At 43.8% G+C, this 492,439-nt stretch overlaps 13 protein-coding genes, 2 long non-coding RNA genes and 1 other non-coding gene across 29 annotated transcripts; 8 read left to right on the forward strand and 8 right to left on the reverse strand.

Moving 5' to 3' along the window:
* The first annotated feature begins 767 nt into the window (after positions 1-767).
* On the forward strand, positions 768-7,132 carry LOC106853169 (T-cell surface glycoprotein CD8 alpha chain-like). Its single transcript, XM_088162988.1, has 6 exons — positions 768-901; positions 1,477-1,836; positions 2,436-2,519; positions 2,894-3,010; positions 3,964-3,994; positions 6,237-7,132. Exons 1-6 carry the CDS (start codon positions 856-858, stop codon positions 6,280-6,282), a joined length of 684 nt encoding a protein of 227 aa, XP_088019114.1. The 5' UTR covers positions 768-855; the 3' UTR covers positions 6,283-7,132.
* A 2,570-nt stretch (positions 7,133-9,702) lies between these two features.
* Positions 9,703-12,009, forward strand: LOC148223853 (T-cell surface glycoprotein CD8 alpha chain-like). Its single transcript, XM_088164393.1, has 4 exons — positions 9,703-9,779; positions 10,355-10,714; positions 11,304-11,384; positions 11,867-12,009. The coding sequence occupies exons 1-4, from the start codon at positions 9,734-9,736 to the stop codon at positions 12,007-12,009; spliced, it is 630 nt and encodes a 209-aa protein (XP_088020519.1). The 5' UTR covers positions 9,703-9,733.
* Positions 12,010-16,952: 4,943 nt separating this feature from the next.
* Positions 16,953-41,847, reverse strand: RMND5A (required for meiotic nuclear division 5 homolog A). The gene is made up of 9 exons (XM_014876218.2): positions 41,629-41,847; positions 37,005-37,147; positions 30,977-31,111; positions 30,726-30,826; positions 25,936-26,102; positions 25,089-25,254; positions 22,407-22,509; positions 20,188-20,342; positions 16,953-18,684 (listed from the first exon to the last, which is right to left on the reverse strand). The coding sequence occupies exons 1-9, from the start codon at positions 41,768-41,770 to the stop codon at positions 18,621-18,623; spliced, it is 1,176 nt and encodes a 391-aa protein (XP_014731704.1). The 5' UTR covers positions 41,771-41,847; the 3' UTR covers positions 16,953-18,620.
* On the reverse strand, positions 34,270-36,822 carry LOC148223854 (uncharacterized). The gene is made up of 3 exons (XR_015802992.1): positions 36,697-36,822; positions 36,574-36,608; positions 34,270-34,399 (listed from the first exon to the last, which is right to left on the reverse strand). It is a non-coding gene; the product is annotated as an uncharacterized LOC148223854 (long non-coding RNA).
* A 5,728-nt stretch (positions 41,848-47,575) lies between the features above and the next one.
* On the forward strand, positions 47,576-63,685 carry RNF103 (ring finger protein 103). Its single transcript, XM_014876185.2, has 4 exons — positions 47,576-47,947; positions 50,025-50,164; positions 59,526-59,641; positions 61,663-63,685. Exons 1-4 carry the CDS (start codon positions 47,722-47,724, stop codon positions 63,230-63,232), a joined length of 2,052 nt encoding a protein of 683 aa, XP_014731671.1. The 5' UTR covers positions 47,576-47,721; the 3' UTR covers positions 63,233-63,685.
* Positions 63,686-67,077: 3,392 nt separating this feature from the next.
* Positions 67,078-81,325, forward strand: CHMP3 (charged multivesicular body protein 3). Its single transcript, XM_014876186.2, has 6 exons — positions 67,078-67,232; positions 71,760-71,820; positions 75,277-75,456; positions 77,840-77,961; positions 79,712-79,826; positions 80,805-81,325. The coding sequence occupies exons 1-6, from the start codon at positions 67,188-67,190 to the stop codon at positions 80,939-80,941; spliced, it is 660 nt and encodes a 219-aa protein (XP_014731672.1). The 5' UTR covers positions 67,078-67,187; the 3' UTR covers positions 80,942-81,325.
* A 1,779-nt stretch (positions 81,326-83,104) lies between these two features.
* Positions 83,105-112,235, reverse strand: KDM3A (lysine demethylase 3A). Of its 2 annotated transcripts, XM_088162987.1 has the most exons (26): positions 112,139-112,235; positions 111,565-111,753; positions 108,929-109,078; positions 106,666-106,776; positions 105,014-105,116; positions 104,280-104,404; positions 103,736-103,808; positions 103,567-103,655; positions 101,265-101,416; positions 99,700-100,271; positions 98,287-98,488; positions 96,657-96,871; positions 93,890-94,042; positions 93,579-93,674; positions 93,135-93,262; positions 91,276-91,462; positions 90,652-90,821; positions 89,639-89,875; positions 89,069-89,240; positions 88,036-88,126; positions 87,353-87,483; positions 86,448-86,567; positions 86,220-86,359; positions 84,280-84,456; positions 84,064-84,198; positions 83,105-83,849 (listed from the first exon to the last, which is right to left on the reverse strand). In XM_088162987.1, the coding sequence occupies exons 2-26, from the start codon at positions 111,733-111,735 to the stop codon at positions 83,769-83,771; spliced, it is 3,981 nt and encodes a 1,326-aa protein (XP_088019113.1). In that variant the 5' UTR covers positions 111,736-111,753; positions 112,139-112,235; the 3' UTR covers positions 83,105-83,768. The 2 variants fall into 2 exon arrangements, with proteins under 2 accessions (XP_088019113.1, XP_014731669.2); XM_014876183.2 differs by lacking the exon at positions 112,139-112,235 and having other exon boundaries at positions 111,565-111,820.
* A 16,601-nt stretch (positions 112,236-128,836) lies between these two features.
* Positions 128,837-195,849, forward strand: REEP1 (receptor accessory protein 1). Its single transcript, XM_088162989.1, has 9 exons — positions 128,837-129,039; positions 155,813-155,885; positions 158,678-158,754; positions 160,579-160,699; positions 162,261-162,386; positions 175,023-175,191; positions 181,535-181,570; positions 189,736-189,875; positions 191,868-195,849. Exons 1-9 carry the CDS (start codon positions 128,870-128,872, stop codon positions 191,937-191,939), a joined length of 984 nt encoding a protein of 327 aa, XP_088019115.1. The 5' UTR covers positions 128,837-128,869; the 3' UTR covers positions 191,940-195,849.
* MRPL35 (mitochondrial ribosomal protein L35) lies at positions 195,643-198,835 on the reverse strand. Its single transcript, XM_014895172.2, has 4 exons — positions 198,778-198,835; positions 198,521-198,677; positions 197,262-197,406; positions 195,643-197,014 (listed from the first exon to the last, which is right to left on the reverse strand). Exons 1-4 carry the CDS (start codon positions 198,809-198,811, stop codon positions 196,826-196,828), a joined length of 525 nt encoding a protein of 174 aa, XP_014750658.1. The 5' UTR covers positions 198,812-198,835; the 3' UTR covers positions 195,643-196,825.
* A 981-nt stretch (positions 198,836-199,816) lies between these two features.
* Positions 199,817-220,699, forward strand: IMMT (inner membrane mitochondrial protein). Of its 4 annotated transcripts, XM_014895190.2 has the most exons (15): positions 199,817-199,999; positions 204,803-204,879; positions 205,282-205,471; positions 206,832-206,952; positions 209,102-209,182; positions 210,234-210,335; positions 210,857-210,993; positions 211,987-212,090; positions 213,983-214,118; positions 215,115-215,244; positions 216,701-216,715; positions 217,725-217,948; positions 218,770-218,901; positions 219,289-219,418; positions 219,748-220,699. In XM_014895190.2, exons 1-15 carry the CDS (start codon positions 199,955-199,957, stop codon positions 220,353-220,355), a joined length of 2,232 nt encoding a protein of 743 aa, XP_014750676.1. In that variant the 5' UTR covers positions 199,817-199,954; the 3' UTR covers positions 220,356-220,699. The 4 variants fall into 4 exon arrangements, with proteins under 4 accessions (XP_014750676.1, XP_014750677.1, XP_088019116.1 ...); XM_014895191.2 differs by lacking the exon at positions 216,701-216,715; XM_088162990.1 differs by lacking the exon at positions 209,102-209,182.
* A 356-nt stretch (positions 220,700-221,055) lies between these two features.
* On the reverse strand, positions 221,056-238,489 carry PTCD3 (pentatricopeptide repeat domain 3). 3 transcript variants are annotated; one of them, XM_014895192.2, is made up of 24 exons: positions 238,358-238,489; positions 236,726-236,775; positions 236,026-236,065; positions 234,977-235,022; positions 234,192-234,260; positions 233,664-233,768; positions 233,175-233,298; positions 232,409-232,527; positions 231,946-232,019; positions 231,550-231,637; positions 231,405-231,465; positions 231,039-231,121; positions 230,231-230,375; positions 229,563-229,613; positions 228,674-228,757; positions 227,699-227,727; positions 227,317-227,420; positions 226,535-226,613; positions 226,354-226,444; positions 225,614-225,699; positions 224,389-224,537; positions 223,495-223,536; positions 222,460-222,618; positions 221,056-221,742 (listed from the first exon to the last, which is right to left on the reverse strand). In XM_014895192.2, the coding sequence occupies exons 1-24, from the start codon at positions 238,447-238,449 to the stop codon at positions 221,664-221,666; spliced, it is 2,049 nt and encodes a 682-aa protein (XP_014750678.2). In that variant the 5' UTR covers positions 238,450-238,489; the 3' UTR covers positions 221,056-221,663. The 3 variants fall into 3 exon arrangements, 2 of the variants coding, with proteins under 2 accessions (XP_014750678.2, XP_088019119.1); XM_088162993.1 differs by lacking the exon at positions 238,358-238,489 and adding an exon at positions 237,503-238,236; XR_015802993.1 differs by lacking the exon at positions 221,056-221,742 and having other exon boundaries at positions 222,480-222,618; positions 223,389-223,536; positions 238,358-238,488.
* LOC148223856 (small nucleolar RNA SNORD94) lies at positions 231,189-231,330 on the reverse strand. The gene has a single exon (XR_015803597.1). It is a non-coding gene; the product is annotated as a small nucleolar RNA SNORD94 (small nucleolar RNA).
* An 84-nt stretch (positions 238,490-238,573) lies between the features above and the next one.
* POLR1A (RNA polymerase I subunit A) lies at positions 238,574-267,884 on the forward strand. The gene is made up of 34 exons (XM_088162994.1): positions 238,574-238,729; positions 239,201-239,405; positions 240,513-240,662; positions 240,755-240,862; positions 241,798-241,883; positions 241,986-242,095; positions 243,583-243,669; positions 244,328-244,430; positions 244,886-245,045; positions 246,002-246,175; positions 246,340-246,462; positions 247,189-247,416; positions 248,326-248,580; positions 248,925-249,116; positions 249,555-249,698; positions 250,149-250,332; positions 251,616-251,698; positions 251,807-251,965; positions 252,288-252,386; positions 253,255-253,407; positions 253,601-253,683; positions 254,462-254,627; positions 255,118-255,339; positions 256,404-256,618; positions 257,241-257,408; positions 258,070-258,205; positions 258,937-259,094; positions 259,552-259,666; positions 260,256-260,372; positions 261,091-261,372; positions 262,005-262,205; positions 262,947-263,064; positions 264,266-264,430; positions 266,887-267,884. The coding sequence occupies exons 1-34, from the start codon at positions 238,653-238,655 to the stop codon at positions 266,985-266,987; spliced, it is 5,127 nt and encodes a 1,708-aa protein (XP_088019120.1). The 5' UTR covers positions 238,574-238,652; the 3' UTR covers positions 266,988-267,884.
* Positions 267,885-280,246: 12,362 nt separating this feature from the next.
* LOC148223857 (uncharacterized) lies at positions 280,247-300,755 on the reverse strand. 2 transcript variants are annotated; one of them, XR_015802994.1, is made up of 3 exons: positions 300,518-300,755; positions 281,349-281,466; positions 280,247-280,563 (listed from the first exon to the last, which is right to left on the reverse strand). It is a non-coding gene; the product is annotated as an uncharacterized LOC148223857 (long non-coding RNA). The 2 variants fall into 2 exon arrangements; XR_015802995.1 differs by lacking the exon at positions 300,518-300,755 and adding an exon at positions 284,496-284,524.
* On the forward strand, positions 285,388-327,121 carry ST3GAL5 (ST3 beta-galactoside alpha-2,3-sialyltransferase 5). 7 transcript variants are annotated; one of them, XM_088162996.1, is made up of 7 exons: positions 285,388-285,819; positions 311,820-311,941; positions 313,654-313,768; positions 315,728-316,071; positions 321,113-321,299; positions 323,182-323,340; positions 324,523-327,121. In XM_088162996.1, the coding sequence occupies exons 2-7, from the start codon at positions 311,898-311,900 to the stop codon at positions 324,784-324,786; spliced, it is 1,113 nt and encodes a 370-aa protein (XP_088019122.1). In that variant the 5' UTR covers positions 285,388-285,819; positions 311,820-311,897; the 3' UTR covers positions 324,787-327,121. The 7 variants fall into 7 exon arrangements, with proteins under 7 accessions (XP_088019122.1, XP_088019121.1, XP_014750685.2 ...); XM_088162995.1 differs by having other exon boundaries at positions 311,820-311,931; XM_014895199.2 differs by lacking the exon at positions 285,388-285,819 and adding an exon at positions 300,882-301,180.
* Positions 327,122-377,724: 50,603 nt separating this feature from the next.
* On the reverse strand, positions 377,725-401,913 carry ATOH8 (atonal bHLH transcription factor 8). The gene is made up of 3 exons (XM_014895200.2): positions 401,467-401,913; positions 387,315-387,506; positions 377,725-379,381 (listed from the first exon to the last, which is right to left on the reverse strand). The coding sequence occupies exons 1-3, from the start codon at positions 401,896-401,898 to the stop codon at positions 379,376-379,378; spliced, it is 630 nt and encodes a 209-aa protein (XP_014750686.1). The 5' UTR covers positions 401,899-401,913; the 3' UTR covers positions 377,725-379,375.
* Between the last annotated feature and the right edge of the window lie 90,526 nt (positions 401,914-492,439).

Here is a 492,439-nt window from a genome sequence, read left to right on the forward strand (position 1 = left end):
AAGCTCCAGGAAACATCACCCATCCCCATGTGCAAGTGGTCACCTGGAGGCAGCAGCAAGGCCCTCTCCATTGAGGGCCACAAGGGTGTTTTTTTGGTAGAGGAAGTACCTGTGGTGAGAGAAGAGAGCCATGAGTTGTTAAAACAAACAAAAATCAAACCACGCTCTGGACATTGGGCACTCACATGAAGTTTCTGTTCATAGACCACCTGACCTGCACAAAGAGGTTTGCAACTGCAAAGAAGAATTAAACAAGGAAGAATTTCAAAGAGAACAATCAAGCACCTGAAGAACCCAGCTGTGTGCCAGCAGCACGTGTGCTTGGAGATCAATGACTTGTACAGCTATGCCATGAAACACCTGGGTCTCACTTGCTGGGTAACAAAACACTGTGGGCTCTGCCATCCCCATGAGACCCTTGACTGTGCTGAGAGAAGGAGGCAGGATCTCTGCCAAGAGAAGCAAAGTGTGGCCTGCATCAAAAGCATGGGACTCATCCCTAACTTCTGCAGAGCTGGAGCTGCTGTGGATCCCCAGCAGGCTGTGGTGGCTGACCCTACCTCAGCCATGAGCAGCATCACTCTGGATCTCCAGGGAAGTCATCTAGGAAAAAGCTATGAGGCACAATTAAGAATTGATAAGGATATATTAGCTCAAACTCTAGACAAGAAAGTGATTTCTTCAGGAATCTTTTTTTTCTCACTACACTGCAGACTCCGAGCATCATCTCCTTACCCAAGAGGGTCCTGATGACATCACATCCTCCTCAAAGAGCTGCACAGCCTCCCAAGAGAAAGGACAAAGATCATCTCAGCTGTGCTGCGCCAACCCCAAGCACAGACACCCCAGGATAAGATGGATACGTCTCCTGCCCTGCTCCTGCTGCTCGCTCTGGGATTCTGTGAGTACGGACACGGGATTGTGCAGCCCCTGCACTGGGAGGGGCAAGCAAAACCCTTCCACTCAATCAATACATTGGGTTAAATAATTAAGGGGGTAAAAAGCAAACCAAAAAGGCTGACTTTGAGGTGTGCTCAGTACGATTGGAAGGAAAGGCGGCATCACCTCAGCCAGCAAAGGGCAGCTGGAGGGGTGGCTGCAGCACCACCTGCACTGGGAAGGGAGATTGGTCTGATGAGTGGTTCTGGAGAGGAGGGAGAAGGGTGGAGAAAAAGAGGTTGATAACTTAGTGTTCATAGGGAGCTTATAGAGCTCATCACTTCAGAGAAGCTGGGAAGGTGCAATGTCCCTGAGAAGGCACTGGAAGGGCAGCACCCATCTTTAAAGGCCGGGCTGATTGCTGAGCACCCTCCATGCACCAGCCCAGCAAGGACTCCGTGAAAAACTCCACGTCAGCCAGACAGCCTGGCCCTCCCTTTCCATCTGTACTTCCAGCCCATGGACAGGGAGGGAGGTTTCCTCAGAGAACCCTTTGACTCTTCCCAAGTGGTTCCAGCAAGGATTTCTCTCCTGCAGGCTGCCCTGGGATTTATGGCCAGTCACTTGAGATAAGGGTCAAATCCCCCCAGGACATCACCCGTCTCCAGGTGGGACAGAAGCTGGAGCTGGAATGTCAGACTGACAACAACAGAGGTGCATTCTGGATCCACAAGGACAAGAGGGGGATCCTTCACTTCATTGTCTTCATCAGTTCCACATCCCGGACCACATTTGGGAGTCACAGACCAGCCACACACTTTGAGGCGAGCAACTACAACAAAAATTATTATTTGGTAGTGAAATCATTCACATCACAGGACGAGGGGAACTATTTCTGTGTGATGAATTTCAACCAAATGCTGTACTTCAGCCCTGGCCAGCCTGTCTTCTTACCAGGTCAGTAACACCTTCACCCAGCCTCACTCAGCCCTGCCAACATGCCCAGCACCTCCCGCCCCTGCCCTTTGTAACCTTCCCTTTTTAGCCATCCCTTCCACAAACCCCATTTCCCTGCTTGCTCGCCCAAGGCATCCTGTGACCAACCCACTGGTCCTCCTGCCAGAGCCTCCCTGCTTCCCACCTCTCCTCCTGGGACTGCTTCTGCCCAAAGGCAAACAGGATTGGGCAGACCCAGCATCATCTTCCCATCCCTACTTCCCCACCCATGGCTCTGAAGGGAGAAGACTAAAGTAAAATCCACCACCACTACCCGCTTCCTCAGCACAGGCAGGTCCCAAAAGTACTACCAAGCTCAGGGGACTCAGGCTTTGTGAGGATGGTGTCAGACAGTGACAAACAAGGAGGCTGCAGCTCCCTCATGGCTCTAGGGAGACCCTCCTTGGGGGAGTCCTCTCTCCAAAATGGGCTCTATGGGCTTCTCCTGGAGCTGAACTCAGGAGCACCTGTGCCCTGGCAGGGGTAAGAGAGCAGAAGGGCAGGAGAGATCTGTTTTATTGTATTTCCCTACATGCTGAATTCATCCATTTCACTTACAGCCACCACGGTGGCACCCACCACGTGTGAACCCACTACCAAGGGTGGCAGAACTGAGGACCCCAACCTCAAGACTCCAGATCCAGGTAACCTGAATGGAGGGAGGGAGAGGGGAAGGGCTGGACTCTGGTCCACTAATACCAAGGGAGATCCTGCAGGCATTTTGGGATTGGGAGGGAGAGAAAAGATCCACAGAGCTTCTTAATTACAGATGCAAGTATTAAATTCCAATATTTCATTCAACCTAAGAAAGGCTAAATATGACATAAAAAGCATGAGCATGCCTGGGCACACCAGGAACATGGGGAGGGAGGGTAGAGCCTTGGGGGCTGGGGCTGCTTTTAGAAAACTTTTGCCCACAGAGCCTCCCTCAATTCCCCAGGAAAATGGTTACACCAGAACTGTTTATAACACTGGCCGTGAGCACCTGGTGGACATTTTATCTTCTCTTTACCTGCAGAGAGAAGAATGAAGGAAGTTCTGAATTTCTCCTGTCACATCTTCATCTGGGTCCCCTTAGCAGGTGCCTGTGTCCTGCTCCTCATTGCCCTGGTGATCACCCTCGTGCTGTGCCGACGTAAGGCTCACCACAAACCCCTCTAGTGCACCTCTGCCCTGAGACCCCAGCCTGCCCCTCGGGAAGATGGATCTTCTGCTGCTTTGGGAGGCATGGGATAACCAGGAAATGGCCAATGCAAAAGGACCACTGTTAAAATCGCTGTCTGTATTTTAATCCTCCTCAGTAGGATTAGGATGAGGAAAGATTATCAATTTAGAATCACACAATCAGAAAATTATTTATGTTGGAAAAGTCTTTCAAGGAAGAAAAATAGATTAGAAAGAGACAGTACTTACTCTATCGTCTTGGTCATAAATATGTGTGTCAGAGGTTAAAGTCCCAGACCCTGAAATATTCTGACCTTACAGAGTAAATATGTTCCAGCAAATGCTGAATCCCAGTAGCAGCTCGAGCTGGAACCAGATGAGAAACTTCATTACATTATGAACAGTGAAAAGTCCTCAGCTGCAGGTAATTTCCACAGCAATTTCCAAGCCCTTCAGGATGGCTTTTTACCTTGGTCTAAAATTAATGGCTGGGAATTTTATTTTGCTGAATCGACCCCAAAGTAGAGGTTAAAATGGGGAAGAGCATTGTTACCTTGGTTGAATGAGACGTGGCATCACTGCCACTCACCTGCTGCAGAAATAATTGCTGCTGAGGGATTTTCAGCAACATGCCTAAGTCGCTGGAGCAGCAAACAGAAATATTTCACCCTCAGTGTTCCCAGGCTGACCCTGCTGCTTCTACTCACCTTAAAGACTAATTCATGAAAATATTTAAGTGGATTACAGGGGTAACATGAACTGCAGCACCACCCCCTGGCATGGATTTTCTCAAAAGTAGGCTTGGTTTATCCATTATTAAAGATACCAGCTGCAGGGGAACACCAGCCCTACCTCACTAGAGTGTTTCTTTCCTAAGCTGTCACTTGGTATCTTTGAACTAAAACATTTTCTCTCTCTTCTTAGAAACCAGAAGACGAAGATGCAGGTGTAAGAGGTGAGTGGCAGGCATTGGCATTTTTCTCTTCAACTTGGCAACATCTCACCCTCAAGAGATAAAGGAGGCAGTTGCCAAAACACAACCTAAAAATTCTTCATCTGACAGAAGGTGGTTGGGAGGAGCCTGAGCAATGACTTAAGGGCTAGAACAGAACAGAAGGTTCTCTTGTCCTCTATTTTTGGTTTTGTTTGAGGCTTTTTGTCTGTTTGGGCTTTTTGTTTGGTTTTTCAGCTATTAAGTCATTCGAATCATTGAGCTCTGACCCTGCAGCAGATACAAAACAGAAAGACAGGACGTGTTTGTGGCAGCCCAAAAACTCAGTGCATCACCCAGTGCTCATAACTGACCACATTTCTGTGCTTCCAATGCACCATTCCCAACCTGAACTTGGGAGTGACCATATTTCATCTCCTCCCCTCCCCAAACTATTCATTAGATTTCATTACTGCATATTCACATGTCCCCATGGATTACATGTAAGTTCCTGCATCCCAAATTCCCCTCTGCACCATTTTGGACCAGCAGCACCAGGCTTCCTGCCTCTGTTTCCCCAAAAGTCACTAAGGAACAGTAGCAGTGAGGCTCTGCAGCCTCTCATGACTCTCCTGAGAAACATCAGTGCAGATAGGAATGGATTGAGGGGTAACCCAGTTTCCAGGGCACACAGGAACCTTTTCTTTATGCTTTCCCTCCTGCCTCCCCAGCCCACCCCTCACCCTGAGTCACCAGGAAAACACAACCAGACTGAGAATTGCAATTTCCTGGTTTGGAAGAGAAAATGCTTTTTGCCCACACACATTTTGCTTCTGCAAATGGACCTCCCTGCAGCTGGTTTGCTCACCTCTCCTGCTCTGCAGGAAACCACTTCTGCAAGCTTTGTGCACCCCGGGGCTTGTGGCAAGAGAGAAACCAAGAAGTCCCCATTACTGCTCAAGGGCAACCAGGGCTGGGCTAGTGCTTGGAACAGTTGGGTTGCCAAGAAACTTTGAAACAGCATGTTCACACCTCTGGAGCCTCATTCATTGCCAATCAAAGCATGTTTTAAATCAGGGAAATTCCTGTTCCTTGTTATACATCCATGGGTTTTTTAGTACAAGAGGTAATTGCCATTTAATTCTCCAAATTTATACAGTCCCTCCCCAACAGTAGTAGGAAATGGATCCCTACAAATTTATTTTTCTTTTAAGGGCAGGTTGCATTTTTTTCCAAATTGTCTGTAAAATGGAACAGACTGTCATTTTCACAGGGGATATTTATTACACCCAGTGCTTTCCTGATCCTCGTCTGCCTTTCCCGGGGAGAAATGATAAGGAAGAGCTCTTCATGCAGCCTTGCTTAGGAGGATGTTTGCATTTTTCACTTATCTCAACCCCTGTTGCCAGCTCTGTGCAAGGATGTTCTGTCTCTGTGGGGAGGAAAACACCCTGCAGAGCTCTCCCACTCTGCCCTGATGCAATGGTTGTAATACAAAGGGCTCAGAAAATCACCTCCTCAAGGATGGCTCTCCTTCAGCAGCCCTAAACTTGACAGAGCTCTGGTTTTAGCTATTGTACCACATTTCAGATTTGATTTAGAGAGGAAATTCCTGCTGCTCTGAGCAGCTCCTGCTTAGTGAAAGGAAGCTCTTTGGAAGTTGACAGTGCAATTCACTCCCTTAAAGAGCACCCCAGGATCTGGCCTGCCATCCCTGCTGGCAGCAGGATTCATTTTCCACCACAAATTAATCTTCCCTGAAAGGGGGTGCCAAATCCCCAACTCATTAGATCAGCACAAAACTCTAAATTGATGGAAACCAGTCATTTCTATCATTTTGGGTGCATGATGGCTGTCTGGAAAGTCAATCCTTTCTAACTTCTCTGCAGGCAACACATTCCAACAGGAAAAAGTCTCTCTGAAATGGTAACACTCTAACTTTAAAAAAATCGACCACAAAGTCTGAACTCTTCTATCTTCATTCTTTTCTGAATGTAGAGAAAGGCTTAATGAAAGGACAGGAGTCAGAGGTAAATTTAAAAAGTCCACTTTATTTTTTAATTAATATTAGATTTGACCATCAGTGTATCTTGAGACAATCTTCTGCTGTCTGTCAGTACTTGAAATGGTGGCACAAACAGGATTTAGGAACACTTTGCAGCCTCCTCTGGGAGGTCCCTGGCTGCAGCCCAAGGCTAAAGGAGCCTTGATTTCCTTCTTTTCTCTCCCATCTGAGTAAACCAAACCCTCTTCTCCCTCTCTGCAGACCTGCACACGGGAATCCCCCCACAAAACCCAGGACACCAAACTAACACAGACCAGCATCTGCTCCTTCTGCCTCCTGGATCCTCTCCTGGCAGCTGCCAGCACCAAAATCCGTCTCCTACGTTATCCACAATGCCACTGCACCTCAGCCACTCTGCCCTGACAGGTCTGAAGGGACAGAGGGAGCACAGACACACAGCCAGCAGCACTTCCCTGTGAGCTGCAGGGTAAAGTACAGCTCCTTCCCAAGCCTGAGCTTCTCTGGCAATGCCAAAGGCCCCCTCTGCTCCCAGGGATGGGCTCAGGCACAGGAACCAGGACGTGCCTCAGTGAGAAGCTGATGAGAAATAAGGATATGAGCTGGACCTTTGCTCAAGGCTGTGTGCCATTTCCTCCCAAAATGCAGCCAGAGGTGGAATTTGCTACACAAAGCCTTAGAAATAATTCTCCTCATTCAACACATCATCTTCTTGTGGTGCCTCTCTCCTAGAGCTTTTATTGTTTCATGTATTTGAATACAAAACTGCATTGAGAAGCTAAATATGGACTAAAGGGCTTCACTTTTGAGGTTTTTACAGTCCTGGGGGCTAAGGTTCACTGTTCCCCTCACACTATCCTTGTTCTGCTGCTACCCCTGATCCACCTGTTTCTGCAGTTTGGCCTGAGTAAGGAAAGTGGGATTTGCTTTCTTTCTGAGGGCAATACCTGAATGATTGAAAAAAATAAATCTTTGTCACTTGTTTTGGTTAAGCAGGACATTTAACATGTTGACATTTTGGGGACATATTATAGACGACTGTAAATTCTGTTTTTTCAGATCTGTATTTCATGTAAATATTTCCTTAGTGTAATTGCGATTTAAGAACTGAGATATAAAATAAAATTATTCTAGTCAGATTCATGACCATTATTTCTTTCTTTCTTCCGTTCCTAGTCTCAGAAAAGCTAAAATCCTTCAGGAAGATAACAAACAAAGGGTTGTAAAAGTCTTGGCTAAAGGAAAAGCCAGTGATTTATACTCCATCTTGAGCTTTAGGGTGCAGACTTCAGCTTCCAGCTTACCAAAGCCTAAAATCATCTAAAGGCATCTTCCCAGGGACTTGCTGATGGGCCCAGTAACACTCCCACATCCCAGGAAACTGCCAAGAAGGTGCCTGAGATAAAGAGTCTGTGGGTACTCTGGAATTCTTGTCACGGGGCTGATAAAAACCTGGCAAAAAAAATGAGTAGAAAAAACCCTTTGATAGTCTCCCCTTCCGTAAACAAGATGGGAAGGAGAGAAAATCAGAGAAAAACAAAAGATGTTCCAAATGTACTTGTTTGCAAGAATTAAAAAAAGAGCCACAAAAAAAAATTGGGACTAGATAAGTGTATCTAAACAACAGCAGGCAAATACTGAATGACAACTCCACAGAACTACACACTATGAAGAAAAAAGTAATAGAAAAGCCCCAACATTGAGGCTATGAGATCAATTTAATTATTGGGTGGTCTCTTATTGAGTTAGTGTGAGCTAAAAATTTTCACTTAAAAAGCTATAAACTTAAAGTGTTTCTGCCAAAAAGTTATAGATCTTTGCTCATATTCTCATATCCACTTTGTCACATTACACATCACACCGTGTTCCTGTAGCCCAGGCAGAAGTGCAGCACGCTCCTGCTCTGGTACTGACCCCCACACCCAAATCCTCTTCCAGCAGATGAAGAAATAGAAGCAGGATCTGTTTGCTTTGGGTGTTTTTATTTGCTTCAGAGGTGTTGTTTGTTGTTTTTTATTTCAGAACACACCTGATCACTTTTAAGCCCAGTGCCAAACTCGGGAGGCTCTGGGATGGCTCCTGCCTCCCTCAACACATCTTCACACTGATGCTCCAACCCACACTCTGCAGGGCACAGCTCACACAGCACCAGTGACCCTCACACGTCTCAGCAGCCCAGCAGCAGCTTTCCCCACTCTCCACCACTCTTTGATGCCCAGTGATACAAACACAGTTCCTAAACCATTTTCCATAACTCAGCTGTCAGTAACAGCACAAACAGCAGCACCTGTATTCTGACAGACCCAGGAATCAAGAGGCTTCTTGGCAAAGGGTTAAAAAAAAAAAAAAGAAATTAAACAAAAAACCTTACACAGAAAGATAATCAACAGGAAAGCCTTTGTGTGCAAAGTTCCAGGAAATGTCACTCATACCCCTGTGCCAGTGGTCACAGAGGCAGCAGCAAGGGCCACACCACTGGAGAACACAAGGAGGTTTGGGGCAGGACAGAAGGAACCTGTGGTGAGACAGGTGAGAAAAGAGCCACAAATAGATAAAACAAAGAATAAGCAAATCACAAATTCTGGACTAGAAACTAATTCCTTCCAAAATTCTTTTTTTCCTCAACGTTTTGCTACAGATGCCAAGCATTGGCACTTTACCCAAGAGGGTCCTGACCTCCCAAAGAGCTGCACAGCTCCCAAGCCAAGTGACAAAGATCATCTCAGCTGTGCTGTACTGTCCCGAAGGACAGACACTCCAGCAGAAGATGGCTGGGTCATCTCAGGATCTGAATAGCAGCCCCACTAGCAATGGCATCAAACTCAGCAGCACCTGGTTTCTGACAGATTGAGGAAGAAAAGGAATTTCTTTGCAAAGGAAAGCAATCAACAGGAAAGTCAAGAGGAAAGAAATCAATCAAACACCAGCCCAGCCCCTGGCACTCTGGTGAAATGCTTCTTGCATGCAAAGGTCCAGGAAGCATCACCCATCCCCATGTGCTAGTGGTCACTTGGAGGCAGCCACAAGGGTCCCCTCTGGTGAAGCATAAAAAGGTTTTTTTGAAGAGCAGAAGGCACTGTGGTTAAAGAAGAGAACCACTAGTTTTAAAACAAAGAAAAGGCAAAACATTCACTTGTGCAAGGGGCAGTCTCAACAGATTCCAGTTCCTAGATCAACTACCTGGCATGAAAAGGCTGTTGCTGAGCAATAGCAATGAAGAACTGAACAAAGAAGCAGTGCAATGAGAATAACAGAGAAGTACCCATCTGTGTGCCAGAAACCTGTACTTGGTGATAAACAATACATATGGACCTACACCATGAACCCCTGTGTCACTGTGGGCTCTGCCATGCACATGGGACTCCATGAATGTGGTCAAGAGAAGGAGGCAGAATCCCTGACAAGAAAAGCATTCCAGGGCCTGCACCAAAGGATGGGGCTGGTCTGTATCTTCTGCACAGAAGCTGTGGGGAGGGAACAGCAGGCTGTGGTGGCTGATCCTACCTCAGCCATGAGCAGCATCACTCTGGATGTCTAGGAAAGTCCTCCAGGAAAAATCTTTGCGGCACTTCTAAGAAATGATGAGGTTAAAGGGACCCACATTCTGGAAATGAACTGAATGCATCCCGAAATTGGGGTCCTGATGACATCACATCCTCCTCAAAGAGCGGCACAGCCTCCCAAGCCAAGTGACAAAGATTATCTCAGCTGTGCTACAAGCACAGACACCCCAGGATAAGATGGATACGTCTCCTGCCCTGCTCCTGCTGCTCGCTCTGGGATTCTGTGAGTACGGACACGGGGTTGTGCAGCCCCTGCACTGGGAGGGGCAAGCAAAACCCTTCCACTCAATCAATACATTGGGTTAAATAATTAAGGGGGTAAAAAGCAAACAAAAAAGGCTGACTTTGAGGTGTGCTCAGTACGATTGGAAGGAAAGGCGGCATCACCTCAGCCAGCAAAGGGCAGCTGGAGGGGTGGCTGCAGCACCACCTGCACTGGGAAGGGAGATTGGTCTGATGAGTGGTTCTGGAGAGGAGGGAGAAGGGTGGAGAAAAAGAGGTTGATAACTTAGTGTTCATAGAGAGCTTATAGAGCTCATCACTTCAGAGAAGCTGGGAAGGTGCAATGTCCCTGAGAAGGCACTGGAAGGGCAGCAACCATCTTTAAAGGCCGGGCTGATTGCTGAGCACCCTCCATGCACCAGCCCAGCAAGGACTCCGTGAAAAACTCCACGTCAGCCAGACAGCCTGGCCCTCCCTTTCCATCTGTACTTCCAGCCCATGGACAGGGAGGGAGGTTTCCTCAGAGAACCCTTTGACTCTTCCCAAGTGGTTCCAGCAAGGATTTCTCTCCTGCAGGCTGCCCTGGGATTTATGGCCAGTCACTTGAGATAAGGGTCAGATCCCCCCAGGACATCACCCGTCTCCAGGTGGGACAGAAGCTGGAGCTGGAATGTCAGACTGACAACGACAGAGGTGCATTCTGGATCCACAAGGACAAGAGGGGGATCCTTCACTTCATTGTCTTCATCAGTTCCACATCCCGGACCACATTTGGGAGTCACAGAACAGCCACACACTTTGAGGCGAGCAACTACAACAAAAATTATTATTTGGTAGTGAAATCATTCACACCACAGGACGAGGGGAACTATTTCTGTATGATAAATTTCAACCAAATGCTGTACTTCAGCCCTGGCCAGCCTGCCTTCTTACCAGGTCAGTAACACCTTCACCCAGCCTCACTCAGCCCTGCCAACATGCCCAGCACCTCCCGCCCCTGCCCTTTGTAACCTTCCCTTTTTAGCCATCCCTTCCACAAACCCCATTTCCCTGCTTGCTCGCCCAAGGCATCCTGTGACCAACCCACTGGTCCTCCTGCCAGAGCCTCCCTGCTTCCCACCTCTCCTCCTGGGACTGCTTCTGCCCAAAGGCAAACAGGATTGGGCAGACCCAGCATCATCTTCCCATCCCTACTTCCGCACCCATGGCTCTGAAGGGAGAAGACTAAAGTAAAATCCACCACCACTACCCGCTTCCTCAGCACAGGCAGGTCCCAAAAGTACTACCAAGCTCAGGGGGCTCAGGCTTTGTGAGGATGGTGTCAGACAGTGACAAACAAGGAGGCTGCAGCTCCCTCATGGTTCTAGGGAGACCCTCCTTGGGGGAGTCCTCTCTCCAAAATGGGCTCTATGGGCTTCTCCTGGAGCTGAGGCCTTTGCTGTGCACAGGAACAGCCATGCCCAGGCAGGAGAGATCTGTTTTATTGTATTTCCCTACATGCTGAATTCATCCATTTCACTTACAGCCACTGCTGTAGTGGCACCAGGACCTGCCACTCAGAGGAACATCATTGAAAAGGACTTCCACCTGAAGACATCAGATCCAGGTAGTCTGGATGCAGAAAGGGAGTGAGGAAGAGCTAGACTCTTATCCACTGATACTAAGAGGGATCCTGCAGATATTTTGGGATGGGGGAAGAGTGAAAATCCATATAGCTTTAGCAGAAGATGTGAAGGATTAAATTTCATCATTTCATCCCCCATAGGAAAGGCTAAGGATGATGTAAAAAGCATGAGCATGTCCCATGTCCCAGGCACACCAGGAACAGGGGGAGGGAAGGTGGAGCCTTAGGGCCCAGGTCTGCTTTTAGCCTCATCAGAGGACAGAGGAAAACTTTCAGCCATATGTCCTCTCTCCAGTTCCCATGAAAATGCTGACAGCAGTAGAACATCACTGCAGGCCCAGGGGAAGCTCTCTGCCTCAGGCACACAAGGCAGAGCCCTGGGAAGCTCCCTTGGCTCCACCAGAACTGGCTGTAACACCTGCTGTGAGCTTGTGGTGGTCCTTCCCTCTTCTCTATTTCTGCAGAGAGAAGAACGCAGGAAAACCTGGAACACTTCTGTCTCACCTTCCTCTGGATGCCCCTGGCAGGTCTCTGTCTCCTGCTCCTCCAGCTCCTGGCCACCACCATCGTGCTGCACCGACGTGTGGTCCACCATGACCCCCTCTAGATGCACCTCTGGCCTCAAACACAGCCCTGTGCCTCAGGGAGATGGGTGTTCTGGCTGCTTTGGGAGGCATGGGATAACCAGGACAGTGCAAGAGAAGGATCCCTGTTATAGGCACTGCCCAGATATCTTCCAACAAATCATTTTGACAATTTCAGAGTGACCTTCCCCTCCCACTGCAGATCTTTCCAGTGATTTTGTACAAAGGAGGTGCAATGATCTGACTGCAGCATAAGGGCTTCTTTCTCAACAAAAGGCCATGTGTTATGCATGGGAAGCATTGCCTTGAAAATGTATTTTCTCTATTCAATGCCATTGAATGTGGCATGTGACACACTAAAATTACATGTATGAACATTGAGCAGAAAGCTGTTCAGAAAACTCAGCAAAAGTATTCTTCTGTATTGCACTCCCTGTAAGCTTTGCTTTTCTTCCAAATTAAAATAATATGTCCTGAGCCATAGATTAATTATTTATTGCCTGTTCTACTGCTTGGAAGCCTACAGAGGACAATCCTGTGGGAAGAAAAAGGACATGGATATTTAAATTCAAAAAAGCATTTCAATAAGATGAACACATGTACAACAAAGTCCTCACTACTGCGTGGAATCCTAACACAGGATAAACAGAGAAAAATAAAACCCCAAGCAATAAAAAAGACATATATTTTGGGCATTATTACCTGACATTACTAATAGTGATGCTCCACCATGCAGTGCTGCACTAAGACCCCAGTCCTGAAGCAATATTGATCCAGGCAAGATTGATGTAGTGAAGAACCGGGAGTAGGAAATCTTTGGGTTTTTATGTCATTTTGTCACATGTGCTTGTTGGTGCTTTTCATACAGTCTTTCATTTGCACAGGAAATCAACCTCTACAAAAGAATTACAATACTGACAGTGGTAATTACCTCCCTGAACACAGCTCCAAATCCACTGCACAGTGGAATCTTCCCATTTTTGACCTCTAGTACCACTGTAACAGATATCATGAGTTAGCATAAGCCTATAAGGAAAGGGAGTTGAAAAGCATATCCAGCTCTCCACCTGTGGATTGTCTGTGAGATCCTACATGTTTGTGGACTGCTGTCCATCCCAGGATACCTGCGAGGTAAAACTTGTCCTTCTGTCTCTTCTTACACAAGGTTTTCTATCACTGAGCTCCTTAAATTTTATTATGCTTTACAAATACACCCATATCCACAGCACTGAACTGCTCTGATTCCACCTTTGCTGCAAAAGCAGCACAATCCTCTCTGCACAGGTCAGAAGGCTGAGGACCAGAACAGCTCAGAGTGAGCACCCAGACAAACCCCTTTGTAGTCACTGCCCAGTTTTACACTGAATACTCCAAAAATGACCAACTTCACCACAGAACCCTCCAGCAGAAGCAGTGACCCAGCTCTCCAAAGTAGCACTGACATTTCTTTGCCAGCTCTTCCTTCCACACAGCCCCTTGATCAGCTTGTGTTCCAGCTCAGATCAGCTGCACCCAGCACTGCACCTTGAATTTAAACCTACAGCTCAAAAGAGTTGTAAAGTTTTCCACCAACAGGTAGAGATGAGGAACAATATTCTTTATAATCCACTTACAATCTGGATTTTCTTTAGAAAACCTTTGCACCCCTACTAATAAGGTACCAGTAGAAGGCAAACCACATCTTTTGCACTAAAATGTTAAGAAGTAATTGCAAATATCAGCAGCAGTGAGAAGTGCCAAGAGCAACTCCAGCCCTGCATATTTGCACCTCTAGCAAATCATGTAAATTCAGGGCAAACTGGCTGAGTTTGTGGTTGAGTGGCAATGTCTGGGCAAGGAGCCTGGACTGCTGCTTGCACTAATAAAAAGAGGAGGACTGGCTGAGCTGGAGTGCAGAGAAGCAGCTCAAGGGTGCTTGTTTGTGCATGCAGGAAGCTGTTGTTGGACAGGCCCTAGAGATCTGACAGCTTTTGTTACAGCACATGGAAAAGGTTGTAGTGCCACAGTGAGCTGACTGAGCAGGGTGCAGAGGCAGAGGCTGGAAGCTGTTACAGGCTGACACCGGGCAAACGAGCCTGGCACAGAGAATGACTTCCAAAGAGGAGAAGGAATGCATTTGTTCAGAGGGCAATGGTCACCTAATTGCACACTTGCTCCCAGCTAATAATGGAGTAGCTCGTAACTGTTACAATCTGCTATGTAACAGTTGGCTTTCACTATTTTGTATTTGCTTTCACCAATTATTATAAATTGTAATCTCCTCTGTAGAGTGCAAATTCTAATTGCTATTGTGGACAGTACAACTAAAATTGTGCAAGAAGCAAGGCTATCCCAAGATGTAAGCGTGCTCGCAAAAGATGTATCACAAGAGAGGACTGCTCTTGCAAAATGTATAACCAAGACAGCATAGGCAGAGAACAAAATAACATAAAAGGAGAATACCAAATCTAAAGAGGCATCAGAAGAGCACCTGGACTGCCTCCCTGAGGGACCCTCCGAGACTGCAGCTGTGGACTTGGGCAGTGCTGTGGCAACCTGAGGCGGAGCTGTGGTAAAGGGGTCTGAAAATGTGCAGTCATCAGGGAAAGTAAAGCAACTGCAGCAGTATAAAGGATTGCTTGCTGAAGAATTGGGTGTGCCTCTGGGTGTTCCCCCGTACCCAGCACTGTCAGTTTTGCTTTATTGTTCTGTTCCTTATTATTTCCTCATTAAAATCTTAACATTTTGGGGAGTGGGCTTTGTTTCTCACGTCAGTGTGATCCAAAACACCAGTTCCTATATTCCTAAATATAGGCCCAATAGGACTCAGAGCTTATAGGAGGCAGTAAACAAATCCAGTTCCTGTATTTCTCTGCAACACTGCTAACTTAATGCAAATGAAGTCATAAAGAAAGATTAAGTCACTCTCGTCTCACATATATACATTCTTGCAAACAACTCTTCCTTTTTACATATTTAGACTTGAAATAAATTCACAGTAGTGATGTAACTCCACATTACAGCTTTACTCACTACAAATTATTGTTGCCAGACTCTTTTTTTTTAATCTCTAGCTCCAAAATCTTCTTTCCCTACACTTCAGTCTCCCACTCACAAAAGGAGCAAGGGTTGGGATGGATTAAGGACCATGTTATGCCTCCCTGCCCAAGAGACAAATCAACCTCTGAAGTGATAAGCACAGAAAGAAAAAGTGTATCTTGCAGTGGGCAAACAAACCTTGCAAGGAAAATTTAACCCAAACTTACTGCCTTTAACTTGGCAAGTTGGCTCCGAGTGATAAGTAACTTCAACCTTGAATTTTAGCAGCAGCCATCCTGTGAAGTGTCAAGAAAAAAGATTCAAAGCAACAGAACGGAGACAGGTCTAAGCTGAGAGAGATCAGAAGTTCTGACTCATTACTGGTAACACACAGATCCATTTCAGCTTCCCCACACGTTAATTAAAGTCACAGAGAGGAGAGTGAAATCAATAGTGTTTCCACAGAGGAACACTGCTTTTAGGAGGGAAGACTGCAAGTTCACCCATGCCTAGTTGCAATGTGCAGTGCTGAGGTCACAGCAGGAAACGACTTAATTAAAAATACTTCAGAGAGCAGACAAACCTCCAGAGTACTAACAGGAGGTGAGGACATGAACTTTGTGTAAAAGTTAACCAAAAATGATCAATACCTTTGAAATTTAAAAAGGCTATATGCTACATTCCTTTCCTACTCTTTTCAAGTTTTGGTAATGTTTTATAAAACAAGTCAGACCTGAACCACCACAAGAACACATTACAATACATTTTCTATTTAAGGCATTTACAAAAATTTAAATTCAAGTCTATTAATAGACATTGAACAGACACTACAAACAAGGTGCTGCTATGAAAATCAAGTTTATAAACATCCATTACTTTCAGAGCACCCATAAGTTAAACTTTATACAAGCATGGTCAAAAAATTCTTGATTTGATGCCCATCCATACCATTAACAGGTGCACTTGCTCAGAGCTGCTGTTCTAACAGTTTGTAAAGGGGAGAAGCACCAGCTGCAAGCCCAGCATAGTCCAAGGAGTGACAGGGTGATCTGGATACAGACACAAACACACTGAGTGTCTTTACTCCCACCCTGCAGCTCTAAAAGGCACTTGGGACACACAGGGCTACTCCAGGGACTAGTTCAAGGCTTCACAATCTGGTCCAAAAGTGTAATGGAGACACATCTCAGATACCACTGTAGCTGCAAAATCAAACACTTTTTTTACTGTGGATATTCACAGCCTTTTAGGGACAATGCACACATATCAGATGCCAGCTACACTGTAAGTATGAAAACCACAGAGTTTTATTCACTTTTCCCCTGCAAGCATGTTCTCCAGTTACCAGAAGCACAGCATGCGGTAGCAGGAGAGAACCCACATCACTTCACAGGGCAAACTGGATTATTTGTGCCACCCAAAGTGCAGAAGTGCTTCCCAAAGGCCCAGCACAGCCTCCCGTCAGGGTGAGCACGCATGCTCTCAGTACTGAACCGTGAGCATCATCTGTTGGTGGAACTGCACAACTGCAAGGATTTTTTAAATCAATGTACAGGCAGATAAGCAAAGAACGGCAATGATCTGGTGAAAAGAGTTTTTGAATTAGCTATGGATCCGTAACATGTACTAGTTAAGTTGATATTTAGTTGATATTTAACAACCAAGGCAAATTTGTACCCTATTTCCATTTAATAACTGTTCCATCCCTGGGCTTTAAGCTATCAACACTTATTGGTGTTCACACCAGTGCTAAAATACCATCAGTGTTAACAGAGAAAGATGCAGCACTCATACTTCAGGCTGGTTGTCGGGGGGGTTTATTACTAGTGGTTGGGTTTTTTGGGTTTTTAATTATTTTGTATGCCATTTCATACAGATCCAAAGCATTAAGGAATTCCAGTCAAAAGAAAATATTGAAAGCAATTTCAGCAAGACTAGGAAGCCTACATGGAAAATAATATCCTCACCCGTTTATTGTTGATTTTACCACTTGGTAACGCGGCTGTTTGGAACTCAGTGTGAATACAATGTAAGTTTTGCAGAAAATCACACACCTGTATTTTGTCACATGTATCAAACACATCTGAAGTTTAAAATTTGTGTGCCTTGACTCGCTTCTCATTTATAATGTCTCTGTAGGTTTGTCCATTGTCACTGATCCCATAAGAGTCCGACTCAGTCTCTCCAGTCAGGTGACAGACAAATTCAAAAGGTGTAGATTTCCCAAAGACGGTCTTCTCTGTAGTGCATTGTGCTAGTGCATTCAACCAGTGTGTCAGTGTTCAACCAGACAAGCTTGGGGTTGGTTGGTTGTTGTTTTTTAACTACACAATACAGAAATAGAATTTTACATGTAGCTTTGCATGCCTTATGGCTGTTTGCCCTACTATAGGACAGTGCAATAAATACAAATATATGCACACTAAAAAAGATTTAACTGCCGTGATCTATGTCTCCTTTATGAGTACAAATTTACCTAGTCAACAATATGACAAATTTAGCAGAGAAAGTGGCAATGGCAGTAATATTCTACTACAAAAACAAGGCTAGAAGCAAAGTGTTCTCAAGCTACAGAAAACTTGCTACCTCCTAATATATGATGTAGGGCCCAGTTCTGCCAAGTGCAGAGTCGTGATCAGTAGATTGCATCAGAACATGCTTTTCCCCCCATTTAACAATGAATACTTCTACAATTTATTTGGTTTTGATAACTGTTTATAAATAGCACACTATAATGACTATTAAACTATACAGCAACATGACATTTATAGCCTAATCCTGAATACAAAGTTCAAAGAACATGACTACAAAGGCCAGAGAGCAAATGTCATCGACTAAAAGCATTTCCACTTCAGAATTTATTGAATGTTCTCTTACATAAACACTTCTCGATCGTGAAACCAGAGGAACAGGATTTCCTATTCCCTCTCTGCCCCAATAGTAGTTTAGCCACACATCACCCTTATAAATTAGTGATGGATTTCAACCAGTAGCCCCTTGGGGCTATATATTTTATATACTTTATATATATGCACATTTACTTTGAATTCTATGTAAAAGTTGAAAAAATGTTTGAAAGAAAAACTCAGAATATATCACAGCATTTTCAGCAAAAAAAATACAAATTAGTTTTATAACGACTATTCAATTTATCAAACTTTTTTTTTCTGAAGTATTTACCTTTAATTATGTACACATTACAGGAAATAAAACTTTGTCCACAAACATTCTCTAAGATGACAGTTATCAATAAAATGATAGAATAATAGCAGGAAGAATATTAAACAAATGGGGGTGATCAATTTCTGCTTTTAAAAAGTAAAAAGTCACCATATAATTAAGTACAAAAACCTGCATTGAATGACAACTGCTGGTGTAGTAACTTGATCAGGTATGGAGACCAAGAGTATAGTAAAGCCCTATGGTAATAGTATTTCTGTAGCATTTCCACTTGGTATGTATATACTAAATGTTGGCAAAGTTTCTGTAGCATTAGCTTATACAAACACAGGAGTCCTCAGTCTGCTGCATAAAAGGGAACAAGTGTGTTTTAATTCTCCTGAAATGCACCTGAAATCCAGAGTGTCACTTACAAACTGCATAATGAAACTTTTCTTCAGAAAAATATCTGTTTGGCATCTCCAGGGCTCTGTTCCATTGGACAATAGGGGCATTTTAATCTGGGGACAAAGACAATGTGTTAGAACTGGGACAATGTGTGACAACAGAGCATTAAAGATACTGAGTTTTCCCCCTGTTAGCAGGAAACAACTGCACTCTTAAAGCCATAACACTTTACTTGGCTCCATTACAAGTCACCTTTAGCTGAGAGAGAACTTACCATGCTTTTCCTTCTAGTTATAGTCTTTCACCTTTCACCCACAAGCCCCTGAATTATCAGATTATCATAAAGAGCAATTTCTCTGTAGTTATTTCTACTTCTGGATTTGCTTGTTGCATTTTAGAATCACAGAATGGTTTGGGCTGGAAGGGATCTTAAGGACCATCTCATTCCAACCCTCCTGCCATGGGCAGGGACACTTTCCAATAGACCACGTTGCCTGGAGCCCCATCCAGCCTGGCCTTGCAGGAATTTTAAATCAGCTGGTAGCTTTCACTGTGGCTTTCTCAATATCCAGTTCATTTTATTGTCTGGTTCCCAAAATACTGTGGTTTTCTAACCCACTTAGATCAGCTCCTGCAGGCTATGACTAAAGGATCAGCCTGGTCTGCCTTTTAAGGTCTCCATTCACACAATCCCACCTACTTACAATATTTCTTCTTTTTGAATAAATTGATTCTTTTTTGAAGCATTGATCCATTTTGCCCCCATCTCCTACGTTTAGACATTTTACCTTCTTCCCCTATCCACCCCTCCAGAGTTAATATTGTCAGAGCTGTGCTGTTAGTAAAACTGATCAATGAAAGCACCAGGAATGAGTGATCAGGGACAGGAATGAGCAAGCAGCAGCAAGTTTACTGCTTAAAATGGCTAAAGTCACCCACAAAGGCATCCCTTAAGGCTTTTCTAACAAGGAACAGAATGCAAACATCACTTGACATTTCCATTCATAGCCTCACTTATTTTCACACTGGATTTCCCAGAATGACTTACAGCTCTAAATTAAGCTGACAGCCTCCACAGAAGCTGTATATATTCAATCCAAATAACCACTGTTCTTCCTCAGGAAAATCTGGACGGATTTCTCTCTCCCATTTCCTGCTTCCCAAAAGCCTGAAGCACCCCACAGATATCTAAGGAGGAGTATTTCCACAGTTATAATTCCCCTCCTTGCTCAATTACTAAGCCATATTCCCCCCCAGAGGTTTGGTTTTGTTTTTAAAAGAGATTTTTCATGCTTTACTAACCTTGCTCTCAAGGAAAAACTGTGTGTGTAAAGCCTTCCAGTTTGAATTTAAGACAACACAATGGTGATTACAACGTGAAAAATCACCCTGCTCACTGCATTCCTTCATGCAAGCTCACCTCCAACAACATCAGAGGGTTTATTATGCTTCTCTCCAGTGCATCAACCCTGCTTATCCAGCTTTCAAGCCATTCTCCAAGATTAACAAGCTTCCACCTATCACATAATTATGGACAGTTTTTCCAAAATATACTATTCTAGTCTTAAGATGTGTCCTTGTCTGTATGTTGTTTGAAATAAAAGAATGGTACTTACTTGCTGCCATTAAACATTTTATTCAAAGCATCTCTGGATATAATATGACCACAGACTAATTTCATAGGTGGATTATTATCTGTTGTTTGCTGACGAAGAATGGGACAGGCAAATATTGAATGATACCAGCACTTTTTACCGAGGTCCACTTCAATCTGTGAAAGAAAGTAACACAAACATTTATCTTGGGAGATTATATTTCCAGATAATTATCCCTTTAGGTCATGGCCCTTATTTAATAGATTTCTCAAAATTCAGCTATGAAAGCAAAAAAAAATCCATTGTGTGGATTCATGACAATTTCCCGGCCAAAAATACTTAATTGTGATTTTAAAATAGTGATTTATGTTGGGGATGGGGAATAAAAACAAAACAACATATTCTGCCAAGGTACAAGTGCAAATTTTGTTGCAGATCTATGCCCTGGCAGGAAAACTGTGCTGGTGACCCAACAAGACTTTCTGGAAATAACTGGCTAGGAAATAAAAAGTAGTTTATAGATTTCATTTTAGGGGGAAATTTAAAAATAATAACTCTTGGGTTGACTATATTCATGTTCTACAGCTTCTTGAAAGGCTCTGCCAACAGTTTCGTCTCATGTGAATAATAAAGTATACCACAATCATTAATTTTCAGTACCAACACAGAAAATACTTGTGCAGCACAACTCTTGCCATGAGGACAAAATTATTTCAGAAAAGGACATGTAATAGAGAATAACAGGTCTGTGACTTCAGTAATTAAGTGACAACTACAAAAATCACACCGTGTGTACCCAAAGCACCTGTTCTGATCAGTCCTCTGTTCCAAAGGTTTAACCTTCAACAAAACCTGACAATGTGACCTTTTCATGCTACTTAATTTATTTTTGCACAATGAATATAAGGTTTCCCACCCCTCTACTGCCTTTGTAGAACACACTAGAGACCCTTCAGTTTAGAAAATGCAAGGAGACACACGTGTATTATTAACTGATTTCCATCAGACAGCAATCTTTTTCCAAATGCTCCCTAGCTATTCATTCCTGGCTGGACAGCAAGGCAGAATATTATCACACTCTGAGGTTACACTCTCAGCACTACAGAAAACACAGCTGGGAGAAAACTCAGCACTCATCCTTACTCTATAAATGAATCTCTTCCAGCTGCAGTCGAAGAGGCTAACTCAGTTCATGCCCAGTTGCACTAAATAAGTTTCCTTTCCAAATCAGGAGCAGGTCACTGGAGAGCTGCACACACTTGGTAAGAGCTATAAAGGGAAACTGGGGTTTCATAACAACTGAACTTCATTTCAACTGATACAAATGAGATGTGCTGGAAGCATGATGCACTGGATCCCAATTCCTGTGTCCCCAGATGCAGCACTAATTCTTTCATCTCCTGTCTGCCTGATAAAAAGCTGGTGCAAAGCAAGCCCTGGACTGAGCTCAAGCCTAGCTAGGAGAAGTTAATGTTTCTCTGTGGGATCCATTTTCCTTCCAGTTATACAGAGACATCTCCGGATAAGTGGAAAGTGAGAGCATCAGTTTCTTAAAGGTCATTTATCAAAGACCTTTTCAATATGAAGGGGGATAACAAATGAAAGGGGGAGCAACAAACGAAACTGAGAGGTACAAACCTGATGGACAAAAATAATGGCAATAGTAACAAGAAGCAACCTCAACAGATCATCAAGAAACTGTAACCAAATTTGGACTTTTCAACAGACACAAATCTAAACTTGAGGGTCTCTGAGGAGATGGGATTAGTAGAACTGTATAAACTGCAGGAGAAAAGTGTGGGGGAAGGACACGGCAGAGGAACAGCTGCAAAACGGTTTAACAGGGGCTAGGAGGGCCATGCTGAATTGAGGATCCATGAGCACAGGTTTGCCTGTGAATCTGGGTGATTCACCAGTGCTTTCACTGGTCAATGTCAATCATTCCCTGCCAAGAAGGAAGGGATCTTGGCTGTCTGTATTTATGTTTCAGGTGAGTCCTGTGTGGCAGCTGCTGAGGGCAGTGCTGTGTCTGGGGCAGCCTGTGTGGCTGGTTGGGTCAGTGTCTGGGTGTGTGGGGGTGTCTGTGAGCCCCAGGGCCCTGTGCAGCACAGAGCCCCAAGCCCCAGAGCTGCTGCAGGTGGTGGCCATGTAAAACATCTCATAACATGCAGCACAAAAGAAACCTGAAAACGGCATTTGCCATTAGAAATCTGCCCCGGGGCAGCTCAGCACTCACTCACCGGGAGTTCATCCTTCTGGTTCCAAACCCCTGTGCACTGCCTTTGCTCAATAACTGCCTTGATATTGATTAGAGCTGGTAGTGCTACACAACCTGCCGAAAAACTGCAGAGAAAGGACATGTTAATATAAGGTGCATGTTAGGAAACCAACATTTTTCACATTTCTATTTTAAAGGTTAACTAGGACACAAGATTGTTGTATTTTTTCATTTACATCTTGTTATACTTGGAGGGAGCTTAAAAGTACAGACAAGCAAGAGTTTTGGGGCAGGTTATCAGTTATCCATGGATTTTAGGCTGGAGCCCTCAGGTACTACATTCTGGACAGAAAACAACAGTTAATCCTTCCTCTGAGATTCATAATTAATTGACTTCTTCTGCCACCTACTTTGATTTTGAGCTGTACAGAAGGAAGACATCACACTAGTTTATACAGGAAGTTGCTCTCAGCTATAGTGGAGTACGTGCAGCCAAAGAGTTTCCATGTAACCCATAAGTACACACAACCCATAATCCTTTAATTACACACAATTACCATGTAAAGAAACGTGTCTTTCCACCTTCACCTTAAAGCAAGAAAAGAAATGTAGAAAAAGGTAGGTAAGGCAAGGAAGGAAACCAAGGCCTGTGACAAGAACAGCAATATAAAACTGCCCAAAGTCTGTCCCAACAAACAGTTTAGCCTCCTCTGGGATTTACCCACTAGCAGCACTTACACATTATTTGGAAATATTTCAGTATTTTACAAAAGAAAGTATGACACAGTTTCCAAATTAACAGATAATTTGATGGATTTAAGTCTAATGACAGTACTGGAAATCACCAGCAACAGAAACAGGATTTGACCTTTCCATTAGCCTGCTCTGTTTGTTTGGCAGATTATTTTACTATTTGTGCAAGCATTATTGTCTACATAAGTCATGCCTTTCCTCTACCTGAAACTTATGGATCCTTTGCCTAAGCTAAATATATATATATATATATATATATATATATATATATATATATATATATATAAATAAATTATATCTCACATCTCCAGCCAGCCATTTTAACCCTTACACTTCGCTTTTTTGTTAATTCAGGACTGAGTGTAACTTTTGTTAATCCTGTGAAAAGTCTAACAAATAGTATTTGTGTGAAAACATCTCTGAAGAGCCCTTTCAGAATATAAAAGCTCAAGTAAATAGTAAATTCAAATTCCTGTAGTCCTTCAAGACCTCGAACCACAACCCCCACAACACAAGAATTTTCCCACTATTTCCACTCAGACCATGAGGCCGGTACAGGATTAGATAAATACTGGAGAAGCCAATCAGCATTTAAAAAGTGCCTGCTATTCATGTTCTAGAAAATAAAATATTTTACAGCAGAGATTTCACTTCAAGCTTGTTTAATTGCTAAAGGACCTGCAGCACTCCAAGGTCACACCAGTTTAGAACAGTCTTGTTTATGACAAGAGCATCAATACCACCTTACAGTAAATACATTTCAGCACAATCAATTCCACACCAGGAGCAGAGCAAATGTCCAACCACACCAAACATGAATAACAGGGACTTTCCACTTCACTGAAAATCTCTTGGCCATTTGATCTGAAAACTGCATTGCAGCATCAGTGCCTGAGGAATGAAAATCTAAAGGACTGCTAGTTATTTGAATGAAACAAGAGGAAGATGAAAGTAAAAACTCAGAGATTTAAGCCCTAAATACCTATAAAACCCTCCAACTGGAACCTGAAAGTTTATTGTAGGAAAAATTAGTCTGAAGTGCTCCCTTTGTTGTTTCTGTTGTATTTTGTGACTGAGGTACAAACAAGAAAAGCACAAGACTTAACAATGTGAGAGCTCTCAACCAAGCACAGAAGTGTAACAACAGTGAATGGAAAGAGTAAAAAGAAAAAATAAGCCAAAACAAACAAACAAAAAAAAGAGGAAAAAAAGCTTCTGCTAAGTACCAAATCCAGCCTAGAAAGATACGTTTAATTTATTTTCTATTTAACATTTTAAATGAAAATTAAATCATCAGGGGAGTGTACTGGGCGAATTGACATGCAAAGGCTAAATAGCAGCTAATCTGTTTTATCTTCAAAGAAACTAGAACGAGATTAGGTTGGGTTTTCTTCATATTTCCAGCAGCCTCCTACAGATTTGCATTTTGTCAGATTAGCTACTGAGCTTAAAAGCGCCTCTTTCTTCTTTGCAGAAGAGGCCCAGCAGACAATTGGAAATTTTAGCAACTGAAACTGCAACATAACTGTTAAGCATTCTTCTAAGAAGAAAACCAGTAATGTGTGGATTAAATACCAAAATTATCAAATGCTGATGGAATCATGGCCACATTTTCAGGGTTATTTTTCAGCTGAACAGCAGGGACAGTTGTCACACATTTGTTGTGGGAATAACTGGCCGATTGCCATCCTCATCTTTCAGTTATGTCTAAACTATGGAAGATAAATCCATCCAGGAATGCTTCCTCTTGAGCTGCAGTGGTGCAGGGTGAAGTCCAGCACACAGGAACCTCTGGTTTTTAATCCTTGCAGATCTTGTTAATTGTAACCATACCCTGTATTTAATGCAAGCGAGATGAGACTGCTCAAAAGTCATTTGTTTTGTCCTCAACAAGAAACAGGAAGCAAACCACGAAGTACCTGGTGTTAAAAGCAAGAGAAAAGCAGCATACCTAACACTGAGAGGGGATTCAACTGAGAGGCCCAGGAGAGCACAGGCATCCCTTGTGAAGATATCACAGATGTCAGCCCACTGGTTTGCATCCAACAGGTGAACGTACGGCGAGTTCTCGATGCCTTGCCGCAGGTACACCAGGCTGCCCATCAGAACCTGGATATCTGGGAGGGACCAGGAACAGCAGAGTTAGAACAATAAACAAAGGGTTGTGTCTCCAGCTGGAGCTTTCACATGGAAAGACATCCTCACCTCCACAAAAATCAATTACAGCCATGACAGCCAGGAGAGCTCCACTCCTGCTACTTTTTTGGCTGGGGAGTTGCCAGAGTGTGCTGCCTGGGAATTTGCTTCTAGCAGGTTTACTTTTTTCTAAGCTTTCTGACACACACAGTACCCTAACAGGCTTTGTTGGATTCAGCTTGAGATGGCTCATTTAACTCACATGCTCTCCATTTTTCAAAAGTTTAATTTCTCTTTGTATTACCCCACGCAGCAGAAAATAGCAGATGACTATTCCAAGAACATTCCTCTGCATTTTTAGCACTTTACTCTGGCAGCAGGCCTATTCTAGATGTAATCTGGATTTTATTTAAAGAGTCAAAACCCTTAAATTTAAGCAAATGTGCAAACATTCAGATAATATTTTTGAGCCCTCTCAAAAAAGAAAAAAGAAGGTAATTCTGAATGTAAGGATTTCTGTTATACGTGATAAATCCAAAAAGAAGAAGCCTTTAACAAACTGAAAATAATGGAGCAAAACATATTTGGAACATGAATTATGTTTTACTACAAGGTGCCATATCTCACTTCTTTAAATCCCCCTAATGTGACCAAAAATTTACCTTTCTGATGATTTAGGGCGAACGGCTGGAAGTTTTTCGCATACTGAAGTGCTTCTCTTTGATTTGCTGTTCCACCCATCAATAAACTAATGAAATATAATCTGTGCAGTTTAAATTCCAATGAACTGTTCTGTGCCATGAGCATCTCTCTATTGGATACCGCCCACCTGGAAGAAGAGAGGAGGTACAATGGGACGTGACACGAGAGTAATTAAGTGTCAGCCCACACCACATGAAATCATTGCAATTATCTATTATCTACCATCTATTTCAATGAAAGTGTGACTGTTCCCTGAACTTCTGAGAACCTCTACAGAGCACAGAAAATGGCAAGGCCCTTCACAAGTGATGGAGTTGCACAGGGTGCATAAAATGTGGACAATGTTAATTCTGATGCTGCTGTAAAGGTTAAGCACTGCAAAAATTCAACATTCACTGACTGAAAGACAAGACTAAATTAGGCACAATATAAAGCAGAAATAGCTCAAGTCTATTGTATTTCAATTAATAGCACTCTGAATCTTAACAATTACTGACAGTTCTTTAGCTGCATGTCAAGAAGTTTGACCAAGAACATTTTCCAACGTCCTCATTCACCAAATACGTTGTTCAAGCCACTATGTTTGCATGTGTGCATCTGTTGCCCTAGAGAAGGGAATTGCATCTATGGGACCTCAAAGACAGACATTATCAAGATCTCACAGTGGGGGAAGGGAAATCAGTTCTAATATCGTACTTTACCCTGCTTAAACTTTGCTTTCTGTGTTATTTTCAACTTGGACAATAAAAATATTTCTCATTTTCTGTGTCTCATTCACCATGACAACACTAAAGCTTGGCTCAAAGAATTCTTAAACATACATAGAGTAAAATGAAATGAATTTTTCAAAGCATTTTATACAAGTTTTTCTTTATTATTTAGAATTTATCCATCCCTTTCTTGTTTTTTTGGAAGGTTTATTTTGATGCTGGTCTTTTTTTCTTTAATTCCGTTTAGTCAGGCCTAAATCAATCCAATCTTTCTCTTAAGAACCTCAAGTTTCAATGTTCTCCAGTACATCTGTTTCTCGTTAGTGTTAATTAGTTCTACTAATTTCACTGTGGGGGCCCTATTAAGCAAAAAGCTTTTCACTTTTTAGCAAGGAAGTGAGGAAGTCTGCGTTCCTTAAAAAAAACAGGGTATGTGAGGCTTCTTTTCAATCAATACTAAAATGAGAAAATTAAGCATTCTTACTGTATTGGGAAGGCTTTCAAAGCAAGTCAGCCTTCTGCATTAGGATGTAGCATTAATGAGCAAGTATCCACTTTCAATTTGTTTTGGTGGAAGTATCAGGAGTCTGACTTCACTGGCAAGGCTTTGCAAAAACACAGTAACCTTTCAGTAGGAAACAGTGAAAAATGGAGCCTTTGAACTAAGAACAAGCCCTACTGTCCCCAATTTCAGGCAGTTTCAGATTTTCCTGAATCTCCACCAGGAAGGAGTGAAGAGCACACTCACTAACCATGGGTGGTGAGTGGGTTTTGGGGTGGTTTCACAAGTTTGGAGAGGGGGGTTTTAATTGTATTTTTATTATTAGTGTGCACAGTTTAAACAGTATATTATGGCAGTAAAGTCCAATTCTAGCTACAAAAACAAGAGCCTGAAGTTAACAACCATAGACTAATAAGCAGATGAGGGCCAAAAAACTATTATAAATAAACACTAAGACTAGCCTACAGTGCCATCAATGAGATATTAATCTCTATTGCATCAAAAGAGCCTCCATCCTCTCCCTGCCAATATTTGCACCCACATGACAGAGTCCTTCATCTTGCTGAAGTCGAGTCTATTTTTCCAAATTAGCTTTTAGGCAGGCTTTCCATTTTTAGGTCTTTGAGTGGCAGCACAGATTTGTATCAAAAGAAAGCAAGCACAGAGGCAAGGCCTGAGGTGCTCAGTCTGGGACATGCTGTTCCTATTTCCAATAGAAAAACAAAAAACCAGCAAGGGAGGTTTGAAACACTCAACCCACATATTCTCTTCAACTGTCCAGAATTATTAGTAATCACCTGTCTTCCTACCTCTTTTCAAAATGACACTCAGTGTTTTAACTTCTGAGACTCAAATCCATCTGAATTTTTTTTAAAGTTTACACTATACTTTGCAAACCATGGGTACACACAGGGCTCTCTTCAGCTCCCACATGGGATTTAGATGTTAAAATTAATTCAACAAAGCCTACTAAAGATTAAATTAAGTTTAAATCATACCCCAAGGATCCAGCAAATATCAGGACCTGTGCAACTTGATGTTTACAGGCAAAAGAGAAGGGAGCATCTCTTTCCCAAATTACAGCCAAAGCTTTGAACCTCCAAGTCCTTTCTACCAGGACCTCACATGGGGCCCAATCTGGGCCAGCATACACACTGAAAAATAACTGGATTTCCCTCCCCATCACCAAACTACAGTGAGAAAAAGTCACTGGAAATTAATGGGATCTTGCAGGCATACAGAGATTACACAGCTCAGAGTGCAAGGCCAAAGTAGGCCTCTACAAAAATCAACTTCCACACCCCACAAGGGAAAACAAAAAAGTTATGGCCAGTCACATTCTGTTTAAATCTGAAAGGTCACATTTTTAAGCACTGAAATTTGTATTAGAAAGAAAACATGAATAATAAATTCGGTTAGGGTTTTTTTTTCCGAGACACGAATACTAATTTCCATCACCTCAGCAAAGGCTTTGAAAGTCTTTTTGAAAAGTCATTAATCTGACAACTCCCTTCCATGGCAGTGACCAGGAGCCACCTGTGTTTGTTTTGTTTCCAGCCGTGAGCGAAGCTGAGCACAAGCAGAGAATGCTGGTAGAGCCAGAGAGACTGGTTGCCTCTTAATCCCAGCTTTTCACAATTTTGCATGGATAAAAACTGCTATACTCCACTTCCTGGTTCAAGAGACTGTAATTAATCATCCTTGTGTGACACTTTGCTTCAACACCCCTGTCAGCAACCTGACCCAGCAATGGGCCAGTCTGGGGCTGCTTGATGTTGAAGCTTTATTCACTGATGCCAATTTTAGCCCAAGGAGCACAATGCCACTTTTTCTGTCATATGGAGGCCATTCACACAGCAGTGGCTTCTATCCCTCCTCCTGAACACTTGTGGCTGACAGGAAATAAAAGGGAAATACCTTCACAAGCATCAGCAGTTCTGTGGGATAACTGGGCAGTTACTGCATTGGTTATCTCCTCAACCAGAGAGTTCAAACCATGACATTTTGTCACATGTTGATCACCCTCCCCAAGAGCCATGGTTTTTACATCAGCAGCACCACTAATAGATAAGGCCCCTCTGTGCCCAGTAGCAGCCAAGAGAGGCAGACAGCTTTTGCACTGTCCAGTTTAAACAGAATTAACGTTATTCACAGAAATAAGACAGGGAAGGGGGAGACCAAGACACAAACTGTGCTGACAATACACCCTATTGTCTGCCCATTCAGCTGGAAAATAAAAATTCCTTTGAGGGACAACCATGCCTTCTCCTTTGTTTGAGAAATATTTAACACATTGCAGAAACTACATGATACAACTCAGCAGCAATGAGTAAGGCCTAAAGCACAGCAAACTGGAGCTGAAATGAATTTAGAGATTTCAAGGGAACAGTCATAACAGCAAGTTACTGTTCCTCAGGGATTATCCTTCACAACAGCTCTGTTATTATTTGAACTACAAGATATATGTGGTGTAGCTGACAGTAAATCTTGTTTCAGTTGTAATATCACTGTTGCTCCACTTCAATTAGCCAATTCAACAGCAATAAACCACCCCAGCTTTCCACCTGTGTAATTAGATTCAAAGACCAACTATTTAGGTCAAACTTTGAATGACCCAGAGGCATTACCCAGGATTCAGTCGATGAACACCAGGGTTTGAATATCAGAGTGTCCCTGCACTTAGTTTAGATGCCAGTAAATGCTCAACTGACACACCTATGGTGGTTCATGTAAAAGGGAAAAGAAAATGTTGTTAATATGAAAATGTAATTAACTGAATAGTGCAAAAAAAATTCTATTTCAAGTATATTATTTATGCTCTGGAATGAAAGACAAATTTTGACTTTTTTTTTGTTTCATTGTTTTTATTTTTAAAATGTCACTTTAAAGTTTGTTAGGCTGTTGTGTTTGGTTGGGGATTTTTTGTGGTTTTTTTTCTTACTTTTGAGACCAACTTAAGCTTTAAAAAGTTTAAAAAAAACAGGATGAGGGAGTTTCAGGAGGTTTCTTATTATTTTGTTCAGGAAGAATCTCATTAAGAAGTAGCACTGTCAGCCCCAAGCTCTTCCCACCCTCTGGTCCCTTGTCTGGAAAGGGAGGGTGACTGGAGGACAAGTGAGAACTTTGATCCCAAGTCATGTTCTGCTCACCCCAAAGGCTTCATGGCACCCAACACCTTTAATAAGCCCTGGTACCATTACACAATGGGACCTCTTAAAATAAGGTTCACTCATGATCCAACAGAAGGTCAACCACCATCATTGGCTAACAACGTTTCCTTCAAGTGATGTTTCTTCCTTAAAGCAGCACCACAAGTGACTAAAGTGAATTCTTAATCTAAGAAAGAGAACCTTAGTTAATCACTTCCCATGGGGAGTGACACAGGATGGAAGAGGAAAGATCCACTCAGTAACTGCCCCTCACAAAGGACAAGCAGGGACACATCAGAATATACTAAAGACAGTACTGAAAGTGAAAAACTAAAGAATGGTTAAAAGCATTTTTTTTTAAGGTGAGGAAAAGAAATGAGTAGACTCACTCTAGGGCAGGTCTCAAAACTCTAACTTTTAATGCTTCCAATATTCGATTTAATTCCACAAATGGCTCTTTTTGACTTTGATCTATTGATAGACCAGATTCCTGAAAAGGAAGAATGAAAAAAAAGGCACTCTTTAGTTAAAGCATGAAAAACATTGATAAGTTTAAATATTCACCTGAAACACTCAAACGAGGAAGCCAACAAAGCTTCACTTTCCTCAGTGGATAACTTTCCACATCCACACTTGTTACCTGACAGAGCTCCTCGGCAACATCGAGCATCCCCTGCCGGAAGAAGTGCTCCACCATCACCTCATTGAGGATCCTCTGGCTGTCAGCCTGCCAGCACCCATCTATCCCCACGCTGCTGATGTCCGAGTCAAAGTTCTGAAACACACAAATCAACAGTTAATAGGCTGGAATAAATCACCCCACATCATTTTCCTTTAATTATGCAGGACATCTGTGTCTCCACCCTGATGCCTTCTGCCTATTACTCAGTTGGCCCTCAATTATCTCCAAAGTGAAATAAATATATGTCAGCTTCCTTCATTACCTCCTGTGTAGGAAGAAGAAATTTTTTAGCTTGCTCGTTTCAAGTCTGACTATTATTCACTATAAGGAATGACACTGACAAATTACAAGTCCAGCCAGAAAGTTAGAAGTCTAGTTAACCAATAAAGGGGTTTCCAGCCCATGATACATTTGTGAAGGAAGTATCTGCAGAAATGGCTTCTTCCATGTGTGAAAACTGAAAATGTTTAGAGAACAGAAAACAAAATTACCTGCACTAGAATCAAGATAGAGTCATCAATGCATCTCTGTCAGTACAGAACACCAAACTGAAAGTAAAAGCTTTAACTCAAGGATATTTTACATATCTGGGGGGTAAGCAATGCTGAAAAAGCAAAAAGTCACTTCTTGCCACGCTCAAACAATGAAACTCAAATCTCTGATGACAGCAACATCCCAACAACAGGATGAGCTTTGAAGATCCAAGAGATCTTTTTTAGATCTAACCCAGATGATCCCAGTGCTATGTACTTTTAGGCCAGTGGCCTACGGACATATTCCAGGAATAACTAAAGAGATTGTCATGCTGACTCCCCAGTTAACACTTGGCACTGCTTGGCACTTTGCCTCTTGGCAGCAGGAGAGCAACATTTATTCTAATCCAAGATATAAACCAGGATTTTTAACTGCTTACATGTTTTATGATCAGGGCAAGCACGTTAATTTTAATAAAAATCCTCATCCACTGCTTAAAACAAGCCTCTTTCTAAACAAAAGAGTCTAGAAGTCAGTGCATTGCTTGCTGCCTGATCTCATGACTACAGCTCTCGCCCAAGAAGGAAAGTTCAGTGAAAACAGCAGTGCTTCAGCTGTGGCTCTGTGAGGATCCACAGCCCTGGGAACACCAGCCTCACACAAACACAGGCTTCTGTCACAGCAGGCAGGGCAGATAACACCCAGATGGTACCAGCTATCTCCCCAGCTTCACACTGCACCTTCCTGTTACTCACCACTTACTAATTTCCTTCATCAGCACCTCCACATCCCTTTGATGCTGCTCTGTGTCATCATGAAAAAGGGGCAGCCTTTTCATCCCTGAACACACAGCTCCAAAGCCACTGCTTCCTTCAGGGCTCTCAGCAAACTTTCAGTAAAACATTAACCTTGGTCTAGCAAACTGACTTTGCCATCTTTCTGAGATGGTGGAGTAAGGTGAGCATTTAAATTATTGCCATTGATTCATGTCTCACATTTAATAACACTTTCACTTGGGTGTCTTAACCTGTAAGCTCCCTGTCATGCTGTTCACATCTAAGCTGTATCTTGAAAAACTTAAGCATCTTGAAGACTAAATAATACTGTTCTTATTTGTGTCAGCCATTCAAATCCTTAAAGGTTCACCACCATTGCTGACTCTGGTCTCAGTGTCCAACCACCACCAGCAGGCAACACAAATCCATTAACAAAGCACTAAAGGATACCAGACAGGATTCAGAAGCTTGCTTCTGTTACCTAATTTCCAGGGTGGAGATCATCATCAATCTAAAAAATAACTGACTATTAGCTATTCTTCATGCAATTCCAAGTCCTAGCAAGGATACAACCCCTAAAGCAGAAACTGTATCCTTCTGGACCAGTAAAGCTGCACCTATGCCTCAAATATTATCACATCATTCTCACTGCTTGGGGGCAGAGATGGTGGAACTAATTAGCTTAGTGCTCTCACAAAACGCTCATTTTCTTCTGAAACAGCAAAACTACCAAGCCTTGTGAATCTTTACAAAACTCCATCATTAGATCTTTCCAAGTCACACAAAAGAAGTTATCAAGTCCCATCATTATACCTGAGGACCTCAGTCATTTTCTGACCAACCCAGTCTTGACCAGGCTCTCATTCCAGTAATTTTTTTTTAGTTTAAAATATTTTGAGGTCTGTATTATATGTGGGATTCTATAGCTCTGCCTCCTCTGGGTCCCGAGGAGCTTCAGGAACTGACTGCACAGATTACAGTGAGTGACTGCCACATGTCAGAAAAAATTATCACTTGCCTTTGGCTTATATATTTCACAACTGTCACGCATGCAGGATCTGCTGGTGACTGCAACCCTCAGTTTTGTTTTGTAAATGCTAACAGTATGTTAACTGACAGTACGTGGGGTTTAATAAGATTTCAAAAGTTAAAAGAATTTCTGTAAGTTAAAAACTCCAGAAAGCTTAAAACCTGAAAAACACAAAATAACCGATGTGTCAGTTAGCATTCCTGAGGAACACATCTTTTTTAAAAGCTTAATTAGCAAGCCCAGGGCCAAAATGTACAGTATTATGTGCTAAATACACCAATGATACGATGTACAGCACATTACCAATAATTGCTAGAACGTGATGACTTCAAGATGCTCACAAACACACGATGTACCTTTTTAACCAACACACAACCCTCCATATTATTCATAACAATAGGATATGAAGAAGGATGATGATTAAGGACAGTTTTATTCCTCGGTTACTCAGTTGAGATTACTTTATGCGTTCCTCCCTTCTGAATTCTTACCCAAAGTACAAATAAAACTTTTGTTTATCTTCTCTGTTCAATCTGTTTACACATAATACAAAGCTCAACTTGCAAAGACCCTATATTTATGTAGCCCCATTCTTCACAGGAACACAATTATATGATGCACAGCAAAGGTTTTTAGTGTGTTCACATACAAGTTTTTACACGAAACGAACACTAACTTAGGCAAAAGTTTGCTTTCCCAAAACGAAGACTGGATTAAAATGTTGGTCATAAACAAATACAAAATTCAGGGGGAAAATGGAAGGAACTATCCTTTACTCCACTTACTTTCCTAAATGAAGGCATTTAACCACTACTCAGACAGATTGCTCCTAGAGGGAAAACATTTACCATCCCATCAAACATGCTTTGAGATGAATTCAAATCATTCCAGAAGAGTGATTGATTTACAGTGACGCTGATGAACGAGTTACCTGATTAACAACTTGCTGAACAACGGCGACATGATGAGTTCTGGAAGCAGAGCAATTGCCAGTACAATACAGAAAAAAACTGGATGCAAACATTTCATTTCAAAGGAGAAAACGCTCTTTAGAAGAAAGGGCAGCCTTTATTGGATCAGAAGCATTCAATTCACGTAGGACTGCCATGAAAAAACGGTTTAGCTTATTAGATAAACTTTCTAAGCAACACACAAAGCTCTGGCATTTCAGACTTCAATGTATTTGATGCCAATTTTGAACTTCATTTTGCTCTAAGGGTTTCTGTCCTCAGAGTGAACTCTGCAGGCAGGCAAGTCTAGGGCTCATCCAAGTTCACAAGCAACAACTAGAGTAACTTAAAAACTGACCAGACTGAACTTTTTATATAGGTATAGCCCTGCCCTAATACAGCAAAAAAAAAGAAATTTAACCTGAAATTGCCACTGGCAGACAAAAGAGTAAGTTCTTTCACAATTCAAACTTGCTAAATAGGAAGTCTATTGATTCTACATGCAACAGCAGCTACCATTTGGTTGTGTCACATGAAATGGGTACCAGTATTAGCATGTTTCCCAATCTCTAACCAGGCCATTTCTCTGTACCTGAGCAAGCACAGTTAGTAAGACTATAAGCAGTGTTTTGGAGATGTTAATCTGTCTGTAAAATAAGTGAGGACTTACATGTGACAGAAACAAAACTTCAGTCTCATGAATCAAGGCAAAGGCTGTGTGCGCTTCCTTAAATTCTAATGACTGTTTTATTTTGGAAGCAGAAGTATTTTGACCAGAATGTGTTGAGAATCAATTCACTACATCAATTGCACTTAATTACTTCTACTGGTTTAAGCTTAAGTATATCATGGTGAAGGGATGGGGGAGAGCAATTCCAGCTGGGGACTCTGGTGCCAACAAAGATTTTGCTGGCAGGTTCCAAGTGTATTTTGCAGCAGCACAGGGAAACTGCATTAGGTATATATGGAAGATTTGCTTCAAATGTTACAGCTCAGGGAAGTGCTGAATTTCACCTGGATTTGAACATCATGCATATTCATCTGACAAAAAGGCTTAGACTTTGGGGTATATTTTAAAGTAGACCCCTTAAGATAATACAGTTGGGGTAAACGAATAAAAAAATTTCACCAAGGACATATTTAAGGAGACAATCTCAACTTATAGAACAACATCCTTTGTTACAGGCAGAACTGGGGATTCGTGCAGTTCCCACTGTTTTTAATTTTTTAATGCAAACACCACAGACAATAAGTGAGATTGAAAATGCAGAGGAACAAGCACACTGCACACAGCCAGTTGAGCGCATTTTTTAAGACCTCACTGAAAAAGCCCTTCTGACACTCAACAGAAACAGAGTAGATTAATGCGACCCTTTCTACTATTTTACCAAGCAACACATTTGAAATTTTTAAAAATGCTTTTATTTACATCTATTATTTTTCAAATAAAAACACTACATAAACTTAAAACAGCAGGGCAGAACACTGGAAAAACTATTCCCATGACAACTGAAACAGCAATTTGGAGATTAGACTCAATCCTAAGCTTCATTATGCTTGCAAGCATTTTCTTTGGCTTGTAAGAAATACCACCACAAATTTCTACTGAGTACTTACATCCTCTCCATACAACCTGGGGCTGTTCTACTTCAGAGGATTTAAATTAAGAAAGTATGGCTAAACCTAGAAGTGTTTTTGTACGAAGTCCACTTGCTAAAGCAGAATTGGAAAGTTTAAAAACTTAGGACAAGATTACACAGATTTATTTCAGGCTTCAAGCTGGTAATAAGGATGGAATTTTACTCTAGTTAATTGGTTTAGATGCAGCAGCAAGGATTTGAGAGAGATGCATCCTTAAGCTTTGGATAACAGTGACGTGTAGATTAAAGCTATTAGTAAAAAGTTTGAACTCTCCACAATGGTCAGTCAGATATAAATAAAAAATATAAGTTTCATGGACATTCTGCCTAATAATGCAGCATTATGTACTTTGTTTCTTCATCACCTTATTGTTACATTATGTCTTAGCAGATTATCATTACTACCAAAGCTTAAATGAGATTCCCAAAGGATAAACAGTGCTGTGTACTCAACAAATGTTTAGACCCTGTCAGAGTCACATTCTGTGAAGCTATCACAAAATGTCCATAAGAGCAAATATCAGACTCCCTGCACACAAAACTACTTTTATATAAGAGACCAGAGAGGGAGAAAAGCATGGCCTGAAAGTATACTTGTAGCACCCTTTTGGCATAATAAGATATCCTATCCCAGCCCCCTGCCACGGGCAGGGTCTCCCCATTGGACCAGATTGCTCAAACTCACCTTGAACACTTCCAGGGATGGGGCAGCCACTTACACTGCAAAATGGCAGTTTAAAGTTAATTGCTACTGACAATTAACTAGAAATATATATAAACATATATAAAAACGAAGAGTATTTCTTACTGAGACAGACATTGAAGAAAACATTTTGCTACACTGATAAAACACAAAATATTCCTATATCCTGTAGTATCTACAGGGTATGTTCTGTAAGAAATTAGGAGATTTGGGCTGTCCCAGAAGGAAAAATCTGTCTGCAGAGAGTTCTGAAAGCAAGTACTGCGCTGCCCACTGTCTTGCCTTCGCTTCTTCAGCTGACAGAGTATTTAGCTCAGCTTAACTGTAGCAAAAAAAAAAGAATTTTGGGAAGTAGAGCACACACCACACATGTGCTATAATGTGATAACGCAGTCAAAGCACAAAATAAATACCTTATCAATGGCTTTTCCAACTCGAGAGACACTGCTGTGAATGTCTTTGTGATCTGAGGCCAGTTTTTGGACTGTGTCTTTTATTCTTTTACAACACTGCGTCATAACAAGTGAAATCGTCCCCGACAAGTCCCCATCTTGATCTAGACAAAAGAGAGGAAAATTACCAACTTTGTTACAAACAAATGGTAGTATTAAATCTCTTAATAGGCAACAACATAAACAGACAAAAAATGGCATTAAAGAAATGCAATCTAGAGAGTATTTGCAAAGCAAAATCAAGGCAGATGTACAGGAATTCACCTGTATGAAAACTCTCCTGTGGAATTAGGAATCCAGTCGGGTGCACAGTAACACTGAACAAGTGCAACAGTTTAAAAATTTAATGTAAGGGTCTCATGTGTCTCAGTCACAGCAGATGAACACCTCAAAGTAACACTCAGTTCACAAATCCCTAAGGACATAACAGAAAGATACTGAAGCTACTACAGGATCAGTTTTCTTTTAGATAGCCCTTAAATGTACATGAGAACACCATGTTTAGCTTTAACAGGGTGCATGCAAAATGTGGATTAAGATGGCCCAATTAATTCTTGCCCCACAAGCCACCCACTACTATTGGACTCTGTGTTTGAGCTGTATGAAGCTTCTGCTTCCTGAGTCGGGGCAGTAGCTCTGAACAGTCTCCAATTCTCCTCAATGGATGAGAAGCAGTCTGTGGAGGACCTGTGGACCTTGTTATGAGACTTATTCTCTAGAAACAGTGACATTTCTTAGCTGATGTCCAACAGGTTGACTGCTGTATGACCCACTCTGTGAAGAAAATAATAAACAGGACAGGCTTACAGGCCCCTGACCACATCATAGCACTTCACAGCTTACACCCTTTGTGCCTTGATTCAAACATCACTCAGAAGTCTGAGTCAGAAAAAAAGAAAATTACATCTTTTCGTGCTTTACTCTAATCCTTTCTTCCTGCTTTTGATTTAAAAAAAAAAAAAAAAAGAAAAATCTCCCTTCCGGTCTTACCTCTGAAGGTTTCTCCTTTCTCAAAGTTCCGTCTACATGAAGAATTTTTCCTTTAGGGACACAGACTTAGCAGCCTCCCACTGCAGGGGAAGGTTAATTTAAGTGGGAGAGCAGCTCAGAAATATCTCCCTAATAATCCAGGCCCAAAGCCTTCATATGAAAAAACAAAATCACTAAAGTATCTCTTCAGAAGAAGAATTCTATGGAAAATGTGTTTGCTTTTTAAGTTTGTTCCTTTTTGATTTCATATTTTAACACGTCTTTGCTTTCAGCAGCTTGTTAAGAGCCCAGTTTCTGGAGAAAGCAAAGGGAATCCAGAAAACTCTGCAATCACAAGGAGTAGATAATAATTTCACAGCCATTTTTTCTAGGCACTTTCCTTCTGAACGCTGCTGCTGACACTGTCACACACTGAGGCACCTCCCCTCTGCCCAGCCTCACAAGCCCCAGCTGGGGAAGTTTCAACAGCATTTTTCCAACAGCCATGGGTTTTAAGAACAAAAATAAGCTTTACCATTCTTTTTTTCTAACTCCAGTGCCACAAAGCCAGAGATCATCTCCTGAGCAAAAGGCTAATAGGGCTCTGTGGGTTTTTTTTCCAGCAGATGAGTGAGGAGTTATAGGATTGAAAGTCACTTCAGTGATTCTATGCATCTAAAATTAAAATCGAAAATTCTACTCAGCTATTCTAAAAAGTCCACCTCCCCAAATTATTTCAAGTTTAGTCATTATTTCTCAGTTGCTATTTAATTTTTATGGCAAACACTTAAAATAACATGAAGGATCTCTGTCTCATGAATTTTGCCATGGCAAAATGACCAGCCAGAGATTATGCAACTAGCAAAGTGGAAATACTCATTCCCCAACAAACAGAAAGGCTAAAATGCACTTTCTGAAAGCCATTAAGCTAAAACCCAAACAACCCACATGGGTGCCTGCTTTTACCCCAAGCGAAGAAGTCAATTATTGGTCCCTGACTTTGTAGCAGAAACCTAACTCCAGGAAAGCAATGAAAATGCCTACAGAGGAAAAACCACCAGAGCTGTAGAAGGTTTCCCCTCTGCACCCCTTTCTTTCAGCTCCAATCAATCTATGAGCTACTTGCACTAACTCAGCAGGAGAAAGCCTGCAGCCATCCCTCCTGGTAATTCAGGGCTCACAGGACAATGAGACAGCTTCTCTCTGTGATATGTGTGCACAGTCACAAATAAAAAAAAAATTAAAATATATTGGCCCACAAACATTGAACACAGAGCAGAGTCTAATGCCAAGTTTACTCAGCCAGACACACTTATACCATCCAAGAATATGCAATCCTTGGCTACTCCAGAAAGACAGATTTATTAAGGGAACAGAGAAGAAAAACAAATTTTGTCTTCCCATTCACAGGCCTGAGCATAGGGTTGGTCTGCCCTTAGGCTTTAACATGAAATCAGCTCAAGACATTTTAATACACTGTGGTGGAGGGGAAGAAACCAGTTTAAAGGTTAAAGCAGTTTCTAATAGTTTCTTTTTCTCCACCCACTTCCTTTTTTATCCACTGCCTATTTAAGGTCTTTTCATACATCTTTGCTCTCAGATCTTGTCTTAACTTCTTCAGCAGTGAGGGCTTTCATTTCTCTTTCTTTTTTCCTTCGAAATTACATCCAGGAGCCTATTTCTGCAGGCCATAGCCCTGAATTAGACTGCCACATTAAAATGTCTGGCTCCTTTCAAGCATCCATTTTCAAAAATCCTCAAGATAGTGTATGAAAGCTAAAAAAACTGGTCTTTTTAGAAAGTTACAAATAACATGTTAAAGAAAAAAAGAAAATAGTAAGAATTTTGGCCCCTATGAATCCAGCTCACCATAAGATACCAAATTTGAAGAGTCCCTAGATGTCCAAGGGTGCACTAACAATGTACTGGCTTCATTCTAGAGCATTAACTAAAAGAAAGCTCAATTTGGGATGTGCTTTCTGAGGCAGCATCACTTGGTAAATGCTGAAATTATGTCCAAGGCTTTCACTGGACAGTGCCAAAAACTGCTAATCCAAGCTTGGATGGAAAACCCAAAGAGGACCCTGAAGAAATCACACACTGGAATCTTCTAAATTCGTAACAAAGAGACTAAAAGCTCTGGAGCTGCAACAGGAATGTCACAGTCAAACAAACCTTTACAGCCCAACAAAGAGCAACACAAGCATGAGGGTCACACACACATGCAGGGCCAGCACCTCAGTTTGTGAAGACACGTATTTTAGCGACTGTCCTCAATGCCCAGGCCCATACTATTTCAAACAGGACAAACAACAGTTACTGAAACACAGTTCAAAACAATGCCGAAAACACTAAGCCTCATTTTATCCCAAATAAATGCCTCACAATTGGAATTTTGTGTTTGCTCTCTATAGAAACTTCTGGGTACACACAGAGCAGCTTCAGCACACTCGTGCTTGTGTTCCAGCAATTATCCACACTCTTGAGTAAGCTCTGCACTTGTACTTGTACAGGACCACGGCAAACACGTTTTCCCCCAATCAAACAAAAATAAAAGCAGAGCAGCAGCACAGTTGCTCTCAAGTTTGATCTCAGGAGCCTGCAAATTCCTATTTTTAAATCCCTGACCCATCACTCGCTTCCTGCATGGCCTTGGGCAAATCACTTCAGCTGCCTCCTCATTGCCTCCCACTCAATAAACACGGCACTACCTCCATGTCCGGGATTTCGCAAGGTTTAAACGCGCCGTGTTTACAGCCTTCGCAAGCGCCCAGAATCAGCTGTGACACAGACCAGGCTTGTTTACGTCCTGCTGAGCGCGGCTTTACCCTGAACACCGCCAAACTCAGCCACAGCAAAGGAACACACAACTCAGGGACACAGGAAAAGAGAGACAAAAAAAGAAAAGAAATGGGGGCGGGAGGGGAAGCAAACAGGTCAGCTCTGCCGTATTTCCTCTGTATTTCCCCTGGGGTGACCAACCCCTTTGTAACCCAGCATAAAGGGGTTATGAACACACAGACCAGGGTCACGCCAGACCTGCTGACCAGGAACAAACAAACCTCTCCAGCAGCACACACGGGGCAGGGGAGGCCAGGGAGGGCCGAGAGCAATCACAGAATCACGGAATATGCTGAGTTGGAAGGGACCCACCAGAACCATCGAGTCCGGCTCCTGTCCCTACACAGAACAACCCCAACAATCTCAGCATGAGCCTGAGAGCATTGTCCCAACACTTCTTGAACTCTGTCAGGCTTGGTGCTGTGACCACTTCCCTGGGGAGCCTGTTCAGTGCCCAGCCAACCTCTGCGTGAAAAAAACATTTTCTGATATCCAACTTAAATCTCCCCTGCTGCCACCTTTTAAATGTTCCCTGTAAACAATGCCCCGAAAGCTCCGAGGGCCGAGGGGGAAGACCCCCAGCACAGAATCCTGGGGGTGGGGGGGCTCTGGAGCAAGGGCCCTCCTTAGGGGGGGGTTCCTAGCCCACAAAGCCCGAAGTTTTGAGCGGTGTCCAGCCCACAACGCCCCAAATTTTGGGCTTCCCCTCCCCGGAGGGAGGAGCAGGACCGCGTCCCCCCCGGCAGAGGGGGGCGCAGGGGGGGTCTCCACGTACTCTCGGTCTGCAGGATCTCCCTGCGCAGCCCTCCCGCGTACTGGATCAGCTCCTCCAGGCTGCGCTCGCACAGCTGCCCGTATCCCGAGAACTTCTGCAGCACCTTCTCCAGCTCCCGCTCCACTGTCACGCACTGGTCCATCGCGCCCGGGCCGCGCTGCTCCTCCTCCTCCTCGTCCTGCTCCTCCTGCCGCCCCGCGGCCGGGCCCCCCGCGCCGCCCGGGCCCGCCGCCAGCCCCGGCCCTCGGGCGGCCCCGGCCCCGCTCCCGCGCGGCACCGTCGCCTCGGGCCGCCGCACTTCCGCGCAGGCAGCGCCGCGGACACGCTTGGACCTCACGGCGCTCCGCGCAGGCAGCGCCGCGGACGCCTCAGCGAGGGGCCTTCACGTAATGGTGGGCGGAGCGGCGATTTTCAGTCAGGCGGCGTGACGGGCAACTCTGGCCCGCCGCCGGCGGGGGTGGGCGGGTAGTTTTTTCAGATGTCCCGGTGGGATCAGGAAGCGCTTCCCGGTCAGGCGGCGCGTGGGAGTCAGTCTGGGGAACGGCTATCCCGGGGGTGTTGCGGATCAGGCAGGGAGATGGGCAGCTAAGCGCGGGGGCCTGAGGGGCGCTGTTGCCATGGCGACGCCGAGGCCTGAGGGGCGCTGGGCCCGGGGAGGGCCGGTATAGCTCCTCCGGATCTTGGGCCTCTGCGCCGAGGAGCAGTTTAGCGCCGTGGGGTGGAGTGGGGTGGGGTGGGGTGGGTGTGGTGTCACCGCTGGGGTAATCCCCGGGTGGTACCCGCGGCATAAGGGGTTCTCGCCCAGCCAGCCTGCGGGAGAGCGCGTCTTGCAGTTGCCCCGAATATTGCACAAGCAAAGTTGGGCAGCGCCAGGGCTGAGTTAAGGAGCCAGGCGAGCCGGAAACTGAGTATCTAACGTGGTGTTGAGTTGGTAATTGGTCGGTAAACTTCCTGCTGGTTGCTATGTTGACCAACAGGCTGAAGTGCATTGGACTGGCAGCGGCTCATAAAAATGTGCTCCAAGAGATGCCTCAGAAATTTCACTTGGTTAACACCAGCCTCAGGCGAATTCAGAGGAGACCACCAAGTTGATGAGAGGAATGAAGCACTTCTGTGGGGAAGGGCTGAGAAAATTGGGATTGTTCAGCCTGGGAGAGAGAAGGCTTTCAGTGACCTAACTGTGGCTTTCCAGTACCTGAAGGGAACTTAGAGAAAAGATGGGGCAAGACTTGACAAGGGCATGTAGTGACAGGACAAGGGGGAATGGCTACAAAGTGAAAGAGAGCAGGTTTAGATTGGATATTAGGAAAAAATTCTTTACTGTGGGGGTGGGGAGACTGGCACAGTCTGCCCAGGGAAGTTGTGGATGCCCCATCCCTGGAAGTGTGCAAGGCCAGGCTGGATGGACTCTGAGCAACCTGGACTAGTGGAAGGTGTCCCCGCACATGGCAGGGGTGTTGGAACTGAAGGGTCTTCAAGGTCTCTTCCAACCCAAATCATTCTGTGATTTTATGATGATGGCTCTATGAGCTTTGGTATTTGGAGGCAGTAGACCAAGACACACAGGACTCTATGTTTTGTGTAGCACAATAGAAACAAAGCTCCTAATAAATTTGGACAAAGTTAACTGGAAAACCAGCATTTGGCCTGAGTCTGGGGTGGTGTTGTTTCATCTGTGTCCACAGTGCTGGGCAGGATGGGAAAAATCGAGTTCTGTATTCTCACAAGAACACAGGATGTGTTGTGTGATGTTCACTGTCAGTAATTCATCAGATTTCAGCCCAAACTGCTGCTTTTCTATGTTTATGCTCTTTATTTAATCATAAATTATGCTTAAACACAAACACTATCTTCTGGTTTCCTGGTCATCAGCACAGGGATTTAATTTGTGAAATTCTCCACTGCTGTGGGCTCCTTCGTCATCTCAGCACACTCAAGCAAGGACTCCTTGTTTATTTACTTATTTTGAACGTTGAACAGAGCTAGTCTTCCCCAAAGGGACAACAAATAATTTTTCACTGGTACAAAAACAGAAAATGCAAACTGCCTAGGAAAAAAAAAATCTTTATCTGAAGCTTTAATTATTTTATTCTGCTCCTGTAAGTTGGTTTGCCCTGATCGATGTCCGTTTTTGTGCCGTTCATCACTGTGTGTTTATAGCAGATCAAATTCCCGCAGGGGGTGACCATCAGATCCAGCTGCAGCTGCGGAAAGCCCTGATCACTTGCCCGGGTGTCACAGCTGACCCTGAGCAGGGGGTTGGGCTTCAGAGCCTCCCGGCGTCCTGTCCAACCTGAATTCCCCTGTGAATCACCACCAGATCACCAGGACTGCCTCACCCGAATGGCAGGGCTTGGAACTGGATGGTCTGAGGTCCCTCCCAACTCAAACCATGCCAGGATTCCACGGTTAAACAGCCAGGGCTTTAGCTGAGCTGTCAGTAGTGGTCACTGTTAAAGATTCACACCTCTGTTAAATCTACTTCCCATTGGCCACGTGTACAAAGCAGGAAACATCTTCTGATTTTAAATTCCTCTGCCTACAACACAATGTCTGGGCTGCTGCCATCTTGCTTTGAGACTCTCATAGAAGTTTCTTTGTTTTATTTAATATTAATTACAAGGAGGCACGGTTTCATATCACACATAAAACGTGTTGGGATGCACCCATGTTGATAAAGAAGCACATCAAGAATTTCTGTGTTAGTGAATTCCCAGAAATTCACAGAATCGTAGAATATCCTGAGTTGCAAGGGACCCACAAGGGTCATCGAGGTCCAATTCCTGTCATCAAAGTAAATTGTATTTGCAGGGTTGGAAAAACTGTCAGGTTGTTTGAAATATTAGTTTGCTGAACTGTTATATTGATAAAATCATAAAAATAGTGTGATGTTATTTTAACGTGGTAAAGGATTAAGATGGTTAATCCTCTGTTTTACTGATTTCAGAATGACAGTACTTTTCTTATGTTCCCCTCTTATGTTCCAGAGGTCTGGAAAATGGGTTATTGTCCTTATTTCCAGGCTGCACAGTCAGCAACTGCTTCTAGGAGAGGGTGGGGGAGGAGAGGGAATCCTTGTCATTTACCAAGGGGCAGCAGATAAAAAGACTGCAGGTTTGGCCGTCTGACAAGGAAAGGTGCCTGTCCCAGTTCTCAGGATTTGGACTTACTAGCTCCTAAATTATAGTAAATTTTTTTGCTGCCAGAATTATTTAAGAGCAGATCCTTGCTTTGCGCTTTTGTTTAAAGGTGGAATTTATATTCTCCATTCTCTTCACATTTGTAATATTTGCTCTGTGAGTATAGGACTGACTGACTGATGACTGTTTAATACTGTTAATTAAGTAGTGTTAACCCTGGGATCTTTAAAAATGCCAGTGTGTGTCATCTTCGTGTTCAGCCCCAATGAATTTCAATTCACTCTTAAGATATTTAGATTTTCCACATAACGAAAAGTCCCTGAAAGATTGTTTGCAGGTGACATGTCAAAGACATTCTGAATTGCAACTGGAAATCAAATGACAGCTACATCTAGGAAATTGAATGTTTTCTGGTAGGGTCAGCTTGGTGCATCAGGGATGCAGAGGTGGGGAGGGAAGAGAGGACCGGAGAACCTGGGAGAGGCTCCATTTAGGTTTGCTCTGCCAGACCTTTGGTTAAGTCATCACCTGCAGTTCTTGGTTGTACCCGCCCCCCATCCAGATGCTTCAGTGTTGGCAGCTGCTTTGTTTTGGGTTGTTTTGGGGGGTTTTAAATACTGGCTTGAAATATCATGTGTACTTTCCTCAAACGACTCCAGGGCTTTGAGTTCTGGCAGATGATTGGCTTTGTCTCCGCAGGGGCCTCATTTAGCTCGGCCCATGAGCACTCGGAAATGACACGCTGGTGACAGCCGCCCCAGCAGTTGGTGTTGCAAATAGTTCAGCTGTGAGCTAGAGGAGTAATTGTTGTGAGGTGCTTTCCTGCCGGGAGAAGCGAGGGCACCCCGAAGAAATTACAGGGGAGAATCAAAGGAATCTACTGGAGTAGGGTCTGAGCTGCTCATGTAAAACAAACAAACAAATGGAAACAAACAAAACCAAAAACAAACCAAATAAAAAACCCTACCCCAACCCAACAATGTTTTCTAACTAAAGTTCAATATACAAAGTCCTTCTTCAAACTCCCACCAATTACTTCACACGGGTGGGAGTTACTTCACACTCACTTGAAACAAAAGGTAGAGAAATCAAGCAACTTCTTGTATGTGTGACAAAAGAAAGAGCCTTCACAAAGCTTCTGGAAAAGAACCCTGTTCCTGGGGCACTTCAGGGCTCAGAGCCTGCCTGAGGCCCTCTGACAGGTGATGGGAAATGTGTGTTTTATTGACTGTCCCCTTGCTCCACCAGCTGCAGGGACAAAGCCACGCCCTTGGTTTTTGCCAAGGGCAAAGGATTCATCTTACTGATGCTTTGCCACTTGCTCGTTAGGGAGATGGGCCCCGACTTAGGCAGGGGAAGTTTTTCAGGCTGCAGTGGCTGTGAAGGAGAGAAGAGCACTTGGTCCGGCCTCTGTGAGCCCCTCCACCGGGCTGTGCCCCCAGGCCCTGCCACCCGAGGCTTGCTGCAAACCCAGTGGAGATGCTGAAATCACTTTGTATTTAACAGAGCAGCACCAGCAGATAAAAGGTTTGCAGTCCACTTTTATCTTTTCCAGATAAAAATGTTGAAGAATAGAGTTGTATATGACAGGTGGAAAGGCACAATATTTACCAGCCCATAAAGTCTTTGCAATTCTACCACTCTTCCCCTTTCAAGACCAAAATGAGCCCATTCCTGAAGAACACAGTGTCATGATTTTTCTTCTGGAAGAGGCTGTGTTGGCCATGTCACACAACAAGCTGAACCTGGATTGTTGGGTTTTTTTCCTTTTTAAATCATATCAGTACATTGAGGAACCAGTAAATGTGTTTTAAAGGCTCTGAGGAGTACAGTGATTTAAATGCTTTCTTCCAGATCAGTATTATTGTGCCTTTTTGAAAATTGATAGTACAGAATTACAGCGTGTACACTCTGGGGGGTTCTCAGTGTTTTTAAAATTAAGCCGTGCTATTTTTGTGCTCATCTGTATGAGCTGCCAATTTTCATGCAAATTATGGATTCTTAAAATAACTGAATATACAGAAGCACTGTTGAGTTTCCTTCAGAGGAGAGCCTTCATCTCAATGCAGTAGCTTGATTTTAGTACGTTTTTGTAGATGGCTAAATTTTATCTTTGCAGGCCAACGCTTCTTTTACAGCCTGGGATGGTTCTTCGAGGATCCACTTCAGTGGGCATCCATGCTGCGCTCCAGAATGCTTCCAATGTGAGCACAGCCCCAACTTAAACCCTTGTCCGAAGTCGGGGTGCAGCCCACGCTTGCCTTTGGCTGTGGCTTTGGCACAAGCTCTCAGCGCTCGAGTGCCGAGGCAAAGCTGCAGAGCCCGAATTCCGACCCGTGCAGATGAACCTCACAGTGGAATTTGCTTTCGCTCCAGCCAAGGGCTGGGAGCAGGGCTGGCGTGCGGGAATGAGGAGCGGAGGGATCATCCCTACACCCAGCAGCCCCAATCCAAATAAACTGTGTTCATTAAGCTGCCCTAAAACTGCCCGAATAGATCGGCCCTGCAAATATCGGCCCCCAGTTCTGGCTCTGTAAATATTTTTATTTTCATGAAAAGCGTCCGCCGAGTCGGATCCTGCCCTCTCCCTCCCCGATATCCGAGGTATTTATATATTGTTTTTCTCGCAGCAAGCGCAGCCGCAGGGTCCAAAGTTGCAGCCGGGAGCAGGGATGCGACCGCCCCCGAGCCCTGTGATGCGGGGTCGGGCCGCAGTGCTGAATCACGGCGGGGGGAAGAAGAAGGGGAAAAGGGGAAGGGGGAAAAGGGGAAAAAGGGGCAGGGGGGCGGTGCCGGTTGCTCACGTCACTGTTATGTCTCCGCGGCTCCGCCGGGGCGGGGACAGCGACAGCGGCGGGCGGGAGGCGGGGGGGCCGCGGCCCCGCTCCCCTGACAGCCCCCGCTCCCCTCCCTCGCTCCCCAGCCCGGCCTCCGGCTCGGCGCTCCCGGGAAGATGTGGGTGAAGCTGTGCTGTTTGCTGCTCTACTTCCTGGCGCTCTTCGTGCTGGCCCGGGTGTTCGAGGCCGTGGCGTGGTACGAGAGCGGCTTCCTCGCCACGCAGCTGGTGGACCCGGTGGCGCTGAGCTTCAGGAAGCTGCGGACCATCCTGGAGTGCCGCGGGCTGGGGCACTCGGGGCTGCCCGAGAAGAAGGATGTGCGGGAGCTGGTGGAGAAGTCAGGTACGCGGAGCTCCCCCGTGACCCGGGGGGACGGACGGAGGTCGGTGCCCGGCCACCCCCGCGTGGGCTCCGGCCGCCCTTGGATGCAGACGCGGGCGCCGCTTCCCTTCGCGGGGCGGGTTTGGGGAGCGAGCCGGCTCCCCCCAGCAAGGGGGTCCATGGAGAGGGTCCAGGGGCCTCGGGGGGTGACGGTCAAAGCCCGGCGACGTTGTGAGCCCGAGCGGGCTGCGCCGAGTGAAAGGCCTGCGCTGGACGGGGCACCAGCAGCGGCCCTTCCCTTCCCGGCCCGGCCCTTCCCTCCCCTGCCCCGGGAGTTCCGCTGCGGGCGGTCGGGTCAGTGCGGATGGCACAGATGGGACCGAATGTCGTCTGCCGTGAAAAACGAGGAGAGACTCCAAATAGCTGTAGTAGGCTACTGTTTACAGCTGAGGCCAGCTTGTTCCCGTGTAGTCCCACCCGTTTGCTGTTTTTTTTACAGGTACAGTTATCAAGATGGACCCCAAGGAAAGCGATGATTTCATAGCTGAGGAGCAGAAGGGATGGGTACCCAGGGTTGAGATGGTTTTATACAAGGGGAACAGAACTAGTTCCTGCATACAAAAAAACAGCTTGGAAAAAGGCAGGCAGCATTTTGGAAGTGATGAGAACCAGGTGAAGGAGATGGACTTTCTCAGGGCTGATGAACAGTAAGGGTTGAAGAGCAGTGGAGATGTAAGAATGGCAGAAGTGTCCTGGAAGTAAGGATGCTGCCTGGAGTGGCTGGAGGGAGCTGGCCCCAAGGACTGGGAGATGGGGCTGATGTAATAGCTGTAGTGCCAGCCAAGCAGGAAAATGTGAGTAGCTGCTTTTAAATCAATGATGGAAGGGCTGGTGATCCAGGAGAGAGAGAAATCCCAACAATCGGGATAGGCAGTGAGGGTCTCATGTCTGGACAGGAGGGAGAAGGATGTAGTGCCTGCCATATAACCTTAAAAATGCTGGTTTAAATAATTGATATTAATCCTGGGCATTTAAATATAATTTGCTGTTACTGTTCATTGTTTATTTATGTTTTTATGTTGTTTATTGGCTTTGCTGCTCCAGCAGTAAAAAGCATTAGGCACTTTCACTTTTGTTTCCAATCACTTTCATTCCTTGGCTGTCAGGTACTTTCATGATGTCATGATGTTTGGGTTGCATATGCTTCAGGGAAGTGTTTAACTCCAAACAAACTGTATTAACCAACTTCTTCAAATGTCATGGAAACACTTCTCATACTAACAGGCTTTGCAGCATTTTTCTGTGGTTGCGTTTTGTTTTTTTTTTCCCTCTACATTTTATTAATATTTTTGCAAACCCCTCAAGGGTTTCTGCTGTTGCGCTTATTTTTATATTTTTAAGGAAACTGGTTTTGGACAAGACTTAATTTCTTAACGCTTAGTAGATTACTTACTAGAATGCAAGTTGTCATTAACAGTGTTTGTAATGATTGTGAAACAAAACACGAGAAGGAAATGAGATTACGAAGGAAACAATCAGATGATTTTACTGTGAGCTCTTTACGTCGCTGCATTTGGAGTTCACGGGAACTTTTCCCAACTGCAAACAAAAGCTATCAGCTAAATAAATTATTCTGCCCGAGATTTTTACTAGCAACAGGCCCACAAACATTGGAATTCCAAAGTCTGTTTGAATTATCAGTATTAAGAAATTTCTTGCTGCAAAATTGCAATCCAGTGAAATGAAAGCAAAGATATATTGACTAAAATTGCTCTCAGCCACTGAATGTTGTTACTTGCAGAGAATGAGCCTTAGAAGATGTTCTTGTATTCCTTTGTGTGCTCGTGCATGTGTGGTGCATCTGTGTAATCAGAAACAGAGCATTCATGTCTTCTGTGGTCTGACTGAAGTCAAATTGTTCACAGTCATGTCACCAGAGATAGAATTATAGTAACAACTTGAAGTTTAGCTACCTTTGTACTGAAAAGGTTCTCCGAGCAGCCATGCAAATATAGTTGGTTAAACTGTTACTAAAATTCATTAAGGAATCTTTCTCCAGTGCCATTGAGTTAAATTCCCCCAATTGTCTCATTTTCAGGAGACCTCATGGAAGGAGAGCTTTATTCAGCTCTCAAGGAGGAAGAGGCCTCTGAATCAGTTTCCAGTACAAACTTCAGTGGTGAAATGCACTTCTATGAGCTTGTAGAAGATACAAAAGATGGGATCTGGCTGGTACAGGTATATAAATTTGACCTTTTTTTAATACATTTATCACACCCAAAATGTGTTTCAAAGGAGGAGTTTATGAGGGTAGTTAACTACTTGTTAAAATGTGTAACAAAGAGATGGTGATAGACTTCACCTGGCAGATGAGAAATAGAGAAATAAAATGGGAAAGGTTGGAAGTGCCAGAGTGCCTATACAGACAGGAAGGAAAAAAACTTGTTATTCTTTGGATTGCTTTTTGAAAAGCAGGCATTTTAGAACCAGAAATCAAGCAGAGCAGCACACGCTGAAGTACACAGAGTATGCAAGTCCTTGGCCCTGGATTTGTAAGAGCCTTGTAATGTGTGAAGTAGGTGCATTAGTACAGATTCTCCCAGCTGGCACAGGCTCCTGGTGCTGCTCTTCCTTTTGGTTGCACTACATGCTCAGACCCAACCAGTTTAAGTTTCTTCTTGTCTAAGGGGCTTAGAGCACTTGTAAAATCTCTGTTGGCTCTTCACAAAGACAGGAAGCATCTCAGTCTGCCAATTTCCCGGGCTAGCAGGCTGCTTCTACAACATATTCCAGTGGCTCAAAGTTAATTTTCTCCCAAACCTTTTGTGGCCAGCAATTTTACAGTCTGTTTTCCCAGGGCTGCATGAGAACAAGAGATCATTTAGGAAAATAAAGACAGACTTTTCCCAATAAGATTCTGGAGCAATTAATCATCATTCCTGAGAATATAAGTAACCTAGACCAAAATGTAGAAGTTATTTTTCTATGCCAACTTTTCTGTTGATAAGAGGGTGTTTAAGGCATAAACAGCCACATCAGGTGAATTCCCCTCCAGGCAATTAATTGTCCGATTGACAGCTCCTACTTGGTTTGTCTGGTCTCACTTCATGTTTTATATTTAAGAGGAAGTCATTAAATCTTCATAATCTGTTTATTAGACCTGCACTGTCACCACATCAGATCTTATCCCAAAAGAGACAAGAGGACAGATTACCTTCAGACTTGGAATGGCATTTGTGTTTTGGGAGAGATATATTTGGAGTTTATTGAATCCAAGTTTGAGATTTAAATCATACAGGAGGGCATTCTTCAAGCAGAGGGAGAGTGTTGAAAGGCAGTTTACATGTCCCCAAGCTAGTTGACAAATACAAGCATGAGGATGCTGTGAAAAACCTCCCCTCCTTCCCGTGCAGCTCAAAAGGGTGAAATATGATAGTTCTCTGTTGTCTCTTGCTTGCAGAATTTTACTTGTAATGTATTTTCCACTAGCATCTTAATAGCAGGTCAGATAGGCTGTCTTTTGATATCTCCAGTGCAATGAATGTTGTCATCATTCTGGGAATATTTGCACAGCTATTCAGCTGGTCACAATAGCTGTGGAAAAAAAAAATTAGTGGAATTTACTGAATAATTTACTTGCTGAACATTATTTGTCTGTTTCTCTACAATAAAAACCACAAGAGATGTTGAATTTCTATTTTTCATTCTTGCTTTTTGGGTTTTCATCACTTTGAGTTTTCATTTGCTCTGTTCCCTGCCACAACTCCTGTCTGGATAACTCCTGTGCTGGATTCTTCATGTCCTTTCACAGGTTTTCCCACACTCTTTTCTCAGACCTCATCCCTGCAGAGCTGGTTTTTACAATCACTTCCCAGTTTTTACTCTTGATTCCGTCCCTTGCCCATCCTCCTTTGCCGTTAGGAATCCTGTGGAAACTTTCCAGCTAATTAACCAGCTCGATGCTCGTGCAGGAGAGGGAGGATGCCTCATGGGTGGGTTTGGTGACCATGGGCAAGGTTGGAGATTCCCCTGCTCTGTTGCTGCTGGCTGGGAAGCAGAAAGGATCTCCAGATCCTTTTCATTATCCTGAGCCCTGAATCCTGTTCTGTGGGGGCTGCTGCAAAGGAGCAGAGGGAGAGGAACACTTGTGCCTCAGCTGGCACAGTGCTGTCACTTGAGTTGGTTTGAACACTTTGTGATGATGTATGAGAGGACTGGTTTGAAGATGATTTTTATTTTCCAGTGCATAGAAATGAAATTTCTGGTATGGCACAGGCTAGGAATGTGATAGCCATCACTGTCTGCAGAGGATCAAAGGAAAAAAGAGGAAACAATTACTATTTCTTGATATGTTTGACAAAAATTGAGGTGCAAATTTATCATTTAGAGTCAGCAAGATGAATTCCTTGAAGAAAGTCAAAGTCAATACACAAAGAATCCGTGTTTTGTGGCTTTGTTTCTTTATTTTCTGGAAATCCACATGCAAAGCATCCTGGTCCAGTGGTAATTTGTTTACCGGTGTAGCTGTTCACAGGTCCTGTGCCGTGCTTCCATAGAGCCACAAACAGCAGCATGTTCTTTCTCCTATTAGCTCATGATCTCATCACCTTTCCTTTTATGCCATTCTTCTTGCTTGCCAGCTGCTGCTGTGCACTTCTTTGGCTGGCAAGGAGGGTGACTGATAGTTTCTGGAGCTGCTTCTCTTGTTGGTTGGGGGAGTTATATGTAATGTTCCTACATTTCTAGGCTCTGGTCAGTCTCTAGAAGCCTGTCACGTCCAACAGTACTGTAGTCATTATGGCTTTTGGAAATGATCTACAGAAAAAATCCTCTTTGAATGAAGTTCAAATCTAAATGAATGTGTAATTTTATTTTAAAAAGTCTCTATTATAACATAGTGGCAGAGAGAAGTAAAGGGAACTTCTTCGCATTGAAGTATGAGGACAGACTTTTGATTGTGTCTGATAGAGCTGCAAAGGCCATTATCATGGATATAAAATTCTGCAGTCTGTTCTGCATCTCAGTTTCTAGTTCAAGTGGCATAGTCACGGGGCAAGGGATGTGCCTACAGCATTTTAGTGGTGATGGTTTGTTTGTTCTTCCTTTTGCTTGCATGTAGGATGAGTGATTTTCATATTTATTTGCCTTCTGAATTTTGCCAGGTGATCAGCTGTTCTTGCTAAAAAGAAACAAAGCAGAAACACTCAGTCCTTTCAAAATCCATAATTCAGTATTTGTGTCTTTTCCAATACCCCTTCAGGATCATTTACCACAGGATACCTGATTTTAAGTTTCAGTTTTCTTCTTGAGAGGCTTCATATGCAGTCAAGGGTGCAGAATACTATCAGCTGGAATGTAATAGTCCTTGTATTGCCTGTGTGTCTGTGTTAACTCATTGCAGAAGCTCGTTTATTCTCAATCTCTGAACTAACAGACAGCATAACTGACTGTCCAGATCAGTGCATAGGTCACCTCCCCTCCCTGGAGAAACTGCCCATAATTTTGAGGTGGTTAATTTTTGCGTGCTGTGATGGATGTAGTCTTTGCCTAATTTGAAGTGATTTCTCACAATGTCTTTCTCAGAAAATAAGGCAAAAAAAGCCTCCAGATATCTTCAGTCCATATGGGTGGATTCTGAATGAGTTGTGAATTCTTAGGAAAGAGAGTCTAAGTGGAAATTCAGTTCCACTAACACATTGTCAAGTAATAAACAGAAAATGAGATGTCTCAGAGCTAATAGAAGTGCAGACATTAATGTAGAAACTTACTGATATTATCTGAATAAATGAGCTTTTTTCCAAACTTCTAATAAGTAAATTACCAATACCAAATTTATAATTAATTGTATTTTTACTTCTGTTTTATATATAGAAGCAGAGTTTGCAGCATAGTTATTGATAAAATAGCGTTCTAGGACTAGAGTTTTTTGAACCTTTTTGTCTTTGTGGATCCCTGAAAATCTTCCAGGGCATGCATGGAATCTTTGCAGTAATACTGAGTTTCCTCTGCTCAATTTACCCTCTGCAGGCACTGTGGGAGAGTTCCTGGGTGTCTCGAATTGGAAACCACTGAACCAAACAGACAATTCTCACGTTCATACAACCTTACTAGCTCATGAAATGAGTTAGAAATCAGTTTTGCCTTTGGCAAAACTACACAGATTTTTTCCAATTCAAATGTCTGTATTCCTTATGTGGAGTGACTTGCTGAGGCTGGGTGAGGACTGATTGCTCCTGAGACAACTACCTGGATGTGTGTGTGTGCAGCAGGAAAAGGTGATTCTTACTTAATGGCTTCTGTTGTTCCTGATGGTGTGAGGTCTGTCACAGTGCCCTAGTGCCCAGAGCTGAGGAGCACTTGGGGTCGTTACCTTTGTGGGTGAGCTGTAAAACCAAGTTGTGACTATTATTGTGTGTTTGAAATTGTGTGTTGTTGGTATGAGCAGGTGTGCCTGACACTTGCTGGCCCAGAATCAGCTAAAATAATGAGAGCTGGAGCACATGAGGTGTTAGTTCTGCTTCTGCCCCTCTCTGACTCATTGTCATGCCTTGTGATATTTGAACACTTTCAGTTGTGAGCGAGCTTCAAAACGTACTGAGAATAAATCTTGTTCCTGTGACCTGCTTTGAGATCTCTGTATACCTGTCTGAAAGAAATTGAACAAAATCTGATTTAAATGTACAGAAAACAGGATAATGCTCAAGTGAGGTCATTATCATAGCATGCTCAAGTACTTCAGTGGTAGCAGAAGAGGAGTCTCTTTGCATATTGCATTGCTACAGCAAACTCTATCATCAGCTGTGCATTCTCAAGCCTCTTCAATTTCAGTCATATTTTTACTTGTATTTTAAGAATCTATGTTTCATAAAATAATCTTTAAAAATGCTTAATGATACTTGGAAATTAAGGAGCAGCTGGATCTGTGATGGTTATAAAGTAGCTATTGCAATATTGATGCACCTACCCAATACACTTTGGGTTTTGATTAGGCAAGAGAGGCAAAGTGCCTTAGTGATTTAGTCCTCTTTTTCCAAGTGTTTGTATCTTTCTGGCTTTGGGATATTTGCTCTAAAAGTCTGTTCTTTAATGTCATAACTATGACTACTTTAACATATAGATCAAAATAATTCTATTTTTCTAATTTACTGATTTTTCTAATTGCTTTCTTCACTGAACTCTTTGGGCGTAATTCTCTGTAATTCCATGTCATGAGAACTCTTCCAATGCAAAAGTTCCCTATTCAATTGTCTTTTGACATCATCAGAATCTCAGCATTTTCAGTATTACAGAGATGGTAATTCAGACCCTGCAGTCAGAGCCAATCCTCTGGCCAGGGCTGGATGTGAGTTAGGGAGCAGATCCATTCTGTCATGTGAAGTTGTTAAATAGCAGGGTTACTGTGATCCTATTGGATTCCTTTAGCCCATTAAGATGATTAATGGATTAATTGAGTTACCCTCATTGTCTTACTTGTCACTCTGACATGTGATAATGTCACAAATTGTGAACATAGCTAATAAGCAAAGCTGAGAGGGTTTGGACTTCTCCAGACATGGTGTTTGTTTCCCATCTGTGTTAGCTGATCTCCTAAATGGTGAGATCACCTATGAGTGACATCTCCTTGGGCTTTGTTTCTATAACATTAAACAGAATGTATGATTGAAAGGGACCTTTTTGATGAGCTAGTTCAGCTTTCTGCTAGACTATAGAATATGTGTTTAGAAAATAATTTGCTGTCTCTCTTATACTGTAAGTTGTTCAAATACTCCTGTTGACAGTTTTCTTCTTGGAAATGTGTGTCTGACTTCTGCCTTGGGTATATTCGGGGCTAATTTGTTCCTATTGGGCATAAATTGACACTGCCCTTTAGTTTCACTGAACCCTGATGTCAACCACACTCCTCCCAGTAAGTGAGGTCAATCAACCAGTTTGTTTTGTCAGGTCTGATATATCCTGGGCTTTGCTTGTTTTGCAGCCAGTTAATATTGATGGCTCATGTTTTCTTGTGGAGCAACTGATAGCCCCAGGCATTTGCTCCCATTGCTGTTTCTAACTGATGAACTCCCCAAGTGTTCTGTTCATTACTGAATTCAATTTCATATGTGACACTCTGCATTACAAGATTTGTGCAGCTCTTCCTGCATGGCGTTATAATCCTCTTTCCCACAAAGATGTGCTTCCCAGTTTTATGTCTTCTACAAATGGCTTTGGGAGACTTCAAGTTCCCATAGGAAGGGCTTTAATGGGAATATATGCTGAACTGAGCTCTAAGGTAAATCTATTAAGAAGTCTGTTAGCACCTTTCTGGCATTTTGATGTCTTTTTGCTGTAGCCAATTTCTTGCTCATTTTAAAAGTTTCTTTTTTTTTTTTTTCATTCACTATAAAAGCCTATCTGTAGCTCTCATGTAAATTTTCCTCGTGGCATAATGCATAATATACTGCCAAACTACAAACAAGGTACTACGTTCCCTTTTTCTCTTGAAACTCAGTTCTTTTCCTTCAGGGAAAGTTTCTCTCAATCAGGAATGATACATCTTTAGTAATTGCAACTGTCTCTGCACCTCTGAAACTTCTACAGTTTTGCATCCTATTGATCCTATCAAACTGGTGGGATTTTTTTTTCATTTGCTCTTAAATATAGCTACAAACTTGTTACTGTCCTGTCAAAATGGGAATTGGTCTGACAGGAGTTTGCAAGAAATTTTCACAGGTTCACCTGTGATCCTGTGTGCTTGTGCTACAGTTCTAGGATGGAGATATCCTGCTTGCTCTGATTTAAGTGCATTAAGTTATTTGAGTTCTGCTTTCACCTTCAGGTGATGTAGTTTCTTCCCATAAATTTGCCAACTGGTCCATGGCCAGCCACCCCCCCTTCTTCACTGAAAAGTGAGTCACAGTATTAATTTAACTTTAAAAAGAAAATTATCTTACATTTCTATCCTATCTTCATTGTTTGGTGATCCTGCTGCTTCTCCCCCTGTTCTATTCTTATTCATATGACTGAAAAACCTTTTGGTACAACTTGTGATAGTCTTTGTATGATCTAACTTGAATAGCTCATTTTTCCTTACTTTTTTTCCTTGCATATCTTTCTTTGATAGCTCTTCCTTTTGACCTTTTTTTCAATCCTTGTAGATTGTCAAACTATTTCTAACCTCTCTTTGGAAGTGATTGCTAGGAAGAAGTGCAGGACTTGGTAACCTTTTTGTTTCCTTACTTGAAATATAAACTCCTGATAGCTTTAACACCATGGGCTTGAAGAACTTCCAGGCCTGTTCCACATACAAATTCCCAGTCTTCTCAGTCACACGTTTTTAAGCTAAACTTCTTACCAAAATTCACACTTCTTAAATAAAATCTGTTACAAGTGTTTGCAGGATATTTTTAATTTAAACTGAAGTACATTTTGATTGCTTAACCTGCAGTATTTTCTTGGACTCCCTCATGCACAGAGGTGGTGACTGCTTTCCAAAATACAAAGCCTTGCCTTGGCATGGTGAACTCCCAGTGCTGTAAGTGGGTGTTGTCTGCAAGGAGCAGCTGCAACAGACATGTTTATTTGGATTTTTTTCCATAATGACATAAAAAACCCATGAGCCCAAAATATTTTACAAAGCTTCAGTGTGCAAAACCATAGTAGGTTCCTATATGTAGTTACAAAATACAGATTGCTACTTAGGTCATTGTTCTTCAGTATAAATAACTTTCTCCAAGAGGAAAGACTTTTTCATAGGAAAAGAATTAAGCTGGTGTTAAAAATTCCACCAGTACAGGCAGGTGACAGTAAAATATAATGGCGACTGTATTGCAACAAATTTTTGACTCAACACTTAAAATGAATGTTGTAGTGCCAGGCAGAAGAAACAGTGAGCAGGATCTGTCCTGCACACAACATTAACATGCTCTCATCAGTGTTTCAGAACATACACACAGAGTTTTGGAAGAAGCCAATCTCTGAGTAGTTGTACCAAAGAGTAATTCAGTTACTAAAGTTTTACTTCCATGCTTACTAATAAAACATAGTGGTTCCTTGCCATGTTGGGTGCATTTATCATGCCATAGTAGCTCTGAGGATATTCTGATTTTAAGGTGTCTTTAGGACTTTGGTCTCCCTTGATTGAAGTGCATGAAAGGAAGAAGTTTAAAATGTCCAAAGCTTCAGTCACATTGGGTGATGTAAAGAAGCCTCAGTAATACAGCAGATTTCCCATCTGGTTGGTCTCAGTGCCTGATGGTTACATTTATCTAATCAAGAAGGCTTTTCTATGTGATGTGTGTGTTTTAAGAATAACTTGAAGGATTCTTACCTAGATTCACACCTCCAGTGTTATTTAGACATTTTGGGCTTAGAGGAATGGGAATGTAATCTGTGACTTCAGTTTGTTTCCCTATGTAGAATATTCTGCTTGGTGAATTCTTCTATTTTAAGATTCTGAGAGGCTGCTACTTACCACGAAGCAGATAATATTTATGAGTCTCAAAGGCTGGACACACTTTCTAGGTTGAATCTCAGCATGTCCACAGAGAACTGTTAATCATGGTGACAGCCCAACTTCCAGGGGCAAGCTGACATTTGAGGTTATTAAGTCAGAAAACGATTGGAATAAGTTTAATGGCGGGTGAACAAATATCTAACAAATGGAAGTTTCAAGATTTAATTTAAAAATATATTTTAAGTGGCTGCCAGTAAGCCTGCAGAAGCACGTGAGGCATTTTTAAAATAGAAAATGTGACGGCTTGTGGAATAGTGCATGATCAGTCATGTCATTCAAAATTACCTGTCAGCTGCAGGCAGGCAGGGTTTTCTTTTCCTTGTGGGTTTTTTTTCCCCCTCCCTGTATGGTTATAAGTCAGAGGATGAACTCTGCTTCTTCGTCGTCTGTGTCAGCAGGAGCTTACAGTGAAGTAACCTGAAGTACAACTTTAATATACTGGGTTAGAACAAATTAAACCTTGGGATATATCACAGCAAGTGATCGTCCTGAAATGGCAGATGGGACACTGGAGTTGGTGGAACAGTCACACAAAGTTGCAAAGAGTCACGGGCAAAGCTGAAAAGGAGTCAAGATTCTTAGGCATTATCTGGGAGTTTAATCAGTTTTTCCACTGCTCAGGAATGGCTGTTGGCAGTTTAATCTGGTACCAGGTACATGCATTCCCACTCATTCTACTTGCTCTGAGACAGTGTTTTGTATATTGTAACTTCTGAGGGAGAATTGTAATAAAATGATGGTCCTGTTTTTATTGCAAAGAAGAGGAACCTGCTGCACCCCTCTCCTTTCTCCCTTACTATGAACTGGTTAATGATAGTTTTGTTATTTTACCAACGTTTTTGTTAACTACCACTGATTTTAGTATCTTAACATGTACGTAACATGATGATGCACTTCTTTCTCTCTGCAGAAACATTTCTGTCTTAGAGCTTCACTCTCCAAAAACGTTTACCACGACTCCCAGTTGTACATTCATACTCTGTGTCCTAAAAGAATGGGGAAGGGTATCAAGCATAACTGGCACTCTGTTTTCTTCAAACTTGCTCTTTATTTCAGGAACCAAACTGACTGTGATACTAAACTAGTATTTCCTTCTGGCAATAGGTCATAGCAAACGGCAGAAGCCCACTGGTGGGTAAAGTCCACTGGGAGAAAATGGTGAAGAAAGTCTCGAGGTTCGGCATACGTACTGGCACTTTTAACTGTTCCAGTGACCCCAGGTATATCCTTAAAGGATTATCTAAATCCCAAGAATATCTTAAGGCTCAGCTGTGTTCTAGCAGCAGGGCTTGCTGTGTTGTAAAAGTAACTGTGACAGAAGGTGGCTTTATTCATGTTTTTATCTCTCCTGAAGTCTGCTCAGAATGCTCCATTACATTATTTATCAGCTCTGCAGTTTCCTAAAGAGTTGTGTGGGAAATGCATGATTAGACTGTGGACAGCATAATACAGCAGTGGAGAGGAATGAACGGAAGAGTTTGGCCTTCCAGGCCAGGCATTCAGGGAGAGGAGCTGTGCTTGCTTAGGACAAATATATCTGTTTTAGAGTTGTTGTATCACCATCTGGAATGGGGGAGCTCAGGTTAGCATGAACCTTGCATACAGTGCCTGCCTCCCAGAATTACTGAAAAATCCTGTTCCCTGACAAATGTATGTTTATATATAAACTGGCACACACCCTTGGACAACACACAGTGTGCTGTGCAGAGTCACTGTGTTTGCAAATGATTTCGAACAAGGAAGAAGAGCAGAGCCAAAGAAGCTATTAATAATTCTTTGCTGCTGTAAAAAGAAGCTTTTTTAAAACATTTTGTTGGAGGCGTTTGCTTTACATGACAGGAGACTTTGTCTAGAATTCCAGTGGCATGTATGGATACTCACATCTTATGCAGCTTAAGTCCTAAATGTTTACAGAAATCTCAGTGTTAATCATAAGAGGAAATTCTTAGGCTTTGTAGTGCTTATGCAAAATAATCTTGTATTTGAACATCTTAAAAATTTGGCAGTGTTTCTCTTTGCATAGCTCCTAAGTAGCCTTAATGTTCTGATCAAATACCATGTTTTAAATTAATTCATTTTTTTTAGTACAAAAAATGTTTTGTTGAGTAAATCCTTGTGAATAGTTTTCATCGGGTTGCAGCTGAAATTCAGAAGAATACTACATGCTGCAGTAGTCTGGATACCTTTATTAGCAGGGTAATATCTTATGGCTCTTTCTAAAAATGCTACATTAAGATTCCTGGAGAGTTGTAGTTCTCTAAATACATGTTGACAGACCCAAACCACAGAGGAGCTAGGTAGGATGGCTGGTGAATGAGGCTAGTGGTCCCAATATGTGGGATTCTCAGACTGTGTGCCTGTTGGCTTTGTCATATTTTAATTGTTGAAGCTTGCCAGATATTTCCTTAAAGGAGGACTAGGTAATTTGGTGTAGTGATATTGGTAGGAAAGATGCATGAGAGAAGGGATCTTGTGAGTCATCAGATTCATCTCAGAGTTAATGTGGTCTGGACCATGACTCAGGGTTCAGCCATGAAGAGCCTCTTCTTTTAGTTATGGATTTGGGGTTCATCCCATCTGCCTGCTAGACAATGTGGGTATTTTTTAGCCCAAATCATCCAGCACCATGTGTCTGCTTCCTACTCCACTGGTTTTGTGGTCAGCTCTCTCACCTCACCCCTTAGCCTGTCTGCCTCCTGCCAAAATGGTCCCAGTAGGAAGTGGACACTTGTCAGCTTCATTAAAGCAGCTGCAAACAGACCAGTGACTGCTCAGCTTCACCCCACAGCTGCTTGGCAAAACCAGGATGGAAGGAAGCACTGGGAAAGCTGTGGGATATTGAGTTACACTGGAGTGGTTTTCTTCTTGGCTGGAAAGCTAAGGAAAAGTAGCTTCTAATACTAAAGCTTTAAAGTAGAGTCAGCTTGTGTATTATTCAAATCCAGTTACAAAGCATAAATGGCTGCATGGCCTTGTTTACTTTAATGACTTGTGAAAATTAACACTATTCGTCTTCCTGTTTTATGAATGCATATCTCTTTATAATAGTCCTGTAAGATATAAATGTATTGTAAGGATAAATATGCTTTCCCAGAGAATATTGGGTGCCCTTATTTCCTGCTATTGTATTATAAGGGTTCCCAGGTGCTCAGCATGTCTCATTTTTGGGCTTAGAATAGAAATGTAAGGACTCAGTTCTGGGGTTATGAAACTGTAATCTAACCTACCGTTTTCTTTGTAGATACTGCAAGAGGAGGGGTTGGCTGAAATCCACCCTCATTATGTCGGTTCCACAAACCAGCACCTCCAAGGGAAAAGTCATGCTTAAGGAATACAGCGGGCGCAGGATTGAAGTGGAGCACATCTTCAAATGGATCACAGCCCATGCTGCCTCTCGCATCAAAACCATCTACAGCTCCGAACATTTGAAAGAAGAATGGAACAAAAGTGACCAGTACCGGGTGAAAATATACCTGTTTGCCAACCTCGACCAGCCTCCGGCGTTCTTCTCTGCACTAAGCGTAAAGTTCACTGGAAGAGTAGAGTTTATTTTTGTGAACGTGGAAAACTGGGACAATAAAAGTTACATGGCAGAAATTGGTATCTACAAGACACCATCATACATACTTAGGACTCCTGAGGGGATTTACCGGTATGGAAATAACACTGGTGAATTTATATCACTACGTGCCATGGATTCCTTTTTGCGCTCGTTGCAACCAGAAGTTAACGATTTATTTGTTTTAAGTTTAGTTTTGGTTAATCTGATGGCTTGGATGGACCTGTTTATTACACAAGGCGCCACTATAAAGCGTTTTGTGGTTCTTATAAGCACTTTAGGGACGTATAATTCACTATTAATTATTTCCTGGCTACCAGTGTTAGGTTTTTTGCAACTTCCCTATTTAGACAGCTTTTATGAATACAGTTTAAAACTCTTCAGGTACTCTAACACAACTACTTTGGCTTCTTGGGTGAGGGCAGATTGGATGTTCTACTCTTCACATCCAGCCCTCTTCCTCAGCACATACCTTGGCCATGGTTTACTAATTGATTACTTTGAGAAGAAGCGAAGGCGTAATAACAACACAGATGAAGTAAATGCTAATAATCTGGAGTGGCTGTCAAGTCTGTGGGACTGGTACACCAGCTATCTGTTTCATCCCATTGCTTCTTTTCAACACTTCCCTTTTGACTCAGATTGGGATGAAGACCCGGATTTGTTCTTAGAGAGGTTGGCCTTCCCCGATCTCTGGCTTCACCCTCTGATACCAACTGATTATATAAAAAACTTACCCATGTGGAGGTTTCAATGCCTCGGCGCCCATTCTGATGAGGAAATGCTGGAAAGCTTTGCAGACAGCGAAAGTGACTCTGACAGTGAAAACAAAGAGGTCTTCAGCAGCGACAGAGAAGTGTCGGAGGACGATGAGCTGGGCACGTGTCACAGGTGCAGCGATGGAGAGCAGCGGTGCGGTGCCGAGGCCTGCTCGTGTGCCAGCCACTATTGTCACCACGAGCCCTGCGAACGCAAAGCCAGGTCCTACAGCTCCGCAGGTGACCTGGAGCCAGACTGGTCAGCCTGGCCCTCCGACATGTTGCACTGTACGGAATGTGTGGTGTGTCTAGAGAATTTTGCAAAGGGCTGCCTGCTGATGGGCTTGCCGTGCGGCCACGTGTTCCACCAGAATTGCATCGTGAAGTGGCTGGCGGGCGGGCGACACTGCTGCCCCGTCTGCAGGTGGGCGTCCTACAAAAAAAAGCAGCCATACACACACCCGCAGCCTTTGTCGAGTGAGCCCCCGTCTTAGCTGTGTGCCCATGTCCTTTGTAAGCTTTCAGGATATTACTGCTTGCCTTTTAAATGTTAGTCACTTAAAAGATTACGTGGTTTGAAGTTTTAGTTTAAATGTTAGTGCAGTGAACTAAAATATACATGATGCTAACGTTAATGACAGAATCATTTGGTTGCCTTGTATGTTGAACTGAATGCAAACTTACCATACAAATAACTTGCTCTCTTCAACATCTGGATACTTGATGCTGTTTTTGTAAGCACAAAAATCAAGCCTACAAGAGAAGTGTATTCCAGCAAACGTTTACAAGTTAGGATATGGGTGAAATTGAAATTCTAATCGGAGACAATGGCTTAATTTAAGTGTTTCTTATTTTAGAGTCTGTTCTGCACATCTTTGTTGAATAATGTATGTTGTAAGACAGTACCATTTAAAAAGAAATCGGTGAAATAAATTATTTTAAAATGAGATTTGTAATGTTAATTGTTTTGATAAATATTTTGTGTGTATGGTTACGGATGTCTTGCTGGCCTGATTTATCTGTGAAGACAATAAAAATATAACACAACTTCCGTGACTAATAAATCATCTCCTAGGGATGCAGGAATTCAGTGCTCCAACCCACTGGCCAAGCAGAAGGCAGTGGTGTTTCACTGGGAGCTGCTTCCTTCATAAGTCTGCTCTGTTGAGGTTCTTCTCTGCTTGATCAGTGGTTTTCCAGTTGATTACAAGCTGCTTTTCCAGATGGAGACCCTCTTCTAGCAGCTGTCTCTCCAGAACCCTCATCTGCAGATATCTAGGAAGACTTTAGGGTAGCTCCCTCTACAGCCTCAAAGTAAACTGTTGAGAAGGAGCAGAATATTGTCATGCAGTGACAGAAGTGGCTTGTAAAGGTAAAATTGCCAGCTTCCAACTGTGCTGGTGTTCTGAAGTGATTTCTGGTTTCTTTGATAGTTCTTTGGTGCCATAAAGAATTTAGTCTGTTGTTTTCTTTCAATATGAAACTCTGATTTTGGTTGTATATTTCAGAAATCAGCTAGCTGAAAATACAGAGGAATTGTTGGTTGGAAAGAAAAAGGCGAGGCATGGAAGGGCAGGAGATGATATGAGTAGAGAAAAAGGCTAAACTAGAAAGATATTTTCATTTTTCTTATTTCTTTCCTAAATTTTGTTTATATGAAGGGAGGATAATCACATAAAGATGATGATAATAGGAAATACAGCTCCCCATTGCAGTTACAACACATTCCCTGTGTCTTTATAGAGTTGGGATGGGAGGTTTGGTGCTCAAAGAGCTTCTGGCACTGTTTCATCTGTCCCGGGTACCTGGGCACGCTCTTTTCTATTAACAAATGTTTCACGGCTCTGTCACTAGGTGTGTTCCCAAGAGGATATTCATGTAATTAGCAGAAGAGCTGTTTTTAATTTACCAAGTCCTTTTTTCTCTCTCATTTCCTTTTTCCCAGGGCAGTACTGAGGCAGAGAGGTACAAGGGGCACAATATCAGCAACTCTCCCGTGGTCCAGAAAGCAATTTTTATTCCAGTTGAGACCTGCCAGTACATGCCCTGTCTCTGTCATTACAGCCTCGGCAGAGCAGCGGCGAGGCATAATGAGGGCAAAGATCATTTCTGCTTCCAGTTTGTGCAGCAGCATGGCATATGTGCTTGTCAGGAGCTGAAATCCGCATTGTTTCAGGATGTTTTGAAACCTGCACTGAACTGAGGCCTTGCCAAGGGAAAGGAGAAGGTTTGTGAGTATAAATAAGGCTGTAGCTGAGGTGCTGACACACACAGGCAAGGTGCTGTTGTCACAGCCCACTGTAGCCTTTCGCTGGTACCTCGTCAATTTGCCAAATGCTGCGAGTGCTAAGCTGGAGCAACGCTGTGTCCTTGGAGCACTGAGTGCTCGTGGAGTGCAGCTCTGCTGCTGAAGGCTGACCTCCTCACCCTCACACACAGCCTCAGCAGCTCTGCTCCTGTGCACTGGCAAAGCCTTGTTTGCAAACCTTTGTGCACACCTGTTTCAGCTGAGGACTTGTTTTAATGGCCTCAGTTGCTCTACTCATCCCGTTCTTTTGATGAATGACCCAAACTGCTGTTTAATTAGCATGAGAGCCACTGAGGGCACATCCACAGGAGCAGGTAATTATGACCAGTAGGTAGCTGTGGAGGAAGGTTCAGTCCCCTCGTGTCTGGGTTATATAAATTGTTGTGATGCAGTTCCTGGCAATGCATCTGTTACAGAACCTTGAGCAGCTGGCGTAGTGTACTGAGAGTCCCAGCAGGACAGAGAAAGCAGTTGGATGTGTTTATTTTATGGAATGCTCGTGTCAGTAGCAGCAGAAGCATCCAAATAACATTGTTTTCTATCGCGTGCAGGATCTCAGCCCTTCCCTGATGCGATGACAGTTGAACATCGGAGAACGGAGCAAAGGAGCAAAGACTGTGTCTGTAACAAGGTCAGCAGTTTCGCTGCTCACATGTTTTGCCTCGCAGGGCTGGGTTGTGCTAGTACTTGTGAAGTGTCTTAACTGAGATGTTAAACATTCCTAAAGTGGTGTTTTATTCTCTGATGTCTCGTGCTTGGAAGCTGGAGACCAGTTGTAAACAGAAAATGTCAAACCAATGAGTATTCACTTATTTGTTAGGTTTAATAAAGGTGATGGACGTTTTGTGCTGCTTTTACAATGGATGGATTTAAATAATCTCTGAAGCTTTTGCCACTCCCGATTTCATAAATTATTGTTTTATTAGCACTGGCTTTCCTACTGCTGGTGCTTAGTCCAAAGTGAGAGCTCTCTTTTCCAAAGCTTGTTTAGATCTTTTTTCTGCATTAGATTCTGGAGGGAAAGATGACAAAGGCAAAAGTGTACATTTTTGTAATTCATTAAAATGTCTGTCTCTGGTAATTAAAAAATGAGGGTAAGTACAGTTGTAAGGTATTAAAGAGTTAGATTATGTTAGCACCTTTTTCTTCCTAAGCTTTTGCACTCTGTGCATCACTGATTTATTTCTAATGCTCTCAGTCTCAGATTGTGCACCAGGGCGTGAAGAGATGGAATGACTGGCTGGGAGCTCCAGCAGAGCAGCTCCAAGCTGTCCCTTCATTTCAGCCAGGTGACCCTGCAGAGAGGAGGGTGAAGATGAGCCAGGCCTGGCTGGTGGGATTTCTCTGAAAGAGCCCCGGCAGCTGGGGAAGAGGTGGCCGTCGGCTTGTATGAGCTTTGTACGACCCTCGGGTGTCCTGCGGGCCGGCCCAGGGGAAAGACCGGAGTGGGAGCCCTTGCAGCAGCAGGTTATCGAGTGCTGGAGTTGCAGAGAAGGCAGCGGAGCTGGGGAAGGGTCTGCAGCACGGAGCAGCTGAGCGGGCTCAGCCTGAAGGAGGCTCAGGGAGAACCTTACTGCTCTCCACAACTCCTGACAGGAGGGTGCACCAGTGGAGATCAGCCTCTGATCACAGGAATCCAGCGACAGGACAAGACGGCGCAGTCTTAAACTAGACCAGTGGAGTTTAGGTTGCGCATTAGGAGGACTTTCTTCACGGGGTGATTGGACATTGGAATAGGCTGGCCAAGGCGATGGAATCACTGTCCCTGGAGGTGTTTAAGGAAAGATGGGACATGGCACCTAGTGCCATAGTGGAGTTCGGTCATGGCTGCATTCGATAATCTCAGAAGTCCTTCCGAACCTGACTGACCCAGCGAACGTGTTACAAACACGCTCAGTGCGCGGAGCCGAGCGCCCCCGCCGCCACCAGAGCCCTCAGCGCTCTCCCGCCCCTCGGCGCGGGGCGGGGCCGTGCGCAGCGCCACGTGACTGGCAGGGAGCCGCGAGGGGCGGGGCGAGGCCGCTCGGGCCCCGCCCCCACGCGGAGGGGGCGGGAGCTACAGTGGCGGCGGCGCAGGCGCAGTGCGGTCTGCGGCCGGCCCGGCTGTGGGGAACCCGGAAGTGCCGGGCGGGGCGGCCGCCATGGGGCTGTTCGGGAAGACCCCCGAGAAGCCGCCTAAGGAGCTGGTGAGGGGCCGGAGGCGCCGAGGCGGGGCCGGGGGGCGGCAGGGGCCGGGAGCTTGAGGGGGGAGTGGCGGCAGGGCCGTGTGGCGTTGCTATGGCGTCGGGCGGGGACTGCGGAGGGGCCGGGCTCGGCCTGGCCCTGGCGCAGGCTACACCTGACCCGGGACCGGGCCGGTGCAGACCTCGCAGAACCTTCCAGTATTTGAAGGAGCCTACAGGGAAGCCGGAGAGGGGCTCTTTGTGAGGAACGGGAGTGGCGGGACAAGGGGGAATGGGTGCAAGTTGATAAAGGGGAAATTTCGGTTAGATACTAAGAAGCAATTCTTCCCTGTGAGGGTGGTGAGACACTGGAACAGGTTTCCCATGGAAGCTGTGGCTGCCCCCTACCTGGAAGTGTTCAAAGCCAAACTGGATAAGGCCTTGAGCAACGTGGTCTAGTAGAAGGTATCCCTGCCCATGGCAGGGGAAGTTGGAACTATATGGTCTTTAAGGCTCCTTCCAGCCCCTTAACATTCCAGGATTCTAGCTTCTCTTGCAGACACAGCCTTAAAATCAGGAAACAGTAGCTGAAGTGTTGGGACTTGTAGGAGGAAGATGAGTCTGTAAACAAACTGTGTTTCTACAAACAACTTTCTGATATCAGTGAAATGAAATATTCAAGACACTGGTGGATTTCACTGTTGCCTTTCATAAGTAGCTACGAATGTGTTAGTGAAAAAAATCTGGTGTTTGGTGAGAGGAAGATCAAATACATTAGAGATACTGGAAAAGCAGCAGGGAGACAGATGACAGGCACACAAGTTGAAGGCTTAGACAAGCTGCAGTGTCACAGGTGTTCCCTGGTGCTTTGTAGCAGGTTATGGTTGTTGCTTGTCGAGTGAGAGAATCAGATGAGGAATGTACCTTTGGGAGTGTCCTTTCCCTTCCTCCTCTGCCTGTGTTGGAGCACTGTGTGGGCTGGGTCAGTCTTCTCTGGTCATGTGGTCATGCTGCACTGAGGAGTTCTTGCCTCCTGTCTTAGGGCTGCTCTTTTGCCTTCCCCAAATGATGAACTTGCTGTGTTTTCCAGTAGCACAGTCTGTGGGTCATCTTGGAGCTCTTGGAGGATGGTGCCACCCACCCTGAACCTTCTTTTTGGTGGTGCACAACACCAGAACAAGGAGCAGTGGCCATATGCTAAACTACAATAACTTCCACCTTTACGTGGGGAAAAACTTCTTTTTGCTGAGGGTGGCAGAGTCCTGGAACAGCTACCCAGGAAGCTTCTGGAGTCTCCCTCTCTGGAGATGTTCCAAACACACCTGGACATGTTCCTATGTCATCTACTCTGGGTGACCCTGCTTTGGCAGGGGGTTTGGACTGGATGATCTCCAGACATCCCTTCCTAAGCCAATGATTCTGTGATTCTTTGCAGAAGACCCTGCAAAGGCAGTGTGAAACAGGTGTAGGGAGAGGTGTCATGAGCACTCCCTTGGGGTGCAGGCTGGTATGATGACTCCACAGGCCTAACACTGATATTGAGAAACCCGTTAATAGTTAAAAATTCCTCCTAAACCTAACAGCAGCTTTAGAAGGAAAAAGCAGTAGTTGTTTCTGCATCCTAGCTGATAAGGAAACAGCACTGCTTCGCTCATGTCTGCCATCAGCTGTGCACAAGATACAGTGCCTGAGCAGGGCTAGAAGGAGCCATCCAAGCACTGCAGGAGGTGGATGATGTTGGGGAGGGGCTGAGATTTTTGTGATGGCCATGATTTGCCCTCAGTTCTTTTGTCTGCCCTCTCCTGATGTGAGAATTTATTTATGATCAATACAAGGGAAGTATCTTCAGTCCTTGTGAAGAGCTGGTGATGCATTTTAGCCTGTCTAAAGCTGGAAATTTATTATACTTTTAATGCCATGTCTGGATCGTTTGAACTTAAAAAGTGGGTTTTCCTCCAGTGTAGTCTGAGTTGGCTCTTTTTAGCTTGAGTGTTTTGCTGGCTGACTCTGGCATAATGCAGTGCTGTGGGTGATGTTTTTGTTTAGATCTGGAGTGGAAGCAGAATTGCTTCATCAGCATGGAGTTGTGCTCAAGGTAATTATTTTTGCTCAGCTGGACCACATACTCCTGTTCCCAGCATTGCTGCCTTGTGCCATGGCTCGTATCTGTGCTCCTGTGTGAGATGGGCAGTGTGGCTGCTCTGCAGCTCAACAAATTGCTGTCTCATGTAACTGGGAGCACGGATGAGAGTCAGTGGGATTTGCTCCTCCTCTTACACAAAACAGGAGATGAGTTGGGAGCACCAGGGAAGGCATAAGCATCCAGCTCTGCCTTTAGGACAGTCATGTCAAGCAGCTGCTTCCTGGCAGTGCTAGGGATGAGCTGTGAAAGAGTTTTCTGGTGTCAGAGTAAGCAGGGATTGACGACAACACATTTGATTTAATGGTGTCTTTGTGCTGGGCTGTGCATCCCAGAGACAGAAGCTGCAAATCCTGCTGTGGTTCATTTGACAGTTGCTGATTGTGCTTGTACATGAAGGCTTGTTGTGTGTTGGTTTGTTTTAGAATACAAGTTGTAGAGCAAATCTCTGGTAGGTGTTACGTTTGAGACAGGACAGTTGACCAGCCAGAGCTGTCATGTTTTCTTTCATCTCTTCCCCCTGCTTTTTTCCTCTCCTGTAGTCCTTACTCAAAAAAGGTGTCAGGGTGAGGAATGACTCTCCAGGACATTATCTCCTCTGCTCTGAAGAACAAGAGAGGAGGCTGCAGTCAGTTCTGCAAGAGTTAGGGTTTTTTTGCCTGTAAACCCAGGGTTTGACTAAAGGTACAGGAGGTTTCTGAAACCTGTTAATAAATTCTGCACCTATGCAGGGCTTTGGGTTGTTTGTGGGGATTTTTAAGCTGATTTTATACTTGGGTACCTCAAATGGTGGCTTTTGTCTGCAGTCAAAACATAGTCTTGTTCACCATGACCAAGAGAAAGTCTTTTGAGACTGGTGAAAGTCTCAATTTGTTACTCTGCTGGGCTTGTGCACTGAAGAGAACTTGCTTTACAGGTTTTCATTGCACAAGTTCTCTTCACTCTGCTTTCCTAGAGGGGAAAAGCTCCACTGTCAGCTACACTGTCATCCGACCTCCTGGGTGAGCCAGAGGATCTGGAGCAGAGGGATCTTGGCAAGTGCCAGGAGGGAGCTGTTGAAGGCGTAGCTGTGTTTGAACTCCACCAAAGGCAGGGGAAGGGAAGCTGGAGGGCAGCGACCTGAGCAAGTTGGAGGAACACAGCAGGAGCCTTACGATGTTGAGCAATGCAAGATTGTGCAGGTGGGACAACCATCCCTGCATGCAGGGATGTGCAGCCTGGGGCTGGCTGGGCACCAGCTCTGCAGGAAAGGATCTGGTTTCCCATGGATAATAAATGAGTTCCCAGTGCACCCTTGCAGCAATGAAGGCAAATGGGGCTGTGTAGGAAGCTGTAGTCACAGAGTTGAATGTTCAGTCACTGTGCCAGTCAGCAGTAAAGAGGCCACACCTGCAGAAGTGTCCCAGTGTGGGCACACAGTTCCGGAAGGATTTCAACAAACTGGGAAGTGTGACAGAGGCCATCGGGATGGAGGAGGGCTGGAGCCTGTGATGCAGGAGGAGTGGCTTAGGGAGCTGGGCTCATTTTGGCTTAGAGAAGGTGAAGGAGCAAGGGTCTGAAGGCTCTCACTGACTCTGGTGGGGCTGTAGTCAAGACAGAGACAAGTACTTTTGAGGTGTGTCCAGCCACAGCTGGCCAGAGGAGAGTTTTGAGTTGAACATTAAAGGCCAGGTGGGATGGAGCTCTAAGCAATCTAGTTTAGTGGAAGGTGGCCCTGCCAACAGCAGGGCATTGGAAATAGATGATCTTTAAGGTCCCTTCCAACCCAATCCATTCCAGGATTCTATGAGGAAAAGTCTTCACCACACAGGAGTAATTTAAATGCATTTGCTTAGAGTGGCTGTTAAGTCTCTGCCCTCAAACAGCATCAAAACTCAATGGATACCCTGAACTCAGGAGACCCTGAACAACCTGTCTGAAGTCTGAACTTGATCCTGCTTTGAATAGGGGTTGGCTTGGAGACTTCCTGGGGATCCTCCTGACTGAAATGGGCAGTAGCACTCTTGGGTCTCTTTGCCTGTGCCAAAGTCTGACCCTTCTGCTGAAATCCCCTGTGGCAACTTCCCTCTGTATAGTGATATGGCTGTGATGTGGGAAATTAGCCAAGCAATGAGTGTCTGACTCACAAATCACATCATGGAATCATTGAAGAGTTCTGGTTGGATGGGATCTATAAATGCCTTTCTTAACTCCTTGTCTGAACATTAAGAGCAATGCAGTAACTGGTGGTATCTCTGCAATGTTTGGGGGTTTTATTATTTGAGTAATGAAATATTTTAACATCACTCATAACTTGAAGCTCATGCATTTCGAAGTGCTGCTTTTGATGCTGAATGTTTAAGTTACATGAAAGTATCAAAGCATAGTTTTGAAGCTAGAATTTCAAGTAACTCTCACTTTCTCTTTTTAAGGTCAATGAATGGTCCTTGAAGATAAGGAAAGAAATGAGAGTGATTGATAGACAGATCAGAGGTTTGTACTTGAGTCTCATTTTTTGTTTTTATTCTCCTTGTGTGCCTTCAAGTTATTTTTGCTTTAATTGAGGCAGGCTGTGAAATTTAATAACCTGGAGTAGTCTATCACATCTGTAGTAAGGGAAGATGAATGTGATCCTGGGGCCAGACTTAGTCTGTGTTACAAAATGATGTCGCTGTGAAGTTATCCAAGTAAAATTTTCAAAAGAACGTGAATATTTCATGCTCCCACATAATGCTCTTAAATCCCTTTGGACAACATATGTTAGACTTATTATCCAGAATTTCACCCACATCGATTTAATGAGTGGTATCAGTGTGGTATATAATGCCACATGTAGACAGTTTTACTGGCATGTACTGGTGTGAAAGTGCATGTGCCAAGCAAAAGTAGCTTGCTGTCAGGTTAGAAAAATTACAAACAGAAGAGAGGAAGGGGGGAAAAAAGTATTTTCTCAGTGGGTGGGTGTTTTGTTATTAAATAATGAGCATTACACTGCTGAATATGTCTTGAAAAGCAGAAGAATTGCTTAATATTGCACTGCTGTCATTTCAGAATTTGTTCTACCTGCCTTCCCTGAGCCTGAAAATAGGTTTGTGCCTAGGTTTTGTTTTGCCCTTCTTTGTCTTCTTCCCTGTCCCTGGGATTTGTCCATGGGAGGTGCTGGTGAAGGATATTTTGTGTCAGAATGTGGTTACTAGGCACATGCCTGTTTGGAGTGAGGCCTTGAGGAGTACATCCTCCCTTCCTGTTCCCTTCTTCCCCAGCCCTGCACCTCTGGAGTAACCTGGCAGGGTTTGTGTCTTCTCTCTCTTGTAGACTTGTATGAGTTGGTTGGTGAAGGTTGCTGTGCAGTACAAAGTCTGTCTTTGTCCTTGTGTCCAGTATGAGGAGCAGAGTTTGTCTTTTCCAGGAAAACTGATGTACAGGGATGTGAATTCTTTTATTTTCTCCAGTGCACTTTGTGTATCAGGCACAGAGGAACTGCAACTCTGGTCTTACTAGCAAAATAATGTTTTAGAGGTTGCCTCTTCCATGGAAGCAAACTACTCACATGTTCACTATGATGTTTCTTGACATTTTGGGTTTCTCTTAACTTTTTATGTGCCATAATACTTTTAATGGCCTACACAGATATTAGTTTACATGGTAGTGTGATTTTTTGATGTGGATGCAAATCTTAATTATTTTAGCAGCTCTAAGCATGTCTGTCTTATAGTCAAGGAAATTTCAGACTTACATTCAAAGAAATACAGTTCAGCACTAACCACCAACCATCTGCCATACTGATAATTCCCCTTAAAATAAAGTGCGGAGTATCTTTGTGCCAGGATTTCACATTTTACCGGGTGTCATCTATGGAAGTACATGGTTCTGCTGGACACTTCCCAGACTAGCAGGCTGCTCCTGAAGGATGACAGCCAAGTTCCACTTGGTTTCTTCAAAAATTGCCCACTGTAGTTGGATTCTGCTATGCTTTCTTGCTCATGTTTCAGCTGAGCCTTACACAGGAAATCCCTGCAATCTTTAAGTTAGGATGCTAACCTGGAACCTGTCTTAGTTTCCTTGGGGAAAGGTGTGCTGGATGTGTTTGAACAAGGCAACATTAGATCTACCTGGGATGAACTGAGTGGGCTGGTATCACTGGAACACTTGGCTCACCCAGTCAACACAGTTATTAAAATAGCAACACACTGTATGAAACCATCTGTTGTTGGACTCTTGCTGCTGTAGTGATTTCTCTTTGTGTTAGATTGTTTTTCAGGGCTTGGAAGGTTTGGAGAAATGAAGGGTATCCTTGTTACTTCAGAATTGAATTTTTTGAGTTGATAGCGTTGGAGTAATACAGTAACTTTGTATATTGCTGAGCTTGTGAGTCCCTCTCATGCTTTGGGCTGCTTTGTGCCTCTTGTACTTGATAGTGCTGCAGAGGGACTGGGGAAGTGACTTTGGCTCCCTTGAGGAGTGTAGCTGGCACTGACCTTCAAAGATGGAGTTGACTGTTCTTGCATACTCGTGCCACTGATCTCATACTCAGCAGTTCATGCCAGTGAAAACATTCACTCGGGTGCAGGCTGCCCTACACTGGCCTGGGTGTAGTAACACAATACTGGTGGTTGTTTTCAGCCTGACAAAGTGAATGTTGTAATTCCTCAGTACTGCTGGAGTTCTTCTGGTGCTTTCTGTTTCCTGCTGGAGCATTTCAGCTCTTTCTTACGTGCTCTGATATGCTGGGACTTGGCTCAGTCCCATGTCTGACATACAAATGTCTTCAAGTTTGTGGTATTTCTGAAAATGATAGGGGGAAAGCAGCAAAGGTACGTTTTTCTGATTATGATCCTACAGCTTTCTGTCAGTCCTTTAAGGTAAACACCTCAGTGAATGATACTGAGAGAATTACTGGTCTTGAGTAAGGGTTCATTAACTCCCACCTGAGAAGTTGTGTTGAAGTCTCCAAGTTGGCCTGTGTGTTGATGCCTTTGTTTTTTTAAAAGGGCAACTTCTGATTCTTCCAATGTATAACTCTGTCTGGCATAAATCAAGAAGACTCAAAGCTAAATCTGAACAGAGGCTTTCTTTGAAATAATTGTTCTTGTGGTCATTTCAATCAACTCTTTGCAGGAAGGTTAGGAACCCTTACTATCTGAATTATTTATTTACTTTAAGATAATTTTTCTTGTGGACTCTGAGATCCATATTTCATCAGTGGCTAATTTATTGCTGAGTCTGTAAAAGGAAGGAGATTGATATTACTCTTACATGTTTTACTCTGGGCTTTTTGGAGTACCTGGCTCCTCCTGTTCACAGCCAGGGTTACGTGGCAGGCAGAACTGTGAACAGTCACATCAGATTTGCTGGAGAAACCAATGCTATTTAAGAAGGTCTTTTTAGTGTTTAATAGTTCAAATCCAACCAACTCTTTGGTGCTCATGCTTAGTTCAGTATTCCCACTTAAGCATACTCTTAAAAAAAAGCTGTTGAACAAAGCTGGATGCCAGGAGAATTTGAGCAGGATGTTTTAAGTTAGATGTATATTTTGTGTATATATATTTGTATCAGGCCAGTTTAATAATTAGGGAATTATTTTGAAATTGTAAGTCAAGTCATCCTCTCAGAGTGCTTTGTTCTTACAGGACCTTTTTTTGCTTTATAAGCTCTTAGTCACCTCAGCATCATGGACTAATATTCTCAGACAGTCTTTTAGAGTTCCCTTGTCTGCAAAGGAAATTACAGAGCTAAATGCTCAGTAATGAGAATTTTCCTATTAAGATTTAGCTGAATTAATCAGCTGACATGTAAATCAGCCTAGAACAAGGTCTTTGAGTAACACAGGGAATCTGAAATCAAGCAGAAACAATTCTTTGCATTGGAAACACGCCTCAACAAATGACTGATTTCTCTTCTGTATCCTTAGGAATTCATCACTATTTGCTGTGTTTTTCTGTACTCCAGATATCCAGAGGGAAGAGGAGAAGGTGAAGAGGTCGATAAAAGATGCTGCCAAAAAGAATCAGAGAGATGTGTGTGTGATCTTGGCGAAGGAGCTGATCCGCTCTCGGAGGGCCGTAAGCAAACTCTATGCATCCAAAGCTCACATGAACTCTGTCCTCATGGGGATGAAGAACCAGCTTGGTAAGAACAAATTCTGGGCCCAAACACAGTGACTGCTCTCACAGTAGAAGTGAGTCTGAGGTTTTCTTGTCCAGAACCAAAATCAAATGCAGGCAATGCTTGAATGTGGAAGCAGCCATGCTCCTGTGAAAAGCAGCTGGTTCCAGTGGGCTTCAGGAGCCTGGGAACATCTTCCCATTGCAGGCCCAGAGCTGTGAGGCTGCTGAAGTTCTACCCCCTGGTGCCAGCAGGTACATGCACCCACAACCTCAGAGCAGAGCCTTTGCCACCACCCCACAAACACACACAGCTTTCACACACATATGAACAGCTCCATCCTGCTCGTCCTCTTCAGCTCATGAGGACTGAGGTCTCAGATGCTCTGCTTAAGCTGGCCGGATATCTGGTATCTGCCTGAACTGCTGGTACCTGGTCTTGCAGGCCCTTGAGGTTTGTGTGTTCCCTGATCCACTTCAGTCCGTCCCCAAAACTACCTTTGGTCGTTCCCCTAAGATTCAGTTATGTTCCTGTAATCCCCTTAAAAGACCCATTGTAAGTTTTCCCCGTGTCCAAACATGTTTTTTCCTACATCCCTGTAAGGAATCCTGTATCCCTGCAGGCAGTAACCCCCCTCAGTCTGCAGGATGTTCTGAGGCTGTTTCTCCAGTGCCCTGCCTGGATGAGTGTCCCACCCTGGGCTCTGAAGTAGTCAGGAAGTTCCCAGTTTTAGTTTCTTGGGATTCCTGCCCCTATTGTTCCCTACATCCTTGCTGGTTCCCTGTTTCCAGCAGATGATCTAACATCTCTCCTCAGAGCCTGGGGGTTCCAATGATGTGAGAATCTCATGCTCTGAAACTGAACTCACAGCAATTTGGAGCACATTCTTAGTGTGCATTTCTAAACAGTTTCAATGCATTCCTAATATTCCTGTATCCTGGTGGAGCCTGTGTCACTGATTTTGACAGGACTTGTCACAGGCGTAGAATTCTCTTCATCTTGTAGATGGTTACTTCCCTAGCAACCTAGTCTGGGGGAATTTACCAATGCCTACATGGGGATGGGGGAGCAGTGTTTGATTTCTTAGTGTGAATGAATCCTTTTGCCCCTTGGCTTAACACCATGTTCTGTAAACCCTCCTTGGTCCTTTGTGTTCCTCTAGAACCAGCCTATTTCCCTCATTCCTTATCCACATCAGAAATCTGTTGTAATACACTTCCTGCAGAGTTTCCATAGCTGGAAACAGTCCAGCCTGTAACAAGCAGAGCAGAAAGCTTTAAAGACAGGAGAAGACTTGGTGGAGGTCAACATGCTGCTGAAATGTCAAAGCATTTCCCCCACCCCAGCATCATCCAAATAGATTTTAACATTGGATGAGTGATAAAACAGGAAGTCACACTGTGAACCTTGAGTGTAATTTTATGATGGTCAAATGTGGCTCCCATGTATCTCACTCAGGAAATGAAAGTAGGACCATCCTTGCATCTGAAGGTGACCCTTAAAAGGAAAAACTCAAAACAGCCTCTTCCTTATCACCACTGCCAGCATCTTCATCTTCCTGGGAATGTTCTGATACACTTAGATAGGAAATATAAAGGAATCTAGAGTTCAGTCTGGGATCTGTAGTAACTTGAGAAATGACCACTCAAAGCAGGGTTTCTGTTAGTTTGAAGCAAGTGTAGGGCTCTTAAATCATTAAAATGAAAAATAATATGTGCTGTACCTTCATTTTGCTTCGTTAAGGAGTGACCATTTTATATACAAACAGGTAAGTTCTCCATGTCCAGGAAGCTGCAAAGTTAGATGGCAGAATTCAGAAAACTTCAAAGTACCCTTAAATACTTCTTTTCAATCTTGATGTTATCAATACATATGAGGAGAGCTTATAAGTTAGAATAGCCTCTGGAAAGAGTATTGTTAAATTCAATTTAAACAAGCTTGGTTTTGGCTTATCTGCTTCAATTCAACTCAATTTCAAGTATTAATGTTATAGCTTACTCTTTGCTGTGAAACTATTGCAGCAGAATTTGTGCCAGGGTTAGTTTCCAGTACCTGGTGTCAGGCAGGAGATCCCTGGTTTCAGCAGTGACTGCAGCTCTGCTGTTAAAACCCTCAGCAACACCTCTGGCTGCTGAGGGGCTGGGCAGGAGCAAACACCTCTCCCTGCCTTTAATGAACTGGGTGCAGGTGGGTTGAAATCTCTCTGCAGACCACCTGGGTTCCTCATTGTACAGGACCAGTAGCTCTGCTATAAATGTGACTTTTCCAGTGTAGGTATAAGTTGGGCTTTTCCAGGAATTTAGTCGAGAATGAAGAAGTGCAATGCCTGTTTACTTTTTAAATTGAGTTGCCTAAATGTAAACAAATGAATGGTTTTTTCAAACTGTTGTGTGCCTCTCCTTCACAGCTGTGCTCAGAGTAGCAGGTTCATTGCAGAAGAGCACAGAAGTCATGAAAGCTATGCAAAATCTAGTAAAAATCCCAGAAATCCAAGCAACGATGAGGGACTTGTCCAAAGAGATGATGAAGGTAAGATCTGGCACATAAATCAGGCTTGGGTGAACACGATGTGGTTGTTACTGAGCTGTGCAGTTATTTGGGTGGTCCCTTTGTCACTGGGCTGGTGTGAGCTCAGGACATCCTCTGACTCCATGGCCAGTCTGATACTGGTGACACAAAGACTTTTAAATCTAACAGCAAAAAGCTGTTAAACCAACATTCCTAATAACAATTTTAAGTTAAAATTGGGAACATACAGGGAATTTATTCACCGCAGACACGTTCAAAGAAACAATGATTTTCAGGCATTTATATGCACTATAACAGCTAAGATGTTTTAAATAGACACTCCCAAAAATCTGCCCAATTTATTGCATCGTGGTAGAGGTGTTTTATTTCTTTTAATTACTTCCAGAACATCTGTCTTTGTTTACTGGATAAGCTGAGTTTTATCCAGCTAACAGTGCTTTATAAAATTTCCTGTCCTGCTTAGACAATTAGTATTGATTAAGTTTTCTGGGGCCTACAAACCTATGAAGTGGCTCCCTTACTACACCTGCAACGTATTAATCAAGTTTTTTGGGATGTATAGGCCTTGGACTCCTTAATTTTCTCAAGATACCATTCTTGTTCTATGACATCTAATTTATCTCTATTTATATGATAACCATTACACAATTCTTTACTGAATTTTGTTCTTCAACTATAGATTCTCTAAGGGATATGAGTCCATGGAGTTTATTTCTGCAGGTGCAGTGAAGTAATTTCTCAGGGTTTTCTACTGATACTTAGCCAACACAGATATAAACCAAAACCAGCGAAAATAATCAAACTTTCCTTAACTAATTAAATAGTTCATTACTATTAATTTTTTAAAGAATCACAGAACAATATAGCACCTCACTGTCACTGGTTTAAAGCATCTAGCTCAGTGTCTCCATGTGATGGTAGTGCTGTGATTTGAAAAGTCTCTGTTATGACTTTTCCATTTTCAACTACCAGTGTTGTTTTGCTTTTCCCTTCTTACCACTCTAGACTGTTTAGTTCAAATAAGTTTGTTTTTAAATAATTTTACTAAGTGCACCAGCATAGTTTGGCCATATCTCGGTTGCAGGGCCTGCAAAGGAATGTTTTCAAATGCAGATAGAAAGAAACAAGCTGTGTCAAAGAGCAGTTTTAGAGTGTGCTACACAATTCATGCTGCATGACTGCAATTTACACTTGTATTTCATGTGCTTGGAGCAGACTGGGTTCTTGGTTTAGACATGCAATAACAATAGAATGTTTTGGGTTGGAAAGGATCTTAAAGGTCATGTAATTCCAGCCATGGACTCTGCCATGGACAGGAACATCTGCCACTAGACCAGGTTGCTCAGAGCCCCATCTAACCTGCCTGGGAACACTTCCAGGGACTGGGCATCCACAGCTTCTCTGGAGAACCTGTTCCAGTGCCTCACCACCCTCACAGGGAAGAATTTCTTCCTAATACCCAATTTAAATCTCTTCTCTTTTAATTTAAATAACTTGAGGCTTTCAAGGTGAGAACAGGTGTCTCTAATCCTGTTTTCTTCCTGCTTTTCCTGTGCACCAGTTGTAGAGATGTGTGCTCATGCTGAGGGCAGGTGTGTTGGCCACTCTCCTGCAACAGCCTCGAGCTGGAAACCCCCCTGGAGGAGGGGCATTGTTACATGCCTGGATAGGCATAACCTCATCTCCCAGATAGAAATGTGTCTTCTTACTCTGCTGTTTCATCACATGCTGCCTTGTTTTTTTCTGCTAGGCTGGAATTATAGAGGAAATGCTGGAGGACACCTTTGAAGGCCTGGAGGATCAGGAGGAAATGGAAGAGGAAGCTGAGGCAGAAATTGACAAAATCCTTTTTGAAATTACAGCTGGTGAGTTTGTGGGTGCTGCTGAGAGCCAAGTCCCTGCTCTGTTCAGTAAGATGCAGCAACTGAAATCTTCATCTGTTCTGTGCTTCCCAGTGGCATTTCTTGCCTTGGTGATGGGAAGAGAGCTCTGACAAACTGGTTTCTCAGGGAATACTGGATGAGAAGGCCATGGGGCTCAGCAGGGCAGAACTAATATTCATCAGCTGCTGTCTGTGCAGTTATATAATTGAGGCTCTAACAGATCTGTGTTTGGCTGTGCAGTGAATCCTCTTAACCAGGTGAAACTTACATGTTTGACTAGGTATTATTATTAATGAAACCAAGAAAGAAACCCTGCTGCACTGCCTTGAGTCATAGGCTGTGTTGTGTCCTGGCAGTAAAATGTTGTGTCTTGTTTAGGGGGAAAAAAAACCCAAAACAAACACAAAAACTCTCTTAAAACTGAAACCGCAATTTCTGCTTTCCAGCTCATGAAGTAATAATTTAGGTTCAGTTATTTGACTTGGAGAATGCTTAGAATGCTCCTTCCACTTGGATTGCTTGTGATGTGGTGTGACAAAAACAAGCACCAGGGCTGCATGGCTGTACCGCACTGCAAGTGCAGTGCCCACCCTGCTGGCACCTTGTGCCCAGCACCTGGCACAGTGCCCTGTTTTCTCACATCCTAAATTTGCTTTTTCCATCCCCTTTCCTGCTTGGAGCAGCTCCCCTCCTCCCGAGGAGGAAGAGGGAAGCTCCCAGGCACTCAGCGGGGCTTGGGGGGGAGCTGGGAGCCTCCTCCCAGCAGGGAAGGCGTGCAGAGGCTCAGAGCTGGCAGCTCAGTGCTGCTGGGCAGCCAAGAGCCCCGGGCTGGCCTTTTCACAGCTCAGGGGTGTGTCCTCCATGGGAAATGACTGGTTGGGTTATTTCAGATGTCTCTAAAAGCCACTAATTATTAAATGAAGACCTGACACTCGCTAACAAGCCTGTTTGTTGTTGCAGGGGCCTTGGGTAAAGCACCCAGTAAAGTCACAGATGCTCTGCCAGAACCTGAGCCCATGGGAGCAGCTGCTGCTGCTGTGGATGAGGAGGAGGACATCGAAGCAATGCAGTCACGGTTGGCCACTCTGAGGAGCTAGGACAGGATGGATGTGTACAGTTGGCTTTACTTTATTCTGTCCTACCTTCAAATGCAAACCTTAATGTATTCTCACTTATGTAATATATATATATTTTTCTTTTTCTTGAGGATTTTTTCTCCAAGACACTACTGTAATATACTTCTTGCGGAGTGCAGTCTCTTCCCAGTTTTCTGTTCAGCCCATGTTTCCTGTGGTGACATGGCAAGGGTGGTGTAATGTTATGTATTTTTAGACAAAGTCCTGAAATACATTCTCATCTTCAAGCAGCATTTTTCCCTAACGGGCACTTTGGTTTAATCTGCTACCAAAAACCTCCAGTACTGTCAGATCTGTGTTTTCCTGAATCAATACAAATTTTATTAAAGCTGCTTCTAACAGTCATTGTCACCAGCAGTTGAGTTTGCATCGCTTTAACCTCTTTCACAAACAATACCCACTTCTAACACCTCCCTTTTAGTTTGTTACACTTCTCTTTAGCACATTTCGGGCCTTCACTGCATAGTTAAAGAGCAGTTTTCAGTTTGTTTCAGCTCTGTATGCTCCCATGAGAGCCTGGCTTAGCCAAGGCCTTGGCACAGTGAGGGCAGGGCAGTTGGCAGCAGTGGGAGGGGGGCCCTGACTCACCAGGCTGTTGGCAAAGCTTCCCCAAACCTCTCTGCTGCTCCAATAGCACATTGCAGGGTCAAAGGAGAGCTGTGTGTCCTCCCAAGGAAAAGCTTCAGGCAAAACGGATGTCATGGCTCACAAAAGGCTGTTTGCAAACCAAAAAAATTCAGACCCAAACCTTGTCACTGCCACAGCACCTCCTGGACAAAAGCCAGAGTTCTTCATTTTAAAATAGCCAAAGAAAGCCAAGTCTCTAAATCGTATCTCAACAGCAAGGGTAGAAAAATACACAAGGCACAAATAGCTGGATGGAGTCCAACACCTCCCATTTTCAGCCTTTGTGCTGGGGGAGCAAAGTATCCCCAGTGCTTCAGGCTATGCAATTCAAGTGTTCATCTCCACCCTAAATGCAACAAAAACAGGCAAGAGGGACAGTTTGTTCCTTGTGGTTTTAAAAATTCAGAAAGGAAAAGTGGGTGAGATCTGCAATAAAACAAGACTGAACAACAGCACAGTGGTAAGAGCTCAAAACCCAGCTTTAACAATGAGTCTTTTCAGATCTTTGTGCACACACAGGGTGTGTAAGATCAGTGTGACTCAGCTCTCTGGGAGGTACCTGTACTCCAGCTGCCCACAAATATTCCAGCTGGCACCAAGAAAAGCAATTAACCGGCTTTATGTCATCTACTTCAACTTGACAGTTCAAGGGAGAATGTTCAGGTAAGTGTTTTTAAGCATACTTGAAAAGTTCAAGCACAAAATGCCAAATTCAAGGCACCTGAAGTGACTAGAACAAGTTATTTATTGTCAAGAGGTGTCAGCAAGCAAAGGTGGAGGAAAGCTCTGCTGCATACAGTGAAGGGCTGTTGTGTAGGCAAACCTTCTGTAAGTCAACTTCACTTAACTCTTGTAAGAGAGAGACCCCTGAGCATCACTGCAGCCTCTCCCCACTCCTGAGGGAGCAATCAGAGGAAGTTTCTCTGAAGAAGAACCTTGTCATCCAAGACAGACTCAACAGTTGATGCTGCTCACAAACAGCAGGTGAAATACTACAGGGAGGGGAATGTGCAGAGTTCAATTTGTTTCATAAGCTCAGAACAGTGAACTTGGAGGTTTCAGCTCCTGCCTGGCTGTTCCCAACAGCCATCTTGCAATTTTCAGTGCTGGGAAGGAACTGAAAGGTTAATTTCCTCTCAGGGTATCTCATCAAGTGAGAGATTTTCCACTCATAACCTCTCTTCCCGTTTTAAGTTTTACAATGTTTTCAGTGTTTCTCCAAATAACCCTGAGTTCTCTGTGTACCATTTCAGACTGAAGCTGCAAAGCTCATGTGATACAGACCACAGCACTGGCAGCAGTAGTGTCAGCTAAGCTGTGCTTGGGTTAACAAAAATAACTGTGAACTAAACTGCTAAATTCTGTCCCCTATGCCTTCAAATAGTTCAAAAAACGGTATGAACCATTTATGATACAGTTTCCTTTTGCATTTCAAAGTACTGCATCAAATCAATTACATTTTAAACAGTCAATTGAAGACAGGCAAGGAACAGTATCTGAAATAGAAGAATTTTTATGTAACCATTCAGTGTTAAAAACAAGAGAATCAAACATCAGTTCAAATTAAAGAGCAGTTTCGAACAGAAGACATTTGATTAAAAGTTTCTTTTAACATTTAGAAATTTAAATACATTTACCTAAAGATGGTTAACTCCCATCTCTATGTTACTATACAATAGCTTAAAGCTACTTTTAAATGCTAGTTCTATGTTAATTTGAAATTCCAGAACTGCATTCTTAACTTTTAATGTAAATTGGCTATTAAACTGAGTGATTCCATACTTCCTCCCACCCCAAAATAAATTTTAAAAATTGAAGCTTTACAATGCCTTGAATAATATTTTTCAAACGAGTAATTTGGAATAGTTCCCAACAGTTCTATAGGAGGTATTTTGTACAGTTTGGAGAGCAACTCCGTATAAAGTTCTATTGCAACTGAGCATTCACAGTATGCCACAGTCCATACATATTACTACATATACATATCAGGTTTGTAAACATTGGAAGAATACACAGAACATAGTACCACGATCCTCTGGTACTGCTGAAAGGAAGATGAGGTAACATTCATATAATCTCAAAGTCCACAGAGGTCCTGACTGAGTAGGTAAAACAGCTGCCAACGCTTCTGTTTCATAGTGTGTGGTTAAGGCGCTCTACATCACGGTCTGCTAAGGCTGGATTCGTTAGCTCTCAGTATCCCAACTGCATCTTTAACAGCGTGGTATATGACATTCTTCACCTGCAGGAGCAAAGGAAAAGGTGCTTGGTTTTATAAGCAAACAGCAAAGATAGTTCTCTGGCTTTCCCATTTAGTTCCCCTCACCCTGTGCAGGTCAGTTCAGACACACTCATCTGCTCGACCTTCATGCAAATCACAAACTTAAGAAAACATCTGTTCTGTTTTAGTGGGGTTTTTTGTAAAGAGCCAAGAGCACTGAGCATTGGGGACTTACCTGCAATTTATCTTCATGGTTCGTATGCGTATGTGACAGATATCTAAATTCCTGAGTGAGCCAGAAGCAGTGTTTGACATGCTCTGGGGATACAAAGTCTTCTGCAACTTTAATACAACTGTACAAATTATGAACCTAGAGAAAACAAACAAGCATTAGCCACATGCTCAAAGGGCTGCCCAAGCAGTCAGGCCCTTCCATGTCCCTGGTGCTTGCCTGGTGTGGAGCTCCTGCTGGGATGAAAACTACATCTCCTAGAAACTGTACAATAGCCCAGCCTTGAACTCCATACTCCTGGTGAAGGCGTTTCCTCAGCGATCGGTCCAGGTACCAACTCTGATCATGAATGGGATCGTGATCTACAGGGTTTTCTTGGCCTTGTTCTTCTGCAACCTGGCAAAGTCACAAGACAACAGGCACTGTAATGCACCAGTCTGACTGGACAGTCAAGTTGTATCTGTGGTATTCCACAGAAATGTGTGCCCACCATGTGTTCAGATAAGAGAGTTACACAATTAAAATCTGGATCTTTACTCAGACCTTTATCAAGGGTTTCAGCATTTCTCAGGTCCCACCGGCTTCACAGACACATTGCAAATGTGGATATGGAAAATGCAAATAATCCCAACTAACAGTGGCAAGTGAAGAAACTCATTTTCACATTGGGAACCACTGTCACACATGGAATCAGTGTTTTGACACTACTAAAGCTAGAAAGGGACTGTGCAGAAGGGTGTGAAGTGTCAGGACAAGGGGCAATGGCTTTAAACTGAAGGAGAGTACGTTTAGAAGAAATTAAGAAGAAATTCTTTCCTGTGAGGGCAGTGTGGCACTGGCACAGGCTTCCCAGAGAAGCTGTGGCTGCCCCATCCTTGGAAGTGTTCCAGGCCAGGTTAGACAGGGTTCTGAGCAACCTGGGATAGGGGAAGGTGTCCCTGCCCATTGCAGGGGGTTGGAATAAGATGGTCTTGAAGCTCTGTTCCAACCCCAACCATTCTGAGATTCCCTGACCCCACAGCCTGTGACTGGAAGACACTACTCACTGTGGAATTCAGCAGGTATCTGCCTTGAGGCCACCATCAGTCAGTGTGTGCTCACTGACCCAGGGGGTACAAACCAGATTTTCAGGAGAAACAAGACTGGGAGGCACAACAAGCATTTCGGGACAGAAATCTGAATGTTGTGGGGAAAGAATTTCTGCAAGAAGTTGCTGTATAAATCCAAATTGCTGCAGCAGCCATTTACACCCACGACTGCAGCCCAAAAACTCATTTGGGAGGAGGTAAACAGCTTGGTTCTACTCCACTAAAAGCTTCTGAAAGTCCCACATCTGCCAGCAAGTGTGATAGAAGGGACTAAGGTGTGAGACAGGTGTCAAGAGTCCAAGTGCTAATGCTTATCAAACCCAGTGTGATGTTTTATCAACCTTAAGATTTGTTCTTTGTTAATATTAAGTAAGTCTGTTGCAGCTCTCCCAGCTTCCACCAAGAACACCATAAGCATGATCAGGCCAATAATTTTTCAGATCACCCCATTTATCCTTTTAAATATCAGCACACTGGCTCCTTCCACTTTTAGAGCACCAAAGAAATGTCACAATTAAGGCCACAAATAACTCTGGACCACCTGAGGTAAATGTAAACACTGAAACAAGCCCTTTTGGATATGGTAGCACATCTCTACTAAACCCTTAACTTCCATGAAAACCTGACACAAAATACCTCACGCTTTTCCCTTAATTCAGACCTAATCAAGGTATAGAGGAAAAAGAGGTAAGAGAGAACAGTGAAAAGCATTATGTACCATGTATTGCTCTGACATTTCTCAAAAACATCTCATATTCTTCTAAAAATTATCTAAGTAAACTGCTTTTCCTTAAATCGAAACCAGCTATTTTGTTGTTCACTATGTAACATTACTCATCCATGAGAAGAGTGGGCAGAAGGAATATCTACATACAAGGTAACTTCAAGCTTCAACTCTCTACCCTTTTCAGGCCCTACAAGACTCATGGCACAGGAGAAGTTTTGTCTTGGACACAACTCAAGTTATTTGTTCCCACAGTAACTGGGACATGAAGGAGGAGAAAAACCCAAAAGATAGAGACTTACAAACCTACACAGCCAGAAGATGAGATGTTAAGATTAACAGCTTACCTTCTTAAGGAACTCCCGGATTTTCTCTGTATCCTTGGCAGCATAAATGTGCCACAGAGCTCCAGGCTTTTCTCTGCTTTCAGTAAAACGCTTAATTGTCAGTTCATCAGAGTCACCATCCTGAATGGTCTTAAGTACTTCTGTGGAGAGTTAACACGAGCAGTTACAGTAAAGGACCTTCCCTCTGGCCACAGAAATATCCCACACATACCACACTAAGACTTTTACCTTCTTCTTGATCAGCCTGGCCTTTGGGGATCCCCACATAAACCATGACATTGGCTGCATCAGACACATCCAAGTGGAGGTTTGTTGTGCCATATTTTCTGTCCTCTGGTGTTATTAAGCCTGGGGGAGGAATCAAAGTGGTGGAAAAGGAGAAGCAGATCCATTAGTAGCACAAAGTGTACACCACTCTCAGCATCACTTTCTGAAAAGATTAGAGTGCTTTTACTTCAACTAACAAATGCTTCCAGAGCAGCAATGTGCTTTCTATCCAGGACCTTGCTCCACCTTGTGGCTTCCCAAGTCATGTGCTGACAGGCTGATATATAAATTATACAGGCTAGATAGATTGTTCTGTACAAGTCATGTTTAAGGGTTTCTACAGCAGTTGAGGATAAAGCATTTTGAGAAACAGTCTCTTTTACTCTAAACAGCAGCTGATACAGGATTTACTATCCACAATCTCTCTATGGGCCATGATGCTGCTCCATTTTAAATGTCTTCTGAGTGACAGCAGATGAACCAGACATGGGAAAAAAAAAACTGTTCAAGGAGAGATTAAAAGCTGGATGATACAGCTCAAAAAGGAGAAAAACAAAAGCAATAGAGCCAGAAGCAGCAAACAACAAATACATGCTGCCAGCTACATGCAACAGAGGCTGTGGAGCAAGTTGATTGGAAGACTGGGAATAACTACTATTGGCTTGAAAACACCTGGACAAAAAGATGTTTAATAAAATAAATCATATCATGCTCTGGACATCATTGATACCTATAGGTGAGCCCAACTCAGGTTTTCTGATCCATAGGATTAATCAAATTGTCTACAACAGCAAGGATTCACATAATCTACAATAATTTCAATACAAACATGTGAATGTGACCTTTAAGAGTGAAAAATTCCTTACCATAGGCATTGTACATCTTGGGGCCCAAATCTGGTCGCACAAAATAGTTGGGAAGTCGAGAGGCAAGGTTGAGTTTGCCACCTCTCCTGGTATATTCTGGCAATGGGATATTTTTCATCAGATCATCAAACCTAAGGTAATGCAGCAAAATTTAACATTAGGTACTGATAAAACAAAAACCAGACTGAAACAGACTGCCACAAAAGCTCTCTCTAGTCAAGGAAGACTCTTTTCCCTCCGGGGGTTTTGCTGGACACCATGAAAAGGAACAAAATAAATAAGGCACAGAAATACAGCAAATAAATTTAACTGCTCTGGAGTAAAGCTATTTTGTTGTGTAATCATCTCAAGGAATATCAAACAGCCCAAGTCCAAATATTTAAAAAATATTTGGCTAAAAAGCAAGCTTCAACTGAACTTCAGATTTAAAAGTGATCCAGGCTTTTAGGAGCAGTTTTAGGTGCTCACTTTACTTAGCAACAAATGCCATCAACCACATAAAAATTTATCATGAAACTTGTGCAGGATTTCCCCTTATGTCAGGCATTTGTGAGAAACAGAACTGTTCACATGAGCACCAACTGCTGCTCAAAGCTGAGGCAGGTATCACATGAGAATGTTCCTACAGTCCATTATTTTGGGGGTGTACCACAAACAGTGAACATTTCTCTGGAAATTCATACCGGGAAGGCATCATATCTCTGAAGTCTTCTCCTGGAGGCCAGTCCTTAAGCTTCAACACCATTGGTTCTCCCTCTTCTGTTCTCAGGCGACCTAATTTAAAATATTAACAAGTTTAAGTTTTTAATAGTTGTACAACTCAGAATACAAATAATTAGGATAAAGAAACCCTTATTTCAGGTTTACAATCATGCTTATTCCACAACTTTTCATGTACAACTAAGACATACAAGTTCCTCTGACACCAGAGTAGGCTATTACTCATGACAAACGTGTTACAACAGATGTCAGACAGACAAGCAGCCTTTACTGCTTCCCTGCCCAAGCACTTCCTACAATCTAACTCAGAAACTGGTTTGTGTTTGAGGCCAAAAGTAGCTGATGAAGCCAAACGTCTTCAAAGATAAAGTAACAGAAAAGAAAGGTGTGAGTCTTCCACCTCCCACTCTTCTTGCCCTAAGTATGAAACTCCCTAAGCTTACAAGTGATTTTTAACAGTAAAGATCCTTAGATAAGGATGTGTAACAAACAGATAAAGTAGAACTCCAGATGCAATGGCAAGTGCTAATTCTCCTGGAAAACCTCAAGCTCACCTCCTCTAAATCTATTTTTACACAAAATAACTTCAGTTCCTCAGGACTAAGAAGTACCTTCAAGTTAAAACAGCAGAACCCGTTTAACCTGTGAGCACCACCCTTACATGTGCTCTTCTGTTTCACTCAACTGGGAAAAAGGAAAGTAGGCAGATGAACCTATTTGCTAGGAAGATTTTAAATTTCCTCAGAATGTTTCCCCAAAAGACTAAAGGCAGCCAAATATACTCCTGAAGGAGAGTACTTCGTGGGAATGACAGTTTTTATCCAGTCCACAATCCTACGAGCATAAATATCTGCAATGAACCCTCACCAAACTGCCCAAGATAAGGAAAAATCTTTGAACATCTTGCATAGTGCTTATGGATCACAAATCTGTGCTAGGGCCAAATTATTGCTGCTGAGTGTTTTACCTACTAGAACAAAGTCTCACAGTACTTACTTGAAATATCTTCAAAACCATCCCAGAAATCCCCTACAGTAGCTCCAGTGATTATTTCATTGGTCCTGCAGTTAACCAGATCTACTTCTTGTTGGCCAAATTCCTTCCTAAAGGACTCTGGTCTCCAGAGGTCTGCATTTAACTTGTGATGCACTCCTGACACCATTACAGGCTAGAAAGCAAAAGAATATAGATTTTGAAGAATTATTCAACACCAAAAATTCTAACTACAATAGGGTAACACATAAAATACACTGAGCATCTGAATGCAGGCATTTTGCAAACTAAATGCTCAGTACACACTACCAGAATTCTGCCTTACCATGCATCTGAGCATTCTCTGTTTCAAACTGAGGCAGCTTTTTATATAGAGCCATAATTTCAGCTCTGTATTTAGAAACAGATCTAAACAGTAAAACAGATCCTTAGATAAGGATGTGTAACAGTGCTCATGTCACACATTTGATGAAGGTTTAACATTGCTTATCACTACAGCGGTTGTAGCTGTGCTTCAATTAAAAGGACAAAGTACATGAATTGCAAATGGAAAAAGCAGGAAAATGAAAATACCTGTCCCTGCTTCCAGCACTCCCTGAAGACATTCCAATTGCTTTCATTGTTGGGATCCTGAAGACACAGCAGGCGGTTATCACATAACCAGTAGTGGGGCGTGTCAAAGCCCATTATCGTGGGCTTTATGGTCAGTCCTTGAGGTTTCTTAGGCAAGTCTGTAATGGCTCTGTTTTGCACCAGGGAAGCAAAAATGTCATCAAGGATTTTGGGTGTACTCTTCAATCCATTGTCTGTCTGATAAAACACAAGAAAGAACAAAAACAAAAAATTAGTGCTCTTTTCTGTTGCCTTATCATGCAAGCTTTAAAGAAAGTATTTGTCACTTCAAAATTTTTTGAGATCCAATTATGCAGAGAAATAAACAACTGCAGAACTTTGCTGTCCAAAAATGCACCATCATTAAATGCAAGAGCCATTTCTTATATTTTGTCTACAGAATTCTGGCACAACAATTTCTGCTCTGATTTGCATTTCAGCAACACTGCAGAAACCCAGAGTATGCAGCAGGGAACAGGACTTGCTTTATATCAAAGAGCAGAAATTCAGTTTTAGCAAAGAACTCTCAAGGCCAGTATTTTTCCCCACCACTTGGAAGTCTCATCTGTAAGATCAGACAAAGTCTGGAAACATCTGAAGTGAACGAGTCTGCAAATGAGGTATGGGTAAGACACCACAGAAGGTTCTTCCCTCCATCTGCAAGTTCATTGGTGCTTCTTTTTTGAGTCTAAAAGACATCCCAGCCAATGCAGCTGCCAGACTCCAGCCTAAGAAAGTTAATCTGCTTTATCCCTTAGTTCCCAGTTCCTCACCATGACTTGCTGGTAGTACCACTAAGCTACCACTAACTGAGCACTGAAACACAGACACTGAATTAGTCCTTTTCCCCAAATGAAGACAATTTTACTTACTGTGACAAGAAAGTAAACTGCCTGTGGCAGTTGTTCACATGTTTAGAAAATAATCTAAACCTGGGATCAACTCAAACCTGTAGGACAGAATTTTTGCTGTACCTTTGCTGCAGAAGAGTTCAGCAGGTTCCGCAAGAAGCCTGTGTTGTTGTTGCTCACAGGGGTTAATATTGCACTGTTGAATGTCTGCAGGGCTGCAGCTGGCTTGGCTAAGCTAGGGAGTGTCTGGAGAGGTTTATTTTCATTCTTTGAAATTGGTATGAGAAGTTTCTCTGAAATGAAGAAAGGAAAACTGTGAGAATACTTTGAAATTTTTTTTCAAGACAATATCCTTCTACATGCATACATATAAATCTCCTCCCAATACATGCAGATAAAATATCTTTCACTTAATTTTCCTCAAATCAAAGTTTTTAAAATCCCACATCCTAAAAAAAGGCAAAAAACTAAAACTTCCAAAACAGTAAGAACAAAAAGTATCCTCAAACTGATTTTTCATGAATATTTGCATCAATGGCATATTAATCCAGTTTTTGAAACAGAATATGCTAACTCTGCCAGGCTTTACTCCAAGCCATTGCCATGGCCACTTCTGCAGCACAAGCACTGAATGCTCATCCCAGCAGGCAGATGACCTCACTCAGCACAAAGACATTGCTGGGTCTGACCTATATTCTTCTGACAAACAGCCACAAAGGGTTTACTCTTCACTGGCTCTGCACATACCTTTATTTTCTTTATTCACGTTTCCACTTGTTAGGTTTGAAAACCAATTTAATGAAGGAGAAGTATTTACAGAAGCAGCTTGTTTGCTTCCAAGTGCTGACTTTAAAGGAGGATCGTGTGTAGTGACTTGTGGGCTCAGGACGAAGCTGTTGTGTTGAAGGCCAGGCCTGTCCCCAGATGCCAAGTGCTGAAAAGCAAAGCAATAACTTGTTTAGACACAAAAACACTCTACACAAAGGGAATACAAGCAATAACACGTCCAAACTCATCCTTCAAAAAGTTAAATGGTTTGGCGCTTCAAAACGTGATCTCCACAAGAGGTCAGCACTGCAGCTCAGCATCAGGAGATGACAGTTCAGCAGGATTTGGGATCTCCTGACTTTAGGAGCAGTCAGAGTCCATCACCCCTCAAGAAAAGCACAGAAAGCCAAGTTTCCCAGGTGCATTTTTTGGGATTGCTTTGGGAATCAATTGCAGTTTTAACAGCAGTTCTCACATTTCTAGTCATAGCTGATGCTCAAGCCAGGGCTAAGCTGGAGCTCCAGTTCAGAGGACTAAAACAGATAAGGAACATTGCTAAATTTTTCTCTTAAGGTGGCAGCAAAAGTGCACTCACCTGCCAGGTGTGACATACACCTGCCTGGCCAGCACAATCCAAGCACAGGATTGTCCATCTCCTTTGCAGCTGATTTATCTGCTCGTTTGGAGGTTCAAGGAACAGACTAACAGGAATCACAACTTTGCCCTGGAATTCCTGTGTGACTGGTGACATTTCCTCTCTCTGCTCAATTTTCAGCCAAGAAATTATTCTGCTCTTTTGTCTGACTATCATTACATTCTCTATTTCATCTCTCACTGACTGCTGATGCTTGGCAAGTATTCTAAACATGACATAATACAAAATGCTTCAACCTTTAAGGAGCTTATCCTCACACAACCAGGGCAGTAACTAATTCTATAAAGATGTGTAGATAAATTTAATGCAGCTCTCTGTCCAGAATCACAGGAAATCTTGATTCAGAGACTGAAGCCAGGTCAGTTGGATGCTAACTTTTGATTCACATAACTATCTTCCACATTTTTAACAACTGAAATATTTTTTGTCTCTTCTGTTCGTTACTTACACCAAAATTAAGTCCAACGTGCTTCTTACACTTAAGATAACTTTTCTTTTCAAAATAAGGCTATGAATAAGCATCTAATCCAACAAAATTAAAATAACTTTATTCACCCTATTTCTTACAAGATACTTCTAAACCAAGCTATCAATTTTTGCTGATTTCAAAAGCTAAAAAATACTACAGCCATTCACAAATATACATATCTTGTGAGGTTTCCTTTATTGTTTTTAGTATACAGAAAAGCAAATCTACCAGACTGACTGATTTCTCTGGCATTCTCCACACTCCCTTAAGTCTCAATTTTTTTTCATGTTTAGTTCTTTCATGAATCCCAGTATTCTTCCATCTTACTTTTTAAGATGCTGCATGTATTATATCTCCAGGACTCATGGAACAGCCTACACTTCACAACCATTCCTTCTCATCTGTTCTTCATATTCTTCTTTGAAGGGATCTCTCAATCTAATCCCATTTTAGTTCTAAAAATCCTCACTGAGCGTTTTTCAAAGCCAGGTCAACTACTGAGGCCTTAGTGTCAAAGGGAAACAATGAGATTTTCCCCAAAACTCGAAGAGCTGAACCAGAAAGATGAGCAGTGATTACAAATTGTCCCTATGTGGTGGGGTTATCACAGAGGTCAGGGCTGGCAACCTACAAAGTCAAATTAGCAGTGGCTTCAAGAACATGCAATAGAGTGATACAAACTTGACTGCACAGACATAGAGGCAGTAACAATACCTGTTTTGAATCCTCCTTTAGAGCTGGTTTTGATAGTGCTTTGAACTGTTTATTTGCACAAGGACAATTTGCCTTTATTCCCCATTTGGTTCTTACGGAGTGAACAATGTCACCAACATCATAGAGAGCTGAGGGAAAAGAACCATCAGTGAGCTCACATGTAATCACAACAACCAGCAGTCACTAAGACTTTTTAAGAAATTGTGCAGACAATATGGGGATACTATTCATCATTAAACAAGAAGTTCTGCTACTTCTTTGTAAAGGTCAAAGATAATAAAATAGTATTAAACACACATGCTATTCCTGTCTTTGAATAACAAATTTTAAGCTTTTACTAACTTTACTACTAAAATCAAACCTCACTCAGTACAGTATCAACAACACACAAAAGAAAGCAAAATCCTACAGCACATCTTTATGCTAATCAAATATTTCCAATACCTTTTCCAGGAATTATTTGTGTAGGCATTAGATTCTCTGGTTCATGTGCCTGCCCCTTCACACATTTAAACCAGGAGAAAGTATCCGAGTCATCATCTGTAAAACAAAATCATTACTTTTTTTGTTACTGCTCTGGAAAGCCGTATCTTTTACTATAATTGATATATCCAACCACAGATCTACAACATGTCCTGTTGGTTGGGAAGGTTCTTTTTGGTGTTGGAAGTGAATGACAACTTTAAACAAGTTGAATAGGGAGATTTTATTTCCCCTCTTCCCCCATTGTTTCAGGCAGCAATAAGCACTCCCACCTTCATGTGAGCTTTTTTTCCTCATCCTGTAGCAATCCACACACACTCCAAAGCCACACTTGGAGCAGACCCAGTGCAGGTTGAAGATGGTGGTGTCACAGACGTCACACATCTCACGAACCCCACGGACCGCGCGCTTCCAGGCCACCTGTCCTGTGGGTAGCAAGGGACAGTCCGAGTGTTAGTGCAAACAAACTCCGAATTTGCACGTTAACTACAGCCACTTAAAATACAGACACATGACTCAGACTTGGTTTTGTACTGGAACTCTAAAAAACGCTTTTGCTGTTACACAACAGTCCAAGCAATTGAAGCCAGTTTGCTTCCTCCTGTGCAGCACCAACCACTTATTCCTGACATGTGTTTGCCCAAGTGAACATGCACACTGCTGACATTCTCCTAAGTGGAAATACCACAGCTATTCCAGGAAGTAAATTCAGGTACTGTTGGCAAGCTAAGCTTAAAGTGTACTTTGCCACAACCAGCTTGTCCTTGTTCTCTATTTAGCAGCATGGTGGACAAGTAGCTGTCTTCCTTTTGGGAAGTTTTATGGGTTTGTGTTTATCTGACGTTCTCAGAATGGTGAATTTTCTTCTCTGAAGTGCTAACTGCTGCTTCAGTGGTTCAGGTTTCCTATGTACTCACTATATTCCCTTTTCCTCATCCCAAGCCACTTCTTCAGTTCACTCAAAACATCCCAAACACTTGCAGCATCTTGCAAAAAATTACAAGCCCTTCCAGGGCTGTATTGTTTTTCTGTGAATCTGTGATGATGCAAGAATTATTTTAGCCTGATCTCCATTTCCTTATGTTGTGAGCTAGAAAAGCTAAACTAGACAAAAAGCACCTGCCTCCTCCTACCACCTTCCACACTTGTAACTTCCCTGAAACTCCTGCCCACAATGTTTCTTAATTTTAAAAGCAGGTTTTGAGAGACCATGTCCTAAATGCATGCTAAGAAAACCATACCAGGATCCAAGACACCTGTTGCTCTTCTTCTGAATAATGGCCATTGACTATGTATGGAACAACACTGGAATAGCTCAGCACAATTTGTTCCTAAGTAGGAGGTAAAAATTGTTTGACTACTTGCTTCAGAATTCTTCCCAAGAGACACAAGGTCTAAATATCACCAGCTCCATTCTTCTCTGCTTTTTAAAAACATGCACTATAATTTTCTAGGTCAACGCTCCAATTTCCCCCAAACAGGATGAAGGTTTTTTCTTACCTTTTGAATGCCACTTCCTGTATTTTCTCAATCTTCTCCCTTTCTACTCTTCCTATTTTCTTTGCTCCTCTCCATAGTTTGATCCCATCTCCTTTTGTCACTTGGTGGCCACCGAACAATGTGACCTAATAATCTGTTCTTTCTACACTGGTCAATCCTTTACTTCACAGGTATATATAGTTAAATTTACCATAACTTCTAGTCATAGTGGTAGAAGAATCTCTTTTTCCTGTGCTGACTGAATAACTCTCCCACCAAACTGTTCAAAGAACACCACATATTCAGACTGTAAATTACTTTCCTGCCCAGGGCATTCAAAATAACCTCCATATTAATGAAAGTGAGTTCCCTTACTCTCACCAGTCAGGGCAATAAAACCCAGATGAAATAATGAGATTTTATTCCTTTCAGTTCCAGAACTCACACGTTTGTGTTTTTTAAGCAGAGGATGTTTCTGGCAGCTATGCCAACAGATGCATCCTCTGCTATTAATAAACACCACAGCTCCCCTTTGTTTCATGAACTCACCTAAAGCTTTACCCTCCCAAAAGTGTTTCTGTATTCCAGTCTATACATCTCACTCTGGCTACTGATAATTTGGTTCCACAGGCCTGAACACGTTGCAGGTCAAGAGAAGAGCAAAGCTTGCATATTCCAAGGTAGCCCAAGGTATCTCATAGTGAGTATTTCTGGATTATCTCAAGTCTTCCCCCCATTTCTGAAGGGCATTCAAGCTTGTTCAGCTTTTCTTCCAGAACAGTGGAATGACTGCCAAACATAGGATCTTTGCCACTGTCTGCTCTGTTTGTGGAGTGTTGACATTAGATAATCTCCTAAACTGTGCTGTACCCCGGTCATGCACTTAAAATCCAGAAAACAAATACGGTTTTAGGAGTCATCCTACTCCAAGAAGTGATTATGCAAGGTTGCAGACTTCCCCATTTGCTACAGAAATATTTTTATGTGGCCAAACCCGTGTTTGGGGGTGGTAATTTGCCCTGCTACACTGCCCAGTCAGTTACCCCAACACCAGCACCTCTCTGATCTATGCCCAGTAGGGCTGCACATAATCACTTCCAAAAGTGCTACTGGAAACTTGCAGGCAGAGGAAAATATCTTTTACTGACAGACAGCATTAGGTCCATGATGCAGTTACAATAAAACAGGACCAAAGCAATCTAACAGAACCTGTGTAAAGTAAAATCTTTACTTCATTTTCATGCCAAGAATATATTTCGTTGTCAGTTACCTGGTTGACTTATTTTATACTTTGTAACAGGAAAAGTAATTTGATAAATTGAGAAACAACATCTGACAAAGAAGGGTGGAGTTACCCTTCCCTTTTCCCCTGCCTGTGAGGAGCAAAGAGCTGTTGACACTAGCTCAGTGGCTCTTAACCACTCCCTCTCTGAGAAGGGAGAGAGACACTCAAGTGTCACACAGTATTTCCAAATAAACACAATTAATTTTCACACAGAAGCTTAAAGCTCCACATAAAGCTGTGAAAACACAAATCATTTCAATACAAGTTTATCTTACTGTGTGGTTCAATCGTTGACATGACTTCCTTTTCAGAGATCACCAGCTGGCAGAAGTGGTCTCCAATGTTGGCAAGGATGTACTTTGCTGTGTCCAGATCCAGACCCACAACATTTTTGGATAAAGGTAGCCACAGACTAATAGCCTCAGGATCATACTTATTTGGAGTTAAGAAACCTTCCTCACGCAGTATTCCATGTTTATTAAACTGCAGCCTGATGGAAAAGGGAGGAAAGGAGAAAAAGTCCACATCACCTCAAATGCTGCACTGGTTTAAATTCATTCCAGTCAGTCAATGCTTGAGTTACAGATGTGTGTATTGTATGCCAATGAATTTACTCAAAGGTTACAACAGACATGAGTAAACATACTGGTCAGTGGCATTAAGCATGTTCAATGCACTGCTTGTTTTGAAGAAAAAAAACCTGAAAACATCCAGGGTTTTAGTTAGGAAATCTACCTTACAACAAGTGATTCTTTATTCACACAAAACCAAATCAGGTTCACGATTTTTAAAATGTACTGGCATTAAGGCAACATCTAGAGATGGCAACAGCAATAATTTTATCTAGGACTACATACAACTCTGAAGAGAAGTTAGACTGCCTTAAATATACAATATATTTCAGTAACAATTCAAAGCAGCCGTCAAAAAGCATCAAGCAAAATTTGAGTAAGATATATTCTTGATTATGAGTAGGCGGAAAGAATGATATCTGTAATGTTAGTAGTGCTTTGAATGGAAAACATGAGTTCTGCTCAGGAACCTTTTTACTAAATGCTGTAGAGGATAGGTGACTTCTGATGACAGCGTGTGCTCACTGTAGTATTAAGTGTGCCATGAGAACATGTGCTGGCAGCTGCTGTCATCAGACAAATGCCATCTCCAGATTTGGCAGATTTTACATTCAATAAAAAGGGATAGTTCCATCAGTTTAAAGTCTAAACCAAAGGATTCCTCTGATGAATTTGACTTGCACTGCAAGTCTGGATTGTTACCTGAGAGGATGAATTAGCATACTATGTTGTTACTTTGGTCTCCCACATCAGAAGATTTACTATAGTAAAATCTCTAATCTGAGGATAAATAACAGATTAGTAGCACATCTGTACTTTTTTTAATGTTTAGCAACAAATTTGAATTCTAGTGGGTGCATAGTTTCCATGCCAAGCTTAAATGTCTCCAGCTTTCTGAAAGCCCATAGCCACTTACTGCAACTCTTCCACAGCTGTGGGTTCACGGTTAACATTTCACGTGTCCAGCCACTAAACTCTGGGAAACCTGCATGCAATCTACCCTCTCATTAGTATCTCCAATTCTATTGAGCTGTAGCACTCAAACTAAACTCATGTTATCCGACTGGCACTCAGCCCAGAACAGCAAAATAAAGAGCTCTAAGTCTTGCCAAAATATTTTCTGCTCAAATGATGCAGTTGTATCATTTCTGAGGGCTAAAAAACTATAGGCAGCCACTCATTAGTTGAGTATACTGGTCTTGTAACTACACACCAGCATTAAACAGAGACTGAAACAGAGACCTACATGAGACCATTCTGGCCAAATAACTGCGGGTTTTTTTCACCTTTCACGTTGAAGGAACTCCAAGGTGTTTATCTAGATTGTTCTTACCTTCTGAAGTGGAAGAAGCGGCAGAAGACAGTGGAGTCCTTCTGCTCCTTGTTCTTGCGGTAGCTGTCCAGGCGGCACTCCCTGCACTTGTGCAGGTGAGGGGCGATGTTATTGCAGGAGCCATCCTGCACAAATGCCTCTCCACTCTGCTGCAGCTTCTTCACTTTAGCAGCATCAGATAAAATGGACTTGCGAACATTTACTGCAGGGAAGAACAGCCAGCATTAGAAAAGCCTCCGTTTTTCACAGGGAAGCACCAGCAAACGTATTTTAGTGAAAGATCTACATCAACTTTTCCTGTAAGTTTCACATTACATTGAAACAAAGTTATGCTAAAAATATTTGCAGTTGGCAGAAACCTCTCCTCCAGTCAGCAGGAACTGTCTCAAGCTGCAGTTCCAGTGGAGTCACACAGTCTGTGGACCCGAGTTTAAGAGCTCCTTTCACTTTTACACAGAGGAGCATTTTGAAAGAACAACTGCTTTTATAGGAACTTCCTCAGCCAGAGTTGGAGCCCTGAGCAGATTAGGGCTTGCAGCAACCATATTGCACAAGAAATGGGGACAGAGTACAACCTGGCCATTTCTCAGTCCTGTTTTCCCCCTCCATGATGCAACAGCTTTCAGCATCTTACTGTAACAGATGCCAAACATTTCCCTTCCTCCTACACTGCCAGTGAGGCCTTGCAGGGGACACAAAAGTGACTGCTTGGCTGGCTGTGTATCCATGCTAATTATGGAATAGCACATGGTAATCCAAGACCAAGCAACAGGAGATGGGGGGGGAGGGAAAAAAAAAAAAAAAAAAAAAAAAAGGTGGATATGTAGGGGGATTGCCAGAATCCTGAACAATCAGCAACACCATCTGATGCACAGCAGGACACATGACACTGGGAGTCCAGCTCCTTAAACAATCACAGCCTTTCCCTTCCTATCCCATGTGAAAACCCGAAGGGCTCACCAAACAGAAGAGAGGAACAAGGTGAGCGGTTTTGGGGTTGAGTGGGTTTTGATTTTCGGTGGTGGTGGGTGGGTTTCTGTCTGTTTTGTTTTCATGAGAGTTTTTAAATGAAAGCCCCTCTTGAACACAGCTTTGTTGAGGACAATTTCTATCCCTCATCATGTTTGTAAAATTTAAGACCGTTTTTGTAACCTCTTTTGCCATTCTGTTCTCGCATTTATTTTTTAACTACTTTTTTCTAAAAATTAATAATTAGTCCTTTTCCTTTATCAGGAAAGGGTGTTTCTCCAGTCTAATGCATTCCCATCACAAAAGAACATACAAATGACTCAAACTCCTGATTTACACAATTTAAATTACTAATTTTGCATATGCGACAAATTACCTACTTTTAAGCAGTTAGACAGAAACTACAAGAACATTCAAATGACAGGAAATTTCATAAACACTCACTATTATCCTGGACCTTGGCACTTCCAGTCCAAAAGCTTTCACTTTCAGTTTTGTCACAAAGAATCTCATTTGAATTTCTTCTAATAAAGAACTCCATGTCCGCAAGTTCATCAATCTTGTTTCCTTTGTGGCTGCTGTGGCTGTTGCAGCTGCTTTGTGATTTAACTCCACACTCATTGAAGGACAGAAGATGAGCATCTGAGGTTGAGGGTCTGCAATCTAAAGTTCGCTGCAGTTCAACAGTGCCACTGCCTCTGGGTATTGCTATGGAAGGGTTGGGATGCTGCAACTGTTTTATGGAAATGCATTCCTTGGGAAAGTTTGCTGTGGCCTTCATAAAAGGTTCATTAGTATTCTTCATGTTGGTTCCCTTTTCATTAGCTGAATCAGCCAAAGCTGAAGATCTTGAGGTTTTCAAAGAGGTATATTTACCATTTTGATCACTAGGATTTTGTGTTTGTTCTTTAGACATAAACCCCACTTTAGGAAAAGCTGTCAGATCTTCTGTCAGTGGTTTAACTCCAGTATTAAGACAGGAAGGATGAGTTTCTGGTAAGCTTCGTCTACATGTGCTGAAACACAACATGGAATAATTAGGAAAAAAAACCACAAACATGTCAAACAAATCAGAGCATCAGTTGCTCAATCTAGCCACACTTAAAGCTTGAAAGAAGAAATTAGGTTATTTAATTAAGTGCTTTGAGTTCTGATGTATGAGTATTTTACATTTTGTGTGAGGCTAAATAGGTTTGTGTTTTTCAGGTGTTTTATCTGGGTTTGATTATTTTTTAAGAGTTAGAACAATAAAGCTCTACACCCATGTAGGCAAACACGAATTTGGTTATTGGTGCTACTCCACTACCTCCTCTCACAATTAAATAGTTGCTTTCTCATTTTCTCCATGCAACTGTGTAATAACCACATGCATTTCATTTGCATGTCTGTGGCAAGAATCTCAAGGAACTTCTGACTGGCAGCACAGGTCAATATGCTATAAAACCTCCCTCACAAAAAAACCTTTTAAAAAATCATATTTTCCACATTCAGCATGTGAGACAGACAACTAGCAGAAAAACTCCTATTAGCACATGCAATTTGGGTTTTTTGTCACACTATTTCTACCATTACGTTTGTTACCTGCAGCTCTATCACAAAATAGAAGCTCTAGGACACTGGTGTACAACAGAAATATAACTGAGGACCTGTAGTTGATCTGCAAGAAAGCAGACACCTGCCTGAACATGTTGTGGTTTTCTTAGGGGCAGGGAAGGAATGCATTTGACAAAGCAGGCACCACACCTGTGTATCCATTTACAGATGGGTACAATGAAGCAGTGACACTAGCCTAATGACACTAGGGACATTGAAGGGCCACTTCCTTAAAGATAAATAAGAGCATGGCATCAGGAAGTAAGTTACATATGCAGGGCAAGAAAGTCTAGCACTTTTCTATGCTGGTATTACAGAAGAATAGTTACTACAGCCCTTAAAATGACCTCAGTGCTAAGAATCAGAATTGTTTTTGGAGTAAAGAAGTCTGAGCAAGCATAAAACTGCTTCCTTACCCCTGAGGAGTTTCTGCACCAAGGTTGGGTGGTGAGTTGGCTGGCAGGGGCAGGCCTGGGTGCCTTTGGTCTTTATTTGCAGGAGTACATCCCAGCAGTGCTTCACCCAGGACAGTTGGTACTGACTGCACGTGTCCCTGACTGGGAGAAACCTGCAAGGGAGATTTTAACAATTAGGAAAATTCAAGATAAACTACGGCTTTGCAGAGTTCAGCCTGAAAGGAAAAATATATTAATACTCTTTCTACCATGTTTAATAAAGCCAATTAAAGAGCCACTCAGTTCAGGAGGTGGAAAGACTTTAAAATCTCCTTTTAAACCTTATAGGTTCCATGAAAGAGTGATCACGTTAATTCATTACCCCCCCCCAAGTTAACAACAAACTTTTTGGGGGAAGTGCATTAAGTAAGTGGAAAGGAAGACAAATCTCTGCTCTTTGTAATTGCCAGTGCAACGGTGTCTCTAAAGTAATTGCAGTAACTGGCAGGCAGAAACAGATTTCTGAGATCAGCTGAAAATCCCAGAGAAAAATCAAAACTGTGAAGTCTGACAGCATTACCAAAGATCTAACGTGAACTTTCTTGTAGCAAGAAAATCTTTGCACCAGAATTCTAGAAAGTGTTAAGTAAAGAAATCCTACATTGATTAAATCACTATCCTAAGAAATTTGTAATTCATTTAGGAATATAATAGGCCTACCAAATTAGCAAGTGTCTTTAGAACAGTAGCTTTTCTGTGGGGGTCCTTCCCCAGCTCCAACATCCAAATTTTACTCCCACATGCTCTACTACTTACTGCTGGGAAGTTACATTATAGGCTTGCTAGCATCAGCTCCAAAATATTTCCTATTTGCTTTGGTATTACACAGCTGTCAGGCACCAAGTCAAGCTCTCAGAAAAATGCTGCAGATAATTAACTCCACACAAGAAGTCGGTACTATCACATACTTATTAACAAAAAATATGGCTTCAGCTAATCACTCCCACATACTCACATCCTTCAAAATCAGAGTAGCAAACAGTTTCTGGTTTCCTTACTAGAAAACACACTCACTGTAACCACTTTGAAAAAATGGTTGCAGGGCATTTCCCAAAGAGCACAAAAGTGATAAATGATACAGTTCCTTGAAGGGAGGCAGACTGGAAAATGAGAAGTAAATAACTTCGCTACTTTAAGGAAAAACTATGGTAAAACAAGTTATGAATTCAGATCATGGTAATTCTTCAGCAGGGCATTTGGAATGTGAAATACAGACCAGCTTTGTGTGTGTCAAGCAGCCTGCTCAATGGCTGAATTATGCAGAAAACTGAAGAAAGGCAAACTGAACACCAAAAGCTGCTAAAGGTACCCAAGCACGAGCTGTGGAAACACAAGGCTGCAATCCTTTGCTACTCCATGCTGCCCTGCTGCACACTCTTCCTCAGCAGTAAATACAGGATAGACATTCTCTTCTTGAGGCTCTTATCCTGTGCTTGTTACCTCATGCTGGTTCTTGGTGAGGTTGTTAAAGATATCCATACCATTAGCCAGATCTGCACAGGACTGACTGCACAGAAGCAACACAGCCCTCTCCCTCCCATTCCAGTGCTTCCTGAAGACTGGCTACTCTTGCCTAAAATGCAGGTTTTGGCCTAAAACACAGGGGAAAAACTACAGGGTCAGTTTGAAGTGCTGTTCTTCAGTCAAGCCATGATTTTTCACTTGCATTTCTATACTCAAGTTACCCAGATTGTCTTTTGATCCTCAAGAGTTTACTTCTCTCTCAGTTATACCTGGCAGATCAGTCAGAAAAGAAATAAAAGTGGACATGAGAGTACTATAAAAGTCACATCCCTTTTCTGTATTGAAACAACCTTCAACTGCTGCTCATGCAGCTTGAATCCTCAAAGCATCCAAGTGCAGCTGAAGGTTTAGGGTTCAAGTACAAAATAGTTAAAGAAAGAATATGAAAAGCAAAGGTTATAAACTTCAGAACTCCTTTGTGTTTTCTTACACTGCAAGAATACATGACCAGGCAGACCAACTCCTAAGCAGAATGAGGGGACAAAAAGCAGAGTTTAAAAAACCCCAAACAAACAAAAATCGAACAAAGAAAAACCCCACCAAACCACCAACATTCAAGGCTTAGTAGCTTTTGCTCCAATTATCACAAGGAAAGATGTCCAACTCACACCCAGGCAAGTTTGAAAGAACTCAACGGATTATACTTATCATTCTACTTTCCAATCTAATCCTTATTTAAGATGTTTTGAGAAGTGACAGTCATTATGTAACAGCCATATATAACAGAGCAAGACATTACCTCAGGAGAAGATTTTGTGTGTTTAGCATCAACACTTCCACTGTTCTCAGATGACTTCCTTTTCACACCCCCAATTCTTTTTGATTTATCTGGAAGAGAAGGTAACCAAGATTAGTCTATCACAAATAACCTACTTAGTGTTTGAAGGACAAAAAGTAATAGGTCTTACCACATTTTCCATTGTTGTCATAAATGATTTCAACGTGAATTAATTCAGGATCAAGAGTTTTTAAAGCTGGAATCTTGAAAAAGACAGGAAACATAGAAGAAGCCATTTAGAGAGGTGAAACTCTATTTCAATACATTTACCTTAGATGTGGTGGTACAGACTAAGCTTAGACACTTAACTTTTAGGTTCTTTGAATACCAAGCTGAATTTAACAACACACCATATGACAGTGTCTCTGCATAAAAACACAAACTGGTGCTTGTGAGCACTGTCTGCACAGCACAGAGAGCAAAGAAACCAAGATCATGTTTACGTCACTCTTAGAATAAAAATTCCAAGTCTCCCTCATTTTTCATAGAAGGACATTTTTTATTTAATAACCTACCAGCAGCACAAAGAAACACTTTGGGTTACATTGTTCTGCATTACACTGACACACGTTTAAAGATTACAGCAAAGACAGAAATAAAAATAGTGTTAGTGGAGATATAAGTGAAAACTTATTCTCCATATCCATTTGTAAACCACTGCAACTGGTTCCTACCTCCTGACAGTTGACTTCTAGAGTTCTTGTAGCTGGATTACCATTGACAACAACTGCTGTGAACCACTGAGTAGAAGGGTCCAGGCTATAAATCCTAATTTTTGAACCAATGATATTCTTTCCACCTACAAAATTGGGGGGGAAAAAAGAGCTTAAGACACAGGAGGCATGAAGATGACCACAGTTTTTAAAATGAATTTTTCCTGTCCTTACCGTATGGGAAATGAAAACTGTAAGCTGCAGTATTTACCTTTCCATAAAAGTAATTCCCTGCACGTGCAAGTACATAACTACAAATATGTTGGTATGAGCCAGTAATTAAGAATTTCAAGCTGGCAAATAAAAATAACAATTTTTAATTTGACTAAAAAAGGAAGCCTCTATACAACACCCTGGAAGTTTTCATAAACAAGCAATAAACTGGAAAAAGAAAATCAAGTTACAATAAACAACTTAAAAATTTTTGAGAATTGCTACAAGTTTGATCTATTTCACAAGTACCAGGCCATCTATATATGCCTGAATTACACACTCACTCTTACAAACGAGATACTTGAAACTTAACATCTACAATCCTTCACATTTTGCATTCACTGCTGTGAGTAAAATCGGTATTTTTAAAAAGCTTTTTTTCCCCTAGAACAGATTACCAATTCATTAAACCAACACTGCAAGGATTTCCCTTTGGACTTGAGCACTTATTGCCAGTTTTCTGCTCCACAGTATGCTCGTACCTTGTACCAAGCGTGTCTCATCAAGGTGTTTCTTAACCAGAGCCTGAATTTCTTCATTTACATTTTGATCATCCTTAAGAGAAAGCCTGGAACTGTCCATATCCTATTTCAGGAAAAAAAAGAAAGTAAGTCTGCATTTAAGATAATGCTTTTAACAAAATCCTACAATACTTAAGAACAACATGCCAGCAATTCATACAAATCCAATTCTCATTAATCTGCTCCCCATCAGTTCTAGTATGCTGGACTGCAGGAACAAACAATTTCTTAGCACTAATTTGCAACAACCATCTGCAAGAATAGACTGAAGTGGGTTCTCCAAGCCTACTTTAATATTGTTCTGAAAATAACCCAACTTTGTTGTACTCCATTGCTAATGAGCAGTAAGTTTATGTGAACCGTTCATTCTTAACTTAGGATTTTAAGTTCTCAGAAGCAGCTGCACATTTGTCCTGAGCAGATGCAAATGAAAGAAGTATTTTATGTTTCTATGTATCATAATGTCAGGATCCAGTCCATCTCAAGACTCCATTATAAATTGTTTATATGAATGAAGACTGAGTCAGCTACATCTAAATTATTAATAATTCTTCAGCATAATGTACGTGTATTACTTTTTCCTCTCGAATTCTTGAATGAGAATTGATTCTCAAATGGAAAGGTCACAGCAAGTTTCCACCCAAGGCTCAAAGAATGCGAATAAGAAAAGGGTTAGGGGTTGGGTTTTATCTTTTTGTCCCAGGCACTGCTCTGATATTTTTAAGAAGCAGAAGACTGAAGAACTAGAAGTCAATAAACTGTTATTCAATATGCCGGGAAAGCAATCTTTTCCACAGCAGTGCTGTGATAAGGCTTCTGCAGAAGGAGATCTTGACCCTGCTGTTGAGCCAACATAAGCAAGACAACCATCTACAACTCAAATTTGGCTTTTAGTAACTCCCATCAGTTTCTCTAAAGAACTTGTGAACTTGCTGCTAACAAGTCTATGTAGAACACTAATAATGACACTACTTGCAGTCTCAACATGGGACCACCATTACTACCTTTATTTCAGATTGTTTACAGGTCTTGAGAGTAGTTTCCTAAAAAGGCTAAATCCTTTCTCTTTAGCAGATACTAATCTTCCAAACACCTGCCCAGGGACAATTGTTTCAACCCATCTGTACCTAATTTTCACTAACAAACTTTTCTCTGGTGCTCAAAGGCACTGTAATTCAACCATCTCATTTACATTCTGCCCAATTCCTCATTTGTTTAGGATTAGCAGTGATGTACTTCTGTTAAATTGCAAGATTTATGCCAGACATTCCTGCAACTCCTGGCACAGTAATGACAGTCCCGTTCAAAAGAAGAAAGGGAAATTATTCCAGGTTATCACCAAAATCAATACAAAACTGCTGTCACCTGAGCTGAATAACTGTCCTAGCAAACTCCCTTCTCCAGCTCCCCTAAGTGACCCTGTCCTAAATCAGCTCCAGAGAGTTTTTAATCAGACACATTACATTCAAAACTGATATTTGTGAGTTACAGAAATAAACACCTACAAGTTCTTACACATCTGAATCTTGCATTTCGATTACATTACCGTGATGCATCCTAAATATCAAGATAAGAGATTCATCTGTCATCTTTACAATGCCAACCAAGGTTACCTGGATGGGAGTCAAGAGGTCCTTAGAAAGGAAAACACATTTCTCTTCACCCAGGTAGCGCACTGAAACCAGTGATCCCATTCCAGCCTTGTCCACTAAGGACTTGTAGGTCTAAAAAAAAGTGATAAACATGTTCTCAGAAACAGAGTAAGAAGATCTCATCATTCATCATTTGCATTTAAAAAAATACTTTAATTTTGCTTCTATTTCTCTGTTAAGTTACCACATCTACATGCAACTCCTGAAAACAAACCTAGTTTCCAATAAAACTTCTAATACACACCTAATGAAAGTTACTGGACTCCACTTGAAATTAATTTCATATATCAGCATGAATTAGGAATTTAGGTGCAGGTGGCTATCATTGGCAATTAATCATTCATGTCCACATGAAAAATTAATTAATGTAATAATCCTAATTGCAGATATATTACTAATAAACCTCCTTATGATAGACTAGGGAAACAACTAGCAAATCAATGAATGTCTAAAGCATAGTTTACATTAAAGTTCTCAAAACTTGTGCAACACTCATAATACACTGAAACCTTAATTTAGGCATGTGATGAATTGGAGAGCCTCAGCTGTTGGAACACTGCAGTGCAATGATGAAGCTGTTATACGAAAGGCTTTAAGAAGAGACAAGAAACAAAAAATTCCTTTAAAAGCTTCTGAACACTTGCTAATGTGCTCAAAATTAAATTTGTCTAGTGACAGTAACAGATCTGAGAGGACAGGCACCAGGAGCTTGGAACAACAGAAGTGGCAAGAGTAATTCCTCCCTACCTGAAAGGTGTAATTGTGCCTCAGTTAAAAAAAGGAAATAATTCTGATAGAAAGCGGCCTTTCCTTGATCAGTCCTTTAAAAACCCAACCAGATACTCTTTGTCGTCACCTCAGTTAGGACAGCACTGGCAAAGGGACAAGATCCTCACAGGAGGGACAAGAGTCTCTCCAGGAGTAAGTGGTCATTACAAGATTTCTACAAAGCTACTCCATTTGTCAGAAACACACTCTCTCATATACTTGAACCAATAAGTTGTGATCAAATTTCAAATAAAATAATCCACACACTTGTTTTGTGACCTCTGCTTTCCTGCCCTGTGTCATGATAAAGGGAGAAAGTCTTTTTGCCAAGGCAAAATCCAGGACTGGCCTACATTTGATCCTACTTCTTCCTTTGCACAATGACCTTTGAAACATGTACCCTGCATGAACTAACACTTCAAACACTTCAGGAGGAAAACCTTATGCCAAAACTGAAGACAAGTATCCAGTAAGAACTATTCAGATACTTGGAAATGGACAACAGCTAAGCTTCAATATGAAGGTTTTCAGAACAAAGCTGTCAGCAAAATCTACCAGAGAAACTGCTGGTTATTAATGCACAGCCCAGGAAATAAAATTGAGGATTTATATTTCCACTTCCTCTCCCATTCTATTGGGTCCTACTTACAATAAATATCTGCTTAGATTGACTTTGTTTAAGAAAGACCAGCTAAAATGCAGCACTATGAATTACAATGCACACTTTATACCTAGCAAAGCTAATAGTATTAAAACACAGACTACAGCTTCAGCATAATTCATGTTCAGCAAGTTTACATGTTTGCATCTTCACCTATCTCACTACTTTCTTGAACAATATCCAAAGTAGTCAAGTACAACTATACTGGCTGAATACAAAAAGAAATGTTCCCTGTTCACCTCCCCTGGCAAATGTGCCTATTTAGCCATGCATGGCAGGTACAGAAAGCTTAGTTCTCTCCTTGAACAGTATAGCTCAGCTATTTGTATGCAGAAAATCTCAATCTCAGAAATCATTCGTGCCAGGCAGACATCACATAAGAGTAATCTGAATTATTTTTGTCCCAAGATCAAGAATCACTGTAACATTAACTTGAGGCAGACTCAAAAACTTAAAATAAAAACACAAGCTATTCTTAGAAAACCTATTATTTACACTTTTCTCTCCATTCTTAAGAGGAATTTCATGGAAGAAGGAACAAGATATGAGACTACAAGGAGAATTAATTAATGCACAGAACAGTGGTTTGAGAGAGAAGCAAAGTCATAAAAATACATCCTTGTGTCCACCAACTTCAAATGCTGATGAGCTCTGTCAGCTCAAGCTACACAAAGATTTTCTTCCTTCCCAAGACACCCAGGAACGAGGCTGCACCGAATTTCACACTGGTGACAACGCTGTCCCCAGGAGGTAGAACTGCAGAACCAAAGTGAGTCAAGCCAAGAGTGTACTTGCCATTGCAGGCCACTGGACAGGAGGCATGGACTGGGTTTTTCTTTCAGCCAGCACCAGCTTTTGCTCCACCAGGAATGCTATCATCAGCCGGCTGTAGACTTCTATCCATCTTCGTTTTTCCCATGATTCATCATCAAATTCTACACAAATCTACAGAAAGGAAGCAAAGTGAATGAATGACTGCCTATAAAAGTCAGTCACATTCAACAGAGAAAAGATAAAACCACCAATTAACTCAAAAATAAAAAAAAAACATTAAATGCACTTATAATTCCAGCATGATTACTGCCTGTCACATAATCAAGCAATCACTAAAGCATCCAAGGTTGACCCCACACTTTATAAGTAATAGTCAATGTTAACCGGTTTATCATTGTTACTGTCACATAAAGTAATAGTATTTACATTTAATTTTACAACTTCCCATCTCAAAAAGTTTTATGCTGCTCAAGGATAGTTAACGATGTTAATACTGTCACTGGTGTTTACAAGCAGCAAAAAATACACACACTACCCCTTAGAAAGTCCACTAAAACTGTAGTGGCAGATCTTCCACAAACTCTAGAGTACTGGAATAAACAAGCTGGTTTTTTTTTCAGAAACATTTTAAAAACACCAATCTCAAAGAATAACTTCAGCCAATTTACTGAAAGCACCAATAGTAGGACAGTAAAGGTGATCAAATTATGTAATGTGAAGAAGGTCACTTCCTAACTGCTATTTATCGTTATGAATTTCAGAAACAACTACACAGCTTTTTCAAAAGGAAAACAATTTCATGGCAAAAATACGACAGCTTGACCAACATCTTTGGGATAGCATTACCCTAGTTTCAAAGGCAACATGGGAGATCAGCAAATTATTGGGAAAGACTACAAATACAACTTGGCCTGAATACAGGAATTGGAACATCCTGGTAGAGGACTCCACTCTTGGAAAAATCATTCCCTCTTCCCAAAGAATACAGCAATACAGCCTAAATACGTTTAGCAAACAGCACAGAAATCTCAGTTGAGTGAATCTCAGAAACATTTCCTGATGTTTTATCGTCGCTCTCAGGGGAAAAGCAAGTGAAAACATGCACACAAAACAGCATTACCACAGCCAGGAGTCATAGAACTAATGGGTGCAGAAATGAACTTAGTAATTTTGAGGTGCACAGAAACAATGAAAGAGATAAGCAAATAACAAACAGAACCAGAATAGCTTGTTTCGTCTACTGCACCGACAGTACACACACAGGAAAACACAGTTGAGAAAATAATTTCAACAGCAGTTAACAGTTTCTCTATACAAAATAAAAATCGGAAGAAATACTTCTACTCTTTTACAGGAGCACCACTTAATTGGCCCCTCTCAGTCCATTATTATTTCGGGTCTATCATGTTTACGCAGAAATTCGAGAGGAAAGGAGATGGAATGTGTTTTGGTACAAAGCTCTTCTCATCTCCATTGTCCACTTCGCAACATCTTTAGCACTTCAACTGGAGAACACATCAAGTCAATCGCTTCTGGCAGAACCGTAACCAGCTACAAAGCTCACAATAGGGACCCCATCAGCACCTGCTTCTTCTTTGCAGGCAAAGTCCTTGCGAGTTTTCTGTGCCAAGAATCTCCTCCTCACTACCAGCACGGCACAGGGCGCAGCCCCGCGCCCAAAAATGGACAAAGCTCCACCCCTGCCGCAGATCCACAACAACAAGCCGATAACAAAGTTTACGCTTTCAAGCAAGAGTTGGAAACATCCAAAGTTTCGTTCTGTTTGATAAGTAAAAGTGCGCTTCTTCAGTTAATCAGAAGTCACTAAGTTCTCATTACCAAAAAAGAGGAAATAAGACAGTTAAAACGGAAAGATGGTGCTGTTCTTGCTGTCGCAGGACAGCCATTGAAGTCCTCCGTAGAAACAAGCACAATGTTCAAGACGCCGCTGCTACAATGGAGTTTTGTCCTTGGGGAGTAAGCACTCGGTCTGTACTCGAGTAAGTGCCCAGACATGGCTGAATACTTTTAATGACTACAGTTGCCAAATAAAGCCCCTTAACAACTTCACAGGCAAACCGTAAACATCGCTTGACTTCCACACAAAATACGCACCTACCAATTACGCTACTCTTGCAATAACTATGTGTTCAAAAACCCACTTGGTAATCATTAATAAGAAGAGGCCACCATGCAATAAGAGTCCGAGAATCCTCCAACACCAGGCATGAATTTGGTATGACTTTAAAACCTAAGAACTTGCTCATGACCAAAGAGTAGGAAAGAAAAGTCACCAATCCCAAAAAGATTGGAAGGTTTCGGTTTCAACTCTGGGGGCAAAAAAACTGTTCACAACTGGCAAGACCTTGAACTACCTTTAGGAAATAAACCATAGAGACACAGCAGGTGCGGTAAAAACTTGCTTTTCAAAATGCCGGTGGAAGAAAGCACATTTATAATTAGCTAGAGATAATTTGCGTCATTAGTACAAGCACATCGAGGACTCGGGCAGGGGTGCACGTCTCCAAGCGTGTTGGCCGAGACGCCGTCTCCTCTCCCCCCGAGAGCAGCATGTGCACACACGTGTACGCACACCCGCACCAACTTCCCCGGTCACACTCTCGGTTTAGCAGGTCTCTCTTAAAGTTCTCGGTTACCTTCAGGTCTTGTTTGGATATGTCCGTGTGTGACACAGCCCGGATCCTGCCCGACTTCCAGGGCCATTCCGAGATGAGGTTGGCGTCCCATGTCCTGTCCTCCTCCTCCGACAGGCAGAGGAACCTCTTCCCTACGAGCAGCGACCAGCTCCCCTCAAGCCTCAGCACCATTTTAACTCATCGGGAGGCCTTCAGCGAGGAAAGCGAAGGAAGGAGGAGAGAAAGACACAGGGCAGGGCGGTGAGCGCTTCCTCCTTCCTCTCCCGGCCGCCCCCCCCGCTTCTCCAAGCGGCTCCAGCCGGACCCCCGGAAACCCACAGGTCGCCCCCCCGCCCACGGTCCTGTTAATCACTACTCAGCGGGGGTGGGACAACAGAAGGTATTTCCAGAATGGCTGCAGCGCAGCTCCCGGCCATTCCCACCCCCGCCGCCTCTTTGTTTCCTCCTCCGAGGAGCCAAAGCGCCGGGCGGCAGCCGAAGGGAAAGAGCAGGCGACCAGGCCAAGCTTCTTCCGCCTCACTAACACCCCGGCCGGCCCACCCGGGCAGACCTCCAGCCCTGCCCCTGCCCTCACCTGCTCCCTCCCGGCCCCGCTGCCGGCGCACCCCGCAGTCACACTGGGCACGGGTCCCGCTCCCCTCCACCCCCCCCCGCCCTGATCGCCGCTGCGGCCAAGCGACACTGTCGGCGCCGCGCCGCGCACACGCCCCCTCACCCGTGCGCGCGCCCCCGTCCCGCGCCCCTATTGGCTGCACCGCGCCAGCGGGGCGGGGCCGGCAGCGAGTCTCCTGCCGCGATTGGCGCGGAGGGGCGGGGCCCGCGCGCCCGGCCACACCCCCGAAACCGTTGCTCAGCAGATGGTGGAGCAAAAAATAAAAACGATATATCCTTCCGCTTGAGCTTGGAGGGAAGGAGTCCCTCGGGGCCAGCCCGCGGAGCGCCCGCAGCCAAGCCCCAAGGGAGGCACGAGCGCGCTCTGCACCGCGGCACCTCCCCAGGTCCGTGTTCTCGCCCTGGGAGCGCCGAGCTTCCAACTATAGGATCTGCCTTTAGAGGCGGCGGAGGGATCGAAGCCAGGCCAGAGGGCGTGATACGGTCTCTTATACGTGCGGCTCGCGGCGTACTCAGATATAGCACAGGGGGCGGTGGCACCTGCGGGGAGTCTCTACGCATGCGCACGGGGGCGGGACCAGCACCTTCGGGAGCCCCACAGGCCGCCATCTTGTCATGCTGAGGGAAATGGGGGCAGGCGGGCTCTGTGGGGCAGGGTACAGGGCACAGTATGAAACATCACAAAATGACAGTGTGCCCGAGGTTCCTGGGAAGGATGGCAGGCTGTGGAGGCGCTCCAGTTGTGGTTGATGGAGGTTGTGTAGTTGCATCTAAAAGCAAATGGCTTCCAGCAGCTCACACCTTTAACATGAGACCTGTGCGTTCTTACAAATAACAAGGGAAGATAACAGAATCATAACTGGTGATTAAATAATGTGATAACGAAGTTCTAGTGCCTCACTACCCTCACGGGGAAGAATTTCTTCCTTATATCAAATCTAAACCTATTGCCTTTCAATTTAAAGCCATTCCCAATGAGAACCAAGGAGTTAAACAGAGAATATGCCATGATCTGGGTGATAGTGTTCAGCAGTGACCCAAAAAGATGCACGTACTCCTCTACCATAAGACTTTCCCACCGGAGCATGTGGGAGGAGAAGACCAAAAGTGTAGAAAGTACCCAAGGCAAAGAAGTTGTTAACTCATCCAGTTTATTAAAAACTCACGGTGCTCAGCTTGTGCTTTCTGCAGGGTTCCTTCCATCACCAGAGGTGTCTGAGCTTCAAAAACTCCCATTAGAGAGCAGTGCGATATTCCTGCCATGTTGTGGTCATGTGTCATCCTCCATTGTCCATTTCCACACTTACATTAACTGTATCTTTAAAGCCTTTCCACCAATTTGCCTCCATTGATCATTTGCCTACTGCATTTAAACAAACACATTCACGTATGAAATCAAAAGGCACAAAAAATTCCTTATGTTCCATGATGAGGAAATTGCTGTCTACTCCATGGAAATCAGACAGTTCAATTTCTTTGACAACTATAGAGAATCGACAATGATTTCTGTCAATGAGATGAACTTAGTAATTGCTACAATTTTTGCAGGGAGAAACAAAAGAAATAAAAGTGAATAATAAAAAGATGATAGCTCAGCAACCTTGTGCAGTCTGAAGAGCCACTCATTAGCTGGCACTGAAAGAAAAACAGATTTAAATATTTACTATATAGACCAGACCTGCAAGGTTGAATTTGTGGTATCTTATAAAGCAAGCTAGATGTGAAACTATCAAATTATTTGTTTCATTGTATGGACTTTAGGCTTATGTAGCAGTGTCTGTACAGTTAATACATCACACCATGTAGGTTTTGCATAACCTCATTATTTAAAGCCCTTAGATTTTCTGCAGAGAGAACACTTTGCCTCAAAGAGTAGATGATTAATACATGCAGGAAGAGGGATGTCAGGCTATAATGAAGCAATATTAGTCAATGCAATAGATCAAGCTGTTGGTAGCACTCCAGTTGCCTAATAGTAATTTTTTTTCCAATTAGCATTAGAATAAAGGAAGGCTTTAAGAAGAGATTTGAACGACAACAACCTGAGTTTAGTGAATGAGCAGCTCCCACATGCAAAGAGTGGTATGGAGGTTGGTCAAAGGTATTTTAAAATTTAATGGTTTGGGTGGGTCCTGATCTTGAAGGCTAAGAGTACAGGGTGACATAGTCCATGAATGCCCTTAAAAATGAACTTAGCAAAGCATGCTAAAAGATGATGTGATCAAAAAGCAGCATTCTGAATGTACATAAAATAAAATTAATTGGCAGAGACCAGAAGAGAAGATGAGGAAGCAGACAGAGCACAAGTTGAGAGAAGCCTGGACAAAACTCAATCATCCAGGGTATAAACAGGCTTTCAAAGTCCTGAAAAAGTAGAGATATTCAAACCCTAGGGGTTAAGTAGAAGCCACATAACTAAAGACTTTTTCTTTTGAAACAGAGAAGGTAATTAGCTACTTGCTTCCCTTCCCTAGGATTCATCATTTCTTGAAATTAAATATGGACTAAATATTTTTCTTAAATTATCTGACTTTTTTAAAAGTTATAAATTAAAGGTAACCAGTAAAGTCTTGGGTCAAAAAGTGAAATACATAAAATTTAAAATTATAGCTCTAAACATCTCTGAATTTGCTGCATCATTTAAGAACTTGTTTCTCAGTATTAAAAATATACAATATAGGAGAAAAGTACTGTTGTTTTTCTTAACTGGTTATTTTATCACCACTCGCAATAATCTCCACAAAAAGTCTGTTACAAATATTTTGTGTGTATATGCCCACCTTCAGTGTGTCAAGAGAAATATCAAAATGTTCATAAATAAGTTTCAGGCTAACCCTGTGATAATGGCCCAGGTGCAAATGTCTCACTCTGCATTATTTACCTCTGGAAAACACAATGTCTTCTAAAGTGCCTGGAAAACAAAGCAGTAATAAGCAGAACTGATTAAACCTCCAAACAGTGAGTTTCAGCCTGTTCTTCTGCCTGAAAGAAGTCTTGAGCATAATTTTTTCCAGCTGGCCCTACCTACTGAGTTGAATTGGTAATAGGTAAGCCTTTAGCTCCTACATGAGAAAGGGGTAATCTCTGCAAACAGGAGCTCTTTAATCAGTAACTTCAGAACACACTTGAATAAATTCTTCCTTTCAACCACCATTAAGTAACAGAAAATTTATCTTGTGTGGGGTATCACTAGGGAAAAAGCAGAAGAGGCTTTGAGGTTTGAATTTAATTGAATTGAATTTAACGGTTCAGTTTAAATTGGAATTTAGTAATAAAACTCAATAGCCAATTTTATGCCTAAACAATTGCACATTCAGGCATTTACGCCTACCTCTCTGCATATAAAATCTGGATGTGCTATTCAAATATTTGTGCTTGAAAATTAGCCTCCCACTACCTAGAAGTATTTGATGTCACAGATACTTTACAAGAAAGGGATGTTTCAGTCAGAGAAGGGGCTGTAACATTAATTGTCCTTGCACTGTGTTCTCCAAAGGTGTTTTCCATCCCAGGGAGCAGAGAGTTTTTCAGGGCTCTCCTGCATTTCCAGGTTAAACCTACAAGTGTGTGTGCAGCTACAGCAAGCAATGATCAGATAATGTTGTGGATCTGGTTTTTAAAATCTCTACTGTGGCAACATTTAAGGGTCTCCGTTCTCAATCAAAGGACCTCTGAATAGGGGGCTGTAGAAGCACAGAAGAGGAACATGGAGTCCTTTATATTCTAGTGATTCATGATGGAGGTGTAAGGACATGTGATTAAAGTTGGAAGTGCTTTTGGTCAGGCTATGAAACCACCAGCTGTGCTGATAGCATGGTGTCAGTAGCACCAGGGCTGTGGGTTTGATCCCTGTATGGGACATTCACTTAAGGGCTGCACTTGGTGATCCTTGTGGGTCCCTTCCAACCCAGAATATTCTGTGAACTGGAAGCAGAACTTTGGGAGATAACCCATTAGCTCATTTCTCCAGTATGTCTTGAGATGTAGTGCTAAAGAATGAGCGAAAACTGCCAGAAACTTTCTTATTCAGTAGCACCAAACTAATGTAGTTAAATTTCTCCTTAAGTAGCTAGTGTAGATCAGGCACTACTTGTATCCAACCTAGCTCTAGTTATAGCAGGAAAAGATAAAAGCCTGTAGGAGGTGTCCTCACTCAGGTTACCTCGTTACCTCAGCACACCACACCTGGATCAGCTTTGCAAGAGTGGCAGGACTGGTTCCAGGTCCTTTTTTCAATGATTGTCTCTTTACCATAATTTAAAATAAAAGAATTCATGTCTTACATTAGTTAATATTTTCTCACTGTCTGAAGCTGAAGCAAGCACATATTTTGATACAAAGTACATTTTAATTTTATGCAATTAAGTTTATTTGCTGAAGGAAAAACTCCATGAGAAATGCTGACCTGTTCTTTTCCACTCCCATGCATATTCTGCAGTGGGGACTGTGTTTTGCCAGTGATCAGTTGGTGGGACTTCAATTTTTTTTCCCAACTGTAGAAATAGGAAATCGTGAGAGGACTCTTAGGTTGATAAATCAGGATCAATTATTAAATTTTAATTGACTATTAATTTAACACTTAATTATTTAATTGTGTGTTAAGTATTATCTGGGGATTGGAATTAGATATTAAATTTTGAAGCTTAATTCTGAAGTTAAATTAGTATTTATAGATAGAGTGATGCAATAACCTTTGCAAAGTAACCAGGACCAAACATTAGACATAAAGTGTGGTGAGTAATTCTATGCTGGTTTTGTTTTTCCTTGACTGCTTCAGAGGAAGAAGGCCTGTTGTGGAAGAAAAAAGCTCTTTCCCCTCAGGTATTAATAAATTAATTAATCATCAGTTAATAATTCAAAGTGTTTAGGTATCATTCTTTACTAAAAGAATGCAAATCAATATTACCTTGATGGATATATTTGAACTTGTGGTAGAAACTGCCACCACAGCAGGAATGTCTTGGTGATGATGTACAAAAGGAGACTTTGACAGGTGGGTAAAGAGATACAGTGAACTTTAAGCAACATCGTTTAATGATCTGAGGAAAGTTGTTCTTTGTTAACTAGCCTAACCTCCAGAAGCCTCACACCAAAACTGCAAACAGAACATGTTACTCATATTTCTCTACTTAACAATGTCCAAGCTCTTCCATCATTGAAACAACATAACTTGGCTTTGGGAAAGACTTTGTGTTAGACTTCACACCATTCCCTGCCACTGCCAGAGAGATTCTTAGAGTGTATTTCAAGTCCCTCCTGCTCTTTCTTTTAAACAGATGTGTTTTATGATAGACTATCTTCTCTTGGGAGAAAACTTACCTTTCTCTTGTGGATCTGACAGATTTCAGCAGCTTGAGCTGCTGGGCATGTGCAGGTGCCAGGTCAGTGAGTCCTAGGCTGGGGATAGAAATTGTTCTAATTTTGAGCTATCCTGCTATGTACTTTTCTAAGAACATTTGGACTAAATTCACATGCTGCTTTTGAATTTTCAAATCGATATCTCGGAAGTTGTCTTTCAGCATCTGTAATTTAATGTCGTTTTTGACAAAATAATGAACATTTGAGAAGTAGTGATCCTCGAGTTACAAATATGTGCAATTTGGACAAGAACTGTGACTGTTCCTGAATGTGTATTCACTTAAAAAGAGGCTCAGCCTTTTAACTGGAGGGAGGACACACTGGAGAGTGATCTCAGTGGGTGGCTGTACATGCATGAATCTTGTTGATGGACTGCTAATCCTTCCACCCCCTGCAGAGAACACCAGCTCTCTTAGCTCTAGTTCTTCTGTCCTGTCACTTGCCAACTCGCCCTTGAACTGGAGCAATGGGTATATTGTATGGTTCACCTGATACTGCAGGAACTCATTCCAGTGGAGAAATGCAGTAACTTTTCACATCAAGGGTCAACTGAGAAATAATTCCTTTCTTTTTTTTTCTTAATTCTGTATATTGTGCTTATATATTGTTAACAAAGCTAAAGTAATGTATCGCTGAAGCTAAAAAAAAAAATAAATTGAAATATTAAGAAATATTAAGATATCAGATATTGACTATAGAACTGGGAATATTTAAAAGTTTTATATTGCTAAATGTGACCTAGTTGGTAGAGCACAGAACTGGGAGCCAGATTGGAATCTAACACTAAGTGTGTCATAAGGCAGATCATTTAATTCACCTCATTTATCTGTAAATGGAGATAACAATAATCATTCTTATGAATTGCTTTGTGTTGTGCACCTGAAAGATGATGAGCATTATAGATACCAATTAAACATAATTTTGATCTTCAAATTTACTTTCCCTGTTAAATTTTAATAAGTGTTTATGCTCCCTAAATGCCAGAGAAGAAAAAAAATATGATTGTGAAGCAGCTGCTAAGAATTTCTCCCAGAAGATATTTAATACTAAATTGAGATTGAGTCATCTGTTTTAGATAAAGGGGCAATGCAAGAAATAATATGTGAGAGTTGAAATTTTAAGTAAAATATATCCAAAGCAGAATCAGAGCAGCTGACACTCCAGTTCAGTCAAACTGGCTCCCACTCCCCCAGTACCCTCTGTCCAGAAATTGGAAATAGACATTGTCATTTCTCTTTAGCTTAGAGCAAATGTAAAAGTATTGCTTAAAAATAGTTACAGCTTAAAAAGGTTACAGATTGTTCCTGTTGTTCTCTCAGTGTCCGCTCTCCTGCCATGTGCAGAGGTGCCAGCCTGGGAGCAGGGGGCCCTGGGCAGTTCTGGGCCACTGGGATTGCACTGGACTCCAGGCTGAAACCTGCAGTGCAGCTGGGCATTGGTAATTGTATCACTCACTGTACTTGTCATTGTAAACCACTTAGTGATTTTCTACTCCTGTCTGTAAAGTTCTCCAAGTCAACTACATGCCAGTGAAACTTTAGAGTGTCTTTTCCCTGGTCTCTCTTCACAGCTGTCAGAGACTAATGGCTGCTCTCCAAACCCTAGGCTTTGATGGTAGAGGTTTGTGCCTAAAATTAAAACAGTGGTTCTAAAGCAGATTCCTAACTCCAGTGAAACTAGGAATTTCATCCACTGATTTAAGAGATCATATGTCAGCCTTGTCTTCTTGTAAGAGGGAGATTGCAATCTGTCCTGTCTCTCATCTCTTCTGAAAAGCATAAGAAGGTAAATTTGAACTTTTCCTGCTTCCCAATATCTACTGCCCTAAATAGCATCATTGCAGTTTTCTCAAAAATGGAAATGACATTTTCCAGTTTCCTATGCAGAGGAGCTTCTGCTGCGGCATAGATTTCTATTGCTGCCTTTTACTTTTATTTCCTATGCACAGTTTATCACATAATAAAATTTACAGCTGCAATTTTCTAACGAGAATATCAGAAACACAGCCAAGTTACTCCAGGCTGTCTCTGTTGTCCAACAAACTTGGACACATAAACAATGAGGAGTAGCTTAAAACTTGTATGTCTACAGGTTGGGGTAACTGGAGATGGATTTGTTTCAACAGCAAGTAGGAAAAAAATTCGAGGTGATTGAAATAATTAGCAAGGCTGAAAATTATTTTATAAATGAGATACTGGGGGAAAAAAATTACCAGATCATTGGAGGACTGAATTTTAGCAGGCATGGTTGTATGTCAGGTGTTGGGTTCCCTGACTCCCTCCATGAGATGATTAGCATTGTGCCTCTGGTTGCAGCAGAGGTTGGATGTAACTCACTTTGTATAACATATAGGTCACAATCCGCCAGCACAGAAAATATGCATTTAATGAACTTCATCCACCAGCAGGCATCTCATTGTCTAAGTCTACTCTGCAGGGAGTGAAGAGAAGCATCTCCAGAAGGAGATTCATACTAAAATAGATGTCTAGAATAAGTGGGACAAATTATCCCTCAGAGATGTCTGTTCTTCCTCATTTTCTGTAGAGGTCTCTAATTATTGACTTGTGTTCTACCCTTTGTGCTAGAGTAAATGCTGAACTACATACAAACATGAAGTGGGGTGGTGTCTGTGCTACTCTGGTTTACACATTGTTCCCCAAATTAGGCAGGCATTGAGTTCTGGGGTTTTTTTCTTTGTCAGAAGCTGCTGCAATGAATGCTGGTATGGGGCACTAATGAGCTAATGAGGAGTACAGTGTATGCTCAGCTCTCCCAGGTTTCCTGTGGTACGGTGACCTTATGATCATTATAAGAATAATGTCTATAGACAGGAATCAAAGGCATTGGTTGTGGGTGTAAAGGTTCTTTTAAAGAGGGAGAAAAATGAAAGTTTATTCTCCAAGTTCATTATTTTATCATACTCTTTTAAGCACATGTATTGTTTATACACAAAGAATGCAAAACAATCACGATCACAAGCTATAAAAGCTATAAAAGATACATATAAAAGTTACAGATGGTTCAGAATGTTTACATTTGACTATTCCATAGGAGTGTGTTAGACACACTACAGTGCATAGGAAAGTACTGTAGGCTTTTTTGCTTCCCAAATGTATTTGTGTAAACTTTTTCAAAGTCAGCAAAACATAAGTAGTGGAAATGGAGCTTTAACTGGCCATAGAAATGTTGTTTTATAGGCAGCCTGGGAGAACAGGATGTGCTGTGATTGTTAGGACTTTACGAGCATGTTGTACCAACCTATGGCTCAAGGAATGCTGTGTTAAAGCATGTCTGGGAGTAGTGCTACTGGTTCACTGTGTGGAACTGGTGTTATTACTTAACCTCTTTGCACTTACATTTTCACCTTTGGGATTAACAAATATTTACCCACCTTTGAAAGTTACCTTCTGTTCTTCAGAGAAGTGCTGAATAAATACAGGGTACTATTCCCCTCATCAGCAGGTAATCCTGTTGATCTAACATATACTCTCTGTCCATGTTGAATATGTTCCGTGTTACTTGATCATTGTAGTTAGATTAACAAAGGATATTACAGGGATTAACTCTTAAGTAGTGGCTGCAGCTGCCCACCATGTGTGTTTACTCTAACCCAAAGCCAAGGTTTGAAATCCTCTTGCCTATGGCGAATAGAGGAAATGCACTTGACTTTGCAGAACCAATTTTCCACCCACAGCACAATGTCTTGACCTAAGAGGTTGTAACAACCTATTGCACAGTGCTCTGGTAGCTGCTGTGCTGCAGGCACCAGGGCAGACAGCTCCAGTTCTGACAGCTTCAGATCTCTGCCCACCACACCAGTTTTACAGAGTTGTTGTAAGGGTAAAACTGTCCCATTTTTCACCGCACTGTTACTGCTACAGGTCACAAATTCATGTCTAGACTACTTTATAAAATATTATAAAGTATTAATGGACATGAGGTCCTCCCCAGTGTAATACAGGCTCAAAGTTGGCCCTGCTTTGAGCTGAAAGTTGGACACAATGACCTCCATGGGCTACTTGTAACTCAGTTGTACAAAGTCAGGTGTAGCCTCAGCAGCATGGAGCTTGGCATGAGCTGAAAATCATCCCCAGGGCTCCTGAGGGCATTCCTGTGTAGCTGCCTCAGAGTAAGTTCTGTGTTGCTACAGCAACACCTTTATCAGCAGCACCCTGCCTGGTGTCAGGGTAGTTCAGGAGGACTGTATGATGTGCTGGCACACTTCCCTTGGGATATACACCTTCACTGCTGTTGGCAGTACTGTTCACTGGCTGTATTTTGTCCATTTTATTTCAGTGGCACTTGGAGAATCTCTGGGCTCTTAGAGATCTGGAAAGTATTTTCAACAGAGGATGGCTGGGCTGGTGTCTGGGAGAGAAGGGAGCACAGAAAATACTGCATCACCTGCATGCATTGCAATGATGAGTCTCTTACTGGAGTATGGAGGGAGAACATATATTTGCAAATGCTTTGTTTAACAGCTTGAGAAGTTGGAACTTGCCGTTTTCTGGCTGGAGACTGATATGGAAAATGGGGGTTGAGCACAAATGCTATTTTAAAATGATGATGATGCTGATTTTTTAAAGCAGTTTTCTGCTATCTTTTTTTTCTCTTCATAGAGTACATTGTGATATTGAAGTATAGACTGCTAGGAGTCCAAATTTCCATTTTCAGATGTAGCCTTTTCAAATCTTGTGCTAAGCAGATGTAGTGAATCACTATTTCTGGGGAAAAACTACTACTGCTTTCCTCAGTCAGGCATGCATAGTTCAAAAATGTGTTAGAATACTTTCAGTAGCCATATGAAGTGTTGGGAGCTCTCTATATGTGATGCCCACAGCACTCACTTTGACCTCTGTGAGCTGTAAGCAGGTACTAAGCCAAGGAACCATTATCTGGTCTCGTTAATAGCGGCATTAAAGTGAGATATTGTAAGACTTTAGAAGGGAGTAAAGTTTATAGGGATGGGAGGCCTCTATAAATAGCCTGTAGAAGGTAACTTGAAAACTCTTATCACAATGGAAGTAGTTTTCTTTTGTCTTCTTTTTTTTTTTCTGAAGCCTCTAATTGTTTGGTTTGGATCTTGGGGGTTTTTTTTCTCTTTCAGTTTTGGAACATAGCCTTTTTTGTCCCTAGGAAGACGATTAATTCTTGTTCCTACTGCCACATAATGAGAGGGAGAGAAGCAGGATGATGCTGCAAGTTTTTTATATATCCTGACTGCAGAGAAAAAATTTAGTTATATAACTTGTCCATAAAAAGAGGCCTCTTTTCCCTATCATCCTTTTTACTTTTTCCAGAATGGAATAAAACGGGAAGTAGCTTAGTGTGCTGGAATTTCATGTTCATGAATATACAGTGTATGAGAGTTGGTGTCTTTAACGTGTTCTGTGCTTTGACACTCAGCATTTCTCTTTGCATTTGTAACTGAGGGCAAAGCAGTTGTAAGGTAATGGGTGGTTTATATGCCTTGAGAGGAACAGAACAGGACACACATGGGAGATGCAGGTGTATTGTGGTGTACAGGAGGAAGAGGAAAATCCTGGCAGAACAGAAGTCTGAGAAAACCCCTGGAGAAATGAGTGCACTCACAGCGAGGTTGCTGCTCACCTGCATGTAACTCTGAACAGCTCCTATGGGAAGGCATCTTTGCCAGCTGTGCCAGGGCAGCTCATTTCCATCTGCCTCCCTCGAGGCTCTACATGGAATTCAAACCATATCCTGGTTTGTGCTGGGATTTAAACTGATCCAGAAGGTCAATAGCAGCTTTTTATTAAAACTTACCATTAAATAGTATTTATGCAGTTATTAAAATATGTTTTTACACTGCCATGTTAGCCTAGTCATTGCTTGGGTGATTTCATCTCTGTGCAGGATACTGCTAAACAGAGCAGTGCCCGTGATACCAAATTAGTTGGTTAAAGGTAATTCAGCAAGAGGTGGTAAAGAAGCCCTCTTTGCTTTCCTCTTTTATTGCCTTCAATTCTTCTGTTACATCAGTCTGTGAAAACATTCTCTAGAAACTGCCAAGACCAGCCTGCAGCATTCTCCTGACATATTTTAGGGCTATGGGTAGCCTCCTGCACATTCCTTTTCTGTTTCCTTGAAGGAAACCTCTCTTCTGCTCATCAGAGGGGCCCCTTTCATTATTTACAGCTTCTTGTTATCGTTTACATTCCCGTTTGCATGGCATGGCGCCTCTGTGAAACCTCAAGGCCGTGCACTGACTGTATTTCTCTCAATATCTCTCTTGAGCAAACATCATGTTCACACTGGCACTTAATTGCCTGCCTCCTTTCTCTCTATGTCTGCTTTCAGGTCAAGAACATGGTCAAGTCATCCTTCAGTATATTCACTACTGTTGCCATTGTTAAACACTACACAGTAATAAAATTCAGAACAATCCATCCTTCCAGATCAAGAATGTAAGGACTGAATGTAAGGATCAAAACAAAGCTCTGTACATCTCAGTATCTCCTTCCTGGAGGTAGCTGATTATAAGGAGCCAGGACACACATGAGCAAATTTAAAGAGAAACCTTCCCTAGTCTTGACTGAGTGTGCATCATCCACAGAAGCTTGCCATGGCCGTTAAATGAGTGAGCTTAATATCTGAGATACTGAGTATCAGTGACTGAGCTCTGGGCTGCAGAGTTTTGTCTTTGGATAACTGGGACTAGGCCCTCCCATTGTGGTTACCTAAAGCCAAATGATATATTCAGGCATGCTGGTCTCTATGTTTTCCCAAAGCTCTGGTATGAGTCATTGAAATTAAGAGTGTTTCCCAGAAATCACAATTCCCAGCGCAAATGCCAGACCACACCACTTTTGAGACAAAATAGGCATTTCTTAATCTCTCTTTGCTAATGGCCAAAGCTCTGAAGCAGTTAATTCAATAATAAAGATTGAAATAGCAGCCAGGTAATGCTGAATGTCTCCCCATGCTTTAACAATTCTCCCCATAGGTAGGATTAACCTTTTCCTGTCTACTCTGTATTAGTTAGTAAAGCTGTCATTTCAGAAATGGGCATTTTTCATTACTGTGTTCAGGAGCTGCATTCTTCTTGGATTTTTGCTCTAATTGTTCATGTTACCCCATTAGGTTTTCATTTATTTGTTTTCTCAAGCAGAAGTCAGGAGATAACTGTCGGGAATCACCCATTCTATTCCAGTGGGTGGAACACCAAACACTTCTCTTTCAAGAGGCTGAGTATATTTATCTATATATATATGTGTGTGTGTGGTGTGTGTGTGTGCGCATTCCTTTATGGGATGCAGAATATTCCTGATCAACTTTCTTCTCCTGATACTTTTTAGGTGCTGTAAGAACACTGCATGATACATGTGTGCACTATGTTTATGTGTAGTATATTTATTTTTATATTAATTTTTGGTTTTGTCACATAAACTTCCAGCTATCCAACTATCACAGTTTTTCTGTCTGATATTTTTCTCTGTTCCTGAGTACATTTCTTGGCTGGGTTGTCTGCTCTTCAGCTGTTCTTAAATGCCTCTGTTGTAGGTTTGATTCATTGGAGGACATAAGAGTTGTCTGCACTTGCTACTTCCTGACCTTTTCTGGATTTGGTAACAGAGTGCCCTGTGCATGTATGTCAGTGACGCTTTTGTTCTAAGAAGCCCTGGCTTGGCAGTTGTTGTTCAGCTGTGAGGCAGAGATCCCCTTTCCCTGGTGCAGAGAGGAATGAGTCTCATTATAGTAGAGCTCTTGGGGGATCTGACTTTTCCATGGCTGTGAACTTATTGGGAAAAAGAGTTGCTAGGAGAAGACTATGTAGTATTTAGAGCAAGGGTGGTGGCTCTGCCTTCAGTAACAAAGCTGATTTATTTTATAATTTGGGGAACAGAAATCAGACCATCTAATGGCGCAATCTGTGTAGGATTTTTCACTGCCAAACCTCTTACTGCTAAAGCAGTTCCAAGATGTTCCACAAGCATTGGATGGCATTTCTGCTGAGCTGGCTCTATAAATTAATTCATATCTGTTCCTATACTTTAACTCTTCTTTTGTCTCTCTGTTTTTTGGGAGTCTTTTTGTTGGTTTGGTTTGGGTTTTTATAGACTGGATGAGGTGGTTTATCAGCGAAGGGAAGGCTTTCTTCAAGCAAAACCTCTTTCCAGGCTGCTTGGGATGTCACATGCAGAGCTCATAGGCACAGGACTGTGTGACTTGTCCTAAGACACAGTGCATGAGGAGTAGGTAGGGGGCATTGTCACCCTTTCACTACTGACTCCGTGGAGCTCAATTTCTCTCCTTCTTCTGTTTACCAAACAGCTGTTTCAGCAAAGCTCCCTGCATTCAAAATCAGGCTCTTTAGGTTTGCCATCACCAGACTGCCTTGTTAACTATCTGTGTACATTTGAGGATTAAGATCAGTCATCAGGTGGGGATTGTGCCAGTTGTGTACACAGCAGCAGCACAAGAAGGGTCCATGTCCTGCTTACCCCTGTCAGAGATTGCTGCCAGCCAGAAAAAAAAATCCTCTAACCTTTTTGAGGTTTGCTGTCCAGAAAAGAGCAGTGGGGTCAGCAGCAATGCAACTGGCAGGAACTGCAGTGAACGTGGTAGGCTAGGAGAGGCTGGAAGGAGGCATGAGTGAAAGGAGTTGATGAGTAGTTAACTCATGTAAGCATGCGTTAGCTATTAAGAGCCAACAGATATTAATCAGAAGAATAAGAATCAGGATGCGCCTTAGCTTTGTCAAGATAAGAGAAACAGAATGCACCTTGGCAAGATAAGAGAAACAAAACCTATTGTCGGCAGAAAACGCTGAACCAGCCAGTGAAGGACTGCGCGGGCTTCAGAAAGAAAGGTGAAAAGGGCAGAGTGAGGAAGACTGCCGGCCTTTATCGGAACGACCCCCGAGGAAGACTCGGAGCCTTCCTCAGTGCGACCACCAGAGTACACTGCGCTTGCGTGTCGCATATGATAATGATGTTAATGATTTCTGAGAAGTATAACCACTCCGATCCCAAGGAATGTAATGAATATGCATGAAATGTAACCATAAATTGTGCTGTGTAAAAGTGCTGGATGTACGCATTAGGAGGAGCGATCCCCCAAACACTCACCTCACTGGGTCAGTCTCTGAGGTGACTCTTAGCTCAACGTTGGAGCGAATCGAGAGAACATGAGGCTGAGTTATGATTTGAGCACTGAAACGTTTTGCTGCAGCTTTGGGTGTTGTCCTCTGTATTATCTGTCTTTATGATCCAATATCTTCTCTTATTGGTCCAGAAAATATGCAGCAAGTACTATGCTTGAAATATGCAGCAAGTACTAAGTGGCAACTTTTGTGTACTGTGGTGATAACACAAATATTCTTGCAGAAAGATCTGTGCCTTGTACTTGTACTTGACAATATCCCATCATTAACTGTAACAATGTTGTGAATTGCCTGCCAACATGCAGTCTAAAAGCTCACACTAAATAATCCTGACACAGGGAAAATCTCGGATAACAGCTTTCCAAGTACTTATTTGGCTACGATATACAAGCAAGACAGCCACAGGATGATTCACTGCTTTAAGAATCTGGGCTGGATGACCTAATGGCTTCTTTTGGAGAGAAGGCAGTTCTCGCTTAGAGCAAGCATGCCTGGAGAAGATGGTTAATTTACACGTGCTTGCTGCAGCGCACCACCCGTTCCTGCCTTTGTGGTGCCTGTACAGCAGTCAGTGCTGGCTGGAGCGATGCTGCTACTCTCGACCCTTACAGTCCCTGAGGAAAGAGTGTGTGGTGGCCCCATACCTGCAGCTGTGGCTCCCAGTCCATCTGTAACCCAAAATTCCGGCGCTGGGAGCAGAAGCGCTGCCGTAGCTCAGCGGCGGGTTACAGGTCAGAGCGCGGGCTGGAAGTTCCCCCTGCTGGAGGAACAGACCCACTGCGGCCAGCGGAGCAGCGCAGCCGTGCGCCTCTTCCCCGAAATTCAACTTCTAGGGGTGCTGAACTTTCATTATGGTCTATCTGTGCCGGCAGCTTAACATGAAGGCTGTGGGTTGTTGGCCTGTCTGTCCCTAGATGTACTGGTTTTCTGGGGACTAGGTCCAGAAAGCCAGCATAAGAAAAGGTGATCCTTCTGCAGGAGTTTTGAGCTCAGCAGAAGAAAGGTGAGGTGTAAGGATGGGCTCTGAGCAACCTGGTCTAGTGGAAGGTGTTCCTGCCCATGGCAGGGAGCTGGAACGAGATTAATTTTAAGTTCCCTTTCAACCAAACCATTCTGTGATAAGGGCTGGATACTGTGGACAGGGCTGTGAGGATGTCTGTGGTAACCTGGGACTAGAGAAGTCTGTGATCAGTTCCTAGAACTGCTGCATCTGGTTTGAAACGTTCAGTCTCTCCTGGCAAGAGCTCTTCCCAGGTTACTCAGAATTCATGAGAGACTTTCAGCATCTTTCAGCTATGCGGTCTCGGAATGACCAGAACACTTTGCTGCGGATGCCCAGTCTTCAGAAAGAACAATGTGTGTAGCACGGAGGTGAGGATCCTGCAGTGCACCCAGGGCCAGAGGTGCCCGGAGCCCTGGACCTAATGCCAGAAACAGGCAAGCTGCTCCACAGACCAACTTCTAAGTAAAGCTTGGGGCTGCTCTGGTGGCAAGCTTGAGATCTCAGGATTCCTGCAAGACAAAACCTCATCATGAATTGCCATGGGCACGTGTGCTTTCAGTAGAAGGGAAAAACCAAAGCAAGGGAGATGATTTCAGGCAATCTAACCACATTTGGCATATGTCAGTGAAAGAAAGGAAAAGAACCCAAAGGAAACTTAAAGAGAACAACCTTCATGTCAAGCCAACATATGTTGTTTTGTGTGTGGGCAGCTGTTCCTCATGGAAATTGGACTTGACAGGCGTGAGACCCCCTAATGAAAACTGGTGTCAAGGAGAGATTGCTGCTTGTCATCACTGATGATTATGGGAATTTACCTGGATCTTGTGGCCAACACCCTTGTCCGTTCTGCCTGGACACTTTGGAGGGTGTGGGGAAACGACGAAAATCCTTCTCTTTTTATGGATCGAAAACACCCCTCGACCCCGAGCCGTAGCTTTGCCTTTCCTTTGATGCGAACAGTCCGTAGGGTTTCCTTCGTGCTCGGCTGCGGTGCTCCAGAAGCGCCCGGTGCCGCGGGTGGGGCGGGGACCCCTTCCGCACCCCAGAGCTCCCTCTGGGCACTCCGGCGGCAGCGGGGAGCGTGGGGGGCTGCTCCTCCTCCCGCGGGGGGCGGCTGCGGGCCCTGCCCAGTGTGGGCGGCTGGGCCCGGCTGCGCGTTGGCTGCGGGCGGTGCCGCCAGTGAGGCTGCGCTGAGGCTGCGGGGCCGGATGGCCGAGCCGCCCGCCCCGCGCACTCGGGCGGCGGCCGGCAGCGGGCGAGGACACCGGGCGAGCCCTCCCCGCCGGGAGAGCCAGCCCTGCGGCACACGGCAGCGCCATGGTCTCATGGATCATCTCCAGGCTAGTGGTGTGAGTAGCTGCCGCTCGGCACCTGCAGCGTGTGCGGCATGCCCGCGTGTGTGTGTGTGTGTGTGTGTGCGGTGTCCGCGCCGCTCGCTCCTGCTGTGGATACTGGGCTAAATTTAGCAGGTTGTTGTCGGGGCCGGGGCGCTCGGCTGCCCGGCGGGTGAGGCAGGAGGTAGGTGGGTCAGATGGGATTTTCCAGCATGGGGCTGGAGGGCAAAGCGCTGCCGCGCCGTACAGCGCAAGGTGACAGGGGAGAAATAGAGCGAGCGACATCGCCCGGCGCTCGGCCATGGACGGGCTCGGGGTCCGGAGGGACCGCGGAGCATCCACGGGTGGGGAAATGGACGTGGGTTTGGGCAGAGGCGCTTTGTTACCGGGCTCGGCGCGGCCGGGGGTTCGCGAGGGGGCGTGGGAGAGGCGGCCGCGGGGTCTCGCAGCCGCCGCCACCGCTTTCTTCTGTCTGTTTTGCAAAAGAAATGTCAAATATTCCTTTCCTCTTTTGCAACTTGCCGCCCACCCTCTCAAAAGACGATCTCGCTCTCCCTTTAACCTGTCAGCCCGGGAGAAGAAGCGTGCGGCTCTTTGCACTTGTCCTGCAGCTTTTCCATGGCTGAAACTGCTCTAGGTGGGAATATATGTAAAAATTCCCTGGAAATTCTTCCCAGGCAACAGAGGAAAACGGAGCAAGTTCGACGTATACGTTTATCTGCCCCATCTGATAAGAGGTTTAGTGAGAAAAAGGCGTTTTTGACGCCGTTTGGAAAATTCCTGGAGGAGGGGGATTACAGGCTTAAGGTGGGGCAGCAGGATGGCTGATCTCCCTTCTGGAAATGTGACTGGGGAAGATTAATGTATGGCATCAGATAAATAATTTGCCAGTTTTCTCTGTCATGTACATACAGATGCATCTCCTGCAGATTCAGGAGGACATCTGTTGTGCTCGTAAGTTATTTTAGAGCGTCTGTGAAGGCCTGTCACTTTCTTTGTCTGAAAGAAACGTGCCATGATGTTGCACCATCAGCATGTTTCCAGAAAAGCATTTTCAAGGTCTCTTTTGCTATATGAGATGAAACATCCAAAGGAAAACCCACCTTCATCTTAGTTATGTCTCTGTATCAGTAAGACATTAAGTGTCAGATAGGAAGATTTTAGGGGGCTCTAGAGTTGAATTTAGCCCTTGGAGGTCTGTCATCTGGATTCAGCTGCTGCTAGCCATTATTTGGCTTGCACTTCATTTTGGGAAAGAGTGTTAAATATTTTAAAGATTTAATTTGAACAGTATAACTGTGCAGATATCTCTGCCAGCAATGTGAGATGTAGCATGTATTGTCTAAGGCAGCTTTTCTTTCATCTCTACTAGACTAGTTTCCACTTTGAATAAACCCACATTATCACGTAACCCAGGTAATCCTCAAGAACAAAGAATATCTACACAGAGATGGTAGTTTAACTTACTTGTCTGAGCACATGCACATCTACACAAATGATTTCATCTAAAACTCATGGACTGGGTAAAAATCTGATAGGGGCAGGACCTGGAGCAGTTGACCAGTCAGGTAATTAGCTGAGCACACAGACCTTCCTGTTCTCTTCAGTGTTATCTGAATAACATGTCACAGCATGGAATCAGCTGTGCAGAGGGCAGTACCAGTTATTTGTTATGCTGCATTTTCAGTAGCAAATAATGAATATGCAGTGTAAATATTAATTATTTAGTAGTCATAGTAATAAGTAAGAATTTTGCAAGGAAACCTAGGGCAAGGCAAGCTTGGTCACCACTTTCTTTCCACTGCTGAGTGTACATCCATCCTTTAAGAATGTTTTGCACCAGAAAGTGCTGGTTTGTTATGATCCCAGTAAGAAATTTGGACTTTTTAGAGTATTTATTAAAACACCGTTTTCTAGAGGTAGCATTGGGAAAAAAAAACAAAAAAAAACAAAAAAAAGAGAGTGAGAGTATAAATAATCTTACATCCTGGAAATCTCAGGGTATCTGACATGGGAAAGCCCTCCAGACTGACACAGCACACCATGCAGATCTCTCTGTGGAAAGGTTCCCTTACATTTTGATCTTTTCAGCTCTCAGAGCATTTTCTTTTTATTTTAAGGACATTTCCCTTCATCACTCCTACTGCCAGATGAAAAGGATGTTTATAAGAGAGCTTGTTGCTACATTAGATGAAGACAAAGATGGGCAGGTGGTTTCATGTCAGGTGATGAGCAAGTTGCTCCTGCATCCAAAAGGTCTGTGCATCCCAGCACAGGCCAGACAGCCAGGATACACCTCAGCACAGAGATCTGCACCCATTCAGAGTAACTGTGAGTTGGATCCCTGACTCCTTGATGTGCAGTGGTCTTCAGATTAGGATCATGGCAAAGATTTAATCTATCTAATCCGGTTTCCCTATCTCATTATGAATCATTAGTTGATCTATCAGTACGGATAGCTGTGCTTTAATTAGAACGGCCACCTGGTTGAGCTTTTTTCCCCCTCTGCTTGTGTCTATGTAGTTGTTTTTTCATTAAATCTTATTAACTGATAAGGATTATGAAGAAAGTGATTGTGGTGTGGTTTAGTCACACTGTGAATGTTGATATGTGCTCTTATGACTTCTGCTGATCTCCACAGGGGTTATGTCTGATATGACTCAGCTAACGGAAAGGGCTTTAAAAAAAAAGCAAGCCTTTGCTTTCTTCGATGCTTTGCTGCTTCCACTGTCTCTGATTTGTCGTTACTGGTTCTGTCATGGCAGTTTCTATTTCTAAAACATTGCCAAAGGAGAAGAACCTGTGAGCACTTCTCACCTGTTTCAGCAGGAAGTCGAGCAGCTTACTGCAAACCTTCTCTTACCTCATTTCACCTTTAGTGTTTGGGCTTTGTGTCCAGAGTGCTGGCTGGTTCTGTTCTGCCCACAGAGCTGTGTGCTGGGAACCCTCAGAAGAGAAATTATACCTTCAATTATACCTTCAGAGCAGCATCTCTGTGATAGCTGTGTGTTAGTCAAAGATACTGTGTTCAGGATCTGCCCTAGGTACTGTACAAATGTGAAACAAAAAGATAATCATATCCCTGGATGTATTTTTCCTCTAAGAGCCAATTCTCATTTTCCTGTGGTACTACTCCCAGGTAGTTTTTTCACTCATCTCAGTGAGAACAAAATTGGGATATTTATTTTCTCATGGCAGTGGATTACAGATGACTTTTCCACCAAGGGATGCCTGTGATCACTGGAATTGCAATTGTTGCATCTTGGAGTGACTTTTTCCTGTGTCTCTCACAATAACAGGAATGGGACAACATCATTGTTTGTGGGTTAATTATAGCTTTTTTTTTATTCTTCATCTCTGAGTACATCTCAAAGGACATCCTGGAACACCTCTATCTCAGTTTCCTCATCTGTGAAGTGTAATGAACTGTTGTGAATTTATCTTCCCTGAGGCAGACCAGAAGGGACCATTGGTCTGTCTTACCAACTACAGGTTATTGCTATTCATTTCAAAGGAGATTCAACTTGCCTCAAATGGTAGAGGCCTCTCTAGGAGAAAGACTTGGGATCTGTCTTTGTTGCTGCAGACCAGTTCAGCTGCAGTGCACAGCCCTGGATAGCTACTTTTGGCTGTTGTCTACAGGCACTTTGAAGTTAAAAGTGGTGTATATAAATGCAGCCTATTGTATTGGCATGGGAATCCTGTCCTTTCTCAGAAACACCAAACTTGGTTTATGTGCTTGGGGTCACACAGGACAGAAATAAAGGATTTTGGCTCCCATTCTGAAAGTTAGACACATCACACTGCCTGTTGAAAGACTTTCAATCTGGAACACGTGGCAGAGGAAGGAAATGTCAGTAGAAACAAGGCTGGGTTAGACAGGTTATCAGTAGATGATATGATGCTGTGTGATGACTTAGGCATTTGAATTCCTCCTGTGAGAAGCTTAGAAGTGCATTGCAAATTAATAGAACATGAGTAAATATGTTCTTCATGGTGAAAATCCACAAACTTAATTATGTTTTTTTTGCCTGCATTCGTTTTCTTTTAAGTCAAAACATCATTAATGGCCTCTCTGATCTCTTATGTTTTGATGTGAAACAGAATGGCAGCCTTAGATATGTTCACTGGGAATTCCCATCCCTATGTGGAAGTAACAGGGATTTGGGGATCTGTCAGAGGCATCCTTTCTTCTGGCTGTCCCTGGAAGTAGTTGGATTCTGAACAAAATCAAAGAGGAACCAAAGAATTCTTTAACCTGATGTGTGAAATTTCCTTCCCTTTCACGGTTAGCTTTCTCTTTCTTGATTATTGTGATGCTTTTTTAGCAAGGCTGTGAGATTGGCCACCCTCATCCTCATCTGGTGTCAATCCACAGTGCATGAGTCAGACATTGATTTCATTTTTATATCTGTAAAGAATTTCCATTTTAGAGAAGCTTAGCAGATCCTTCCTCCTCCTGCTTTTCATGTGTATAGGAAGCCTGAAGAAATTTATGAATGAAACAAAACCTGAAAAGTCATATAATGCATATTATCTGAAGGTAGAAACTGATAACTTGTCGTTATGAGAGGTAGAGACAGGATCCACTCAAGCAGGCAAGGACTGCTCTCATAAAAGCAGAGCACAGCTTCAAGCTGTTGGTTCTTGGTACGTCAGCATTAGTGTTTCAGTTGATGTATACCACTTGATAGATATATAATGTATTGGTTATCAATATATCTGCATTTGCATTTTAGTTGACATGCATCATGTATGTGAAGGCCCTTCACAACCTGCTTTATTTACTTGGTGTGGCAGGAGGCATGAAGGACTCAGGTATTTGTTGCTGTCTACAGGCCTCACACTAGCAGTGTAAAATTGTCTGAAAATACAGCAAAGGACCCAAAGTGCAGCTTGAGCTCCCGGCCAAGGCTGTGGGATGGGCTTGCAGTAGACTCTTCTGGAGCTGGGAAGTGGAAAGGCAGACCACCTGCCCTACTTGCAGAGCTTACTGATAAACTTTACCTGTATGAAAAGTGGTGTCATCCCTCCAAAACAAAGGCTGCAGGCTTGCATGGCTGCTGCCCTTTGTGTGAAGAGCACACGGTGTCTGTGGCTGCCAGCCCAGTTCATGTGCATCCCTGCTGCAGCCTTTGGCTCTGCTGAGGGGGCAGAACCCCTTGGTGACAGTAAGTGACAGAGGAGCACCCGGCGCAGGTGTGACATTTGCCGTGCCCTTGATGTGAAATGTGACCGTGTGATCACGCTGCAGGGGACAGCTCTGCCTGCTGCTCTGGCAGCCATGACCCAGATTCTCCTGCCCAAGCACAGATGTGCTGGAAATGCTCCTGGTCCCAACGGGGAAGGTTTCCTGGTGTGCACATCGCAGATCTTACTGGTTCTGGTGTGGTAAGGAAGGGTGTTTTACCAGCTATGGAATATAGCCATGGGGCTTGGCCTCTGCAACTGCCCTTGTGCAGTATTTTGCCTTTGTGGGACCCTTTCCATTCACTGTATTAAAGCACTTTGAAGCATTCATTTAGTGTTGTGTCATTAGAGGAATTTTTGCTGCTATTATATGGGTAAAGGGCACCAAGACACACGGAGATCAAGTGATGTGTCCAGTATTCCACAGAGTAACAGGTAACATATTTCCTCCAGGCTCCTTGCTCAATAAATTAATAAAAGGGAACCTGATAAAGGGAATTGCAAAGTGTGTGTGTGTGGCTTTTGTATGGAGTTTTGATGGTGTGAGAGAGATAGAGTAGAATTACAGACTTAAATAGATGCTACTGAAGTAGTCAAACAACCAAAGGCTGAAGTATTTTGAATCATGGCCTATTCCCTTTCAGATACTTGGTGCTGTCCTTAGTGTCACAGTCAGCAGAAAACAAGAGCCAGACTGCTTAATACAGGCTACTAAGTCAGGCTACACTGCCTAAAATTGGTTTCCTAGTCACAGGAGGAAGATTTAGATCCAAGGTTCTTGATGCGTGGTCCACAGATGGCTGGCAGTCCACAAAACATCAGTCAGTCAGTGTTTGAGCTTTAAACCAGAAACTCTTATACAAACAGTTATGTACTAACTGATTTAGATAGAAGATACCATTTACTTTTTTTTTTTTTTAGTTACAAGTTTTGTATTTTATCTATTGAATTATAGTTTTGTAAAATATTAAGATTTCAACATTTTGTCACTTCCATGTGATTTATTATTTGTCATCTATCCTTAATCAACAGCGGGATATAAAATGAGCTTTGTTTCTATGTTTCTTTCAAAGGTTTGGATGGCTCAGTGATTAGGAAAGGTTGAGAAACACTCTTAAATGCTCTTACTACAGTTAACAGCATGAGACTGGCATCTCTAAGGAGCTTCCATCAGGGGTTGTGTTGCATGGAGAGCTGTTGGGTCAAGGGGAAGTACTTTGTACAAATTGGATGAAGGAGGACAACGTACAATCACACCTCCTACTTCTTGAGCAGTTGCTTCTGAATACTGAGCACTGCATTTGTCTTTGTGCTTCCATGTCTCAGCAGACAGAGCTGATACGTTGGGAACTTTCAGACTAATCAGGCTAAAGGTGGAAGAAGAGCTGAGTGCTGTAGAAGTATTGGCCAGTTTGGATTGCTGCAGAATCTTTGTATGACAAAATTTCTTCTATGACTTTAGGCAGCAAGGATCTGAGTCTAGATTTCCTTTTGTTGGCTTGTCCACTTGGCTGGATTGGGGCCACTCAGATTTCAGGTAGGTCTTGTGAAGTGAAATGGCCTAATGAAGGGATGCATCCCTGTAATCAGGCTCTTTGCAAGCAAAACACTCATATGGCAAAATCTCCCTTAGATCACCTGTATGGTTGAAGTTAATCACATGCTGCTTTTTGCAGGGAAGGTCTCACATACTTTTGTTATCACTGGTATGCTGCTTAGATTGCAAACTCTTTTGGGCAGCAAGTTCATTTAGTATTTTAAAATGAGCTAGTTCATTTAGTGCTTTTTATCTTACAACACCTAGATGGTGGGGGTTAGTCTCTGACTGGTTCTTCTAAGTTCTGTAGTAACAGAAAAATAAATATGGTATGAATACATGCAATTCTACATTCTAGATGAATCATTCTTGAGATTGATCCTGTGCTCCTCAGTAATCTCTCTGTGACACTCTTGCTGGTACAGTGTTCATGCTCTGAATTGGCATTTCACATGCGTGTAGTAAGAAAGAATTTAAACTGATAAAATACAAGCAAAACAGATGGTGAGAAGAGTGGTGAGAAAGAACTAGAAAAATTGACAAAATGAAGACTGTTTTATCTTTCCATGACTTGTGTGCTTTTGGAGAGAATGACTGAGGTAACAGGACAGACCTGCTCATTCCACGGGTAGGAAGGCACTTGGGAAGGCACTCCAAACCTAGAGCACCGTGCCAGAGCTAGAAACATGGGTAGTACTTTCCCAAGAGTTTTACACGGAACCAGTCCATTTGTTGCTGTGAGCCTCCAAACAGGCATAACTCCTTAGCAGAGTACCCTGCTGTTTGTTTCTTACAGACACATTTTGCAAGAGAAGGGCAAGGGGTTTTAATTTGCTTTGGGTGGTAAAGCAGTGATCTGCAGGCTGGTAAAAGTGGTTACAGAGCCAGGAGCAGGGCAGGGATGGCATCAAAGGAGAGAAGCTGGTTGTACAGTAAGTAGAAATGAAGAGCAAGGATTATGTTTCAGAAGGGACACACATTTATATGGAGGCAGAGGATTGGGTGTCAAGTTGGAGATTTACTCTTGACAGTGACAGGGGAACAGCTGGTGTCACACTTAGAAAAGGCTTGTTTCTTCAAATGCTACTTGCTGCATCCCTTACTGCTCATGCACTAATTGCTAATAAATAAACATCCAGTTTCAAAGAAGGAATCAATCAATTGGTCAGTAAAGCTGCAGTCTCTCTTTCCCCTTTCTCTCTCATGGAGCCAATAGTAATATTTTGCTTCCCCAAAATGGCAGATTTTACAGGAGAACAAAACCAACATTGAAGACCCTATTTGTGAGCAGCTACAAAGAATGCCCCTCATGTCTGGAATGTTGTACCTTTTTGGACAGATCCCAGGGATGCCAGGACCATGTGTGTGCCTGTGAATTTACCAGGCAGTCCAGTGCTGTCAGCTTCAATGAACAGTTGCAGCTCCTGCAGAAGAAACACTTCTGTTCTGTTGAGTTCATATTGCTGCTTCCTTTCATTCAGCTCATTTATTCTATTTCTTGTTTCCAGCCTATAAATAAATGTTTACACAGGAAAGCAAAAAACTGACAGACATTTCTTTCCTCATCTTTTGAGGGAGGCTTATAACCAATAACCAGCCTCATATAAGGAAAGGGCTTGTGCTGCAGATTTATATGAGAATACTGAGAACCTGGATTCAGTGCAGTGCTGTAAATTCCCAGTGGGAAGAAGGCAAATTATTTATTCTTTCCTGATTTGGTAACTGTACAATAGTCTTAGTGATAATCTGTTGGTGTAAACTACCAGTTATATTTCACACATGGTAGAGCCTGATATGGGCATGAGGTACCCCCCTGGAGCAGAATTGGAGGGGTGAGGTAAATATTAATTCTGAGCTGAAATTTCCAAGCCAATGGTCAGAAATCATGGTGTACTCCGGGATGTTTTACATAGACAAGCTTCTTCTGTGGCAGAGCTCTCCTGGGTGTCAGTCCCTGAGGAGCCCTCATGGAGAAGGGAATCCAGGAATCTTGTATGGCATTTCAGGAAGACAACCTTTGCAGAGAGGACAGATGAGAAACACCTGGTGATGGTAAAGAGCAGAGCAATCACAGGAAGATGACCTTCTCCATTCACCACAACATTTCATGGTCACCTTTGTCTTGATGTCTTCAGCACAAATGCTCTGACACTTGCTGTGAGCATGTGAGGAGTGCTGCTCTCTCTAGCTATAGGTCACATCAAACAGCCTTTGTGATGAGATGGTTGTTCTAGCTTGGGCAGTTCCTACAGGACTGCTCTGGGTCGTGCTCTGCCTTAGGCCCTTCTGTGGATGAGCAGTTTGAAGCTCTTGAGCCTCATTCTGCTCATGGAAGGGTTCTGCTTGTCCTGCTGCCTCTTCTGCTGTGGACTCGAGAGGACATGGCCTGTGCATATCTAAACTTAGACTTATGAGCCACTCAGATTATGTGACCCACAAGAAACTATCCCTGGTGTTAGATCAGGTTCAATAACACCATTTGACTCCTAAATCTACCTGCAGAATTCAGGGCAACATGTGAAAGAGAGAGATGGATGCTGGAGCTTCCCTGAGGCTAAAAGGCTTTGACTTTTGTCACGTATTTAATGGAAAAAGATTTGAGTGGTCTGACTTGAGAATGACTGCAAGACAGGTGGTTATATGAAAATGAATTGATGGTCATTGTTTAGATTCCACTGAGCATGTCCCTATGCAAAAAAGCCCACTATCCTAGCTGGTATTTTTTGCTGGAAATCATAGCAGAGAGACCAGGGGCATTATGGACACAAACATTGAATGAGACTTTCCCTCTTCCAAACAATTTGTCTAGGTCTGAGTTAAAGCACATTGTCAGGGCAGCCTGGAGGCTGTTTGCATTTCCCTGGCTTAATTGTACCTGTTTTGTAGATGAACAAAGGACTCTGCTTTCCAGGTTTATTGTTTTCATTCTGCTTATAAGGATTTTGGTCAAAACAGAAAGATGTTGCTGTTTAGAAAGAGCATTAATAATTAAATTGAGATACTCTGGGGAATATACCCCATGAATTTGTTGAATTTAAGTAGATCATAATAGTTTCTATGGCAACACACTCTGCTGTCCTATATACAGAAAGTGTGTTTCTCATAGGATCAAATGCAGGGAGGAAGCTGCTATTTTTAAAATATACCTTAAAAACACAAACACTGAACTAAGAGTAAATGGTTTCATGCATAAATGTTGTAGGGCTTTTCTCATGCTTGTTATACTGTGCTCACCTCTTTTCATAGCTGTCAGAGTGCAATCAGTCAAACCAATCCCCTGCTGCCTCTAATGATTTATAGACAATCTGAGGTCTAATGATGCTTTCTCAGGATATAATTCATCTCATAGATACATCCATATCTGGATATTTATAAAGCTGTAACTGTCGTGAGCCTGCAATGGAGACTTCTGTGGTCCTTTTGAACAGATCTGCAAAAATCTTTGTGTTCTACTGCCTGTCCTGGTGTCTGCTTGTGATCTCCCATCTCACTGGGCTGAGTAAAGATGGTTTCATCAGTATTTGGACAGAATTTTGAGATCCTTGTGTATGGTGTGTTCTGTTACAGCTGATTACAGCAGACTGTAAGATGGGAATTCATGGTGATGGCTTAGCACTTGTACACTTAGAGATAATTGAGGAGCCATTCATTCACTTAGAAGATTTGGGGATTCTTCAACCCATCAGGAATTGCATAAACTCTTTTCCTCTAATCTAGCAATCAAATAAGTGTATCATTTTATGTGCTCAAAAAAGCCTTGCAGCCACGTGATCAGTTACAAAATCCATATGAAATGAAGTATGATCATCCAAACAAAAAAGATGGAATTCAATAGAAAGCTTCTGAATGTAACTTTCTAAGAAGCCACAGTACATGGGGGGAAGGAGGGGGGAAGTTTGGATCTGGAATAATTACAGCTTCTCTATTTTGCCCTTATAAGTATGCTAAGGGGTGCATTGTGAAATTTTAGCAATAACTGCCACAAAAATCCCAGTCCTGGCTTGTGGTAAATCTGAAGAATCAAGGCTGAATTTTCTGCAGACAAACTAAATAAATAGCTGAAAATGCTGTTTCAATGCAAACCTCAATGATTTTCTCATTCCTAGAGCTTCAAGTTGTGTCAACTGGTGCTACTTTGCTGAGGCCAGTGAATGGTGTAAATCTAGCCAGGTGGGAGACCTAAGGTTGTGTTTGTAGCTCAGAATGGTGAGGGCCTTGTTGAGGGTGCCAGCTGCATCCTAGAAAATTGAATATTATGGGACAGAAGTTGGCTTGTGTTCTTTATGAGTTAAACTGCCCTTTGAGTGGTGACAGGTCAAGGATAGAGGGCTCCTAAAAGCATCATTCTGTCACGATCCTCTCATTTTTGTATTGGGAATTTCATCACTAAATAGGAATATGGCTTTACCTGCACTTCAGCAACCAAAGTAATTGAATGGACCATCCCAAAGCCTGTAATCAAGAAACCTCTGACCTCACCTCTGGCGTTCTGATGAGGTTCACTATCAAGCTTTTCTCTAAGAATTGATAATACCCACTGAGAGCTGAGGATTAAGAGCATGATCACCTTCTCTTTAGATTCCATCTGGAGAATCAAAATGCACATATATTTTTAAAGCTATTTTAATCACATCAGACAAGTAGAAACTCTGTAATCTCTCGTTTTTCATGCCTGTACCGTTGTGTGAAGCTCTGTTACAGAGGGTGCTGGCTAGCCACGGCTGCTGCCATTGGCTCCGAGCTCATCCCTGATCCTGGCTACCTTAAACCATCACTGCCTTGCACACTTTCCTGGACATCCCAGAGCTCACTGACAGCCATTTCCAGGGCTGAGGGGATGTGACATCTGTGATTGATGATACACATCCTCTGCCTTTTCTACATATTGTTCCTAGATCACTGCAAAATCAGCAGAGCTGCTTGAGAGACTGCAGACAGTCACTGAAGGATTCTTGCCTACTGTCCATGAAGCAGAACATGCATTTTAAGTTTATGAATACCATGCTTGCTTTTGCATGGTACTTGAAAGTGAACCAGTCTGCTTTCCACATAGTCTGTGGTAATTCATATTTAATCTCGTGTAAACCCATTCTGCAAAATCATACCCCCACCCCAAGGATTTACTTATAGATGAGATATTTTTCATCTCTTTGATATAGTGTGTCCTGAGGTTTCTGCACCCAGATATTCTATACAGCCACTGGAATAGCTCAGCATTCTTTTTCAATTATTATTCTGCTGAGGTTTGCAGATACTTGGCTGTAACAAATCAGATCCCTATTCAAACACTGTTATGATTTATATATATTCTTGAAACCAAGAAACCTCGCTCTGGGCAGGCAGGCCATAAATGGCTGAAGTCTGTGTAAATTCAATTCTCCAGACACATTTTATACAGCTACATGTGTTTGAAACAGTTTTACTATTTCACTTCAAAATTATGCTTTATTTAGAGTGGTACTTGCAACATTGTCATCCTTTTGTGTAAATCCCCTTGCCTGAGAAAGAGGACAAACACTGGACTGTGACATTTAAACCAGCAGTATTAAAGAGTAAGAAAAGGTGGAAAAGCATACATAGCTTAGCATACAGTGTGGGCGTTCCCACAAAAAGTACAAGCTGCCTTCTTAAGCAGCTGCTTATTTAGAAATCTCTGAAATGGTCCTTGAAGAATTGGCTGTCTTCCCCTTTGCTTTCCTGTCAAGTTAGTTCTCTGAAGTCTCCATCTGGCTCCTAAGCCTCAGTTTATATTTCATTTTATATTTTGGGTAGCTGCCAGCTGAAAGGTATATGTGTGAGAGGGAAGGTGAGAATGGAAAAGAAGTGAAGTCGCTAAGCCAAAAGGAAGAAGGGAGGCAAAGCCTTTTCTGTTCATAATTGTGCAGTGCACTGGCTCCTTACCTTAGCCTGAGACCAAGTGATATTCCTCATGGTGTAGGAATGGAGCTGTGCCTGTGTCACAGGCTTTGATCTGCACACATTTGTGTTTGGGGAAATGCAGAATAGAAGAGAGCAGCATGACTTATTCCTTTTACTCTCTAAGGCTCTCAGCTGAAGCCTGAAATTCAGAGACATATGAGAAGTCTGTGAGAGATCAAAACTGAATGCAAATGGGAACATGACATCTTCTGTCAGAAGGAGGATTGAGTATCTGGATAGCAATACTGCTGTCTTGAGGCATTAAAAAAACCTGATGTGTTCCTCAAATTGTGAAACTGGATTTTAAATCCCAGCTTCTGTAATGTGTGCATATATTGCATATATCTGTGGGCATCAGATATTTTGATTTGTACTCTGAACCTGCAAGGCTGTGTACATGCTCTTTTCTGAGAAACTATTGTCTGATACTTCCTTTTGAATGGAAATGTTTCTGTAATTGCTTCCAAGAAATCACCTGATGAGAATAAATGAGCAAATGTGGGAATTGCTAAGATGTGCTCACAGTGAGATTGTCTCACTATGCAATGGTGGGGGTGGCACAGAAGCAGTGCCTGGAAACTGAGACTTCTCTTTCTAGATCTCACACTGCCTGGGCTGGGACCAAGCTGCTGATTTCCAGTGGTGAAAGCCATTTATTTTCCAGCATGGTCAATGGAACGTGCAGATATTCATCATCTCAGCCTTCTCTGAATGTTTTTATCCTAGGTATCTCTTTGTCCAGAATCTCAAATTGTCAGATGTCATTATAAAGCTCTCAATATGAGCTGGTGAACCATGAAATGCTTCAGTGTCCTCACTAGTGAGTCTTGCCTGCTCTTTAGGTAATAGGTGGTTGTTAAAAAATGTAATGTAGGTAAATAGTAGTTGTGCTGTAAAAATTGGTGTGAATAAAAAGAAACCCCTTTCTCTCTCTTACCTTTGGTTAAAGACCCAAACTTCACTTACTAGAAAATTACAGGGATTGAAATCTAGTCTTTGGTGTAACAGGAAAGAGTTTAACCTATTAAGCTTCAGATTGGAAAATATCAGAACTTTTAAAAATCGAATATTAGTCAAGGAATGCAAAACCTACTTTAAAAAAGTACTTAAAAAGCTAAAATTATTTGGAAGGAATAGGGAAGGAATTGTCTTTTTGTAGCAGAAGTATATTAAATTGTGAGGTGAATCATGATGCAGGAAAGTTAGATAGATATAGAGAGATTTCAAAGTTCAGAAGAGAAGCCTTGCATTTTAAGAAAGATCCCAGAGTGGCTAAGGAAATGTGTCTAAGTTCCAGTTTTCTGTCTTGATGCATATACACTTGTACATATATACTGTCTGTTGAGCAAAACCCAAGATATTTTAGAATGCTCTGTACAAATTGCAGGAGTTGCATCTGTCCCATGCACCTGCAAAGTGAATTGCAAGTCAGAAATATTTAACTTCAGCTGCGGTTTTGGGCAATATGCAAGTGTTACTATGGGGATGGGCATGAATTTTGGAGGCTGGGCAACTGAATTTTCACCTGGGGTATCTTAGCCCACCCACACTGTGTGCTGGTATGCTCTGAGCCTGAAGCAGTGACAATATCCTGCCCAACCCAAGCAAGTTAAAGGCACAACAGGTGAAAAATTTTGTGTCAACACTGCATGATGGATGCCCAACCAGGGGAATGCTCAGCTGGGCTGATGTGGAATCAAAATGTACAAGGGGGATCTGAGATCTCCGATATTTCCCAAAGACTTGGAGAGAACTAATTGAAGATGGTGAAGACTTATAGAGATGCTGGTATTTCTGTGCCTAGGGTACTCCTGTGTCCTCAGGTACAGTCCTGAAAAGCCTTTTAGAATTATTAGATCAGAAAAACTAAAGATTCCTGGACCCTAGAATGTGTATTTGACCTGTTGCTAACATAGGTCAATTCTTCAACAGTGCTGAATATAGCTATTCTTAGGATCAGTTTCATTTAATCTTTCTTCATGTAACCTGAAAATACAGTTCTCCAACTTCTAAAGGAAGAATTTAGGGGCTCTGGAGGAGATTGTCATTTGAGAAAGCCCTTTAAATTAATTTTAGCTCGATCAAGGTTTTGCAGCCCCTAATCCTTTTAAAAATTATCATAGGATGACATTAGCTATTTTCCCTGTGAGGTTCCCAGCTCCAGCAGAAGAAAGGATGTGTCATTTTATCTCTAGATATGTGCTGTGGGCCATGGTGTTTAGCATAGGGGTAAATAAGATGATAATGACCTCTCTACTCCCAGCTTTGTGTAAGAATAGATCATGCAACAACATTACCATAAAACCATTATAGTAAACTGCACAGTTAATGACACAAAGCCTTGGATGTGAGTATGTGGCTGTAGAGATAAGGGAAATCTAGCTATTCCTCTAATTCACCAAAAATGGCTAAGAGAATGAGAGCACTGTTTGTAAATATTCATTTCATCTCCCTACCCCTCTTTTTGAAACTCTGCTAACAGCACCCATTCTGTGTTAAGTCTCAGAGTTAAGACAGTGTGGTGCTATTCTTCACATGCTTCCCTTGGCAATCAAGTAGGTATTCCCCAGCTTAGCTCCTTGGGGATAGCACCAATTGCAAAGGAAAGGGTGTGGTGGGGCTGAGGAAGAAGGTTCTCCAAGCAGCAAGGAAGAATCTCCTCGTCTTTCAGGGAGTGGATCCCTGGCACTGCTGCACCTCTGATCATAGGAATGATGTAGCACTTTTCTTTTCCAGATCTCGACACAGGGCTGGGTCAGCAAGAGGATTATCCAGCAGGTTGAAGAAAGTTATTTTTTTCCCCTCTGTTTTGCAACTGTGAGGGGATGTAAAATATCCCATTTGAGTTTCTCTGGTAGAAGGAGGGCCCTGGCAGCAATGAGTCCAGTGCAAGAGGGTTGGAGTGCATGGTGCACCAGGGAAGATGAGTGAGATGTTTGTCCAGCCTTAATAAGAAATGATGAAGGGGAGATGTCATTGCTGTCTTCAAAAATGTGGAGGATTGTTACAGAGAAGGCTTTTTGTGGAGGCACAGCAAATGGGGGAGAGGCAATGGAAGCAAGTTGCGGCAAAGGAAATTCTGATTATAAATAAAGAAAAGTAAAAATTCTTCAAAGCAAGGATAAGCAAACATGAACAGGAATTCAGAGATGAAGATACTGAAGATTTGACTGGACGAGGCCTGGGGCTCATGATTTGTCTCTGGCAGGGGATTGGTGCTGCTCCTTTGTTCCTGGGTGAGTCTGGTTACTCCAGATCGAACCCTGGAGGAAGTGCTCTGCAGTGAGCATTATCCATGGAAGCTCAGGAGCCAAAGTGCTGGGTGCTGGCTCTCCCATATATTCTCCAGGAGAACTTCAGAGGTTCAGTAGGTATTTTACATCGTGACCACTGTGGGTGAGTATGTGCAGGAGATGTGAAATAAGAGGTGCCGCTGTACTGTCATTTTGGTGTGCTTTTCATTCCCTGCGTGAGCCTAAGTCCACGGTCTGCCCATGCATCCCATAATGAGTCTCATACCCCTGTAGGTAACCACCCTCAGTCAGTGAAGTGTTCTGGGGAACCTCTCCCATTAACTTGTAATGATGGGTGTCACCCCCGTGGGGCTGATGCTGCCCTGGGACAGCCCTGAGAGGTGTGGGGTCAGGATATTATTTCGGCTCTTCCAGCTGCTGTTATGTATCACTTATCCTAACACTGTGATTTAGGATTAGCCACTAAATGGTCATTTTTCTTCAAATTTATTTTAATTAGAGGCAAAGAGTTGTACTGGTAGTTGAAACTAAATTCAGAGGGGTAGCCAGCAGGTCTGATTGATTATTCATTAGTGGTCCATGGCTTCAGAACAGAGGCGTGTTTCCTTCTGCTTTCCTCTCCCTTATGTCTGGTCAGACTGGAGGCTGCTCTGTATCAGTTCAGCTCCAGCTGGAGATCTCTGCCTTCATGTTTATCTCAGCTGCACCATGCATTTCATTGCAATGCTCTTATTATCTGAATAAAATGGAAGGATTAAAAAGGATGAATGAAATGAGAAAAGACCCTGGAGGAAAGAACTCTATTAAATTCACACTAGAAACCCATGTCAAATACCTGTGAGAAAAGACTAGAAGTCTCTCTTTTTCAAGCTGTATGACGGTTTCTTGTTTTCCTTTGTTTTAAAATAAAAATTATGCAGGTCCTAGTAAGAAGGCAGGTGCCCAGCCACTCCCTAAAATGTTTATAGTTACCCAGAAGAAATGCCAATCTATGTATGTGGGCCAGGAAGAGAAACTTGGTCTGCATGGCCTGTGCACTCCCCACAATTTTGCAGCTGTTATATTTAGCATGTGGCATTCTGACACCCATGCTAACCAAAGCATGGAGCTGGGCCGAATATTCTGAAATTACCTGTAGAATCATCTTGCCTTAGCTTTCCTATGCTCATGCTTTAAAACGAGTTGAAAACTGGACAGTGTTCATGTCCTGATATGATTCTTCCTGTATGATTTTAATGTCTGACTTTCTTATAATTTCAAATAGACATAACCCAGTAATGAAATAGAAATAATCAGAAATCAGTAGTAATGCCACCAGTTTTGATATTCACATCAATAACATTTATACTTCACTTTGAAATCCTTCTTTGAAATGTATTATCGAAATGAGAAGAAATGTTTTAAAGATGTGTGTGGATTTTTTTTGTTTGTTTGTTTGCTTAACTGGAAGGTAGATATTGCTCTGGAACATGGAGGTTACGACTGAGTTGGGTCCCATTTGTTTTCATTGAGTCTGGTCCCTCAAAATGTTTGGTCTTCTGGTTTTTCTGATTAATATTCTGGAGTCCTCAGAGGTGTGAGAAAGTCAGTTCCTGATGGAAAGAGTTATATTGTTTAATGTTCATTTACCAGCATCCACTCTATGCACCATACTAGTAGAGGGTGGATACCCCCCCACAGCAGCGGCGTTGGAACAGTAGTAAAATTTCACCTCAGGCTGTTTTGCACCTAGCTAGCTCTGAATATGCCTGATACCTTTTTCTGTACCAAACTGCTCTCCTTGACTAGGGGAGAGATCTCCCTTCAGTTTCTGTCCTCCTCTGGGAGATTCTGGAGTGACCCAGAGGTACTGGCAGCAACCTTGGGACTGCTTGATTTGTTACAGCAGATTGGGTCATTGATAATCCATGGAAAGTCAGTATTTTTCATTGCTTTTGCTGAATATTTGGGTCAAAGAGATCTTCTGGTTTAATTTTGAAATTACATTGAGCTGAAATATTCCTTGCATTTAGTTAAGCACTTCTAGTAATGTTCTGTCCCTGGGAAGCTGAAGTAACAATACTCTAAGGGGGTTATGTTGCAATTGATTTGGATGCGTTATAGTTTCATTTAATTTTTTATTCCTGTTTTGTGTCTCATGAGTACACCACAAGAAGTCTAAAGCTGTCGTTCAGTGAGGGATAGATGAACAGGAGTTTTTGTGTTTCTCTCCACTTCCTGAAACAGTGGTAGCACTTATGGTTTGATGGTGGAAATCTTCCATAACCTGAACTGAGTTTTCAGATACAGAGAATCTACTAGGATTATGGTCTCAATTAGGATTTCTATATGTGGTTATGCTTCCTAAAAGGTGATTCACATAGTATCAGTCAAAATAATTCCAAAATAATACTTGCAACATGATGTGGTTTTCTATGGAAATAATGTGGAGCTTCTCTGTTGATAAGCAATCCATATTTTATACCTTTTTTTAGCCTAGAAATTAGTTTGGTTAGGTTATAAGTTTTTCTGTTCCTTTTCATATCACGAGCCTACCATAAATCTGTAGGCTAACTCACAATGCAGATTTTGGACCATCTGTCATTTCTGGAATATAACATCAGTGCTTCTAAAAAAACTTTTCCCACATAAACATCCCCCTCTCCAGAGGAAAAGCAGCCCTTCCCATCTAAAACATACAATTTAGTTTTCAAATTGGCATTTATTTGATCTGGAAAAAACCAAAGCTCTCAAAGCCGGAGCTATAGGGTCAGTACTGGATGGGGAAGACGTCAGAGCACACAGAGCCTTTTTGGAGCAGTGGAGCTGCGGGAAGATCCGACCCGGTCACAGAACAGCAATGTTTTCTTCTCGAAAAGGCACAGATTTTATTGCCGTCAGTATCACACTTTGATTAATTACTTCTTCTTCCCCAAAAGAGTGAAGAGGCCGTGGGCTGTGCCCGCCCTGGGAGGCAGCTCAGTGCCGTGGGCTGTTTTCTCTGCGGTGCTGCTGAGCTGGAGCTCGGAGAGAGGAGGAGCAGCAGCAGCGAAAATGCCTCTGGCGAGGCCCAGGAAACATTATCTCTGACAGGCAGCTGCTCAGAGCCCCTTGGGGTGTGCCAGGCTCAGTGTTCTTGTTGACTGCAGCTTCTCACACGCCCCACACCAGCCCCACACGCTCTCCACACAGAGCCGCTTTCAAATCTTGTCCGGGTGACAGCAAATTCCTCTCTCTCATCAGTGCTCTGGGCTCGGCAGCTCCGCTGAAGGCAGCGTGAAGTAGAACAGACCAGCTTGGTAAACCTCTACCTGCAAGGAATTTGCTTCCTAAAATAGCTGCAGAGCTGTGGGGTATTTTTATAGCAGCTACACAGGCATTCTCTGTTCTGAAGGACTGGAAAGAGAACTTTAAAGTGTTGGTTTGAGTGTAAATTGATGGAATTTTGCCTGAGTTTGAAGAGAGTCTGGAGCAGTAACCCTGGGAAGGGTTAAGTGCCTGCCTAATCTTGAATGGACTTTAAATATGATACTCAAGGGCACCCATGTAAACATAACCCTGTGAAGACCTTTCACTGCTGGTAATTTTTCTAGGAATGTCAGGCTTCAGTAGGCATCACGTGCATAATCATAACAATCCTAATATTTAACAAGGTTTCTCCATCAGTAATATAGCTATTTTACCATTTCTGTCTTCTTCCTGGAACAGGAAGTGTGGAAAAGGGAACAGTGGGGACAAGTTGATCTTGTTTAGACCAGTCTGAATGTAGGATTTCAACGTGAACAAATGGAATAGCCCACAGAATTACTGAGGTTGAAAGAGGCCTTCAAGATCATCCAGTCAAGAGCCAACCCCACACAACTACAGTCACCTCTAAACCATCTCTCCAAGTGTCACATTCAGACACCTCTTGAACAGTTCCAGAGATGGTGACTCACCACCTCCTTGGGCAACTTATTCCCATGCCTAACCATTCTTCAAGTGAATTCTTAAAAAATATCTAATCTGAACCTCCACTGGTGCCACTTAAGGCCATTTTCTCTCATCCTTTCACTTTACACACAGCAGAAGAGACCAACCCCACCTCACTACAACCTCCTGTCAGTTCTAAAGAACAGTGAGGTCTCTTTGAGCCTCTTCTTTCTCCAGACTAAACAACCCGAGTTCCCTCAGCTGCTCCTCACAAGGCATGTCTTCTAAGCCTTTCACCAGCTTTGTTGCACTTCTGGACATGCTCCAGCACCTCAACGTCCTTTTAGAAGTGATGGGCTCAAAACTGAACACAGCACTTGAGATGCATCATCACCAATGCCCAGCACAGGGGGACAATCACACTGGAATTGCTGGCCACACTATTGCTGACACAGGCCACAATTCCATTTGCCTTCTTGGCCACCTGGACACACTGCTGGCTCATTTCCAGCTGGTTGTCAACCAGCACCCCCAGGTCTCTTTCTGCTGAGCAGCCTCTCTAACCCCCTCATGCCCCCACATGCATGGGGTTGTTGTGACCCAAGTGTAGTTGTGTAAAGTCTCCAGGCTGGCCAAGGCCAGTTTCTCCACCCATCCCCGCCGCTGTTTCTTCACCTGTTTGTGCCTGGCCATCTGCCAGCTCCTGTGTGACAAGTGCCCTGGCTGAGGAAAACAAAAAAGGGTCATGTCAACAGGAGAGGAATATGTGCTGCTTTGGGTAGATGAAGACTGCTTAAATTAGAAGCATCAAGGACAGTCCTTGAGTTGCCGTTTCTGCTGGAAGGCCAGTCAGTCCCTGTGCCCTGCAGTTACACCGGGAGGAGCATTTAGATTTCAGCAGCCATTAGGTTACATCAACCGAGATGAAATTTCACTTTGCTTCTGTAGTAACCTGGCTGAGAAGTCAGAGGTGGATCTGCATGGAAAGCAGAGAATCTTTGTGTTAGACACAGAGCTCTCCTGGCTCTGCCTTCTGCTTTCTTGGTGTGGGTGTGTATGTGCTTTGGAAGTGTGGATGTGAGGACGTGGTCTTAGCAGGTCAGAAGAGCTGAGCAGGTCACCAAGGAGGTGCAGAGGAATGTTTCCCAAAGCAGACGGATGTGCTGGGTGGCTGTGCAAGTGGAGCTTTACCTGCAAAGGCAATTCATGACTGGCTGAGTGACATAGGCACACTTGCACGTTTGTCCTTGGACACCGAACCAACCCCATAAGGATGTTTGATTCAAGTTGCAAGTAGAATTTGAAGTGAGCCTAATCTGTCTCAGGGATATCAGGACCCAGCGCTTTCCTTGAGAGATATTTTTGTCATGAGTATTCTCAGAGCATATCAGGATGTCAGTCTGGCATGGTCAGGTATCCACATCTCTTGGGGCCCAAGGTGGGGACAGTGTCAGCTGTCACCCTGAGGATGAACAGGCAAGTCCCTGACTTCCCTGGAACCACCATTCTGCTGCACAGTGACCGCAAAGAATTTGCAGGAGCCACCTCCTAGAGAATATAGATCAGAACCTCCTCTGCAGCTGGTGCTTCCTCCACCCCTGCCCCTTCTTGAATATCAGGCATTTGACCTGCCCAGGGACTAAAATTAACCCTTTCCCTGACCTTGTGCATGGCTTATTTTCATGTCCCTAACTGCTTGATTTCAACTAGGAACCTTCAGTGCAAAGACAGTGCAGTTTATTTTTAATCTGTGGCACTGTGTGAACATTAATTAGGACTGATAATAAGGAACACAAACCTATTGGCACCCTTCTTGGTGGTATCATTGAGGAATGCTGGCATAGTGACAGCTCAGCTTCTGCTCTCTGTGTAAGAAGCACACATTAGCCAGTGAGCATGTTGAGAAAACAGGAAGTATCTCAATGATTCCTAAATGTGTTCATCCCTGTGAGCAGAAGTTGCCATCTTGGCTGCTGTGCTGGTGAAATGGGAACATTAGTTATTTATGGGCAAAATAAGGGCTGTTCTATTTGTGTTGTTGTAGTAAAATGTTCTAAGTGTTTGGGCAGCCCAAACAGTGCTGGTGGCATGGTAACTAGAGGAGCAAAACTTGGATGGCTTGGGATGTAGACAGGCTGTGCTGGTATATTTGTAACAGCAGGTTACCACGCAGAAAATACCCCTGTGGTTAAAAATGCTCAAGGGATTGGATGTGCAGGCATTTCTGGAGGTAACCTGAGTCCAGGCAAGAACTCCTAAGAATCACTAAGAGCCTTCCCATTTATTTCAGTGGCTACTTTATGGAGCGTGAGAGTTAATTTTGTGGGTAAATGACTTTTCCATGAGGAAAGCAGCATCACCAAATCAGAACTCAAGATGTCCTGTGGGACCCTCCCAGGTCATGGTAGCAGCTCTGAGGCTGTTCCCCAGGCTGTAGCCTAGATTCTGTCAGGGATGCTGTCACATCTGTGATAGTCTGTGCTCTCTGATGGTCAGATCACTGCTCCAGCAGATCCAGAGAAGGAACAGAAGGGTATAATAGTCATGTCTGACTGTAGCTGTCCTGGTAAGTGGAGACAGAAGGAGTTTTGGTGGTGATGCAGCTGCTTCCCTGGAATATGACAGGGTTTGCTAAAGAGGAGCCAGCAGTTCAATTGCTTTACTATTCCCCTGACAATCAGGAAACCCCACAATATGGGAAGCTTCATCCTTTCCTGTCATTTAATGGTAAACTAGAATAATGAAACCCAACCCCCAACTCCTACATAATGTAATTATATTAATAAATACAGTTCATCCATTCCACATAATATCTCCACATAATATCTCATGAGGTGATACAGGGGGTTTCTCCCCTCCTTTTGCCTTTGTTCTCTTTATTGAGTTGAGCATTCCCTTACACTTCATCAGGAGGAGTAAATAACCTCATTTAACCTTATTTGTCTTTGTTGCAAAAGAAACAATTGCAGCCTTTACAGTCCCTCTTATGGATCCTCCCCAGTGCACTTCCACTTTCCCTGTCTTTTTCTTTCCCCTCCTGCCTTTGTGTCTCCCTTTTGACAAAGGATGACCGGAAGCACATGTAATGATCCAGACGGGGGATTGCTGCTGCTGAGGTGCCTAATAGGATTACAGGATTTTCAGCATTAATCCTTATCCTATTCTTTAGGCAGACTAACCTTTTACTTAGATTTTTGCCTCCTGTTGCACAATTATTCGACTCTTCAGTGATTTCTTTACAGCTGCTGTTTTGTCCTTTTTCAAGGTGATTGTAAGTGGTGTAGACCTTTAGCACAGAGCAGTGTGAGAACTGTCAGGCTGTTGTGGTCATTTGTTTAGTGCTGCAAGTGAGCTTTTCCTAACTCACTGATGGATGTTACCACTTCCTTGCCTCTCTCTATACCCTGACATTGTGTGCTTGCTTTAGCCCAGACTACAGAACATTTCTGTAGCTTTAAATGTAGCAACTACTCTACATCAGGCTCTGGGAGATTTGATGATCAGGATATCTGCTTCTGCACAGAAGGTAAAAGGGCCAGGGCTTTCCTGGGTACACAGCTCGTTCAAAGAAGCTTTGAAAGATGGAAATGGGTGGGGAGTGGGTTGACCCTGGTTTCCTAAGGAAATGAGACTTAAGTTGTCTGTTTTTCCACTGCAGCAAAACTTTTGGATCTGCAAAGTGATTGTGGCCGAAATAGATGGGTCAGAGAGGTCTCAAATATAAATTTCCTACATTATTCCTAAGAATTAGCTGCTGGATAGGAGATTGTTTTATAGCACTGTCTACCAGGAGGTAAAAGCTGCAGTGCTGACTCCATAGGCAGGTCATTAATTTGGCTGGCTAACACCAGACAGACAGACAGACAGTGCCTGTAACACAGAAAGAGTCACAGCACATCTGAGTCCCAGGCCAGCTGTCAGCTGTGGGAGGGAACTGAGGGACAGTCCTGTGATTTTGGGGATGTGGGAAGAAAGCTGAAGGTCCTGTGATCTGGTTCAGATAACAATAGAAGTGTTGCAGAAGAAGAATGTAGAGATGAGGAGGACTGGGGAATGATCTGGTTGGAACTGGAGTGGCTTGGGCTGCTGTGTGTCAGTCTGGGGGCTGTCAGGATGACTGCCACGGAACAGCTTGTTTTGGAGGCAATGGAATGATGTGCAGTGGGGGAGCAAGGAGCACAGGAGCTCCAGGGTGTGGGAGAATACATGCAGGGAACAGCAGAGGAAGAGGGTGGTGGCACTGCAGTCATTAGAGGAGAGAAGGGACCAATGTAGGATGTGATAAAAGAGCAAACTAACAGTGGTTAGGAGCAACGTTTTTCAGGCATGGGAAGCAAAGATAATTTACTTCAGGTTGTTAGGCTGGTAGTGGGGGTGGCAGGAACAGGGAGAGAGGTTTAAACAGTGGTGCATCCAGGTGGGGTAGAGACCACACAAAGGAGGTGGAAAGGAGACTTGGACAAGGAAAGATTTTATGGCTTTCAAGGGACAAAGCGGGGACAAAGGATCAGCCTCAGGTTTGTGTGTAGCGTGCAGAAGGAGTGATTTGGCAACAGTCTGAGCATGGAGATGAAGGAAGGCAGGAATCAACAGTAACTTTAATTATGCAGGAAGCTTGGATGAAGGGGAAGTGAGAATTATTGTCTTCAGCAGAGTAAGGAACTGAAGGAAGAGATGGAGGATTAATGTGTGTGTTTGAATTAAATCAATTGTACTCAACCCTGATTCAAAGCCAAGTGAAGACAGTAACTTCAAGAGACCTTTTGGAATATCCCTATATGCAAATATTTGTCTTAAAAACCCTGAATATGCTTTACAGAAATGCCCAAACATCTTTTGTCTTCCATTTGTAGAGTGTGCCCAGAGCTTAAGTGACCCCAAGCCACTTAAGTAAGCCACAGCAGTGGCAAGACTGGCTTCCAACATTCCTTAAAACAGTTTTCAGTCTAGTAAACCACAGCAGTAATAAATGTCCATATATGCACACGACACACTGCAAGGCAAATCAGTGAAACTTTCAATCTCCAGTTTAGGGAGATCACATCACCCTATTAACCGTCCCTTGCTCTGCACACGCAAAATTATTGCAATTTCCTTCCCTCACAGGATTTTTTAAATTTATATATTGTCTGCGACTAATTATTTTCTGGTATTCCTATAAACCACTTGCTTCTTCAGGATCCAGTGACTTTCTGTTACCAGCACAAACTGAGGAAATGAATATCAATCACTCAGTGATTATTTGCAGGAAATAAAAGTGTGAGATAGCAGCCAGCCTAGGCCAAGAAGGAAGAACAGCATTGCAGTGCTTTTTATAAGGAGAGCCAAAAATATTTTTCATGTGCTCAGCTGTTATTTTCTGAATATTGTAGCTTTCTTCCTTTTGCAAACTCTACTTTCTTTGGATTAGGTCCTGCTACCACTGAACTCGGAATATTTGTTATTGGCCTCAGTGAGAACAGGATCAAGCCACTGTCTGTGTGTTTGTCCTTGCTTTAATCCATGTTGCTGTTTGGTGGGATACTGCAAGGGACAAAAACACTTCTGGTTTTCCAGAATCTGATTGTTTGTATATGATCCTTGTAGACAGCACAAGCCCCTCTGAGTGAAATTGGTTTCGAGCTGACTGTTTCCAGAAAAGCTTTTTGAAACCAGTGTGAAGGCTCTGTAAAATGTTGGACCTCCTCACTCAGTAGCTGCTTTTCTGAAGTCTGCATTGTGCTTCAGGTTCTGCTAAGCCATGCTACAGTGAGCATGATGAATAGCAAGGCAAATTGCCTTTGGTCACTGCTTTGGAAATCAAGATGTGTGCTGGCTCACCCCATTCTTTCATAAATACCTCCCTGAGCTCCGGGAAGTATGATGGTGCACCATATCCCAGAGTGTTAATTTTTAATGTCTTATGCACGTAATGGACTTGACTGTAATTACGAGTCCCATGGCACACAGTCACTGCTGGCAGGGTGGAAAAAAATGACTGCAGTTCCGTGTGGCTCCACAATTAGGGGTTGAAACATTGATCATTTTCACTCCCTGGAGCAGAGGAAACAGTTGTATGAATTTAAAGCAAAAGCGAAAGATGGGGAGTTGCAAGCCAATAAGCATTACCCTGCAATCTATTAAATTTAGACTTTGCAGCATCATCCTCCTGCATTGAATAAAACTGACTGAAACCTGGGCAGGGCAAAGTGGTTTTGACAAGCCTATGCTTATGTCCAGAATAATCCAAGTGAACGAGTGTGTAGGCAGTGATGCAGAGAGAACCTAGTATAAAAAATTCTCCACGTTTTTTTCTCAGTAGTGCTATTTTTAACTTACAGATTCTTGTTTCTTTCTTATATGAAATCTGAAGCTGACAGCATCCCTTTCAGACTTGAAAAATGAAAGGAAGGTGTCTGAAAGAACAGCAGAGCTGGGATTTTTAGGCCTGTATGTTGGTATATCTTGGTGGGCAGATTCTTCCTCCTTTCATGAGCCCAAATTTACTGAACAGTGCAGGGTTCTACCCTATACCAGGTTTAATGTAGGATAAGGCACCCAAACCCTTGCACCAGTAGAACTTGGATTCTGCTTTATCATCAGCCAGCTTTTCAGAGTACTGAATAGAGGTGGAAGGGATTTTAGACAAATAATTCTCTCTCTGAAAGCAATACTCCCATTTTCCTGGTGTTGCACTAGATTGTTTCAAGATCAGATTTTTAATTTCCTTTTGAAAGTGTGGTGGTGACCTTTATTGTTTGGTGTGGTTATTTTGTTTTGTGTGTAGCTCATAAGGTACAGCTTTGGAAACAATTGCAAAAGGAAAATCAGCCTGAATCTCTGCTCTTCATTCAAGTCACTGGCAATAGCTGCTCTGAATTCAGTGATGCAAAATCTCTCCTGTACTATACTTAGTGCACTCAAGCTTAAATAAAATCCTAACACTTTTTACCATTGCAAAAACCACATTTAAAACACAGGGGAAAAAATATTTCCCTGTGACAGGAAATCAATTTAATCTGCTTATTGTTTGTTTGTTTTTTCCAGGCTTATATTTGGCACACTTTACCCCGCATATTATTCTTACAAAGCCGTGAAATCAAAGGACATCAAAGAATATGTGAGTAATGAGGTTTGTGGTTGTGCTGGGGGGTTGTTTTCTAAGATTGCTCCTCACCACCTTGGAAAGGTGTTGCCTGTATTCTGGGAAAGCTCATAAAACAGGGGGCAGGGGCAGACTGGCCTGAAGGATTGGACTGGTTGATTGTTGGGCACAAATGAGATTTGGGTTTGTGCTTCTGGCTCCAGTGCAGAGCTGATGTGCTCCTCCTGACAAATGTGTGCTGTTCCTCTGGTGGTGAGATACACAGTCGACTTAAAAGGCATTTGGCATCCAGAGCTTTGTGTGCTCTTCTTTGTTTCTGAAGAGCAGCATAAATCAAAGCCTTTTCAAAAAGCCTTGAAGCTTTAACTGCTCATTCAAAACAAGGATAAGAGGAGGCAACTCGAAGTACATATGACTGAATCCTCAGACAGAAACATCCTTCCTTGCAGAGCGACCTATTTACAGGCAGGTCTGGCAGCTGGGTGTGCTCTCTTTTTTTCTTTTTGCTGAAAAATCTTCCCTGGGCCCTGGTTTCTAAAGACATATGGGGCCATCAGGGAAAGTGAAATGAGGGAGAATCAAAAGCACTTGGATGCTATTGGGGTCCTGTAGGATTTGTAGTGCCCTTCACAACCTGAGCTCTTTTAATTTCATTGAACCCAGCTCAGCCTCCAGATCTTGACTCTTCAATCCTCTCAAGATCCCAGGGATAACAAGCCCATTTTCTCATCTGGATAGCAGCATAGATGTCTATCCCATTAAATCTTTAGTGCAAACTCAGTCTGGGACTCACTGTGATTGCTAAGAGTTTTGTTTATAATGTTCCCCTTTCAGAAAATGGTTTGGGGTATTTTGAGAATCATAAGTGTTACAGAACACAGCAGATCCTTAAGGTAAAACGTCTCTGCAGCCCCTGCACAGCTGTGCTTCTCAGGGCCTCTTTGCTTGAAAATGCTGAAGATGTGCACAAGTGTCTCCAAGCAGTGTCTGCCACTGGTACTTCATGTTTCCATAATCCCTTTCTGGAAGGTATTTTGTTGAAGGGCCCAATTCCTGTTGGAAATTTAATTGTGCAAGAGGAACTCACATCAGACACTTGTGGTTGTGACGCAAATGTGAGAACAGCTGATCTAAGACCTGGTCTGCCCTTACAATTGATTTTATAGCAGTTCTGGCAATGTATCCATTAAGGCCTGATTAAAAAAAAAAAAAAAAAGAAGAAGTCATAATTTACACTGACACAGAAGGAACTTTCACTTATTAATCAAAACTTGTATCACTCTAAAGTAATTTTATTCTGCTTGGTAGTAGTAATTTTGATGAATGTTTTAGGCTGATCCAAGCCCATCCACCCCAGGTCTTGGTTTGTGTTTAAAAGTTTTGCTGGCAGTAATGTCTAACTGAGAGAGCCATGTTGGCACTGAGGCTCTGAGGAGTCACAGTTACATAAAAAGTCTGGCAGAAGCTGCACTGGGAAGATGATGCTCTCAGGCATTTGGCAGTGCCATTATTGCTGTAACACTATATATAGGTATAAATATGCACATAAATATAAATCCCAGGAGGGCAGTTATATAGCAGAGTGACAGGTGCTCAGGGAATAATTCCAGTACCTAGAGGGAGATGGAGACTATCAGTAGTGTCCCACTGTATTGGGGAGAAGATGGGGGTGCCTTTCCAAGCTTGTGAGATCCAGATTTATTGATGTTTCTATCTTCCATTCCCCAGAGCAATGCCTGGTGTAGGTATCCCTCTTGTACTGTCTTCCCTTCAACCTTTTCTTAGTCTATTGTAATTGTACCAACCTTAGCTAACACAGTCCAATTCTCTAATTCATGGATTTTCATGGGTTTTACTTCCTTAAGCTTTCTGACATTCCAGCAAAGCTGCTTAGGGATCTCCATTTTCAAATACACCTAATTAAACAACAGTTGTCAGTTGAATTAACAACCTTTGTGTCACCATCTTTTTCCATCTTAAGAAGAACCAATTCTACATAGTTCAAAATAGTTGAGCTGTGCTTTTAGATGCCATTTAGTGCTCAGTGACAAAAATTTCCGAATTCCTTAATTACTTGAGGTACTACAGTTTATCTGACCAAGTCACCATCCCCAAAGGCTCTCTTGCTGTTACCCGAAAGGAAACCATCATCCATGACAGTGGAGTTTCCCCAGTTGAACAGAGACAGCACAGCACATGCTCTCACTACCAGTGTGAGGTAAAAAACTCCCCCTAAGCCCCAGGAAAGGGATTTAAATTATTGCCCTTGCCCTTGTCACTGCACTGGGTGTGGGTGGCAGCAGGCACAGCCACTCCAGGGCTGCCCACTGAGTCAGTAAATTGTGGTGAGTTGATTGTGCTCCTGAACCCTGGATTACAGGATGGGCAGTTACCTCTTTACCTTTTCCTGGCTGTAGGTATTATGTAAGTAATTACATTTTGTCTTAACTGGAGTTTGGCCAACAACCTTATTTTAACATCTGCTATTGGCACAAGCCAAGTGAGATTTTTAATGCCCTGTGATAGGGCTGTCATGCTCTACTGGCTAGTGGAGTTTTTGTAAGGACAGAGTCAGGCTGCTCTTCTTTTCCTGAGACCAGTTCCTAAAGGCCACAGTCACCTCCCCAAGGGCTGTGCCAATGTGACATGTTATGTGCTGAAGTGGGGCAAACTGGCACCTTCAAGTCCACAATAATTGCTAAATACACAGTGGGGAGGGTGAGGGGGTAAGAATTTCTTTTCTTGTGAGAGTTATTCTGTGCACTTGTGCCTGTAAGAGATAGTTTGAGACTGTTTTTGTTTACCAGGTCAAATGGATGATGTACTGGATCATATTCGCACTCTTCACGACAGCAGAGACATTCACGGATATCTTTCTTTGCTGGTAAGCACCAGAGGGGAGAGGCTCTTTGGCATGAGATGAAAAGAAAATAGAAATGTTTACCAGGGGAAAAAAAGGCACACAAAGGTGCACTGACTCCTGTACGGGGGTTCAGCAGCTTCAAGTGCATAGAGGGTTTTTGTCTGCGGGAGATATGCTTCCTTTCTCAGTGCTGCCACAGGAAAAACAAGAAAGAAGTGGAAAGGCTCAGTGGTATCTCATTAGTGGGAAATCATTACTAGACTCTCAGGCCCTGCTTGTCAGAGAGGCACAGCTGACTGCCCAGTTGGATGCTTGCAGAGGTCATCACATAAATAACAGTTGATTTAGCTACAGGCAGTTTTAGACTTGCCTGGCTGTATCCTACAGTAAATACACAGACTGTGGATCAGGTACAAACAGCCCTGCAGCACAAGACTTTGTAGGCTGCTGTGTGGGTGATTGTTCCTTGGATGTTTTGCCTGACATATTCTGGTTTGGCTGGGTTTCTGGTTTCATGGAGGACAGTGACAGTCCACACTATTGTGGCTCTCTGGTGCCGGTGGAAGGATTCCTGGTGACCTTGGTCAGAATGAGAGCACATAAATGCCTATTTATCAGATTCAGTTTTTTTGGATGCTCAGGTTTGAAAGTGTTTGTTGCTTGGTTGCCCTTTATAGTGACATCTTTCTACCAGGAACCAGTGAGATTGGTAGACTTTAGGATGAAAATTTTACTGTAGTGCACGACCCTTACAGCCTATTCCTGCATAGCACTGCCTGCCTTGAGTGAGTCCTCCAGAGAAAGGAAATCGGGAGAACTTGGCAACATTTCAGATCTATTGAAAAGGAGATAAAATACATTATTGTCTATCTAATTTGCATGCAGATCTACCTCTCCTGTGTTCATCTGGAGCTTTGGTTTTTTTGGAGGATGAATTATGTGGGTCTGTCAGGAGAAATGGCAGAGGGCTTATCCAGCCTGTGACATCAAGTGTGCTGTAGAGATTCTCAGTGAGGTGGGAGATCAACCTGGCACAGAGAGCATTGCAGAGGCCTTTTGTGTCAGACCTGGTGCTGGCTGGCCCAGCTGGCTCAGTGACAGTGCTGTGTGGCACAGCAGGAGCCTGTCTGGGTCCAGCTGGGCTGATCCATAGCCTCCACAGGTCTTTGCACTGCTCTTGCTTGCAAAGGGTAACAATTGTTCATCACACTGTTGCGTGCCTGCCCACATGAAGATGCTGCTGGGTGGCCAGTCTTGAGCCCTGGGCTTCGTCCTCCAGAAAAGAGTCTGGATAATTTAATCTCAGGATGTCCCTCGCTGCTTGTTACAACTAAAGCATGTCCTGTTGTTATGTCCTCCATATTTTGCAGCCCTGCGTGAAAGTCAGTGTGAGTCTGCACCTTTATGTTGCTTGGACAACAAAGGTTCTTGTATTTCAGTTTCAGTCATGCGAGTGTTAGCTTAAAAGCTGAGAGGCAGAGAGATGGAAAGTGCTTAAATATATCAATGAAATCTTGGTTTGGTGGTTTGGTTTTTGCTTTCTTACAACGACTGGGGATACTGTGAAGGCAGCACCTGTGATCTTTGCATATAGAAAGCTCCTCTTATCACACATCAGAGACTCTTCCAGACCATTAAATAATGGTCCTGATAACCAAGTAAAGACTCACCCACATGCCTCATTGAGATGTGTTCAAAACTGAGTCAATACGCTTTAATCTTTAGATTTTTCAGTAAGCAAAAGCTGCCTTGAGCTAGGCAGGCAAATCCCTACCTGTGCTGAGCATCTCTAATTAAGGGCAGTGGTTAAACTGGGAGCAGACAGTAACCCTCTTTTTCTTCTAGGTTTCCATTCTACTATGAACTCAAAATAGCTTTTGTAGCTTGGCTGCTGTCTCCATACACAAAAGGCTCCAGCCTCCTGTACAGGAAATTTGTTCATCCAACACTGTCTTCAAAAGAAAAGGTAATCACAGGTGCCTGGATCCTCTCTGGGTGGGACAGAACTATGGTGTGTTTACTCCAGTCCCTGTATCATTCATTTTCATGGAAGGATTGGGAGTTGCTGATTCTCTTCCTCTGTCATTTGATCCCCTCCTTTTGGTTGGTGTTTTTGTTCTTTGTGGTTGTTGAGTTTTTAAATAGTGGCATCTGCTCAGTGCACTCACACTTATGAACTCATTTTTGTGCAGTTGAGAAGCTGGGAGGGAGGGGGATAAAAATACCTCCTGAGCTGCTTTGCATGTACTGGGTGATTATAGCTGGAGTGCTCTGTTGTGGCTGGATATAACAAATAAGAGAAACTTGGTCTGGCAGCCAGGACTCCTCAGCTTTGTTCCCAGCTCTGCCTAAAACATTGTGCAGCAATGAGACAAACAGCCCAGGCAGTCTAAAATGGACTTAGCAAGCACATGCCTGACTGTGAAGTGTGGTGAAAAAAGACATGTAACATGTTGAGGTCCTAGGTTAAAAAATGTCTTGCCCAAATTAAAGATGCTAATTTTGGGAGGGGGACATTAAAGCTTAGATCATTTGCCTGCCTGGGAAATTCCTGTGGCTGTGAATGAGACACTGTCAGGCAGATCCATTTGGCTTATGTAAATAAACAGGCCAAGAACAGCTATTGTCACAGACCAACATGAAAACTGCTGAGTGAGTAACTGTTTCCTGCACTGGCAACTTGGAAATGAAAGCTCTCCATTTAGCCACAGGCAGTGAAGGAGCAGTTGGATCTCAGTCCTGTCCAAGTGGGAATCCGTCCCCTGTGTCTGCTTCCCTTTGCTTGTGCTTCTCCCAAGTAGGGCTCATGCATTTTGAGTTGCCACCTCTTACCTCCAGGGAATAGGGAGAGCAGCCAGCAACTCCTCACAGCCTCTGTCCCTGCTAACCCAGGATACCCACCAGCTGAGTACTAAAAGTCATTGCTGTCATTATCATCCAGACCCCGGTGTCCTGAGGGAGGGAGAATAAGGGAAGGAACCTCCCTAACTGTTTCACTGTATATTGAGCAGCATCAAAGTCCAGAAGCTCTGGGCCCACCAATTCCATGGGCATCTGAAGCTGTGCACTGCTGTGATGTGCAGATATATCCCAGATATTTCTGAGACCACCTGTCCTGGACACAGGGCAGTGCAGCTTCGGTTGCCCAGTGTCATAATCTAGTTATTTTTAACCATGAGGCAATCCCATTTGTCTTTAGAGTGCATGGTTTGCAAATGGCTGTCAGTCTGTGTTGCTCAGGCAGATTTTTCTTGCTTCCAGAACCCAAACTTTAGGTCCCAATCTTCCATTTGTAGAATAAGGAGTTCCCAAACCCTGCAATGGAGGTTACTGCCCCCCAGCAAACTTTTCCTCGCTGCAGATATTGTCCATGAACTTCTTTCCTGCCACAGTGGAGGAAATGGAGGACATCTACCTCCATAAAATATCATCTGACTCTGCCAAGAGTTTAAGGCTGGGAGCATAAGCCTGAACTTGTCCTTCTTGTGCTTTTTTTAAATTGTTTGTTTTGTTTTCTGCCCTGACAGGAGATCGATGACTGCCTCATCCAGGCAAAAGACCGGAGCTACGATGCCCTTGTGCACTTTGGGAAGCGGGGGCTGAACGTTGCAGCCACGGCAGCTGTCATGGCAGCTTCAAAGGTAAAGGTGCAGGTCAGGATGGTGACTCATTAGCATCTTATCTTCATCCATTGCCAGCAGCAGCCACAGTGTGAAGGGGAGAGATGGTGGGGGTAGGGATTCTCTCATTATTTTGTATAGTGACCTATAGTTTTGTGTAGCGACAGGAAAGAAGATGGGGTTCATGAAGGCTAAAAGTTGTTCTTCTGCAAGGCATACACATAATATAACTGGTGTATAATTCTCTGCAGAGATGTTATATAAGAGTGAATGGGAAGTGCCATTAGTTTCTTTTGGAGGACAGGTAGATATTGGATGAGTGGTCTCATCTGAAGGGGTGTATCCTATATTCTCTTCATAGCAGAGCCAAACCCAGAAAATAGCTGTTATCTGTTGTTTCTTTTCTTGCATAAAAGCTGCAAGGACTTGATAACTGCATATTGGGGTCCTGCCATCTGGCCATGGACTATCATGGCTTAGAGTCAATGTGCACAGTGTGTTTTGGGGGTGAGACTTGGCTCCCACGCCTGTTGCAAAAGGATGGTTAGAAACATATGGACAAGGAGGTTCCTATGGTAGTAGGAACAACATGAGAATGGGAGTTGAAGGAAGTTATTTTCCTCTGCTAAATTCTTTTCCTATTACCTCAGGTACATCACTTTAGTATGTCTTGGCCTTCCTGCAAAAATGCATAATGCATCCTTGGGAGACCAAATACCATAAAGTCTATAAAGCCTGTTGAATGCAAGGTATTACAGAAGGGGGGAGCCCAAAGGGTGTGCCATGCTCATGGGATCACAAGGATAGGCTAAACCCAAAAATTGCCTACCTTTTCTCTGCCTTGCATTGTGCAGACTATGTTGTCACGCTTGTCTTCTGCTGAACTGTTGTTCTTCAGTAAGGACACTCTTCTAACCCAAGGACTATGAGATAAACCAAATCTGGACTGAAACCTGGGATAAACATGGAGCTAGGGCAGTGCTGTGCATCTTATGCCCAATGAAATAAAATGTTTGATGCCTCCAGGGCACTTAACAATTTGCTGCTGCCATGTAAACCTGAAGAAGTCACACTGGGGACATAAATAGGTTCTAGGAATGCCAGTTTTGCCAGCACTGCCTTTGCTCTGAGCCCCTTCCTACAGTGTGTGCTGCAGACTGTCTGTGCTAGAGCTGTTTTTAGGACACAATGAGAAACTACGTGTGAATCCCAAAGGAATTCTGGCTCCTGTCTAGGTAGCTCCTGAATATGAGAAGCTCAACAGTAACCCAAACCCACAGTGCCAACCTGTTCCTCCATCAGGACTGCAACAGTGTCTGCATCAGCTGTTCAAGTGGAATGAACAGTCAGCACCACAGTTTTCCTTCCCACTGTTCCACTTTTCTGGTGTTTTTCTTAAGAATCTCTCTGCCTTGAAATGTGGCAATGGGGAAAAGAGGGAAGAGTCTCCACGGTACAAGGAAGCTGTTGTTTTTCATAGTTGATGAAACTCCTCATTCAGTGGTGGAAGAAAACAACTCTGTGACTCGTGTGGTATTACTGTACTGCACATCTGCCAACACAACTTGAGAGAAATGTGTTAAGATATTGCAACCTGTAAATTGGCCAGAAGAGTCTTTCCTGCCTGCTACTTTGGGGAGGGGAAAATGATCTGTTAATAAGATTGAGAAGTTGTTATTGAATAGATAGATTGATTTTTACAACAAAGCAAGGACTGTTCAAGTATTTCCTTCAGTCTTGACATTTAAATTACTCTGAATGTATGAGGAAAAAATAGGACCCCTGGCTTCCTTCACTACTTTGGCTTGTGGCCTCCAGCAAGTTGCTTGTTTCTGTGTGCCTCGGGGTGCAGATCCAACAGAGTGGGAGTCTATCTGACAGCACTCCTCCTCCAAAACGGGGTCGTGCTCCAGCTCCCAGCGTGCACCAGCATTCTGGACCTCCTCAGGTTATCTCTAATCTGTCAGAAAGTTAATCCCGAAAGAAAAAGAAAGGAGTATGTTCTTTTGAGCCCACAAACATATTTTGAGTGCCTGAACCAGCATAAGAAAAGGGATTGAACTGCATTGTGAGGAGCATGGCCAGAGGAAAGGAAAGCAAGATCATCCCTTCCTGATCTTGGGAAGCAGACAGATTATCTGTGCTGTTCATGGACCTACACCCCAACCCGTTCCCAGTGTAATATCCAGGAATGGTTAAAGCAGCTTCTGTCCCTTGCCCTTGTGAGACGGAATGTGCCTGTGCTGTGGCAGGGAGAGCTGCCCGGTGTGAATTACAGCCTGCTGAGCTGAGCTGCGGCTCCCCAGGTATTCAGGATGTGATTGGGTGGGTGTGGACTGTGTCCACCTAGCTGTCCCTGCTGCCGTGGACAGAGTTGTTTCCCAGAGAAGAGTCACACAACAGACAGGGGTGGGAACTCTTTCTGTTGCCCTGGTTTTCAGCTGCTGTCTACTGCATGTCAACGCCTTTATTTGCTCACTTGAGAAGGTATAACTGAGCCAGATTATCCTGTGTGAGAGAAGTTTAAATGACTAATTATCTGGAAAACACTTTGAGCAGACAGATGCCAGGCCAGACTGCAGTGCTGTCCTTAGGGGGAAGTTTCCAGGGAAGGAGGAAAGAGAATATTATTTCTAAGGCTTATCATGGCTTTCCCAATGCCAAGATTTAAGGGTATCCAGCTAGTCTGTGATAAGCATTTAGTGTAGATGGGAAAGTGAGCTGTTCATTTGGTTTCAGCCTTTAAAGGATTGTGTTAAAATTGGAACCTATAGAGATGATGATTTATTCAGAAGCACTGAGCTCCTCTGCAGCTTCCATGGAAAACATGGCTTTACCAGCAAGTGAATGTGAGGATTATTTATTGCTTCACCTCACTAGGTGAGGAAAAGATGCTTTTGTATGCAGAAATGGACCCTCAGACTTTGTAAATCGTGTAGTGGCAATACACAGTGAGCTGCTGGGCTGAAAAGGGACTCTGTATAGACCTGTTTTCAGTAAATTAGCTGAAATCTAAAGGCTTCTATACCTGGAGAACATCTCATGCTGTGCTTAGCCCTGTCCTCTCTGTCTGAGCTGTGATCCATCATGGTCTTTTGTCTTTCATGATAAGATCTTTGGACAAGGCCTATCTTTTAATTCTTTTCATCCATCATATTTTTTTAATCCATTCTTTTTGTCCATCATATTTTTAAATCCATCTTATTTATCCATCATCTTTTTATTTGTGCATCACAATATGTCTGGCTCTCTGATTACCATTTGTGCGTGACAGGCTGCTGCTTATATATTTACTGCAGGCTAAGATGCTGCAAGCTGTGCCCAGCCACACCTTCCCTATCTCTGATTCCCTGTCCCTTTCCCTTTTCTCTCTTAAATGTCCTATGGTTTCAGTTAGCCAACTGCAGGCCTGTCCTTCCCCATCCTCCTGCTCCCTGCCCCTGCTCTGTTTTGTTTTGAAGCCACAGTTGTGCTAATGCTGGCACAAACCTGTGCCAGTTCATTTGACAGGCTGAGGAGCTGTCAATGTCCCAGGCACCCCGGGTCTGCCCAGCTGGCTCACTTGGGTGTTTTCTCTCTCCACAGAGTCTATTTTTGATGCTCACTAGGCAAACAGAATGTTGGATATCTGGTTTATTGCCCCTGCTAGGTGCTCAGCACAGATCTTTTCCCTGCCCCCAGCAGCTCACATCCCTACCAGGGAACATAATCTCATTTGGGGCTCTAATCCTGTCCTCATCACTTGGTGATTTTGTCACATGTGGTGACTTCAAGTGGGTCAGTCCAAAGTGGTAGGATTAAATGACCAGGCAGTAAATCCTGCTGCTCTTTGTGTGTTTTCAGTTAGTTCCAGCTAATTCAGCCATTTCCATTCCTGAAGAGCCCTGGGCACTGACCAGCACCATCTTTCCAGCTCACCTTGGTGGAGAGCAAAGTGGAAAAGGAGCTTTCTTTTGGGTCACAGCAGAAGGGAGCAGCACAGCAGGGCTGTTACAGCCCCAGCCAGGGGTTCTTGCAAGGCCTTGGCCAGGCAGTGCAGCCATCAGATGGATCCTGGCCATGTGTGGGCTTTTCATTACCACCAGTCAGGCTTCAGTGTAAGCAGCTGGGACACACATGGCTGCAGCAAGGAGAGGCTCCAGTGGCTTGGAAGCAGCACCAGCCTTCTCCAGCACACTTGTATGTGCTCCCTTGCTGTCACCACGCTCCCAGCACTTACCCTTCACCTGTCAGCCTGAGCCTTCTACCCCCTGCTGCTTTGCCATGTCCCCAGTCCCCAACTCTTCTGTCCCTGCTTGCTTTCCCAAAAGCCTGCCCAGCCCTGCCATTGCCTCCTGTCTTTCTACAACCCACATATCACCAGTGTTACATTCTCCCCTAGCTCTTTTACTCTCTCTTTCAAATTCCTGGGTTTCCCAGATCCTGTTTGGATGTATCATTATTCACCATCATGAACAAACCAATTCTGCTAAATTCTTTTACTACCTGAAGACAAATCCTGCTCCCAACCACTTGACCATCCCCGAGTTGCAGCCTCAACTCTGCTTTTCAAAGGAGATTTGGAGAAAGCATCCCACTGCCAACTGATCAGTGTACTCCAGAGGTTTCTGATGATGTACCTTCCCCTGCCTTTCTCCTGCCCTTCTGTAGGTAAGGTGACAGAGCAGTTGGTGCTGTGGCCCTGCTTTTACACAGGGGAATGAGGCACGGTGTGGTGCTGGCAGTGGGCACAGAGCCTTGGCAGGAGAAGATAAACGAGGTGGAGGGAGCAGGCACACATGACTGGTGTCACTGAAAAGCCCATTTGTGCCTAATAAGTCTGAGAAACAGTCCAGGAGCCTTTCATGCGTGGGGAAATGTGGCTGGCAGTGCTGCTGGAGCCAGCAGCCACTGTGGGTGTCGTTCAAAGGAGCAGGCACGCAGACAGGCAGCAGGGTTTTCAGGATGTGCATCCACCTGCCTAACTAATGCTCAAGAGTGCAGCCTCAGCAGTTCCCAAACACCTGTCTGGGCAGGCATTTCTATTCTATTCATTTCTATTTCCACCTTTGGCCTCACCTTCCCCTGGAGGGTTATAGCTTCATTACCGTAGGATCCCTTAGCCCAAGAAATTTGTTAGGAAGTTTTTCAGTACATTTGCTATTTTTTAAAGCAGAACACTGGGAGGGAAATGCTGGTGATGATTTAGGCTTTATCCTCTTTAGACAAACAGCACTTTTTAATTAATTTCTAATATCCAGCTGGTGTAGCCAGCGCAATTGCCTGAAATTCAATATTTAGATCCCTAATTTATCATGCAACTTAAAACCTATTTACTGTGGAAACTGGGAGAAAAATACTTGTATGGGACAGACATGCTGCCTTTAGTGGCATAACAATGGAGAATTGCACTTCTACTTGAATTGGGAGAGGGAGGCAGGGGATGGGGAGCATCCTTTCCCTTAAGATGCTTGATAAAGCCTCTTTGTAATGATTACCTCCTGCTGCTCAGAGGGAGAGTTTGCTCCTTTGCTGAGCAAACATACGGGAGCACAGTCCTGCCCAATCTGCTTAGCACCACATCTGTGATGGCCACATCATGTGCCCTCATGGCCTAGAGCTGCAGAGGTCAGGAGTGATTTAGAGTTCACAGTTCGAGAAGCCTTTGGGGACACTTTACTGTTATCTCAGAGAGGCTGATCTTGTTGCTTTTGAAATTAGCTTCTTCTAAAGCCTCTCTGTTTGGGATCCAAAATCAAAGATCTTGGAGCTATTTTATGCCAATAAAGAGGAACAACAAATGGCTTTCTTAAAACATATGGTAGCATGCCACTGATTACAGCACTTTATGAATTATTCTTGTAATGCATGATGCATCTTCTATTCCAAAGTCTTTAAGAATCTTTTCTTCACAAATCTACAGAATCCCAATCCTATTTGAGTTACAACCCAGGTAACACTTTCCAGTTTCTCTTTCATGTTGGCTTTTTGGTTGGTGTCTCCAACAAGCAGACAACGTTCACTGAATGCACAGGACAGCAGAACAAAAAAAAAAAATTATACAGAGAGACTAGCGTGGGAGAAACAATAACAAAGAGTTCCCTGAACTGCACAAACAAAAAGGGTGGATGAAATTACATTTCTACCATCAACATTAATGTCAGCTGGTTTCCCTTTCAGTCTTTATTACTGTCTGACATTTCCAAACAGGTAGCTCTTCCAGACTAGGCATGGCATGCAGGCCCTGGCCATAAATAAGGATATTGCTTGTAGAATATTTGTGTTCATATGGTGGCAGAAGCAATTTACTCCTTCACTCATGCCTGTGCTCAGACCATAAAGCTGATGGTTTTGCTCAGTGCCTGCCTGCAGCCAGACATGAGGAAGCTTCTGTGTGCAAGCTCCTGCTCACTGCCATGAGCAATTTCCCACTGTCACCCTACTGCTCAGGAAAACTGTCAGCCACCAGGACTAAAATGACTGCCACGTGTCCCTCACATAATCCTGTGCCTAAATTAGTCATTAAGCCTGACACTGGGGATTTCTCCAGTGGGAAGCATCAATCAAGTGCAAGGAGTGGAGTTGCAGCCCATTGTGTTTATAATTTGCTTTACTCTTTAAAAACACATGTTAGGTGACACCTTGTCAGCTAGGGCTATGGAGTGGTTTCTCCATCTCTCTGGGAAGCTGAGGAAGGGAGAACCTATGTTCAGAGGTGTAGTCCACAGGTGGGTGTCCCTGCTTTTTATGTGTATGTGAGTCCCTGCACATGGTGCCCAGTGTCATGCTCATGTCTCACCTCGATTACTTATGCTTCAAATAGATCTTATTCTCAAAGCTTTTATGTGTGTTGCCACAATGGCTCTCTTTTTTCCCTTTGCTAGGTATCTCAGCTACTCCATTTACACTTGTATTTGGACCAGAAAAAAGGGCAGGTAATCTGCTGAGTGCTTTTACTAACCCCTAACTAATGTCTGCTCCCTGTTAGACTAGTTGTTAGACTAGTTTGAACTGTTTTCAGCTGAGATTGGTCTGTGGCCAAATGCTGTCTGCTCTGCTTCCAGTGGGTAGATCCTGCGTGCTGAGCTTTAAAAGCCTGTCCTTGATCTCATCAGCAAATTGCCCTCCAAGTCCTCTGCTGGCAGTTGAAGAGACTCCAGCTCCAGGCAGGGAGCTTTGTACATGAACACTCATTTACCTGGGCTGACTGCTGCTTCATTGGCCAGGCTGCTGTGTTTGCTGTTGTGTTCTCACTAATGGATGAAGGGAGCCTCTCTCCCTCTGCTGTGATCCCTGTGAGGATGGCTGGGGTTGCAGTGGAGCTTTTGGAGGATCTCTGACGGGTGTGGCTGGGGCAGTCCCTGACACCATAAGTGACATCCTGGGAACGTGCACTCCACCTTGTAGTGGACCCTGGCAGGATGGAGGCTCCAACGTGCATGCAGACATCTGTGGAGGAGAACTGCTAACCACAGTTCCAGCAAAAAGAGAGGAGAACATTAACAGATTGAGTATTGTGCTGGAAGTGTGCTGAGTGTGACTTAGTGTTCCCTTGCTTGTCCATTAACTGCTGATCCTAAGAGGCAAAAGGCCAGGAGGTGCCATCCTGCATTAACACTGATTGTATTAAAAGCTTCTCTTTTGTGACTTGGCAATTTTGACTTCCTGATTTGTCATGCTGTGTTGTAGTTTCCACAGTTGCAAAATGGAATTTGTAGGTATTAGAGGTGTTTTGAAGCCTAAATAATGTTTACAGAATTCTTTCATATTTTCAGACTGAAAGAGAGATAAAATCTAGACACTGTTATTTGTTTATATTTAGATCATATTCAATGGGACGGTTATATAAATTGCAGATTTTTAAATTATATGCTTGATTTTATTTACTTTAGTTTTAGCTACCTATGTACATGAAGTATTTATAATGAATAATTCCATTGAATGTAAACCCAGTTTTCCCAGACTCCTAAATGTATCTCCTTCAAAAAAGTTTTAGTTCAAATGGGAATGCAGAGACTGATTTTAAAATGGTAAAAGAAATTAAGACAGTTCCAGCTCTTTCTGATGGAATGCCTTTAACAGTGTTTGTCACAATGCAGATTTCAGTTTTTGAAAGTATTTCTGATCCTTTCAGGCAAATATTGGTTGCATCAGTGTTTGCTCTGGACCCAGAGAGGTTGTTTGTTTCTGGAGATGGTGATGTCTGCAACATGAAGAGGAAGGCAATGTTCAGGCTGCTGGCTCTGGAAGTTCAGTGTTTTAATACTGTTTTGTCATTCTCTTTAAAGCAAAAAGGAGGGAATGTGCTAGATGTGGGTGAGGAAGGAATGTCTATACTGCAGCTGTCTTTTTGACCAAATCAGATATACTTAAATTAGTTTTAGATTAATTACTATGCCACGTGGATGGGAGCTTTAACTTCCGTTAGAATCACAAATGAGCTTCTGCAGCTTGTCTCGATGGCCTCATACTGTTGGTGCAGTCATGAATCTAAATAAGGTTGATACCAGGTGATAGCAGTCACTGGGCAGTGATATTACCATGTCCTTTTCAGTGTTTGTCTTTTATCCCGTTCAGTAGCACTGAGCCCTGGCTCTTCCCTGTAAAAAGAGAACTTGTGAGGTTGGTAGATCCTGGGGGAAGAAGAGGCAAAGGAAGCCTGAAGAGCTCCACTTTCAGTTTGTGCTGTACCTTCACCTGTCAGATGAATTAGGGGACAGATGCACCGTAGTGATCAGGGAACAGAGAGACACCTGTTCCCACCTGTGGCCCCCAAAACCTCACTGTCTAGCAAACTCAGAAGTGTCATACCCACAGGGATGGTCCATGTCTAAAGAGAAGCTGAGTCCAGGCAGGGAGTCTTGTGCTGAGGGAAATAAGGCTCAGTTTTCCAGCACCATTTCATGTTTGTGTCCTCTAAAGTCCTGAGAACACAGGTGCCACACTGCCAGCACAATCTTCCTGGCCATTGCTGGTGTTCAGTGAGGGGGAGAGAGGGCTGGTGTCATCCTTAGTCCCACAGCCCTCCCAGTCACAATTTTTACAAGGCTGTGTGAGAACATCAAGCTGTTTCTCTGTTGACACAGTGAAATGGTGTTACTACAGCTCCTGTCATGATGTTACTGCTGTCACACTCTCCAGGATAAAGCTAGCCCAGATCTGTGTGGATGTGCTGCAAACATGCCTCTGGCCTGCAGCGTGGGCATAGCTTCAGGACCTGGATCCTCTCTCTGTGCTGAAATTCCTGGGATATCTCTCATGTTTGTAGCAGTTGGAAGAGCATCTGCATGATCATGGCCACAGCAGTAAACAAAAATCCCCCAAACAGCTGCTCTTCATCTTCCACATGATTGTTTTAACAAAACACAGCCCAAAACATGTGCTGTGCTAAATCCGTTCTGTTGAGAAATAAAGCTATTAACTTGTTATTTTCTTTTGCCAATAAATGATAAGTCTTTTTGTAGAATAATAAGCATTACATCTAGATGAAGTCTTTATTTCTAAAACAAGCTCTGCAAACCCTCACCATGCTAGCTTTTCAAATGTTTGTGATTTCATATACACCAGCTGCTTATGTGGCAGGGAAATAAAGGTTGGTAACAATATTTTCCATTTTACCCTGAAACCATCCCCATTCTGTGGTAATTTCTGTCATGTTTCTATTTGGGGTCAAGTAAAAATGTGGTAACTGGGAAAGAACTGTGAGTGTTACACTGTATACTAGGAGCAAGTAAATCAAGTCTATCCCTACAAAGGCCAAAGGTGCAGAAACTGGAAAGAAATGGAACTCTGCAGGTTTTCACAGGTGTTCAGGGCCTTCAGTCAGGCCTTTGCTGTTCTTGCCATCTCTGATATTTGGAAAATTTGTTTCATAGAATGGTAGGAACAGTAACAATAATATTTTGCTATTACCAATTTTATAAATCATCTTTATTTTTGCTGTTAGGAATTCAGGTTACATTAAAGCAAAAATTAAGAAAAGGCAATTTTAGTTATTTTTTTTTCCTGGAGAAAGTTAAGTTGTTTAGCTCAGCTGCTTCAGTCTGTGCTCAAGGCTCTGTATTATATGCTGATGTAACAGACCCAGAGATGACAGGCACATATCAGGTCCCTGTTTAAAAGCTCTCTCTGAGGCTTTTGATCATTCTATGCTGATATATCACAAGGTGCAGTGCAAGAATATTAACACATCTTCTTCATTTTCAATGTGTTGGTGTCATCTTCCCTGCCAGGTTGGTCTGACACATGAATTTTGACTCATGTCCACATACATAAATTGCTGGCTGGAATGAAATGGAATTTGGGTTAGCTGGCTGAGCAGAGCAGCTGGGGGGAGGTTAAAAGCCTGAGCCCTGCTGCCACTTGAGCTGGGTGTGAGGGAGGGATACAGCACTCAAGTTACAGTTCATCAGTTGCTAACCCTCTGGCTTTGCTGGCCCAGTCATTCTGCAATAGCAAAATATTATTTAATGGTCAGCTTGCTCTCACTGGAGATCTGTCTGCTGTAATCAGGCTGCAGGGTAAGATATCTTGTGTTGGCTTTGAATCAGTCACTGAGAATAGGGTGTCTGTGCAGGAGCTCAGTGCAAGTTCCAAAACCCATCCAGAACTGCACTGAGCTGTGGGCAGCTGTGGTCTCACCCAGCTGACCAGCCATGCAAGGCAACTGCAGTTACCAGCCCTGTAACATTTGCAGAGTAAATGTAGCTTACACTGGCCCAAGAGGATTAACTGGAGATGCCTCTTGGAGTGAGAACATACCCCAAGAGTGGCTCAGCCACTGGCAGGAGCAGCCAAAATTCGGGCATCAACTCTTGTGCCAGGCTGGAGAATGTGAGGGTGGAGGTGAGAGTTCAGCAAAACTTAAGTTCTGGGGACTCCACTCCACTGCCATCCATATAAAATCAGCAACATAATATGTCTTGGTATATAAGCAAAAAGCCCCTTTGGTTTAAAATACTTTCAAAAGTAGAATAGGATAGTGGGAAAGAGCAAAGTAAGTCTGCTGCTTCTGTGTAATAGTCTGCAGGAAAGCTAAATGTGGAGTTGAGAAGGAAGTTTGCACTCATTTTTCTTGTACAAAAAGCTTCAGGCTGAAAAGTTAGAGATTACTGGTCTGTCACTTTTCTTGAATGTAAAAAGTGCAGACTGTCACAGTGACTGTAGGTATGAGCACCTGATGCCCTCTGTACTTACACACCCTAAAAGTAAGGTGCTGAGGAATTTGTATGAGGTGGAGGCACTGATTTTCCTTTACTGTGTGCATGTAGAATTTCTGAAGTGGTGTTGATAAATCAGTAGGTAAATTATTGCTTTGCCTTCCCAATGGATCAATGCCAGTGCATAGGGGACAAGCAGTGTTGCCTAAAGCTTTAGCAAGGAATGTGGCCAGTCTTACCTTTGATTGTAGCTGTTCAGGATGAGTCCTTCTCTCTGCCAGGCCAGCACCAGTGTGAGCTCTCGGCTGGCCTTGATCTGCACCCTGGGTCAGGATACTCAAAACTGCAGCCCAGAAGGGAGCAGTGGCATGTTCTGGTCCAGCCCAAGTCCTCTGGCAGCAGGCAGGCTGGGCTGCTTGGGCAAACACAAGTCTAGATGAAAGTGGTAGGTGAATTGCTACAGGTTGCCTTATCTTTTTGTTAAACAGGACAATATTTACTGTCTGTTATTTGCCTTCTTTCTGATTTCATCTCAGTCAAAGCATCCATTGAGTTTTTCCTAATTTACCGTTGCAGAAAGAATGTTAGAATCAGGCTCTGTGTGTTTACTTCAGTATTTTTTTCAAGACTGTGTGCTATGAAGCATCTTTCAGATCCTCCCCCTCAATAAAATGTTAAAACATAAATGTAATTTTTATCAGTTATGCAGTTTCTATTCTGAATGTATTTAATGTAGCTTAAAGTCTGAATGTCATTAATGTAGCTCAAAAATTCCATGATTCTGTATGGATTGAATTTTCTGGTGTTCCTACTTTATGGCTGTGGTGTAGTATGAGGGTTGCAGAATACTTACAGTCGAACTTTTTATGGGATGCAGTTTTAATGGAAAGTGCCATTTAACCAACACATCCTTTACAGTTACATTCCTTTCACCAAAGAATATCTTTGTTGTCAGATTGAGAATTAGTGTAAAAAAGAAAGAAAAATATTGCATTAGTTCATTTCTTCCTTAAGCTGCATGAAAAAATGCATTGTTGTATTTTCTGGAATTTAATAATATCTTTTTATGACTTCAAAAATTCAAATTTTCTGTGCTCTGGAAATGTTGTGTATTGCTGAGAATGTCTGGGTGAATATCATCATAGATAATTAACTTTAAAAGGGAGTTCTTTTGATGCAGGCCATTTAACTGTGATTCTGGAGCCAAGCATCTGACTCATTCCTAGTGAAGAAAAGTACCTACTAGAAAGATACAACAACATCCTGCTCCTTTACATGTGGCCAAGGCTGCTCTGTGCTCAGATCATTGCAATGAAGAATCAGAGATGTTTGCCACAGAATCACTCCAAAAGGAAGAGCCAAGAGAGGGAATAATGCTTTTAGCAACACATTTTTGCCATCTCCATGTTACTTGACCACACAATCCTTTTCTCTTCCTATTGTCCTGATGGATTTCAAAGAACAAGAGAGAAAAAAAAAGTCTCAAAATGTTGGCTCTAATTTTGTGTTATTTACTTGCTTGTTTACCTAGGGACAGGGAGCCCTGTCTGAGAGACTACGGAGCTTTAGCATGCAGGATCTGTCGACGATTCGTGGGGACAGCAGCAGCACTGTTCCTCCTTCGGTCACTGTACGAACAAGTAGCAAACAGAGCCACCCAAAACCATCCAGAAGTGCATCAGAAGGCACTGGCAGCTCAGGTAAGTGTCAGTGTTATTTTCAGTGTTGTGTTGTCTGGAATATCACACTGTTCAATGAAGTCATGCCCTTGGCAGGAACAGAGAGAAACAGACACTGCAGGCAGCACATTCCAGAATTCCCAGGACACAGACATGCTGTTGAGTCCCTTGGCACTTAGGAGAAAAAAACAGGATCATCATATTCCTGGCTGGTACCAAGGATGGGACTTGAGCATGCAGAGAAGCCAGACTCAGTCTTTGCAACTTGAGCTGGAAATCTGGGCTGGGGGCTGCAAGCCATGCTGAAAAAACTGTGTCTCCTAAGGACAATGGTTTGTTTTGTAATTCTGAAAGAACAAAGGGAAGAAATATCATGCTGTAAATAAGGCCCATTCCTGAGGAGTCAGTTAAAAAGTTTATTTCAAGCTTGATTAAAGAAATCTTTTTGAGTCCAAATCCAGAGCATTTAATTGGAGATAGCTTTGTAGATTAGATCTCAAAAATTGAGACATGGAGGGTTATCCTAAGCAGGTGGCTCCAGATGGCTTCTAGGATTCCCACATACCACCAAAGATCACTCAACTCCAGTGCTGTGATGAGAAGCCACAGAAAGTTGCAGGCGTGTTGCACTTGGTAGCTTGTGAAACATATGCTGGCAAGTCAGAAATTCAGCACTTTCAACTTGTGTGTGTTGAGGTCTGTGCAAACACTTGCATGTTTCAAGCCTGGGTAGTTGCTACCCCTTCTAATTTGCTTTAGTTTTGGAATGGTATTAGAAATGTCTCGTTTCATCCTTCCTAAAGAGTATCCTTCAAGCCTTTTACAAATTCTGTGAATCAGATTTCTCCTTTTTTTTTAACATTATCTGTTGAATACATTTTCTTTATGGGTAAACTGAAATGTTGGTGCACAGTGATTTTATTCTCATCTTTATATAAGGTGTTGTGTACACTTCTCTTGAAGTAATCAATCTGAAAATAAAGTGTTTGCACACAGAATATAAAAGTCTTAAAAGTCACATATTTAGACTAAAATAAATAATGCCACAATAAACCATAATTTGGTTATCTTAATTCCGTGTTGAGTAGAGCAGGCTTTATAATTTTGGTCTTGAGAAGTCAGCTCACCTGACCACAAACTCCTGTCTCAAGACACAAGAGTTTTTTATTTTGGTCTGGTTTTGTATCCACAGTGTACAAGCATCTCTCAGAATGAATCTCTGGAAAATTGTTCATAAACTTTTTGAACTCAGCCTAAGTGTTTATCACAAATTTTTGGGTTCAAGTAATTTGAGATTTTTTTTTTTTAATGGAAACTGCACAAATTTTCAAAATCTTCCAAGACCTCTATCTGTCCCGTTTCACTTGCTGATTTCATTGAGGTGCCTAATTCTCCACCTGCAGAGAATTCAAACAAACTCCTCTTGCAGATGTTGGGAGGCTTCAGCCATGAGCTTTGCTCTCACTTTTAATCACATTAAGTGAAAGATACAGTTCTGGTCTCTCCAGACCCTGTGCTGTTTCATGTGGGCACCATTTTGTATGTAACCAGAATGTCTGGAGGGGAGAATTGGTGTGTGTTTGTGAGTGTGTGTGTGTGTAAGAGTGTGATGTGTCAGCCAAACTGTGTCACATCCTGAGGGCCATATTCTGGTGACATGACACTGCTCTAGGCACACTAAGCCCAGACATAGTTCCATCATTCCACCTTTCATATTTGTTTAATTGGAGAGCTGGACATAAGCAAGGGATAGACAGAATTTGCCTCTGCCCATTAGTGTGCCATATATACATTTAATATATGCATATGTGAGAATGTGCATGAGCAGTCACTACAGAACAGCTGACACACAGCCCTTTCCCCTGTCCCAAAGCCCTCAGATGACATAAATGTCCCTCTCAGTTGTCCCCACTGCCTCACAGAAACATTGAATTGCTCTATTTTTTCCCAGCTTTAGAGATAGTGGGTCATAGTGTGACAAATGATGGAGTCAGCAAAAATGACACAGATTATGTTTGGCATGGGTGTTCACATTTTAAATAGCCAACTTTTCTAAGAATTACAGAACCTGCTTCTATTTTTCAGATGCTCTATCACCTCTTACATCAGCCTCCTGCTCCCCAAAGCAGACATAAAGTAAATACCTTTGTTTTGATTTTTTTTGCTGTTTAGAGGTGTTTCCTTCTCTTTTTCCCTTCCATCCTAGTCCCACTGCCAATCCACAAATTATGTTAGCAATATTAAAAAAAGAACTAACAAAAAAGGAAACATCTTACCCTTTCCTTTTGTAAGTGTTTTATTCCTGGTCTTTTAAGAGAAACCTTAAAATAGGAGGATAATGATTCCCAAAACAAAAACTAAGGTTTTATGTAATTCAAAGAAGGCTTATGTTGATTGTCCTTGACTGCTGCCAGCTAGAATTGTGCCTGCTCCTTGATCTCTTTGTGTCCACACTAATTGAGAGAATTAGCTGAGGGTTGGGCTTAAAGGTGACTCTCACAGTGAAGAGCACAGAGCCGTGTTCTTACCTGGTGTGTTTTCTTTGACTGACAAGACAGCAGAGCTTGGTTTCTGAGGGATAATTCCCTCATTATTATAGGATTTTAGATGAAGCACTCAGGAAAGAAAAGCACATCAGAAACACCATCCCTTTTTGATGAGAGCTCTGAAAATCATATGGTTAGAATTAAGGTATAGCTGGAACAATGACGTCTGGACATAAAAATGCACGTTAACTAAATTAGCCAATAAAAGCTAAACCCCTGTCATCACACAGGACCTGTCATGGAGGATGCTGAGAGCTGACTCCACTTGGGTCTGCTGTAAATACCAGCTAGAAGTGGTGGCTTTGCACTGTGGTGGTCCCTTGATCTTTGCTCTTTTATGCTGAAGAATTTCTTTGGGTTTTATATTACTGTTGTTGTTATTTTCATTATCATTATGTTATCAGGGGAACTTTGGTTGCAGCTGATGCCCAGCATCCCTGGAAGTGTCCAAAGCTAGGTTGGATGAGGCTTAGAGAAACCTGGTCTAGTGGAAGGTGTCCCTGTCCATGGCAGTGGGGATGGAACGAGATGATCTTAAAGGTCCCTTCCAACCCACACCATGCTGTGATTCTGTTAGCCCATACAGATTAGGATCTGTTTTGGTGCTAAAGTGATGGAATAACCCAGCTCTGGCTACTCAAGCTGTCTGGCAGTAGGGAGCTGTTAACTCAGAGGAAGAAATCCTGATTTTGATGTATTTTAAAAATACTTTCTTGTACTATTTTTGAGGGATTATTTTTAGTTTGAGCCAACGTGCCAATCTGCCTTATTGGAAGCCTCCAAGATCTCTGTTTTGGGAGATTTTCAGGGAGATATGAGATCAAGAGGCCGGGAACTGGAAGCTCCTCAAGCCAGCTTTGCTGCAGAGCAAATGGTGTATGGAAGCATACTCTGACCTAGGGCAGTGAGGCAAAGAAAAGACAGAGCTCTTTAGGTTGAGCTTAGAGTTGTTTATATGGGTCCCATTCCCTAAACAATGGAAACACAGCCAGACCTGGTGTGGAACTTGGTGTTGCTGGTTTCAATCCTGTTGTGTAACTGTGTTTAAGAGCAGATGTGATATCTGAAAGAAAGTGATTTGGAAAGACAGGGAGATAGAGAAAGGTCGGTTGTCTTTCCTGCACAGAAGGGAGTGCTAAAATTCAGTTTTGTTGGTATTAAACCCCCCAGCCCCCCTGTGAGCACCAGCAGCAGTTCAGGTTCTGGTTTCACAACTCTTGGGCATGTTTCCAAGCCCACTGAAGCATGTGAAAAGGCTCTCCTGACACCAGTGGGCTGTGGCTGTGGCCAAAAGCTGGCTGTAAGACCAGGCTACACAAACACCCAGCCTGATTTGTTTCCACTGTTGTTATTTTTATAATGTGAATGGTGCTGCTTAGATGGATTTGTGATTCTCTGAATCCCCTCTTGACACAAAGTACTTTGTGAAGAGCTTGGCATTTTGTGATGATCTCATGCAAAGGGTTTTGTTTGCCAACTGAAGAGTGTCTTATGAGGCCAAGAAATGGAATAAGCAGGAGCTGCTTTTGAGACAAGGAGAATTGCTCCTTTTTCTCTACCCTTTTCTACGTTTTTTTCCCCCTCTACCATTTACTGTCTTTGCAGCCTTTCAGTGGTGTCTGTCCATTGTGCAGTTCTGCTGTGAGGATTGTCCTTCTGCAGGAGTGGGACACTGCTCAGCACACAGTGGGCTCTAGGTGTGTTCACACTCATTCCACACAAATGCCCTTCTCCTCACACCCAGTCAAAGCCACACCCAGGTGACATGAGGAGGCAGAGGCTGCTTCTGCTGTGATTTATGGGTGGCTGCTGACCCCACAAACAGCACATCCTGGGAGGCACCAGCTCCAGGGAAACGTGCACACCTTCCTTTGATGGGCACCAAGGACTCACAGTGATCCCCTTCCTCCACCTAGGAGGCCACCACCTCTTCTTCTGATTTTTCACTTCACTCTCGGTTCAGCATTTCTCAGCTTATTGTCCTGGCACCCAGATGATGGACTGTGACATTTTACTTCGAGCCTGTTCCAATCTGTGTTTTTTCCACAGGCAGAGCTGCCTCTTTCCTTTGGGAACTGTAAATGTCATGTGGCTATGCATTGTTATGGAAAACTTAAGTTCCAGAACAACATCTCCAAATATTTTTCAAGGGAATCCTGTTGTTCTGGCAAGTGTCCAGTAACAATCCACATACCGACTTGTCTTTATTAACAGGAGCTTTTTGCACTTCTTAACCTTATAGTATTGCCTTAATTTGTGTTGCATCACAGGACAGTCAGTGTCCAGAGCTGATGCTGCCTGGGCCAGAGGATCACAAACAATGGAGCCAACCTCTGTATTGCCCAAACCCAATGTTCTTTCTGCTTAAGCTTATCCCGGGTTAAGATCATTCCTATCTGGAATGATTTCAAAGCAGAAATGGACAGTGTGCTTTCTGATACTCTCCATTCCTCTGAGCAGGAGAGAATCAAAGCTGTTTTCTGGTCTTGTGCTAAAGGACCAAAGGCTTTGCAGTACAGAACAAAGGCAGGGGAACATCAGCAGTCAGGATGTGTTTGGGTATTCAGTCCCCATCAATCAGAAAGATGTGTGAGGACAACCCAGATGTATGTTGTCTGAACTCTCAGAGAATAAACTGTCATAAAACTGTGATCAACTTCCTTCCGTGTAAAATCAGAGGCTGAACCCACAGCAGATCTCTTGAGGAAGCCCATAGTTTCACAGCAGCATCCAGCCAATGTGAGGCAGCACTCCCACTAAAAGGGTATAACCCAGCTGCTTGCCTCTGGCCCATCTGTCTTTTCCTTTGGATGCATTTAAATCTTATTTTTGCATGCTGATCCCAGTCAAGGAATTGGTTAAAGTTAAATGCTATCCCTTGCTTCCAGGTTGCTCTTGATCCTCAAGTCAGTAGAGAACTGCAGCACAGACAACAACAATGGGACAAGGAAGGTGGAGGCCAGAGTGCAAGGGGCAGTGGGACATGTGCTTTAAATAGTGCTGTTTTAAAATGACTGTGAAACTATGGAAGAACTTCCAGTGTCTCCAGTGCAGGATAATCATAACTAAAAAAAAATCACACAAAGCTGGAGCCTTTTTCTTCTTCAAAAACTTTTTTTAATGTGGAGTCATTGATGCCACTGTGAGCATTGAATTGAGAGGCTAAAACTGGAAATTTACACAGTTTCCTGGAAGACAAACTGTGCTCAAGATGAAGCTGTAAACTGCACACATTCATGAACAGTTATGAATCACCTGCTTTCACCAAATAGTCCAATGCAATTTCCTTGGTTGCTTTCATTCTTATGGCAATTCCCTCAGGATATTAATTCCTGAAGGATCCTTCTGGTTTAGGAAGATCAGGGCTGTGTGGATAGCTTTCTTTAGAAGCTGTATGAGTGGTTGCAGCAGCCAGACTTCTCCTACAAGAATTCTAAATCTACTGAAAAAATTCAGGCCCATAGCTGTACAAATGGCAGTATTGCACCCTGTGTTTGTTATCATACAGCCTTTTGCACTGGGTTATGCATCATCCATGCTCCCATTGTTTATCCACACTCCCAGGTCCCTCCAGTCAGGAGTTACTTCTGTTCAGTGGTCTGAGAACAGTGCCAGGGAGCTGTAGCTAACCCCATCCTTCACACCCATATGGACACAGCCTGGGATGAGGCACATTCCCCCCAGTCTGTGCTCCATGTTGGTCAGTGGAGACATTTGTCTCCCAAGGGCCATAAAGTCCATTCCAAAGTTGTTCCAAGTGTTTTCTAAGAGTGAGTGTCTTCACCTGATGAGTTCCTAATGCTCAGCTCCTCTTTCAGTGTGCACGTGTTGCTCGGTATGCCGACTCCTCAGAGGTGAGTGCTGGATTTCCTGTGTCCTGGTATCCATGCATCCCTTTTGGGCATGGCTGCATTCCCCAGCCTGGCTTGCTCCTGATGCTCTTGGTCACTGGGTTTCCTAACATCAGGGGAACAAAGCAGGGGAAGGCCAGGCTGTGAGTGGGTTTGGGAGCTGTGTGTGTGCTGATGCCAAGAATCGCAGTGCTTCTCACCATACTGACCTGTGCTACCCAAGGATGGGGACTTTTTCCCTGGAGAAGAACTTCATTCCTTTATCTTCTAGAGGATGTGCCATGTGTGTGCTGTGCAGTGTACCTCCTCTGCCCCATGTCCCCCAGTGCTGGTGTAAATCCACTGGGAATGCAGCAAGAGCGAAACCTCACCTGTCCCAGCCCTGTTTTGCTGTGTTCCCTAAGGATTGGCACGTGTTTCTCCATTAGCAGAGAGGACATTTGTGTTTGAGTTAACAGGATATGTAGCAAAGCCCAGCAGCAGACCCTGGTGTGACAAAATAGGCTTGAACTGACTCTTCCTGATTCAGTCTCTGGCAGAAGCATTTTTGAAAAATGTCCCCACTGTCCCCAGCGTTTATTGTGTTTACAAACGTCGGAGTGCAGTGAATGGTTTAGTTGCCGGTGGTCTTTTCAGTGCTGTGCCAGTTAGCTCGGTTGCTAAGAGCCCAGACATGTCACTTCTGCATTTTTTCCCAGTGACAGATGAAAGGAGTGGGAGAACTCCAATTTGGGCATACCAGAGGATGGGACTGCCAAGCAGCTTGTCTGGGGAGAAAAAAGAAATACAGACTGGCAGTGTCTCATGTTGGTGGAAGCAAAAGACCTTTGTAACTCCTTCTCATCTCATATGCTTTTTGTTTATTTTGCACACTAATCAACCTGGAGACAGCAGCAGAAGGACTAAAGGACAGTTCTTCCACCTGTGCCTTCCCACAGCCCTGCACCTGGTGCCAGAGCCCTGTGCAGTGCTGGTGCTTGGAGGCTGATGGCTCTAGCCTGACACAGCCTCCTTGCACCCTGCGTGGGTGGCAAACCCACCCTCATATTTGATTTGTTACCCTTTCTTTTCTGGTGAGTGTGCCATTGTGCAGGACAAGGAAGCATGTTTAAGGTGGTATCTATTGAAACAACCATGAAACACTTGTATTCACAGGGCATTTTATTAGAACCTTTCTAATTTTAGCCTAAACCTATTTTATGGATTTGACTTCAAAGTGTTATTTATAAAAAAATCACTGAATTCTTATGGGCTTAACAGTCATGAGGTAATCTTAGGAAAGTCGTTAAAGGATGCTAAAGCAGCAATCAATCCATTATGTTTATGAATTAGACCCAAAATAATTTTGAACTTGTTGAAATTGCATACCCTGTTTTTTATATTGGCTTGTTTTATTATTCCTGCCCCCCTCTCCAACATTATCCAGTCCCTTAGTCCATGTCAATAGGGACGTGCCGAGGCTCTATGTCATAGAGGGTTCATTCTGCTTCCACAGGCTGCCCTTTCTCTGTCTCCAAGGCAATAGATGCATTAATGCACTCTCAGACAGTGGCCTGCCATTAAAATGCTCCTTTGTAAGTGCATCTTTGGTAGCTTGGAGAGCTGACTATGTAATGTGAACATTTTTCAGTGCCACGAAAAGCTGGGGGAAGAAAGAATCTGATTTTGTTTAGCTAGGACTAAGTTGCCTTGAGCTATTGGTACTCGTCTTTTCTTGGTGCAAACTTTAGTGTAGCAAATTTCAGAGTCCCATCATTAACAGTACTTATTTCCAAGGAGTTTACAATCTAAATGGGCAGATAGTCAAGTCTTTCCTCAAGCAGGGATATTAAAGGCTGCTTTAGAGCCTTGGTGCAGTCTTTTTGGCAGGAGCAGTTGTCTTAATGGTCTTGCAGGTCAAACTCAGTTATTTCCCTGACTCACAGAAACCTCCACAGCTCTTAGGAGAGCACGGGCTGGTGGAGCAAAAGTCCAAGCATTCTGCTCCCTAGATGATATCCTGAGAGAAGGTATCATGAGGATGAGGGCTGCAGGTGCCATGGAGTGTGCATTTCTGCAGAGCCTGAAGGCCAGGCTGAGCCCCCTGAGCTGGGGCTGTCCCTGTCAGCAGTGATGGGCTGTCCCTGTGGTGGGCTGGTGCTGATGGGCTCTGCTCTGGACTGTCCCTGTCAGCAGTGGTGGGTTTCTCTGTGCTGAAGCTGTTGGCTCCACTGGAGAGCCCTTTCCTGCCCACTTGGATCACTCCCCCTGGCCTCATGGTCTGCACATGACAAAGCATTGATGCAATTCAGGACATTCATCCTGCTCTGCTCTGGGCAGCTTCACTAAAACACAAGCCTGTTTGACAGATGTACTCCAGCACATCTTTCTGACAGCTCCTGTGCCAGCTCCTCTTGCTTTTGTTCAGGGCCAGGCCTTTGCTGGTGGAGCTCCTTCCAGGTTTTTACCCGAGTTTCTGATTTATCTCCTTTGTGTTCTGTGGAAAGTCAGGCTGCAGCATTCAGGAACAATGGTACAATTATATAAGAGCTCTTTTTCCCTTTCAGAGAGGACAGAGTGAAAATCTCCAGGGGTATCTGTTTGTCTTTTGGCAATGCCTGGCAAATGCTTAAACGCTGTTCAATATTAAACAATCTTGCTCGGGACCGGCATTTAAGAAGTAACAAAATTGTGTTTGGTGGTGTTCTCTCAACTAATGTCTCTTAGGTGCTGTTGCAAAGACCTGGGGCATGGTTGAGAGGGAGAAACCATTTCAATTCTTGCAGAGAATAAACATATCTATCATGAATTGAAGACTCAGCTGTATATCAGGACTGCAAGTATTTGAGGGGGCATTTAATACTAAAATGCTGATCAGAAGCCTCAGGCAGTGTAAGAAATGTGCAGGGACATTAGTGATGAATGGGTCTGGTTTGGGTGTGCACTGCAGAGTTGTGCTCCACGAGGTGACAGATGACACACAACCAGCAGTGCAGCTCACCAAGGACCTGGATGGGAAATCCACTTGATTGTGCTCTAAACAAATCACCTTATTGGTCTATTAGCTGAATCCAGCCCCTTCTTTGTGGTATGCTAAAAAGTGCACGTGAGTTATTACAGTGGAAAGTGCTTTAAAAACACTAATTGACTTTGTGTCAAGGGGGCTGATTGTATATCTCTGAACTAATTCAATTAAATGGTATAGGTGGTTTTATTTTGGTTCTTAGCCAGTTTTGCTTCCAGGTCTCTTTCAGGGGATTTGTTTTAACCTTATTGAAATTAAAGAACAAACAACAATTTCCTGTTGCTCTAGGCATTTTGTTCCTTAAAATTTCTCTTTACTAAATACTGAATCAAATTTTTACAGGGCTGGTTTGCATTACTTTGCACTGGTATTTCTGAATACCAATTTGTGATTTTCTTTTTGAGAATTAAAAATAGTTTAATATTTATTTTGGTTATTTCAGGGAAGAAAAGAATTTCACAGAAAATCGGTAGTTTTTAAGTACATTTGCATTTTACCAGCAGAAAGTAAAAACATTAATTGTTGTTTAATAAACTCCAGCTGAATGACAGATATGATAAAAGCAAAGATGAATATTTCTGTGTTCTGAAACAATGTTACTTCCCCCTCTGCACCCAAATGTTTTCTCCTAACAGTTTATTCTTTCTTTTTCTCTATGTAAATATTATGGGACTCTGATGTAAGTGTTACAGATTGCATGAATTTTCCTCTGAGGTGTTTGGAATAGACTAGCACTTAACAACTCACGCTTTTGTGGGATGTGTTTTCATTAACGGATGACTTTGTTGATGTGATTAGGCTTGTTTGCTTTGGTTGCATTTGACTCCAGCTTTGGAAAGGATGTCTGACTCTGGTGGCTCCTGGGCAGTGTGTGCTGTTGTAGTTGGCTGCTCCTAACTCCTTGGTTTGGCAATGAAAACTGCTGGGGAAGTACAGGACTTGGGTCAATGTCTTTTGGAAGTGATGGTGAATTTATCTTTGTTGCAGGGGAAAGAAGCTGATGGCCATCGTATAATAAATATCTCTTCTGTGCTTCTTAAGTGGTGTGCAAACCTCTTTATATGAATGATGCCCTGGAAAGGCTTAACTTTGGAGTGACTTTACCTTCCATTACAATCATACAATACCTGGCTCTTGGTTTGTGTAGTCTGTGACTGTGGTTTTCCCCATTGCTCCCGAGGAATTAAAGTGATGGGAGAAAGAAGTATTGTGCCTAGCAAAATAAGGGCATGTCCAGTATCAAAGCTGCCTGATTCCCACTGTAACTATACTTAAGTGTCCAGATTTTTTAGAGGATCTAGGTCAAAGTAATTTGTTCACTTGCACTTAGAGTGGGCCAGGTCCTGACTTCTGTTGTACTCATGAAAATCCACAGGAATTTGCTAAGGATTTACATGGCAGCATGAACCAGAGTCTGAATCAAAGTGATTGCTGAAAAAAATAGCACACTACTGAATCCCAGATATTGCTGTAGAAAGAGTTTTGCAAGTGAAATTTCTTAGCCTTTTTGAATCACAGAGATCAAAGATTGCAATGATCTGGCCCTACATTTCCTGGTACATGCTGGATTGTTCCCTGAGGTGGATTAACAGCTCAGATCCCAACTCTGCAGAGCATTCAGATGTCTACTTTAACTTGAAATGTGTCCATTTTCAGGGCTTCCCACACAATGTGTTGGCTGTATCAGTTCCCTTGGGAGAAATTATGATGGAATGATAGGAACTGGAATTAAGGGGTCTATTTCCCTAGACTGTTTACAGTCAGATTCTGTCTTGCTTTAGTGGAAAGAGGAGTGTAATCTGGTCTATGCACTGAAAAGGTGTTTGCAAGAGGCAGCAGCAGCTTTAGTCCTGGGACATCAGCCTGTTTTCCACTTCTGCAGCAATTCAGCCCCTTCACACAAAGATGTGAAGCCATAAATGTAATAGGTGAAGACACCTAAAACACAGCCTGCCCTGGGATGGGGAGTGAGAGTGTCCCAAACAGAGTCAGAGCAAAGGTCTGGTGTACTGCCCATGTTTTTACACAGCCACCTCCTGGCTGTCACAGTCCCTGGGGTTGTTGGCTGCTTTCCTGGAGCAGCACACACTGCTGACTCTGCTACTTTGGGGACATCTGATAGTGGCCTGAGGCCCTGCTGCCTCAGATCATAAAGATGGCTCTTAGAAACACATAGGAGATCACCCAAGGCCAAGTGCTGTCCTCAAAATGCACGCTCCAGCCCTGACAATATGTTTTGCTTCTCAGTCTTTACCTTCCTTGGTAACAAACCTTGGTGTCCCAGAACCCTTCCATTCACCTTAAACCTCCATCTCCTTTCTCACCAGTTCCTCACATGTGTGTTTGTTTTTCTGGTTAATGCCCTGCTTTACCTTTTTACTCACTCTTTTGGTGTCAGAAGATCAGTTTTTTGTCACATCATCACCATATTCACAAAAAAATAGCAATTTCAGAGCTGGGGCTCACACAGCAGCCACTCTTTGGAGATGAGTTCTCTGCCATCCCACAACAGCAGAATGCTTCCAAAGCGTGGGACAAAGCCTGGCACCCCAAAGTCTGGCAGATCAATACGAGCTTGGGTTGCTCACAATACAGATGTCCTTCCCAAGGCAGGATGGGCAGGGAATCCTCTCTTCTTTTCCAGGTCTTAAGGAAAGTGCCATGTGTATTCAAGATCTGTTCTCATCAATGGCCAGAAAAGTAGTGGAAAAACCTGGGATAGCCCATCTTCTTCCTTTTTCCAGTTCAGTGAGGCTGAAGCAAAACTGATTCCCATTTGGCTGGTTTTCAGTGTCCATTCACAATGATGTGGAGCAGGGAAGAAGAGGGCATCAGCCCAACTTCAGTGAACTTTACAGACCTCTCAGCTGCAGGGATCAAAGCAGTATGTGCCAGATTGGAGGCTGAGCTCTCCTCTTGATTTTCATAGAAGCAGCTTCAAGGTATGGATGTGCTGCTTGGACTGATGGGGAGGAAGGAAAAGCCTGCAGGAGACTGTGCCTGCTGTGCAGGTGTCATGGGTGGCAGAGCTCCCTGGGTATCTTTTTTGCCTAGCATCTAATTTGAGAGAGAGAACAGTAATGAAGAAAGCAATGTATGCTGCAAAACCATGGGATTCCTAGAAGCAATATCAGGCTGACAGTTCCTTCTGTCTCCTTTTCCAGTGGAGTGACTGGTTGTAGAGTGGGAGCAGGGCACATTTTCATGATTCTATGCACTCAGCCTCAGCAGCCAGTGTCTCCTCACTCTGGTCACTGAGCACCCTAACTCTGGCTCTCCAACACCCCTACATCCTGTCCCCTTTTTCCCTGGTAAAAGTCCCTGTCTGGTCTCAGTGGCACATGGCTGGAAATATGTTGTTGGGCCACTGTGCAAACCTCAGTGAGGACATTAAAAGAGGTCCTGACCTCTTTTACTTCTACTAAATTTCACTAAATTTTGTTTTGGCTTAGGCAAGCAGCAAAGAACAGCTTCCACATCCAAGAGGGTCTGAGCTAGGCTGCTCCTGGGTAGATCACTTCCCAAGTGGAGGGATAAAATAGTGAACCAAAACATTCCTGTACTGTTTTGGCATGTGGTCTAGAGCACATTCAGTTCTCCCCAGAGTGCAGTTTTCACACTATAGTCCTACATAGAAGAAAAACATTTCAGCATTATCCTGGGCCTCACTGCAATGTGCCTTTCAACATCTTCAGCACAGCTGGGGTGAAAGTCAGTTTCCAGCTCTTCCTGAAAACCTGCAGTGGTGGTGTTTTCCAGCCTGCCCATGTGAATGGTGATAAAGGGGTAGAAACAAGGGGTCAGTAGGCAGAGGATGCTGTGCACAGGCTGCTGTCTCGAGCAGCAGCTGCATCCTGTGGGCTGGGAGCGATTAGCTGCTGACTTTAATTTGGCCCTGGAGAGAGCCCCAGTGACCTGCTCGTGACTCGTGGTGTTGCTGTAGCCAAATCATTTCCCCTCTGCCTGATACCCAATTGAAAGAGCTATCGAAGAATTCAGTTCTTTTTGGCTTTAAGAATCAAAAGGGATTAGTAAGTATTAGATGTTTAAGAACCTTTTTTGGTTTCAGTCTTTGGGGTTTAGTCTTTGGTCCAGCAGACTCTTGCAGTCAGGCTGAGACAAGAAGCACAGAGCATTATTTCTATGTATGTTCATGGAACAAAATACAGACTCAGTTATTCTGATTAGTGACACCTAAACAGCAAATAGTTCCACTCCTGCCATATTTCAGAATCAAAAAAGCTTTCTCAATTAAACAGAGAAACCTCCAGCCCTGCTGATAAGAAACTGGAGAGCAAGAATCTTGGTCATGTTGAGTTTCCTCTTCTGTATCTCTTGCTTTGGACTGGTCATTCAAAATACTGTGCCATTTACTGTCTGTGTTTAGGCAGCAAGTGGATTGTGGTGTGTAACACGACCAGTCCTACAAACATAATGCCATAAGTTACAAGGGTAAGAACCACCAAGTGTTTGTGATCTACAGTTATAGGGCAATAAACTGCCTTCAGGTCCATCAGCAGAGCTAATGCTCCACCACATTTACTACAGAGGGACAGAAGACAGACTTTTCCCTGCACTGGTTTTCCAGCAACACACCCACTTGCTGAGAGTCCATTCAATGCCTGGTGAAGCTTTTTGTGACCTTCAGTGGATGTCAGACTGAGTGCTTGCCTTGACCACTCTCAGTTTCAAGTCTGTAAGTGATGCTGTGTTTCCTGTTTCTACATCCCAGGCAGATCTCTCTGTGCTTATCAGACGACTTCAACATTCATTTGGAGTCGTCTAGAGGAAGCAGTAGATGCAGGAGCTATGGATGGAACCAGCAATTCAAGAAATTAGTTATTTTGTTTATCCCTGAGCAAACAAACAAACTAACAAAAAATCTCTTTCTAGTGTCAACCTCCCACACATCAGAAGCTGTGAATTTAGTCTCAATTTCATGTAAAATAATGAAAATAGACTTCATAATGGCTTTGTAAACAAGGGCCTTTTGATTTCTAACCCCACAGCTGCTATTTTTAGAGTGTGATGTGTGACCCTTCTGTCTATTAATCCCTGGAAGATGCATGGCTTGGCAGTGAGTGACGTTTGTGTGAATCAAACCATCACTGATTTCCTCATCCCGTGTCTTCACATTTAGGCTGCAAATGGCTGTGTTAAATAGGTGAAATAAGTGTGGACATTAGGTATGAGAAGCCACCTGAGAAAAACCCTGAAACAAAAGGCTCAGTGTTCTCTGATGATGAAGAGAATGATTGTGCATCCATGAACAAAAGGCCCAAAAAGAAGGATCAACCCCTTGAGGTACTTTCATATTGTCGAGGCTCCTCCTTCTATGACATTCCTTCATTCTTCAACTGGAATCTTCAACTGAACAAACACCTCTTTGGTCTAAACTCACTAAACACACTTTAAGTTGCTTCATGGGAACAAAAGAACTAAAGGAAATGCAGATCTCACTGTGTGATTTGCCAAATTTTTAGCAAAGTTTTGTTATGGAGGAAATAAAACCTCCGTGGGAGATGCTGTAGGCAAAGAGTCTTTGCAGATCTGGGCAGGGTGAGATCTCCACCTGTGGGAAGACGAGTTTGTTCCCTCCCTTGGCTCAGTGTGAGGGAGCAGAGGGGTATGGTATGGTTTGCTCAGTAGGTGCAATCCCTTCTGCTGGGTTGTCCGACCTGTGGGGGCTTTCACCAAAGTCTGGGCTGCTCTGTTCTAGCCATGGAAAGGTGCAGCCTCTCCAGCTACTCCCAGAGCTGCCCAGTGGCCTCCCAAAGGAGGCAGAGCTGTTCATGCCCCCTCTAAGAGTCTTGGCTGTGCAGTTAATGACAGCTTTGCTTTAAGAGCCACAGGGTTTCCCAAAGAGCAGCCTTCTCCCAAGCTGCAGGAGGTACTGCTCTCGTTGTCTGGCTCCTGGGCTCCTGGTTTACAGAGAGCTACTCTGAGCCAGCAGCTATGGAGTCAGGTGTGGTGTGGGATCCATCACTGCCGTGCACAGCAGCTTTTCTCCTCACCCCTGCTCCAGCTGTGCTTTCTGGGCACAGCCATCCCATCCACATCTCTTGTGCTGATGGGGATTCACCATGGGCAGCTGGGGTAAGATTTCAGGCTTGGAAGATGGGGTGAACTGTTGGATTAATCCCATCTCCATGAGAAACTACTTTGGTTTATGGTCAAGCTAGACAATCGTGGGTATTTAGGTGGAGTCTAAACAAAATCTCAGCATGCTGCAGTCCCTTGTCTACATGAATATTTATACCTTGCAGCACCATGGGAATGCAGAAACATGGTCCAGCCTTGGGTGTGAAAATCCTGTAAAACAGAAATTACAAAGTCCTTGCTTTGGTGTTGTCAGGCCCTTACAGGTAAATATAGGTTAATGCTATTAAGAAAACAAGGCTTTGGATATTTATGTAAATGGAGTAGCAGAGTCTACCACACCTTGCAGTGTTGCTTGATGCAGTGACAGGGCTGAGAATCCATGCTCTGTTACAATATCTGATAACCATTTCTTGTTGTGAAGCTCATGAGACACAATGCCACACCAGAACTCTTCTGAGAGAAGTAGACAGTGCAGATTAGGGCTTTTTCTTTGATTTGTTTGCTAGCCTAACTAATGTCTGTCTGAGTCTGGAGAACAGGGTTAACCACAGGAAACCAAATTCATGGAGTTGGTCTGCCTCCTCCTGGGCAGTCTGGGCTCCTTGTGAAAGCTTTGCAATAGCTGACTACAAGGCAGAAAATTCCAATATCTGGTTTCTAAAATTATTTCAACAGATTTTGTCTGGCCTCTTTCCCAAGCAAGAGGGTGATTTTAAAGAGTTCTACCTCATGAGAATTACAGGCCTGGTGTGTTTCACCTTGGAGACCCCTTCAGCTTTGTTATGCCATGATCTGTACCCTCAGAGGAGCTGTGGATGGGTTGGACAGGGCAGGATGGGCTGGGAGACACCAGACCTGGCTTCCTGCCACCAGCGTGATCTCTAGATCCAAGAGCTGCTGTAAATGGCACCAGTTTGACCTGGCTCTTTCAACTTTTGAGTTATTAGCAATCTTTAGCCACACCTTTAACTAAGAGGGGAAGGTGTGGATGTAACTTGAGTACACAACAGGTTTCTTAAAGAAATTAATCCTCAGCTGGCCATTCATTACTGATCTTCAGGGCCAAAACTTCTGCATTACTTCATGCATGGAATGGGATCCTTGTCACAGAGGTCCCACAAAGATGGGTGAATTGTAAGGAAAAAAAAGATGTTTCTTATTATGCCTCTGAAGTTTTGTCTTGCTTTTCTGCAGGCACCGCCTAGGACCCTTAGACCTCGCTTCAGGAAGAAAAGTACCTCGTCCTCTGCCACTGAAACAATGTGAGTGCAATGAGCCAATAGCACCAAGATCCACAGAATGTCTCTCTTCTGCCTTAAAGAGCTACTCGTTCATAACATAGGAAACAGCAGTGGGATGGATGTGCTTTGATGTACAGCACTGTAGACATGGCCTTTCTCCCTCCTCTCTCCGCATCCTTCTGTGACTCGCTGCTGCCCTTTGTCCCTGATGTGGGTAGGACAGTCTGGCAGGCACCTGCAGGTGAGGGGTCCTGGTTTGGTTTTCAGAGTGTGCACCCACCCACAGCATACATTTACAGTTTCATTTGTGTCTGCATAGCTCTTGCTCTGTGAATGCCCAGCGGAAATGACAATAATCAGTTACTCATGATGCTACATTGACAGTGTATTTATTTATGGCTTTATCATGGATGAAGTGGATTTGCAGAACCCATGGATTTCTCTTTCCTCCCTTCCTCCTCAAGACTGTGAATGATGTAACAAACGTCAAAAGTACTTTGACTGTACAAAATGTCCAAGATTTGTTAGTGAACGCTGAGCTGCTACTGCGTTTTTCTGCAAGTCACATGTTCTGAGAAAATCATTGTGCTAAACCTGCAGAGACAGAATCACTTACAGAGGATGAGGAAGTGATGTGCAAGAGAAAAAAATGGTTTCAATGATGTAATGAAGGGGGAGTCCTAATTTTGATCAGCCTGAGCCAGGAGAGTATTTTGTGGAAAATAATGCGTAGAAGAACTAAATCCCACCATTTGTGGCCAATGTTCTACTGCGAGTTTTAAAGTGTGAGCAAGCCAGGCTTGAGCAAGCTGCAGCAACAGAAATTAGAATTGCTTTAGTGATGCATTTCCAGGGGAAAACACACCTTTCTCCCCTGCTGCAACAGTGCCAGTCCCAGCACTCTGCTCTGCTGCCGAGGGGCTGCTGTTCTGCTTGCATGAGCAGAGGGTCTGAGCTGCTTTTTGAAGCCTGGAGTTTCTCCTGTAGCACGGGGTTTGGTTAGAACCACAAGAACCAGATGGAGTGGTGTATTTGTATCCATATATAAATGAGAAATATAAAAGAAGAGGAAGACACGGTAGGGTTTGTGTATTTGTGCTTCAAGTTGATGTCTCTTGTAAGTGTTGAGCATGTGGAGATTCACACATAAGTTAATTACGTGACCCTTTGTGTTTGCTCTTGGACCTGTCACATAGACTAGAAAAGCATTTAGCATTATGTAGGATGTGCCATCACCGGTGGATCAGCACAGGGGCTCGATGGTGTCACTGTCATCTGGCCCAGGGTGCCAACAGCCAGCTGGAGTGTGCCAGGCTTGGAGATAACTCTGAAGTGGCCTTTGAAGCCATTTCTCTGCTGGGTGTGCATCCATATCCCAGCTGCCCATCTGGTGGATCCCTGAGGTCCCCCCCACGGCTTCCTACGTGTGTGAGGAAGAAAGAAATAAATTATGCGCACACAGAAATGTTTATCTGACCTGGCTAGGAAATAAAAAAAGCAAGCAGGTATTTCCTGTGTCTGCCACAGTATTTGGCCTCATTATCTGAGAATTTTATTTCCTTTACATGTGCTTATTAAGTAATATTTTGCAAATTTTGAAAAATTCTTCAGAAAGTAAATTAAAAAAAAACAAAACCAAACAAACCTGTCTAAAGAGTAGTTACAGAAGAGTTGGTCCCTGGAAGATAGTCAGCAAAAGCTTTGAGAAGCTAAGCTTATGTATTTTACTTCTAAGCAGCTTTAGTGTTTATTTGATTTCTTTTGGTTAACATTAAAAATAAATAAGAAATCTTCCTGCACTGTTAGCAGAAAATAAAATCCTGTTGCAAGCAAGCCATGTTTCCCTGCTATGCAATGGGCTGCTGTAAGATAAAGAAGAAGCTGACAAGTTTGCACTCAATTATGCCAAATAACCCCAACAACATAGAGCTGCATAACTTCTGACAACTTCTAATCTCAGACACGCTGTATTAACATTGATTATCACTAAAACTATTTAATGTGCGTCTAATCTGCTGTTTTACTGTAAACTTGACTGTTTAGCATTTCTTAAGTGCTGAGGTGAAATGTTGACAAGGGAGTTGCCTTATATCTCTCAAAACATTCACTGTATAAAGGAGAAAAATAAACCTTTTCATATCTCTGGAAAAGAAAAAATGTATTATGAACGGAGCTGTATATTTGTGTATAGATAGACAGACATGTGAATGCCTGACCTCGTGCACTCGTGCTCCTTGTGCTCCAGTGTTCTGTACAGACGAGAACGGCCACTCGCTTTGATTCCTCACCCTCCTCGCACAGGTTGTTTACAGGGGCTGCCCCCAGTCTGTCAGTTCCGTGTTCATTCCGGATAAACACCACCCGGGAAGGCTTTTGTTCCAGCTTTTCTCTGGAGCCTCTGCCGAGGAGCGAGCCCGGTTCGGTGAATCGCCTTCCTGCGCTGCTGCTGACCCCTCCTGGCAAAGCAGGGTGTGCAGGACCCGGCACAGGAGCGGAGAGAGGAGGCAGGGATGGAGGGTGGATGGATGGATGGATGGATGGATGGATGGATGGATGGATGGATGGATGGATGGATGGATGGATGGATGGATGGATGGATGGATGCATGCATGGATGGATGCATGGATGGATGCATGGATGGATGATGGATGCATGGATGGATGCCTGCTAGGCATGTGTTGGAAAGGAGCAGTTCTCAGCTCCCTTCCTGCTTCAGCTCTGAGTGTGCAGGCTGGCTGAGCACTTCCAGATCTCCCCTCCTAAAATCAAGCAATCTTTCTGATGGTTTAAAATAGCAGCAGATCTGGCTTAGTTAAAAATGCCCGGTTTTGGAGCCTTTCAGGCAGCTGGCCCCTACCATCAGTCCTGTAGGGCAGGCAGGCACCCCCTGATATCTCAGAGAGGGCTGGGAGAGTGGAACTCTGAAGGGAACAGGCCAACCCTAGGAAATGGCCTTTACCCAGCTCAGGGCTCCAGTGAAACGTGCATTGTTTTAAGCACATAAAATTGAGGCTGAGGGGAAGGAAACTGCAGCTGGAGATGGTCTGTGGTAAACAGGCCTGTGAGTTACCTCCCCAATTTACCATAAACTCACACAGTTATGAACAAAAAAGCCTGAAGCAGCCCAGTGCAGCCCCCTGTGCCTTCTCTCCTGCCATAAGGGTCAGCACCAGTGCAGCTCCTGTGGTCACCAGCTGCTGAATCAGGATCCCATCAAAACAAGATTTCACATGTGTCCCTGTCACCGTGGGACAAATCAACCTAAAAACCTTCTGGAAGTGCAAATCCAGCACAGAAGGAAAGAGAATCTGGCAATTTATTCCTGCTAGAAGGGAGAAAGCTGCTTGGAGAGAGACCATGCTCCTCCTGTAAACAACCTGCTGCCTCTGGCTGCTGGCGAGTCCTCGTGTCGTGATGAACCCTTGTGCTCCTCACCCACAGTCTCCCTTTTGCTGTTAGTTTCAGGTACCTGTTTTGCATCCAGCACATTTGAACTAGCAGAGAACACGTCGGGATTTGCGTTTAGACAAACTATTTAAGGCTCATAATTGTGCACTTGGTGTGATTTCTTTCCTGTGATGGGTAGAAAAGGTCTGTGATACAATGGTACACTTGGATGCCTCACAAGGACGGCCATTACAACAGTATTCCAAAGGTTGATGTTTTGCTGGTTTTGTTATACTGCTTGATATACATCTTGAATAAAGTCTTAATCTTTTCTTTATTAAAAAAAAAACAAACAAAAACAAAACCAAACATCTTTAGTCTGTTCAATGTATCTGGCAGGCCAGAATAATCACTTTGATTGCTGTATTATTTTTATCTGAATTCTGGCTGACTGTATATAGATGTATTCACTAAGTGCTGCATGTCCTTCAGAACTTTCTGTATCATGAACTGGAAAAAGAACAAAATACAGCTACTGAACACTCTGAGTAACTAGTGAATTCATTGCAATGCTACAGCCTTGTACAGCAAACCACCTCTGCTAAACAGGCAGCTCTGGGGCTGATAACCAGGGACTGTCTGCTCAAAAATGGGTTATCAGGGAATGCTTTAAAGCACTGCTTTCATAAACTGTCTGGAGCATCAGCTTTGTAGAGGAAACATCTGATCCAACCCCTTAGCAAGACCAGGGTCGAGTTGGTCTGCTCACTCCAAACGGACCCCATGATAAACATTTGGTTTGTTCCATTTATGTGTGACCAGGAATGTGCAGTGTGAGGTGTAGTTAGGCTTAAAGGAAAAATAAAAAATTACTCTGACTTGTCTGCTTGGGGATGTCATGCAGGACACCAAGAATACTCAAAAACCAACAGAGGACACAACATCTGAGTCCTGTAATGAAAGCTGGTGGCCGATACATTTTAAAATCAATTATAAAACCAGCATGTAGCTATGAAACTCTGGTTTGGGCTTTTTTTCCCTACACTTTCTAGCATCGTCACAAGGCAACAGTGTGTTATTGTAACATATGCTGAGATGGACCCTGCTCTTTTTTCCTCTTCCCTAGAAGACTCCATTCAGTGACCCACCAGTAGGTATGCATACATAAAAATAGATTCTTGGGTTATTTAAACATATTTATTTTTAAAATAAGATAAAAATATGTTGAATTATTCACTTTTAGTCCTGTTTAGCGTATTCCTCCATGTTAGACAATCATAGGAAACCACCAGACACCAGAATGTGTAGGCAACCAGCCTGACCTCTGCTAAGTAAAACACAAACTGCAGATGAAGATAATCTTGAGTATTCCTTTATTTTGGGCATTGATTCCCATAATTCTGCTCAGATGATATGCACATGTTTATTTTAAAAAAGTACAGGCATTGCAGATTTATGTTCCAAAATCCAGACCATGCCACACGACCATTCCCCCTTTCCTAGAGATGTGCAAACCCAAGATTTCTACACACGAAGGTTTGTGCGGTCGTGGTACTTCTGGTAGGGGTCATCAACGTACCAGTTCCTCCTTTTCCAGAAGGAAGTGGTCATTTTATCCAGGAGTTTACACTGTGTCCTCGTGCACAACACAAACTCCCTCAAACGCTTCCTCTTGGCAGCTGACTTCTTCCACAGCCTCTTCTTATAACCAGACTGTCAGGAGAAAACACACACAAAAATCCCCCCAGTTTTAGTAGGTCACTGCAAATACACAAACACAGCCACACTGCTCAGCAAACCTGGATAAATCCCTCACTTTCAGGAAAATGGGAGTCTCTCTACACAGCTTTTTTTAACTTCCACACCAGCCACTGCCTTCCAAGGGAAGGAAAACAATTATACTTTACCCTGTAAACTGTAGACTGTAAACAAAAGGCTCTCATTATCCAAAAAATCTCACCTTTCTCCTAACCCAGAGGCCATTGTGCAGCCGGAGGAACCTTTTGACCACAGATTTCACACTTTTCCTCTTTCCTTTCCGTAAGCTGCAGTAGGTGAGGGTCCTCGCTGGCTGCTGGAGTAAACTTGGAAGTAGAGGTGTGACACTAAAAAAAAAAAACAGACCAATCCCAAAACAGGGAGGAAAAGAGAACAGGAATGAAACACCTTTTTCTAAGAGTAATCATTGCCTTTATCCCACATAGAGGCATCAGAAGGGCTGTGGCTTGTTTGAAGGGTAACAAAGACTCCTCTAATATTACAGCACAGCACCTAATGGGTGTAGAATACCAACAGCAGGGCCGGACTCTCGTCAAAATTCTGCTCAAAGTTATTCCACACAGAGCATCTTTTTTTTTAAATCCAAAAGCAGTTAAACACTCAGAAGCAAACATTCAGCTGTTATTTGGATTGAGAAACCACTTTTAGAATATTAATCACAGAACATTTTGGGTTGGAAGAGACCTCTAGAAATCACCAACACCTATCAGCAGCAAGAGAAACAGCAGTGATTACAAGAAGACTAATAGTAAAACACAGCTGCAAAGAATATCCTAATTTACCTCCTGCTTTAAACATGAATAGTGACTGAAGTGGGAGGCTTGCAGTGGTGGAGTCACCATCTCTGGAGGGATGTAAAATCTGTGCAGATGTGGCACTTGGGGACATGATTTAGTGCCGGCCTTAGCAATGCTGGGTTAAGAGCTGGACTTGATGATCTTAGAGGTCTTTTACAACCTATGATTCTATAATATTCATATATATGGAGGAGTTTCAGCATATATACTACACATATTTTATGTGTTATATAATACTACATATTATATTATTAAATATGACATAGGCTATACTAACAATTTAATATTAATGCATACGATGATAAACATGTTATGTATACGCTATATATATGTTATTATATATATGTTATATACTGTGAATATACATAATAAATTCACAGTATATTATATATTATATAATGCATATGTAACGGAGTAAAATATATATTACTAAATATATGTATAAATATATTTTAAAATAATATAAATGTATTTCAAATTATTTATATTTATATGAAATAATATAATACATATAAAATATATAAGGTGTACAAATAAAAACATATATTAGGTACAATATATATAAGATATATAAACTCCGCCATATATATCTGAAACGCCTTTTAAGGGTATTTTTAAGGAGGGAGAAGCCGCGGAACCGCACCTGCTGAGTACCGAGGGGGTCCCTGCCCGGGGCCGGTTCTCGCCGAGCAGCCGCGGGGTCCAGAGCGGGGCCGGGGCCGGGGCCGGTCCGTGCCCGACGCACCGGGCGGAGGGGCCGCAGAGCGGGAGCGCGCGGGGGGCCCAGCGCCGCAGGATCCCTGCGGGGACACGGGAAAGCCTCAGCACAAACGTCCCAGACACACACCCCCAGCCCCGGTATCGGCACCGCCCCGACACCGACACCGCCCCGGTACCGACCCGCCAGGGCCCCGCGCGCCGCCGCCGCCGCCATGGCCACGCTGCGCCGGGCGGGGCCGCGCCGGGGCCCGCCCACGGGGGCTGAGCCGCACCGGAGCCGGGAGCCCGCACGGCCCCGGGATCCCACACAGCCCCAGAGGCTTCCTCGTCCGCCGCGTTCTCGGAACCGGCCCAGTCCCGGTCCGTCACCCCGCGCACTTGTCACCTTTAGTGACCGGCACACACCGACACTCCGCCCCAGGGGCTTTGAAGCCAGTTACTAAAGTCTCCTAAAAAACTCACCAAGTGGATTTAACTCGTTGGTGAACATTACTGGTGTATTCTGATTTTTTTCTCTTCAGAAGTCTGGCCTGACTGGTTGAAGGATGAGATAAAAATAGCTCCTGAGAGCTCTGAGTGAGAGAATGTTTATGAGCGAGCTGTGAAAGGTTAAACCTTTAAATTGTTGATAAATGCTATAAAATATGCTGTGTTACATTCAGACTGGGGGACTGGAGCATCTCTCTCCTGGGGAAAGGCTGGGGGGAGCTGGGGCTGTTCAGCCTCGGGAAGAGAGACTTGAGAGGGGACCTGATCAATGTCCGTCAGTGTCTGAATTTATTTCTATACTGTCAGTGCTCGGAGCAGGGAACGGGCAATGGCATAAGAGAGAATGGGCAGAAGCTGATCCCAGGAAGTTTCACCTGAACATGAGGAAGAACTTTACAGCGCAGTGACCGAGCACTGGCGCACATTGCCCAGCGAGGGTACGGAGTCTCCTCACTGGAGATATTCCGGAGCTGTCTGGTCGCAATCCTGGGCCGTGCGCTCTGGGATGATCCTGCTTAAGCAGGGAGGTTGGGCCAGACGACCAACTATGCTCCCCTCCAACCGGACGCATTCTGTGGTTTTTATTTTTTATTTTATTTTATTCTGTCCCGCCCGCCCCGCGAGGGTTCCGGCAGCGCGCGAGCCCCGCTCCGCGCACGCGCCCTCGCGCGACGCCGGCCCCACCCCGCCCCGCCGGCGTCGCGCGGCCCCGCGCTCGCCCTCCCATTGGCCACGCGAGACCCGTCACGCGCGGCCGCCCCCTGGCGGGGCTGGAGCGCCCGCGCAGGCGCAGTGCCCTCTGAAGGGGGGGCGGAGGCGGCGCCGGCAGGACCCGCGCAAGGCGCCTTTCCGCAGGCCGCTCCGAGTCATGCTGCGGGCCTGCCGCCGAGCGGGGCTCGCCGCGGCCAAGCAGGTGAGAGTTTCCCGGGGGAGCTCCGCGACCCACCCCCGCTGTGACTAGCCCTGCGACCGGTGCGGCCGGGCCAGGCCTGTGGGGAGGGGAGAACCCCTATGACCGCGACTCGGCGCGCGCTGAATGACTCCGCGCGCGCGGGTCACGATTGGCTGAGCAACCTTTGACGGGCGGCCGCGACCGCCAGGGGAGGCAAGGGGCGGGCGCTGGTCGCTCGGGTGTACTAGCAGTCCCAGCGTGCACCGCGGCAGTGCAGCGCGGGACGGAATGAGGCACCGTCGCAAGGCACGCCGGGAGTCGTAGTCCCTAGCGGGGGTGGTGGGGCGCCGCGTTGCTTGCTGGGGGCTGTAGTCTCGCCCGCCATGTCCACGCTGGGCCCGCAGCTTCGCTCCGCCGCGCTCGGCCCAGACCTCCGGACAGCGCCGGGAGCCGCGGGCGTGGCCCGGGGGCCGGCGGAGGCTCGGTGGGGACGCGCACGACCCGCCGGCTCGGGGCGGATGGCGCATGGATGGGTGGCAGGCGCGCTCCCCGGCGGGGAAGGACGTGACCTTGCCTTCCCCGGCGCGGCCTCCCGCGCAGCCCCTCCTTAACCCGGTGGGTCCGGCCGCCCGAAGGGTCGGGACCGGCGCGTCCCGGAGTGTAGCGTGGGGACACGAGCGATGTCAGCGCTCGCGTGTGAGGGGATCCTTCTGTTCGCACAGTGGGACACGAAGAGGACACAACACGCGGTGCCGAGGGCAGAAGTGCCCGTGGGACTCGTGCTGTGTGTCCTGGACCTTTGCCTCCTTATCAGCAGAGATAAGGATGACGATGTGCTGTGAAGCTTTTAGAAGCAGTAGGCCAACTTTAGGAAGCCACAGGGATTTATAGGTGAGGGTGACTCCTTTACTAAGGCCCCAAATTGTATTTCAGCCCACTGATGAAAAATAACCTGATTGGATCACTTTTCTATCCCGCATTCCTTCCCAGTGTTTATTACCCTCTGTTCACACGGTTTAGCTAAGGAGAAGCTGTACATTCTTCCCTCTAAAGCTGCTCCAGCCTTTTCCACTGCAGCAGCTGCAGTTCTTCTGCTGCTCTATAGGGCTGGAGAGTCCTTGGGTCACCTGATGCCCACTGAAAAAAGGCTCTGGGTTTGCCTGGCTGTGGAAAGTTTCATCTGGAAGTTGAGAAGACAGAAACCAGGCTTGGGCAGATATTTATCACTTGAGGCTATTTGCATGTGCTTGGCCTTTAGCAGAATGTGTCTGGAATGACTGTACAGCTCCGGAACTGCCAGGGTGGTGCTTTGCAGCTGGAAGTTGGTCATCAGGCTATAAATATTTGGTAGAAGAGTCACAGAGTGGTTTGGATTGGAAAAGACCTTAAGACTTTCTCATTCCAAACCTCCTTCCTGGGCAGGGACACCTTCCACTATCCAAGGTTGCTCCAAGCCCTGTCCAGCGTGGCCTTAGAAGCTTCCAGGGATGGGACATCCACCATACCACCCTCACAGGGGAGAATTTATCCCTAAGAGCTGTGCAAACATCAAAGAGATGCCCCAGCACTCTCTGAATTTTGTTATCTGTACCAGAGAGCTCGTGGTGGAGACTGGGAAAACTTTATTCATTCTTTCCTGCTTTGAGCTCTGTGTGTTGGGCATCACTAAACTTGTAACAAGTAAATTGAAGTGGCTTTGAGAGAAGGGGATCTTCATCACTTCCAGAATTGTTTTCTGTTACATGTGTAGTGCTGCAGAGAGACTTTTCTCTTACTTGAAGTATTTTTAAAGTTTTCTGTGAAAAGAAACAGGGCTTTTACTAAAAGTGGATGATATTTGGCAGAGGTCTTGAATGATGGGAAATCAGAGTTCTGTGGTCAGATGTCCTTGCTGTACTTGATGTCTGTCTTAATGTAGAAAAACTTTTCTGAAGTTTCTGGTTTGCTCTTGCTGTTTAAGTGCACGAATCCCACATTGCAGAAATTCTGGATCAGGATGCTCTAGCCTGTGCCTAAGGGAGGTTGAGGTGGAACTGAATGAGCAGAGGATGGTCTGTCCTCGCCGTGGTTATTTGAAGTTACACGTAAAGTATAAACCCGCAAGGCAGATTTAATTTGTTTAATTATGTTCTGCCGTGCTGTTCTTGCCCTGAGCACTGTGCCAGAGTGAGCTCACATGGATATCCTTAAATGTCCTTAAATCACTGGGGCTCTTAATATTAACCAGAGTGAAGGTGTGATGTGCCCTGCAAAGTGATGCTTGTGGTGATTAAAAGTAGATAATGAATGTAAAATAGTAAATATTTAAGAAATTGAGTGAAACAAATATGATGTAGAATTGCTGAAGGAGGAGGAAGAAATAGAAACAGCTGCCCTGCAGTGCCCTTGCTGTGGACATCCTTGCTGTGTCTGTGCTGCCTCATCCAAAGAATTTTCTGTCTTCTGCAGGACAGAAAGTGGTTTATTTCTGCCTTTTGCAGGGCACAGCAAAGCACATGTGATGTATTTCTCAAAAATTCTTTGAGGCATCATTACTGATCTAAACATTTACAAACTCCTGGAAATTGTGCAAAGGGGGAGATTAGAAACTACTTGCAAGTTTGCAAATTATGGTGGTACAGCAAATACAAGCAGTATTATTATAGTGGCCAAAAGAGAGCAATGCTTCCTTAAAAATAGATTTTTGAAAAATCTGTGATTTTTGGAGGTATTAGTGTATCTGGATGTGAGGGAGGAAAAATTGAACTTAGGCTTCTATTCATAGAACATGGGTACCTATAGATTTTCATTTGCTGTTCCTCTGGCCAGCTGTGGAAATTTGTTGCAGTGTCTTGAAAGATGGAGTTGGTGAGGGTTTGTTTTGGATTTAATTACTTACTGCTTCCATTGCTGCATGTGTGAGAGTCCCAAAGCCAGAGATGGAGGGCCTGTGTTTTTTTTCCTCTAATCTTGATGAAAAATAAATAGAAATGAGGTTTTGGCTAATTCCAGAATTAATTCTCTTCCAGTCCAGCTCAAAAGATCATCTGGTCCAAAGGACATCTGGACTAAAATCAATAATCCCTCCAAAAAACTCCTCCTGGTGTATAAAGCATAAATTCTGAGCTAAGAGAAGCAGGTGTTCTCTGCCTTGGTGACTCCCTGAGCACAGCCTGATCCCGAGGGCAGGAGCTGATGTTTGCTGAAGGTGTGGAGCCAGATGGGTCCAATGTTCTTTGCCATCACCAGGTGTGAGTAGGGGTTTTAGCCAACGGGGACGAGGCTGAGCTGGCCCAGAGGGCAGGTCCAGCTCAAGCAAGGATGTGGGAGTGACCGTGCTGCAGGGTGGGATAACTTCCAGAAAGCCTGGCCAGGAGCTCAGGAGTGATGGCTGACTTCCAGGGGAGCACCAGGCAAAAGAGCATAATCTCAAAGTGTTGGAAGGGACTGGAAATTCAGTCTGAACTGATGAACAGTAAATCAGGGTTTTTTCCCTTCTCATTTTATTGGATTGAGCCGTATGCACAAAGCTGGATTATTTTGCTCCTCCTGTGCTTCATGGTGTAATAGGGACATGCTGAAAATCAGGAGCATGTTCGTAAGTTGATAACAAAATTATTTGCTAGGCTTTTATTCATGAAATTCCCCTTGAAAGGACCGGTGAAGCCTCAGGAAGTGCTCCTGGGGTAGTCAAGTCAGAAAATCAAAAATATTACAGACTATATTTATTATTTTGTTGCCCCTTCTATCCATCACTGTCCAGAAAACCAACCACAGAGCACAGGGAGGGCTCCTGGAGGTCTCAGGGGCAAGAGGAGCACGCTTCCTCTTGCTGTACATGTGCTCCTGCTACTAATTTAAAATGTTTTGGCTGCCTTTGTGGAAAGAATAGGAATGCAGTGTTCCTGCCTTTTCCTGTCTGTGCTGTTGGATAGGGATAGGACCTAAGCCACAAGAGTTGTGCATGTTATTGCCATGTGCAGAAGGAAATAGTGAAACTTGTCTTCTGGGGTTATGTTGTAGTGATCCATCTCCCAGTTTTTTTTCTTTTTTAAAGAGAAGATTTCCCTGTTGGGCAAAATACCTCAACTGTGGGAAAAGTTCTTTTTGTGCTTGTACTTTGATTTCTCTTGAGTCCTGTATTTCCCTGCTAGTAATTCCCATGTGGGGAAAAAACCTCTGAGGCCAACAGTGTGTTTTCTTTTATAGGCTTACAGTAGTTTAACCAGTCTTTCAGAGAAGATAAAAATCTTGGTAAAGCGGATTTTATTAAGTTGAATATAATAAAATATCACTCTTCATATACTAATTTAATTTATATTATAATCTCATGTCTGTTTGGAAAGTGTACGTGTTATTAATTCTTTTAAAGAAGACGTCTTGGTTTGGAAGCTCAAGGAGAATTGCTTGTATATCTTACGAATTAAAAATATTTTTAAACATTTAAACAGCTGTTGTTGTGTTCTGCCCTGCTTACACTGAGCTGTTCTAGTGTGTGAGATTGAAGTGCATCTGAAACTAACCCAGTTGTACTGCCCAGCACATAAATCAGCAAAATAAATGCAGAAAGAAGCTGGGGTAGGGGTTTGTTCCTTCTCATTTTTAAAGTTTTCAATTAATTTTTCAAAGAATTGAACGACTTCTTAAAAAGCCCTTAACCTGAAAGCTGCACATGGGAAAGCTCTCCATGTTTTTACAGAAGAGTCCAACATTGCTGTTCTGGTGCTGGTCCCAGCTTTCCTGCAGACACACGGAGGCTGTGGCAGTGGGGCAGATCAGCCCAGTGCTGGTGTCGAGGGGGAAATGTTCCCAGTGCTCTCTGCTGACCCTGCCTCTCCCCCACAGAACAGTCGGTGTGTGAGAGCCTCACTCCGTCCATTGCGGCTGTACCGCGGATATGCCACCCACTCCGGAGAGTCCGGGTACGTAGTGGGGTTTGGAGGGTGAGCTGGCTCTGCTGGGGCATTGACCAAGAGGGAATCTGCTCCTTGGTGTCACATGAGAGTAGACTCCTGGCAGTGGGATTTTTGTGTGGAGTAACTCCTGTTCTCATGGGGAGGGTTCCTTGTTTGGTTCAGTCAGATTTAGATGAAGAAAATCAGGATGATCAACATTTATCATGGAAGTTGTGGGCTCTCATCTTACCTTTGGGTTAGTCACTAACCAGTGTTGTACCAGGGGTGAAGGTGATTTAAAGCTGCTTCTGGGTTTGTTGGCAGGTACTGGAACAGAGTGGTGGTCCCCATCTGTAAGCTGAAGACTCACGAGCTGATGTTTGCCATATAATGTAATTTACATCCCTTTCACTTTTCTTTCCTCTTCAGCGTTTCTGTGGGCAAAGTCATTGGTGCAGGTCTGCTGTTCGTGGGTGGAGGGATAGGTGGAACCGTCCTGTATGCCAGCTATGACAAACAATTCCGGGAGAGTGTGGAGAAGGCCATTCCCTACTCTGACAAACTCTTTGAGATGGCGCTTGGCCCTGCACCTTCTAGCACACCAATGCCAAAGAAACCAGTAAGTGTTTCCCATCCACCCCCAAACATTCACTTCTCTGGTTTTTAAAGAGAGTGTCTGCACTTAGGTTTCAAATTGTGATTAATTTTCCTTTGTGCTAAGGATTAAAAAAGTTTAAGAATTAAGATTCCTTAAATTAAGGTTTAATAATTAGGAACTCAGTTCCTACTTGGTGCTGCAAAAGTGATACTTGTACATTTCCCATTGCTATCTCATGATTGTAGTGTGTGGGTTGTAAAACTTGTTTTTATTTACAGTAAAATAATCTAATAGAATCCCAACTGAATAGCTGCTCTGCTTATACTCAGAAATAAAATGGGGACAGAGAGAGGCAGGTGACAGGCTAGAATTTAACTGCTTTACTAGAGGTTTGGTGTAGTTAGTGGTGTAGCAAAATTACAAAACTTACTCTAAATGAACTTATTTTAAAGAGGACTGAGAACATTCTTGAGTGAGCAAAGATTTGAATGGTACAAAGCCAGGCATAAGCATCATACTTCGAAATCTTTGTGGCACTACCCTGGAGAAAGGAAAATCTGATCCTGCCTTTGGCACAACTCTGGAAATTGAAACTTGCAAATTTCTCTGCTCCTCCATGTGAAAGGAAACACTTCCCAGTAATCAGGAATACTGAAAACCTGTTCTGGACGTGGTTTTTTTGAGCTTTCAGAAGCCATTTGGCTGTCAGGAAACTCAAAATATTTTAAATTGAATTTTAAGAAAGCTGTTCTTAATGAGTGAGGGAATATCAGTCAACAAAATTTTCTCTCTTCTCATTTTAGCTACGTTTTGTGTGGTCATCCAGGCTCTTGGTGCCTCCCAGGCACTAGGGAATTTTGCAAACCAGCAGAGTTATCACCTCCCTGGTCATGGCTCTAACTCAAATGGTTTTATTTTTACCTTGTGATTTTCCACAATGGTTATTAAAGGATTAATATCATAAAATGTCACAATACTCTGTGTCTGAGTGTTTATCTATCCCAGCCACCACCATCTGAAGCCTTTCAAAAGGAAATCAATGAAGCCAAACTTAGAGTTTCTGCATTCAACATACTCAGAAGTGTCTGGAATATTTTGGGCACAAAAGTATTTGTTTTTTATGCAGAAGTTAATAAGTATTTGTTTATAATGAAAACCACCATAGTTCTACCTGCAGTTTTGGAGAGGTGAAAATTGTAAAAATTCCATCTGAATTAAAATAAAGTCAAGACATTAGATGGCTGTTTTTATTTGCACTTGGAAGCTCAGATTTATTGTACAGACACCTGGAGGTGGAAAAGTTCTTTTCCATTCCAGTGGAATCGGTGAAATCCATGCTGTTTGAAAAACTGATGATATTTCTTATTTCTGACTTTTCAAGATAAGTCAAGGTCCGCTGAAGATCTCATCTGTAGCAGAAGTAATGAAAGAATCTAAACAGCCTGCTCCCAAATCCCAGATAGTCAAATCAGAAGCTGCTGCTCCTACAGAGGAAAAAGGAGGTAAATTTATAGAATGTAATGTATAAAGAAGCAAATCACCTGATGATCTTCTGTACCATATATGTTAGGTTAGATTAAATTTGTCTTTTGAATGGTTAAAGGTAAATGTTCTAATTTTTTAGAATTAATGTTTTTTTCTTTCCAAGTCATAACATTTGCCTAAAATGGCATTAGCTCTTTTTTTTCTGTATTTTTAAAGAAATGTATCTAATTTAGAGGATACTTGGAATCTAAGATAAATAATTACTAACCTGTATAGTTTGGATGAGAGACTCAGCAGGAAGAGAGCTTCAGGTGCTGGACTCTGAGGCTCTTGCAAGCACAAGACACTTAATTTTGGATCATTACCAGGCTACTGTAAAGCCAGAGCAAATGGAACTCATTTAGAGAGGAGCACTTGTGATGTCTTTTTACGTTTATTGCTAATGGCTCTGTGTATGTGTAACTAATATCTTGTTGCTGTTTATCCAGGAAATCATCTTCTTCTGGAAATAATAACATCCATATCCAATTAATATTTTTCTACAGAGGAAAAAATTAAGTCTTATATCCCTATTATTACATTATAACACTTAGCATGGAATGGTTGGGAAGGGAGCTTAAAAATCATCTCATTTCAACCCTCTGCTAAGGGCAGGGACACCTTCCTTTAGACCCAAAATGCCCATCCAGCCCAGGCTTGAGCATTTCCAGGAATGGGGCAGCCACAACTTCTTTAGGCAACTTGGTCCAGGGCCTCACCACCCTCACAATTAATAACTTCTTCCTAACATCTAATCTGACCCTGCCCTCTGTCAGTGTGAAGCCTTTCCCCCTTGTCCTGTCACTCCATGCCCTTGTCAGAGGACCATCTCCAGCTCTCATGTAACCCTTTGTTGGTAGTGGAACATATAGAAGGTTTCCCTGGAGTCTTCTCTCCAGGCTGAACATGCCAAATTCTCCCAGCCTGTCTCCACAGCAGAGATTCTCCAGCCCTCTGAGCATCTTTGTGGCCTCCTCTGGACTTGCTCCAACAGGCCCATGTCCTCCTTAGGTTGGGGACTCAGAGGTGGATGCAGCAGAGCAGGTGGGACCTGAGCAGAGCAGAGAGGCAGAATCACCTCCCTTGACCTGCTGCCCACACTGCTGGGGATCCAGCCAGAACAGAGGTGGTTTCTGGACTGCCTGTGCACATGACAAGGTCATATTGAGCCTGTCATCCACCAGCACCCCAAAGTCCTTCTCCTGGGGTGCTGTTCTTGATCAATTCTTCCTCAGCCTATGTTTGTGCTTGGGCTCGCCCTGACCCAGGTGCAAGGTGTTGCACTTGGTCTTGTTGAACTTCATGAGGTTCACACAGTCCCACCTCTTGAACCTCCAGGTCCCTGTGGATGAACATGCCTTTCCCTCCAGCATGTGACTGCACAGCTCAGCTGGATGTCATCAGCAAATCTGTTGAGGGTGCATCAGTCCCACTGCCCAGGCCACTAACAAAGATGTTAAACAGTCCTGGTCCCAGCAGTGACCTTGAGGAACACTTATCACTGGTGTCCACTTGAACATTGAGCCATTGTCCATTACTCTTTGAGTGCAACCATTCAGTCAATGTCTTATCTATGGAGTGGTTCATCCATCAGTTCCATGTCTCTCCAGTTTAGAGATAAGGATGTCATGCAGGACAGTGGCAAATGCTTTCATAAATCCAGGGAGATGATGTCATTTGCTCTTCCCTTATTCAGTAATTCTGCTCCCTCAGTGGAGGGCCTCATCTACTCTGTCATCCTGCTCAGGCAGCCTGTAGCAGACGCCCAATGTAATGTCACCTGTCCCTGCCCTCCCTTTAATCCTGACCCGTAAACTCTTAGTTGGCTCCTCATCCATCCCCAGGCAGAGCTCCATGCACTCCAGCTGGCCATTGACAAAGAAGGTGATTGCACTCCTTGTCTCCCCTGCCAGGCCTTCCTAAAGAGCCTTCATCCTTCCATCCCACCATGCCTCCATGAAGTGAGGTTCCCTTTTCCTGGGTTCCTCTCCCAGCAGCTTTGGTTTAAGCCCCTCCTCACCAGCTCAGCAGGCCTGTGGCCAAAGATGCTGTGACCCTTCCTTCTCTGGCAGATGGAGCCCATCTCCCCAGCTGTACTAACTGGTGTGTTCTGCAACTGTTTAACAGCAGGCAAGGCTGCAGCACAGATCATCTCTGCAACAGGGGTAGCCATGTCGGTGCCAGCTCCGGGGATACAGACTGAAGAAGGTGAAAAAAATCATGTGAATACAATGAAGAAAACCCAAATCCTCTAGTTTCACGTGCATGCATTCTTGCTTCTATGTTGGTATTTGTCACTGTTGAAAGGTGTGAGTTTCTGTGCCTTGTGCAGAAAACTTCCGTCATCTGTTATCAGATTTTTAACACAGTGAGAGCTATGGCTGATGCCTGGGAGCACAAGAGCAAAGCCTGCCTTTGGGCTGAACTGAACTTGCACATTCCAGTTTGCTTCTGCTCTTGGTGGCTTTGTGATTGTTGTTCAGTAGGGCATCTCTGCCCAGGGACAAGTGAAGAAACTGTGTTTATTGTTAAACTCAACAAGATACATCAGCCTCGAGATGATGGTCTCTTCCAGATGAGATTAGATTGTATTAATTCTTTTTAGTTATGAACAGATTTCCTAGAAAGCATGCTGGGGTAAGTACATGCTGCAGAGTAATATCAGCATTATTCAGAGGTGACCTCATGCGTTTTGTTGCAGCTTGAGGCTGAGAGCTCAGGGCTCTCTCCTCAGTTCAGATGCAACTTGCTGTTGGTTTTGAGAGCATTAATTAAGTCAATTCTCACTGTTAAAGGCATTTAAAGTGGCTGTAGGCAAGGGAATAGAGTATAATTGTGATGCACCATAGCCTTCTCACTCATCCTTTGTTGTTTTGGTTGGGCTCTGTAAGGATGCCAGGAGAATTGAAAAAAAGCAAGAATGGAGATTCACTTTAAATTTCAACTTGGCTCCGTGTTTCTCACTTCTTGCTTTGCCTTTTCTTTCTGAGTCTTGTGTAATTTTGTAACTAGACAATGGAAAATCTTCAAATGCATGTAAGGTGTCCATGGTCTTGTCTTTGTGAGACTGGCCTTTGTAATTAGGGATATAAAGATTCTTCAGGTAGTTCCAGCATAGCTTTGAGCAGAAGTCAGATCTACAAAGTGATACCAACTACAAAAATCAGTTTTGATAAAGTTACTTCCCTACAAGTAACCTCTGTACACTAATTTGGACTCTCCATTTAAGCAGTTTGACTCTTTTCTTACTTCTGAATAGGTAAACAACAGGAAGGTTCCCATCCTATAAAAGAACGGCCACCAGAAGAAGTTGCAGCCCGGCTTGCCCAGCAAGACAAAGAGGAGCAAGAGAGGGTATCAGGTGAGTGCACACTGTCCCTATTCCTGTGTGTGTTGTATGGGACAGAAGTGTGGAATTGCTTTGGCTTTATAGTCCTAAGCTCCTTAAACACCTCTTGGCTGTTGTGCCTGTGTTGAGTTGGCAGAGGGAGTGATGGTGAAGTTTCTTCCATGCACTTAGAAGTAACAGAGAATTGAAGAGTCATGGAAAAATTGAGGTTGGAATAGACTTCAAGGTTCAAGGAAGAGATGAAAATTTGTTTCCAGAATCATTAGAACAAGTGAACATGGGATATACCTGCACCCCCCTGCAAACCCATAGGAAAGAGCTTCCACTAGGTAGTGTTTTGCTGTAGGTGCAACTTGAACCTCAATACCCCTGCTCTTAATGAGGAGAGCATTTTGGTGATCTTTAATTCCCAAACTGACCAGACCTTTTAGGTCATACAGAACAATATAAGAGACGTAGAGGCTGTACAATGTTATTTTACTAATTAGAAAGTTCTTTTCTTTCTTGTTTAATTGACTTAACTTTTTTTCCAGCCCTTGCATCAACTCTAGAAGCAGCCTTAAACACAACTGCTCGTGTAACCCTTCAGGCTATCACTGCTCAGGAGTCAGCTGTGCAAGCAGTGAATGCCCATTCCCAAATACTGAAGGAGGCCATGGATGATTCTGAGGTAGATTGGACAAGTGGGGACAGTTTTTTCTTTTTCATTGTGTTCAGCAAAACCTTAATCTCAATTAAAAATAAACTTGAAATCTTTTGTTGCAATGCCTTACATTTATCACAGTTTTAACTTACCTTTCCACTTGTGAAATGTGGTATAGTCAAATAATACAGAGGTTTTGATTTTGAATTTTGTTGTTTGGTTTTTTCCCAACTCCTCTATTTTCTTTTTGCAAGAAGAAAATTCAAGTTAAGACATTAATAGTTTTCACGCTTTATTTTAATTAATTTTATTTTAATTCTGAAGACTTTTTTTACCTAGTTAAGATCATGCCGTCCACCCCAATACTTCCATTGAACTTTTCCCCTTTGCCAACATCCTCTTAATGGATTGTTTGTTTCTTGTCAGGAAATAGGAAGGGGATGTACAAGTGATAACATTTGTGGTGTGCTCATGTTGGGGTTTTTGTGAGTGCCACTGCCCATTCAGTTCTGGGGCAGAGATAAAATTCAGTTGTTAATCAATTAGCAGGGACATGGGCAACCAACCAAGCACTCAAGACTTAATCTAGTAGTTATTAAAGTAACTGCCTTAAGAGATTGCTTTTAAGCTTAATTACTAAGCCTAATTTAAAATCAACCAACTTTAAAGTATGATGGTACTTTAAGTATTAAGCTTAAAAGCAATTTTAAAGTATTAAAGTACTTTAATACATGAGGAGATTTCCTCACAATGCATTGTGCACCATACTGTGATCCTCATGTAAGCCCTTCCCTGTGGCTCAGGGAAAAATACCATTAAGAATCAAACAAAACCAAAACAAAATGTTGGAAAAGAAACATCACTTGTAAAGCTTCCAGCTGTGCTGTTGAAAAACCCAAGAATGGTGCTCAGTTTGAGGGAAATGTTCAGCGACATGTGAATCTCTGCAGGCTTCCACTCCGTGGTAACTCTCTTGTTCAGTGATTGTAATGACCCTAATGAGGAATCTGTGCTTCCCAGGATGCTGGGGGGAAAAAATCCTCCCAGTGGCGCACGCTGGAGGAGGCACTGAAGGACCGGAGGAGAGCAGTGGATGAAGCCACTGACACCCTTCTGAAAGCCAAGTGAGTTGCTTGATTTAAGTCTTGGAGTAAAAAGTTACATTGTTCATGTGAGGGCTGGCAAACACCAGATGAGTTTCTAGAAAGTGTGGAGTCACCTGTGTTCATATTGAACGTTCTGTTTGTGCCAAATCAAAAAATGGTTTAATACTTAACAGCATGAGCATTTTAATTTGACATGTGCAAACCTTGGATGCCTGTGCACAAAGTCCTCCCTGTACCAGAGAGTCTGAAACAGTCCTTTTCTTTTTAAGAACTTGTTTATCTCCTTAGTATTAACATAAAGTGCTGGTAAGTTAAGTAAGATGAAGAAAAAAATAAATCCACAGTCCTTTTAGTATTATTGTTGAATAATTTTGTTAATAGTAAACTTATTGTACAGACTTCAGCCTAGAGAAGAGAAGAGAAGGCTCTGGGGAGACCTTCAAGCACCCCAGCACCGAAAGGGGCTACAAGAGAGCTGGGGAGGGACTTTTTACAAGGGCAGAACGAGGGGGAATGGCTTCAACTGACAGAGGGCAGATTTAGATTGGATATTAAGAAATTCTTTCCTGTAAGAGTGGTGACTTTGCTCAGAGAAGTTGGCTCAGAGAAGCTGTGGCTGCCCCATCCCTGGAAGTGTTCCAGGCCAGGTTAGCTGGGGCTCTGGGTGACCTGTTCCAGTGGAAGTTGTCCCTGTCCATGGCAGGGAGTGGGATGAGATGATCTTTAAAGTCCCTTCCAGCCCAAACTGAGGATGACTCCATGACTGCACTCAATACTGTATTGAGTCGGTTACATCACCAGCTTCTTTTAGCTGTAATGAAAAAATTAAACCTTGCAGCATCCTTTGGCAGTTCCCTGTGTCCACAGAATTGCTTTTAAGCAATTAGATTTTTGAGCACATGCCTAAGAAAAACTTGAATTCTGAATGGCAGCACTGTTCATACCCAGGGGTCTGTATGACCTGTGTTGATGTACCCTGAGTGTGGGCACTGAAGGAGCAGAAATAAAATTACAAACAGTATCTCCAAGATGCCGTTGTAGAAATAAATTTGCCGTTAGAAATAAATTTGGAAACCCTTTGATGCATCTAAGGCTGAGAGGGTAACATCATCCTTGAAGCTGCATGGTTGCTATCACATTATGAACTTCCCTCATCTTTGATGTTGCTGTGCTGACTAAAATTAGTGAGAGGTGTAAGTGAGGTTTCATTGTTAAAACAAAGCTAATGCAAACCCCACATGCACCAGCTTTCATTCTCTATTGCTTTTCTGGATATCTTTGCTTTTATTTATTTTCTTAATTTACTTATTTTAAAGCTTGTTCCTTATTCTAATGAGGGCATCGGAAACCTCCATTGGTTTGAATGGATTTGGAAAAGGAACATTTTTTCACTTTTTCCTTGATTTCCAATTGTTCTAAAGGAAAGCATTTCTTTCCTAATTACAAAAACTCATAATCTATCTTTACAGAGCCCTATAAATTCTCTCCCATCCTCATTAATCTCCACCAGTCACCATGTCCAAAACACTTCTGCAAGCGTAAGCCATCTATATTAAAAATGTTTTCTTGCTGCTGTTATGTGCTGGAAATGTCTGCTGTGTAATTCTAACCTAGTTTTACTAATATCAACTCTATTCAGTGAACTTCCATCTTCCCTCCAGCTAAATCCTGAGTACTAATTGCAGTATAAATAATTTTCATTTTACATGGAATAGCCACACTGACATCTTTAGGTTTCAGGCTGTGGGAAAAAAATAATCCTTAGTCAAAGCATCTTAGCATTGGTAGATAGGAAGCACCAGTAGAGTTACCCAGTAGTTCTTCCTGTGAATACCAACAGCATAAAGTAAATTTTCTTTAGGGTGATGAGCCCTGTATATGTTACACTTAGCAGCTGCTTCTCTTTCCAGAGAGGAGTTAGAGAACATGAAAGGTGTCATCGAGAGGGCCAAGAAGTCTCAGCTGGCAGGAGCCAAACCCCACATTGTCGCTGCAGAAGAAAATCTCCATCAAATGATTGTGGATTTGGACAATGTGGTGAAAAAGGTAAAGCTTCCTCAGACTGTTTATAATTGCCTCTAGAGTAGGGACTCCTTGGCAGCTTGTGCAAACCACTCATTCCCAAATCCTCTGCAGGGGGTGGAATATTTCATAGAGTCACAGAATGTGCTGAGTTGGAAGGGGCACATCAGAATCATTGAGTCCAACTCCTGGTCCTGCACATCCTGTGCCTGAGAGTGTTGTCCAAACACTTCTGAGCTCAACAGGCTCGGTATTGTGGCCACTTGCAGTGCATTGTCAATTTTAAATCCATCCTCTTGTAGCTGTACTCAGGCTTTGAGCTGGTTATATTGCCAGTAATCAGACATGGCAAGATCTTCATGAGAACTTGAACTTTGTCTTGGAAGAGTCTCCATGTGACTTGATGGTGCCAGTCTTTTCTGTTGGCGAATTCTAATTCTTCCCACTTGATTCCAAGATAATTTGCCACAAGGTTAGGGAGGAGTTCAAAGTGTGCTAATGACTTGGTGGTAAATCACTTTGCAGTTCAGAAGACTGGGAAAGAAATGTAAAACTGAAGTTTGTCTGCCTTTGCAGGACAGCTGATGATTCTTCAGGTGTGTTTGGAGTGAATATAGCCTGATAGAGGGAACATCAGAACTCACTGAGGATGGCAGCAATCACAGGCATTGCTTACTAGGCCTGTATGATTGCTGGGAGCAGAGAAAAGGAGCTGGAGATGTTTTAAGATACAAACTGAATTCAAGATACTCTTGGTCCTGTCCAGGCTGCAGACTGGCTGTGTAGTTACACAGGGCATGTAAGGCAAAATGGATTAGCGATAGTTCCAGCAAAAAATTACTGTGTAAGAGAGGTTTAATACCACAGGGTGGGTTTCTGTGCTCTCCTAAGTGAGTATGCCTTGTTTGGGCTGAGGGTTGATATATGCCAGTAGCCCAGGGCTTGGCTTTAAATTCTGTGTGTCTTCAATTTTAATCCTTGCCTTGAAAAACCGGTTAATCTCATCCTTGTTTGTTCCAGGTTCAGGCAGCACAGTCTGAGGCCAAGATCGTGGCTCAGTACCACGAGCTGGTGGCTAAAGCCAGGGAGGAGTTCCAGCGGGAGCTCGACAGCATCACCCCCGACGTGAAGCCTGGCTGGAAAGGGATGAGTAAGTCTCCCACTGTGGTGTTACCTTGTGCTCCTTGCACTGTGGTTTGTAGTGCATGACCACTCAATATCCAGCATCCCACTCTTCAAATTTTCACAGTATTTGGTTGGTCTGAAGTGAAAATGATTTCACAACTAAATTAAATACTCTGAAGCAGGTGTTAGGAAGAGAATGAATTCTTATTGGTGCTGTATGGGAAGTGTCACAAAATGTAGCTCTTGTATGATAAATACCATATTAGTTATATGAATATGTCTCCTCTCCCTGGTATTTCAGAAAGGGAGCCAGGTCATTCTGGATTTCAATCAAATCTCTATTTATCTATTTGATATCTATTTATCAAATACTTGGTTGACTCTGTGATTAAAGGTATTATAAAAAAACGTTGTTATAGGGTGATAAAGACCTCCCTGAATTTTTCTACATCCTGACTGGAACAGAGAGGTTTCATTGTTCATACCCTGCCTGCCCCAGTACATTCTATTTCTGAACTAAAGTGACACAGTAACACAGTTTGACATAAATGTACTAAGCGATCTCTGACTTTTCTAGCTGATGTGTTCAGAGGCAGCTGCTAAGGCTTTATTTCCAAGTTACAGATTTCTTTATAAAAGTAATAACTGCCATTTAAAAAAAAATGTGGTGTCAGTATTATCTTAATATTTTTCTTGAAGTATCAATGCAGAATTACAACAGATTTTCTTAATGCTACTTTATGCTTTAGCAATGTGGACCTTAGTCCACAGAATAATTTTCCTCGCTAAATGAATACACCAGACTTTCGTAATGGTTAGTTATCATTTAAAAAACAACCAATCCCACACCCAGTATATGTAGGGAAAACATTTGAAATTAACAATTTGTTTATGCAGTTTGCTTTAGGGATGTTATTAGTTATGAAAAAAAACCTTATTTAGGCTCTCTGGGGGTGGAGCTACCTTTCCTTGCACAGGACAAAATCTTGGGTTTTGTGATCACTGCCCTTCTGTGGGAGGAAAGGGAAGTTTCTGGGAGCTTCCTTGTGCCCCATTTCTTACTGGTGTCCCTGCTGAAGCATATGGGACAGACTTGCTGGGGTCCCTGACTCTCACTGCCACTGGGGAATTTGTTTCTTGACCAACTGCCTGTGTTTGTAAGAACCTAGAAATATCAGACTAAAATTTCCAGTGTGCTGTTGCATTTTCCTACTTGAAACTTCTGTTCCTTGCTTTGGCTGAATTCATGTGTCCATCTGTGGGTTTCCAAGGGTGATTTTAGTGGTTGGGGTGTCTTGGGCTACATCTTGCCTGTAATACAGAGACTTTTATACTTCACATACTGTTCTTTCTGAATTCCTAAGGACTTGGTCTCATGTTTAAGTCACTGTAGATAAGTTCTTAGTTTTCTATTTTACTTTTGCTTGACTGCCTTGCTGTAGTGAATGTGCATTAACTTTCCCAACTTCTTTCTGTTGCAGAGATAACTGACTTAGGTGAGTTACTGTCACTTGTTCTCGTCCCTTGAAAGTTAACTCTTCTCTTTGTCCTTTTTTATGTTTGTGTGGGACATGGCTTTAAGTTACAGTTATCATCAAAGGCTGAAATGTGTCATTCCTAGAACATTTCAGGCTGAGGTATTCCTTGGGATCCTTTCCAGTCATTTTGCACACTTGGCTTAAACCATCAACTGATCTTTCTGTAACACTGTTAATCCAACAGCTGAGCTTGGTGCTGCTGGTCAGCTTTCCCACTGGACAATGAGCACCACTGCTCCAAATCCTCCTCTGCCAGTCCTTTGTCCGGCAATCAACAGCAAGATGACTGAAGGACTGTGAAATCTCGCTTGCTTTAGACCCTGCAGGAATGCTTTCCCAAGTAGTCCCAGCTTTCCCTACATATGATTTAGCTGGTAGCCAGTGCAAAAGGAGCTGCAGCATTTTAGAAAGCCCTTCTCAGGTCACTAAACATTGCAGAGCTAGCTTGGGTCCTCTCCCAGGTACAATGTGGTTGTGAATTGCGCTTCCCTCTGAGTAGCAAAACCTGAAAGGTACAATCTGAGGTAAGGAATCTGATTAGGAGCAGTTGATCTGGAGGACTGTTGAATAGAAAATGTAATTCTGTCTGTCTCTCACAGTGACATTCCTTGTTGCTCTGTGCTGGCAGAGAGGAAAATATGTGATAGTTTAAAAACCAAGAAATGACAGAGCTGTTGACAGTCTCTTGAGTGTGACATGGCTATGGAAGTGTAAATTACAGCTGGAAATAATTCAGAACAAACCAAGATAATTTCTCTCCTGGAGTGAAAATACAATTCAGAAAGTGGTCTCGGGTGGGCATTAGTACAAGTCAAGGGCTTGAAGAGCTCAGAGACTTTCCCTAGAACAATCTCACTGGTCAATAAGCCCTTGGAGCCTCAGAGCACTAGAGTGGGAGGCAGGGGGGGCTCTGCAGCAGTTTCCCTGTGGTTTCCTTTCCCTCCCTCATGCCCTGTGTTTCCTTCAGCTGGGCAGTTGTCCACAGATGACCTGAACTCCCTGATCGCGCACGCCCACCGGCGCATTGACCAGCTGAACAAGGAGCTGGCAGAGCAGCGCGTCCGGGAGCAGCAGCACATCGAGTCTGCCCTGGAGAAGCAGAAACTTGAAGATAACAAAGTATTTGAGGCAGCCGTGGCCAAAGCGCTGGAGCGTCACAAAAATGAGATTGAACTAGAACAGGAGAAGAAGGTAAAGTGGCCTAAAGCACCTGATTAAATCTTTGGCTCAGAAAGAAGGTAGAAGAGTTAATGGAAAAGTTCAGAGGGACAACTGGGATGTTCTGGATAGTGGGAGACTTCACATGGGCGACCCCCAGGCTAAATATGAAAAGGAGATACTGACCAAGGAAACTGCTGCAAAGTCAGAATGGTAAAATCATACAGGGAAGGATTTTGTGAAGTTACTTGCCTCCTGTTGGAGATAGGATTACTGGGTCAAAAAAAATCCTGGAATTACTTGGGTTAGAAAGGATCTTCAAGATCACCTTGTTCCAACCTCCTGCCATGGACAGGGACACCTTCCACTAGACCAGGTTGTTCCAAGCCCCATCCAACATGATCTTGGGAAGGTGTTGGGGCAGCTGTTGGTTCTCTGGGCTGCCTGAGTGTTTCAGTGTTGAGTCTGACCTCGTGTGGCCATTATTAGGGCTACATAGGGAAAAGGTAATGTCTCTTTGGTTTGGAAGCTCATTTATAAACCAGTTTCCAGAAGTGTTTGAGTATTTGATTTGATATATTACTGTATTTTTTATATACTATTTTGATAACTGCACTAAGTGCCTACTGAGTAACCAGCAGTTACTCACATAGTGAACCACGAATCTATTCCTTAACATCTTTAGGAAAAGGCTCAGCTGTAGAACTGGACCTCAGCAGGTCTTTAAGATGAAAGCCAGGCTCTGTCAGTGCCCCTGCTCTGCCATGCACCCTCAATAATCACTGCTGTGATACTGTGAGTGCGTGAGGAGCAGCTGAGCAGCAGTGGTGCATTAACGCCTCGTGTGTGTCCAGGTGGAAGAGGTGCGGGAGGTGATGGAGAGCGAAATGCGGACCCAGCTCCGGCGCCAGGCTGCTGCCCACACCGACCACCTCAGAGACGTCCTGAAGATCCAGGAGCAGGATCTAAAGGTGGAATTTGAGCAGGTAAGGGAGAGGAGGGCCCAGGGGAATTAAAGGGATATTTAAACCCTTGCAAAGCACACGTTTCAAATGACAAGAGTCCTGAACCCTGTTCAAGGGGATTGAAATGCAGGCTGGGGAGGGAAGCAAGCTTACCTTGAGGTGAAACAGATTACTCACTGTGTAGGTTTTATTCAGACTGGTCTGAAAAGCTTTTGCTATACGTGACAGATTTTTGACACAAGTGCATTAACTGTTAAATACACCCCAATAAGGTTTCTTACTGGTATATTGTATTTACTGTATGCATTGGCCCTAACAAGGATAACAGATTTGTAGAAATGTGTCTTAAAAATAAGGTAAATGTTACTAACCAGCCATTTCTGTTACTTGTATTGCACTCCGTTTCAGAATCTATCAGAGAAGCTCAGTGAACAGGAGATGCAGTTCAGGCGCCTTAGTCAGGAACAGCTTGACAACTTCACCTTGGATATAAACACTGCCTATGCGAGGCTGAAGGGAATTGAGCAAGCAGTCGAGAGTGAGCACTGAATTCTTCTTTCTTTAAGTACTAAAACTGTGTTCCCCAAAGACCCCTTGCCCAAACTTGAGCGTCTAAACCCAGGCTTAGGCACTTAGCTCACACTGCTGAGCACTGCTGAGCAAATCCCAGATGAGCAAGTCTGAGGTGGTTCTTCCAAAAGTTGTCTCGTTCTGGCTCTGAACTGTGGGACAGACTTGCTTTAGAGCACGTGCTGAGTGAGGGGGTGGCTGCTCTGGAAAGCAGAGGGTGGAGAGGGACAGCTGTTGCTGCTTGTTCTCAAAGCCACATGTGCCCAACTGAGAGCCCATTCTTGGCTTCCCTCGCAGGTCACGCAGTAGCAGAAGAGGAGGCCAGGAAGGCCCATCAGCTGTGGCTCTCCGTGGAAGCGCTCAAATACTGCATGAGATCAGGCACGGGGGACAGTCCCACGGCGCCCCTGGGCAGCGCGGTGAAGGCCATCAAGGCCAGCTGCGCCGACAACGCCTTCACGGAAGCCTTAACAGCAGCCCTGCCGCAGGAGTCCCTGACGAGGGGCGTGTACAGCGAGGAGGCCCTCAGAGCACGCTTCCACACAGTCCAAAAACTGGCAAAACGAGTGGCCATGATCGACGAGACCAGGAACAGCCTGTACCAGTACTTCCTGTCCTACCTGCAGTCGCTGCTCGTGTTCCACCCTCAACAGCTGAAGCCCCCGGCTGAGCTCAGCCCCGACGACCTCGACACGTTTAAGTTACTGTCTTACGCCTCCTACTGCATCGAGCACGGAGATCTGGAGCTGGCGGCCAAATTTGTCAACCAGTTACGAGGAGAGTCCAGGAGGGTGGCACACGACTGGCTCACGGAAGCACGCATGACCCTAGAAACCAAACAGATTGTGGATATCTTGACAGCGTACGCCAGTGCTGTGGGGCTGGGAACAACTCAAGTGCAGTGAGCTAGGATTGGAGCTTTGGAGCAGTTCAGCTGTTCTGTGCCAGAGAGCAATCCCATGATCTCCTGAGGGTTCAAACAGAGCTGTTGGCAGGGGCTGGAAGCGGTAAATCAAAGCACGGGTACCGTCTTGTTTCCTTGCACTGTATTTAATTTCACCACCTGTTGTATTTTTATTGGTTTTGAGTTGTCATGACAACCAACTTCAGGAAGCTTCCCTACAATTTGTGTAAGAATTAATGTTTTCCCATCTTACCAAGTGGGCTTGTGATCCAACCAAAATAATGTTTGTAACCTGCCATTAATCATTTGCCACTTCGTCAGCTGAATAAAACAAGACTTCAACCACTTGCTCCTGCTGTTTAAGTCTCCTGTTTAAACATCAACTACAGCTGGGCAGTACAAAGCTCAGTCTTTTTCCATGACCTAAAGAGTTAAAAATCTAATTTACTTCTTTCTAGGAGCAAGAATGCAAGAATTCAGCGATGTGATTTATTAATTTGTACAGCATTAAAAAAAAAATTTACCCATTTTTGAGTTCAGGGTATGTACAAAGCTGGTGTCAGAGCACATCCTGTCCTGGATTTCTGTCCTGGCAGGTTTCAGAGCTGCTCTGCTGTAGTTCTAGAACACCAGGTATTTCTACCAGAAAGGCAAACATTGGTTCAACCACAGTTTTTGCTCAAGGATTATCAGAATACAGCTAGCTTTAATGTCAGGCATTTATTAGAGACAGTCTCCACCTGTACAAAGTGTAATTTAACATCTATACTCCAACACTTGTCCCAAAACACCAGAAGGATGAGGAATAACACCACAGGTGCTGAGTATTGCATTACTTCAGTGTTCACATACAGAGTAAACTCGGTATTTAAGTAGTTCAGCAAAGTTAGATGGAAAGAAATTACATCTGGTGCAGAGTCGAGTGACAGGAGGCCCACGAGAAGTCTTGGTCAAGCTGTCGAAGTCTTGTGCCTGCCTGAGCAGCCTCCAGGGTGCACAGCACCCCTCTCCCTGCAGCCCTTCACCCTCGCTGATGGTGTTTATCAGAAGCCAGCTCTTGCAGGGGTGCTGGGGAGGAGACCTGGGGTAGCCCATGCTGTGTTCCACATTACCATGAAGATTTAACAGCTTCCAGCTGGCACATGAGGACGGTGTCTTGCCAAGCAGGTCCCGTATCAGAACACTGAGCATTCATCGGTGCTGCAGCACCTCCCAGAAGCCATTCCTTCAGTAATTCCACTGCTACCAAAGTCTCCTGGTGTCACAGCAATGGTTGCTCCCAGTTTTCCCAGGAGGAAGGCGAGGACAACTACTCACGGTCACTGTCACTACTGTCACTGTCACTATCACTGCTGTCACCATCCCACTTGATACTCTCCAGTGCCTTCCTGTGATGGCAAACAGATCAGTCATCAGTCACCTGCTGTGACTTCTGCTTGAAAACAGAGATCCCAAAACACAAGGCAAACACAGAGAACGTTATGGGCTGTCTAATGCCTACTGTCCTCAAAGGACAAGTGCACTCAGCATTTGGTGGAAGCACATCCTCCGGAAAAGCCAACTCCTTCAGTTCCCTCAACGTGGTGAGCCAGCTGTCAGGGGTGCTGGGCTTGCATTTATTCCCTTGGAGCACATGTGGCTCCAAACTGGTCCTTCAAGCCCTGATCACCATCTGAGGACCATCTGGGCTTGGCTGCAGCAGGACAGTGAGAGGTGACCACATGCCTCAGCCACATGCAGGGCCATCCTGTACCACCATCCTGTACCACGCCCCCTGCTTGTACTGGGCTGCAGCAGTGTCTTCACAGGCAGCCAGACCCAGCTAGGAGAGGATTCCAGGAAAGAAAGGCAATAGACAGCAGGACTGAGCAGTGGATAAGGCCAACCCCACCATGGAAAATTCCCTTCCCTCCTAGGTGGGATGGATACAACATGGAATCAGAAAGTGAGGGGCCATTTCAGTCCTGGAATCAACACACCAGCACATCATTCTGAAGCCAGTTGTCTGCTCCCTTGCCAGAGAAGCCTTTCCAAAGGTATTGCCCCTCCAAGACCCTGTCTTCTACTGTACCACTTCAGCAGTAACATGAAATATTCCAACTTACTTCTGTGCTTCAGAGAGTTCAAATTCCTCCTCCGTTCTGCTTTTCAGCCTTTGAGATGAAAGCAGCCCAAGGGATGCTGCCAGCTTTACCATCTTAATTGCCTCATCTGGGCAATTGGTTTGCTTGGCACAGTTCAAGAACTCGTCCATCACCTTGTCACTGCAAATGCAAAGGGTGACTGTTCTCAGGGTCATAGGAGAGGTGCCCATTAATTTACAGCCCATGCTTTAGATAGAGAAAGTGACATTTTCAGATCAACCAGTCCATCTCTGCTCCTGCCAGGACCCTCTCCTCTGGTACAGAGGGAAGGCTGTATGGTAAGTTTGGGAGCTCCTGTCCCAGCAGAGGAGAGCAGGCACAGAGTGCCACTAGGTGTGCAGCTTTTGGTACCACACACCCTCATGGTGTTCACTGGGGCAAGCTCCAACTTTATTTAAAAAAAAACCCATACCCAAAGAGACCACGTTACTATTCCTTACAAGCTGTGCTCTACTTCAAACAATTCCCTACTCCAGAATCCCAACACCAGCAAGCTGGTGTAACCTAACAGGGAACCACCTAAGATTTAGCACTTGACTTGATAAACTTGTCTTCAGAAATCCAGGTACCTCTGAAACACCTGTGCTTGGTTAAGAGCATACTGGAATATTTCTGAGCACGTGGGAAGCCAGATGTTTGGGAGTCCTGCTCCAACTGATTTTGCACTGCTGAGTTCATCAGTGGTACTGCTCTCCATGGCCCAGAGCTTCAGAGACCAACCACTTCACTCCCTCCCCTTTGCACATCCAACATGTTTTGAGACAGAAAGCTCTTGGAATATTTCCACTGGATAAACAAACAGCCATGCTCACAGGGACAGACACACATTCATCTTCTGGAAGTAAATGGACCACTACTATCAGTTACAACTGGAGGTGGGACTACCTGACCTTTAAAAGTCTCTTCCATCCCAAACTATTCCTTCATCCTGTAACAGAAATTCAAGATCTCAGTCAAAGGGGAGACTCAGTAACTGAAGAACCTAAAAATACTTACGTGGGAATCCTATTTGTTTTCTGGAAATGCTCCATCATGGTCCTATTAAAAAGAAAACAAACTAATAATTTAAAAAACCCACGTAACAGGAACAGACAAATATTCAACCTCTTGCATGAGCCTCCACTGAAACACAGGTAAGCTCAAATTCATGAAACAATCTCTTCCATGGATCCCACACTGTATCCTTACAAATGCAATCTGTACCAGCTAACTTCACTGATTAGTTTAACACAAAGTATTTTAAACTCTGCAGAAAATGCTAAGTGTAGCTGTTGGCAATTTTCCTTTAAAATACTACATATTTTTAGTATTTTAAAATACTCCTCTGTTGCTACTTCGTTTCAAATGAATCACTATCCATGGAACATTTATATTTATCAGAAAATAGCTCAGAACCTTAAATTGGAAGCTAGATATCTTAACCTGTATTACAAGTTCAGAGCATGTAGGACAGTAAATTCTAGCTATTAGAGTTCTAAAAAGAGCCTATTTAGAGTTTTAATTAGGACCGCTGCTAATTAAAAATTTAATTTAACTAATTAATCTCTTTATCAGTTTGAATTCCAAAGAGTTCTAAAAATCAGAAAATGGTGAATTTTGGGCACTCAGCAGCGCTCAGGGAAGTGATTGTCAGACCACACCTTGCCATAAGCAGCTGTACAAAGCTCTACACCCGATACATTAGTTTCTAAACCATTTTTGAGACTGTAACTTGGTGTCAAGGAGGAACAATAACAAAGAAAAAAAACCCATCACATTCCCTGCAGGCTTTATCCCCCTCCCTTTGTCTGCACTGGCATTCCAAGGCATCAGTCATTAGCTTTTGCTTTTTGTGACTAAGCCTCGAGTTGCAGTGTCAGCAAGCCCAGAGCTTGGAGAGCTCACACGTACCAGGCATCCTGGGTCCTGCCAGCCCTGGAAAACAACACCACGACATTCCCCAGAGCACTCCCTGTCCACTCCAACGGGACCTGTCCCAGCCCGGCAGGCTCATGGACAGCTTTGATTTCTTCAGCACACTTGGCAAATGCCAGCTGAATCTGTGAAAACATTGTGCTATCAAGAACAAAACCTCTGACATTAACAGAAGCTTTTCAGTGCAATTTCTCCTGCAGCTCCTATAGATTTGCTCTGTATGTGATTTAAATTTGTGAATTAACAGTCATTACCCCTGGGAGACAAACCTGTCACTTGTGTCAGGACAATTGTCCCACTAGGCAAGCTCCAAGGTGGCTTTGCAGTGAGAGCTCTATCTGCCTTCAACAGCCTTCAGCTTGAGAAAGCAATGAAATCCTTGACAAAAATCCCTGAATTCTGCCATGAGCTTCCCCAGAAATATGGCTGGTTGGGCTGCATTACTTCTCCAAACCCTGGTAAGAAGGGATCCTGCTCTGTTAATTTCAAGTTTCTTTATAGGCTGAAGACAATCCAAAGGGTTTAGCAGGCCTGGATAAGTTCACATGGATCTGGAAATCTGCAGTGGCAGATGCACTGGAACTGGATCTCTAGGAATGACCAAGGTTACAGCATTTACCTCCAGTCTGGGGAGACACCACTACTCTTTACTGAGCTTCTGCACCGGTTTTGGCTGGGATGGAGTGAAATTCCTTCATATTTTCTTCTTTCTTACTATGGGGGTGTATTTTATATTTAAGATGGAAAGTATGTTGATAACATAGGGATATTTTTGTTATTGCTGGGCAGTGCTTAAAGAGCATCAAGGCTCCCCCACCAGAGAGTGGGCTGGGGGTGCACAAGGTGTGTGGTACAACAAGGAGTTGGGAGGGGACACCTCTGGGACAGCTGACCCTAAATGACCCAAGGGATATTTCAGGCCAGAAGATGTCATGCTCCGCAGATAAAGCTGGGGAAAGGGGGAATGGGGGACACATTTGCAGTGATGGTGTCTGACTGCCCAAGTAACTGTTACACATGAGCTTTCCAGGAGCCTGGCTTTCCCAGGGACAGCTAAACACCTGCCTGTGATGGGAAATGGTAACTGAGCTTGAGTTTTGCCTTTTTACTGTCCCAGTTTCCTCCACCATCACACAGAGGAGAAGTGAACAGGCAGCCGTATGGGGGCTCAGCTGTTCATGGGCGTTATCAGCTCCCTTACCTCACTGGGGTGCTGGTCCCTGCTCATCAAAGACAAGAACTCTTCCAACAGGTCTTGTCTCCTGCTAAACCCCAGCTGTTTCACATCTGTTTAGAGAGAGGCAGTAGTTGGTAGGTGACCAGTACCCCATTCCCAAATCCTACCAATATGGTCAGCACAATTTCATAAGGCAGAGCCATTCTCTGTGACTGAGCAGGTCACATTTAGTTGCCTTTCTTTCCCCTCATTATCAGATCCTGTGCGCCAAATACATGAACTACTCTGATTTCTTCTTCCCTTCCCTGCTGGTCTCGAGATTTCTGGGTGACAGCCCAACTATTCCCCTTGATAATGAACTTCAAGGTCCCCAGCACTGACCAACCTGGTGGTGGTGATGACCCTGTCACAGAACAGGGAGGGAACAACACACAGAGCACTGTCTGTAACATCAATTACCAGTCCTCAGGGGGAACATGGACCTGAACTGCTGCTGGGCAGTGAGGCCCACAACCCCCCACAGCCAGAACCCTCCTCTGCTGAGGATTAGGGAGTGACTTGCATTCTTTTTATTTTTTGGGGAGCTAGATTAAATCTTAACCAAGGATCTGCAGAGGGTCCAGGTGATTTGATACCACAGACAAGCACTGCACTTTATGATGGCTACTCCAAACAATGAGGAGTTTCCAAACTAGCTCCAACTTTGCACTGCACCTGGCCCTTGTCAGACAAACTGCCGATGAAGCCATGTGGCCATCACTGACCTGCCCAGACTGAAGGGATCACTTCCAGCTGGTTGGCTGCGTCTAGTGCTTGAAGGAGGTCCAATATATTCTTAGGACTTGGATAGAAGACCTAGTGAAGCAAGATAATAATTTCAGTCACCTGTGACTACTCCATTTCCCCATGCACAAGCCTGAAGCTCTTACCCTGTTACACACTTACCGAAGATGACATTTCTTTGTACCACTTCAGCACCACCTCAATTTGTTCCATCATGCATAACAACGAAAAGAATTTTGACCTAGAGATAAAAAAAACATCCTAATTCAGATTAGATCAAGCAAACCATACAGAACTACCAGCACATGATGGTGTCCTGATCAGATTTGTATTGCAGATCAAGGACATTTCACTGATTGCAATACTCCATGCAATCAGAAAAGCAGCAGTGTATCTCATGACAGGTTAATGCTGACACTAGACTATTGGCAGAAATCATTAGACCATTATGTTTTAAAATACATTAGAAAAAAGCAACCTTCCTGCCTGATGCCAGTTTTAGGGTACCTGAATCTGTCTAAAATGCAACTTTTGGATGTAAGAACTGAACTAAATTAACCTTGTTACTTGTGCAAGTTCACAAGACAAGCATGAGTCCTTGATCCAGTGCAGTGACTAGGAAAATATCCCTACACTAAGAAATTATGCTGTTTTGGTGTTACCTCCAAAGCTGCCATCCAAGGCACACAACAGAATGGTAGAACCCACAACTGGTTGTCCTACTTGTTGGAGGGTGTTGAGATAAACTGATGCTCCAAGACACTGGACTTCAGTTCAAAGGCCACAGACTGAAAATAAATTCTAAGCAATCACTGCTCTTATGAAGGATCTAATTCCCAAATGGGACATACAATAACCAGCTGGTGCTCAATGTCTGAATCCTAGTTTGTATTGAAGCTGACAACAACACACAAGATGCTGAATATAACCTCCACTCCACTCACCAATAGCCATTTAACCGATCCACATCCAAGAATTTCCAGTTGTCTCCCTTCTCCAGTGCCTTATTTAACTGATAGGCAAGCTTGATATCCTTAAGATCACAGCACTGCAATAAACCAGTCAGATTTGAAAGCTGTTACCAAATGTAACTCACAAGACTCACAGAGGTACATGCACTTATCACAGGCATGCAAATTACCAATTAGGGAGGAGTCAAGCAAAGAACTGCAGAATGATGGCAGAAAGTTACAGGAAGTGATGAGCACAGAGTAAATGGGAGACACTGAAAGCTACACCTTGTATGACAGGATGTAAACTCACAGGCAATTCTCCAACAGCTGGAGGGGCTCAAAGCAATTCTGATGGCAGGGAAGAGGCACTTACCACTTGCATGGCGGTGGTAAAAAAGTTGGCTGAAAGGGAACAAACAAGAGTCTGTTAACTTCAAGCTTCCAAGGATACATAGAACAGCTCATTAACCCACCCTCCCAGAGGATGCATGAGGTATCTTCAATTAGAAACTCAATCTGTAGCTCAGTTTGACAATATAGCAGAGAACTCCTCTTTCTTTGGTGTGGCATGATTTGGGTGGGTTTTTTTTTTTTTTACACTTCTAGCAACAACTTCAGAAACAGTTTAACACCCCTAGCAGGACAGAAGGAAGGAGAGGGTACAACATTCTGACTATTTCCAGGAACCCTTCCAAAGACAAAAGAGAAAGCTGATAAAGATTGGCTTTCAACACTTCTTTAATACTGTGTTGCCTGTAGACCTTCGGTTGCCAAACCAATCTTCAGATGAAAGCTGCATCTGCTTCCAAACTTACAGAAAAGCTTATGAACTTCCTAGGGCAAAGCTGTGTACATACAGATGGCAGAAATAGCCACATGGCATGTTCAGGATATACCCCTCCTACAGACCCACACTCCAGTTTCCCATGAAGCTTTATTTAATTAAATTTTCTGAACAGGATTAGGAAGAACTAAAATGGAAAAACTCACACCACACCTACAACAAAAAACCTGCCATACACCTGATGTGCATCATTTCATGAAACTGCTCCTCCCTAAACTGATCTGTAAATAACCCTAGGATTTTTTAATAACATGGACTTAAAACACTCATTCACCCAAGCTACACACCTACAGAACCTTTCATAGATTTCTCATGTCCCTTTCACACAGAAGCCAGTGCAGCAATGAACAGCACAATTCCCAGCACTGGAACTTGCTCTTTGTCTCCAGAAATATCAGAAGGGACTGAGAAAAGCAAGCTGCATGCATTTACCCTTTAGCATTTAGCCAAGTAAAACTACCTGACATTCACAGGTACCTTTTCACCCAAGCTTAAAGTCCTTACCATCATCAGGGTCCTGGGCAGTGAAACTTCGCTTTTCAACCTCATTTAGCACCTCAGAGATAATGTCTGACGACTGATGATCAGCTGTGGGACAAAGAGACAATCAACATCAGCTGTACCAAGCATTTCCTTAGTGAAGGGCATCAGTCTGCAAATATGAAATTGGGAACAAGCAACATCATCTTAAACAAATATAACTTCTGTGGTGCTCCACACCAATTTAATTTGCTCTAAAATTTGCCCTTCTATTGCCAGATTTCCACAGCAGAGCAGATTCAGAAAGACAGAAGTGCTTTCTAGCAAGGCCTGGAAGTTTGTCTTTTAGAAGGCTGCACTAGAAAAAGCAAAGCACTTCATAAACAAACAAAAATTTAAAAGAGGGAAAACCAAAACCAAACCAAATCCCAAACCCCAGAACCAAACCAAGAGACTTCAGAGCAATTCCTTTTCATTTCTTAAAACACAAGGACTGCAGTTATGGCTACTCTACCTATTGTCATAGACAAAAGTCTGTGGGCATGGGATTTTAAACAGTTGGCTTCTTGCCTTCTAACACAGTTGTTTTTCATGACAGTTCTAATGCAGAGAACTGTTGCAGGAAAACAAACTCCCCATGCAATTTTATCCCTGTGAGTAGCAAAATAAGAAATCACACACACTGTGGTCAGATCCAGCCTCCACCGTTACTGAGTAGCATTTGCTCCCTGTATGAGGTTATCCTTTTTTTTTTCACCAAGCAGAATCAAGCAGCACAGGGAACACTAAGATCACACCCATTAAAGGCTGTCTTTCAATCCATGAGTGAACTGTCGTCACCCATCACATGTGAAAAGCAGCAAAGCAGCTGCTACACAAGGCACGTTCACAGCCAAGCTGACAGTGCACGTACCTCCTCTGTAAAACACGGACAGGAGATGATCATAGGATGCAAGGCAGGGCTCTGGAAAGCAAAAACATTGCAGTTACTGCAACATTCCTGGCTGAGCTTTGTGCCACAGCTCTAATTCATAGTCTGCTCCTCCAATCAGGCAGCATGCAGAAATTTACTCTTGTATCTCTCTTTGTCCACCCTAATGCTGGACCAGAGCTCACGTACACACACCTGGGAGAGGTGATATCCAACACTGGGCCACCAGTTGAAACATCCTATTCCTATGGGGGAGAAGCCAAGCTTCCCTGATCCAAACTAAAATCAAAAATACTTTATAGCTAATTTCCCTTCTGCTCATGAATGTAATCTTTAGCCTTTCAACAAGCATGTTGCTGGGGCAAAGCACAGCCCACAGGACATCAAATAAATTATGCAGATATTCTCTGTTTCTGAAATACCTACTTGGAAGAAAAAAATCATCATCTAGATCAAAAGCTTTTTTTCTGTAGAGATGCAGATCTATAGACCTGAACTGGCTTGGGGTAGCTTTGAAGTACATCTCCCCTGGAATGAGGGAATCACCACTGTGTTGTGTGGTGCTGAACTCTTAGGTCAACTCTTCTCTTCTGGAGGTGGCACTGGAATATCATAATCACTGCATATAATAAATACTCTGGTTCTCTTACCTATATCAAGTGCTTCCATTTCCTTTAATACCAATAAAGACACAGTTCTGCCCACACCACCACATCTTCTCAGACTCTTCAGCACAGAATTAAAAGTTAGCAGAGTTGGTTGCACTTCCTGTTGAGCCATGTGAGTCAAGAATTCCTGAAAACAAAACCTCCAAATCCTTAGTGTTTCATATTAAGGATCACAGTTCAGCTTTCAGGTGGGCTATACATACATTTCCTTAACCTAATCCTTCTCATCCCATTCAAGTGAACAACTCTGCTTTAACTGATTATTTCTTAAGAGAGTACTGTTTAATTTTTAATGACCAAAAATCCAAGACTACATTATGTCAAAATAAATCTTGGACAATTCTATGTAGAACAAAATAGAAAAATTTTATAGTTACCTAATGTTTTTCCTTACTGATGTGTCATTAAAACTCAAAATATCATTTCTGTCATAACACCATGAACTAAAATTCAAGGAGTTTTTATCTAAAATTATTCATTTATTTTATCTCCCAGCTGTAATTTCCCCAATTACTTCCTGTCCAGACAGCTCCTGGATCAGGTACATTCTCACAAGGCAAATCACCGTGCAAAGGCAAGGTTGTATTTTTCACATTTGGCACTCTTCCATAGTTACCTTTTCGGTTTAAACTACTGTACTTCCTTTACAGCAGAGATTAGTATCTGAGGACAAAGTTCTTGCTTTTGGTCTTCCAACAACTGCAAAATCTTATTAATAAGGCAGACCCTTATTAGTATAAGAGCCCACACTCTTACCACTTCCCCACCTCTTTTGTTCTACCCTCCTTACCTTGGCTAATTCCCATCTTTCTACGAACCTCTCCTTTAGATAAGGGACTGCTCTGATCAGCGCATTGAAGGTGTGCACATCAGCTGGAAAATGTAAGATAATCCATTTTAAATGACAATTTATAGCCTACAGGAAACAGTTTGTTCTAGCATGGCTCAGTTTCTGGCAAAGTCTCATGCAAACCTTTTTCCAGGGAGCCAGCCACATGCCAGCTGCACTGGAATTACCAGTCTGCATTCAGCTCCCATGATCCAGCTGAGGTCCGTACCCCTGCGCCAATCATCACTGCCATGAACAAACACTCCTGTGCCCAACAGGGACTTTCTGTACTCAGGAGACCACAAAGTACAACCAGGAGACACTCACCCTTGTGCCTTTCATTCAGCAAGTCTATGTACATGTCATAAGCTTTTGAATAAGCCCCATGCTGCAGAAACAAAAATAAACAATCTCTGACTACATGAAATCTCACAAACTGAAAAAATCCCCCAGCACTGAAGAATAACTTTACCTTCACCATCCCACGGATCATTGTGCAATAGGAGTGTGCATTCCTCTCTGGCATTATCTTAAATATCCTTTCAGCATGGTTGTTCTCCCTAGAACCAATGAACAAGATAAATGTTAACCAAATAAAAGATATTCTTAGGACAAGGATTCAACATACAGACCAAAAAAAGGGCTGAACCTCCAAAGACTGACATTCACATATCACACTTGTGATACTTGAAACTAGTCTACAATCACCTACCAGATTTCCATGAACACTTTAAAAGATCAGCAAACACAGGTTTATTTAACAAGTAACACCTGTGAATGTGGGCTGCTAAAAGACTTAGGTCTGTTCTATAACAACAATACAAGTGCAAACCCACAGAATATGGGAATATAGCCAACATTTTTATACCTCCATCTGGGGCCAGATGACTGTGAACCTCTTCGGAATTGTCTCTTTGGAGCTTTCTGTTCTGATGCATTCACCTGGAGAGATTTTTGTAAAAGAAGTTTTTCAGAATTAAATTATGATTTAACATCAAATGACATGATTTGCTGACAGAACAGCAGCATGGACCAAACATGCTTTTTAATGGGTTATATTAGAATAAATTCTATCATAACATCCAGGAAGCAATAAATAGACTGAGAATAATGCTTATGTTATTAAACATATTAACAACTTTACACAAACTACTGCTGCTTCTAGGTCAGTCATGGATTTTTATAACAGGAGTATCTGCAGGGAATGTTGTCTGCATCTGATTCACCTCATGGCATCTTCCACACAGACAGTACAAAAATCTTGATGTCACCTTGATATACCTCCCACTATGTATGAAATAAATAAATAAAGATCAACAAGTTTCCCATACCTCTGGTTCTTCCATATCCTCTTTTTCTTCCTGCTCTTTTTCAGGAGTAGGTTCACCATCTCCATAGAAGCATAACAAATCTAAAAGGCTGTTTGTGGTCTCCAGAGATACAGGGGTACCTTTAGAAAATGAGAAATTATGACAGTCAGAGAAAGAGAAGAGCTCACCACTCTACAGCCGTGTCAGAACACCTCACAACACCACTTTGCTCTCTTCCAATACAAAGACAGTCTCTATCAAGTCCCTAACCCTGCGTGTGACACCAGTACTGCCACAAATCCACTCATCACAGGAGACAATTTTAACACTAGAGTATATTTTTCTACTGAAGCTGCTGAAAGGGCAGAATTTTCCTGATCAAGCAGGAAAAGGAAGTGACAGCTGACAGCCAGAATTGTGAAGGAGCACATGCCAACATAGCATCTGAAATTTCTAATGCTTTTCATCACTCTTCCTAGAATACACTCTGTTGTAAAGAAAACTTCGCATGTTTCACTTTCTAATGAAATATTCAAAAATCAACAGAAGTGTTTAATCTGCTTCCTCTTCAAGAAGTAATTTGTTTGCATGACCAAAGTGACATGTCAGACAAGCAGTGGCTAAGATTCTCCAGTAATTCTAGAAAACCATCTCACCAGACTAGAGTCAGTTGTGAAAGCAGCAACAGAGACACAAAATTGTCTCCATAGCCTGTGCCAGCTACTGAAGTATTTTTGGCACAATTTAAGTAGAGCTCCAGCACAGAACCTGGCAGGTGACCACATACCTGCCTGCAGAAGCTGATCAAACATATCCACAGACTCTTTCACCATTCTGAAGTGGATGCGCTCCCTCAGAGCTTCCTCACTCACTCCTTCAGTCTGAGGTGTGAGACTCTCGGGCATCAGGCACTAAAAGCAAACAGTGGAAGTCAGTCATCAGCTCAAACCTCCTCTAAATATTCTACTCTTCACCCAATACACTGCTAGCAGCCCAACAACACCAGTCCTTTTGGTGATGAAGGATCACACATATCCTCATCCCTCACTTCTGTGCCCGAAGCAACATCTAAACAACTCTGCTTTTCTTATTTTTATCTCAAGAACCCGATATGATACTGAACTCCCAAGGAAAAAGGTCCACTATAAAAACATAATGGAAATACTGTCTGCAAAACAGTTTAAAAGTTATCCTTTTATCTTTTTTTGGAGCAGTCTGACAGTTGATCTCACTAACAAAGCACAAATACAATGAAAAGAAAAAGTAGAAAGCTTACTGGTACATTGGGCTCTGCAAAAGTCTTGTCAAAATACTGAGGAAAGTTCTTTATGATGTATTTTGCAGCATTTCTCCCAGACTCCTTTGACAACGAATACAGACGCTGCATAGAAATGAAAGAGAACAAGATGAAGAAACACATAAATTACAAATCTTAGAGTGAAGAAAAGTATTTTCTTTAATAACGATGGGATCAAATTAAACTCATGCATAATTTTGAACTTAATAAAATCACAGGCATGAGACAAAATTCCAGCTAAACATTCTGGTATTCAAACCAGTATAAGAATCCCTATTCTTTAAACGCCAGTGTATTCTACTTTCTTGTTACTTAGTCAAGGGACACAGTTCAGACATCTGAAATGCTGCACTACTACCTCAAGAAATCTCATTTTAGAGAGAAGAGACAATTCTGAAATCAATCTGATACTTCATTTTCATCAAAACCAAGCTTCAATCAGGTAAGAGTATTCACAGCCTAGAAGGTAGGAGGGAAGCTATTAAGGATGTGAAAGGCAATACCTACAGCACTAGCTGCATTTCTTGGCATCAGGAAAGGGTCATCTTGGAACATGTAATGAGCAGCAGTAGGATCCTGTAGAAAGAAGAGCCCAGCATTGAAAAGTTGATAGTTATGTGCACAGGCACAACACATTGCCTCATGGAATTTAAAGCACAACGAAATCTTCCATCATAACCACCACCAATGCACATTTTACAGAAGTTAGTCTTGCTCAAAAAAGCTTAGCCTGATTGGGAAAAGTTTAAACAGTATTTTCATTTTACACACACACTTGCAGGCTAACATGGTGAAAAAAGGGTCCTTCCTATAACATATCATTCAGCAAGTGCCTTGCAAAGCAAGTAGGACCCTAAGTGTAACAGTCTTGGGAAGCTGATAGGACTTGGCAGGTTTTCATTCAATTCCCAGAATTCAAGATAAACAGGATTTAAGAACAGCATCACAGCACTTCCAGCTTTTGCCCAGCAAGAGCAGACACTCGTATTTTTTAAAGCCTTACTAGACTGAGATTGGGAAGGACATTCTGGATTGGGAAACTGAGCTGGTGAGAGAACTTGCTCCCTATGTTAGTGAAAGCCTTACCAAAACACTGCAGCTTTCCCTGGAAACTGCAACTTTCTCTTAGCACATGAATGAGGCTTTAAAGACACAGCAAAACACTCTGAACCAAAGGGAAAAATCGGACGTGAAAGTCCCACCTTTCATTTATGGCCAAAGTAGAAATTAAAGGATTCCTAAGCACAAAATGGACAACCTGATCCATGTCCATGACCCACAGAACCACTCACCCTATTCACAGTAGAAGCCAAGGTCTGGAGCACTGCGAGCTTATCCCTAAACACAAAGGAGTTTGATTAATACTCAGTTGCAGACTTTGAATGCTGTTAGTTTGGAGAACAAGCACAGGATTATCCTAATTCAAAAGGATTTTTTTAGTTCTAGGAATTAATGCTTTTGCTGCACTTATAAAATAGCACTTTCACAAAGAAAGGGAAAATGCAAAAATGGTCTCAGTTCTTTAACAACTCCAAGGAAAAAAAGCTTTTGAGGAAAACCAGAAGAGCATTTGTGTTTACAGGTGTTACTCCTGCTCTTACAATACATTATCAATGAAAGACCATAGGGAAGAGACACAGAAATAATTCCTTGGAATGCTAGTCCTAGAGCATATTGGAGGGATAAATACATTAACTACCTATCCAAGACATAATTTTGCAAGAGAAACAAATAAAACCAAAACCAAGTATCTCAGGACTCCTGCACCTGTGGATCCTCAAGACTTTGGTTGTTTCAAGCAAACAAGAAAGGGCCAGTGAAAGTATTTAGGTGAAGGTGGCCTTATTTTAGGTTTACATGCAGACATCATTTGACCATAAACTTAATTTTTGCTGTACAGTCATGCAATTCCATCTTAAGTGCTCCCAACAAGATAGCTTCTGTTCAGTTGTGTGATTTCTAAGCAGGATTTATTCAGTCAGCTATCAACTATCCAGTTTTATTTTGCTAAAAGAAACACATTCACATGCAAACATCCAAATGAACTTGGTTTCACAGATCTTCAGCAAATGTGATCTGTTACAAAAAAATAAAACTATGCTTAAAATTGCAGTTGTTGTGTTTTTAAAAGAAATGTCAGGAATGCAGTGCACATAATCTGCAGAGAAGAAGAGTCAAAAATATTCACAGAGCTCCAAATCATCAGGAAAACCAGTAGTGGGACATTGCATCAAGGGATACAGGAACCTCAGCTTTCTTTTTCAAATCTGGTGGACAGACTACATTTAGCTGTCTAACACTGATTTTCCACCAAGCTAAGATTCCAAAAGTAAACACTCACCATGTTTTCCTTCGGGGAAGCACAATTTCTTCTGGAGTTACTGTGAGAAACAATATTAAAATGGTTATTAAAAACAGATGCCCCCAAAAAATTTTGACCTCACAGGAGTAGCATGGGGGGGTCTATCTCTTCTCCCAAGTAGCAAGTGATAGGACAAGAGCAAATGGCCTCAAGTTGCACTAGGTGAAGTTTAGATCAGATATTAGGAAAAAATTTCTTCACTGAAAGGCTTGTCCAGCACTGGAACAGGGGAGTGGTGGAGTCACAATCCCTGGATGGATTTAAGACATGGCAATGTGGCACTGAGGGGTGTACTTTAGAGGTGCCATGGTAGTGCTGGGTTAAGAGCTGGACTCCACTAACTCAGAGGTCTTTTTCAATCCAAGCAATTCTATGATTCCAAAAAAATGGACGAGTTAAGCTGATCCAGCTGAAGGTACTAAAACAAGGATTTTAAAACCACAGTCTAACCTAGGCTCATGGAGCTGCACAACTCAGTTCATGCTCTGGGAGCATGGAGCTGATTGGTTATGAAGTAAGGAGTCAAGTTAATCCAGGAAATTTATGCACAATGAAGACAGAGAGAAAGAAAATCTGAGGAGGGGAAAGAGGGTGTTTATATCATCTTTATCTCCTGACACACTATGTTGTCTGGAGATTAAAAAACATATGCAAGGAACCAGTAATGAAGACATCTTACCTTGTGAAGTGTCTTCAGTCTTCCCAAGAGCACTACTGCTTGAAGAGCTCCTATAAAACAACCAGGGTTTGAATTTATGTCAGTCACATTAATAAGCCAAAGTAGAAGAGTGAAATTCTTTACTACAGGTCAGAACTGACTAAAACATTAGAGGGAATTGGAGTGCATTAGAGTAACTGGCAATGCTGCACTGTTACTAACTCCAAATTATTACCATAAAACTTGTATTTGATGCTTCTCTTAAGGCTCTCATTTCAAGAGACAAGAGATTATATGTGAAAAATTATACTACAAAAATGTGTGCTTACTTGGTATTAGGATGTAACATTTTTAAAGTAGTTCTCATGAACTAGTGCATCTTATGAAGAAAACCACGGACATAAATCAGAAAAGACACTTCATGCTTTAGAGACAGGATCATGCTGAAAATAGCACTTAAAAAAATACTTTAGACAAAAGTAGTGTTCACAGAAGGAGAAAACCCAGAGTAATTGATGCAGGTGAATCAGCCCTGGTGAGTTCCAGATGTCCCTAGAGAGGTGATGAAGCTCCTCACAAAACCACAGCTGCAGCACACACAGGCTCTGCTGAGCATCACAAAGCAGCTGCTTTGTGCTCACTCAAGACACTGCTTCAAGGCTTTCTCACTACTGTTCACATTTTCCTGCTTTTCACAAACTAAAGCTTACATTAAAATACTTTTACTCGTTTTGCTCATGAAGCAACCTAACAGTAAACCTTTACTGCAACTCTGTCATTCAGTGCCTCCACACTGACCTTGAGCCTGAGGGAGAGGCTGGTAAGGTGCAGTGACAACTCTGTGCTTTACCGTGGCACTGCACAAAGCCAGCTGTTCCTGGGAAGTCTCATAAACTGATCGAGTATGATTTTGCCATCCCAAAAATGAATAAGCAGGACCTTTTCATTTGAGAACCATTGCATAGAATCATGGAATGTTAAGGTGTTGGAAGGGACCTTCTCAAGATCTTGTTCCACCTCTGCTGCCGTGGGCAGGAACAGAGACCAGGTTGCTCCAAGCCCCATCCAATCTGCCCTCGAACACTGACAGGGTTGAGGCATCCACAACTTCGCTGAGCAACCTGTGACAGTATCTCACCATCCCTACAATAAAAAAAATTCTTCGCAATATTTAATCTAAACTTCTCCTTTTCCGATCTGTACTCGTTATTTCTTGCTACTCCTATCACAATTCCTGATGAAAGGTCCCTCTCTGGCTTCTTGGTAGGCCGGAAGACAGTTATGGAGTCTCCATGCAAAATTCCCCTCTCCAGGCTCCAGCTCCAGCTCCCTCAGCCTCCGCAGTGGAAGTGCTTATCTGCTTTTTCGTGAGACTCAGCTCTAGGGATCGCTTAAACGCTCAAACTCCCTCCCAGGAAGGCTCCGAGCCGCCCCAAAGGGGAAGATCCCAGGGAAAAGCGTCCAAAAGTGCCCCAGAAAGGAGCTCCCTCCAGCCACACCGCCCGGACCACGCCGAGCCACCGCACACACGCACCGCGCCTGCGCAGCCTTTCCCGCCGCACGCCCCACACACAGCACTGCCCGTCCGTCTATTCCTCCCCGGTGCCGGTGCTGCCGCCATCACGCGGCCCTGCCCTCCCGGCGGACCCTCACCGATAGCTGTCCCGCCCGCCCGGGAGGCGGCACCGCCGGCCCAGCCACAGCGCCCGCTGCCAGCAACCACCCGCAGCCCTCCGCGCCGCCATGCTGAGCCCGCGCGCTGGACTCTGGGAAGGCGGACGGCACCACTCCTCCAGCGGGGGGGAGGCCGGTACCGCCCTTCCGCAGCGGTGGTACCGCCCGGCCCCGCCTCCCCCGCAGCCCGGACCGCGTGGTGCTGCCCGTAGCGCGGCACTTCCAGCGGCAGAGTGGGACCGGCTGTCGGCCGGGAGAGAGTTGTTCGTTCGCCATGAGGCCGCCCAAAGTGGTGCCATGGCGGCGGCTGGTTGGGGTGACCTTCGGGATGTACACGGCCGAGGAGATCCGGTGAGGCTCCGTGTGTGCGCGTCCTGGGCTGTGCGCGTGCTGCTGGGCACTACGAGTCCCAGCGTGCTCCGCGGCAGGGCGCCGGGAGAGCTTCGGCGGGCTGTGGCGCGCGGCATGCTGGGATATGTGGTCCTATTGGGCCGTGGCCCAGCCACCGGGATGGCGGCAGCCGAGTTTTATGCAAAATCTCGCACAGCTCGAGGGGACACACTGATAAAATGATGTGATTTCTTAGTAGGGTGGCTAGAGATGTAAAGTAAATATTTGCTGCGATATGAATGATTTTGCTCATTGTGTCATGAAATCAATGATAAAGTAATTCCCATTGCATTCGCAAAATGCTCTCAGAAAGATGCTTTCATCAGTTGAGAAGACACAGATACTAAATGCCCATGCTAGTTGTACCATTCGAGTGTGTATCATGTCGCTGTTTACTGCCGTTGATATTTTACTCTTTTCTTTCAACTTCAGGAAACTGAGTGTGAAGCCCATAACAAACCCTCAGTACCTGGATAATGTGGGGAATCCGGCTATAAATGGTCTGTACGACCTGGCCTTGGGACCCCCGGACTCCAGAGAAGTGTGTGCGACTTGCATGCAGAACTTCAGCAACTGCCCCGGACACTTTGGCCATATAGAGCTGCCTCTGCCTGTCTACAACCCCCTGTTCTTCGATGTATGTACACTTAATTTCTGCTGGTGAAAGGGGTGATGGTGCCCGAGCTGTCATGTAGTTGCAGTCCTTGAAAATAGTAAATGTGCTAAGATTTGTTTTCTCCTTTAAGCGTCACAACAGCAAATGTAGTAGAAGGGCTTTGTTGTGTCATGATAGTTCAATACAAATAGAGGTTTTGAAAAATATGCACTTTGTTGTAACTATTGTTTAACTCAATATTAACAGGCAGGTGAAGGGGGAATATTCATCCTAAAGTATGTGGCTGACTGTAGGATGTCATGCTTTAATGAAATGAATGGCACAAATTATAGTTTCCTTTAAACAACTACTGCATAGGAACAACGGTCTACTCTTCTAATTTTTCAAAAACCTGAGCTGGGATGAATTTTCCTCCTGAGGTATTGATCTCACCATTTACAGTAGTTGCTTTTGCACAGGCTACTTACTGAGAGTCAAAACCTCATTTTCAAGTAACCAAAGTTACCTATGTTATCAACCTATGGATGAGGTACGCATTTCTAGACTTGTTCCAGCTTTAAGTCAAATAACTGTACTGACCAAGGATTAAAACCTTGCAGCAGTAATTCCCAGCCTTCAGGCCATGGGGCTGCATGCAGCTGGAGTGAGAGAACTGTGTTAATAATAACACAGAGCTGTGTTAAATAATAAAACCCACTGATAATTTCCCAGACCTTGAGGAGAATGTGATTTTGTGAAGGATCTTGTAGGTTTGAGACCAGAATGTTTCAGTTTACTGGCATGGGGGTTTGGGTTCCACATTGTTTGGGGTGAGCTCTTGGGAGCTGTAGTCATGGTGCTGTGTAAGAGCAGCCTTGGTCCCAGAGCTGCTGTAGGATACCACAAATGTTTCGTGTATCTGTTATGTAGACAGCCTGCAGAGAGTTCATTCACAGATCATGCTTTGCGTATGAGCTTGGTTGAAATAAATTGTTTTTCAAGCAAATTCTGTATGATTAAAATTAACCATTAGTCTAATTTCCCAATTATAGTAGCACTTTCTTTAAGTCCAAACAATTGTGTTTACTTGCTTACTGTGCAAGCTAGTACATCTGCCAGGATAACCTTTTCTTCTCCCTTTCTTTCCAGAAATTATACCTTTTAATCCGAGGTTCTTGTTTGAATTGCCACATGCTGACATGTCCTCGAGCCGTGGTTCACCTACTGCTAAGTCAGCTGAAGGTGCTGGAGAAGGGGTTGCTTTATGCTGTCCATGACCTTGAAATCATTTTGAACAGGGCAAGTACTCTGTAATGCTCCATCCCATTTGGAGTTCATGGTCTCATAACTATAAAGCTCTCTGCCAATTTCTTTTCTTCTGTTCCTTTTAGTTTGTAGAGCAGTGTGCAGATGCAACAGGCTCAGAAATTGAAGAAGAGTTAAATCGTCATGTTCAGGAAATATTACAGAACTCTGAAATAAGAGATCGGTGTTCAAATGTAAGTACAGGCAGTGCTCCTGATTTCTTGGGCTTTATCTTCTTAAAATAGCAATGTGCAGAGCAAAGCCTGTCTTTGTAGGTGCTGGGTTTTGTCCAGTTCTGAACTGTGCTATTGGGCTTTTTGAGGGAAATGTCTGAAATTAAACTTAAAAAGAATCTTATTTCCTGTTAGTACAACTGTTGATTTTCTGGAAGATAGTGTCTATGTAGGGCAATGTTTTGATGGTGTAACCATATTAAAATCTGGTACTGCTGTCAGTATATCACCCACAGATGTTGATACTTCTCTGTATGATGCTCTGGCTGTTCTGAGCTACTGAACACATTTTGAGAGCTCATGCATCCACCAAACTTGCAGAATAAAATACAGTGACATTTTTAGGAAGAAATGTGTAATTGATTTCTAGTTTCCATTTAAATGTAGTTTAATGTACCTGGTTAATAGAGGCAAATGAGTGAAGAAGATATTTAAAAATCTAAGATCATTGAGCAGATTTGTTTATAAGCCAAGTTTAATTTCTTGATCACTTGTTTAAAAACTAAGCCTAAGCACTTTGTAAATCATACATTCATGAGCAGTCAAAAAACACATTTTTGTCACTTTTCTACCTTGTTAAGTCATCATCAGTGAAAAGCTTTAAATTCCAGTAGTGACTTGAAAAATAAAGACTTTATGGAATAAATTGAGAAAGGAGGGTGGAGAGCACGGAGGCATGTGTGTCTTCAGCAAATGGGAAAATGATGAAATATTTCTACTACAGATCAAGGCCTGAATTAATGAGTTCATAGATGTGTGTGCATTGATACTAATAATGTTCATGCTGATAGTTAATGTTAATTGTATAGTATTTAGTGATTTCTTCATATAAGATGTCTTAATTTATTTTTATTATATTCATTATTTTTAAGAGTTTTTGTTTTTTTCTTTACCAGGTCAAAAATGTGTGTGAGTGTAGAAATAGACTGGTATCACAGTTTTGGAAAGCACACATGGGTTCAAAGAAGTGCCCAAACTGCAAGTAAGTTTAACTGCATGAGGAAGCTGGTTTCTAGTTAAGTACTGTATTTATATTAACTTTTTTCTGCCTGTCCTGTTTGTTGTTTTTATTTTTTCCTTAAAGATCCAGGAGATCACTGGTGCGAAAGGAGCACAACAGCAAGCTGACAGTAACCTATCCTTCTACAGTGTACCATAAGTCAGGAAGGGAAGGCATTCTGGATGAAACAGCAGGTGAAATATTTCTCTTCTACTCAAATATGTTTGCACTTCTTCCCTGCATTTAAGGGGCACAGGTTTTTAACAGTGACTGTGCACTTGGAACTCATTTATAAAATCTATTGCTTATAACTAAAAACCAGTAAGCTTGGGAGTTTTAGAAAACCCAGTTCCATTAAATTTCTGTTTGAGAGCCTGTTGTGCTTTTGCAGCTTCAAGTGTCTCTGTGTCAGGAAAAGAAGTACAACAGCATCATCTTTGTCAGCTTTAGGGTGGTTTTGGGGCACTTCATTTTTGGCAGGTAATAGATTTTCTGCTGGGTTTTTTGAACCGAGCAACTACAGATAAGATTAATTAGGAGGAAAATGACCAGCTTCATTAAGAACATCACATAATCCTAACTCATATGAACTAATTTCCTCTTAAAGAGTAAAAGACAGAAAAGAAAGTAGGTGGCACTTTCCAGGATTAATTAACCTATTGTTTGAATCAACTTAAACCTTTTCCTTCTCATATCCTTGATCCTTTACACAATGAGACAGAATTGAAGCAGACATTTATGTGTGTTATTTAGCTCTTTTAGAAAACGTTTATATAGAGAGTTTATTTTGTTTGCCACTCCATGATTTAAATACTAAATTAAATCTCTAGAGCTGTGGCTGAAAAAGCAAAATGGGAAGTATTCTCTATTCTGAACTGAGATGGATCACACACAGTTAGGTACATTGTGTATAACCTGTGCATGGTTAAGTCTCAAAAGGGCAGTGATGCATCTCTGTTAAGGATGGAAAGGTTTTCTAGGTGAATGGAGAACTGAACTTTCAATGTGCAAAAATCTGCATTTCTGGACCTAAGCCAGGACAAGAATAGGAAACTGTCTGAGGTTGTGGGAGAATTGTTTTTCATCTAGTTGTGGAAATTGAGATCTAAAATCTCTGGCTTTGTTTTGAAAATACTTGATCTTTTTTGCTTTTCAGTAGCAAAACCATGTGTTCCTTCCTCTCCAAGGGAGAGGTGGCCCAGACTCTCACTTGTAATATGGATGGATTGTAGGCTGGTGCTATTGTCTCCTTCAGTTGGGTATTTCATGGGGACCTTGGTACCTCACTGGTAGTGCCTGAACCCCACTGAAAGGTTCCCCAGCTGCAGGCTGACTCTTGATTTGTATTTTGGTCAGGGGATGAGGTAATTTGAAGAAAGGTTCCAGCTCACTATAAGTCAAAAAAAGCATAAACTTTAGATGTTGGAGTGGAGTCTCATTTCTGTTACTTATATTCATATTCACTAGAGACAGAAATTATTTCTTTTTTACTTACTTTCATATTCCCAAAGCAAACATTTAAGTGATAATTTTGATGTAGATGTCAGCCAGTATATTTTATGTGTATTTCCAGTCCTTCTCTGAGCTGGAAGCACCACTGTAAGCAGAAAACAAACCACAAACAGAACCTTTCAAAGTAATGCCTTGAGATTTTTTTTAATAATTTTTTTTTCTTTTTCAGGTATTGATGAAAGCCAGTTAGGCAAGAGAGGATACCTGACACCAATGACTGCCAAGGAATACATCCTGGCTCTGTGGAAGAATGAAGGTAATGGTTGTGAAATGCAACATTACTTTGTTTTCTGTACCATTTAGTGGACAAATCTGCATATCTTCCAGTATGAACTTGTCAAATCTTTGCCTTTTGCCTTAAGGGCTCCTGGCTGCAAAATGGGTTTTGTGACAGGAGGACTGGCAGCCAGTGAATGCAGAGACCTGGATTAAATTAACACTTTGATCAATTATTCTCAAACTGTAGCTCCCCACAAATCACAACTATTGTTTGCAGAGAGTGATTTTCTTATGGTGCTGTTCCCCACAGTTACATTGGTTAAAGACTGAGAATGGATTTATCAGCCACTTTTTTGAGTTGCCTGTACTCTGAATCTGTCTGCAGTTGCCAGGAGAAACCAAAGCAATTTGAATCAATCAGTCAGTAGCTGGAGACTTTCTTCCCTTTGTTTTGCTTTCTCCTTTTGCTATAAGATATATTTCTGTCCAGAGTTGTTTCTAAAATACCACGTGTGTGATAAAAAATAAAAGTGGCAATTCTTTCTAACCTGTGTCTGAATGTTTTTATTTTAAACAAGCTCAGTAGTGTTAACTTAGCAGATTCTTTTCACTTGGTTGACCAAGTGCATCTGGTGGTTTGGATTCCCAAACAAGAGCAACGAGAATGAGTTTATGTTTCTTCTGTATCTTTTTAGGTTTCTTTCTGCGTTATCTCTTCCCTGGGATGGATCCCCATGAAAGTTCAGGATTCAGTCCAGACATGTTTTTTTTAGACCTACTCGTGGTTCCACCTTCAAGGTAAAATTTATCCCCCTAAAATTTTGTAGAAATCACAGGGATTTAGTGCATCCTTTGCAGGAGTTGGAGATCCAAACTCCTGTAGTACAGACACTGGTCTGCTTAGGTGTCAGTGGAGTGTTTAATAAAAATCACACTAGTAATTGATGGTAAGTTTTATTGTAACTTCAAGTGAGTTCTTTAGAAGACTGAAATACTAATTATGGAAAAATATATTTTCGTGTTAGTATTTTATATTATTATAGAATATTATAACTGCACAGTACCAATAGAATTTCTTGTTAAGGATTATTCCTCTTTTATGACTGTCCCAGTAGAATATATGAGTTTTTAAATGCCCACTGTTAGTTTGGATTATTTTCCACGCTCTGCAGATTGAGTTTAGAATGTTTGAGGTTTATCATGCTGCTTTTGAGTGGCTTGAAATCTTCTAACGTGATTTTGATTTGCTGTAGGTATCGTCCTGTAAATCGTGTTGGAGATCGCCTGTTCACAAATGGGCAGACTGTGAACTTGCAGGCTGTGATGAAAGATGCCCAAGTGATAAGGAAGCTCTTGGTTTTCATGGCCAAAGAACAGTGCCAGCCAATAAAATTTACAGAAGAAATTCAAACAGTAAGAGTTGCTGGTTATCTTATTCTTTGCTTTTTTGGATGTGTGGGTAGAGTTAAGGAAGGCTCCTGTTTGAGCTGTTCCTGTAACAGTTTTTGCCTGAGCTCTTGGAATATCTGCTGGTGGAGATGTTCCATACTTGGTTTGGTTTTCTCCCTCTGCTCTTTTCTACCTGGTGTAAAGGGAAAAAACATTTTGTGCAGATTCTCTTAGCCATGGATTTTTGGTATTAGATTACTGTATGTGAGACATAACAGGTTCCTGTTTGTGGAGAACGAAATATGTACAGCACAAACAGTTCACAATAAAACTTTGCCAGCATCTCATCACATGAAAAGAGGAGGGAAAAGCCACTTTAGCTTGTAAATTTAGGGAAGCCAGTTGTGATTGTGTTTATTTTTTGACAGTTGATGTCTAAGTAGGACCCAGAACTTCACAAATAGTACAAGTAGTAACAACACTTGTTTGCTTCTGACAGTTCACGTTGTTGTATAGTATAAATGATAATATATGTCAGCTGCCTCATTCCATATTTGTTCATTAGTTGTATCATTGAGGGGTCTTTGACATTGGATTCAGTTTCAGGGGAGCTTGATTTACATCTGCAGTGTAAACCATTTTGGAAACATTATTAATTACTCAGAATGTAGCCACTAGATGGAGATCTGTACTTAAAACATTTGACAGGAGGTCAGTGGGTTTTGGATGTGACTGGTTTAGTGCTTTTAGACTGAAAACAAAGTTATATAAGTGATAAAAACTCTTGGATTTACATTATTTTTATCTAAGAATAGGATTTTCTAGTTACATTGATTCCTGACATGGACTGACTGCCAGTGCAAAATAATTGTGAATGTTTCTTTTGTTCTATTTAGTGCTGTAATTAATGCTATAACTTCAGCCTAGTAAATAGAAGATATTTTTTGTTATGTCTAAGTTTCTAATTTCTGTTTCTTTAGGAGACAGGAGAGGATAGTGAACCTCTGGACCGTTCTGTGCTGTCAACGATTCCAGGACAGAGCATTGCAGATAAGCTGTACAATGCTTGGATACGTCTGCAGAGCCATGTCAACATTGTGTTTGATAGTGACATGGACAAGCTGATAACAGAAAAATACCCTGGTATTCGTCAGGTGGGTAGCAGGTGGAGTCTGAATTTAGAAAGAGAAGCTGATGGAGTAAGAAAAAAGTGAACTATTTGTTGTTAGTCTGTGGTCATTTTTATGCCACTCATCATTGCTGGAATCCATCTGGTTTCCATACTTCAGGTTTTAATTGTTACCTTCTGATTCCCAAGCTGTTGGAGAAGAAGGAGGGGCTGTTCCGCAAGCACATGATGGGGAAGCGCGTGGATTTCGCTGCTCGGTCCGTCATTTGCCCTGACATGTACATTGGGACCAACGAGATTGGCATCCCTATGGTGAGAATAATTCGTGTCTTTCTGCTGCAGCTCAGGACTGAACTGCACTGCTGGCATTTTGGTAGCAGTTTAAAATCTAGTTAGAGGGTTTCTGACTTGTCTGAACACTTTCCTGCAAGGAAGGAGCACTGAAGAGCAGGAAATCCTTACTGTTACAAGGCAAGAACACCACATCTGAGAAAGAGGATTAAAAGAAAAAAAATAAAAAGCTGTACTTGATTCATGGGATTAGGAATGGGTGCAGACTTTAAAAGTAGACCCTGTTCCTCCTATGGTCTTTGCACAAGGTATTTTTGAGGTATTGCAGCCTTAAGAGATGGCCGTGATACTGTCACCAAATTATTCATCCTTAAGGATTTTTAACTTCATAGGGATGACACCAAACCTGAACTTGAGCTTTTCATTATGTTTCCAGAAAATAGTGAACCTTATGATAATGTGCTTTTTCTCTGTATATGTTGGCTGACTTTTAGAATCTAAACCCATGCTTGCTTTCTTTAATTACTAATTGAGTTTTACCCTGCAGTAGAAAATTGTAAAAAGGACATTGTTTATATTCACATGATAGAGGATTTTAAAACAGAAATGTATTTATTTGACATTAAAGTAGACTGAGGAGGAAATACATTAAAGAGGTAAAGTAATTTATGCTTGCATTATATTTCTTAATTTTTGATGTTGTTTTATCAGTGGCTTTTTTTCTCTCCTCTTTCCCCTCCTGTCTAGGTATTTGCCACCAAACTGACTTACCCTCAGCCCGTCACTCCCTGGAATGTCAAGGAGCTGAGGCAGGCTGTGATCAATGGCCCCAAGGTGCACCCCGGGGCCTCCATGGTCATTAACGAGGACGGGTCTCGCACGGTGCTGAGCGCCACCAGCCTGACCCAGCGCGAGGCCATCGCCAAGCAGCTCCTCACCCCCTCCTCGGGGGCACCCCAGACGGGCCTCAAGATTGTGAGTATGGGCAGAGCCCTCCTCCGCCTCTGGTTCAGGGGGTAGGAACAAAAACACGATACTTTTTCAAATTCTAAACCCCATTTTCCCATCGTTTAGTTTATTCTAATACGCAGTGCATGGCATTCATGGTGCCAAGATGCAAAGTATTCTTAGTGCTGGCCTTGGCAGTGCTGGCTTAGCAGTTGGGCTCCATGATCTTAGACATCTTTTCCAACCTAATTAATTCCATGTCAGTTGCTTCTCCTGTGTGCTACAGTTTAATCAACCTTTGAAACGTCTTAATTGTATCTCCATCCCTTTCAAGAGTTGAAAAAGTACTGTTTACCTATTAGGGCAAAATTCTTGGTGTTTAATAGTTTTCACATTGTTATGTATTACACTGTCTCTCATAAAGGCTTTGAAATTTAAGTCTGGGTTTTTCTGTGATGTCAGTTCTTTCAGAACCTGTCACAGAGTTAAACATAACTTATTTAGATTGTACAAACAACTCACCATACTCTTGTTGATAGTCACTTAAGTGGATATTTGGATGTTGCTAACAGAAAAATTAAAATGAGACTGTTCTGAGAGACTCTCTTCTAGATAAGGTTATATAGTGTTGTACTCAAAGCTGAAATTAGGAGACTCCTGGCCTCTGCTTCAGCTGCTGGGTCATAGTACTACCTTAGTCTAGGGTGTATTGTGGCAGGTATCAATTCAGCCCAGTGGGCTTTGGATGAAGAGCTGATTAATTTGATCACTGTGGTAGTGGAGAATAATTGTTCGGTGGAGAGCAGAGGGCGTTCAGGGGCAAGCAGTCTTGAGTTTTGCACAGAGGACAAATACCAGAAAGAAGATGTTTAGGATGTGTGTGCATTTAAAGATCAATTAATCCTTTCTGAGGCAGCAACCAAATCTGTGTGGCAGGTGTGTCGGCACATTAAGAACGGGGATGTGCTGCTGCTGAACCGGCAGCCCACGCTTCACAGACCCTCCATCCAGGCTCACCGCGCCCGGATCCTGCCCGGGGAGAAGGTGCTGAGGCTCCACTACGCCAACTGCAAGGCTTACAACGCTGACTTTGATGGGGATGAAATGAACGCCCACTTCCCTCAGAGCGAGCTGGGCAGAGCAGAAGCCTACACCTTAGCCATCACTGACAAACAGTACCTGGTGCCAAAGGCAAGTGAAACTGCCAGATACATTCGTTTCTAGATGCAGTCACTTTCGTTTATTTTGTCTATGATAAATGAGATAATTTTTTAAAATCTATTTACTTACTTCTGAGGTTTATTTCTGTGTTCTTTCTTCACTTGTGGTTCTGTTTCTCTAAAGAAGGCCCAGCACATCCAAACAATCTTGTTCCTTTGAGTGTCAATGTCCAGAGAAGATTCAGTAGAGAGTTGTGTTGTGATGAGTTCTTTACAAATTACTTAAGTGTTTTTTATCCAGTGGGAATAATTTTGGGAGCTGGAGGCACACAGCTTATTAACCCCACCACCACTTTTTTCTTGTTACCTCTTTAGGATGGGAAGCCACTTCCTGGTTTGATCCAGGATCACATGGTTTCTGGAGTCAGCATGACAATCCGGGGCTGCTTTTTCACCAGAGAGCAGTACATGGAGCTTGTGTACCGAGGGCTGACAGACAAAAAAGGAAAAATTAAACTCTTTCCTCCAGCCATTATGAAGCCACAGCGATTATGGACAGGAAAGCAGGTAATTTATCATTTACTGGGTTAAAGAATGATGGTGATTTCAAAGTAAGCAGAACGCTGGTGCTAAAACCAGTGCTGCTAAGGGTGTTTGGAGGCCAGATCCCATCAACACCATGTAGGTTTTGCTGTGTGTTTCTGAGCTGTAAAAGCCAACAGACAGCTTTTTTTTTTTTTATCTTAATATATCTAATTATTAGAAAAACCTTTGCTGTTTTATATTTCTGAGTAATTATGTGTCTCAGCTAACTGATCCTTCAGAGGGTAGAGTAGTAGGAGAATATTCCTGCCTTGTCAGATTTCCAAGCTTTCAAAACTTTGCTGTCAGTGGAAAGAATACATACAGGACATTGCTTTTCTCATTCATGCCTCAGAATTTTTTACTTTGAGAAGTGATTATACAAAAAAAATAATTCCTGCAACTCATCCTGCTTCTTTATAGGTTGTTTCCACTTTGTTAATAAACATCGTTCCAGACAACTGTGCTCCACTGAATTTGACTGGGAAAGCAAAAATTGGTGGGAGAGCCTGGGTAAAAGGACCTGCAAAAGGATCTCTGAATCTTGATTCAATGTGTGAATCTCAGGTATGCAACAATTCTGGTGCTTGGCTGGGCTGTGTTGTATTAAAATTGTGTGTACAGTAAAGGAATGGGAAGGGAACAAGGGAGATGACAAAGTTAAAAGCAGATATTTGGCAACAGTTACTGCCAGAAGTAGGTGATTGAAGGATAGGCCTGGGAGTCAGGAAAATTATCTTTGGTCTTGACTTAGGTAGATTCCATCTGTTTTTGTTAGACCATGTCTCTTCATTGTCAGACTTTGTAGGTGGAAAAACGCAGATGGTGCTAGAAGTTTCATTTCTACTATAAATTCTGAAAGTATTAGATAATCTGACCACATTTAACCATTCACCAGTATGTAAGCTTTTTAAACTTAAACCAGTTTTCCCATGGAGTACACGGAAAAACCTGTAGAGGTCATAGTAAGATTAAAATTTCTGTTTTCCTGATTCAAAGCTGTGTTTTATTTTTCAGGTTATTATCAGAGATGGGGAGTTACTGTGTGGAGTCTTGGACAAAGCTCACTTTGGCAGCTCTGCCTATGGGCTGGTCCACTGCTGCTATGAGATCTATGGGGGTGAAACCAGTGGGAAAGTGCTGTCGTGTCTGGGACGCCTCTTCACTGCTTACCTGCAGCTGTACAGGGGATTTACCATGGGTGAGTACCTGCAGCAGTGCAGGACTCCTGAGGTATAAGCCAGACATGGTTGGGCAATAATACATGCAAATTCTCTTAATAAAATTCTGCAAGACCGCCCTTGAGTGGGATAGCTGCCAGCCCTTTTTTGATCTAGGTTTTTATCAGTGCATAGCTGGTCTTCTAAGCATAAAGAGAAGGTGCAGTCCTGTATGTCCAACAATTTCTCTTTTCTGTCCTGCCTAGACAGAGTTTACACAGTGTCGTGTACAATGTGTGAGTGTTGAACTTTTGTTTAGATCAAAACCTCATGTTTTGCTTCTCTAAAAAGTAATTATTGTGTAGAAAGCAGAACAGCTGACAAGCAAGGTGAAAGAACTTCAAGGGCTTGGTGATCAAGTCTTGCACATCACATTTTACTGTAAAACTTCTGGTAAATCAGTTTGAAAAACTTTCATTACAGGTTTTCAAACTCGTACCAGGGTTATGGAGACACAGTCAACTGTTAGCAGTAGTGAGGGACCATCAGACTGCTGTGAGCCAGGGAAAAGGGAGAATTATCTTTATGAGTGAAGAAGGTGACTGATTAACTGTGAGACACAGGACTCCTGAGAGCCAGGGTCCAAAATCTAGTTAGGAAAAGATAACAAGCTTGGAACCACTAGGGCACATCAGAAGAGAAGTGAGACTGGAGCAGGAGTTTGGGATTTGGTGTTTTGACACAGCCATTTTAGTGACCATTTCAGTGTCCGTGGCAGGACTCCTTACAAATAACTCACAGGAGTTCAGGTTCCAGTGTTTAATCTGTTCCCTGGTCCTGTCATCTCAAGGATCTATATTTTTAATTTCTCTTTTGAAAAAAAGCTAATAAATGCCAGATTGTGATAAGTTCAGTTAATAGGAAGTTTGATGTGGATGGAAGAAAAAGTTTGATGTGGCTGGTCCATAAAGCATTAGTTTGTGTAAATGCACCAATTAAGATTTTTTAGAGACTGTTGAAGTTAAGACTTCTTAAATTAGGGAAATTAGTGAGTTGATTTTGCACTCTTACTGTTTAGTTGATGTTGCTCTTTTTTTTTTTTTTTTTTTTTTTTTGGTTTTTATGTTTTTATGGCTTTCAACTTCTCCATCCAAAAGCTACTCGGATTTTTTTCTTCTTGTCAAACTGCAGGCCCTGACTCTAACCATCATTAAAACTTTAGTTGTGACTTTCTTTCCCAGCTCTTCACTCAAAATCCCTGATGCCAAATGTGGTTCCTTCCTTGCAGTTTATACCATTGTGTTCTGTCTCACCTCTTTAACAGGGATTGAAGATATTTTGGTTAAACGTGAAGCAGACTACAAAAGAAAAAAAATCATTGAAAGGTCAAGGCAGAGTGGTATTCAAGTAAGTCTGTTTTGCAGATTTTTTTTTCCATAATGCAAACTTTTAAAAATACTGCCTTGTCCAATCATGCCTGCTTAACACCTAAAACTTCCTATATTTTACTTTCAGGCTGTTAGAGCTGCTCTTAATTTGCCAGAAACAGCATCATCTGAGGAGGTCCAAGGGAAGTGGCAGGATGCCCATCTGTGCAAAGACCAGAGGGATTTCAACATGGTTGATATGAAATTCAAGGAGGAAGTAAACAGTTACAACAATGAAATCAACAAGGTTGGCATCGAGGCATCTGTGCATACTAATCTTGTTTAACTTTCTAATTAAGTTAATTAATTTGGATGAGCGGTGGCTGACTCTTCTGGAGGCTGAAGCTTTCCATCTGTCCCCAGCATGAGGCTCCACATGCTGCCTCTTCTCCTCAGCCTTGTTCTCCCTGAGCAAAAAGATGGCTCTCTATTCAAGATGCTTTTGAATTTCTGAATAGCAATGTTTGTGATTCCTCATTGTTTCACTTTGTTCCACAGGAAATTCTTGGGTTTATTATTTTATTAAGAACGTTTGGTTTTGTTCCCTTCACTCCCCCACAACTCTGTAGGTTTGCATGCCCCTTGGTCTCCACAGGAGCTTTCCAGAGAACAACTTGCAGTTGATGGTACAGTCAGGAGCCAAAGGATCCACTGTAAACACAATGCAGGTAATGACAGCCAGAAATGCTCAGCAGCTACGTGTGCTGATGTGATGTGTCCTGGAATATAAGCTGTTGGGGAGCTCATGTGGGGATATCTGATACCACAGCAAGGTTTCCATTCTGGACAGAAAAATGCTAGAAGAATGTAATAAAGGCCTCAGTGGGTGATGGAAGAGAGTCAGTGTTTATTATAATCTATTTTTGAATCCTCACTACATGAGGATTTATTGAAATAGCAGAACTGCTTTTGAGAAGGAATGCTGCAGTTTATACAAACAAACCTACTGTAGGAGAAATGACTTCTCCTGGCTTCTCTTGGAGACTGACCCTCTCTTTCTTCAAATTCTGAATAGGAACAACATAATGTTTGGTTTTGGTAGAAGTGGCAAGGATACATTTCCATTTTACCATTTGCAACACAGACACCAAGCAAGAGACACTCTATAAAAATGCCATCTAAAATGGAGAGAATGACCACAGCTCAAAAGAGAGAGCATTTTGAGTTGAGGTTTTTGTTCTGTTTTTAGTACACCGCTGAGAGCTGGTGAGGGTAATGTAGGGACCTAAAAAATACTTAGAGTATTTTTCGTTTCACATCTCTACGTTAAAATAAGTATACAGAATGAGATATTGAGGTAATGTTGAGGATGAGTCAGGCTACTGGAATAACTTAAAATGAGCAGGTGAGATCTCCATGCCTTTTCTGCCCTCAGTACCAGGAACATTTAATGAACAAGTCCACATTGAGCTACAGAGAATTTACTGAACATTTTACTTTTTTTTTTACTGTATTTTTCAAGAAAAATTACTAAGCTTATGGGAATAAAAAGTTGGATGGAAAAGTGATGTTTCCTTTTTTCCTGTCCACATTTAGATTTCTTGTTTGCTGGGCCAGATTGAGCTGGAAGGCCGAAGACCCCCACTGATGGCATCTGGCAAATCACTGCCATGTTTCCAGCCTTATGATTTTTCCCCTAGCTCGGGAGGATTTGTGACTGGCAGATTTCTCACTGGGATCAAACCTTCTGTAAGTTTAAGACTGCTTGTGTTGATACTGAAGTTTATTTAAGTCTTGATATTTTAATAGAGAGTATCTGCAATTATAGATAAATGGACATTTTTTCACCCTGGTTTCATATGAAGCTTTTGAGGAAGAACATAAATTGCCAGATTTGATGCAAGTATTAGCAGAATGCTGATGGTATTGTGCTTGTGTTTAGGAGTTCTTCTTTCACTGCATGGCTGGCAGGGAAGGTCTTGTGGATACAGCTGTCAAAACCAGCCGTTCTGGGTACCTGCAAAGGTAAGAGGCCTGGTTTAGAATTAGAGCCTTTAAAAGGTCCTTTTGTTGGTTGCTTGATTTTTCTCTTTCTGAGAATTTTCTCTTTCTGAGATTTTTCTCTTTCTTTTCACTCTCTAAGTGCTTGTATTGCTTAGATTAACTTTACTGTGTTTGATTTTTACAGAATAGTCTGAATGCTGAATGTTTGTTCTAAGTATAATTTTCTAGAGATCTAGTCCACTGGAACATGATAATTTCAAATTTACCTCTGGCGCATTACAGCAGCAGCAGCTTCTTTTGCAGAAATCTTTTCTTCTGGCACAAATATAGATAGATGTACAAGTTTCAGGCAGCTCTAGTTTTTCTTGGTCACATGGAGTGGCTCTTGTCTTTACTCAAGCACCATCTCTAGTGTACGTAGAAGAAAATGTAACTTTTTAATTGTTTCAGAGGGTAGTGATGAGTTCTAAAGGAGGGATGTCCCTTTCTTAAAGGAAACTGTTAAAGCATGACAGCAGAAATGGAGAGTAATTTACTGTTTTATTTTAAGTCAGATCAGTCCAAGGAAGCTGGAGGGAACAACATGCTGAAAGCTTTGCAAATTAAGTATTTCACAGGAGTGTTGTGTCTATACGATTTTGGCTTCCAGAATTCCTAATCAGCCCTTAAGTACACTTCAGATGTTGATGAAAACAGTGGTTTTTGTGTTAGAGTTGTATCATTCTTGTTGCTTTGTAGCCTCTTAACAGCATTTTTCTTCTCCTTTTTTTCCCCCCATTCTTTTTTCCCTCTGGAATAGGTGTATTATCAAACATTTGGAAGGACTGATAGTTCAGTATGACCTGACTGTACGGGACAGTGATGGCAGCGTGGTGCAGTTTCTGTATGGAGAAGATGGGCTTGATATCCCTAAAACTCAGTTCTTACAGCCTGAGCAGTTTCCTTTCATTGCAGAAAACTATGAGGTAGAACACCTAAATCTTAAGTATTTATGAGGGATGAAGGGGAGACTGAAACACATGGTTAACATCTGGCAGATCTGTCAGGGATCCAGTGGCAGCACTTGTTTGTCTCAGTTACTTTCAGACTAATGTGCAATTTTATTTGCCATTGTATTCAAAATATGGAAGCAATCTGAAGTCTGCAGTGTGATTTAAGCGGGCTCAATTTCACCAGAGCATCAAGCACTGTCTGTTCTAACTGCACTTGAATTCAACAAAGATGACTTCACTTTTCAGTCTGTCAAGTTTGATTAACTTCCTTTTACCAGTATCACCACTGCTTATTATTGAGTGATGATAATAACATAAAGTTATAAGGAGTTTAGTCTCAGTTGAGTTGAAAACCAAATTCATTTTACAGCAGTGACAGCAGATGACCTTTTCAGTTTGTTTTGTCTTTTCTGGTACAGTGAGGACAGAGAGAAGAACAATCACACAAATTACTTTCTTACAGGTCATCCAGAAGACAAACCATCTGGATGAAGCTTTAGCAAGGATGGAGTCTCACCAAGCTAACCAGCAGTTCAAAGCCATCAAGAAGTGGCGAGCCAGACACCAAAACTCTGTGCAAAGAGAAGGAGGTTTTCTGTTGTTTTCCCGAAAGAAACTGGCAAGTTTGAAAGCACAGCTTCCAGGAGGTGAAATAAAGAATGGAAGAGATCCTGCTACTTTACAGGTGACACAGAAGCAGTTGAACTGATCAAACCCTTCAAAAGAAGTTACAGAATTCACTATCTTTTTTATTGCTCTGTGTATTCCAAAGTGTTTCACAGTTTAACTAAACAAGTTGACTTTTAAAGGGATCATGTCAACTAGGTGGGTGATAAGCAGAGATTTATTAAAGTCTGTGGCCCCTAGTGCTGGGGAAGGGGCTAAAAACTGAGATAAATGTGTTGTTAGGAAACAGGTCATGTTTGTGAATGGTTTGGGGACGCTGATTCTGTTTATGTGGGTTATTCGGTTTTTTCTCATGTACACAAAGTAAATGTCCCTTGCATGGACAGCTGTCTGCTAGCTGGAGGAGAGCCTGTTTGAATACCAAAGATTAGAAGGCTGAGCCAGCCCTGCCTAACATTTTTTTCCAAAAAATAGTCTTGCTTAAGCTTCTTGTCCATCACAGCACTGGTCTCTAACATGGTTTGTAACGAAGATGGTGTGTACAGACACAAAATGCAGACAGGTCCTGCTTCACAGCCTTGTTGTTGCAAGGAATTTATCCTGGTGGAACTTAGGCAGTTAGCATGAAACTCCAGGTTGAAGGTGTTGAGAGATAACTCTGTGAGCTTGTCTGCAAAAGCTGTTTTTCCAAATCAGAGGTTCATTTATTGAGCTATGCTGAATTTGTGTTGCTCTTGACACTTTTTGATAATAAGGTTCATTTTCATGCCAGCTTCGGACAGATGAGGTGAGAATCAGCTACAAGCAAAGGTTTAGGTGTATTGAGGGTGTTCATTCCCAGTTAAAATCATTAATTGAGGCCATATTTCATTGATTTCTGGAGTGGTTACTATGGATGCATAAGTCAGTGTATTTTAGGCATATAAAGAATCTTGAAATCATTTGGCTTCAAAAATGTTAAATAAAGAAAAAGGAGAAGACCATATTTGTAGCTGAGCTGTTAGCTCTGTTGTGTACACCCTTACATTCTGCACAGGTTCTCTTTTCCTCCTTCACTGCTCCTTTATTGCTTGTCTTACTGTGGGTAAACCAGCCAGCTTAAAAACCTCCTCTTATTTTCAGTTGTTGAAGATGTGGTATGAGCTTGATGAGAAGAAACAAAGGAAGTATCTGAAGAAGACAAATAAGTGTCCTGACCCAAGCCTTGGGATTTGGCGTCCAGATACTTATTTTGCATCTGTTTCAGAAACATTTGAAAATGGAGTGGAAAGCTACATCAGTAAATGGGAATCTGAGAGCAGCCGGAGTTATGTTCACCCAGCACTTTCATCTGATAGGTAAAAACCTCTGAGTATCTTCTTCTTTGCACTGACCCAAAACCCAAATTACCTTTTTGGAGTGAGTTTGCTAAAAGTCTTTGTTTCTGTTTTGGCCTTTGTGAAACTAAGCAGTGGGTTTCAGAATGGTTCTTAAAAGGCAAATGTGCTTAGTGTGCAATGGAGAGGCTCTGCTTATCTGTTCCTTCCCAACCTGAATTTTCCATGCTGCTGAGGGCTTTAGCTAAGCCTCTCTGGAACAACAGCAATGTATTGCTGTCCCCATACATATAAAATAATACTTTATGGTAATCTTGAAAAACAAAGTATGCTCTTTATGCACCTTGGAGTTAGCAAGGCAATTAGGAAGTGCAAGTGGGAGTAAATGGACTCTCTTTTGACATTCTGGGAATTGGCAGCAGAAATAAAATACAGTTTGGCCAAGGCCCCAGTTCTGTGTTAATGGGGCTGTGTTTGTCTGATCAGATGGGGATAGACAATTTTACAGTTTCTGGAGTGTATTTATCTGAAAACTACCCGGAGAAATTGTCTCAAGTAACTTTCTTGAACTGAGCAATGATTCATTCTTTTCTGAGATCTTTATTTTGTATGTTGAACTAAACCTCTCATTTCCTGTCTCTAGATTAAAGGATCTGTTGTATTTAAAGTGGCAGCGTTCTCTTTGTGACCCAGGAGAAGCTGTAGGGCTTCTTGCTGCTCAGAGTATTGGGGAACCTTCAACACAGATGACTCTGAACACATTTCATTTTGCTGGCAGAGGTGAAATGAATGTCACATTGGGTATTCCAAGGTGAGAAAGCTGTGTCCTCAATGTGCCCTTCATTTTAGGTTTATAATTGTGCTAGGTACACTAGCAGGTATGCGTGAATATTGAGGGTGAACAGTCCTTCAGTGTACTTGTAAATTTTGCCTCTTCAGAACTATTTTCATGTTATACAATTTTCCATTTATTTTGGTTCATTTCCCAGATACTAAATAACTGTGAAGGCCCTTTTCTCTAATCTGATATACAGCAAATCATCAGTTTATTTGGAATAATGTGGGTCCTGACCTGGCCTCATGTGGGAGTGTGGGCTGCCTTAGGTGAGAGGGGATTGTGTTGCTTCAGAGAAATGGGAGGGGAAGAACATACAAGGAAGCATCCATCATGCATCTGTAGGAAACAGACTTCATTAGTCCTTCTGTTCTTGGAACAATTTATTATCATCTATTCTCTTCTCATAACCGGGGGAATAACCCAGTTGAGGCAGTGAGGGGCTGCTGTTGTGCTGTGCCTGGAGGGGAATCAGAACAGAGAAGAGGAGCACTGCAGTGTAACCACAGCTCTTGGTGCACATAGCTTTGGTGGAACTGCCAGTTGCTGCATTCTGCTTAATGAAATTACCTAGATAATTACTTGATTTGCATAGTGCTTTTATGGCTTGATTTGAATGATTATTCTTTGTTTAAAGGTTGCGGGAAATACTGATGGTGGCCAGCACAAACATTAAAACACCAATGATGAGTATTCCTGTGTTCAATACCAAGAAAGCTCTCAAGAAGGTGAAACAGCTTAAGAAACAGCTCACAAGAGTGTGCTTAGCTGAGGTGAGCCTCCTTTTCAGTGCATCCTTTGAAAGTCAGCAAAACAAGCTCTTGTCTGAGCTCATCAGTAGTTTGCTGTGCCATAGTCTTTGGCTTTTTCTCAAGCACATTTTCCTCAGTCTTAGAATTGGAGGGATTCTGTTTTGTCTTTGAGACAAGCTAATCTGTCTGTGATTGACATAGAGCTCAGATAGAGACCTTTCTATCTGTCCCCCACTCCTTCCTAATCTCACACAAATGGTTGTGCTCAATAGAAGCAAAACATGTCTCTGTGGAGATTGAATACACTGGGATGTGTTCAGTGTTCCCTCTTTTCCTGGGAGTGCAGCCTTCTGCTCTCCTACATGCCCTCCCCTCTTCTGTTTCACTCTTGTGAGTTGAAGGCAGCAAGAGTCAGGTTAAGACTTAGCTGTGTGCTGGAATACTCTCCTGCTCCATGAGCGTGGTCAGTGAAAGGAAGCTGTTGGTCCCCTGAGGAAAGGTAATCTCTTGTGAAGGAGTTGGGTGGGAGGTGAGGCTGTTCTTCCAGTATTGTTTGAGTTAATTGTTGGGAAGAGTTTAAGCCAAAAAGTGCAGTAGGGTACAGTACTTTGGCCCAGGAGCAAAGCCTCCAGAAAAGTTTGCCAGTTAGCCTTGTGTAATTCTGGTTTCCTGTGGAAAGCACTGGAACTGCAGGAAATAAATGAAATGTCTTCATCAAAGGAGTAACATTCCTACTTGGGGATGTTCTGTAGGTCTTGCACAAAGTGGACATTGAGGAATCCCTTCATGTGAAGCACAAGCTGAACAAGCATCGCCTCTACAAAATCAAATTCCATTTCTTGCCCCATGAATATTACCAAGAGGAGAAATGTGTGAAACCCAGGCAGATCTTGCACTTCATGGAAACAAGGTGAGTTTGCTTTCAGATACTTTAATATTTGCTCTTCTTTTGCCTTTTTGTAGTTGATTACAGCTGGTGTGGTTTTAGAGCCAGCAGATGTGCAGAAAAAATTTACATAGTTGCTTTTATGTCTTGAATAAAATTGGCAATTTTATTATTCAAGTCTTTTTGAAGGTCAATTTGATGTGCAGGTTTTATATCCAGATGAGTGTATAATTTTATAGTTTGGATGCACAGCTACATCTGTGACAGTAACAGAGGTCATACCAACCTTTTGATTCCTAAATGAATAAGAAAGAGCCGAGAAAAATAATTTTCATTATCCTAGAAGTACTTTTGCATCCAGCAGGGAATCATGTCCTGTTATGAATTGGTTGGCTTGTTAACCAAAATAAATAAATTTTTTCACTTCAGATTTTCTGTTGCACTGCTGAGCTTTGACATTCTGAGTTGCTTCTTCTGTCAGGTTCTTTAAAGTTCTTCTGGAAGCAATTAAAAAGAAGACTGCAAAGATGGCATCTTTTAATGAAGTCAGCACTCGGAAGACAACTCGGAAGGATTTAGATGATGACCAAGACAAGGTACAAAAAAAATCACCTGAAAAACACCTCACCTCCTTTCACTGTTGTTGAGAACCAGAACTGGAAAAGTGTAGCATGTTTCAGTGTACACAAAACGTGTAAATACTAAATTACTACTTAAGTACTTGACATATAAATTGTCTTTGCATTCTCATGAAATTAACGAGGAAATTAAAGTTTTTGTGTATTAAATCCTGATTTGCTGAAGACTGTACTCCAAAAATGCCTGTTCATTTTAGCTTTTTTGAGACAAAAGGATATCACTCTGCTTGCTCCCAGATTAGTGTCCTGTTGGAGCTGTGGTTGTCAAAACTTTGGGAAAGGTTCTTTTATTCATTGAAATGCTTTTGCATGTTCCTTTTGCCACTCCTGTCCCATCAAGGACTGTCCAAGCAGAGTGACAGCTTATCCACCTTGTAGACATTTCTTGTTAAATGCTGAAGTTATCAGGAGTGTGAGTTCATTTCTTTATAGCGGACATACAGAAATTAAATAGTCAGTTGAATTCCAGATGTTTGGCTGAAGCCTTTTGATACTATTGATACTTCCTAGCAGTCAGCCTGATTATCCATCTGTCTTAAATTTTTAGACACTGAATGGTCGGGAAGGTGTAGCAGAGGAAGAAGAGAACATTGTTGATGCAGAAGCTGATGAAGGTGATGGTGATGCTACAGAAAGAAAACGGAGGAAAAACCAGGAAGAAGAGGTAATGACTTTATAGGTACTCAGCACTGTTCTTTAATTCCCTATTTCTTCTGTGTTTGACTTGGGAAGGTAAACTTCCACTGAAACAAAATGCTGAAAAAAACCAAACCCCACCTGAGACGAGATAGGAGAGCTTTGGGCTGAAGAGTTTTCATTTGGCTCTTTTCTGAAGCTTTGTTCTTTAGGCATTTGGGTGGATGTGTCTGGCAATCAGGCTGTCTGTGCTGAAGTCCACCTTAACTTTATCTTTTACTAATTTCATGCCATTAATTGTTTTAAAAACTTTGGTTCTTAAAACATACTCTCCCTGCATATTTCTTTGTGTTCAGTACTTCATAGTTAGATCTTTAAAGATGGAGTGCTGCAATTTCAGCAAGAGAGTGAGGTAATTGAAAATTCTGAGGGAATCCCATCATCAGGGTTGGATTATGGGAAGAAATTGGACTTTCTCAGGGAGAGCAAACTAAATTCTGCTACAGTCTCAACATCCTGTAGCATCCTGGACTGTGCTGAGAAATAATGGCAAGATTATAGAGAAATAAAGACTGAAATGAATCTGTTGTTTTATTTTCTTTACAATAAAATTGCATTTTCTTTGCCCTAGGGGTAAGATCCTTGCAACTCAGCAGTGAAGAACATTCCAGAATTAAACTGTTCATGGTGTCCTGTGTCTGTGTACAGGTTCTGGCTCAGATAAACACAATGTTATTTCTCTGCAGGTTGATTATGAGAGCGAAGAAGAGAATGGGGAAGAAAATGCTAATGAGAATCTGGAAGATGAAGAGGCTGAATCTGAAAAAGAAGGGGAGACTCCTGGTGCTGAAGAGGATCAGAACAGAGCAGAGGGTGAAGATTCTCAGCATCTTCCCTTTGTGTCTCAGACTAAAAAAGGGAAAGATCGTTTGCTTCAGTCAGCAGAGGTGCGAGTGAGTGCTGTTGTGGAGAGCCACCCATCCATACAGGATTACATGTTTGACACCAAAAATGAGCTCTGGTGTGAGGTAAGGTGGAATATCTGAGGGTGGTTGCACAGTGGTTGCATGTAGCTCCCATAAAAAATGGGTCTTTTCAGTGCAGTGCTGCTGTTTTGGCTGAACAATACCATATGAATACAGAAAGTGGCACTACAAATGTATTTTCTATGTCAGTTTTAGTAATTTCTCATTTTCAGAGTACCTCGTGTAACTTTTGCTAAAAACAGTTCTTTGATAGGTTTAATGTGTTTTAATCTTTTAGTATATGATGGTCTACTGTGTAGCCCTTGATGAATAAAAGCGATGGCTGGACTGTTGAAAAAAATGTAAACATCTTAAAAAACAATTAAAAACCTCAACAAACATATACCTGTCCCACTTCAAAAAAAACCCCAAAAACAGAAAAACAAACCAGCCATCCCAAAAAAGCTATGCTTGTGAGTTCTGAGACCTCAACAGCAATGTGGATGAACAATCCTAGGATGGGGAGATCACATTACCATCATTCAGCTCTAATTCCAGTCAGACATTTATATTCCTTCACACACAACGGTGGTAATTCCATTTGTCTGCTTTTTCCCTGAAAAGAAGTGTGCTGGTTATTGAGCCTGGTGTTCAAGCCTCCTTACACTCGGTTGTTTGGAATTTTTTCCCATTAGGTTTCCTTGGCATTGCCACTGACCAAGGTGTACTTTGACCTCTCGTCCCTGCTGGCATCCCTGGCACGCAGCACGGTGATCCACGAGGTGAAGGGCATCACACGCTGCCTGCTGAATGAAAGTACCAACAGGGAGGGAGAGAAGGAATTTGTTCTCCAGACAGAAGGGATAAACCTGGCAGAGCTCTTCAGATACTCTGATGTGTGTAATCTGTTTCTAATCCCAGACTTCAGTGATCTTTTGTATTCTGGGGGAGACGGTGGATGATGGATGTCATTTCAGTTTCTCAGGGGTGATGTGTAGCCTTTTCAGCTTGTGAACTGTCTTCTTCCTCTTTTTATCCCCAGATGTGTTCAGAGCTCAGCAGAGCCTTTTCTCAAGGGCAGCTTGCAAATCAGTGTTTGTGCAGCAGCCAGGGCCTAATGACAGATGATTTCACACGATTCTTTTCTCATGTCTCTCTAAATGTTACTTGAGGGAGTTCTTCCATCTCAATGAATTGCAGTGCTTGAAGATGAATAGTTCTGTTATCCCATCTAGCCCATAGCTCTCCAAATACAGGATTGTTTTAAGTGTCTTCTTTTTTGCTAAAAGTTCTGGCTGTCTGAGACACACTGGGCATTGCATTGTGTTGCTTGGAAGACTATAACATGTTTTGCTAGTGTATTTGCTAGCTTGCTTTTTGTGGTTTGAGTTGATTTTCTCCTGTGGTGAATTTCAACTCCAGTGCTCCTAGTCATGTATTTAATGCTGCTTAACACAAATCCTCAGAATCATTTTTGTCTGTGTGTGACTGAGCTGCTGCCTTGCTGTTCTGTAACTGTTGGTGCTGCTTGAGCTCATGAAAAATGGAGGAAAAATCTATCTTAGCTTAGCTTAAGTTATTTAGAAATACAGAGCAGCTATTGTCCTGACTTGTATCCCTGTTTTTTCTGCTTTCAGATTTTGGACCTGAACAGACTTTATTGCAATGATATCCATGCCATGGCTAAGCATTACGGAATTGAATCAGCCCTAAGGGTGATTATAAAGGAAATAAAAGATGTATTTGCTGTATATGGTAGGATTTCTTCGTATTTTTATTGCCTTTAATACCATTAAGATAGGAAAATGCAACCACATGCTTTCAGTTAGAGTTTTGCATGATCTTTTCATTTATGTGCCTATTTTTAGGTTGCAGGTTTTCATTGTTTTAATGACTTTAGAGTCTTCTGTGAAGACCTTGTTAGTTAATTATTAGGTTTCTTTTAATCAGTACAAAATAGGTGAGGTTGAATTTATTCCCCCTTCACAGAGTTCTTCCATTCTGGTATAGTTTTTGCAAGCTTCAAGTTTCAGACCAATTAATTATTAATCTCTGAGGAAGCCGACTGTTAGACTTGTACAGTGGCCCTGAGAATAGGATCAATCTTGCCTCACTTTGCATTTTTAATGATGGGAATCTAGGCTCCTAAGTTTTTATATCCTTCCTAAAATAGCTGCACTGCATTGTCTGAATTTTCTTCTCTCACATAGATGATTCAGAGAGCCCAGCCTGGGGAGGCTGCACGACTTCATAGGCACTCACTCACTGCAGTGGAGTCTTGCTATGAAATAAACTATTGAAAATAGGAAAGATTAATACAGTGGGAATTTTAGCAAGCAGTTAGATCAAACAGAATTGCCAGCTGGCAGCCCAGAATGGTCTGACCTTCAAGTTGTTCAAGAACTGCTCAGTAAATGTTGACAGAGCTGTTAATGACCCCCATTACACTGAGTCCACAAGTGTTATTTAGGAATAAGTGCATTTTTTTTTAGCCTAAACTGGGTTTTCTGTGAATGCCTGATGTCATGCACAGAGAACATCAGAACCTTTCTGACTTTGGGGCCCAGCTAATCCAGGCCACCAGGTGAGGGGCAAGAGCTCTGTCCCTCCCAGATGGATGGATGTGTGGTCCCCTTCTGTGGCTACAAGGATGGTGCAGACGTTTGCTGATTTTATGGGGAGAAGCCGTGCTGCCTTACAGCATTCTTGACATTGCAGTTTCCCATTCTTTTCATTTCAATTTGGAGAGATAGTGTTTTCTATTAGAGTGAGGTCTGCCTCTCTTGGATATTTGAGGGGAGCAGTTAAGTCAGAGAGACACTGCCAGAAGAATGTAATAGAGATGTTCTCCAAGCTGGATGGATTTAAGGGGTTTGTTTTAGACTTGATTTGTTTAAAAAGCCCCACAGACTTAGCTCTTGAATGCTCTGATGATTGGTCTTCCTTGTGTTTTAAGGAATTGTGGTAGACCCTCGACACCTTTCACTTGTGGCAGATTACATGTGTTTTGAAGGAATTTATAAACCACTGAATCGCATTGGAATTCAGTCCAACTCCTCCCCTCTGCAACAGATGACGTTTGAAACCAGCTACAAATTCTTGAAGGAAGCAACCATGATGGGTAAATGGTTTACTTTGAGATCTCTTGCTGCAGTGTTTCACATATGCCTAGTTTTTGTTGTAACTTTCCAGTATTTTGAGTAATGCATAATTGCATTAGAAAAAAATGCCAGAGGCAGAAATTTTAGTTAAACCCTTGCCTAGGAAAATGTTCCAGATGTTTTTAGTAAAATTCTGTCAGCTTAAATAAAGCCAACTCCCACATGTAATTTGTGGGGTCTGTGACTACTTTCTGTAAGAATTAGATGGGTATTTTAACAAACCTTAAGGTTGTTAAGATTTGTTATAGCTAAGCTTTATAACAGACTACTAATCTGCCTTTTTCTGTCTCTACTATTAAACTTGTCTTCTCTGCTTTATTTTTGTGCCTGTGTCATAACTTTTATATCTTTTCCAGCCTTGCTATCCAGCATTTTATTTTGAGAACAGACCTCCTGACTGTTCCTTTGCACTTTATCTGTGCTTTTTTCCCTCAAACACAGACAAAGAGTCAGACTCATTTGTCTAATGGTAGGTTTGTGGTGCCATTTGAGATTCCCCAGAGTATCCCTGTGCCCTCTAGTTGCCTCTGTGGAAGGTGTAGAGATCACATGGCTGTGTGGATCATTTAGGACTTTTGGAGCAGCACTAGCCATCTGCATTTAAGGCCTTCTGTCAAAAAAACCCTTGTGCTTTAAGTCTGTCATTTGACAGCTTCTGTGATCTCAGCCTTTTGATACTAATTACATCTCCCTTTTGCAAATAAACCTGGTTTCTGTCACTTGCCAGTCAGATGTTTGCTTGCAGATGTTGCTGTGCTGTGTCCTTCCAGTTACAAATGGGGAGAGCTCTCAACATGATCTCTTCAGCTTCTGTCTTAAAGTGCCTTGCACTGATATCAGAAATACTTCTGTCACCGAATTCCTTTTTGCTAATGCTGTTTCATAGCTTTTCTGAGAAGAAAGGTTGGGTTTTAATTAATAGCATTGGTTACAATTGACACAGTTAATCTGAAAATTGTGAAGGAAAATTGTAAATCCAGGGTGAAATTAAAGAAAAGAGGATGCTTCTCGTTCAGTTTCACTCTCTGGATTTATGTTGTATTGCATATTGACTTAGAAATTAAATCAGAGGAGGTTTTTGCCAAGTGAAATGTAATGTATGGATAATATTATGAATAAAGACATTCAGTGCATGCTGACAGAAGGGCAGGGTGGCTTGGCAGGAGCTGCACTGATTACAAGCAGAGGGAGTTAATGATTTCACCACGCTGGAAATCAAAGTCATAATGGAGATTGCAGCAGCCTGGATCTAATTTGCTTTAATGTAACTGATAACTTGACTGTTCATTTCAAGAGACACTGAGGGGGCCTGGGGCTGATGCCCTGAGCAGTAGGAAGGAAAGGAGCAGGTTTGTGAGGACGTGCACAGCCGAGGTGAGCAGGGCTGTTGGAGCACAGGCTGGGCTCCTTGTGCAGGGAGCAAACTGCATCAGCCGTGAGATCCCCTGGGCTGTTTGCTCAGAGAATGACTCTTTGTTAACATCACATGAGCAAACAGGGCAGCACTACTGTCCTGTTTAACCGTCTAACAACGGGGCTTTTTTTCCTTCAGCTGACACACATTTAGGAGCAGCTTATTTAATTATCCAGCTGTGGCTGAGATCAGAGCAGTGAGCACATGCCGTACACAGTGCTGTGTATGCTCCCACCCTCTGCATGACAGAAAGTTGAGTACATTTTGCTCAGTGGAATAAAGATAACCAATCTTAGCAGCAGTTTTAACAATTTTATTTCCAATTTCCTACTGCTCTAATGATAAACTTTCAGCTTGCTGTAGCTAGGATGAATGAAAAACAGCCTGAATGCTTACAAAGACAGTGGAAGCAAAACAATCCCAGCCAGACATGTCATCTGGAGTGCTTCCAAATTTCTGTGACTATTTCGCTACAGTGAGTAACCACAAAATCAGAAGAATTCATGGAATGTCTCTCCAGTGAAAAGTTCTCTTCATATCTAGCCAGAAGGATTTAAAATACACATCAAAGGATTCATGCTAACAAAGGAAAAAGGCAAGCAGTGACAAGGGAATCTTTCTGGTTTTGCCTCACATGTATTTTTTAGTGGTCCGTATAGCCACCGGGATGTGTTCACTGGAAGGTCAAATCTGTGTTCTCTTAGAATTCAGACTGTTTTGTCTTTCCATGTGGAATCAGGAGATTTTTAGTAATGTGTGGCCTAATTATTTGCTTGGACCAAAGATGGGGATGAGATATTTGTTGTTGTAGGAGGGGTAGGAAGAGTTCTGGACTCTTAACTCCCAGAAATCCCAATTCAGTGTGAACAGCAAGTGGCAGAACCTTTCTGAACCTGGGGGTGCTCAACCAGATGGCTTCTTGCACATAAACCAAAATGGTTTCTTTGCAGCACTGACCTTGGAGGAACCTGCTGATAGGATTTTGTTTGAATTCTGTTGCAGGTGCCCACGATGAGCTGCGATCCCCCTCGGCCTGCCTGGTGGTTGGAAAAGTTGTCAAAGGAGGGACTGGTTTGTTTGACCTCAAGCAGCCCCTGACATAGTGTTTTGGTGGTAACTTAAGGATGTGATTGAAATATTCATCTGAGAGCTGCATGTGCTCTGCAGCTATGCAATGAGGGCACGTGCTGTGTCTCCAGACATCTTCCCTGTGCCAATAGGTTTCTTTATCTGGATACCCAATGAGCCTTATCCATTTAATGAGTATGGAAGCTATCTTTTGATCCAAAGTAACACTTACTTACTGTTCATCAATGTAAAAAAATGAAGTTATTTGTTTACATAGAAAAGAATAAAATGCAGGACTCGGTCTGGGTCCCAGGCTGTGCAGCAGTTCTGGCAGGCAGAAGTGGAAGCAGAATCTGTTTATGCTGTTTAATCTGTTTATGACTTTAGTGGGGCAGAATCCCATCAGGGTGAGTAGTGCCAGTTTCCATGTGGTCATTAGCATGACAAATTTCCAGTACTGGAAATAGCATTCCATACTGGCAGGTGTAGCTGGGCACTGCTGTGCTGAACCTCAACACTGCATTGCAGCATCTGTGCTCGAGGCATTTTCTCTTCTTTTGCTGCACTCGGGTGCATTGACATGAACTCGTATAAACTTTAGAGGATGCATTTTTCTATTCTGCTGCTTCATTTATTGAAAAGAATGTGTCTGTGACACAGTTAGTAAATTTCTTTTAGCTGAAGAGTGGAATTCAGAATTTTCACAGTTTCTATAGGCATTTTCCAATGCTTTTCTTTGGGTAGAACAGATCTCACACAGTGAGAGACTTGGCTTTTGCTAAAGATTTATTCCTTAAATGCCAACATGAGCTGCTGTAAGATTGACTATGTGAAAGACTCCTGTAAGAATTACTAAAACAGAGATTGTAAAGTATTTTTGCTTAAATATTCTGTCTCAAAGAGGATATTTAATAAAAGAAATTGCAAAGAAATATTTTGAGTGTCCTATTATGTGGTTTGCTGCCAAGGGGAGTTCACTTTTGACTCTGATGGTGTTAAAATCATGTGGCCCAGGGCTGTTTACCACCCCTCAGAAATCAGACTCATTTATATATTCTATTTTAATCAGAATGCACTGCATACAAGTAGTTAAAAGTTCTTTGGAGTTTGCTCACTGCCATCTAGGTAAGTTTTTTAATATATATCAGTGCCTGGTTACTCTCCCTGGTCCCTCTGCACCAGTGGGAGAGCCAGAGCAGAGGAGAGCCACTTCCAGTGGGGCTGCACTGAAGGGGACCAGGTCAGACAGTGGGAGATGTTGATTTAGGGTTGTAAAGAGCCTCTGTGGAGTTGTTTGGTTGACTCTGTTCTGCCTCAGCCCCTTAGAACTGTGTCACATGTCCTGCCAATTGCACTGAAGATTAACGAATGCAGTAACTCAGCAGGTGTCCAGTTTCACTTCAGAAATCTCTAAAAAATTTCCTTGTGTCTTTCTCCAGTCTTAGCACCTGCTTTGTAGTTGTCAAAAATGTCATTCAGCAAAGAGTCATGAGAGACTCAGTTGGGCACAGTTTTACAAACAGATGGGAAAGAACAAACGTTGTACAAAAAGGCTTTTACTTCCAGGTTACATCTGTACTGGTACAGACTGTTTATTGAGGGATCCCCAAGAGGTGTTCACAGTCCTGCAGTGAAAAGTGTCTATGCTGCATTTCCTATCTGGAGATGTGGCATCCCTTGGTGCTCAAAACAGTTTGATGTAAATAACTCACTCATTCAAGTGAAGTGGTTAGTCAGAGCTGCTCCCAGCTAACACTGATGATTCTTTAGCTAAAGCCGTTTGGAAAATGGGCTCAGGCTATGGCAGGATGATTTAGCTTTCCCTTCCAGTGCTGAGTTGCCTTTAAAATACTGGCATAGACTAGGATCTAAAACCTGATTCTGTTTGTACTGAAAGAATTGGCACTGTAGGAAAGTCTCAAACACAGTTTCTTAGATAGAAAAAGGAAGTAGATGGCTGTCCTTGTTCATGGACAAAAATGATAGGGGAGAAACATGACCTCAGATGAGAGGCCATATCTCCAAGGTTGGAGAAAGGTACTTATTTTGGCATATAAATGGGTTATTTTATACTGTGAAGGAGAAGCAGCTGAGGTAGCAATTGCTCTTAATCTCTGTTGCGAGCAGGTTGGCTTGGGGAATCATCTAAACTGCCCTTTCTGAGAAAGGAATTTCAGTTTGCTTAGAATTCATGGGTGTGTAAAAGAAAACAGCTAGAAAAAAGTCCTGCTTCATGTGGTTAGAAAACTACTTTATTTTCACATCCCCTGAGCCTCTACGCATACAGATCTTGTCTTTTAAAGTGTCTGTTTACCTCCTTGCACTCATTGTTCTCACTGTACAAAAAGTACAGTGCTTTTTGAGGAAGTATGAGCTGCCTACCCCCAAACACGGTGTGGAAAAAGGCTGCAGTTATGGGTGGGGTTCTTGCTGCTTTGTGATTATGTACAACAGGTAAATGAGAGTCGCTTTTGGCATAAAGAGCCCCAAAGAGTGAGCAGTAGATGTGATTTTGTAGAGAGGAGGAGATGATGATTGAAAGGCTGGAAGAAGGGAACCATCCCTTCTCTTAGCTGTCTGCTGCACTTTAGGGTGCCAGGATATCCCAATGCTGTGATAACACAGGAAGAATGAGTGAAGAAAAAATAACTTCGAAATTTTCTCCCTTTCTTTATGGCCATTAATAATAATGATCAATCTGTCTGGAAAACTAAAAGGTAAAAGCTTGACTGAATGTGCACTCCGCTGAACAGGCTGGTGAGTGAATGAAGATATGAAAGCTGGGGAAGAGGATTTTGGAAACCTGTAATTAGGAGAACTTAGAGTTAGTCAGAAAGAGGAAGCAGTGATCTTTATCTGGTCCCATGTGCCTGGGCAAGCAGGGCACAAGCTGTGGGTTCTACCCTGCTTGTACAGATGTGCTTGTGTGTCCTGTGAAGACAGGCTGAGAGAGCTGGGACTGTTAGTCTGTAGAGGAGGTAGCTTTGGGGAGACCTTATAGCAGCCTTCCAGTATTTAACAGGGGGTATAAATAAGGGAGAATGTGCCCTCTTATCCCATCTCTATTTTCCCATGTAAAACATCAGTTTTAAACTAAAAGATTTACGTTAAATGTAAGGGAGAAATTCCCTGTGAAGATGGTGAGACACTGGGCCAGGCTGTCCAGAGAAGTTGTGGTTGCCCCATCCCTGGAAATGCTCAAGGCCAGGCTGGATGGGGCTCTGAGCAACCTGGTCTAGTGGAAGGTGTCCCTGCCCATGGTAAAGGGTTGGAGTGACATTTTAAGGTTCCTTCCAACCCAAACAATTCTGTGGTTCACACCCACTTGCTGATGCAGATTTGTTACCTTTAAGATAGAGGTAACAGATGTTTTCAGTTGTTGATAACAGTGAATCAGCTTCTCTTTGCTCAGGAGTTGGAATGCAAGCTATGTTCAAGTCCAATAAATCATAATAGAAGGCTTGTTTTTCTCAGTAAATGATAAAAAAATCCCAATTTGGGCAATGAGAATGGATAGAAATTAGTTCTTTCGTCTGAAAAGCAAAGGTAAATATTAGGGAGCAGAGAAGTTTGTTTTCCCAGGTCACTGGTTCCCATGTTGCTATGCTTGTGTAGGTCAGTAACCAGGCAGTGGCCACAACACAGCTCCCAGAGATCTTTAATCACTCAGAGCCTTTCTGGACAAACCACTTGAAGCGTGCCAGTAAGTGCTGAAATCTGGAAGCAGCCTCATCTGCTGAGGAATTTGGCAAGTGGGAGAGCATGTGGCACTCAAGGACACTTCCCACAAGGTCACATTGTGGTGACCAGGATGTGGCTGGTGGTAGGAGGAGGAAGACAGAACAGAAATCTTCCTCTGGAATTAGGTCAGATGGGAAAACTCGTGAAGACTGCCTCTAAGGGCTAAGATCCACAAAGTGTTTGGAAGATTTTGGTGCTGAATGTGGCAGTCTTGATGTTTGGGGTGGGTGTGAAGGTGTGAAGATGACTGCTGTGGGGTGAGGGGCAATGACCTCTTGCTTCCCACAGCTTCCTGCATGGCAACCAACTCCCTCAGCCAGAGGGGAACAGCAGGCACTTTGTGTGTCATCAGTCTCTGCTTTTTTTTTTTTTTTTTTTTTTTAACCCATAACATGGATGATGCTTCAGCCTGAAGACCCCTGAGTTTTGCTTTGTTTTGTGGATAATACAACTAAAAGAGAGCCAAGGTGAGTTCTTTGACAGTGACCTGTGTCTGGCTGTGTCCATGAGCCAGGCAGTCCCTGAGGACACAGGAGCCCTGCTCTGGACTCTCTGCAGTGCCCCGAGGGGCTTCAAACCCCCCTCCTGAGTGCACTTAACACCAGTACAGGAAAATTTCCATTTTCTTGCTCCAAAACTCTTTGCTACTGCTGGAAATAGCACACGGTTCACAGGGACAAGGGCAGAAGGAGGTCAGCTCCATTCCCAAAGGAAGAGAGGGGAAGCTAGGGCTTTCTTGGAAGACCAGAGAAACCTTTCTCCTTGTGTTTGTGCAGCCTCATCCAGAAGAGCAGAGAGAAATCCTGCCTCAAAACAGTATTGCAATTAGGTCTTTTCCAGGATTTAAGGTATTTTCCTGTGATGAGAAAAACAGGGGTTATAAAGCCTCAGGGAAAAGAGGGTTATGAAGCCCTGTGAGCAGTGTAACTCCCCTGTGAGGTAACCCCCCAGCTCCTTCACCATTGCCTTTCTATATTAATTCTGATTTACAGTACAGGTTTGATGAGGCCTGAAGATGCTCCCTGAAGAGCTATCCTATTCTGGATGCTGAGTTGGAGACCCATGGGGTGCAGTGCAGTGCTCAGAGGGCTGTAGGGTGGGAAATGAAGAAACTACAGAGCCCTGTGGGCTGCAAGGTCAAAGGGCAGCTAGGCAGGGTTTTTCAGAATGCAAAATTGATCAGGGAGGCATCATTAGAGCATCCTCCATGGAGGCCTGCACTGCTGAGCTGAGCTGTCAGCCAGAGCCATCCCACAGTCTGTTCCTGCTCCTTTTACAGCGGGTGCCACACAGCCAGGATTAAACAAGCTGCTCATTAATGATGTTTTACAATTTCCTGGCTTAGATCTCTCGACAGAGCTGACTGTCCAAACTGCCCTGGAAAAGTTCTAGGTCTGATCACAGAGATGGAGAGGATGTAGAGCTGTTCCTGTTTTCCTAGTGCAGCATGCCCTGCCAGCGTTGGGAAGATGAATGATCCCCCTCGTTGGAGCTGCTTTGAGTCTGGTGGGGCTTGTGGCTTGGTCTGTAGTAACACTGCTGCTATTGTTTGGGTTTTGGAGCCCTGCCTGGCACTACAGACAGAATAATGAGTGATCAAGAAGTAACAGTGGAACAGTAATGCAAACTGCAATAAATACAGAGATGCATTATTAATGGAACATTAAAACCAAAAGGGCAAGTAGAGCAAATCGTATGCTGGCAAGCACAACAGCTCTGCAGAAAAATCCCAGGGCTGTCCCTTGAAAAAAACAAATCAATCCTCTGTGCAACATTTCTATACAGGGTTCTTCTGCTTTCTGTTATGCTGTATTTGTTCTGCCTGGGAGCCTGGGTTATTTCTGAAAGATACAGAATTTGACATGCATTTTAGACCCAGTAGCCTCTTGAGTGTAAATAAGGCTACAAACCAGAGCAGTGCCCTCAGCCTGCCACAGAAATCAACTGTGGCTTAATGGATCTTTAATTTTGGATTTTACAGGAGTGGAAAGACAGCAGAGTCTGAATTACTGCTTTTGCAAAGCTCAGGCAGGAGTTGGAGACTGGACCCAGACTGGTACCAAGAGGGGCAGCAGCAGGAAGGGCCCATTTTATCCCCTCTTTGCATAAACACCAGCACTGGGGACAAGTTTATGTAATTTTAAAGCAACTGAAGCTCAGGCAGAAGCTTTTGGCTTTGCCTTGTGTTTTGGAGCTGGTCCAGAGCTCTGGGGAGGAAGGAGCTGCTGAAACAGCTCTTTTAAGGTGCTGATGCTTCTACACCTCCACCCACCATGCTGCAGATCTGCTCAGTTATCTCTGGTACAGCCAGACCATGACAAATTGATCTTTGTCCATCAGAGACTGAGACCACGCCCGTGGATGTGCTCCAGCTGAACAGGCCAGCAGCACCTGGGTGACACAAAGCATGTGGTGGGAGCACAGAGAGGATCTACCCCTTTACCTTCACCACAGGGCTCTCAGTGACCCAACTCTTGGCCACCAAGTGGCTTCAGGTCTCTCTGTTGGCCCCTCAAAGCCAAGTCCTCCCCAGGCAGAGCTTTTACAGTCTCTCTTTCAGCATTACCTTTCACTTGCAGAGGCTTCATAGGTGTGGCTTTGGTTTGCACAAACAGCTCTTGAAGCTTAATCTCCAGCCAGGTCAAGCTTAACTGAGTCCAGTTTAACTGCATTTTCCTGTTCTGTTCCTGGCACCCCAGTTTCCCCAGAGCCCTTGCTTGGTGGTGATCATCCTTTCCAGAAGGCCATGACAGATACACCAGTGCTGTGGCTCATGCTGGCCTGTCCAGGCTGCTGGTGGGGCTGGGGCTCTGGGGAGGGGGAGCTGCTGCCAGGGAGGCAGGGATGGGAATGGGTCACTGCTGCCTTCCCCTTGTGCTGCCCAAAAACCTCCTCCTCTCTTATCAAAGCTGAAACCTGTCCCTCCCTTCCTTTGTGTCAGATTAAAGGAACTGAAATCAATTTGGCTGGTTTGGTTTTTTTTTTTTCTCTTTCCTGCCAACATCTGTCATACCCAACTGTTTTCACACTAAGCTATTTATGAGAATGAGTCTGCTCGTTCATTTTGGGGATGAAATGGGAGACCTGCATGGAGGGTGAATGACCCATGGCACATGCAGCTGGTCAGGCCCTGGAGTTTAAAGCCAGGCTGGGATTCATCCATTGCAGCTAATCCCTGGGGCTGTGCCACAGGGGTCTGTGTTTCCCAGGGCCCCTCTGACTGTGACTCCAAGTTGGCAGCTGGGCTTAATTCCACACAGTCCTCCAAAGCCATGCGAGGGAAATATTTTATCCTCCTGGGATTCATGGGTATTCTTTTAAAGGAAATGTTTAAAATGAATCATAGAATCATTTAGGTTGGAAGAGACCTCCAAGATCGAGTGCAGCCCTTGACCTTCTGTATTTTTTCTCAGCTTAAACTGATGACTCCTGTGGTGGTAACAGTCATGATTTTATGTCATGTGGTATTGGGGGAATTCTCTCAGAATTTTAATTCCTTGAAAACATTTGGGAGTTTTTTTAAAAGAAGTTCTGTACTGTGATGGTCACCATTAAGGACTTGAGCATAAGAACTCAGATCATTAAAGGCAGAAAACAAAGTAAACTCAAAAGATGTTACCTGTAAGAAATATTATGGTATCAGCTATCCTCAAAAAACGAATATCTGGGATCATTAATAATGAAAAGAAGCAAATACCTCATTTAATTAGTAGTAAAGACCTTGGAAGATTTAAAAGGACACAGGTGAATGAACAGAACTAATGATCTGAGTCACTGATAAGCAAATCAGGAAACCTCTTTTCAATGGAAAGATGGAAATCCAGATTCCATAGGCTTTCAAAACACAAAAGATCAAACTATCAAGTGGGTTTGTAGCCATGGTTATATCAGAGGTAGACTGTGTCCTGAGCCACTGTTGTTGCCAACAACTTCTGCTGACAGTTTGGACAAAGATGTTTTGCCACCCATTGTATTCCTAAGCCACCCCACCCTGTCCACCACTCTTCTGGCTTGGTGGGAGCTGCCAGGAAGGTGCCTTTCCCAGGTAAGGATTACTTTTATCCTGCTTGGAAAATCTGCTGCTAAAGATAAGAATGGCACATGCTGGCCCATCGTGGTGAAGAAGGCTCATGTCCACTCTCTCCAAACTCCCCTGCACTTGCTGGGTGGGAGTGACTCCACTCAGCCCTCAAAAAGTGGCCAGGCCTTTGTACCCAGTGTGAGGAGAGAGAGTTAATTATTATTTTCTAGAACAAAATGAGAGACCCAGAGGTGAGGTTTTACTGTCTGGGATAAATCAATACATGGAATTTACTTTGATAACATCAGAGAGGGCTGGTAGTCCACACAGCATTGGCCAGGGAGGGGACAGCAAAGGCTGGAGACAGCTGAGACATCCTGAACTCCCAATGACACCCAGTCCTGCTCCTCTGCACCTTCTTTAGTGTCCCCCTCAAAACATTTGTGGCTGCACCCCCATCCTTCCCACCACCTCTCAGCACATTGCCCATGACTCAGGCATCACCCTCACTGGTGCCTGTCTCCCTTTCCTGGGCTGTGAGTCAACACATGCTGAGGACATCACAGATGTGCAGCTGATTCACCTGCTGCTGATTTGGCCCTCACTGCTTTTCAGTAATTAAACCCCCAAACTGCCACTCCTTTGTCAGAGCTGTCTGAAATCACCTCCTGGGCCTAAAATATGCCAGGACTGGGGATAGGACAGAGCTTGCATAGGCTGTTTTTGAAGAAAAATCAAGCTTAAAAAAAGAAAAGAAAGAAAGATGTAATGGGGATTTGATACTGGCTTAACCCAGGGTTAAGTGCCAGAGCTGAGTTAGGGCAGAGCATGGGTGGTGAAGGAAGGGGAAGCTGAAGGGCAGGAGAGTACCTTTAGAAAGTGCTTTCTGCTCTCACTTCCTCACTGCTGCTCTGGATCCTGATAAAAGCAGCTGTGTTAACCTTTGTACTAATATAATATATATATTAGTTATTTAGACATATGTGTATATTATTCAAGAATATTCTTTCAGTTGTGCCTTAGGCAGGATTTCACCCTGCTAGACCCAGCTGCAGTGAGCAGGGGTAGATCAGAGCCAGCCCAAACCCATCCTCTTGCTTTGCAAGCAGTGTGTGCCACCTGAGCAGAGCAAAGGGCAGGAGGGCAGCACGGCTGCTGCTTCTGTTGCCCTCTGTGCAGGTGTGTGCAGGACAGCAGCACCCCAGTGCTGCTCACACCCTCACAGTGGCCATGAGATGTCCCTGTGTGTGACAGACTTCCCTGGAGATGGGCTCCACAGTTTTAAATAAAACCTACTCCTTCCCAGCACAGCTCATGAACAAGAATCCTGGAATTATGGAAAGGTTTGGGTTGGAAGGGACTGTTAAAGGTTACCTAGTCCAAACCCCACAATAAGCAGGGACATTCTCACTAGATCAGGTTGCTCAGAGCCCTGTCCCACCTGGCCTTGTTTCTGAGGATAGGGCATCCACCACCTTTCTTAGCAACCTGTGCCAGGGTTTTACCATCTTCACTGTAAAAAACTTCTTTGTATCTAATGCAAATTGACCCTCTTTTAGTTTAAAACAATTACCATCACCCCTTGTCCTTTCAAGGGGTAGCAGGGGGCACTGCCAGTAGCTGACATTCAATTAAATATTGTATGCAAGCTGACAACAAATTACAAATGAGCAGGCAGAATTTGGAGCTCTTCTCAGGAGCAGTCCCTAATTGCACAGAGCTAGCACTTTGCTTCCCCTTCCTATTCCAACCTCTTTATTTGCTTTACATCATGCTGTGCTCCCATGTTTTGTTCCAGGCAGCAGGTAGGAGAGATAGGAACTGAGAATTTCTCCAGGGACACCTTATGGTTGGATTCTGCCAGGTGCCAGCTCTGAAACATCAGGCAATTTGCACTCAGGCTTAGGAATATCGTGAGGACAATGATGGGCTATTTGTACTGTACCATGCTATTTTTAAAAGCCCTGCCCCTAAACTGAGATACAAACCCTTCATTATGGTTCTTAGAAGAGACACACGCTGTCTCCTCATGGATCCTTCCTCTTTTTAAAATTAGTTCTTTTTAAATTCTCAATGTGGTTCCTTTTTGTTAGCAAAAGCATAACAGGTTATCTCCAAACTATGGTCTAAATGTATGTATGTGTGTACACATATGTACATCAATATGCATATTTTTTGATGCATCACTTCAACTTTTCAGGAAAAATTGAGATGCAAATACTATTCCTGAGGAAATCATAATAGAAGCATTGGACCCAACAATCCAGCTTTAAACAAACTGTGCAGCTCTGAGCATGCATACAGTTATGCACATATATACAAATAAATAAATAAATCCTCCCAGTAATGAAGAAGTTAATCACAGTGATTTCTTTGCAGAGCAATAACTCTATGCAAATAATCTTGAAATTTGCCTGAACACCTGTCAGCTTAATTGTTTTGACACTGTGTGCAACAAGGCAGTTTATTCATGGTGCCTTTGATGAGCAGTTGTGAAGCACCTGAGACTGATGTCCTCATGGCACTACACATGTGGATGCCTTTAAATCCAGTTTGACTAAGGGGCAAAGGAGGAATTTCCTTGGAGAGACTAATGCTGTGGCTTTTCTGGCTCTGCTAAGGATGGAAAAACAGAGATTTGCATTGGAAAAGACACATCTGAGTGATGGAAAGCTATGGAAAATGTGATTTATGATGAGGTTTAAATGTTGCAGCTGGAAAGTTTGGCTGGGGGTGGAGAACAAGTTGATCCAACCACCAAGAAAGGAGAGATAAAAATCACCCAGAGTATTTTTCCCAAACACTTATTTGGCTGAGAATTCAAAATTACCAGTTCTGGGTTAATGTTTAATTATTGACTATCTATAAGGAAAGGCTCCTTCTCTGGTGTATCTGCATTCAATGGAGAAAAACACACCTGAAAAATCAGGCAAAATTTGACCTGGGATATTCTGGCTTCCCAATTCCAGATTTGATATGAAATGCCCAGCCCAAGGCAGATGAGTGCACCACGGCAGCAACCTCTCACTTCCCCTGCAGCTCGTTCATACTTTGGCCCAAGTGTCAGGTGAATGATTTTCCAAATTCTCATTCCTTTCCCACACAGACTTTTTAACAGCACATGGAACTTGGTCCTTGACATTTGAGCATCCTCCACCCCAGCAGCAGCACCAGAGCTCTCACCCACACACTCCAGGCTTTGCCTTTGGAGGACATTGGCAAGAAACAGCTTTAACCACAAGAAAGGAAACCATTTCACACCCAGCAACCATTAAACCAAAGAAATCCTTGCCACAAGATCTGTCAGTGATGAAAATTCTGAGAGGGTTTACAAAGAGATTAGGCCAGTTCAGAGAGGGCAGGGCCCTCAGGATCTCTGGGGCTCACATGCCTGGTCACCTCAGCCTCTGCTTCAGGAAATACTTCCATCACTTATGGCCAAGGTCTGTGAAATAATAACAGAGAAAGGATCACCCTCTCCTTGCCCTATTTTTTAGTGGCATTGTTGGAAATTATACTGGGCTATGGGCTATTTTTTACTAGACCCAGTGTAGGTATTTTTCTGGGGTTGCCATATGAAACCCTGTGCCTGAGCTGGTTGTGTGTGGTTCTTTGAAGACGTGGTGAGGAGACACCAGGCTGATTTTATGGTGTTATTTTACAGTTGTTTGATACTGGCACAGTTAACTGGTTCAGGGCAATATAATTTCACCCAATACACACCAACAAGAGTTTCCATTTTATAACACTGCTCATCTGCACAACAGGTGAGTGTTGTCTGGTGTCAGGAAACTGCTCTTGCTACACCCTAATCAACCCAAATGCAGTCCCAGTGCCTTGCACCACTACAAAACCCCCAAATCTTTTAAGTCAAGAGGTTGTTTCGATATTTTCTTTATCTTTTTTTAGTCTTTGGCCATTGATACTGACAGTGTTGAAACATAAAGAACTGTATCTTTGCTCAGTAGTTTTACTTCCCAAATTGCTACAGCTCTGCAGGAAGATGAGCTTTCAGAAGGATGTCTCTGTGCTGTGATGCACTGCCTTGGTCTCCCTTTCTGTTTCTGGGGAATGTGACCATGCTACAGACTCTTGTAGCCAGCCATGGCATTTTCCTGGTTTTCTGAGCCTTCCCCTTTGTTACCATTCTGATTTTGCCCTGGCCCAGGGCTCAGTGCAGCCTGTTACTTCACTGACTTCTTTGTCCAGATTGCTGGGTTGAGAGATAAGAGCCCCAGAGTCTCTACCCAATGGTCCTCACAGCTTCTCCTTTCCATCACTTTCATCTACTTTCTGGCAGGTTTAGCTACTCAGAAATGTCATTGCCATAGGTAGCCCTAGCTTGAGGCAGCAGGTGGAACAAATGGTCTCTCCCTTTTCTTCACTCTAAACTATTATCCTTCCTATTTAGATTTCGTGTTTGGGGTGCTGGGCTGTCCCTTGCAGTGGAGAGCTGAATTCAGAGTAAGCACTATGTGATGGTCCTCCCTGCCTCTGGATCCACCAGCGTCCAGTGCAGTGCAGTTGATTCTGGAAGTGCTTTCCTCTATGTCCCCTTCTTAAAGGCCATAGGGCTGCTTTAGGCTTCAGGTCTGACCCTCACCAGCTAAATGTGCCATCATGCTGCTGGCAGTGTACAAAGCAGGGCGGTTCTTGCTTCAACAAGTGTCCTGGTGGAGCCAGGTGAGGGCTGTGCACAGTTACATGCTGGTGCTGAAGCTGCTGGCAACACCTCTAGCAAGCCTCCCCTCAGAAACAAGGAGACCAAACCCAGCTAGGCTGGAGTCTAAGGCAGCATGGTGGAAAAAGCTGTGTTCAAATTCAGCTCATTAAATTCCCAGCACACATGTATGTTCCAGCACAGGTGGGCTTAACAAAAACATAAATTCAGACCATCTGATATCTGGCCATAAAAAACGATCAATTGATGACTGACTGAATTATTTTGCTCTTTCATCCTATCTAGACTCTGATCTACATTAACTAAACCAGTCAGTGCAACTTTTCTAAATTGATTTTAAATTGACCTAATTAAAGCAGTAAGAGTACATAATATAGATGTGCGTAACCAAATCTAACCCTTCCTTAAATCAATTACACTAGAATTCAGTAATTTGAGGGCAGAAGCTAAAACAACTTAGGAAAGAGTTGGGACAGGTTAAGAACCCCTGTAGTGCAGGCACACTTTAGACCTCAGAGGAATGGGGGACACGCTGGTGCAAACTACCCATGGCTATAGCTGCAAAAATCACCTGAGCTCCCCATCTGAGTCAGTCCAGACACAGCTCACCCCATTTCTTCTGCTGCTCTTTCTTTACCATTAAAGTGGTGTTTAGCACTTTAATGAAGGGCTTGCTTTTCTCTTCTCCCTGAAAGGAGAGAAGGACTGAAGGTATGTCAAAGTTTCATTTTAAGCAATGCTGCCATCCCCGACTAGTAATTGGTGTAGTTAAAGAAAATCAGTAAAGTCAAAATTATCATTACATGAGAGTGAGTGGGCTGGATGGGAGAGTACCCTCCAAACCACCAAGATGTCATTAATTAGGTTTTAATAAGTACATTTGCTGAGGGATGCATCTGATTTACAGAAGATTAAGTTGAAGGGATTGGGAAACCCTTGTTGTATTGCTCTACCCCTCTGGAACTGGCAACTCTGCCACTCATCACCTCCTCGTTCCTTTGATGAACTGAATTCTTCTCCAACTGGTCCATAAAGGCACCACCTCCAGTTCCCTCCTGGCCTCTTTCCAGCCAAGTATCAACTCTCTCTTCCAGAAATCAGGAAGCTGAACATAAACCCAAATGAGAGGGAGAAGTAGAAAATCAAGCAAGCAGGTGGAGATAAAGCCCTAGGAGAAACAGAAGCAGGCAATGAGTGAGGAGGAGATGGGAACAGCCACTGGACCACTCCATACAGACACCAAACAGACAAATATCTGCTGCTGCTCTGGACAGGAAAGCATCTGGGCAGAAACCACAGCCAGCACAAGCCTGCAGACCATGGCCGTGGTGATGAACCTGTGGCATGGCAGGCAGAACATCTCCAGCTGCAGAGAGGAAACCTCATCCTTGTGAAATCCCGTGGGAAGAAGTCACTTGGGACAACCACTGAAGGGAGGATAAGAGTCAGCAGAGCCTTTTGCAGATCCAGCCCTGTCAGGGACATGAGGGTATGTGTCTGTTCATGCTGTTATCAGAAGCAGTGCCAGGTCACTGTGCAGTCAACTGAACAAGGTCCTGCTACAGAGAAAACAATTTCTGGTGAGGAATTTTTTTTGTTCACGAACAAAGGGAACTGAGGGACAAGAACGTGACAATCAGTCACTGCTGCTGTAATAGTCCCAGAAATGCTGCCTGGGAAAGGGGGATTTAAGGAGCAAGGTGGTAGCTGCAAGTCTGGTTGCTTAACACACCTGGCTGGCAGCCAAAGCACGGAATGAGAAAGCAAACACTTTCTGCTTCGCCTACATGCTGCATCCATTGTGCCGTGTGACACAGCTAGCAGGCTGAAGGCCAACAGAAGGCATGTCCAGAAAGCTGCTGGAAGCAGGGCCAGGTACACACGGTGGTTTGAGCAGAGCCAGGTGCACTGTGCAGGCTGGGAAGCAGTGTGATTAATGTAGGAGACACTCACATGGCAGTCAAACTAGAGGGATGCTGCCAAGCTGTGAGGAGAAAGTAAATCATGTCAGGAAGGTGAGATTTTTTCTTCCAGTTGTATACTGCAATCTTCTCATACATTCTTCCAGTGCCTGCAGAGACAAAAAGTAGCTGTAGATGAGTCAAAACTGAACATCAAAGAACTACATGGGCCCTACCTGGCAGGTCTGAACAAAGTAAACTCTATCCTTAAAGATAAGGCTTATTTCTGAATTATTTTTATTACCACAAAAGCCACAATAACTGTTGGGGAACAACAGTTGCATTTCACAAGGGCCACCACTGATGCCTAGGGATACCACATCTTGCCGTTAAAATATGGAACAGAGAAAGATCAGGCCATCTGTACACAAAGCATCAGGTAAGTGTAAAACAATGACACGATTGTTGGTATTAGATGACAAACCTGTCTCCCAGCTAAGTCTTGTTGTTGCAGGTATTTTTGGCAGTGTCATTTTAAGCAGACAGCCAGAGCAGCAAGGCACTGTTTTGTCTCATGCTACAGGATGGCTGGAGAAATGTCACTTAAAGGGGTACGTGCAGTACCATTTTTAGTGTGTTACTGATGATAAAGGGTCATAACATTTTTAAGCTTTTTTCTTAGATGACCTTTGTTTAATGAAAACCAATGGCAGATTTACTGCAAAACAAATTGTAGTCATTAGAAGTTAATAAACCAAGATGTATACCAACAGCCATCGTCTTTATCCAGCCTTTCTGGGGGATTGTGAAGCTGGTGCTGAGAAGTTTTCATGGTCTGAGACTTCTGGGACTTTAATGGAAATTCTCTTTGTCCCAGCTTCATTGTCAGTGAGGGATGGGATGACACAAGCAATGTCAAACCGTGTCATTTGCAAGGACAGGAAGCACCAAGGGTGCTTATATTGAATTAGATTGTATCTTCACCAGACCTTTTATAAGTTTCTGCTGTATTAAAACTCCACTTTTTTTGGTAGGGATAAGTAAAGGTGGCTAGTAAATAAACTGAGCTCTGTCTTCTTACCACTAATTAAATAGTAGCAATATTGATTGAAAGAAAGCCAAATACTTCATTTTCCAAGAGAGTTATCCACCTTATTCTTCATATCTTTCACCAGAAGCAAGAAACACATTCCCTAACACAGGGTGAGTGATCAGCAGTACATCGATTTGAATATAATTACTACTACTTTATCAGTGACATTTATAACTCTAACTGGATTTAAATAGCCATATTCTGTGGCTTTTCTGTGTGGTTTGCAAACCGAGGACTTCCTATGAACTCAGATTAATTTTTACATCTCTGCTTGCTGCTGCTGCTGAAGAAAAACTATGACAAGGTGACTCAATGCCACAGTCATGCATGAGCCATCTGAAACATCACATTTTTCATCTCCATTTCTGCAGATCCTTGTTCTTCTTGTTCCCTTAATGACTAATTAAATGAGCTTTTTTCCCCCCCAGTTTTCTTTTCCACTCTAGTCTTTTAATTCTGCTCAATTTTGCTCAAGACTTAAGACAAAGTTTGTGTATCTGCTTGCCTGACCTTGTTTATCTGAAATTTGATGCTGGTTTCCCTTGAGGTTTATCTGACTCGGCCTCCAGGCCTCCCACAGTGATGTGGATATTTGAGCCAGGCGTTCTAGGCTTCCTTTGGCAGCAGCCACGAGAAATAAGCATGTTTAAGGTGGGATTGACTCTGTTTCATGTAGCAAGGTCTGCAGCAGGGTGATAAGACCCCACACTATTATTAGGATCTCCACAATTATATGTGTTGCATCAAACATCTCCTAAAATCAAGGGGGACATTTGTAATGAATTTTATAATGTCTTTTCATTACTGGCTGTGGCAGACGTGTTTGTCAACATAACCACAGCAAGTGCAGTCTGCTGGGGGACAGCAAATGCTCTGGGGGCATGTCCCACTCAAAATAAGTCACAGAAAACATATTTTCGTTTAAAGACTGAGCCTGGCCCCTATAGCCACAGTGGTGGTGAATGTCTTCAGTGCTTGCTGTTCGTTATGGAACAGAAAATTAGGATAAAAAGCAATTCTGGATTTCCCCTGAAGCCACTTCACCCCTGTGCTTGTTAATGCATTGCCTTCTCTCTAATGCTTTTAAACTAGTAAACTTCAGAACAGTAAGTATTTAATAGTGACATAAATGCACTTCCATTTAGGGAGGGAAATAAACTATAATGATGTCAGGATGTTTATACTAAAATATTTGTGGCTTTTCCTGGTAGGATGCCTCTGCGAAAGAAAACCTCATGCAAACAGAAAAGTTCATACCCCTAATTGAAGCAGTAATAATCTTTACAAGGTATTATTAACACCAAAAGCCAGGCTGACATCCCTGAAATCCTACTAACAAAGCTTGCTGCCTGTTGCCTTGCTTTCAGCTGTGCCAGAAAGCCTCCTGACAAGTGAACTGGAAGCATTTTCAGAGGCACCACCGCAGTGCCAGGGAGCTGCTGCGGTACCGGCACCACCGCAGCGATGCTGCCAAGCCTTAGCTCTGCTCTGCTTGAAGTGTTAAACACCACCCTAGGCCTACAAAAGGAGTTCTTTATCAAAACTAACTTTACGTCTAAGAATGGGATCACTGGTCTCTAATCAGAGGAAAGAAAAAGTCTGTAAAAGTGCATTTTAGCAACCAGTATCTCTTCCACATTAATATTTCCCACATGTTTTGGAAAGACTTCTCTTTTTGCTACCATCCTGAGCAAACAGATTCCTAGCCAGTTAAAGTCTCAGTTCAAAATAAAAAAGGCTTGGGTTGACCTCGGGTTGTATCCCGGGGAAGGAAATTTCTTGGCTCAGCTCAGATTGCCACAGAAGGAAGCACTGCAGCCACTGTCAGAGAGATGGGACTTGCTGTTTGGATAGAAGGGATAATGAGCAAAAAGGGAATATAGCAGGGAAACAGCAGTGCTGGTGGAGGTGATGATACTGCTGCACTGCTGGGGGGAAAGGAAAAGCCAGGAAAGCCCTGGTCCCTCTCTCACACTTGGTGCTGCAATGCAGGGCAGGGATGGGCAGCCCTTGGGGTACATTACAAGAGACTCTGTGACATCCTTCTGTATCTGCAAGGCAGAGAGCTCTCAGCAAGGCAAGGCAATGTGAACTGCTGCCATTCACCTGCTCCAGAGTACATCAGTCCATCCTAAGTATTCCCCATGTCCCGGTAGAACTGGTGTCCTGTAGCTGTCAGCTCATGGAGACCACATGGGCTACTATGCAAAGCTTAAAAGTAATATTCAAGAGAGGTGAATGACGGCTTTTTCTGATAACAAACAATGCAATAACAACAAAATGTGTTTCTGCTTGTGTTTTCAAACACAGCATGCTTCCCAAAAATTATTTTGATGGTTTCTCACTCAGCCCACCCTTGAAAGCAAAGACTAAACCTACAGTATTTTCTCTTGGTCTGACCACAGAGCTGTATTTGAATTGCTGCTTCACTGAGGCAGCATTTAAACACCCTCACAGACTTTAGCCACAATCTCTCAGCAACAAGCCTTGCAGCAGAATGTTCAAAAACACCACACATTCCAGAGATGCCTTTTTTTTTTTTTTTAACAGGAATAAAAACAAAAGGGAACCAAAAATAGAAAGAATAGACAATGCAAATTTAAGTCAAAGTAAAAACATACAGATGGAACATCCAAAGCATGGAGCAGGTCCAAAGATGCCTCCAAGCAATCCTGCAACTGGGTTTTCAGGTTACATGCTTTTGCAGGAAGGATTCTTCATAAATCTATTACAGCATCAAAACCACATAAGTCTGCTCCTCTATCTGAAATGCCACGTCTTAAGCAAGTAATTTGGCAGCAGTGGAAGGGTAAAACTGGCATGTGTTGGCTCAAGGTACTTGGTTTAGAACTGGCTCACCAGCCTAGCTGGCAAACAACACTCCTCTCAGCTTTCAGGGCTGATTTATCCTGGCGCAGGAACAACTCTGGCACAACTTCAGTGTCATTAGTGAGCGAGTGAACATTTGTAAATTTCTAGGAGGAGCAGTTTCATTTCTGCTCTCAGAATAAGATATCTTCCACATGCAGGAAGTGCTGGTGGTCTTACTGCAGCAGAGGATGGCAAGTGAGTCCACCCTCCAAAGGGGGATCCTAGAAGCCCTGCTGAGCCCCCAGTGCTAAATGCACACCTTGCCTCCTACCTCTGTATTTTTAGGGCAAGACATGGGCACACACTGGTCCTTGCTGTAACACCTCTTCAGATTTACAGCGAAAAGGTGGACAGACATTCTTTTCCCCAGAGGTGTTGAACCAAAATAATCTGATTTAACAATGACTTGGACTGGCCTGTCTTGGAAAGTACTGCTCAAAAGCAAACCTGAGCCTGAGAATGGGGGAAAAGAAAGAAATAACGAAGAAGATGGTTTGGATCTGCACAGAACATGATCTCGTCATGCGTGATCTACACATCTGACCATGATGGCAGACAGGTAAGTCCCAGACCACGCTGCCCTGCTGGGCTTGGTACAGATGGGGGAATGGAGACATTTGCTGGGGCAAGTCTTTGAGAAAATAGCCTTGTTTCTGGAGAAGAGGGATCACTTATGGGATTTCTATGGCTGATTATGAGATGTGCCCAGTGCAGCACCAATAACCCCATGTTCTCAGAGCTTGTGTCCTTCCCCTCTGGACACCAGAGAGCAGCCTCATATTTCCACAGTATGAACAGGACTGTTCTGATTTGTCCTTCATGCAGTCACCATTTTGCTTGTTCTTCAAGCCTTTTAATTGTTTTGTCCTGCTCTGATTCCTATTATGGCACAGCAAAACTGTGTGCTGTGCAGAGCAAGCTTCATTTAATTTGTTATGCAGTTCAGAGAACTAAAAGAAACTCTTCAACAACAGATCCTCAGCAGATCCTGAAAACCCTGCAGAAACTCTTGACACGGCCAGGCACTATTTATTCACAACACAAAGCAGGACCTGTCTGCCTGTGGCACATTGTCAAAATACGCTCTTCACACTTTCTGCAGCTGAGAAAAGCCTTGATGGGTTCTGGTAATTGCTCTTGCATCTGTCAGGCAATGCTAAATCAGCTCTTTCCTCCTCCTCATTACTCCTTTGGGCTTACAGAAAGCAGAGAAAATACAACACATGTCAACAGAAGCAGACATGTTTGGGTGTGTTGTCTTGGTTGGAGGTCAATGGTCACCCTTCAATGTCTCATATAAGCAAAAATCCTCTTCTTCCCAAAGCAAAGACACAGACTTTGATCTCAGAACATCTCCTGGGACCTGCCCTGCAGATATACCTGCAGTTCAGCAGTTGTAGCATTGCTGCCCAGTTATGCATTATATGTTATGCCCAGACAGAGTTAACTTAAGGCTTGATATTTGGTAAGAACACTTTTGAGAGAGCAGACACTAATGCAATCAACAGCTTGCACATCTGCTCAGTTTTCTGTGGGAAGATAAGTTGCAAGCATAGTGCAGGAGGCAATCTTTCCCAATGAATTACAGCTGTACTGATTACCAAGGAGTAGAAACAGCCTTGCCCAATGAGACTGGGTGCTATAAAACATAGGGCTAGCTGGCTACAACTTGCAGTTGTAGCTTGGGACTCAGAGTATATTGCAGCTTGGGATGGAGTCTGTTGGCTGTGCTGTGAGGAGGTAAGGGGAGTGTGGTTGTGCAAGGGACAGATAAGGTAAGAAGATGGGTGAGGGACAGGTTGGGGTTAGCCAGTCATGCAAAAGGAAACTTGCAGAGAGGAGAGAAGGAGTTAGTGCTATGTGGAGCTGCCTGTGAGGAAAGGAGTCAGTGCTCTGTGAAGCAGCTAATGAGGAAAGGAGTCAGAGTTCCCTGAGAGAAGTTCACTGAAAAAAGTAATGAAAAGTTTTTAATAAAGGACTGGTGATAATGCCAGTCATGTCAGTCTTGGCATAATTACTACAGTTTTCCAGATCTTACCTCTGCCTGAAAAGAAGCCCTTCTGCCCTGAAGCAGAGCTAATAAAGCCCTTTTCTCTTCTACAATGGTTTTATGTCCATGTCAGTGTGACAGTGTTTGTGCAGGGCAGCTGTAGCCTCAGTGCAGTTCTCTATTTTATCCATTCACTGTCTGTGGCAGCTCAGCTGTACTTACAGCAAGTTGTCATTCTGTTCCTCACACTCAGGAAGTATCTTTTGTCTCTAGCTCATCTGGAACACAGCTTAGGCATCAGCAGTGCTCTTGGAGGCTGCCAAGAGGAAGGGACAGGAGGTTTCCTTCAATCACAGCCTTGTTAGACTTTCTCTTTTCACTGTTCCAATAATTGCAGATTTGGTTTACCTCAAGCAAAGCTGCTGTGAAGAGTAGAGTGATGATTTTCACACTAGTGCTTTTCAGCCCTTCACAGCAGGCTGAATCAGTGAAGACGCTGGCTTGGCCTTGCACTGTGTTTTGTGTGTCTGAGCATGGGCATGAATTAACACAGGCTTGCCAAAACTTAGGTGCAAGATACTAACCTATGATATCTAAATGTACACAAAAAAGGATGAAGGTGAAAGTAAGGGATTGCTTGAGAGTTCTGACTGCAGTCCTCCTGTGAGGAGGTCATTGAAAAGGAGATCTGTGGTGGGAGGATGAAGAAAAAATGGGCATCAGTTGAAACACAAGAGATTCTGATCAGATATAAGGAAAAGTACTGTGACAACAGCCAAGTAGTGGGGCAGTTTGCCCAGGGAGGTTGTGCAAACTCCATCCTTGGATATTTTCAAGTCCCAGCTGGATAAGATGTTGAGTAACTTGGTCTGACCTCAGAGCCAACTCTGCTTCAAGGAGATTGGGGAAGAGACCTCCTGAAATCCATTCTAACTCAAATTAACATATGTTTCTAATGTATGTGATTTCTTTGCGGAGTAGCTTATCTACAAAATGGTAGACAATGTGCTGTGAAAGTTTTTTTAACTGATAAAGAATGGCACAAAACAGTGTGTGGTCTGTGGTGTGTACATACTTCCTATTCAACAATTCTTTTTTTAGGTCCCTGCTTCATCTATACCAAAGGTTACAGGGGATGTACTAAGCAAACAGGGTGATCAAAACCACAGTGTTGAAATTTAAACCAGCAGGCGATAAGTGCTTACACTTACTCTGAAGAAATCTACTAATTTGCCTAAACTAAATCCAGGAACAAACTGATGAACTGTAGCAGGGATTTTTATTGCATTTTAGCGATAATTGCTACAGAAACTGCACGGGAATTAGTAATGTTCTAGAAGAAGAAAGCTAAAATTCTCTTAAATACAAAAGAAAGCTTGCTAAACAAATCTACAGACTGTTCCTTTTACTTGATGTTTTAGATTGATTTAGTTTTTTATTTTAATGTGGATGTTTCCAGGAAGAACTGGGGCAAGGGAGAAAGAAGAAGAACAAAGCTAGAAGAGTATTTTTGGCTCAGGCTGCTATGATCGTATTTAGTATTTCTGGAAGTGGCAGACCACAGATAGTCTTGTGGCCATGTGTCCTGAGTTACAATGCAAAAATCTGTATTCTATCACTATCTGTTGAAAGGAGAAAGAGTGGTAATCCTTATCTCTGTGGGAGATATCCTCTGCTGATGTGCCATCTGATAAAATCAGGGGGATGACCGTTGTTATCTTTTCACAACCCATCCTTCCTCTAGAAGATATTTTCTGTTAATGGGCTATGAAGTCCCTATTGTATGACTGATAAAATTACATCATCCCATTGGGAAATGCTCCAGCCAGGGAGAAGAGCCAAGCCTTTCCTACCTAGATAAAAACTGAGATTTGGAAAATCAAGTCAGCCTCTTTCCACTAGATCCCAGAGGAAAGTCAGACCTTTTCCACATCATCGCTGGATCTTCAGAGGAAAACTGCACCTTCTACAGAACCACTGCTTCAACTGAACCACATCATTTATTGGCCCCCAACGTGGGGCACGAAGGTACTGAAAATAGTCAGCATTACAATTGTAGAAGCCACTTATTCACCATGATGCTCAGCATTCTTACTTGGGTTTTATAACTTGCTCTCTATATTTTTCTGCACATGGGGAACTCTCTGCTGCTGTAATGCTCCTGTTTATACCAGGGTATGGTATAAAAATTGCTTTATTGGTCTATTATGTCTATTGCATTATAACCTCTGAGGCAATGAACATAATTTGGAATGTATACTCAACTATGTTTGCTTGTCCTAGTCTAGGTTGCTACATCCAGGGCCTCAACAATTGCACCCAGCCCCTGGGGGGAGGGGCAAAGAATGAAAAAAAAAAAAGCAATCTTTCAGGCCTGACACAGCAGTTTTTGAAAATATTGAATTCTCTCTGGATGCCAAAGGCAGTATAATGTTGTTAGTTTTGCTTTGTCTCCTCTGCACAGCCTTCACAGCCTGCAACATCCTTAGAAACAAAACATTACGTGGTGTAGTGCAGTGCATTCTTGAGGAAGAGGAAAAAAGAAACAAATCAACTTCATCCATGTCTGCACAGAATATCACAAAGAAGAAAAGAACCAAACACAAAGCAACAGCATCCATGTCTACGTAGACTGCCACAGAGCAGAAAGGAACCAAAAGTGCCCTCAGCATCTCCACACAAACCATCACTGAACCAGAACAGCCTAGACCAGTAGCACTTGCCCTCGTTCAGAAGAAGAAATCAAAGAGCAAATCAGTTCACATAGTGACTGACAAGGATGTGGCAAGACCTTTGCACCCAGCGGAAGTGACAGAGCCAGAGATCATCACTCGCTCTCTATCCCTGGGTGAGCTGCGTGACCTGCGGAGGGAATTCCCCCGCCAGACAAATGAGTCCATCTTGACCTGGCTGCTCCGCATCTGGGACGCTGCAGCCAATGACACCATTCTGGATGGAAGTGAGGCCAGGCAACTGGGATCTCTGTCCCGGGATGTAGTCATTGACCAGGGGATTGGGAGAACTCAAGAAACTCTCAGCCTCTGGCGGCGACTGCTGACAAGTGTGAAGGACAGATACCTTTGTAAAGAAGATCTCCAAGTTCACCAAGGAAAATGGAGCACAATGGAACAAGGTATCTGATGCCTGAAGGAATTGGCTGTGCTGGAGATCATTTTTGCAGAAGATGAGAGATTTCCTGAGAGCCCAAATTGTGTCCGGTGCACATCACAGATGTGGTTGAAATTCCCATGGCTTGGACCAGAGATGTATTCCCGTTACCTGGCAATGCTGCAGTGGAGGGAAGGTGAGGACATGGTAGGCGTCTTGGCCAATAAACTAAGAATTTATGAGGACACTATCACAGCCCCATTTCGTACCCATGTCTCATCCGTGGAAACACGGCTGGTGGAGCAAGTCCGAAGCTTGACTGAAGAAGGCCACCAGAAACTAAAAAAAAAACTTAAGAAAACTACCAGATCTTGCCAGAACCAACAAGAGTTTCTGCCATTAGGAGCCGGTGTTCCCCAGCCAGGGAGAGAGGGCACACTCCACGAGGTAACCTCTGGTTTTTCCTTCAAAAGCATAGAAAAGACATGAGGAAGTGGAAAACCCACCTTACACAAGAAGCTTATCTAGAGTCAACGCTGCTCCAGTCTCTCATGCACAGAACTCCAGACAGTATCAGAATGATGATATGACTGATCCTCTTGAAGGGACCACAAGAATCTACTTACAAGAAGAGAGCAACGTGTACCAAGACCAGCAATAAAGGAGCCCTGCCTCTAGCCAGGTAGAGGAGAGGGACAATCAGATCTATTAGACTGTGTGGATCTAATGGCCTGGCACATCTGACCCACAAAAACATAAGGCTTGGTTGACACTGGTGCCCAATGTACTCTGATGCCTTCAAGGTATGTAGGAGAAGAATCCATCTCTATTTCTGTGGTAACAAGATCCCAGCAGCTGACTGTAGTGGAGGCTGAAGTAAGTTTTAACTAGGAACGGGTGGCAGAAACACCCCATCGTGACTGCCCCAGAGGCCCCATGCATCCTTGGCATAGATTATCTTAGAAATGGATATTTCAAAGACCCAAAAGGATATTGTTAGACTTTCAGAATAGCTACTGTAAAAACAGAAGACATCAGAAAGCTGAATACCTTGCCTGGTCTCTCAGATGAACCCTCTGCTGTGGGACTACTGAGAGTTGAAGAGTAACAGGTACCAATCGCCACAACAACAGTACACCGCCGGCAATACCGTACTGACAGAGACTCTGTGATTCCCATCCATGAAATGATTCATAAGCTGGAGAGCCAAGGGGGGGATCAGCAAGACCCACTCACCCTTCAACAGTCCCATGTGGCCTGTGTGCAAGTCTGATAGAGAATGGAGATTGACCGTGGACTATCATGCATTAAATAAAGTGACTCCACTGCTGAGCGCTGCTGTGCTGGACATGCTGGAACTGCAGTACAAGCTGGAGTCCAAGGCAGCAAAGTGGTACACCACTATCGATATTGCCAATGCATTTTTCTCCATTCCTCTGGCAGCAGAATGCAGGTCTCAGTTTGCTTTCACATGGAGGGGCGTGCAGTACACCTAGAATTGACTGCCCCAGGGGTGGAAGCACAGTCCCACCATCTGTCATGGGCTGATGCAGGCTGCACTGGAGAAGTGTGAAGCTCCCAAACATGCACAGTATATCAATAACATCATTGTATGAGAGAGCATAGTAGGGGAAGTCTTTGAAAAAAGAGAAAAGATGATCCAAATTCTTCTGAAAACTAGTTTTGCCATTAAGCAAAGAAAGGTTAAGGGACCGGCTCAGGAAATTCAGTTTCTAAAAGTCAAGTGGCAAGATAGATGTCGTCAAATCCCAACAGAAGTAATTAACAAAATCACCACTATGTCTCCACCGGCCAACAAGAAGAAAACACAAGCTTTCCTAAGTGCCATATGCTTTTAACGAATACACATTCCAAAGTACAGCCAGATTGTGAGCCCTCTCTACCTGGTTACCTGCGAGAAGAACAATTTCCACTGGAGCTTTAAACAACAACGAGCCTTCGCCCAGATCAAGCAAAAAATCACTCATGCAGTAGCCCTTGGCCCAGTCAGGACGGGACCAGAGGTGAAGAACATGCTCTACTCTGCAGCTGGAAACCATAGTCTATCCTGGAGCCTTTGGCAGAAAGTGCCTGGTGAGACTCGGGGTTGACCACTGAGATTTTGGAGCAGAAGCTACAAAGGATCTGAAGCCAACTACACTCCCACAGAAAAGAAAATCTTGCCTGCCTATGAAGGAGTTCAAGTATGGAGGGAGCAGAAAGCATTCGTAAACAAGAAAGTCTCCCTGCATCTTTAGAACAAGCCCCTTGGAAAACCATAGCTTAGAGATAAGAAATGGCTTGTGAAATGACGAATACAAAAAGGAATCCAGCTTCCCCCCCCCTTGGTAGACCCTCTTATCTATCTTCAGTATTAGTGGCTCATTCTCTTTTAGTATCCATAGGCCAGCTTTGAATGTAAAATCCCTCAGGGATTGGTTAGAATGTAGAATTTCCTTGGTAATTGGTGCAAACTGTAAAACCCTCAAAAGATATAAAATACCCTGTAAAACAATAGCCATTGGTATATGCTAGATAGGATGCCTTCATAGAATAAACTATGGATTTGTGCCTTTCTGCCTATGCTGGTCTCTTTACCCCGCTGGTCTGAGAGCTCACCACGAGCCAAAATTCTATCTTGGCAAGGCTCGGGAATGTGCTCTGTTGCTGAGGGCTGCAGAAGCAGTCTCAGGGATCCCAAAGGGATCCCAAAAACCCAACCAGCGACATTCAAGAGGCCTCTGAAGCTATTGGCACTGAAAAACGCAGCTACTTCTGACACCTTGACTATCAGTGCTGGGCTGGATGTTCAAGGGAAAGGTGCCTTCCACACATCATGCCACTGACACCACATGGAGCAAGTGGATTGCCCTCATCACTCAGCATGCCTGTATTGGAAATCCAAATCACCCTGGGATTCTGGAAATAATTACAAACTGGCCTGAAGGTGAGACTTTTGGATTGTCTTCTGAAGAAGAAGAGTAAGTGGCCTGTGCCAAGGAAGCCCCACCATACAATGAGCTACTGGAGACTGAAAAACCATATGCCCTCTTTACTGATGGTTCCTGCCGAATTGTAGGTGCTAACTGGAAATGGAAAGCGCAGTGTGGAGCCCCACATGACAAGCTGCACAAGCTACCGAAGGACAAGGTGGGTCAAGTCAGGTCGCAGAGCTAAAAGCTGTCCAGCTGGCTTTGGATATTGCTAAATGAGAGAAATGGCCAAGGCTCTATCTCTACACTGACTCATGAATGAGAGCTAATGCTCTGTGGGGATGGATAGATTGCTGGAAAAAGGCCAACTGGCAGCGCAGAGGGAAACCCATCTAGGCCTCTAAAATTTGGCAGGACATTGCTGCCTGAGTAGAGAGACTGACCATGAAGGTTCGACATGTGAATGTGCACGTACCCAAGAGTCAAGGTAATAAAGAGCATCACAACTATGAGCAGGTGGACTGAGCTGCCAAGGTGAAAGTATCACAGGTGGATCTAGACTGGCAGCACAAGGGAGAATCATTCATGCCTCTGGTCATCAGGGGAGCGATGCAACATACCAATGGGCCTGTGACTGAGGAGTAGACCTTACCATGGACAGCATCTCACAAGTCATCCACGACTGCGAGACCTGTGCCGCAATCAAACAGGCCAAGCGGGTAAAGCCTCTGTGGTATGGTGGATGATGGTCGAAGTACAGGTATGGGGAAGCCTGGCAAATTGACTACATCACCCTTCCCCAAACCAGCCAAGGCAAACGCTGTACTGACCATGGTAAAAGCAACCACAGGATGGTTAGAAACCTACCCTGTGCCTCATGCTACTGCCTGAAACACCATCTTGGGCCTGGAAAAATAAGTCCTTTGAAAGCATGGTACCCCTGAAAGAATTAACTCAGACAACTGAACCCATTTCAAGAATGGCCTTATCAACACCTGGGCCAGAGAACATGGTATTAAATGGATATATCATATCCCTTACCACGTGCCAGCTGCCAGGAAAGTTGAACAGCACAATGGACTCCTTAAGACTACCCTGAAGGCCCTTGGTGGAGAAACCTTCAGAAATTGGAAAATGAACTTGGCAAAAACAACCTAAATAGTCAACACCTGAGGGTCCATCAATCAAGCTGGTCTTGCCCAGTCTGAGCCCCTGCACACAGTGTATGAAGTCCCTGTGGTACACATGAAAGGTATTTTAGAAAAGACTGTTTGGATTAATCCTGCCACGGGCAAAGGCAAACCAATCCATAGAACTGTTTTTGCTCAAGGACCTGATTACACTTGGTAAGTAATGCAAAAAGATGGAGAAACGCGTTATGTACCGTAAAGAGACCTCCTTTTAAGTGAGAACTGTGTGTAAAGTTTCATTCTGTTTTTTATGTATCTGTAACAGAGTATTGGTTTGGGTATGATGTAGATAGTAATAGAATAAGGGGTGGATTATGTCCTGAGTTACAATGCAAAAATTTGTATTCTATCACCATCTGTCAAAAGGAGAAAGAGTGGTAATCCTTATCTCTGTGGGAGATATCCTCTGCTGATGTGCCATCTGATAAAGTCAGGGGGATTATCATCGTTATCTTTTCACAACCCATCCTTCCTCTAGAAAGTATCTGCTGTTAATGGGGTATTAAGTCTTATTGTATGACTGATAAAATTACATCATCCCATTGGGAAATGCTCCAGCCAGGGGGAGGAGCCAAGCCTTTCCTACCGAGATAAAAACTGAGATTTGGAACACCAAGGCAGCCTCTTTCCACTAGATCCCAGAGGAAAGTCAGACCTTTTCCACATCATCACTGGATCTTCGGAGGAAAACTGCACCTTCCACAGAACCACTGCTTCAACTGAATCATATCAGTCATCCAGGAGGACTGCAGCCACCATTTAATGGGACTGCTACCAACACCCTGACTGATGGGGTGCCAGGTTGTATTCTGAGTCTTTCAATAGTTTTCTTTTGTATTATTGCATGTATTTTATTTTTTCTCTTTTTTTCTTATTAAAATTGTATTACTGGCTTGGAGTCTCTCACTAGTTTTGCTTTCAAACCAGTGCACCACAGTACACTCCCTGGCCAGCTAAGCCACAGAGGGGCTGTGACAACCTCCCAAAGCTGTTTGTCACAGTGGGCTGGATGCTTCTCTCCTCACTGACTGCTTCACTCCATCTGCATCTCTCTAAGATTTCTTAGAAAAACTCTTAGACATCTACAGTATCATAAAACAATTTAAGGTTATACTTGCTTTCTGTTACTAATGCTTTGTGGCATTAGGTAATTGCTTAATTGAGCATTTAGAAAAAGGCATTAATGTATTTTTCTCTGCAAATGCATTATTAATATATACATTACAATCTCTGCTGTTAAGGCTTTGTATGATTATTAATAGACTTAAAACACTGAACTGCATGAAAATATTTTCTGGTAGGAAAAAGAAACTCAAAAGGACACAAAGCATACCTGGTCTACTATCATCATAAATTAAGTATTTGTATTGATACTTCTATACTCCAACAGTCCCAAGCCTGTCTGCACCAATTCGAATGGGAAGTATGAATATATCTATTCTGTTTCACATTAATTCACAAAGTCAGCTTAGATGGTTGAAGAATAACAAACTGCTTTGCATCCACCCATTTAGACCCCTGACTTCTCCACTGTACAATGTATTGTTTTTCTCCAGAGCAGCACACTACCTACAACATCGCTCCTTCCATGTAGAGTGTATTTAGGATTGGGTTGACAACTTTCATTCTTCCAGAAATGAGCAAGACACTACACCCGCAAGTGATAATTTGGTTTTAATGCTTCTGGGAAGAACACTTTAAAGGTTTTTATGATTTTTTTTTTTTTTTTCAGAACAGTAGGCAGTGCCAAAAAATCCATGTTGGCTTAAATATAGTACTAAAAGCAGTGAATACAGTGAAAGGCAAAACAAAAAGGCAGTGCAAAAACCCTATACAATTACTTAATGACCAGAAATACTTTGGGGAGATTATAAAAGCTGGATGATCTGGGGTTGGGAGGTAAAAAATAATCCTAAATCTATAAAAACTGATATTGGGTTGGCTGAAAGCTCCAGTCACCCCAGCAGTCTCAGACAGAGGTGGATAAGATGTGAGTAGGAAGACAAAAAGAACTGGGAAAACACGTTCTGTACTTCCCCAAAATGTCTTTCCAGCAAATTGCAAGTCGATAACTTGCTGAGTTAGATCAAGAGTCTTTGATGACTTTCCAGTTGCTTTTTAAGCCCATGCAACGTTTTGGTACCCACTGTATCCTGAAGCAAAGACTTCTGGCTTAACTATAGACTGAATGAAGCACTATCTCCTCCTGTTTGTTTTGAACCTTCCAAGTTGTCTTTTCGTTTGCTGTAACTCAGTTCTTGTGCCTGGTAAGTCAGTGAACAGTCTGCATTCCTGGTTCTTACCTAGATCTCTGAAGATTTTATGTAGACTTTGATATAATCTCCTCTTCCCTGCAGACTGAAGAAACCCAGCTGAGCCAACCATGATCCCTTTTAAAGCCCTCCTGCTATTTCTGATAATTTTATTGATTTTTATTTAATCTATTCCTGTTCTACCATACTATTTTTTGAACTAGAACTGCACAGGCAACTACAGATGCAGTTGCAAACAGGGATTGATAAAATGGCACTTTTAATCTCTATTTCTCTCTTAATAAATTTTAACAAAAATCTTAACAATTCTCAATTTCCATTTTTATCACTGCTGAGACCTGAGTTGATTTTCTCACAGAACTACCTTTCACAACCTCAAGGACTTTTTTCTCACTGGTAAAAAACAACTCAAAGTTCCTCAGTATATATGTGAAATTCAGGATTGTTTTTTGGTTTTTTTTTTCTCATATGCTAGCTTTTCATACTTATCAGATTTAATTTCATCTGCCATTTTGCCACTGACTCTATTAGTAACATAAAGTCATTCAGTTTTTCTCAGTTAGCCCTACCCTGAATAGCTCATTATCAGCAACACATTTTGTAAATCACTACTGACCTCAGTTTCTATCAGTTATTTGTCCAAATTTCATATCCATGAGCAGCCTTGTTTTTTACTTCCTTTGGGGAGGAATCTTACTGATTGCTTTTGGAAACTGTCATAGATGGTTAATTGAATCTTTGTGGTCCATGAGCTTGTTGACTTCCTCAAATAAAGCTTTCCTGAGACACTAATTTACTTTAAAAAAGCCATACTGACTTTCCCTAATGTGTCACCTTTTCTATGTGGCCACAAAGTTTTTTCTGTTCTTCAGCATAATTTCTGCTTATTTGTCTAACAAGGAGATTAGGCTTACAGGTCTACAGCTTCCACAATCTTCTCCAAAATACTTCAAAAAATTTGGTGTTACATGAGCAACTCTCCAGACCCCTCTGATGCCGAGATAACTTTAAGTGAGAAGTCAGAGAGAAAAGTTAGTACCTGAACCACTTTGTCTCTGAGCTGCTTGACAACTCGTAGTTGAACACCATCTGGTCTCAGCAGTTGGCTACTGCTCACTTGTTAATGTGTTCCTTCATCTTTTATACTTGCACTGTAATCCAAGACATGTTTTCCTAATTATTCCCCTTAAAGAAGCTTCCCATTATTGGAGTTTACCCATGCTCATCTCTTCAATTCACAAATGCAAAAATAAATTCAGCTTTTCTTTCATGGCTTTATTTTCTCCAGATGTTTCTTCTGTATATGAAACAATCTATTTGCCTTACAGAGCTGTCAAGCTCCTGCAAGCTCCCTGATTTGTTCTAGAAATACTTGCTATTATTTCTTAAAACTTTTGCAAGCTGACCCTGAAACTTCCTTCTCACAGTTTTGTACTTAACCCATCAGAGGTTACAAGTCCTTTCTTCTACTCCCTTTTAATGAAACGTGTGCCTTGTTTTATATTGCTCCTCTGTTTTTGAAAAGAAAGCAGAATACAACTGATTTTCTTTGTCATGGTGCTACAAGGGTGTTGAAACCAAGGATGCTACAGTTCCTGCTTCAGCATGGGTCTTTCTCAATAATATGACACTTTTTAGGACCAAGGATTGCTTTTCCTCTTCTGGCTTCCCAGTGAGCTGTCACAGATACTTCCTAAAATATTAGCTCCGGCCCTACCCCTTCCTGTGACATTTATCCAACTTGATTTGAGTTATTGAAGTCACGTATGATTGTGTTTTCTGCCTCTCAGGCTCTGATCTCCCTGCCGTGTTAGCTGGACTGGTGATGCATTCCTAGTACTGCATTTTTCCTATTTATTTCTGGGACTCTAGTCCACTGGGATCTTATCCTATTTATTAACTGCTAATTGGAGAATCCTCTAAACATTCTTTAAAATACAGCATCACTCATTAACTGTCGTGCTTTGTCCTGCCTCAAAAATACAACATGTATCAAAACTGATTGTTCACTTTTCCTATCAGCTTTCAAAACATGACCATAGTGCATCTTTAATGCATCTGTGCTGCAGCTGCTTGCTTGCAAAGTCTGGTTGTCTCCTGGCCAAAGCCCAATGTGACAGGCCCTGTGACACCCTTGTGCATGCCTGGCTGTACAGTCAGGATCTTTATTTACATCTGGCTTCATCCAGAGTCCAAACTAATGAACAGTTGCTTGCAATTACGGAGGAGGAGTGAAGATAAGAGCTAACTTTCAATTGTGCCAACAGCTGAAATAACAGAACAGGGAACATTTTGTTTCTGATTTATATATGTTTTCTCTTGAATCATACCAAAAGTGATCAAGGATCTGCCCTGACTACAACTCAAACTATCAAACAGCTGACAGAACAGAGAAGCAGTATCTCATTCACTGCAGGAAGCAAGAGGCGTAGTTTAACAGGAACTGTAAAGAAACAAATATTATAAGGATAGAAGACATATCTGTGTTTATCTTGTATAAAATTTGAAAGCATCTAAACTATCCTGCTTCAGGACATGTGCTCATCCATCCCTTACAGTGAGGGAACATTTATACACCGGTCAGAAAACGGTGGATGTTTTCAGATCTCCTTGTGCAGCAGTTCTTCTCACTGAATCATATAATTCCTTTTTAATTGAGAATGGGACCTCAGAGACAGTTTTATCCCACCTTCTTTAAGGGCAAGCTTTCCCCGTCTCTCCTGACATGGCCTCTGCAGTGTGTTAGGCACTGTATTACCAGCACTAGTAATTAGCAGCTGCTGTGCCTGGAATCGCTGATTGTTTTGCATCAATCATCTGAGTTAAGGAACAATTTGTAGATATTGTAGCAGTAAGTCAGATATTAAAAAAAAATAAATTCCTAGCATCATGTTATAAATATGTATTATGGTATTGGCTTTTCACAAACATTAGGGTGGATACTGTATGTGTGGTGTTGAAATGGTTTTCTTTAGGAGTAACATAGACTGAGAAAGTGTCTTTGCAGTAAGTGAAATGCCTGCTTGGTCGGATAACACCCAGCGAAGACACCTGCAACTGTCTGCAGAAATTGAAGACCAGAGCCCAAATTAAGACTGATAAGAAAAATAAATTAAAACCACAGCCAAGAAACATGCATGCTCTAAAAAGGCAGACTCAAGGAGTGGCCATGTAAAACAGTTCTTGGAATATGGAAAATAGTTTGTCGAAAAGTTTGAAAATGTATGATGGGTCTATGAATATGCAACGGGCTGATGAATTTAAAGGGTCTCCAAAACAGCAGGTGTGATCTTGGCTGAATGCTAAGCACCCGGCCCTGTAACTTTTTGCTTTATTGTCTGTTACTGTCTTTTATTAAACCTTTTAAAATTTAACAGGAAAGTGAACCTCGCTTTTCACACACAGACTGTAATGACTTAATCCATTTTCGTGCTTCATCAGCTTTCCCGCATCCGGTGCCGAGCCTTCCGTGCTCTGCTCCAGTGGTTTTTCAGCTCTTTATTTGGCCGTGCAACTTGTGACTTCTAAAGCCATGGTCAGATGGATTTGCAAGGTCGTTTCCCCTCCCTTGCAAGTAAAGCAGCCGCTTACACGAATCTACAACTAAATTAGACTTTTTTTTTTTATATACATTTTGTGGCGCGTCGGGTTACAAAAAATGATAGTTCCCTAAACCAGCTACAGAGAGGCCTGAAAGCCCTCTCAACTGCGAGCATAAAGCACAATAAAAACAGCTAAAACGCTGTAACTTGGGGGGATCGACCTCGTTTTTCCACAGAGGGCGAATGAAAGCACCGGCAGCGAGATGAGGCGGCGGACATGAGGAGGGGGCGGCGGGCGCGCGTGCATCTCTTGGCTGGGGGGCTGTGCGTGCGTGTGGGAAAATCCCCAAACCCACGATTTATTGCGGGGGGGAAATAAAGCTTAGAAAGCGCTTATTTGTAACACCGGCCCTGCACATAAACCACGGTGCGGAACGAGGCGGGGGCGGGGGCCGCGGCCCTCACGCGTCCCCTCCGCGCTGCCGCCGCGGCCGCCCCTCAGCGCGGACGGCGCCCCCGCCCCGCGCGGCGCCGCGCTCGGCCCCCATTGGCTGCGCGCCGCCACGTGCCGCCCCCGTCCGCGCGCCGGCCCCGCTACCTGCGGCGGGGCGGCCGCGCGCCCGCGCTTCACAGCGCTGGGGCCGCTCCGCTCCGCGCCGGGGTCACCGCTCCGCACTGCGGGAACCGCTCCGCTCCGCACCGGGGTCACCGCACCGCTCCGCGGAACCGCTCCGCTCCGCACCGCTCCGCGGGAACCGCTCCGCACCGTTCCGCACCGCAGCCGGGACAGCGCCGGTCGAGGCTGATGCGGCGGCGCGGGGCCTGCGGGCATGGGCTGGAGCAGTGTGCAGGATGTGCCCCACCGCCAGCGCCAGAGCTTCCAGGTCTCTCCCTCCCTTCCATGCAGGGAACGGCGGGGATGGGGAGGTGGGGGCTGCGAGTTCTGCAGGAGATGGGCGGTGGGAGTCGTGTATGCCTTGGACTGGAGGGAGAGGATGTTTTAGCTGCGCTTGTCTTGAGTTGTTCCTCTGGAATAAAATTTATAGGCTTCTGCTTCTCTGCGGGTTCCGATAGGCGTTTTGTAAGGGATTCTGTCTTTTCGTGCTTGGAGTGATGTGAATGTAAACCAGATACGGCTTCTGCTGCTACTGCCAAAACCTTTCTGTTTGCTTCAGCACTAGTCGCTGAAAACAAGAGTTTCCTTTTTTACCCCTCTTTGTGCTGAGATTTGTTTTGTATTTATTTTTGCTATTTCAGTAGGTAAAATCAAAATATAAGGCTGCTGGAGGAGGGATGTTTATTTTGCAGCTCTCTTTAGATAGGGAAATGATTAGGAAATGTTCTCAAAGTTACTGGATGTAAATAGCTCTGCGGTGGAAAATGACTGGCTTTGTCTCATTCTGGGGAAAAGCGTGGATAAAGATGTATATTCATTATTTCTCTAAAGAAAACTCGTTAAGATAAGTGCTCTTTTATGCTTCTGAAGTGGATATGTATTTTTAAACTGCAGCTTACAATGGGACTGTGCAGATTGAGTTTAGAGGGGCTATTTTCCATGCAGACTGTGTTATCCCATCTGTTATGCTGCAGTGAGGTTATTATCTCCCTTTTGGATCATGCAGCAGGAAACCTTGAGCTATCTCCCTGGCCAAACCCAGGGATTTTTTTTTAAGAGGTCAAACTGCAGCTGGAGAGTTAGCTCATGAAAGCATTTTGGTGCGTTGTCTGCTTCCGTTGGGCTGATGAGAAATGAGCTCATCCCTCCTCTGATTTCCTGCAGCTTTTTGAGTTTTTGCATTCTTCCTTCCGTGGAGTTCCAGCAGATTGGCCAATTGATTGGCAGGCAGTTAGGGGCAGGATGCTGGAACACAGTGTGGTAGCAGAAACTTCCTTTTACTGAGGAGAATGGGCTAAAAATGTTCAAATTTGTTTGTTTTGCATACATTGGATGTGAAACATGCAAAGACTGCTGCAGAGTTGGAGCATTTGGTGGGTAGATTGTTTGTTTAGATTAAGAGACCCTAGAAGATTTTAGTAGTTCCTGAGTTATAATAAAGGCTATATAACTGAAAAAGACCCAGACAATTATTTAAAGTTGTCATGGTGTAATTTTCAAATTACGTGCAAGTCTGAATGAAACTTGCTTTAACAGAACAGATTAAAGGATCCCCAGCAGGAACGTCCAGTGCTTCAAAACCACACAACTGTAACTTGACAGAAGATCATGAACTGTAACTTCAGGATCATGGAGCAGTCTTCCCTGTCACAAGCAGCTCTCACTGATAATGTCATTCATAAATTATTAAAGACTTCCTTAAAACTTGTGTAGTCTGTTATTTTCCATTACTCCTATGGGAAGGCTATTTCTTTGCTGCTCAGGAATCTTTTGCCTGTAGTCCCTCTTTGTTTATGTCTACTTTTTCCTGTGCGCTAGCATTGTGCTTTTGCTTGAAATGTTTGTTTTTGGTGTTTACGTGTTTGGTGTATCCTAAGGAGAAGTTCTCAATTCTTGTTTTGCAAAGCTGGACAAGCCAAGCTCTCTGTTCTCCTTGGGAGAGGCTCTTCCTTTGCCCATCCCATCAGCACTCTCTACAGCCTGTGTTACATCCTGAAGTCTTAGGTTCAGAACTTGAATATTAAAGTTGTTTGCAGCAATGTTTTTTGCTGTATTGCAATTTTATTTTTAGCCTTTTCTTTATGGGAGGGTTTTGGTATCTCCTCTCTTGCTCCTGTAGGCTCAAGTGTGATTTTTATGATGATGTCTTGGAATGTTAGATGATAGTGTGGTAAAAATGCTGCTGTACTATTAACCCTGTTCCATAATTACCAGTTGTTCAGTGCTATTCTGCTGCATAATTCAGATGTCATATAAAACATCTTGGCTGTGTAAGTCTGCTGTTTCCTTAGCCCAGTAGAGATTAATGCTATGCACTGCCTTTTCAGACCATTTCTTTGAGGGAAGATTTTTTTTCCTCAAACCTCCCGTGTAAGGGGAAGGACCTAATTTGTTTTGGCTTCCTTGCAGGGGCTCAGCAATCTCTTCCACTTGTGCTAGATGGGCTCACCCAGCTGGTGATGGGCGATGTCCTGGTGCACTGTGGTTTATTCCTCCCTTCCTGGCTGGTGTGGCTCTTCCTCCGAGTGGTGCAGTGCTGCCTCAAGTGTGGATCTGTGGGCCTGGGGAGGAGGATGAGAAAGGGGGGATGTGTAAAGGGGTGATTGTGAGTAGCAGCTGTCTGCTGTTGTGCTGCAGCTCATTCACTGCGTGTGTTTGTGGGCTTCAGCAGACGCTGAGGAGTGGCTGACATCATCTGAACATCCAGAGCAGGCAGGCCACTGTTTCTTACACAAGCAGCATGGAAGGGAAATCTGGGATTTGCTCCAAAGGAAAAGGGACAAGAGGGTATAAAAGCTTGCCTTGTAAGAAATAAATGTAAGTTTTTAATAGCACTCTGTTCACAATAGCAATACTTTAAGTCACTCGTTTCTTCCTGCTTGGCTGGGGCAATGACTTTCTGTGGCTCATTTGTGACTCAGAAAAATTCCATATTCAGATGCTGCTTTTGTCTTCACAAAGCATCAGCAGCCCACTTAAGTGCTGAAGCACATCTTGTTGATGTTTCTTGTGTTTATGTTTTATTTATGTTTTTTTTGCTGTATCTCACTTGAGAGCACCTGAAAGAGGTTTCACAAAAAAAGCCTACAAAGCTTGACTAGAGAAGAGGGTGTTAAGGCAGATGTGAAATTAAGAGAATATCCCTGTTTTGAACATTGAACTGTCATTTAGAACCTCAGTAAGAGTTTTTTGCCTATAATATTATTTTAGCAGGCTGTTAATGTCCAAAAAGCTTCCTGTGAATGATGCTGAGGGGAAGTGATGGTGTTACATTCTGAGTATCTCTAAGCTGATAATTGGACTGTATTTGAGCTGAAACCATTTCTTTTGATGTTCTATCTGGATGACCCAAGGTAACAGCAAATTGTAGCCTAACTACATGTATACTTCCTAAAGGAAAAGAGTGCTCAAGTAGACACAATTATGTAAGGTTGTTAATGATTTTGAGTTGGTGGTTGATGTTGCAAAGAGGATGTAGGCGTACCCATTAAACAATTAGAAGAAAACACAAGTAGTCTCACAAGGCAAGCATAGAAAAATCAGGATGCCTTTAGGACACTAATGTTGTTTGGTGGTATTCCTGGCTCCAGGAAAAATAATTTTCCCCTGTCATCCTGTTGGTGCCTTTGAGAGTTTCTGTCTACTGCTCTGAAATTCTCCTTTGCTCCTTGTTTCACTTTTTATCAATTGTGTCCACACAAATAGGGTTCAGTAATAAGTTGTCATTTTCTGAGGAGATGGACCAAATGAACTGCAGCTCATACAGACAGCATTGTTTTAAATTTGTATTTTCTGATAAAAAAGCCTGTCCGACCAAAGTTCATTTTGTAAGATGCATTATGCGCTAATGTAATCAATATCCTGTTGTGGGTGCTTATAACAATATTATAGGCTAAACCTTTTTTCTGCCATCACAAATGTTTCTTCAATTAACCAAAACAACTGGCTCTGTTCATTAAAACAGAGCTCAAATGCTTTTTTTCATTCAATAGTAATAGGCACTAAACAGATAATAGTCAAAGCAAGTTTCTCAAGTGTCTAAATATGTTACAGTGCCAAATTTACTGTGGGATTTATATAGTGGTAGATGAAGAAATAATTGGCAGAAGTCTCTAATTTTTAAATTTAGCTTCATGTTTATTCCCTGTCGAGAAGATGTCAGTCTCTAATCTGCAGCAGTTCCCTCAATGCTGTCTCATCGTGTCTTGTGATAGGAAGTGGTAGGATGGTGATCAGGAAATTATTTGAAGATAAATATCCAAGAGTGAATATATTGCTACAATTAATAACAAAAAAGTCTCTCATGCTTTAGCATGTTCCTAGTAAATCCTCTCAGATCATTAGCATCACTGGAATTTTTCCGCATGCTTGTGGTTTTAAAGGATTTTTGTCACGTACTATTGAACAAAAATCTTTTAAGAAGGTATTTCAGTGTTCACTGTGTCATAGAAGGAGGTTTTCCAATCAGACACAATTCCTTTGGGATAACTTTTCTGTTGCTCTTCTTTCCCCACTTTTGTCAATATGGGCAAATGGGGGCATCCTGATGACAGGCTTTTTACTTTTCTTGAATAGACTTTAAATCCAGTTTCAACATCTGGGCAGGTTGTTAGCTTTCCTGATCTGTTAAACGTGTGGTTAAAATTCAGCTGAAAATTTTGGATTCACTTCTGCGGAAGTCATTGGAAAGTTAACCTTGTGAAGTCCATCAAGGTCCTGCACCTGTGTCAGGACAATCCCAAGCACACATTGAGGCTGAGCAGAGAATGGATTGAGATTAGCCCTGAGAAGGACTTAGGAGTGCTGGTAGATGAGAGGCTGGACATGACCTGGTCTTTTGACAAGGGCACAGAGTGACAGGGCAAGTGGGAATGACTTCAAACTAACAGAGGGCAGGTTTAGGATATTAGGAAGGAATATTAACACTGTGAGGGTGATGAGGGTCTGGCACAGGCTGCCCAGAGAAGCTGTGGCTGTCCTATCCCTGGAATTTCTCAAGGCCAGGTTGGACAGGACTTGGAGCAACCTGGGACAGTGGAAGGTGTCCCTGCCCGTGGCACGGCGTTGGAACTGGATGATCCTGTGATTCCATGAAAGCCAAGCAGTCCTTTACTACACTGCAGTTTCTGGAGGGCCTCTTGCTAGAGAATGTTCATACATTTTCCAGAGTGGTTGTTCAAATTGGTTGAACAAATTCTTCATGTCACAAGAGAATATGTTTCCAAATTGTTTTTATATTAAGAAATACTTTGTGTTTTGGATGGATAGAAATACCTTGGATTGCAGTTGTAAGGCAGCAGTTTGTACAACACTTGTAGCTGTGGTGTCCTTTGTGTACAAAGGGGTGGACAACTAACTCTCCTTAGCTTTTTTTCTTTGTGTTACCATTTCCCCCCCCCCCCAATTGTTATTGAGATGAGGCTTGATCCACTGTTGGTTTAAGAAGATTTGTCTATCATCTTTTGTATAAACAGATAGAGGTTATTTTCAAAATTTATTTTTTATGTTTTATTGTTTCCAATGAAGAGATGATGACGTTTGAAGGCATGGGAAGGATCTGAAGCTATCATGCTTTCATAAGGAGACTTGGGAGGGAGAATCCCTGAGCAGGGACACCTTGGGGGGTTTGTGGGCCTCCTATGCCATAGTAGGTAATCTGATAATAGACAATATTTACTCATCAAGTTATTTTGTTCTTTCCAATATTAGAATTGATGATTATCAGTTGTATTCATTGAAAAAAGTCCTATTGCTTAAAAATTCCCTGAATCAAGACTGATTTACCCATTAAAGAGAATTGAACAAATTGTGCAATGGATATAGGAAGGAATTGGGAGAATTTTATACTGATTTTGTATCAGTTTTGTGGTGATGGTCTTAGAGTAGAACAGAAGATGAATTTTAAATTTTTCATATTCTTAGGTATCATTTGAGAGGCTCTGCTTAGTGACTGGCTTTGAAGCATAAACCAGAGAAGCTACTACCTAATTAGTAATTCCTTTCATTTTCTTTTTTCTTTTTCTCAGCCCTTATGTTTTGCTTGCTGTGGATTTCAGTCCTGCAGAAGCAAACAAAATGAATCCTAACTGTGTCACCAAACTGTTCTTCATGTTTTGACATAAATTAATAACGTTCTCTTAAAATACTGTATCAATTTCAAAAACCTTAATGGAAATTAATAACTTACCTATTTGGTCAATAATGAGGATAGATTGAAATGTGTAATCTTTTCATGGGCCCAACTCTTGCAAGTAGTCAGACATGTTATAGTTGTCAATTTTTTGCCATCTGTGTTCTCCAAATGTATCCAAAACCAATGTGTTTTCGGTTTAAGTTTTCCTAATTATTCTCTTCTAACTTCTTGCATAAAGTTTTGCAGTATATCTGTGGGAACTTTTTTTGTTGTTTTGTTTAAAAGCCACAGAATAGGAAATTCATACAGAATTCATTACTGAATAATGACCACATCTCAATATATATAGTGCCTTGCTCAAGTTTCTTGTGTGAAAACACCTTCCCTGCTTTTCAACTTTGCCTTTCTCTTTTGAAACAAATGTTGCTCAAAACGAAGTAGCTTTCATTTTATCCTTTACTGATTTTGGAAACATGTTCAAGTAATTTATGTGTGTCTGATTTAGGGGAAGAGGCATGAAGTGAGCAGGTGGGTTTTGGGTATTTTTGCATTAGCTTTAGCTTGTGTTTAAATGCCTGCTGGAGCCCCACCATTCATGATTCGTAATTCCTTTACGTAAGTGTGACCTGTGGGGTTTCATTTTCTGGGGACTTTGTCCTGCAAGTTTCTGGATCTTGTTACACGAACTTCAAACGTTGCTTGTGCAGCAAGACTTTGCTATTGAGGGCCTTGTAAAGCTGGGTGTTTCTGCTGGTCCTGGTGGTGCTGTGGGAGGGGAAGGTTTAAGTGAAAGCATTGCCTGTGTGGGGTTGTGGTTTTGGGGGTTGATGGCAGCATGGTGAGGATGCAGGTATGTGCATCATCCTGCTCTTATGTGCAGGCTGCTTGCTCCTGTCCCCGTGCCTGCTGAGAGACCTTGGCTTTGTCCTGGGGCAAATCCAGGTGCTGAACATAACCAAATGCATTTTCCAGGGTATGGCAGTGGTTTTGTACAACTTGATACATGCTGCTTTTTAGCTTTTAGCATTCCCACATGAAAAGACTTCCTGAAGGCTTAAATGAATTGCTTCTGAAATACTCCAAGTGTGGAAATGTTGTCTACTTAAGAATAAAAATGAGACAAAAGTAAATCATGGTGGAAAGAATAACACCACAAAAAGCTTTGGAGTACATTGTATTAATGGACAATTTAGCCTTAGTAGCAGCTTTGCACAGATCACTTAGGTTCAGTGAAATGAAACAAATTTAAATCCACTGAGTCCTCACGAATTACATCACTATGAGTAGCTATAGAAACGTCAATGCAAAATATGGTTGTAATACCGCAGTACTACTGAGCTGTGTTTTGTACACAAATTCAGACATTTTCTTTTATGGCTCTCAAAACAACTGTAGCAGGATCCCTTCCTGAAAGAATGTGATGGCGTTTGTATGCAACATCTCTTTGGTCCTCCTGGCATTTTGACTGCTCTGGCTCTCTCTGCAAACTTGGAGTTTTTTTGGTTTGTTTTTTTTTTTTTTAAATTCAGGAATACTGTGGGGAAAAGTACACTCTAAGGTGCTTGTTACTACCACCTTGCTGTTTTGAGCACTCTTACACCATTCCAGCCGGTGGAAGGACTTACTGACTTGAATAAGAGTGAAGGATCCAACCCTGAGTAATTTTTAAAAAACACTGTGCTGGACCAGGTGCATTTTGACTTATGTGTTCGTCTGTATATATTGACTTGTTTGAGAAAGGAATTGTCTGCCATGATCATAGCTGACAAAAGTCACACTGAAGTAAACTGTTACAAAGGAAATGAAAACTGACATGTCACTTACCTGTTTAACAAAACAAATCATTGTGCATACTAAGAGTTGGACTTGAAAAGGATGTGTTGAGGTGATTAACTGAATTCTCTGTTTCATTGTTTCTGTTTGCACATTCAGGATGAGTGAAGCAGGGGACAACTGGAATTTATTTTGCTCAGAGGCAGGGATCACTTTCTGATAGCAGGAGCTTATTGTAGTCTTGCATTCCTGTTTGATTCCCTTCTGTTTTCATCACCATCCACCTCTTCAATTCCTTCTCTGCCTTTCAGATCTCTTGCAGCTTGGTACCAATTTTGACTGATTCTTTTGTGCAAAATCCATTCTGACCTATGTTCCTATGGACTGTGGTCAAGTTACCTCTTTATGTTTACCTGAGAGAGAATGAATGCCTCTATTGTTCTCTAGTGAAAATAGGTGAAGCTTGTTTCCTGCTTTTTCATTTCTAAAATAGTCCCGTTTTATGCTTCTCCCCAGCTGTGGGGCTGGCAGATGTAATTGTTTCGTGCTATAGCAGCTTTCAGTGGTCATGTCCCTGCTGTGAGCCATCGGTGTTGGTGAGTGACCCCTTGTTTGTGCTGGTATGGGGCAGTGTCCTCTGAGGTGATCTGATGGAATGTCCTCGCTGTTCTGTGTGGAGCAGTCTTAGAGCTTCCACCTGATCTGCAGGCTATGCTCATTCTATGCGGCATCCTCTGGTCACAGCTCCTATTGTGTGCTGGTGTGATCTTGCTCCATGAACTGGGGCTGCTCCCTGTGCATCCTGGCAGTGTAATTCTCTGTATTCCATAACTCACCCTGGGGTGTGGTCCTTGTAACAATTTTGTGGACATCTTTACCCATGTGAGCTTGAATGATTTACTGCCAATACTAGCTGAGAGCAAACTGATGTGGATGACTGGGATGGTGGTGTCAATACCCAGTTTTGCACCGCAGTGCTGGTTTTGTTCAGTGGTATAGATGCAGCCAGTAAAGATGAGGTGTTGCTCTGAGAAAATGAGCAGCTCTTAAGGCTTCATAGAGTCCTTGTGACCTGCTGTTTTGTCCTGTGTCCTGGGAGGTTGTGCAGCAGACAAAAGCTGGGTTTGATTTCTGTCTTAACTGCTAGAATTCTGGGGGATGTCACTTACCCCTTAAATTTCAGTTTACCCTGTTTCAAGACAACCATGATAGTACTGACTTCAGATTTTATAGTGCTTTCAGATATCAAAGGGGCTGTAACAAAGGCCTGCAAATGGGTGTGACAGCACAGAGTTTATGCAAATAGTAAATCCAGTCAGGCGGGGAATTTGAGGTTCATAGTGATGCCATCATAACCAAGTTACTTGTGTTTGAGGTAAGTGGTCAAGTTTTCTGTTGGCAAAAACCATTTGGGTTTTCCTGTCTTGCTCTGCTTTGTGGGATCATTTGCATGTCACCTCAAAAGCATGACTTGACTGTTGCCTGCTTTTCAAAGGGCTTCAGATGCTATTGTTGATCTTTATCTTTCCTTGTCCGACCCTCACAATGTTTTTTGGCATTTGACCTTCTATTGTGATTATCAAATTTGTTACTGAGAAATGAGGATTGTACAAAAAGACTGACTTTGAAACATATTCTGAATTGATAATCTTGAAATTTCAGTGGTGTGGGTTTGATATCTGGAGCAGGGGTACTTCTGTCTCCTCTGCTTCTTCATCCTGGTGTTTTAAGAACATCAGTTGTTTGTCCAATCAGTGTTTTCAAGTGACAATACAGGCTGATTCAAATGGGTCATATCACCATAAACAATAAAAAGAGGTGGAAAAGAGAATGAGGAAGATCATCCCTAAAGAAAAGCCTTCCCTTAGTCTTGCTCTTTTGTAGAAGATCTTGTGACAGAAGTCTTGGCAGGAGAACAGAAGAGGTGAACACCTCTGCAGGGGAGAGCAGAGAGGGTCAAACACTGAGATCAAAGGAAGGAGCAGGGCTGAAATCCTCCTCCCCTGTGGAGGAACAGGCTGCACCTTTTCCATGGTTTGCTGATCAAAGGGAGTGCTGCTTTGGGTGGGTAGGACAGGAAAAACCCTTGCCTGTGTTTCTTCTCCCTGGGAAAACCAGCAGGCTCATAAGGGCTGGCTTTTCATGGGGATTCCCATTGTCACATCTTTGGTTACTGGCAGCAGCCTGGGACAAGATGATGTGTCAGGCTGCATTTTTCTTCCCAAAATCAGTATTAGAGCATGCTGATAGAAATTGTGGGAGCAGCAAGATTGCTTCTTGTCAGCTAAAGATCAGTGCCCTGCCCATCTGTGGGGGAGCACTGTGCTGTCCTGCTGGGTTCTCCCATGCTCCATGCATGGAGCTGGCACTGTGCTTCCTTGGTACTGACAGCCTTCTGGTCCTGCAGTGTGCTAGGAAGAAATCCCCTCCACACCCTTGCTGGTGCCTGGTGTTGAAGTTGCTGGCCTTGTTTTTGGGGCTGCTGAAGAGGTTGGTGGTAGATTCAGAACTGGTGATGATGAAATATGTTTGCTTGGCCTTGGGGAAACTGGGAAGATGATTTGAAGTGTGGGCTTCTGTTTTGAGGATGGCTTGTACATGGTTCTGTATGCTGAGAGCATCCTTGAAGCCTAGTAGGAAGCATAGCACAGGGATTAGATTTTGATTCAGGGATTCTGAATACCCTGAGCATATTGTTTAGCTTGTTTGAGCAGATCAAACAAAAGTGTTTGACAGTAACTGATGTAATCAGCAATTATTAGACTTCAGGCTTATGAAGAATGCAAAGACCTGGCAACATTTTTAGAATCGCGTTTTGATGAGGCAGCTGAAATAAGTGAGTTCTTGATCACAAGGAGCTCAGGAGCAATTCGGTATTCCTGGCACCATAACTAAGAATTGCAGTCTTCTCAGGGAAACAAAGTCGTCACTCCATGGGTGTCCTGTGAACTTTTCTTCAATTCAGCAAAAGCTATAATAACATTTTCTTTCTTTTTTACAGCAATGCTGAATGACAATAACTCTATGAAGCTGAAAAGTAATCATTCACCTCCAGTGCAATGGTGTAAGGTGGCTGCACATGAAGATGAGAAGGCCAAGCTGGTTTTTAAAAGGTACTCCCAAGTAAGTGTCATTGTCACAGCTACACAGAGGACAGTTGTTCTACCCCCAGCCTGGGCAATTACAAAATGGATGCAGAAATCAAGGCAGGGCATTACCACAGGCTGTGAATGGAGGGTTAAGCACACAGCTTTCTGTGGGACACTGAAAACACTTTGTGCAGCCCAGCTTAACTTGTTGTTGTACCTGTTTTCCCAAGCCAAAGTGAGATCCTAGTACTTTGCTCACGAGCATTTCCAATCTTTTTTGTATGCAGATAAGTAACAATGCTGAGACTTCTGTACAGCCTGATAACTGAAGGAATGGAAGGCCAGTGGATGTTGAATGATATCCTGGGGAGGTGTTTTCATATTGTTATTTTGTTCTGAAGACTTCTGGAATGCTACATCAAAAACCTTACTCCATTGTTTATAGCTTGTCATCAAATTAGAATTAAAGGGTGTGTGAACACATAGATCTAGGACCATATTTTATACCTAAAAAGTTCACTATTGTGATGCCAGATGAATTTTTAGGTCTTAAAGCTAAAATACCCAAAGACAAACTGTTACATACACAGGTGGATATGACCTGAATGGTTCAACCCCAGCTGAATCTGGGGATACTTGAGAAACTTCTGGATGAACACCAGCCTCGTTTGTCAGCTGTGAATCCCCTGCTTTCTGCCTGTTGGCTGATCTCCAGGGGTTGCAACCTAACATGCTAATGAAGGTCTTAGATCACCTATCAGTGGAAAATGTAATTTAGTTACGTGAGATGTGAGAACAGTTCTGCTTTTCTAGTGGTCACCTTGTTTGCAGCCTGTACTGCATACTGAGTGCTGGGATTGCATCTATTAGTTCTTATAGTACAAGCTTTTTTTTTTAAAAAAAGAAGGAAATATGTATTTACTTCATCTGAAAGAGTTTCAAGAAGCATTGGGCACTTAATAACTTGTACATTTTTAAAAGATGTTTAAACAAATGTCCAGTCCTAAGAAAATAATAGGAAATGAAAATCAATAAGAAAGCCCAAACTGCATACTTGAGCAATGACCACAACTTTAACCAAATAATGATGTAAGTATTCTACAGATGGGTTTAAACATGAAATGAGCTAAGTGACTTTTTGGATGTGAACAGTGGTATTCCTTAGGAATGAGAAATTAGTAAATCAAAGATATGAAGAGTCTGTGTTCTTCGATTTTAAAGTTGGTTGGACTTTTTCTGCTGCAAGTTTTGGGGGTGTAAGTAACTAAGGTTTTTCAGCCTAAGCATCTAAGTTCTGCATTCTGGCTGCCAGTGAGTTGAAAATTTTGTTTCAGTGGTGGCCATTGGCCCAAAATCATAAAATTTGAAGTTGCAGCCTTTTTTTTCAGCTTGCATGGAAATATGTTTTCCAATGTATGACCTTTAAAGAAGAAAAAAAAGTCACTCTTGGTTTCATTTTGTGAGGAGAAACGTTTGACTCCTCAGAGATGCATTTAAAGTATATGATGCAGGCATTTTCCAGCCATCTGCATGTGTCCATGCTTTCCTGCAGATAACTTTGAAGAGTTATACAAGACTTGAAGTAGACAAAGCAATAGGGTTTTCTCTTTTATTCAAATGCAAGTATTCACATGAAGTTCAACTGTCTTAAATTTGCTAAAAAAATATTGATTTAATATTTGATTGAACATCAGAAAAAATATTTTGTTTCTCTCTTCTACCCTTCACTGTCTTGTTTGTTTTTAGAATTCTTGCACTGTTTGTGGTTGGAGGGTGCTTCCTTTATATCCTCAAATTGCATTTTGGCCCTGAGGAATGTGACAGATCAAAAATGCCGTATGTGGACCTCGATCGTGTAAGGGTTGGTATTTTTTGGCTTTTTTTTCACATTTGGCTTAAAAATAAGTTATTAATTGACAATATGAGAATTATACAAGAATCTACAACAAAGAACTAGAATGCTGAAATTATCTATTGAGCAGAAGTATATTTTGCTTCATTTCATGCCATAGACGTTCTGTTTTTTGTTCTTGTAAAGTGACAACAGAAGCACATAGAGAAACTGAATGGAGGTAGAGGAACTCTACTTTTGGGGGTAAAATTAGATAATATTTGAAATGGACATGTCATCATCTCATTGTGTCAGTGCAGATGACACTGGTGATCAGAAGATAGATGCAAATGAAAAGTAACATACTAAAAAACCCCCAAAACTTACATATTAAACCAAAGGACTTTTTTTTTTTCTTTCACCTAAGCCAGTTTCCCAGTCTGCTTTGCCTTGTAGTTGCTCAGATGTTTTTGGAATCACAGGGCACATGTGCAGAAGGGTGCAGGTATTTTATTTATTCATTCAAGGTAGCAGCTGCTTTAGCTACGATTTTGTGTGCAGTTTTTTAAGAGTTGTAACAGACACCACTAAAGCCTTTGCTACTTTACCTATTTGCACTTTATAACAGAACTTGCCTGGCTTAGGGCTGTTACATTTCTGCCTTTAAATGTCCCTAAAGGCAACTTCCAGCAGAGACCCTGACTTAAGGCAGTCTCATCTTATCATTACTGCACTTGAATCCTCCCCCACTTGCCATCATCTTCAGTGCATATCTTTCCCCTTCTGAGCCTCTTTGCCTCCCCTTTTTTCTCATTTGACTAACTTATTTTTTTCAATAGCATTCTTGATTCTGAAGAACAAACACATTAAACCAAGCAAACCTGAAGACTTCATGGACTGTATTTTTTGCAGTCTCAAAAAGTACATTGTGAAGTTGGTCAGCCATGCTTTGTCCATTGTGTTTATGCAGAAACTTTTATCATGGTGGTAGAGGAAGTTCTGTAGGTCAAGCTTGGTTTAAAAAAAACCCCAAAAAACCGGCAGCAGAACTTGCCTCAGATAAGCACTATCTTCCTTAACAGTAGAGAAGAACTAAATTAGCTATAGATTTGAATCTCGTGTCTATGACCTCTGTATTTGCTCATGGGGTTTTTTTTTAATTACAGTGGAGGAAAAAAACCAGCAGAGTTTTTTGGGAAAGATATGATGCAAACAGGATTTTATTTTAACTGATAGAACTCTGCCGTTTTTCTTTTTACATCAGATACCAACTTGCCACTACAGATTTCTAAAAACGTACACTGATAGTGCTTTGATTTTATTATGAGATGGATCAATGTGTGGTTTTGTCTGTCACCTTATTTTTTTTAAATGCAATATGGAACTGCAGTCTTTTATTTTGATGACTAGTTTTTGAGAGAAGACCCAAAACTCCCCCACCTGGCATTCCTTTTAAAGTCATGTTTTAGTCATTAGCACTTTACCAGTATTTATAGAAGTGTTGCTTCATTCTGGTTGAGTAAGCAAGTTCAGCTGCTGTTGCAGAACTTTTACCCAATGGATGTGTCTTGGTGGAATCTTACCACGGGCAGAACTCAGGTCATGGAGTAGAGCAGAGTGGAATTCCACTTGCTGCTAATTGGGACAGATAGCAGTATGTCCAGATTTTATTTGGTATTGCAAATGGTGGTACGAATGGCTCATTTTCACTTAGCTCTTCTAGTAGCCTAATATTTTCTTTAGAAAACCTCATATCTAGATTTAAGGGATTGAGTGGAGTGGAATTCCTCGGCAGGTTTTCACCATGCACTGGCTCACATCTACGTTTGAGTCAATGCTTTAAAATTGTTGTACTTCTACACTGAAGCTTTCTTTATAACCCCTGTGTTTGCTAAACTGCTGGTGGTCAGCTGGTGGGCCACATTCCGAGGGCTTTGTGCATTGCTGCAGCTGGCTTTCCTGGCTGAAATCCTGTGTGTTTTGTTTCAGAGGGCACAGCAATTTGCCAGTGCCACACTGCAGGAGCAGTGCCGACCTTCCTATGCTAAGAGAGAGATGGGGAAGTTGTTTGCAGAGAAATACAGCATGGACATATCTCCCTTTGTAACGAAAAACATAAATGAAGATGAAGCTTTATTTAAATATGAACCTCCATTTGGATTTCACAAGTTCTTTGATAAACTTAAAGATCTCCTTGAACTCTTACCTGAGTATGATTTACCAGAAGATTTGAAGTCAAAGAAATGTAAGCGTTGTGTTGTCGTTGGCAGTGGTGGAATTCTTCATGGGTCAGAGCTGGGGCACTTACTGAATCAGTTTGATATTGTTATAAGGTATGTGTTTTCCATATAAGGACTCCAACTACTTCATCATTACTTTATGAACCAGCATTGTTTTTTAAGGGGAAAATATCTCCCAACACTGATGCAACTTAAAAGACTGTTTATGAAAGTGCTTTTGAGAAATTTACTTGTGGTTGACTTTGAAGTCTTAGGAGCAAAAGAAACTGTCGTGTTTACAGGAAGGTAATTATTGGTGGACTTCAGGTACAAAACTCACATAGGCGGAAACTAGATAGAAACTAGTGACATCATAGACAAGTAAACAGTAATGGGTTTATCTTTTCACATTTTAAAGCTTCCAGATCTTAAACTTCAGTACTGAAAGACTCACCTCTCCTTTTTTCCCCGTGGCTAGTTTGGATGCTACTTCAGACGCAATAAAAATTAATTGGTGTTTCAGTACAGTTTGTTTACACACATTATAGCACACTTCTCTTATCTTTATGAGGTCAGTAAATGCCATCTGTGATTGCCATGTCTTCTGACATCAGAATTACATGCTCTGTATTTGTGCCTTCTGAACATTACAGTTTGAATCATGTAAAGTCACAAATAAAATTAATACAAGCATTTTCCCAACTTGTTTTGTAAACTGAGGCTTGCTCATCTTATTAAAGGAATATTTCATTGAATCAATAGCCCTTACTCAAAGGTAAACAAAACTTGTTAGCCTGTGGAGGGGCGAAGAACTTGCATTAACTATCCTCTGAAACTAGGGCTGTCAGGATGAAGGTGATTTTTTTGTTGACATAGAAAAGTTTGCAGCTGTTGAGCTGTTCTGCAGAGCTCATGGAGGGAGATGATGCCATACCTGTCAGCAGTGTGCCAGCATCTGAAGTTTGTTATGAGCTGGAAATGATATAAACCCTCAGGATGCATTGCATTGCATTGGAGAGATAATTTGAATGATTTTTTTTTGTGTGGAATACAGGAGAGTATGTGTATATATATATAAATATATATAAAAATATAAATATGAAAAGGATAACACTGGAAACTTTGTTTTTTCTTCCTCTTCCACTTTTAAGCCTGTCTGTTTTAGTTTAGGATAAATTTGGGAGGAAACTTTTGAATGAGGTCTTTCTAGGAAAAAAGAAGATTTTAAGCAGGTTTTTTTGTAGTTGGTTCGGGGAGAAAAAAAAAAGAGGGGAAAAAATTGGAGAGAAGTGGGAAAAAAAATGTTTATTTAACAGGTAACACACTTCTCAGCACAAAAATGAACAATATTAAATAGTAAAACTTCTTGCTGTTTTGAAGAGATGACACATTTAGAAGAGTGTTTTTTGTGGGCTGCCTGGCTTACTTTGTTTTTAGTTTTTTTGGCGTTGGGAAATGCCACGGCCCAGGCCAGGCCTGGTGGGCTACAGGTGTGAGCTTCTGGTGCTCTTCTGGGTTTTTAGTTTAGAGCAGGTTTAAACGGTTTTAGGGAAAAAAAGAAAATAGGAAAAAAAACAATTTAGGGGGCTTTTTTTCTTTAGTTAGCCAGAAAACTAACTAAGAGTAAAGGAGTGTGTTGTTTTTTTTTGTTGTTGTTTGTTTGTTTTTTGTTTTGTTTTGTTTTTTGTTTTGTTTACCGCAGACAACACAGTTTGTGTGTAGGAATGCTGGGGAGTCAGTGTAGTTTATCATAACAAATTTTGTACTTCTTTTTTTTTATTTTTTTCTTGGAACCAGTCTTAAACTTGTAGAATTTAATATTTAACACTAACAGAACAGACGATTTGGGGATATAGGCATTATATATACTCTAAGACATTCCACCCCTCATTTTTATGTTGTTAGCTTACTACTATATTTGATATATACTTTTATTTTATAAACATATACATTATACATATATATAAGATACAGCTATAGACAGACAATGACAGTGATGTTTAATAGTAATATTTACATATGGTTTTCACTTAATTAGATTTTTTTGATGTACACATTGTGTTTTTTTATTTTTTTGTATTATTTACTATGTGCAATTTGGTTTTTGAGCAAAGACAATCCCATGAATGGGTTTGTCTGTATTCAAGGTAGAATTGATTTAAACTTTTTTTTTAAATAAACTTCTGGCATGTACTACTGGGATTTTATTTCTGTTTATTTTATGTAAGGACTTAGATTGGGTAGGGCTTGTTTGATTTGTGGAACTTCGGGTATTAATTAATTAGGTGGCTTCTGTTAAATGTTGTTCTTAATTTTTAAAAGATTTTTTACTTAATGTTTTTAACAGTTTATTGTACTTTTTTATTTTTTCTGTAGTTGATGCATGGTAGGGGATATGGTAAACTTAATGCTATGTTTTTTAGCTTAGGTGTTGATAAGGTTATTTTTGAAATGAGTTCTGTTGTCTGATTTAAATTTTTCAGGAGTACTATGTTTTTACAAAACTTGTTTTTCAAGGTTGGAGATGGTGTTTTGAGCAGTGGGGTGAGGCACAGGGTAGGTCTTTAACTATTTAGTGGTGGTTTTTACTATGGTTAGTACATAGCATTTATTTTGGTGGGTTTGAGGCAGTGATGTAGTTAATTTGTTAGGCCTCCCCATACTTATATTTAGACTATTGTTTTTTTATATTAGAGGGGCTTTGCCCGCTTGGCTTGCTTGATGGTAGTATATGTTTTATAGTTATGGATAATTTGAGAAATACTGTTTATGGTTAGATTTATTCTTTGGTTTCGTGTTTACTTATAGGTAGCGTTTTTGTCTTTATGACTTGAGGCATTATGGGTCTATTGAGCCAGAAACAACTTTTCTTTGTGCTGCTAGTTTAAGTTTATTTTTGATATTTTTATCTGTGTAGCTTGATTTATTTGTTTGTTGTTTTGATGTTTTTTATTAGTTTTATTTTTGGGGACATGTGTATTTACATGATGGATTTTTACAGGTAGTTTCTTTATTTGAGTGGCAATGTTTTTTTTATTTGCCAGCAGTTTAAATTGTTTTTTTTTATGTTGTTAGCTAGCTTTTTTTTACTTTTTTAGTCAACTCTACAGAGCATTGGCTACCATTTATGAATTAATGTAAAGGTAGAGCTTTGGCTACTTTTTTCTTTTAGTATTGTTTAGGGCCAGCTGAACAGTTTTGAGTTCAGCAAGTTGGCTTGATTTTTTTTTTTTTTTTTTGGTAGCTTGTGGAACTTGTCATGTGGGGTTTCATACAGCTGCTATTTACTTTCAGTTTATTTTTACAATGCAGCAGAAACTATCATTGAAATAGCATAGTGTGTTTTATTTGCTGGCAGTTGGTTATACCGTGGGGCTCTTTCAGCCTGGGTCACTTGTTCTTGTTTTTTTTTTTATCAGTGAGATTAAAGTTTTTACTTTTCGGCTAGTTGGTAATTATTTTTAAAATTTCAGGGCGATTTAGTTTAGTAATACGGGCGCACTGTGTGATGAGGACAATTTATCTGCTCCATGTGGCATCAGTGGCATGGTGGGTAAAGGAACCTTTGCTTTGAACATCCACCCCAGTACTGGTAGTCGGGGTGCCAGGAGGAGTTGTGTTTTTGTGCCAACTACTTTGGAGGCAGCTTGAACTTTTTTATAGGCGGTTAAGATCATCTTTTTTGTTGGAGTGTGGTTGGCTTCAGACTTTTTGTAACTTTGGCTTCAGAATTTCAGAGGTTGTCTTCGAGTTTTTTCAGGCATTTTCTGCCAAAGGTTTTTAGGACAGACTATGGTTTCTGGCAGTAGAGTAGAGCACATTTTTTACCTCTGGTCCCGTCCTGACTGGGCTAAGGGCTACTGCATGAGCAATTTTTGGCTTGATTTGGGTGAAGGTTTGCTGTTGTTTAGGGCCCCAGTGGAAATTATTTTTTTTACGGGTGATTAAGTAAAGAGGGTTTACAATTTGGTTGTATTTAGGAATGTGCAGTTTTAAAAATCTTATGGCACTTAGGAAAGCTTGTGGGTGTTTTTTACTGATTGGTGGAGATATTGCTGTGATTTTATTGATGACTTTAGTGGGAATTGGCATTGTCTGTTTTGCCACTTTACTCCCAGGAACTGGATTTTTTGGGCAGGTTTTTTGACTTTGCTTTTTTTGAGCCACATGTTGGGCGCCAAAAGTATTTGTTTTAGTTTAGGACAAATTTGGGAGGAAACTTCTGAATGAGGTCCCTCTAGGAAAAAAGATTTTAAGCAGTCCTTTTTTTTAGTTGGCTCAGGGGGAAAAAAAAGAGGGGGAAAAAAATTGGAGAGAAGTGGAAAAAAGAAAAGCTGTTTATTTAACAGGCAACACACTTCTCAGCACAAAAATTAACAATACCAAACAGCAAAACCTCTCACTGTTCCGAGGAGATGGCAGATTTAGAAGAGTTCTTTCCGTGGCTGCCCAGCTCACTCAGTCTGCTCTCAGTCCCTCCTGTGCTGGGGAATGCCCAGCCCAGGCCTGGTGGGACACAGGTGTGAGCTCCAGGTGTTCTTCTGGGTTTTCAGTCCAGAGCAGGTACAAACAGTTCCAGAAAAAAAAAAAAGAAGAAAGGAAAAAAAAACAATCCAGGGGGCTTTTCTGCTTTAGCCAGAAAACTAACCAAGAGCAAAGGAGAGCTCTCTCTCTCTCTCTCTCTCTCTGTCCACTGCAGGCAACACAGTCAGTGTGCAGGAATGCAGGGGAGCCCGTGGAGTCTCTGATAAACTCTGCGTTCTTCTTCCTCCTCCTTTGCTCCTGGAACCAGTCTTTAAAGTTGCAGAATTTAATATTCAACACCAACAGAACAGACGATTTGGGGATATAGGCATTATACAGTCACCCCAAGACACTCTCTAAGTTGACACAAAGCAATTCTGAAATGCTGTTTTAAGTCACTTTACTCTTCAAGGTTTTCTCTCCCAAGTTCTGCACTTTTGTCATTTAATCCAGAAATATAATTGGTTTCTTCCTAAAGATAAGGGCTGGAGGAGTACATGAGGCAAGAACATGAGGGTTGTGAGATAACACCATAGTCTGTTCTGTTAAAAATCTGTGGGCCAAATAACAAGTTTTTGCTTAGTCTGATTTTTTAATGAGACTGTAACCTGTTTATTTAATACCTCCCCAGGTTAAATGATGCACCAGTTCAAGGCTACATGGATCACGTTGGTAACAAAACAACAATACGGATGACTTACCCCGAAGGAGCCCCCCTGTCTGAACACGAGTACCCTCCTGCAAGCTTGTTTGTGGCTGTTCTCTTTAAAAGAGTTGATTTCAACTGGCTTCAAGCCATGATAAAAAATGAAACTTTGGTATGTAATGTGACAGTCTCACGTACCTGTATCTTTGTTTTGTTTTCTAATGCTTAAAGAAGCTGATTGATCTGTTAGTTCCTGGTTTATGGTGCTGAGGATCGTTTATGTTACCTTGTGGGGTTTTTTTAGCTCCGTCTCCTACTTACACTGGGACCAGCATTTGTGTTGAAGCCCCATGCTGACAATAACACTTTATTTTTTGTGGAGATACTGGTGGTTTGTACCAGGCTATGTGACATACTGAGTGTTTACAGAAGTGGAATTCATTTCACATTTGGTTAAAGTGACTTGTAAAGTCTGTAGAGCCCAAAATAGAAATGAGATTTCTGAATGCCAGTCCATTTTTTTAGCAGCTTAAGTCTGTATTGCTATGATGGACATACATGGAGTTAACAAGTAATTGAACATTTATCTGAGGGTCCTAAATTATGAGGTTGCTTATTTTTCACTAAACATTTAAAGAAGTGCTGAGATTCCTAAGGAACTGATGGTTTGATGTTTCCAAATTAATGTGAATTGGTGGCTTCCACCTCTTTCAATTTGCAGACAGATAATTTCAGCAAGTAAAAATTACTGAGATAGATTTAGAAGGAGGCCTGTCAAGTCTTTTAACAGTTTGATCTATGCTAGTTTAGGTACTTCAAATTCCCCTCTTAATTCTGTGATTTTTACAATATGTGAAAGTCTGTTTAATCTTGACCATGATTGTCTACTACTACACAAAAGAGCCAGGAAGATGCTTAAGGGACTGGAGCATCTCTGCCATGAGGAAAGACTGATAGAGCTGGGAGTGTTTAGCCTGGAGAACAGAAGGCTTGTGGGGAATCTTTTTAATATATATTAAATATCTGAGGGGAGGGTGCAAAGAGGATGGAGCCAGACTCCTTTTGGAGCTCAGGTTCCCAGGGATAGGACAAGAGGGAGCTTGTCAAGTTGAATATCCATGGACATCTTTCTCACAATCATCTAGGCATGGTCCCGAGCATCTGACTCGAGGTGTCTGCTTGAGCCAGGGGAACCATGTGATCTCCAGGGGCCCTGTCTAACTTCAGTGGCTCTGTGATTCTGTGAACTGCAACCATAGTTCTTTCAAATACTCAGCTGTCAGTTGGCTCAGCTCTCTCTGCAGGCACTAGCACTGAAGTGAACTGATTCAGAGCATGGCTGAGAAAATGGGAGCACTGCAGCTTGTGTTTGATCAGTTCAAAGTGTTCCTTAAAGCCTGTTTAAAATAATACAGGTCTATGTTGGAGCTGTATCAGTTTCATCATTTGCTTAATGTTGTCCATTTTCATGGAAAGCCTTGTAAAATTAGTGTGATGTAGTATTCTTTCTTCCATTAGCAGGCATCTAACTGACTGCAATGGCATGAAATCAGAATCTGGGTTTCTGAGTCCTGTGTAAATCCTCTTCTGAAGGATTGCATTTATCACTATGTGGTTGCTGTTAAACAGCAGCCCTTCAGAGCTTGAGTACAATTGTTTTAAATCCAGTGCTTGGTTCAGAATGCCTGGTTAATGTTTGTGGGAAGCTGTGATTCCCTTCCCCATTTCTTTCAATACTGTTACCTGCTCATCTCTGTTGGGGTGGCCCAAAGAACCTATGGGTGCTGATGAATATGTTGACTGATAAACACAAAGTGCAGTCAAATATTCAGAATAAACAAATATTCCCTCTGCTGTCCTCTCTGCAATTCCGGGTACTTTGAAGGTTTTTTCCTCTTTTGGGTCAGTCATTTGATCTGTTCACTGATATTTCCAAACCACCTTAGCTATAAACTGTTTCCTCAATTTTTCAGGGTCACTGGTGACTTCTGTAACTTGTATACTGTGTTTGTCTCAGAGTTTCCCTCTGAACTATATTTTTTTGTTTCTCTTAGCCTCTCTGGGTAAGACTCTTCTTTTGGAAGGAGGTTGCTGAGAAAATTCCTTTCACATCAAAGCAGTTTCGGATTCTGAATCCAGTCATTATCAAAGAGACAGCTTTGGACATGTTACAGTTCCCTGAGCCTCGATCAAAATTCTGGGGTTGGGATAAGGTAAGAAGTTTCCTTTCACCAAAATGAGAAAGTAAAATATAAGGTAAATAAAATAAGAAACTGAAAAATGTTTGGGCTTTTTACTTTCTCTGTGCAGTTTCAGAGCTGGTCTCGGGTAATGGAAAATCATTGTGCTCTCAAAAGACTCTTATTTTCTTCTGCAAAATCAAAGTAAGATTTCAGCTCACCTTTTTGGATGAGCTATTTTGCCTATGTATGCTGACATTCAGAAATGTCATTTAGATGCAGTGAGACAAACTTATTCCAGTGTATAAAAACATGCATTTCTTGTATGTTAAGCCAGTTAAGAACAGCCCTGTTAAGCTAAACCAGCCATGAGCTGTAGCCAGATGTGTCTCCAGCTGCAGGAAAAGCAGAGAGAGCCTGGAAACCAGGCCAGTGTAGAGCAGCCTTCCAGCTGCTGGAATTGCTGTGTATGCCAGAGAATGCTCAGTAGCAGCTGATGGGCATTTCCTTCCTCCACGTCCTTTGCTCCAGCAGTGGTAGAGAGGGATGAATTCCCTGGTTTTATCATACACTGCATTTTTGTTACTTTAATTGCATGTTTGAGAAATTGGATGTCACTAGTTGTCTTGAACTACAAAAAATACTGACTCACCATCTTTTTACATTTTGTGTGAAAGCACTTAAAATTATTATGCAAATATCTGAAGAATCTTCTCACATTTATTTATCAAAATTACATAATATACCAAGCTGAGTATCTTAATGGTACTGTAGTAAATTTGCCTTCATGGGTTTTTTGATGAAAAAAGGTCATATTGTGAAGAATACTGTTAGAGAGACTGTTATTGCTCAAGACTTAAATAAGTGTATATCAAGAAATGTCAAATTTAACTTTGTGTCAGGAGTTGTTTGACTGTTTGAAGTGAAGGTTCACTTGCAGTTTAACTACACAGTGATAGGGCATCTTACCTTCACAGGAAAAAAAAATTAGTGTTGACAAACAAAAGCCAAATACCTAAATTGTATTGGTATTTTGCCCGGCAGTTTTAAGTTTTACTTGATCACTGAATTGATTTTTGGTTGTAGTTTTAATTGATTTCAGTTTTTAATGAGGTGAGGGAAGTGACGAAGTTATTAAATTGTGTAAAGCGTTCATAAACCTGGTAAAGGACAATACATTTGAACTGAGCATATTTCACTTTTCTCCCTCTTTAGAATGTACCTACAATTGGGGTCACAGCAGTTGTTCTGGCCACACATTTATGTGATGAAGTGAGCTTAGCAGGATTTGGGTATCACCTGGATCAGCCCAGCACACCTTTGCACTATTACAACAACCTCTGCATGGCTGCCATGAAAGAACAAACTATGCACAATGTGACAAGTGAAACAAAATTCCTGCAAAAACTGATCAAAGAAAAAGTTGTCAAAGACCTCACTGGAGGGATCCACTGTGAATTCTGCAGCAAGGACAGCTAGTGACCGACTTGCATCATGGATAGGATTTGTTACATTTCCAGAGGTTCAGCTGGATCAACCCTTTCCTTCTCTTTAGTTTTAAAATGTACATGAAATGGATGTGGAATCCCTGCTGCCTTTTTTAATGTCGTGTTCAAGTTGTGGGACTTCTAAGTTAATTTCCTTGTCAGATTTTACTTTGCACATTTCTGTGAATAGCTGTGTAAATATGACTCGGAGTTGAAAGATAACCATTTAAAGTATTTAACGATTTATGTTGTCTGAATAAAAGCAGGTTTTTTGTTTTCAAATGTATATAGAATGCACATGGCTGGTCTGAATTGTCTAACAGTGTACAAGAGTTATTTTCCCCTGATCTGCTGTCTTTGTTGATCCAGTCTTGGTAACTCCTTTTCATGCATGCCATGAAGAGAAAGGCATATGCTTCTCAAGTCTTTCATGTCTTGAACCTGAGCATTGCACTTACTCCTCAAATATTTATATTCTTTTGCTAATACATTTTTGGGGGGTGAAGGACAAACATAGGAGTGGAGTTAAAGGAATTGTTGTGGCAACAACCGAGTAGTAAGTACTTTGATGCTCATGATTGATACTAAAACCATTGATGTATTAATGTTTTGGGTTAGAATCCTGCTTTGTGAAGCGCATTTGGACCCAGAGCACTCTAGAAGAGGACTTAGCCAGGAGGAGGCTTTAACCCAAACCAGGTCATTTGTAATTTCCATTCCTGAAGACCACCTAAATATTTCTAACTAGATGATTTGCAGCAGAGTTCAGCTACTCCAATTAAAGAAGTTGCATTAGTAGAAAATCTGCCCCTTTTCAAAATTTTGAGTGACTTGAGAATTGTTGGTTCTATAAAACACAGTTTGTATCAATCATTTAGCAATATTAAAATGTATGACTAGGTTACAATTTCCACTGGTTAATTTTATGATCCTTAAGTAATTAATTATAGTTATTGTCACCTTAATAGTTTGCAATGCTGATAAGCCTTGTTAAGTCCATTATTGACTATTTAATTGGAGAGGTAGAGTTGTTAGTCTTCCCCCAAGTCAGTAACTGGGTGAGTGTATAAGTTAAGAAGAAAATCACTTTAAGAAAGTAGCATCATCTAGTAACAAGGTAGAGAACTACTGAAAACAGCAAAGTTAAAAAACAAAAAGAGAAAAGAAAGCTTTAGATGTAGGTTTTTGGGAGTGGAAGTCAGTGCACTGCAAAGGCACTGGGCTGTCAAGATCTGTAAGCAAGTTTTTATGTTAATATTTTTGTTATTAGTAGAGTATCAGGTATGACTTTGCACTGAAGGCTGGTGTTAATCTATAGTATGTGAAAAAAGCTTCCTTTGGGAGTGAAAGCTTGTCAGCAAATTAATCAAAGTTTGGCCTAGAAACATTGTTCATAGTCATGGACTCGTCACATGGTGAATGTTTCCACTTTTCTTTGTTATGGACAAATATATGAATGAAGTTGTAGTTCCAAATTTTAAAAATCCTCATGGAAATGCAAGATTATGATGGTTGTGTTTTGGGTTTTTATTCCAAAAAAACCAAAGAAGAAAAGATCTAATGAATGATAATGTTAGAATGCAGGAGCAGCAGACTGATGCTTACTGTTACACTAAGAGGCAATAAAAGGACATCAGATCATAAAGCATAACTGAAGAAAATTGTGGACCTCATCTTTCCTAAGTCCCACATATCTGCACATCCTTTAAAGTCAGTTGTGGGGGCTGGACAAATTTGAAAATCAGGAATTCTTGGTTTTGGCACTGTTCATAGCAATAGTATTCATCTAGCCTCCTCCTTTATGAAAAGAGTTAATTTTTATACTAGCAATAAGTTTCTAGTATTTTTTTTTTTTGTAAGTATATTATATTATTTAATTTAAAAATATTTTATGTGTGAAGAGTTTTATACAAATAGTCCTTTAGTTAATATATTAAAATGCAGTAACTATTTTCTCCTGGTATTTAAACTGGAAGCAGAATACCTTAATTTCATTTAGTATTAATGAAATTTTGGAAGATTTCAGAATGTGTGTGTTGGGAGGATGTCCTTAGTACACCAGAAGTCTATGTTTCTGAGCACCTGGTCCCTCGCCACATTGTTTTGTTGAGCAACTTAAAAATAATCAGTTGATTAACGTAAATGCCAATAGCTTTTTGGAGATGCTGTATTTGCTGTCAAATTTGCAAATTGTGTGGCTGTAGGATTATATTTCCTACCTGTTTTATGGCTTGTGATAAAACCTTGTCCATGGTAGTCTGTGCAGACTCAACGCTCCGTGAAATGGCAGCAGAAAGCAATAAACTGATGAAACCACTTTCTATTTATGTGTTTGTCACTCAGTTTGCCATTTGTTCTCTCTCCTTTATTAAGGATTTTACATGTCTTGATGATCCATTTGAAAGACTTGCTGCAATCCCACATAGCCAAAAACAGGGCAGATGGTCCTGGTAACTTTTTCTCTGTTTATTTATGCCTTTTTAATGCCTGTCAGTGAAATTATCTGTCTGGTGCTTGGAAGAGGGAAGCCCTCTCAACACTGACCAAACTGTGGGCTTCCAAGGTTTTGAAGTTAATGTGGGTAAGAATATTTTGGACTTGGTTATAGCATTGGCATTAAAATCAGGGGTGTGTCTCCTACAATGGTGTAAACTCTGCAGCTTCTGATCTGTGCCTCAGCCTTGCTGGAAGTGAGATAAGAAAAAAGCCCTGTGTGTTCTGTTGCTGTTTCACAGATTTATGCTTGGTAAAGAATCTGCATTATCCTTTGTAAATAGGTCTTAATAGTGTTTGGTTAAAAAGTCACCAAAGAGTTTGGGAGCTGTGATAAAGTCTTTGTATTCTGCATTGAATTCCTCTTTGTAGGAGCTATCACAGCCAGGGATATGCCTTATCTATTCTGGTGCTGAATTTTTTATGGTTCCTGTGCAGGAAGTTGAGCAAGGAGCCGTGAAGAACTGCCTGGCTGTGGAGTGGGGAAACGCCAAAAAATGTGACTGCAGTCTGTGATGCATTGGCGTCAAAACTGGGTACTAAACAACTCGGGACTACTGAGATGTGCTGATAAAGAGAGTTCAGCCTCTCCAGTGAATGGAGAGTGTGTTGATAGCTCCAGCTCTTGTGCTGCAGTTGGAATTCCTGCAGGAAATGGGAGGGCACCAGGGAAGGCAGCTGTGTAGCATAGTCTGATCCTTTTGCCTGTGCAAGGAAGGAGGAAGGAAGAAAGTCTCTGTTAAGACCAGCTCAGATGTGATGCTGTACCTGCCTTCCTACAGCCTGCCAGCAGCAAGGTTTTGTAAAATTGCTGGATTTTACCAGGTTCTTCCCCCAGAGGGTGGCTGGCACTGAACAGGCTCCCCAGGGTCACAGCCCCAGCCTGACAGAGCTCCAGGAGTGTTGGGACAATGCTCTCAGCACAGGCTGGGACTCTTGGGGATGGGGCTGGGCAGGGCCAGGAGCTGGACTGGATGATCCTTGTGGGTCCATCTCGTTCTGTGGTTCTATGAAATGTATGTATATCCTGGTCAAAAGAGTTTTGACCCATTTGGCATCAGCCTTGTCCCACATTTCCTGAGGTCCTGGTAGGTAAACAAGCCACCCCTAGAGTCCCTAAGGGGCTAATGCCCCTAGTATCTCTAACTGTCCTTTTGAACTACACAAATAGTGCTTTTCTTGTCACAAACTGTCCCCTCCTTTCTCTGCCTCTGTGACCATTGCGTTTTTCCTAAAACAACTCTGTGAGCAGGGACTGAAGCACCCACCCACCCACAGGTGATGTGAATTGGTATTGAGTGTTGCATTTCAGCATATCCCCAGACAAAATGGGGGGGGAGGGGCTGTGCTGCAAAACTTCCTGCATTTTATAGATATAAAATCTATTTTAGATTGTTTTATAGCTATAAGATCTATTTTATAGATATATTGATATAATCCTCCCCACTATTCCCTGGGAAGGAGTTGCAGTGGCTCATAGCTCTGTGCTGGTGATGGACCTGTACATTGCCATGAGGAAATCCTTCTCCTCCAGCTCTACTTGTACCTGTATTCCTTGCTCCTCTCTGTACAGCTTATTGCAGCTGTGTGCTTAAAGCAAAAAACACTCTTCATTTGAAGGAATATAAAAAAAGCCTTCCTCGAGGGATAACAAGAGATCTTTTGCGGGGGGGGGGGACCTGGCTTGAGTTCCTCACAAGCTGGCATCTGAACTATCACTTTCTCAAGGACATGACAGCATCAGTGGCTGCTCTACTGGTCAAGGTAGTAGGCAGGTGTTAAATCAGCTGTGCTATGACTGCTCCTGTAGTTTATGTGGATATGAAAAGCCAAGAATTGACAGCACTGGGTGTTCAAGTAGGGGAGTGCTTGTTCCAGCAGATTTACCCTTTTCTCCTTGATCAAGCACTGGTACATCAACTATTTGTGGTTTAACAAAAAAAAACAAAAAACAAACACACCTGTGACTTAATCTTGACTGAAATTCTGATACCTGCCAACACTTGTGTTTTCTGTCCTGTGAACTGGAATTAAAGCTGCTCACACTTGAAGAGTTGAGCAGGGCTGAACATCCATAGTTTACCTCCCTTTGGGGTCATCTGCCTGGTCGTTTGTTTTCACAGCCTCCTTCTCCTGTACTCAGGCCAAAATCAACTTCTTCCCAAGTTCCTGCATATGCCATAGAAGAGAACAAAGCTTTCTTGTTCAGTGCAGCCACTCCTGCTCCCTCCTCGTGGGCAGTGAGGAGCCCTGGCCTTTGCAAGGAGGCATTTCCAGTTGCAGGAGATGGTTGTGGCAGTAGACAGGCACTGGAGCTGCACCTTGGAAGGGGCTGCCAAGACTCAGATTGAATATTGTAGGCAAGTTGCAGAAAAAACACATTTTCCACAAGCTGGAGTCATCTCTGAAAAAGGAAAATTGGAAATCCGAGCAGCTATGGCAGTGCTGAGCATCAGACACTTCCTTCCCAGTGATCTTTGTGTTCTGCTGTGTAGCTAAAATAATTATTACAGAACGACTAGGTTGAAGGGACCGTCAAGATCATCGAGTCCAACCCATGCCCTAACACCTCAACTAAACCATGGCACTGAGTGCCACATCCAGGGATGGTGATTCCATCACCCCCCTGGGCACACCATTCCAATACTTATTCTGTTGCTCAGGGAAGTCTTGAGCCCTAGCTTGGGCCTTCAGCATATAAACCAGTCTGGAGGGAAGCAGAAACACTGCTATTTGCAAATTTCCCCTTTTCCAGCCTTTTCCTACCTAATCTGAGCTTATGAAACCCCAAACAGACCCATTCGGCAGAATTACTTACAGAATTACTTCCCCACTGCCTTAGACTGAGTTAGGGATGAGGAGATGTGAGGACCTGGTGGAGCAGATAGAGAAGCTGCAATGAATTTTGTGTTCAAGTGGTGTGAAGGCATTGGCTGCTGGGTTAAGTATCTGCAGCAGAGAAACCTGAGAAAAGGACTTGGGGGGACAAGGGATATGGTGGGGAGGAGGTTTGGGATAAGCAGGTGTGGAGAGGCAGGAATATACACACATTTCATTTGAGCACCCGAGTGCAGTCTTGGGAATGTTTGCAGCAGGACCGTGGCTGCCAGGATCAACCTTCTGTGTCACTGTGTGCTTGGGCCTCTCGTGCTGCTCTAACATAAATGACCACAAAATAGCTCAACAAAAATTTCTGGCCAACATTTCCTTTCCACTGAGTAGAGCAGAAGCTCATGAAAAGCAGCTGATGTGGTTTTTCAGGGCTTGGTGTTCCTGAAAAGGAAAAGATCAGGATATGTGTCCTGGGCAGTTTTATGACCCCACTGTACTGCTCTGTCCAAGAAAGAAGTGTACAGGCACAGTTGTTCATATTGTGCCTTTTAAATGCAAAATCTTCACAAAAAAAGAAGGGTTTGTTTGTTCTATCAGTCAAGTAATGAGATTACCGTGAACATTTTCAGTTTTATGGCTGGGTAGAGAGGTCTGGGGTTATTTTTAAGTAGGTCCTTTCCTATTTATAGAAGCAGAAAATTGGGTCAGATCATGGCTTAGCTCAAAACCCCAAGCAGTTTTCCTCTGCATGGTCATGAGACTCTGAACCCTGTCACCATTTCTGCTGCCTGGTTTTATCAGGCTTAATTTCTAAGCCTACTCTATGACCCATCTAGCACATAACCTGTGCTCTCAGCTCTTCTGGAAACCTGATTTAGACTGATTTGTGCTCAGCAAGGGACACAGGTGTAGTTGGACACCCAAGGCCCTCAGCAGCTCTCAGGTACCTTGGTCCAGCTCTCAGACAATCAAGGGAGATGATTCTTTGTCTCAGAAGAAGAGGAATTTAGGATTGTTATTATATATAAAACTATTATTGTATTATTGTATTATATTTTATATTATTATTATTATTATATGTTTTATATTTTATTACTTTATAATAATTTTATTATTATAAACCTGGCAGGTTTTGCTTTGTTCATGCCTACACAGATGTGAGGAACTGAATGTGAGTTTGTGGCTCAGCAGCTTGGGGGATGGCTTGGGCTGGAACCTCCTGCTGCAACGGGATATCCCCAGCCACTGCTTCTAACAGCTCAGGCTGCATTAGAAATTTCAAATTTTAAATACCTGGGTACCAAAAAGCCGTCCCCGTGCCTGACAGCACAGCTGAGGGCTGGCAGGTAAGAGATGCTGAATTTTATGCGGTGGCGTAAACGCCGATGAGATGAAATGCCCATGGAAGTAGCTCCAAGGAGGGCTCTCTTTGGTCAGCAAATGCTCCCTGGGTTCTGCTCCCAGCTGTGGTTCTGGGAGGAATTTCCGTGCGCAGGGGAGCGAGGAGCGGGCGCGCAGCCCCATCTAGTGCCGCGGGATGCGCACAGGCTCTGCCCAGCACCCCGGGGCACCGCTGCGGGAAAAACCCTCAGCTACACACGCGGGCTGGCGCTGGAATGTGAGCCTGGAGTGAAGGGCATGGGAACGAGTCGCTTTCCTCGCTGAGAGCACAAGTGGAGCTCTAGAGAAGGGTTTTATCCCGCGGTTTGTGCGGCTCTGTGGAAGGGAGCAGTCTCCAGCTCTAGAGGGAGCATTGCTACACGGATTGTTGTTGGTCGTTCAACTTCGCAGGGAGCTGGGCTGATGCACGGAGCTTGGCCCCGCCTGACTCAATCCTCTATGTCACCAGACAAATTTGGAGGGCAACAAAAATCCTGAGATCTCTGAAAACGTGGCTGGCAAGGACACTTGGGCAAGCTAGTCCAGAGAAGACCACGCAAAGGGTCAATAGCAGAGACAGTGATTACCTTCTACTCTCTGCATCATTCTGGGGAAAAGACAAGAAGTAACAGACAAAAAAGCATCCTGGGAGGTTTAGGTTCAATAAGGAGGTTTTTCTAACATGAGATTAGAGAAGCATTAGTGTGAATTGTGCTGGGAGGCCTTCCAGCACTGGAAAGTTTGAAGACTGTATTGGATAAGCCCCAGCCAGGACTGTTTCAGCTGCAGCTGATCCCACTGTGGGCAGGGGATGGATTTAGCTGCCCCGGGGGAGGAAGGGAGTGTTCTTTCCAGCCTCTCTTTTTGCCCTTTCGATTTGATGCATGACATTAGACACTGATACTGGGGCTGTGGTTACTCACCCTTGCTCCTGAGGCATTTTTGGCTCTCTCCTTATAGGACATGCCACGGAAAAGTCCTAGAACTGAGGACAGACTCTTCCCTGTAGCTAAAGCTGATGCTGGGGCAGTGGGGAGGGAATGCAAGTCCTTGATTCAGAATGAGCTGCAAGCTGAACCCCACCATGGCTGAAATTAGAGCATCTCCTGGGCTGATTAAAAATGTACGATCTTGGAAAAAGCACATTATCAGCTTGGAGAGGTTGTAATTTAGTTGGAGATGTGTCTTCAGGTATGTTTAAGCACTGGTGTTGGAACTTACCTATCTTACTGAGTGGTGATTGGGAATATCAGCTTAGTCGAGAGGAGGTCTGGGGACAAAAGAGGTTCCTCATTGTGCAGAAATAAAGAGAAGGCTAAAAAATCGCAGGAAACCTGTTCTCTGCACTTCCATTTGATTTGTCTCTCCTCCTGTGAAAATAATGTGTGAAATCTGGAGAAGCCAGTTGGAGCCAAAGGATGTAATCGACCCTGACACTGTAAAACACTTCCCTGTGAAATCCTGCCTGCAGCCTGTCCAGGGAGGATTTGCTCCGTGGCTCATTGCACTCTCAGCTGGCATTTTGCTTCAGCTGCTCCTTTGCACCTGCAGCAGTGGTGGCAGTGGGAGGAGCTGCCATGAAAGCTGCAGCACAGTGGGCTGGGTGGCACAGGGGAGATGTGCTCAGTCTGTGTACAACATACACCTGATGAAACCACCCAGCTGAGGGGAGGGCTGGGCTCTTTGCAGGCACAGACTTGCACAGCTGGGAGCTGCACTGATTGATGCCCCAGCAGGGTGTGAGCTCACCCATCAATATCCACTGCAGCTGCTTCTGCCATGTCTGGTGTGTCTGGGGAATCTGTTCCTTGTGTTCGAAGAGCCTCTGCTTTGTCTCTACTCCAGGTTTTCTGATCACTGTATCAGTGGAGAGAGAAAGAGAAGTAAAACACAACTGGTTAGGACACTGGCCTGGAAATCTCAAGCATTTTTCCCAAGCTCTGCTTATCTCTGTCCCTCAGCCCAGTCCTTGACTCTAAAGGGATTGTGTGCATACCACTCCTGCTCTTGTTTTGGGATATACTTGCAAGCATGACTTGTTCTTGGCCCCTTAGCTAGTCTTGTGAGCCTGTTCTGACTCTTGCTGGGGGATGTAGCCTGTCCCTGATCCAGCCCATGTGACAGTCAAATCTCCTCCCCACTGTGGACTGCTTTTCTGGCTGCTGGTGATGGCTGCAGGGTTAAGGCAGTGCAATGACATCTTTTGGGCTCCCACTCCAGCTGACATGGCTTGGAGGTCTCATCCTTTTAAACCCGAAGCTGAATCCTAAGCATATGTGGGCCAGACAGGGACAACACCACTGCTCTCTGTCCAAAAGCGTTTCCAGATCAGGGTTTTGTTGTTATTTCCCTCTGCAGTCTAAAAAAGACAGAGTTGCCATAAAATGATCACACCTGGTAGTACAAGTTCCTGATGTATCTGTGAAGAGATCCTGATGTTCGACCCAGCAACTGGCAACCATCAACATGCAGAGTTCCAAATGAAATACTTTCCTGTGCAGCTTTCAATCCTTTGACAGAGATATTTCCCAGTGTAAAGCTGCCATGAAAATATAAGCCAAAAACATATAATTTCTCAACCAGTGGTGCTAGGAACATGGCTGCAAAATCCAGGGATGAAGCAAATGCACCTGGAGTGATTTGATTCTGGTTCTGACTTTTTTTCCCCATCTGGACTAGCTGTTAGGCAAGAACTGAATGGTGCTCAATTCACCATCTCTAAAAAGAGCTGTGTGGAAGAAAGGAACAGGAGCATCACAGGGAGATGTAACATGCACTTTACCCCAGCAGGTGAAACTGCAACCCTGCAGTCACCCCTTGTGTTACCAGCTCCCTGGAAAGAGGGAAGACAAGAAAGTGTGCTCTTATACAGAAACAAGGAGGCAACTGATTATTGAGGCCCTTTATCCTGCTGATGTGTACAGACAGGAATACCTCCAACCTTTGAAGAACACTAAGGGAAGTTTTAAACTGGTGGATCTTTAAGCAGGTTAAATTTTTTTGTTTGTTTTTTTTTTTTGTTTGTTTGGTTTTTCCTCCAGTTTTGGTTTATTTATTTCTTTTTTGGTTGTTGTTGCTATTTTGGTTTTTTGTTTTTTGATATCTGTGAGCCCAGGTTGAATTGGAATCCTTGGTTTGGGTCCCAATTCTAATAGGAGAGCAGTTTACATTTTAATGTGCAGGCAGGGATGGTCACAGCAGGCTGGGCAGGGCAGAGGGGATGTGGCGGCCACTCAGCATGTTCCCTTTGCTGTAGCCTGCACTTGGCTTTCACTTTGTCCTTGAACAAGTCATTGGTAAGTTGAATGACAAGTATTTCTTCCCTTTTTTTCATTAGGTTTACTGAAGAAATAAAGATTATATACTGTGACCTCTGCCTGCTGGTCCCCCAACTAGCTCATGGCCATTTTAAAATAAACTTTACATATGGGAAGAGTTGTTAAAGGTATTAGAAGTTCATAAACAATGCAAAAATCTCTGCCTGGGCGGGGAAGAAATAAAGGTAAGTAACTTCCCACCCAGTTTCAGCCAGCTCTGGCTGCAATTCTTGTTGGGAATCCAGGCTTGCTTAATCCTGCTGCTCACACACCTTCTAACTTTAGCTTTTGCAGGTGCAGTTTCAGGAGTGAATTTAGGGTTACAGAAGCATGATCCATGGGGTTTTTCAATTTGCTAGAAAAGAGGATGCTCGAAATTTCAACAGGGAGTCTTTGCAGGCAAGAGTTTCGCCCTCACCAGATGGATTTGATGGCTTCCTGGATAGCAAGGAGCAAGGAATCATGTTAGGGTTAGGAAACACAACCCAGCCTCTTCTCTGGGTTGAGCTGGAAGGAATGGAAGGATCAGCAGGAGTGGATGTATGCTCATTAATGCTCTCACTGCTCTGGTTATCCATCTCGTGCTGCTTCTCCTCCAAAGCCTGTGGACATTCGTGTTCTCCTTGGAGAACCTCGTTTGCCATTGCTTCTGTTCTTCCTCCAACAGACAAAGCTTGGTGAACATAAATCAAAAGGGACAAGTGAAGTGCAGGAAACAGGCTATTTCAGTGTGTGTATCAGGGGAGAATCAGAAAGTCCTTTGCAGCAGCCAGGAGAGTCCAGGTTTGGCTACAGGACTATAGTCCATAAAAGTTGCTCTGGGATAGCTCTGGCTCTTTTTCCCCCAAGAGAGAGGAAACCTTTTTCTCTGTTTCATTTGCTGCTTCTACTGATGCCAGATTTCCCTGTGTGAATGCATTTCTTTTCCTTCAAACCCTCAGATAGTCTTTCCATTGATTGCTGCCCAAATTTGTGGCCTTTAGATCCTTGAGCTCAGCTCTGAAATAGCCTCCTTCCAGATGAAAAGGAGGGGTGAGGAGCTAAAAAGCAGTGGGTTTCACTTTTTTTATCAATTACAGTGCTTGCCAGGCTATGTGGTTAGAGAAGTGCAGAGCTTAGGAAAAATCCAGGCTGAGGAGCTGGCTCCAGCATCAAGGATTTCCTTTCTGAGATGAGCTGTTGGTCTGCTCTCCAAAGTAAGGATCTCCCACTGTTTTATGTGATTGTATTGGGCTTTTTTTTATGTCACACACCTCATTCAAGGGGCATCTGCACAGAGTTTTCTCATGGAAAGTGCAATCATTTACTGGAACATGTTGCTGTGGAGTATTGCTGAATCCAGGCACTTAGCAAAATTCAAAGGCAGGTCGGATATTTGTATGGATCACAACACTAGTCCAGATCCATAAGGGATTATGATAACAGGTTTTGGAGCAGATCTGAACAGTGCTTTCAGCCTTAGCTGCTCTATTGTGCTTAGAGTTTAGAGTTTAGTCATGTTCAAGAAATTGTAGTCCTTCCCTAGCAGAGCCTTGTGTTGCATATGAATCAGTCCATCCATCCATCCATCCATCCATCCATCCATCCATCCATCCATCCAGTGGCCATTCTCCAGCAGTCCCACACACATCAGTGTATAAACACACAGATGCTGAGTGCTGTGCAGTGAGTGCTGGTGGCTCCCACTCATCCAGGTCAAGGTGGCCAGGCTTGAGGGAGCAAGTCAGAACCAATCTGCTTGTTTTTTTTTTTCCCCTCTATTTTCCAATTTATGTCTGATTTGCTACTGTCCAGTTTCATAAAGGGAAAGGGTGTTGATGGTGGTGTGTTCCTCTGCTCCTAATACTGTTTATCTAATTTTATAGTTTTACCAGCCACCTTCCTTGTATTTTGAGGGGATGCTCTGCCTTTTTTTGCAGCCACTTATATTTATCTTGGCTTTCTTCTAGCAACATTTGTTACCAGGATGCCTCCTAAGTGCACCTACATCCTCTCTGTCTGCTTTTTTGATAATCACAGCACTGATATATGTGAAATTGTGTCTGGCTAATAAAGCACCCACACGCCCTTGCTTGCTGTGCTGTTTAAATAAGCCTGTATTGTGGCTCAAGGGAAATTATTACTAATTTTACACCGCCCAGTGCGTTTATAATTTATGGATGCCATAGATACCTGCAGCATCCGAACAGGTTTTTGTGTGTGGGTACCTGGGCATCGCGGCATCTCTCGCTGCTCCGGTCCGGGTTCCATCGCCTCAGCGTGCTGCGGGAGGCAGCCAAAGCCTGCCCGAGAGCAGCAGCAGCAGCAGCAGCAGCAGCAGCAGCTTTGCATCCTCCCCTCTGCACCCCCGGCAGCGCAGCCTCGGTGCTCGGTCCCGGCTCTGTGCGACCGCGGGGGCCGGCAGAGGGCAGTGACAGACAGACAGACGGACGGACGGACGGACGGACCGATGGACGGATGGACGGATGGACGGATGGACGGATGGATGGATGGATGGATGGATGGATGGATGGATGGATGGATGGATGGATGGATGGATGGACAACCCCCGCCAAGAGCTGTTCTGCTCTCCTCCCGGGCTCTTTATCCGGGATCGCGGGGCCAGTTAAGCCTGAGCATGAGCCCAGCTTAACCCGTGCGTGCCTGGCGGGGTCAAGGCTCCGTCTCCCGTTTCCACAGCTGCCACCAGTGCCCATAAAACCTGAGCTTGGTGTGGGGCTTTGCTAGGATGGGGTGTCGCGGGGGGGAAGGGTTTAAAGAGATCTCTGCACTACGCTAATCCTTGCACAATCCTTAGGGAGGATTTCTCTTTTTGGCATAATTTATTTTGTATCAGTGTTCCAGTGTGGGCTGGGGATGAAACCCCATATTCTGACCATAGACTTTTGCCTGAACGAGTACACCGAGAGAAGATTGCAGACCTTAGAAGATGATGCCAGGAGAGAATTGCCATCCTAACATATGCATAAATGTAATAACATATTTTTTTCTTTGACTAGCCACCTCCTCCTCCCCTTAGATTCCCTGGTCACAGACTCTGTGCCCCAAAGCATTGCACTCAGGCACCAACATTCAATAATATGCCCCAACAAAACCTGTGTGTTTTGCCCAGCAACCCTCTGGTCAGTGAAATCTGAAGCAGGAGAGCTGAAATAAAGTGTTCAATATTAACCTATTAAAAATTCCAGGAGGGTCTTTCTACAAACTGACTGTCTCCTGGTTTGCCCTGAATAGCACAGTGTCCTCCTTATACTGCAGCTGCTCTTGTGAGGTCTCAAAAGACATGCAGCTCCAGGCCTGGTTAGCATTTTGATGGGAGACCTCCAAGAGCTTTGGCTGGTTGAGAAATAAGAATTGGAGTTTCAGTAAGTGGCATTTTCCTGTCCTGAGTCATTGTTGAACATGCTCCCATTCCAGCAGCAGCAGCAGATCTCATTCTTCAGTGCTGTCATTCTGGCACCCAAGAGCTCTCCAAAGTTAAAGCCCATCTTGTCAACACCAGATGAACTGAGATACTCTGGGTGTTTGCTAAGGAGGAGAGACACAGGACATGGTCCTGGCACCCATCACAGTGTTCAGCGATGGATGGGATCTTGGAATTCAGGAATTGAGCAAAAATTACACTTTTAATACAGCAAGGGTCGGGTTGGATGATACCAGAGGAAGGAACTTTGAAGGAGGGATTCAGATCTCCCTGTGCTTCTCTGTATTGCTTGATAGCATCAAATTGACAGTAGCTGGTCCCTTTCCTCCAAGGGTTGCTAATAGCAGCCTCACTTCTCTCACTGTGCCTGCTGCTCTTACAGATACATCACTTGCTGTCTTCTGAAAGCAGAACATCTGCCCAGTCTATGTTTCCCCTAGACTCTTCCAGATGGGAATCATTACTCCTGATTTACACCTGATGATTCAGAGCAGAAGATGGAGAAGATGAGGATGTTCTCCTCAAACAGGAGCAGGACAAACTGCACCTGGAGAGTTTCTTTGCTGGAATGAGCTGGATGTCTGGAGAGGGCCAAGCTCCATAAGCAAAGGGATTCATCTTGGTGAGACAAAAGAAAGTGTTTTATTGCCAGGAGTTTATTGCATGGAATCTTTCCAGCAACACTCTGAAGGTCACCAGAAGCTTCACACAAATTCACAACTGGTTGCAGGGTACAGTATGGAGCAAGGGTAGGTTATTATTTTAGAGTGAAGCAGCTGTATGACATGGATCTTTCTTTTCTTCCTGTGGTCCTGTGTTATCCTAAGGGCTTACAGCTCCAAGATGTCAGTTTGATGGCTCTGGGCAGGGTGACATACAGGCAGAAGACACACAGCAGTATGGAGCTGGGTACCTTTCTCTGAAATACATGAAGCAGAGGGGAGGAGATGGTGATTCTGGTGCTTCCTGCAGGGTTGGGGACAGCCTGGCCCCTGTGGTCTGATCCTAATTGCTCTGTACTCCAAAATAGTGCATTGAATAGAAATTACACTCACCAGTGTGTTCACCTGCAGAGGTTTCCCATGGGTGGGGACTTAGCTGGTGACAGCTGGCGCTTCTGAGGGGGTGCAATTGCAGACCATTTCCATGGACTGTTGGCAGGGTTTTCCATCTTCAGCAGAAACAAGGAGCCAAATAACAGATTTTCCCTGATTTCATCCTCAGACTGATGTGGGTGGAGAGGCTGTATGAATTACTGAGGACACAGCTGATGTTTTGTGGGGTTCCCAAGAATTCGGCGTGGGCGCCTTCAGCCAGGGCTGTTTTGTTTGAAATGCAAACGTGAGCTCTTGGACCTGGCCCTGTGAGATGCTGACACCACCTGGCAGAAGGGCTGTGCTCAGATCAGAGCCACTGTATGTGTTTAATTTTGAGCTGGAGGAGGAGATCTATGGTGAGTCCTGGGTCAGTGACAATGAGGTCTGGAGTCCAGATGTGCAAAGCCTGGCAGTGCGAGACGGGAAGGCTGTTTAGAGAAGAACAATTTGGAAGTCTGGGGGAGTGCACAGTGGGATAGTAGATCTCAAATTAAATCTTCAGCCAAAAGGGGAGGAATCTAGCAGCAGTTTTGTGAGGCTGGGCTACTGCAGGAATTGCTTCAGTTGCTGGCCAGGAGTGTTGCTGAGAAATTGGATCCTGCAGCAGCCTTATCTGATAGGTCAAGGGAACAGCTCCCACATTTTGCAGAGTGGTTCCTCTGAGGATGAAGTAGTGGGGTAGTGAGCTAGCTTGGGATTGCTGTGTGAGCTTTTGAAGGTGCCCAGTGCCTAGCAGTGCTTTCGACTGAAGATTGTGCCTGTCTGGAAGGAATAATGCAGAGAGAGCAGAGACACATTGCTGCTTAAAATCTGCAGAGCTTCTGTTGGTTTTGAAAGCTGAATTATCCTTATTGGTTTACCCCCATGGATGGGGTTGGTGAGGCACTGGGACTGGCTGCCTGCCCAAACAAGCTGTGGATGCCCCTGGATCCCTGGAAGTGTTCAAGGCCAGGCTGGATGGGGCTTGGAGCCACCTGGTCTGGTGGGTGTCATCCCTGTCCATGGCAGGGGTGCTGGACCTGGTGATCTTTAAGGTCCTTTCTGACTCAAGCCAACCTATGATTCCATTGAAAATGGGAAGGAGGTTCTGCAGCACATGGTGCTCCTTAGATACAAAATCTCATTCTTCAGTGTTGGTCAGTCACACAGTCAGCTCCTCAGGTATGAGTGTGAGGTCACTCTGGTGGCTGGCTGGAAGCATCTCCTGCTGCAAGGTGGCCTCTGCACACTGCCCCATCTGTCCCTGTCGCTCTTGGCAGGTGTTTAGTGCCTCCTGTGACAAGTATTGTCATGGCTGCTCTGCCATGGATGTGGGATCCATTTTCAGAACAAATCCAAGCACTTTCCAGCACCGTGACTTTCTTTGAAAGCAGTGTGAGAAATGAGCAATGCCAAAATGAACAGTCAAAATGTGTCTTGAGTCTTTTGCAAGGACTGTGGCTGTGAATAGGCAAACCAGACACTTCTAGTGTGCTTTTCTTTCTGCCCATGCTGCTCTCGGTGTGCCTCACATGGTGAGAACCGTGCTCATTTTTAAATTTGATATTTAAATATTTTATTCTATAAAAGCAGGAGTAAAAGGGGAGTAAAAAAAACAGTGATACAGAGAAAGACACTGCCTACTAACAGGCAGGAAAGTACTTTGCTGGTAGGAGCCATGGTCTGTACAAATCTCAGGTATTTCCAGGAGTCAACAGCAGCTGGGCAGATGCGAGGCATGTGAATTTTGAATTAAGCACTGAAAATTCCTGCTATGTGTCTATCTGCCCAGTATCTTTGGTGGATGCAGACTGTGGGAGGAGATGTTCCCTTGGGAAGCTCAGCTGGGAGAGATGGGGAAGGGCCCTGAGGAGAAGCTGTGTGAGGAGAGGCTGAGGGCACTGGGTTTGTTCAGCCTGGAGGGACTGAGGGGAGAGCTCAGTGCAGTTACAAATTCCTGCAGAGGGGAAGAGGAGGGACAGGCACTGATCTCTGCTCTGTGGTGACAGTGACAGGACTGAGGGAATGGCCTGAGGTTGTGTCAGGGCAGGTTTAGGTTGGGTATCAGGAAAAGGTTCTTCCCCCAGAGGGTGGCTGGCACTGAACAGGCTCCCCAGGGCAGTGGTCACAGCCCCAGCCTGACAGAGCTCCAGGAGTGTTGGGACAATGCTCTCAGCACAGGCTGGGACTCTTGGGGATGGTCCTGTGCAGGGCCAGGCATTGGACTCAATGATCCTTGTGGGCTCCTTCCAACTCAGCATATTGTATGATTTTATGGTACTCCCATGGCAGTAATTTTGGATATGACCCCACCATTCAACAGAGGGGACCTGCAACTGATTCACTGTGGAGGTTGCAGCTCCTCCCTGGGCTCGAGGAGTTTTCCACAGGTCAGCACTATCAGATATCTTTGTGTTATAGGGATATCCATAATTTTTGCCCGTTTATCTTTCATCACTACATCATTAATAATGTTTATCCCTGCAGACCTTGAGGAAGCCCAGAACACCATCTCACAAGGCATTACACCAACACAGCTTGTTGCCATCCTGCTCCTCAGAGCTAATCATAGTGCCCCTGTGAATGTTGTAAAGGTTTGGGTTTGCTGTTATGGATTGCTGACATCAATGATGATAAACCCTGGGCAAAGCCCCAGCTCTAGAATCTCTGATGGATAGCTGAACTGGGGCCACCTGTGCTGAGCCTGGCTCTTATGCCTCCCTCCTTCCTCCCACACACTAGTCCCAGGCCCTGGCTCACTGCAGAGGACCTGGTAAAGAAGAGTGGGTTTTAAAATGGCATCCTATAGAGAAGCACAGCTTCTGCATGACCAGAGAACCACGTCCCTGCACCACAGGACCACAATGCAGCATCTCAGCTCTGCCCTGGGAGCACCTCCTTTTGTTCATTGCATCCTGCCAGGGAGCTCCCAGGAAAGCCTTGGGTGAGGGATTTCAAGAGTGGGTGTTGTGAGGACCTTTCTGCCAGCAGGTGTGGGGCAAAAGGCCAGATGAGACCTCAGAGCAGAGCAGGGAATGGGGCAAGCCCTTACAAGGGAATGTACAGTATGCAGGGCACACGCAGGCAGTACATCAGCCAGTACAGTAGCAGCCTGGAATGCTTTGGCTGGGTAGCCCTGCATGATGGAACTGTCCTGAAATAGGTTGATAGCCCTGATGTTATTTTTGTTGTGCTGGAAACCACAGCCCTGGCATCCTGAGTGGCTGCTGGCTCCCAGGTGGCTGTACTAGGGTGGGTGCATCCTAACGTGGGAGGTGACAAAATCACTTTCCAGTTGGGAGAGGAGGAGGATTTAGAGGCAAATGGCGGAAGATTTGTAAAAATGAGCTTGCAGTGCTCTGTTGAGGAGCAATATGAGCATGGCTTGGGAAGTCAGTGACTTAGGATGCTGAGGGCCAGAGATGGAGGAGAGAGGCCCAGGAGGGGATCCCTCCTCCCTTCTTGCACAGCTTCATGGTGTGCACGGCAGGCAAAGCTCCACTGCTGCAGTCTCTAAAGCCACCCTTGTCTCTGAAGTCCACACAGTAGATGCTTCTGCCAGAGCCACCATCTTGAAATACACCTCAAATTGTAAAATACCTCCTAAAGTGACAATTTCCACAGGGAACTGACCAGTGGCCAACCAGATTTCTGGTTCAAAGACTGTCCTAAAAGCAATCCTAGGGCTGAAGCCTTAAATCACTTAGGACCACAGAGTTTATGAGGTCTGTAGAAACTTTCTGACCTCAGTGATTCATTTTTAGCCAAAAAGCTCTGTTTTTTAGATCTCAGCATGAGGCAAACTTTAGCAGGAAAATAATTCAACACTCAAAAGCAAATTTTGCAGAAAAAAAGGTGTTAAGCCTAAAATTTCATATAGGAAAGTTGGGAGGAAAGCTGTGCCAAGCTCCACGTATGAAGCAGGCTCTGACTTACTGGGTCCTCAAAATAAGTGGCCACTTTTATAAGGTGACAATGATTTCCAGATTGCATGTTCCTGCCTGCTGTGAGTGGGGATGGAATGGGCCAATTTGCTGTCATTGGGCTCCAAGGTGGATTCTTCTTTCTCACTGCATCTGAAAGACGAGCAGAGAAAAAAAATTGACTCTGAAATTGGGTCATCTAACTTTTGGGTCATCATGTGGCTTCAGAGAGCTGTGCTTGAAGACACAGCAGTTCTAACTATTGAGGTGCCTGCACAGTGACAGCAAAGTGACACATGATCATAAAGTGGAGAAATATCTCCAGAAATAGAAGCACATTCAGCTGCAGCATTTTCTTCTCCCATGCTCCTTTACTTATGGAATATGAAAAGCAGGGAGGGATCACCTCCTTTCCTCCTCCTTGAGACACTTCCTTAGGCAGATTTGGGGCTTGTTATCCTCTGTGGGAGGGTCTGGAGAAAGGGATGTCCTTTGGGTGCACAGGAGATGTTCCCATGCAGGAATACTTGAGCATCTCATGTTCTTGTGGCTCCCTGGTGAGTCAGGGGAGGCAGTTCCTGTGTTAGAACAGGGAGCTGAAAAATGAGTGCTTCAGATTAATGGAGATGGAGAGAGGAAGGGCCTGTAGGGAACTCATAGTTTTCATGATATCCCATCTATGAATTCCCCATCTACTGCTCTTGGAATGAAATGTCATGGCTCATTTATTCTTGTCACTATTATGAGCTGCTCTGTGAACACTCTCAAATTCAATTATACTTCGTTAAAACACCATCAACATGGGCACAAGAAGAAAAATATTCATGGGTTTGTCCTGCTCCTCAAAGAGTTTAGTTCCTACCTTTGCAATCAGCATCCAGGTTTCTCTTGCAATTTCTCATCCTCTTTAGGAAGGACAAATCCCCTCCTATGGCTCTTCCAGTGAACTTTCTGCCTGGAAACCCCAAAGCTGTGACTTTATTTAAAGCCTGAAGGGGCCAGCTCTGGACTGTGTCAGGCAGGATGTCCTGGGACTTAAGGTCTTGAGAAGAATTGATGGGTAGGGCAAAAAAAAACCAACAAAAAAAAGAAAACCAAAAAAGGAAATAAAATGCCATTTTTATTTCTTTTCCCAAAGGTCTCCTTAACACCATTTCATTTTGAAACAAAATGTGCAAGAGCCATGTGCTTGAATAGGAAAATGGTCTCAATTCACAAGTGTGGGGTTAGCTCCTGGCCTCACACAGTGTTTCTCCAGGGAACATGATGAGGAGGAGAATGTCTTTGAGCAACCCAGAATGGAGAGGGCTTTCAAATATTCTATGCTTTCTTCTTTCTTGGGAGGAGTGGGAGCACGTTCCTGAAGTCTGCACACTGAGTACATCTGAGGTGAAATTGCTTTTGGAATAAATATTAAGCTAGTCAGACATGGACTATTGCATGGTAGATTATTGCACAGCTGCAAGAGTGCATTTCTCTCTGTTGTCAAAGGGAATAAAATTCAGTTATTTTCCTCTAGATGCACTTGTAGATGTGGTGGAGCTTTTTGTGGCTCTTTTGGAATCAGGAGAATTACACAAAACAGTTTCTCTCTGATGGTTCCACATTCAACCTCTCTTAAATCTGATATAATTCCTCACATTTCCAGTCTCCAATAGTCAGAAAGATCCTAAAAAGACTTGCAGATCATGGAATGGAAGAAGAGCTGGTAGGGTTTTATATAAAATGATTCTGTGTCTGTGAGAACAGCCATGGATTTTTATTGAAAAAATATATGTAATGAGTGCTGTGCTTGGTAGCAGCATCCCCAAGATTGAACCTAAAAGTATGGAAAAATCTGATAGGGGGTGTGGTGGGAAGGGTTTATTTGGCCTCATTTGGGATGACTGGGATAATATAGCTGGAGTAGATATGAAAGAGAATGTATCCTGGAAGTGTTTACAGAATGAATTTGAGTTACAGCACCTGAGTTAACCTGAGAATGGTTAAGGTATCTCAGCGATATCAGGGAACCTGCATTTCACATATGTTTATGCATCAGACACAATTAAGCACAAATCTACCTCTGCAATCTCATTGCAACAGAGTCTTGGTGGGCACGAGCACAAAATTGGTTATAAAAATGGCCAAACTCGTGGAAAAAAATTATAGTGGGCTTTTTACCCTTACCTACATTTCCAAACATGGACACTTTGATGGGACCTCAGCGTGGTGCTGTTGACACACCTGAAGGATGGGATGCCATCCAGAGGGAGCTCCCCAGGCCCTGGGGACTGCACACAATCAGCACACAGCCCATGGCAATCTCCTGCAGTTTAACAAGGCCAAGTGCTGGTCTTACACCTGAGTCAGGGCAGGTCCTGGTATCAGTCCAGGCTGGGGATGGACAGACCAAAGTCAGCCCTGCCAAGAAGGACTTTGGGGTGCTGGTGGATGGAAAACTGGAGATGAGCTGGCCATGTGCACTCACAGCCCAGAAACCACCCTGTCCTGGGCTGCATCTAATACAGGGTGGGCAGGGTGAGGGAGGGGATCCTGCCCTTCTGCCCTGCTCAGGTGAGACCCCACCTGCAGAACTGTGTCCAGATCTGGGGCCCAGCACAGGAAGGACCTGGAGCTGCTGGAGTGAGTCCAGAGGAGAGCAGGAAGCTGATGAGAGAGATGGAGCTATGAGGATGCTATGAGAATTGGGATTGCTCAGCCTGGAAAAGAGAAGCTTCAGGGTGACCTAAATCCCTTCACTACCTGGAGGGAACTTTCAGGAAAGATGGGGCAAGACTTTTGATGGGCAAGACTTTTGACGAGGACATATAGAACAAGAGGTAATGGCTTCAAACTGAGAGAGAGTAAGTTTAGATTAGATATTAGGAAGAAATTCTTTACTGTGAGAGTCAGAAGACACAGGAACAGGCTGCCCCATCCCTGGAGTGTTCCAGGCCAAGCTGGATGGGACTCTGAGCAACCTGGTCTAGTGGAAGGTAACGTGTCCCTGCCCATGACACGGGGTTTGGAACAAGTTGATCTTCAAGGTCTCCTTCCAACCCACACCATTCAGTGATTCTATGATGACATTGGAACATCTTATATCAAATTTAACATGTCTATGTATATCTATGTCTCTGTATTTGTCTGAGTGTCCAGCATATTGACACCTCCACATTCATATAATTATGTGGGATATAGGAGTAGGAAGGATCACTTGGATGCATGCTGTGACCTTTGGTGTTTCAAACAGCAGTGATGTACAGTCACCCCCACACCCACACCACATCTTCATTAATTTAGTCAGATCCATCTGACTGAAAACCACTTTTTTGTCATGTAGTTCCTATTGGATGCCTGTTCCAGGCAAGAGCTTCTCAGAGGGTTGTTTTCTCTCTCTAATTTTTTGCTTAATTTATTCCTGGCCTCTTCATACCCGTTTGTTCCTGTGCCAACATTGTCTTTTAGCTTCAATAGCTCAGCTGCCTCTCTGATGCTCGCCCCAATGTATTTATAGACAGCAACCGTGTCTCCTCTCAGCTTTCCTTCTGTGGCCTAAATGAGCTTTTTTGGCAGATGATTACCTAGGGATCAGGGATGTGCAGACACATCTCGGCTGGCCTGGCAGTGCCTGGCGCCCATGGCAGCCCCAGGGTGTCAGGGCAGAGTGAGCTGAGTGTGGCAGGAGCAGACCCAACAAAGAGCTGCAGGAAAACCTGAGCAGCTGATAGCCCTGCTGGCACGCCCTGGGCAGCAGTGCTGGAGTCACACTGCTGTGCCCAAAAGTTGGTGCTAACAATTGAGGAAGAAGCTGTGCTGGTGCTTCAGGAACCATGCACGACCCATTAGGGAGAGTCCCCAAAGCCAATTTTTTTCTCTAAGAAGTGGTGCAAGCATGAGACTGAACTGATATTTCTATTCAGAGATGCCTCTTCCTCTCATGTCACTCAACTGGAGAGGTGGTGCACTCTCTATTCCAGATGGCTTTAAAAAATATACTGAGCCTGTCCCACTCTCTCCAGTCTTGGTGGGATGTGTGGATGGAAAAAGAGGCACAAACTGTGGGAACAAGAGGTTTCTGCCTATCTTTTACCTCTTCTGGTGTCTACATGCAGTTCTCCAGACAGGGTGTGAAGAGATGGAGAGCATGGCTTTGCTGCTGATGCATTAGGTGACCCTGTGACAGCTATTGCACCTCTCTTTGCTTTCTCATCACACCTTTGGCCTGTGTCCTCCCTGGGGACTGCACACACTCAGCACACAGCCCACAGCACCACAGGGACCCTGCTTTTGGGCTTCCTATGACCTTCTCCAGCAATGCCAGCAATCGCTTCCTGCGTTGTTTATTGTTCCCCTCTGCCTCTGAGCCAGCTGCTCACATTGCAGAATTTACAAGGGCTGACGGTATTCCATGGGAAGGAAGTAGAGCTGCATTTTAGCTTATATTTATGTGGCTCTCCTACTTCACCTATGCTTAGGGCTTCTGTGAGATCTGTCATCACTCAGCAGAAAGGAAGGAAACAATGAGTCCTTGCCTGAAAGTGATTTTTCTTTTGCAGACACTTTTGATGAAAACAAAAGTCTTCTTGGGTTTGTTAAAATGGAACTGAATCTGCTGCAGCTGAGGGTGGCAGCAATAATCTGCTTTTCCTGATCCAGTTGGTTTCAGATACCTGTTTGCCCATCCTGCTATCTCCTGTTTGGTCTCAAACTGCTCTTCCAGTGCAGTCTGGCTGCACCTCTTGCCCCTGCAGAAAATGGAAACCCCAAGAGAAAACTGAAGCCCCCACAAAGCACTGCAATGTGCATTTTAGGTCTGATGGTTTTCCTGTGTCAAAAAAATTTCCATTATAAAAATTATTTTTTTTTGAGGGAAGGTTAAAATATCATGGAAATGTGACCATACATGGACAAGAAAATCCACCTTAGTTATATGCATCCCATGTTTGCTGCCCTGTTGTAGGAGTATTAGATACAACCACTTTGCACATGATGTGTTGCTTTGAGATTTGTCTGTGCCCTAATACAAAGGCAGTAACTCTACATGCTTTATTTCAGGATATATTGGAGAGTTCAGGTGAGGTTCTCACAAACAGCTCTAAGAAATACCACAGTAAAGACTAGCCATAGAAAAAGCTTTCACCAGTGCAGAGTTTTTGCTAGGAATAGTACTTGGAGATGATGATTTCCCTTTTTTCATCAATCTCTTGTCTCTTCCTTTGACAGCCAGTCTGATATCACCACACGATTTTCAACCAGATCAGAATTCTTCAGTTCTGCCTTCCTTGCCCTCACCACATTAGCAAACTTATGTTCACTGACCAATTTTGTGAGATTTATTTTAGTCTCTTTTGACAGAAGGAAGAATTTCAAGAACATTTTAACATGTGGATGGAGAGCAGGGATTGTTGGAGATTAGTGCAGCAGAGCCAAAGCCTGGTGGTGTGGACACCCATGTGGGTTAGGACAGATGAGCTCTTCTCCAGTCTGGTGGCATCAACATGAGGAAAAACTGCAGCCCTTTAACCCATTAGCACCAGTGGGAGCCACTGAAAATGAAATAAAATGATCCAAACAGCACCCAGCAGGGTCAGATGTTTGTCACAGGGATGGAGAACAAGATGGTTTGGCCTTTGAGGGTCTGGGGACATGCAAGGGTGTGCACAAGGATGTGAGCTGCACACACCCAGGGTTCTGGGGTGCTGTGGGGTGCCCATCGTGGGCTGTGACCCACGGGGCCGTGCTTGTCACCTCTGGGGCAGAAGGATGTGGCATCAGCTGGCCCCATGTCCTGCTGGAGCCACGTCAGGGTTTCCAGGCAGAAAGCAATTTATCAGTCTCTTGTGCTTACTTTCTCCTGACCTGTGTGATCAAGAGCAAATTGGCCGGGACGAAAAAAAAAAAGTGAAAAAATGAAGGGGGATGGAGGTTCCCACCTTCCTGCTTGCAAAGGGAGGCTTAAAATGGCATTTGAGGGAAGCACTGGGTCTTTCCCATTGTGGGGCTGCCTGTGCTCACTCTGATTTTCAGTGTCTGCAAATATGTGCTAGAGGGAGTTGACAGTTGCATTTTTTGTCAGCTCCCTCCTCAAAGGCAGAACTTGACATCCTGCTTCTCTTTCCCTCTTATTTGTCTCCTCCCACCTCCCTTTTCCCCCTGTCCACATGACAGTCATAAAAAGATAATGGAAACAATATGGGAATAGTCCCGGTTAGAGCAGCTTCCTTGTGGATGAGAGCCACGTGCAGTAGCTGGGGAGGCTGTGAGGTCCTTTTGGAAAGCCAGCAAGGACAGGTCATGGTGTCCTTGTTTCCAAAATCAGTGCTGTGCTAGGACTGCACTGGTGGAGTGGAGCCATTTGGATACCAGGCACTGGGCACTGCGCTTGTGGGATAGGAAAGCCCAAGATGAGGTTATTATGTTTGAATTGGGTTTTGTACTGAAATGCTCTTTAGGGCAAGGCCATCAGAGGGTGATAAAAGCATCCTGAACTCTCTCCTCCTCCCATCCTGGCCATGGGCCTTCCCAGTCCCTGCCAGGCAGGAGCTGCTGTGGATGGGCCTGTTGACTGTAGCCTGCTGGCAGCTGTTTGCAGCCAGGAAGGACAATATGCTGATTGCAGAATCCGGTTTAATTACTCACAGCACATGCCATTAAGAGAAATTGGCTCGGCTTCCTCAGGAGCAACACATCTGAACTGACTCACCTCCATAAAACTTGGCTCACATGCTAATTAGATGGCTTGGCTTAAAAAGATTGAGCCCCTATTCTGCCACCAGCTTGCAGGACCTAGTGTTATTTAAAGATCCTGGATTTCCTTATATAAGAGTTCAATTGTTTTTTCAACAGAAAAAAAAAAGGGAAAGACTCAAAAGAGAAAAGAAAAAAAGAAAAAAACTCAACCCACCCTTTAAACAGAATATAAATTTATACATCATTGAGTTCTTAATTTTCATGGAATTTCTCTCCCCCTCACAGACAGAAGTTGTATATACAGGATTTTAGTATTTCCTCTCCGGCTCCAGCCCCAATTTGAAGGACTGTAAAAGTTTGAACCGATTCCAATAGTGCGCGGTTTGCATGGTCTGTGCTGCGCTGCAGAGTCAAAACAGCCCACACAGTAACAGACATGCAGTAAATCTTGGGAGAAGTGTTTCCTTTCTTCACACACACACACACAGAGGGTTGAAATTCAATTATAGTTTTAAAATAATACTGAAATTTGGAGGCAGAGGATAAAAAAGCAAGCGGCGCTCCTCGCAGCGAGGAACCCGGCGTGTTTTGAAGCGCGATCGGGTTTCAGGGAGCTCGGAGCTGATGATAACGTGCTCAGCATATTCTGTGGTCAGGCTAGTTTGCAAACACGGGCTCATTATTACTGAATGATCATAGCAGTTAATTGTCTTTGGAGAGAGATTTAGAGTCCCCTTGCACTGTGTCTTTTTGCCTGTCCCATGTACTTTTTCACAGATCTCGGGAAGAACAGAATGTAAAACTACAGATCATCAAATTAGCCTTTAATAATGCTGCGAGACCTGCATGCACCAAAAAGACACAAAATCCTTCCTTCTCCTCTGCTTTTTCTCCTTTGCACATATTATAAACAAAGGAAGAGAGCAGCAGGCTCTGTGCCAGATCTGCCCATGTTTTCTCTTTATCTTTGCTTCCATCACGCTTTTGACTAATTACATCGTCGTGCCTGTAGGAGAGGGGCCGTATCATCAGATATTTGCAAAATGCTCAGCAGCAGCAGCAGCAGCAGCAGCAACAAGGACTGTGGAACCCAAAACAACCCAGGACTCTGCTGGCTGAGGGTGAGGCACGTTTTAATAACACAGTGGCTCTGGGTCGGGACTTTGCCAGCGATGCTCAAATCAACCCTGCAGTGAGGCTGGGCTGAACACTGTGAGAAAGGATGCTGTCCTCTACTGAAAAGAAGACTGAGCTGTGACTTTGGAGAGGAGAGCAACCCATTTTGGGGGAACTGTTGCTGTCTCAAATGCTGGAATGGGCCTAGAGACTGGATGTAAAACCTTTACTTTCCCCTCCAGGTCAAGAAAGGTTGTGAAAAGGACCCAGCTGAGAGATAAACATCACAGAATCATAAAACAGTTTGTGTTGGAAGGAACCTTAAAGATCATGTAGTTCTAAGCCCCTGCCATGGGCAGGGATGCCACCCACTAGATCAGGTTGCTCCAAGCCCCATCCAACCTGGCTTTGAACACTTCCAGGGATGAGAATCCACAACTTCTCTGGGCAACCTGTGACAGGGTCTCACCATCCTCACAGTAAAGAATTTTTTCCTAATATCTAATCTTAACCTGCTCTATTTCAGTTTGAAGCCATTCTCCCTTGTTCTGTTATTACGTGCCCTCTTCAAAAGTCCCTCTCCAGCTCTCCTGTATCCCCTTTAGATGCTGGCAGGTTCTAGAAAATCTCCCCAGAGGCTTCTCCAGCTGAACAAGCTCGTCTGTCTCTGTCTCCATAGGGTAGATGCTCCAGCCCTTTGGGAATTTCTGTGATTTCCTCTGGACTTTCTCCAACAGGTTCACATCCTTCCTATGCTGGGGATCCCAGAGCTGAACACAGCACTCCAGTGGGGTCTCACAAAAGCAGAGCAGAGGGGCAGAATCCCCTCCCTAGACCTGCTGGTCACACTTCTTTGGGCAGTCCTTGCTTTGATGCAAACATGAGAGTTGGGAAAGAGACTGGGCTGGAAAAAGGGAATACAGGGAGCAGTAGCAAGAACAAGGAGGGCAGTGATGAGGTGATGCCAAGGAAAGGCAAACACAGCCTGTGGGCCCAAGAGGTCTGCTTGGCTGAAATGTTTACAGCTCTGAGATGTGGTGGTTGAACTTTGCCTTGGAATTGGTTGGATCAGGTGGAAAATCCATGGGGATTACACCCTTGTTCTCTTCCAGCAGGAATCAGCATTTGTATTTCCACAGGTAGCTCAAGTGCTGCTTTCCCCACAGTGGCACAGTTGGGTTTTTTTTTACAGGTATTCAGAGACAAACCCCAAAACACAAAAAAACCAAAACCCGAGGGAGCTGGGCTGTGGAAGACTGAGATTCACTCTCTGCTGCAGACTCTTAAAAAGTGCCTTTAGTTAATGCATTTCTGGAGTATTCAGAAAATTAGCCAGGAGAAAGGAGCAGATGAGCAACATCTCCACCCACCATGTGAGGTTTGCACCTCTGCTTGAAGTTGCCTGACTGAAGCCTATGTTACCCAGAATTTCAAAATCTGGTCCTGATTTCCAGTGCCTTTGGTAACACAGTTTGGGTTTGGGCTTGTAGCTGAGGACAGTTCAGTCCTGAATCCCTGTAAACTTGGACAGAACAGGCTGGAGGGCTGCACATCAATGAAACATTACTGAAATGTGTCCCTGCCCATGGATTTCAGTACAGTCTGCTCTTTTAAGCAGCCTGTTGCACAAGTCACATTGCCTGTGGTTTTTTACTGGTAGCCAGATCAAAGACCAAGGGTCTTTCCAAGTATTTTGGGTACATTTCATTCCACCTTTGGTTCTTTCTCTTTCCTCAGCAAATACTCTGCCATCCAGTCATTACTTTCACCTGAATCTCTTGGTCAACAAAATTTGGCAAAGTGGCCTTATAAGTAGTTTGGGTTTTTAATGGATTTGTGAAAGCTGCTGGTAGGGAGAGCAGTGACTTGGTCTCCAGAATGAGGCCATAGCCCCCTCCTCTGCTGGCCATGTCCTTCCTGTCCTGGGAAAGAGGGGAAAAGTTGTAGGGGAAAAGTCTTCAGGAAAATAGGTTTCATTTGGAAAAAATGTTTCATTAGGTCTGCTACTCCAATTTTTTTTTGTTCTGTGCAGTTCAAAATCCATTGTTGCAGTACATCTTAATTTATATCTGTCTGGGGGGTTGTTTTGCTTTTTAACATCCTCTTTCCAATAGTCCTTTGGCCATGCTGGAGAAGGACTCCAAAAGATGCTTTTCTCAAATTGCTAATGTAAAACTCTAGATGTGGTTCCTCTCTAAGACCAGGTTACATAATATGCTGTTACACTTGGGTGTGTTGACACATGACAGTATAAAGCATTCACCAGATACTAACCTCTATTTTGGGGTCTTTGAAGTGACATCATCCCTAACCCCACTGGAGCTGGCACACAGGAAAGATGAGCCTGCATCAACATGCCTGAAATTTTAGTGTTGTGTCCAGCTGCTGTCAGTAACATACCCAGAAACTGAATTGAAAATGCCATAATAATTAGAAAAACACTGACCTGATTTTTTTCCCTGGTTCATTCACATATTTAGGAGTGAAAATGCTTTCAAAGCTGATGGCTCAATGTGGACTGGTTTCCATGCACCCCACAGCTCTGAGAATCCCCATGGATATGTAATTGTCCATTTTGGGTCACCAAACAGAGAAGTTATTTTAGTCACTGCACATTAAACTTCTGGGAGCCTCTAAAGTGAGGATTTGCTGCCACATAAAACTGATGTGGGATGGGCTTGGGAGCCACGATTTGGTAGTATTTCATCAGAGCATTTGCAAGCAAGAACACCAGAGCCATTAGGGGCTTTGGGACAGCCCAGACCAGAGCAGTGAGAAAAACAAGTCTCTTTGCTAATGGAACAACTTTATTTTTGCTTCCTGTTCAGAATGATGCCCATAAGACATTGCCTGGGGCCAGAAGCTCTCATCTACCACACGGGCAGAACAAGAGAAGAGGGCTCTGTTATTCAAAGTTCATTTAAAAATACTTCCATGACTCACAGGGAAGGACAAATTAGCTTAATCTTGCCAGCTCTTAGTGGCTTTTGGTTTTTTGTTTAGTTTGGGGGTTTTTTTTGTTTGTTTTTTTGTTTTGTTTTGTTTATTGCCCTAGGACTCTTCAATGCTCATCCAAAGGTGTGAGCTGGGTATTCTGGGGAATGGTTTGGGCAAATTAGAGGGACCATGCATTGTGGAAGCTGGGGATTTCTCTTCCAGAGAGTTTTTTGCTACTAGGTCCCTTCATGTAACCTAGCCCAGCTGAGGTACAGCATCACAGCCTCTCATTTTGCCTTCTTTTGACTTAAAATAAATGAGATGAGGTCTGGGTGCTGGTGCAATGACTTTCACTATTACAAATCTTGTCACAAGCTGCCACCTGAAGGTACTGTTATGCACCTGTTGCTTTTGCTTTTTGTGCCAGAAACACGGGCTTCTTGTCACTACGGTGAATTTCTTTTTGTTGTTTTAAAGCAGAGGTCCCCTGGCCTTCAAATAAGCAAACACCAAAGGTGGGATCTCATACCCACTGAAAACTAGTGGTTTGGAGAAAGATATTTTATTGGGATGAGAAGCTGAGCTGTGAGAAACAGATATTTATTTGTTTGTTTGTATGCCTTAGCTACAGAACCCAACATTTGTTAAAAATTTAGGTCTTGCTCTGGCCAAGCTTAAAATTTGTAGCTTTATTTGAATAACTCAAGAAATTAAAAAAAACCAAAACAAACATTCTTGTGTCAAGTCAAAATATCCCTTTGGTTTAAAGAAAAATGTTTTATCTTCAGGCAGAGGATGTTCTTCAAATTTACTCCTTAGAGCTTTGTATGATGAAACCCTAAAAATCTTTTCTGACACAGAAGGAGAGCCCCTGGCTTTCTCTGCAGCCTGTAGATTAAATTTCCCAATATTCACAAAATAATAGAATGGTTTGGGTTGGAAAGAACCCTAAAGATCATGTAATTCCAACTTCCATGCCACCTACAAGAATGCCATGGAAAGGGACACCCTGTCCATGGCATATTCATGTTGATCTATGAAAGGTTTAATAGTGTCAGTAAGAGAAAATGAAAAATCCTACCAGAGGCCTTTGACAGGGTGACTCAGATGGCACACTGCAGCCTGTATCTAGGCTGGGAGTACATTTTTCACAGAGCTCAGCAAATCGTGATGCTTCCCACGTTTCTGCATCTGCTTTTGTGTCTCTTACAGCTCACCTTCCCCTGGGGCAGCTGAAGCTGGGTCCTGCCATCCCCAGCAGCAGGAGGTGGAGCGTGGCTGGTTCAGGGGACAGCACTGCTGCATTGCTAACCTCAATAATTCAACCCATGGCACTTTGGAAATGCTTAATTGTGAAGCTGTGGTCTCGTGGCTTGAGGCAGGGAGATTTTCAGATGGCCCCAGGAAGAGAAGGAAATCACCTCATAGCCTTAGAGAATGTACTACCCATGAAGCTGTTGGATGACAGAAAGGGATGTTGATGTGTGCAAGGGAGAAACAATCATAACTGCATTTTTTGCTAAACTTACTCCCCACTGAAGATAAATGGTCTGGCCTTCTCTGCTAAGTCACAGCCTCCTATTCAAATCTTTGGGTTTTCTGTTCACAGAATGACCTTTAATTGTGTTAAAGGCTCTGCAAATCTCTGTTTTGGAGAGACTGGTAGCTAGAATGGAATGGCTCCTTACGTAAAGCCAAGAGACATGAATAGTTCAAGGCAGCTGCAGGGATTAATGCTTTGCAGGGCAGCTCTTTGTCTTGGGCCATGGAGAGGACTGGTATTTGGCACTCTGTCTTGCTGCATATTTTATGGTCTGGAAGAGGTCTTAACAACTTTTATAATGCAGTCACTCCACAATGGCTCTCTTCAGTGGGGCTGAGAGCTCACTGGTATGAAAACATGCACTATTTCCCTTTTTGCATGGGCATGTGGGACACGGTGCTCTCTACTGAGGAATTCCTTCCAGGTAGAGGTCAAAGACTTGCTGCTAGGGTCTGAGGTTCCAAAGGTCATGAGATTTAGGGTGGAGTTGTGAGTTTTGGCAAGATGATGCATGGTTTTGGTTTGGTTTCTTTTTTCAGAATGGGAACATACTCATGTGCTGAGCCATTGGCACAGAGCACTTGGGGTCTGAGACCGTGACCAGTGCTCTGCAGAGCCAGACCCAGGGATACAAAGACAACCCTTAATAGACACCAGCTCAAGATATTCAGTGGTAAAGGAGGTGACCTTGAGCCTTGCAGGATGATTTGATCTCTGAGGCCAATTGCTATTGTGTGCACTAAGCCACTGCTGGTCGCTGCATTTTCAGCAAACAGAAAACACCTTGGTCATACCTACTAACTACAAAACCTTGTAGTTAGTGCTGGCTCTACCAGTTCTGATACCAAATTTCCTTCATACTGCTTCATTCTTGCAGTTTATTTCTTCTTTCCAGCATATATTTGCTTTCCCCTTGTTTATTACAACAGCATTTCTCTCTTGTGGCTCAACCTTTTCCTCCTAAAAGCTTGCAGTGAGTCCAGCCACTGCTCCCACTGAGCTGGAGGGACAAATCAGGTGCAACCTCCTTCTAGGCTATAGGAAATCTGCAGGGAGGTGGTCCCATTTTGAAATTTTGTAGAGAGGAAATGCACATTCTGTGAGATCATCCACTGTGATATCTGTTGGGAGGAACTAGAGATGCCATGTGCAGTGCTCAGCTCACCCAAACCCTGTCTGACAGGAAAAGGAATTCCTGTGTAATAAAAATTAAGATAATTGCCTATGAAGAAACGTTTCATTGTCAAGGGGTATTTTCATACACATTAGTGGAGAGGAGGTCAAATTCAGAGAACATAAGATCAAGTCCTGGAAGAGATGACTTTGTTTTGTTTGAATTACCTTTTTCTTTTTCTTCTTCTTCTTCACAGATGCTGTTGGGTTCTGAGTTGAGTCTTTACTTATTTTTCTGTGGAAAGCTTTAAAGTCCTAAAACTAGAATCTCTGAGCAAAGAGAATATCACTGTTCTCCCCATCTATTCCACATCTAATGAGGAAGATATTCCACATACATTGAAGAAAACAGCTTTTTTTCAAAGTGCAAAGCTGAGCAGTTCACCCAGCTCCATCTGAATCCCCAGACCAGACCTGCACACCTCTGAATATGAGGATACTAGGAATATGGAGTTTAAAGGAATCAGAGCTGGCTGTGGAGAAGTATCTGGTCCTCTCCCGTTATCTGTTCTGATTCAGCATAAACAAACTTCATGTCAAGGGACAGTGAAAGTGTGATTTTCATGTTAAAGAGAGGGAAAATTAAGAAAGGGAAAAATGTGGAATGAATAAGAGCTATTACAGATTTTTGGGCTTTTGTGGCTGGAGTAAGAGCAGTTGGGTGGAGAATGAGGGCAGAGCTGTACAGGAGATGCTGTTTTAGCCTTAGACTTTCACTTCCCTATAAACGCATGTATGATCGCTGTGGAGACTCATTTGGGAGTGCCTGTACACCTCCATGGACTTGGACATGCTGGCTGCATTGTTTCTTCACATTGGTTCAGAGAAGCCAGAGTCTGTACAAGATAGGAGCCCTTTGACTGAATCCCTTGTGTGTCAGGGAGCCTGTCTGAGCACTTTGAGGTACCATGTGAAATACACTAGGTCTTCATCTGAGAAATTACTCCTGTCTTTCCACCAAAGGGATCTAAGGCAGAGACAAGCAGGACACCTTTGTACCAAATACATTATCTTCTCATCTAATTTGGCTCTGCTCAACATCAGCACTGGCATATTAAGAGCAAAGATTTGAAAGCAGCTCTTCCTGTCTGCAGGCAAAGGGCAGTGCTGGTGGGGTGGAATGATACCTGATGTTTGGGATCCTGATAGGATTACAAAAGCCCAGAACTGAGCTTCCAGACAACATACATGCTGACAAACAGGATTCACAAACTCTCAGATTTTGATTTCTGCTTGTTTTTATGCAGCAGTCCAAGGGGTCCTTGCAAGAAATGTTTCACCACTCTGTCCTTCCAGAGAGACCTCATATCAGTTTGATACTGAGAGACCTTGGACTGAGCAGCAGTGGCTGCCTTTCTGCTCATCTCCTTCAGCTGCACTCTCTAGACAACTCTTTTTTCCCCCTCTTTGTCTCCTGCTTAGTAATATCTCCTTCTGTTTGTCCTTGATTTTAACAACTGAGAATGTGTTGTCTACACTGGATTTTTGAATGAGTGCCTACTGGGCAGCTGGTGTTGTTGGCATTTTGGTCTAGACTGATGAGAAGAAAGAAGAAGGACTTGGATTCAGGACTCCAAAAATTGAAACCACCTCATTTTTCATCCTCTTTGATTAACTCGTTGGTTTATTTGCCTGTAACAATGACAAATGACGCCACCAGCTGATGCTATCACATTTGGCAGTGTCATCCTGGTTTTGAACTCGTCAATTAAGACTCTACATTTTATGGTAATGCTTCATGAGCTCTTGGGGGAAAAACGTCTCTGACAGATACAAGCTAAGTAGGAATCTGAAAGGTTCTCAACAGTACAAACAGATCCTTCATGTCCTACTATTTATTCAGAACTAGTAATATTCACCAATGCTGCTCACTGCCATGACTGTAGGATGTCTTTGTTTTATTCTCATCGGGTTTTTTGCCTGCTTTATTATGAGTCTAATGTTGATATTATTTACACCACTGTAAACTGGGAGCACTTTCACAAAAATTGATTGTGCTGGCTTTACAGTAGTACAGCCTCCAGAAAGGCATAAAAATGCCTCATCCAAGCAGCTGATGGTTACTTGTTGAAGTAGAGATCTCACCTTTCACTTAAAATCTGGTTCCTGCCTTCCTGGCTTTTAGGAGAGGCTCTCTGAATGCAGAAGTCTCAAACCAAGAAAGTAAACTAAAACTGCAAATGTTTTATTCTTCCCCTCTTGTTATTGTTGCCTGAGAGCTGGGAAGGTGTCTTGTGGTTTTTGAGTTTTTCAGGTCAGATACTGCTGAATGTCAGGGCTTTGCAAGGAAGTTACCCCATGCCTGTTGCATCCATTAATGCCAGCAACAGTTTTGGTCTCCAGGATGCTCTGCTTGTGGAATGGACCAAACCCTCTCCTGTCCTGAAAATTTTACATCCAATGCAGAGGAACACATACTCTAAACGCCCAGACTAACTGGCATGCTCCATTAGGGCACCATGAATCCCACCTACTATCCTAAAATCCAGTTTAATTGCCATCATGAATCAAACAAATGAATTCAAACTTTGACCCTGCAAGGTCTGTACCCAAATCCTCATGTCTCTGCATGCCATAGAACATGTCAAGGAAGAGGAGATAGGAGGAAATCTTCAGCAGAAGCTCCAGGCATGGCTCACAGGTGAGTATCCATATCCATATCCATATCCATATCCATATCCATATCCCATTTCCCTTGACTGTTCCCCTGCAAGACAGGAACAAGAAGACAATTTGGATTTTTTTTTGCTTACCCAGGCACAGAGGAATGGGGGTTGTGTTCAGACCCACTTTTCTGGGGAACAGCTTTAATAAAATCAGGGATGTGATGATCTGTGCTTGCTGCTGTGAGCTCTGCAGTACATGGAAGAGGAGGATGAGTCAGGAACCACACAGCTGGGCTGTGGAGGAGACACAGGTGGACCTAAATGGCCTTGCATTTGACATTAACTCTAATTTTTGCAGGCAAAGCCAGTAGAATGAGTGGCTGTAAGTGTGACCTGTAAAATGCAAAGTACTCATCCCCCACCTCCCCCTCCTGCGGTGCTGTTAGTAATTAATTCAGCACATCTGCTAATGCTCCTTGTCTCTCTCCACTGCCCATGGCTCTTGTTTAAATGTTAATACCGCATGTGCTACCTTTTATCTGGAGATGAAGATGGATTGCTGTGTCAGACTGGATTTAAATTCATTTTGCTGTTAAAAATTTGTAATTATATTGAAAGGTTGTATGAAGTCCAAGACCTCTCTGGGCTACTGTGGTTAATTAGCTGCTACAGATATTGCATTCAATCAAATTGTTCTCGCTGCATTAAATTTGGTTATTAAACACTTGAAATAGTTGAGATATTAGCAATGCTTGATCGCTGGAAGGTCACACTCTTTGTTACTCATCCAGGCTGTGTGTCAGGCAATTTAAGTGCAAATGGATTTGTGGGTTGAAGAGCCCTCTGAGAAGGGATTTGGTAATGGTTGGTAGATTTGCACAGACACTGAGGATGTAGCTGGAGGCTGGGGCTGGGACCTTCACGATGGGATGGGTTCTTCACGCAGCAGATCAGGTGAGATGTGTCCCTGCTCGCAGGCTCCACCAAGCAAACAGTGTTTGTGAGGGACCTACTGAAAAGGTTCTGTCAGGCTGTTTGTGGGAAGAGAGAGGATTGCTCCAAACAAATTCAGATGTGAGCGAAAAGAAAGCTTTCAATGATGACACGAAATTGGGAAGGGAGCTACCACACATAAATGGAAATGAATGTCTTAGTGCTGATACTCTGGAAAGTGTTAACTTTTGACAAAGCCTTGTGACCAAAGACAAGGAAGATGTCTCTTGAAGGTGCATCTGGTGGCACCAGCAGACAGAAGAAAGCTCCTGTGTGGTGGTCAGGGCTCTGCCCAGTTTGTTTGAAGGCATCATGTGGCTGAGACCTGCGGGGTACCTAACACAGACACCAAGGTCACAGACAACAGAAATCTAATCTTTTCCAGGAACTAACCCAAAGCTTCTCCACTGCTCAAAGTCATTTCAGTGCTTTGTTTGGGTTGTTAAAGTGAGCCCTCAGCCCCTCTCTGCAGGGATGCAGCTGCTGCAGCATGGGGTCCATATTTCAAAGCAATGCATCAGATCCTCCCTCCTTTGCAGCTCTCACCTGCCACCTCCCTGTCCCTATGTGAGGAAGGCAGTGAGTACTCAGCTCCTCCAAAAAAAAGTGCAGCAAGCTGTGCTGCACCCCTGATTCTTATTCCAGGAGCTCCCCAAAAATCATCATTGCTATCTCTGCTCCTCTGCAGGAATGCGTGCGCTTGCCTTCATTGGTCTTTCTTTTGGAAAAATACAGAGAGGAGATTATTCCTTCTGTCTGCACTGGACATGTGCAATGTCCCAGCCTGCAGGCTGCAGCTGGTTTTCTTTGTCAGAGGATTTTGGCGGAGCTGCCTCGATAATTACACAGCTGGGCAGTGGAAATCCCGCCCAGTAGCTGACGCCTGCCTAATCGCCGCTGGTTGTGTTCGGAGACTCCAGGACCTGCTGTAATAACACAGCCACTTAATTAGTCTTTTCCTGAGCAAAGGCTTTGGAAAGTAAAGCACTCGCAGCTTCCTCGATCCCCTTAACTATGTGAGTACACAACGGGTGAAAACAGCCCCGATAAAGGGCCACAAAAGGAGCTTGTGCAGCTGGGTGTCAAAGCCTTGCCCTGCCTCAGTTTCCCCTTCTTGGCTTTCTTGCTGTCTGGTGTCAGGACAACCCAAGTAACACCGCTCCTGGGGCGTGGTTTATTGCAAGGACATTACAGTTCAAAAAGTCAGGATAAATCAATATAAACATTTCCTTCTGTCCCAGGGCTGTCTGGCATTTCACCCACCTCTCCATTTGTGAAGCTTTCAGCACGAGCAGCTCCAGCTCACCACCCAAGCTAACTGCTCCATGTGAGTGCGTCTGAAACCAGCCTGCACTGTGATTTAACTTGTTTCTAGGTCTGTATCAGTGACAGAGTGTCTTTTTGTGTTTGGAGAATTCAGACTGAATTAACAGTGAGCTGAATCGCAGTAATTTACTGTGCCTGTGCTTTCCCCCTGTTGCAACTGGGAAAACTTTGCAGAGATTTAAACTAATTTATTCCCCTTGCCCTGCTTGCCTTGGGCTTAGGAGACAGTATTGTTAACCACGGCTCAGCTGACAGCATTGCACTGTGTCAAAGCTTAAATAAACTTTGCTGAAAATCAGAGTTAAAAGAGTGTAAAGGGCCATTATTATCCAAACGTGGAAAAAGAAAAGAAAACCCCTCATCTGCTCCTCTTCCTCATTGACCACCCAGCCCCCCCATAATCCCTTATTACCCCTTTCTTGCCTGGACTATGAGGATTTACCAACCCCTCAGACCCTCCTCCTTATCCCTGACCCATCCCCAAATCCTGACAATGCCTTCATCCTCATAACCAGCTGCTGACCTCTCTCCTCCTCAGCCACACATTCTTTACTCCTTCCCTTTTCCAACCCACCCCAAATCCATCTCCTTCTGTCAGCAGTTCTTATCTTGGCTGATCTCTCCAAACATCCTGCTCAAAGTCCTCCAAGTTGGCATTTTTGCTGTGTGGCAATCTCATTTTTGCCTTAATTTGAGGCTCTTCACCTCTTCTCTTCCTGACACACTCTTCCATTTGCCACTGACGTGTGGTTGCCTTCCCTGTGCTGGCCTTCCTTTGCCTGATCTTCCTCTGCTTGCTCTGGCAGGGCATCAAATAACAACCACAAAAAACATCCAAACAAGCCTTGAAAGCAAGAAAAATAAGGTACTTAAAGGGAGAACACAGCCATAAGATGGCTCTACTTAAATACAAAGACTCCAAGATCTCTTTGGTTGGATGACTGAAATTCAAAACCTGGTCCAAATTTTTATTGTAGCTTGCTTTTTAAAGGTGCAGTATTAAACTCTGGCACTCTGACTCCAGTCCAGATTTCCTCCTCTTCTGTGCAGTTTCTGGTTTCAGTGTTGGGTCAGATCAAAGTTATCTCTGGAGACAGGGTGCCAACACCTTCATTCTGAGCTGGGTTTGCTCTTCAGTTCCACCTCCAAGTTCAGTGTTCAGAGCAGACATATATTAGTGTTTTTCATTTTCTGTTTAGTCCCTAGCACTGTATTTATGTCAGGAGTTAATAATATCTAATTTTTCTTGCCCATCTTTCACATCCCCATTTTTTGTGCCTAACTTTGAACATTAATACAGATTGTACCAATTCTCTTTGGTAGATCCAGGGCCAGCAGCTTTAACAAACCTGTGAGTAATTAGGCACTTTGGGGGACATGTACCAGCACCTTCTTCTCCCAGAACCACACTCCCAAATGTGTTCCCAGTGCAAACACTGCTGAATCCAGACTCCAGAGATTTATTTTCCTTTGCTATATTTCTTATTTCCTGAGAGTCGGTATCTCACAGGAAAAGCTCAAGCCATTCCCAGCTCAGAGCTGTCTCAAGGCAGTTCCACAGCTCTAAAGCTTGGCCATGTGGTGGCCAAAACCAGACCAGGACCACCACCCTGGGTCCCCTGGGTGAGAAGAGAGAGGAGGGGAGAGGAGATAAAAGTGAGGGTATGATAGTCCCTCCAATGGATCTGCTTACAGAGCTCTTGGGTGAAATTGTTCATTCAAAACATGATTTTTTGCTGAAAATGCCTTTTTTAAAAAAAAATCAAAACAAAAATCTGTGGGAAATGTCCAATTTCAACAACAATTTAAAGGTTTTCATTGAGGAAGAAAAAGCTTGAAAAATGTGCAGTTTTTTGGCAAAAGTAAGCTAAGGAGTTTGGCAAAAACCCAAACGAAAACCAAAAACCAGAAACCCCAAATTGTTTTGGTTTCTGGCCAAAATGTTTCCAGTTTTTGATTGCCAGAAACCAAACATTTTTCAGTTTTTGCTTCTTGAATGAAAACCCCTGAACTTCTGCAGAAAAATATTAAGATAAGCTTTTGTTTTCACCGATTGTCTTTCACAGGAACAGAAACAATTTCTGCCTTTTCCCTTTTTCCTCTGTAGATGGATGTGTGTGACTCTGGGACTGTGATGTTCCATTTCTGAGCTCCATTTGCCTGTCAACCTGAGCTGCAGCACTTTCTCTGCCTGGCTTAATTCCTCCAGCCCTGGCTGTCTGCCCACTTCTGGCTGCTCGTGGGCAGGTTTGAGCATCCTCTGCAAAACACTTCAGGCTTCAGTTTCCAGAGATGTCAGGAGTATCTGAGGATTGCAAACACATTACAGGACTAGCTGGGCATTATACAGGATCTGGCCCTCAAGAATCTACCTTCATCTTGATGGGGAAGCCTGGATTAAGCAACACATCTTGGCTTCCTGATTGTGATTTTTCAGCCTTGCTTGCCACCCACTGTGCCTGGGATTACACCTGTCTGAGTGTGCATGTTCTGCATCGCTCTGTTCCAGCTTGGATACACTCCCTTAAAAACAATTACTTCATGTGGTGGATCTAGTTAACACTTCTTCCAGCTCTGAGCTGCCTCTGACCCTGCAGATGCTAAGTGTTAGCAGTTGTGCTCTAGTTGCTGTAATTCTCATTACCTCGGTGTAGACAAGACCTGTTTGCACCTTAAAAGCTTTAAAATCTTTTAGGGGAATCCCTACGGAGGGTTTGATGATGGGGGCGTTTTTTTTTTTTTTCCCAAAAATGCCAAGTGCCAGTATCTGCCAGTGCCTTCACTGGAGCTATGTGAGATGGGCACTTGTGGCAGCTCAGCCAACTTTTTGCCCTTTACCAGCCTGCTGAAGTCATCGCCAAATATAAAGCCGGGCCCTTGTGGGTTTTCTTCTTGGTTTCAGATGTGAAGGTGACCAGCTGCTGATTGAGTGTTGCAGAGATCTTTGGAGAACAGTGTGCATTCAGCTTGGAGATGAAGGGCTAAATTCAGACCATTTGTGCTCTTGGCATGCTGCTCCTCCTCATCGCTGTGTGTTTGCTTTAGAAGTCTGACTGGCTGACATGCCCCGGCCGCCAGCTAATGCGGATTAATTCTGACTCTCTTCAGGCTTCAAGGAAACAGATTGTGGAGGGGTTTTCATCACAAGGGGAATGAAAGAAGCTAGCAGAGTATCTTAACCCAAACCACGTCACCCATTGCATTCAATCAGAAAGGAGGACAGATGAGATTAACCTCAAAACCCCCCCGGCTTCCTTGCGGACACTGAAAACCACAGTGCCAAGGGACAGACGAATGCAGGAAGAGGAGAATTTTTTTTTTGTGGACATGTAAGGACCTGGGCTTAGACCACCAAGCCCATTCCACACTGGCCACCGAACAGTCATCAGAGGGTGTTGACTTTTGACCACTACTGTTTTTGTTAACAGGAAAAATAAAACCATATGTTGCCTAAGTAGATGCACAAAACTTTTCTCCAAATCCCCACAGACAAACTGTCAGCAGCAAAAGTATTTACTTTGGTAATGCAGCTGGGCTTAATCCCAGCCCCATTGTGTTTGTGCATGCCTTTTCACCACGGAGCTCAATAACATGCTGTTTGTGAAGAGGGTGAATGAATGCATGCAGTATGATTTCGGTTATTAGGCCTATCGGTTACAGCCCGAGACAAAAGGCTGGAGTCAACAATGGTAGCACTACACAGGCCCTGCTCATGCTTCGAGTTAGGCTAAATGGAAATCTCAGTCATCAGTCACGTCAACTAGCCATCAGCTTGAGGTAGGACAGCAGGACTTGGCCCCGTGGTGAGGATCCTCAGCTGGCTTAAATCAGCGTAAATCCAGTGTAGTCCAAGGAGCCACAGCTGAGGATTTTGGCGCCTACTGTCTATTTTTGAGTTTAGTGGTTGTTGAATGCTTAATTCTCTGGGCTGCAGGCTCCTGCAGCTGAGCCATGGATGTGCTCTCAGGCTGCTTCTTCCTGGCTGGGGGGTCACAAATGTCAGTGAGGTCCCTGGGTGGCACCTCCATATGTGCCAGCCCCAGGGCAATCCCAGGCATAAACACAGACTGAGTGGAGAATGGGTTGAGACCAGCCCTGGGGAGGAGGACTTGGTGGTGTTGGTGGTTGAGAAGCTCAACATAGCCCCCGAAGAAGATTGATAGTGTGCACATGAAGCCCAAAAAGCCAACTGTCTCCTGGGCTGTGTCACAATAAGGGTGACCAGAAGGTCAGGGGAGGTGATTCTGCCCTTCTGCTCTGCTCTCATGAAACTCCACCTGCAGTGTTGTGTCCACCTCTGGGCCCCCAATACAAGGATGTGAACCTGCTGGAACAAGTCCAGAGGAGGTCACAAAGGTGATCAGAGGGCTGGAGCCCCTCTGCTGTGGACACAGGCTGAGACAGCTGAGGCTGTTCAGCCTGGAGAACAGAAGGCTGCACCTTCCAGTACCTAAAAAGGCTTCAAGAGAGCTGGAGAGGGACTTTTGACAAGGGCATTGAGTGACAGGACAAGGGAGAATGGCTTCAAACTGAGAGAGGGCAGGTTTAGATTAGATATGAGGAAGAAATTGTTTACTCTGTGCAGGTGGTGATACACTGGCACAGGTTTCTCAGAGAAGCTGTGGCTGCCCCATCTCTGGAAGTTCTCAAGGCCAGGTTGGATGGGGCTCTGAACAACTGGGCTAGTGGAAGGTGTCTCTATTCATGGCCAGGAGCTTGGATAGAGATGATCTTCAAGGTCCCCTTATGACATGGCCTCATCAAAATCTGTGTGCAGAGTAACTCCGTGTTTGAGTACTATGAGCACTGCATGTTTTAACAGGTGCTGGGGGAGATCAAACCAGGCACCAAATCTGTTCTCTTGTTAGCAAACCTTTGCAATCAAGGGCAAGTCCTACAGCAGCATGTCTATGCCTGGTGCTGACACTGATTCGGGCATGGGTCCACTCTCAATGGGACAGTGCTGTCAGCCTGCCCTGGTCCCCACTGTGCTGGGCTGGTGACAGGGCACGGTGCACCCTCAGTACACACTTGCCAAAGGGCTGTTTTACAACCTGAAAAGCTGGAGCTGTTGCAATTGTAGTTTGGAAAGGGAGTGGAAAGCCACATGTACTCATTGTCACTAGAAAAGCCATGATATTTCAGAATGGTTCCTTCTGACACAGCTGCAGCTGGAGGTGTGAAAGTAGTCCAGCTCCCATGAAAAACTGTTTTGATGTCTTTTTCTTGTGCTGGAAGTGCTGCATGGAGATGAATTCGTAGCAAACAGAGTCATGCTTTAAGTTTGAGGAATCCTGACCATGGTTAGCTTAATGCAAATTCTGTGTTCCCAAAACAAAATAAGTGAGGAAGAGGCCAAATTTCTTTTGTAAAAAATACAAAGAACTGCTTTACTCAGAGTAAAGGCTCATAGACAAACCAGATGTCCCCAGATAAAAGAAGATCTGGTTCTGCTGACACTTCCATAAACCTTTTTTCTAATATAATAAACTTGAGCAGGTTGCTGATAGATCTATGCAACACAAATCATTCAGACCTGCAAAAAAAAAAAAAAACCAATGAAAAGATGAGTGATTTAGAGTATTCTTTATAGACTTGCACAACAAAGTAAAACACCTGATAAAACTTAGGGACAGTCCCTAAAATACCCCTGTAAAATATGGGACACTTGTGTTAAGGCTGTTTGACACCATTTGCTTCACAAAGAATATTACAGTGCCACCAATTATTTCCATAACACCAAACCTTTGGGATGAGAAGTTGACATATTTTGGGGCAGTGGCAGAGAAAGGCAAGAAGAAATTAAACCAGAGAGAAAGCCCAGAACCTTGGAGATGTTCTGGTATCACTTTCAGCATCACAAAGCTAAGAAGCTATGGCTGTGTCAGAGTATTGCCATCAGTAATATAACCTGATTAAAACACTGACACTGTGTGCTGTGAACTGTACAAAAGAGAAACCTTCTGTCCTGAAGAGCTGATGGGCACCAGCAGGCCAGGGCAGGGCTGGGATGCTTTGCAGAAGGAACATTGAAGTTGAAGACAATGAGGCAACCATTAAAATGGAAAATGCTGGGGTTTTTTTCTGGTTTTCTGGGGAGTGGCAAAATGACTCTTTTGTGGAAGAATTTCAGCTTTCAGCAGAGAAAATGATCCTTTTGATAGTTTTTTCCCCAAAGAAGTTTTCCTCTCTTTATTTTTTATTTAGGCTGCCGTTGCCACTGAATCTCAAGATTTTCTTCAAAATTTCCTGTGGGGTGTGAGACTGGGAATTAATTTAAATAATTCTTTCCATATGGAAGTTCTAAACCTCTCAATATTGCCCTCATCCTTCTCCTCCTCATTCAGGACTCAGTCTCCTATTCAAGATTGTCCTTGAGCAAAGCTGCTTGAAAAGACTCCCAATGCTTCTTAGCCCCACACATTTTTCTTCTGTTGCTTGGCAGTTTTCTGTCCTGCAGCCATGCCAAAACAGCTGCTCGTGGGTCGTGCTGCAAATGGGGTCTGTGCAATTTCTTTAAATCTCACTTATTTTGTTTCCTCCTCTTTGGTGCCAAGTGTTTTCTTTCACTGACCTGCTTTACAGATGGTTGAACAGGTCCTAAGGAGGAAAACATTCAGGGACCTCTTTAGCTGGCTTTGCCTCTGGAAAAATGTCACATGGAACACGTTAGGGGAGGATTTTCTGGCCTTGTGTCACTGAAGCAATCAGCTCTTTGAGTTCAGCCGTGGGCAGAACAAGGTCTCTTCTGCTGATCTCAGTGCTGTGTCCTCCTATGCCAAATACCTCCAGGTAATGAGGGTCTGAGCAGCACATGGGGTGGGTATTGCTTGGGAAAGGACACGAGCACGAGCTCACAGAACAGTCACGAGTTGTTGGCTAATGCCATTTTCAAGGCTTCCCATGTCTTTGCCTGGCCACAGTGCCCAGAGCAAGCTGCTGAGGGAGAGAGGAACCACAGGAAAATTATAAGTGAGTTAAAACATCCGTGGCCTCCTCAAGCCAGCTAGGATGCTATTTAAAGGACTGTATTATTCCCTGCTGCATCTTCTGGCCTGCACAGGGAGCTTTCATTAGCGGGGCTGGCAGAGAGAGAGAGAGAGAGAGAGAGAGAGAGAGAGAGAGATAGCGCCTTGGAGAGCTCACACAGCTTTCCACAACATCTCGGCTTGAAAGAGCCTTTCACTGTGCATCTTGCAAAATGTTTTCTCTGAGCTGTCAAAACAGGCATCTGTCAAAGCAGAGGAGTCTGGAATGTGTTACGTGCGCGTTGGTGCAGCGCGACCAACGGGGCTGGAGCCGTGGGGAGGGGAGGGGGCACAGCAGGGCTCCCTCAATCCCAGTGAGGACACCGTGCTCCATGGGGCATGAATGAGGTCTAGGAAATACCTCAACCCCTCAAACCCAAAGGGAGGGTTCTCTCCAGGGGTCACAAATCTTTTGAACCCTCTTAGGTTTGCAAGCCAGCGACGTTTTGCTACCCCGTGCCTCAAAGAAGGGCAGGTTTTATTTCCCTTGGTTTTCTTCTCTTCCACATGGGTAGAGCCTCCCAGCAGTGGATGGGAGGGTGCACAGCAAGGAACACAGCGTCATGTGTCACAGCTTCCCTGGGTTGAGCTGAGAACCCTCACAGGCGACAGAGCTTCCAGACCTGGTGTGGTCCTGTCTTGCCCCAAAAAAACTTTTGTGGACTGGAGGCTCTCCTGCCCTGCTGTGTCTGAGCTGTTGAGGAGCAGGACCGGCTATCACTCAGCCTTGAAAACACGTGAGGTGCTGTTGTAATTTGGGATTCAGCTCTCAGGAGTCCATTTTCTGTGTCTCACGGCCAGCCCTGAGGACATGAAGGCTGTTGAAGGGGGCTGTTCCAATATTCAAATTTTTCTCAGGAGAAGGAAAGCACACCACAAAGCAGACTCTGGTAACACAGGGATGGAGAAGCAGGTAAGCTGCTTTTAGTAAAACTCCTGGGCACATCTCTGGAGCCTGTTGGAAGCTGTTTGGAGGCACTTTATTTCGAGAAGAGATGTTGGTGCCGTGTGTTGTCTGAAAACATCCAAGTGAGTCCTGATCACGGCCGGAGGGTGTCCTTCGGAGCATGTGGGATTTCTTGGCCGGGCTTGGTGGCTTGCTGTGCTGCTGGAGCCCTCCTGATGGTGCCAGGCTGACTCTTGGACAGTGCCAGGTGCCAGCCGTGTCCCCAGGGCAGCCCAGGTTCCTCCCAAGCCACCCGCTATTGGGAATGCAGGCATAGTGTTTCCATGAGTAAGCCTTGCTTGCAGGGGTGCATGTTTGCAGGATGAGGCCATGGAGTGAATTAGTGACTGAGCTCCTGCCCTGCTGCAGAGCTGACGAGGTACATGTGATGTGGAGCTGGGCAAATGCACGCTCGAGAGCTTTTAATTTCACGCTTCCTGAGCAAGCACACTGCTCTCCGTGAAAACTGCAGGACTCTTGGTGGGTTTATTTCTGTATTAAGTCCAAAGCTTTAATATAAAGCTTTTCTTTAAAAGTAGAAAAGGCTTAAAATGGGGGTGATACAGAGATGGGATGGATTTGCCTGTGGGCTGGGGCAAGTGGCATCTTTCTGGTTTGCACAATGTGGTGTGGTCCTGCCCTGTGGATGAGACGCTGCACATCACTGAACATTCAAAAGTGCACATTGAAAACATCTTGCTCAGTTTGAGCTGGCCTTTCCCTTCTAAGCACAGTGGATAACAAATGAGGTGTGAGACAGGGGCATGCAAGGAGTCCCCAAGCAAAGTCAGAAAGGTTTAGTCCCCCCAAACAGCAAGTCCCCATTCAGGTCCTGATTTCAGTCTCTTGTCATGTTAACATCACATAACTGGAGCTGATGTGCTCCCAGAAGGACTAATTAGTTTTGATTTTGGATGATGCTGATGTGGCCAGACCATTTCCAGGTCTGAGGTCACCTCTGGGATCTGTGCTCCGTGTTTTGTGCTGCTGTGCTCCCAGGTGTGCACAGAAAGACACTGCTCCTCCACTTAGTGAAGTGCAAGGAAAGAAAGGTAGCAGCGAATGTAGCAAAACTGTTGTGTTTGTAAATGTAATTTTTTTTCCTTTCTTCTAATTCACTGACTGCCCTATAGCCCTAAACACCACCCTGGAACTACAAATCCTTACCAGATTTCTAGTCCTTACCTGGCTTCTAATCCTTTAAATCCATTTTCCCCCATCTAGCAGATAGCACATGGAAAACTTGGGTTCACGGTCATACTCCCTGCACGGATGTGAGTGCAGTCCAAGCAAATAAATCCTGAGTGCAAGCATTCATACATGAAGAACTTCACACTCGGAAACATGACCACACTAAATTGCTGCCAGAGTTTTAAAGGCAGCTTTTGAAAATATTGGCCCAGCGTCTTGTGTTTCTGCAGCGAATGGTTTGATTCATCAGGGAAACACTAGGACTGCATCCTGGAGATGCAGGGAGCAGAGGCTGGGATGGAGACAGCTCTCTGCTTGTGCATAAATACACCCTGGACTGATTATCTACCAGAGGAAAAGGAAATCTTTATGATTTTTGCCTTTATTTGCCATGTCTCTGTAATTGCAAAGACTTGATATAGAAGAATATCTTTCAAGTATATGAAGCATATGCTCCCCAGAAACACTCAGCAGCAATGTTTTTGGCTCCTGTGACTAATGCCTGCAGAAGGTTCAATTTCCTGACCGTCAGCACCAGGTTTTACTAAGAATGAACTTTCCCTTTATTTTTCCCCCAGTTCCCAAAGTATTATTGATAGTTGATTATTACTATTTTATGTGAGGTCATAGCAATTAGTTTTGAACTGCAGCCTGCAAATGTGCAGTCTGTAAAACTCAGGTCAGTGGTGGAGTGCAGAGGTAGTGTATGTCTGTAAAGCACCCTGAGGCTACAAACTCCATCGTGGAGAAGTCAGGAGATTCCAGAGTGAAGACTTGATCTCCAGGCTTCCTTTAGCTTTTACAGACATATGTCTCATGAAGAACTCGTGCCCACTTTGCAGTGTTTTTGTGCAGGATCTGCTCCTTTCAGCTCCCCAAAGAGGCTCTGCTCCTGCAAGGAGCACCCACTCAGTATTTCGTGTCAGCCTCAGGGTTGCTCCCATGTGCTACCAAAGAGGTGGGACAGCTCTGCCCCTCTCAGCCTTGGCTGCCTGGGGCCCTGCTCACCCTACAGTTCCTTTCTCTCTTCTGCTGGCTCAGGGCTGTCCATGGGTCTTGCCAGCTTGTCTCACTTTCAGCCCTCTCAGCCTTCTTTCAAAACAGCTCCCTTGCTTTCCTCTGTACAGCAATCCCAGGAGTGATTTATGGTGTAATTCATGAGTTATATACTATTACAATGCATATCATGGAAAGGGGCAGAGCAATGGGATCTTCTGCTTCATTGCAAAGATCCCTAAACTTAAGCCTGTGGTTTACACTCTCTTACAAATTTGGGATGGGGGCCAGGATATTAGGAAAAAGTTCTTCACTGAAAGAGTGGTTAAGCATTGGAACAGGGTCCCCAGGAACGTGGTGGAGTCACCATCCCTGGAAGTGTTCAGAAAACAAGGAGGTGTGGCTTTTTGTGATACGGCTTATGTTGGTATTAGGTCAAAAGTTGGACTTGATGATCTTGCAGACCTTTTCCTATCAGTGTTTGAAGTAAATGATCTGTCCTTGCACACAACCCATTCCTGACACTGTCACTGGGACACCAAACTGGTTTCTTGTCCTTAATGCTATGAGAAATCCCTTTGGCTTCAGAAGGATCAAACACATTGGTGCCCCCAAATCACACTTGTTTCAATATTGATACAAAAGGACACTGATTTTATAAGTTATTGGTGTGTTGTGGGTGAAAACTTTTAAAGCATTGTCTTGGGCAAGCCTATTCTATGTGTAACTTTGGGTTAAATTTTATACCCCACTAGCTCTTAACTTCTATAACATGTTTTGATTCAATCAGGATTTGCTTGAATTCACCTGCTTATATCTGAGAGCAGCATTTGTCATTCTCTGCTGCTAAGTGTGGTTACACTTAAAGTGATCCTTGAAGGAAAAGGTACAACTAATAACAGTAAAATCAAATTACTGAACACCTACCAATGACAAAGTGTTGTGGAAAACACTTTGATCTGAATAAAACACTTAGCTCTAAATGAAATATTATCTAATACCTAGGCCTTTTCATAAGCAAGTGGAAACAAATGTAATTATGATAGGCAGAGAGAAAAATCAATGTTTTGATTTGAAAATTAGCCTTTTTCTGGATTGTTTTTTCTGGCTGAGACAATCTGACAGCATTTTATGAAATATTTTGATCTGCTTCAAATTGTCTCTCTTTCTTTCTCACTCTCTTTTTTTTTTTTTTTAACCAAAATGTTGTATTTTTGGCTGAAAATTTTTACTGTATCCAGAAAGGGAAATTGTTCTGTCAAGGGTATTGTAAAAGGTCCTGTGTTTCATTGCCTTTTAATGGAACCTTAATAGAAGTTGGCAGTGCAGATGACGAAGCTGGAAGGCTGCAGTGAAATTTGAACAATCAGAAGTTGTTCTGAGGTTCATGACCATGAGAGAGCCCTCGAAGCCCATAACTATTCACTCGGCCATAAAAGTGGCTGATCTCATTTCTTCCCATCACGTCCTGTCCTTGGGAGAAACTCTCACAAGTGCAAGGAGCCCATGGGGGACCATGCTTTGGCTATTGACTTAGATGGAAGATGTGCAGATACTGCAGTGAGGATGGGAAGGATCAGCTTCACCAAAAAAAATGCATTGAAATCTGGAAAAGCTCTTGGGCCTGTGAAGGAGAGGATAAATTTAATCAATGTCAGTGTTTCCAGCTGATTCAGAAAAGCCTGACTATGCATTAAGCTGCAATGACCTCTGGCAGACTTTTAATCTAGGTTGAGCATTTTATCATTCTTTTTAATGAGGAGCATGGCTTCTAAATCCTTTGAAACAGTTGCATCTGAATGGGTTTAAACTACTTGCAGCTTACATTGCACCAGCTGGAAGTTCTTTGGGTTTTTGCTGGAGTATTCCTGAAACCAGAGTTAGAAGAAATATTCCCCAGGGATGATACTACCTGGACTGGTACTTGTCTTGCTCTCCTGCACTGGTTATTTGTTCCTCTTCATTGCTGCTACATATTCAAAAGGCTTTTAGCTCTTAGTCTATTGGTTTGTCTATTGCAGAGACTTTAATAATGGTTATTTCCTGGTAGTGAATGCTGAACTTGGTCTAGGGGGACCTGTTTGTAGCATAGTTTTCCTCAATTACCCAAAATTTACACAGCAATTCCAAGCTTATTATATGGACCACAGTATGTAATTACAGGCATAACATATTAGGTCCTAATAACAGCAAATATATCATTACACAAATCATTCATGTTATTGTGCTGATATTTTTATATGGAGAGAGTGAATGCAATTACTAATAATGACAATACCCATCTTACAGCTGCAGTGTAATTGCTGCCACTGTGACATGTAGCAGGGCAGGGGCAGGAGTAAGGAAATTTCCACTAAAATATGGTTGAGTCCATGAAATACCACATCCCAAAACCAAGGTGGGAACCCTCTCTTTATGGTTTATGTATGAGAATTTGATTCATCAACACCCAGGAAGAGGGATCCACATTGTCTTGCTTAGATGTCTTTATGGGAAGGAGAGATGGTTTTCCAGCCCCCAGAGTTGTGGAGGCAGGGAAGGAATCCCATAAATGCAACAGCAAAGAGACTTGAGGCAGCAGGTCACCAGGTGAGCTGTGCACATGGTGTGTCTCACCTTCCAGCTCGGAAAAGCTGGGCTCAGCCCAGGATTTGTAATAAAAGGGCTTTGAGTCCTGGTAGACTCCTCTAAAAGGTAACCAATGATCCTTGCCAAAGGAGCATAGCTTGTAGGGAGAAGGTGTTAATGCTGGCATCTGTCAGCCCTGGGTGGGGATTAAGGATACAGAAGGGGTTCAAGGCCAGTTCTGACCTTTGCATGCAGCTCTGTGAGGGATTTGGGTTCATGCATTGGGCTCATGAGGCTTTAAGAGTGATTTTATTATTTTATGGGTTGATGCACATTGGTTAATGGTTTGATTAAGCACTGCTGTCCCAGCACTCCAAGATGCACCATCTCAGCCCTTGGCATGAGGGCAGCTTGGTGGAGGGTAGAAACAATGGAGATTTCTTTTTCCCTGTGCTACTATATCAAAAAGTTCAGGCAGTGACTTTTGTTTCAACATCTACATATTTATATCTGCTGCATAGTTTAGGCTGAAACTTGTTTCCTTTGCTGACAGGTTAACCTGCTTTCTGGGGTCTGTCTGCAGCAGCCCACCAGCACCTTTGCCAACACTAACCTGGATTTACAATGCTGAGCCCCCGTTTTCCACAGCAGCAGGACAAGGGTCAGCCACTCTCATTCTGTTCAGGTCTCCAGAGCACTTCAAAGTGACAACAGGAGGAGAAAAAACAATAGGCTGGGGTCTGCCCTGAGGCATATCCTCCAGGGCACATGGTTGGGAGTTATTAACAGGACCTAGTTTGCACTTGGCCACCTTGGTTTAGGCAGAAAATTTCTGTTTTGCCAGCCTATTTTGGTATAGAAATACTCCAGTTAGAGCAGAGATGATGAATAGGAACCATGGCAGCCAGAACCAGCCTGCCAAAGTGATTTTACCCAGCAAAGACTGATGGATTAGCCTGAGTGGGGGTACTTCTATTGGTGTGGGGCAGAGGGAGGAGATGCTCAGCTGAGCCTGGCGAGGGTTGTTGTGCAAATGTGGTTGTGTTGGTCTAGAAATCATATAATCATAGAATATCCTGAACTGGGGAGGACCCACAAGGATCATCAAAGCCCGACTCCTGGCCCTGCACAGGAGAAGCCCAAAAATCACACAATGTGCCTGACAGCATTATCCCAACACACCTCAAACTCTGTCAGGCTTGGTGCTGTGGCCACTTTGTTGAGGAGCCTGTTCCAGTGCCCAGCACCTTCTGGGTGAAGTACATTTTCTTAATATCCAACTTAAACATCCACTGACACAACTTCATGCTGTTCCTTCATGTCCTAATGGTTACACCCAACACTGAAAGCCACTTTGAGTGTTCAAGGATAAAAATGATAAGAAAAGGTCATATTACTCCCCTGCATCTCTACTGACCCCACCAACCAAAAGCGATAGTAAACCCTCAAAAGAAAGGAATCTGGCTTTATGGGAGAGATTATTTCACACATCTTTGAGACTTCATAGACAGCCTTCACAGACTGCCCTTCAACCCCTGGCAACTTCAAGCTTATAGAAGTGGTGATACAAAACCTGGCTTGAAAAAGTTTGGATTTAGAGGTGCCTGCAGGACAGAGCTTCTTGTGCAAGAAGGACTTGGCAGCTGCAAGGACATTATTTAACAAGCAGGTAAATGGTGACTGCTGCTGCAAATCCTGTACAGAACTTCAAACAAGTCTGGAAGTGTTGTCACATTTATAGGATGATCCTTTGGTATCCTTTGGTTTGGTATCAGCTTGGCCACTAAAATCCTTCAGCAATTGCTAGGTCAGAATTAAGGGGAAGAGCTGATGCCCTTCACCCACCACAACTGGCACCTCTGCAGTGGATGCAGTATGAGCAATGGGTGCAGTGCTTTACAGCTAGGCAATGTTTTGGGGCGTGATTTCTGATTACATATGGAATCTGGGTCTAATATGGCATTCAGTATCCATGAAAAACCCAAATATTTCCCCTTTACATAATGAACATCATCTCCCTTTGTCCCATTGTGGGTCATGGTCAGCTAAGCAGAGCTGTCATCCTTTGTGGGGGCTGTGATCCAAGGCTCCTGTGCCCTCTCATCCCACTACGTGGAGCTGGGAGTCGGTGCCAACTGAGAGCAAAGGCTTTGGCTCCACTGACCCCAGGGAGGTGACGGCACGAGGGTTGTTTTGCTTTTCCAGAATGAAAACAAACATCATTCCCTTGTTATCTTCAGAGAGAGAGAGCTCTCTCGGGGAGGGGCGGAGCGAGGCAAGGTCAGCTCTGTACCTCAGCTGACACCACTGTGTGCCTGGCCATGAAAACCTCCACGGCAGTGCTCAAACTCACATGTTTGCCACCCTTTGGTAAACATTTATCCTTGTTGTTGTTGTCAGGGCTGGTTGGTGGAGCTGGGCTGAGATGCAGGGGCAGTGGCAGGGGTGGCATTGCTGCTCCTCTTGCCTCGCCTGACCCCCGTGTGATTCAATAGCACCCGCACAGCCTCTTCAGAGTCTCACTTAAATCAGGCAAACCGGTTAATTTTTTTAACTTTTAGGGACTATCGCTCTGCCATCCCATACTGGAGGGTGGGAATAGGAGGGAATATTTAAGGAAAGTGAATTTGGGAATTTGTAAGTGAGCAACATGATCCCAAGGGTTAATATTTCCCTAATCAGGGGGACAAAGAATACTGCATGACCTCAAGCCCCAACTGCAACCCAGTGATGCTGTCCAGCTTGTGACTTATGTATTTCAGCCAATTCCTTATCTATAACAGGCATTGGAAGGAAAAAAAAGGGTAAATAAAGCCTATCAGCAGTATTGTATCGCTGACTTTCCCTGCAGACCTTGCTTTACTGATAATTATTAACTCTCTCAAACTGAGAGCCACTGCAGAACTCATAACTAAAATATGATGGTATTTCTCAAATTAAAAATGCTCAGTGAATGTTTCACTCAGCTCAAAGAAATGCCCACGGGGTTTCCTGTGTGTACCAGGACAACTGGGGCTGTATCCATTGCTCTTGCTCAAAACCCAGAAGAGAATTGGGAGAATTGCAGCATGGCCATCACAAAACTGACTGTTCTCCCTTTAGGTCATCTTGTGAGGTTGTTTTGTTTTATTTTTCCTACTGCCTTCCATTTCCCTTTTTCTCAGTGTATTCTCTGGCTGGGCCACACACAAAAGGTCCAGTTGCTTGCTGGTTCCTGAAAGCAAATGCACTTTAAACCCAGTCCTTTGACATGAGTGCAAACAGCCCTGGAGCATTTCCCACAGTCAGTGAGCTCAGCCTGTCTCCCCGTTACAAGCTAAAAAGATGGCTTTAATGTATATAATAAAAGACATCGTTAAAAACTGTGCTTTAATAAAGAAATACAAATGACAATCTAAAAATGTATTTTATTGGGCTGCTAATAATGACCAGCGGTAGAGTGGAGGGGGGAGCAATATAAGGAGCTCCTGGGAGGGGGTTTGGACACAGCTGTCCCATGTGTCCCAGAAATCTGGTAGAAGACATCTCGAGCTCACTGGGAGCCAGGGGACTTGGAACTGAGCAGCCTGGCACCCCAGACTCAGACCCTGCTCTGGCAAGCTCAGGCTTTGCACAGCAGCTCCCCAGCTTGGGGCTCACCAGCCAATTGCTCAGCTCAGGAAATAAACAGGCAGGCACTGAGGAGTTCAAGTTTTGTATATTCATGACAGTAAAACAGAGACTATTCCCTCCCCTGCCCAGTGATTCTTGCCTGCCCCATCCCCTCGCCCTCCCCAGTGCCTGGCGATGCCTGGCCAGACCCACACTGGAGTAAGTCAGACACATGAGAACCTGGTTCACACTGAAGTAGCCAGGATGTGAATCTGGCCTCACAAATAATATTTCCCCTTGAGATTAACAAAACTTGTTAATCCTCTTGGTTTGGAAACTCGCGTTTTTTTACTTGAACACAGAGCTCTGTCCCTCCATCATTAGCAGATGTCCTGCATACGAACTGCATTAGCTATAAAGTCTGCTTACTCCAAGCAAATGTTTCTCCATCTCTTCTCTTTTTCTTTTTTTACTTCAATTTGAAGTGAAAGGTACAGTATAGGATTCAAATGCTTTTGCATTACATGGGTTTCTGACCACTTGAAAAACCCCATGGAAAAAACGACTTCACAAACCTGAAACACCGGCTGAATCATTTTGCTGCACTTCTTTCTGCCTGGCTGAACTTTCTTGTGATTTTTTTTCTTTCTCTCTCTGCTTTACATGGCACTTTGCTTTTGCTTGTTTAATTTCATTTCTTTATTAAAAAAAATAAATTCATAGCTCCTGTTTCAGCTCTCACTTCATGTCAGTATTTCTACCCTGTGGATGTGTTGCACAGGCAGGAACATCAGGAAATTGCCCAAAAGGCAGAACTACAGAGTAGCTCAAAGGAAGAAGCAAACCTGAATGCCAAAGCATGGCTTGGTGTTGTCCCAGCTCTTGCCCACACCAAATTCTGGCTCCAGGGTTGCAGGCAGGGAAGTGCAGGCTGAAGAAGTAAGAGTTAACTCACAGAAGGGTACAGAAATTGGGCTTTGTCACCGACAGCTGGCTGGCCTGCTTGCCACGATCTGAATGGCACCTCTGACTTCTCTTTGGCTCAAAGATTTAACATTAAGGCGAAAATAAGACACAGTGTAGAAGCTCCATCAAATCTTTGGCACAACAGCAACAACAACAACAACAACAAAAAATTACTGTACACATGAGCTGAGAGGGTAACATTTCCCAGTTAAGCAAAGGGAAAAGTGCTAAATAAATTGCACGTACTAAAAGGTGGCTGGCTTAACAACAATAAGAAGCATCCCTGTCCTTTTGTTTTTTCTTTTCTTTTCCTTTTTTCCTTTCTGTTCCAGAGATTAAGAAAGTTCCTTGGCCAATCATCATCTCCAGTAGGGGTTTCTGCAAAAAAGCTGCTTTCAGTCTTCATCTGGATCGTGCAACCTTTGCCAAGATCAGATGTAACTCTGGTTGGAAGCTCTTCAGAATCCTCCCTTCCTGGTTTTTACTCCTGGAAAGAGAAAGATGCACCATGAGAACAGTGAACACATGGTGTCCCGGCGGCTCCTTGCACGGACTGTTGCTGACGCACACGAGAGCATCCTTGGGGAATGCTGGCCATGGATCTGCAATTTTTGAGAGTTGGGCTGACAGTGGAACCATCTGTAGGTGCCACAATGGAGGCCAGAGCCTGCACAGAGGAGAGAGACTGGCAGACAGGAAGAGAAAGGCTTGGGGAAGAAAAACAACATAGTAATTTGGTGGTGGGTCTAACTCCTACCGCAAAAAAAATAAAAATCAGAAGTGATGGCAAATACCTGCTATTTTCAGTTCAGGAGCTGATCTCAGAAAGCAAAGGAGTTGCAATTAGATGGGTTTATGCAGTAGGTGGACTTCTATATTTTAGTTGTTGTATTGAGTTTTCTGCAGGCATGGCTGCTCAGTCTGTGGGACACAACAGGTCCCGTGTGTGCCTATGCATCCCCTGTGAGTCACAGCCGTGACAGATTACTTGGGAGTTTACACTGGGCTACAGAATATTATGGCCAGGTCCATAGGAAATTGGTCAACTCCATACCACGGCAGCTTTAGACAAGGAAAATCTCATCTAAACCCCCTTCAGCATTAAAATAAGCCCCACAAATATCCCACAAACAATTGTTAGCATAGCTCAAAACAGAGGAAAATCCTCAGGGCCTGAGGATTTAATGAGATCACATCTCCATTGTCCAAACTGCCTTCATCACGTGGGCTCTAAATCCTCCTTTAAATAACTTCGGAATTAGAAACTTGGAAATGAGATCACGTTTAGCTAGTGCCAGCGTTTCTTGCTTTTTGCCAGTGGGTTTAAGAATCTTTCAGCGTGCAGTACGGCTTCTGAAAGTCCTCTGGACACAGTCACCAATTCCCTGGACAGGTCAGCCATCTTTCTGTCAGTCTTAACAAGGTCAAACTCCTTAAAGCCTGGCCTGAAAAACTTTCTTCTCCAGTTCGTTTTGTTTCTGCACTGCCTCTTCTTTCCCATCACTGGATGTTGTAACATCAGGGTATAAAACACTAGTAACCTACTGGTATTTATTTGATTTATGACTATCATTAGTGCAGCTGCTGTGAGATCAACAATTACAGCTGATCATCTGTTACAAGCTAAGGGACAGTGGAACCTAAAATCCACCTTTTCACCCCCTCCTGTCAAGTGCAGACCCAGGGAAGCTTAGGACTGCCCCAGGACCATCAAGGTTTCTCTTGATAAGAATATTTCACTAAAAGCACCCAGGTCATCCTCCATGCAATAAATGCTGGTATCTGCTGGACCCCAGATTCCTGGAGTTGCCTCTGGGCAATCCTACCTAGTGTTGCTCAGAGAAGATGTAGAAACTATTGCTGTAATTCAAGGCCTTATTTGGGATTTTGAATAAATGAGGTTTAGGTGGAAGAATGATAAACAGCCTTGTGTATTGCCAGTGTTTCTGTTGGGAACCTTCAACAATATGTAATATATATTAATAACCTGAAATAGAAAAGTCAGTTGTTTAATTTGTCCCACATTTACCTATGGAAAGAAAATGTAAAAGAAGGGAAGCAATGACTGCTGTCATTAATATTAAAAGACAGCAGAGAGATCAAAAGCATTTGTGGGTTTGGGGAAGCAGGATGGCTTTAGGAAGAGGAGTCTCAGGTCAGGTCTCTGCTCTGAAGTCTCTGCAATTGGGGAAGATCAGCCATGGGGGGACAAGAGGGAATATGCACAAACCAGGCAAGGGCATTTGTGCTACAGCACAGACAGACACAGGAAATGGAAAGGGGAATGGAGAGATCCCCCAGCAACACGATGGAGATGCTCAGCACACCTCACTGGCACCAGTCCACTGGTCCCCAGGCACTGCCCAATGCTTAGCCATGGGTTATGTTTGGTGGGAACAGGCTCTTTTATTTCCCCCTCCACCCTTTTTCACTCCAGCCAGGAGCTCTGAAGACAGATTTATGAGCCTGGGTCTGCTTTAAACTAATAACATCAGAACTCCCATGGCTCTTGAATTTGACAACTGGCCCAATGACCTTGGTGAGTTTGCAGCATCCCGGAGCATTTCAATCTCTATAAATCAAAGCACTTCTGGAATTGAGTCAGCCTTTGTTCCAGGGCTTCTCCTGTCTCTTCTACTCACATTTTCCTTTTGCTGCAGTTACCCAATATCTGTGGGGTGGATCTTACCCTATTCTTGGCAACACCCTTGCTAAAAAGGTGGTGGACCCTATGCTGGGATCCTGCTCCCACCATGGGAGCAAATCCTTGATTCATCTTTGTGTGCTGTGATGCATGCTGATGCTCCAAAAAAGCAGTCCCCTTAAAGCAAAGGAGCTTTTGGGGTGCTGTGATGCAACAGGGGAGTCCCACATCACGTCCTTTTGTAAGGAAAAGCTTTGGGCCCTGCTCTTTGGGGTACTGATGCTCAATGTCCCAATGGGCCAATGCAGGGTGTGCAGTGCTCTCAGGGATGCCCTTGGGGTAGCTGCTGCTGCCTCCCCTGTCCAGAGCTGGGTGATCTTGCTTGAACTTGTCATGAGCCTTAGCACCCGTGCCCCACCTGCAATCTTTGTTTTAGGCTGCAGGGACACACAAGACACAAATGATAAGCAAATGAATCTCGCTACCCTCTCACTGCCTGGTTTTTAAGCAGGTCCCTGGGTGGGTAATCCTTCAGCCAGCACGCAGCAGGGATAACTCATGGCTGGGCAGAGCCAGGTCCCCTCAGTCCCCCCAGGGATGCTGTCCCATGGCAGACGGACAGATGGACAGGCAGCTGGGAGCAGGTCCCTGCTCTCCTGTGGTCCAGCTCCTCCCTGCAGCCCGCGGAGCTGGCGGCCGTGGGGATCAGACTGGCTGGCTGCCCGCTCTCAACGGCAAGTCCTAGCAGGGAAATGAAGCTATTTTTAAAGAGGAACCTCTGCGAAGTCAAACTGCAGGGAAAGGGAGGTCGAATCACATAATGAGACCCCCTCCTCCCCACACAGGATGGGAAGCCACGAGGAAGAAATGCCATGCAGATCATCAAGGTTTTACTGTGCTGGCTCTGAACGGTTCTGATAATCAATATCAGATGATCAATAACAGCAAGACCCTGCAGCCAGGATCATCTGCACAAACCAGGGGGTGGGAGCTGTGGCTTTATCTCGGGGCTTTGTCTAAATAAATCACGAGTCATGATACAGTGTTATCAAAAAAATATGCTCCAAGCAAATGGTTTCAGTGCTGTACAAATCAAGTCTGCCACTATCATTTCTCTTTTATAATACAAACCCTTAACTTGTTCACTCCTGCAAGTAAATATGCCTGCAGAACGCTCTCCTTTCATTTTTTTTCAGTGGGAATAAGTGTTACCTACAGCAGGAGCTCTGCTTTTAGCAAAGTAGCAATGAGGGGGCATCAAGGCATGGCACAATACCACAATATTTTTTATAATGCAATAATTACATGCATAATGTCAGCCCTTTTAGTGCAGCAGGCTGCAACAAACAGAGAAGCTTTTCATTCCATATATGTTTCTACATCATTTAATTATCTGGGAAAAGATATATATACAGCACATTTTTAATTTTTAATTCCTTGCGTCTGTGCTCATCCACACATACAGGCACAAAAACAAGAAACTAAATTCCAGCCGAAAACTTTTATTGAGCTCCAACTGCTCGCCTGTTATTCATAACCCAGTTTCCTCTCTCACAAAGAGACCTTTCGCATGGTTTTGGTTTTTTTTTTTTAATGTGTGTGTGTGTGTGTTTCTTTTTTTTTTCCTTCTTTTTTTTTTTTTTTTCTTTCCTTCTGCCTCGCTAACAGCTGCTCTCAGTGTTGTATCCTGAGTGATGATGAGGTTCTGAAAGTGTTTTTTTGGAACAGATGGCCAGGAGAGAGCTGGGGAATGTGCCAGCAGCGAGCTGGGGAATGCGCCAAGTCCTGCAGTGACTGAGTACTCCGGGTTCCAGCTCGCGTGCCTTTCCCCTGCCCTCTGCCCCAAGTGGCGCCAGCAGGACTTCCCAGCTCGCGCTCCGAACATCTGGAGTCTGCGACTGCCAGAAGAGCCGGGACGGGGGGGAGGATGAAGCAGAGAGGGAAAAAAAAAAAAAAAAAAAAAAAAAGATTCCCTCACCCATCCCTCCCTGCTGCGGCTGAGCTCCCATGGCCGCGATGTTGCTGCCTAGCACGGGGGCTGATCAAAAGGAACGAGGGGAAGGGAAGAGAAGGAACTTTGCTGTGGGGATTTGGGGTGCTGGGTGTGCTCTCAGGGTGTTTGGATCCTGCTCTGTGTAGGCTGAGTGGCTGTGGTTGTGCTGATTGCTGGGGAAATGAGTTCTGCCCCATACCTTTGGGGCCAGATTCCTGAGGGGCTGGGGGGTCTTGGGGGGCTGTGATGCAGACTCTGCATCCCCTACAAATGTCAGTCTGCAGGGAGAGCCCCCAGCCATGCACCCCACAACCTGATCCTGACCCTGAGCTGCTTTCCTTCCAGAATTCAGCCCTGTGGGGTTTTAAAATCTAGAAAAAAGAGACTGTGGGACGAGCAAGCTGGACCCCAAACACTAAAGAATCCCTGTGAGGCTTTCAGATGACCCCTGGCCACTGAGGATCATGTGCCATGCAGAAACAGGGTACCTTTGGGGTAAGGAAAACTTGGACTTCCCTTTCTTTTGCTGTTGCACCCCCTGTGCTGCTGGAGAATTCTCCTGGCCGGAGCTGAAGGTAGGTCCCCCCTTTTTCCAGGACATCAGTGTGGCCCCAGCAAGACTTGGGGCTCTGCTGAGGGTGTTGCAACCCAGATCTCCTACGTGGTGCAACTCTTGGGTGCACAGTTAAGGACAAGGCTTAGCCCAGTCATTTGTATAACCAAGCAAGAGGCAGCTTTAAAGAATGAAAACTATCATCAGAATTCGCCACCACCACCACCCCCCCACAGTCAGCTTTTTTTCTTCTTTTTTAAGAAAAGGCATCTGAAGCCTCCTTTGTTGCTTATAAATGAGATGTCCCATCACCAAACACCCTCAGTCAAGTCTCAGCTGTAAGAACTAAAATCACCTTATAACTGTAGTTAGGACAGAGAAGGGGATTTTCTTTTTCTAGTCAACTTCGAAAGACTAAAGCCAACTTTTCTAATTAACAAAATGGGAACAGAAAGAGGGGATAAAGCCACTCAGTAAATTTCCTATTGCAACAGCAAAATCTGAGCAACAACCTAATGTTAGGGACACAGGATAATTCGCCCCCAAAAACAAAGCAAAAAAGCAATGCACAATCCAGCAAATGCAACATCTGGAGTCCCTGCCTGCCAAAACAAACTCCAACCAGCTACTTTTTTGTGTGAAAAGCTCACGGTGCCACAGCACATCGCAACCAGAGAGCTGAGAGAGTGAGAGAGGCAGACACACAATAAAATGGAGATGACAGGAGATAAGGGTGTTGTGGACCTAATGTGGAGCTCAAGGAGCGGAGGTCTGTGCTCAGGATCGCTGCGATTTTTTTAAGAGAGTGTATAAAAGGAAACTTCAAAAAACAATAACAAAATAACAACCACCCCAAAGTCGATAATTCAGAGGAACTGCTCAGTGAGTAGTGGTTTCAGAGACCTGATTAAAACCACACAGAGCTCACAAAAACGTGCCGATTCCAACATTAATGAGGGCGCGGCGATTTCGGGCCAAGCCATTGTATCCTCATCCAGCCGCCCGTGTGAGACCCCCCAGGAGAGACATCCCTTCACACCACCTGACAGCCAGAGCTTGGATGGTCGCTGCACAGCCATCCCGGATCTGTAATTTCCCTCTGACAACAGCCTTTTCCTCCCTTGTGCTCACAATTTGCTTGGCTCAAGGAGGAAGGTCCTCCCAACCCAGGCTTTGCATCCTCACTCCTATCTACTGGGAATTACCAGAGTTACTGAGTGGTACCTGCTGGTTTTGGCTTCAGCAGCAGCTGGATGTGCTCTTGCCATCACCTGAGCAAATACTGCTGGAAAGAAAACTGTACTTGTCATCCACAAACTAACCTAAACTTGCAGCGGAACTGTAATTTCCAGCAAGAAAAGCAAGGCAGAGCAGGGATTAAGACCCCACCTTGGGTACCAAGCCTGGCTTTCTCTTCTGAGAGGGCTTTTGGAGAAGGGTTAGAGTGGGTGCCCTTCAAGAACGTGGAGAAAAGGCAGATTTTCTCCTGATGATGCTGTTTCTGTGGGAGGTGCCCTGCTAGAATTGCATTGATCAGGCACTCTCGATGGGCTCGGGACTTTTCTCCACACATCCGTTCTGGAGAGAACTTTAGAGAGCAAACACCGTAAATGGAAGGCTTTCAATTCTTAATTTATTTTTTTAATTAAGGATGAGCCCAGCCCTAACCCTCAGATGTGAACACTCTGGGATTTGGAACCATTTAAAATCTGGTTCCTTGTTTTCTGTCTTTAAGCCTGCATTGGTTTACATATGCCAAGACAATGAGTCTCAGCCCACTGGGCACCCAAAGGCTGAAGAGCAGCCCAGAAATGTGCAAGCCCCATGAAGGATGCTCATTCTCTTCTTTCTCTCCATTTTGACTTTGGGAGGGGACCCAAGACCTAACTAGCAATCTGCTAAAGCCTCACAAAGGATGCTCATCCTCTTCTTGACCTGGAGAGGGATCCCAAGACCCAACCAGCAACCAGAAAAACTGAAGCCCCAGAAATGCTGCTTTTCTTCTCCCCCATCTTAACTTGGAGAGGAGATATGAGAACCAACTCTCACCTTGCCCCAGGGTTGGCAGCACCACTTCAGTGTCCCTGGGACACCACTGCCTGTGGCACTACAGACCCCAGAGTGAACTCCCAATTTTGGGCTGTGCCCAGGAGCTGCCCCACACCTCCCAGTGCCAGGCAGTGCTGTCAGCTGTGGGCCAGCAGTGCCGTGTCTCTGCCTGGCACCGCTGCTCCGTGGGCATAAATACAGCCCGTGACAGCCAGAGGAAGCAACAGGGAGTGTGCTATTGTGTTTATTTATAAACTGGACTGCTGCAGGATGATTTGTTGGGCTAAAGAGGAGGAAAAGTGAGGAAACCTGCCCGAATCAGAGGCAGATCTTAACAACATCGGGAAAGGAGCTTGCTCCCCAGCTTAGCTGCCCATTCATCCATTAAAATCCTGCTGATTTATTATCCCGCCTGACAAGCAAGCTCAGAGAGCAGGGGGAAGTTCAATTCAAGTTTACAAAACTCTTTTTGTCATAAAAGCCTGAACAAAGACATCAATCACTCCTTTAATTCACCCATGTCACTCTCTGAGAGGAAAACTGGCAGAACGCTCTGCTTCCTCCTCCCGCCGCTTGACGATGATTTCACCTAATTGGTTCAGTGTTAAGTAACCTAAAGGAATGCAAGGCATAATTAGATTTAACGTTGTTTCCTCAAGATACCCACATGTCCTTCAGGTCATACATCTTACTAATGTGTTTATACATACAATGTCTCCATTAGCTACCTTTTTTTTGTTGTCGGGTGATTTTTCTCTGAGATAAGTGTTAGATTAAACAAAACAGAAAACACAGGCGGGCGACAGTGTTTTACAGGCTCCGAAAGGCAACTCAAGGTTGGTTTGGTTTAACAAGTAACAGTCCCAAGATGATTCTTAATAGGATCACGCTCGTGTTGAAACACACGATGGGCGACTAACGAGGAAGAGCTTGGCGCGGAGGACGGGGAGGAGAGAAAAGCTTTTGATTAGGGAGGAATGTGGTTATTACAAGATCAGATGGATGAAGGAGAAAAAGAGAGGGAGAGAGAGAGAGAGAGAGAGAGGAGAGGGATTAAAAAATCAAGCAAATTTCACAAGGTTCAGAAAGGAAGGAAACCACTTTGGATTTTTTTTTTCCTCTCCCTTTTGTAACTTTTACCATTATTTAGGGGGTGAGTTGGGGGAGAGGCTGTAACATACCTTCCTTTTTTTAGATCTTCCTTCTGCTTGTAAGGTCCTAGTGCACTGCTCCACGCATTCAGAGAAGCTCATGTTACTGTGGTCAGCGCTGTAATCCAGGTCTGCTAGTCTGGCCAGGGAAAGGATATAGTTACAGGCTATTCTCAAGATGGCCAGTTTGGACAACTTTTGACCATAAGAATAGCAGGGAACCTAGAAAGGGTAACAGGGAAAAAGAAATAATTAAAAATTAGGCCAGATAAACAAAATATCTTGCTTGAAGCATGACAAAACGACTGTGAGTTATTTTTTTAGCGGTTTTAACATAAATAGAAACTCTAGTGATAAAATGCCATATGGTCCCAACAGGTTTTTAAGAAGAACTCCCCCGCTGATCTCCATGGGGATGAAAGCAGCATGAAGCCTCTTGATTTCAGCAGGGCAGTTCTGCTTAAAATGTGATGGCAGGATACAGCCCGGGACATCTGCCTGCTGCTCAGTTCACTTCTTGGAGGCCCTCTTTCTTAGAAACCTGCATCCCCATGCCTCCCAGCAACTTGTCTGGAGTAACTGACTCCCCACAATTAGCTCCCATGTCATCACAGGTCTTGCAGAATAAGGCAATAAGAAGGTACGAGCAACTGTATCACAAGCTGGGTTTTTGTGCTCAAACAACAACTGTGACTTTCAGCCCATGCCCATAAAAAAACATGATGATGTTGAGTAGCAAAACCTTGAGGAGTCAGTAATTTCTACCTGCTTGAACACTCCATCATGGTACCACACCCCACAGAAGAGACCAAAACAGAGCCTGGTTCAGGGAGCTGGGTGTATCTCATGCAATTTATTTCTTCACCCTTAAAGATTTCTACTGTAACGTGAAACATTTGAACAATTTAAACTAAGCTGAATGTGTCTCAGTAACTGAGCAGTATACGGCTCCTGCTGCAGAAGGGTGGGTTGCTTTTCAATCATGATCCAGCAAAACACTACATCTACACTCGATTTTTGGCATACAACTTTAATATGTCCAGTTTAAAGAGAGGCTTTCTGAGTTTGATAGGCTTGGGCACCTCATTTTCTAGTTTGCAAAGTTGCTGAAGGTCACTCAGCCTTTAAGGCACAAGAGTCTGTTGCCTGTGGGAAACTGAAGCTGTGCATTCATCTGAAATCCATCCGAGCCCCTCAGGTTGTCTGACCACCTGTCAAAGTTTTCACAGTAATCTATCACTGGAACACCTCAATGTTTCTCTACCACCTGCCTCCACACCAGTCTCCAGCCTCCACACCCCTCTAGGGTGTCACACTCAGCTTAGGGCTGGAGATTTTTATTTCCTCTTGCCATGCTCATGCCTCAGCTTCTCTCTCCTCCACAGGGTCACAAAGATGGGATCACCCCCGGAATGCTCTCCCTGACTTTACAGAGGCAAAACGGGTTCAGCCCCTCCACAAACCCCACAGCAGCCACACACAGATGCCAAAGGAGGAGCAGAACAGCTCAGGCTTATATAGGATTTCCCCAAATGTTCTGCCAGGCTCCAGCTACCGTCACCTCCATCACTTCAGCTACATGTGCCATCCCTGTATTTAACAACCCATGACAGATCTTTTCTGTCCATGAAGTTGGTCTGCTAAGCTGAACCCCTGTTGATTTTGAGCAGCCACAACATCTTTTTGCAAAGTGTTCTCTCCAGTCTATATAATTTTTTGCTTGTTTTGAACTTGGCTCCTACTGTCTGCCCTTGAGATACTACAGTTCTGTATTAGAAGAGAGGACAACAGATATTTATTCACCTCATAACAGGAGGTGACGTATGTTTTTAGTTCACCATCATCTTTTCAGCCTCCTTTCCAAAATAAAAAGATTAATCCTCCTTAGCAGACAGTTCTATGGAAGTCATATCTTTGATGACCCTTGCTGCTCTTTCCTGAACCTTTCCCAGTCCCTTTGGAGCTGAGATGATCAGAACAACATAGAGTGTTCATGTTGTGGGTGCATATATCTAAGGGATGCTTATATTCTCTGTTTTGTTTAATACTCCTTTCTTCCTAACTCCTGATTGGATTTGTGACTGCCGCCAGACATTGACCTGAGATTTTCCTTGAACCATCTAGAGAAATCCCAAGGTCTCCCTTCTCTGAAATAATGGTCAGCTCAGGGTCTGTCACTTCATATGAGGACTCTGGTATGTTTTTTTCCATATGCATCACTTCACTTTATCTGTGTGGTATTTATTTCAACTGCCATATGATTACCTCATCACTCAGAGTCATGAACTTCAGCACAGCTTGCACAGTCACAATTTCAGGTAGTGGGACCTGACATTCCCTGTTTAAAGCAGAGCTGAGCTCAGAGTCAGAACCTGGTTTGTGCACTCATGATGTTGTTCCCTGCAGGAACTGGCCCTTTTTCCTTATCCACCATTCCCTGCCTGTACATTGATCACTAATCCACACTTCCATCAAAGCTATTTGGTTCCTTCTTTCCTAGGGAAGACCTCTGCCATAGTGCTTATGGAAATCCAAACTAATTGCTTGGATCACCCTTACCCACGAGCACAAGGATTTTAGTACTGCTGATCCTATGGGCCGTGTCTTGTACAATACACAGAATCCTTTAGGCTGGAAAACACCCCTCCTAAGGACATGGACTCCAACCATAAACCAGCAGTGCCAAGGCCACCACTAAACCATATCCCTAAGCAACACACCTACACATTTTCTGAACACTTCCATGGATGGTGGCTCCACCACCTCCCTGGGCAGCCTTTTCCAATGTTTGACCACCCTTTCAGTGAAGGTATTTTTCTAATATCCAATCTAAACGTCCCCTGGCACAACTTGAGGCCACTTCCTCTTGTCCTATCACTTGTTACCTGCGAGAAGAGACCAAATCCCACCTGGCTGTCCCCTCCTGTCACGGAGTTGTGCAGAGCCAGAAGGCCCCCTCAAGCCTCCTTTTCTCAGGCTGAGTCCCCCAGCCCCTCAGCTGCTCCTCCTCACACTTGTGCTCTAGACCAGCTCTGCTGCCCTTCTCTGGACATGCTGCAGCACCTCAATGTCCTTGTTGTAGAGAGGGACCCAAAACTGAACACAGGATTGGAGGTGTGATATGGCTGAGGTGCCTCTCCAGAAACCAGCCATAAAACTGCAAATGATCTTTTTTTTTATGCACACCATCTACTACTGATACCCCTGAGAATACAAGGAATCACAGAATAGCTTGGGTTGGGAGGGACCTTTAAAGGTCACCTAGTCCAAATTCCCCTCGCAATGAGCCGGGACATCGCAGAGAATCTGTTTAAGAGCCCCTTTCTGTCTTACAAAACCTCTCTCTAAATCCCTTTCTTTCCTTTTTCTTGCCAGCATCATGCACCCAGCAATGCCCCTGCCCTCAGTACCTGGTCCCCAGATGCAATGAGCTGAGTTATTTTGAAAGCAAGAGCTTCAGGCACCAGAAACACCCAAGTCTCTTTCGACGCCAACGCAACAAAAGCAGCAGAGACCCCAGATCAAACGGCATCAGGAAAGAACAAAGCAAGATGGAAACTAAAATGGAAGGATTCAGTGAAATGTGGGAGTAATTTCAGAATTAGAGCAAGAAGGAAGTTAAATCGAGTGGAAGGAAAATAGACCATGAAATCCTTGAGGCTGATGCACAGACGCTGTCCAGTTACAACACAAGAAGGCAGGCTAATGTCTCTTTTCCTCATCTGTTTTGCTCTTTCTTTTGTGTTTTGGGATTTTTTTTTTTTAAAGGAAACAAGAAGAAACAAAACAAAACCCAAACTGTTTTGTAGGACGTGTTTGCTACAAAAGGCACGGAAGATCTCAGTGCTAACACAGCTGACAAAGCCCTCAACTAGGATTACACAGCACTTCTACCACATTACTGCAGCAGAGTCCAAACTGGAACTGCCCCACATGCCATGGGAAGAGGTTCACCTTGAGGTGTTCAGATAGTTCAGATACTCTGTGATGGGTGCGGGGCACCAACATTAAGAGATAAGAGGTTTTTTTGCCATGGTAACAGTGTTAGAAAAACTTTTTCACAGGAACCCTCCCTGTCTTGGCTCAGCTCCTGCCATTTTAATGTTTCCTTTTGAATTAAACATGGGAAATTAAGAGAGGAATGAGCCACTTAGTTCAGATCCAGAGTCAAAACTTCCCCAAGTATGTCTGTGTGCAACTTTGGTATTATCTCTTCTTTAAATAAAGTCAACAGGAAAGAGGGGACAGATTTGTACAAACTGCAAGAAAAGGTGTCAATGACACACCTGGATGCCAAGAAATCTTCAAAATCCAACTTAAAACAGAGAGGGTTTTAGAGGTGGGAAAACACCTGAGGCTGGTGTGGCCCTGCAGGTGTAACTCTCCCAGCTCCCACAGAGCCTCCACACAGACCTTCGGCAGGCACTAACGTGAGCAGGGATCTGTCATGCTCCTGGCAAGGACCAAACCCTTTCCTTCTGTCACCTTCTTGCTCCTCATGCCTGAACTGAACAGATTTCAGTGCTTTAATGGGGCAGCTGTGAGCTGAGCAGGTCCATACAGAGCCAGGCTCGAGTTCCTGTGCAGTTAATGAAAATATTTCCCTTATCTGACCTCACCAGAGTCTCTGCAGAGCAGCAGCACAGCTCACCATCTTGCCTGCAATATTTGCAATGATTAAAAGGAATTAGGAAGGAACTTCAACTGAAATTTCACACCAATCCTGAGGAATGCAGCTATCTGCTAGAAAGGCAAGGACACCGGCACCATCCTCGGCTTTGGGACACCAGCACAGAGTGAGCTGGGACCAGCAGGAACCAGAGCTCCAGTCAGAGGATGTTTGTTAGTCGTGTCTGCAAAGGGCTCTGCAGAGTCTCATGGGTCTTATCAGTGATCCCCAGGCTGGCAGGAGTTGAAGCAAGGTAAGATGAACACTCCTGGGACATATTCCCGTGCAGAAGAGCACTTTGGCAGGGAAAGAGAACGGGATGTGACATAACAGGCCTTTTCTATCCTTGACGTCTAAGATTCAGAGGCAGTGCCCTTGGAAAACCAGAGATGCTCCCTTTGAAGTCTGTGGGAAGTCTGCTGTGCTTGACCTGCAGCCAGCCCTCTCGAGGAAGGCAGGGATCCACTGCAGCTCCCTGGAGTGTCACTGTCACCCACCAAAGACACGGGCTGGCAGCTGGTTCTGACATGGCACAGCAGAGGAGGCTGCAGGATGAGGCTGGGGAACAACCAGAGATGGGCACAACTATCACCCTGCCATCTGAGGGTACAGGGTCTGTTCACCGTGATGGGTCTGCAGGGAACAACCAGGAGCATCCCATGCACTTTAGGAGCATTAAGCCAGTTCACATCATTGAGCTTCTGTCTTTATCAATAAGATACCACTTCCATAAACACCCTCTGGATCTGTGCAGATAGCATCTGTAAAACCAAGTCTGCTTTTACACTGAATGAAAATGCTGAGGTAAAGAAGGGTGTTGAGTGCTGGGGGTCCAGATGTCTCTGCTACTGTGCTCAAAATGTGATTTAGCAGCAAAGACGTGCACAGATCCCCTCCACAGGAAGGTCATACAGGGCAGAATTGGGCCCCCTGGGCACAGCAGGGAAGATGGGGCAGCTCTAAGGCAGTGCTTGTGATGCAGCATAAGCCAAGCCCTCCTGACAGCTAGTTCAACATGCCATAGTAAGCTGCTGAATCTACCTGTCTGCTAGTTCATCTGGTTTATTTTTATGCTGGGAGTCAAAACACATCAGGGCCCCTCTCCTTGCCCCCCTCCCTCAGGAAAACATTTGGCTGCCTCTCCCCTGCATCCCAACACGCAGCCCAGCAGCGCTGTCTCATTGTTTGTGCTGTGCTTCCTGCCAAAAATATTTCCAGAGGTTCATATAAATGTCTAGTACTTAACAGTTCTGGCTTTTGTACATCCCTTTCTAACCCAGGGTGAGTCAGACACTTCCTGGGGCTAAGACACCTTGGGGAAACAGTGGCAGGGTGGGGCAGCAGGACTGACAGTGTCCCTTGCTTGTTGGCCTGAGCACAGGGGGAAGAGGGGAAGCCCCTCGTTCATGATCTCAAATTATCTCCAGGCTGGCATCTGTGGAGCTACAGTGGATGTGTGGATGATGCCTCATCCCTGGAAGGATGCTTCATCCCAAGGCCAAGTTGGATATGACTTTGAGTAACCTGGGCTAGTGGAAGGTGTCCCTGCCCATGGCAGTGGGGTTGGAACTAGACGATCTTTAAGGTCACTTCCAACCCAAACCATTCTGTGATTCTTGCTTAACAAGCTGATGGCCATGCCCAGAAGATCATTGCCTGCTTTAAAGATGTGTTAAATTGCAGACTGTTTTTGGGAAGGGTTTGGAGCCAGCCTTTTTCCCTTTCCACCTAGTTCTGGGGGGAAAGTGATCACATATGGGTCCTTTTGCTTCTTGCAGGACTCATGTGATGACTTGGTTGGTGTGTTCAGGTTCACCAGCAAGGTGACTTGGCTTCCCTACCTTGTTCTCAACAGCTGCAGGCTCTAAGCCCTTCTAATATTCCAGGTGGGACAACAATGACTTATACAGCAGGAAAAGCCTGCAAGTATTCCTGGGACATCCTTTCACAGTCCTGCAGATCCCTTCAGATTTAATTCCCAAATACCCCTCCTGCTGCTGCCCACAGCACAGCAGCAATCAGGATCCACTGATGGCTTCTCTGTGCCACTGGTGCTCACTACACTGACTGGACCTTTGGGGCAGCACCCTTGGGTTTGACCCCAGCAAGGCCAGATCCCACAGTGTGGATACCTGGCATGGCTCTGAGGGGACTGCTTCTGGAAAAGGGCCCCCCAGAATCACAGAATAGTCTGAGTTAAAAAGGAACTTTAAAGGTCATCTAGTCCAGCCCCCTGCAGTGTACAGGGACATTTTAACTAGATCAGGTTGCTCAGAGACCTGTCTAGCCTGACCTTGAATGTTTCTAGGGATGGGTTATGTATCACCTCTCTGAGCAACCTGTGCCAGTGTTTCACAAGCCTCATTGCAAAAACTTTCTTCCTTATACCTAAATCTAACCTAGTCTAAATCTACCCTCTTTTATTTTAAAACCATTATGCCTTGTCCCATGACAACAGGGTGTACTAAACAGTTTGTCCTCTTTTTTTCTTATAGTCCTCCTGTAAGGAGAAGGGGTGAGGGGGCTGAAAAAATCTCCCCAAACCTTCTCTTCTCCAGGCTGAACAATCCAAACTCAGCTTGGTGGCCTCCTCTGTGCTTGCTCCAACAGATCCACATCTTTCCTGTGCTGAGGATCCCAGAGCTGGATGCAGCACTGCAGGTGGAGCCTCACCAGAGCAGAGCAGAAGAATCACCTCCCCTGACCATCTGTGGTGTCACAGTGTCAGATGTTCCACAGAGCTCTATTCCAGCCAGCGATGGGCAGCTATTCCATGCCATAAGTCTGACTTTTGCTTCTCTGCCACCAGAATGTAGTGACAGAAAAGGGGCAGCCCTGTGCTAGCAGTGCAATCCTAGCAGTTTGAAAGAAAACCTCACCCCTGCCTCACCACAGGGAGCAAATTTCTCAGCCCAGGCCCAAACCCAGCTGAAAAATGCCAACAGGAACAAAAAGCAGCCCTGCTCAGGCACAGAGGAGCCCCAGTCCTGACCGAGGTGCCTTTGCCTCTTGGGTCCAGGCTGTCAAACCCAGCTCCTGGTTCCCTCCCAGCTCCTGGCTCCCCCATCGCTCACATTACAAAAACATGAGTTCACTCCTTGGAGTGAATGAATTGGCTTCCTCCAAACAAAACCTAGGTGTGGTGCTGGGTGAGTTCACCCCGGGAATCTCTTCCAAATGGCAGTCTGGTTCATGCTGCCCCAGCCCTGGCTCCACTCCATTTTGGACAGTCCTCCTGCACTTCCCACAGATGTGTTGTATCCCCAAAGCCTCCTGCACATCCTCAGGGCACACAACATACCCCCTCAGTATCACGCCTGAATAATATCACATCACTGGGCTGCAGCAAAAGTCTTGCTTTATTGCTGGCTCTTTGAACCACTTCCCAAAATAATTAGACAGATAATAACTGGGATTATCAGAGGAGAAATCCCAGGGCTACTGGGCACAAAAATCTCCCCTGAAAGGGGCTACATTCCAGCACTATAGTGGGGAAACACGTTTTTGGGTGCTAGTTTAGTAGTGGCCATCTGCATCTCTGAGGTGCAATGGATCCAAAACCTCTGGTAAAGAGGAGAGCAAGCTCCACTGGAGATAATGGCATTACCCCAGCTTGGCCCTGGTGACTCTTCAGTCACCAGCCACTGCTGGACACCACAGGGTTTTCCCCTCCCTTGCTATCACTGCTGAGCCCCAGGAGCTGTCATGAGCCTGTGGCAGCTGCACAGGAGCACAACCTCCCACAGCACACATGTGGCTCTGCTTGCATCCCTGCATGGCACAGGGGACAGTGCAAACCAGCACCAGGATGGGATATATTGCTTGGGGAATACACATGGCACAGACCAAAGGAGATGCAGGCTGGGAACAAAGAGCCTGGGGAGCTCTGCTGCAAAGTATTGAAAAGTGTCCCACCTCCCCACTGCAGCCCGGAAAGGAATTTGACAGTGGATTAAGGCAGGGAGCAGAGGCTGGATTCAAAACTTGATGGAGAAAAGCAGATTCTTTTCTCCAATTTCAGTGGGAGCCATAAGAAAACACAGAGGTTAACTCAGGGTGGCTGCAGTAGGCAGAGCAAATACCTCCCGACAGGAGCAGGATTTGTAGCAAAGGATAAAATCAGCTAGACAGCAGCCAAGGGAGCAAAAAAGCCCTGTTCTTGGTGACACACAGTCATTGTTTTCAGGATTTTTGTCCTTTTGTCTGGTTTCTCCCTTATTTTCTTTCCTCCTGTGTTGCTTCAGGCCAGTATTTGGTCATCTTCTTTAGCTGTTAAGCCACAGGGCTGCCCCACTCTGTGCTCTAAATATCCACCAGCATCACTTGGGACTGGCAGCAGCCATGGAGATGCTCTGGTTAACACTGGGCTGTTCAATGACAACACACAGTGGCAGCACTGCACCCTGTGTCTGGAAGATGCTCCTGCTCTCCTGAAGTCCAGCTGCACCTCTCCAACAGCCAAACCTTCCCAGCCAGCCTTCACCCTCAGAGAGCTCAATGGGTGGTTTGTCTTCAGGAGCTGGGTTTTCAGGCATCTTAGGGTTTCCTGCTGGTGGGATCCCAGAGGGATGCATCACTGGGAATAGGGCTGGGAGATGTCAGCAGGTGACTGAGGATAGCTCTCAGCCTCCCCACCACACAGAAAGGACACGTCAGCGACACTGGTGACATGCAGAGGTGACAAACCACAGCCGCCCTTGGGATGACACAAAGAGGGCGAGCACGGAGTGACACATCCACAGAACAGCCTCAGCCTCCGCTGGCTTGTGGCAAAGGCACTGCTCAAGCCACAGCTCCTGCCTCCATTTACTGCCTGGTTTGTCCCTTCAAACCTCTGCAGACAGTGTGTCCTCACAGCCACAAAACCTCCTCCTGTAGCCTTGAGGCTTCTGCTCCTGATATCCCACCATGCTCCCAACGGGAGCAAGCAGGGTCTTTTCTGCACTGATTTAACAAGCCACAGCAGCCATGTGCATGCCGGCAGCAAGAAGTGAAAGGATGCTAGTGTGTGGGGGGAAAACCTCCATTCCAGCAGCTAAAAAGCCCTATAAAACCCTAAAGTATCTCCAGAACCCACATCAGTGCAGAAAGCAAGGCTGTCAGCTGCCGAGGCAGAGAATGTCCTGGCAACGCAGTGGTGAAAAGATTTAGAAAAACGCCAATACACTTCAAGGCAAGATAAATGTCTGTGGACACATTTGCTCCCAGCACAGTCTCCAGCTCACTGTGGCTCGATGCATCACTTTCTTCAGGAGGAGCTGGACAGCAGTGCTCCAGAGAGAAACCAGATGTGCAAGCCCAAGCAAGCTCCAGATCAGGAAGGCTGCTGTGGTTGTCTCCATCCATCGAGGGAGAGTTTGCTGCCACCTTAGGGTCTGTCAGCACAGCTGAGGAGCTCGATCCAGCTCTTGGGAATACAACATACTGGTTTGCTTGGCTGTCTATGCAGTCTCATGGTGAAGGGCACAATTCCCTTCTGGCCAAGGCCTCCAGCAGAAAACCTGGTGGCTAAGGCCGTACTGTAATAAACATTACAATGGTTCAGTTTCACAGTTGGGATTTGTTGCCAATAGGAATTTGCAGACAAAAAAAAAGAGACAGAATTGTGCTGCATGGAGAACAGCTGCTTTGAAGATAGGCAATGTTGTTGTTAAAATCTTGTCTCCTCCAGACAGTTGCACCACTTCATGAATTTGAACATCCACCAGCAAAAGGCCTGGCAGGAGTCTTCACATGGAGGACAAGATGACCTCAGGTCCTTGAGAGCTCAGTGCTGTGTCTCTGTCTGCACCAGAGATGTTTGGGTTCACTGCCCACCCACCATGGCAGGGAGAGGAAGATGAAAAGGATGGAAGTGACAACCCACCATGTCACATGTGGAGGGTCCTGCAGCAGCCAGGGCAGTGCAAGAACTCACTGACCAGCACCTGCCAGGGCATTTGAGGGCAGGAGACCAGTGCTCCAGACAGGAGCTGCCCAGGCACAGGGACAGGAGCAGCCCCCAGGGTTGCAGAACACCAGAAAGGCAGCAGCAGAGGGACAGCCAAGTGCAGCAGAAATATCTCACCACCTCAAAGTGTTTCAGAGCAGGTCAGTGTTTTCCAAGGAGAACTACACTGTTTGCCTCAGGAGTCTGCTGTCAGTGGAAGGATCACTTGGACAAATGATACTTGGGAGACTAAGGGGGAGAAATCTCTTCCAGACTTAACAGCTGAAGGTACCAAGGCCAGGAGGAAGGAGCTGTTTCTCAGGAGCATCTGCTCTTCAGTGCTATGGCCATATGGCAAAGGCAGCTCAGTACAGAGAGGGAGAGAAATCCTTGTTCCTGGTGGCTGCGACACCAAGGGGTGAATGCAATGGCAGTGACACGTCTCTCCCAACAGCAGGCAGCTTCCCAGAGCTGGCAGCTGCCTGCCTACCTCCCACCTCTGAGGAGGCAAGCTGGGGACAGCTCAGTCCTCAGAGACATGGCTGGGTTAGCCTCTCCTTGTGTGAAACAACTGTGTTTGGCTCTTCCTCCACCAAGGGCTGGGAGAAAAAAAAAGAACCCACACCCCTTCCTGCCATCTGGAGAGTTAGTCGACACAAGCCAAAACATGTGTGCCATATGTACACAGCTGTGGACGCCGCTGTCAGCCCATCTGCCCAGAGTGCTGCGTGCCAGTTGCCTGCCCTCGGGTGGGCTGCTGAGACAGGGAGAGTGTCCTGCAGAGAGGCATGACTTCCCTTTCCTCCTCCTCCTCAGCAAGCATGGACGGGCTCCCTACAGTGTGGCTGTGGTGGGTCTGATCCTGCAAGCAATGGGGTTTTATCTCACATGTGCCAGTGAGGATGGGTTTCTCCAGCCAGGGACAGGGACGACACCTGTGTGGGTGCTGGGTACAGTGGCAGAGCAAGGCTCAGCTCTACATCCAGCACCTGACCCCCACCCAGGGTCGGCTGTGTGCAAGCAGGGCACAATCCCCTGCTCCTCGCCCGCCTGTCTGTGGGGACGTATCAGTTTCAGTGCCTCAGGAAAAGCCTCCCAGCTGCTTAAGAGCCTGATATGTGATGACAAGGAGGGGACGGAGGACTAACCAAGGAACGGGAAGAAAAGGGAGAGAGCAGACAGCACACGGAGATTGCCTCTCGCAAGGGGCTGAAGGCCCTCTGTATGCCCTGGCACGTGGAAAGACAGAGTCGGCTCAAGGCAAGAGAAAACCTCCCTAGTGCAGGTACCTCCACCAGGGCATCTCCACACGCCTGCCTCCCACCCGCTGGCCAAGGTGTGACAGAAAGCAACCCACTGTCTCCTGATCCGAGCTGCACCCCAGAAACCCCTCGGCTGTCCCCGCTGCCATGACGTGAGTGACAAGGCAGCGCCGTGCGTGTGAGCAATGAAGCTGACTGTCACCTGATGTCACGGACGGCACCAGGCACGCCGCTGGCAGCCCAACAAGAAATGAATACAAATGTCATCCAATGATGGTCGGGACAGCCAGCCCACCCCTCAGCAAATTGCTAGGAAAACCTCGCGGCAAACATTTCCCAGAGAATGATTTCTTTCTCTCTGCACAGTGAACACAGCTCTGCCAGTATGCTCTTGTGTGACCCTAGAGACTGGCTTTCATGGGAAGAGAGGACAGCAACTTGTTCTCCAGGCTCTTTGGGCTCCCAGCTGAGCCCATGGCTGAAGTGATTTATAGAGGCAGGGCCAAGGCCAGGAATCTGAGGCTTTTCAAGAGTTGCCCATTTCCCAAAAGAGTGCAGCTTTAATTTGTTGCCTGCCTGACTTCTGCTTGAGGCTCAGCCTAGAACAAGATTGCCAGTGATTTGGGAAATCACTGCTACTTCCCCTTGCGGTTTTGGTGGTGTAGATGTCTGTCCATGGAGAATTAGACTGACACTTCCAGGCGTGTTACACACAGTCGCCGAACAACCGAAATATGGAAGCAGCTTACAGAAACAAAATATATCAAGTTTGGAGTTTGCATCTACAAGGGGTGGCCTCTCAGCACCGGGGGACAGCACCCAGCATACACTGGGTTACTGGGATTATAACAGGAGCAGTCAGATTCCACCACTGCACAGCGATCAAAAATGCTCTAATTTAACTGCTCACCAGTGATTCTCTGACATACAGCCCTAGTTCCCAGCCCCTGAAATCTGCTTGCAGAAGTAGATGATAGGAAAGGATTAATTCTTAGGGTGCTACCCAAGAAACAGCAGCCATTGAGAAAGGCAGCACGCTGAAGATAGGAATAAGCACATTTCCTCAAAGCAGGAGAGAGGATTGAGTCCTAAAGCGAGCACACCTGGGGAATGGCTCAGATTAGTAATGTCCAGAAGACGGTAGGGAAAAACCTGCTGTGTGAGCTCCGCAGCAAGCAGAGCATGCTGCTCCCACCAGGCTGAGGGACCATCCCGGGAGAGGTGATGCTTAGCACCTCTCACAGTCAGACTCATCTGCAGCTAACAGCCCTCTGAGCCCTGTGCATCTCCTCCTTCCTGCACACCTGGAACAGTCCCATCAGCATTTAACAGAAAGGCAGAAAAGCCAGCACAGCTGGCTGCACAACGTGACAGCACATCTTTGTCTATCACTGCACACAGTGCCTACATGCAGAGGGGGCTGCGTACAGGGGCCAGGCCACTGACTTCTCCTTGTGCAGAAAATACAAGAGCCTTGCAGCTTCTCTGGATCTCTCCTCATCCTGGGGAGGTGATGCAAGAATTTTGGTAAAATCTTTCATTTACCTTTCAAAAGTGCCCCCCTGACAGTGTGAACACGTCTATTATCTTTTACAGACAACTATGAGAATTTTCAAGTCCTCTCAGCAAGAAAGCCCAGCACCAGACACACTTCAAACACACTCTACAGTGAAAATCATGGGAATCTAACTGGCAGAGGACCACAGCTCAGCTTGGCTATCCCTAGCACACAGGGCATACAGAAAGTTTCAGAGGCTGCTCTAAGAACCCCAAGGACCCTGAGGGGTCAGGCACCCTGCACCAAAGTCAAGAGGAGCACAGCGCTGCCCAAATTCCCGGTGAACCCTTTGAGATCTGGACAGCTGGCAAGTACACGTGCTCTTGGTACAGGAGCATCACCCCAGCTCCCAGCTTGACTAAGTGCCTCTCTACACACTCTGTTCTCACCCGGAGGGATTCCTCGGGTTTGTTTTATTTTTCGCTCTCTACACCACTCTCCCTCCGGGGAAAAAAAAAAACCAACACGTCCAAAACTTTCTAACAGCAAGCAAATTAAAAGCCCTTATTTATTTATCTTGAGTGTTAGCACAGTTCTAGGGTTGGTACTTCCAGGCATTTTGAACCGACTTCCCCTCCTGTCAGGCGGCCACTCGGCTCCTGCCCTTCACCTCCCCTGGCCCCGGGGCGCGGGGGTCCCAGCGCACCCTCCATCCCCGCGGGGTCCCGCCGGGCAGAGCACGGCCCGGGCTGGCGAGGCGCTGCCCGGTGCCCCCCGGGGCGGCGGGCGGAGCGGCCGGCGGTGCCCGGGCGGACGGCAGGTACCTGCTTGCGCAGCGCCTCGAAGGCGGCGCTGATGGTGTGGACGCGGGTCCTCTCCCGGGCGTTGGCCAGCAGCCGCCGCGTCTGCTGCAGCGCTTTGATCTCCGGCGAGACGCCGGACGCCTCGCCCGGCCGCGGGCGCGGGGAAGCGGCGGGCGGCGGCGGCGGGGCGGCGGGGAAGGCGCTGGCGGCGGCGGCGGGGCCGAGCGCGGCGCTGCGCGGCTCCCAGGCGGGCGGCGGGGCGGCGGCGGCGGCGGCGGCGGGGGGCGGCGCGGGGGGCGCACGGAGCGCGGTCCGCCGCCCGCTCAGCACTTTGAGCTCCACGCGGAAACTTTTGCAGCCGCCGTGCTTGCGCCGCAGCCGCCGCAGCCCGCCGAGCTCGGCGGGGCACAGGCGCGGCCAGGGCTCGCCCTCGGCCAGCGGCGCGCTCCGCATGGCGCGGGGCGCTGCGCGGCGAAGCTCAGCCGCGGCCGCTCCGCCGCTGCGCTGCTCCCGATGCTGCTGCCGCTGCTGCTGCTGCTGCCGCCGCCCCGCTGCCGCCCATCTGCGCCCGCCCTGCCGCGGCGGGCAGCGGAGCCCCGGCTCCGTCCGTCCGTCCTGCGAGCCGTGCGCCCGGCCGCAGCTCCCCGCAGCTCCCCGCAGCCTGCCTCCCGCCGCCGGCAGCCGGCCGCCGCGCAGATGAGCGGCTTTAAAGAAACAGGAAGGCTGGCCCTTTTTTTTTTTTTTTTTTTTTTTTTCTTCCCAAAACAGCTGTGCTGCCAATCTCCTTTGTTCATCCCCCCCCACCCCCCCTTCCCTTCCCTCCCCTCCCACCCCACTCCCACTTTCTTCTTTAATCTCGCTCTTCCATGCGATGGAAGAGAAATCCTGCCCCCCGGAGACTTGCCGCGACCCACCGTGTGCGCTTCCCCCCCCAGCCCCCTGCCTTGCTTCCCCAGGGAAATCTGTGATTTGCCTTGGTTCCCAACGCACTTCATCCCGCTTCTCCTCCCTTATCACTGGTTTTCCGCATCAAGACCCTCATCTGCGAGGCATGGGGTGCCCCTGACCGAAAGTGCCTGAGAGCACAGCCGGCACCCCGGCGGGATGGGAGACTGGGGGAGCTCCGGCACTTCTCATACATCCCTCCCGTCGCTTTCGGAATCCTTCAGTCGCTGCTCCGCCACCGACTCCGACCCGCTAGGAAGAATTATTCCGCAGCAACAGTCTGCCCTGTTTTTCATGGGACTAACAAGGGAGCACGCGTGGGTAACTGCTACCAGATTTGGGCTGCCTTCTGCTGGCAGCCCAAAACCCCCAACTCCCCTCAGCCTCGGGGGAATCAGGGCCAGGGGTCTCTGCAGAGTGGGCAGACACGGTGTGAGGGAGGTGCAGTTCACAGTCAGAGCTGGGAATAAACTGCATTTTTCAGGATTGTAGGAAAATTTTGGGGTTGAAGGAGCATCAAGAGATCCTTTGTAAGTTTAAAAAGTATCTCCGTTATTTAGGCACCTGGCTTTTCAAGCCGTCTAAACCCCTTAGATATTGAGTTGTGCTGAGAATCAATGGGATGCAAGCTGTGAGATGCTTGAATTCATAGCAGTGAAAGGGATGTTGATTCCTTACCCTCCTCCTCCTCTTCCCATGGAATGTCAGCCTAGCAGCCATCAGCACTATGTGGGGTGAGGAGAAGGAGCTTCTATTGACCTCGTGTAGGTCCGTGATGCAAGACAAGCTCTGCCTGATGACTCATTTCCTCTTGCTACTGTGGCCAGGCAGCCCCAGAACAGACATTGCAAGGGTTTCTGCACGAGGAGAAAGCAGAGGTTGTGGAGAAAGTACTGGAGAAGATGTGCTGAGTCCTGGTTCAGCACCGTATCTGTGACAGCGGTGCTGCCTCCTCCATTACATCCCCTGTCCCAAGTGCCACTGTGGTTTTATTTTCCTTTGCAGAAGGACTTTAGGTGAGTCAGTTGAACTCACAACTGCCTGACTTCCCAGTGTGGGTAGCATCACTCCTCTGCCTTGTGGTAGTGCTGGCAAACCGCCTTGATATCCTCAGCTAGAGCCTGTGAATTATTGCTGCTAATGCTAGGGCATGCCTTAATGACTATTTTCTCCATCTTTCATACTTGTTCCTCTAACTCTCAAAGTTGAGAGCCAGCAAAGGGATTTTCAGTTGACGATGTTTCTTCCAAGCATCCCAGTGACTGGCAGTAGCACCAGCTCCTCCAGCAGGCTCTGTCTTCAGTGGGAGCCTCTGTTAAACATTTGGTGGCTCTTCTCATCAGACGAGGACCTTGGCCCAAAACTGCAGTCTCAGCCATTAAATTCTGCCTCCCTAAAATCCCCTTGCTCTTCCAGCTTGAATCCGTGACCCAAATCCATTTGGGCACTAAAGAGATGAAGGCCATTAAAACCAAAGGCATTTGCAGCCATTTATACCTTTTTTTTTTTTTTTGTCATTTTGCCCCTAAGGCATGTTTATCCTCTCAGTGCTGGTTATGTAGCTGCTCCCTTGGCGGTCGCTGCGTTACGTAGTGCTTCCAAGAAGAAACCTAAACCTGAGTGTCCCTAGTCACATAACCGCCTGTCAGACCTTCCCCTTCTCTCCTTTTAGTATCCTTGTGGTCACGGGTGTCACAGGAGGGCCGGGGTGGCCCAGCTCAGGGCTGAGTCACGATGGGCTTCGTCCCTCTGCGTGACGCACGGAGTGGAGCACACAGCCCATCCCTGTCTGTGCCCTGCTCACAGAGGGTACAGCAGTGACAGCTGCCAGCCACAGAGCACACAAACCTGCTCCCACTGTGCTCACCTTCCTTTGCTTCCATCGTTAAAGCAGGGTAAGCTGGGTGGGGACTCTGTCACCATCCAGTTGGGTTGCTCCTGTTTGCCTTGACAGAGATTGAAATTGAAACTTGCTTGGGACTAGACTGAAGGGAGAAAGATTGAAACTGCAGTGAAAGAGTTCATGCAACCTCTTCTACCAGTTTAAGTTGTTTAGATGAAGGTTAACTCTTTCAATTGAGCAAAGATGAATTTCCTGAAGAGCAAACCCATTCCTTCAGTACATGCCATGGGAGCCCCAGAGCTACTGATGTGCCTTCCACATGCAATGAAGATGGGCAGTGATGCCTGAGCTCACACCTGGCCTTTAGAAAGCAAAGCATTGTGGCTGTGCTGGCATTGAAATTTGGGCTAGGAGCAGTGTGTCCTCGTGCAATGCCACAAGAGACACATGGCTTGTGGGAGCAAATGCAAAAAAACCTGCAGGTGGTGCTGACTGCTCTGTGCCATATGGATGCAGCAGCTCATTCTGCTGCGTAGTGCCTACGTGCCAAAGTGATGGCATGAGGTGAACAACAGATGGAGGGAATCACCTGGCTGTGGGGGAGTAATGCAGAGTGACAGGACCATGGCTATGACTTGTAGTGAAACTTTTGACCTCTCCTTTCTGCAAACCACGTTATGTCAGCCTTGTCTGCACTGGGAGCTGTATCAATTTAGCAGTCCTGTCCTATTGATGCCTTGGGGTTTAGCTTTTATATTTTTCAGATTCTTTGCTGCTTGGTGCATAACTCTGAAACTTCATATGACGTGTTAGTAAGTTCTTTTCACAGGGTGATTAAACAAAACAATCCCTTCCCAGCTAGAGAATCAAGGACACCCGTTACTCAAAAAGCAAAAACAATGGTAAAGGGAAGGGGGCAAGCCAGGGGGTTCAGACTTCATAACCTGGGGCTGTGGTTGGACAATTGATCTCATTATGTAGATGAACCAAAACTAATAAAAGTGTAAAAACTTGTGATCTTGGATTTGGCTTGGACATAGCCCCGGCCAGACTCTTGCACTTCTGAAAGTGTATCCTTTCAATAAATACCTATTTTATTCCTTTTGCTCTGTTTAGTCTCTGCCTTTCCAGGCATCACTGTGGGTCCATTTGCACAGATATGGGTAAGACAGGTGTTTGCAGGACATAAACACATTCCAAGGAAGGTTTCATCTCTGGCAGAGCCAAGCTGATGGTGCCACTGCTCCATCCCATTGCCATTTCTCCTTCTTGGTGTACTCCCATTTCCTCCCTTGGCCAGCTCTGAGGTTCTCTGTGCTTGGGGTGAGCAAAGCTAACCCAGCCCAGCCCTGTTTGATATGCCTGGCATTTTTTGATGTGGTGGTGTGGCCATGGCTGCACAGTGGTGAGGTGGGAAAGGGTTGCACCTCTGTTTTGAGACCCACTGAGAAAATAACTTCAGCATAAGCACCAGCACCACTTGTCATGCAACTCTGCTACCTCTGCCTTCAAGGGTAAATAAAGGACAAGAGGAAATGGCCTCAGATTACACCAAGGGAGATTTATGTTGAATATTAAGAAAAATGTTGTGACCAAAAGGGTTGTCAGGCATTGGAAATAAGGAAATAAACCCTTTGCCAGTTGCCTGTGAAGGACATAAGAGTCCTGGGTAAAAATCACTGGAGAACTGTTAGCTTCTCCTCCCAGCATCCTGTGTCACCGAGCTACTCAAAGTTATGGATTAACTCTGCCCATACAGGGTCAAGCTCTCCCTGGCACTCCAGCACCATACCCTAAATCAGTCTCTGCCTTCTGCCAGTGGGTGACACACCCTGTTGGGGGGCTCTCTGCCCTGATAAAAACTAATGTGGTTGTAAGAAATTACTCTGAAACCTCAGAATGTGTCTTCAGACAATGCCTTTTTTAAAAAGATTAGTAAATAGGAAAGAATATGAAATGGAGATAATCTGCTAGGTGGCAAGAATTAGTTGTTGGTGTTGGGATGTTTGAAAAGCTTGTCTTCAGAGCCCAGGAAAGACATGCTGCAGGTGGGTGCCAGGGAGATGCCTCCAAAGCAGTGCCCAGGGGACAGGACATTTTCCCTAGGAAAGCATACTGAGCATTTCTGGAAGATCATTCAGCTGGTAACAGCTTTGTACTTCTGAAAACCAGAACACACTCCAAATCCTGTGAAAAACCAGAGCTCTGCACTTGTTAAAAAGGAACATCTACTCTCGTGTACAGTTTCCAACATCCTCCTCAGGCAAGAGGAATTATTTTAAAATGCTGTTGAAGAGCAAAACCAGAAGTCTGATTGCAAGTGGCATGTTGAGGATATCAATGTAAAGTTGAATCATCAAAGTGAGACTGAGATGCAGCCTTAATCCTTCTTCTTTTAATGTTTAAATATGTGTCATGTAGTCTGACATTATCATTAATAGTCTGACAGCATGTGAGCAGCCCTCTTCCTCAGGAGGTTTCAGAGTTTCAGTATGTCTTTCAAAATGCACAAGATATAAGAAAGAAGAAAGGGAGAACTTTTCTTTTTGCAGTAAAAATTCCATTGGGAGCACATTCTTTTATTGTGAAGTATTTAAATAACAACCAAAAAAAAAGAAAGAAAGAGAGCATAAGCTTGGCAGGCTGAAAGTTTTGTCCAGTCTTAATCTGAGGATAACAAAAAAAAGGAAAAGAAAAAAAAAGAAAAAATGTCTCTGGTTTTATAGTTCTATGAAAAATACATCTTAAAAAGCAGCAATTTGAGAATATAGGCAGGCGAGGAGAGGAAAAGTGAGGAAAGGCTGCTGAAACACATGTCTATTATTAGTGAAGAGAAGTGAAATTTCTCCAGCATTAGGAAAACCCTGTAGCATTTCTAAATACCCATAAAATGTACAGTGGGAGTTGTAAGAACCCGTAAAGTTGGTGGTCTCTCATCAGTGGGTTTTTTTAAAGCTATTTGGAGACTTGGCAAATGTGCATGGGCAGGATTATGGGAGTCCTCTTGGATAATATGAAACTGAGGAAGGATAGTGAAATGAGTTAGGAAATGAGAATTATTCACACACAATGTAATTTGGAGTCATATCTGTCATTGACTTAAAAATTTATTTATTTTTAAATGCTTTTTTTTTTTTTGCTTGGCACAGTCAATATGTATTTAGAGGAAAAAAGTGCTTATGACAGCCTGCAGCTTTATTTTATTCTCTTTGCCTGAATGATGAGATTTGTGTCGTCTCCTCTCCTCTCCTCTCCTCTCCTCTCCTCTCCTCTCCTCTCCTCTCCTCTCCTCTCCTCTCCTCTCCTCTCCTCTCCTCTCCTCTCCTCTCCTCTCCTCTCCTCTCCTCTCCTCTCCTCTCCTCTCCTCTCCTCTCCTCTCCTCTCCTCTCCTCTCCTCTCCTCTCCTCTCCTCTCCTCTCCTCTCCTCTCTTCTCCTCTCCTCTCCTCTCCTCTCCTCTCCTCTCCTCTCCTCTCCTCTCCTCTCCTCTCCTCTCCTCTCCTCTCCTCTCCTCTCCTCTCCTCTCCTCTCCTCTCCTCTCCTCTCCTCTCCTCTCCTCTCCTCTCCTCTCCTCTCCTCTCCTCTCCTCTCCTCTCCTCTCCTCTCCTCTCCTCTCCTCTCCTCTCCTCTCCTCTCCTCTCCTCTCCTCTCCTCTCCTCTCCTCTCCTCTCCTCTCCTCTCCTCTCCTCTCCTCTCCTCGGCTCTAACAGTGATCTGAGGTATGAAAAATATATTTTGTCAGTGTATCTCAGCAAAGAGCAAAGGGTGACACTTCTGTTCACATCTCCACGAGGAGGATGTTGCTGCTGTCCTGTGGCAATGATACCCAGAGGCAGAACAAATGAGGCTTGTGAGAAGAGCAATGCAGTTATGCCAAACATAATGATCTTTGCAATGCAACACATAAAAGAATAGTGGAGTCTATACTGTTTGAGTGGTAGAAATAAAAACTGGACACATTTCAAATATAGATGTTACATTTTAAGCTGGGGACAAGATACAGGAGTTACTGTTTGAATTTGTGTGGAAAGCTGGACTAAATAATCCTACAGGATCCTTCTAGCCCTACTATCACTGAATCCCCAACAGGAATCTGACTTTCTGATACATCACCATACTTCTTGGTAGGAAACACTGAGTCCTTGGCAGTCTTGCAAATCAGTTTGGATGCACTCTGCTGCAGGTGGAGAGGCTCAATTTCATAAAGAAGCAATGCTGTTGAAAATTTAAAGAAGCTGAAGTTCTCAGCCTAGCCCTAGTGGAACCTACCTTACCCAAGGCAGTGTCTCAGTGCCTCCCTCCAGCCAAGGCAGGGCAGTAGATGTCTCCAGTGGCCTGTCAGAGGCTGAGCCACGCTGCCACAGCGTGGACAGTGACCCTGGGGCTGTCAAAGCCACAGACAGCTCACCCATGGACTTCAGCAAGAGCAGTGCTGGCTCTGAGATTGCTTGGGTGTGAGATGTATGGGAGGTTGAATGGCTGGGTAAGGACCTGCAAAAACCTCAACTGTTTCTCCATCTGTGAGCCAATGCACTGATTTATGCACAGTTGCACTGGCAGCTGGTCTGGCTTCAGCTCCATCTGACCTCATATATCATTAAAACCAGTAAAAATCCTCCCATTTGTTTGCTTAGGACCTGTCTGAGGCTGGGAAGCTGTTCCTGTGGTCAGGAGAGGGGCTGTGTGTGGAGATGGACATGAGGTATAGTCCCAACTCTGCCAAAATCCCCTGGTGGGCCATTCTCTGTAGTGTCCCTGGTCTCCTGGATCCTGGTGAGCAGCAGGAATGTGTCCTTCCTTGCCCCTGCCCACCTCCCCACTGTGCTCCCTGTCCCCTACAGCACCAACAAGAGGCCCAGTATCAACATTAGCTCAAACTTAGTTTCCCCATGTGCATGCAGCATTCTTTAGGCTTTTCTCTTTCAAAGTTTCATGTTCCCTGAAAGAAAAAAAAAAAAAAAAGAAAAAATTGAAAAGGATGAGGTCTGAAGATATTAAAGTCTTTCACTTAATATTCTTTTGTTTTAGAAAAAGGACAGTTGACCTTAAATAGGACATAGGTGCAGGACAGACTCTCTTTTAGTTAAAACCTATAAATTTTGTGTGGAAGTTTACTTTTGTGGGTGAGGGCAATGCAAACATTTGTTTGCCAGATTTTTCAGTGGTGGCTGTTGACTGTGGTCTGCAAGGTCCCAAGAATTCCCAGTGACTCTTAGTGGTTATGTAAAAGAGTGTGCAATTAGAGGCATGTTTATTCCAAAGTCTCTGGTCAGATTCTCCAGGTGTAAAAGAGCTTTTAATGGCGAAAAGGGAAGAGTACTATCATTGACAGCTTCACTTACATGAGCTAATATGTCCACATCTCCAGTGGGCTGTTCCTGCCACGGTGGAGAAATTGAGGTTTTGGGAAGGCAGAGAATGCTTAGAGAGGTTCCTCTTCCTGGACATCTTACTATCTGCTAAAGTTTATTATTTTCTTTTATTAATCATTCTTCAGAAAGACTGAATTTATTATTAGCGTATACCAATTGTGTATTTTCCCACAAAATCTCATGTAGCACCTTGTCTCTGGTTAAGTTTGAACTTCGTGTTGGGATACATTTCTTTAGAGGCACGTTAGAGAATAAGGACAAAGGGTCCAGGCCATGCTGATATGACTTATCTTGAAATCATAAAATAGAGAGATTCTAAGAAACTGAAAAAAAAGAAAAACGTAAGAAGCACATTGAGTGCAGAGTGGTGCTGCCTGTGGTACATCATTCCAGCTTCTGGCAGTCAGCAGTTAAGGGATCTCCTGAGGTTGAGTTTGGATTATGGTGTTTAACAGTCCTGCTGGAGCTAGCCACCATTACTGTTTTAAGCCCATTTGTACTAATTTGTAATTTTTAGTGCCCATGACAGCCCCATAAGTCATTTGTGAGAGTAATGTCCTTTTTTTCTGTTCTTAACTTGGTGTCTCATAATTTCATTAGTTAGTGTCTGTCTGGCCCTTGAAGTTTTGAGAAATGGTGCACAATTATTTCCTGTTCATCTTCTCAATGCAAGTCATGACTTCACAGACCTCTCTCAGATCCCCTCTGCTGTTTTTCCTCCCAAGACAAAGGGTTTTAGCCTATTCTGGCTCTTTTGTCTGGAAACTGTTCTCTGTCTCTGGTGTCTTGTTGCCCTTTCTTGCCCTTTGTTGTTCTGCTCTGTCCTGTGTGAGATTGGTGCATTGGAGCTGTGTGCAAAAAAATTGTGATATTGCTCTGAATTATTTTCCTACTAATTTTTAATTTTCTATTTGCTTTTTTAATTCCCATGGAGCACTAAGTTCTCATTTTTAGAAAACCATCCAGGGTAGCTCTTACCTCGAAATTTTTCATATGTTCTCACATTAGTAAAACCAAGTGAATGACATCACTCACATCTCCATTCCCTCAGTGACAGCCCCAAAAAACTCAATTTGTGAAACAGGATTTTGTCCTGCAGATACAATGCTTGACTCTTCCCCATTACACCTTGCTCTCTGGTGTCTCTAATATTCTTTTTTAGGATGTTCATCAGTTTGCCTTACACAGAATCACACTTGTCTCTATTCATTCCTTCTCTGGAAACTGCTTTTCCATTTTGCATCACGTTTATTGCTTCTATTCTTTTGGCATAGGCTGATTTAAACAGCAGGCTGGCTCTGCACCATGGATAACCATTCAGCAATTTCCTCTTTGGATTTCCATGGAGCTCTTGGGTGAATGCTGTCTGGTCTTGCAGATTGGTCTTATTAATTTTATCAATTTGTTTGAAAATCTTTTCTACTGACACTTCATTCTGAGGCATCTCTTCACATGTGTTCTTGAGAAGGAAAGGCTGCAGTGTGGGATGCATCCTCAGTATTTATTTGACTTTGCTATCACGAGATAATGTGTCTTGAGTGATCATCTATCACATATTGATCATCTATCAGTCTGAACAGCTGTCTGGAAAACTACTTGCTTTGAGGCAGCTTTTGTTATTAGCTTTCAGAGCTTTAGAAAATTGCTCTTCAGAAGGTTTTTTAATACATTGATATTGACTTCTAACATTGGCTTACCTGTGTGCATGTTTCTTCCATATTCCCTTCCTGAACTTCATTCCCATACATTGCTTCTGATAGACTTTATTCTGTTGTTCACTCTACTAACATATAGGTATTGTTTTAAATAAAGTCTGTGAGGCCTGAAATCATTTGACTCCTAACTTTCCTTTTCAGCTTCCTTTCAGTACAACTTTTTGGTTTTGTGTTACTGCCTGTCAGCATACTGAAAGTAGAGAAAAAGCTCAATTACTTAAAATATTAAAGATGTGACTGGTAACCAATACATCAGTTTAATGCAGGACTTGGGTTAGTACTAGTCAGTAAATGTCTTCCTACATTTAATATGATATAAAATACGACCCCTGCCAGGATTCAAGGCAGTTCTGCAATACAATTTCTCCACTTTGGCGTCCTAACATGTTTCACAGCACATAAATGCATACTCTGTGGGCATTATCAACTTTCTGACAGTTTGGTCTGTGAACTTCTCACTTCTATCCTGATCAGGGCCCTGCTGAACAGTGTACCAAAAAAATACAGGGAAAGAAAATTAGACTGAGGATCTCAGGAAGGTGGCCAGGATTGGGCGGGGCTCAAAAGAAGTGAATGAGAACAAATGTGGTCAATTGATATGAATTTGAAGAATACAGTGGTCTGGATAAGCAAGATGACAGGCCAGAAATTTGGCCAAAATACATCTAGGAACTCTTTCAAGAAGAAAATAAAAGTTTAGTCTCGGATTAAGTTGAAGATTGGGAAGAACAATTACACAGGGGAGGACCCAGGACAAGGAGAGATGGAATGGGAATGAAGTTAGTGAGATGTGAATCAGGGGTAGCAGAGGTCATGCTCAGGAGATACAATCTCAACCCAGAAGGACAGTGAGGAACAGAAAGCAGCAAAAAGGGCTCCTTGAACAGTGAGTGGTTGAGGCAAACCTGCAACCAAACCTTCAAGAAAACACAGGTGCTTAGGCACTTCTTGTTTCCCCCCCTACCCGGCTGCAGACCTCAAAATTAAGGCAGAAGTCAGAACTGGTATGGGAAATATTTTGGGATATAGCCAGAGAGGACATGGGAGACAGTGACAAAGAGACTTCAGGTTCCATGAATATAATAACTCTGAAAATGAGCTGTGAGTAGTCCCTTGCTGTACTTGCCTATGCTTGTGAAACATGTTGATATTTATTCATATCAATGGTGTCACCCAAAGCAAAAATAGCCACAAGCTATTGTTCGAGCAATAGCTTATCAGTGATACTTCTGGGCTTCTCTAAATGTGATGAGACCAACCTTTTCCTAGGTGCCCAGATGTTTTGTTGGACCGTGTTCACTGCTGGTTGAGTGCTTCTTCAAAGATGAACACCTTCCAACAAAGCTGTAGAAAGCAGTTTTTTAAATAAAGTCTTGCAGTTTTAGGCATGATCCAAAACAATCTTTCCATTAGTTTTCAGAGGCTTTTAGATGAAGCCTCATATGCAGATTTGCCAGTGCTCTCAGATGAAAAACAGTAAAGGATATGAAGTGCCAGATGGCATTAAGTGGGTTTTATTGGGTTTGGAGGTAACACAGAAATCCTAAACTGAGGGGACCCAGAAATTCTGGCTGCTGAAGTGTGATTCCCCATCTGTACTGAACATCAAGGTGGCTCAAATAAAGGTCAGGGACCCACATTACCATTCTCTGTTCCACTGGTGGCTTATAAAATATTTTAGGATGCATTGAGTGGGCTGTATAGGAGCAGGCTGACTAGTTTAGCAGATGTCAGCACTAGAAGAATGTCTGCCATGATCTGGTGTCTTGTCCTTTGATAGCTGTTCAAAGAGCAGGCAGGAAATTGCACTGCTGAAAAATAAATTGGATATTAGCACACCAGAAAGAGCTGATAATGTTTCTCTTTGTGATACCGAGGCTGAGCTGATCAGAAAGCCAACCTTAGCTGCCCTGAAACAGGAGCCTAGTGAAATATGTGCTGTGGACCTGACTCCAGTTTTCATGTGGACATTTTTATTCCTGCTTTCCACCCACCTTTGAGCAGAGCCAAACATGATGCACAGTCAAACAGGACATTGAGGCTCTTTAATTTTTGCATTCACCCTAACTTAAAACCATTTTCCTGCTCCTGATTGCTCCTAATCACATTCAGAGCCCCTGATAAATAGCAATTTGCTTTCAAATCCACAAATATATCATGATAAGTATCAAACCTGGTCACAATCAAGGTAGAAATGGGATGGGAGGAAGGCATAGAATCATTATGAGTATCTGTTATGGAGCTTACCTGGAAGGGAGGATAATAAAGATTTCTCTGCTTAAAGGTCCAGATGTCAGTGTTCCAACTCATACTTAAAATAGGTAATGTGCACTGCACTGAGCTAGGCAAAAGAGCATTTCCAGGGCTGCTCCAAAATATTTACCTCTCAAATGCTTTCTGCCAGAAAATGCCTTTGTGAATTAAGCAATTTTTGCCTTGAAAAGTGTCTGGTTTTGGCATGAAATTTCAGATGTTTACTGAAGTTTTATATCTAAAAGCAGAAAGCTTATTTTTAGTTGTTTCTATTTATTTTAAGTAAAAGTCAGAATTTTTGTGAGAGAAGAAAACTCAATTTTCAGACCAGCTGTAGTCCACTCACTCTTCCAGATGAAGAAGACCCTGAATAATGCAATTTTGAGGTGTCAAGCTCTGTGTGAACATTTGAAACCCTTAGTAGGGTCTTGACTGTCGCAAGACTTCACTCCCTGTCATGGAAGAGACTGAAGAAAAACAAGACATGTATGAAGCCTCTAATAATAATTTCTGACGAGCTCCTAAAACTTGTCAGAGTTGGTTGAGTGACTCCTGTTGTTGATGGTAGAGACTTGATGGGTTTCCAAAATTTGCTTTGCTCTCCTGTCACAAACTCTAGGTGCCTGCTGCTGCTGCTGCTGCTCAGCCAATTCTTCCTTTTCAGTGCCAAATCTCATGAGGGCTGGATGAACCAGAAAATTAGTTTGGCAATGTAGATACTGCAAGAATTTGAGAATATCTTTCTCTTTGGAGGTAAGGGTTTGTGCAAGGTACAAGGCCATGTGGCGGGGAAGGGGAAATCCAGTTCTGCAATGGAGAGAGGTGTTTTGCACATCCTCATATGACGGTGGACGTGTTACTTGGGACTGCTAAGTCACAAATCCTGGGGCAATTCAGGTTTTTAAGTTCCTTCAAGAGTTCCTTGTGGGAGCTAAGCCTCCAGCCCTGAGGTTCACAGTTGAGATTTGCCTGAGAGAATGACTGCTCCTTCTCCCTGTCACCTCTGCTACCGTCAGACACTGACAGCCCCACAGAACTGTCCCCATGGGGCCACACCCAATGGCTGACACCGTGCCTGGTGCCCGCAGGGTTGGGGTACGTGTCTCCAGGAATGGCACACTGGAACTATTCAGACTCATTGTTTGATCATTTGGTTCCACAAACAATCCCGCTCCCTCTGCAGGAGGAATTATCCTGTTTTCCATCAGCTGATTTTGGATCTTCCCTCTGCGAAGTGATCCAAGCAGTGAAGAGCTTCTTAATCCCATTACAGCGGAGCCGCTCTGAGTAAACTGAATGAACTGACCCACGGGGTAGGGGCTGCTGCTGCTGGAAGGCTCTGCAGAAAAAGGAGAGGTTTAGCTTCTCCTTGGGTTGATGCACAGCCTCTGTTTTGCTGTTGAATTCCCATGTGACCCTGTTTTGTGCTCCTGCCCCAGAGGCTGAGGAGGCAGCACCTCTTGGCTCTGCCTTGTGCAATCCTCTTGGCCACTGACGTGTTGGATCTGCGGGGGGAGCTGCTAGAAGTGATGTGGGAAGCTCAAACCTGAAGTCATCCTTCCCTGCTTGCCAGCATGAATCATTAAATCATTTGCTTTTGCAGGCTGTGGCCAACTGTAAGCACCCGTGGAAAGGGAGAATTCACTCTCCTGCCTCTGCAGCCACACGGGGCCAGATCCTAGTCCAGTGCCAGTGGTTTAACACTAATGATATTCATTCTTTCCAAAACTAAGGAAAAAGTGGGTTTTGTTTGTTTATTTAGTTTGTTTTCCCCCTCAAATATGGTCTCACCCATAATTTCTTCAAGGTATTTTATAAAGTGCTATTTGGGAGGGGTCAACAACATCTCTTGATGTGTCTGAGCATCTGCCCAGAGATTCCTCCCACTCGCCCACCTTGTCAATGTATGGTAAGAAGGGCAAAGAGAACAAGATGGAAGTACCTGCATGCTGCTAGAACTCTCCCTTTAGTACAGAGGATCTTTCCTCCCTGGGCCTGATGGTCTGCCAGGAAGTGTCCTGTGTCTGCTGAAGATGAGGTTGGGCTGCCACAGCTGGCTATGGCAGAGCTAAAGCTGTCAGACCTGGTTTTAGTTTCTGTTGGATGATCCTGCTGGCAGTGAGAAGAAGGAACTTGTTAAGAAGATGATTTTCTTTAGATTCAACAACTTTCCTAAGCACAAGTTCCTTCAGAAAACCCCAAAATGGTGGCAAGCAGAGGCTTTGGTTGATTCTCTCATCTAATTTCCTATTTTTGGGTGGAAACAAACTGATTATTTTTCTCTCAGTTATTGAGACAACCTTCTTTAATGCCAGACTACGAAAGTGGAAAGGTGTAACAGTGACAAAACATAGAAATATCCCAGCAGGCTATGGACACCAAAATACAGAAGAATGGCTTGAGGTATAGAATAACCACAACTGGCACGTGACTTATGGATTACACCCGTCATATGATCAGCCCTTAGCTAGTTATAAATATTATATTAGAAGTATTAGTGAAACCAGATGGGTTGCAACCAGTCCAAAATGTGGTGAGCCTGCGGCCTGAAATAAAGAGGGATGAAGCACAATGCTTTGGCATTAAAAATCATCTTCATGTGAGAACCAAGAACCGATGAGGAAAAAGAGGAAGAGTCACATAGCTGGCTGTACTGTGCACATGATGCTTGGGAAATCATCTTTCTGTGTCTCAAGGCACCAAAATATGTTTCCTGAGAGTCTGCAGTCTATGTTGGATGTTTCATCCTGATGATAATTAGCTCTGGTGATTAGTCAGATTGCTCTTACTTTGATTGAGCAGTGAAAGGAGAGAGAGAATTCGAAGGCCATCACCCATGGAGTGTTTCCTGCAAAGAGGCTGGACATGGCAGGACTTTTCAACCTGGATGTGCAAAGATTGCTCAGGGCTGGTGCTCAGGTTGTTGTGGAGGGGGTGATATATATGTAAATGAAGCTTTCTCCATCAATGGAGAATGGTCATATTCCCTGACCCCTTCAGATGCTATCCCCCGTGTCTGAGAAGATTTTAACCCCCAAATAGTCAGTGCTTCCTGCAGCTCTTGCCTTTGGGTACTAAACACACTTCATATCTTGTGTTAATTGTCTCTGTGTTAGCTTTTCTCCCAGAAATTTATGCTGGCCTCATCTTTGCTTGGTGGATCCCAAACATTCAGCAATGGCATCAGGAGACCTTTAGAGCTGCATCAGCTGCAGGGGCTGCACCAGGAGCACCAGGAGCACCAGGAGCACTGAGCATCCCATGAGCCGGGCTGGCCGCACATCTCCACTCCCGACGAGGAGCAAGCATTGGGTGCATTCAGCATTTCCATCAGTCCTGGCTGCAGCAGAGCCCCGGGGTTCTCAGGGGGAGGCTGATTTATCCCCGTGCCCGGGATGGGGTGGCAGCGATCCACATCAGAGCGCTGTGGCCGGCTGTTAATAGCCGGGGTGGCACAGGTGCACGGCCAGCCCGTGTGACAGCCCACAGCCCGCGCAGCTGACAAAATATGCCCGGCATCTGGCACTGTGCTGGTGTCTGGGCCTCCTGGCTGGCATGCCAGCCCCGCAGCCGGTGCCTCCCAGGGCTGGATCCTTACACAAACACACCGGGGCGGCTGCAGGGGAGCGCTGCCAGCGACGGATTTGGCCCTGCCGTGCAAAGCAGCTCTCGGTCGTGCTTCCAGCCCTGTTTGTGAGCTCCTCACGAACCTCGCCTGTGCCTGCACCTCGCCTGCTTCCCCCAGCCAAATGTGAGTCACCCACCTGGTCCTCTGGAGATGCCCAGCTCTCCAGATGGTCCCCAGGCAGGTCCCTCTGCCTGCTCTCGTCCCTCTCCAGCCCTACTGAGCGGCTCGTGGAGGTGCTGGGGCTTGCAGGCGTGGTGAGGACTGGTTCCATCCATCCTGCCCAAGCTGTCACGGGGAAATTACCTGGCAGCTTCTCCTCATTCCCTGTTGCAAGGTCGAGCTGCTGGGTTAGATGACTTTAGGCTGTGCCCTTGCTTTGGTGGGTTGTTGAGGGCCGTACACATTTGCAGCAATACATGGATACAAATGACTAATAATAGGAAAGCATGTGCTGGGTCTATGTCCACTCCTTTCCGTCCCAAAAAGGAATGGGCTCTCTCCAAGAGCCCTAACCTTGTCTTGAAGGCCAGGTCAACATGCTTTGCTGATGAGGTGGCCTGAATTTCATCTCCCTCATATCACTTTTGGTTCTTGGCAGACACGAGAGTCCGTTGCTTATAATACAACTTACCTCTTTAAAAGGGCTGTTCATGTGAAAGGCCTTTAAAAAGAAGTGAAGATAATTATTTCCCTGTTCCAGATGGGGAAACTGAGGTACAGGAAACAAAACCTATTTCCCCAGTTACACAGCAGCACTGAGGCAGGGGAAGCAAATGGCTCAGTCCTGCCCATCTCTGTTGGCTTGATCTGCAGCCCTGGAGCACAGGGTTGGGTGGCAGAACTCACTGTGACATTTATCCTTTGGGGTGACTGAGTGTGTCCTCACTTTCCTTCCTCACAGTCCATCAGTGCTCCCTTGGACCACACTGAGGGTGTTCTGGGAAAAAGGAGGCACTTGCAGGCAATTAAGTGTCAAGGTTGAATGGACAATTACAGCACCTAGAGCAGTTGTATGGGCTGGACACACTTGTGTGATACTTTTAATATGAATTAATCATGTGGAAAAGGAGTTGATGAAATATTTTTTTCCCAATACATTGTCAGGAAGGTGGATATATTGTTAAATAATGGTTAAAGACACTTTACAATAAAACCAAATATTTGTTATTATTTTGCTGTGCATACACTTTGTGTCAGACAGACTTTTTCTTGAGACTTAAAAAAGCACAGCAAAGAAAAGTTACAATATCCATTTTACAGTAGCGGGATCTGGGGAAAGGAAGTTCTTCTCAAGATCACACAAGAAACTGGTGACTGACCTGAGAATGCAATCCATTTTAAATAAAGCCTTGGTCCAGTGATCTAATGAAAAGCTCTTGTTAAAAGTATGAATCTTAATAAGATGAAAATAGATGCAGGAAAGGAGAGTGATGGAGACATTTTATGCTGAGGGCATTTTAGTTCATTCTCCCCCATAGCTGGATCAAGAGTCAAAACCAGGATGAAAATATTGATGGAGAGACAAGAGTGATCAAGCTAAAACCATCCTTGCTGGACCGATGACTCTGGAAACCAAAAGTGGGGGGAGAAAAAAAGCTGTGTTTCAAGTGGGCATTGTGTCCTGAGCTGATGTTGCAGTTCAAAGCCCGATGGTGTTTGGACTTGGGTGGGCTGGTGGCCCTGTCACTGGTCACCATGGCACGACAGTGCAAGGGCAGGAGACATCAGAAAAGCACAGCTACAGACCCTGCTTAGGACACCCCTCAGGGATCCTTACCTGCTGATCACAGCTGTGGTTTGCCTCCCAACATCTGTGCTTTCCCTCCAATTTTCTCATAGATTGATAAGATTTGTCTTTGCAGTAGTTTGTCTCTCCTCCTGCAGCAATGTCCTGAGTGGCTTTTTCCTGTGGGGTGGTGAAATTGTGGTGGAAATTGGGTGGGTGTGGTGGTGGTGGTATTTAACTGTGAAAATGCTTCAGAGTGGGGCTGAACCCTGCAAGTTTGGAGCCTCAGGTAAAACTTGGTCTTTGGGTTTGCTTTCACAAGAGGTGCTCTCTCTCTCTCTCACATTGGGTTTTATTCATATGGATGGAGAAGGCAACAACGAGGGCAATTTTACTGCTCCTTTTTACCTCTGGAGAGCTGCCACGGCCAGCATCAGCCCATCATGTGCTGGTGACTGCGCTGCATTCATCTGCTGGCTGAACACTGATTTCCCGTGTTAGCAAAAAAGGCAGATCCCTAATGCTGCTGCTTGCTGCAAGTCCGGCCACCACCTCGTTTAGAGCCTCTCCTGCTGGGACACTTTCCCTCCCTTGGGCTCTGTGTGCAGCCTGGCACTCTGCACAAATGATATAGCAATGAAAAACTACAGATGTGCAGACAAAAATGCCTGCTGGGTCTTTCCCTCCTCCTGTGCTGTGGGGAGTTAATGGACATTGCTCATTAGGGGAAATTTTTCTTTTTGTCTTTTACCTAATTTCTCCACTCCCATAAAGCATATTGACCTTGAAAAAAAAAATCCTATTGCTTCCCGAATATATAAACAAAAGTCTTTTCTGTAGTGTTTGATACTTGTTACTGGAGGAAAAAAATATTCTAGTTTGCAGGAGGGTATTTTTGGAGGCGCTGCTATCCCATTTTCCTGCCCCATCACCTCCTTGGGGCTGCCCACCTCCCTGGCACTCTTCTGCATCTGCTGCCTTGTGCGTGGAGGCAGCACAGGCAGGATTCAGCCTCATCCATCCCAACACAACCACTTCTGCCAGATGTCACCGCTGTGCAGCTGAGCAGACCCACGGGGGTATTCCTGCAGGAACGTGCCTTTCAGAAATACCATTCTCCAGCTCTCCAGCCTCAAAACTGCTGGGGCTCTGTTTGCCTACAAAAAAAAAAAAAAAAAAATAAAATAAAAAAAAAAAAAAAAAAAAAAGCAACATGCACACACAAGGAAAAAAAAAAATCTGAAGGCATCCAGTTGCTCCTGGGCAAATTGCCAGTGATTGAGTGACCTGCTGCTTCCCCAATATTGCATTCCGCTGGCATGTCTTTAGCCCTGGCTGACGCCAGCCATCTAACTCACCCCCAAAGCAAACATTTCCAGTTGGCACCGCTGCCTTGTTTTTCTGAAGAACCGATTCATGCCTCCCTTAAAAAGTTTTACTATATCCATTTTTTTTTAATTTATTTTTTTTTCTCCCTGGTGTGTGGAGCCACCGGGGAACGGCTGTCGCTTCAGGGATTTCTCCTTAAAATACAGGAGAAAAAAAAAAAAAAGAGAGAAGGGTGGGGGGGATTTTTTTGCCACCTCCCTTTTTAGCGAGCATGATAAATCCATTCAGAGCGCTCCTTGTGCGCGAGTGTGGAAACCTTCTGCTAAAAGAGTTATTCTGTTCTCATTCACAGATAATTGCTCCCGGAGGGGCCGGGCAGAGAGCGAGGAGGAGAGACTGATAATCCGGGAGGACATGGATACAAATATCAGACTGCGGCGCTGAGTGCCTGCTTAATTTATTGGGAACGAGCTGTTACTCAGCACTCTGCAGGATTAGACCCGCTGTAATTCTGTTATTTAAGGAGAGGCAGAGCCGAACGACAACAACAACCCACCCGGGGCCGTGGTGGAGACGGGCGGAGGGGAGAGAGGAGCACATGCTGGTTTATTTTTTACGCTATGGAAAGAATGAGCTTTTAGGACACAAAGTCCTGGCGGGCGGCGAGGGGGAGGTGGGAGGGGAGTGAGGGGACAGCCTGGCTCCGAGCTGGCCGTCCTGGCCAGCAAACCCAGCCTAGGGCTGCTGGGTGGCAGCAGAGGGGCTCCCCCGAAAAGGGCGAGTTGGTGCCAGACAGGTGGGTGACAGCAGCCAGCAGCACCCAGGTGACAACCCTGACCACCACCAGTGCCGGCTGGTTCCTACTTAGAACACAAAGTGGGTGTTGTGTTGGTTATATATAACTGTGCTGTGAACCAGCATCCCTCTGGTGGGCTATTCTTACCTAGGACGTCGCTAAAAAAGTGAGAATTCAGCCCCCTTCCTTTTTCAGGCTTTCCTTGGCTCTCTCTGTATCCCTAAAATGGGGGTAAATTACCCAGCAGGATCCACGAAACTTGAATGGAGTAAAGAAAGGTGCCTGCCCTCTGCCTTCTCTCTGCCTTCTCTCTGCCTTCTCTCTGCCTTCTCTCTGCCTTCTCTCTGCCTTCTCTCTGCCTTCTCTCTGCCTTCTCTCTGCCTTCTCTCTGCCCTCCCTTTGCCTTTCTGCTTTCTCTCTGCCTTCTCTGTGCCTTCTCTTGTCCTGAGGGACCTCTTCTTTCATTCGGAAATCCCTGCAGTATTCAATGCAATTATCTGAATTTTCACTAGACAGTGAAAAAACCCCACCTTCTGAGAAACCAAAGGCCTGGAAAGAAATGTTTAGACTTGCTGGCCCAATTGGAAGTTGCAATGATCTTAAAATATAGTGGCCTTTTCTACAGAAGGTTTCTTTCTTTGGGGAAAAGAAACATATTTATCTGAGTGCCTATTAAAGCATCTAACAGCAAGACCCTGAACATGACATGCTGGTTTTTCACGGGGTGGTCAAAGAAGGACTCTCTCTGTAGTTATTTGGGCTATTTACTTCTCCCGGGTTCTTGGGAATGTTTCTCGCCTGACTCTCTATGGGTTTGAGTACCCATTCAGTAGGGGAATGAAAATCAACGAGCTCTTAGAAAACTCATTTTCTCCATGGATACATCTTGACACACACTGTCAAACCAGAAGCTCCCACTCTGTTTTACAGGTGGGGAAACTGAGGCAGCATGGATGAAATAAATTGCTTAAGGAAAATACTGTTGGATAAGGCAGTCACAGAGCACTGTCAATCTTTGTTTAATACAGCTGTTGCAATAAGAGAACTGAATGCTGCTTTAGGGTTTCTCCACATATCAAATTATTTCGGAAGAGAAGAGGTTTCTTTGTAGCAGAAGGATTAGAGAACCCTGGTGATGCTGGGATAGATGCTTGCTTACAATTCCCTTGAATCTGTTATTGGGTAAGATTAATGGTGATTTTCGATCTGGAGGCTGAGGGTTACAACCCTCAATTGAGGATACTTTCCCAGCTTTCTCCGGTTTTCCTTTCAAAGATCAGTAACTGCTCCCCTCCTCCTCTAATTCTTGAGTGTTTTTTTGGCCAAAACGACCCTGTGCTCATTTCATAGTAGCAGCTAGAAGAAAAGCTGACAGCTATGAGGTAGTAAAGACAAATGGTGGAAGGGAGAGTTTGGGAAAGTGGGTCTCAGGCTGTGCTTATGAGGAGTGATGACAGCAAACCCGTTTCTCCAGCAGAGTGAAATGTGAAGGGGAATACTTTGCTCTTTCAGACTGCTAATGTAAATAAAAGGCACACAGAGGGACATGGGTAGGTTAACAATCAATTAAAAGCAAATTTCCCTCCCTGTGTGATGGTAGAAGGCTGTGGGTGATATAACATGAGACAGAGATGAGACACCATAGCAAGTTTCCTTAGGAGTGCAGAGACTTAAAGCACATTACTGAGATGGGAGAACCAGCCCAGCAGTGGGGTTTCCCCTTTGGTTTGCAGTTTCACCTTCTGTGAGTGCTCGAAGGATACCTTTAAATTCACACAAACAATTCATTCGATTTCAACAAGAAGAAAAATGATAATGATTCCACTGATGTCTCAAAACAGGCTATGGGTCTAATGTGATTTGACTGTGTCCCTTAAACATCTTAGAGGTGCTGAAACACAAGTTCAGTTCCCTGGATATGTCATTCTTTAGCTGTTGTCTGATTGGTTGATTTAGTGATGATGTTGTAATTCCATGACATCATATCTAAGTTCTTCAAAGCATTTCCATCTGGTTTCAATGCCATTATCAAGCAGAAGCAGAATGGGAACATGTGTCATCAATGAAACCAAGGTTAAATGAGCCAAAAGAAGTGGTTGATTTCAGTCATGATATCAGAAACATAAAAGTACAGGGTCCATAATACCCACCTGGATTTTTTAACCTTTTTTACAAGCCATGGTTTTTACTCTGCTCTGCTCCTCATTGATACTCCTGGTGGGATGAGGCATGGCTTGCACAGTGGCTGCACCCTGGTTTTGCAGGAATGCATGGTAGCCACACCACGTTTAGGAAGAGCCAGCCACAGGAGATGTGCCCACCACGTGCTTGGCCCCATCATGCCTGATCCAACCTTGGGAGCTGTGGTTTGGATGGGCCCCTGGGCTGATCCTGCAGCCTGGTGGGATGGGGGAGCTGCAGCTGTGCAGGCTCCAGCCCGTGCTGTGTGGGCAGGATGACACCAAGCTCGTGCAGTGTTGGCACCTGGGGAAGGTGCTGTCCTGCCATTGCAGCTGCCCTGCAGGCAGGAGGAGGCGGGGTGCTGGCTGTGCCCCCAGGACTAACCCCAAGGCTGCCCTGTGTCCCTGTGTCCCTGTGTCCCTGTGTCCCAGTGGCTGCTCCAGCTGTCAGCAGCAGTTGCTGTCTGTGGCTTGGTGTCGTCTTGTGCTGACCCACAGCACATCCCCATGGATGGGCACAGCTGGGCAGCATCTCTCTCAGCACCAATGCCATGAAAATGCTGCTGATTTGGATCAAAGCATCACAGGATATTCACAGAATATTCACAGAATATTGGAAGGGACCCACAAGGATCATCAAGTCCAGCTCTGAAGCGACTGGCTCATACAGGGGTTGAACCCACAAGATTTGTGTTAATAGCACCAGGCTCTATGGCTGCCCTACAAGCACCTGGTTTTTGTAGAGCCCAGTGTGCAGCCTCACAGCTGAGCTGTCACGGAGGGAAAGTGCCTCTATCATCCTTGTTAGGCTGCCAGTATCTGTGTGCCTTGGTTCTCTGGGACACCCCACGTCCTTGGGCACCCGGCAGGAGAGGAAGAACCAACGCTTGGGTTTCTCTCCAAGAGCCTGTCCTCACATGGTGCAGCTGCTGGTGACAAAATGACCCATTGATGTTGGTGCCAGGGTCATCTCTGAGGTGAAGTGCAGCTCTCGTGCTTTCCCTTTCTGCACATAACAGGACACATTCCCAGCCTAACACTACTGAACCAGCTCAAGATTCCCTCTGCCCTCAATGACACGAGAAAACCTCTTGCTGGGTGCAGGCTGCCCTGGGCTCCCTGAAACTTTCCTCTTCCAGCACGTGCTCCTGCCAAAAACATTACTCTAGTTGTTAGCAGACACAGAACTGTACAACTCCTAACTCTGTGTCCAAATTGTCTTTCTCATCTGGTGAGAAAGGATGGCTTCCAAGGATGGTTTCCATCTGGTTTCCAAGGACGGTTTCTTTACTTTGGATGGTTCAAAACCAAACTTCCATACTCCCCCCAGTCAGGTCTGAGCAGTGGTGTGAGCTTTGTTTCTCAGACCCATGCCTGGCTCTGATCTTTTAGTGCCCAGCACTCCCATGCTTTCCTAGGGAGCACATAAATAGCATCTTAACAGTCCTAGGGCTTAGGAAACAGAGTGCAAATAAAATTAAAAATTTTAAAAAATTATATATCCCCTGTTTTTGAAGGCAGTGTCATGACCCGGGCACTTGACTCGTGAGTGTGACAGCTTGCCCCTGGCAACAAGCAGCAACTTCTCATCAGCCAGCAAGGAAGAGGGATGGGAAGTGCCAGCAGCCCGTCTGAAACACTGCTGAAAATGTAGATGCTGGATGCAGATTATGCTGTTACATTGTACAAAAATAAATGGTACATAGAGAGAATTTATGGGGATGCAGCCCCGGAGCTGGCTAAGAGCATTCTCTAGCACCATCTAGTGCTCTGAGAGCCCAGGTTCTTAAAGAATGCAGGGGTTTAATCATCATATAGATCAATACCATAGGCAATTTGAGCACCGTGGTGCAGAACTGTGAAGTGATGCATATCTTGCAATACATTACATGAAAGGGTGAGCATTAAATTAAGTGTCGGCTGTGAACCAAGGTAATAAAATGTGGCATGTATATTGCAGACAATGCAGATTTGCGATTTATACTGGCTGGGCTCTCAAAGCAAGAATCCATATTGTTAAAGTACATGTTCAATCATTTCAGAAAATCAGAATGGGTTAGTACATTTAGACTTCAGGGGCTGAACCTGAATGTCCCTGAAGCATTAAAATATCTCCTCCCTTTCCCCCTGAGCATTGCTGATTTTTCCTCTATGTATCTTTGTCCCTTGCCAGACACGTCCTATCTTAGCATCATAGAATCAAAGAAAGATTTGGGTTGGAAGGGACTTGAAAAACCATTTAATTTCAACTCCTCCACATGGACAGGGACACCTTCCACTATACCAGGTTGTTCAGAGCACCATCCAGCCTTGAACACTTCCAGGGATGTGTAATCCCCAGCTTCTCTGGGCAACGTGTTCCTTAATTTACATAATTCCTATTTTTGCAAGACTACCTTCAAGACTGATGGGATTAATTCCCAGAGGAAAATACCCCAGTTGAAAGAAACAAAAGGAATAGCAACAAGCAACCATCAACACTTCCAGCAGCTGAAAGGAGAGCTGCAGTGTCAGTGGCTGTTGAATTGGATGGGACTGGGACAATCAGTTCTGTAGAGGATACCAACTGTTTACTTAAAAGCCCAAAACTCAATCGAAGTTTGTCAGACACATTCTCAGTAGTCAATGAAATGCACAGTAGATCTGGGGCCAAGTTTTGAGTGCCAGGAGGGGAAAATAATGGCCTTATGCTTTTCTTTAAATATTTTATTTTCCTTATTCATTTGGTAGATGAGGTTGTACGGAGCTGTTGTTGAGCTGTGAACTAAAATTGTGATGTTTTCTGTTTGGTTTTATGCCTGACTACCTATTACATGATGTACCTTAGATCAGTGCTTTCAGGACTTGTCCAGCTGTGATGGAGGAGATATTTTCTACGAACATATGTAATTTTTCTGGCACAGTATTTATCCAACACCACCATTTTGGATGTGGTAAAACTGGTAATAGGGAGATGGTGCTAATGGTTCTTAGAACAAATCTTATCAAGTTTTTTATTTTCCTAAGAGTCCTTGCAGTAGCAAAAGTAACCAATAGCCAAGGACAGGTGGATCTTGTCTGCCTATTTCCTATGTTCAGCTGGTCTTGCTCTCTTCTCCATCACCACAGCTAAGCCAAAGCAAGAGACTCAGAGGGTACATGCTCTACCCATTAAGCCATTACAGTCCTAATCAGTAAGTTAGTTCAGCTCATCTGCATTCACTTCTCAGACTTTTGTTTATATATTCATTTTTTTCAGGGTCAATGGCAGTGAAGTTTTGGCTGGAAAGTTATGAGTGAGAGTTATTAAGGCTTCATGAAATTTCAACACAAAAGCAAATCAGCCTCTAAGGCAGACACAGCAGCCTGCTGCATGATTTGTGCTGGTGCCAGGGGTTACAGGAGGACAAGGAGCCTGTACTTGAGATGTAGCCCACAATATTTTGGCATGCAAGTGCAGATGGGACACTGCACCTCCTTATGGCATCACCAGCACCGCTGAAAGCCTCTCTTCAAGGAAAACCCTCCTGAGCCAAACTGGCACAAAGCAAAAGGAGTCAAAAAGATAGCAAGAGGTGTGTGGTCATGCAGGTTACTCTAACCTTCCCAACATGGCCTAGCAGTGTGTTCTGCATGGCATAGTAAAGAGAACAGGGTTTTCTTTATTAAAGTTAGGTGCCAAAATTATTTGCATGGGCCCACAGAATCGTGAAGAAGAAATGGTAATAGGCTCAGCACACAAAATCCTTGAATGGTTTGGGTTGGAAGGTATATTTTAAACTAGATGGGACAATATACATGAAATTGGGCTGATGGGGAGCAGCCAGAGATAAGGAGCACATGGCCAGGCAGCATCCCATGTGGTACAGTGGGTCTGACTGTCTGCACTAAGGATGGGACACAGAACCCCAGATTTTGCCTTGCCAGCATTGAATAAATGGGATCACCCCTCTGGACCTGCTGGCAGTACTTTGTCTAAAGCAACCCAGGATACCAGACCTTGACCACAAGAGTATGAACTGGTTCATGCTCAATTTGCTGTTCAGCAGCACCCACAGGTCCTTTTCCATCAAGCTGCTTTCCCACTGGGATGGTCTCCAGTGTGTCCTGGTGCCTGCACTTTTTCCTCACCAGGGCAGGATTTGGCACTTGTCATTACTGAACTCCACGAGGTTCCTGTTGTCCCATTTCTACATCCCACTGAGGTCCCTCTGGATGGACCATACCAGCCACTCCTTCCAGTTTGGTGTTGCTGGCAAACTTGCTAAGGGTGCACTCTGCCCCATCATCCCAGCTGTTAATGAGGGTGGTAAACAGGGCTGGACTCCAGTGTGACCCCTGGGGTACAATTACTAATTGTTACCCTCCAGACTCCATGCCACTGACCACCAACCTCTCATCCCAGCCACTCAACCAGGTCTCAAGACAAATCACTGCCTGCTTTTCCACTGATGCCTTAAGTTTTAGCTTTTGTATTTTTCAGATTCTATACTGCCTTAGTATATGACTCTGAACTTCATTAGCAAGTTCTCTTCACAGCTCAGTCACACAATACAATCATTTTCCAGCCCCAGAACCAAGGACACTGCTGCAGCTTTGGGCCCAGAAAGTGCAAACAGCAGAGAATTGAGGAGAGAATCTGGGAGGATGGGACTGCATAACCTGAACAATTAACCCCCATATGGAAATGGACCAAAACTTATAAAAGTGTGAAAATTCGTGACCCAGAGTCCATCTTGGGTCCATCTTGGGTGTAGCCACAGCTGGGTTCTTGTACTGCCCAAGGTGTATTCTTTAAAGGCCTTTTAATAAACCCCTACTTTATTCCTTTAACACTGTCTAGCCTCTGTTCTACGTAGCCTCTCAAGGCATCACCAGTACTTAAAACAGCAGCTTCTCTATAAGGATCTTAAGTGAGACAGTGTCAAAGGCCTCCCTGAAATGCAGGCAGACAATGTCTATCAGTAACGCTCTTGAAATGAGGCTTTCTTTTTTAGGGTAATTTTTCAAAAAAACTGATCCAGAGCTGACCCACACTACCTGTGGTTTAAGAGAAATCCAGTGGTATGGGGATACAGGCAACTGCAGAAAAACAAGTGTCACCAGAAGTGCTCAGCAGAAAGCAAAATGAAAAAAATTGCAGTCTGAATTTACACTCTTCAGGGCAATTGTGTTACTGTAATAATGCACATTTACTTGTAATGCAGTGCATGCTTGTTGAAAAAGGTGCCAAGCAAATGCATTCTCAGCTTTTGAAGTTAAACCTTCCTATAATATAAAAAATTCTCATTAAAGATCTGAGACTAAGGATTTCTCTTCTTGTGCATGGTTCTTCAGATGGAGAAGGACCATCACCCTGGGAGAGCAGTCCTCTGCAGACTGTGATTGCTTATTTCATTTAAAGAACAATCTTCCAAATATTTAAGAATGTTTATTTTAAAAAAGTGCAAAACCCCAAAACCTTCAAATCAAAATAATTGAATTTTCACTTACTGGAAAAAAATTTCTTGTAAACAGTTTATTTCTGGCTCCATTTTAGCAATATGCGTCACCAAAAGCTATTTGAAAAACTTGCCAAAAAAACCAAAAATCAAATCTGTTTAAAAACATTTTTATTCTTGTCTTGTTCTGCTCTGATTCAATGTCCCCTTTTCAAACATTTAAAAACCTATGGTTTTAAAATACATTTAGAGATGCAGGATATAGTGGAGCAGGTAGAATATTTTACAGCAACACTCTTGACCTTGGCTGGAAAACCTTGAGTCTGAATCTAAACAAGAATGTCTCCAAAGCTGTGGGGTTTGGGTTTTCTTGGAATAGCAGGTGGCTGTTCAGATAAGAAATGCTGGTTCTGCCCATTACACAGACAGGAACCAGGTGCAAGGTGCAGATCTGCACTGGAACTTCCTGAAAATTTGGGAGTCTGCAGCCAAAATGCTTCTTGGATCTGATCACTGCTGCACTTCCAGTTACAATTATTGTATTATAGTGTGTCAAATTGCAACTGAAAGCAGAGTCTGAAAGCATCAATTCTTTATTATGGCAATGAGAACTATGCTAACGAACAATTAATAATGAGCAATGCTGTACTTTGGATATTGTTTGCCTTCAAAGAACATGAGTGCTGCCCTTGTGCCATGTGCTCTTGCAGAGTCACAGAATCATGGAGTGGTTGAGGCTGGAGGCAGCTCTTGAGATCTAGTCCAACCTTGAGATCTAGTCCAGCCTTGAGATATAGTCCAACCTTGAGATCTAGTCCAATGCTGCTCAAGCAGGGTTATCCAGAGAGATTTGTTCAGAACTCTGTCCAGTCTGGTTTGAATTATCTCCAGATCATCACCAGGCAGCCTGGTCCAGTGTTTGACCTTCCCTTGTGTTTTAGTTTGTGACCAGTCGCTCTTGTCCTGTCAGTACAGTCTGATCCCTTGTCTTCATTCTCTTCCATTGGGTATTTATAGACATTGATAAGATCCCCATGAGCCTTCTTCTCTGCTTGCTGAACAGTCCCAGCTGTCTCAGTATCTCCTGCTATGAGAGATGCTTCAATCCAGTAATCATCTTTGTGACCCTGTGCTGGGTCACAATAAATAAAGCTCCAATAAATCTGTGTCACTCTTGCACTGGGGAAGCCCAGAACTGAGCAGAGCTCTGGGACACATCCTCAGTGATTTTCCTCCTACTTGACTTTGTGTCACTGGTCACAGCCCCCTGGGTTTAGTGGTGCAACCAGTTTTTAATCCATTTTACTGTCACATATTGAACTCATAATTTGTCATCCTATGTTTGGTGATATTAAGGGAGACAATGACAAAAGATATACTAGTCAAAGTAAACGACATCCACTGCTCTCCCCTTATGCATCACTCTGGTCACCTCATTGTGGGGGAAATCAGGTTGGTCAAGCATGATTTCCCCTTTGTAAATCATTGCTGGCTATCCCTGAATACACTTCATGTTTTGAAGTCAATGTGTGGGGGAGAGAAAAAGAAAAGATGCGATCTCCAGTGGGAGACCTTTGGAAATGCAAACATTCACTTGGGTCACTGAAGAACCTCAGCACAATCCCACTACTACAAGGAACTAATGCAAGGATAACCTAAGTCCAAGAAAAGAACCACAGACTAGGGAGCTGAGAGCATTTTATGTCAGAAAAGGCTGGCTGCAACATAAGCAAAATTTGGCTATGGACTTCTGAGGACACATTTGTCCTTGTGCATTCCTTGCCATGGCTTGAAATACTGGTGAGTACTGGATTCCTCTGCTGTCAGACCCAGACCTGAACACTACCTGGCAGCTCAGTCTTACACTGACCTTGACTTGTTCCATTGCTCTGTTTGCTTCAGTCCCATCACCCCCAACTAAATGTCAATTTGCATGCAGAGAACATTTTAATTGTCATTCTTTCAGCACTCACTCAACATATTTAATCAGGACAACTATTCAGAGGTGTAAACTTTCCAGTATCCTGTGCTCCTTCTGTGTACAGGGAAATCAACTCTGTTCCTGTCAAGGAGGAGGAAGAGCTAAGGTCATGAGCAATTAAAATATGTGCAGGGGGAATTCTCAGCTGCTGTAAGCTTGCTTTCTCCTCTATTTTTACAACTTATTTTTAAATAAATAATGAGACCTCAGCTATGGCCCAAGAAACTCATCTTTATAAACAAATAATCTATTTTCCACTTGGAATGCACACTAGACAAATCAGATGATGTCTGGTTAAGCTGGAGTGTGTATTATTTTTTAGAGTAGAAAAGACATTAACAATCTGAGTGGGACTGCAGAAATTTGTATTGTTCAAGATGTAGTTACCACCTGAGGATATGCAAAAGCCTCATGTGCACTAGATATTAGAGGGTGGTGTAACCCAGCTGGCTGGTCAGAGCCCCACTGAAGTTTCCAAGAGACGTGTATTTATAGAATATATCACATAAAATCACCGAAGATGAAAAGTAAAGAAATAGTGGATTTAATTCTGAGAAAAATCTTGATGTGACATTGGATAGTCCATTTCCCACCCCATCCTCAAAGCTCTGCACCACCGAACCAAGCAGCCACAACTCATCCTTCAGCCTCTGCCTCCAGATGGCTTTCCATTGCCTCAAGTGCATTTAAAGAGTTCTTCTGAGAAAATGGAAAAGCAGAACATGACTGACTCATTGCAAGAGCTTTCCAGAAATGGCTAACACCTCTGTTATGGAAAAATTCACATCCCTGGAGGAGATCATATAAAAAGCATTGACAGGGCTTTATCCAGCTGAGATAAACTAACTCATGCAATTGGGTGAAAGTACTACAGATTTATACAATTTGTTTAAAATAATGTTTTCTTTAGGCTGTTATATATTATTTCACACTTCATCTCACTTTTGTACATCCTACCTTTAGCACTTTCTCATACTTGTGGATCTGATTTTACACTTACTGAAAATCAGACATTTGAATTTGCTTTTAAGCAACTGGAGCAGCATTTCCTTGGGTTTCTGAAGCAAACATCTAACTATATAATTTGACTCAGCACTTTGCACAAAGATATGCCTCATCTTGAGATTCAGATGAATGAAGGAGTTTTAAGACACTTAGGAGCTGGGTCACACAGAGACTCAGAAGAAACTTGCCAGTTACACCAAGAATCCCCTAGAGTGTGTACCCAGTGCATTTCTTTTTTTAAAAATGGCTGTTCAACATTGAGCTGGGAGTCAAGTTTGAAGCTCTGAGCTACTTTGCATTTCTGTAGAATCTGAGGAGGGAAAGGATTCTGTGAAACATGCTGGGCAGAGAGTTATTTTATTAACACCTGTGAAAAGCAACCTTGAAAATCCAGTTATTGACTCTCAGGTTTTCTCTTCTGCTCCATTCTGTTGATGACCACATCACCTTTATGGGGTTATGTTGGACACCTTGACCTCAAAAGCAGGGCCAAACCCTGCTCAGCTCAGGAGGGGAAGCTGTTGACCATCCACAGGTTTGAAAGGTCTGGAAATAAACGGGGCGTGTAGTGCAAGAAAACTTGCTTTTCCATGGTGACCTGCATGGTTTTCCCCCGTTTGACTGCCTGCTCTCCAAGGCAGGTCCCTGTGCCCCATATTGATTCACATGAAACTAATGAAATCACAGCATAATATTTTCCATACCTCGTATTGTGTCCTTGCTACAGTGACTTACATGTTGCTTGTAAAATATTGGCTCCGTCTGTTTCAAGGGGAGGAGTGGGGGTGGAGAGAGAGAGTCCCTTTCACTTGCCTGATTTATATGTCAAATATAAAACTGAAATGAAACATGTGGCTGATTGCCTACAAAGTTTTATGTCAGGTGTAGAAGTCAGTGGCCCCACTCATAAATCACGTTGCTCATTTGTAGCTGTTGCACCAGATTTATGCGATTTATAACCGGGTTATTGAGCTATGTCATCAGTGCAGGCATTTTCTTATTAATAAAAGCACTGTAAATTGAGAGGTGGTTCGTAAAGCAATTGGCCATAACTTTTTTGATGGGAGGAGGGAGACACCTTATTGTTTGTAATCCATTAAAACAAAACACTTGTGAAAGTCCTGGGCCCCTCCCTGATCTCCAAGGGCTTTATTTCTTGTCTGGGGACCTGCAAAACAAGCTCCTTATTCATAACTGAGAGATGGAGCTGTGAGGATGATGTTTCCGCTGGTGATTCATGTGATTTACTCAGAATGTTTGATTCATCCGTGAAGAAAAACAACCTCTGGCTGAGGGACAGATGCTTATGGGGATTTGACATTTGATTTTAGCTGGGTTATACAGGGTTATGAACAGAGATGGTTTTTTCTCTATAAAACAGCTTTGCCTGCAGCAGGAAACTAGACTAATGCCCTAAAATTTTGCCTCTGGTCTGTATTGGCAAAGGAAAGGGGCATTACTGCAAGGTTTCAGTTGGACTCTGTCTCCTGACACTCCTCTTCTGAAGGTTTGCATTATTCAGGAGTTATTAAACCAATGGCACCTCCCAGAAGGGAAAAGATGGAATTATGGAATTGCTCTGAGGGGTGGAGAGCCTTGGCCATCATGGTTTCAGGATGCCTTAGGGTGGAAGATGCCATGTGATATTTGCTACATCTGGGAGATCCTCAAGCCAAAGTGAGGTTCTTCACAGAGGCTGGGAAATAGAATTAATTGAAATTCCCAGGAGTGGCTCCAAAAGAGACCCAGCAAGTCCTCTGACCCCATGCTTCGAGTCAGACAATACTGCTCATAAACTGGAACTTCCTAGTTCTTATTCATAACAGGTAATTTCAAAGTCGTGGGTCTGAACACACAGAGTTCTAACTGAGTTTGAGTTCAAATTTATGTTAAAATTTCACAATTGGGTGTTCTTTTTAATATCTTTCATTAAAATTTAAAAATATGTGTAATATCAATAAATCATTCAATCTTCTATTTCAAAACTTTTTAAAAATACCTTTACGTTTGAAGCTTCTTATCATTAAAAATTACTAAAAAGACAGAGATCTACAGTGATTTGAAACTCTATTTTTATGGAAGCTTTCAGGAAAATATCCCCCAAAAACTATATTTGAATCTTAATTATGATAATTTGTAAAAAATGAGAGCGGCTCTCCCCTTGTAGTTTCTGTTAACTCATTAAAAAACCAAAACTCAAGTCAGATTTCATTGTAGCAGCAGCTTGCACAGCAAATGAGGAAACAAAATTCTGCCCTTTAAGAGATGAGTGTCTGCATGAAAGTTATAAAAAATCTCATCATGTTTATTAAAGCCAGTCATAGGTGACAATATTTTTAATGGAAATATTACATTTGTTTTAATTAATTTAATATTTTTAATTTGGAAATTATTTGTTTACTTCTTTATTTAGCTGGGACTATACACAAGGCTGAGAAGGGGAGCGAGATGTTGGTTTTTCATGGAGCAAAAGCCAAGGTTTAGAAATTGGTGGAAGTTATATGTGAGGTTTGTGGTCGTGTGATGTTTTTTGGAGATGTATTGTGGACACACACATTTAGGGAGCTGGGGAATTACAGCTTGGAAATTCTTTTCAGGCCTGGATTTCTCCTGACTCTCAGGTCCATTCCCAGGCTGACAAGCTGACTGCAGCTTCAGTTAGGGAGGAGTCTCCCAGGGTAATAACATGGTGAAAAACAGAGTGGAATTCATAATAAAGATTAACACCTGGTGTCTTTCCCGTGGGATACATCCTGAGGTGCTGTCCCAAGGATGTTTTTCCCAATTATCAAATGAGCTCCTGTCCTGTCCTAGCTGCACATAACACACTTTAAATATGGGCTGTCTGTACAATAAATTTGGCCTTTTTTCCCCAAAGAGCTCCGTGTGTGTTGCTGTCCTTCCTCTCTCTTTGCAGCGCAGTAACCACAATGTATCACTTGTGTTTCTTCTTTGAATGATGCACTCTTCATAGAATTACAGAATGGTTTGGGTTGGAAAGGACCTTAAAGATTATCTAACCTTCCTCTAGAAGCCCAATCCTGTTCCATGTGCCTTGATCAATGCAGAAGAGGAAGGAAAGACAAAAATCTTCACAACTGAGCCTAGGTCTGAGTATTTGGTGCTCTGAAGGCTGGGGCCATGTACTGTTGTCAGTGATGGTGTTGGACCCAGCCCAGCAATGAGGATGAGCTTGAATTCATCTGAAGCAAGCAGGATCCAAAAATGAACCTTAAAGTTAAGTGGCTGCATGGGTGTTTTGTTGCATCTGGTGTGGAGAGAGGAAAAGCAAAAACTGGTTGGGAATATACAGAGAGAAATGTGATCCTAATGCTCCTTTTGGTTACATCTATGGCAACGAGCAAGGCCAGCTTGAAAGTTTGGGCTGGTAAAGGGAATGAGTACCCGATGTCTGTGCTGCTCTGGAGATAGGCTGGGCAAGATATGGATACCCCAAATCTTGTGACAGTGCTCACCATTCATTAATTTCAACTCCACTTGAACCTGCAGCTGCCTTCCCCTGTCATGAACAGTTTTCTTATGTGCTTCATTGTTTGTGAATCATCCTAAGAAACTGGATTTTTGTAAAGTAAGAAAAAGAAAAAAAGCAAAAGCATTCCTACCAGATTTTTCCTTTTCCATTTGGCAAACTTTGCTTTTCCACCCTGCTATTTCCTATGGAGCTGCAGCTAGCACGAATTTCCAGCTTGTTGATTTCCTTGTGCCATAATTTTTAGAGTTGCCATAAATATCAGCTCTGCTCTGGGGAGTAAGGGCAATTCATCCTGTCCTCTCTGCTGGCTGCCTGTCCAGCTGCAAGAACAGAGTGAACTCCTGCCTAGATGAGGATCCACATCCTGCAGTCTCTTTGCTTATCATAGATAAGGATGGTTTTAATATAATGCTGGGCACTGCTCTCTTCCATTTTTAACATTTCTGGATTCTTTATGGCCTTCTTGGAGGCTGGCAGAAATAACTTCTGCTCTGGCATCAGTGCAAAGTCCTGAGTTTGTGCTGCTGGGGAGGTGTTCAGGTGCCTGCCAGGAAGGAAGAGATCACACAGATCTCCAGCACATGGATATCCTGGGGTGCAATTCCACAGGACAAAAGGCAATGGAATTCTTTTCTCCTCCTACCACAGGCTGTTAAGGCCTTTGGTATTGATTGCTAAGTGTTCATTTGCTCTTCTTGGTGTTATCAGATAGAGTCCTAGGGAGGAAGAACTTGAGTTTTTTGGGGGAGTTGTAATTTCCCTTTGCCTTCTAGGTGAATCCATCTATCAGCTGCCAATGTGATGTGTGAACATCCTCATTTTAAATGATTTGCCACAGGTGGAAGACCTGAGTGGTTTTAACTGACTTTTTTTAGCTGGTAAAGTTAATATTTTTGTAACTTTTTGGGAAAAGGGAGCATGTCACATGTGGTCTTAGACTGGGAAATAAAAAGATCTGTCCACAACTGAAGCTAAATGCTCATGGCATCTTTAGGAGCACTGGAATGTAGGTCTTCATTGCAGAAAGTATTATCTGAAATATGTGAACAAGCTGCTAGGGCTGCAGTTTGCAGATTGCACTATTACCTACTCTCCAAACAGGGGGATCATAAATCCAGGCTCCCTTCTGTGCTCTGTGCCTCTGGTCTTTGCCTTCTGGCACGTTCCCATTTCTGATGATAAAGCAAGTCATAAGCACAAGTACATTTTTAAAGAAACTCTCCAGATTCCCCATTCCCTCTTTCCTAAAAAGGTTTTTGCCAAAGAATTCTGGAAAATTAGGCCAAATATTGAGGAGTCAGATTTGCCTTCTTCGTTTTTTTCCTGCAGTAGAAGCAAAACATACAGATAGAACAGTGCTGTCATGAGTCTGATGATGGACTGTGTGGGGAGGACCATGCTCCCGAGTCCAGGAAATCCTAACAAGCTGCAAGTTAATGATAAATACCCTGGAGAATTTTAGCAACTCTTCACTCAAATTTTGAATTGCCAAGGATCAACTTTTATTTACTTTTATTTCACATTGGTCTTTCTGAGCACTAAGGCCACGACTCCAAAATGCTCCTTACAGTGGCCTCTGTACTGCACCCAAGTCTATGTGCCTGCTGTGCAGTGAAGTTCCACACTAAAGACAGGCCAAAAAAGCACAGAATTCTCAATTATATTGTTCTCATCCACAGGACATGCCAAGAAGGAGTGGAGGCCCCATGGAGAGGATGGTGGTGTTCAGGTAGGGAGGATCATCAGGAGTCTGGGGAGCACTGGGGCAGAGGAGGGATGTACTGGAGGTGGAAGACAGGAAAATGCACAGTGGGAGGGTGGCAACCTCCACGTGGCAATCTCCATCCCTGAGGCTGTTTAAATAGGGGACACAATGAAGGGACAATTCACAGCCATGTTAAACCCAGGACACCTTGTGTGGTCCTCTGCTGCCAGACCCTGTTCAAGCAGAACTCCCCACTCTCACTGTTAACAGCTTCCCAGGATAAGAGCACAGATTTACTGGGGGAAATTGCCTTTTAACCTGGGAGGGGAATTGCCTTTTAACCTGGCTGGCATCTGCTCCAGCCCCTCCAAGGTTTCAGAGCAGTGTTGCTCCAGAGAGATGGGTTTGGTATCAATTTCATTTTTATATCTTTTATTAGAGCTCTTAAACAAACAAACCTAAAACCAAGAAAACATTTTTGAAGTTAAGCTTTTTATTAATAAAATATTGAACGAACCCAACAATAGAATACTTGAACTACTAAATGGACTGGCTGGGACAAGACAGTTGCAGAGCTGGGCTGGAGCTGAATTATCAGCTGTGCTGGAAGTGTAGAAGAGAGTCACTCATAAGTGTGAAGAGGGATTCTAAGAATATGACTAATTGTAAATGGTTAGTCTGGAAATTTACCACTGTCATTCAAATAAAAAAAAAATCTGATTAAATCACTTAAATATCCCTTGTCCGAACCACAACATTTCCAGGTCCTTATATTTCAATTCTGTGTTCAGTTTCAGCTTCCTCTGCTCTCTCTCCTAGAAGAGATATCATAATTCAGACATTAATGGAACATTTTAGACAGGTAGCTCAGAACCTTTATTTGCTTTGATTTCAATGGTAGCTCAAATGTTATGAACTTCTAAACACAGGACATGTTTCACCAAGTGCCTGTATTGATTTTGTTTGGAATATGGGATCTGGAGGACTTTTTTATCTGACATGACCTTTTCCCATGGCAGTTTCTGAGTGCACTGGAGTGCACTGACATCCTAAAGCTAAATTGGGTCAGAGGACAATTTGGGCAGAAGTTCTGGTGAATTCAGGGCAGGTTCTGGGATGTATCTAGTACACTGGAGCCCTGTAGCTTAGTCCAGTCAAATGTGAATTAGGTCACTGTTGGTCGTCACTAAGCAGGAAAAGTCCTGCACGTGCCAAGGATTTTTAGAACGTTTAGCAATTTGCATAGCAGAAATGACTGCTAGGTTTCCCTCCTAGTAAATAAACAAATAAACAATGAAACACAATATCTTGGAACATCAGGTCACTTTGGAGTAATTTTCCATGGCCTTATTTGAGTTACTAGCCCTAAGTTTTCTGAGAAGTTCTCATAACCTTCCCCAGGCAGGACAAATAGGAAAATCCCAGCCTAGGTGGATCAGCTGCCCAAACACCCATTCATCAGCAAAATCAAAATAAATTCACTGAAGCAGGAAAGCTCAGAATCTATCCTTTGCCTGTGGGAGCTGACATAAAGGCTGATTCTTTGTGGTGACAGGGTGATTTTAACAATCTCTCTGTTTCTGGGACTAGGATTGTTTGAAATATAACCTTTGAAATTACCAAGCATAGGGAAAAAAAGCACGTCCAAAGAAAAACAAAGTTCTGTGAGCAAGTGCTGAGATTAGGTGCCTAACCATCAGGAGCTTAATTAGGAGCTGTGATTTATTAAAGCTCCTTGTACAATTTGTTTGGTTCTGTGCAGGGAGAAGCTTGCTGGGGGAAGTTCAAAGGACTCACTGCCATGGGGCAGGCTGTACTCAGATCACAGAATGGCATTGCTGCTTCTCTTCCCACCCCTTCCCAGCTCTCCACTGGCTGTGTCCAGATGTGTCCATCTTTCCTCAATACCCACAAAATATTCCTTAATTTGTGAGCTGCCCCTTATTTAATGCAAGCCACTGTGCTGCTGCTCTGCATTTTGCTTTGGCCATTGTAAAAAATCCCTTTAAAGGATGGGCCCATGACAGAAACAAAACCCGGGACATGCATGAAGAAATCCTCCTGACTGGTGAAGAAATCTCTACTGTACAAAGTGCTCAGCTGGCATTCATTGTGCATCCTCCCTCGGGTTTATTGCTTCACATATTGGCTTTCAGCTGTGCTACCTGTTGGAACCCTGGAAACTGAGAATTTTAGACTTTCTGTGCTAACAGGCACTGACCTCCAAGAAAACACTACTTTTGACCTGAGGCTGTGAAAAACCTTTTCAAAATTAAATAATAAAACTAAAATTATAAATATATAATTTAAATAAAAGTGTATAGAAACCCTTAAAATTTAAAAATTTAAAATACAATAATATATATAACAAAATAAAAAATTTAAAACAAAAGTTTTATACTTTTTCACCCTCTTCATTATTTAAATAATAATTTGTAATTAAATAGAAAATCCACATTACAAATCACAAATAATTAATAATTAAATTAAAAATAAAAATAATTTAAATATCCATTCTTAAGTAAACAATTTACCCTTAAAAAACCTTGTAAAAAAATACTCCATTTTTAACTTGTTAACTTAAAGTACTATGAAACTCACTGTAATATAAATAAAAATTAATAAACATTTGAATCCAAACAAAAAATGCCATCTCAAACATTTAATCCCAACTGTAACAGAAAAAAAACCAAACAAACACCAAAAAACCACAATAGCTACCCACACAGGATAATGGCTCTGCCCCATCAGAGGTATTGAATGAGTTTTGTGTGGTGGCACTTAGGGGCTACTAATGTGTATTTAGGTCAAAACACAGCTGCTGCATCATTTTTGTGTTTCTCCCTCCCCCAGGCACTATGTATAGGACCTGCAGTGATCTGGACATCTAGGGTAGGTCAGACCTCTCAGAATTGGGAAGGTGGCCTGAGGCTGGACAAAACAAATAGAAACAGGGCTATGGAGAACCTGTCACATGGGATGGGATGGGATGTCTGGATTTGGCTTGTTTAGTTTAGTAAAACAAAAGCTCAAGGGAGGATGTGACGACTGTCTATAAATATACCAGGGAGAGAAAAGAGTTATTTCAGCCTAGGGACAATGTTGGCACGAGAACAAATGGGCATGAAGTGGCTGTGAATAAATCTAGATTAGGAATTGGGAAGGTTGTTAGCAATTGGGGTAATGAACTCCCTCCTAAGCAGGAGGGAAGAAAACAGGTGTTGACAGAAGATGGAGCAGGGTTGAATTTATGGAAGGATTTTCGTGCTGGTTTTGCTTAGGATTGCAAGTGTCAGCAGCACAGGAGGTCCTCCCAGTCCTGTGTCCTGGTGCTCAGTGGTTGGGATGCTGATAGTGGTGCAGTTGCTAGGCTGAAATGAAGTGCAGGTGTTTATTTTACAGACTTCCAAAGCCAAATCAGAATCTAACACCCAGCTGCTGTGACCTCTCCCCAGCACAGGAGATACCCGTATCAAATTCAGTGTTTCTGTCACGAGCATGTCCTTACTTCAGGCAAAGACTCAAAATGATGGGGAATTCAGATGCCTTTGGGATCCTGTTACTCAGGGTGCACACTCAAATCAGGCTGTGCACTAAGGGGCAGCCCTGAGCAAACACCTCTGTGCTCTGTGCTGGTCTTTACAACAGCTGCTGTGATGTCTCCTACAAAATATAAAGACTTTAGGACTAAGAGAGGGTAAACAGCACTTCTTGTGCATCTTCTGCACTTCTTGGTGTATCTTCTGCTGGCGTTCATCAGCTCAGATAGTGCTACCAGGAATCTTGCAGAGCACGAGGATCAGGACAGCCAATTTTAGGAACACAGTGACACACCCACCCCACTCCTGCCTGCTGCACTGGTGGAGAGGTTAAAGTTAAGATATTTCCTCCAGCTCGTTCTGCTGTGGCTCTTTACAGCAGCTGAAGGAGGGACAGGCTGGGGACAATCAAACGAGGAGGTTATTTTTTCCGGATGGTTTATCAGGCTCTGTTTTTTGCAGTGGAGGGCTGTTCCTGGCTGCTCTGGCCATGACTCATGGGGACGAGCTGCAATCAGCACCGTGATGGTTTTGTCACTGCAAATGGAGAGGGCAGGAAACCACTCAGACTTTTTTTCATTCTTCAGCCCTGGAGATGAGACAGGGTTGAAGCATGGGAGATGTAGTATAGATTTTGGAAACCATGGAGGTGTTGGGCAGATTCGGGTTCTGTTACAGGTCAGGAGCATGTAAACCCACCTGACATCTCTCTAACAATGGCTTTTGGCCCTCAGTCTCATCCTGCAGCTTGGCCAATTGTCAGTCTGCACACCCAATCATTCCTGGGTTGCATGAGGAAATCATGTGTGGACTGTGGCTCTGCCAAGAGCTTAGAGCCCAAGAAGCACATGGAATTGATGGCAATTTCCCATCCCTGGCATTTCTCAGAGAAGCCAGAAGAATCTACTGCTTTCAGGATGAAAGCCTTGGATCCTGGGAAATGGACATTTCAGCAGGGACAATGGATCCCAGTGATGCAAAGTTGACTCAATATTGATGAGATGGCAGCCTGAAAAGGGCCATGGGTGCAGATCAGGCACCTTCTGGACAAAGCAGCCCAAGGAATGGCTGCACTCAGCTCATGGACATGGACTGAGCTGTGATTTTTCTAGGCATTCTGGTGGAAAATTAGATTTTCATTGTTTTCTATGTATCCTTACACAGAAAGTTGAAAGGAGGATGCTGGCCCCATGTGTTTCTGGAAGACAGAGAGATAAGAAGCAGTGTCCTGTGCTTACCATGGCTGTTTCCCATCTGTTTCCTTTTGAGGCAACAGCTCCACAGAGAAGGCTGTGTAGTACTGAGGGAGGTGCTGGAATATGGCTTGGAGCAGGCATATTGTGGACAGGTGAAAAAAAATGCCCCACATGATGACAGGAAGGTCAGGAGTGCATTGTGTCTCTGCCTTGAAATGTGCTGAAACAAAACAAAACAAAAAGCAAAAAACACACACAAAAAAGAAAGGAATGTATTTCTGAATACCCTGGGAGGATATCAAGGTTTAGAAGTGTTAGACAGCACTTTGGTGATATTTTTTCCATATAAGTTGCATAAAATTAATGTATTAGAGTTGATAAAAAAAGAGGAAAATGTGCTGAATCAAAAAAAAGTTCAGAAAGCATAAAAAGTTTTTGTGGATCTGATGATGGAACACAGCCATTGTAGCCACATATTTTTTATCAGATTGAAGCCATGATCAAACTATTTTGATTAAAACACTCAATCTCATCAAAGAGTGTTCTCTGTATTTTCCAGGAAACTGGGAGAGCTGAAAATAGGTCTGCCTTACAGCAAGACCTTCACTGATGTGTTTTGTCTTAATTGTACATACACAAAATTACTTTTTTTGATTCCCCTGGACATGCTCCAGGAAATGCTGTCCTGAAAGACATTTCTTGGAAGGGCTGTGGTTTTCCCATCTCTTGTCCTTCCAGTTCCACCCAGAGACCTAGGTCACCCTCTTTGCAGGTGATGACTCTTCTGTTTGAGTCAGCCAAGCTGTGGAAGATGCTGAATAGACTCAGTGCACAACTAATTCTGTTTCCTGCTCTGATCTTAGGACGGAGATATTGTATTTCTCCCGCTTGTGAATGCTGTTCCCATCTTTTCCTTGTACTCTGAGGCCTTTTTTTTTTTAATATTAATAAGCTTTTCGCATGTTTTTCTGCAAGGGATCCTCTCTCTAGAGAAGAAGTGGGGCAAGCAAAGGCTGTGCTCTGAGGGGATGCACATAAAAGTGTAAGGGAAAGGGCAGCTGAAAGGTTTACACGACCTCAAGTGCTAGTTGAGCTTAACATGGTGAAGTTCTCCTTGCCCACAAGAATTTATATTGGGAGGAGAGACCCTGCCAGAATAACCTGGGGCAAAGACAAACACCCAAGTGCAAAAGCCAGTGCCAAGCCAAGCAGTGTGGGGTAGCAGTCAAGCACTTTCCAGCAGTGAGAGCAGTGGGAGTCTGTCCACAGCAGCCCAGCAAGAAAAAAATTGTCCACAAAGTAAAGTAACCTGTGATCCAAGGAGGCTTAACTACAGTCAATTGACCTGGGTGAAAAGCAGGTTGTGTGCAAAAGGCATTTTAACCATAAACTAGCAAAGGAGGTTGTTGCTATTACTTCCTAGGATCCTTCATAGTGAGGTGGTAGTTGAGTAATTCAGCAAAACTTCCAACTCTTCTCACAAAACAGAAATCAACTGTCACTAGATATTAATGGAGTGAGAAAAGTAATTAGGTCTAATTTCAAATGTCTAAGCCAATTAAATAACAGTGAGAAAAGTTGTGTAATTTAGCTCTGCTCATCAAAAATAAAGCTGTCAAATTGTTCACATTTACAAGCCTCATGCTGACTTCTTGGATGGCTTAGGGAGGGATTGTTTGGGAAACACGCAAATTGTGCACAAGGTGTCGAGACCGAGTGCACCTTATGTTTTTCTGGTTCATAAAACTTGGATCTTTCAAGTTTAAATGCTTCAAAGCTCAGCTCTGCCCTCGGACATTCCCAAAAAAACGAGGTGAGCCTGGCCAAACCAGGAGCTGTCACCAGGTCTGAGAAGAAGCCTTCAATTCGTATATATGCTCCCCAAAAAGCAGGTGTGTGTGCTCAGCCTGCCAGGTGGCTGGGCACACATAACCACTTGTCCTTGAGCCAAATTTTACAGTAGAGGCGTTTGCATCTGGCACAACCAGATCCTGGTTGTGGTTGTGTCACCTCCATGTGCAGCTGTGGTACTGAATTTGGTGGAGGGGTGGAGAGTGTCTCCCAGACTCCAGCCCTGCCTGAGGTCAATGCTGGAGCTGGACCAGCCCTGCTGCAGATATCTCAGATATCACTGTTTTCTTGTGCTGTGTTTGCCTGAAAACGTCTTGGACAACTCGGAAGTAATACTGCAAGAGACAAGGCACAATGTGCAAAGCTGTAATGGAGAGTGTGGAAAGCCCAGGAGTGGAGCACAAGAAAAAATTGTGGTGTCTGTACCTTTGAAGGGACAAAGCCAGCAGCTCATGAGGGTCTGCCACCCTGAAGGGCTGACAGGCTGGTTGGCTAGGGGGGGTTTCACTATATTAGCCTGGACCAGGTCTCAGATCCACCAAACCTTTGGGTCTGGCAGGAGACCCGTGCTCAGGGCAGATCCACCTGCAGCTGGTGAGGCCAGTGAAGATTTTATACTCAGTAACAGGATTTGGTTTCCTTTGGCTGTGTGAAGGGTGCTCAGATGGGGGATTCACAGTGTAAACTTGCATGACAATATCAGAACACTGCTCATTCTGTTGAAAGTCAAAAGATGAATATGGAGGAGAAGAGGAGCTTGGATGTGTTTCTACTCCAGTTGATTAGTCTTGGCTGTAAGCCACTCGACCAGGAGTGCATGTGTACAGCTGGTTTTATGAAAATAAATTATTTTCTCAACACCTTTCCTGCTGGCCCTGCTGAGATTATTGGTGGGGTCATCCAGAGGCAGTGGACTCAGGAACCTGGCATCTGCCTGCCAGGCAATAAATGAAGGCAACCAAACTAATGTCACCTTCACCCCTTAGGGCTCATTGGATGAAGGCAACTTATATCCACTGTTTACCTGTTCTGGATTTGAATTGGTGACCCAGGGATGAAAGGCTTTCTCTCCTACTGCCAGTACTTTGACTTGCTCTGCTGTAACAATAAATATCCCCCAAATCCCTTGGAGCTCCAAGCAATTACAGCCTTAAAATAAACTTATAGCATAGGCTAGTGATTACCAAATGTTTCTTATTGTTTCCCCTCCGGGAGACATGTATCCCTCAGGAAATGAGTTTCTAATTACACAGGAGAAGCAGGGAAGTAACCGTAGTGTGGGAAAGCTAAATTAATAAAAGCTTCTAGGTGCACTCCGACCACCTCTTTCAGGAAAATTAATAGACCTGAGTGGTCTGAGGGTTTTACTTTGTCTCTTCACGGGGAATGCCTAGACCAGCTGTGGAAGAAGAGATTTGAGTAGAGAAAGAGAGGAGAGAAATAAAGATGCTGTTGAAGACCCCAGGAAAAAGCTGTATTGAGCAGCCCACAGGAATTCTTCAGCCTGCAAACCCCAGACCTTGTGGTCCCATCCTGTGCAGGGCCTGAGGTTCTAATGCATTGGGAAGTTTAATAAAATAGGTGTGCATCCTTTCCCCTCATGAGGTGCTAACACAGCTCATTTCAGAGTTCAGTACTCCTTTTAAAGACACAGTTGTAAGGCGTGAATACAGTTCCAGCCAGTGCACCACGCATTTGGGGAAAGCTGGGGCTAAAACACTGTTTGAACACTGCAGGGCTCAAAGAGCCCGAGATCAGTGAGGCTGGAAAGCCTTTTGGACAATAACACACGTGATGGTTCATCATGCCAGCTGCAATCCCCAGGGCTGGCTTTGTTTCTGTCAGTGCAAGAGGAAGTCCTCTCCATCCCTTGCTTGTACTTGTTTCATTTCCCACAGTAGATACCATTTATAAACCTTGGGAATGCAAGGTTTATATAGTCCCTTGGAAAATATCTCACATCTCATCCATGCAACAGTGATATCCAGAGCAGAAAAATGGCTCCAAATGCACTCAGTCCCTCTGGAAGTGATTGCCAGGGTCTGGATCCCCACTCAGATGCTGCCCTCATGTCTGTTGCTGCTGGAGGACAAAATCTTCAAGCTGCAATTTTCTGGGAAAGATTAGGCTCATCTATTTTCAGGAATTGTCTCCCTTGGCTTGAAATGCGTTGCTCTGGTGGAAGATACATCAGCATATGAAGAAATGTGCCCTAAGGTGGGAGCCAAACTATGGATGTCACGTACAAAACCACTCATCCTGCAGTCTGCATGTTTGCTGAGTGGGTGTCTAATGTGAGATCGTTTATGGGGAAACCCTGTGAAGCCTTGCTATGTAATTTACTCAGTATTAAAGAATGGAGAAATCTCATTTGTGGGTGTACTTAGCTCAAAAGCAAAGAAGACAGGAAAAATTCAGAACAAAACCTTGAGGAGAGAATAGGATTTAATTTTAGGTGAGAATGTTGCCTTTCTCTGGGCAGTGGAGTGCTGTATTTTGAGATGGAAAACATATATGACTGAGGATGTTTTCATTCTCAAGTCAGGCAAACTATTTTTGCTGAATTTATGCTTAGCCTGCAAATTGAAGCAAATTGCAGGGATCCCAAAACATCTCATACCAAAGTCAAGAAAGACAAAGTTAGCTTTGTTCTCTTGGAACCAAAGCCACAGAATCTCAGCCTGTAACAGCTGTCCTTAAGATAACGAATACTTTGTTCTTAGGATTATACTCACCATTTTGATCAAATCTGCAGTTAAAATCTGTGGTTGTTGCAAGTTTAGTTAATCAGTACTCATCCTAAATTCCCAATATATACATTTATGTTATTCTTTTACTGCACAATTTGCTAGATGAGCCTTTATCCCTGAGATACACAGTGAGGAGCATCATCACCTCTCCTGGCAGTGCCAAACCACACTGCTTAGGGATTCTCTTTGGGTATTAATTGAATTTGATATGGTGGTGCCAGCAAAACATCAGAATTTCACAACATATGTTGAAATGGCATCAATATAGGCTGTGTATATATAGATACTATGTTCAATCTGCCTCTTGGGGAATGAGAATTTAAGTTTCTGCTGATGCATTTTATCCCAAAGGTTAGGGTAGGATCAGAGAGCAAGCCATCACATTGGCATATGGCAAGGATTTACTCTCCTGCAGCTGTAATTATGTTCAGCCTGGCTGGTGAGAGTGTAAAATAAGACAGGACACATTCATAATATCTCAAGGAAACCCATTTTACTTTGCTGTTGCTGCACATGAGGAGTTTTCATTATGTTAGAGAAGGGGTTACCTGTTTAGGTCACATAAACCCGATTGCTCATGCTCTTTTGTAGTTACACCTAAATCATCCTGCCCCAGGGTAAGACTCTTCTCCAGCACACGAGAATAACAATTGGTTTTCTCTACTCTAGCTGTAAATAACCACCAGCAATAAACACCTGCAGTGTCCCTCGAGAGCCTGTTTCACAGCCAGTGGGGTCTTGCTATATCCCAACACACAGACAGGTTTTTATTGTGAGTATAAAGACTACTGTGTTGGTCCTCAGGAAGGATAAATTATTTGGAACAAGATTAGACATTAACACCAGCAGAGCACAAATGGGAAAATCACTGGACAGAAGCACTGAAAATTGCCTGCAGCACTGATTTGTGATTTAGTGTCCTCCTGCCTTGTGGTACCAACTTCATCTGTTTAATGTGCACCAACAGTAGCTCAAATTTAGCTGTGGTTTTTTTCGCCCTCCCTGTTTTCTCTTTATTGATTATTAACACAATGCACAGAGCACAAAGAGGAAAAGATGTAACTGTGGAGGGCAGTGGTGCCTCTCCCTGTGTCCCATCCTGGATTGCTATTCACACAGGTAAGAAAATGTAGGCACCTGCCATTCCGTCCATGCTTAGGCTGTCAACCTCCTGGTTCTGTATTTGTAAGGCACAATAAAACAGCAAATAACAGGGTAGCTGACCAGCACGATCAAAATCCCCAAATGTCTTGGATTTTCATTTTGCTAAATTGATTCTGGTCTGAGTGTTACATAATCCAAGGCTGTAAAAGGTAGCTGTTCTTAGAAGGATCAACCTTCTTGAGCTATTTTCCCCTCTTGTTAGCAATTTCCATCTCATTTCCTATTTCCGGCTCTAACTCCTGCCGATAATGTTCCTCAGCTAATATTGAAACCAAGAGGGAAAAATATATGAATAGTAGACATCCGATCCAAGCTTTGTGTGTGGAATTCAGGGATGGAATGTTCTTGAGAACAACACGGGTTTTTTAAATAGCAAAAGACTGCTTGTTTAGGAAGAAAATTTGCAGTGACACCTATATGTGGTACTGCTGATGTTTGTTCCCACAGTGCTCTTAGGTCAAATATAACCATGGCCTTGAGAACGATATTTTTAATTTGTTGTTGTTGTTTTTATTGTTTTCATCAAGTTTCTCCATGCAGTGCATGTCTGCATGGCACTTTGCTGCATGACTGCATCTTGTAGAGACATTTTCATGCCAGTTTAAGAAGGTGAACTTGCAAATGCCATAGCAGCCACCAGCTGGGTTTGTGATTGCATGCAATGCTGTCTTTCAGTCAGCAATATTGGCCTGCCATGCCCTTGCCTCCCACTCTGGCTCCTCCATCTCCTGCTGTTCATCAGTTGGGTGAACAGTATTTTGTGCAGTTGTTCCAAGCCACACCCAGTCCCTTCACTTCCAGAAAAGGCATTTTTTTCTGCACACCTGACACAGTTCTTGGTGCACAGATGGTTGTGCAGATGTCCAGTTGCAGGTGGAAATGAGCAGTCAGGGCTATAAGTGCACGGGGAAGACCCATCCTCTCCTATATAATTGCAGGTAGAAGTTATTCAGAACTAATCTGGCCATTTCTAGGTGAGCTCCTTGTGCTCTTTTTGCAGAAGAGATAAAACCAAGCATATTATTTACGTGCTGATGAGTACCCATGCAGGAGGTGGGTGTAGGAAGTCCTCCCTGAGCAGGGATCATGTGAGGGTCTCTCTGTGCAGCAGTTTTATAACCTACACTGGAAATACATCAAAGAGGCCTTGGCTATGAAAGGCAGGAAGGGAGTGGTCTGAGGAACTGCAGCTACACCAGCGAGTTGAGCAGAGCCAAGGAATGTCCTCAGGCATTTCAACTCAATTGTGCTGTTAAATTGTTAAATTGTCAGTCCCTGGCCAGTGACTGCAGAGCCTGGGAGTTGGCTGGGGCTCAGGACTGAGCCCATGGCAGCTTGGACATGTCCCTCCTTCCTGGAGGACAGGGGTATGAACATGGGCAGCTGTGTGCCAGTGGGCTTCCATGCCAGGAGCACTGGGATAGACAGCTGCTGGTAGGAAGGAAAAACCGGATTTTGTGGGTTCATTTTTTGGTATTAGTATTCCCAGATTTCTCTGTAAGAAGGGAGAGGGCATATATGGCTCAGAGTCTTGTATGCAGCTCTGGAAGTGGAATTTGGACTTTCCAGAGCCATCAATCTCATGCTGTTTGAAGATCTGTCTCTCCTTTGTGTGTAAGTCAGATCTTGCTTGGGGCTCAGAGTTTTTTCCACTGGATATTCAGCTGTTCCAGGACTGTGCTGCACAGGGGGAAGTTCTGCTTGTGTTTAGCATTCTGTCCAGGTCTGCCTCTACTCCTGCTGGTGGCCCTGGCTGGCAAAGACATGTCCCCAAGACATGGTATGGCTCAAAGCCAAGCGTGCATCTTCCTGGGCACCTACTCTCTGTGACTGCTTTCATGGAGGACGCTGAGGGGAAGCAGATAACATTTGCTGGGACCACCATTTCTAGAAGCAAGCCTTCATTTGGGTGTTATGCTGGATGTCCTCACAGCCTCATACAACCCTGTGGGAAGGTTCTTACACCTCAGCTTCACCTGAGCCAGGTGTTGGTGAGTGTGGAAGGAGGTGGGCCCAGGGCATCATGCCCAAACCCAGGTTATTTAGAGCCAAGGGAGGTTGAGTGGAGCCTCTTGTTTTACAATTTGAGGGCCTGAGAAGTCAGATCTGTGGGAGTAATGAAGGTGAGTGTGGAGGGAACAAGGCAGATAATGGAGAGCTTTTGAGCTGAGGTAAAGCTTTGCCTTGTGGTGAGGCAGGGAAGATGTTTTAGGGTTGTCTGCAGCACGTGTGACAGAGAGAAGACCCTGCTTGGCTGCCTGGAGTGAAAATGGTACTCATTGCTGGATACTAGGAAGTCCTTTTGATTTTTGTAAATTCAAACACTGATGAGTCCCATTCTGAAACTCAGCAGTGAAAGTCAAAATCCTTCTTTTGTGAAATGATTTGTCTCCTGTTTTTCCCTGGCAAAGCACACAGGTGCTTAGGACTCCAGGAAGCCTCCAAATCACTTCTTTTACCAAGTTTTGGTTGCTTTGACCTGAGTACTGTAACGTGCCCTGAGCCCAGCAGATCTGACAGAAATGGACAGGGCTGAGTTTTCAGCAAAACTCATTACTGAGTGTTCATTAGCCTATGGTTGTGCTCTGGTAGCTGGAAAAGGCTCTTCTTCCAGGGTAACAAGTAACAGGAGAAGAGGAAGTGTCCTCAAGTTGCCTCAGGGAAGGTTTAGATTGGATATTAGGAAACATTTCTTCACTGAAAGGGTGGTCAAGCCTTGGAAAAGGCTGCCCAGGGAAGTGATGGTGTTGCTGTCCCTGGAAGTGCTCAAAGAATAGGTAAACAGGGCACTTTAGGGACATAGTTTAGTACTTGGCAGGGCGAGGCTAACAGATGGACTCAATGATCTTAAAGGTCTTTTCCAAATGAAATGATTCTGTGAAAACCTTCCCTGGAGCCCATGGCAGGGGGGAAAATCTGGCTGGAGAGTGAGGGATGGGGCTGGGGAGGCACTGGAAGATGTTGCAGAGATGCCTGTGAGAAAGAGAAAGGAACTGGGGCTTCCCTGCTGGTCCAAGAAGGGCAGAGGATGCCACATCTGGAGAGGGATTGTTTTCATTTGGGGTGAGCTTCAGCCCGAGCTGTGGGACAGGAGCTGTGGGGCTCTGTGCTGGGGAAGCTCAAAGGAGCTTGTGGACAGGCCTGAACTTTCTCAAAGTCTTTTGGAGATATGTGGAGCTGAGTGGGAGAAACACAAGGAAAGATCTGCCAGCTGGACCAGTTCCTCTGCTCCCTGCCCAGTTTGCTGCTCACGCTGGGTCCTCAGCCCTGGCAGTTTCCACCCATCCATGTAGGATGTCCTCTAGGAGAAGGCATCACCAGTTGCTTTTCACCTCTGAAAGTCCAGAAGCAACACTGCTGGCAGGGCCAAATACAAACTTTTTCCAGTACTCTTTTCATGGGCAAAAATGGGCAGCTTCTTTCCAACATCTTTTCAGATGCCTCAGGCTGGGAATATCCCCATGAAGCACGAGAGGGGTTGGGAAATGACAGTACTTACTTTCCTGGAGCCTTAACAACAACAGAAAGGACATGGAAGAACAAAAAACCCTCCTGAGACAGGATCTGCAAACCTTATATCTACCCAAATCCAGGAAAGAAGCAAGACTGTGGATGCCTGATGTGGAGCAACCCCAGCACAAAGAGCAGAACACAATCTTGGCCACAAGATTTGGTGCTGATCCATCTTATGGGAAGCTGAAGAGCAGCCAAGATGGGTGAGAACAGGGGAGCCCAAGACTGGGCTCTCAAATTTCATTTTGGATACCTGAGAAAGCAAGAGGCTCCTCAAACACCCTGACTGCAGTGGGTGCTGGCAGTGCTCACTACAGAACTGCTTCCAGGCTGAGCACTTTTTCTTTTCCATCAGAAAATGCCAATTCCTCACAATGGAAACACTCTGCAGGGTTGTATTGCTGCCCTGACTCTGTGAGAGAAGCCAGGCTGTTTTCTTACCCAATTCCTTGGCTCCTCACAGCCCATCCTGGCAGGATCTGCAGAGCCAGAGCCTCCATCCTCCACATTAACCCTTCACCCCATCCCAACACCTTGAGTCCCTCCTTGCTCAATGGCCAAGCTCCTGCTGGCCTGTAAAGGTGAAGCAGTGGTGTGGCTTTCTGCTCCCCAGTTTGATAATTTTCTGGCTCAGGAGTTGGTGTGACTTTCTATCTAATTGTGCAACTTTTGGGAAGTCAACCAGGGATTAATTTGATTCCTGTCTTCACAGGATGGTTGGGAGATGCTGGGTCAGGACTGCCTGCTTTCCTACTGGAAGCTGGTCTGTTTCCAGGCAAATGGTATCTAGAGGGATGCTATTAAAATTACTTAATCTAAGGAAATATTTTAATGAAATTGTCTTTCAAGGGGGAGCACTAAGCTGTTGACTTGAAGCTTTCACAAAATAAATGTCTCCATGAAAAGTTACTTCTCTTGGGCCAGCAGTAGTGGGAAACCAGAGTATTCTGATTTCAGCAGGATGTCACAGCAAGAGCTTGAGGATCTGGTTGGGTTGCTTCATACCTTTTTTCCCCTGTCAGTGACAAGATACCTGGGATCAAAGATTCAGAGATCAAATCTGATTTACTCTTTGTCAAGATAGAGAGCAGGTGACTCCTGTCCCAAACTTGCCTCCCACCAGCATTTCCAAATGGATGCAGTTTTCTGTTTCAAACTTTGAAACTTTCAAACCCAAACTTTGGTTTTCCTGCAGATCCAAAGGGCCTGAGCAATTGAAAGCCTATTTTGGCTGAAATTCAGAGCAATTCTGTTCACAATCACTTCTCTTAATAACCAACATTGACATCTGGTGAGAAATCCCTGGGCTAAGCACAACTGTAGCTGCAGCACCATGCTTGAGCTGAGCTCAGCTTGATCCAGAGACAGAGCAGTGTGAGCTGAGCCAAGAGCAAGGAGGGGAGAAAACAGCAAATGGAAAAATTAATTGCATGGTAAAAAACTCCAACACTCCAACTTCCATCATCTCAGGAGTTCACAACTGGCAGGGAGTCTTTAGTAAACTAATTAGTGGCTATGGCAAATTGTGGAAGAGTCTGCAAGTTGTTGATGTTGAACAGAAGTCAACAGTGTCTGATTTGCAGTAGCCAAAACTCTTGCTCATGATTTTGCACTGCACAACTTTATAAAAAGTGGAAGTTATTTACCTTTTCTATGTTAACATATTGCTGATTTTGAATGAGTCTTTCCCTTAGAGCTCTCATTTAGATAGAATTTTGTTTCAGGTATATAAAATTAAAACATATTTATTTGAGTTATCTGTATAATACATAAAAAATAAGTTTACTCGGAGCCCTAAATTAGCTATGAGAGTGCAAACACCTCCCATGATTTAGGGTTTTAATTTGTTGCTGTTTGGAGGGGTGCAGCAGTAGGTCAGGCTCTCCAGGTTGCGTGGCACAGCACAGGGACAATCGCCAGTGTAAATAAACTTCGCCTGGGTCTCCTTAAGCAACATTTCACTCTGAATAATCCTGGTGATTTAGCTCCCACTAGAACATTAGTTTTAGTTCCACTTTGCTTTATTGCTGCCATGCTTAATTGATTCAACACCAGGATGGAACTGCATAATGAGGCTACTTAAGCGTAATGAAACCCTTGCATTGTCAAAAATGAAGGTTTTATCTACATATTCTGGAAAGATCTCTAATTAAACACTTAGAAACTTAGACGTATGCAGACATAGGAATTAATTTAGTCCTCTAGTTCTGTAGCTTTTCATATTTCCTTTTTCATCCAGGCCTTCTCCAAATAATTTCTTTGTTAATACAAATTTCAGAAGCCCTGTTTGTTTTTTTTTTTTAAACATCCAGCTGTGAAATCTCTCTACTTAGAGATTTGTATCACTGAGAGGCACTTGTTTGTACTGTGTAGGTTGATGTTAGCTGCCTGATTGCCTCCTGACAAGTCCTTGGAGGCTGCTGCTTATTTTATTTTTGAGTTAATACAAAATAAGCTGCTCAAGAGGAGGCTGCTGGGTGCCCCACACTAAGGTCCTCTTTGCTGGCCAGGTGGGAGTGGGTTTGTAGTGGGAGATCTGAACTAAACTGCTTGGTCCCAGTGTGTTTTTCACCCTCACTGAGCGCCTCGTGGAAAGGGGTGGGAAATTCAGTTTCTATAGGAAAATAAGCCTGAATAGCTCTGTTATAGCTTTATCTTTCACTGTGTTTCCTGGCATCCCTCTGCAGCCCCACTCTGGAGCAGCAGAGCAAATTTGGCTTTCTCCACCAGGTGGTACTATTAAGCTGTCGTAGCGGGAACATTTGCTCCCTCCATCCCAAACCCACCCAGCTATCCCTATGGGCTGAGGCTTTCAAATAATTTCCCTCTTGGTGTGCTGAAGCTAAGAAGGAGCCCCGGTTAATTGCAGCTGAATGAGGGCATTCATGCCCTGCTCCCCTTCCCACTGCAGATCAAATAGGATTTTTTCTTTTTTTTTGCCCCATCCCTAATGAATGGAATGGTCTGAAATTTTCTGGCGAGCCCATACTCACGGTGTGCACTTGGGATTGTGGCTTTTATGAAGATATTTTCCATATGAACAGTGTAACTCCCTGATGGCTGTGGAAGAGGCATCATCTTTAACGTGCCTGAGGACAGAGCAAGGTGTTAACACGAGTTTGTGCTCCTGATCTGCTGTTCAGCTTTCCCTGGGTGAAGTGGATAACACGTCTGGGCTCTGCCTGCAGTGACAGAAAGGGATGCTGGCGTCCTGTTTGGGTTCCTGGGGGTTCTCTCATGCAGGGCTAATGTCAGTCCGTATCTCAGACAGCTTTTTCTCTTACCTATGAATCTTGTCCAGGAAGACTCTTGAAGGTGTTTTTCTATGAGTTTAGTCCCTCTGATGCCTGTAATGGCCGAGTGGCTGTGTTTGGGCTGCTGTGTGTCCTCAGCTCCCAGGCACAGCCACAGGGCACGTCCTTGTGTGGCTCTGTGCACAAAGCCAGAGGCACTTGAGAAGCCTCTCTCTTGCACAATAATTCTGTCAAGTTGCAGACATGTCAGATTTAGTGTTGGTATTGTTCACCTGAGAGGGAAGAGGACACTAGTACATGAAGAGGCAGCTGCCTCACTGCTATTAAACTATTAAAATGCTACAGGAACAGTACAGTTGCTGATGTCCCTGAAGACTCAACCCCTTAAAATCTGAGGACATTAGTATTGTCTGATAGATATTGCAGCTCTCAGCTCCACAGGTAAATTGCCAGCAGTGTGCTCCATCCACTGGGATTATTTATAGACTTGCCCAGGTAAGCATGATGCATATTTTTTTGGGCTTAGTTAACCATGAATTTTGTGTATGTCTGAGCAAACACAGTTGTCTACTGCTGACTGTCCACATGTGCCCTTTGAGCACTTCTCTGGTCCTTTTCTTAAGAAAAGGTCTTTGCATGTGCTGTGATGTTGACATAGGGTTTCTGCTGTGAGGCCAGTGCTGTTTATAGAACTGGAGCTCTTGCCACTGAGGTGATGAAAGGACACTTAAATTGGAAGATCAGGTGCTTTCCAGGGCATAACCAGCTGACTGGCAGAATTGGGATGGTAGTAGCATTGTCAGCACTGCTTTTGGAGTGTTGCAGCTCTGGGAAGACTTTGTTTTTCAAGCCACCCCTGCTCACATGGTGTTTATGACACTGTGACAGTCACACAAAAACTTTGTGATCAAAAAGACAGCAGAGGTAGCATGAGGGGCTTTGAAGAACAAGCTCTGCTGTAAAACAGTTCTGTTGAGCAAGGAAAAACTCCAGGTTTGGCCTAGTGGTGGCATAATGTGCTAGGTTACCCCAAGCATCCAGATGCCATAACATAAATCTGTATGTTGCAGGATTGAGAAGGTGATATTTTTTCTTTCATTTTATTAGCCATACAAATTTAAAAAGCTGCCTACAAAGCCCAGTGGACCTTGTTATAAAGCATTGAGGATGGTTTTGCATCCTTAAAATCGTGGATAGGGTGAAAAGAGTCTCTTTTGTCCCCGCTCCTTCACCAAAAACACACTGTAAGATTTAGGCTGGTGAATCAACAAAGAGGGGAATTAAATACTTCAATAAGAGTCTCCAAACTGGCCATTTTTTCCTACTGTCTTGTGAGACTGTGGTAATTTGTAAATGAGACATCTGTTGCTACTTGGGTTTGAATACTCTATTTTTGCCATTGGCATTGTGATTGTATGACATTTGAGGTGATGTTGGTCTGTGTAGGGAAGAGAACACAATCTGCTGCATGGGGAGATGCAAGGAAATGGGGCTGTTGATGAAGGGGCAGCGGAAATTACTTGGAATGTTTTTGCAATTTATAGATGGAGAAATCTTCCTCTGTCATTAAGGGTTTGTCAGAACTTGGTGCATCCCAAGTTAATTTGGATTACGTTATTTTTTAATGGAGCATCCTGCTGGACTCAGCCTTTTCTCTGGTTGTGCACAGGGTGTGCACTCTTGAAGAGGAGCAGGGATACCTGCAGAAAGACAATTGCTGAAGGCTGAGAGCCCTCTTGGGGCAGAGAGTTCACAGCAGGAGCTGCAATGTCATCTATAACTGCCCATTCCTGCTTCCTCTCAATTTAATTTCTTCCTGGCTTAATTTGCTGGTGCCCTGTCCATAACCCCACTTTTCCCTGGTGTTGTTTCTCTGTTCTGTGCTCTGGCTGCATCTCCTCCTCTGCATTTGTGGACCAGTGGAACGAGTTTCACAAGTTTCCGGCTGCACAATGCTGATGTGCCAAAGGGATTTGGTTCCCACGTATTGATAACTGTGTTGCAAGTGGTGTGGGGTCATGAGTTGTTTTTTGTCTTTGGGACTCTTTCATACCAGCCTTTTCACTCTCCTCCCATATTTCTATTCCTTGTGATCATTGTTTTAGAAATACCCACCTGCAGCACTTCTCAACATAATCATATTTGTGTGTCTGGCTATAGTTTTTCTTAGGGCTTAAACAGCACCAAAAAATTCCTTACAGCTGAAATGTTCCTTCTTGATCTAAGAATTTATCATGTTTCTTTTACTGTGCATTTCCCCCAGATATGGCAGGTGATCTATATAATCCCTTTTATCCTTTCTTCCCCCCTACTTCTGTTCTTAAAAATTGAAAAGAGGTGGTATTTCTTCAGTGCAATTGCACAACAGAGGAAGGTGTTACCAGCATCACTTGCAAGCATCGTTTGGATTGCTGTGTTCAGAACATTGTGCAAAGCCCCAGTGGGCTCTGAGTGATGCACATCTTTAACATCTGATTACTGGGGTTTGGTAACAAATTCACTCACATATCCCTATTGAACAGCATGTAAATTAATGCCACTGATATTCACTAAATAAATACTTTTGTTTAAAGCCTTTCCCTACTTGGTGAAAGGGAGAGTGGTGTTTCATGGAGGAAATTCTTCCCTGTGAGGGTGGTGAGGCCCTGGCACAGGTTCCCAGAGAAGTTGTTGATGCCTCATCCTTGACAGTGTCCAAGGCCAGGCTGGATGGAGCTAGGAGCAACCTGGGATAGTGGAAGGTGGGAGGTTTGGAACCAGGCTGGTTCCTTCCAACCCAAACCATTTGTGATTCCATGATTCCAGCTGCTGCTCTGAAGCAGCTATACAGGAATCATTTTTACCTGGTTTGACAGGGCAAATGCAATCACTGTTGCATGATTGCCAGCACTATGAAATTGAACTATTTGCAGCCATGCTGGCCTTGAACTGGTGCTGCATGGAGAGGGTGAAGGGATAAAGGAGGTGTGGGCAGGAAAGTTTCATGAAATTCTCTATGCTTGGCAGGTTCACAGGTGTGTCAGCCAGCACAGAGGTAGGAACTGCACAGAACCATTGAGGTTACCCTGAAATAAATAGCCTATAGCAACTGTAGGCACTAGGAGGAAGATTCTACAAATCCTCCTAAGCTCTGTAATTCCTTATAATTTTTAGGAACTGGTTATCCTCTGCTTGCAAACAGGACTGGCCACTACCTGCACTGGCAAACAGCAAGCATTTGGTATAGTAATAAAAAAATTTAAATGGAGACAGGAAGCCCAGCACATATCTTTTGAAAATGTGGTCAGACTCCACTTTCAGAAATTGCTTGTCCATCCCTGAAAAATCATGAGCTTTTTTTTTTCTCCCCAGATCTCATGTTTAAGCCAAATAATTTGAAAATTTGAATTTCACAGATCACGTCCATCAATCTGAATGTGTCTATCAATATGAGAGTTATCAATCAACCAGCTCTATAGTCTGTACATACCATGCATGTACATATAGAATCATGGAATCATTAAGGTTGGAAAAAGCCTCTAACATAATTGAGTCCAATTACTTAATTAACCTTCCACTGCAAGGTCCACCATGAAACCATGTCCCTAAGCACCACATCTGCATGTTTTCTGAACAGCTTCATGGGCTGTGATCTCACCATTTCCCTGGGCATACTGTCCACCAAGACGACTTCCTGTAGATGGATGCTTGAAAGCTTGCTTTATTCCATCAGAAAGTGAGTTTGTAGTAAAAGTATCAGGCTGCTGGAATCCTAGGGAGAGCACCAAATTTAATCTTCAAATGTAGCCTGTACCTTCATGGTGCAGGAATCTGTTACCATTCTGCAATGCTGCAGCCTCTAATTCTGTAGCATAATTCACCTTCTCTCCCTCAGCCTTTCTGGCAGCACAATGTAATTGCAATTGTTGCTTTTCCCTTATTTTTTTTCTTTCTTTGTCATCTCCCTTGCAGGCTCCTGCCTCCTCTCCTGTGGTGAGCCATTCACGCCCAACAGTGAAGGTGCTACCAAGGATGATGTGTTGGTGATCTTGTTTTGCTTGGCTACCCTTTGGGTGTTTAAGGTCTATCTCTTGTGCAGGGGGGAATATGACATTTCTCTGGTGAGGAGGGTGTCAGGAGAACTAGTTCTGGAAGGGCTGTGAGCTAACAGACTGTGCAGCAAATCTGGGGCAGAAGGAGCTTTTCTGCAGTGTCACAAGACCTCTGCTCAGCTCTTTCCTCTTGAGAAACGCTTCATGGCTCACAGAATATTTCCTAGAAAGTAGCTCAGAAAATCAGTTTTGCAGTTTCAAAAACTAAATGAGTGCTTTTGTGTGAGGCTTTCCACGCCATTTTGGGAGATTGATATCTTGCTCACAACTAAGGAAAGCTGTACAAAATTACTGCTTCAACACACACAAAAAAAAATGGCTTGAAGTTTTGGCCAAACTGATGGATTAATGATTCTCAGTCCTACTTGTACACTGAAAAGAGATTTATTTTTCCCCCTGTAGGATAAACCATGTAGCTGAGAGAGTTGTGTATTTTTCAGGAGTCTGGTTGCTCACACTCTATGTGCAGGCTGTGGCCACTTAGATGAGACCCATGGTTTTTCTCATGATGACAGCTGATATTTGTTCTTGCATGTAGCAGTTTCCAAACTGGGTTCCTACAGAAACTTGGGCAACACAGTCTTCTTAGTACGTGACACAGAGCCAGTTTGCAATAATAATAATTAAAAAAAGAGGAGTTACTTATCATATGCAGATTGCTCACTGGAGGTGACTCAGTGGCCTGATGATCCCTCTCCTTTTGGTCAGAAACTTGGCTCTCAGGATTGAGTCATTACAGGAACTGGCAATATTATGAGCAATGCCTGGAAAGGAGGAGGGTGCTGGTTGTAAAGTGCAATTCAAATTTTAAAAAGCTTCTTGGTAATGGATAAGCTGAACTGTTTGAAGTTCAACAGAGGCAATTGGAGGCTCCTGAACCTGGGGAAGAGTAAGCCTAGCCCAGCACAGGGGAGTGACCTGCTGGAAATCAGCAGAGAAGGAAATCAGAGAAGGACCTGAGTGTCCATGTGGACAGCAAGCTCTCCCTGAGCCAGCAGTGTCCTGGGTGACAAGAAGGCCAGTGGTGCATTTGGGGCACATTAAGGAGAGCTTTGCCAGCATGCCACAGGCAGGAGACAGGATCAGCAGGTCCAAGGAGGAGCTGAAAAAATTCATTGATAGTAGAAGGCTTCAGTGCTTACTGATGTGACAAGTGCTGGCTGGAAACATGGAATATATTTCCTCTATTTGTACAGCTAAAGCCTGAATGTTAGTGGAGCAGGAATCTGAAATGACAGCAAGATTGCCCAAGCTGAATTAATTTGTAGCCTTCAAGGAAAATGTGTATGGAAAACACGTTGGAGCTGACCCACGCCTCAGCCTCCACTCCAAAAATGGGATCTGCATCCTGCTGCAGCCTGCTGTGCTGTGGCCACATCTGTTTGAACTTGGCTGCATTGGAGGCAGCCTATGGGCTTGCTGGAGAATTGTGGGTGCCAGGTTCTTGCCTGGCCTCTTCTGTCCTTGTTTGGTGTGGAAAAGATGTAGGTCTGGTGTGGGGAAGAGTTATAAAGTGACTGGTTGCTGCTGGGGGCTTGTTCGTGCTCTTGCTGCGCTGTGCCGTGGGGTACACGCTGTGGAAAGACTGTCAAACCCAACACCAGCACAAGGGGAGAAAGAACAGAGCTATTTTTCATCTGGCTGGAGTTATTTCGGTGTGTACAGCCCTCTGTTGTGCTTCTCTGAGTGCTGCCTAGGCATGTGCAAGCCATGGGGTGAAACTGGGGTGAATAGACCTGGGTCTGTTCTTGAATAGCTGCAGAAAATTCCTTTGGAGGTGTTATGTGTACACAGAGGCTATTGCAGGCTTCCTGAAGGCTGTTACACCTTCCCTCCTTGATGAATCCATGGGGTTTTGAGCACTGGATTATTACAGGGTGCCCTTTTAGCCCCTTCTAACACGACACCATTTGCATTTGTTCTCCCTCTGGAGAACAGGAGGGAAAGAACAGTGAGATATTCAGGGACTTAAAACCCCTGCACTTAACAAAAATGAAATGGGATCTCATGCCAACTGTGTGATTCGCACTTTCCTTGCTTTGTGTGCAGTGCTGGGGCTCTCCCCCCGTTCTCTTTTAGGTGATTAATTCCACCTCCTGCTAAATAAATTTACAATTAAAATGGGCTTATTTGTAACAGCCACTGAATTTCCACTCTCTCTCTCTCTTTTTTTTTTCCAATATATAATTGAAAACACACCAAAACTCTAGTCGCCTGTAAGTATTAATTTTCATTTCCACAGAATGCTCTGTCTCCAGGGCAAGGAAGGAAATTCCAGAGAGTTAGCCAAGACAATCAGGGTTAATGTGCTCTTTGAAAAGTGTGGTGCAAGCAGGACCCTTGCTTTCTCATCCAAAGGTCAGGCCTGCTGCTGGGACAATGGTCTGGGTATAGGATGGAGAGGGCATGGGTCTGGCCCAATGTGCATATTGCCTGGGATACAGTTTGGGAGACCATGTGCAGCAAGCATGGGAATGGTGATATGAATTTTCAGCGAGGCTGTGGATTGCTCAGGGGGAGCATGTGCTCCTTCACAGAGCAACAAAGGCTGTTTTCAGTTGTGCAGGGGATGCCTGACTTCACAGCATGAGTGTTGTGCATTCTCAAGTGTAGGAAGCACTCACGGGGCTGGTGCTTTTTGGCTGTGTCCCCTAGGCAACTAAATAATAAGTATAGGCTGTGGCCTTACCACCTTGCTAGTCTAAATTATTTGGATCACTCCATGAACACTCATTTACAGAATCACAGAATAAGCTGAGTTGTAAGGGACCTACAAGGATCATCCAGTCCAGCTCCTGGCCCTGCCCAGCCCCATCCCCAAGAGTCCCATCCTGTGCTGAGAGCATTGTCCCAACACTCCTGGAGCTCTGTCAGGCTGGGGCTGTGACCACTGCCCTGGGGAGCCTGTTCAGTGTCAGCCACCCTCTGGGGGAAGAACCTTTTCCTGATATCCAACCTAAACCTGCCCTGACACAACCTCAGGCCATTCCCTCAGTCCTGTCACTGTCACCACAGAGCAGAGATCAGTGCCTGTCCCTCCTCTTCCCCTCTGCAGGAATTTGTAACTGCACTGAGCTCTCCCCTCAGTCCCTCCAGGCTGAACAGACCCAGTGCCCTCAGCCTCTCCTCACACAGCTTCTCCTCAGGGCCCTTCCCCATCTTTGTTGCCCTCCTTTGGACACTCTCTAATAGTTTAATGTCATTTTTATGCTGTGGTGTCCAAAGCTGCCCCCAGCACTGAGGTGAGGCCGCCCCAGCCCAGAGCAGAGCGGGACAATCCCTCCCTTGCCCGGCTGTGATGCTGTGCCTGATGTCCCCAGCACAGGGATGTCCCTCCTGGCTCCAGGGCACTGCTGGCTCACGTCCAACTTGCCACTGAGCAGGACCCCCAGGTCCCTTTCCCTGGCACTGCTCCCCAGCCCCTCATTGCCCAGTCTGTCCGTGCATCCAGGGCTGCCCCAGCCCAGGTGCAGAATCCGGCACTTTCCCTGTTGAACCTCCCATGGTTGGTGATTGCCCAGCCCTGCCGTGGGTTGGGGTCTCTCTGCAGGGCCCCCCTGCCTTTGAGGGAGCCAACAGCTCCTCCCAGCTCTGTATCATCTGTGGACTTGCTCATTGTCCCTTCTAGTCCTCATCCAAGAGGTGACCAAGGGGATCTGATACACGCAGGATTGACTTTATGGCTCCTCACTCCATGATGCACATGGGTTCATCTTGCTTAGGTTCTATGGTGTCCAAAAAAGTAATCCATGAGCATCACAGACCCTTTCCTCTGCAAATGTGTTCTAGCAGTGTTCTGTGAACAGTCAGTGCCTTCTGTCCCTCCATCCCCTCATACCAATAGATGTGATTTCTTCTCCACCTGGAGACCACACTGTCAGAGCTGTGTTTTTAAGAGCACTAGGGCTTCTTTAAAATAAAGCTTCAATAAATATTTTTAATGAAAAGACACCCCTCTTCCTTCCTACAGCTGCTTTAAGACTGGAAACCTAAATACAAATGTGTTTTTGTGCATTGCCATAAAACCCTCAAAGTGAGACTAACTTGCTGGTTTTCCTCCTTTTCAGTTAATCAAATTTGGTTTGTGTGTTTTTTAGGTCTCGCTCTGTTTCCTGGCTGGCTCCCCTCTCCCCCTTTGGAAATGGGTAGGAGCTCCAAGTTCTGATTGCATGATAAGTTTCATGGTCATTCACCCACATTCCTTTTTTCCTCCTGGTCCCAATAGCCAAGCTGCAGAACAGTGCCTGGGCTTGTAAGGACATTTTCAGCTTCCCTGCAAGTATCCAAGCCAGCAGTGTGAGGGCTGTAACAGAGCAACAAGGGTCCCTTTTCCTCCCTACCCTTTATCTCCCGTTGTCCATGAGGATAAGAAATTATTTTGATCAATTACTAAATAATTTTCCCTAATGAAAAGCTGCAGTAATACTTAGGTTGAGATAAAAATCAAAACTACACTAACGCCATATCTCTCCATGGTATGGGATAACAGTATTTTGGAATACCTTGCCTTAACAACAAGGCAAATATTTTTTTGAGAAGTTTTGTAGCAGTTTGGGGAAGATGTCCAGCAGTGCTGATGCCTACCTGAGTGTCCCCCACTGCTCCTGCATCCTGCAGACAAAAAAATGACTTTAGTGAATGGGAACTTTTTCAGAGACATACTGCCATGAAAGCCTTCCAAAACATCTTTTTTCCCATTCCAGTTTTTCTTTTGGACAGATCCACAGGCCCAGGGCCTAGATAAGCTATTGCTCATGGGCACATTGCTCTGTTGCTCCCTTGACTTTTAATGCCATCTTTCATCAAATCACAGAATGATTTGAGTGTGAAATGAGGACAACACATATGAGGCTGATCAGAAATAAAAGGAACAACTTTTGCTTTAAAAGAGGAGTTGAAGAGGTGAGGAAAAGCAGTCAGCTGCAGCAGGCTCATGTGCAAAATCTGCTTTCCTGGACTCTTTCTGGAAGTGACAGTGCTATGGATACAACTTGTAAAGCTGGTCTTATGCAGTTGCTGTAAGACTGATCTTGAGACTGGCTTGATAATTAATAATATAATTTAGAAACACTTTATGTCTCTTGGAGAACTGGGAAAGAATGGAGCAGCGTGGTAAATTGGGCACATGTTTACTCCTATGTTCTTCAAAAAAAAGAAACTCATAATAGATCCAGACATTGATCTCTTGACCCCAAGTATTTTCTTACATGCAAAGACAAAATTAGACTTTGTTTCTCTATGAAAATGAAAATGGAAGCCTTCACTAATCTCTGAAAAAAAATCTTTTTTCTCAATGCTTGCTTGTCCTTGAAATGCTTCAGGCTGTTTGCATTGATAGCATGTTGTCAGTGTGAGATCTTAAGACTATGTACACCTTTGACCAAAAAACAGTGTATAAATCAAGAGACTGTGCAATTATGACGATGAGTAGTTTTATTTCTTTTAATATGCAAAACCATGTAAACAGTAAAATGAAAGTGGGTTTGTTTTTTTTCCCTGAGTCAAATGATCCTTTCTAGGCAGATTTTTTATTTGTGAGTAAAATGCTGAAGTCCTACTGGTGGTAAAAGAAAGAACAGACCTGCATACAAACTTTGAGAAATGGGCTGGGAGAAGAGATCTCTGGAGAGAGAACGATAGAATGGTTTGGGTTGGAAGGGACCTCAAAGATCATCAAGTTCCAATCCCCCAATTAGATCAGATAGTCAGACCTCCTGCCCAGCTCTCAAAGCACCAGCCTTGAATTTTTCAAGATAGAGCTGACTGCATTAACAGGTCTGTTAATTGTTACAACAAGCCCAAAGTAGCTGAACAGGGATGAAACTGATTTCTTCCCAAATTCAGTCGTCTGAACTCGAGATTATTTAAATTTGCTGTGAGGACCATTGGTGTGGGTGTGGCTGCATTTTGGGCAGTTTGTGGTTCTCCAATTCAACATTCCTGCACCTTTAGCCTGTGTACATTGAGACAGTTGTGCTCTTTCTCTAGCAACATTGAGACCTAACTCCCTGTAACCTGAACAGTTTGGGATGCCCCTTGGGAGAAAATGCTGTCCCATCCAGAAAGTGACTATGCATTAGGAAAAAATGTATCAGTCGAGTTCCTACAAAGCTCAGAAAACCTCAGTTTTGTGGTGTCAGAACATTGGCTTCAGGCAACGTAATTTTAGCAGGGTTATTATTTTTTTCCTACCTTTGCAGCAGCAAATTTGGTTAGGAGTGTAGAGTATTGCTTTGACAATAATGAATAGTAGAACCTTATTCCTTTTAGGTCTTTACACAGAGCCAATCAATCTAAGAAAATGTACGTTTGGATAGCATGCCAAAAAGTGATTATGTCTATTACTGAACTTTTTGTATAAAAAAAAAAAAAATAAAAATAAATAATAAAAAAAAAAAATTCCATGATAGAAAAAAGAGCAGTTCAACTTTATAAAGTCGTCATTTATATCAAGCCAGGTTGGGAAATTATGCTATGGATAGGGTCAAACTAAACAGGAAGAAAATAAAGGAGAAATGCAGTTAGTGCCCTTGTTCTGGTCTGGGGAGTCCAGCCCAATTTGAGGATGAGTCTTCTTTTAAAGCCTTTGTCCTCATGACTGCAGCCAGGTCTTTGTGGAGCAGCGTTTACAAATCTGACGTAGATCTTTTAAAAAGCTCATTTGTGTTTGGTCAGTCTGTAGGTTTATTCCATTCAGATTCCAACTGTGCAGATCTTGCCATGGAAAAAGCCCTCCCTGTGAGAAGTGACACTCACCACCGTGAGAGCTCTCCTGTTACAAAATCCCCTTCAGCTGACTGGCAGAAACAACCCCCTTTCCTCCAAAACACAGAAAACTAAGGCAGATAACCCAAACCCTTCCCCTTAGGCAGGGCTGTAAGACTTGCAGTAGGGATTTAACAAACTGCTCTAAGAACTTCGTGACAGTTGAATTATACAAAAACTATCACTCCTGTTCTCATGCTGGGGGTATATATATCAAGAGTAGCTTGTGCTGGAAACCATCTCACAGATCTGGTGTGCTGGCCAAAGAGAAATACATTTATGTGGAATATTTAAAATGCAAAAGATACTTTGGAGATGCTGTGTATTTCTCCCATCGCCCTGCGGCTTTGCCAGTTGAAAACAGTGAAACAGGTAAAATTCACAAGGAGTAGCTGCATCTCTTTTTCTCCAAACTGATGTGGTTGAGGCAAGAAAAAAAAAAAGAAAATTAGCAAATTGTCCTGAACAGCTCATGAGGAATGGTGTTTGAAGAGAGCTGGTCCCAGAGCCAGATCCAGCAAGCCTTGGCAGGGGTGTGTGGCGATGGGAAGGGACAGCTGTGTGTCTCCGTGCTCTGCTGTCCCCCACGGCTGCAGCTGTTGGAGGAGGAAATGATCCAAGGGTCGGCAGAGTGGGATAGATTAAATAAACCCCCCTGCCCAGCAGAGGGGCTGGGAGGCCCCACCCCTGCTCTTGCTTTCTTGGTAAAAAATAGTTGTGGCCATTTGTTATCCTCTGTTGTGTGCTTCCCTGACGTTGTTGAAATGCAGCCCAGAAAGGCAACTGCATCCTGGGCTGCTTCAAAGGAAGTGTCACCAGCAGGTAGAAGGAGGTGGTTGTCCTCATCTTTTCCACCTGGAGCACAGGGGTCCCCAAAATAAAAAGGGTGTGAACCTATTGGAGGAAATCCAGAGGAGGCCATGAAGATGCTGAGAGGGCTGGGGGTGTCCAGCCTGGAAAACAGAAGGCTCAAGGGAAACCTCATTGAGGCTTTTCAGTACTTAGAGGGGGCTCATAAAAAAGAGGGAGAGCTGGACGGGGGCTGTCATGCTCTGTACTTCAGATCCAGATCACAGGCTAGACCTTCACATTTTGGGGGTTTGGCCTCTCCCTGAGTCCAGGTCAAAACTGTAAAACCCTCATCAGTCCCTTAACAACCCTTCAGCCTTTCCTTCAGGAGAGCATTCTGGTGGATTCTTCCTTTCCCTGTCCATTCTGATTTTCCTCTCTGTGTGGGCACGGTGCAGCCCATGGTCAGATGGGTGTTCCCTGCTCTTGTTACACCAAGGGATGCTCATGTTCCCCTCCATGCTGAGCCAAAACATCCTCTCTGCCACTGGAGTTGGTGGGTTTGGTGTGGTCTGCATTGAGAGCATGTCCTGGACTCAGGCCATGGCCTGGCCCTTCTCTGCCATGGGCTGAGACCTCCCCAGTGACCTGGTCTGGTACCTCATCATGTCACCTTTGCAGCTTCATCTGGATCCAGATTATGCTCCAGCCAGTGAGGTACACATTGGGATAACTCTCTTCTCAGAGGGGATTGTTGTCATCATCCTGCTAAAATCCTGGTTGGGCTGGCAAGGAATGGAATATAGTGCATGTGCCAAAACTGTGTATTTGTAGAAACCAGGCTGTGGAAATTGGCTCAGAAATTGTCTTCTCCATTGTCACTGGTCCTGGCTTTCATCTTGGTGAAGCCTTCCTTTTCTTTTTGTCTCATCCTCCCACTTAGTCCATCTTCTTCTTGCTTCAGATGTTGTATGTGTGCAGATGAAGGGACCACCTTTAGCTTTGCAGGTCTGAAGCCAGGGACAACAATGCTGATCAGCTGGAAATTACTCTGGTACAGCCAAGCCCAGGATATGGCCATGTGTCATTTATACTGATTTGGCTTTATTCATCTCTTGGCCACTTTCTGAGTACGTTTGTCTCAGACCTCTGGGTTTTCCTTACTGGAGGGGATTTATCTGCTGAACACAAACTGGAAAACAGCTGTATTCCAGTAAGAACCTGATGATGTGATTAAAACTGTAGGATTGCCATGAAAATGCCCCAGAAATGGGATAAGAAATCTTGAAAAGTTTTGAGAATCATAAAGCCTTAACCCAGCATTTCATCTTCTCAAGGCTGCTCATCTATTGATTTCAAATTTGCCTACCTTTTCTTTGGGGTTACACTGGCATATTGGTACCCAAGAACCCAGAAGCATCCTAAAAGTTGGAAAAATATGTTGAGATTTCATCTGAACCAATCTCCAATCTACAGGTGACATTTCTGATTGGCATATTTCCTTTTCATGACATAATCAAGCAGCCATAGGTTACAAAAAAATCACACCAAAATCTTATTTTTCTCTGTAATAAAAGTCAGATGATTTCAGGGGCTCTATGAAATCTCTGTATAAACAATTCCTCCTTTCCTGTTCTCCTCTTTTCCTGTTGTACTTGCTCAGCCCTTCAGGTCAGCAGGTCCCCAGGACTCAGGCTCCTCCAGAGCCTTGCTGGCTTCAGGCTTGTCTGAAAGATGAACCCATCCACGTTCCTGAGCACACAGACCTGTGTGCCTACAGTTGGGGATGGGTTTGTTTTGGCTTTTTTCCTTTATTCAGCCCCTGGGGACATCTGGTGAAGAGTTCAGTGTTTGGCTGTGGTTGACAAATTGATTGCTGGTATGGAAGAAAGCAATTCAAATTGAGCTAATAAAATATACCTGTTACTCGTCATTTGTGAGGAAATATCCCAGGGAAAGGTATTGACTTCCAAATATTTATGCTACATTTTAAATGGATTCTCAGGGTAAAATTGAGAAGTGAGAGGGGCATTAAATTAACAGCTGCAGTGTATTTTCCTCTTAAGTGTCATGTGAAATGTGTGAAGGGCCCTGAAAATGGAGTGAGCAAGTAAGATTTCTCCTCCTCCTCATGGCTGTGGTTGCACCATTGCTTTCCTTCTTTCTCTTTGTGCCCACATAGAGGTCAGATTGAAGACATGGAGGTGAAATGCAGCAGTTGTTGCACTGGTTTTCCCCATCCTGATGTGGGAACTGAACCCAAATTCTTGCACTGCACAAGCAAATCTTACACTGCAGGTGCAGGACCCTTGCTCTAGTGGTGGGTGCCTTCTCCCAACATTTCTTCCTTGGAAGGAGACCTGAGACTCTCAGCTTAGGAAGAAAGAGCTGCACAGATAATTTAGCACCTACCTGGAGAAAGGGCTGGTGCTGCAGCTGTGTTCCTGTGCCTAGTCTTACCCTGAGCCCAGAAACAGCAGATTCCTACTAGCACCAAATGGTTTGTATTTCTCCCCTGAATTCAGGGAGGACACCCCACTTCCAGCCTCTGAGTGAGCTGATTGAGGCAAGTGCCTACATTATAACTGGAATATCTGAAGGTTTGAAATTCACCTGATGGCCATCCAAAGTGAAATGCCAATCTCACAATTTCCCAGACCACTGAAATCAAATCTCCACAGGTTTCTGCCTAGAAGTTCCTCAGCCTGGAAATGCCTTCGCTGGGAGGAGTGAGTGGTGGGACTGGGTCTGGTCTAACATGCTGGGTAGAGTGGGGTGAACCCCAGCTCATTTCATGGCTTGGAGCCTGTACTTGGAGCTTAGCAGAGGCTGTAATTCTGAAACTGCTGCTCCACAAGCACGATCCTTACCAGTCTGGGCTTGTGGCACAGGAATCGGTGACGTTGATTCCTTGAGCAGAGGGCAGCGAGGGAAGAGCGTGTAGGAGCACGCATCTGCACACACGCACCCACACTCGTGCTCCTTACGGCCCGAAAATGAACGGAAGGCAAATGCCATCCCACCTGAAGGGACTGCTGCCAGCACACTCAGCGCTCTGCAAGACCCACTGTGGCACTGCTGGTGACAGCCAGCACGTTAAATAAAGCACATGGAGTGCTTGTAAGACCTGCTGTGCATTGCTCTGCCTCCCCTGCTCCACGCTCCAGGACACTGGCGGCTGGCTCGGCATCGGGACGGCTGAAGGATGGCAGAAGGGGTGAAGGTCAGCAGCCCAGAGGAGGAAAACAGAAGGCTGGGGCGGGGTGGGGGAGGGAGTAAACTTCTAAATTAAGGGACATTTGGAAACCATTTCCTTAGCGCTTTGCAATGCGGCAGATGGGAGGGGGCTCCCTGTCTCTGTACTTCCCCCACCAAACACCTGCTGAGCTCTTCAGAGGTCCCGAGGACTGGAGCTCGCTTTATCACAAAGCCAGACTGAAGGAGCTGCTGGGCTCGGGGTGCTTACAATGAAGGTAGTGTCACCAATGCCAGTAAACCTGCCAGATTCGGCAGAAAAGCTTCCTAGAGCCTTATCTTAAACAAAGCTGCAGTTTAGTGATCTGAAATCATTAATCAAGCTAATTGCAGCTCATATTTTTTGGCCTGTAACTGCTGTGCAGCCACGAACAGCTGAACACACTGAACTTATCAGTTGAGTAATTGTCTCTGATAAATGAATTGCCTTCAAAAGAAAACAAGTGATGCCAGCAATCCATCATCAAAATGTCTGCGGGAAACCACTGGATGTGTTGGTTTCATACAGGCACAATCCCACTTGGTGTTAAATAAAGAGCAAAGGCACGTTCCTACAAGGCCCTAAATCCTGCACTTACACCCTGAGGTCACGGGGCATTTGGTGCTTATGATGGATTCCTTCACAGAAAGAGCAAATATATATATATATATTATTTATATATCTATGTGAGTCTGGCAGTGCCCTTGCCATCTTCTTTCTTTCTTTTATGCTTTTGCCAGCACATCTTCTGTCTCATAGACCCAAGGGACTAAAGGTTTGGCCATGAGGGGCAAACACATAAGACAAAAACTCTGGATTTAAAGAGGTGATGGCACAGCTTTCCCAGTGATTTTTTCTGGATGTCTAATTCAGCCTCAGAATCACCCCAGAAAGCAATGAGAATTTTGCAACTGTAAGTACTGGCTCTCATTATGGTTGTAAGTTTCTCGAGTAATAAACCATGATACTGCAGGCAAATGTTATGGAAAGATAGGAAAAGGACTTGGACAAATGGAAGAAAAATGTGATGCTGTTGCCTCCTAAACCAGGAGAGTCCAAACCTAAGCAAACCTCCATCCGTGTCCCATAAAACTACAGCAGGGCTTGTAGCTTGTTAGCAGGAAAGAGTGCAGGAGCTGGGTGTTTTTTCTTCTCAAATGGCCACATGAATCATGTGTGTGAGAAAAGAAATAGCTGGAAAAAGAAGGCACACATACCTGCTTGCAAAGAAAAGCCTGTTTGTGCTGCGTGCACACTGGAGGAAATTGTTGAAGAACAGTTCATCCATGTAAAAATACGACCGGCACGAGGCTGCCAAGGGTAGTTAGGGCTGAGCGGATTGGGCGTCCAAATGTGGGTCAGACAAATTATTGGTGTCTAGGGGCAGCTTTCAGTTACGCACAGCATTTTTTCTCCCATAATTTATAAAACTTATGGACAGCAGGATACAGGCAAATGGCTCATTGGGGTCCCAGTTACTCCTTCCTCTTTCAAATTCTTTGGTCTCCTTGTGGAAATGCCCTTGCTATCGCTGTGTTTATCTTTAGACCTGGAGCAGTTCCCCTGGCTGGGCTGGGCTGGCAGAAGAGCCCTTTTTTTGCAAGAGAATTCACCTTTATGTTCCCTTCTTTTCCTCTTTAGTAATAGGGAGTACAAACAGTAACTTGTTCTGGTGGATTTTATGCCTTTATTTAGCAGGAACATGTTATAAATTTGTCAGACTGTTTGGAAGTGATGCTTCAATGATCTGCTCTCACTTCCCAGATAGCACAGCACTCATTCCTGCAACAAGCCCATAACTCCTGCTATCACAGTAGTTTCTTCAAATATGACCACTATGTAAGAACTTCAAAAGGCAGCAAGTGCCCCAGAATGTCCACACAGTCAATTTCAAACAAATGCTCCAAGTTTCAAGATTAAGAAACCATATTTCTATTGCTGTCCTAATTGTACAGCAGCTCAAATAAAAGGAAAAGCTGTGCTGCCACCCTTCTGCTTGCTTAATTTCTGTTTTATAGAGAAAAATGGTTTACAGCCATGGGTTAAGAGTCAGGACTCCTGGGTTTTTTTCCCAACTTAGCTACTGACTCATATTACGTTTGGCAAGTCATTTAACATCTTTGCTTGACTTTCTCCTCCATGGGAGAGATGTAATAATACTTCAGCAGCTTAATTAACTAAACCTTGCAAAGGACTTTGTGATCTTTGGATGAAATTGTTCTAAATGGTGTTAGAATGTTGAAATGGTAGAAAAAACAAGATAGCAAAGCACAGAATTTACCAGCTGGAGTGGCAAGAGAGTCTGGTGGAGGTACTGAGGATGCCTGGGAGGAAGGAGCAGTTCATCTCTGCTCTCAAGGAATCCTTGCCCTGGTGGGTAGTGAATGTCATGTTTTTGGAGGTGGGAGGAAGACGTTTAGGCAGCTTAGAATGGTAGGGCTGAACCTCATGCCCTTCAATTCAGGTTCAAAGCAAGAGGAATCAGTTCAATAGGGCAAGAGGAGGGCAACTCTCTGTGCCTTGGTTGTTTTGCAAAAAAGTCTTTAAAAAGCTGCTGTCCTTTTCTATTTTTGCAACTCACTGAAGGGGATGGAGCAGTTTATGCATATATAACAGGTCCAGTACAGATGGTTCCAGTGCATCCTTCAAACAAAGGTGCTGGATGGAAACAAGGGTGCTGGGGCTCCCGTGCCATTCAGTGCCAGCCCATAAACCATTCCCACTGTGTTTTGTAAGTCAGAGGACAGCAAAGTTAAAAATGGGCTGTACAGCCTCAGCTCCTCAGCCAGGTCTGTGGGTGATGGATTGCAGATGTAGGAACTCTTCCCAAGGCACACCCTGTGTGCAGCACGAGGTACTCCAAAGTTAACACCATTTCAAAGAAGTGTCCCACGATGTGCTGCTCCCCAGTATCTATATTGCCTTGGACTTTGAAAAAAATAGGAGGCTATGGGGTCTTGTAGCAGTGATTATGTGCTGGTGAGAGGTCCCACCACCCCCAGGCAGGATCAGGCCCTGCCAGGTGGGCACAGGGGAAAGCCAAGTGCATGCCTCCTATGCCTTAAGTTTTAATTTTGACAAGGAATCTGGCTTGCAGCAAGGAGAGAATGAAACAGCCAGGAGGGAATAGAAGGGAAAGGGTAGGAACTGTGAGGCATGTGGTTTCACAGGCTTGCTGGGTGCACAGCCATGGGGTGTTGAAATGTTTAAAGGGATTCAAGATAAATAAATCTCGCTCAGGCCCCGTCTCAGCAATGCCTGTTAGCGTAACTCAGTGTTGGAGCAGCAAGTAACCCCCTCTTCATAAAGAGTGTGACTCAGAACGGGTTAATCCATCACTCACTCTCCCCCCTGCCCTCACCCTGCTCCGTCTGGGACAGCTCCTAATCAGTGCCTGGTCCCAGACATCGTCTCAGCAGCTGGCCATGACGCCACGGCGCAGCAGCCCCTCCAGCCCCTGCCAAAAGCAAACCCCATCCTTGCTTTAGTGAGTCCAGGAGCCAGCCCCAGCCTCTGCACACCAGCCCTGCACCCAGAGGGGCTGTGCTTGGCTGCTGCTCAGCCCTGGAACCTGCCCCTCCAGATTTTCCTGATGCCCACCAGCAATGAGAGAGCTGCAGCCTCACCCAGTTTTCCATAGCTGGTGGGGTCTCTCCAATGCAGCAGTTGGACACACTTGGTGCTGGCAGCAAGCCGAGGGGTGGGGGGTGGTTTGTTTTCCCACTCCAATCTCCTTTTGGCAGTGTCAGGTGTCCCATAAGCAGAGCTATGTATTCTATGTTAGTTTCAAGGCAATCTTCGGGAATGATTTCTCCAGAACCTGCCCATTTTTCTGTAAAATTGGCCCCCAAGATGTCATTGCCTCCTGTGAGATGCCCAGCCTGGTTGGAGTAAGGTGGGACTTCAATGGACAAAGACGTGCAAGAAAGCAGAGGACATGGATGTAACAAGGAGCTGCTGGTTTTATGACTGGTTTTATAACAGGATTTATAACAGTTTTCCATATTCCCTTACTTGACTCTCTCCTTTGAACAGTGGATGTGAAAGAAGGTACAGTTTTTTACATGTGATTTGTAAAAGCAGCAAGAAATGCAAAAGATGGGTCACTTGGGCTCTGTAAATGGCAAAGGAGGGGAGAGTTATTACGGGTAAAGTAATGGATGTAAAGCAAATGTTTCTGGAAAGCAAAGAGGATGTATTCTCCCTCTTGTGCAGCCTGCTTTCAAGGGCTCATTGAGTGCATCTCCCAGAAATACCATTGGAGCACATCTGGTTCTCTCCAACACAGATATTACATGGGTCACAGTGGAGCCAACATGACGTGGGTCTAATGAATTTTCCACCTCTGACTGAGAAAAGCCCATCTTGGCCCATTTCTCCCATTTCTTGAATGTTCCCACTGAATCTTTCCTGTAGTTTAGGAAGAAATTCAGCAAAAATTTCCAGTCCTCGTTGGTTGCCACTAGTCTACTTTCCAATGATCTGGTTCAGCCTTGAAGTATCCATACCCTCTGGATATCCTGGTTCATGGTGGATCAGATTTGTATCACTTGCCCCTCCATGACAATGATGTCTCTGCCTTAGGAGAAGGATGCATTTCTCCACCACTCAGTGCTCTGCTCCATCACCCTGGAAAATGCAAGGACATTTTCCTGCATCGTGTGTGGGACTGACCTGTCCTCACATGGAATTCAACCTCTGTGCTTTTGAATCATTTTTCACCTCTGGGTCCTTCCCTCCCCCCACTCTGAATGCCACTACATGAGTCATTCCTCAGTTTTCTTGGCAGACAGGCCCCTGAGGAGCAACAATTCAGTCCACATTACTGTTGAGTGTGTTGTGTGATTGAAACTGTGCTGAGAGATTCTCTGCCAGGCAAAAAAAGGACAAACAGTCTTCCCCTGAGGATGCTCTGCTTCATTAGTGCCCTCCCCTCATGGATAGTTTGATTGAGAAGCTGGACTTCTTCCAGCATGATACAAGTTGGACATGGGCTTTATGGGCACAACTCAAGTCCCATTTCACCTCTGTCCTGCTGGGAAACAGTGTCCCAGGAGAAAATCTTCTCTCTCTCTGCAAAATACTTGGCAAAACAACCGAATTTTCTTGGTCTGAGCTCATTGATGGACTTGACTCCTGTGGGATTGCACTGGACTCTCATCCCACTGGGCACATCCAAAGCCCTGAGTTTATCATATGGAGGTGTCTGTTTGACAACTACCAGTGCCATGTAGATAATAACATTTTCTTGGCATGACATCTTTTTCTTCCTTATTTTTTTTCTTCCTGACAGCTTATGTTAACTAAAAGAGAAAGACATAGCCTGTACATGGAGTCTGGTGTACAAGCACCTAAGCATGTATGTGGGTGCCCCCTTACATTTATATTTTGCACATGAAGGAAAGAAAACTGCACAACAGGCAAGAAAAGCAGATCTTAAGTGATGGTTCCTAGCAAGGCAAGGGAGAGGAAGAGATGTCCCAGCCCAGGGCTGATCCATGTGCTGTAGGTGGGGAAGGAGGTTGGGGCAGACATGTTTGTGTCTGATGCTGGAGGGGTTTGCACTGTGCAGGGAAGACAAATCCCTCTGGTTGACATCCATGATGCTGGATTAGGGGAGTAAGGAGGAATGATTTCAAGGCATGGTGTGGGAGATCTTCTCTGCCATACACTCAGTGACCCTACTGAGTTTTCTGTGATATACCTGAGGGCTTGACTTGGTGTCCAAGATGGATTTATAGTCATTCACAAAGAATATCTCAAGAGTTACTTTTAGAAATTTTGGTTCAACTTAAGTTTTCACAGGGCCAGGGCTTGTAATGAAGCCCCTTAACCTTTGCCACACTCTGGGAGTCCTCCTTCTTGCCTCAGTGGAGTTGGTGAATTCAGTCTAATACACAGTTTTTAACCAAAGGCCTCCTTACGTGCTAGGAGGGGTCCTGCTGCTTTTAAAGGGAAGTTCACAGACAATGAGAACCACTTGGTGTTTGATGTTCAGCCAAGGTATCTCCCAACAGGATCATTGCCTATGTTTGCAAATTAAAAGAGCAAGACGTAGAAGGGTGAGTGCTCTGCTGTCCGTCTGACCTCTCATGGGCATCGTGTCACTGCTAACTGCAAATAACTTTTGTTCTGTGAGCAGAGTTTACATTTTGTTGGGTCCTATGGTAATATTATTTTAAGAAATATCTCAGCGTTCTTGCACTTTCTCTTGTTGTTCACACAGATCAGATCCAGGTTGGCTTTAGGAAGCTGAATTTTTTTTAAGATAAGGAGGTTTGTTTTGGCTTATTCTATGTCCCCACTTATCACTTGGTCTGAGTGCAGAGTGTTGTTTCTGAAGTGAGACGAACATTTCAGGAACGACATGACCATTGTGTCTTCAGTCACCTTGTCTTTTCACACTTGGGTGTTTTTGTTTCTCCACCAAGGCAAAGTAACCATTTCTCACATAAATCAATAGATGTAATGCACCTAGGGGAGCTAAAAAAAGCCAGGGCTGTGTCTTCTAGCCCTAGATCAGCAAAAATTCTTTCTGATGCCAGTGGGAATTGGACAACATGAAAGGATCATGCATCTAGTGAGAAAAAAACTGCCAGAAAAAATTAAGTCAGTGAACCTCCAGGTCAAAGACATCTGAAGACTGGCAACAGACAAATGTGGCACCTGCCTCTAAGAAGACTGTGAAATCAGGCCTTGGCATCTTCTGTGTAATTAGCTTGTTTGTTTTGGGGAAGTGTCCAGACTTCACAGTCTGTTGAAGGAGTTTGTGCAACAACTGGCAGGAAAGTATCCAATGGCTGGCAGACAACATGGGCACTTTAAAACCAAATCATGCCAAAAATAATGTACAATTGCCTTCCTGATTTGGTAGAGGCAGTGAATCTAGTGCACCCATGACGTATTTGGGATTTGTCAGGGTATTTGATATTGCACCGTGCTAGAAACTGGATAAAAATACCCTTGCTCAGACTATATATTTTCCAGGGCAGAGAGCTGCTGCTGTTGGTGAGCTCCCCTGGGCACAGCAGGGTGCCAAGGAGGTCAGCAGCAGAGGTGACTCCTATTTCAGGTCTTCAAGACCATGCCAATGCCTGCTCATTTGGGGACTTGCTCCATTTCTTGGTCCCAGAGAGTATTAGGGAGGTCCATGGGCTGTGAGCACCATCTGAAATGCCTGGGGACAGGGAATGGGGCCTCACCAGGGATATCAGATGAGGATCTGGTGACAGGAACTCGCCCGTGGTGGAATGCTGGAATGCTGCAGGTGATAAGCAACAAAATGGCAAAGAGAGAGATGGGTCAAAAATTCCAGCTGCAATCAGAGCAGCGAATGGAGATGGAATGAAATGGGATAGTTCTTTAGGTAGGGAGAGTGAGGCCAAGGGACCCTGTAAAATGCACAGTGCTGAGGACCTGGCAGAAAACCTTAACTGCCAGCTTGTGATGCCAGAAGTGTAGGAGGACAGAGCCAAACTGGAGTGAAGGAAAACTGTTACAGCAATAAATGAACAACTATCCATAAGTAGATTCAGTGGAAAAAAAAACAGTTCAAAGGAAGTTTGAAAGTTGCAGTAAATAACAAAATAATTACATGTTTAGATTGCTGATTTCAGAAACCCACATCCCTGACCCCATATGGAATATTTGAGTCAGTCTTAGCCTATGCAATCATAGAAATGTAGGCATAGAAATGATCAAAAGAAAAATGGTGCAAGGATTAAAAGCTGATACTTAAGGATCACTGATATTTGGTGCACTTGCAGAAAGAAAAAGCACTTCATATTTTACTGCCAATGAGTTCAATCAAGGATGCAATGAGTAGGGAGGGACATATTATTGGGAGATGCCTGGATAAGAGCAGTGGTCAGACACTAGCAAAGCTCAAAGCTCCTTGCTGGGAGATGGTTATGTGCTTGATTTCTCATTTGTACCCACCAAGCATTCAACTTCAGCTCCAAAGTCCTTCTTCTGCTCTTGGTGATCTGGATGCCAGTGTGAGCTCAGCCTCAGAGAGCATTTTCCTGCTCTCCATGCAGTGCCCAGAGACCTCACGCATGGCCAGGCTGCAGCTCGCTGCAATCCAAGCTCCCCATTGCTCATGTGCCAAATCACTGAGGGCACAGAGCGACTGAATTACTGCAAATCTGGACAAGTTCCCGTATCTCCTCCTGATGACAGACTTGCGCAAGGAGATACTCGGCGTGTTAGGAAGTGCAGGCAGATTATAAGTGGGCAGACCAGGCTGAAGTCATGTAAATCTTGTAAAAATCTCTGCTTCTCCAGCTTCATTTAAGCTCACAGCACAACAGTACCTTTACACTGGCTGATACCTGTATGTAACATCATCAGACTGCTTTTGTAACAACCCTGATTTACTTCAAATTTCAGAGCACTATAAAAAGACATTTTGAGACTAAAGACATTTGTAGGGCTTATTACAGAAAAACAATTAAATATTACTAGGATGGCAAACGCGGCCACAGGTCTGTCAGGTCCCGTGCTCTGCAGTGTCTGAAATGTAGTGGCTATTTCCCTTTCTTGGAACAGGAGGTGATTTCATCCTTTCATATTATTTCCTGTAGCAGCATCATTATGTGCCAGCTTTTTGGTGGGGACTGCTGTGCACCTAATTCATCCAGCTCACACTAGTACTGCTGATGACAATCCTTAGCACGGATCTTCCCTGAAGCTGTGTTTGCTTAACCAGTATTTAGTGAAGTCTTTGTTTCTAATTTGTCTGTCTATGTGCCTAATTAGCTCCTTTTGAACTCATCATCCTGCACACCTACTTCTGCAAAATGATCCTGGTAGGTGGAGAAATGCTGCTGTTGAAATCCAGTGAGCTGTGTTGGTGCAAATGAGGTCAGAATTGGGTGGGATGTGGCAGTGTTGGAAATCATTCCTCTTTCAGGAGCCATGTTTTAAAACTTACATTATAAACTGTGCTGCTGAAAAAACAAGAGGATTTGTCAGTTAAGTTTTTTTTGCATCAAGTCTAGGCTTGCACATTCAGACCAGTTATTTCTCCACAAAGAGCTCTCTTTCCAAGATCATACATCCCTCTGCAGTTTTGTATCTTCATTTTTCTGCAGCAAAGGGTGGGTTGGGAACATCCAGTTCCCCATAGTCATGATCCACATGAGTAATTGGCACCAGCTCTGAACATGTGTCCTCATGCATTTATGGATATTTATGATCTTCCTCACTAGAGAGATGAACATGTCTCTGAGGACCCTGCTGAGTCTATTTTCTTTTTAACTTTCCTATGGGTTTGCTCATCACAGACAGGTGGTTCATAAGTGCACAGCCAGCCAAATGGGTATAAGGGTATCTCAATGTCTCACTGAAAAGATATGCTCAAGTGTTATTTCTCCTGGAGGCAAGAACATCAGGCTTGGCAGACCAGGGCTGTGCTTGGCAGCTCCTACATCCCCGTGATCCCTAGGAACTGCCTTGGGCTTGTGGTTCCTTTCTGCAGGTGATGTTGCAGCCGAGTTGCGCCAACATTTCCAGATCTCACTTCTTGAAGGCATAAGAAAACGCCTTTCCTTGCGTGCTGGAGGGAAGCAGGACTCATGGAGAGGGAGACCTCAGCCTTTAACCAGAAGATGGCACAATGTAACTGCTGTATGAACCTGGACCATCGGCGAGCTCTCTCTAAGAGAAGAGATGCTAAGAGGAGAGCTGAATGGGCAGGCATTTTCCAAAGGGTGTATGGTGGCTCTCAGGTGATGGCTTCTGTGTTGCTGGCCACTCATTTTTCTTCCTGGGGTCTTCCTGTGCTTCTGCCAATGCATCCAAACCAGCACTACACTCCCCTCTTCCCTCTCCCCATGTGTTCGTGTGCATGCACAGGTGAGGATACTGCACATTCATCCAGGTGCCTGCATGATTTCCATGGGGTTACAGCCCCTCCAGCCTGCCTGAACCTGGCAGGCATGCTGGACATCCAGCAGCCCAGCTGCTTACTGATCCCCACAGCAAATCTCAAACCCTCCAGCAGATGCATGTGAGACCCCAAGAGTTAACGTATCAGGGACCCCGAGCTGTCAGTGCTGGCTCATGGCTCCTCTCCTCTCCTCTCCTCTCCTCTCCTCTCCTCTCCTCTCCTCTCCTCTCCTCTCCTCTCCTCTCCTCTCCTCTCCTCTCCTCTCCTCTCCTCTCCTCTCCTCTCCTCTCCTCTCCTCTCCTCTCCTCTCCTCTCCTCTCCTCTCCTCTCCTCTCCTCTCCTCTCCTCTCCTCTCCTCTCCTCTCCTCTCCTCTCCTCTCCTCTCCTCTCCTCTCCTCTCCTCTCCTCTCCTCTCCTCTCCTCTCCTCTCCTCTCCTCTCCTCTCAAGTGCTGCCTTAATTTTGCAGGAAAAGGCTGCCAATGAGCTTCAGCAGCCCGGGAGTGGCTTGGGAAGGGGCAACCTTGCTGAAAGGTGGTTAAGGAGACCCACGCTGTAGAGTTCCATGTAGCCCAGGAGTTCCATGGCTGTAGATAACTCGCTTGCTCTTGAGTGGCCCCCTGGCCGTGTCAGACTGCCTTGGAAAGGCTGAAAGTTCCTTTTACAAATGGGAAACTGAGGCTCATAACAAAACATGGGGCTGGGCATGCAGAAAATGAGTGCAGCCAGAAGCTGGAGTCCCTCTGTTCCTCGAGCAGCCTGTGACCACAGGCAAGCGTGTAATTGTCTTGTGGCAAACACAGCTACCCCTCTTGTGCCTCTGACCAAATTCTTGGGCGCATGGTATTGCTTGAGCAGTCAGGACATGTAAAGCCTCTGAGAGTCTTGAATGAACAGGCCCGTAGGAGTGAGAAGAGTTGTGGAGCTCAGGATGGATTATTTTAAAGACAGGGCACAATTAGTGCAGTTGATGACGATGGTCTGACAGGCAGCAGCATAATGACAGATCCTAGAGACAGCTACACCAGGGTGAATGAGTGAGCAAAGGCTAGATGTGCCTATAATTTCCTTTAGCTCCTTTTCTTTTAGCTCAGGACTGACTTCAAGTTTGCACTTCGGTATCACCATAAGAGACTTGTGCCAGAGCTTTTGTGTCTGTCTTCAAGGACAGAACTGATTCTCGAGGTTTCTGATTGCCACTGATACTTTAATTTCACTTTGGCATCACACTCAAACACAAACCCTTTGCCTATCTAGTGAGATTCAAGTCCAAGAAAACTGTGGTGGCAAAACAAACTTAAAAAAAAAATAAAAATTGCTTGCTCGCATTTTTTTCTTGCATTGGTGAAATTTGTTCTTTGGTGTGCTTGATAATATTTGCATTAAATTATCCTCTTCTGAACAGAAATTGTTGGGACTAATTTAGATTTCAGGGCACAAATCCAAACTTAGAAGACTATAATAACGTGGCAGCTCCTTGCCATTGAATTACATGTTAAGTATCTTACAGTGGAACTGTAATTACATGCTCACTCCGAGCATTGACAAGTAAACAGGATTATAACAGTCTCTGGAACCAATGTTTGCATGAATACTTCAAGAGAAAAGAGATACTTGAGGACACATATGGGGTTTATTTTCTGGCTGAAAGCATATCATTGTTATTTATTATTCACACACTACTGCTGTACATGGCAGAACACAGGCTGTGCAGCACTTACTAGCTAAGAGGGAGAGATGGGTAAAGAAAGAATAAACAAGAGTAAATCTTGGCATTTTCAATGTTTCCTTTAGCTATGAAGGAAAGGGAGGGATAATCAGACATTGACAGGAATTGAGGTGGCTCTGGAGTGCACTGGGAGCACAATGGAGACGTGCCTGCACAGAATCTGCACTGAGACACACCATTATTCCAGTGATCATCAATACCCATCTCAGCACGTGTGGAAGACTCTCTGCAGAGCTTCTAACCCGTTTTTTCTCTTGCTCACTAGCACTTCTGGGTGTCAGAGGACTTATTCCCATGTGGGATCTTGCCAATAACTTTTGATGTGTCCTTGGAAATCACATAACTCAGCTCCCATGGTATCAGATGTGAGGAGCAAAGTGGTGGCATAATGCCTCTGATAGAGCTCAGATGGGTGTCCCTGCACCACAAGGAGAGCTCAGCAGCAGAGGAATAAACTAACCCTCTGCTGCCTACCCATAACTGAGATTCAGAGTAATTTATTTATCTCTTCCTCTTTTGTCTTAATGCCGTGGTGAGGAAGGGGAATGTTTAGCCATGGGTAGTTCCTATAGCCTACAATGATGTGTCATTTCCTAGGTCACCTTCAGGACAAACTGGCATGAAGAAATAAATTCCCAGAAAAGCTGAGGAATGTTTGCAAAGCTTCTCTAAACACAACACAAACTGAAGTGAGTTGATGGGGACATGTCAGGACAATGGGATGAGAAGAAGAAGATGCTGGGAGTGCCATGTGCTCAGGTAGGTATTTGGATCAGGCACTAGAAACCATGGTGTCCCACAGTGTCTCTGTGAGACTGTTTGTCTCCAACACGCTGAAGGACAGCTCCAGACCCAAGTGTTCCTGAGCTGTGGAAGAGACCTGGACCCAGAGATGCATTCTGTGGCTGGAGCTCATCTCTGACCAACAGTTTGTCAGCCTTAGCCCGTGTGCTCAGTTTGCTCTTTGTGCAAACTGTGCTTGTTAGGGGACGATGGTGTCAGCCACTTGCCCTACACCTACACCTTTCACACCATGTGTCCTGCACTCTGTGGTGGCATCTGGGGCTTCACACAGGCATTCTCACTTCCAGCTCACAAGAGTGATGGCATGAATTGCTGTAAATCAGGAGCCTGCATGTAGTTGACATCTGAAGTGGCAGTGAGAGGAAAAGAGATGTATCTGGCTTATCCATGCTCTGTGCTGCACCTTGGGTATATCCCGGGTGGAAAACCCTCCTCCAGTGAAAACCTGTGTTGCCCAACTTACCCAAGTACATGGTTCACGGTTCTGATGCCTAGGACTCAATTACTAAATGGCAAAGGAATTAAATACACATTTCCAGGCCTGTGGACAACCACTCTATCAAAGTTCATTACTATAATCCACTGCAATTCTGCCTTCAAAGGGACTTGTCAGAAATGGCACTGGGATAACACTTTGAGTTTTATGTCAGTTCTGAGTGGCCCACAAGGCTTTATTTAGATCCCATAAACATGTTTTAACTATTAAGTCGCAGCACACCTCTGAGAGCTGTGCAAAAAGTAGCTACAAATAACTAAGATGTTCTTACACACGCCAGACTAAACTTCTTGGGCTGTATCTTTAGAAGAGCATGGAAGAGCAATAATATTTCTACTCAAATAGAAGAGTCTTCTTATTTTCTTCTTATAGACACTATCCCAAATGCTCTCCTGTTCCACATTCTCTTGATGAACCATTATTCACAGACAAAGCTTTGTGTTTGTGCTGAAGGATGTTGCTCTTTTTCTGGACTCCTGAGTTCCAAGCCATGCAGCCCTGCTTCCTGCACCCAAATTTCCTCCAGCCCATCTTGAAGCACCTTCCAGAGGGCTTGTCGTGAGGCACAGCTTGTGTGCTGCTTGGAGATGGTGTCAGCAGGAGTGTGCCCTGTAACTTCACTGGGAAAACACACTTTGGGAGTAAATCCTGGCCAGGTGAAAGCTAAGAGTCACTCTAGGACTGGTTGTAAGGAGCTTTAATCTGGTGAAAGCAGAAGCTCTGTCAGACCACTGCTTGCATTAATGCCCATCTGCCCTGTGCACAGGAATTCACAGAGCTGAGTGTCCTGCCAGAGCACACCACTGGCATGGCTCTTCCCCCCAGGAATCATGGTCAGGGATTTGGAAATGCTGACCTTCAATTTTAATTATCTCTTTGCTTTTGAATCTTTTCTGAACTGATGCCCTGAGGACCCTTCCATGCAGATGACTTTGACGTCCATAATCCAAGTCCCTCACCTTGGTGCTGGATCACACAACAGAGTCACACCTACTCCACTTTGTTGGAAAATACAGCTGAATTTAGGCATCTTGGATTATTCAGATTGATCATCCTGCTAATTCTGCCTGGCCTTGAAATGTATTCACTTTTTCCCTAATGCCTGGCCTGGATTTCCTTGTCTGAGGCTCAGGATGTCATATTCCTTGAAGAATTCTTTTGCACTGTATAACTTTACAATATGTGGAATTCCTTCTCTCCTCCATTTATTCACTTTAAGTGCTGTGCTCAAGTAGGGGTGGTTGTGTCTGTAATCTGGGTATCTCAATTTATGGCCACATCAGGACTCCGAAATGTTCAAACATTCTTATCCTTTTCATAATAGCAAATGATTTATGAAGAAAACATTTAGTGCCTGGTTAGAAAAATGCCTGCATAAAATTGTGTATTTTTAGCCTTCCTGCACTTGCATGTCTTTCAGCTGAAATGATGATCCCTATTCCCTTGTTAGCAGAGGAGAGGCAATACATCCATAAAGCTGAGCCAACATATAACAATGTTGTATATTGTCAAGACTCTTTGTTAAAGCCCTGTCACTAAAGTCACTGTAGCAATGAGGAAGAGAACTTCATTTTTGGCTCCCAGATTCACTGTCCCATTTTCCCATGGGAAGGACCCTCACACCTTTAAAGTGCTGAGAATTTCCTCTGCAGCTGATGAGAAACAAATGTCCTCACGTCATGCACAATGTGCTTTTTCTGATGCCACTGCATGAAAATGTGGATGTCAGCTCTGAAATGCGAATCCACATATGATTTACTCCACTTGGATATTTAATGCTCATATGAGCAGAATGGAAGTTGATTTTGAATTGTTTCCCCTGCTCTCTAGAGGCCAACACAGGGCTGGAGACAGACCAGGATCCACCATGGATTATACAGAAGTGAACACAGCCAGAATCAGCCACTGGCTTGCAAACAAATGTTTTTTCTTATATTGGTCCTGGAGAGGTGAGTGCCTCATTTCTCTTGCAGTGCTTCTGGAGTATAAATTCCTGGTGAACAGGGAGGGAAGCTTTGTAACAGCAGCTTCTCAACTTTTTGCTGGGGGTAAAACTGCCTGTGAAGGAAGGCAAATCAATTGACTTTACAACTGAGCTAATTGATGATATCAGCTCAGCATTCCCAAAGTTGGAAACTTGATGCTCAGGCTGCCAGGGAATATTGAATCCTCCCAGGCTTCTCTCCAGCCTTAGGACATTGTGCTGCTGGCTTGGACAGAAGCTGCTGGCTACTCCTATAAGATTCCCTGTGCTAGGAAAATCCCCTTAGTGCCTTCAAACATCAAACGTGCTCCTGGCTCTGCTAGAGAAGTGTGAAAGGAAAAGGGGACGTGAAGTTGAGAACTCAACCTGCCGCTCCAGGTGGAGCTGCAGGGCTGGCAGTAAGGAAAGAAAATAATATTTCTCCTGCTAAACAAATTTGATCTAGAATCAGTGAGAAACTACCTGGAGCTAACCCGACTTTCTATACACTCATCTTGGGAAATTTGTGCAGATCATTCAGAAACTGGGGGATTTCTTCCCCAGCACAAGCTTGGCTGCTACAGGGTGCTTGCCTTCTTTTTTTTTTTTATCTTTTAGACTTCCTATTTTTGGGTACTGTTTCTAGTGTGGATTTGTGGATAGCCCCAGAGCATCCTCTGCTCCCCTCTGGGTTTTGTTGGTTCTCTTTCTTGCAGAGGCAAATACCCATGTGCAGATTTTAGTGAGGGCATTATTTTCTCTTTGATTTACCACGACCAGGAGATATTCCATTATATCCAGACTTGTCTATTTACTCTTTAAAGCATGTTCCTTTTATTTACTCCTCCAGAGCTGCCGGTTTAATCCAATCTCTTTTCCACTGAATTACACTAGCACAATAACACAGGCCAAACAGGTTCAGCATGGGTCATGGGTGGCAGAGTAAGGGGCTATATCCTCACCAGATAATAACTGTAGTGTTAAAAGAAAATTTGTATTTCCTGGGGCCAGTGAGATTTATAGCTAAAAAGGGAGTTTCTATTCCCAGTATTTGTAGTGGTTCTGCAGCACCTCTCCCTGTATAAACGAAGCAAATTATCTGAAAATGAGAGTGGAGTCTGGCTCATTTTTCCAGGAAGCCTGAGATTTGACAAAAGCTCTGGCAAATGGGTAATGCCTGGTCAGTCAGATGTAGGACTTAGTGGAGCAGGCACGCCCCAAAGCCCCACCAAAGTTCCACACCCAAACCCTGGGATGACATTAATCTGTTGGAACTCACAGTGTGTAGAACATGGATAAAAGCACCCCAGTGAGCAGACCTTGGAGTTCAGAGCCAGCACTGCAGTGGGTGCTGTGCCTTGTGTCCTGACATCTCTCTTCCCTCTGGCCTTGGGTTACAATCTGTGTGACAGCTGAGGACACCCTTTTATGTGTTTATGTCACCTTTTGCTCTCTCACTATTGCATTACATCTGCCTTGCCATGCAAGATTTTTATGTTTATTTTTCTTTTTGAGCAGCAGATTCTTTTTTCTTCATTATTAACACTATATCTTAATAGCTCTCTCAAGTAAACAGACACCTGCACTTTACAGAAACATGAGAAGATAAGTCCTCTGGCCCATAGAGGTTCTTATTTATTTCTCTCATATATGATTTACTATCCACCCATTTTTCTCATGAGATACGTTGTCACCTTCTCACTGCCCCGTGTACATCTGCTGCTCACCAGGACACCAGCCAGCCCTACTCTGCTCCTGTTATTTTGGAAACCCAGAGCTGTGAGTTTCATAAAGGCTGGGTTAAGTAAGCAACAGATTTATCTTTGTCGAAAGATAAAAGTGTTTGGCAGCAAACGTTGGCAGCTTCTTGCATATTTGCAAGGCTCCTTAGCGTGCTCTCTGCTCTTCCCTTCGCTGGGGATGGCTGAGGGGGCTGCTCCCCAGCCCAAGGGGCAGCCAGCCCTGAGAAGACTTGGTGTGTTAATATTTAACCCTCCCTGTGCCTGGGGAGGATGGCCCAGATGCTGCCCACGTGGTGTCTGGTGCATCATGCCATGGTGGATTTTGTACCCGTCCTCCTTGGGCTGTGGGCAAGCAGGCAGAGCTCCTCAGGTCCATCAAAGTTTGTCCTTTTGGTGTGAGAGTCCTCCCCCCAGCCTTGCCCTGCACACCCAGCCACCCCAAACAGAGCTTTTGGATTAATCCATGGGCACAACACCAGGACGAGGTCTGATGAACATTTGAGCAACTGCAGGGCCAAGAAGTCCCCGCTGAGTTCAGGGCTTCCCCCATGGGCAGCTCATCGTCCATCAGGAATAAAACCATGGCTGAGCCATTGTGGTGGTGTGGCTGCATGGGCTGAGGGCCATCCATAGACTTCAGAAAAATTGCATCTCCGAGAGGAATGTCCTAGACTGAAAGCATTGAGGTGATGGATTCATCTTCCCTGCAAACTCTATTTCTGCACCACAGCAGCCCTGGTTGGATCTCTATTTGAGGGAATCAAGGAGAGTTTTTCAGACAAACCCTGGGCAAAACAAAGCTCCTGCCAGTCCAGGCAGGCTGGAACAAGATGCTCACTGGGGAGAAGGCAGCACAGCTCTCCCACCCCATTTCTCAGCAAGCATCCCCTTCCAGTGTCTCCTATTGTTTCTATTTGCATACAGACAGAAATTTCCTATGAGGATCATTTCCGTGTGGCTTTTATGCATGAGAGTAAACAAGACGTAGCTGTTGACTGTATAGTTAACAGATTTTTGGTGGTGTTCCCATCCAGAAAATGCAGCTGCATTATATTCCTGATAGAGTGGAACTAAAGTTCGGCTTCAGCAAGAATGTTAATAAATGAAAGACATTTCAAACAACACTGATTGAGGCAAAGCCCTCAATGCCTCAGTCCCTCTTGCCCCCACCTAACCCCCACAAGTCTTAATTTCTTTTCAGAGTTGCGAAAACTCTGACATCTGACCTGGAAATCGGCAAATTTCTGCTCCTGGTTACACTTGTATGAATCTGAAATGGCTTTATTGGTTTCAGGGGGTTTGTCTGGGCCAGCCCCTCGATCAATGAGAGCAGGGGCTGTGCTGCTGCTTTACTGCAGGTTTGTCCTTCAGATAATTTGGTTTCTCTTTGTTATCAAGAGCGAGCCAGAAAAGGGGGAGGTTGTGCTTGTACCACCTAAACTTAGTCAGTGCCCCTGACATGAGGCATGTGGCTCTTGCCTAATCTGCCATTGCTGACAATTAAAACACAAACATAAAGTCATATTTTTGGATGAAACTGTACAAACATTTCAAAACAGTTTACGCATGCAGATTTGTATGTTATCAGAGAGCACCACACATGCACATGGAATTTATGGAAAATGCTGAGAGATTTGAAAGGAAATAGTTTGGGAAGTTGTCTTATTTTTTGAACATAAATCCCCAAACAGTTTCCCTTAACATTCCTCACATCTGTTCAGCAATTAATACTTGACATTTCTGTTTTCATTCTGTCTGTTGATATTGGGCTCTTTTTCTTTTTTTTCTTTTTTTTTTTTTCACAACTCTTCTTTCATGCTTGCTACATTTGTTTGCTAAACCCAGCATCAATATGTACAAATTCCCTTGAACAGAAGGATGATGTGAGGAAGCAGTTCGAGGATGTTTAGGCCTTCAAAATTGTGGTCTCCTCCTAGAATGATATATTTAGATTCAAAGGTTGCATATTCAGTCTTCAGCTCAGCCTACCTGGGCTGAATAGTGGCTGCTCATATGAGTCTGTTGGTTTGATCAGGTTTTTTTTCTCACTTAAAATGATTCCAATGGCTCCAGTGGGATTATTCTTGTTCTAGCCAGATGTAGAAGGAAAGCAAAATCAAGTCCTTCATACATCAGTGTCAGACTGACTCCAAGAAACCAGTGTTGAGTGATATAAAGGATAAGGGGCCTGAGGAAGGATGTGTTTATGGAGAACATTTGGAAACTTTAACTACTTGTAGTTTGAACAACCGCAGAGTTACAGAACTGCCTGCAAATATTTAAGAGTGGAAAGAAGTACAGAGTGATGCAAAGCGATATGAAAAAGAGGAATGAGATACAATTAACAAAAGGAGGAGTATAACTCTTAAATAAATGGTGACCTAGTCTGCCATAAACTGTTTGTACCATATACTTCATCTTGAACAGGTGACCTCCTTCCAGGAGTGTGAAATGATGCTCAGATGTGACCATTGTGTAGTTTTTGGGCAGAAGTGAATCAGATTTTGTTGGAGATGTATCTTTTCTTAGATCTACTGAGAGAAATCAGAAAAAGCAGATGAGGTCTGGGCCTCTGTGTCTAAAACTGTGGGTTCTTCCATCTATATTGCTTGATCGAAACCCCTTACTTTTTCTTACCTTTCCTGCAAGAAGGGAGAATTTTGCACTGATTGTAGTGTTTTAGAATACTAATACCTTCTTATATACCCTTTTGGAGCAGAGAAGCTTTTGAAGCTGTCACCCAGGGAATATTGGTCTGTACTTTGCAGTCTTGCTCTGGAATGCTGGTTCTTCTGCACAAGTGAGCTTTGCCTTCAGGAGGAGAGTTCAGCTTAGCCTGGAGCAAGGAGTTTTCTTCTGCTGTCACCCACCTTGGAGACATGAACTCAGCAGCTGAGTAGTGTGTCCTAACGCTGAGACCTTGAAATTCAGTTGGCAGCTGCTGGTAAGGCAGCGTGAGGGACTCACACTGCCAGGGAGATGCATCCTCCTGGGCTGGACTGGGCTGGGCTGGGCTGGCATTCCCCAAGCACCTCTTGGACTCTGCTCAGAGCTGTCACGTTTCCCCGGTGCCAGGGAGGGCTGACACAGCGTGCCTAACCTGGCCAAGAGAGATAGGGCTCCTGCCCAACTGGGAATGGTGGAAATGATTTCCTGCAGATGCCGTCATGAGCAAATTTAGCACCCATGAGAAATGCGAGCACATTCTCCAGGCACAGGGAGCTGTGTGTGCCACCCGTCCTCAGCGAGAGGGCTGGGAACTCTCTCCTGGTGGTGCTTCAGACCAGCACAGAGACCACAAGGTAGCAGAGGGATCATTTGTGCCTGTGGAAAGCCATGAAAGTTCTGGTACAATGGCAAGTGGGACGTCCCAGCATTCTGTACAGGATCCAAGGTTTGGATGATAGGACATCTAACACTGTTATCATCCTTTCTCTCTGTCAGACATTGGCATTCATGCTTCATGTATAAAAGTGAACCATGTGCATATGATGAACCATTTGTTTCTTTGCAACACTGCTTAGAACAAAGCTACTCCAAGGGATGAAATGTGTATTTACACATGACATAGATTTCAGTACTGTGTCACCCTGTTTGATCTTTCCATCTGCCTGTTCATCCCCTCGGAGTATTATCTAGGTTATGGCTAGGTCTCAGTTACCACATATAGAATATAGTGATTCTGCTCTCATACAACACTGCTTTCTCTGAAAAACACCATTTCAGCCTTAACTATAGACCCAAATGGAGCAGCACAGTGACTGGAGTTGTGCAAATGGAAAAGTGTATTTTTTGCTCCTTGTCTTCCCAGCTGTGACATTTTCTGTGCTGCCCTGTCACATGCCAAATGCTTTATCAGAACTGATGCACCCAGGGAAGCCTTCCCTCTGCCCCATCAACCACGTTACTTACCTTTCCCTGCATCCAGAGCAACCCCCCTTCCCCAGGCATCCGGGAGGGATGCTCAGGTTGACCCCACGTGGCTGGGTAACCAGAGGAGCGCTGCCGGGACGGGCTGGCAGGTGGAGGGAATGAGCTAATCCTGGTCATGCCCTTCCATCACCTTCACGTGCTCCGTCAGCTGCGCGGAGCCGCCCAGCCCCGCACGCCCTCCGCCCCGGTGGCATGTCCCCATGGACCCGTGCCACGGGGCCCCGTGCTCCTGGGCAAGGCACTGCTGCCAGCACCAGTCCCCGGGATCACTGCAGCCCTGTGGAGTGCTGGGTGTCACCGGAATCCGGCTGCGTGGCTGCCACCTGCAGCTGGAAACAAAATCGCTGGAACAGGTTAGGAATTACAGCCTGGAGATGCTGCGTCCCCCAGGTCATCTGCAGGGGAAAAGAAAAAGAACAATCAAGTTGGAAGGGAGAAAATGCGGGAAAGTGGAGTTCTGTGATAGTGGAGGTGAGCAGCTCCTGTGAGAAAAGAGATAAAAAAGCTGGAAAAAGTCCAGTTTGTGGTTTTGGAGACATAAGGAAAGTCACTCTGGGGATGGATGTTCACTAGACCATCACAGCTATGCAAAATTTGAAAAGCCGTGGTCCGGAAACAGGGCTTTGGGGACAACTGGGATACAAATGGACTGTTAGGCTGCTTCTCAGGCCATGTGGAGACACGTATTTCGTTGCTTAGCATTCGTTTTTGTTTGTCAGCTCCAGAAAGCTGCTTTCCCACAGCCTTGTCTCAGGACCGTGGGGTGCAGGAGCAAACTGGGGCTGTTGACTTTCAGACTACTCAATCATCCTGCAAATTACAGCCAGCCCAGAAGAAAAACACAGCTCTGCATGTTTCCTTTTTTAGGTAGAAGTGTTAGGAAAACAACATGAGATTTTGTTTCTGATAAACTAGGAGCTGTTTCAGGAATATTAATTATTTTTCTTGTATCAATATTTTACATTTATTTCTCTGCTATGGTGTTGGGATTGAGATGGATGAAGCCTACAGCATGGTTTCAGACTTTCTTTCAGGCACACACAAGCCCGTGAAAAAAAAAATTTAAAATAGTGTTGACATTTTGATGTCAGAAAGGTTTATTTTCCGGTTACTTTAGCCTGGGGTATGGAAGTTGTGGGCTCCATTCCCTGCCCCATGTAATCCCTTTGCAACATCACTTGGAACCAGATTCTTAAAGAGCTTCTATATGCCTAAGGAAGGAGCTTAAAGAGCATCTGAAGGTGTTGAGGCAGCTGAAGAATTTTTAACTTCTTGTGTACCACCTCTGTAATCCATCTCCCAAAGCTTCACACTGGTGGAAGGCTGCAGGAGAGATTTTTCTGCTTTGTATTTGTACTGCAAGGAGAAATTCTCAGTCTGGGAGATGCTGGTGCCTCCAAAGGCACACATGATTTTCAATAAGGAAGTGAGGATGGAAGGAGTGGATCCATCAGGGGAGTTTTATCCTCTATGTCCAACCTGAGCTGGGTGCTCGGTGCTGAGCTTGGGCACATCCTGGGTTGGAACAAGGTCTTTTCTTCCAGAGCTGATTGAGGCCCAGAGAGAGCTCACCCAAGCCCAGACAGTCTGAGACAAGGTAGTCATGGTGTATCTGGGATTTAAACCTTGGTCTCTGCATGTGACTCAAAGAACAAGACGAGGAGTAGGAGTTCAGTCAGGTCCCTCTAACCTGGTGGGAAACCTGCTTGTGAACCAATGTCCCAAATCTGCACCAGAACTGAGCCTGCTTTGGACTGCAGTCTGCACAGAAGCAGAGGTTGTGTAGATAGTTTTAGGACTGTGTGGTGATGTCCTTGGGACAAGGACCTTGACTCCTTTGGAGTGCAATGGCTGGAAAATGTTACAAAGAGGTGTTTTATACATCATCCCCTGAGATGTAGCATGAAGCTGAGCTCTCATTCTGGTGCAAGTTAGAGTGACTTTATCAGAAGGCATGGCATGACCATGACCATATAGGTTTAAATCCTGAAGGTTTCCTTCAGTCAACACTGTCTTTGAACTCAATGAGGCTGAAGTTACTGCCTGATAGGAGGAAGAGGAGTCCATCTGGGATTTCTCAGCTGAATTAACTTTAATGATAAAAATGATGATATAAATATGTAAAATACAAAAACAATGTTGTCAGCCACTTTGCTTCTGGCTCAAGGGGTTTATATGTTTAGTCTTACATGTTTTTCACATTGATTTTGTGTATCAAGATTTAATGTTGTCAGGAACTACTCAGTAAAAATATTTAGCAGTAACAATAAAAATAGAGGGTGTGATTTCATAATACTAATAAAATAGAGAAGATAGATGTTCAAACTAATCCTTGGCTTGGGTTTAGGCGTTTTCCTGGTGCTAGTATTGAGACAACTTTGTTTTCAAGGAGGTCTTCATGCTGGAGCATATCAAGTAAAAGATCTAAGAAACTATAACATCAACAGTAATGATGTTTCTTTTGAGGTACAAAAAGTTTAGCCATTGAGGCAGTATTTTTTCTTGTCGTTTGTTTAGTCTGTTTGGTGAATTCTGCCAGGTTGGTTTTGATCCTGTGTGAAGAGTGATTTGCTGTAAGAGCGGATGCATCAGCTGAATCATGTTGGAAAGTAAATAATAAATAATTGTAACAGTTAATATAAGGAACCGACATCTCCACAGTTTATTTTCCACTTGGTTTAGCTTAGTTCAGGCCAGCTTCTTTCTGGCATCCTTTGCATCCAAGCCGAGAGATCAAAACGGGGCAGCCGCCCCCCTTGTCTCGCCTGCTGCCTGCACGGTGGGTTCGCACGGCCGGGGCAGAGAGCTGCTCTCTTTGGACGCGCTCTGCGGTGCGGGGGGCTGCGGGCTCGGAGGTCTCCACCGCCGCTGGGCTTAGGGGGGTGCGGGGAGGGCAAAGCT

Source organism: Sturnus vulgaris, chromosome 4 (assembly GCF_052056855.1).
Source record: "Sturnus vulgaris isolate bStuVul1 chromosome 4, bStuVul1.hap1, whole genome shotgun sequence".
Lineage (NCBI taxonomy): Eukaryota > Metazoa > Chordata > Aves > Passeriformes > Sturnidae > Sturnus > Sturnus vulgaris.

What these genes read in the sequence shown, in the direction of transcription:
- MRPL35 (XM_014895172.2), bottom strand. Translation starts at nt 198,811, where the DNA reads ATGGCGGCGGCGGCGGCGCGCGGGGCCCTGGCGG. An exon ending in ACCCCCTCGGTACTCAGCAG is followed by an intron (nt 197,407 to 198,520) that starts GTGCGGTTCCGC and finishes TTTTTTTTTTAG; the next exon opens with TGTCACACCTCTACTTCCAA. An exon ending in GCCTCTGGGTTAGGAGAAAG is followed by an intron (nt 197,015 to 197,261) that starts GTGAGATTTTTT and finishes TTCTCCTGACAG; the next exon opens with TCTGGTTATAAGAAGAGGCT.
- ATOH8 (XM_014895200.2), bottom strand. Translation starts at nt 401,898, where the DNA reads ATGCGGAGCGCGCCGCTGGCCGAGGGCGAGCCCTGGCCGCGCCTGTGC. An exon ending in TCGAGGCGCTGCGCAAGCAG is followed by an intron (nt 387,507 to 401,466) that starts GTACCTGCCGTC and finishes TACCCTTTCTAG; the next exon opens with GTTCCCTGCTATTCTTATGG.
- RNF103 (XM_014876185.2), top strand. Translation starts at nt 47,722, where the DNA reads ATGTGGGTGAAGCTGTGCTGTTTGCTGCTCTACTTCCTGGCGCTCTTC. An exon ending in ATGGGATCTGGCTGGTACAG is followed by an intron (nt 50,165 to 59,525) that starts GTATATAAATTT and finishes TTCTGGCAATAG; the next exon opens with GTCATAGCAAACGGCAGAAG. An exon ending in AACTGTTCCAGTGACCCCAG is followed by an intron (nt 59,642 to 61,662) that starts GTATATCCTTAA and finishes TTTTCTTTGTAG; the next exon opens with ATACTGCAAGAGGAGGGGTT.
- RMND5A (XM_014876218.2), bottom strand. Translation starts at nt 41,770, where the DNA reads ATGGACCAGTGCGTGACAGTGGAGCGGGAGCTGGAGAAGGTGCTGCAG. An exon ending in TTGGAAAAGCCATTGATAAG is followed by an intron (nt 31,112 to 37,004) that starts GTATTTATTTTG and finishes TGTGTGTTTCAG; the next exon opens with AACTTTGACTCGGACATCAG. An exon ending in CGCCCTAAATCATCAGAAAG is followed by an intron (nt 25,255 to 25,935) that starts GTAAATTTTTGG and finishes GGTCCCTCCCAG; the next exon opens with ATATCCAGGTTCTGATGGGC.
- ST3GAL5 (XM_014895195.2), top strand. Translation starts at nt 301,102, where the DNA reads ATGCGGCGGCGCGGGGCCTGCGGGCATGGGCTGGAGCAGTGTGCAGGA. An exon ending in TGGACCTCGATCGTGTAAGG is followed by an intron (nt 313,769 to 315,727) that starts GTTGGTATTTTT and finishes GTTTTGTTTCAG; the next exon opens with AGGGCACAGCAATTTGCCAG. An exon ending in CAGTTTGATATTGTTATAAG is followed by an intron (nt 316,072 to 321,112) that starts GTATGTGTTTTC and finishes ATACCTCCCCAG; the next exon opens with GTTAAATGATGCACCAGTTC.
- CHMP3 (XM_014876186.2), top strand. Translation starts at nt 67,188, where the DNA reads ATGGGGCTGTTCGGGAAGACCCCCGAGAAGCCGCCTAAGGAGCTG. An exon ending in GATTGATAGACAGATCAGAG is followed by an intron (nt 71,821 to 75,276) that starts GTTTGTACTTGA and finishes TCTGTACTCCAG; the next exon opens with ATATCCAGAGGGAAGAGGAG. An exon ending in TGTCCAAAGAGATGATGAAG is followed by an intron (nt 77,962 to 79,711) that starts GTAAGATCTGGC and finishes TTTTTCTGCTAG; the next exon opens with GCTGGAATTATAGAGGAAAT.
- POLR1A (XM_088162994.1), top strand. Translation starts at nt 238,653, where the DNA reads ATGAGGCCGCCCAAAGTGGTGCCATGGCGGCGGCTGGTTGGGGTGACC. An exon ending in GGCTCTGTGGAAGAATGAAG is followed by an intron (nt 243,670 to 244,327) that starts GTAATGGTTGTG and finishes GTATCTTTTTAG; the next exon opens with GTTTCTTTCTGCGTTATCTC. An exon ending in GAGATCCTGCTACTTTACAG is followed by an intron (nt 255,340 to 256,403) that starts GTGACACAGAAG and finishes TCTTATTTTCAG; the next exon opens with TTGTTGAAGATGTGGTATGA.
- KDM3A (XM_088162987.1), bottom strand. Translation starts at nt 111,735, where the DNA reads ATGGTGCTGAGGCTTGAGGGGAGCTGGTCGCTGCTCGTAGGGAAGAGG. An exon ending in TAGAAGTCAACTGTCAGGAG is followed by an intron (nt 103,809 to 104,279) that starts GTAGGAACCAGT and finishes GTCTTTTTCAAG; the next exon opens with ATTCCAGCTTTAAAAACTCT. An exon ending in CAGCAGGAGCTCCACACCAG is followed by an intron (nt 84,199 to 84,279) that starts GCAAGCACCAGG and finishes TGTTTTCTCTAG; the next exon opens with GTTCATAATTTGTACAGTTG.
- LOC148223853 (XM_088164393.1), top strand. Translation starts at nt 9,734, where the DNA reads ATGGATACGTCTCCTGCCCTGCTCCTGCTGCTCGCTCTGGGATTCT. An exon ending in CCAGCCTGCCTTCTTACCAG is followed by an intron (nt 10,715 to 11,303) that starts GTCAGTAACACC and finishes TTTCACTTACAG; the next exon opens with CCACTGCTGTAGTGGCACCA. An exon ending in CCTGAAGACATCAGATCCAG is followed by an intron (nt 11,385 to 11,866) that starts GTAGTCTGGATG and finishes CTATTTCTGCAG; the next exon opens with AGAGAAGAACGCAGGAAAAC.
- LOC106853169 (XM_088162988.1), top strand. Translation starts at nt 856, where the DNA reads ATGGATACGTCTCCTGCCCTGCTCCTGCTGCTCGCTCTGGGATTCT. An exon ending in GCTGCTCGCTCTGGGATTCT is followed by an intron (nt 902 to 1,476) that starts GTGAGTACGGAC and finishes TCTCTCCTGCAG; the next exon opens with GCTGCCCTGGGATTTATGGC. An exon ending in CCTCAAGACTCCAGATCCAG is followed by an intron (nt 2,520 to 2,893) that starts GTAACCTGAATG and finishes CTTTACCTGCAG; the next exon opens with AGAGAAGAATGAAGGAAGTT.
- PTCD3 (XM_014895192.2), bottom strand. Translation starts at nt 238,449, where the DNA reads ATGGCGGCGCGGAGGGCTGCGGGTGGTTGCTGGCAGCGGGCGCTGTGG. An exon ending in TGATCAGCTTCTGCAGGCAG is followed by an intron (nt 232,528 to 233,174) that starts GTATGTGGTCAC and finishes CATTTTCTAAAG; the next exon opens with GTACCCCTGTATCTCTGGAG. An exon ending in AATGGAAGCACTTGATATAG is followed by an intron (nt 229,614 to 230,230) that starts GTAAGAGAACCA and finishes TTTGCTTTCCAG; the next exon opens with AGCCCTGCCTTGCATCCTAT.
- REEP1 (XM_088162989.1), top strand. Translation starts at nt 128,870, where the DNA reads ATGGCCGAGCCGCCCGCCCCGCGCACTCGGGCGGCGGCCGGCAGCGGG. An exon ending in CAAAGGACATCAAAGAATAT is followed by an intron (nt 155,886 to 158,677) that starts GTGAGTAATGAG and finishes TTTGTTTACCAG; the next exon opens with GTCAAATGGATGATGTACTG. An exon ending in AGAAGGATCAACCCCTTGAG is followed by an intron (nt 189,876 to 191,867) that starts GTACTTTCATAT and finishes GCTTTTCTGCAG; the next exon opens with GCACCGCCTAGGACCCTTAG.
- IMMT (XM_014895190.2), top strand. Translation starts at nt 199,955, where the DNA reads ATGCTGCGGGCCTGCCGCCGAGCGGGGCTCGCCGCGGCCAAGCAG. An exon ending in GACACCCTTCTGAAAGCCAA is followed by an intron (nt 212,091 to 213,982) that starts GTGAGTTGCTTG and finishes TTCTCTTTCCAG; the next exon opens with AGAGGAGTTAGAGAACATGA. An exon ending in AACTAGAACAGGAGAAGAAG is followed by an intron (nt 217,949 to 218,769) that starts GTAAAGTGGCCT and finishes GTGTGTGTCCAG; the next exon opens with GTGGAAGAGGTGCGGGAGGT.